We start from the raw sequence: 461716 nt of genomic DNA, 5'->3' as shown, positions 1-461716 counted from the left end.
TGGGCAATGTCAGTATGAAGGCATTGCATAGCTTTGCAAGAAGCCTTTTATGGTGACCTTGTGCCCTGCTCTGTTTAGAATTATCTGATTAAGCCTAAAATGGCCTTCAAGAGCAGTTTCCTCTCTTCCTGTGTTTTTGGGAGAATGAGGTGTTCTGTACCATTTGGAACTGTTCATAGGATTGCTTTGTTCCCTGTATGTACCTGGATCAGTCCAGACTCCTGGGTTTTGCCTCCCCTCCAGCAGATGGAGACAGAGAAGTTTTATCGGACTCCGTCCTATACCCCTGAGGTGCCACCTAGAGTCTGTCAGTATTTCTCTGTCTTCAGCAGATGGTCGAGGTGCAAATCCCTTTAGTCTGGCTTAGTTGCAATTGTTTTTGTTGGTTAGCTATATAGTTCTGGTTTGAACAGTAGTCATTTCTTTTTGTAAGGTACTGACTTTGGTTTTAAAAAAAAAAAAAAAAAAAAGGAAAAGCTGGTCTTTTAAGCCTTTCAGGGGGTTGTCAGGTCCTGGTGGGACCATTCCCCCTGGTAGCAGAGGCTGAGGAGCAGAGGGTTGGGAACCCACTAACCTGCCCTGGCTGACAACTGAGGGTGATACCGGGGAGCCCGGTTCACTCACCCTCAGTGGGGATGGCAACGCTTTTGTTTAAAAAAAAAAATACCGAAGGATCCGACGGGAAGACCGAGGTAATTTTTATTTACTCTGCTGTCTCAGCATCCTCTCTGTCCCCCCCCCTCCCCCACTATTCTTTCTTCAGCCTCGGATTTCGGGCTCCCGGGTTATTTTTAGACTGGTCATGATGCTGCGTGGTGCGGCCTGCACGATGTGCGGAAGTGCGCACATGGCTCTCTAGAGCCAGTGTTTGCTCCGACTGCCTCTCCGGGGGGGGGGGGGGGGGTAGGACACGTCAGGGAGGGCGGTGGCCTATTCTTCCCGGGGGTGCAGAGAGCCTGGGAGGCTCGACACTTGGCGGCAGCCCTCAGACCCATTCCTGCTTAGCGCGGGAACGGAGGCCATATTGCAGACTTTAAGGGAACAAGAACAAGCAGCGTTGACAAGTCAGACATGGCGCAGACCAATCCGCAGGATCCTCTGGGTCCTGATGCGGATCAGGATGGCCAGCTACAGTCTCCCAAGCAAGCTGGCGTACCAATGGTTGACCGGGATGACCCAAAGGTGGTTGGTTATTCCGGAAGGATGTTGGTCCCCTCATCCCAGCTATTCTGGAAGAATTGGGGATTGAGGTACCCCAGGAAGAGGAGCTGTGGACCCGATAATGGTGGGACTTAGGGGTCCAGCTCAATCCTTTCCCTTCCATATGTCTGTTACAGACCTATTATTTCATGAATGGGACACTCCGAACTTGGGCTTGAAGGTCAGCCGGGCTATGGACAAATTGTACCCACTACCAGAGGATGCCTTGGACCTCCTCAAGGTGCCCAAAGTTGATGCAGCGGTTTCTGCAGTCACAAAAAAGACCACCATCCCGGTAACCGGAGCCACAGCCCTTAAGGATTTGCAGGATCGCAAATTAGAGTTGCAGCTTAAGAAGATTTTTGAAGTCTTGGCTCTTGGGAGTCTGTGCCGCCATGTGCAGCAGTTTTGCACTGAGGGCCAGCCTCCGCTGGGTGCAGCACTTGCAATCGGTAGCATCCCTTTCTGAGGCAGAAGCAGTTCAGGCTGGTCGCCTGGAAGCCGTGGTCGCTTACAGTGCAGATGCTCTTTATGATCTACTGCGTACTTTGGGCAGAACTATGGTTTCGGCTGTCTCAGCTCGCAAACTCCTCTGGCTTAGGAATTGGTCTTTGGATGTTTCCTCAAAAGCTCAGCTGGGCTCCTTGCCCTTCAAGGGAAGGCTGCTCTTCGGCCAGCAATTGGAGGACTTGATTAAATTTCTGGGGGAGAATAAAGCCCATAAGCTACCGGAGGACAAGCCCAGGATGAGAGGATCCTTTCCCCAACGGTTGAGATTCCATGGGTATCGCCGTTTTCGCTCTTCAAGGTCATCCGGATCCTCTTCTCGCCAGGGTCCCAACCGTCAACATTCCTGGAACCAGTCCTTCCGAGGCCAACGTCCTCCCAAGGACGGAGGAACCCCTCAGACTCATGGAGGCATCAAGTCTGCACAATGAAGCGAGGCCGGTTCACTCCTCCATTCCAAAGACAGGGGGAAGGCTGTCTCTTTTTCTAGAGGAGTGGACCAACTTGACCTCAGATCAATGGGTCCTAAATATAATAGAACACGGCTACGCTTTAGATTTTGCTCGGCCACTCCGGGAGTACTACCTGGTTTCCCCATGCTCTTACCACCAAAAATGTTGGGTGGTACAGGACACCATATAGCGCTTGCAGGACCTGGGTGCTATAGTTCCGGTGCCCACAGGAGAACTCAGGCGAGGTAGTTACTCCATCTACTTTGTGATACCCAAAAAGGAGGGCACTTTCCGTCTCATCCTCAACTTAAAGAGAGCCAATCGACATCTAAAAGTTCCTCTGTTTCGCATGGAAACTCTTCGCTCTGTGATAGCTTCTGTTCACAAGGGAGAATTCTTGGCGTCTCTGGACCTGACAGAAGCATTCTTGCACATACCCATCTGCCTAGATCATCAGAAGTATCTGCAGTTCGCAATCCTTGGACATCATTTTCAGTTTTGTGAGCTGCCATTTGGTCTGGCGACAGCGCCCAGGGTGTTCACCAAGAATAATGGTGGTTGTAGCAGCGGCTCTGCGGAAAGAGAGTGTACTGGTACATCCTTACCTGGACGATTGACTGATTCGAGCGAAGTTGGAGGTCCTCTGCAGGACTGCGGTTCAGAGGGTACTATAACTGTTGAGCTCATTAGGTTGGGTTATCAATCCCGACAAGAATCATCTGGTGCCTTCCCAGTCCTTGGAGTTTCTGGGTACTCAGTTTGACACGCTCTTGGGCAAGGTGTTCCTTACTGAGGAGAGGCTGACCAAGGTTCTAACTCAGGTGGAGTCTTTGCGGTCCATGCCTCATCCCAGAGTCTTGGATTATTTACAAGTTCTGGGCTGGTTGGCTTCCACTCTCGATCTGGTACCGTGGACATTTGCACATATGCGTCCTCTTCAGTCAGCCTTGCTCTCCCGCTGGAATCCGCCCTCCGAACAGTTTCATCTTCTCCTACCACTTACGAACTCGGCGCACTCCAGTCTTCCCTGGTGGCTCTGTCCAGACAATTTGCGTCGAGGGATAGATTTGGAGGTTCCCACTTGGGTGGTGATAACCACCGATGCCAGCCTCTCCGGTTGGGGAGCAGTCTGTCAAGGGAGAGCGGTTCAAGGACAATGGACAAGGACGGAGTCCTCCTAGTCGACCAATCAGTTGGAGACCAGATCAGTTCATTTGGCTCTGCAGGCCCTCCTTTCCTTGGTGTAGAGGGAAGATCGGTGAGGGTACTCTCCGACAGTGCGACGACGGTGGCTTACATCAAGAACCAAGAGTTGTCCAGTGGCGACGGAAGCTCAGCTTTTGATCAACTGGGCGGAGCAGCACCTGTACAAGATAGCGGCCTCTCACATTGCTGAGGTGGACAATGTGCAGGCCGATTTTCTCAGCCGCTACCAGTTGGACCTGGGAGAGTGGGAACTCTCCGAAGAGGCTTTTCGACTTCTGTGCAACCGCTGGACCAGGCTCTCCATGGACCTTATGGCGACGTACCGCAATGCAAAGGCTCCTCGATTCGTCAGTCGACAACGGCAGCCAGGAGCAGAAGGCATAGATGCTCTGGTTCTCCCCTGGCCAAAGGACATTCTGTTGTACGTCTTTCTGTCATGCCGTGGATCAGCAAGGTTCTGCGCTGCGTCAAAGCGCATCCGGGCAGAGTAATTCTCATGGCGCAGGAGTGGCCAAGGCACCCATGGTTTGCAGTCCTCCTGCATCTGGCAGTAGACTGTCCACTGAGATTTTATTCGTCCCCGAATCTCCTGCAATAAGGCCCCATTTTTTTCAAAGAGGCAGATCACGTCTGTCTAGTGGCATGGCTTTTGAAAGGCGGAGATTGAAGAGCAAGGGTTATTCGGATGCAGTAATTGCCATGCTCTTACATTCCTGAAAGACTTCTACCTCCATGGCGTATGTTAGAGTTTGGGGTGTTTTCGAGGCATAGTGCCTGGACCATGAGGTGGAGCCGGCCAGGGCCTCGATTGTGGATGTTCTGACCTTTCTGCAGGCAGGTCTAGCTAAGGGATTGGCCTTTAATTCACTGCAAGTTCAGGTGGCAGCCCTTGGTTGTTTTCAGGGAAAGGTGCAGGGCATATCTTTAGCATCCCATCCTGATGTGGCTCATTTTCTGCGTGGAGCTAAACATCTGCGTCCTCCGGTTCGGAATCCCTGTCCCTCATGGAAACTGAATCTAGTCCTCTGTGCCCTTTGTAATGTGCCTTTTGAGCCTTTGAAGCGAACAACCCTGAAAGATCTGACATTGAAAGTCATCTTTCTCGTAGCTATCGCCTCAGCACGACGTGTATCCGAGTTGCAGGCCTTATCTTGCAGGGAGTCCTTCTTGAGGATTTCTGAGGCAGGGGTTTCCTTGTGAACAGTTCCCTCCTTTCTCCCGAAAGTGGTGTCGTCCTTTCATTTGAATCAATTGGTAGAGCTCCCTTTCTTTGCTGACCTGGATTCTTCTACTACCAAATCTAGAGATTTAAGAAAGTTGGACGTGAAACGGGTTTTGTTGCGTTACTTGGAGGTCATGAACAGTTTCTGTCTCTCGGACCATCTTTTCGTGTTGTGGAGTGGACCCAGGAGGGGTCATAAAGCTTCAAAGGCCACTATCGCATGCTGGCTAAAGGAAGCCATTGTCTCTGCATACCTTGTTCAGGGCCGTCCGGTTCCAGTTGGTCTTAGAGCTCATTCTACTTGGTCGCAAGTGGCCTCGTGGGCGGAATGTCAACAGGTGTTGCTGCAGGAGATTTGTAGGGCGGCGGTGCCTTTGCCAGGCATTATTGCCTAGATGTCCCCGGAGCCTGGTTCCTTCAGGGCTAGTGTACTCCAGGCGGGACTCTCTGTCTCACCCTGGCTAGGGAAGCTTTGGTACATCCCAGGAGTCTGGACTGATCCGGGTACATACAGGGAAAGGAAAATTGGTTCTTACCTGCTAATTTTTGTTCCTGTAGTACCACGGATCAGTCAAGAGTCCCACCCATGAGAAAATGGAGAGTCCGCTCGGTCGGTAGTTTTTGCTTCTCTGCAAGTTTATCGAATGTTCTTATACCTTAGGTCCTGTTTACAGGGTAAGACTATGGGCATGATTTTGTTCACTGAGTTACGACTTTTTTCATTCCCTCTGCTCTTCGGGGGGAGGTTTGTTTATAGTGGAAGTTATGGTTTAACCTTTATCCCAAGACAAACAGGATGCTAGTCCTCACATAAGGGTGATGTCACTGGACGGAGCCCTATCACGGAAAACTTTCTGTCAAAGTTTCTAGAAACTTTTGACTGGTACACTGAGGCCACTGAGCATGCCCAGCATGCCATAATTCCCTGATCCACAGGGGTCTCCCTTCAGTCTTCTTTTTTCCACGCTGCTATTAGCCTCGCGGATCAGGAGCCCTGTTTGGAATATTCACACTTAAAAAAAAGTTTTAAAAATTATCAGAAAAAGATATCCCACCGTAGGGGTCTCCCTTTTTTCACCACCGGTGAGTAAAACGAATTTTCCGGTCGTTACCGTTTTCAAAACTTTTAGTCAGAAAGTCACGACAGCTGTCCGGCTTTCAATATGGCTACCGGGTTTAAAAAATGCCCGAATTGTACTTGCACCATGTCCATAACGGACCTGCACACTGAATGTGTGCTATGTTTAGGCGAGAAGCATGACATATCAACATGCCTGAAATGCACTGAAATGACACCAAAGGGCAGACGAGCTCGTATGGAAAAGATGGAGCATCTTTTCCATCTTCAAGTGTTGCCATCGACTTCGACTTTGACTTCAACACAATCATCTCCGGCTGGAGCGGTTAAAAAAATTGGTTTTGAAAACTTGACGTCGTCCGGACGAAGCGGGTGACCGACCGTCACAGACCCCCTTCTCGGTCGTCTATCAAATCAAGCTCTATCATCGAGAAAAAGAGTGCCGAACATTGAATGAAACATCGGCAATGTCATCGAAGGCCTCTGGATCCAGATTCTGACACGATGCCATCGAACCAACTCCTAAGAAACCTCGGATGGATGAGTCATCGAATCCCTCGAGGCCTATGACTCCCAGGCGATCCCCACCGACATCGGTGCCGGGTACCGTGCCACTACAGGGACCTGTGGACCGGCCGGTTTTGCCCTCACTGCCACCCCCTATAGCTGCTCTGAATTCACCAGCTATAAGGACGGAACTGAATGTATATATACGCCAGGCGGTTCGAGATGCTATCTGAGAGTTACCTTTGATGCCAGAACCGGCGCCAATTCCACCTTCAATGCCGATTCCATTATCGGTGCCGATTCCATTACCGTCACCAATTCCATCACCGGCCCTGAGTCCATCACGGATGCCAACACCTTCGCCGGGGCTGATGCCGGATCTGTCGCTGTTGGCGCCAATACTGGCAAAATTGGACACTTATCGGTGCCATGCCAGTGCAACTGCTAGATGTTTCGATGCCATGGCCCACAGATGAGTATGTATTGAAGACTTTACCGATGCCTGAACCAACACCAGGTCCATCGGGAGTTTCTCATCCCAAACCTTCCTTCTCTCCATTACTTCCATCGAGGTTGCCGATGAAACCATCTTTCCATCTTCCTTCGCCTCCATGTCGACCTGCCTCGGATACCTGGGAAGATGCAGGCACCGATACTTCATCGGATGAAGTCCTATCTGATCCCTCACCTCCGGAGGAAAGAAGATGATCCCCCCACCCCCCCCCCCCCCCAAGAGGATCTCTCTTTTTCTACTTTTGATAAAGAGATGGCTGATACCATCCCTTTCCAGTTAGAGATGGAGGAAGATACCAGACAAAAAACACTAGAAGTTTTACATTTTGTGGATCCACCAAAAGAAGTTCTTGCAATACCAGTGCATGAGGTGCTTGTGGACCTCCAACACAGGTTATGGGAACACCCTTGTACCATACCACCTGTCAATAAATGGACTGATGCCACCTATTTGGTACAGCACATTCCAGGGTTTCAGAAGCCTTAGCTCCCCCACCAATCTGTGGTGGTGGAATCGGCCCAAAAGAAAACTAAAAGAATCAAGCCACATTCTTCTACTCCTCCTGGGAAGGAGCACAGATTCTTAGACACCATTGAAAGAAACATGTTCCAAGGCTCAATGCTGGTTTCCAGAATTGCGTTATACCAGCATTATATGACACAATACCAGCGTAATCTATGGAACAGTTGCAAGAACTATCTGATTCACTTCCACAACAGTTCCAGGATTCTTTCAATACTATCATCTACAAAGGCTTGGAAGCTGGAAAGCATGAGGTACGTGCAGTATATGACAGCTTCGAAACATCATCCAGGATGGCTGCAACGGGCATCAGCGTTTGCAGATGGGCCTGGTTAAAGGCCTCAGACCTTCGGTCAGAGATACAAGAAAACCTTGCAGACCTCCCTTGTACAGGAGATAATCTCTTTGGAGACAAGATGCGTGAAGCTGTATCACAGCTCAAGGAGCACTCGGAAACTCTGCGTCAGCTTTCCTCTGTTCCAGCAGAACCCCAATCTTCTGCATGCAAACCTCCCAGGAAAGATACTACCCCCCAGCACCCCATGGTAGGTCATCAAGACCTGTGCAAACAGCCCAAGCCCGACAGCCAAGAGCTCCTAGAGCCCAGCCTCCACCCCAGACAGGTCCGGCCTCGGGGTTTTGAAATCTTGCCAGAGAACAGAAGCCTGTCCACCAATCCGACCCCCAACTCTACCTGTAGGTGGTCGAATAGCCTTTTTTCATCAAAATTGGTCACACATCACCACCGACCAATGGGTACTCTCAATCATATCTCAAGTTTACCATCTGGACTTTATAACTGTACCAAACGATGCTCCACCCAGATCGTTTTGGACAACTCAAAATCATTCCACACTTCTACAAAAAGAATTATCGACCCTTCTGATAGCCAGGGCCGTGGAACCAGTTCCCCGACCTCAGCAGGGCAGAGGATTCTACTCCCGATATTTCCTCATTCCAAAGAAAACAGGAAGCCTACGTCCCATATTAGACCTCCGGAATCTCAACAAATTCCTGCGGAAAGAAAAATTCAGAATGGTATCCTTAGGCACCATGCTACCTCTGCTTCAAACGGGAGATTGACTCTGTTCACTGGATCTTCAAGACGCTTATTCTCATATTCCAATATTCCCTCATCACAAGTATCTACGCTTTCTGGTGGGACATCAGCATTTCCAGTACCGAGTTCTACCGTTCGGGCTTGCCTCAGCACCTCAAGTGTTCACAAAGTGCCTAGCGGTGGCAGCGGCCCAGTTACACAAGGAAAGTGTACACGTTTTTCCTTACCTGGATGACTGGCTCATCAGAAGCCAGTCAAGACAAGGAGCTCTCAACTCTCTCAGGCTCACAGTCAATCTACTCCATTTGTTGGGATTCCTAATCAACTACCAGAAATCCCATTTCATTCCATCTTGCCTATTGCAATTCATCGGAGTAGAATTAAACACCATAACGTCAAGAGCTTTCCTTCCAAAAGACCGTGCAGAGACACTCTCCTCATTAGCGAAATCTCTACGCACAAGGACACATGCAACAGCCCATCAGTTCCTAACTCTGCTTGGCCACATGGCCTCCACAGTTCATGTCACTCCTATGGCCAGATTAGCCATGAGGTTCACTCAGTGGACGTTGACAGCACAGTGGATACAAGCCATTCAACCACTGTCATCTCCAATACAAATAACTGAACACCTACGTTCTTCTCTCCTCTGGTGGGCGAACACAGACAATTTGCTTACAGGCCTACCCTTCCAAAAGCCAATTCCGCAAGTAACTTTGACTACCGATGCGTCCACCTTAGGGTGGGGAGCACACATAGGAAATCTCCAAACTCAAGGTACTTGGATGAAACTCGATGCAACATTTCAAATCAATTTCCTAGAGCTTCGAGCTATATATTATGCGCTACATGCGTTCAAGGACTGCCTTGTCCCCCTGTATCAGAACAGTCTTGTGGGAAACACAGTAGCCATGTAGTACCTGAACAAACAAGGAGGTACAGGCTCGTATCTCCTTTGTCAAGAAGCAGCACAAATTTGGGACTGGGCCCTGACACATTCAATGTTTCTCCAGGCCACTTATCTAGCGGGCATACACAACGTCCTTGCAGACCGCCTCAGAAAAGTTTTGACCCTTTTCCTGCCCCACTTCATCTTTATTAGGCTATCTATGGCACCTTTCAGACTCAGGTCTCCAGACCTTGTCAGTAAGAGTACATCTCAGTGCAATCTCGGCGTTCCATAATACAATAGGGGATGCACCAATATCAGTACAACCCCTTGTTAGTAGGTTTATGAGAGGTTTAATTCACCTTAAACCCCCTATACGGCTACCATTCATAGAATGGGACCTTAAGGTGGTACTGACAAAGCTCATTGATTCTCCTTTTGAACCCATGGCTTCCTGCGATATTAAATTTCTTACATGGAAATCTATATTCCTGATAGCTATTACATCTGCTAGACGAGTTAGTGAGTTACAAGTACTTGTTGTTACGAAAGGGGGTGTTTAGTGTACCCTTAGGCCTCAGCCTGACCCCAGATGAATCCAGGGCCGAACCGAGGGTTGACAGTGTGTCCAGCATAGCAGAACATGGGCTTACCCTCTGCCAGGTCTGCAAGCTTCCAGAGCCAACAACAGATGATGTTCGTAGGGGAACGGTCCTCAAACTGTTCCGAGCCCTTTCGGACCTGCCGCTTGAATCAGCAAGGAGCAGCAGGCCAGCCTGAGGTTGAGAGCAGACAGAGGCCTTGACATGTAGACAGGACTATGATTGATGCGACGGCATCTCGGACAAGACTGGGTTGATGCGACGGCATCACAAGCATGACGAGGGACTTGGTCCAAACAAGACAAAGACGTAAGGCAGGAAGACATTGGCACTGTCTCTCAGGGCGCCCTACTCAGCCCACCCGTGGGACTGAGTCTCGGACCACCCTGTCCCACTGTGCGCCCTACACAGCCCTAAGAGGCTGGTCACAGACCACGAGGAGAGCGGGACAAGCGCAGGGAAGACCCTGGCAAGGAGGAACTCCAATGACGAAGCCAGTGTCATCCGAAGCTTCCCCCATGGCTGGCGGGAACTGAGGCTCAGGAGCACAGGGACAAATCTCACCTGCAGGCCACTCCATTCTCGGGCACGACATCATCCGAGAACCACGGCTTTGCAGGAACGGAAGGCTCAGGAGCACCAGACTAAGACACAGGGAAGAACATCCTGGCAGGCAGACACATCAGGACGAGGAAGATCATGACTGAACATCAGGACATGGTCAGGGACCTCAGGCAAGACATGAAGACGTGGTATGAAGGCAGACGAGACGAGGAGCTCCACGAAGAACAGAAGACCTTACAAGGCTCTAGCAGGCAGGAGCCTCCAGAGGGATGTCTATCAGATGCAAGGCAATGACAGACTGAGAAGACAGCCCTTTTATAGGGCTCAAGCAGGAAGTCCACTCCCTAGGTGGGGCCAGCACACGTCCTGTGCCTGGCCCTTTAAATCTGGCAGAGAGGCGCGTGCCGGCGCCTAAGGAGCAGGAAGCAGGGCTGTGCAGGACCGTGGACAACGGCCTGCACAGCATCTGTGCATACAGACGCATGCTGGGCCTGAGGAGCAGGCCCTGACGTCGGCAGAGGCTCCAGCCGCCGGATGGAACCGGGGCTTGTGGCCTAACGCCGCTAAGATAACAGTGGCGTCGGGGGCAGTCCCGGCCCTGCGGTGAGGGGCAGAAGGCTGCGGCTCTGACCGCGGAGAAGATGGCGATCCGGGGCGGCCTCCGGGCCGCGAGGGGCAGGCAAGACCACGGCTCCAGTCGCACAGGAGGCCCGACGGCGGCATCCTGCTGTGTCAGGTGAAGAACAGCAACGTGGTAAGTGAGTCTGCTCGCGGGGGAACCCGCGGGCAGCAGTTCATAACACTTGTCACATACTCACCGTATACAAAATTCTTACATGATCGAGTGGTACTCCGTACACACCCAAAATTCCTTCCCAAGGTAGTTACGGAATTCCACTTGAATCAATCCATAGTCTTACCCACATTCTTCCCAAAACCTCACTCTCACCAAGGTGAAACTGTTTTGCACACCTTGGACTGTAAACATGCACTTGCATATTACTTAGATCGCATTGCAGTCCATAGAAAGTCCACCCAACTCTTTGTTTCTTTTGATCCAAACAAGCCGGGTAAAGCAGTGGGCAAGCAAACTCTCTCCAACTGGCTTGCAGATTGTATAAAGTTCTGCTATGAAAAAGCAGGCCTTCCTCTCCAAGGGCGAGTAAAGGTGTACTCAGTAAGGGCAATATCAGCTTCTGTAGCACACTATCATTCAGGGCCAATATCTGACATATGTAAAGCCACAACATGGCGTTCTCTTCACACCTTTGCAGCTCACTACTGTTTGGACAAGGAAGGAAGACAAGATTCAGTCTATGGACAATCTGTCTTAAATAACTTGTTTCCAGCATAAACCCAACTCCTTCTACATCCAACCTGCTGTGATTTTAGGCTGCCTCATTTGTTTTTCCAACAGTTCACCAATTGTTGTGCCTGTTGCACATTGTGTTCCCTGTTGGGCCACTACACAACGATTCACCCATATGTGAGGATTATCATCCTGCTTGTCCTGGGATAAAGCAAAATTGCTTACCTTGTAATAGGTGTTATCCCAGGACAGCAGGATGTAGTCCTCACGAAACCCACCTGCCACCCCACGGAGTTGGGTCCGATACGTTTTATTATTTTATTTTTGCTAAAACTTATTGCGACAAACGAGACTGAAGGGAGACCCCTGTGGACCAGGGAATTATGGCTTGCTGGGCATGCTCAGTGGCCTCAGTGTGCCAGTCAAAAGTTTCTAGAAACTTTGACAGAAAGTTTTCTGTGATAGGGCTCCGTCCAGTGACGTCACCCTTATGTGAGGACTACATCCTGCTGTCCTGGGATAACACCTATTACAAGATAAGCAATTTTGCTTTCTGCTTGGGAAAGTGTAATACTGACAAACTCTAGGTGGCACCTCAGGGATATAGGACGGAGTCCGTTAAAACTTATCTGTCTCCATCTGCTGAAGGGGAGGCAAAACCCAGGAGTCTGGACTGATCTGTGGTACTACAGGAACGAAAATTAGCAGGTAAGAACCAATTTTCCTTTTTTTCTGCTACTTGTTGGTGGGCACAATCCAAGCATATTTCGGTGGGGCCAATTTAGTTTAGTTTGATTTATATTCAGCCTTTTCATATTATGCACAGGTAGATTACAAAAATAAAGTATTGGAGCAGATAAAAATAGAGAATATAAAAAATACATATCAATAGTATATAGTGACTATATCTAATTCAAAATCACAGAAGAGCCTAGAAACTAATAAAATAACTTGTGGAACAGCATCATATTCTGCAAGACAAACCTAATGAGATTCTATCATTAAAAAAGCAGCCTGTGAAAATAAGCTTATGTAGGGAAGACCAGTTTCAAAAAATGACTTAATGTTTCCTGAAATTTACAATGCTGTCAACAGAATTCTTTCTTTTGAAGCTTATTCCATAAACAAGGTGCATTGTAACACTGCAAAAGACGGCTTCTCCTAATATGTCTGGCTTCAGACAATGCAGAAAGTTGTGTAAGGCTGTCCGGGCTGAAGGCTACATCCTTTTGTTGGAAAAGCCAACTGGACAGTAATGATGGAACTAATATATTTCCTCAATTTGGTACTGCATTAAAATTAAGGTATGCAATAATTGTCATTAGGGTGTCCATTAATTAATGCACTGTTTGAAAATGTATAATCTGCACTGCAGTTGTAAGCAGAATGCAAAATAATATACACAAAGTAACAAATATTACTAATTTAAACTATATTAAAAATCACATAAGACAATTACAGCTAATATTGTTTTGCCACATCCCCACAGAAACTGCCATAAAACCATCACCAACTCAATAAATGGAACTCAAACCCTATACTTCAGTTGCCAGTTGGTATGATATTCCAAAAGCCTGCATAAAAACAAGGTCTTCAGATGTTTCCTAAAAGGATTGATACAGATCTTGGATATCGAATCATCTGGAAGGGAATTCCAGAGGTTTAAGCCAGCTACTGCAACGGTCCTTGTTCAGATCTCAGACATGTATACTACCAGTGCTGAGGGAACATTAATAAGTTATGACCAGCAAATCTTAACACACAAGAGGCCTGTAGATCTTTTAAAACTGCACAGATACAGATTGGAGTATTGCCACTTAAGGCTTTATGAATGAGAGTTAATAATTTGTACTTTATTCGCCTTTGTATTGAAAGCCAATGGAGAGAATCCAGAGCAGGTGAAATATCCTTGAGCCATGCTCCTATTAGAATACAAGAAGCAGCAGCATTTTGTACAACCTGAAAGGCTGCCAGTGTAAGTGATAGATAGATAAATGTAAAGTGAATTACAGAAGTCAAGACCAGAAAGTACTAATACCTGTAGTGCAAATGTCATTAGAGTTCAAAAAAGGCTTCAAGTTACATAGTTGATGTAATTTATAAAATGAGCATCTGTTTTTACCTGTAAACATAAGGACAGAGGAGAATCTAGGCTAATTCCTAATGTACAAAGGCTTCAGCACATACAAGTGCTTTAAATTTTGATGTGCCCTCTAATGCTAAAAAGGTACATAGCATGCTAATGATTTTATTAATCATTAGTATGCTATATAAGAAGGCTTACCCGCTGCAGGTGTTAAATTTAATGCACGTCGTTAATGCATTAATGACTGCACATAAACAGAAGCTAAATTTAACTACTTATGTGTCTCAGATTTTGAACTATATGCTTGCAGGATGAATGGAGAGTGCCACTAAGAGCAAGTCTTTTTCTCTTGTGGTAAAAGGCCCTTTGGATCACTTAGCATGGGGAAAATTGCATTGGGACCAATATACTTAAAGTTGGATTATGCATAGCATACAAACACTATATTTCCTAGTGTGTAGTAGATGGACTCAAGCCCAATGGGTATAGTGTACTCCTGATAGCAGTTGGAGACGGAGTCAGATTTCAATCTGATGTCAGCACTATACATACCCATGCAGGAGCTCTGCTCTTCAGTATTTCTCCGTCTCCTTAGCAGTTTGGGACTCTACACACGCTCGCACAGCATTAGAAAATCCAAACCAAAGAAGAAAGAAAATTCCAAACCAAAGAAGATAAAAATCTTACCTCTACAAGACAAGCCCTGCTCTCCTGCAGTGATACCTAAGGGTCCCTCCCGCAGTCGAGAATTCCTGAGGTGATTTCCAAGATCCCTCAGAGGTAAGCCTCTGTCCGGTAGCCAGTTCCCGGCGTGGACTTAGCCCCCAGGAATGGGAGTGGCTGAGAGGCAGCGGGTGCAATACCAAGCGCGACGGTGAAGATATTCCCTCTTCCTCCGCAGCCAGAGACCGCCCGGCACGAGTCCGGGAAGCGCTGAGTCAAGGTAAGGTAGACCTTTTTTTCTTAAAGTCTCCGAGGCTCAGATAGCCACACAGATTGCCCTCCGGCGTCTGTCCCATTGAGTTGAACAGCCCCATCCGGGCTAGAACCTGATCCGGTACGAGGGTCCTCTCACATGGAGACCCTCCGGGGGGGCGCTATCTTGCCCGCGTGGTCGTCGGCGCCATTTTCCCCCCTTGATAGCCGTATTGTCCGCACAACTGAGCCATGCTCACAGCGGCAAGCCGGGCGCATAAACTACTTGTGCGCACAGCGGCATGCTCAATGGTGCCGGGCGCACAAATTAAGCCTATGCACACAGCGGTGCGCGCATCTCTCTAGGCGCACATCTTCCGCAGCTTGCACGCACAGCTTCAGCGCACACGGAGTGATTAAGCCTCCCGGCGTGCGCATATAAGCGCAAGGATGAGTTTTTGATGACCCCACGTGCTCAAATCTTGGCACCACCGGCCAAGGGACAAGTCCTCTGCCCAGCCTGCCACCTGAGAGCTGCGCAATACGAAGTGGCTTCTGCTCTGTGCCTGCAGTGCGAAGAGGCCCTGGGGGAACCGGGACAAGGCCCCCCTCGGCTAGTAGAGGAATCCGGCTCCAGCAACAATAGTATCCCGGACCTCTCTATCCCCGGCTCGGCCCCTCGGGGAATGCCGCTGGACTCAATATGGACCCAGGAACCTTTTCCTGGGTAGAATTCTTCAAAGGGCTGCAAACCTTTGTCCAGGCACAATCGTGCCAGTGGTGACACAGCCACAGCCTCCACCAGAAGACCAAAACCTTCCAGGCCTCTCTCTGCCTCCCCGAGACGTACCTCCTCCAGACAAAAGCCTCCCCTTAGGGGACACAGACACCGCGGAGGAAGAACCAGACTCCCTGGAGGAAGGAGAAATCCCTCTAGGAACAGAACCATACCGAACCATGATGCATTTCTTCTCCAAAGACGAGTTATCAGATCTCGTGTTTCTGAGCCTGAAGACGCTGGCCATCCCTGGCACAAGCACCTCAGTGGAGCCAAAGACGAACCCTGTTTTGGTCGGACTCCGTCAGGTCTCATGCCATTTCCCAATGCTACAGGCCATACAGCAACTGATTGACCTGGAATGGAACGCTCCGGAGGCCAGCTTCAAAGGAGGATGCGCCCTAGAAGCCCTATATCCCCTGGAACCTTCAGCCAAAGAACTCCTGGGGTTCCCCAAAGTGGATGCCATGGTCTGTGCTGTCGCAAAGCGCACTACCATTCCAGTAGAAGGAGGAGCTGCACTCAAGGATACCCAGGACAGATGTCAGGAATCCATCCTTAAACAGTCATTTGATGTCGCAGCTATGTCCCTGCAGATCGCTGCCTGCTGTGCCATGGTGACACATGCCTGCTTGTCGCTTTCCAGGGACGCAACCACGTCCGTCGAAACATTAGAACCGGCGATATCTTTCCTCACAGATGTGACCTCCACCCTGGTGCTCACCTCAGCCAAGGGCATCTCATCCATAGTGGCAGCCAGAAGGCAACTCTGGCTCCAAAGTTGGTCAGCCGATGTGACTTCCAAGACGAAACTCACGAGAATGCCCTTTGAAGGAGCCCTCCTGTTCAGAAGCAATCTGGAGAAGTTAGCCAACAAATGGGGCGAATCCCCAGTACCTCAGCTACCGGAGGCCAGGAACAAAAGAAGCCAACGCCCCTCTCCCCAAACACCCAAGGGCAGAGGATCGCAGCATTTTAGACCATACAAAAACACATACCAAGCACCTCGCCCCTCAGGCAGGGGCCAGTCCTTTCGAAACAGACACAACAAGAAGGAAGCCGGCTCAGGTCCAGGCCTCAGCCGCACCCCACAATGACAATCAACAGACCATCCACAGGAAGAAGCCATAGGGGGCAGGCTTGCCCTATTCTACCAAAGATGGGTCGAGATAACGTCGGACAAGTGGGTCCTAACCATCATTCGAGAGGGGTACTACTTGGACTTCCACAGCATCCCTCCAGACAAATTTGTGAAATCCCCTTGCCACTCCCTCTCCAAGAGGACGGCAGTGGAAACCACACTGACAAAATTACTCACCCTAAAGGCTATAACACCGGTGCCCATCCACCAACAAAATACTGGACACTATTCCATCTATTTTATCATCCCCATTCTGGACCTCAAGTCCGTCAACCACTACCTGAGGGTACCACACTTCTGCATGGAAACCCTACGCTCGGTCATAAGGGCATTACAGCCGGGAGAATTTCTGACCTCTCTGGATCTGTCCGAAGCCTATCTCCACATCCCGGTCCATCATCACCACCAGCGTTTTCTACGCTTCGCAATCCTGGACCATCACTACCAGTTCCAGACACTTCCCTTCGGACTGGCTACGGCCCCTCGGACGTTCACCAAAATCATGGTTGTAGTGGCGGCGACATTGAGGAAAGAAAGAATCCTCGTACACCCGTATCTGGATGATTGGCTGATCATAGCAAAATCTGCAGAGGAAAGTCACCAGGTGACCACCAAAGTCAAAAATCTACTGCAGACTCTCAGGTGGTTCGTCAATATAAACCAAGAGTTGCCTGCAGCCCTCCCAATCACTAGAATACCTGGAAGTCCGGTTCGACACCAAACAAGACAAAGTCGTTCTTCTCCTTACAAGGAGAAGGAAATTGATGGACCAGTTGTGAAAACTGTTGAACTGCGCTCGCCCAAGGTATGGGACTACCTCCAAGTCCTCGGCCTCATGACACCAACCCTAGAAGTCATCCCATGGGCAAGGGCCCACATGCGACCACTTCAACGTTCCCTACTGTCACGCTGGAACCCGATGTCCCAGAACTACGCCATTTGCCTCCAGCTTCCGGCAGAGGTACGGACCCAACTCCAATGGTGGCTACAAGAAGACCATCTGAGCAAGGGAGTAAGGCTATCCCCACCAACCTGGGTGTTGCTCACCATGGATGCGAGCCTATGAGGGTGGGGAGCCCACTGCCATGAACTGACTGCCCAGGGGCAATAGGACAAGGAAGAGTCGGGATAGAACATCAACCGACTGGAAGCCCAGGCAGTCAGACTAGCCTGCCTACAATTCAGTCACAGACTCCGGGGCAAATCTGTCAAAGTCATGTCGGGCAACGCCACAACAGTTGCCTACATCAACTGCCAGGGAGGAACCAGAAGCCAACAGGTGTCCCTGGAAATAGACCCCCTAACGGCGTGGGTGGAAGCAAATCTGCAAGGGATCTCAGCCACCCACATCGCAGGAAAAGACAACGTCACTGCGGATTACCTCAGCAGAGAAAGTCTAGACCCAGGGGAATGGATGCTGTCGACCACAGCCTTCCAGTTGATAGTAAACCGCTGGGGAACACCAGCCATGGATCTTCTGGCAACCCGGTCAAATGCCCAAGTTCTCAACTTCTTCAGCCGCAGACGAGAACCACAATCCCAGAGGATCAACGCCCTCGTCCAGACCTGGCCACAGGAAGCCCTGCTGTACACCTTTCCTCCATGGCCACTACTGGGCGGGATCATCCGCAAGATAGAACACCACAGGGGGCTAGTACTTCTAGTGGCCCCGGACTGGCCAAGAAAGCCATGGTACACAGACATGCAAAGACTTCTGGTGGGGAACCCCCTGTGTCTACCTCCACACAGGGATCTGCTCCAGCAAGGACCGATCCTCCACAAAGACCCAACTTGATTCTCTCTTAGGGTCTGGCCATTGAGAGGACTCGCCTGAAGAAGAGCGGATACTTGAGGGCAGTGATTGACACCTTGCTACGAGCATGCAAGATTTCCACGTCTCTAACCTACATATGAATATGGAGAATATTCGAAGCCTGGTGTGAAGACCGCAACATCCTTCCGCGGACAGTCAAAATCTCCATGATCCTGGAATTCCTTTAGGACGGCTTAAAGAAGGGGTTGTCTCTCAACTCCATCAAGGTTCAGGTGGCAGCACTGGCCTGCTTCAGAGCCAAAGTGGATGGTATCAGTCTATCTTCCCATCCAGACATCTCCCGCTTCCTGAGAGGGGTCAAACCAATCCGACCACCACTAAAGTGGCCGGTACCCCTGTGGAACCTCAGTCTAGTACTAGACTTCCTAGCAGGAGCTTCCTTCAGACCTATCTGTGGTCTGTTCCTACGGCTCCTGACCTTGAAGACTGTATTCCTAGTGGCAATAGGTTCAGCCCGTCACATCTCCGAACTTCAAGCATTATCCTGTCGGGAACCGTTCCTCAAATTCACACCAGGATCCATACAGCTACACACTGTCCCCTCCTTCCTTCCAAAGGTGGTTTCTCATTTCCATCTAAACCAAACCATCTCGCTGCCATCTCCAGACGAGCATAAGAACTCGAAAGACTCACGCCTCCTTCTCCATCTTAATATCGGCAGACTCCTAGTCCGATACCTGGAGAGATCGAAATCCGTACGAAAGACAGACCACCTATTTGTCCTTCACACCGGGAAGAAACAAGGGAAAGCGGCCTCACGGGCAACCATAGCCTGCTGGATCAAAGAAGTAATCAAGGCGGCCCACAATCTTGGGCAGCCATGGGCGGGATGCTGAGTTCATCTGTCTACAGTAAGGAAAACAAAATTATCAGGTAAGTCATTTCTCCATTTCCTAGCGTGTAGCAGATGGACTCAGGACCAATGGGATGTACAAAAGCTACTCCCGAACCGTGTGGGAGGCTGCCCGTGGCCCACTTAGTACTGCCCTTGAGAATGCTATGTCCTCCTGGGGCCTGAACATCAGTGGCAGTGTCCTGGGCAGAAACCAAGATTGTGTCACCCGCTGAGATCTGTCGGGCGGTGATGTGGTCCTCCATTCACACCTTCTCAAGGTTCTACCGCCTGGATGTTCAAGCCAGACGCCACTGCTGCTTCATGAGCTCTCATCCATCCCCATCCTTCCATGTGGAAGCCCCTGCAATTTGCCTCTGTGGCTATCTTGCTCCTTCTCCGTCTGCTCGGGCTGGCTGCCCTTCTCAACACGGTGCTCGGTCTCAGCTTCAGGCCTCGCTGCCTTCCCGCCCCTGCGCTCACTGCACCGACTGAATCAGCCACTTTCTCCGCTCCTTGGGAAACTGTCGAAGGCTCCAACAATGCCCTGCTGGCTGGCACTGTGTCTTCTCCCTGCTCCCCAGCGCTGACCGTGACTGGGCTCCGGACCTGACTCAAGTGGCTGGCCTGCAAGGCTGCCTGAACAGGGGAGTCTGGGATGGAACAGGGTACGTGCCCTTAATTGCAGACTGGTCCAGGGCTGACCTTGAGCTCAGCTTCGGCCGCTCTCACCGGAGCTGACCTAAACGCGCTCCATCTCTCCCTGGGGGGAGCGGGGGTCCGGGATGGCTACCTTCATTTGCAATCCTGCTAATCTCGCCACGCTGGAGCCGCAACCCTCCTCCCCCCTTTTGGGACCTGACTGACTCTGGCTCGCCGGCATGCTCCTTCTCTCCCTGCTCCTCCTCATAATTCTCGTATCAAGTGCCTCACTAAACCTATGCTCGCCACCAAATCTTAAGCACAAAGTTTGTCGCTCCTGCCTCTCTCCCTCGTTCGAATAACTGCCTCCGTTGGTCCTCTGATGTCACCATACCCTATCCAATCCACTCCCCTTATTTGAATCTGAGTGTTACTCTTCCCTTCGTCCCCCTCCCTTCCCCTTCCTATCTTCCCGCCTTCCTAATCCTAAACTACCCCTCCCCCTACTCTGCCTGCTACTCATCGCGCGCTTTCCCCCTGTTAACCACCAGCACGGCTTGCTTAAATAAACAAATGGATAAAGGTGAACCAATTGATACAGCATATCTGGATTTCCAGAAAGCATTTGTCAAAGTCCCTCATGAGAGATTTAGGAAATTAAATAGTCATGGGATAGGTGGCAGTGTCCATAACAAACTAGGGCTCAATGGTAAATTTTCCCAATGGAGAAAGGTGACCAGTAGAGTGCCCCGGAGATCTGTTCTCAGTCTGCTGCTTTTTAATATATTTATAAACAACCTGGAAATGGGAACAAGTGAGGTGATCAAATTTGCCAATAACACAAAAGTATTCAAAATTATTAAATCATGAAAGGATTGTGAAACATTGCAAGAGGACTTTGCAAAACTGGGAGACCGGGCTTGCAAATAGCAAATTAAATTTAATGTGAAGAAATGCAAAGTGATGCACTTGGGGAAGAGTAACCCAAATTATAGCCACATGATACAAGGTTCCACATTAGGAGTCGTTGTTTAGGAAAAGGATCTAGGTGTCATTGTTGATAGTACGTTGAAATCTGCTCAGTGTCAGCAGCAGCCAAGAAAGCAAATAGAATGCCAGGAATTATTAGGAAACTCTGTTTGCCAGGTGTGGGGTTGTCTCACACCATTAGCGCTCATTCCGGAAAGCAGACCATTTCCAAAGCAATAAGAATGCTGCCATGATGCCACTAGCACTCCTTCTCGCCGGGTGCATCTGACAACATTCATGCCAGGACGCTGATTTCCCCCAAAGTTGAGAACACTGCCATGATGCAAACCAGCACGCCCACTCCTTGTGCTGAGGCACACTCGCATGCACGCAGCACCCTTTATAGACCCTGTGGGGGGAACCAGCCTGGCTAGCACACTTTGATGACATCACACGGCTGCGTGTAAAGGTCCCAGCTGCACTGTCGTCCTTGCCACAGGAATAGGTGTTTCTGCTTGGTTGCAATACGTGGAGCTCTTGCATTCCTGATCCTGCCTATTACAGCTTACCTTGTCGCCAACCTACTCTGTCTCCAGACTCACTCCATTATTAAGTTCTGCTATAGGCCCAGACTACTTTCCTGCCAGCCGCCTACCACTGATCTTAGCTTTGGATTTTGCCTATATCTTGTTTGCTGCCTGCCTCGACCTCTGCTTTGCCTATGGTCATTTTCTTTAAACATGTATCCTGACCTTGGCTCAGTCCAGGACTCTCTTACCCTATATACCCTGTGGAGACCCTCACCTAAGTCCTGCTGGCCCATGGAACCCAAAAGATCAACCCACGGGGAACAGGGCTAGTATAGGTGAAGCTCCAGTCATGTCCCAGACCAGGGCATGTTCACCAGCTGTTGGCGTGGACCTAGTAGGTTCACCTAGTAGGCTGCATTAACCATGCCACAGTACAAGGGTCCACTATTCTTCAAAAAGAAATGTAGGATAAAACAGAGAATATCATAACGCCTCAGTATCGCTCGATGGTGCAACCTCATCTTGAGTATTGTGTGCAGTTCTGGTCACCACATCTCAAAAAAGATATAGAGAATTAGAAAAGGTATAGAGAAATGCGACCAAAATGATACAGGGGATGGAATGATTCCCCTATGAGGAAAGACTAAAGAGGTTCGAATTCTTAAGCTTACAGAAAAGAGGGCTGAAGGGAAATATGCAAGAGGTCTATGAAATGAGTGAAGTGGAATGAGTAAACAACCGGTTGTTTACTCTTTCAAAGAGTACAAAGACTAGGGGACACACAATGAAGTTACTAGGTGATACATTTAAAACTAATAAGAGAAAATATTTTTTTACTCAACATATAATTAAGCTCTGGCATTCGTTACCAGAGGATGTAATGAAAACTATTAGTGTATCTGAATATAAAAAAGATTTGGACAATTTCCTAGAGGAAAAGGCCATAAACCATTATTAACATGAACTTGGAGAAATCCACTGCATGTTCCTGGGATAAGCAGCATGGAATTTATCTATCCCTTGGGATCCTGCCAAGTTCTTGTGACCTGGATTGGCCACTGTTGGAAACAGGATACTGGGCTCAATGGAACTTTGGTCTGACTCACTATGATAAGTCTTATGTTCTTAGCTCATATTTTATGCACACAACTTTTCCAGGCAGTAAAAGAAATTGCGTGAGTTGGCCATTTTGAAATCATATACTTGTCTGATCATGATTATAAATCCAATTGGAAATTCTGGGGATGGTACATTTTTCAAATTTGGCAAGGGAGGGGGGGGGGGCTGTATGCTCCCTGCTAGAATTTATTAACTCAGCAAGTGTTACATTTATTTACATTTTTTAATACAATGTAGTTCTAAATACATTTTCTTCCTTGATATAAAGATGTTTCTTTTGGATGTAAAACTAATGACTATCATTTAAAGAAAAGCCACGTCTAAAAGCAGAGTCACATTTTTGTAGCTTCCACCCCAGATCTTTCAAGATAATGTTTCCAGTATGTCAGTTTCTTCCACTGCATTGGCTATGTGCTTATTTTGATTTCCAATGCAAAACAGTTGATGTAATTGAGTGATGTGATAGTAAGGTTACCTTTTTCAGCTGCATCAAAGAAGCATACAGGTGAACGTGTATCCCAAGGAAGGCTTTATTAATTACAATAAGAAAAACTTCTGTGAAATTGATTTGTTCTCTTCAATTCTCTCCTATTGCATATAATATTCAACATGTCATTTTAAATTATGAAATATATTAACTACCCATCAGGTCTTTCAAGAAAAACATAATTTGCGTTTCCACATTTCAAAACAATGAAAGATTATTTGGTTAAATTGTCTGTCTAATAAATAGCCTTTGCACCCAAGGGTGCTTGAACATTTTTCTAATGGAAAGCATGTAATGTGTCCTCGGGTTTTACAAGGTAAAACATTTATCCATCCTATCACTAACAAACCTTATTTGTTCATTTATTTTTCATTTCATATTTCTATATGGCCTTTTTTCCCCCAAAACGTGTGACCCAAAGCAGTTTACAATGTTACATTAAAAATACAACATATTTTAAATAAAATATACAACATAAATAAAAAAAAAAAAAAAGGGATACCTAACATAGACTACCCTGCCTCCACTCTCACTAGGACATAAGAATGCATTGAAAAATAATAAATACACTCCTTCCCCAAAATCCTCAAAATAATAACATATATGCTCTATCCTACCCAAACAAATCAGCTCAAATCCTAGCTTCTCCTGCTTGCCCTCAAAGGACCAAGTCCTTTGGTTAGCTTCCCCCTGGGGGTGACCCACCACTACTATGGGCTGCCTTATGTGGAAGATGTGATATCAATGGCAAGTTAAATGTAAGACATTTATAAGACAGGCTAAGAGAGAATTTGAAAAGAAGTTGGCTGTAGAGGCAAAAACTCACAGTAAAAACTTTTTTAAATATATCCGAGGCAGAAAGCCTGTGAGGGAGTCAGTTGGACCATTAGATGATCGAGGGGTTAAAGGGGCACTTAGAGAAGATAAGGCCATCGCAGAAAGATTAAATGATTTCTTTGCTTCGGTGTTTACTGAAGAGGATGTTGGGGAGGTACCCGTAATGGAGAAGGTTTTCATGCGTAATGATTCAGATGGACTGAATCAAATCACTGTGAACCTAGAAGATGTGGTAGGCCTGATTGACAAACTGAAGAGTAGTAAATCACCTGGACCGGATGGTATACACCCCAGAGTTCTGAAGGAACTAAAAAATGAAATTTCAGACCTATTAGTAAAAATTTGTAACTTATCATTAAAATCATCCATTGTACCTGAAGACTGGAGGATAGCAAATGTAACCCCAATATTTAAAAAGGGCTCAAGGGGCGATCCGGGAAACTATAGACCGGGTAGCCTGACTTCAGTGCCAGGAAAAATAGTGGAAAGTGTTCTAAACATCAAAATCACAGAACATATAGAAAGACATGGTTTAATGGAACAAAGTCAGCATGGCTTTACCCAGGGCAAGTCTTGCCTCACAAATCTGCTTCACTTTTTTGAAGGAGTTAATAAACATGTGGATAAAGGTGAACTGGTAGATATAGTATACTTGGATTTTCAGAAGGCGTTTGACAAAGTTCCTCATGAGAGGCTTCTAGGAAAAGTAAAAAGTCATGGGATAGGTGGCGATGTCCTTTCGTGGATTGCAAACTGGCTAAAAGACAGGAAACAGAGAGTAGGATTGAATGGGCAATTTTCTCAGTGGAAGGGAGTGGACAGTGGAGTGCCTCAGGGATCTGTATTGGGACCCTTACTTTTCAATATATTTATAAATGATCTGGAAAGAAATACGACGAGTGAGATAATCAAATTTGCAGATGACACAAAATTGTTCAGAGTAGTTAAATCACAAGCAGATTGTGATAAATTGCAGGAAGACCTTGTAAGACTGGAAAATTGGGCATCCAAATGGCAGATGAAATTTAATGTGGATAAGTGCAAGGTGATGCATATAGGGAAAAATAACCAATGCTATAATTACACAATGTTGGGTTCCATATTAGGTGCTACAACCCAAGAAAGAGATCTAGGTATCATAGTGGATAACACATTGAAATCGTCGGTGCAGTGTGCTGCGGCAGTCAAAAAAGCAAACAGAATGTTGGGAATTATTAGAAAAGGAATGATGAATAAAACGGAAAATGTCATAATGCCTCTGTATCGCTTCATGGTGAGACCGCACCTTGAATACTGTGTACAATTCTGGTCGCCGCATCTCAAAAAAGATATAATTGCGATGGAGAAGGTACAGAGAAGGGCTACCAAAATGATAAGGGGAATGGAACAACTCCCCTATGAGAAAAGACTAAAGAGGTTAGGACTTTTCAGCTTGGAGAAGAGACGACTGAGGGGGGATATGATAGAGGTGTTTAAAATCATGAGAGGTCTAGAACGGGTAGATGTGAATCGGTTATTTACTCTTTCGGATAGTAGAAAGACTAGGGGGCACTCCATGAAGTTAGCATGGGGCACATTTAAAACTAATCGGAGAAAGTTCTTTTTTACTCAACGCACAATTAAACTCTGGAATTTGTTGCCAGAGAATGTGGTTCGTGCAGTTAGTATAGCTGTGTTTAAAAAAGGATTGGATAAGTTCTTGGAGGAGAAGTCCATTACCTGCTATTAAGTTCACTTAGAGAATAGCCACTGCCATTAGCAATGGTTACATGGAATAGACTTAGCTTTTGGGTACTTGCCAGCTTCTTATGGCCTGGATTAGCCACTGTTGGAAACAGGATGCTGGGCTTGATGGACCCTTGGTCTGACCCAGTATGACATTTTCTTATGTCTTATGTCTTATATCAGTCGGAGAGGTGGGGCCAGGGCTAAGCTAACAACTAAAACCTTTTAGTATCTTTGATACTCGAGGGGTGGTTTGCATAATCACATGTCCCTGCTCACAATTATAAGGTTGGCAAGACTTTTCAGTTCAAAGATGCATGATAGAGTATTTGAGTTGTTTAAAAAAAACAAAACATAGGGTGCTGGCAGCCCCAGAGGTGTAATCCAAAATGAAAATCCAAGCAAATAAAAGTTTTTCTAAATATAAATTTTTTTATTATACATAAAATATCCAGTATAAAGAACATTTTAAAGAGAGTTTCCAAAAATAATTAACAATAAAATGAGTCAATTAAGGCTCTAATTGATTATCCTCAAACTGCACACTATTGAGCTGCAAATCATATTAATAAAAATGTATTGCATACACACCAATCATTCAAACCCATCCACAAAACACCGATTAAATCATATACCAATAAATGGTATTTCCCACAATACAAGATTACAAAGTGTATAAATTCTCAATATATCTTTCCAAATACAAAATATATCAGAATGTACAGTTTCTTAAAGTGTACCCCAACAGAGGCCACTATTTCCTGATAATTAGCTTCTTCATAAACAAAAATATCTTCAAAAAAAATGTAAGCTCTCCAAAACGCTGAAGTGAGGAATCTTTTTTTCTCGTTTGATTCGGTGACTGAAGAATTAGATCAAAAGCAGGCACTTGATATGGTTCACCTGGATTTCCGCAAAGCTTTTGATACAACCCTATATAGGAGGATCATGAAATAAAAAGGAACAGTCTAGGCGTGGGAGTGCTAAGGTGGTGGAAAGGATTAGAAATTGATTGACATGACAATGTGCTATGGTAAATGGAACTCATTCTGTGGAGAGAAGGGTGATTAGTGGAGTGCCTAAGGGCTCAGTTCTGGAGCCAGCTCTGTTCAATATCTTCATAAGAGATATTGTGGAGGAGTTAGAAGGAAAAGTTTGTCTTTTTGTGAATGACACTAAGATCTACAAGAGAATTAAGCATGACCTAAGAAAGCTTGAAGAGTAGTCAAAGATTGGTGGCTAGGATTCAATGCAAAAAAGTGCAGTCCTGCATTTAGGATGCAGAAATTCAAAAGAGCTGTACGTGATGGGGGATGAGAGACCAGACTGAAAGAGAGACTTTGGGGTGATAGTGTTGGATGATCTGAAAGTAGTGAAGCAATGTGACAAGGCAGTGATTAGGAGCAGAGAGATGCTGGGCTGCATAGAGGCATAACCAATAGAAAAAGAAAGTGATAGTGCCCCTGTACAGGTCATTGGTGAGACCTCATCTGGAATGCTATGTTTAGTTCTGGAGGCCTTATCTCAAAAAGGATAAAGAGAGGATAGAAGCAGGCCAGAGAAAAGCAAACAAAATGGTGCAGGCTGAAAGATTTAATGAGATGAGAGTTGAGGACCTACACATGTATATCATAGAAGAGAGGAGAGACCGGGGGGGGGGGGGGGTATGATATAGATTTTAAATAACTGCAAGGTTATCCCTGATCCCTGTGGTGTCCCACAGGGATCAGCCCTATCTGCAACACTCTTTAACATCTACCTCCTCCCAGTATGTCACTTACTAGCAGGACTGGGAATCATACATTACATTTATGCAGATAATATACAATTACTGTTACTCATTCCAAACACCACTGAAGAAACAATGAAACTAGAAATAATCAAACAGCTCCTAAACCAGATGGAATTGGTAATAAACATTGACAAAACTGAATTCTTGCACCTTGAACGTAAAAACACTCACCACACACAACCAACATTCACAATCAAAATATTCAAACCACCGAGTTAGCAACAAAAGTTAGGGATCTAGGAGTAATAATTGACCCTGAGCTAAACATGAAACAACACATCTCACAGAAAATAAAAGAAGGTTATGCAAAACTAATGATCCTAAGAAGACTAAAACCTCTATTAATGATTAACAATTTTCGCACAGTTCTACAAGCAATGATATTCGCTAGAACAGATTATTGTAACTCCCTGCTTTTAGGACTACCTCAATCTACAATTCGACCTCTGCAAATATTGCAAAATTCCGCTGCCAGAGTTTTGACAGGCAAAAAAAAAGAGTGACCATATTACAGGAACACTTGCTGAACTCCACTGGCTTCCAATTGAACAAAGAATACAATATAAAGCACTTTGTATAATCCATAAACTAATCCACAATGATAAAGCCGACTGGCTTAACACGGCACTGCGCGTGCACGTACCACAAAGAAACCTGAGATCTGCAAATAAAGCTCTACTAACTGTCCCCTCTGTCAAATCAGCACATCTCACACAAGAGTGGACACGCCGGAAGGAGTGGAGAGAATGAGACGGGATTTAAGGAAGCTGGAAGAGTAGTCGAAGATATGGCAGCTGAGATTCAATGCCAAGAAGTGCAGTCATGCATATGGGGAGTGGAAATCCGAATGAACTGTATTCGATGGGGGGGAGAAGGGCTGATGTGCACAGAGCAGGAGAGAGACCTTGGGGTGATAGTGTCTAACGATATGAAGTCTGCGAAACAATGCGACAAGGCGATAGCAAAAGCCAGAAGAATGCTGGGCTGCATAGAGAGAGGAATATCGAGTAAGAAAAGGGAAGTGATTATCCCCTTGTACAGGTCCTTGGTGAGGCCTCACCTGGAGTACTGTGTTCAGTTCTGGAGACCGTATCTACAAAGAGACAAGGACAAGATGGAGGCGGTACAGAGAAGGGCGACCAGGAAGGTGGAGGGTCTTCATCGGATGACATACGAGGAGAGACCGAACAATCTAAATATGTACTCCCTGGAGGAAAGGAGGAGCAGGGGTGATATGATTCAGACTTTCAGATACTTGAAAAACTTTAATGATCCAAAGACAACGACAAACCTTTTCCGTCAGACAAAAAATCAGCAGAACCAGAGGTGACGAGCTGAGGCTCCAGGGAGGAAGACTAAGAACCAATGTCAGGAAGTATTTCTTCACGGAAAGGGTGGTGGATGCCTGGAATGCCCTTCCGGAGGAAGTGGTAAAGTCTAAAACTGTGAACGACTTCAAAGGGGCGTGGGATAAACACTGTGGATCCATCAAGTCTAGAGGGCGTGAATAAAGAGGAGGCAGCAAAACACTGCACGGAGCGGCAGTAGCCACGGAGGCATTCAAACACTGCACGGAGCGGCAGTAGCCACAGAGGCATTCACGGAGCGGGATGCCAGTGGCCAGTAATTGGTGTTCTACCTTCACGGAGCGGAAGGATGGAGGGCTGCTATCTCCAAAAAAACCCAAAAAAACCAAAAAACAAACAAAAAATAAAAACAGGGGTGGGTAAGAGTATGGGGTAAGGGTGTGGCCTGCTTGTTACAGCAGTTGCTACCCCTAATTGAGCTGGACGTTCACTTGGATGCAGATACGGCGCTGCTCTCTAAATTGGTGGTGGGGTGGAGGGGAATTAGGGCTGGAGGGTACTGGAAGTCAATAGTAACAGGTGGGAGAGAAAAAAAGGGGAAAAAATGGATAAAGTGCGTAGCTTGCTGGGCAGACTAGATGGGCCATTTGGTCTTCTTCTGCCGTCATTTCTATGTTTCTATGTAAGGGAAAGAGCACTGTCACTGGCTGGTCCTGTACTCTGGAATACCATGCCACTTGAAATAAGACTACAGAAAAATCTGAAATTATTCAAAACTAATCTGAAAACCTGGCTTTTTAAACAAGCATTTTATAAAGATAAAGAAAAGGAGAAAAATAGTTGAGCGATAAGGATGCACGAAGCTAGATGTTTTTAGTAACCTACATAAGCACATTAATGTTAAAATCAAACTGCCTAATTTGTTCCTAACAATCAGGTTTAACTTACACACCTAGTTTATTATTTTAAATTGTTACCGTACTATGATGGTACACGAGTAATTTGTAATCTATACCACCCATATTTCTCTTTATCGTGCCCTTCTGTAAACCGTTGTGATGGTATTTAACTTAACGACGGTATAGAAAATTTTTTTAAATAAATAAATAAATAAATAGATTAGTAATGTACAAGAATCATACCTCTTCCAATGGAAAGGAAGCTGTAGAACTAGGGCTCCTAATGTGGAGCTCCAAGGTGGTAGAGTCAGCAACAACACCAGGAATTCACAGAAAGGGTGGTGGATGCCTGGAGTGTCTTCCTGGAGAGAGATGGGGAGGACAATAATGGTGCATGGAATTCAAAAGGGCATGGGATAAACACAGAGGATCTCTACTAGCTAGAGGTTAGAAATGAAGAACTGGGATAACATGTGGAACTTTTGGGGGCCATTTTTTTTATTGCATTATCAGGCCGATATAGTACAGTGCCCTCTGGCAGAGCGCACTGTTAACCCGCGATTGGACGCGCATTTTCGACGTGCTAGCTTTACCCCTTATTCAATAAGTAATAGCGTGTCAAAAACGCGCGTCCAACCCCCCCGAACCTAATAGCACCCGCAACATGCAAATGCATGTTGATGGCCCTATTAGGTATTCCCGCGCGATTCAGAAAGCAAAATGTGCAGCCAAGCCGCACATTTTACTTTCAGAAATTAGTGCCTACCCAAAGGTAGGCGTTAATTTCTCCGGGCACCGGGAAAGTGCACAGAAAAGCAGTTTTTACTACTTTTCTGTGCACCCTCCGACTTAATATCATGGCGATATTAAGTAGGAGGTCCCGAAAGTTAAAAAAAAAGTTTAAAAAAAAAAATTGAAATTGACCCGTGGCTTGCGAGTCGAAAACCGGACACTCAATTTTGCCGGCGTCCGGTTTCAGAACCCGTGGCTGTCAGCGGGCTCGAGAATCAATGCCGGCAAAATTGAGCATCAGCTGTCAAACCCGCTGACAGCTGCCGCTCCTGTCCAAAAAGAGGCGCTAGGGATGTGCTAGTGTCCCTAGCGCCTCTTTTTACTGCAGACCCTAATTTAAATAAATTAATTTACTGTATCGCGTGCACAGGAGAGTGTCCTGTGCACGCGCTGGGAGAGCGGGAGAGCTCTCCCACAATTTTTACTGTATCGGCCTGTATGTGATTAAGCTCAAGATTCAGGCGTTTCCTGTGAATACCTTATGAACTTGTAAGGACGATTATTTCCTGTACCCTCCATTTCACTTGTAACGTTTGGTGTAAGATTTCTGCATTAGGGTAAAGTGCACAAAATAGCAGTTACAACCCTTAATAGAAGGCATGGGAGTAACTTGCACAGAGCAGCAATTAACAACCCTAAACACCAATTGCTGGACAAACTGGATGGACCGTTTTGGTCTGTTATCTGCCTTCATTTGGCATGTTTCTATGGAGTTATAAAGCAATGCAGTTATAGACTTGCTTTCTTTTTCAATCAGTAACTTGTTATCAAAATGGTTTTTCCATGCTGTTTGAGAATTGTCTCCCATTCTTGGATCCTGTGCTCTAGGGGAGAGTAAAGCTCCAGACAGAGCCAGTTTACTTTTACAAAGCAGATGAAAAAGATTCTATGTAATTGTAATTCAACAAACAGATAAGGGATTTGTGCTGTCTAGACCAGTGTTTCTCAGCCTTTTGTATTGCAGGGGACCGGCAGTGCTGATGAGCAGGGGTGGAGGTGGGAGAAATGTACTCCCTGTCCCCTCCCAGCCTCCACCTGATGTTTAATCTAAAAAGTCAGCCCCCTACCTTGTCTGGATCATTTCAAGAAGTACCTAGACAGTTTAAGAAAACTGTTTTCTAAAAAAAAAAAAAAAAAAAAGTTGCTATTATTAAAATAAAAAAGCCCCCCCTCTCTCCCAGCCTGCCAACAGTATTGTCCTCAGAAAATACGAAAAATACCTTCCTCTCCCTCCCAGCCAGCCATCAGATGAGCTAGACTACATTAGGCACCGTACCTTTTAATTATGTTATTAACCCCATATATCTTAACCCAAGTTAATTCGACCTGTTCATTGTAAGACATTTACTTGTCATTGTTATTGTTGAGAATGTAAACCGAATTGATCAATAATTCTGTTATTGGAAAGTCGGTATAGAAAAATGCTAAATAAATAAATAAAATAAATTTAAAAAAATGCATCTTCCTCTTTTCACTCCCCCCAGCTCATCATTTACAAAAGATATGAAATCCCTCCCTCTCTTTCCCACCCCTCCTTCCAACCAACAAGGCTACTAATAATCCCTTCCCCCTCCCACCCTATGGACTTTGCTTTCCAGTTGGGGCGCGATTTCTAGGAGGGAAGCAGCTGAGTGTTAAGAAGCCTTAGGTGAGACCGAGTCAGTGTCTGCTCCACTCTCAGGCCCTTCGGTGGTGCTCCTCCTCCTCCTGGCTTCTGTTTGGGAGGTGGGGAGTGAAAGTGAGGCAGACGCTGACTTGGTGTCATTCCAGCTCATTAATATTCAGCTATAGATGCTCTCCTACCAGAGATGGAGCCTCAGGACTGGTCCCAGTTAAAAAAAAAAAACAAAACACACGGTCTGCAGAGCAAGGCAGGTGGGGGGGACATTAGGAAAGGTCTTTGCTGGCTGTGGTGCGGGGAAGCATCGCAGAGGGTGCAGCTTACAGGGCAGGGCTTGCTTCCTTCTCATCCTCCTGCAACCACTGTTGCTCCACGGACCGGCAGAAACGCCACCGCCGGGGACCGGTTCTGGTTCTTGGACCGGTAATCAAACAACGCTGGCCTAGATAGCTCAGTATAACCAACTGAAGTTCATGCAAATCAGGAAGTAATTTGAATTCTGGTTTTGATACGGGATGTTCTATATATCAGCTTATCTTTCTTGGTGTAAAGAGGTCACTAAAGTTTCCCTTACTGGCAACATCAGTGTCTCAAAAGACATTGCTAGATGAGGTCATAGGAAGTCGTGTAGTAGGTGTGTCTGACACTCCCCAGTGGCAGGAGCCTTTCTTCAGCGAATGCTTTAACATAACTCATGAGACCATTTGGCTGGGGGGGGGGTCCTCTTGGAGTCTCTTTCCGAGAGAGAGGTCTCGTTTGCTTGTCTCAGGGCCCAGTCAAGTGGGGAATATCAGATCGTTATCTTACAGCCTGGCTCTTGAGAGGGAGAGGTTAGAGAAAAAAGGCTATTCAAGGGCAGTGGTAGGGTCTGGGAGTTTTTTGAGGAATGGTGTAAAGGAAGAAAAGTCTCTCCAGAAACAGCATTACAAGGGAAATCTTGCAGTTCCTGTAGGATGGCCTAGAGAAAGGGTTAGCCCTAAACTCTCTCAAAGTGCTGGGGACAGCATTAGCCTGTTTTAGGAGCCAAGGGTAAGGAGACTCCCTAGGGGCTCACCCTGACATAGCACATTTCCTGAGGGCAGTAAAATGCATGCGGCCTCCGAAGTGCCAGGTAAAACCCACATGGGACCTTAATGTGCTTCTTAGGGCCTTGGCCAAGGCACCCTCTGCACCACTTACAGGGGCAACATTAAAGGACCTCACTTTAAAGGCAGTCTTTCTAGTGATAAATAAATAAATAAATAAATGTTCAGCCCAAAGGCTCTCAGAGATCCAGGCTTTGTCCTAATGGGAGCCCTACCAGTCAATTCACAAGGACAGGGTAGTTATTCATCCTGTCCCATCCTTCTTACCTAAGGTGCTGTCAGAGTTTCATGCAAATCAGGAGATTGTTTTACCAGCTCTGAGGAGGACAGGGGAGGAGGGGATAGGCAGGGGGCAGCCCTCACCCGCTAGATGTCCAAAGAATTCTGCTACATTATTTAAAGGTCACCAATGAATTTAGGAGGTCAGGCAGATTGGTTGTCCTGTTGGAGGGTGAGAGAAGGGGCCAGGCAGGTTATAAACCCTCAATTGCATGCTGGATTAGGGAAGCAATAGTGGCAGCATATATTGCACAGGGGAAGGGGGGCCCTGAGAGCCTTATGTGCTCAGTCTATTAGAGCTCAAGCAACCATGTGGGCAGATAGTAGGGCTGTAATGCCTCAGGATATTTGTAAGGCAGCCACATGGTCCCCTGGGGTACTTTCACAAACTAGAAAAGGATCTGAAGTTTAGCAAAGTAGTGTTGGGGGCCTCTAAGGCCTCAGCCCATCCAAATTAGTTACTGCTCGAGTACATCCCACAGGTGTGGTCTGGTCTGCAGGGCAAAAAAGAAGAAATTATACTTACCAGATAATTTCCTTTCCTTTAGACCTAGCAGACCAGTCCAAACACCCTCCCAAGAGAAAAAAAAAGCATTGTAGAACATCAAACTAATAGGCTATGGCAAGAGGCTACTGAGGAACCTCAAAGCTATCCCAGGATATATAGCATGAGTGATGTAAAAAATGTTCTCTGCCTCCACCTATTGGCAAGCAGGGGAATCCCACAGGTGTGGCCTGGTCTGCTAGGACTAAAGGAAAGGAAATTATCTGGTAAGTATAAATTCCACCATATTCACTCTCATACTCTTTCACATGCATACATGCTTATTCTCATAAACACACACATTCCTCTCATTCACTCCTCAGACTCTCATGCACATGCACACTTACTCAAATCTGTTCCTCTTCCACACACACATTCATCTCAGTAACTGCAAACCCTTCACTGCCAAACACTTTGAGAAGTAACACAAACCTACAAAAAAAAAAAAGGGTACCTTCAACCTTGCAATACCATACCATACCATACCAGCACTATCTCAGGACTCAAACAGCAGTAGCTTTATCTATGACATCGCAGCATTACAAATATTATACCATGCCCTTGAAACTAAAAGGCCACAAACTGGGGTTCACAGAACAAGCTGTACTGCTACAAAGCCCTATAGAAAAACAACACGCCAGCAAAAATACTGCACCTCAGTTACACATGCAGACCATAGACAGACCCTTATCTTATACAGAGAATAAGGGACTACAAATTAGAAACAGAAACATGCAAACAAAAATAAATTGGAAAGCGTAAGAAATCAAACTCTTAACAGTGTAATACTGAAAATAAGAACAAAATATAAATATGCAATGCATATTCCCAAAAATAACATATGCGAATCACTAAAACTTCAAAATAATAAATAAATAAATATATTTTACTTTTGTTGTCCGATCTTATTTTTATGATCGGTTGGTCCCAGGCTTTTTTTTTTCCATGTTCTCAATTCCTTTTACAGGATCTCTTTTTTTCTTTCTGTTTCTTCTCTCTCCACCTGTCTTCTTCTCTTCCTCCCTCAAACACACACTCAGGCTCTCGCTCTCTCACACAAACATGCACGCTCTCACACACATGCTGTCTCTTTCACACACAAAGTCCCACATGCTGTCTCTCTCTCTCTCTCACACACTCACAGGCTCTCACTCCAACTTGCTGTCTCACATTCACAGGCTCTTGCCCCCTTATGCTCTTTCTTTCTATCTCACACACACACACATACACACACACAGTCTTTCAATTCACTCTCGCATACACACACTCTACAGGGCCTTAACCTCCCTCTCACTTCTGGGCCTCCTCTTCTTGGACTGCTGCAAGATGGGATGCCCAACGGCTCTCCCACAGATGCTGCACCTCTTCTGCCACCGGGCTGCTGCTCCTCCTTCCTGTCTATGTGGCTCCAGCAACCTTTTTCTTCTGGGACCGCACAGGCAGGAAGGAAGAGGTGAACTGGAGTTTTGGGGGTCTCTTCTTCTGGCAGTGGTGGGATGAGCTCCATCATGGCCCTACAGGCTTCCTTCTCACTTCGGGCCGTGGTGGGATGAGGTACACCATGGCCCTGCCGGTCTTCCTGTGTGTGTGTGTGTGTGGGTGGGTAAAATCTATGCGCCGCTGCAACAAAAGTTGTGCACGGCCAAGCACACAATTTAGAGGGAACAGTGCTGGGCATCCAGGCAGTAAAAGGTCATTGGCCTCTAACCAGCCATCCGAGGCTAGGGGAGAGTGATGTGGGCCCTCAGGCCCTGCCACTGACTACTTCATGAATGGTCGGTCAGCCTCTGATCCTGAAAAAGAGCTGCCAAGACTCGTGGGGTTCATACACAGGAGGGAAAGAAGCTGCTCTTTTAAGGCCCTTTCAAAGGGTTTCTCCTCACCGGGGCTCTTCTGCTCGTCAGTCCAGGTACAAGAACACAGCTCAGACTGCAAAGCTGTTCAAAATAAAAGTTCTTTACTGGCACTGTTGGTAGGTATAACAAAGCCCAAAACTTAATGATACAACATTGGCTAGTGCACCAAACAGTAAAACAAAGTTCAAAAAGCACAATAAACAAATCTCAGTCACTTTCAGCAGCAATCCACTGCCATCCTAAACAGGCCAGGCCTCAGGACAAAAGACCCTGTTCCCGATGGCAGCTCTCCTCTTTTCTCTCAGCAGCTTCACCAGTTCCGGTGAGCTTCCTGCTGCCTCTTCTTTTAACCAGGAAGACTCCTTCCTTAGCTGGGCAATTTTCTTTTTTCAAAACTTCCACCAAGGGCAAAATCCCTACTCAGTGAACACTTCTTCAAGAATTCTGCCAAGTCAAATGAGGCCTTTCAATTACCTCTATTTCCAGACCACTTCTTCTTCACTTCAGACCTCTTGCGGTTCTCCCCATTGAATACCAGGAACATTTCCTTTCTAGAGAAGTACTGGACCTAGGGTGATTGACTGGGTCCCAGTCCCCTTCCTTGGACAAGAAGGCTTCTCTTTCAGACACTTCCGAGTTGTGAGAAGGTCCCAATTCAGGTGCTTTCTCTGTGGTGGGAATTAATACTCCATAGCACCACTCTATGGCAAGGTGGCACCCTCAGTCTGTGGTTGGCAGACAAGCTTCTCCTAACTCCCCCTGCATTCACTGGGCACGGGACTCTTATCAAACTCATCACATCCCACTAGGGAGTGACAGACTTACATGGGCCTCACTAGCAGATGCAATGTCTTTTGAGACCACTGACTGTACATTACAGGGCTCCTACACTACTAAGGGGCAGATTTTGGGGGACTCCCTTACATGTAAAATACCTTTGAACATTTATAAAGTGCTTTCAAAAGTGAAAAACTAAATTGACTTTATAGTGTGACCCCCCGTATTGGTTTCAATATGGAACTTCCCCCTGTGGGAGGTTCAGGGAAGTGTGGAGCAAGGGAGTGATGTGCGGTAGGTTCCTTCCCCCAAAGGGCGTGGGTCTTGGAGAAAAGTATAAAGTGCTTTCGACAAGGAACTGGAAGGAGATTCTGGGATTTTGAGAGAAAAAGACGTCTATCTAATGTGAAGATAAGGGAAGGCATCCTCCGTGTGTTGCCTGTCCTTGGGGCTTCATTGATCTGCTAGAGACCTGGGAAATCTCTCTGGCTTGGTGCACAGACCAGCTGGAGGGAACCATCCCCTCTTCCTTTTTATGGAGAAGTCTGCTGCGATATCAAGTAGGAGGAAAACCAAAATTAAATAAAGTTAAAAAATTTAAAAAAAACCCCACTGGCTGTGGGTGCAGGAAACAGACGCTCGAATGACAAGCGTCTATTTCCTGAACCCCCTAGCTGTGCGGCTGTGCCGCGTTTAGGGAAACCGACGCTGATAAACTCTGCGTCGGTTTTCCTAACCGGCGGACTGCCGACGCCGATCGGGTTCGCGTTAGCAAGGAAGCGCTAGGGGCGCGCAAGCAACCCTAGCGCCTCCTTACTAATGCGACCCCCCCTAATTTGTAATCTATACCACCCATATTTCTCTTTATCGTGCCCTTCTGTAAACCGTTGTGATGGTATTTAACTTAATGACGGTATAGAAAAATTTTTAAATAATAAAAATAAATAAATAAATAATATTGCATGGCGGCCCCCTTGGGGGCGCATTAAGAAAGCGGGCGCTGACTGTTTAGCGCCCGCTTTCTGCGCATATTTATTGCATCGGCCCCAGTGTGTGTGTGTGTGCGTGCAAAGAGGAAGAGGAGAAGGTTTCCTTGTCTGTCTTTGAGGAGGTCCTGACCTGAGCTGTACTGCTGGAAAGTTCTGGGGTCTCAAGCTCTGTGAGAAGAGAGGAACCCGCGGTGAGACTCGTGGACTGAGAAGCTGTCTTTTCACACATTGGACTGTTCTGCTTGGTTTTCCTTCTACCTTTTTTTTTCTGAACTATGATTACTTTTTGGACTTTAAATAAATACTATTTTCAACATAACTGCCGGGTGTAGGCAGTCATGTTTCTGTTGTATGACTCCCTTTGGGAACCACAGCATTTTACTGTTCCACAAGAGGAAGCAACCCTGTATCAGGGCTGCAGAAAGATTTTTTCCAAACCTTGCAATCGCTGACGGTGAACCCTGGGGGGGTGGGTTTACAGTCGGAACATACATTTCTAGTTAATAGAGACATGATGGCAGAAAAAGAATGTACAGCCAATCCAATCTACCCATCCACCCAAATAATTTAGCTATCACTCCCTTAGAGATCCACTGTATTATCCCATGCTTTCTTGAATTTGGATACTTTTTTTTGTCTCCATCACCTCCACTGGGAGGTTGCGCCATGCATCCACCACCCTCTCTTTAAAGAAATATTTCCTAAGATTTCACCTGAGTCTACCCCTTTCACCCTCACCCCATGACCCTTTGTTCTAGAGCCTTCTTGCGACTGAAAGAAGCTCACCTCCTGTGCATTGAAACCTCTGAGATATTTCAATATCTCTATCATATCTCCGCTATCTCACCTTTCCTCTAGGGTGCACATGATTAGATCTTTAAATCTATCCCGATATACTTTAGAATGAAGACCACTGACCATTTTAGTAGTCACCCTCTGGACTGACTCCATCTGGAGATAGTGCGGTCTCCAGAATTGTGCACAGTATTCCAAGTGAGGTCTCACCAGGGACCTATACAGGGGCAATATCACCTCCCTTTTTCTGCTGACCATTCCTCTCCCTATGCAGCCAAGCATCTTTTTGGCTGTTACCATCAGTTTATCCAACCATGTGGCCACCTTAAGGGCATCAGATACAATAACCCCCAGATCCTGCTCTTCTTTTGTGCTTAGAAGAATTTTACTTACAATGCTGTACTTCTCCCTTTTGATTTTGCATCCTAAATGTATTACTCTGTTTTTTAGTATTAAATCTTAGCTGCCAGACCCTAGACCATTCCTTGAGCTTCACTAGATCCCCTCTTATGTTTTCCACACCTGTTTGGCTGTCCATCCTATTGCAGAGTTTGGTATCTTCGGCAAAAAGACAAACCTTTCTTGACAATTCTTCTGCTATGTCGCTCACGAAAATGTTGAAAAAAAAACCAAAAACGGTCCAAGGACCAATCCCTGAGGCACACCACTAGTAACAACCCCTCTCCTCACAGAAAACTCTATTTACCACTACCCTTTGTCACCTCCCACTCGGTCAGTTTCTAACCCAGTCAGTCCTTCTAGGTCCAATACTAAGGGTGCTCAATTTATTTATGTGCCCTATGTGGAACCAAGTCAAAGACCTTACTGAAATCCAAGTACACTACATCTAGCACTCTCCCTAGTTCCAACTCTCTGATCACCCAATCAAAGGAATTAATCAGATTAGTAAAACCAAGCTGCTTTGGATCTTGCAATCCATTGGCTTCCAAAAACTGTACTATCCTTGGTTTTAGCAATGATTCCATGAATTTGCTCACCACATAGGTCAAGCTAACTGGTCTGTAGTTCCCAGTCTCCTCCTTACTTCCATTTTTATTAGTGATCACTTCTGCCCATCTCCAGTGCTCCAAAACTGCTCCCGATTCTAAAGAAGCATTGGAAAGGTCAGCCAGCGGAGCTGTCAGGACATCTGTAAGTTCCATTAGTACCCACCCTCTGATGTATCCTATCTGGCACCATCGCCTTATCTACTTTATAGTTAGCTCCTCACCAGCACACTGTTCCAAAACTCAATTGAGGTTTACCTCACTTCCCATCTTATTTGGGTTTATTTTGTGTGGTCCTGCTCCAGACCCATCCACAATTTTGTTTTTTTTTTCCTCATCAGCCTCTACATATTCCTCCCCTTCACCTCGGAATCTCAAAATGCCACTTTTGTACTTCCTTCTTTGTGAACAAGGCTGCTAGCAGAAAATTAGGATTCCTTTCTGGGAAGACTCAGTTTCTGAGGTTTGCACGTTTTTATTCGGATTTCTTTCTCAATTTCCTCCAACAGGATAGCACAGAAAGATTTAATGGGCATTCCTGGCCAGAAGTTCCCCATCCTCTTAAAACTTGTCAAGGAGATTAATTGGAAAGCATATTGCATTCCTTTGCACTTTTCTGCACAACCTTTTGCTGAACAGCATTACAACAATTTACTGCAAATCAGACCGTGCAGGCCATAAGAAACATCTGGCAAAAAAACAAAAAAAAAAGAAGAATTGGATACAAGCGATGACTCTGCTTGTTTATCTCTCCCTCACGTACGGCTGCAGCAGCTGAGACAGTGCTGTTTTGTTAATTTTCTCTTTCTTTTGGCAATCATGCAAGTGAGAGATGGGGAGGCACAGCAGCCGACATCCCCTGCAGCTCTGCCGATAATTCACCATCCTCTAAATTAGATATGGTCCGATCCTGATAGATGTTCGCTTTTTACGTTTTGACCTGTCATCCTGCTATATTTAACTCCACGTTTCCATCTTCATCTCCAGGCGCCTTGCCAGTGAGTTGAAAGAGGCAACGGAAGCCACCTCTGATTAGTTTCTTAGGGCTCTTCTCCCTCTCTGCCGTGTGTGGGCCCTGCTTTCTAATCAGACCAGCGGGGAAATAGGTGGCAGTGCATGTGCACAGGAGTAAGGGCCAAAGAACTGTCCCAAAAAATCTGGACAAACCTCAAAACCCAGACCACTGTTTGTTTACTGAAGTCCCTTTTTTTTTCTGGAAGCTTTACTCAGAATAGGTATTGTTTGCCACAGGTTTTTGTTTTGTTTTGTGTTTTTTTGCCCCAAATCGCTAACATTTACTCTGGCATTTCACCCAGTGGGTCAGATTTGGTTTTTGTTTCTTTCTTTCTTTTCACCTGATCCAGAAGGGAGAATCTAAGCCTTTAATTGCCAAGCAGCCGGGCGGTGGATAGGGCCGTATTCTCGCAGTCAGCTGCAGCTCAGACTGGAAATCTGACAGGGGGGTCAGGGGTGCAAGCTTGAGTTTAGAACAGAGACAACCATACTTGTTGGAGGTGGCAGAAGTAGCGGGAAGGTTTGGTTGAGCGGTGGTCCCGGAAGTGGGCCGCGGCAGTAACGGTATACGTGGCGGGGGGGTCACACAAAGTACAATAAAACTCCCCTTACAAGTCTCTTAAGGTCAGCTTATACGCTTCATGATAAAACACAGTTTTATAAAGGAGGAACGGACCTCAGAATCCCGCAAGAGAAATGTTGTAACTTGCTACCGACATTTTGGTCACGGATCTAAAAATCTGCAAAACCAACCTATATTTTTATTACTGCAAAAACTATTTTTTATTGTTTTCAGTTGTATATCAAATTAATCAAAAACTTATCTTGTACTAGCTTCATCAATGAAACTAGACTGTTTTGTATTAAACCGCCAGGCCACCGAGGAAGGCCGGGGTTTCACAATACTGCTGCTTCAGGGTAACATGGCCTATAAGGCATTTTTATGTAAGAATTTCAGCATTAGCCATACTCTCTCTTGTATTATTTTATTCTGAAATAATATGGGGGGGTATTAGATATCCATGCAGTGCCAAACGAACAGATGATATCCCACAGCAGTGATAGAGTTACTCTGGGTGATGAAGGCAGGATTCATGCCCGGCTCCCAAGTTTCCCTCAGTGTATTCTGGCCTACAAGGTTCCATTGGGTTCCCTATTAAGGAGCATGGCCTAATATCTAGGGCCACAGCACCCTCACTTAGGGTTGTCGTGATTAGATTGTAAGCTCTACTGAGCAGGGTCTGTCTCATGGTTTTTTCTCTTTTTTTTAACAGTGCTGCATACATTGAGTAAATGAGTAGTGCTATAGAAGTGTTAAGAAGTGGTGGTGGTCGTCGTTGTAGTAGTAGTCAACTGGTTCCAGAATTTCAGGACAGGTGGATCTAGCCCTGATTTTACTCCAATGCCTACATGGGCTTGTAGTTCTAGTGTCCTTATTGATTTCCCTTAAAAAAATAAAAAATTACAAGTCCATGCAAGCAATGGACTAAAACCAAGACTGAATCAACCTGTCCTGAAAATCTGGAGCCAGTTGGCAACCCTCACCCCCCCCCCAAAGAGGCTGCTGCAATGGTTTATTCTTGCTTGCATATAAGCCAGTGACCCCCCTAGTGTCTATGTGGATTTTGTAGTTTGCATTTGGGAAAGTAGAAGCTGTTTCTTTCAGTTTTCTTTATTGCATAGCTCAGTGCCAAAGCCTTGGCTGAGGAATCTTAGGCCTGGATTTATCAAAATGCGCGAAGTATTGCATGCTATAGCAAAAGGGGTGTGTTTTATGCTAATATACAGTTAATCGCAATTTGTGCTAATTACTTATGCAAAGAGCTAAGTTAGTGCAAATTGCCAGACCTGTTGTATTTCCTGGGGGACCATTGTTAATGGTGAGAGAGAGAGAGGAAACTCACTCCAAGATGATATTTGTGCAAGGTTCTCTCAACCTAGCATGATGGACTCTCTACCTGGGTACCATCAAGCTAGGTAGAGAGAACACTGCCCAAATCTCATCTTTGGATGAGTTTCCTCTATCCGTAGGTCATCAAATCTTCACAAGAGACTACTGTTCTGTTTGTACGTCTCACGTTGAATGTCAAAGTGGCCCCTAACCCCCTACACTAATACTTACACCTCACCTCGAGTTACTGGGTGGGCCACCCATAGGGATACAAATACCTATCTAGGGAGAGGACAGAGGGCTAGACTAAGTGACCTCAGATTCACACATTTAGGGAGATTAAAAGACTTGTATCCAGTGCCATATATACATATTGAACATTATCCTCAGTAAGGTTTTATGTTTGAACACCATCACAATGTCAAGTTGGTTTTTTTTATTGATGCACAGAAAAAGAGAAGACATGTAATGCCTAGGGCCTTGGTGGTTTGTCCTTGCCCCTCTGCGCCTCCCAACAGGTTTGATAGAGTGATTCCAAGACTTAGTCCTGGTACTGAGTGTGTGCCTCATTACCTTCAGGAGAGTCCGATTCAGGGTTGCATATTGTAAACGGGGAGGGAGTGTGTACTAGAGATGTGAATCGGAACCAGAATCGGTTCGGATTTCAGTTCCGATACACATCTCTATAGATGTGAATCGGAACCAGAATCGGTTCGGATTTCAGTTCCGATACACATCTCTACCTCTGCTGCTTTAAAGGCCACTGTGATGCTTATCCTCCACCCTTGCTGCTGCTACCACCACAGGTAGAGAGCGAAAGAACATAAGAAATGCCATGCGGAGTCAAAGGTCCATCAAGCCCAGCAACTTGTCACTGACAGTGGGGAGTCCAGGTCACAAGTAACCGGCAGATCTCAAAAGGTAGGTCTATTTCTTGTAAGTCAATCTCAAAGATAGCAATAGTTTTCTTTAGTCTTCCTGACTAATAATATGTTATGGACTTTTCCTCCAGGAACTTGTCCAAGCTTCTTTTAAACCCCGCTATGCTAGTAGCCTTGACCACGTCCTCTGACAACAGATTTCACAGCTTGATTGTGCACAGAGTGAAAAAGTACTTTCTACAATTTGTTTTAAATCTGTTGATTGTTAGTTTCATGGAGTGTCCCCTTGTTTTAGTATTATTTGAAAGGGTAAATAAATGTCCCTTATTTACCCGGTCCATCACATCTGACGAACCCTAACCTGTGTAGCTCCTCATTATAGGGGAGCCATCTCTTCCCCCCTTTATCATTGTCATTGCCCTCTTCTGCATCTTTTCTAGTTCTGCTATATCTTCTTTCAGATGGAGGAACCAGAACTGAACACAATACTCAAGGTGCAGTCGCACAATGGCTTGATACAGAGGTAATATGATATTTCCCAGTTTATTCTCCATTCCTTTTTGCTTTTTTGACCGTCATTATTATTATTATTATTTAGTGCTTTTTTATACCGACATTCATGATACAGATCATATCATATTGGTTTACAGTGAACAGGAGGTTATAACAATAACATTAACATAGAGGAAAAGGCAAAAGTTACATTAAAACAAGGGTACTGGAACTAGGGAGAAGAGAAGCCAAGAGCAGAAGGTAACTATAACAATAACAAATCATTTACAGTGTCGGTGACATTGAGCTGAGGATTTCAATGTATTTTCCACAAGGATTCCAAGATGACTCGTAGGTGACTCAGTACAGAATACAGCATTGTATACCTATAGTTGGGATACTTTTTCCTCTATATGCACCATTTACATTTTTTCACATTAAATTTCATCTACCAATCAGATGCCCATTCTCTTAGTCTTTCTGCAGTTCCTCGCAATCTGCTGCTGGTTTAACAACTTTGAATAATTTTATGTGATCTGTAAATCTATCACATCACTTGTCATTCCCTTCTCCAGATCATTTATGAATATGTTAAACAGTACAGATCCCAGTACTGATCCCTTTAATATTCCACTAATGACCTTTCTCCATTTGGAAAGCTGGCCATTTAGTTCCACCCTCTGTTCCCAGTTTTTTACCTAGTTACTAATCCATTATAGGACACTGCCTTCTGTTCCATGACAAAATAGTATCTGAATTCAAGAAAGCAGGGGATAAATGCAGGGGATCTCTAAGGAAGTGATGAGAATTATAATGCTAAATTAATAGCATGAATGGGCAGACTGGATGGGCCATATGGTCTTTTTCTGCAGTCATGTTTCTATGTTTCTAACTGTTTATTGAGTACAAAATAAAAACCAATGGTTCAGCTTGCACACAATTCAATGGTTAATAGTCTGGATTAGGCAAATCAGTGATATACAGTACAACTGAAGGTAACACTTGTTCTCCACATAATATATCAAAATGCCAAAAAGGAGACAAAATACATTTAATAAAAAACATGAACTTAATTTTAAAGAATTTTTGAGTGAAAAATAGGTGCACTCATACAAGCAATCAATGAGCGAATCACAGTCCAATCACATTTGCAGATATATCTTGTAATAGCAGCACACCCTCAAAAGACACTCTCTAGAATTTAATGAGAAGCTTCAAGAGACCCCAACAAGGGACTTTTGTATATTACTGGTCTAATGTTAACCTGGTTTTGTTTGTTTTTTCAAAGGTGAAACCAAAGAGTGGTGGTTGATTCTATTTGTCATGAGCCATGGCATTTAGGATGTGGAGTCCAACAGGGATCATTACTCTCTCCTATGCTGTTAAATGTATACCTACAACCCCTGACCAAACATTTTAGATCCTATGGACTAAAATACCATCTACGAGCCAATGATATCCGGAAACTTTGTGAATTAAGCCTTCATTGGCAAACCCAATTGTTAAAATTGCACCAGTGTTTACATTTATTACCGACTGCTACTGAATTTGACTAAAATTGGATTTCTCGCCTGTCTCTGAGCTTTACTGCTCCAGAAATAACTCTTTTAAATGTAATTCATCCAAGAGATAAAGTGAGGATTTCAGGTGTTACTTAATAATGCACTCTTATTTCTTCACTAGTAGAGGCTTCTTACTTTCAACCTGCCAGGTCGATGCAGGTAACTGAGTGTCAAAACATTTTGCTCTTGATTTCAGCAGATGCTTCATATGCCCAGCTTAAAAATAGTTTCTAACTCCGATGCAGCAAGCTAATGCTATGCAAATGTGCCAGGAGCTAAAAAAAAGTGCATAAACTTTAAAGTGCACGCTCGGCACAGGCCGAACACACTTTTCAAATTGGGAAGGAAGAGAAGCCATAACTAATAAGCCATTATCCAGGTAAGTGACAGCAGCTGCTGTTTTTAGTAATAATTTTTGCCTCTAAGGAAAGTGTCTTCTCAAATTCTCTCTTGGCCTGTCTTACTACTGTTTTACTTCTAATGTGCCACTCATTTTGCTTTTGCCAATTTTCTTCATTTGGATTTGCTTTCCATTTTTGAACGATGCTTTTTTGGCTTTAACTGGCTCTTTCAGCACACCAATGATCCATGTTGGCAGTCGTTTGGTCTTTCTTCCTTCCTTTATTTTAATACATTTTATCTGGGCTTTCAAGATGGTATTCTTAAATAATGCTTGCAAACACAAAAATTTGCCTTTCCTCTGAAAGAACAATACTATATAGGCAGATGCATAAATTGATTGTCCATCATATTAAGGGTCATTGTCTTGTGCAACCACTTATAGCTTGGCCTTATATATAATCATCGGTCAGGTGCAATGTGCAAAGACAGTATGCTATGTCTACAAAACGCTGTTGGAAACACACAGGCAGGCACACATACACACACAGATATAGGCACACATACACACAAAGAGAGGCACCCACATCCATTCAGGGACCCATTTATAGGCACAGACACACTCACTAGAACACAAGCAGACACACACACAAGTACAGGCACCCACAGGCAAAGGCGTGCACACACAGGCTGTAATTGACCTGTAATTGACCCGAACAATGCCAGATAATATTTGCTAATATGGTCTATCTGTGAAGCCCTGTCTCTCAAGTGCCCACCCACACATAGGTGCACACAAGCCCACAGCATGCAGAAGCGTATACAAGCATGCAGAAGCACGCAGAGCCTCACAAAAAATACACACAGGCTCCCCCATATGTACACTGGCAGACACACACAGGCACAGGAATTCACAAACAGAGGCTGCTATAGAGCAGGCTATTCGACCACGCCAGGTACTTTTCACTAATAATAGTAAATAAGAAGAAGAAGCAGAGTGTAGAATAAGTTGGGATGAGATGGAGGGATAGCATACTTACCAAGTTTCAGCATCAGGACCCTGACAAAGCTAGCAAAAAAGTTTTATCTACTTAAGAAACAAAGAAACACAGAATCTAAAGGCACACAAGGACTGTAAGGTCCATCTCCATTACTTCTACGGTGCCCTAACCCCCCCGTTGATCTTCAGCTTTCCCCTCACTTCTTTGTAACCAGGAATCCTGTGCTTTCCCCAGGCTTTCTTGAATTCTGTCACTGTTTCTGCCTCCATCACCTCCTCTGGGAGGGCTTTGGTCTGTGAATTAAAATGTATGGATGTTATGTAGAGCCCTGAAAGCAACAAGTATTGCAGACTTATGGATTATAAATGTTTTAAAATAAGTAAACAAAATAAATAAAATTCCATGCAATCATCACCATTTATGTGAAGAAATATTTCCTGATGTTGCTCCTGATTCCTATCCTCATGGAGCCTTAGAAGTTCGAAATATCCTCCAAGAAAGCAAGAGAGAGAATTAAGTATAGATATAGGTACATCGTAAATGAGAAAGGTTGCAGAAAACCCTTACCCCTGAAATTAAAGGGAGAGTGTATAGGGGAGGGTGGGAGGGGTCTATACGTTGAAAAGGAGAAACAGCAAAAGCACTGTGAATCCCTCAATCTACTTCAGCATCCTAGCACAGGTTCTGTCTATAACAAAGCAGGTTTTTTTTTTCCCTTCATTACCTTGCTTCCTGACAAGTAACTGTTTCCACTTCCAGCCCTCCAGCAAATGAAAATTGTCACAGCCTCACAGACTTTTATTCCGCTCCCTCCCTCCTCTTCATTACAGGCAAGCCCTGGCCCCTGGAGCCTCATCTAGCGCACACACACAAGGACCTCATGACCGCATCACCTAACCCTGCATTCCTATCAGTCGTGTTATCGTAGGGGGGACTCTGCCTTCACGCCTTCAATTCTTGCAAGCACCCTGTCAATTTCTGCAGTGCTGCCACCAAACATAATGGCTAAATAGTGCCTTCAAGCCAGGGATGCCCTGACCAGGAATGCTTGTAAGTGCCCTCAGAGGTTTCCCTGCCATGCACTGTACAATCATTTGAACACAGCTGGAGACCAGTGACTGCTGCCAGAGCTAGCACCTCCACCACACTGCTCAGTAACCACCCTCTCCCCTTTCCCAGCTGGTCCTGTCGCCTATAGATTTGGGATAGTGAGGACTTCGTCTGGTGGGTCTTCCTCCCAACTCTGAAATGTCTGACATGATTTCTCAGTCTTTCTAGGTGAAGATAGGGGTCCGTACACATTGTTCATGGGCCCAATGTCTTTTCTCTAAACTGGACTCAGTCCACTGAATATCATCTTTTGCATGTTTTTCAAATCTACCCAGCCCCATGAGACACATATTTAGGGTTTTGCCACCCCTACGCATCGATGCCTTCCTCAATAAGCTTAGACAACAGGGAGTGGAAGGTCTAAGATATAACCCCCCCCCCCCCCCCCCCCCCAGTTTCTCACGGTAGCTCAGGGATAGATTCTGAGGCAACTCTGTGAAAATTCTTAAGTACATTGGTGAACATTTTCCATCTTTTATATTACATTATAAAAATGAAGAATTTTCCAACCTTGCTTCTGTCTGAGGAACTCTTTTTTTTATTGGATGAGGAAAAGAGATCTCAAGTAACAGTAGAGGGAGGAGATCTCAGGTCAGAGGAGCACTGGAAGGCTGCCAAGATTCTGCTCAGCTGCTTGCCACCAGAGAGCAGGGAGGAGGCACCTACACCTGCCCCATTGAGAAGCAATGGCAGCCAGCAGAGTTTAAAAAAGAATACAGCTGCATGCTGAAGGAGACACTGCCTTTCTCTTATACCCCTCTGGCTGATACAGTCACCTTCCTCCTCTTCTAGCTGCCTGGACTGATGTTTCAAACACTGCCTCCCTCTCCTCCTCCCCATACCAGATTCTGCACAGGAAGTACAAAAGTCTGTGCGAGTGGAAAATTCTGTACAAATCCTGCATTGCACAGTCGTGCATAGTTCCTCCAGGAGTAATATTTGCATTCCATCATGGAATCTGCTGTATATGTTTGCAAGAATATTTTTGTGCATTGTCTCGTATGCTGGTGTGACACCTGTCTTTTTTGTATGCGTCACTTTGTCCAGCCCTAACACAGTGTCTGTTTCCTTCTTCTGTTCCTCTCTGTCATGGCTATCCATATGCTCCACGCTGGTATTTCCTTTCTTTGCTTTGTGCATAATACTTTGATGCATGCAATGGAAAGACACGTGCAATTTCTCTATTCTGAGTAGTGTCTGTCATGGTGCTTGCTCTTGTGTTCTATGGATCCTGCTTCTTAGTGTACTGTTCTGTAACCTTCTTGCATTTGAGTTTCTTCCTTCTTTTTTTTTTTTTTTCAACTGACAACACAAAGCAAATAGCAGCCTTTTGAAAGGACTGATGTCCTGCAAACAGGCATGCTACCACTGTGTGCATGGAAACATGCATCCTTCAGAATTTGCTCTGGAGATGAAGAGGTGACCATGTTGGAGGTGTAGTTTTATGTGCTGCTTTCTTTCTTGCTTTGCACTTGCTGCATCCTGAGCAGACTCTACTTTTTACTCTATCAGCCTTGCCTGGACCTACTTTTGCTTTGTCCTTATCCCAGCAGATTAAGCAGCAGGAAGAATCCCCCAGGGAGGACCCTTGTCCCACCCACAGGCTCCATAAGGATGATACCTTCTTTCCTGCCCAGGAAGGAAGGAACACAATTTTAATAATTTTTAATATAAATGAATTGAATTCAACGTACTGTTATCCAGAAGTCCTATAGCACCTATCATCATACCTAAAAATCTAGCCAGGTTTTAAAGGACCTAGAAACAGCACATTGCCATCAATCTCCTTAACATCCAGTGGCAGAAAGTTCCAATTATGTGATGCCATATATGAAAAACATCTAGCTCTTCTTCTGGCATCCCAAACATCCTGAAGAGTGAGAACCGCTAACTGCTTTCCTTGGCAGCCTGGAACCGAGAGGTGTACGTGGAATATATAAACTAACCTTGTGTCAGTGTAATAAGGGGCACTTGGCAGAGGGCACAGGTTTACTCACAGTTGTACATGAACTTTATTACTAATGCAGGCAGGAGTCTTGCACAGAAACAATGTGTGCACACGGGTTAGCACCTCCTGATGTAAATTTAATGGTAATAAAGACAGCGAAGTCAGGCACGTAAATATGGCAGACCCTCTCAGTCTGGCCACTAGATGGCACTCTCCCCGTCCTTAGAACACATTTAGAAAAGGAGCCACCCATACTCTTCAGTCCCGCCCACCTAGAGGCTCTGATGGGATGACTCAGTGCTATTTAGCCCAGCCATGTTAACACTCAGGGTGTTCACGTCGAGAAAGCAGCTGCAGAGTAAAGATGTAGTTCTTCCACACTCTGGTAGGGCCTCTCGGCCTTGCCCTAAGAAGTTCTCTTTCAGAGGGGATTCCTTATTCTGAACTCCCTGCCAGAGGGTCCTTCTTATATTAAAGTTACAGAGAGATAGATTGTTGAGTCTGATACCCTTTAGGGGCAAAAGGGCACTCACCAGGGGACCAAAGACATATGAGCCTTCTCTAAACCCTAGGTAGGCAAGCACCAGTGACGGATCCTGCTGCAGGAGATTTTAAAGGCTAGAAGAGTTTTATTTTTGAAAGGAACTGAGTTCACCCTGCTTCTTTGGGGAACGTCATCCTTGCTAGCCATGCTCAAAGGACAGGGGTTGAAGACCAGTGAGCCCACTCACAACCTGAATGTGGCAAGCACCTGTGACAGTATGAACATCAGTTTAGGAAGTTGTATGCAGTTAAGCGTGAAAGTGTTTTGGACTTTGATTTAAGTGAGGAGGTTTTTTTTGGATCCCCCTTCCCCACTGGGATTTCAGTGCAGGAGTAATAGCCTGATCCTACAGATTTTTCCACAAGAGAAATCACCTGAAGCAACAGCTGAGGAGAAAGGAATAGCAGAACCAAAGGAAGAGAGAGCAAGAGGACACCCCATTTGGCTGCCTGCACATCAAGGAACCAGGAAAGGGTGGGTGTCCAAGGGAAAGAAGATATTTAAAGGTAGGATTTTTGCAATGCAAGGGGAACCTCTCCAGTAGGATTCCCACACAGCCGCTGGGAGAGTTACGTGCATTTAATACCCAGGTGTCAGTAATAAGGACACCTACCTACCTATAAAGAAATTCCTGTATCATTCAGCAGTCAGATTTACACTCATCTTTTGGACAAATGGACTTTATTTAACTTTATGAATCAATAAACTATTATTTTGCACCCAGTCCTGGTCCTGGCTAATTCTTACAGCTACTCACCTCACTACAGTATACACACACTGGCGACTTCTTTTCATTGTGAGCCATAAGTGAGAGCTTCCCCCATATTAAGAATCCCACCCAGGTATTGATTGAGAGTTAAGCTGGGAACAAGTCAGCTAGCCAGAGCAGCCCCAACATATACATTACATTGTGTGCCCTTGGGACTTAACGCACACCGCTAAGGGTTACATAAAATACAAAGGCTCTCTGGCTCATTCTCACTCTACATATCTTTATTCAGGCCCCTGTGAATAATTTTTTTAAACATACTGGACAATGGTTAAATAGGCCCTTTAATGATAATAGATATTTGGGAAAACTCAGTATTTGGCTGCAATTTGCTTTGTAGAGGTCAAAACCACACTGGTTGAATCATGCCCAAGAAGTATGGGGGAAGTCTTTCATGTTTAAACAAATGTAAGGTTTTCCACACATCTGTAGCAAAAACTGAATGAATAAAATCCTAAGAAACAGCGCAATCACATCTGAACCAGCCATGGGGATATTCCATCACCACATCGATGTGAATCAGAATTGTAGGATGTGCTTTGCATATTTCTACCCAACTTAAATATACTCTTTTCTACATCAGGCGAAGCATGCATGATGTTAGTGAATGTCTGGTTATTAGTCAAGGTGAAAATGTTCATAATCTTAATCTGTGGAGGCTGTGATGCCAATGTAAAGGACCAACCAAAAAGATGTAGTACGTCATGAGCTTTGAAAAGAACTCTCTCTCGGGATGACCCCAGCACCGTCACCTTTCCACCTTCCTTATCCCAGCACTCTTCTTTGTCCTTATCCCAGCACGCTGCTTTGTCATTCACATCTGTATGACTTGTGCTCTCTCTCTCCCTCTACCATCAGCTGAGGCCCAAATCCTGGAAGCACAGAGTGCTGCAGGTTGAACTGTGCCTGACCAGCCCTCCTCCAGGCCAGAGCAGGGGGATGAAGCTGGCCCGAGCACAGAGCAGAAAACAATCAATCGCTCTGCCCCCTACTCCAGCCCCCCTCCCCTTCTGTTTCTACCCAGATTTGTCTGCGGGATCTGCTTCAGGCGCCCAGTAGCTCCCCTCCTATGGGCCCAGGAGATGAGGGATAAGATTGGAAGACGCTACAGAGCAGAAAACAGTTGTTCTCCTTTCTCCAGCACCTCCCCATCCCTGTTCCCTGCAGGCTACCTAAAAGGGAGTTGCTGGAGCAGTAGACAGCAAAGTTTCTACCTGAGCTTTCTAGCATTTTCCTGGAGTTCCAGCAATTGATATAAATTCCCAGAGTCTCTGGGTGAACTCCAGAGTTCCCAAGTGTATGTGGGCGAGAACAAGAAAAGACAGGTTGAGGGAGGGGGAGAGAGGATGGGAAAGACAGAAACAAGGAAGAAAAGGCTAGAAACTGGGAAGCGGGGTGTGCGGTGGAGCCAGATGGAATGCCAGTGTGCACATTTTTTTTTTTTTTTTGTGGGGGAGTGTGGGAGCTAGAGAAAAGGGGAACCGGAGGGCTGGGGCAGGGAAAGGAAAGAGGAGTCAGTGAAAGTGAGCCAGACAGTAAGAGATGGTGAAGGAAGGGCTGCGGGTCAGCAAACAAATGATTGGAGGGCCAACGTCGTTCTGAAGTAGGGAAACGGAGGGGCAGAAGCGAATAGGGATGGCCTCTGTTCTGGGAAGAACCCTGGGCATCACAGTTCAGTTAAAGGGGTCCAGCGGGAGAACTTCCAAGGGGCTTTGTGTATAATCAGGCAGTGCGGGCTTTGAGTGCACGCTGCCAGTAGTGCACGCTAAAAGATTTTAATGTGCGTTATTGCGAAATAGCGTGCACGAAACAAAAAAAAAATTGAAACCTTCCCCCATCACCAGCAAAACTCCCATGCACGCTCTTAATTAATCATAACTTCCTTTTTTTCTACTGGTTACACCTCCTTCTAGGCACCCTGGCATTGCTCTGGCTTAGGCCACTGCCCTGTTGTCTACCTTGGGATCATCAGATATGATCACCTCAAGGTCTTTTTTTTCCCTGCTTGGTGAACATCATTCATCCCCCTCCCCCAATACACCCCCCCCCCCCATCACATACAGCTCCCTTGGATTTTTACATCCCAAACGTACGACTCCACACGTTTTTGCATTGAAACTTAGCTGACAATTGCTTGACCACTCCAGAAGCTAAGATCACGTCTCCTTTTTCTACTCTCTGTTGCAGCTGCAAAAAAGACAAACATGTCCTGATAGCTCCTCCACAATCATATCGAACAGAACTGACCACAGGATAGATTCCAGAGGTACTTCACTAATCATCTTTATTTTTGGTTTTTTTACCTCAAAGTGAACTCCATTTGCTATCCCCATTCTCAACCAGTTTCTAATCCAGCCCAACACCTTGGGGGCTCAAGCCCTGGCAGCTCAGTTTATTGATGAGCCTCCTATGTCATGTGTCATCAGAGAAAACAAACATTTCTGCATCGGGCTGCTGCACTTGTATTTGCTTCATTTGGTTGATTTCACTAGCACGCCACATAAATCTCCTGATCTTTAAGTGGAGGAATAGCCTAGGTCGAGCAGTAGGTTGAAAAGGAGGGCAGCCAGGGTTCAAATGGCACTTCCTCCACTGCTCTTTGGGCAATTCACCTCTGCCTCCAATACCTTAAAGGTGAATTTTGAAAAGTTGCCTGCGTAAAAATCATCCTAGAGGCATGGGAATAGCGTATACTCGCGAATATGCTATCTTATAAACCTCAAAATGGATGCGTATGTAAGGTTTCACCAATGAATCTGCACATTAAAAAAAAGGGGCGGGCCAGGGGCATTCCCAGTGTGGGGGGGGGGGGGCAACATTTATGCATGTAAATTTGGCAGCTTACTCGCACATATTTACACCTGCTCTATATCTGGAATAAGTAGTAGTAAATGTCTTAAAAGTGAAATACTGACTGGGTGTGTGTGTGTGTGTGGGGGGGGGGGGTCTGAGTGAAATGGGGGGAGTTGGGGCTAAAGATCCAGGAGGGTCTTCATGACCTACAGATAGACTGGGCGAACTGGTAAACTAATTGGTAAAACTGGTAATTTCATTGCAGTACTCATGTCAGAGAATCCCCCAATTTATGGGGGGGTAAATGCAAGTGTTTTTAAAGTTAGACTAAAAATATGTGAGTGCAGCAGTTGTGTGCACTTATCCAGATAAAATCAGATTGAGCTGGCGAAGTCTTAAAAGCAGCACATATCCAGACAAGTTCTGATTTATCCAGCTAAGTAGTAGCAAATCTTAAAAAGCTACTTATCTGCCTATCTGATTTAGCCGGATAAGTAGTTTTTAAGAATTATCTGGCAAAATAATGGCTTGGCAGCTACTTAGCCAGATAAATTGGAACTTTTCCGGATAAATGCCACTCCTTAGCTGGATAGGTCGGAATTTGTCCGGATAATTGCAATATGTGTGCACGTTTTTTTTTTTTTACATGCACACGCATGTCGCAGGATACATTTGTACATATTTTATAACCTGCCTATATCATATGTGTGCAAGTTATATAATACAGGGGTAGATATTCGATCACCCATGGGTGCATTCACAGGTGTTTGAAAGTTATCCTCCTTGAATATAAGCCCTCTGGGGCAGGGAAATGACTGTACTTGTAATGTAGCTTAGCTTGGTTTTGGAAAGGTGAGTTACAAAATCCAAGTTCTAAAGTGTATTTAATATTTAAAAGAACATTTTCAGGAACAGATGAATTTTAGTTTGTCTTCCAGTGCTTTATTTTCCAACCCTCTCCTTCCCACAGCTTCAGCAAACACTATCTTCCACTTTATGTTCAGAATCTGGCCTTGGCTCTGCTACCCTCACCTAACATTGGATCCATCTGCAAGTCACATCAACAAGATGCATCCTTTAATTCTCATCAGCAATCCCGCTTTCAGAAAGGCTGAGTCAGGCTACTGGTAGGAAGGCCTGGGATCCTGGCAAGCAAAGACAGTTTTAGGATTTGCCACCCCTAGGCACCCCACCCCCAGTTAGGTCAGACTATAAGGTCTAAGGCTCAGCCCCCCCAGTTTTCTGCAGCAGCTCAGGAATTTATTCTCTGGCAAAAAAATGTGAAAATTCAGAAGCACATTGACAAACATTTCCATCTTTTATTTTACATTATAAAAATAGTTTTCCAAATTGCTTGTGCCTGTATAATTTGTTTTCTTTTTATTGCGTGAGGAAAGGGGATCTCAAGTATCAGTACAAGGAAGAGGTCTTAGAGGGAACAGGAGAAGGTGAAAGGACCAGGAATGGCATGAGAAAGGGAGAGAACGTGGGAGGAGTATGAGAAAGAGGGTTGGGAATGGGGGAGGAGAGGGACAGAGAATTTGGAATAGGAACAGAAGTGTAATTTGGGGGTGGCATGAGAGGGCAGTGGCCGCCACAAATGCTCCAGTTGCTAGAGTGGAATTGGGCCTCCTCTGCCCTCCCCCCCCTACAAATTAAGCAAGCAAACTATGCCTATGTAACATCCCCTTGACTGCTTAACTCGCGGGGCATTCCTGGGTCCGGGACCGACTTGGCAGGAGCACCCCTAGGGCAGACTCGGTTGGTCCTCACGTTCTTGGTGCCCGGTACCTCCACCTGGGGAAGAAAGTGTTAGTGGGTGGGATTTCCCTCCCTTTACCCCAGGAAACAAATGGGACTGTAAACAAGACTGGCAGTATGTACAAATATATACAGGTTTATTAGACTATATAAGTATAAACATTTCTCCATGACTATGTACATTGCTAAGAGGATCCATGTTTTTTACCAATCAATAATAAATTATTCCCCCTCCCCTAACAAACCTCCTCCCCCCTCCCCCCCATTAGCAAATCTCCCTCCCCATGGGCTTGATTCGCTCTAATAGTTTGTACTGTTCTTGTTCCTAGTTATGTTATCCAAGTTGTTCACTCCCTTGTTCATTGTAAGACACATGTGGTCATTGTTTACTACCTGTTGCAATGTAAACCGGAGTGATAAGTAACTCTATTACCTGAACTTCGGTATAAAAAAAAGTTATAAATAAATAAATACATGTGATTAGTAGGCCATGCAACTATATACATTTCTACAAGATAGCAAGACCATTTAATATTTGGCAATTTGGGGTTGTTGGCCCCCACAATATACCGCCATATGGAATAGAAGGGACCTCTTACGTTCCCATTGAAGCAAGTATTATTATTGTCCTCCCTCTTTATTGCCAAGTCTCACCCTTGTGAAAAGATGCAACTGGGCTGGTGGGCAGTGTTGGCCTTGGGGGGTCCATTGTATCTAAACCATCTCCTCCTGCTCCACTGAGAGGTCTGTTCCGCAGAAAGGTCCATGCCAACACTGGGGTCCACACCCTCCTGGGGGACCGGATACCTCCTCTCGGTCTGTCTCTGGGGTCCACGCTCTCCTGAGGGACCCAACTCCACCTCTTGGACTTCCACTTGGGTCCATGCCCTCCTGGGGGACCCAACTCTGCCTCCTGGTCTGCTGCTGGGGTCCACACCCTCCTGGCAGACCCGACTCTGCCTCTTGGTCTGCCGCTGGGGTCCACGCCCTCCTAGGAGACCCGACTCCACCTCCAGATCTGCCACTGGGGTTTCTTTGCTCCCTGGGGACTGCTCGATCTCCAGATCTGCTGCTGTCCTTGTGTTCTCCTCCCTTTATAGGAGGGTTTTCCCTGGCGTGAGTTTTACAGCTCCACTAGGCTTATGGCTGTTTAATGTTAAATGATTCAGGCCTTCTGCAGTCTCATCTTTCAATGATTTTAGCTCTGCTAAGCTTGTGGCCAAAAGGCCAAGTTTTGCTTTCTCTGCTGTCTGACCCTGTATGGTTTACCTCTCAGCCAAGTCCCAGGCAGAACCATAGAAAGGGACCATGTGCATGCCCCTCCATCTTTACTGGCTATCCCCTTCTGTTATCTGGGAACTGGGTACCCAAGTGGCAGAATACTGTTGTTAAGCAGGGTGAGAATCCATTTGCTTTCTAGGATTGTTCTTCAGTACATTTCTCTCATAAATTCCTTTCCCAGTTATAGTTCTGTAATTTAGGAGTTTGAATCCTTTGATTTTTAGTGATATTTCACTGCAAAATTACCAACAGTAGTCTAGGGGGCTGCAGTATGCAAATCCCCGACCTGAATCTCTGACTAATCTAGTCAATGGTCATTTAAGCAGCTTCACAGTAAGGGGTCTGGCAATCTTTTCAATTTCCTAGGCTGGCGGTGTAAGTTACATAGTTGCATTGTCCTCCTTTTTTCTCTGCTGCAATTCACTTAAATGGTAGCATGCTCAAATCCTCCGTCTCCTGTGAGGGGGGGGGGGGGATTCATATATGAATGGGAGATGGGAAAGATCAGGAATATGGGAAAGGGGAGGCAGAGAGAGAGCCAGATAGATTCTGAAAAGGGAAGAGTAGTAAGGGTTGAGAGAGGGACCTAAGCAAAATAATATGGGTCTACTTTGATTTCTTACCAGCTATGTAACACCCTAGTCTGTGTTGTATTTTTTTAAATGTGTCTACTTATCTATGTGTAACAATGTTTATGCATGTCATTGATGTAAACTGCCATGCACTGCAATGGAATGTGCAGGTTATAAACTTTAATAAATAAATCCAGGGAAAAACATAGCGGTACGAAGTAAGGAAGGTTCCAACTTCTGGGGGAAAGAATTTGAGCTCGAGACTGAGGATCTGAATTGCACCAAGTGGTGGGGGCAATGGGACATGAGGATGCAGGTGTCCCTACTGTGCTGTGATCCTGCTTTACCTTGCATCCCCTTTCTAATCTCGCACCCAATCTGGCATGCACCCCCCTCCCCCTGAACCAATTCCTTCTCACCAACACACACAAACACTACCCGCTCCCCCTTTCTCTCACACACTCTTCAGTTAATCTCTTTTCATTTCCCAGTCTTTCGCCTCACCTCCCACACTCAGCCCCTCCAAAATTATCTCCCTTTCCTCTGTCTGCTCTGGGGCTCACACCTTCCCTTCCTGTCTCTGAATAATGGGAAGGGAATTCAGAGATTATATCTGGGGCAAAGTAGCTCTTATTTGCTATGTCTGTTCCAGGCTCTCTCCTCTCTGCCTGTTCCTTGCATGATGCCCAGGAGGGGAAGGCTTGGATTGGGGAGCAGAGAGCTGTTCTCTGCTGATTGAGATTCATGAGCACAACTGGAAGGCAGCAAATCTTCAGCCAGCCTGCTGCCCTAGGCACAGGCCCAGTGTGCCTATTGACAAATCCTAGCCTGTTGGCAAGGATGCTGCAGTGCTGTACTGTGAGGTTGTGTGAATCTTAAATATTCAGATTACCTGATATTTACATGCCGCAGAAATGTCCTTTACAGTGGGGATGGAAGGGGTACCAGGTTTTCTTTCCTCACAATAATATATAGAAAGATGCAGGAATACCATCCTACTATGTTGTACCTTCAATTTATTTTTTATATATTAATGTTAACTGAATAACTACAAATACAGAGAAAAAAATGATTTTTGTAATATCCTTGCGAAAAAACCACAAAACAAACATCCCTCCCCCTGTCCCTCTCCAAATCCCTCACACTGCACTCTGAAAGTAGATTAGCAAGCCCATAAATATAATGACATTTATTGTGGATTGTTAGTTCATCCACATGGTAGCTGCTTACCAAACTAGAGGAGAGAGAGTAATGAAAACAATTGATAATCCTTGCAGAGTTCTTTAGTCAAAAATCTTTCAATTATCTTGTTTATCTTCCTAAAATACTTCCCTCCCTTTTGCCAGTGAGTGATCATAAATGATTTCTAGTTAATTCACATTCTTCTAACACAGTCCACCCATTTGTAGGACAATGGCAGTGTCCTTCTAACAAGGGCAAAAGCGGAAGACTACCCACGTCAGAGCTCCTTCCAGTGCTCTTCAACCAACCACTAGGTGTCACTAGGAGAGTAATTCTTGGTAGAACAGCTCTTCCACTCTTTACAGTGGGCCAGAAGTGTTACTTCAGTAATCTTTGCTACCCCTGACCACCCAAGGAACATCAATCTTAGATGAGAATCAAGCCTTTGCAAGGCACTTAGGGAATGAACTGTTCTTTAAATTCTCCACCTGCATAAATCAGACATGTGAATAAAAAGATTCTGGATGTTGAATAAAACCTTCATTTATATACATGTTTGCTTCCACAAAAATCAGTTTTGCAAATGAGGTCTCAGACAGCTCGGAGGTTTGTTTATAGATCACTGAAGCATTACTTAATTATGCAAAACTGTATAATATTCAATTTGTTGCTCACACCTGTGAACAACGATTTGCATGATCATACATATTAATAACCAAGTAAGGTGCAATAATAGAGCTGGGAATTTTAAGTAGCGGTTTCCTCATATTACTTATGTTAACTAGGATGCTGATACTATGTCTAAATAAACCAAGCACATAAGGATGTGTTACAAGTTAAAATATTGTATTTCAAACCAAAGCATGACTGTTAGAGACAGGAGCCTCTCTTCTCATTTGCCACAGTGCAATGTTTATGAGACTATATGCAAAATTCTAATAAAAGCAAAACATACACTCATGAACATCAGCAGATGAATTTCCCCTACCTCTCAACTAATGAAAGCCCTGATATCCTAGAAAGGAGATAGACTTGGAGAAGCAAGGCCACAATATAGCTAAAAATGGACTACAGTCTTCTTATCTACCCCTCTGAAATATCAAGAACATTCCAGTTTAGGTTCTAGTCGGGCCCATCTTACAGGGCCTGGTTTTATGATCAACTTCCTCTGGCCACCTTGCAGGCCCTGGCTGTGCAAACTCCTCCATCCACAACATCCCAGGTATGAAGGGTGGTGGTTGCCCCTATTCTGATCCAGTGCTGTTTCTGCTTTATTTATTGATTCATTTAAATGTATTTATTTATTTATTTAAAAACTTTTCTATACCGTTGCTAAGTTATATACCATCGCAACGATTTACAAATAGGCACATAGACTAAGGTAAGTAAATGTAGGATATCTTACATTCTAACAGGTGCCAATAAAGTTCGGTTACAATTTCATAAATAAAATCATTATTTGAGTAATGTTGGTCAAGTCCAGGTATATTATTGAGTTACTATCGCTTTGAAATATTACTTCTTAAAAGTAGGATTGATTAAATTCATTCTCATCTGCATTACCTTGTACTTTCGTTCTCTACCCTCCATACTCTTTAGTGAAGGCTTTTCCTACAGATAAGTCATAACTCGGATTACATAAACTTGAGATACATTGAGCAAAATGAATGAGGCCTACATACAGATTAAGAAAATGTACGCAATGATGCATGCACACACTGGGAAAATTAACAAAACGATGCAAGATACGCTGGGAAGGCAAAAGGTGGGCAACATAAAAACAAGATACAATGAGTCTATGAGGAAGCCTACAAATGATACAAATATATATCCTTTTGTAGGCTTTCTGATAACAGGGTGGACACTCTGATAACAGGGTGAGCAAGAAGATGGCACTCAAGGCTACAAACCATTATTGGGTACAAGGAAATAATGAAAGAGAAGTTTGTAAAGAGTTCTACATAAGTCTCTGCCAGAGTCTAAGAGAAGGCCTGGCTAAATAGTCAAGTTTTGATATATATTTTTTTTTTACAGAAGATCATGTAACAGATTTTCATGTATAGTGCAGGATGGATTGTGTTCCAAATTTTTGGCACAAAGCATTTGAATGCTCAAGTCTCATGCACATGAGTTTGGCTGATGACGGAAAGAACAGATGGGTCCGTTAGGAAGACTGGAATTCCCTTGTGGGCTGTGCAAGTGAGAAGTAGTTAGTTCAAGCACTTGAAGACAAGGCACAGTGTTTTGAATTTTACCCTGCTCCTCACTGGGAGGCAGTGTAACGTCTGCAGAATTGGTCGTGAATGGTTAGAGGATATGGCCCCTTACCTGTTTAGGCACTTGAGATTATATTGTAAAATGGAATAGGGAGTAGAAGTAGTCTATTTATTTACAGTACTTATTGTTATAGTTAGTGAGGTTTGGGTGGAACCTTGGACACTGTGGCAGCTGACCACGCCCACGGGGGGAAGTCCCGTGAGGGGCCACAGGTCAGGCTCAGCTCTGGACACACGAACACAGATAGTTCTTTATTTAGAGAGTTTGAGAAGCCACCAGAGTTGGCAGTAGTGAGTAGAAGGGCTAGTATTCTCCAGGGCGCTGGAACAGTGGTTCCTCCGGTAGCAGTGCTGTAGTGGAGAGAACTGAGAAAGTGAGTACAATAGAACATTCACAGAGTCCCAAATATTGAGAAGCCCTGAGATAGGGAGAGCTGGCTCTCGAGGAGCGAGTACCAGATCCCTGGAGGTAGAAAGACTCATTGGCAAAGTACTCATACAGCGGTTCCACGTAGGAGATGACAATGGCGCTGGAACATGGCAGGCCCTTGAGGAGCAAGTACCTGGTTCCAGGGAGACAGCTCTGAGGAGTGGATGGTAGTAGTACTCACTGATGGTGTCTGTAGCGAATTCTTCCCAGTAGAAGAGGAGATGGATGCAGGCAGTGAGTCAGGGCTCTCGAGGAGCAAGTACCGGTTACCTGATAGCGACCTGAAAGCAGCAAAGAGGCCCCCAAGGAGTGGGTACCTCGTTAGCAGAAAGAGTCCAATGGAAGCTGGAAGGCAGAGTAGCTGGGTACGGAGAGCAAATCCCATCCGTAAGAACACTCTTGCTAACTCAACGGCTAGCAATAAACAATAGGCTTAAATATCCTTGCAGCGTGACGTCATCACAGGGGGACGCCCCTGAGGAACGCGCCAATGAGGAAATAAGAATGAGGGCCGCACGGCACGCGTGCCCTAAGTTACCTGAAGAGCATGGCGGGAGGCAGCGCCCAAGCCGGTCCGGGGACGCCGGAGAGGACAGCAGACGGACGCTGCTGCAGCCAGACGTCCGTGAGGAGCAGGAGGAGTTGCCAAAAAGGAAAGGTAGGCGGAGTGAAGCCGTCGGGAGGCGACGGTTGCAACACTTATATACTGCCTGTACCAAGGCTTTAGGTGTAGAATGCTCTTTCCCTTCTCTCAACCAAGCGAGCATGGCTGGTGGGAGGGGACATCTAGCGGGCCGCTCTGTCCTGATTGAAGAGCCCTTGCTGGATTGTAGAACTTCAACATTGCATTTACCCACAGGATGGATTCTAAAGGGAGAAGCTTGTCCATCAGTATAGCAATTTTGTATTTGATCCTCCACTGAACTGGAAGCCGGTGGAGGTCAAATAATACTGGCATTATATTTTGTCTCATGCCAAGCCCCGAAATCAAACAGGCGGTGACGTTCTGCACAAGTTGTAAGACATAAAGTGTCTTTAGTGGAAGACCTAAATACGCAAAATTACAGTAGTCCAATGACATTAGAATTAGTGCCTGGACAACTGACCGAAACTCGGAGGGCTGCAGCAAAGGCTTCAAATGAACACAATAGGCGTAATTTATAAAAACACACTTTGACAACTGCCTTAACCTGAGGAGAAAATACTATGTGGATAGTGATTAACGAGTGTATGATGGTGGTAGCTAGATCCCTTTTACTGAAGTCGCTATGACGTTAACAAATCTGGCGAATGTGCATAAAGGAGGGTTTTACCACAGATGAGATATGGGGTTACTTTGTGAGGTGATGGTCAAGTTGTATCCCAAGACCACATACAGATACTTTAGGGAGTAGAGGCATTCCTGATAAGGAGTGTGAACTTTACAAAGAACATCCTTGTCTGCTTAATCAGAAGGCTGGATCTGGAGGTGTTAAACTTGAGTTTATGTTGGTCCAGCCAAAGAACCACTGCTGAAAGACAATAGTTGAGATCTGAGATGACTGTGATTTGGCTGAACCCGCTTTTGACACATGGATGGATGTCATCAGTAAATAGGTAATAGAGAAAAGGTCCAGGATAGGAAACATTATATATCAATTATCAAATAAATCCTTCCAATATACTTAGCATCAACATGAACTATATAAGAAAATTTTTAAAGGTGGCAAAACCATCATAGGAACAGGCATCTTCTGTTGCTGCAAATTTCACTGCAACTATTTTTTACAGCCTGAATATTTTTTAATCATCAGTCTGTACACCAACCTTCCTAATTTTTAAACAATTTTTTGGCTTATAAAATGTTTGTATCTAGGCACCTGGAAGTGACACTATTTATGATGACAGAAACTCTTGGGACAGGAAGCGCCAGTGCTACTGGATGAATCAACATCATATGGGGACTGCTTGGAGGTGAATAAAACATCCTATGGATTAAAAATATTTTCGTGAAGCAACATGTGAATTGCCTGGAGAGATTTAGACTGGTTCCCTAAGATAGGTAGTTTGGTACTTCTGAAATGTGGATGTTGACATGATGGTCCTTTTCCTTTTGGATTGTATTTGTGCAGTCCAGATGGGGGCCCTGATGGATATTTAAGATAAGTTTTAATTTTCACTTACATCTACACCAAAACATTTTATGAGCAAAACAATTGGTTAAAAAATTGGGAAGGTTGGAGGACAGACCTTCAGGTGGGTAAAAAATAGTTGCAGTAAAATTTGCAGCAACAGGTGATGCCTGGTGATATGATGGTTTTGCCACCTTTAAAAATTGTTCTTATATAGTTCATGTTGATGCTAAGTATATTGGAAGGATTTATTTGATAATTGATCAGTAAATAGGTAACATATGATGTTGAACAACTGAACAATATCACAGATCGAATAGCGCTGAATCCTGGGACACTCCATAGGTACCAGATCTTGGAGGGGAGCATTTGTTAGCCCAAGAGACAGACTGAGAACTATCAGTGAAGAAAGATTTGAATCACTGGAAGAAGGAACCTTTGATACCGATGTCTGCCAGGCAATGAAGTTGCAGTAGGTGATTGACAAAGTGAAATGAAGTGAATAGATCAAATAGGACAATGAGAAAGTTACCACATTGGTTGCATGTAGGTGGATACTATTGGATATGGCAGGAAGGACAGATTCTGTACTACAGCCTTTCCTGAAGCTAGATCGCTAGGTATACCCCTTCCAGCTGGCCTAAAAAAGCTAGTGATTGTGGCATGATGAAAACACAATTAAAAGACCCTGCCTGCGTTTTGATGACATCACCAGAAGTCCAAGAAACTAGGGATGTGAATCGTTTTTCAACGATTAAAATTATCGTCCGATAATGTTTATATCGTCTTAAATCGTTATAGAACACGATACAATAGAAATTCTAACGATTTATCGTTAAAAATCGTTAAATCGTGTTAGTGCGCACTAACTCGAGTTAGTGCGCACTAACTCCCCGTTAGTGCGCACTAACTCGATTTAGTGCGCACTAACTGAAAATGATACAAATAAACACTTTCCAGGTCACTGAAGGTCAGTTAGGAATGAATATGTGTTCCTATTGGCTGGCTGCCCTCTTATCTATTGATATTACCAAGGTTACCACTGAGGTGATGGTTGGGGGGATGGGAAATGGAACTGGAAACTAACGAACACCAACAGAAAATGAAACAAAGTGTTCACACTTCCCAGGTCAGTAAAGGTCACTTAGGAATGAATATGTATGTATGTATTCCTATTGGCTGGCTGTGCTCTTATCTATTGATGTTACCAATATGGTTGGGGGGATGTGAAATGGAAACAGTTGGAAGCTTGACAAAAAAAGTAATGTAATGATCAGCACTCACGTGACTAGAACTTGTTTGTTTATTATTTTTGTTAGCAGGCACCTGAAATGCTAGTGCATGTTGAATTTGCCAATCACTGTGCATTTTAGAAAGGTGGTCCTGGCTGGAACTGTACACAGTTCAAATATATGTAATTGATTGTTGGTAAGTGTATTTTTTAAGTAGCCACACTGGCACCAGTATGTTTACTTTTCCTCCTACTTAACTCACTAGCTCAGCTTTGTAAGAAGGGCTTCTCTGCTTGTGTGTTGTTTTTGTTTGGTGTGAGGAGAGCAGAAACATCAGATCTTTATTCAATCTACTACAGTCATCTCTTACAGTGCCCTATCCCTATTAATACCAGGAGTGTTGTGATCTTCCTGCACACAGTGCCCTAACCCTGATACCAGTCTGAGACAGCTCCCTCCCTGCATTACTAGTGAGAGGCTGGCTTCACAGACAGGGGGGAGCTGCCTGACCCTCACTCCTGACTTCCCCCATGTCCCAGCTAGTGAATGGTGTGTGGGTGAGGGGGGGGGGGGGAGGATGGTGAAGTCTGAGACAGCTCCCTCCCTGCATTACTAGTGAGAGGCTGGCTTCACAGACAGGGGGGAGCTGCCTGACCCTCACTCCTGACTTCCCCCATGTCCCAGCTAGTGAATGGTGTGTGGGTGAGGGGGGGGGGGGGGGAGGATGGTGAAGTCTGAGACAGCTCCCTCCCTGCATTACTAGTGAGAGGCTGGCTTCACAGACAGGGGGGAGCTGCCTGACCCTCACTCCTGACTTCCCCCATGTCCCAGCTAGTGAATGGTGTGTGGGTGAGGGGGGGGGGGGGGGAGGATGGTGAAGTCTGAGACAGCTCCCTCCCTGCATTACTAGTGAGAGGCTGGCTTCACAGACAGGGGGGAGCTGCCTGACCCTCACTCCTGACTTCCCCCATGTCCCAGCTAGTGAATGGTGTGTGGGTGAGGGGGGGGGGGGAGGATGGTGAAGTCTGAGACAGCTCCCTCCCTGCATTACTAGTGAGAGGCTGGCTTCGCAGACAGGGGGGAGCTGCCTGACCCTCACTCCTGACTTCCCCCATGTCCCAGCTAGTGAATGGTGTGTGGGTGAGGGGGGGGGGGAGGATGGTGAAGTCTGAGACAGCTCCCTCCCTGCATTACTAGTGAGAGGCTGGCTTCACAGACAGGGGGGAGCTGCCTGACCCTCACTCCTGACTTCCCCCATGTCCCAGCTAGTGAATGGTGTGTGGGTGAGGGGGGGGGGAGGATGGTGAAGTCTGAGACAGCTCCCTCCCTGCATTACTAGTGAGAGGCTGGCTTCACAGACAGGGGGGAGCTGCCTGTCCCTCACTCCTGACTTCCCCCATGTCCCAGCTAGTGAATGGTGTGTGGGTGAGGGGGGGGGGGGTGGATGGTGAAGTCTGAGACAGCTCCCTCCCTGCATTACTAGTGAGAGGCTGGCTTCACAGACAGGGGGGAGCTGCCTGACCCTCACTCCTGACTTCCCCCATGTCCCAGCTAGTGAATGGTGTGTGGGTGAGAGGGGGGGGAGGATGGTGAAGTCTGAGACAGCTCCCTCCCTGCATTACTAGTGAGAGGCTGGCTTCGCAGACAGGGGGGAGCTGCCTGACCCTCACTCTTGACTTCCCCCATGTCCCAGCTAGTGAATGGTGTGTGGGTGAGGGGGGGGGGGGGGAGGATGGTGAAGTCTGAGACAGCTCCCTCCCTGCATTACTAGTGAGAGGCTGGCTTCATAGACAGGGGGGAGCTGCCTAACCCTCACTCCTGACTTCCCCCATGTCCCAGCTAGTGAATGGTGTGTGGGTGAGGGGGGGGGGGGGAGGATGGTGAAGTCTGAGACAGCTCCCTCCCTGCATTACTAGTGAGAGGCTGGCTTCACAGACAGGGGGGAGCTGCCTGTCCCTCACTCCTGACTTCCCCCATGTCCCAGCTAGTGAATGGTGTGTGGGTGAGGGGGGGGGGGTGGATGGTGAAGTCTGAGACAGCTTTCTCCCTGCATTACTAGTGAGAGGCTGGCATCACAGACAGGGGGGGAGCTGCCTGACCCTCACTCCTGACTTCCCCCATGTCCCAGCTAGTGAATGGTGTGTGGGTAAGGGGGGGGGGGGGAGGATGGTGAAGTCTGAGACAGCTCCCTCCCTGCCTTACTAGTGAGAGGCTGGCTTCACAGACAGGGGGGAGCTGCCTGACCCTCACTCCTCCGGGGTATTGTGATCTTCCTGCACACAGTGCCCTATCCCTGATACCAGGGGTGTTGTGATCTTCCTGCATGCAGTGCCCTATCCCTATTAATACCAGGAGTGTTGTGATCTTCCTGCATGCAGTGCCCTATCCCTATTAATACCAGGAGTGTTGTGATCTTCCTGCATGCAGTGCCCTATCCCTGATATCGGGATGTGTGCAAGAAGATCACAACACCCCCGGTATCAGGAATAGGGCACTGTGTGCAGGAAGATCACAACACCCCCAGTATCAGGAATAGGGCACTGTGTGCAGGAAGATCACAACACCCCTGGTATTAGGGATAGGGCACTGTGTGCAGGAAGATCACAACACTCCTGGTATTAATAGGGATAGGGCACTGTGTGCAGGAAGATCACAATACCCCTGGTATCAGGGTTAGGGCACAAGTTCTAGTCACATTGACTGATCACATTACTTGTTTTGTCAAGCTACCAACTGTTTCCATTTCCCATCCCCCATATACTGTCAGTAGGAAACTTGGTAACATGAATAAATAAGAGGGCAGCCAATAGGAATACATATTCATTCCTAAACTGACCTTAACTGACCTGAAAAGTGTCAAATTGTATCATTTTCAGTTAGTGCGCACTAACTCCCAGTTAGTGCGCACTAACTCCCGTTAGTGCGCACTAATCGGAAAAAACGATTTTTAACGATTTTTTAACTAAAAAATCGTGCCTAAGACGATTTTCTTGCCCTGCCACACGATTTCTATCGTTAAGACGATATGGAAAACGATTCACATCCCTACAAGAAACTATTCCCGGGGTGGTGGCGCCGCTGGAAACAGGACTCCTGACCTAGAAGGCCTAATTATGGCTGTCAGGGTTGGAAATGGGAGATCCTGAACCTGGAATTCCAAGTTACTGCTACAGGATGACCTGTGACATAACAGGAAGCTCTCTCATTCTGTTTCCAATGACAGGGAGAAATCCCCCCTCTCTGATCAGGAGTCTGCAGTGAAAATGTTACTTCAACCATTTCACTATGAATGCCTGTCAGGTACTGAGTGAAGACTGAGCAGATCCACTGTTATACACAAAGAGAATGTTTAACAGCAGGGGTTAGGATTAGCCCAAGAAAACTCAAACAAGAACATTTCACAGAGAAAGCCCTGCATTTCTGACATTATCAGAGGCTTACAGTCTCTTAACTAGCAGCTCTAATAAAATTATAAGCTGCGTTTTGAAACACCTTGGCAGTGTTTGGCTTTCACTGTGAAATTTCCTTGAATACTTCAATGGACTTATAAGTTGAATTTTAGCTGCAATTAAAAAAAAAAATGATAAAAAATTGGTATCTTCAGGCAGACCTATGATTATACAATCTAGACGCGTTATTACAAAGCGTCCTTCACACTAATTATGTATGTGGTCAGCATCACCAAAGCTTTATGGCGGTCATGCCTTTTTTTCTAATTTGGATTCTCAGATGTAGGGGTACGTCTTTGTAGTGATTACCTAGTGTGGAGATTCAATTTATCATTCTCCGAGGTTTCTGTAGCACAGAAATATATAAAGGCCATCATCTCTGGAATTAAGCACCAGTCATTTTTTTTTAAATATAGTGATAAAACTGTTGTGTGCTTTCAATAGTTTTTGTTTATTTTCAGAAATACATATTGAACATGAAATGCTGAATGAAAAGGATAAAGGTTTGTCATGTGACTGAAACAGTTAATACAGAAACATATTAAAGCAATTAATAAACAAATATTTGAATTAACAACTGTGTCAAGTGTGTTTATGGACAATTTTATCAAGGTTAAAAACAATGAGGCCAACTTTGGGGAACAAAGGGCACACTCGTGCGAACCTGTGTAGGAAGCAAAACCTCGGGCTTTATCAATTGTCATCAATGGCTTTGCTCAGGCTGTGTAAAATGGGAACTGCAGCATCATTTCATGACCTTAGGGGAACAGAGCTCTGGAGACAAGGTCTGTGAATGGGTAATCCCCTCCAGGTAAAACAATGGACAGTACCATGACTTAGGGGAACAGAGCTCTGAACTGATACAAAAAAAAAATTATACACGGGGAAGATCACCAGCGCCGTGGAGGCACATTTAGCTGAACATCACATCTCTCTGAGCCTTAAGATAGAAGCACCAACAGTGTCCCGTTCTACTGTATGATAATATGATTTTGATTCTTTGATTTGTTTGGCTATAGATCACGTTCCACCACATCCCTGGGGTGGTAATTGTGATCTCCTTTTAAGCAGATTGGAATAGAGATTGATTTTTAAATTGCAGTCAGAAGAGCTTAGCGGCTTTTATGTCAATATAGAGTGGAGTGTGTATGAGCATTTCTGATTGGTTAAAAAATGTCCTTTTGTCTTATTGGCTCTTAAGCTACCTTCAATGGATTGGATAGGACATGCTTAAATTATATCTTAGCATTTTGCAGCATTTGTGTGCTTGTGTTTAAGCATTTTGATAGGCTTGTTCATTCTTGAGAAGTCTATGGTTCAGTAAGTGCAAATATAGGGGTAGATTTTAAAAGGGTTACGTGCATAAGTTATGCGCGTAACCCTTTCAAAACCTCCCTGCGCGCGCCGAACCTATTTTGCATAGGCTCGGCGGCGTGCACAAGCCCCGGGACGCGCGTACGTCCCAGAGCTTTGCTAGGGGGGCGTGTTGGGGGGGTGGCGCGACGTTCGGGCCATTCCGGGGGGGCATGTCGGGGGCGTATCTTATAAAATCCAGCGTACTTTTATAAACTCTACCCCATTGTTTTTTTTAATGCTAAATTTAAGAGAAAAAATAACTATACTGCATCTTATTTTTTTTAGAAATTGGTAAGTATGATGCCCTGAAACAACCATTGGTGAAATCTGGCCATGTCTGAATTTTGGCTTTTCAAGTTTGTTGCAGGTTTAAAGTATCAACTTTCTTTATTGAGAAAAGTACTTTTATGAAGTTTATTGCTTTGACATCTTCAGATTCAATTTTTGCTACGTTATAAAATAAGTAACACATTCTCTCCTATCTTCCACATTACCACCTGAGAATATTAATTATTTTTGTAGTATGGACCACAGTTTCGCAAAAAGATGTTTTCTATGATTATTAAAATGTGAATGTAAAAAAGCATCAGCATTATAGTACCTGTATGGACTTTTATGACTTTTCTTTGGACCAATGATTGAAGGCTTGGCTGGTTGATTTCATTCAGCTGTATTCTGAGGTCTTTTTTCTTCCTTTTTCATAAATTTTAAAGAAATCTAAAAATTCAAAAAATAAAAAGTACTGGAATAAGTGTATAGATAATTGCCGTTTGAATCTTCATACTAAGTTGTTTATAATTTGGTGGCTTTTTTTTTTTTGTTTTACTAATTTCTTTGGGATTCCACCACTCACCCAGCGCACTGTTTTTGGATACTTGAGTTTCATCACACCACTACATGGTTTCTCCAAAAGCAAATTCTTCTTTATTGGAGCAGAACTGAAGGCATATGTTCTGACTTGTTAAGAGGTAGATTTTAAAAGCGTTGCTCGTTCAAAATGCCACATACACACCCGCTTATGTGGGTCGCGTGCGAGCAATGCGAACGTTAAGAATCCACGAGGTACGTGCTCACCTGCCCATGCACGCATCAAGAATAAGGAGGTGGAAAGGGGGCAGGGCACGGGGCCCTCCAGGGCAGGCCAAGACTTACGCACGTAAACTCCAAATTTTAAAACAGCTGCCCATGGCGTGGGACCATGTGTTATCTGCATAACTTTGCTGCGTCCTGAGGAGGAGGAAGTCTAAAGATCTCGAGTTTTAGGGCATTCAGCACAGCGTGAGGTTTCGGGGTCAAGGGAGGGGGGCTTACAGGATGAAGAACCAGAGGGGTCTTGAAGACCTCAATATTGTACTGGACAAACTGGTTTTTCCCTTGCGCAAGCATATTTTAAAATCCGCCTGCATGCACGCGTAAAAGCCGCTAAAGCTCTAGCGGAAATAGGCGCAGGACATTTACTCACGCTGTCTCTTAAGATTGCGTGCACATGGCAGGGGGCATTTTGAATGATACATGCGTACATGTGCGCACAATATAAAATCTCAGCGTATCTCCGCTTGCACGCCGATACGCACGTTTCTGGGCACACACGAGTTCCTTTTAAAATTAGCCAGTAAGGTTTTTCTTCCATTCTAAATGTATTGGGGGGGAACTCAGTGAATCAGGCTCATACTTGCTATAATGATGAACATTTATTTTTGAAAAAGTAAACTGAAAATGATGATTATTAGTAATAATAGGCTCCTGCCTATTAATTCGAACTACTGACTGCGTAACATATTGTCACATGGTAAAACCTGTCTGAACAAAAATTGCATCCACTTTTATCATCCAGATAAACCTTTTATTTATTTACAAGCTTTATAGATTGCATTCATAGCAATTGTTCAAGGCAGTTTATAATAATGAGTCATACATAAATTATGACGAGAGTCTAAAATACTAAAAACAAAATAAGTACACATAAATAAACAACATAAAATCAGAATAAAATTACACAAGTGACATAAAATAACATAATGGTTCTTATAAAACAATTTGGGCTGCTGCAGTCCTACACAGCGGTTCTCAAACATGGATCTCGGCAGGGTTTCAGGGATTCTATCTTAGCTAACAGAATAAATATTTCCACATTTTATATTCTGTGAATCCATTTTGTTCAGCGCAGATTACAACAAAAATACATAAAAATTAACACGCAAAATATTAAGACAACAAATACCATTAAAACAGTTTTTAAAATAAAATGTTAATAAACTATAAAAATTGTAAAACATAAAAAAGATATGGTGGGGTATTCTTTCCTTTTACACTGTAATTGCTATGCTTACACTTGTTTCTCCCCTTATTTCCTTTATTTGGAGATCTCATGTTTGATACTACTTCACTTTTGTTTGTGATTTTCTGATGTGTATGACTACAATCTTCTTATTTCTGTACAAGAGGATTCTTGTGATTTTTTTTTTGTGAAAATTATAAAAATAAAATGAAAACAAAAACCCAAAGATAAAGCAAAGAGCAAGACCAGCAAATCACAAATTTATATTCTGAATCAAAGTAGCGTACCTGGAAACGCTGTCTAAAACCTAAATATGCATGTTTAATTTTTCTGCTAATTTATATACAGAATAAATCTCCTGTGTTGTGGTAGGGGTGAGGAAGGAGGAAATTTTAGAACAAGGGAAGAAGTTCTTTGAAGCAAATAATTTTACTCATGGTCTTACAGACAGCAAGTGCAGAGATTCAGAACACGTAAATGAAAACAAATATGAGAACAGAGGCAGAATATCAATGACAGGGCTAAAACTAACAATTCCGAATTTAACAGGTTCAGTGACCAAAGTCTGTTCCCAGAGATCCTGTCTATTAAAATAAAAATTTTAACTGAATAATTAGTTTACTCACCATAGGACATAAATCTACCTTTAAAACAACGGAGAGGAAAAGAAATACGGTTATGTTATTTGGATGTGGATCTGAAATCAGACTTAACAGGTTTCTTTCCGCTATTTTGGGGTGGGGCAAATGAGGCTGCTGCTGTTTGGGAGGTGGCCCAATTTCCTGCATGCAGCAGCCAAACGCTCCCTGGGCTGCAGTGCCGTCGGAGCCTCGGAGTTTGCCCTTGGCTCGGTCACGTGGTGGCTGTGCTGGCGGTGGCTTCAGCAGCAGCAACAGAAAGGCGGTGGGGGGAAAAGCTCAGTCCTGCGCTGGAGCAGTCGGCATTAACACCTGCCACTGGCATCACCAACTTCAGCGGGATCTTTTAAAAACTATCTGCTTCTCTCGGAAGAGGTTTACAAAACCGGAAAGCGCAACGATGATGCACCCTGACCAGGGAGAAGGGCAGCAAGCAGGCAGCACAAGGACACGTATACCGAAGCGGCTTTTATAAAAGACTGCAAGGCTAGCGATGAAACGCTTTTGAATCGCTCTCGTTTGCTCGTTGCCTTTTGAGGGACATCTATTTGACAGTGCAGTGGACGCCCTAAAACTCTAGCAAACTGCTACTATCGTCTTATTTACAGCTGCTCCGGTTAGAAAAGTCGTCCACTGTTCCTGTAAGGGGATGAGCTGTCTGTGACGGGGTAAGGGCCATGCAGAGGTCCGGGGGCCGGCGGTCCTGGTATCAGCCCGTGCTCGGGCTCCTTCTGCACCTGTGCAGCTGCATCGGCTCCAGGGCGCAGCTGTACAACCTCAGCCTGACGGTGGATGAGGGGCTGCCGCCGGGCACTCTTGTAGGTGACATCCGAGCCGGCCTGCCAGCGGGTTCCGATCACCACGACGGCTTCTTCATCTCGGAGGAGCGGGGCGACTCCCCCGTATTGGCAGATTTCCACGTGGATGCGGCTACGGGCATCATCCGCACGGCCCGCACGCTGGACCGGGAGCGGCGGCCGCGCTATAGCTTCGTGGCGGCCACGCACCGCGGGGAGGTGGTGCAGGTGGGCATCGCCGTGCGCGACTTGAACGACCACGCGCCGGCCTTCCCGCGCGCCAGCGTGCGGCTGGACGTCTCCGAGCTCAGCCCGCCCGGCACCGTCTTCCGCCTACAAGGGGCGCGGGACCCGGATGCGGGGCCCTTTGGCCTGCGAGGCTACATCTTGCACGAGACCGAGCCCGGAGGTGCCTTCTTCCAGCTGCGCTACGAGCCGGAGTCAGGACACGAAGAAGAGGGGACAGGTACGTCACCGGCCTTGGACCTGGTACTAGCGCACCCACTGGACCGCGAATCGGCGGCGCGGCACCAGCTGTTGATTGAGGCACTGGACGGCGGCAGCCCGCCGCGCACCGGCCGTCTGGAGGTGGAAGTGCGGGTGGTGGACGAGAACGACAACGCGCCCGCTTTCAGTCAGAGCGAGTACCGGGCGGCAGTGTCGGAGAGCGCCCCGCCGGGCACCGTTGTCTACAGGGTGCACGCCACTGACCCGGATCTGGGCAGCAACGGCCAAGTGAGCTACAGCCTGCGCGGCGGCCCGGACTACTTCGAAGTGGAGGAACAAAGTGGGCTGGTGCGCGTGCGCCGGCCCCTGGACCGCGAGGTCCGCGCCCGGCACGAGCTACTGGTGCAGGCGAGTGACGCCGGCGTAACGCCCGAGCGGGCTAGCGCGAGGCTCTCCGTGCGTGTGCTAGACGAGAACGACAACCGCCCGCAGCTCAGCGTCTCCTGGCTGACTGAGGGCGGCGCGCCGCGCGTGTCCGAGGGCGCCCGCCTCGGCGAGTACCTGGCGCGGGTCTCCGTGTCGGACGCCGACGACGAGCCGCAGCAGCCTCTCTCTGTCACCCTGCAAGGCGGCGCCGGCGCCTTCGCCCTCCTTCCCGCCGAGCCCGGTCTCTCCTTTCTCTGCGTGGCGGGGCCCTTGGACCGCGAGGCGCGGGACCTGTACGAGCTACGGCTGGTGGCCACCGACGCGGGCTCGCCGTCCCTCTCCAGCCAGCGCACGCTCCTGCTGCGCGTCGCCGACCTCAACGACCGGCCGCCGGCCTTCACACAGTCCGCCTACCGAGCCGCCGTGTCCGAGGCCGCCTCCCCCGGCACGGCCGTGCTGCGGCTCAGCGCTACCGACGAGGACGAGACGGGGCCTGCGTCAGAACTGCGCTTCTCCCTGCTGGGCCCCGCCGCCTCCGCACTCCGCGTTGACCCTCTGAGCGGCGTGGTCAGTACGGCCCAGGCCCTGGACCATGAGACGGAAGCTGAGTTGCAGCTGCTGGCCGTGGCCACTGACCTGGGGGACCCACCCCTGGCTTCCACCTGCACTGTCACAATCAACGTGGAGGACGTCAACGACAACGAGCCCGTCTTCGAGCAACAGGTGTACAACGTGTCCCTGCCCGAGCACGCCCCGGTGGGCCACTGCTTTCTCCAGGTACCGCCGCTGAGACGCTGCTGGGTTGCTTTAGGCAGCTAGTTCAGTGATGGCGAACCTTTTAGGCTCCGCGGGTCAAAAATTCCGAATATACCTAACTTGATTCTTCTGGTGTCGTCCCCCCCCCCCCCCCTACCAAAACAGCCACAATTATGTACAAATGTATTTATTTTCAAAAAGAATACAGTCCTATCATGTCTGGTGCTATATAATACATATGAAAAAGTCAAATAATTACAAACATGAAAAATGAGTAAAACAAACTAACATCAAAAAACAGATTTATTATTAAAAACAGCTTCATACAGCGCACTAATCAAAACAGGATAAAAACAGCAATTATATAGACATTCGCATGCACCCACTGACATGCACACGTGTCTTCACGCCTACTGACATGCACACATGCTCCTTTGCACATGCCTGCTCTTTCCTCTTATGCTGCCTCTAAACATTTTTTTTTTAAATAAGTACTTGCATTGGTCAGGAGGGATCAAGGCAGGGCTACCAGCTGCTGTTGGATGAAGTGGGCAGAAAGGTCTGATGCAGGATGGATGGGATTGTTGTTTTTTTGCCACGACTCTAACATACGAGGGGCAGCCTATAGAAATCAGTGAGGAGCCTTCAGCTGTGGGGTGGCAGCAGTGGGAGGTCTACTATTGTCTCTCACAACAGAGAGCGAGAAGGGGCTGGTGTGAGGAAAGGCAGCGGGAGTGTTTCCTACCACTGTGGTGGTGAGGGGAGAATGGAGCAGTCCCACAGCTATTAGTGATGGTGGGGGGACTGGAGAGAAGCAGAAACCTATGAAGCTGTGGGAAAAGCAAGAGAAATGAACAGTGTGTCTTGGAGGCTTTTGCTCTACCACAGCTGCTGCGGGGTCTAATGTTGATTGCAGCTGCTTACAAGGGTCCTATAATTTTGTCAGGTTTGGTGGACCCTGGTGTGTCACCCAAAACGTTGTGGCGTGTCACCTTTGACGTATTATAGGTTCGCCATCACTGAGCTAGTTAATCATGCAGCATATAAGTAATTATACATTGTATTGTAGATCATGCATGGTACAGTATAGTAATGCATGGAACTAGCAAATACATGAGACAGGGACATCATGTATGTAACTCATGGGTGGTACAGTTTTGCAATAAAGATAATAGGGTTCAACCAAAGAGGTCAACAAATGATCCCAAAAAAGGAAATGATGCTTTCAAATCATTTAAGAAACACATTCAAAGAGTATTCAAGGAATAAAGTATCCTGCAAATATCTTATTAATGCTGTCAAAATAAAGCTCAGCTTTCATGTAACATTGAAAATTAAAAAATACTTGAGAAAAGCTAAACAAACCTGCAGTCAGGCCATAATAAGATTCTTATCTAATCTTCAAAGAAAAAAACTCCCAAACAGACATGATTTAAGGTATTACAAGAAATTATCTGACTTAAGATACAAAAAGGAGGACCTGAAAATTCTAGCATCACCTGACAGCAATTTTTCAGCACACACAATGCCTGCTTCAAGGGTCTATACCAGAGATTTGTTTTGTCTTTTAAGTGGGGGCCTCTATGGATCCAATAGGACTGGAACAGAGCTGGGTTAAGCAGGGTGCTCACTTCAATGCTATGGCCTACTGAGCAAAGGGGGCCCTTCTCACAGCCAGCCAAGGGCATGGCCTGATTCTGGTAGCATCTTGGTAGTGCCAAACTCTTTCCACTTTACCATGGTAGAGGAACATTCAAACACATTGAAATATTCGTATAGTCTTCCCCCTAGTTTGTACTCTTGAATAATGTTATCCACAAGTTCTTTCTGCAACTCCTATGACTCCCAGGTGTCAGGTAGGGAGAGTTCAAACATTATTGTAAGAGCAGAGAAGACAGAAAACAAGGGCAGAGGAGATGGGCAAGAAGAAAAGCTTCTGTAAAGTAACTGGAGAGAGATCCTGAGAGCTCCAGAAACCATCTTGTGACTCAGAAAAGGAATACAGAGAGCTAGGAGTCGGGGGGGGGGGGGGGGGGGGGGGGGCAAGAAAGAGATGGTGAAAGTGGGTCCGGCCATGGAATAGAGCACCACACCTGCATACACACGAGGAAAGTAGAGACAACATTTCCTCCCCACTTTCCTATCTGGGATCTTGGCGGCTTCCTAAGTCCTAGTCCCAGCCACATGCAGCTGCTATGATGGGAGGCAGCAAACTCCCTACCAGCAGTACCTGGAGCGTATTTCTCATTCTTTCTCTGTCTGATGGCAAGCAGAGCAACATGCATTGGGAAGCAACACTTACAAACACAGAGTTGGCCATCAGCCCCGGCTACATGTCGTCATCCTCTTTGTCATGGGTTGCTGACTTAATCATTTCTCGCTCTCATTCCACCTGGCAGGCAAGGTGATATGGGGCAGGGGCTTCTTCTTCCTGCCTCTCTTCCTGCGGTAGTCAGCAGTTCTCCATCCATGGCTGCACTATCTTAGTGGTAGCAGCATGGTGAAGTGCAAGTAGGGTTGCTAAATAGCTTCAGATTTTCAGGAGAGGTTGATCAATTCCTGATTTTACTCCACTATATAAAACATTTTTGGATAAAACAGAAAAGGTGACAAGGATAATAACAGTACGAGCCAGAAGAGAGTCAAGAAATACACATTGGAGGTCATTTTTAAAAAGATTTACATATGTAAAATTGGGCTTTTGAAAATTACTACTTTTTCATGCATAACTCCTTTGAAAATTCACTTCATAGGGCTGAATTGTCAAAAGATTTTACGTGCATAATTGCATTTTTGAAAATTACTATGATATATATTCCTTTTGAATGCATACATTCTGAAAATTACCTCCATTGCTTTTTTTTTTAGAATTAGGAAGTGGCACTGGATGCTATCTAATAACAATTGATTACCTCTGAGAGAGAAATATTGTTACCCTGGTGTTCTTTGCTATCAATTATTGTCTTAAATTTATCTTTTTACACTTTTCACTGTTCCCATTTTCATTTTAAAATGTTAATACTTTTTCAAGGCTTAGTTATGCCATGCTTCATTGTGTACCAGTATGACTCCTGTTGAGAAGTCCTGCATACCTTGAAAAGGCTGTCTTATTTGAATTTGCATACTTTGCTGCACTTTTGTGAACAAAGGTCCCTATTTCTTATTATTTACTTGCTTAGTGTCCCCTAAATATCCTGTTCAGATTTAGTTACCCTTAACATGTGGACTATTGATTTCAGTGCTATGCTTTATCTTGGGCCACATTCTTACTGAGGGCCATGTGGTTAAGTTTGTGGCATATCTTATTTTTCACATCTGTAGTAGTCTCACTGTAGATATGCGTACCCTTCTATATCATCATTGTGTGGGTGGAGGAAACATAGTTAAAAAAAATCTTTCTGAGGGGGGTAAAGAATTGAACTTTGAATATTTTTTTTTTTTTTTTTAACACAATGACTGATACTGTGGTATTGAAAGAATAATTAGGCAGAACTAATCTCTTATAACAACCACCATAATAAATCTGACAACCAAAGAAATAAAGACACGGTTGACTGCTTCAAGGTTATAAAGCATTTAGTCACATTTTTGTTCTTCAGTTGTTGGACAGGAAGCGGTGATTTGTGAATGTAAAACACATTAATGTTGGTGTTTTCTGCTCACACGTCTCATTGTTTTGTCATGTTACAACTCTTACAGGGTACAAAGTGATTGATGCTGCATATAGGGAAGAGTAATCCAAATTAGTTATGCAATGCTGGGTTCCATATAAGGCATCACCACCCAAGAAAAGTATCTTGAAGTCATTATGAATATTATTTTGAAATCCTTGGCTCAGTATTTAGTAGTGGTAACAACAAAAAGCAACTATGGTATATTGTTAGCTATTAGGAAAGGAATGGAAAATAACAGGAGATATCATAATACCTCTGTATCGATCTATTGTGCGACCACACCTTGAATATTGTGTGCAGTTCTGGTCACCTCATCTCAAGCAAGACTGGAGCTAGAAGTAGAGAAATGTGACTAAAATGATTTTATTTATTTATTTATTTATTTCTTTTGTATACCGACATTCGATCGAGATATCACATCGGTTTCCAGAAAACAGGTTGAATAGAGCCGGAGCTGCCCTATTTTACATTGTAACAAGAGAACAGTTGATTAAACAATAAATATAAGGAACATTGTAACATATGAATAAAATTAGAATTAAATATTAGTGGGTATATAGAAATGGCAAATAGCCTATATACAATATGTACAATATGACTTGGTTATGAGTAGGGTGGGGGACAGGGAAGAGGGAGGTTACGAGAAGGGTGGGGGACAGGGAAAAGGGGAGGATAGAGAAGGGGGGAGGGGTTATGCGTTCATGCAGAGTAGAAGTTATGCGGTAAGGCTTTCAAGAGCGTTTATTATAGGATGTTGGGGTTCAGGAGGGAATGCTTTCAAGAACAGCCATGTTTTGAGCTGTTTTTTAAAGACTTGCGGTGAGGGTTCGTTTCTGAGCTGTGGGGGGAGGGAGTTCCAGAGGGTAGGGCCAGCTATTGTAATGGCTCGTTTGCGTGTTGTATTGAGGTGAGCATTTTTAAGAGTTGGGATGGAGAGGAGACCTGAGTTGGTGGATCTGAGATTTCTTTGTGTGAAATATGGTTGGATGTTGTTGTTTAGCCAGACCATTCTGTTGTTGTTTATTTTTTTGTGAAGAAGGGTGAGGGTTTTATACTGGATTCTTTGTGTGATGGGCAGCCAGTGGAGGTCTTTGAGAGTGGGTGTGATGTGGGAGGATTTTCTGTGATTGGTGATAATTCTGGCGGCGGCGTTTTGTAGAACTTGGAGGGGCTTGATGTGGATTTCAGGAAGTCCAAGGAGGAGGGAGTTGCAGTAGTCGAGTTTTGAGAAAATAATTGATTGTAGTACTGTTCGGAAATCATGCAGTTGGAGGAGAGGTTTGAGTTTTTTAAGTGTTTGAAGTTTGAAAAATCCATCTTTGATTATATTGGAGATGTGTCGTTTAAAGTTGAGTTGGCTGTCGATGGTTACTCCTAGGTTTTTTGTGGATGGTGTGAGTGAGGTTCTTGATAAGTTTGGCATCCCAGTGTTGTTTGCGCTTCCTGTGTTGTTTGAGGGGGTGTTCTCGAGGGGGGAAGCGGGACGGTCGTCCTGGATGTGAATGATTTCTGTTTTGGCTTGGTTGAGGCAGAGAGATAGTTGTGATAGCAGTTGAGATAAATTTGAACTGAGTTTGTTCCATCTTTCCATGGTGAGTTCAATGGATTTGGTGATGGGGAGGAGAATTTGAATGTCGTCTGCATAAACGAAGTAGGTGAGGTTGGCATCAGAGAGGTATTTGCATAGTGGGAGGAGGTAGATGTTGAAGAGGGTCGAGGATAGTGAAGAACCTTGAGGGACGCCATGGGTGAGGGGCACTTGGGAGGATTCAGAAGAGTTTGTCTTGACAATGAAGGATCTGTTAGAGAGGTATGATTTGAACCAGTTGAGGGAATGGAATAGCTCCTATGTGAGGAAAGACTAAACAGATTAGGGCTGTTCAGTCTGAGAAGAGAGAACTGAGAGAGGATTTGATAAAGGTCTATAAAATCATGAGTGGGGTGGAGTGGGTAAAAGAAGGAATGATTATTTAATTTTTCCAATAGTATTAGGACAAGGAGTTTTCACGTAGATAAGCAGCTGAATTAGCCATGCTGTATGGGTACATCCTCCGTGACACTAGGTGGTGGAGCTCTCTAAGACTAGCAAAGTTTTAGCTAGGTGCTCCCTCCCTCCTGTTTACCTCTAGCTCCTCAGTCTAAAATATTCCGTGCAGCAGAGTGTGCGGAGCTCTCTATTTCTCCTCTCTTAAAAAAAAAAAAAAATCTAAACATTCTAACAAGGAGGAAGAAAAGATAAAAAAAAAAAAACAACCACCAGTTTCAAGAGCCTTGCCCTTAAGAGACTTATAACATCTCGGGGCATTCCCCTCCCCTCCTTCACATTGAATGCTGCCTTCATCTTCATCTCCTTGGTTCCCCCCCCCCCCCCCCTGTTTTTTTCTGGGCTGGCACCAAGTAGACACTGGGGGAGGGAAGTCCTCGCAGCCACTGATTCACTCACCGGTCTGCTGACGGAAACGGCACCCAAATCAACGCCGACATCGATGCTAGTGCCACAGTGCTGAAGCATCCACGCGAGCGCCGGTGCGCCAACGGATTCCAGCATATTTGGAGTGCTGAACACATCAACACGTGCGCCGGAGGCGCTGTGGCGTTGGCGCAGACGCCCGGCTGTCGACGTGTGAGCCGGGGCTGCCAAGACAGGCCAATGGGTAACCGCACATACTGGTGGGCAGATGGGCTGAACCAACCATTCAAACGCACAGTGGCCTACCTGACACTTCAGCCACCCCCACCCTATGTTCAGCGGAATATGGGGGCGAGCACCGAACACGCCATGTTTTCAACACAGGCGCAGGATATCGGCACATCTGGGCACGCCAAACATCGGTGAGTGCCGGACACGCCGCAGCATTGGCGCGGGCGCAGGGTGCAATACGGCATTGGTGCAGTTGCGCCGTCTAATGGGCGTAGGCGCAGAAACGCAATCAACCAACGATGGCGCTGGGGCATACTATTTCTGTTTACCAGCCGCCTCATAACATCAGAACGTTCAACACATTTAAAAAAAAACCAAAAACCACAGTTGTTGCAACTGCAAAATGGCCATCCAAAGACAGAACTTACAAAGGTGAATTAGTAAAAAAAATAAATAAAATTTTACGAACGGAGTCTCACATACTAGAGCCAGTTACATACTCAATCGCGTTCTACCACAAAAGTGGGCCGTGTACTTCGGTGTCATACTAGTCACAGACACCAGCCTGAGTCCACTTCCACTTCTGGGTATTCAAAGGGTTGGTACCTTGCCTACAGAACCAGTAACCTGTCAACAAAATCCAATGCACAACCTTAATATAAAAGTCCTATGATACCAACCTTTCCTATCATCGACTTGAAGTTCAATGCAAGTTCTCCTTTCATTCGCTCCCTGGTGGCACAGTCGACAAGGTCATTGGCTTGTAAATCCAAGCCACACCACCGATTGTAGGTAATAAGTCACTGGATGACTGTTTAAAAAAAAAAAAAAAAAGGGGGGAGGCATAGACCCTGGCATCTGAAACACTCAGGCCTCCCTTCAAATCATCGCACATCTCCAACAGACCTCGGCATACGCCACCTTTTCCTCCTTCATGCCATTCCCTCAAAAAAGGGATGGAGGCACTTCCGTAAGTCCATTTTCTAAGGATTTGCTGTCTCTTCTAAAACTTCAGCAACTGCCTAGATATCCAGACGTCTTTCATGGTTGCGTTGACAACCATAAGAGACGAGGTGCCAGACATATGGAAAGCTTTACCATATAGTCGAGAAACCTTTTTCAGCATCAGTGCACTGAACTGTTCACAAGATTTAAAAAATGGAAAACAACCACCAACGTCTATATCACGACGTTCTCAGCAATTTTACAGACACATGAAAAGAAAAAAAAAACTGATTTGAAGGCATTTCCTACGTCGTTGTTCCTGGCATCAAGAAAGCAGAGTTGCTTACCTGTAACAGAGTTCTCACAGGACAGCAGGACGAGGATCAGGAAAAAAAAGAAAAAGCTTAAGCCTCATTCCTATTATAAGCCTCTCTCGCTAACCATTGAGACAACACACATTACTCAACAACAGGTATCAAGTCAGCATGCTATGACGACTTGCCAGCTGCTGCAACCGCCGAATCCTCAAAAGAAAAAAAAGGTTTTTGCAATCATAAGGCTGCCATCACCACATCTGGGATGACAATTGCCCACTTGTCTTTCAGCCTGAAATTGCATTACATTGACTTCCATTGTCGTCGTAAGACTACACTTGTCACTTAACCAGAGACATATCCTGTAAGAACTACAGATACTACCCAAAAAAATGAGGGAGAATTTTTTGAAATGACTTAAAGTCCATTCTTCCATTTCTTCATTCCCAGGGCTTGCACTGGCAAAAAAAAAAAAGGGGGAGGCATATGCTCGCATATCCATACATCCTAGTTCCTAGTGTTTCCCTCAGTTCTTCCGAGCAGACAACCATACCTTCCAATCCAAGATCTTACTTTTGCCCCAGGGTTTCAACAAATGCATAGCAGTAGCGACAGCGCTCCTTCGTCGACAAGTGGTACAATATTTCCTATCTTGAGGATTGCTCCTGCTAGCCTCCAATCCAACATGCCTATGATACAATCTTCTCACACGATTCTTGCTTGGAAACTCTAGGTCTACTGATCACCTTCGAAAACTCGAAGCTGGAACCATTCAAACTTTGCAATTAATAGGAGTTTTCATCGCTACCATTAAGGACAGGGCTTTTCTTCCTTATCCGAGAGCTTCACTCTCTCCATACTATCGACAATTCTGTGTCAGTACCATAATACCAGCTCGCCAAGTCCTACCTGTTCTAAGACGCATGTTGGCAACCATAATGTAGGTCTCCATATGCGCCTACATGTGCGCTGCCTATCTGTTATGATACCTGCTAAGGAGTTAGCAATCTGTTGTAAATCTGATGCCTGGTGGGCAGAGCAATCAGATAGGAGTTAGCAATCTGTTGTGGACTTGCTAGGGAGTTAGCAGTCTGATGAGGAACTCCTCCTGTAGGAGGGAGAAGTTAGCAATCTGTAGTGGAGCGACTCCTGTCGAAGGGAGGAGTAAATGCAGTCTGTTAGGAACTCTGTGAGGAGTTAGCAATCTTGTTATGAACTAGCTCCTGTGGAAGGAGGAGGTAGCAATCACTCTGTTAGGGTTAAGACTGCGGAGTAGCAATCTATTATGAATCTGTTGCTGAAGACTCCTGATGGAGAGAGTAGCAATCTATCAGCAAAATGCTTGGAGAGGGCACTCAGCTGTAGAGGAATGTAGATAGGTGGGTCCTTGGGCCGATGGCAGATGACTGCACCCCCAGGAAGGTTTCCTGGGAGGGACCACGGGCTAGGCTGGTGTATGGAGACAGACAGACAGTTCTTTTATTAGTCAGGTTAGTAGAACCACCAAAGGTGGCAGTAGTGAGCTGATATGCCCGGCAGGGCTGAAGTCCCTCAGGTACTGGAACAGCGATCCCAGGGTTGAGCTGTAGAGAAACTATAGATAGTGAGTAGACAGGGTATGCTGTGTTCATAGCCAGAACTAGATGACAAAACTCACATAAGGTCTTTTAGAAAGCTCAGTAGCTGGAAAGGGTTAGGCCCTCGAGGAGTGAGTACCTGGTTCCAGGGAAAGCTCTGAGAAGAGCGGTGGTAACTCACAAATGTTTGTATCTGCGATAGCTTCCAGGCAGTAGAGAATCTTCAGAGTGTTCAGGAACATGGGCCCTCGAGGAGCGAGTACCGGTTCCTATTGGCATTCTGAAATAAAGAAAAGAGAGCGAGGCCCCCGAGGAGCTGGTACCCCTGGTACGTCCGAGGAGGCAGAGTAGCTTAGGTAGCGAAACCCCTTTGCTAACTCCACGTGTTAGCAAATACTGAGACCTTTTATATTGGAAGCGGATGACGTCATCTCAGGGGGATGCCCCTGAGGTTCGCGCCCTTGCTAGTACATCAATCGGAGCGTGCGCGCCCTACGTCATCAGGAACATGGCGGATCCACAGCGTCGTGCCTGGCCGGGGACGCCGGAGGGAGACGGCAAGAAGAGGCCGCGGCAGGTAACCGTCCATCAGACCCGGAGGGAGTTGCCACAGTGGTAAAGAGGGTGGAGTGAGGGCGTCGATCAGCGACGGATGCAACAGTACCCCCCTTCAAAGGGCGATCTCTTTGGGTACCAGGCTTAGGTTTCAAAGGATGCGCGAGGTGAAACTGATGAAGCATCCCTTTGTCCAAGATGTTTGTCTGAGGCTCCCAGGTGATTAAATCGGGGCTGAAGCCTTCCCAAATCAGAACGTATTGAAAAGTCTTGCCTCTGTTGTGAACATCCAAAATCTCTTTGATCTCTATTTCTAATTCGTCTTCTGCAAAGGTGACAGATATCTTCTTCGGATCTATTATGTGCTGAGGTTCATCAGGCACATCTTCTGAATGAAATGAGCGTGACAGCGCATCCGCTCTGATGTTACGATCTCCTGGTCGGTACTTAAGCACAAAATCAAATCGGTTGGAGAATAAAGGCCATCTGGCCTGTCTGTAATTCAAACGTTGTGCATGGCGGAGATATTCAAGGTTTTTGTGATCCGTGAAGACTGTTATTTGATGTTGAGCGCCTTCGAGCTATGGCCGTCACTCCTCAAATGCAAGCTTTATAGCTAGGAGCTCCTTGTCACCGATTCCGTAGTTCTTCTCGGCTGGAAAAAATCTTCATGAGAATAATGAACAGGGTCGTAAGGTTTTTGAGTCTCCCGCTTGGCTCAACACAGCCCCTACCCCCACATCAGAAGCATCAACTTCGACAACAAAGGGTCTGCTGGGGTCTGGATGCCGCAAGCACGATTCAGTGGAGAAGGCAATCTTCAATTTCTGGAACGCGGAAATGGCCTCCGTAGACCATTTTGAAGCGTTGGCACCCTTACGGGTCATCGCAGTCAAGGGTACAGTCAAAGAAGAATAGTTCTTAATAAAACTGTGATAATAATTGGTGAATCCCAGGAATCTCCTCAAGGCCTTCAGGCTGGTGGGTTGAGACCAGTTCTGGATACTGTCAAGCTTGTGAGGGTCCATTTGAAAACCCTCCTTAGACACGATGTAGCCTAGAAAAGGCACTGAGTCTTTGTGAAATTCATACTTCGAGAGTTTGGCATACAGCCGATGTTCGCGGAGACGGTGAAGCACTTGCTTGACATCTGCTATGTGGGTCTCCACATCCTGGGAGAAGATTAGTATATCATCCAGGTAGACCACCACGTTCTTGTATGGCAGGTCCCGCAAGATGTCATATTTTGGAATGTAGTGGGTGCATTGCACAACCCGAACAGCATTACAAGATACTCGAAATGGCTGTCTCGCGTATTGAAGGCCGTTTTCCATTCATCGCCACTTCAAATGCTGATGAGGTTGTAGGCCCCCTTTAGGTCAAGCTTAGAAAATATCTTGGCCCCTTGCAGCCTATCAAACCGCTCCGAGATTAACGGCAAGGGGTAACGGTCTTTGATCGTGATTTTGTTTAGACCTCTATAATCTATACACAGACGTAGGGTACCATCCTTCTTCCCCACAAAGAAAAGCCTGCGCTGGCTAGCGATTCTGATGGTCGAATAAACCCTTTCTGGAGATTTTCTTCAATGTATTCAGTCATAGCTTTATTCTCCAGAGCTGAGAGAGGGTACACCCGTCCTTTCGGTTGCTCCGAATTGGGCTTCAGTCTTATGGCACAGTCATAAGACCTATGTGGAGGAAGAATATCAGCCGCTTCTTTGGAGAATACATCCCCGAAGGATGCGTATTCAGGCGGCAGTCCTGGCATCGCTGGAGTCGTAGGCATGCAAATGATAGACGAAACCTCCTTGAGGCATTTTCCATGACATTCTGGGCCCCATCGTGAGAGATCCAAGGATGCCCAGTCAAATTGGGGGTACTTGCAGCCAGGGTAACTCCAGGACGATAGGATGCATGGCCTTTTCTAGTACAAAGAAGGAGATTTCCGTATGGAGTGCTCCGGTGTGAAGCGTAACTGATACAGTCTCGCAAGTCACGTTGCCCGGCAAGGGCTCCCCGTGAATGGAAGACAACAGTAGTGGATCTTTCAATTTGAGGGGATCCTCAAGTATTCCACTAAACGTCTAGTAATGAAGTTGCCTCCTGCCCCTGAGTCCACCAGGGCAGGAGTCTGAACCGTGACTGGTCCATAGGTCAGGGAGACTGGGAGAGAGAGCGGAGGAGAGGATGCGGTTAAGGCCCAAGAACAGTCTTTCTGCCGGACTTGAGTCCATCCGTTTCCCGGACAAAATGGGGCATGCAGAGATGACATGGCTGGGCTGACCACAGTACATGCACAGGCCTCGTTTCTTCTTAAATCTTCTCTCCTTAGAGGTCAAGTGACCATGACCAAGTTGCATCTGTTCATCTGTATCAACAGCAGGAATTGCTGGACCCATTCGAGGTGCAGGGGTACTGGCCTGTTTCAACCCAGTTAACACCTTAGGGCGGAGTTCCTTCACCTTGACTTGGAGCCAACAATCAATCCGAGTAACTAAGGCTATCAATTCTTCCAACGATTCAGGTGTCTGGCGAGTGGCCAGCTCGTCCTTCAAACGGGTATCCAGGCCTCTGCAGAAGAGAGTCTTGAGACATCTGGGGTCCCAGCGAAGTTCCGCTGCAAGAGTCTTGAATTCTGTGGCAAATTCAGCCAATGATCTGTTGCCTTGCTTCAAGTCCACTAAAGCAAACCCGGCAACAGACATACGAGCAGGGTCATCAAAAACGGATTTAAACAAGTCCATAAATCCTTCTATGTCCTGCAAAATAGGGTCCTTGTGTTCCCACAAGGTAGATACCCACGACAAGGCTCTCCCATCCAAGTATGACAGGATGTAGGTGGTCTTAGAGAGGTCCGTGGGAAACAATGAAGGCTGTAAGTTGAAATGTATGCTGCACTGGTTCAAAAAGCCACGAGTCTTCTAGAGTTCTCCAGAGAAATGAATAGGAGCCGCCAGTGGAACAGCAGTCTTTAAAGTTACCTCCTTTTAACTGACCTTCTTGAATAGAAGCTGTGTCTTGTATCTTCTGTGTGTGAACCTGATGGAATGCTGCAGTAAGTTTCTCCAAGATTTCTTGCTGTTCTGAGATGTGTTGAGCCAGACCCGGTACAGCCTGCAAAGCGGAGAGGTGTTCCGGGTCCATGGGTTACTGACTTCCCATACCTTAAGCTAGATTCCCAGGAGTACTGCTTCTCCAAATTAAGCCGGATCCACGAGTTAGCAATTTGTTATGATACCTTCTAAGGAGTTAGCAATCTGTTGTGGACTTGCTAGGGAGTTAGCAGTCTGATGTGGAACTTCTCCTGTAGGAAGGAGAAGTTAGCAATCTGTAGTAGAGCGACTCCTGTCAAAGGGAGGAGTAAATGCAGTCTGTTAGGAACTCCGTGAGGAGTTAGCAATTTTGTTATGAACTAGCTCCTGTGGAAGGAGGAGGTAGCAATCAATCTGTTAGGGTTAAGACTGCGGAGTAGCAATCTATTATGAATCTGTTGCTGAAGATTCCTGATGGAGAGAGCAGCAATCTGTTACCAGCGCAGTGCTTGGAGAGGGCACTCAGCTGTAGAGGAATGTAGATAGGTGGGTCCTTGGGCCGATGGCAGATGACTGCGCCCCCAGTAGGATATCCTGAGAGGGACCACCAGCTAGGCTGGTGTATGGAGACAGACATGGTTCTTTTATTAGACAGGTTAGTAAAACCATCAGAGGTGGCAGTAGTGAGCAGATATGCCTGGCAGGGCTGAAGTCCCTCAGGTACTGGAACAGCGATCCCAGGGTTGAGCTGTAGAGAAACTATAGATAGTGAGTAGACTGGGTATGCTGTGTTCATAGCCAGAACTAGATGACAAAACTCACATAAGGTCTTTTAGAAAGCTCAGTAGCTGGAAAGGGTTAGGCCCTCGAGGAGCCAGTACCTGGTTCCAGGAAAATCTCTGAGAGAGCGGTGGTAACTCACAAATGTCTGTATCTGCGATAGCTTCCAGGCAGTAGAGAATCTTCAGAGTGTTCAGGAACATGGGCCCTCGAGGAGCGAGTACCGGTTCCTATTGGCATTCTGAAATAAAGAAAAGAGAGCGAGGCCCCCGAGGAGCTGCTACGTCCGAGGAGGCAGAGTAGCTTAGGTAGCGAAACCCCTTTGCTAACTTGACGTGTTAGCAAATACTGAGACCTTTTATATTGGAAGCAGATGACGGCATTTCAGGGGGATGCCCCCGAGGTTCGCGTCCTTGCTGGTACATCAATCGGAGTGTGTGTGCGTGCCCTACGTCATCAGAAACTTGGCGGATCCACAGTGTCATGCCTGTCCGGGGACGCCGGAGGGAGATGGCAAGAAGAGGCCACGGCAGCTAACCGTCCGTCACACCCGCAAGGAGTTGCCACAGTGGTAAAGAGGGTGGAGTGAGGGTGTCGAGCAGCGACGGACGCAACACTATCATAGGGTCTCAAACACAATGAGCTCATTCTCTTCATCTATTGTCCACACCCATTCCTTCAACAGCATAATAGATGGGAACCTGCAATGATGGCTACTGTCGTTCACACTATCGACCGGCTTGCCTCGCCGACCCTTCAACATCATGTGATGTTCACCATTCCATTCCCCAATGGAATGGGCAGCTCAATTTGAACAAATTGCAAGCAAGGCCCATGAATCTCGTTAAAGCATAAACTACATATAATCCTTTTGAAGCTCAAGGAAGTAGACTTGCCCTTCGAGCCTTCAAGGAGTTCCCACACAGGAAGTTCGTCATAATTTACACAGATACCTATCATCATTCTCTATACGCCAGAAATGGGACACTCCGGTTCCTGAATCTCTGCTACGAGACAGTTTTCTCTTTCTGGAATGGGCCTACCGGGGACTCATCTCTCTACAAGCCACTTATTGCCCAAGATGTCAGTTTCAGAGCGAGCAAACTCACTATAATTTTTCACCCCAACGAACTACACCTGACTCCAAAGGTGACTCAAGACCTTTCTCAATCTGGAGCCTCCCTACATCCGATCTCGTGGCAACATAGAATAAGGGGATAATGGAGACCTTTTACTCGGTTTATCCGAGCCCATTAGTTTCGCTCCAGACGCCTTTCTCATCGAGGGGTCACACACTCTACTCTGTGCATTCCTCCGATACCATTCATCTTTCACACACTCCAGAGATACATACCAGCCCAAGCGGCTCTGCACCTATCCCGCTCACAGGGCCATGACAACCATGATGTCGTTTACCTACTACACCTGCTAATCCACAACCCGATTTCCCTGACAGACAGCCCACGGCTTCTTACCCAGCACAAGAGAACACTGCTACCTCCCCTTCACTCCTCCCTTCATCTCATGGTGTGGAGTTTGGTGGAGTCGCTTACCAGAGCTTATACCTTTTCTTCTGCCCTTAAAGACATATAACTGTCATCGAAGACACTGTCAACTAGACTCAATTACCAGGCGCATTGGTTCTGTTGCACTTCCTGGTGTATATCAATGAGTCTCGACACATTCACTTACCGCCTGAACGGCTTCTCTCCTTTTTTCCATCTATTTTCAGCAAGGGCCTTGCTATGTCCTCGCTACGAGTTCATTTAAGTGTGTCAACACCTTATCACATCCATCTAAACGGAGACTCTATTTCATGTCCTTCCTTACTATCCACATTCATAAAAAGAGTATTGCTCCTTCGTCCATCTTTGTAAAGCCATGGGGGCTGTAAGGCATTAATGTACTTCTCGACCAGCTGATGCTTTCACCTTTGAACGTTTGGATACTTGTCACCTTCGCACCTCTCACAGAAGGTGTTATTTCTTGCTTTACTTAGCTTCTGTAAGGAGCCTACGTGACTTCCAAGTTTTGGTTCACTACCCTCCTCTTCAATTTCAACATGACAAAGTGCCCTTGCATTCTCACCAGGAAATTTGGCCAACACTTATGTCTAGTTTTTTCCACATTATCAGACCGTCACTTTACCACCATTCATTCAAAACCTCATGCAAAGGCCAATGAGAAAATGTCACACACCTTGAATTGCAACTGTGCGCTAGCATACTACAAACAGCGCACTCTGTCACCCAATCGACCTTCACACCTGTTCTTTTGCTCAATCTCAATGCGCGAAGGTGTCCAGTGACAAAGAACTCTATCCTCAGGGATATCAAACTATGTGCAATTCAGCCATAATACAGGGTCGCTCACGCTATTTCCGACCCTAAGGACACATTACGTGAGACAAAAGGACAGCCTCAATTACCTTTTTTCCATCACATCCTTTCATTGAGATCGATGTACCAACTGCATGGTGATCCCACCACTGTTTTCACAAACAGATGGCGGAGGATCCCTATTTGAAATGGACTATCCTACAGAAGTACACAATTCCAAACAATTACAGCCTTCATAGGAACTGTCGGCCGCTATTTCGTATTGAGCAAAAACAAAAAAAAATATTTATATATATATATCAACATAACACTTGCTATCTGCTCAATACATCAGCTGGGGACTCCCATACAGCATGGCTAATTCAGCTGCTTATCTACGTGAAAAGAGCAAGTTTGCTTACCGTAAACGGTGTTTTCCATAGATAGATGAATTAGCCATGCTGACCTGCCCACCTCCCCCGGACAGTTCCAGCATATCTACCTTGCTTTGATACTGACTAAGGAGCCTGAGGTAATCCTGTCAGGATACAGGAGGGAGGGAGCACCTAGCTAAAAGACTTTGCTAGTCTTAGAGAGCTCCGCCACCTAGTGGCACGAATTCATCTGCTATCTACGGAAATCACGGTTTACGGTAAGCAAACTTGCTCTTACTCCATGAAGCCAATAAGTAGCATATTTAAAACAAATAGGATAAGGTGTTTTTTCATTTAGCACACAATTAAACTTTGGTATTTGTTGCCAGAGGATGTGGTGAAAACAGTGTAGCTGGATTTAATAAAAGGTTTAGACAAGTTCCTGGAGGGAAAAATCCTTAAACCATTTGTGATACACTCTTGGGAAAGCCACTACTTATCCCTAGTTATGAGTAAGAAGGATGGTATCTATTATTTGGGATCCTGCCTGGTACCTGTGACTTGAATTGGCCACTATTGGAGACAAGATGGTTGGCTTGATGGATCTTTGGATTGACCCATCATGTGTTGCGTTCGTGCCTATTCTCGCCCTCGCTCCACCCTCTCTACCTTGTGGCGACTCCCTTTGGCTCTGACGGACAGATGTGGCCATGGCTTCTCTTCGCCATTTTCTTCTTGGAATCCCTGGGCTGGCATGATGCTACGGATCTGCCATGTTCCTGATGACGTAAGGGCGCGCGCGCTCCAGACTTTGTACCAGCAAGGGCGCGAACCTCGGGAGCGTCTCCCCGTAGTGACGTTATCCGCTTCCAACATAAACGGTCTTTGATTGCTAATTCAAATCGAGTTAGTAAGGACAAGGGTAGGAACCCCTTCCTCATAACTCTTGGGGAATCCTTTCTCCGCTGCTCTGCCTCTACAGACTCACCTAGGAGTACCCGCTCCTCGGGGGCCCCGTGCTCTCTCTTCTTGATTTCAGATTGTTGGACGGGATCCGGTACTCGCACCTCGAGGGCCTACGTTCCTGAATACTCAGAAGACTCCTATTGCCTGGAGGCGATCGCAGACGTGAACACAGTGAGTTCTGTTACAGATAGGAACCGGTACTCTCTCCACGAGGGCCCATGTTCCTAATCTCTAAGACTCCCTTCAGTCTAAGACGTTATCGCAGGTGCGGAGATCGTGGGTTACCATTGCAGATAGGCCCTCTTGGAGCGAGTATCGGTTCCTATGTTCCTAATACCTTTCTCAGACTCTCTTCTTCCTCAGAAGATATCGCATACCTATATCTTATGGATTACTATTACAGGTTTACAGATAGGAACCGGCACTCGCTCCATGAGGGCCTATGTTACTAAATCTCTCCTAACCGCTCTTTCATTCCAGAAGCCATCCCATACACAGTTATTGTGAGTTCTATTTCAGAGTACCTATAAGGAACCAGTATTGCCTGCGGCTCCTGTTCCTGAATACTCTCTGTTGCATAAGAAGACATTACAAATATCTACAAGTGTGAGTGTATCATCTATCACTGGTTATATGTCCAGCATACCCTGTCTACTCACTACCTCTAGTCTCTCCTTATAGCTCAGCAACTCAGAGATCGTAATTCCAGTATCAGAAGGACTTCAGCTCTGCCGGCCACATCAGCTCACTACTGCCACCTCGGGTGGTTCTACTTCCAGTCTAATAAAGAACTATCTATGTTTGTCTCAATACTCCAGCCTAGCCGGTGGTCCCTCTCAGGATCTCCACTTGATGGTGCTGTCATCTGCCATCAGCCTAGGGATTCACTATTTCTGCTAAGTGTCACTCCTTACACTAATAGAGCGGTATCATGTGGGAGCCAACCCAAATCAGACCATATCAGATAGCCTACACCCCGTGAGGATCATACAGGTTGCTGGCTCCTCTTTCTGCAGGAACAAAGCATAACATGTTGCCAACTCCTTCCTTCTGGGGGAGCAGAGCACTAACAGATCACTAACTCCGCCTATGGAGTATCATAAAGTGCTAGCCCCTCCCCTTGGGGGAGCAGCACTGAACATCATGGGTGGGTGGGTTACTTAAGAGCACTCTTCACATTTAAAGTGAGTTTTAAAGTAAGAATGGTTATTGTTCACCAAGGAACGGATGAGAAATAAAGTGCTTAAATTGCTGCAGAAGAGATTTAAGTTATATATTAGATCTTTCTGAGGGTAGCTAGCCACTGAAATGTGGGGAAAATCTCTGCTGTTAGATGTTGTCTGGGGTGAGATAGAGACGAGGGATCCTGTCTAGAGGAGTAGGTATAGGGCACACATCTTGTCAAAACTTTGTTTTGACAGGTGGCCATGCCTACCTCCAGGCTAAGCCCTGCCCCTTAACCAATCATCATTCACTTCTGGGCTAAGTGTCACCCACTGGCCCTGCCTCCTAGCCAATCAGTGTTCAATTCCAGATTAAACCTGCCCCTTTGACATTCAGCCTAGCTCCACCCAAGCCACACCCATTTTTGCCCATGGGGAAGCCATTTTAGATGCCATCATGGCTAAAAGGGGGCAGCATTATTGGATGACCTCACTGGAATTGACATCCTGGCTAAAAGGGGAGGTGCCCTATTTGGTTAATGACACCACCAGAGCGCCTCCATTCTACAGGTTTATACACTTTGTTAAAGTTTCTATCTTGTCTTCTTCTTGCTCCTAGTTGTACGTCTCCTTGTTTATTGTAACTGCATCTATATTATTTATAGTTCATATTATTTCGTTCTCTGTTCAGGTTATCACCCATTGTTTATTGTAAACCGGCTTGATGTGATATTATCACGAATGCCGGTATAGAAAAAATTAAAATAAATAAATAAAATAACAGAGGGGTAAGCCTTTAGGGAGGAGTGTAAAATGCAGGGCTAATTGCAGTTTTTGTTAGGTAATGATGATGATAATTTGAATAATACATTTCTTAACAGGTGAACCATCATGTTTTTTAAATCCACAGGTTTAAAACCATACAAAAAAATCCATGAATATTCAAATTCTGGTTTCATCTCGGTAACAGTGACATAAATACCCATCAGTGCCAGTACTCTGTGACACATCAATACAGCCGGCACGTTCATAGAAACTCTCGTATTGGGTGCAGAGCAGAATTAGGAGCTTCACTTTCTTACTAGCCAAGCTAAAATGAATATTCAAATTCTGGTGTCATCCCTTCATACTTTGTTTTACCAGCTAAAAATCCCCTTTTTCTACTGATGGTGTTCTTTAGAATATGTGGAAGCCATTTATTTTAAATCCCACAGATATTTCCGCATCCTTATTGTTTTGCTGACTACAACCTTTGAATTGTTTATGTATCAACCCCCTCACATTTTCACCATTATTTTCAGCCAGGAACAGAAATGAATATAATGCTTTTTGATCTTAGTGTAAATAAGTCAGTTAAGATGTTTTTGTTTGGCAGAGCACAAGTGTAGAAGTTCACTGACAACAGATCTGCAAGCAGGGATCTGTGTTTGATCCGTGGGGGGGGGGGAGTAGAGAAGCTATCCCTACCATGTCTTAATATAAATGTAATAAAAACATTTTTTAAGGGAAAATACAATATTGTAGACTTAAAATTACCCAATATGTGTTAGAAAAGTAATATATTGAAATCTATAGGCCATTTTAAAACCTGTGCATGTTTGAAAACTAACAGCATATATAGATTTTTATCATTTTTAAGAAATGTAAAATCACATGTAAAAAAGGCAAACTTGATTCATTTTTTTCTTAGCTTTATTTATTTAGAAGTTTTATATACTGATGAACGTTGGGAACATCTCATCGGTTCACATTCAACAAAAGTCAGCAAACATGCGCTTTACAGTGAAACAAAGAACAAGTAACAATACAGAAATAAAATTGCACAGTTTACAGATATAAGGCATAAAACATATAGGGTATGTAGGGAATAGATATACTCCTATATCACTTCCAGCGTGAGCTTTTTATCACACTCTGGATTCCTGAGAGGCTTGTAAACCTTGTTTGTGTTTATTTGTAAAAATTTGACACACACACAATCTCTTCATTTATTTATTTTATTTATTAAATTTCTATACCGATATTAGTGGGGACATCATATCGGTTTACATCAAAACAATGAACGTAAGGAAAGAAATTACATTAAACAGGGAGATGGGGTGGGGAAGAGGAACTGTGAGGAAGCAGAAAGAAGGTACAAAGGAACAGGTTATTCTGTAACAGAATAGCCAAATAAGTTAACATTGTCTCTCAATTTAGTATTCTCAAACGAGAACTGTATACAATGAGAACTATATACAACGGGAGTAAGGAGGGTTTGCGTGGGAGATTCACATGTGATTACATGGTTCAAATATGTTTGCAAGGTGAGAGAAAGCTGTTATTGTTGATAGGCTAGTTTGAATAGCCAAGTTTTCAAATTGGCTCTGAATTTTGCGGTGCAGGTTTCGAGCCTGAGGTTAGGGGGAAGAGAGTTCCAGAGCGTGGGTTCAGCAATGGATAGGGCTCATTCCCTTGTAGAAGTAAGATGTGCTCTTTTTAGTGAGGGTATGTGGAGGGTTCCTTTATTGGAGGATCTGGTGGATTTTTTAGATTGTACCGGGCAGAATGGATCAACTAGCCAGTTTGAGTTGTGTGAGAGTATAGCTTTGTGTGTCAGTGTTAGGGTTTTGTATACGATGCGGGAGGGAATTGGAAGCCAATGTAGGTTCTTGAGGAGGGGAGTAATATGATCGTATTTGCGGGCGTTGGTGATGGTTCTCGCTACTGCATTCTGCAGCATTTGGAGGGGTTTTATGGTAGAGTATGGCAGGCCTAGGAAAAGGGAATTACAGTAGTCCATTTTTGTTGAGAGGGTGGCCTGAATGACAGTGCGAAAATCACAGGCATGAAGTAAAGGTTTCAGTTTCTTCAAGACATTAAGTTTGAAGAAACCTTCCTTGAGGATAAGGTTGATATGTTTTTTAGGTTCAGTTGTTGGTCTATTTGAACCCCAAGATTTCGTGCGCTGTGCTGTCTTGTGAATGTGTTGTAGGCAGGGTCATCTGTGATGGCTGGTTTGGGTGGTGATTGATGGGAGATGAGGAGCAGTTCGGTTTTTGTTGTGTTCAGGGCTAGATGAAGGTCTGAGAGTAGAGCATTGATGGAAGTAAGGCAATTTCTCCAATGGTCTAATGCTTTGGTTAGGGTATCCTGAATGGGTATGATAATTTGATCATCATCAGCGTATAAGAAAAATTTGAGGTCAAGATCGGAAAGGTGTTGGCAGAGGGGTGTGAGGTATATGTTAAAGAGGGTGGATGAGAGGGAGGAGCCCTGAGGGACTCCCTGGGAGAGCGCATGAAGGGCATATTCTGAGTTGCCTATTTTCACTGAGAATTTCCTATTTGTGAGATATGATGTGAACCAGTGTATTGCAGTGCCCGATATGCCAATGTGGGCTAGGTGGGTGAGTAGTTGCTTATGGCTTATGGTGTCAAAGGCGGCGGATATGTGTAAGAGGGCTAGTATATAGCAGGTTCCTTGGTCCATGCCTCTAAGAAGGAAATCTGTAAGGGAGAGAAGGAGGGTTTCAGTATTAAGTTGCTTACGGAATCCAAATTGGGAGGGGTGGAGAATGAATCTTATTTCCTCCAGATAGTCTGATAGTTGACTATTGACAACCCTTTCCATAATTTTTGAGATGAAAGGGAGATTGGAGATGGGGCGGAAATTGTCTGGGTCATCTGTGTTCAAAGATGTTTTTTTTAGGAGGGGTTTGACTGCAGCATGTTTAAGCGAGTCAGGGACAATGCCAGTTGATAGCGAGCAATTAATGATATCAGCGAGGGGTTTAGCTATGGTGTCGGGTTTTGTAAGAAGGGCTTTAGTGGGGATAGTGTCAGAAGGGTGGGTGGCTGGTCTAATCTTTTTGAGGATTGAGACTATTTCCATGGAGGATATAAGATCAAGGGAATTGAGGGTGGCAGTAGTGGGGCATGGGGAGGGGGAGATAGGGTGCGGGTCAGGTGTGAATCTGAGAAGGATGTTTGATATTTTACTGTGAAAGTATAGTGCCAACTCTTCACATTTGCTTCCTGCTTCTTTGTCAGAGAAGATTGGAGGGGTTGTCTTAGTGAGCTCAGAGACGTAGGAGAAGAGGGCTTTTGGGTTGTAAATGTAGTCGTGGATTTTTTTGGCGTGGAAGTCACGTTTGGCATTAAGGGTGGAGGTTCTATATTGATGCAGTGCTGATTTGAAAGAGGATGTCTTGTGGGGTGATGGGTCTTTACGCCAGGCTCTTTCCTTTTGTCTTAGAATGTTTTTTAAGCGTTTTAGTTCAGTCGTGTACCATGGTTTTCGGTTTTTAGTGGATGAGTTGATATTGCGTTTGGTGATGGGGCATAGTTTATTTGCAATTTCTAAGGTGAGGGAGGTCCAAGAGTTTATTGCGTCATCAGGATTGGAGCAGTTGAGGTTGGCTAGAGCTTTGGACAGAGCAGAGCTGAGGTCCTCGCTGGGGCAAGATTTTCTGAATGTGATGCTGTTGGTAGTAGGAGGGTGCAGTAAAAGTGTCTTGATGGAGAGGGAGGTTTTGATGAGAGTGTGGTCAGACCAGGGAACAGGGGTGCTTGAAGGGGTGTTGGGTGATTTGATGAGTGAATTAATGAATAACAGGTCAAGTGTGTGACCTGCTTTGTGGGTGGGGAAGGAGATGATTTGTTTGTATCCAATGGCTTTGAGAGAGTTTAGGATGACTTCGCAGGATGAGGAGAGGGGAGATGCGTCGACGTGGAGGTTAAAATCTCCAAGAATGATGGCCGGGAGATCAATATTGATGTTATCGTTGATGAACTCAATAAGAGGGGAGAGGTTTAGCTCTAGGAGGTTGGGAGGGGCGTAGACGAGGCAGATCTGAAGTTCTTGAGATTTGTAGAGCCCTATCTCGAGTTTGGGGGGGGGGGGGGGTTCGATATTGATTGGCTTAAGGTTTAAGCGCTTTTTAACTGCTAGGAGGAGGCCTCCGCCTCGTTTCTTGGGTCTCGGAGTGTTGTAGATGTGGTTTGGGAGTTGGTTGAGGAGGGCAGTGTCAGTAGCCTTGAGCCAGGTTTCTGTAATGGCACATACGTCTGGCTTACAATCAGTTAGTAGGTCATCAAGTATGATAGTTTTCTTGGAGATTGATTGAGCGTTGAAGAGAATTATGGAGAGGGTTGCGAGTCCTATGAATTGGGTAAGCGGGGAGATGAGGATAGGGAGAAGGGATTTGTGTAGAACGGGAGCATGCTGTGGGTGGAAGGGGCGAGGAGGTCTGCAGGAGGGGAAGTGTATGCAGGGGATTGGGAAGTTTAGGTAGCTTGCCATAGTAAGAGGAGTAGAGGCATGTGATAGGAGGTGGTAAACGATTGGTGCACTGAAGGTGGAATAGGGAAAGACAGTGCTATGGTACAGAGGTTATGTGAGGTTGAGCTGTACAAAGTATGCTGAGTTCATTTAGCAGGTATAGAGAGAACGGTTAGACTTAAGGTAGATTAAACTTATGCATGTTCTGGAAGGAGTCCTTCTGAGAAGCACAGCGTAATTGTTGCTCTCGCTACTGTTGAATGGTGGAGTAGGTAGCGGAGTGGAGGGGCACTTGCCTACGAAAGTATTGAGCAGGTGAAAGGAGAGGAGAGAGATGCTGTTGCCAGGGCTGGTAAGAAGTAGGCCCGAATTGGGCGCACTAAGGGGCAGGCCCCTTAGGTCGCACTCCTTCATGCGTGCGACGCCGCAGCAGCGCGCCCAGATTTAAAGGGCTGCTTGGGTGTCCTCCCTTCCTCCCAGGCGCCCACATGGACGCAGCTCCTGCTTGTTTTTTCCCGTTTCCGGGAGCTGCGTACACGTGTCTCTTTCAGTTTTTTTCTAACTCCTCTCAGCTTTTTTTAGATGTTTAAAAAAGTACAGCAGACTTTTGAATACACATACAGTTTAAGATATGCTATAACTGTCTGCTCAGGCTGTGATTTAGTGCAGTAGATTTATGATGAAATCCATTGCAAATAGATTCACTGTGAATGTGCCCTGGCATGTCGGGCTGCTAAAATTCCAGGATTGAGGCATGAAGGGGGATAGAATATACAGCCCCCTCCCCTTTCCTCTCTTATCTCCTGGAAATAGATATTTTCTTGTTATAGCATGTACAGACTTGTCTTTAAACTCTGATGAAGTGAAAGACAAGTAGGAACATATTTTGGAAGAAGGGGGGACAATGCATTTATTTTGTTTGGCAACACACAATCCTTGCCAGTTGCAGATACCCCATCAACAGTTTTTCTAATTAAACGTGATATGCACGCATACTTAATAAAACCTTTTGAGCTAAGGTCTGTCTTGTGACAAATTTGATATTTGACCTCGAGGTCAGCTGCCTGTGCTGCACTAAGCCGTGTACAGAAGCTACCGGGAAAGATTGTTTTTTCTTCTGAGAAACAGGTATTACATGTTTTTTTAGAAAAAATTGTGCTATGACATTAACCAACAGCTGCCTCTATATTTAATATTAATCAGACATTTTTATTAAAAAATAGGATGAGAATAAGGACAGTTCAACCTCAGAAAGAAAGGCAACTCAAACATTAAACCAGCAATGTAAGCATTTTTAGTTTTTATTATTATGCTGTATTGTAAAAACCAAACAGGCCATGAGTAGTGATTTTTTATACCAATATATGCTTTTATTGTTTCATACTTCAAGAAGAGAAATGCTTACAAATCCAAATAGAGCATGCTTATTACAGGAAGAAAAAGCATTTGCAGAAGGAAAATTTAAAAAGTATGCAAGGGTTCCAGTGTGACAACTGTGATATGTGTATCTTGGAAATACTGGGGCAAAAATATCACGAGTGTCTGAAATGGTACTGGCATGTAAAAAGGCAGAAACTAAGAAGTGTTTTGTGATAGACTGTCTCTCGAGCGTGTCATAAGCATATTGGTGCTGGCGGAGTATAAAATGGAGGTATCAGGGTTTTGTAATGAGTATGTAAATGTGTATGGATCTGATCAAGTCTGAAAAAAAATGTAGAGGACCTCCAGATGACTCTAAGCCAACTAATTAGGCCAAAAATTGATAAAGGTCAAATGAAGCTTATAGTCTGGAAGGATGGGTGGACCTGTGTCTGGGTGCTCAGGGTAATATGGTGCCAGGCTCACTTTGTGAGCTGGCACGAAGGGCAGGGCTTTTGATCCAGTGGGGGTTTGGCGAGGGGGTGGGGGGATGGGCAGACGTTCCTGCCTGCCTGATTGGGTGTGAGGTTGCAGTTTAGGTTTGATTTTTAAATCCGGACTGTGACAGGAGTGTGCTGGGGGAGGAGTTGCTGGATCTGTTGGCTTGGCGCCGGGCAAAATTACTTGCCTGTCGCTGCCTGACTTAGCTGCTTCCATTTTAGATGCGCTGCATTTTGGTGTCTGTGGTGGTCAGTCTCGACATTTTTCGTGCTTTTCGGAGTAGACTGTGTGGAACGTGGAGTCAGAGGAGGCGGCTTCGGTGGATGTGGAGGTTGGTGGGGTGGAGCAAGGGGTTGGAGCGGAGGTGTCGACAGACAGCAGGAGGGGGAGCAGCCTGGCTCAGTTTATTGTGGAGCCAAGATTACCTGTGGTGAGTGAAAATGTTAACAGGGTGGGCTTTAGGACCATGGAGAGAGAGGTGGTTCAGTCGGCCTCTGTAGGAGATTGCGAGGGTCCGACAGTGGGGGGTGCTGTTTGTCCATGGGCTCGTAGTCGTGCCCCCAATGCATCGGCAGCTCGGAGGAGGGCTGCTGTATTTTTAGAGGGTGGGGGAAGAAGCAAGTCAGTGCGGCCTGTCACTGTGACGTCCAGTGCTGCTGGGGTTACTCCTGCTTCAATTTCTCAGCAGTCTGCATCCACAGCTGCTGTTATGGTATGCCTCTGGCATCAGCAGCCAGTCTTGGTTTGCCTCCTGCCTTTGCCTGTACAAGTGTATCCTCTGATGATACAGGTGATTTGAATGCAGATGGTGTGGGCTCCAGAAACGCTGCAATCCCAGAACATGGGGTAGGGGTATGCGTCCTCTGAGTAGTGTCAACACCGAGGTCCCTCCCTTCGGGGTTAGCAGGACTGGCTTTCCTGGTTCTGGTTCCCCTTTTGATTGGGGAATGGGCGTGAGTATGCAGTCAGGCAGTGGCAGAAATATCTGGGATCTGGTGAGCCACTTTTTCCCAAGTGAGGGCCTTGCAGGGACTTGTGCTGCTTCTCGTTTTCAGGGGAGATTACCTTCCCCGATGGGAGGCTGCTGGGGTGGCATGCATGGTTTTGGGCTATACGGTTTTGAGGGTGTGTTCCCTTTTGGGTGCCCTGGTCAGAGTGCTTATCGGTCTCCATCGAGTCAGCCCGTGGGTTGGGGTTCCTTCCCTGAAGTGGCAAGGGCTTTTTTGGTGAATCAGGCTTTGGGGGATTGTTGGGTCTTGCTGCTTCGGCTGTTTTTTTCTCTTTGCAGAATCAGACTTCTCAAGATCCTGTGGATGGTTCGGGCCCCTCCCGAGCTGAAGGTTGGAGAAATGATCCAGCATTGGTGACGGCTGGTGTCACTCAACCTGTGGCTCAGTTGTTGAGGCATAGAGAGGACAGACCTTTGGATCAGGGTAAGACTGGGACTGTTATTACATCTGAGCCAGCTTTGAGTGGGGTTCCAGCCACAGAAATGTCAGTGGGAGTGAATTCTGAAGGGGGAGAGGCTGTGAGTCAGTCAGTCTCTTCTGAGAGTAAGTTAGATAAGTTGGATGAGGTAAAAAGAGGCATGAGTCAGGTAAAAAGTAAGCGAAAGCCAGGGAAGCCCAGTTCGTCTGATTCTTCATCCACTACTTCTTCCTCGTTGAGTTCTTCAGGGTCTTCGTCGTTAGCTGATAAAAGGTGAGAGACAAGGGTTTGGATAAGAGAGCGCCAGAGTTAGTTACCTTATCAGAGCTTTGGGGAGATGTTCCCAGGCCTCTTCGAACGAAGATTAGGCAGAGGAAATATATTGACATATTTCAGTTGTTTGAAGGGTGTAGGGGAAAAAGAAAGGAGATGAAGAAAAGAGGAATTGAGCTTTTCCCCGTGACGCAGAAAAAAGTGGCGCCTAATATTTTAAATTGGGTTCGGTCATTTTTATATTTGGCTAATGTTGTGGGTCATCATGATAGTTTTCAGTACGGGCCTTTACTTGCTTATGCAGACACTATAGTGGCTGCCAGCAAGGAATATGAGGGGTGGTCATGGCTCAACTATGATGAGCGTTTCCAGGATCGAATGGAAGAGAACAAGTTCATGTCCTGGGGTACTCAAGATGTTGGGTTGTGGCTCACGCAGATGAACACTAAGATTCCGTCATCTGCGAACATGGGGTCCAGTGTGCGTTCCTTTCGAGGCGGACCTGTTTCATGCGGCGCGGGTAGATCGGGATCTGGTCCACTTGACGGGTGCTGGTGCTTTAATAAATCCACTTGTAATTTCCCAGACTGCAAGTTCCGGCACGTGTGGAGCCGGTCACCCGGTGTCGCATTGTCCCAAGGGAGCAGATGGAAAAGTGGGGGGGGGGGGGGGGGGGGGAGCAGCAAAACGTATGCAGAAATGAAGCATTTCTCGGGCTCACACTCCAATTCGAGTTTCAGCTTTGTAACTTTGGTTGGAAGCATACCCAAATTCCAGTCTTTTGTTTCTGTTGCGGGGCTTTACTTTGGGTTTCGAAATTTCCTTTAGAGGGCCGATGAGCATAGGAGGAGGTAGTAATTGTCCTTCTGTTCGTCTAATATTGTTAAAGATAAGTTACAGGCTGAGATTGGTCTGGGTCGTATTGCGGGGCCTTTTGAAGAATTACCTTTTGAAGGAATGGTTTTGTCACCTTTGGCAGTAATTCAAAAAAAGAAGCAGGTAAATTTAGATTGATCCACAACCTATCTTTCCCTGAAGTTTGCTCAGTAAATGATTTTCTTCCCCCGGCATTATGTGCGGTTCGTTATGCTTCACTTAGCTCAGCGGTACGACTAGTTCAGAGCTGTGGTCAGGGGATTTGATGGCCAAAGTGGATACTGAGGCCGCTTTTCGCTTGTTGCCAGTGCACCTGGAGAGTTTTCCTTTGGATTTTCATTTGCAAGAGTCTTATTATTTTATTTTGACAAGTGTATGCCTATGGGGTGCTCCGTGGCTTGTGCGTGCTTTGAGACTTTCAGCACATTTTTTCACTGGGTAGTGCAGCAGCAGGCTGGGTCCTCAAATATTGTGCATTATTTGGATGATTTTTTATTTGTTGGTCGAGAGGGCACTAGTTCGAGGATTTATTGCAGTGTTTTTTGCAGGTTGCTCATAGATTTGGCATTCCGATCGCTGAGGGCCAAATGGAGGGGCCTGTGTGTCATTTAGTTTTCTTGGGAATTGAGCTTGATTCTGTGGCTATGATTTCAAGGTTACCCAGTGATAAGATTGCCAGGTTAAAGGGGATGGTGGATCGAGCAGTGCTTTCTAAAAAATTACCTTTGCAGCAGGTACAGTCATTGGTTGGTAGTCTGAATTTTGCTTGCAGGGTTATACCCATGGGTCGAGTATTCTTGCGTAGACTGTCAGTTGCAATGCCTGGTGTTTGGAGAATCTTTCATCACATTCGGATTACTTGCGGGATTCGTGAGGACTTGTGTATTTGGAATCGGTTCTTATTTAATTTATTTATTTATTTGTTTTTATATACCGACGTTCAAAGTATATATCACATTGGTTTACAATAAAATAAGGTATACAGTTCAGTAAAACTAAGCACAATAAGCATTAGATACCATGAAAGATTCAGCATTTCATAAAATACAGTAAAACTATCTAAAATTCTAAAAATTATCAAGTTTCAATGGTTCTTCCCTATGGCAATCCAGCTCAGTATCTAACCATGATATGGATGCAGACGCAGCTGGTTCAATTGGTTTTGGAGCTTATTGTCAAGGATCTTGGTGTGCCGCGGTTTGGCCAGAAGAGTGGAAGTCAGCAGGTGGAAGTCAGCAGGTGGAAGTCAGCAGGTGTAACCTATTGTTACCAATAGTGTTCCCAATAGTGTTCCCAATAGTGGTTGCGATAGTGCTGTGAGGTTTGTATTTTCAGGATAAGAAAGTGGTATTTTGGTGTGATAACCTTGGTGTAGTGGAGGTTATCAATAAGAGGGCTGCGAAATGTTTACTAGTTTCTGAATTGTTGCGTGAATTTGTGATTCGATGTATGGAATTAAATGTGACTGCTTGGGTATGGCATGTGCTTGGGGTCTCTAATATTTTTGCTGATTCTCTCTCTCGTTCTAAGTTGGAGCTGTCAGGAAGCTGGCTCCGGAGGCAGATCTGCAAGGAGCTTCAGTGCCTGCTTTCCTATGGCGATTCGGTTCCCTGAAGCATGGAAGTTGCTCCGAGCATCGCTAACCCCTTCCACGTGGTCTGTTTACGAGAGAGGGACTGACACAGTTGTGCCCTTTCTTGGTACTTTGGGTTGGACTGGGGGTCCGGTGTCTGACATGGATTTGCTGCGATTCACTGAAGACGCGAGAGCCGAAGAGGTCGCAAAGTCAGCAGTTTATAGTCAGCTTTTGGGTTTTTCCTTTTTCATGCATGTTAATGGCTGGGGCTTTCCGGTTGGGCGTTTTCTAGTGCATCGTTTGCTGCTCGGGTGGTTCAGGGAGGTTATTAGGGTGGCAGATGGTTGCCTTTCCATTACTCATGAAATATTGCTCCATTTATGGGATGCCTTGCCTGGTATTTGTGTCTCACCATATTAGGGTAATTTGTTTCGTACAGCCTTTGTGCTGGCATTTTTTGTGCTGTGGGGAAGGAACCGGTAATGGTCAGTAAAACGAGAGGAATCCCCTGAAGCAGGCGAGCTGTGCCGCCGAAACATTGCAATGTCGGGAGGGTAGAATTTTAACAATCACACACACACATATTGGTTGATAGCACTACCTGTCAGGCAGTTGATTTGGATATTCACGGGACAAGTTTACACAACGGTGCGGAGAGGTTGTCATGAATTTGGCAAGATAAGTAAAAACATTTTTTAAAACGATAAAAAAGTTAAAAATTGGCATATATAATAAAAAGAGTACATTAGTGAAATTGGTAAATGAAGTTACTATTCTAGTGCCATTGCCATCATGAAAGAGGTTGTAGCCCTGTATAGGGCAAGAGCCTAAGCGATTGAGCACGCAGTCTGATACCAATTTCTGAAGGTGAAAAACAAACGGATGAAATGTTAAAACATAATTAATCCTCACATATTGTGTATGTTTGATTGTATTGAGTGAGGACAGTAGCCCTTCAATTTTGCCATTTTTTGGGGTGTTCCAGATTAGCGAGTTGGTGGCTAGAGCCATTAAAGCAGCGGCAACAACAGTTCTGTTAACCCAGAATGTAACTTTTGCTGAGGGTTTCATTATTATATATGTTCCTAGATCCAAAACGGATCAGTCGGGAAAAGGTTTTATCCATGGTCCTTCGGTCGGTTTCCGGTTTACGAACGTGTCTCATGACCAGTGCCAGCAATTTCAATAATATTCGGTCTACAGGCGGTTCCAGATTCCTCATATATGCTGACTTGCGCCCTCTAACTAAATACCAGTTCGAGATGGTGCTGTGTTCAGGATTAGTTGCCTTTGGTTTGGAACAAGGCGATTTGAAACGCATTCTTTTAGGATCGGTGTGGCTACTTCGGCAGTGTGTTCATGACTGGTTCGTGGAGTCATTAGGAGAATAGGGCGTTGGAAGTCTGCTTTCAAGGGATATGTGCGTCCAGGCCCTCAATAACTTGGTCATGGTCCTAACGATCTTCTCTTTGCAGGTTCTGCATGTGGAGGGAGAAATGTATGGATCGTGGGACATTGTTATGTCGTTTGGGCGTTTAAGCATGCTTGCGAGTACCCTAATGGAAGACACTTGGCGTTATCTCGATATGTTGCAAATGTTTGTTGGATGGGGAGGAGAGGGATGCATTGGGATGAATTGATCCCTTTTTTGAGGTGAGGTTTAATGTGGTTTGGTCAATCGCGTGCACATTTGGGGGGGAATGACTGGGGTTCATTGTCAGGACGCAAATTCATTAGCATGGTTCGGAAGGATTTGATGTCCGTTGCGATTTTGCTGCCTGCTGCTATTTGCTGGTCTGACATTATTCCAAGGCCTGCTGAAGTAGAGAAGATCTGAGGCGGTGCTGTGCCAAGGCCAATGAACAGATTGGTTCCTGGCTGGGTTTACTGGGGGCGTGCCACATTCGACAAGAATGGTCCTGGGATTTGGATTCTGGTTTATTTCGGGATGATGGGGGTGCCTTTGTAATTCTTAGGCATGGATCTGTTCTTCAAGAGGCTTTGGAAGAATTGTTCCGTTAGGGATCTAGGCTGCATCTTTGGGGGGTCACAGGAGAGTTCCTTCCTGTGCCAGATTGTCCGAGCCAGACGAGTTTCAGCGTGGTGCTGAATGGCTTGCTGACTAGAAAGTGTCAAATTGGGATTATAGCTGGGACAACTGGGTGGTGGCGGGGGTCGGGGGTGCACTTATGATGCAATGTTAATGATTCTGGTTGGCATGCCGGTAGGTGTTCATCTTGCTGCTCGGTGGCAGATGCACACGGTGGTGTAATTGCAATAAAGCTGCGACTTATTTGATCCCATTTCAGTAGTGTGTGCATTCTTTGTGTCCTTGTTTGTAAAAGACTGTGTGCTGGAAGAAGTGAAGTCCTGGCTACCCATATTATGCATAATCTGTAAAAGAGAGCCTATACATTTTGTAAAACAGTGCAATTTTCCTGCAGAAATGAAAGCTGTTGTAGATGTTTGAAGTGACTCGAGATGTATTTTGAAATGATACTAGAATTCCATAAACAGTTTTTATTTTGAAATCTGTGTGTGTATTTTTAAACTATACATAATAAAGAATGATATAAACATTTTTAACATACTCTTTGGGCGGCATGCTCCCTGCTTTGCTTTGTGTAAAAGATGTTTATCGCGCATGATTGGCCTGCTCGTGCCTGGCCGTGATGTCATTTCCTGCCCCCCATTCTCCCCTGGTGCTGCAGCACCTACACGGACTGATACGACACTGTGTTTATCATACTTTATTACAGTTAGGGGTTGATTTTAAAATCCATGCGCGCTTTTCCCAGCGCGCACACATGGGCATGCTAATTTTATAAAGTGCACGCAGCGATGCAAAACGCCTCTTAGTTTCTACCTTTTCATGTGCCAGCTCCTTTTCAGACACTCATGATATTTTTGCCCTGGTATTTCCAAGATACGTACCCTTTGTGTACTTTTTATTTTGCTTCTGCAAATGCTTTTTCTTTCTGTAATAAGTATGTTCTATTTGGATTTGTAAGCATTTCTCTTCTTGAACTATGAAACAAAAACATACAATGGTATAAAAACCCTCTACCCAGGGGAACAAAATGGTGCGGTGAGACGGAGCTCCTGACTCATTGAAATCTCTTTCTGCCTTTTTGATGAAATGCCGCACACAAAAAGAAAAGGTGAGGGAGGGTACCTCGACCCCCCCCCCACCCCCTGCAGCCTACCTTTCAACAAATCAACAAATGAGGATCCAGGAATTCTATGCCGCTGCAGGAAAAGCTCCAGGAGAGTCGGCTGCAACGCCAGGGGAGGAGCAGGCCATGATGCTACTCGGCGAAACATCTCTTAGCCCTGGAGCCCTGGCTACTCCTTCACCTCCTGCCCATATCAGCGCGATTGGACTGGCCTCTACCCACCGAGGGATTACGTTTGAAGGAGAGATGGCCCTCGAGAGAGAGCCTCTCACAGGCTTGATGGGGCAACCCCAGGACGGAGAAGTTCAGACTGCCTTGAGTGAGGCTAACATCGGAGGTTTAAGCAGAGCTGGGAGAAACCTGCCAGCCCAGCTTGTACAAGAAAGGAGCCAGACAGACTTACCAAAAGAACCCAAGGAATTGCAAGAAGGTTTGACTTTAAAATTACTTGTTAAACCCTCTGTCATGACTCTAGATGCGGTGTGGAATGCATTGACTCTGCTGGAAAATGCGATTGTTTCACTAACAACTGTGATTAAAGATTCGCAATCACAGCTTAATGCTGTGAATCCACTGGTCTTAGACCACACAGATAAAATTCAGGAAATGGATTTGCAAATCCAACAGATTAAGTCTGTTCAAGTAAACTTAATTCAGGGAGACACCAAAATTGCGAAACGGATGGAGAACTTAGAAAACAGATCACGTTATAACAATCTACGAGTTTTGAACTTCCCAATGTGTAAACTAATTTCTCCTAAGGAGCAATTTATAAAATATTTGCAAGATATCTTGTCTTGGTCTGTTGGGGAAATACCACAGATTCAAAAAATTAACTTTCTTGATGATTGAAGGCAAGGTAATATGGACGTGAATATCCAAATAGAGCGCTGTCCCCACTGCTGGATTTAACTGGGTTCCTTGAAACAACTCAAGAAGAGCAAGTGGAAAAAAGAGGGACTCTAATTATTAGATTTATGTTGTCAACAGAGAGAGACAGGGTATTGAAGTCTTTTCTTCAAAATCGTAATAAAATGTATTTAGGTGAAAAAATTTGGGTCTATCTTGATATAGTAAGAGCTACGCAATTGTGTCGTAAAAAGTTTTTGACATTGTGTCCTAGAGCTCGACAGTTAGGGAGGGGCTTTAATAACAATAAGATTCCCTTGTAAGTGCATAATGAAAATGAATAATGTGCGTTATGTCTTTATGGAACCTGAACAGTTAGAGATATTTCTGAATTCACGTGGGGACATTAGGGAGGAATCTGATAGGAATGCCAATGCGTAAATAATGTTACTGTAATTTCTCTCTTTCCTATATTATGATATGTAAGTTTAAGACTGCTCCAATTTCTTTTTGTTCCCCTCCAATTGCATAGTAAAAGCAGGGTTAAGGCAAATAAGAATTTTCTTCCTGTTTAATGGTTATTTGCTTTGTTTATTTTTAAGCTTACTTTTAGCTGGAGAATGCTTTTTGTAAAGTCCTCCCTGTGAATTCTGAGACATGTTTTATTGTCTGTAATTATTAAAAAACTTTAATAAAGATTAAATATAAAACCCCCCCCAAAAAACCTCTACCCATGGCCTGTTTGTTTTTTAAACTAAGAATGCTTACGTTACTGGTTTAATGTTTGATCTACCTTTCCGTCTGAGGTTGAGCTGTCCATATTCTCAGTTGTTTTAATAAAAATTCTGAGTAATTTTAAAAATAGAGGCAGCTATTGGTTAATGTCATAATTTTTTTTTTAGAAATAATTTACTCTAACTCATCTGTTTCTTGGAAGAAAAATCCAACTTTCCTTGTAGCTTCTGTACACTGTTTGTTTAGTTCAGTGCAGGCAGTTGACCTCAAGGTCAGATATCAAATTAGTCACAAGGCAGACTTTAGCTCAAAAGGTTTTGTTAAGTATGTGTGCATATCACATTTAATTAGAAAAACTGTTGATGTGGTATCTGCAACTAGCAAGAATTATATGTTGTCAAACAAAATAATGGCATTGTCCCTCCCCCCCCTCCAAAACATGCTCCTACTATCTTTCGCTTCATCAGGGTTTCAAAGACAAGTCTGGACAAGGTTTAGCAAGACAATATCTATTTCCAGGAGATGAGGAAAGGGGAGGGGACTGGGGACTACATTCCCCGTCAGACAATTACAGCATATCTCAAATTGTATGTGTATTCAAAATTCTGTTGTGCTTTTTTAAACATTTAAAAAAAAGCTGAGAGGAGTTAGAGAAAAAACTGAGAAGAGACAGATGAAGAGATTGTGTTTATTTGTAAAAGTTCCTGACACACCCAAGGTTTACAAGCCTCTCAGGAATCCAGAGTGATAAAAAGCTCACTCTAGAAGTGATACATGAAAGCTTGTGACCCCCTAGAAAGGAATACAGGTGTTAGAAGGTAAGAAAAAAATGAATCAAATTTGTCTTTTTTTTACATATGATTTTATATTTCTTAAAAATGATAAAATCTATGTATGCTGTTAGTTTTCAAAGGTGCACAGGTTTTAAAATGCTGATAGGTGTCAATATATTACTTTTCAAACAATGGTCATTTCAAGTCTACAGTATTGATTTTTTTCCTTTTAAAAAAAAATAAAAAAAAAAAGTTTATATTAAGACCTATGGTGGGAATGGCTTGTCTACTCCACCTGCTGAATCAAACACAGATCCCTGCTTGCAGATCTGTTGTCAGTGAAATTCTACACTTGTTCTCTGGTATAGAAAAACATCATAACTGACTTATTTACACTAAGATCAAAAAGCATTATATTCATTTCTGTCCCTGGCTGAAAATAATGGTGAGAATGTGAGGGGGGTTGATGCATAAACAATTCAAAGGTTTTAGTCGGCAAAACACCAAAGCATGCAGCAATATCTGTGGGATTTTAAAATAAATGGCTTCCACATATTCTGAAGTTCACCATCTGTAGAATAAGGGGATGGTAAAGCAAAGTATGCAGGGATGACACCAGAATTTGAATATTCTTTTTTGCATAGCTAATAAGGAGGTGAAGCTCCTAATTCTGATCTGCATCCATTATTAGGGGAGTTTCTGTGAATGTGCCAGCTGTGATGATGTCACAGAGTACTGGCACTGATGGGTGTTTGTGTCATTGTTATTGATATGGCATCAGAATTTGAATATTCTTTTTGCATGGTTTTAAACCTGTGGATTTAAAATGTGATAGTTCGCTTGGAATGTGTTTTTCCCCCCTTTAAATATCCTGTTAAGAAATGTATTATTCAAATTATTTTCATTATTACCGAGCAAAAACTGCAATTAACCCTGTATTTTACGCTCCTCCCTAAAGGCTTGCTTAGACGTGCCTCTCTGTTTGTGGAAGAGGCGACCTGGTGATGTTGTTAAGCAAACAGGGCACCTCCTGTTTTAGATGTGATGTCATCCAAGATGGCTGCCCTGTGGGCATAAAAGGGGCATAGCTTAGGAAGAGCTAGGTTGAATGTCAACCAAGGTATGAGGCCAGGGTGGGGAATGGGATGGGCTTAACCCAGCAGTGAATGCTGATTGGCTGGGAGGCGGGATCAGTAGGCAGATTTAAATTTTGTGCTGTTTTTCTTGCATTAGATCTTTGGCAAACTATTTCAGTAGTATAAAATCTCAATAGAGTTTACTCATGTTTATTGGGATTTAGAATGGACTATACCTGAAAAATCTACACTCCTAATCTACAGTCTGCTGAATGCTTTCATTGGCTGTTCTACAGAAACTATATTCCTGAAGGAAATTTGAACAAAATATTTTAAAATTCAGCATACTTTGACCAAATTATATAATCGCTATCTTTGAGGAGTAATTAATTTAAAATGCAATGCAGAATTCCTCAGGAGTACTCAATATCTGACCATCACACGATACAACAAGTCCGCAGTCTTGGCGTCATAATTGACAATCATCTTACATTAAGAAAATTCATCAATTCCACCATTAAAAATGGTTTCCACAAACTTCATACTTCGAAAAGGATAAAACCACTACTACACCCAAACGACTTTTGGACAGTACTACAGGCTACTATATTATCTAAATTGGACTACTGTAACTCCTTATTACTAGGTCTACCAAATAACTCAATACAACCATTACAGATGCTACAAAATGCAGCTGCACGCTTGCTAACTAACACGCACCGCTACGAACACATTACTCCAGCTCTACAATTCCTGCACTGGCTTCCGATCCTATCTAGGATAACATTCAAAGCACTCACCCTTATTCACAAGACATTATATAACCAAGACTTGCATTGGTTATCCGAGTTCTTTACATTCCATACTTCAGACAGACCAATTAGAAAAACGCACCAGGCTAAGCTAACTACTCCAACGCTCAAACAGATAAAATATGTCTCAACGAGGGAACGAACATTCACAATAGCTGGAATCAACTTGTGGAACAAACTGCCCACTGATCTGCGCCTGGAACCCTGCCACAAGAAATTTAAACAGAACTTAAAAACATGGCTGTTTAAACAAGCCTACAATCTGTGATCCTGTCCCTTCTGTAAAAATATATAATATGACATTTATATAATTCTATCTTCCCATTCCAGTCTATCTATTGTATAATAACATTAAACACACGTTGGCGACATATTTACTTGCAATATTATTAATATTGCTATTTAGCTATTATCTAATTCTGACCTTGTAAGATCTGTACTGTTAATAATATACCATTAATTTGATACACCCCGGCTCTTTACACCCCTGTCAATTGAGTTTAAGTTAGTTTATTTAAATTATATTATAATTTAATGTTATCAGCGATGTATCTCTATTTAATTATGTTGGATTGTAAAGCTTGTTGCTAATTTATGTTTATTGTAAACCGAGGTGATGTTTGCTAACGAACCGCAGTATATAAAAACTAGAGATGTGAATCGGAACTGAAATCGGATCAGATTCTGGTTCCGATTCACATCTATAGAGATGTGAATCGGAACTGAAATCGGAACCAATTCTGGTTCCGATTCACATCTCTAATAAAAACCCTTAAATAAATAAATAAATAATAGTAGAATAGTACATTGTAAGATTTGGATCTCCATCTCTTTCCTAACTCAATCCCAGCTCCCTCTATTTCTCCATCCCTGTGGCTCTGTTTTCTGGTTGCTGCCTCCTTCCTTTCTCATCCCTGATTATCAGTGCTGCTCTTTTCAGCCCCATACAGGAAAATCTGTTTATTTAAATTATTTGCTTTCTGCTTATATTAACAGTTATGCTGCTGTTTCCTTCCTCTCTTGAGTCACCTGGATCAATACTGCTAACGTTTTCTTCTTTGTGGCCAACACTATCATATCCTTAATACAGGCAGAAATATCTTCTGTAACTGTAAACAATTTCCAAATATTTTGAAATTAAAGCTCACATAGATATTTTTGTATCTTTGGGCTTAAAACCCATTCTTAATGGCTAGAAATATCCTAGAGATGCATACTTGGTCAGCCATAGTGTGCCTGATGTACAAATATGAAGCTGTTGGAGCTGAAAATGCAAGTTTGCTTATCTGTAGACAGGGTTCTCCATGTTCAATATATCATTGATTTTTCCCCATATCCTCCTCAAAACATCTGTGTGGTGTAACCGACATTTATTATTTCCTAAATTGAGTTTGGAGATTTTTATTGGTGTTTAAACTTCCCTATGAGCAATACAATGTAACTGAGGGAGGGATGTGGCCATCATAACATATGACTTGCACCATAAAACAGACTAATATGTTGTATGTTTGGCCTCTGTCCTTTTCACACACCTTTTCTAGTGCTGAGTAACCCCCAGTAAGTGCATTTGCAAACATAAAGGCCAATGTACTGAAGGGAAAACAAATTACATTTGCCCAATCTGTCTAGTTTGCATTGCAAATAGCTATTTTTTGTGTGTAATTTTACACTTGCAAAATTGTATCCAAAATCAGTTAAGTGACTGTGATGTAAAATTATGCAAATTGAGTGCATATTACAACTACGCTCAAAAATAGCTTTGCAAACTGCATTTTGCAAAACCTTTAACTTTACCTCGGTGAAATCCAGTTTTGTGAACTCGCTGCTAATGAGGGAGGCACAGAGAACTGTATCCTGCTTGGGGGGTGGGGGTGGGTGAAGAGAGAATGGGACACTAGGGGGGAGAGGAAAAGATGAAGGTAAGACAGGAAAAGGGGAGTTGCTAGGGAGAGAGGGACAACGCAGAGAATGAGAGAGGACTGAGAGGAGAGAGGAGAATGGAAGGAGACTGGGGAAAGTAAAGGAGAGATGCTGGCTGGGATAAGGGGGAACTTTTGTCTAGCTCTGCCAATGATTTTGAATACTGTATGGCCTTTTACATAAAGTTTGGGAACCCCTGTTCTAGGGGGCCTCATCTGCCTTATATAAAATTCTTTCCTGCCCTGATTTATTTGCATATTCCTTTTGCATGCAGCATCAGGTGGAGGTGGTGTTTCAGTCAAATTAACTGATCCAGTCTGTTACATTTTCCTGCTTGTAAATCCGTGTTACACAAAATTGCTGAATCAGAAAGCCAGACTTTCAGACAAACCTTGAAGAAAAATGCCAAAGGAACAATTCTGATAGCCATTTGCATTGAATTTCAGAGAAGAGTTGGCACAAAAGTAACCACTGGTATTTATATGCTGCTAATCCAGTTAATTTGTGCTGGAAGCAAATTCATGTAAAAAAACACTTTTCATATACGTATTAACATGAATGAGGAATAAGCCTAGTGCCCTTATTAAAGCAATTGCAAGGATGGTCTGAAATGAGAAAAAATACTTGGCTTTCTTATCGGCTTCTAATGCTACAGGTGTTTTCACTGTTCAGCACCATGGTCTGGACAGCTCCTCAGTCCGTGAAGTTTTGTGTTTTGTTTTTGTAAGTGCGACAAGCAGATCAACTTGGGCAGGGAATGGAGGGGGAGGGGTATTTATTCAACCTGGGCAATTCATTGAAAATTAAACGGAAGTCATTACCAAATGCTCCTATTGTACCACCAAAGTTTCAGATGAAAAATTCCTGCACTAATTAAGTTCACTGTGAATACAAGCACAACAAAACTATAAAGTTATAGAGGAAATATATGTAAAAGCAAAACTCTTGAACCACCACAGGTATAATGTCCTAATGAAGCAGGAAATTGGAAAGAATTGTCAGTAATTAAAGCAGCTGTAAGACAAGATACCCACAAACTGTTCACTAATGTGATGTAATGGCACAGGGCTGAAAATCTTTGGAAATTGCAATAAAGTCAGCAGGGACAGAAAATATTAGTAGTTGAGACAGCTACACAAACTCAGAAGCACAAGTATAAAGCTTCCAAATGGCAAGTATGAAATGTGCCCACGAGATTAATTTCATTTATTTAAATTTGATACCCCACCTATTGCCAATGGTACCAAGGCAATTAACAATAAAAACAGCAACTTACAGAAAATAAACATATAAAAACATTAAAATCAGTAATTACAATAAGATTAGGACCACTGCCCCAACTCCTTTGTCTTCATTTATCAACATTATATAATTTTACTGTCCTGACTTCTCTTCCTCAAAATAAACTCTGATATTTACCCAGAAAAAAAACTAGGTGTCTTTTTATGCTGATGTTCACCCCTCTTTTGTTCTTGTTGTAATACATACTGATAAATTCCTGGGAGAAATAAAACCAAATGTTAAGATCCATGTACATCTTGCAATGAATGGATATCAACTTTCCTCCTTAATATGTAGTGCTATTTAAATCTTTGAGAACCTGCTAAATTTAATTTCACCCATATTTCCTTAGCTCTTCCATCTTAAGTTAAAATGTAGTTTGCTATATAACAGTGGCAGCTTGCACCGCCGTGCTCTCCCCCCCCCCCTCCCTCCTTACATTATCACCATCCATTAACCACACATACTCCAATATTGGTGAAAGTAGGCCGCAGCTTTTATTAATTATTAATATAAAACCAAACTTTCGGTACCCGAGTATTAGTGCGTTCGTCAAATATTACCATACCGGGCTTCATACCGGCTTCCGCCATTTTAGCCAGTCCGCCATACGCTCTGACCGGCCCCCCGCCATGTCCAAGCCATGGGGCCATCCCCCGGGCAGCCCACGCCCACCTCTACGCACTTTCCTTCACCTGTGAGCACAGTTTGTCCACCGTGTCCTCCGGGCCCCTCCTGGCCCCCCCCTAACTCGGGTACCCCCGCCAACCCTGATTGCTGCGACAATTGTACATTTGGCAATTCTCTTGCTAACATTATCTTCTGACTATCTCCTCCTTAATGTCCCTCGCCCCCCCTCTTGCTCTTAGTTGGGTGGGTGGGTGGAAACGCGAGCGCCGGCCAGCGAAAAGGGCCTGGCCCGGCGCTCGCCCTGCCTTTAAGTCCCGAGGTCTCGGGCCAGAATTCGCGCCCGAAGTCCCGCGAAACCCTGGACCAGGATTCGCGCGCCTGCGCGCGCCCACCCGATGACGTCACCGCGCCTCGATGCGCCGGTCCCCGAGGTCTCCGGCCAGCTTCAGCGCTCCATCCCTCGCGTCGTTGCTCCCACCCAGCCCCCCTCCACCCGGCCGCCGAGGTAAGACGACTCCGCGGGTGGGGGGGGGGTAGTGGGGGGCAGTCGCTCTGCCGGCAAGCGCCCTGTTAAGGGGGCCCTCCCCGCAGGCGCTTGTCGGTCCTTTATAACAGTGGCAGCTTGCACCGCCGTGCTCTCCCCCCCCTCCTTACATTATCACCATCCATTAACCACACATACTCCAATATTGGTGAAAATAGGCCGCAGCTTTTATTAATTATTAATATAAAACCAAACTTTCGGTACCCGAGTATTAGTGCGTTCGTCAAATATTACCATACCGGGCTTCGTACCGGCTTCCACCATTTTAGCCAGTCCGCCATACGCTCTGACCGGCCCCCCGCCATGTCCAAGCCATGGGGCCATCCCCCGGGCAGCCCACGCCCACCTCTACGTACTTTCCTTCACCTGTTACCACGGTTTGTCCACCGTGTCCTCCGGGCCCCTCCTGGCCCCCCCTAACTCGGGTACCCCCGCCACCAGACCGGGACAGTGTTACACTTGTCCCGGGCCCCCCAAACCCCACGGGTCCCCCAATTCCCCTACTGCGGCCCAACTTCATTCAGCGCATGCTCCAGCGCCTCCAGGTTGTACCCGACATCCGATAGGTGTATCAGGTCCGGTCTATACAGACCTATGCATGGCTCATCTGCCCAGTCGTGCCGAATCGTTGCCATGCCCACCTTCGGGGCCCAGACTTCGATCTGCCTGTTCACCTTCTTGCGCCCTCTGCACCATAGCTTGTCACCTTGCCATTTTAGCCTGGGTATGATCTCCGACCATACTATGGTTGTTCCCTGGGCCATCTCCCTTATTGCTTCCAAATCCCTTTTTATACCATCAATCAACTGTTTTGCTTTAATTTCCCCCAAGTCGTTGCCTCCCAAATGAATGACTATGACATCCGGCTTTTGCCTTGCGCGTAAGCTGCTCTGTAATTCCGGGATCAATCGACCCCATTTCATGCCTCGGATTCCCATCCAGGTTACACTGACTCCCCGCGGTGCCAATCCCAGGTGCGTGCCGTATGGTCTCTCCCGAGCCCGCCGAGCCGCCCAGTGCACGAAAGAGTGTCCTACCAACCATACTACCTTCCTCTGGGAGAATGGACCTGCGGGCGAGATATGAATTCCTTCGTTACTGACCATTCTCAACCCCTCCCTGCCTCACGTACCTATTTGCTGCTGCTGATCTCCACCTGCCTATCCTTCGGATCACCTCCATGGGCAGGCCCGCCTGTGCCGCACTAGTGGCGGCCCCAATTCTAAAGGAATGCGTACTGAATTCCTCCGGGTTCAAACCCACGCTTTCCACTACCCTCCGCAATACTTCCGCAAACTGAAATTTGGTTAACGGCACCCCGTCCTTATGAATTAATAAGTGGGCGCCCCCCCGTGGTCTGATTCGTAAGTAATTTTCCATGTTTTGTGCCGGGCAGGTCACCTGTGATGGCACCCTTGCTAGCCTTATGTCCACCCCCTTTGCCCTCTGATCCGTTTTAGATTTATGCACCCTTATGGTAATGCCCTGTTCCTGGACTGTGACGTTGGCATGAAGTATGCCATCGTTTCCTTCATCCGTTTTGGATGCCGCCACCAATTCACTGACCCTTAAGGCTGCAAAGAAAGCCGTGCAGAAAGCGGCTCTGAAAAGAATCACTTCGAATCCCTCTGACGCTACCTTAGCTACTGCGTGCCATAGACTCACCAATATCTCATGGGTTATTGGCCGCCTCTTGTCCCCCTTCCAGACAGTGCTTCTGGCCCAGCCGGCTAACAGCTTCTTAACCATGAAGTTATCCATGGGGTCACCTAAGCCCAGCGCTTTTGCAAAGAATGCAAAACCTGCCAGTTGATTCACTGTCGATCCTCTGGACATCCCTTCCTCCTTCGCCCATGCCACGAACCTCTCTATGAGCCTGCCCTCTATACGCCCCCCTTGCCATCCCTGTCCTTGCAAGAATGTTTGTACGCTAGAAAACCCTTTGCAGTATGCTTTCCAAGTTGCTGGGGCCACCGATGACCTCAGCAACCCCCATTCCGTATCATTCCAATCTGCCATAATTGTTTTGGTATTGGAACTCCTTCCGCTTCCGCCTCCGGCACCTGTTGACGAAAGAGATCCCACTTAGCCCTAGATAAAGCATCTGCCACCTGATTATGGATGCCTGGTACATGTTTAGCTCTTATTGTCATGTTCGTTCGCAAGCCCTGTAGGACCACTTCCCTCAACAACGCGGCCACCTTAGAGCAACGGGCCGCCTGCCTGTTAATCACGGTCACCACGGCCATGTTATCCGACCAGAAAATGATCTTTTTGTTGCACAGCCTATGTGCCCAGACCGTAATGGCCACCAGGATCGGGAATAACTCTAAGAATGTTATGTTTTTTACTAGCCCGCTCTGCCTCCACTCCTCTGGCCACGGTGCTGCGCACCATGCGCCCTGGCAGTATGCCCCAAAGCCCCATCCGCCCGATGCATCTGTGTGTATATCTAGGTCCTGGCTTGACCTCGCCTCCTCCTGCCACATGGATACCCCGTTAAAATTGTCCAGGAATTCCAGCCACATAGCCACTTCCTTTCGAATTGGGCTCGTGATTCTGATACGGTGTTGCGGCCGCCTGACCCCTTTTGTTGCATCCGCCAGCCGCCTCAGAAAAGCCCTACCCATCGGGATGACCCTGCATGCAAAGTTCAAGCTCCCGATTATAGATTGTAAGCCGACCAAAGTCATCTTCTTGCTGGCCAGTGCCTGCCTGAGCATACCCCGCAATTTGTTTAACTTCTCGAGCGGCAGCCGCGACGTCATGGCCTGCGTGTCTAGTTCGATCCCTAAGAATGATAGGATCGTAGCTGGGCCCTCAGTTTTTTCCCCTGCTAGCGGGACCCCGAAATCAGCCGCCATCTCCTGGAATGCCGCCAGTGTTTTTCGGCATGTGTCCGTGCCGGCCGGGCCCACGAATAGAAAATCGTCAAGATAATGTGCCACGTTACCATTCCCTGCCCTTTTTTGTAATACCCATTGCAAAAAACTACTAAACATTTAGAAGTAAGCACAGGAGACTGAACACCCCATAAGCATGCACTTGTCAAAAAAGTACGAACCCCGAAATTGGAAACCTAATATGGGAAAATTGTCAGGGTGTACGGGGAGCAGTCGAAAGGCCGACTTAATATCCGCCTTAGCCATTAGGGCCCCTTCCCCGCAACGCCTGACCAATGCCACGGCCTCGTCGAAAGACGTGTATTGAACGGTGCACGCCTCCGCTGGGAGGCCATCGTTCACCGAAGACCCCGTCGGGAAGGAGAGGTTTTGTATTAAACGAAACTCCCCCGGTTCCTTCTTGGGCACTACTGCCAGAGGTGACAACATCATCCCCGCGAAAGGGGGGTCCGCAAATGGTCCCGCCATCCTGCCCAATTCAATCTCCCTGTCCACTTTCTGTTGCACTACGTCTGCCAGTCTTGTCGCCGATGAGGAATTCTTGTCATTTATGCCCTTAACCGTCCCTTGGAAAGGTATCCTAAAACCTTGCTCAAAACCCTCCCTCAACTGTTCTGCTTCCCGTCTCCTCGGGTATATGGCTAACCACTCCCGCATGCCTGCCAAACGGACTGGGGACGGTGCCTTGTCAAATACTTCGCTACCTCCCTTTCCCATTACTCCCCGATGTCGTCCCCTGACCTTTCCTCGCACATTTCGCTGCCGGATGCGGTGCCGCACATAATGAACATATGTGTTTGAACTTGCAGTCCTGGAAATTGCACCCCGCCTTATTGAAACGCCAACACACCTTGTTGTTACCGCTTTCCCCCCATGAATTGCTGCCTGCGCTCGTCGCACCGCCATGCGGCCTAGCCAATTTTCGCGGCGCCCCTGCCTCCATAACCTTACTGGTCATCTGGCGTAGCCACAATCCCACATCTTGTGCTGCCCATGACAAGTTCCCGTTCTCCTCCATTCTGTCCCTGAACTTCTCGTCATAATTCAGCCAGCACCACCCCTGGTATTCCTTATATGCCTCCAATATGGAATCTGCATAACTCAGCATCGGGGCGTACTGGGATGGATCCTCTCTCCCTATGACGCTTATCATTCTTAAGAATGCCCTGGTCCAATTAGTTATGTTTCTGGGCACCTTTACCTCCCCTTCTTTCTGGTCCTCCTTTTTCTTTCCCTTTTTCTTCTCCGCCGCCCCTTTCCTGCCCTCCAATATTGAGAAAATATCAATATATTCACGCTTCCTTATCTTATTACGTAACACCTTTGGCACGCTCTCCCACAGCTCCGCCAAATTGGGGAGGGCTGCTGCGGCCGCAGTGGCTGACGCTATCTCCTGCGGTGTTTTGACTGGGGAGTCAGCCGCCGCCTCGCTCTCATCGGATTCCTCCTCGGAGGATTCCTCACTGGAGTCACCGGTATTTCGCTTTTTTTTAGTCCTCTTGCCTTTTGCGTCTCCCGACGACGACGCTGCTTCGAGATGCCTTCCCGTCTCCTCGGCTCGCTCCTCCGCTTCCCGCGGTGTCGGGGGCCGGTTTCTACTCTCGTTGCCGGCCTCCCCACTGTGTATGTCCTCCTCCGTCGACACCTGCTCGGCGGCCTCCGCTCCCAGCGTGCGGGCTCCCGCCGTGGCGTTGACGCCTGCTGGCGCTGTGTACCAAGGCGGTGGGACCTGCCACCATGGAGGGTACATTGAGGCTTGCCATGCATTCTGACTGTAGGGGTATGCTCCCTGTACTGGCGGTGCTGCCGATGCTGCCCCTGCTCCGGAGGGCCCCGTTGGGTGCCAGACGGGCCAGCCCCACGGTGGGGCACTATACTGTCCAATTGCGGGGATCGCTCCGGTCGCTTCCTTGGCCACACCGGTCGCCGCCTCACCTACGGTGTCCGCCGCCGGCGTCCGCCCCCTCACGTCCTTCTCTGTCGAACTCTTGACTCCCCTGCTGGTACCTGCTTGCCCCTTTCCTTGTGCCTTGACTCTGTCTGTCCTAGGGCGTTTTCCGCCTTGACCTCCCTCTCCGGCACGATCAGGCTTCTTTGCCCTCGCAGGTCGTGGTTCCGCCACCTTTGCTTGCCGGCTGCGCCCCCTTGTCTGCCTCGGTTCCAAGCCCGGCTTCGCTCCTTTACCAGCCATGTCGATACGCACAGTAGACGCCTTCCCTCGGCTCTCCCAAATCCGGCACCCCCTTTACGTTCGGTCGATTTCGCTGCCCAGCCCCGTAGAAGGCAATCCGGCCCATGGTCCGGGGTGGGGAGGGGGGGGGGGGCGATCGAGGTTAGTACTCACAGTTCAGTGTGCCGTCTCTGGAATCCGGGCTGAAAAGTGTTGCAATTCCAGGGTAGTCAGACCTGCTACTTCCAGGGATCGGCACCGCTGCCTTCCTTGTGCCGCTGTGGCTCGCTCTCCGTTCTGTCGTGGTCCTGGAGCAGGGGCAGGGCTTCTTCTCCCTCTCTCCGCGTTCCTCAGGTCGCCTCCGGTAGCTCCCGCCTACTTCCGCGTTCTCCGGACCCCGGTCTCAGCTGAGCTGGCAGCCACTGCAACTATATCCGGCTTGCCTGCTCACCTCCCGCGCTGGGACCTCTCCGTCTGCGTGATCGCTGGCCGCCGCCGGATGCACCCCCACGTGGCCGCCGGATCGCGGCTCCTCCTATCGAAGGCAGCTGTTGCAGGACTCCGGGTCCTATGCAGGGGCTCCCGGAGTGCCTGTCTTGAAAGTCTCTCCTTTATTTCTCCTATTTATTTTTATTTTTATTTATTTTTTTTATTTTATTTTTTTTTTTGTTGTCCGGCTGCGTGGTCGCGGCTAAATCCTCCACCGGGTCCTTTGACACGAGCGCCGGCCAGCGAAAAGGGCCTGGCCCGGCGCTCGCCCTGCCTTTAAGTCCCGAGGTCTCGCGCCTGAAGTCCCGTGAGACCCTGGGCCAGGATTCGCGCGCCTGCGCGCGCCCACCCGATGACATCACCGCGCCGCAGCGCGATGATGTCATCGCGCCTCGATGCGCCGGTCCCCGAGGTCTCCGGCCGGCTTCAGCGCTCCATCCCTCGCGGCGTTGCTCCCACCCAGCCCCCCTCCACCCGGCCGCCGAGGTAAGACGACTCCGCGGGTGGGGGGGTAGTGGGGGGCAGTCGCTCTGCCGGCAAGCGCCCTGTTAAGGGGGCCCTCCCCGCAGGCGCTTGTCGGTCCTTTATTATCTTGATAGTGCATGATTGAAACATGCTCATTTTTTAAAAATGTTTTTATATTAAATGTTCCACTGTGTGTCTACAGCTTTTGAGCCTCACACTGTTGAACTTGTCTTAGTCCTCAAGTTTGATATAAAATTCTTTATTCCTTGGTGGAGTTCTTGATTTTATTTCTATTACCTATTCAAATGATAAGGTGTTTCTGATTTGAGTGCACTGTTGCTTATAATCTCTGTCAATAGGTGAGTATGATGATTGTTTTTAATAGTTTCACTTGTTGAGTAATATATACATGTTATTGCTGTACAGCATTTCAGGGTTCAACAAATCCCGAATACCCAGGATTTTGTTCCCTGCTCAAACCTGAGACAGCACCTTCCACAACTGCAGGGGTTGAAATGGATTGCAAATCTGTGACATACCTTGTTAATAGAAATATGAGAATATAATCTTCACTTAAAATCTGGCTAGAAATTTTGCATACATACTCTGTAGCCATATAATAAAAATTGGAGTCTGAAAGTCAATATGTCTTTTGGCTAAGCTTTGTGCAACATGAAAGTCAGTAGGTCTTTTGGCTAAGCTTTGTGCAACATGAACCAGATCCAAGGTTTGCCTCCGTATCCTTTAGTATGTGTCTATTAATAACTTAAGGTAAATGTTTCATGTACCTGGCAAAAATCTTTGCTAATGTTGTGATATTAAGGCGTTCAACAAATGCCCTCATGAGAGGCTTCTAAGAAAACTAGTCATGAGATGATAGGCTATATCTTTTTGTGGATTGAAACTAGTTAAAAGACAGGAAAAAGAATAGGATTAAATGGTCTGTTTTCACAGTGGAAAAAGGCAAATAGTGGAGTGCCTCAGGGATCTGTACTTGGATTGGTGCCTTTTAATATATTTACAAATGATCTGGAAAGGGGTATATTGAGTGGGGTGATCAGGTTTGTAGATGACAAAATTATGCAGAGTAGTTAAATCTCAAGCAGATTGTGATAAACTGCAGGAGGACCTTGTGAGACTGGAAGATTGGGCGTCGAAATGGCAGAAGAAATTTAATGTGGATAAGTGCAAGGTGATGCTTATAGGGCAAAATAACCCGTGGCATAGTTAAATGATGTTCCCTGTACGTACCCGAATCAGTCCAGACTCCTGGGTTTTGCCTCCCCTTCAGCAGATGGAGACACAGAAAGTTTGACAGACTCTGCCTTATATACCAGGGTGCCACCCACAGTCTGCCAGTATTACGCTAAACTCACATACTCACAGGACAAGCAGGATGGTAGTCCTCACAGATGGGTGACATCATCAGGATGGAACCCAATCACGGAACACTTTTGTCAAAGTTTCTAGAACTTTGACTGGCACTACCGGGCATGCCCAGCATAGCACAAACCCTGCATCCAACAGGGGTCCCCCTTCAGTTTCTTTTTCTCCGCGCAGCAGTAGCCACATGGTTAAGGAGCTCACTAGAGATTCCTGACAGGAATATTCCTCATGGAACTTTCTTTCAAATTTTCAAAAAATTCTACCCCATCCGGGGTCCTCCTATCAATTCCGTACTTGCGGTCGTGAAGGTAAGGCTTTACCCTCCATTGCGGTCTATTCCTGTCGAGTTTTCCCTTTGGGGCCTACTGGCCATCGACCGCACCGCGGCTAAATTTTTGTCGAAGCCATGGTGTCGGGTTTTCGTCGGTGCTCCAGTTGTCCTCGGACAATGTCCATCACAGACCCACATTGGGTTTGTGTGTTGTATTTGGGGGCGGACCATGAAGTCCTAACTTGCACCAAATATACCCAGATAACACCGAAGGGCCGCAAGGCCTTCTCAGAAAAGATGGAGTTTCTTTTCCAGGCGAAACTACTGACTCCATCAAAGGCCTCGACGTCGTCTGAGCCGGCGCCGTCAATCTCTCGGCAGCTTGTGGATTCCGGTGCTTCTCACCCGACGCAGTCTGCTCTGAAGTTATCCACTTCTTCGTCCTCGGCACCAGAGAAGGACCGAGGTGAATATCGAGAGAAGGGTCGGCACCGCCATCGTAAGGCTCAGTCCGCTAATCCAGGCAAGCCCTTGGCATCGGTGTTAGAGCCTCCTAGTAAAAAATCCCATCCAGAGAAGCCCCATCCTCCTCTGAGACCGGGTCACCGAGGCGTTCCCCACCTTCATTGGGGCCGGGAGCCGCGTCTCCACTTTTACCGGTGGACCCTCAGGCTACGCCAGCGCTGCCTCCTACTCCGGGGCTGGGGTTACACACCCCAGGCTTCCGCGAGGAATTGGACCGGATGGTCCAAGAAGCCATTGTAAAAGCGCTACAGGACTTCCAGCCTCCATCGACGCCAGCACCGATTCCAGCCGACCTGATACCCACTGCCCTCGCACCGTTACTGGATAGGTTGGACTCCTTGATTGGTGCCCTTCCACCGGTGGGACTGAAGACACCGGTATGTCCCACTCCTTCCACTCCGATTCCTTTGTCATCGGAAGACGAAGAGGCACCGAGGCTGGAGCCCACCCCCGGGCCGTCAGGAGTCCTGCCACCGACTCACCCGTCAATGTCACCGGTTCCATCAATGCCGCATCGTTCTCAGTCGGTGGCCCCTCTGGTGCCATCGGAGCCTCTGCCTGATCCCACAGGAATAGCACTGTTTCTTCCATTTGAGGATCCCATGGGGGCTGGGGACTAGCCCTACCAACCTTGAACAGATGATTCTTCTCAGGATTCCGATGATCTGTCCTCAGAACCTTCTCCCCTTGAGGAGAGAAGGTGTTCTCCTCCAGAGGACCTGTACTTTATAAATTTTATTAAGGAAATGTCTGAGGCCATCCCTTTCCAGCTTCAGACTGAAGAGGACTCAGGCACAAGATGATGGAAGTGTAAATGCACCCAAGGAAATCATGTCCATCCCTGTTCATGAAGTCTTTCTTGACCTGCTGAAGTGAAATTGGGAGCATCTAGGTTCTGTACCACCGGTCAACCGGAAAACAGATGCTACCTACCTGGTACAGACAGCCCCTGGATTCCAGAAAACACAGCTTTCCCATCATTCTGTGGTTGTGGAGTCGGCCCAGAAGAAGGCACGTTGTTCTAAACCTCGTTCTTCCACGCCTCCAGGGAAAGAGCAAAAGTTCCTGGATGCTTTTGGCTGACATGTTTTCCATGGCTCAATGCTTATTTCCCGCATTGCTTCCTACCAATTATACATGACCCAGTGTAACAGGGATCTTTTCAAAAAAATCCAGAATTGTTCTACGACCTTGCCTGACCAATTTCAAGATCAGCTCAGCGGCTTGGTCCAAAAGGGTCTATATGTTGGTAGACATGAAATCCGTGCTGTGTATGATATCTTTGACACAGCCTCTAGGGTGTCTGCAGCCACCTACTTGCTGGGAATGGACGATGTGTTGGCGGACAAGCTGAGTCGCGCCTTTCAACCGCATGAGTGGTCCCTCAACTGTATTGTTGCGGACTCAATATTCCAACGTTGGGGTTACCCCCACATAGACCTCTTTGCGTCACCTCAAGACCGCAAAGTAGAGAACTTTTGCTCTCTCACTTGCAGTCAACACTCACACCCAAGAGACGCATTCTCCCTCTCATGGGCAACCGGTCTCTTATTTGCCTTCCCTCCACTTCCGCTTCTCTCAAAGTCTCTTGTGAAGCTACGACAGGAGAAGAGAACCATGATCCTGATAACACCTCACTGGCCATGCCAAGTGTGGTTTCCGATTCTTCAGGACCTCTCCATTCACAGGCACATTCCCCTGGGAACGGACCCGCTTCTGATCACTCAGAACGACGGGTACTTGGCCATCCCAATCTTCAGGCCTTATCCCTGACGGCCTGGATGTTGAAAGGTTGATTCTTCAGCCACTCAACCTTTCGGAGCCAATTTCCCATGTCCTCATTGCTTCACGAAAGCCTTCCACAAGATAATCTTACCTTTACAAATGGAATAGATTTAAATCATGGTGTTCTGTTCAATCACTTGATCCCTTTACCTGTTCCACCATGAAGTTTATGGACTATCTCTGGCACTTGTCAGAATCAGGTCTTAAAACTTCTTCCATCAGAATGCATGTCAGTGCGGTAGCTGCCTTCCATAAAAGTGTTGGGGATATTCCTATTTCAGTACAACCCCTTGTAACACGATTTCTAAAGGGCTTGCTCCACCTCAAGCCTCCTCTGCGCCCTCGGGCCCATTCTTGGGACCTCAATCTGGTTTTGGGTCGGCACCATTCGAGCCTCTCCAATCCTGTGGTCTAAGTTATCTCACCTGGATAGTGATTTTTCTTTTGGCTATCACATCTGCACGCAGAGTTAGTGAGTTACAGGGCCTAGTTACCTATCCGCCTTACACTAAACTTCTGCATGACTGGGCAGTACTCCGCACTCACCCTAAGTTCTTGCCTATTGTTGTATCGGCGTTTCATCTTAATCAATCCGTTATACTACCTACCTTCTTTCCCAGGCCCCATTCCAATCCAGGAGAACAGGCTTTGCATGCCCTTGACTGTAAACGGGCTCTAGTATTCTACCTAGACTATACAGCTACCCACAGGAAAAGCACTCAATTGTTTGTCTCTTTCCATTCCATCAAATTAGGGCAACCTGTGGGCAAGCAGACTCTCTCCTCCTGGTTAGTGGACTGCATAACCTTTTGCTATCAGCAAGCAGGCATTCCACTTCAAGACCGTGTTAAAGCACACTCTGTCAGGGCCATGGCAACTTCAGTAGCTCACCTACGTTCGGTGCCGCTTCCTGATATTTGTAGGGCTGCTACCTGGAGTTCTCTCTATTCCTTTACAGCCCATTATTGTTTGGATATGGCTGGAAGACAAGATTCCATCTTCGGCTAATCTGTCTTGCGCAACCTTTTTGCAACTTGATGTACCAACACCCTTCCGCCTGCCCTTTTCAGGATGCCCTCTACCAAATTCCACCCCAGTTGTTGTGCCTGTTGCATGTCTTTGGGTACATTTGGTGCATACTCTGACATCCTCAGCTCGGTACTCACCATATGTGAGGACTACGATCCTGCTTGTCCTGTGAGAAAGCAAATGTTGCTTACCTGTAACAGGTGTTCACACAGGACAGCAGGATGTTATTCCTCACGAAACTCGCCCACCACCCCGCGGTGTTGGGTTCGTTACGTTTTCTTATTTTATTTTTTGGCACTTTCTATAGCTTTTAAACAAGACTTAAGGGGGACCCCTGCTGGTTGTAGGGTTAGTGCCATCCTGGGCATGCCCAGTAGGTGCCAGTCAAAGTTCTAGAAACTTTGACAAAAGTGTTCCGTGATTGGGCTCCATCCTGTGATGTCACCCATATGTGAGGACTAACATCCTGCTGTCCTGTGAGAACAGTTATAGGTAAGCAACATTTGCTAAGTATTTTGAAATATATTCTTCAATTGATTGGTACGAGATGCAAATTTAAAAAATGGGAGAACTATGCTCACGTGGAGACAAACCTAATATGACCCTAGCTGCCGAGTTCTGCATGTACTGTTTTTTGAGGAAGTCCTAAATAAAGGGCATTACAGTAATCCAATGGTGATAACACCAAACAATGAATTGTAGCTCTCAAGTCATAATTACATAAGAATTGTTGAAGTCTGCGCATTAAATGAAGTTTATAGAAAGCGCTTTTTGTAACTTTTGATATCTGTGGTTTTAACGATTAAAATATCCATTATGAAACCAAGGTTTCTAACTTCGTTTACCATAGGAATTTCGGCATCTTCAGTCAAAAGAAATTTTGGAACTTTGGAATCTGGAAATCTTGCACGATACAATATTTCAGTTTTAGTCATATTGAACATGACTTAGAAGAGTCTGCAGGTGGAGATGTTAGTGAAGATTGCATTTTTCATGGGGGAATGGTGGCTAATTTCAGTTTTCACATAGGGTGCTGGTTAGGCTAGAGCTGGCTTCGATAAAATAGTTCTAGAAAATTGGGAGGTCTTTTGGGTCAGTCGGGACTTGTGTGTGCTAGAATTGTACAGGTTCCATTGCAATTCTGCAAAACACCTGTGGTACTCATGGAAAGGCAGCTCTCTGAGACTCCAGTATAATAAGATCTGAGTTAAAAATGTTTTGAACTTCACATAGTTTGCTCACATTCTTTAATAAAAGGGTTAACTTCCAATACAGTAAGGTAATTGGTATGCAAATATAAGCTGCAGAGAACCCGTTCTAAAGCCTTTTCTATCTGTGCACCAGTATTATGGAATGCCCTGCCTGTTGGGTTGCACCAAGAGACTGATTATTAAAATTTAGAAAATTAGTAAAAGCAGAGTTATTTCTGGAAGCTTTTGGTGTGGGCAAATATAGGGCACAATCTGTTTTAATTAATGTATAGATTTTGCTTTTTATTGTTTAATTCATTTATTTGATGTTTCATTGTATAATTGTTGGTGTTGAATTTTTATGAATGGTTGTAATCCGCATTTGAACATTGTGAGAATATGCGGAATATATGTTTTTGTAAATAAATAGAATGAGTGTAGCAGAGTTTAAAAATAAAAAAAAATACTTCTAACCCAAAAATGTTCATGCACAGATATGCTTAGCATGCACAAAATATGATTTATTTCTATAAATCTTGTTTATACATAGAAAACATGCACACATCATATTTTGTCCTTATAAAACACAATTTATGCATAGAAAACTTGATTTATGCACATAAAAGATGTGCTGTTAAAAGCTGCATGCACAGAACATGAATTTGGAGGATGAGAGTTGTACTTCTAAAAGTTAGAGGCACATCATGAGTTAGGAGCAAAAAAACATTTAGGAGCACAACCTTTATGTTCCTGACTCAATGTTTTATGCACAAAATCATGTTCTGCACAGATTGTTTGGTGTCCAAATTGTGTTTTATGCACCTAAATGAGGAATACAGGACCCCACGCCATAAACTCTAGGTTCAGCCTCATAGCCTCTAACATTAACCCCATAAACTTTGCTCCACCTCTGACCAGGAATTAATAAAAAAAACATGAATATTACTCTCTGCTTTGGAGAGAAATATGTAATACCTTGATTAACATGGAATTTGCATGGAGAGCACTAATTTGTATGCACAGTTTTACTCATGTTGTTGAATACTAGATACAGTTTAGACCCCTCTGCTTAGTTTTCAAATGTGTAAATAAACTGACCCCTGAATATCTCTCCCAGCTTCTATCCCTCTTCACGCCCAGCAGAGAACTCCATTCTTCCCAAATTGTTTCTCACTGCAAGCCCTCCATCGACCGTTGCAAAACTCACTTGCACAAGACTGCGGGAGTTTAACTGCCATGCCCCAATACTTTGGAACAAGCTACCTTAACTTCAAATAAGCTAAAATATGGGTATCCACCTAGGCTTTCACACAGTCCTCATGACAGAGACTTGTTCCTTGGCTATCTGAACTCTTATCATCAAAGACCCTTCTTCCTTGAGGGCCTTTATTCTAGCCTGTGATTCAGCCTTTCTCTGAGACAGTTTTCTTGGACACACACTGACATAAGTCAGTCTACCATGAACAGCATACATGATTACTATGCTCTTGGTCTTTAATTCTGTTCAAATTGTATATTGGAAACCAAGGTCCAACTGCAGTTGTGACTAATTTTGTTGTAATATGCCTTGTGATCATTAAGTGGTAAAAGGTGGAATATCAAATATCTATAAATAAATGACACATCTTTTTGTGTGCTAAACTCTGTTATTTTGGGAGTAAAGCTGTACACAGAAAGGAATGCACAGCGGAGTGTACCTTATTACACTGAGGCTTGAGTGCCTGAAGGTACCCTTATTTGTTGTTGCTTAATGCATATGTAACCCCACCTCGGGTGTTAGGTCACACTCTGGTGGGGCCATAAACTTATTTGTAGTTCTTCTGGGCAGGGACACCTGGTTAGCTCTTCCTTTTGGCTTTTTCCCAGGGTGTGGATTCTTTTTGTGGGGGGCCCAAGTGCTAGGGGTGACTGATTCCTTAGTATTGACCCTGTGAGAGGGGCAGCTTTTTTTCACAGTGTGTGCTGTATGTGCCAATAACTGCACAAGAGTCACTTGGTTAGTATCCAAAATTAAACTTCTTTTCTGTTGTAAAAAATCAGATCAAATTGGCACAATTAAACTTAATACACAGCACCACAGGGTTTCTTTGTCTGTTAGTCTCTTTTCTCTATCTGTGCAGGATTCTCTTATACCAGGACAAGGGAACTTTTACCCTCCAGGGCTAGGAAAAAATAGTCCCAGGTGGGCAGGGTATCATTTAGATGGGCAGGGTACCCCTTCTAAACTGGGAAAAATAGAAAGTCACTGTCTCTTCACAGAGAGCCTAAATGACTCTCCCCCAAGGGTGAAGACTTGTTGGATATCCTCAGTGTTCTTAATTATTTCTTAACTCAAAGCTGAGTTTAAGTATTCTCTTAGTTTCAACCCGGATCCTTCCTAATTGGAGGGATCCGGGTTGAAACAGCTGCTTGGGATGTTCCTTCTGATGGGCAGAAGAGGGGCAGCCAAAACTTCCTCCCAGATCTTCTTACAAAAAATCTTCTTTCCCAAACTGATATTAACACTGGAAGATCCTGGCATTGGGTCACCACCTCCATCAGCCTCTCTTAGGATGTAGAGGGGCAAGTCTTCCCTAACCTTTGGCAGCCCCAGACACAGGGTACCCCATAACTTGAGTCCAGGTGGTACACGGAGTTTCACCAGTTTTCCTATAAATTGAAGTCTCTTCAAAAGCCCAAAATAGTCCCGGGATGCAGACCTTCCCCACCAGGGAGTGGAAAGGAAAGGCAAATCCCTGACCCAGCTCCCAGACTCCCAGAATGGTTTGCTGGAGCCCTTAGAGCAGACCCAAAAATCCAAAATAGGAAAAAAACCCTCCAAACACCTCCACTAAGTTCAAAATCGACTCGCACTGCTCCCAAGTCCTTTGTGGAGGGCTGCTTTAAAAACTCTGAAAGACGTTGGCCATTCTAGCTCCATCAAAGGGAGGAGCTGCATTTGAATGGCTTCTCTCCTCCTTCACTAACTTGTACTTCACTAACATTATAGGGAATACCCAGGGCATATCGGTAACAGAACTGGAATGTCCGTTTCAGCTAATTAAAAATGGGAGTGGCTAAATAATATACATGACATTTAACATAAAATCAATACATTTACATTAATACATTAAAAATCATACTGCTTCATCCAAATGCTTCTTAAAAAACTGTTTTTAACGCTTTTCTAAACAATTTTAAGATTCTGCTGGGATCTAAGATCAGCAGGCAGCTTATTCCACTCATTTAGTGCTATTGATGAAAAAAGTCACTCTCTCGTTTTAGCTCACCTAAACTTTTTAACAGGGGGAATAACTAATAAGTTGGTACCCTCAGACCTCAGTGTGCGGTTTTGAGTATAGAGCATAATATGATCTTGCAATACACAGGGAGAAATGGTTTTCAAAAGTTTAAAAACAGTCAACAACCTAAATCTATTCCTCCATTTGGCCGAGAGCCAATGTAGGCCCATCAAAACTGGGGTTATTTGTTCTCTTCTCGAAACACCAATTATAACTTGGGCGGCTACATTTTGTACCAACTGCATTGCACGTATCAGCCTGCCTGGAAGCCCAACATACAAAGTCCCGCAGTAATCCAGATGACTAAGCATCAGGGCCTGAAGAACCATCCTAAAAAATCCTGGGGGCAGCAAGAATTTTAAAGGTCGTACCAACTTGAGTTTGTAAAATGCAAGTTTAGCAACATGGAAGATCTGCTCTTTCATAGATAATTGGGAGTCTAAAAAGACTTCCAAACTCTTTATCCGTGACTGATTAGGCACCGATAAGGTTTTAGATAGCCAAACTTTGTGCCTGATCTTAGGCTCAAGAACTTTACCACTCACAGGATCTTTGTTTTCTTCCTATTTAAGAACAAGCAGTGATTAGTCAGCCATGATTGTAATTACTTGACAATCTCCTGCAATCTGTCTTCTGGAACATTCCCCCTTGGGATACATGGTAGAAAGAATTGAATGTCATCTGCATATATAAAATAATTAACATTCAATGATTGAAAAATGGCCCCTATAGGGCCAGATAAATGTTAAAAAGTACAGATGACAAAGCTGTAATATCATAGAAGGATCACCAGTGTTCTTGCAAAAACAAGAAGTTATGTAGACATTTATGACATTTTCTAAATCGTTAAGAACATGTTTGGCCTGCTAACTGCAAAACAGCATTAAGGTTCTGGGGATCTTTATCTGTGGACTGGCTGAAAATGTGGTTTCTTAATAACACTAATCATTCTCCTGACTTCAGTTTGTTTATTGTTGTCCCTCAGGTGAAAGCAACAGATGCAGATTCAGGCCAATTTGGTCATATCCAGTATTTTCTCTATGATGGGTTTCATAACTGCGAGAAATCTTACCTGTTCCACATTGATCCTGATGCTGGTCACATCTGCGTGTCTCAGAACATTGATAAGGAACAGGATCCTGCAAGTTATGATCTTTTGGTGACAGCCAAAGATGGGGTAAGTTTTCTAAACAATACTTATTCCTATAAACTCGTTTTATACATGTACACAATTTTCCTTGCTAGACTTCTGTGTAAAGTATTATTCCTAGATCTTAATCCGAATCTGTAATGTTTATAATGTACTGCTCTTTTAGTCATCAAAACGAGATCTCTTTACTGGCATTTATGTCACCTTTTAATTGTTTCCTTTTGATGCTAAGTGTAGGTGCTCACTTGCTAGAATAATTTTTTAATAATTAGAAGCACTTGCAAAAAAATTCTTCAACAACATAGTACATTCTTACCAAGGTTACCAGAATTTCTTCAAATGCAGAGCATATTATTTTGTTGATTCTAGGAAAAGTCTTGTGTGGTATATAAGAATTGCCAAACTGGGTCAGACCAAGGGTCTATCAAACTCAGTTTCCTGTTTCCAACAGTGTCCAATCCAAGTCACAAGTACCTGGCAAGTATTCAAACATTAAATAAATCTCAAGCTACTGTTGCTTATTAATAGCAGTTTATGGATTTTTCCTCTAGGAACTTATTCAAACCTTTTTTAAACCCAGTTTCACTAACTGCTGTAACCACATTCTCACAGGTCAAGCAGGATGGTAGTCCTAACATATGGGTGACATCACAGGATGAAGCCCAATCACGGAACACTTTTGTCAAAGTTTCTAGAACTTTGACTGGCACCTACTAGGCATGTCCAGGATGGCCCTAACCCTGCAACCAGCAGGGGTCCCCCTTCAGTCTCCTTTTTTCCGCGCAGCAGTAGTCACGTGGCTTAAGGAGCTCCACAGAGATTCCTGACAGGAATTTTACTCACGGAATTACTATACAACTTTCTACCCCACAGGGGTCCCCCGCTTTCATTTTTACGTCTGCGGTGGTCCGGTAAGTCTTTTACCCGATTCCGGTCGATTCCTGTCGAGTTTGGCTTTCACGGCCTACTGGCCATTGACCTCACCGTGGCTAAATTATTTCACAGGCCATGGTGTTGGGGTTCCGTTGATGCCCGGACTGCACCCGTACCATGTCCATTACTGACCCTCACCGGGTATGTGTAATGTATCTGGGTAGCGAGCATGATGTCCTTAATTTCACCAAATGTGCCCTTATGACACCTAAAGGTCGCAAGGCTAGAATGGAGAAAATGGAACTTCTCTTTCGCTTAAAAACCCTGATGCCGTCTATAGCATCGACGTCGTCGGAACCGACACTGTCTATGTCGCACCATCTTCGAGCACTGACTGGTGTCTGACCAGTATCGACGACTCCACGGCCATTGACACCCTCTGTCCCCCTCATGAAAAGGACAGAGGTAACTGTCAAGAAAAGCATCGGCATCGACATCGCAGGTCTCAGACCGTCGATGCAGGCAAGGCCTTGACATCGACATCTTCTGAACCGCCATCGAAGAAAGCCCGGCTAGAAAAGGCACCGTCCCTATCTGATTCAGGATCACTGAGGCAACCTTTACCGGGACCGGTGATAGGAGCTGCGATTCCACCTCCAACGGTGTTCCCTCCGGCTAAGCCTCCTCCTCCGGCATCTGGGCTCCATGCTCCAGGTTTCCGGGAGGAACTGGATCAAATGATTCAGGAGGCCATCGGCAAAGCGATGCAAGGCTTCAAGGTTCCATCGACGCCGATACCGGTATCGATGCCTGAACAGGTAGCCGATCCCATTCCAGTAGCGCTAGCACCGTTACTCACGAGAATGGAAGCGCTGATCGCTGCTTTTCCTCCGAGGGATCAGACGACTCCAATGGACCCGGTGCCTTCCTCTCTGATTCCTTTTTCATCGGCAGACGAAGGAGAAACATCATTCCTTCCACCATCGGGAGTGCTTCCGACACCTAGATCATCAGTTTCATCGATTGCATCTTTGCCACCATCAGTGCCACCATCCCGTTCATCGATGCCCTCTGTGCCACCATCGGTGCCACCGGTGACACCATCGATGCCTTCCCTTCAAGTATACCAATTTTTCGTCCCTCCAAGGACCCTGGGGGTGCTGGAGATGATCCCTATGATACCTGGACTGACGATTCATCCCAGGATACTGATGATTTGCCATTGCTACCCTCTCCTGCTGAAAGCAGGAAGTGTTCTCCGCCAGAGGACTTGTCCTTTATTAATTTTGTGAAGGAAATGGCTGAAGTGGTTCCTTTTCAGCTTCAGACAGAACAAGATGATAGACATCAGATGATGGAGCTTCTTCAATTTTTAGATGCTCCTAAAGAACTAACATCTATTCCCATCCATAATGTCCTCCTGGATCTTCTCAAAAGGAATTGGGAACATCCTGGTTCTGTGGCACCAGTCAATCGGAAAGCTGACACTACATACCTAGTCCAGTCAACTCCTGGTTTCCAGAAGTCCCAATTGGACCACCATTCAGTGGTGGTTGAGTAGGCCCAAAAGAAAGCCCGAAGAACCAAGCCTCATTCTTCCTATCCTCCAGGAAAGGAACAAAAATTCCTGGATGCTATAGGTCGTTGTATCTTTCAAGGGGCTATGCTTATATCCTGCATTGCCTCTTATCAACTTTATTTGACCGAGTACAACAGGGTCCTCTTTAAACAAATACAGGACTTTGCTGAGTCCTTACCTCAACAGTCTCAAGACCAATTACACGCCCTAGCTCAAAAGGGTTTAGAAGCGGGCAAGCATGAGATAAGATCTGCCTATAATGTTTTTGACACCACTTCAGGGTCTCAGCAAAAGCCACTTCTGCAAGGCAATGGGTCTGGCTAAAGTCGTCCGACCTACGGCCTGAGGTCCAGGATAGACTATCTGATTTGTCTTGCACTGGAGATAATTTTTTTGGTGAGCAAATACAAAAGACAGTGGCGCAACTCAAGGATCACCATGAGACTCTTCGCCAACTCTCCTTGCTACCTTCTGAATATCCTGCTAAGCAAACATTCAGAAAGGAGCCCAAGAAATCCTTTTACCGCCAAAGGAAATCTTATCCTCCTCTGTCCAAAGGTCGATCTACTAAGCCTTATCAGAAAGGCTAGTCCAGGCAACCTCGCAGGCAAAAGCCACAAACAACTCCTCAACCAGGTCCAGCATGTGCTCATCATAATAACTCAAGGTTATCATCTCAACTTTCTTGCCGTTCCACCAGACTCCCCACCTCGACTGACGTGGAGGACATCAGACCATTCACCGCTCCTGGAACAGGAGATTTCCCTCCTCCTTCAGTCCAGAGCGATAGAACCAGTGCCCTACTCCCAGCAGGGCCTCGGATTCTACTCTCGGTATTTTCTAATCCCAAAAAAGTCAGGTGGCGTACGCCTGATACTAGATCTTCGAGCCTTAAACAAGTTCCTCCAAAGAGAAAAGTTCAAGATGGGGACCTTGGGTTCCCTCCTTCCCGTTTTACAAAGGGGAGACTGGCTCTGCTCTCTAGACCTCCAGGACGCTTACACACACATATCCAACTAATGTCTCACAACATCAACATTTATAACACAGCCAGCTCAATTTCAGCTCTTTGTAAATATTTTTAGCTGTTGATAACCTTTCCTTTTATTTCCCTCCTCTCCTAGTTCAATCATCCTGGTTATTTGTAACTGCTTTCTTCCGCACTATAGTTCTTGTCTGAAGTTTATTATGTACCCCTGTTTAACTGTAAACCAGCATGATGTGATTGTATCATGAATGCCGGTATATAAAAACCTTAAATAAATAAATAAATATCGCAATAACCCCGTCTCATCGGAGATTTCTGCGATTTCTCGTAGCCCAAAGCACTACCAATATTGAGTACTACCATTCAGCCTAGCCTCTGCTCCACGAGTCTTCATCAAGTGCCTCGTAGTAGTAGCAGCGTTCCTCAGAACTCACAGTGTCCACGTCTACCCCTATCTCGATGATTGGTTGATCAGGGCTCCCACACAGCAAGCTGTTTTGACGTCCCTACATCTCACCTTGCACACCCTGATCTCTCTTGGTTTTCTCATCAATTATCCAAAGTCCAACTTGGTCCCATCGCAAACCTTGTCATTCATAGGAGCAGACTTGGACACTCTCAAGGCAAAGGCATTTCTTCCTCGAGAACGAGCTCTTATCTCCTCCCTCACCCATCAGTTGCAGTCTCGACAGCACTCCACTGCGCGTCCTCAGTACACTTCACTCCCATGGCTCGTCTTGCCATGAGGATCCTACAGTGGACTCTATGGTCATAGTGGATTCAGTCATCTCAACCACTATCAGCTGTTGTCCACATAACCAACCCACTTCATCTATCTCTAGCTTGGTGGAGGAAACCAATCTCCTTCAAGGCCTGCCTTTTCAAGCTCCAGACCCTCAAATAACACTTACAACAGATGCCTCCAGCATAGGTTGGGGAGCACACGTTGCCAATTTACAAACTCAAGGGTCTTGGTCTCCACAGGAAGCCAAACACCAGATCAATTTCCTGGAGCTACGAGCAATCAGATATGCTCTCAGAGTATTTCAGGATCGCCTCTCCAACCAGGTCATCCTGATTCAAACGGACAACCAGGTGGCCATGTGGTACATCAACAAACAAGAAGGAACAGGCTCCCGCCTCCTGTGTCAGGAGGCTGCGCAGATATGGGCGGAAGCCCTCTCCCACTCGATGTACCTCAGGGCCACCTACTTGCCGGGAGTGTACAATGTGTTGGCAGACAAGCTGAGTCGCACATTTCGACCACATGAGAGGTCTCTCAACCCCTCAGTAGAGAACTCAATCTTCCAACAATGGGGTCATCCTCAAACAGACCTCTTTGCGTCACCTCAAAATCGCAAAGTAGACAACTTCTGCTCTCTCACTCGCAGCCAACACTATCAACCAAAAGACGCGCTCTCCATCTCATGGGCAACCGGTCTCCTATATGCATTCCCTCCACTTCCACTTCTCTCGAAGACTCTCGTGAAGCTACGTCAGGACAGGGGAAGCATGATCCTGATCACACCTCACTGGCCATGTCAAGTGTGGTTTCAGATTCTTCAGGACCTCTTCCATTTGCAGGCACATTTCCCTGGGGAAGGACCTGCTTCTGATCACGCAGAACAACAGATGTCTACGCCACCCCAGTCTTCAGGCCTTATCCCTGACGGCCTGGATGTTGAAAGGTTAATCCTGTAGCCTCTCAACCTTTCAGAGCCAGTTTACAGGAGAGCAGGCTCTGCATACCCTCGACTGCAAACGGGCTCTAGCATTCTACCTACACTGGCTCCCTATCAAGTTTAGAGTCTCATATAAAGTTTTCACAATCATTCACAAATGTATACACAAGCTCATTCCACTAGAACTCAACATCCCATTACAACCACATATTACATCCAGACCAACAAGAGCAGCTTATAGAGACACTCTCCTTGCCCCACCTATCAAAACCTCACTAAATAAACGATCTCTATCTACAGCAGACCCTGCGCAATGGAACTCTCTGCCTCCAGAACTCCGGAAGGAACCTTGCCCAATCACCTTTAAAAAGAGACTCAAAACTTGGCTATTCAAACAAGCTTTTAATACATAACAATAATCGCCCATCAATGTGCTGCTTGTAACAGGACTCCCTATTTACTTAGCCAGATTTCAGTTATAGAATATTATTACCTCATCGTAATCATTGTAATTTACTCCCCAGTTCATAGATCCAAGTTATCCTACCTGTTCGATGAAACCGCATTCTTATATGCCTGTTAACTGTTATAATGTAAACCGAAATGATATGTAACTTTGCTACATGAATTTCGGTATATAAAAATGTTAAATAAATAAATAAATAAATAGACTGTACAGCTGCCCTCAGGCAAAGTACTCAATTGTTTGTTTCCTTTGCTTCCATCAGATTGGGTCAACCGGTGGGTAAGCAGACTCTCTCCTCCTGGCTAGCGGACTGCATTTCTTTTTGCTATCAGCAAGCAGGCATTCCATTTCAGGACTGTGTTAAATCACACTCGGTCAGGGCCATGGCAACTTCTGTAGTGCACCTTTGCTCGGTGCTGCTTCCTGATATTTGTAGGGCTGCTACCTGGAGTTCTCTCCATACCTTTACAGCCCACTACTGTCTAGACAAGGCTGGAAGACAAGATTCCATCTTTGGCCAATCTGTCTTGCGCAACCTTTTTGCAACTTGATGTACCAACACCCTTCCGCCTGCCCGTTAGGGTTCTGGATGCCCTCTACCAAATTCCACCACAGTTGTTGTGCCTGTTGCCGTCTTTGGGTACATTTGGTGCATATTAGGACATCCTCAGCTCGGTACTCACCCATATGTGAGGACTACCATCCTGCTTGACCTGTGAGAAAGCAAAATGTTGCTTACCTGTAAAAGGTGTTCTCACAGGTCAGCAGGATGTTAGTCCTCACGAAACTCGCCCGCCACCGTGCGGTGTTGGGTTCGTTACATTTTATTTTGGCACTTACTTTAGCTTTCAAACAAGACTGAAGGGGGACCCCTGCTGGTTGCAGGGTTAGGGCCATCCTGGGCATGCCCAGTAGGTGCCAGTCAAAGTTCTAGAAACTTTGACAAAAGTGTTCCGTGATTGGGCTCCATCCTGTGATGTCACCCATATGTGAGGACTAACATCCTGCTGACCTGTAAGAACACCTGTTACAGGTAAGCAACATTTTGCTTTCTCTGGCAATGAATTCCAGAGCTTAACTATGTGCTGAGTGAAAAATATTTTCTTCGATTTGTTTTAAAGGAGCTACTTGCTAACTTCATGGAGTGCTCCCTAGTCCTTCTACTATCTTAGAGAGTAAATAACCGATTTACATTAACTTTTTCAAGACCTTTCATGATTTTGTAGACTTCTATCATATTTCCCCCTTGGTCGTCTCTTCTCCAAACTGAACAGCCCTAACTTCCTTAGCCTTACCTCCTAGGGCAGATGTTCCATTCCCCTTATCATTTTGGTTGCCCTTCTCTGCACTTTCTCCAGTGCAACTATCTTTTTTTGAGATGCAGCAATCAGAATTGCACACAGTATTCAAGATGAGGTCTCACCATGGAGTGATACAGAGACATTTAGACATCCATCGTTTTATTTGCCATTCCCTTCTTAATAATTCCTAACATTGTTTGCTTTTTTGATCACCACAGCACAATGAGCCAACAATTTCAATAAATTATACACTATAATGCCTAGATCTCTTTCCTGGGTGGTAACTCCTAAGACAGAACCTAACTTGTGTAACTACAGCAAGAGTAATTTTTTCTTATTATGCATCACTTTGCACTTGTCCACGTTAAATTTCATCTGCCATTTGGAAGTCCAATCTTGCAGTCTTGCAAGGTCCTCCTGCATTTTATCACAATCTGCTTGAGATTTAACTACTCTGCATAATTTTGTCTCATGTGCAAATTTGATCAACTCACTTGTCTTACCACTTTCCAGATTATTTATAAGTATATTAAAAAGCACTGGTCCAAGTACAGATCCCTGAGGCACTCCACGGTTTACCTTTTTCCACTGTGAAAACAGACCATTTAATCCTACTCTGTTTCCTGTCTTTTAACCAGATTTCAGTCCACAAAAGGACAACACCTCCTATCCCATGACTTAGTTTTCTTAGAATCCTTTCATGCAGGACTTTGTCGAACGCCTTCTGAAAATCCAAATACACCACATCTACCGGTTCACCTTTGTCTACATGTTTATTCACACCTTCAAAAAATGTAGGAGATTTGTGAAGCAAGACTTCCCTTGGGTAAATCCCTACTGGCTGTGTCCCATTAAACCATGTCTAAATATTTTGTGATTTTATTCTTTATAACAGTTTCCATGATTTTTCCCGGCACTGAAGTCAGGCTCACCAGTCTGTAGTTTCCTGGATCACCTTGGTGCCCTTTTTAAATATCAAAGTTACATTGGCCATCTTCCAGTCTTCAGGTACGAGAGATGTTTTTAGTGATAGGTTACAAATTAATTGAAATAGGTCTGATAATTCATTTTTAAGTTCTTTCAGAACCCTGGCGTGTATGCCATCCGGTCCAGGAGATTTACTACTCTTCAATTTGTCAATCAAGCCTACCACATCTTCCAGGTTCACTGTGATTTGGTTCAGTTCATGTGAATCATTATCCATGAAAACCATCTCCGGAACAGGTATCTCCCAACATCCTCTTCAGTAAACACCGAAGTAAAGAAATAGTTTAATCTTTCCATGATGGCCTTATCTTCGCTAAGTATCCCTTTAACCCCTTAATCATCTAATGGTCCAACTGACTCCCTTGCAGGCTTTCTTCTTCAGATATGTGTAAAAAAGTTTTTATTGTGAGATTTTGCCTCTATGGCCAATTTCTTTTCAAATTCTCTGCTAGCTTGTCTTATCAGTGCTTATACTTAATCCTGTTTCCTTCTGATAGATCCTTCTTCCAGTTTTTGAATGAAGATCCTTTGGCTAAAATAGCCTTTTTCACTTCACTTTTTAGCCATGCTGGCAATCGTTTGTCCTTCCTTCCACCTTTCTTAATATGAGGAATACATATGGACTATGCTTCTAGGATGGTCCACACTTGTTGCACACTTTTTACCTTTGTAGCTGCACCTTTCAAAATTTTTTTAAACTATTTTTCTCATTTTATCAAAGTTTCCCTTTTGAAAGTTTAGTGCTAAAGCCATGGATTTACTTACTGTCTCCCTTTCAGTCATTAATTCAAATTTGATCATATTATGATCACTGTTGCCAAGCGGCCCTACCACCATTACCTCTCTCACCAAATCTTGCGCTCTACTGAGAATTAGATGTAAAATTGATCTCTTTCTCGTTGGTTCCTGAACCAGTTGCTCCATGAAACTGTTATTTATTCCATCCAGGAATGTTATCTCTATAGCATGTCCTGATGTTTAACTTACCTGGTCAATATTGGAGTAATTGAAATCTCCTATTACTCCAGTTGAAATCTCCCATTATTACCAATTTGGTTAGCTTCCCTAATTTCTCTTAGCATTTCACTGTCCGTCTCACTATCTTGACCAGGTGGATGGTAGTATACTCCTATCACTATACTCTTCCCCAACACGTAAGGGATTTCTACCCATAAAGATTCAGTTGTGCATTGGACTTCCGGCAATGATGTATTCCTGAGCGGAGGTCTATGCTCGACCCCTGAGGAGCTTCTATGGCCTTTCAAATAAGAACTTATACAGATCCCATTGGAATTCTCTACTCAGAATTCTTGCTGCTTCTCTCCCTACTATCACCCTGCATCATGTCGAGTCGGGGGAGGAGGACGACTGTAGATAAAGCCTCTAGCTCAGAAGACAAAATGACGACTGAGCTCAACAAAACATCAGACGGCATCTCTGAGATCCTGCTCATAGAAATTACCAAAGCAGTGTTGTCAGCACTAAACGACAAATTGCAGAAATTGCAATCGTCACTCGAGCTACATGATAAATGGGTGAGTGAGCAACCCCGAATCGCTGTGATAGATGCACGCATCTCGCATAAGGAATTGCAAAAGTAGACCGAGACCAATATGGCGACCCTACGCCTATAATTAAAAACTCACCTGAGCTAAAAGGGGCGGATTTTCAGAGCCCTGCTCGCCTAAATCCGCTTAAATCCGGGCGGATTTAGGTGAGCAGGACCCTGCGAGCTGGTGCGCCTATGTTCAATAGGCCTACCGGCGCGCGCAGACCCCGGGACTCGCGTAAGTCCCGGGGTTTTCCGAGGGGGGCGTGTCGAGGGGGCGTGGTTACGGCCCGGGGCGGTCCGGGGGCGTGGCCGCGCCCTCTGGACCCGCCCCCAGGTTGCGTCCCGGCGCGCGGGGAATTACATCTCCCTCCAGGAGGCGTAAATCCCCCGACAAAGGTAAGGGGGGGTTTAGACAGGGCCGGGCGGGTGGGTTAGTTAGAGGAAGGGAGGGGAAGGTGAGGGGAGGGCGTTAGAGAATTCCCTCCGAGGCCGCTCCGATTTCGGAGCGGCCTCGGAGGGAATGGAGGTAGGCTGTGCGGCTCGGCGCGCGCCGGCTATACGGAATCGATAGCCTTGCGCGCGCCGATCCCGGATTTTAGCGGATACGCGCGGCTACGCGCGTATCTACTAAAATCCAGCGTACTTTTGTTGGCGCCTGATGCGCCAACAAAAGTACGCCAAATCGCGCAATTTGAAAATCTACCCCAAAGATTCCAATTTTTCTCACAGGACAAGCAGGATCGTAGTCCTCACAAATGGGTGACATCACAGGATGGAGCCCTGTACGGAAAACTTTTCTGTCAAAGTTTCCACAAAGCTTTGACTGACATTGGCACACTGAGTGCACTGAGCATGCTCAGCCTGCAATTATCCCTGTGAGCCACAGGTGTCTCTCTCAGTCTTCTTTTTCCCACTCTGCAGTAAGCATAGTGGTTGGAGCTCTGTGAGGAAATTTTAACTTTTTTCCTCATAGAAACACTTTACTTTTTACTTCAATAAACACTTTTCCCTGCACGGGTCTCCCTCCGCGTACATTTTTACGACGCTCGGTGAGTACTTTGACTAATTTTTTCGGTCGGTTCCTGTCACCTTCTGGCCTGCTAACCGACTGAGGCCTTCCCTCTCCCTATTTTTTCAGTTAGCTACACATAGCCTGCTAGTGTCTCTCTGTGACACTCAGCTTGGTTATTAGCGCTAGTGGGACAGGGACTTCAACGGTTTCCATTACCGCCAGGGCCCCTTTAGTTTCGGGTCCTTTGTTCCCTGGTACCCTTGCGCAGTCGATGCCCCATCGCTACCGTAGGTACCCCTCCTCAGACCGCCCTGGATTTTTAGGTGCCATCAGTACCCCTCCCCCGCGGTACCCTGATGCCATCCTCCCTGCATCGTTTTTATCAGTGCTGCCAGGTCTTTTACTCCTTCGCGCTGTTTTTTCCTTGGGCTGCTTCGGTACCGCCTTACCTGGGTGAATGCCCTCGACGCACACCTTGTCTTGTCACGGCCATCCATACTCGGATCAATGCCACCGTTGCCTGGGACACTTCCATTGATGCCGGGGTCACTTTCCTCGAAGCCATCCCTTAAATTATGGATGCCGTCGATATCCAGAGCCTTTCCATCGATGGGCATCGATGCCAGGTCGATTCCATCAATGGACATCGATGCCGGGGCACTTTCCATCGATCGACATCGATGCCCGGTGGTTTCCATCGATGGGCATTGATGTCAGATCGAGTCCATCGATGGCCATCGATGCCAGGTCGATCCCATCGGTGGAGGTCGATCCCCAGGTCGTTTCCATCAATGGGCATCCATACCAGGTCGATTCCATCGATGGGCAACCATGCCTATACCTTTTCCATGGATGCCCATCGATGCCAATGCCAATTTCATGGCTGGCATCTATGCCAAAATGGATCCATCGATGTCAGTGTCTCTTCCATCCATGGGGTCCATGCCAACATCGATTCCATCGGTGCCTGGGTCGATGCCTTTGACACCCCTGTCCGTGGCGCCAATTCCACGCACACATTTGCTACCCGAGTCGGTCCAATAGATACCGTCAACGTCTGTGGCCATACTGTCGATGCCCATGGCTAAGCCACTGAGGACGTCGGCGCCCGCCCCATACATCGATGCCCTCGACACCGTTGTTCCCATTGGTGTCTTCGACGTTCCTATCGATGCGGTCACCGACTCCGACGATGCCGGTATCTCATTTCGATAATGACTGTTTTTCTCGACTATTCGATGCCACATCGTTCTCATAGATACCTATGCCGATGCTGTCACTGCTCCTTCACTGGCATTATTACTCTGGCCGAGTCATCGACGTTTTTTAATGTCCAGTTTTGACGATGCCCTCGAGGCCACTTCGGCTGCCATCGATACTGTCAATACTGACATAGCACCGCCACGTAATGCCCTCGCCTGCATACAATACTCCACGCTTTGGGTTCTTTTTCAAGCCCCTTATTAGCAGAGCAGGCGTACTGACAATCTGTCATCGATCGCCATCCAGGACAGCGAGGGCTTCCATCTCGGCGCTGGGGAAAGACCGGGCTGAGCACCGTGGCACCCATCCTCGCCGACACAGTGATCGTCTGCCGCTGATGCCATCCAGCACATCAGTGCTATCCTTCTTGATGCTGGACAATGCTCGGGCAGAGCAACATCAGCACTACCATCAGCACTGATCCGTACAGTTTTGGCAGCCCTGGGTGATCCAGAAACCCCAGATCTAGGTCCGACGGATTCTGCATTGGCGTCACGACACATCGAGCCGCTGCGACAAGGGAGGGGATCATGAGCTCGTTAATCAGCTCCTCTGTTCCCGGCGTGCCCCACAGTCAAGTGGTGCGGGATTCTGGCCCTCTGTTTTCAATAGCAGTCGAAATGCCAATCATGCCCGGCCTGTCTCCTCTGTACCTGTGCCACCATACCAGGTTTCAGTGTGAGGCGGACGTTTACGTCCACGACCTACCCCTCGAGGATTCCAGAGATCGACGGAGCCAGCAATCTTCACCGGCTCATCCTGCGGCGATCCACGTCGGATGGTAAGTACCCGCTTCTGCGGCATTCCCTTTGAGATGTGTTCTCTAATTCGGACCACATGGTTCGAAAAGTTCTAGGTCATGTGCCTTTCAAGAACTGTATTAGTGTCACATATCGCAATGCTAGCTATGTTAGCCACAATACCAAGAGAACCCTTCTTTCATTTCTTTGGGATTGCGTCAGGGCTTCCTTCCCTTTCCAGCAATGAGGCTCTGTACTGATTAATGCTCTGTCCTCTGGTTCCTGCTTCAAAACCAAGGTTCAGGTGTGTTCGCTAATCTGCTAAACACGAGCTTCAGCAAATATTGCCTCAGGTACACAAGTCCACCTTGAAGCCTGACATCAGGTCTTAGTGTCGCCTTGTACAGCACACAGAAATGCAGGTACGACTTTACCGCTCACACTCCTGTGGGAGCTTACATGATATCCAGATTACTTCAGCCATTCCTCTGGGACACCCCCCGGTCTCCCATCTGGCCGGATATCAGAGCGGCCACCCCACCTTGTACCAAAGTCCCGATACACTCCCCCAAGCGCTACGAAGCGCATAGGGGAGAAGGGAGGGGGGGTCGGGGAGTTTTAATTACACTATTCTTTCTTTCAACAGAAAGCAGTTACTCTCCGCACATCCTGGACCTCAGAAGTACCAACTTCCTTCAGAAGTCACAGGTAAAATGGTAACTCTCGTTTCCATGCTTCCAGATTGCAGTAAGTACATTACTCTAATCTTTCTAAGTGCTTTATGGTGAGTCAACAGCTCTGCTGCTGGCATCAGCTTCGGCAGCTGAAGTTTTTCATTGAATCACTATTGGTGAATGCTGTTTCTCTGCGGACTGCAACATCATTCACTCTTTTCCTTGCATGGACAACTGCACAACCATAGTCAGTCCATGCAAGGAGCTCTAACTTCTTCATGACTCACTATACATTTCTTAACTGGGATTACTGTCACTGCCATAAATCCCTTATACAACACTTCTGGACACCACAGTCATAAAGACCTTCCTGTCCAGCATACACGCAGACATTCTAATAAATTTCTACATGTCCCTGCGTGCATCTTCTATTACCTCAGGTCCTCAATTCTTCATTGTCGGGCCATGGGGTTTTTTCGCTATGCACTTTCCTCATAGAAAACTTCTATGGGTTACATTCAGTGAAATTCTGATATTAGTGGGTCTAAGTTGTGCAACCGCTTTCGTCCCTCATCCATATTCCAGATCTAGAACCAAAACCTAGTCTGATTCTGCTCATGCTCGCATTATTCAGGGTTGTAAAGTTTGGCCTAAAAGCTTCCCAACCCTATATGCGTCTATCCACTCCAGGCACAGTTTTCTCATAAACTTCCTGAAGCTTGTAGTCGTGAGTTATACCCTTATGCCTTCCAATACTGCCTCTGCAACAAACCTTTGTGCATACAGACAGACAGCATAGGGACAATGTGCTTTCTAACACACAAGCATGCATTACCTTAGCTGCCCTGCTGACAAGCTGTGCAGCTCTATCCTTGGCCCTTGCTCACTTCATGCATCCTCGGGCCACTCATCTAAGAGATTTTCTGAACGCACTAGCAGACCTTCTCCATGTAGGTTCTATCCTCTCGAATGGTCTCCGACTACATGTGTAAAGATAAAAATCTTCTAACGCTGAGGTCAACCGAACTTGCCCTCTGCGTCTGAATTGAACCATACGGTGCACAGATTCTACTCCCTACACATGTTTCCAATGCGTTCCCATAGATGCCTTTCTTCCATCAAGGGCCTCTTACATATATCTCTTCTGCTGCCTCTCATAGCCAGCACTCTTCTAATGTTGAACCGGGGCGGGGTTCACTATTCCTCTAACCCTCGCCCTGACCGAGACCAGTATGCTTCCCATACTTCTCAATCTATCACACCAGTAACCAATCTACCTTCTCACCAATCAGTCCCAAATCGTAGACTAACTGATGTTCTCAGGTTTCTGGTAGCGTCACAAAACCCTCCACACATAAATCCTACCATTCAAAATGGCAAGATTTACCACATGACGCATACAAAAGGGTATTACCCTTTTTTCTTTTTCCACACCACTCTTTCTCTTGCTCCCTCGGATTCTGCTCCCCAGACATCCTCCACATACGTACACCTCTGTTACAATTGGTGTATCGTTTGGGAGTGGGGATACCCGATTTACGGTACATCCCTTCTGAGTCAGCTTACCATGGATTTTCCACTGATCAAGCCGCCTCTATTTTCACTAGTCACGGAATGGAACATATATTTCATGCTTATAAGTCTCATACGTTCTCCGTTCGAGCCTTTCTATTCCTCTCATTTCACAGTTTGGCATGGGAAATTCTTCCCTCACAAATGTCATTTCTGCCAGCAGTGTCAATGAGTTACACCTTGTAGATACATACTCATCTGACCCTGCGTTCCTCCGTCACTGAGTGGTTTTCAAGTGTTCAACTTTCTATCTTTCTTAAGGTAGATGTTGCATCTCACCTTACTTAGGATATACTCTGCCCATTTTTTCCAACACCTCTCTCTCACCAGAGCGAGAGGATTCTTTCGATTTCTTGGACAGAAAGGCTACGCTTGCATTCTACCTAGCTTGCTATTCCAGAATTCCACCTAACTCTTTCCTTCTGTGGCAAGAGCCAAGCTGCGAGTTCCAGTTGGCAAACAGACCTATTCCGCCTAATAAACGGACTGTATCTCTTTTCCTACCAACCAGCAGGCATCTCACTACAACACTGTGTGTAATCACACTCTGTTGCATCGGCCTCAGCCTTAATAGCTTCCCTTCAGCCGCTGCTGCTTGTACACATATTATCAGGCTGCAACCTGGAGTTCTCTCCATACCTTCGCAGCCCATTATTGCTTACATAAGACTAGCCGGCATGCTTCATGTTTGGCCAGTCCGTCTACTCCTATTCCTTTTGGGTTAACTACCCAACATCCTTCCACCAACCCTTTAAGGATTTCAGGATGCCCTCCGTCCCAAACTCCACCCATGTCATCGCGCCCTTCATGCGTCTTGGGTGCATTTGGTGCACTCTCTGGCATCCTCAGCTCGGTACTCACCCATTTGTGAGGACTACCATCCTGCTTGACCTGTGAGAAAGCAAATATTGCTTACCTGTAACAGGTGTTCTCACAGGACAGCAGGATGTTAGTCCTCACGAAACCCACCCGCCACCCCGCGGAGTTAGGTCTCTATATGTTTTCACTTTTATTTTAGTTTCGCTTGCGCTTTTAGCTATAAGACTAGACTGAGGAAGACACCTGTGGCTCACAGGGATAATTGCAGGCTGAGCATGCTCAGTGCACTCAGTGTGCCAGTGTCAGTCAAAGCTTTGTGGAAACTTTGACAGAAAAGTTTTCCGTACAGGGCTCCATCCTGTGATGTCACCCATTTGTGAGGACTAACATCCTGCTGTCCTGTGAGAACACCTGTTACAGGTAAGCAACATTTGCTATCCCTGTAAATTGAAAAGCAGAATGTTAATACAAACAAAAAACACACTTTGAAATGTTTATGCGCTAATGCCAGAAATCTAAGAAGTAAAGTAGGAGAATTAGAATGTATAGCAGTGAATGATGTCATAGACGTAATTGGCATCTCAGAGATATGGTGGAAGGAGGATAACCAATGGGACAGTGCTATACCGGGCTACAAATTATATCGCAATGACAGAGAGGAGAATTTTATTTTTTTTTTAATTTGCAGTTTTTATATACCGACATTTGTTTAGTAACCTCACATTGGTTTACAGTCAACAAAAAATTGCAGCAGTGCTAAACAGGAGGTTAGCACCACTGCATTATAAATAATGAATTAACCAAGTAAATGGGGGGAGGGGGGGGGGAAGGTACAATAAGATACAATAAGTGAATAGAGATACAAGGCATAATGCCATATAGTGGGACATAGATAAATAATTGTAAAATACTTTGAGTGAATAGCGATACAAAGCAAATTGCTATATAGTGGCATATAGAGCATCTAGGAGGCGGGGTGGCGCTTTATGTCCGGGATGACTTAGAGTCCAACAGGATAAACATCCTGCATGAAGCTAAATGCACAGTTGAATCTTTATGGGTAGAAAGCCCTTGTGTATTGGGGAAGACTATAGTGATAGGAGTATACTACCGTCCACCTGGTCAAGATGGTGAGACGGACAGTGAAATGCTAAGAGAAATTAGGGAAGCTAACCAAATTGGTAGTGCGGTAATAATGGGAGATTTCAATTACCCCAATATTTACTGGGTAAATGTATCATTGCGATAATCTAGAGAGATAAAGTTCCTGGATGGAATAAATGACAGGTTTATGGAGCAATTGGTTCAGGAACCGATGAGAGAGGGAGCAATTTTAGATCTAATTCTCAGTGAAGCACAGGATTTGGTGAGAGAGGTAACGATGGTGGGGGCCGCATAGCAATAGTGATCATAATATGATCAAATTTGAATTAATGACTGGAAGGGGGACAGGACAGTAAGCAAATCCATGGCTCTAGTGCTAAACTTTCAAAATGGAATCTTTGATAAAATGAGAAAAATAGAAAAAAACTGAAAGGAGCAGCTACAAAGGTAAAAAGTGTGCAAGAGGCGTGAACATTATTTAAAAAAAATACCATCCTAGAAGCACAGTCCAGATGTATTCCACACATTAAGAAAGGTGAAAGGAAGGCAATACAATTACCAGCATGGTTAAAAGGTGAGGAGAAAGAGGGCTATTTTAGCCAAAATATCTTCATTCAAAAATTGGAAGAAGGATCCAACAGAAGAAAATAGGCTAAAGCATAAGCATTAGCAAGTTAAATGTAAGACATTGATAATACAGGCTAAGAGAGAATTTGAAAAGAATTTGGCCGTAGAGGCAAAAACCCACAGTAAAAACTTTAAAAAATATATCTGATGCAGAAACCTGCGAGGGAGTCAGTTGGACCGTTAGATGATCGAGGGGTTAAAGGAGCACTTAAGAGAAGATAAGGCCATTGCGGAAAGATTAAACGATTTCTTTGCTTCAGTGTTTATTGAAGAGGATGTTGGGGAGATACCTTGTCTGGATAAGGTTTTCATGGGTAATGATTCAGATGGACTGAATCAAATCACGGTGAATCTAGACGATGTGGTAGGCCTGATTGACAAACTGAAGAGTAGTAAATCACCTGGACCAAATGGTATATAGCCCAGGGCTCTGAAGGAACTAAAAAATGTAATTTCAGATCTATTAGTCAAAATTTTTAACCTATCATTAAAATCATCCATTGTACCTGAAGACTGGAGGGTAGTGTAACCCATTTAAAAAGGGCTCAGAGGTGATTTGGGAAACTGCAGACCAGTTAGCCAGAAAAAAATAGCGGAAATTGTTCTAAAGATCAAAATCACAGAACATATAGAAAGATGTGGTTTAATGGAACAAAATCAGCATGGCTTTACCCAAGGCAAGTCTTGCCTCACAAATCTGCTTCACTTTTTTGAAGAGGTTAATAAACATGTAGATAAAGGTGAACCGGTAGATGTAGTGTATTTGGATTTTCAGAATGCATTTGACAAACTTCCTCATGAGAGGCTTCTAGGAAAAGTAAAAAGTCATGGGATATGTGGCGATATCCTTTCGTGGATTACAAACTGGTTAAAAGAAAGGAAACAGAGAGTAGGATTAAATAGACAATTTTCTCAATGGAGGGGGATGGGCAGTGGAGTACCTCCGGGATCTGTACTGGTACCCGTTCTTTTCAATATATTTATAAATGATCTGGAAAGGAATACGATGAGTGAGGTAATCAGATTTGCAGATGATACAAAATTATTCAGAGTAGTTAAATCACAAGCAGATTGTGATAAATTGCAAGAGGACCTTGTAAGACTGGAAAACTGGGCATCCAAATGGCAGATGAAATTTAATGTGGATAAGTGCAAGGTGATGCATATAGGAAAAATAACCCATGCTACAGTTACACGATATTAGGTTCCATATTAGAAAGAGATCTAGGCGTCATGGTGGATAATACATTGAAATTGTCAGTTCAGTGTGCTGCAGCTGTCAAAAAAGCAAACAGAATGTTAGGAATTATTAGAAAGGGAATGGTAAATAAAACGGAAAATGTCATAATGCCTCTACCGCTCCATGATGAGACCACACCTTGAATACTGTGCAAAATTCTGGTCGCTGCATCTCAAAAAAGGTATAGTTAAGATGGAGAAAGTTACAGAGAAGGGTGACCAAAATGATAAAGGGGATGGAACCAGCTCCCCTATGAGGAAAGACTGAAGAGGTTAGGACTGTTCAGCTTGGAGAAGAGACGGCTGAGTGGGGATATGATAGAGGTGTTTAAAATCATGAGAGGTCTAGAATGGGTAAATGTGAATCGGTTATTTACTCTTTCGGATAATAGAAGGACTAGGGGGCACTCCATGAAGTTAGCATGTGGCACATTAAAATAATCAGAGAAAGTTCTTTTTCACTCATTGCACAATTAAACTCTGGAATTTGTTGCCAGGCGATGTGGTTACTGCAGTTAGTGTAGCTGTGTTTAAAAAAGGTTTGGATAGGTTCTTGGAGGAGAAGTCCATTACCTGCTATTAATCAAGTTGATTTAGAAAATAGCTACTGCTATTACTAGCATCTGTAGCACGGGTTAGACTTAGTTTTGGGGTACTTGCCAGGTTCTTATAGCCTGGTTTGGCCACTGTTAGAAACAGGATGCTGGGCTTGATGGATCCTTGGTCTGACCCAGTATGACATGTTCTTATATTTTGCAGTGATTACAGCCTCAAGTCTTCTTGGGTATGATGCTACAATTTTGACTCACCTGGATTTGGGGATTTTTTCCCTTTCTTCTCTGCAGATCCTCTCAAGCCCTGTCAGATTGTATAGGGAGCATCGATGAACAACTATTTTCAGGTCTCTAGAGATGTTCGATCAGATTCAGATTCAATCAGCTGAAGGAACAGGAGGGAAGGGGGTGAAGCTGAAGTTGTAGCAGATAAGCAGAGAAGAGAAGAGGCACTCTGCTTCTATGTGGCCCAGAGGGTGTTCACAAAATGCCTTTTGATGGAGGTAGCACAGCTTCATTGGAATGGACTCTACATGGGCCAGTCAAGGACATTCACAGACTTGTGCCAAACTCACTCCTGTGTTGTGTTGGCTGTGTGCTTAGGGTCCTTGTCATGTTGGAAGGTGAATCGTCTCCCCAGTATGAGGTCCAGAGTGCTCTGGAGCAGGTTTTCATCAAGGATCTCTCTGTATTTTGCTCCGCTCATGGTGCGTGGTTTCCTCCAGACATGGCACTTGGCATTCAGGTCAGAAAGTTCAATCTTGTTTCATCAGACCAGAGAAACATGTTTCTTATGTTTTGAGAGTCCTTTAAGTGCCTTTTGGCAAACTCCAAACCTGCTGTTGCGTGCGTTTTACTGAGGAGTGGATTTCCATTTGGCCACTCTACCATAAAGGCCTGATAGGTGGAGTGCTGCAGAGATGGTTGTCCTTCTGGAAAGTTCTCCCATCTCTCGATAGTGGAACTTTGGAGCTCTGTCAAAGTGACCATCAGGTTCTTGGTCACCTCCCAGACCAAGGCCCTTTCCCCTTGATCGTTCAATTTGGGTGGGTGGCCAGCTCTAGAAAGAGTCCTGGTGATTCCGAGCTTCCATTTAAGTATGATGGAAGGCACTATGTTCTTCAGGACCTTCCATGCTGCAACCATTTCTTTTGTATCCTTCCCCAGATCTGCGTCTCGACACAATCCTGTTCCAGAGGTCTACAGACAATTCCTTCAAATTCATGGCTTTGATTTTGCTCTGACATGCACTGTCAAATGTGTGACTGTATATAGACAGGTGTGGACCTTTCTAAATCATGTTCAGTCAATTGAATTTACCACAGGTGGACTCCAGTCAAGTTGGAGAAACATCTCAAGGATGATCAATGGAAACAGGATACATCTGAGCTCAACTATGAATGTCAAAGCAAAGGGTCTAAATACCTATGTAAATGATTTTTCAGATTTTATTTTAATTAATTTGCACAAATTTCTATAAACCCAATTTTGCTTTGTCATTATGGGGTATTGTGTGTAGACTGAGAAGATAAAAAAATACATAGAACAAAGCTGTAATGTTAGAAAATGTAGAAAAAGTAAAGGGGTCTGAATACTTTCTGAATGCACTGTATATAATTTGCTAGGGTTATGTTGTGGTCACTTTTGTCAGTCATGCTCAATATGTCCTATTTCATGAATCTGTATCATCTAGGTTTCAGCAAAGCATAGCCAGTGCCCCCAATTCTGCAGTTCTGTGAGAAATCATATAATTAGCTTGTTAACGTATAATTTACAGCTACATAATCAATAAACCTGAAACCACTCCACCTAATTCAGTCATCTGAAAAAAGCTATAAAGTGCCTGTCTTCATTCTCAGCTCTCTCGTGCGAGCTCTTTCTCTCTCTCTCTCTCTTTCTCTCTTTCTCTCTCTCTCCTGCTTCAGTTCCTCCTTTCCCAATCAGCTGAAGGAACAGGAGGGAAGGGGGTGAAGCTGAAGTTGTAGCAGATAGGCAGAGAAGAGAAGAGGCACTCTGCTTCTATGTAGCCCAGAGGATGTTCACAAAATGCCTTTTGATGGAGGTACTCTACATGTTTGCATACATGGATTATTGGCTAGTGGTGGGTCCATCCCCATCCAGAATTCCTTGAGAACACCATACGGCTCATTCATTCCCTGGGTTCTGGGCATCTTTGTCAAGTCAAACCTTGTTCCTACTTAAAGAATTCAGTTCATAGGAGCCTGAATAGACTTGTTCAGGAGAAAGCATTTCTCCCCGTCGAAAAGGTTGTACTGTCGACAGACCTGATATTCTCACAGGACAAGCAGGATGGTAGTCCTCACATATGGGTGACATCATCAGAATGGAGCCCAATCACAGAACACTTTTGTCAAAGATTCTAGAACTTTGACTGGCACCTACTGGGCATGCCCAGCATAGCACCAACCCTGCATCCAGCAGGGGTCCCCCTTCAGTCGTCTTTTTTCCACGCAGCAGTAGCCATGCGGGCTAAGGAGCTCTCTTGAGATTCCTGACAGGAATTTTCCTCACGGAACCTGTTCAAAAAATTTTACCCCGGGGGAGTGAGTGAAGGAGAAGGAGGAGGTGTTCACCTTCCCCAGACCGCTACCGGACTCTGAGGAAAAGATCTTGTTGCGGGAGAAGCTGAGTCGCCGGCGGGTGACGTCAGCAGCGTGCGCCCCCACTGACTATAAAATCTGCGGTTGGGAGCCACTACGACGGGGAGTGAGTGAAGGAGAAGAAGGAGGTGTTCACCTTCCCCAGACCGCTACCGGACTCCGAGGAAAAGATCTTGTTGCGGGAGAAGCTGAGTCGCCGGCGGGTGACGTCAGCAGCGTGCGCCCCCACTGACTATAAAATCTGCGGTTGGGAGCCACTACGACGGGGAGTGAGTGAAGGAGAAGGAGGAGGTGTTCACCTTCCCCAGACCGCTACCGGACTCCGAGGAAAAGATCTTGTTGTGGGAGAAGCTGAGTCGCCGGTGGGTGACGTCAGCAGCGTGTGCCCCCACTGACTATAAAATCTGCGGTTGGGCAGCGCCCCGCCTAAGCCGCGCACGCTGAAGGGGCCGGCTTAGACCGGCGAGGGCCGGAGGCCGGTTAGGACATTTACTTTGACTTTTTACGGATGGGAAGAAAACGGAAGGCGAAGTTTACCACCTCCTCACCAGTGCAGCAACATCGCATCGGCCCGATGGACCAACACGTTGTTAGGCGGTTGGAAACGCCACAGGAGGACAGTCTTGGAGGTATGTCTACGACCTCCTCAAGTCCTGGCGAGACACCGCTGTCCTTACTTCAGCCATCAGCACTTGGAACAGCTCGAGAACTGGTAGGAAATGTTCAGGGAGGCACAACAGTGCCTCAAGGAACTGAGAATTTTACGATGTCTAATGCTAATGTACAGCAAACAGTACTACCAGTTAACTCAGGCCTTGGCTATAATCCAATGATAATACCTGAAAATGTTACCTTGGTAGATTTGGGCAGAATGATTAGTAAGTTGGATCACAATGTGGTTAAGATGAATGAATCTCTGTTGGTAGCTATTAATTCTAATAGAAGCCAATTAGAAAAACATGAGGAAGAGATATCAATAATAACAAATAAGATACAAATGATTCAGTCCTCAGAAAATGTTTTTATTCGTGATAGTATCACTATGCATAAAGAAATAGAGCACATAGAGAACTTATTTAGATCCAGAAATTTGAGAATAATAAATTTTCCAATTACTAGGCTACTTTCACCATGGGAAATGTTTAAAAAATTCTTAAAAGAGTTTTTGATGTATTCTGATGAGGATATTCCCAGAATTTCAAAGATTTATTACCTGATTAAAAATCCAATTAGGGGTTTGGAAGGACAAAAAGAGAATGGTGATGCCCCATCTACTATGGGTGTGTCAACCTTTCTTGAAGAGTCGCTAGATGTAATTAACAATAGAGCTACTCTTTTTATTTCCTTTTTGGCCGAACAAGATAAGGAGAAAATGTTAAAAAAAATTTTTGGATCTAAAGATATGTTGTTTTGCGGACATAAAGTGCAGATATTTCCGGATGTGGCTAGGGCCACTCAGGCAAGAAGGAAATACTTCTTGTCTTTAAAAGATCGAGTAATTGCTATTGGTGCTACATTTTTCTTAAAGTTTCCCTTTGTTTAGTTAATTATAGGGGTAATAAATTTGGTTTTGTAGATCCAACACATTTGGAAACTTTCTTATCTGATAAAAGCCAGGCTCAGACTGAGGCATCTAAGGACAATGGTGTGTAAAAATATATACTCCTTCTCCTTACAGTAATAATTATGTAATTATAGATTTCCTTAAAAAATTTTCTTGAATAGTCTCCCCCTTTTATGGGATATGTAACAACTGAATGATGTGGTAACAATATATTTATTATTTTGTTATTTCCGTTGTATTACATATTTGCTTGTTTTCATGATGTAAATCATTGATAAAAAACTTAATAAAGATTAAATTTAAAAAAAAAAAAATTTACCCCATAGGAGTCCCCCTCCCAGCAACATCCATACTCCGCGGTCGAAAGATAAGATTTTACACTTATTGTGGTTGATTCCCATCGAGTTTTTCCTTCGGGGCCTACTGGCTATCGACCGCACTGCGGATACATTTTTGTCAGAGTCATGGCATCGGGTTTTAGTCGGTTCCCTGACTGTACTCGAACGATGTCCCTCACTGACCCGCACGGGATCTGTTTAATGTGTTTGGGGTCTGACCACGATGTCCTAACTTGCACCAAATGTGCCCAAATGACACCGAAGGGTCGCAAGGCTCGTTTAGGAAAAATGGAGTTTCTCACAGGACAAGCAGTATGGTAGTCCTCACATTTGGGTGACATCATCAGGATGGAGCCCAATCACAGAACACATTTGTCAAAGTTTCCAGAACTTTGACTGGCACTTACTGGGCATGCCCAACATAACACCAACCCTGCAGCCAGCAGGGGTCCCCCTTCAGTCTTCTTTTTTCCGCGCAGCAGTAGTCACGTGGGTTAAGGAGCTCTTCAGAGATTCCTGACAGAATTTTCCTCACGGAACTTTGTTAAAAACATTTCAAAAAATTTTACCCCACAGGGGTCCCCCTTATCGATTTCTTTGCTCCGCAGTCGAACGGTAAGTTTTTTTTTGCCCGTTTGCGGTTGATTCCCGTTGAGTTTTTTCCTTGCGGCCTATTGACCGCACCGTGACTAAATTTTGTCGGAGCCATGGCGTTGGGTTTCCGTCCATGCTCCGACTGCACTTGAACAATGTCCATCACCGACTCTCACATGATCTGTGTGATGTGCTTGGGGTCCGTCCACGATGTCCTTACTTGCACCAAATGTGCCAAATGTGCCCAAATGACACCAAAAGGTCGCAAGGCTCGGCTCGATAAGATGGGTCTCCTCTTTCGGCCAAAAACCCCGACAATAGCTTCGACATCATCTGAACCAGTGCCGTCTACGTTGTGCCAGCACCGGGAATCCGCTGCTACCCCACCGGCCTAGACGACTCCACGGGTGTCGACTCCCTTTATTCCCCCTGATGAAAAACACCAGGGTGAACATAGAGAAAAATATCGACACCGTCATCGTAAGGCTCAGGACATCGATACTGGTAAACCATCGACATCATCTGAGCTTCCGACAAAGAAGCCCTGTACAGAAAAGGCATCGTCCTCCTCCACCGGTGGATCCTCTGGCTATGCCAGTGCTATCTCCCACTCCGGAATCGGGTATTCATGCCCCAGGTTTCCGTGAGGAATTGGATTGGATGATCCAAGAGGCCATCGGCAAAGCACTCCAGGGCTTCCAACTTCCATTGATGCCGGTTCCGGTTCCTCCTCCGGTCACCGACCCGATACCCAAGGCGCTTGCACCACTATTGGCTAGGATGGACAAGTTGATCGGTGCCCTTCCACCGGTGGATCCGAGGGTCCCGACTCCTTCCTCGCCAATTCCCTTGTCATCAGAGGAAGGTGAAGAAACACCGCTCTTCATTCCACCATCGGGAGTGCCTCCCCTGACATATCCATCGATGTTACCGATCCCATCGGTGCCTCCATCGATGCCTCCTTCGATGCCAGCGATGCCGCCATCGATGCCCTCGATTCCTCCTTTGGGACCATCGATGCCCAGGCCAGGGCCTTCAGGAATAACTCCGTTACTTCCTTCTGAGGAACATTTGGGAACTGGTGATGACCCTTATAATCCTTGGACCAACGATTCTTCCCAGGATTCTGATGATTTACCTTCACAGCCCTCCCCTCCTGATGAAAGGAAGCGTTCTCCTCCAGGGGACCTGTCCTTTATTAATTTTGTAAAGGAGATGTCTGAAACAGTCCCATTCCAGCTTCAGACAGAAGAAGACTCTAGACACCAGATGCTAGAGCTTCTACAATTTATCCCAGGACAAGCAGGATGCTAGTCCTCACATATGGGTGACGTCACTCACGGAGCCCTAATGCGGGAAAACTTCTGGCAAAGTTTCTAGAAGCTTTTAACTGGCAGCCTGGGGCTACTGAGCATGCCCGGCATGCCATGATATTCCCTGCCACAGGGGTCTCACTTCAGTCTTCTTTTTTCTGCGCTGCTATCCACATCAAATTCAGGCAGGGCCGTCTCCGACGACTTCCACAAAATCGTCGCCGGTAGGCATCACAAAAAAGATATTACTCAAGAAAAGACTTCCGGAGGGTTCGGGAGATGCCTTCTCTCCAACACCCTCCGCATCATCGACAAGGTCGGTATCTGAGTCACGTCCCAAACATAAACACCGACGGCACCGTACCATTCCGCCGCTTCCGCCACCGGGGGAACCGACCCCTAAGAAGCAAAAGCTTTCATCTGCTTCCGTGACATCGATTCCGGAATCGATACCATCGACATCGATTACTGACTTGACTGCTTTAATCAAACAGATAGTCACCGATGCCCTGCACCATCAAGTACCGGCGTTATCGCCGATGCCGACCACCGTGTCGATGCCGACCACCGTATCGATGCCGACAACCGTATCGATGCCGGCAGAATCGCCAATGTCTTTAACCTCGATACCGGCTTCACAGCCGATGCCGGCGACTCCACCGACAATGCTGCTACTGCATTCGATGCCTGCACATACGCCGATGCCAGCGATGACTTCATCGATACCGCTGATGACTTCTTCGGTTCCTTCACAATTTTCCATGCCCACGATGACTTCTAGGCCAATCTCATCGATGATTCCGATATTGATGTTCACTTTTCATACCTCATCGATTCCACATACTGCACAATCGATGTCTCTTTACACGATGGCACCAACTACAGCACCTGTATCAAGAAAGGCACCTTCAGCTCAAAAGTCATCGGGAAAATTTAAACACTCTTCATTCACAGCTCCAGACACTTCTACTTCTGAAGCACATCTGCATAGCATCCTCACTAAGAGGTACCAAGACCTCTTAGCCTCATTGCCCATAGCACCTGGTCAAGAAGAAGAGGAAAGACAGAGTTCACCGGATCCTCAAGATCCCTTACAAGGACCTTCAGGAATTCCTCCACCTCAAAGGCCGGAACCTCCTCAGTATCATCTTCCTACATCAGATACTTGGTCAGACTCAGAATCTGAGCATTCCTCAGAAGATTTCTTGTCTGAGACTTCTTTACCTCAAGCCAAAAAGCAATCACCTCCAGAGGACCTTTCATTTTCCTCTTTTATTCAGGAAATGTCTTGAGTCCATACCCTTCCAACTCCAGGCTGAAAGGGATGAGAGGCAACAAACACTTGAAATACTGCAATTTGTGGATCCTCCCAAGCACAATCTAGCCATTCCAGTGCATGAAGTGCTTTTACAGCTTCAACAGAGGATATGGGAACATCCCTGTACAACCCCTGCTGTGTAAACAGGAGAGTAGACTCTACTTATCTTGTTCAAGCAGCACCAGGATTTGAAAAACCTCAACTCCCTCATAACTCCCTGGTGGTAGAATCTGCTCAGAAAAAATCCCGCAGATCCAGGACTCATGCCTCAATCCCTCCAGGAAAGGACAGTAGATTTTTAGATTTAATGGGAAGAAAAATCTTCCAGGGAGCCATGCTCAACTCAAAAATTGCTGCATATCAGCTCTACATGACGCAGCACCAGAGGAATCTCTGGAAACAAATTGAAGAGTTCCTACCATCTCTGCCTCAGCAACAACAGGAGGCAGCACAGCAGATCATTCAGAAAGGCCTAGATGCTGGAAAGCATGAGGTGAGGGCGGCCTATGATGCTTTCGAAACCTCATCCAGAACAGCAGCATCCGGCATCAGTGCAAGAAGGTGGGCCTGGCTAAAGGCTTCAGATTTACGCCCTGAGGTCCAAGACAAATTGGTAGACCTACCTTGTCAAGGGGATAATTTGTTTGGCACCAAGGTGCAGGATGCCGTTGCCCAGCTTAGAGAGCATTCGGAAACACTGAAACAACTCTCAACCTTACCTCATGACACTGTAACTCATACAGCTCGCAGACCACCACGCAGAGAGGCTAAACGTCCCTTCTATAGACCAAAGAGGTATTATCCTCCGGCCTCTAGGTCAAGACCTCCAAGGTCTCAACAAAGACCGCAACAGAGACAACAACGGTCTGCAAGGCCACAGCCACCTCCTCAAACAGGTTCCACCTCGGGCTTTTGAAATAAATCTCAGAGAGCAAAGCCAATTACCCATCCTTATCCCAAGTTGCCAGTTGGAGGAAGAATTTCCCATTTCTACAGAGAATGGACAAACATTACGACCGATCATTGGGTCCTGTCCATAGTTCATCAAGGCTACCGCCTAGACTTCTTATCTCTCCCTCAGGAGTTTCCACCACAAAACTCCCATCTCAATCAAATATCTCAGTTACAAACAGAATTATCTGCCCTTCTGAAAGCAAAAGCCGTGGAACACGTACCACACGCTCAGAAGGGAAGAGGATTCTATTCCCGGTATTTCCTCATTCCAAAGAAAACCGGAGGCCTACGTCCCATTCTAGATCTCAGAAATCTCAACAAATTCTTAAGAAAAGAGAAATTCAGAATGGTTTCGCTAGGCACCATGCTTCCACTAATACAAAAGGGAGATTGGCTTTGTTCTCTGGATCTTCAAGATGCATACACACACATTCCTATATTCCCGCCTCATCACAAGTATCTGTGATTCACAGTGGGACATCAGCATTTCCAATACAGAGTGTTACCATTCGGCCTGGCTTTAGCTCCCAGAGTATTCACCAAATGCCTGGCAGTGATAGCAGGAAATTTGCACAAGCAAGGTGTTCATGTCTTTCCTTATCTCGACGATTGGCTAATCAAAAGTCAATCACAACAAGGAGCAGTAAATTCTCTGCATTACACAATAAAGTTACTTCACCAACTGGGATTCCTCATCAACTATCAAAAATCCCACCTGAAACCGTCTCACCTACTCCAATTCATAGGAGCAGAATTAAACACAAACATTGCACAGGCTTTTCTTCCAGAAGACCGTGCAGTCACACTGTCCCGGTTGGCGTACTCAGTTTCCCTACAAAAGCATGTGACAGCTCATCAGTTTCTATTCTTACTAGGCCACATGGCTTCAACAGTTCATGTCACCCCTATGGCACGCCTTGCCATGAGACTAACCCAATGGACTCTGAGATCACAATGGATCCAAGCCATTCAACCACTACATTATCAAATCCAGGTAACCCACCAACTACGCTCCTCGCTACAATGGTGGACACTCAAGGACAATTTACGCAAGGGCCTACCCTTCCAGAAATCGGTCCCTCAGATAACATTAACTACAGATGCATCCACCTTGGGGTGGGGAGCTCACATAAACTCTCTTCAAACTCAAGGAACTTGGACAAAACTCGAAGCCACGTATCAAATCAATTTTCTGGAACTTCGAGCTATACGTTATGCGCTGCATGCGTTCAAGGACTGCCTTTCACACAAAACTGTGCTGATCCAAACAGACAATACAGTAGCCATGTGGTACATCAACAAACAGGGAGGTACGGGCTCGTATCTCCTTTGTCAAGAAGCTGCACAAATTTGGGACTGGGCCTTGGACCACTCAATGTTCCTACAGGCCACTTATCTAGCAGGAATTCAAAATGTGCTAGCAGACCGACTCAGTCGCCAGTTCCAACCACACGAGTGGTCTCTGAATCCCTCGATAGCGACCAAAATATTCCAACGTTGGGGACAACCAACAACAGACCTCTTTGTGTCGCATCTGAACCACAAAGTGAACAACTTCTGTTCTCTACACAAACAGAAGAACCAGCCAGCCAAGGACGCTTTTGCTCGCCCTTGGAACTCAGGCCTACTATATGCATATCCTCCAATACCACTTATCACCAAGACGCTGGTGAAGCTACAACAGGACAAGGGGTCCATGATACTCATAGCCCCGTATTGGCCTTGACAAGTATGGTTTCCCACACTGCTAGACCTTTCAGTCAGGGATCCAATACGCCTGGGAGTAGCTCCCAATCTAATAACTCAGGATCAGGGTCGGTTGCGCCATCCCAACCTTCAATCTCTATCCCTGACTGCATGGATGTTGAAAGCTTGATACTACAACCACTCAATCTTTCAACTAATGTTTCTCAAGTGCTTATAGCTTCACGCAAGCCTTCCACAAGAAAGAATTATTCTTTCAAAAGGAAACGGTTTACTTTCTGGTGCAAGCAAAACAATATTGATCCCTTCACTTGCCCCACAACTTCTCTTCTAGACTATTTGTACCATCTGTCAGACTCTGGTCTTCAGACATCATCAATCAGAGTACATTTGAGCGCAATCTCAGCTTATCATAGCAAGATAGGAGATGCACCTATATCTACACAACCTCTCGTCAGTAGATTCATGAGAGGTCTAACTCACCTTAAACCACCAATTCGGCCTCCAGTCACACAATGGGACCTGAATCTGGTTTTAACAGCATTGATGCATTCTCCCTTTGAACCCATACATTCCTGTGAGTTTAAATTTCTCACATGGAAGACTATCTTTCTTGTAGCCATCACATCAGCTAGAAGGGTTAGTGAGTTATAAGCACTTGTCACGTATGAACCTTATACAAAGTTTCTCCATGACAGAGTGGTTCTCCGTACACACCCAAAATTCCTTCCTAAGGTAGTTACGGAATTCCACATAAATCAATCCATAGTTCTACCCACATTCTTTCTAAGACCTCATTCTCACCAGGGGGAAAGAGCTTTACACACCTTGGACTGCAAACGTGCTTTATCTTTTTATCTGAATCGCACCACGTCCCTCAGAAAATCCAATCAACTTTTTGTATCTTATGATCCAAATAAGCCAGGTAAAGCAGTGGGAAAACATACTCTATCCAATTGGTTAGCAGATTGCATACAATTTTGCTATGAAAAAGCAGGCCTTCCTCTCCAAGGGCGAGTAAAGGCACATTCAGTAAGAGCAATGTCAACCTCAGTAGCACATTTTCGTTCAGTGCCAATCATTGACATCTGTAAAGCAGCAACATGGAGTTCTCTTCACACCTTTGCAGCTCATTAATGTTTAGACAAGGAAGGACGACAAGATTCAGCCTATGGACAATCTGTCTTAAAGAACTTGTTTCCAGTTTAATCCCAACTCCTTCTACAACCAACCTGCTGTGATCTTCGGCTGCATCATTTCCTCAAAAATGCATTACTGCTACCTGCATGGACAATGACTCAGCCTCTAGCTCGCTAATCACCCATATGTGAGGACTAGCATCCTGCTTGTCCTGGGATAAAGCAAAATTGCTTACCTTGTAATAGGTGTTATCCCAGGACAGCAGGATGTAGTCCTCACAGAATCCACCCGCCTCCCCGCGGAGTTGGGCCTCAGACTTTTATTATTTTACTTGGCTAACGCTTATTGCTACATACCAGACTGAAGTGAGACCCCTGTGGCAGGGAATATCATGGCATGCCGGGCATGCTCAGTAGCCCCAGGCTGCCAGTTAAAAGCTTCTAGAAACTTTGCCAGACGTTTTCCCGCATTAGGGCTCCGTGAGTGATGTCACCCATATGTGAGGACTACATCCTGCTGTCCTGGGATAACACCTATTACAAGGTAAGCAATTTTGCTTTCTTGATGCTCCAAAAGAAATCATATCCATTCCTATTCATAACATCCTTTTGAAGAGAAATTGGGAGCACCCCAGCTCGGTAGCACCTGTTAATCGAAAAGCAGATGCCACCTACTTAGTTCAGTCAGCCCTTGGCTTTCAAAGAACTCAGTTGGATCATCACTCGGTGGTTGTAGAGTCCGTCCAAAAGAGGGCCAGATGCTCCAAACCTCATTTATCCATTCCCCCAGGAAAAGATCAGAAGTTCCTGGATGCATTTGGAAGACGGGTATTCCATGGATCAATGCTCATCTCTCGCATTGCATCCTGCCAACTTTACATGACCCAATATAATAATAGGGCCTTGTTCACAAAGATTCAAGACTGCTGAAGCCTTACCTCTGCAGTTCCAGGACCAGCTTCAGCAAAAAGGATTAGATGCTGGCAAGCATTAAGTACGATCAGCGTATGACATCTTTGACACCGCTTTCAGGGTGTCAGCAGCCGGTATCAGTGCAAGGAGATGGGCCTGGCTGATATCTTCAGACCTCAGACCAGAGGTACAAGACAGATTGGCTGCCCTGCCTGTGCGGGGGATAATCTTTTTGGTGAAAAGATTCAAGAAGCAGTGGCACAGCTCAAAGCCCACCAAGATATTCTGCGCCAGCTCTCTTTACTGCCTTCTGATCCCTCTTCTTTATCCAAAAAATCTTTTAAGAGGGATTCTAAGAAGCAATTCTACCAGCAGAGAATATACTATCCCCTAGCATCCAGGGGTAGGCCTTCTAAGCCTTATTAAAAAGGCCAACCCAGGCAGTCTAGAGGGCAGAAGTCACAGCCAGCCACGCAACCGGGTCCAGTGGCAGGTTTTTGACTCCTTTCTAGAGAGCAGTACCCAGCTTCCACTTACAACCATTCGGATCGGTGGCCGGTTGTGCCACTTTTCCAATCTATGGCACAAAGCCACCACAGATCAGTGGGTACTAGCAATTGTATCCAAAGGTTACCACCTCAACTTTCTCTCTGTCCCACCAGATTCCCTGCCTCGGCTGATGTGGGGAACATCTGACCATTCTTGGAGCAGGAGGTCTCCCTCCTCCTTCAATCCCGAGTAATATAACCAGTGCCCCTCTCAGAACAGGGGCAAGGATTCTATTCCAGGTATTTCCTGATACCAAAAAAGTCAGGTGGAGTGCACCCAATATTGGATCTTCGCACTCTAAACAAATACCTACAAAGAGAAAAGTTCAAGATGGTGACCTTGGGTTCTCTACTTCCCCTTCTTCAAAGGGGAGACTGGCTCTGCTCTCTAGACCTTCAGGACGCCTACATGCACATTTCAATTACTCCGTCACATCGCAGATTCCTGCAATTCCTAGTAGGCCCAAAACACTTCCAATATCGAGTGTTACCTTTCGGCCTAGCATCTGCCCCACGTGTCTTCACCAAATGACTCGTGGTGGTAGCTGCCTATCTCAGAAGTCAAAGTGTCCACGTTTACCCGTATCTGGATGATTGGTTGATCAGGGCTCTCACTCGGCAAAGTGCACTGACGTCCCTTCGCCTCACTTTGCATTCCCTGATCTCCCTAGGGTTTCTCATAAACTATAAAAAAAAAATCCAGGCTAGTTTCTTCGCAAACTCTATCATTCATAGGGGCAGACTTGGACACTATAAAAGCGAAAGCCTTCCTACCTCGGGATCGAGCTCTCACTTTCGCTTCTCTGGCCCATCGACTGCAGTCTCGACAACACTCAACTGCATGTCACTTTCTGATCTTACTGGGTCATATGGCCTCCTCAGTGCATGTCACTCCCATGGCCCGCCTTGCCATGAGAGTAATGCAGTGGACTCTAAAATCGCAGTGTATTCAGTCTTCTCAGCCAATGTTCACCATTGTCCTCATCACCAAACAGCTCCACTTATCGCTGGCTTGGTGGGCAAACCAAACCAATCTGCTACAAGGTCTTCCATTTCAGGTTCCAGAACCTCAAATTACCTTGACAACAGATGCCTCCAACCTCGGCTGGAGTGCACATGTTGGAAACCTGCAAACTTAGGGCATTTGGTCTCCAGAGGAAGCCAAACACCAAATAAATTTCCTGGAGCTTCATGCAATCAGATATGCTCTCAGGGTTTTTCAGGATCACCTTTCCAACCAGGTCATCCTGATTCAAACCAACAGCCAGGTGGCCATGTGGTACATCAACAAGCAAGGGGGAACGGGCTCCTATCTCCTGTGTCAGGAAGCTGCACAGATATGGGTGGAGGCCCTTTCCCACTTGATGTACTTCAGGGCCACCTACTTGCCAGGAGTGGACAATGTGTTGGCAGACAAGCTGAGTCGCACTTTTCAACCGCACGAGTGGTCCCTCAAACCCACTGTAGTGGACTCACTATTCCAACGTTGGGGTTACCCTCACATAGACCTCTTTGCGTCGATCCACAACCGCAAAGTAGGGAACTTCTGCTCCCTCACTCGCAGCCAACACCTTCAGCCAAGAGACACTTTCTCCCTCTCATGGGCCAGCGGTCTCCTTTATGTGTACCCTCCACTTCCACTCATTTCAAAGACTTTCGTGAAGTTGCGAAGGGACAAGGGACTAATGGTTCTGATAGCCCCTCATTGGCCATGCCAGGTCTGGTTTCCAATTCTCCAAGACCTATCAGTGCACCGGCACATTCCTCTGGGGAAGGACCTGCTTATGATCTCTCAGAACGACAGCTGCCTTCGTCACCCCAACCTCCAGGCTCTCTCCCTGACTGCCTGGATGTTGAAAGGTTAATACTTCAACCTCTTAACCTTTCAGAGCTGTGTCCTAGTAGCTTCATGAAAGCCTTCCACAAGGCAGTCTTATCGTTATAAATGGAACAGGTTTATGGTATGGTATACCTCCATGTCCACCGATCCCTTCACTTGTTCCACACCAAATTTTCTGGACTATCTCTGGCACCTGTCAGAGACAGGCCTCAAAACTTCTTCTGTCAGGGTACATGTCAGTGCGGTAGCCGCATTCTATAAAGGTGTCGGGGATGTACCCATTTCAGTACAACCCCTTGTAACATGCTTTTTGAAGGGCTTGCTCCACCTTAAACCTCCACTGCACCCTCCGGCCCCTTCCTGGGACCTCAACATGGTTTTGGGGTGGCTTGAAACCGCCGTTTGAGCCTCTCCAATCCAGTGATCTCCGCTATCTCACATGGAAAATGATTTTTCTTTTGGCTTTCACATCTGCTCACAGACAGTGAGTTACAGGCCTTAGTCACCTAACCACCTTACACTAAACCTCTGCATGGTAGGGAAGTACTCCGTACTCACCCTAAGTTTCTGCCTAAAGTAGTGTCGGAGTTTCATATTAATCAATCCATTATACTACCCACTTTCTTTCCCAGGCCCCATTCAAATCCAGGAGAACAGACTCTGCATACCCTTGACTGTAAATGTGCTTTAGCTTTCTATCTAGACCAGGGGTGGGCAAGTCCGGTCCTCGAGGGCTGCAAACCAGTCAGGTTTTCAGGATACCCCTAATGAATATGCATGAAATAGATTTGCATACAACTGAGGCAGTGTGTATGCAGGTCTCTCTCATGCATATTCATTAAGGATATCCTGAAAACCCGACTGGTTTGCAGCCTTCGAGGACCGGAATTACCCACCCCTGATCTAGACCAGCGGTTCTCAACCGGTGTGTCGCGACACACTAATGTGTCGCCAAGCACCGGGTAGTGTGTCGCGTGCTCCGGGTCTCTCCCGCTGCTCTTTCTTCCTTGCTGCCGTTGCCGCCGGGCTATCAGCACGTTCAAGCCCAGCGGGAACAGCAGCGGCGCTAAAAGAAGCTGTGGCACTTGTGGCTGGGCCTTTTCTTCTTCCCGCGCCCCCCCCCCCCCCGTGACCCGGAACAGGAAGTGATACGCGGTGCGCGGGAAGGAGAAAGAGCCGGCCCGTGCCGCATGATAAAGTAGCAGCGGCAGCAGCAGCAGCGTCATCGGCCCCCGGGCAATCGAAGCAGCCGGTAATCAAGAAAGGAGAGAGCAGCTTGAGCCTCCCGCGGTCGATGGGATTCTACTTTCTTGGCTTGCGGGGGCTGGAGGAGGAGGCTGCTGCAGTTTCCATTTGTGCTCCGGGGGGGGAAGGAAGTGAGTGAGAGAAAGAAGCAGCCAGCCTGCGTGTGATTGAGAGCACGTTTGTGAGTGAGAGAAACTGGTCAGAGAGCTGATGTGGTGTATATGTGAGAGACAATGAAAGTGACTGCTCAGGGAGATGACTGATGTGTATGTGAGAGTGTGAGACATTAGTCAAGGAAGTGACTGATGTGTGTGTGTGTGTGAGAGAGAGAAAAAGCATGGAAGTGAGAAATCTGGGTATGTGAGAAAGCAAGGGCGTAAGAAGCCTGGTGTTGGGGGGGATGGGGTGTGTGTGTGTGAAAAAAAGCATGGGAGTGAGAAGCCTGATTATGTGAGAGAAAGAGCATGGGAGTGGGAAGCCTGTGTGTGTGTGCATGCATGAGAGCGAGAGACTGGTTGGTAAGGTGACGGGGTGTGTGAGAGAAAGAGACTGGTGTGTGTGAATATGAGAGAAAGAATGTGATTCAGGGAATGAGAAGCCTGTGCAGTGGAGAGCGAGCATGGAAATGAGAGAGAGACTGGTGTGTGTGTGTGTGTATGTGTGTGTATGTATGTGTGTGTAACAGAGAGAAAGTGATTATGGGAATGAGAAGCCTGTGCATGTGAAGAGAGTGAACATGGGAGTGAGAAACCTGGGTGTGTGTGAGACACAGCATGTGAGGGAGAAGCCTGTATATGTAAGACAGAACATGGAAGTGGGAAGCCTGTGTGTGTATGCATGAGAGAGATCAGGTGATTGGTGTGTGTGTGTGTGAAAGAAAGTGATTATGGGAATGAGAAACCTGTGCATGTGAAGAGTGAGCATGGGAGTGAGAAACCTGGGTGTGTGTGAGACACAGCATGGGAGTGAGAAGCCTGTATATCTGAAAGAACATGGGAGTGGGAAGCCTGTGTGTGTGTATGCATGAGAGAGATCAGGTGACTGGTGTGTGTGTGTGTGTGTGTGTGTGTGTGTGAGAGAGAGAGAGAGAGAGAGAGAGAAAGAAAGTGATTATAGAAATGAGAAGCCTGTGCATGTGGAGAGAACAAGCATGGGAGACTGGTGAGTGTGTGTGAGACAGAGAAAGTGATTATGAGAGTGAGAAGCCCGTATATGTAAGTAGAACACGGGAGTGGGAAGCCTGTGTGTGTGTATGGCATGAGAGAAACTGTTCAGGAAGGTGACTGGTGTGTGTGTCAAAGACTAGGAGATGATTAGTGTGTGAGAGACAGAAACTGGTCATGGGGGCATGACTGGTATGGTGTGTGTGTGTGAGAGACATGGGCATTAAGGAAGAGGACCATGAGTATAGAGCTTAGCCTCTACTGCTTCTGCTGTGTGCTACGGCCTGCATGGAAGAGGAGCAGGAGAGCTGCTGGAGGGGGTAAGTAAAGGTGGCTTTTTAAGTTTATTTTTCTTGATTGACTGCCATTTTAATTATTTAATATTATGTGATGTGTCTGCTTTTTTTGAAATATTTTATTGGTGTTTGGAGAATTTTTTAATAGTTTTTAATTGTTGGATGTTATTCTGTTCATAGCTATTTAGAAACATTTATTCTGCTTATTAGTATAGTTTTACAATTATTTCTGTGTGGGGATCTATAGCTGCTTGCTAGTTCTGTTTTCCTAATAAGAGGTGTATTGGTTTTTAGGGCCTGATTTAATATTTATATTGTTGCCTTTTCATAGATAGGGTTGCTCCTATTTGAGTGTATTCCATAATACAAGTGTAAATGTGTGTGGATTAGTTTATGTGCATTACTGCAGATCCTGGGAGTATGTTAGGTCGGTTCTGTGTCTGTTACCGAGATGAAATATTTTACTAGCATGTAAGAGTTTTATCAGTCTTATTTGTTGTGTTTTCTCAAGAGGACATGCATTGGTGGTAAACTGCTGTCTTTTCATAAGTAGGGCTATTGAGCCTGGAAGTAGAAGGAGTTTGAGTTGCTGTTACTGAGATGACACCAGAACCAGAATATCTTTTTTGTAGGGTTAGTTGTATGGGGAATGTCATAATTCTGCTTTACATCCATTATTGTGGGTCAGGGGGGTTCCCGTGGATGCAAACTGAACTTTTACATCTAGCCCCGTGACGATCATGGGTCAGTGTGTCACGCATGTGAGAACCATCTGTCAGGTGTGTCCCGACAGAAAAAAGGTTGAGAACCACTGATCTAGACCATACAGCTGCCCACAGAAAATCCACTCAATTGTTTTGTTTCCTTCGATTCCATCAAATTGTGTAAACCTGTTTGTAAGCAGACTCTCTCCTCCTGGTTAGCGGACTGTATCTCCTTCTGCTACCAGCAGGCAGGCATTCTGCTTCAAGACCGTATCAAGGCACACTCTATCAGGGCCATGGTAACATCAGTAGCGCACCTATGCTCGGTGCCGCTTGCTGACATCTGTAAGGCTGCTACCTGGAGCTCTCTCCACACCTTCGCAGCCCATTATTGTTTAAACAAAGCTGGCAGACAAGATTCCATCTTTGGCTAGTCTGTGCTACGCAACTTATTTGCGAACTGAAGTACCAACATCCTTCCACCAACCCATTCAGGGTTCAGGATGCCCTCTACCAAATTCCACCCCAGTTGTTGTGCCTGTTGCATGTCTTTGGGTACCTTTGGTACATTACTCTGGCATCTTCAGCTCGGTACTCACCCATATGTGAGGACTACCATCCTGCTTGTCCTGTGAGAAAGCAGAGTTGCTTACCTGTAACAGGTGTTCTCACAGGACAGCAGGATGTTAGTCCTCACGAAACCCACCCGCCACCCCGCGGTGTTGGGTTCATTTATGTTTTTGTATTTTATTTTTCGCATGTACTTTTTACTATAAGATGAGACTGAAGGGGGACCCCTGCTGGATGCAGGGTTGATGCCATGCTGGGCATGCCCAGTAGGTGCCAGTCAAAGTTCTAGAAACTTTGACAAAAGTGTTCCGTGATTGGGCTCCATCCTGTGATGTCACCCATATGTGACTCATATGTGAGGACTAACATCCTGCTGTCCTGTGAGAACACCTGTTACAGGTAAGCAACTCTGCTTTTCAAGCTGTTCATGCAGCACAAGATTCTTTTTTTCAATTCAATCTGTGCCTGCAGCTGATCAGTGGATATTTCTTGTGTGGCCACTTGATTTTCCAGATCTGCTAAAGCTTTGGTATATTTCTCCATACTATCTTAGATTTCATCCAAAGATGACTGTAACTTAGATGATCTTCTAAGTTTGCTGAGACCAACTTAGAAATCTCCTGGACCAGGTCTTCTTTGAGGCTGGTGAGATTTTTTTCTAGATCAGCTGCCAAATTGCCCTCAGTCTTTGTTTTTTCTTTTCATGCACGTATAGATGTTACCGACATTACCAGACTGAAGCCACAAGAATTATGCAGGGAACAAGAAAAACTCTCAAGGTGAGAGAAAAACAGCAGTTTGGGGCACTTAATTATCAAAATAAAGTAGGTCCTCTCGGATTTCTCCTATATGCGACTTCTCAGTTGCCACGCATGACTGGAAGTAAAATAAGCATTTTTATAATGTATACTTATCAGCCAACAACCTACAGATGGAATTTGTATTTTATTTAAACATTGTATAAAATATGAAGAATCCCTAACAAAGGATGTAATTTAAGGGATAATAGGATGTAAAAATCAGTCTACAAATATGGATAAAGGTATTAGGTTTTTATATTCCAATATACTGCAGCAAAAGGCATTGGTATTGATAGAATGCACATTGGAAAGCCATGCAGCTCCATCATGGGTTCCAACATCTTTTTTGGTTGATTTGGTTTTTAGTTTTGACAGAAAATTATTTTGAATTTGGGGGAGACATATATAAACAAATAAAAAAGGTACTGCAGTGGTAGCAACTAGGATAGCTATGTTTATTCCTCAAACTTCTGTAATAAGGTGATTATGTGGCTGTGATTTGTTGATATTTTTTGTATATTGCGTGACTGTAGATTAATATTTGAAGAATGTAATACTGAAAAACATACAAGCGATCCAAATTTGATGTTCATGTATGCTGTGGATCAACAAAATATCTTTTTTGGATATGTGGGTGGAAATAAGCAATGGTAGTTTACTCACGAATTTATATATTAAACCTAAGGATAGGAATAACCTTTTACACTATCGTAGTTTCCATCCCTCACATCTAATGAATAACATTCCAATCGCATATTCCTTCAACAAGAACAGAAGTGGATATTTGAATTAGGCTCCTTGAGTTCTTTGGGTTTAAACAGTAAAATTGAGTGGGAAGTATTCTTTAAAGAGGGTTAATTAATAATGAATGAGTGACTCATCTTTACTCTGTTGATCGGTGAGTTTGAATTTTACATAAGGTGTTTAACATCATGTGACTGATTCTTTGTGGATTTTGAAAATGGCAGGTCTGTGAAATAGACCAACTCCAAAGTTCTGCTTGTTTTATCTATTTATATAAGTATATAAAAACATTTTTTTTTGTTAGTTGGTATGTTTAGGTAGTAAATGTATATACATGTACATTATAAAAATGCTTAATTTATAATAGTGACATTTTATTTTCAGGGACTTTGGTTGAAGTTACTGATGCCCCTGAAGAAATTGTTTTGGCTGAAGTTTGGTGGGTGATTCAAACCCCTCTTTATATACAGAGCTGATAATCGTCCACTGATGAAACATTTGGATTTCTCCTCTGTATATTGAAATCAGCGTTTTTTTCAATAGTTTGATAGATTTGTCTTTTAGTGGATGATCTATATACCTCTAGCAATAAAATTCAGAAGCATTTATTGACTGAATGCTGGGGTCTATATACATTTCCCAGTATGAGCAAGCCAGTATAATACCAACATTATCATCAGTGATAAGTTAAATCATTTTGAGGAACATTGATGGGATATATTTCTTTTGAAGAAAGGCTTTGAAAAGCTGAATTTTTTCATTATTTGAGCTTTATAAACAGCATAGACTATATGGTAAAGTGAGTAGGGTTGAACGTCACACTTAGATTCCTCGGATCTTTTAACAAAAATCTTTTTAAATAGTAACAATGTGATTTGTATATGAGTAATTTGGGTGCATAAGATTCGGGTCGAGTTTTGGTTACTATAGACAATCTTTTCAAGGGGTGGGATCTCCTGTGTGTTTTTTTGGGGATTTTTTAATGTGTATGGATGTGTATGTATGTTGAATAATGAGAGTATAATGTTGAACCCTATGTGGTAGGTATATTTTGAGAAATGTGTTCTTGATATGGTGGATTGTTTTTAATTGACCAATAGATATTTGTAAATTGATTTTTCTATAAATATGTTTGATAGATATTACGAGGCAGTTGCCTTATGAAAAGGTGGTAAAAGATTTGATAAGCATTGAGTTTGTGCCATACATCTCCCCTTTTGGGGGGGTTTTGTATACCTGCTCAGCATTGTGTACCTGTAGTTAGGATTATTTTTTCTTTGTGCATCACTTTGCCTTTGTCCACATGAAATTTCATCTGCCCAATTCTTGAGTGTATCAAGGTCCTTCTGTAGTTTGTTACAATCTACTTGTGTTTTAACAATGTTAAGTAATTTAATTACTGCATTCATTGCTCCCTATTATTGAATAAGTTAAACAGCACCGGTCCCAGTACCTTGAGGCACTCCACTATTTACCACTTTCCATTAGGAAAACCAGGCATTTAGTTGTCCCAGTGGAAAGAATTATATAGTGAGAATGCCTCAGAGTTCTCTACTGCGAATAGTGATGGTTAACTTGTTCAATAATTATCTAGAAAAAGGAGTAATGAGTAAGGTGATTAAATTTGCACATGTTCATTGATATTCTTTTCCTGGCGTGTAGCCAGATGGACTCAGCACGCGGATACTATCCCATTCGTACTGAGTCCATCTGTCTACACTAAGGGGTAGATTTTCAGAAAGCGCGATTTGGCGTACTTTTGTTGGCGCATCAGGCGCAAACAAAAGTACGCTGGATTTTAGTAGATACGTGCGTAGCCGCGCGTATCCGCTAAAATCCTGGATCGGCGCGCGCAAGGCTACCGATTCTGTATAGCCTGCGCGCGCCGAGCCGCGCAGCCTACCTCCGTTCCCTCCGAGGCCGCTCCGAAATCGGAGCGGCCTTGGAGGGAATTGTCTAACGCCCTCCCCTCACCTTCCCCTCCCTTTCTCAACCTAACCCACCCGCTCGGCCCTGTCTAAACCCCCCTCTTACCTTTGTCGGGGGATTTACGCCTCCCGGAGGGAGACGTAAATCCCAGCGGGCCGCTAGCGCACCGGGACGCGACCTGGGGGCGGGTCCGGAGGGTGCGGCCACGCCCCCGGACCGCCCCGGGCCGTAACCACGCCCCCGAAACGCTCCCGACACGCCCCGAAAACGCCGCGCGGATCGGGCCCGACACGCCCCCCTCTGAAAACCCCGGGACTTATGCGAGTCCCGGGGCTCTGCGCGCGCCGGTAGGCCTATGTAAAATAGGCGCACCGGCGCGCAGGGCCCTGCTCGCCTAAATCCGTTCGGATTTAGGCGAGCAGGGCTCTTAAAATCCGCCCCTAAGGAAAAGGGGATTATCAGGTAGTAATCCCAACATTTCTATAGCTTTTGATACATTTCTGATTTACTTTTCTGTGTTTTATATAAATGAATATTTTCCAACTCTGAAATTGTTGAAATTTTTTTTTTTAGTAAATCTTTCTTTGTATTTTTTTAGTATATTTATTTTATAATTTTCTGCATTATTTTTTTTTATTTAATCAGTAAGGAATGCATCATGAGCCACTCTTTTATTACTCTTCTTTACATGTTATTAGGGTACCATTGTTGAGTTTGCCATTTTTATATTTTCCTTATCTCTCAGCCTTAAAACAATATTGATTAGTATTTTAGGGCCTCATTTTCCAATATCGCACAGTATCGCATGCAATACCGAAAAGGGGTGTTACCTTATGCTAATAAGCATTTGTATCGCAAATTGCGATAACAGCTATGCAACACGCTCTTAGCGCAAATCGCGCTCTTAACCCAATTTGGGCTACATTGCAAGTATATATTGCGGTTCATGACAGCCTGTTTCAGTATCCTGCAGGCTAGGGGGAGAGAGAGAGAGAGAGCGAGCCTTGCTATAGTGTCTCTTCCCTAGACAGGTATTTGTATCCCTATGAGAGGCCCACCTAGTAACTCGAGGTGGGGATTAGGTATTAGTGTAGGGGGTTGGGGGCCACTTTCACATTCAACATGAGACGTACGAACAGAACAGTGGTCTCTTGTGAAGATTTGATGGCCTTCGGAGTGAGGAAACTCACTCCAAGATGAGATTTGGACAATGTTCTCTCCACCTAGCTTGTTGTTGGATGGCCTTTGGAGTGAGGAAACTCACTCCAAGATGAGATTTGGGCAATGTTCTCTCCACCTAGCTTGATGGACACTCTACCTGGGCAACAACAAGCTAGGTGGAGAGAACATTGTCCAAATCTCATCTTGGAGTGAGTTTCCTCGCTCCGAAGGCCATCAAATCTTCACAAGAGACCACTGTTCTGTTCATACGTCTCATGTTGAATGTGAAAGTGGCCCTCAACCCCCTACACTAATACCTAATCCCCACCTCGAGTTACTAGGTGGGCCTCTCATAGGGATACAAATACCTGTCTAGGGAAGAGACACTATAGCAAGTCTCACTCTCTCTCTTTCTCTCTCTCTCTCGCCTGCAGGATACTGAAACAGGCTGTCCGTGAACCGCGATAAACCTTTACCGGCCTCTAGTGCACAACGTACCGCAAATGAAAGAGGTGTAGCTATTGGCCGCGTTAGGAGCCTTGGAAAATGACCCCCTTAGTTTTGTTATTTAGTTGGGAAAAGCTTTGTGATTCAGTGCTTTGATTCAGTAGCAAAATATGGCTGGAGATGATGACTGGGTTTACTTATGTGGAATGTTCCTGCTGCCATACATATATGGAACAGCAAGACCAGAATAACAAGACAGTAAGTCTGAGCAGCATGGTGCAGTTCTCATTATTCTTCTGCTTGCTATCCTGCTCAGTATATCAGTTTAACAGCAGACTTTTATCTCAAATAAAGTAATTTCAGTCAAAATCTCTATCTATATTATATTGCTAATAAAAAAAATGAATATAACAAAATAGAATTTCATTAAATATGTGCCCTGGCATCAGTGTAATTCCAGAGACAGACTGGTGAACAGTTTCTGTGATCCTTATGTCTACATTTTGACTTTCATAAGCATTGCTTTGAGACTGAGGGAAAGGGAAGGGAGGCAGAGATGTTGGTGGGCAGCAAATTAAGTATCAGAATAGCAAGCAAAATGCTATTTCTGAAATATTGTCTTCTTTCCCCGATATGCTTATACTGCACAGTGGATAAAAACAATCATAAGAAAATTTCATTCATGTACAATTTTCTGGACCATATCATATTGCTTATGTTCCTTTGTTTATTGTTTAAGTACCTGTTGTTCAATTCAGTGGAATAAATCTGACTTCCATCAATCCCTGTTCATCATCTTTGACCCTCAAGTAAAATCTGAAGAGGCTAGCTTAAATATTTAAATAAACACATTAGTCTGTCCCTTTGTAACTGGGTGGTTATTTTATAAGTTCACAGCAATTCTAGAGTCCTGTCCAAGTTAAGAACACAATCACATTGGTTTTCATTCTGTGAGTCCTGGTTTTGTAGAAAAGAAATCTCTCTATTTGTACCATAAGAATATAAAAAGTTACATATTGGGTCATACTGAGCCATCAAGCTCACCATCCTGTTTCCAACAGTGGCCAATTCAGGTTACAAGTACCCGGGAATTACCCAGATATAAAAAAGATCCGATGCTGGGGGTTACGTGATGCTGAGCTAATAGCTAGACATGGTGTGGAGAAGCTCTTCCAGCCTGCGCAAATTTGAGTGTTTTCTTATATTTTCTCTCGCGCTTAAGTACAACGATATTGCTGGAAAAGATGTCCAAAAAGTCAGTACTGGGGATGTGGGCTGAAAAATCAACAAAGTGCCAGCGAACTCTGCAAAAATCGGCATCAGACAAAGAGAGCCCAGCTGAGAATTTGGGATTCCGAGGAGGACTGGCAGGCCCTTCTGGCTTCAGTAAAGCAGACCAAATTCTTATTAAAGATGTTTGACAAATTCTCAAAAAAGCTGACGGATAATATTAATATGAAGGTGGTGGTGGTTGTGGAGAAAGTGGCAATGCTGGTCTCCTCATTGCAAGAAATTGCTACACGTATCAGCAAAACTATGGACAGAGATGAGGTAGAGATGTTGCTGACATGCGCTCGAACTAAAGTAGATGTCTTGAAGAAAAGATAACGCTTGTGATTTAACTACTCTGAATAATTTTGTATCCGCAAATTTGATAACCTCACTCGTCGTATTCCTTTCCAGATCATTTATAAATATATTGAAAAGCACTGGTCCAAGTACAGATCCCTGAGGCACTCCACTGTTTACACATTTCCCCTGAGAAAATTGACCATTTAGTCCTACTCTCTGTTTCCTGTCTTTTGACAAATTTGTAATCTATGCAAGGACATCGCCTCCTATCCCATGACTTTTTAGTTTTCTTAGAAGCCTCTCATGAGGGACTTTGTCAAACGCTTTCTGAAGATCCAAATACACTACATCTACTGGTTCACCTTTATCCACATGTTTATTAACCCCTTCAAAAAAATGAAGCAGATTTGTTAGGCAAGACTTCCCTTGAGTAAATCCATGTTAACTGTGTTCCATTAAACCATGTCTTTGTATATGCGCTACGATTTTGATCTTTAGATTAGTTTCCACTATTTTTCCCGACACTGAAGTCAGGCCACTGGTCTATAGTTTCCCGAATCACCCCTGGTGCCCTTTTTAAATATTGGGGTTACATTGGCCACCCTCCAGTCTTCAGGTACATGCAGTAATTATTCAAATGCATAGCTATGCAGATAAAGCTGGTATTATGGCTAAAGTGAGATTGCAAGCTACAGTAATGTGTATGATATGCAAAGATTATGCTCTTTCAAGACTCTTCCCAATCTGTGCCAAAAAGGCGCATGGGCTTTCAAGAGGTGAAACAAGGCTTGCGGGCAAAAGACTATTCCTATGCTCTACTCTACCCCACCAGGCTAAAAGTGATGTCGGACGGACAGTTTCCTCTTTTTTCTTTTTTGTCACAGTAGATGTTGCAAAAATTTTTTTGTTTGAAACGAACGCCAGAGTTGCTTGTAAGAAAGATGGCTAGCAAAGCTGGAGAAAAAATGTAAGTGTGACAGATGAAAAAATATGACTGGGGGTTGGGGGCAGTGGATTATATGAGTATATCTCAACTACATGATGTATTGCCCCCTGTTTGAGGCTGAAAGTGTTTTGGTTTTTTTGATCTGCTTGATATTTTTTCTTTATTTGAACATCCTGGACAGGCGTGTTTGCAATTTGTTTTTTTTCATAATGAGACAAGTAAGCTTGAGAAGGCAATTGTCAGGTACATGCTGTCAGAATAGTTATCTGGAATGGACGTCATGGTAATTGGCGCATAGAATTAGATGAAACCAGCTGGTAGTGCAGAAGCGCATGAAAGTCTTAGCCATAATTATCTGTGGGGTAATGATGGGTAATAGTCTAGAGTTAAGATCTGATAACACAAAGATATTGGCACTTTGTCATGAGAGATGGCTTTTTGATATTGGCAGTAGTATATCAGGAATTCAGATGGTATTATGCAATGTTATCATGAATTTTCTGGAGAATGGCTGGGTAAAAATTATATCCTTAAATGTTCGTAGTATTTCAAATCCTGTAAAAAGATCAAGGATACTACAGTTTTTGAAACCATAGGGGGGCAACCATTGTATATTTGCAAGAGTGTCATGTGGGGGCTTGCGAGCATCTAAAATTGAAGAGGGTCTGTGTTGGGCAGGTATATACTGCCTCCTATTAATCCAGATGTAGAGGAGTTTGTGTTTTAATTCATAAAAATCTTTCTCTACAGATACACTGGTCTTGTTGTGACCTAGAGGGTCGATATGTGATTCTGGAGGGTAGTTTATATGAGCAGTCAATTATATTTGTGAATATTTATGGGCCAAATGTGGGACACACAGAATTTTACACTAAGATGTCTGGGAAGCGATTGGTATGCATGCATTCAACCGACTTTGGATAGATCTGGCAAACGGAACATTCAGGATGACAGTGGGAGGGGAATTAGATCTAATGCAAATTTTTGCACTGGTAAGACCTATGGAGAGAGAGAGGAACCCAAGTGATAGAAACCATACATACTTCTCTCTGAGGTTTCAGACCTATAGCCAAATTGACTTTTTTCTTTTGTAGTAGTGCAATGATGAAATCAGATCTCCAACCTGATATTTTAACATGTACCATATCCGACCCACTATGCTATTTTCCTTTCATTTAAATCACATGGGGACAGGAGTCACCAAACTTGGAAGCTTAATACATCTGTGATGGGCAAAAACTATTTTAGGGATAAAATGAAGAAGGCTATAGAGGACTTTGCAGAGCACGCTACTCCGGATAAATTCAACCGAACTTTGAGATGGGAATCCTTAAAGGCATTGCTCCATGGACATATGATATATGCCAGTCACCAAAATAAACAGAGAAAAGTAAAACAGAGTTAGAAATGCAAATTCAATTATTAGAACAAGCATAAATTAGACTGTTCTTGTAAGACCTTTAAAAAGCTGTGTGTGTTGCAAGACAAACTTAAAGAATTACAAGAAGAAGATCCTGCAAAATCTATTAGGTTCTTGCAACAAAGATATTACAAACATGGAAGCAAAGCAGGTTCTTTATTAGCCAGAGCGATACAATCATGGAAGGGGAGAGCTCTGTAATGTTTGGTATTAGAGATAGCCAGGGAAATATCATGCAAGCACCTGCAGATATCAATGCTTTGATTACCTCTTATTTTGCAAATTTTTACCAGGCACAGCGTGAACTGGAAGAACAGCTGATACTTTCTTTTGTAGATTCGTTGGGTCTGCCTCATATTAATGTGGAAGATGCAGATTGGTTGTCGGCAGATAGTTTTAGATGAAGTCACGAGGGTTATAAAAGCACTGGTGGGAGGGAAAAGCCCTGGGCCCGATGGATACCTGTTAGAATTTTATAAAACTTTTATAGAGGATTTGGTTCCTACTTTGAGTGAATTATTTAATTATCTCAGAACTCCGAGTGCCAGAGTAGGAACCCTCACAGAAGCTTTAATTGTGCTCATTGTTAAGGCAGCTAGAGACCCGCTGGAGCACTCCTCCTACTGTAGACCAGTATCCCTTGTAAATGTTGATATCAAGATTTTATCAAAAATTTTACAAATCCATTTGGAAGATATAACGCCCACCCTGGTTCATCAAGACCAAATGGGGTTTATCAAGGGGAGAATTTCTATGAATAATATGAGGAGACTGTTTAGTATAATTCAGTGGGCTAAACAAAAGAAAGTGACTGTAGCTGTGATCTCTATAAACGCAGACCAGACTTTTGATCGGGTTTCTTGGTCCTATATGTTCGTGGTTTAGAAATATTAAGGTATACCTGGGGAGTTTATTTTTTGGATACATGTCCAATATGAAAACCCTTCGGTATGGACACTGACTAATGGTTTGGTCTCTGCTCCTTTCAAAATTGAGAGGTACAAGACAGGGATACTTCCTATCTCCATTATTATTTGATTTTGGCAATAGAACTGTTGGCTCAAGCCATTGGGAGGTCTGGGAATATAGAGGGGTTTACATGTAATAAGGAGTGTCATAAAATATTGTTTATGCGGATGACACATTATCGTGCGTGACTAATCTGTCACGCTCGTTACCAGCGTTGATGGCTCTTATTGCAAGATTTGGGGAAATTTTGGGCCGTTTGATAAACTTTACTAAATCTGAACTGGGATCCGAGAGGAAATACCCTGCTGAGGTGCATGAATTTAAAAGAACTGGAAAAAGAAAATTTCAAGATGGGTTCCCTGGGCACCTTGATTCCCCTTTTGCAAAAAGGGGACTGGCTATGCTCCCTCAATCTAAAGGACGCATACACCCATAGAAGATCTTCCCTGGTCACATGAAGTATTTCCGATTTGTAGTGAGAAAACAGCACTTCCAGTACCAGGTGTTGCCATTTGGGCTCACGTCCACTTCATGGAACTTCACAAAATTCCTGGCTATGGTGGTGGCGTACCTCCGCAGACTGGGAGTGCATGTTTTTCATATCTGGATGATTGGCTGGTCAAGAGCACTTCTCAGGCAGGGGCCACCAGGTCCATGCGTTGAACGTTCGGGTTTTGGAGTCACTAGGGTTCATTTTCAACCACACAAAGTCCCATCTCAGTCCGTAACCGCAATTGGACTTCATCGTAGCCCTGTTAGACATGGCTAAGGCCAATGCCTTTCTGCCATGGCAGAGGGCTGTTGCCTTTGCGACCATGCAGCAGAAGTTCAGGAGAGCCAGCAGGTATCAGCCTGGCACATGTTGAGACTGTTGAGCCACATGGCCGCAACCGTCCATGTCACTCCCTTGACATGCTTGCACATGTGCAGAGCCCAGTGAACACTGAGGTCACAGTGGCGCCAAGCCACTCAGAGCCTCCAGGATTGCATCTGAGTCACCCTGTCTTTTAGGGACTCCTTGTCCTGGTGGCAAGTACTTTCCAATCTGGAACGGGGGATTTCCTTTCGGAGTCTCTCTACTCAAATTGTGCTAACCATGGATGCATCTACCCTGGGGTGGAGAGCTCATGTAGATGGGCTTGGCACCCAGAGCCTGTGTTCCGCTCAGGAACATTCTTGTCAAATCAGCTTCCTGGAGCTCTGGGTGATCAGGTTCGCACTATGGGCTTTCAGGGATCGGTTGTCCAACAAAGTTGTCCTGATGCAGACTGACAGCCAAGTAGCTATGTGGTCTGTCAACAAGCAGGAAGGCACGGGATCATACTTCCTGTGTTGGGAAGTAGTCCAGATCTGGTTGTGGGCCCTGTCTCATGGGATGGTGCTTAGGGCCATGTACCTGGCCGGGGCAGAGAATGTGGTGGCGAACAGGCTGAGTCAAGTCTTCAGAGCCCACGCATGGTCCCTGGACCAGGGGGGTAACAAATCAGATATTTCGCCTCTAGGGGAGCCTGGATGTAGATCTGTTTGTGTCCCCTTGCAACAGGAAAGTATCTTTGTTCTGCTCCCTGTCCAGGTCAGACAGCAAACCAGCCTCATATGCCTTGGCCCATCATTGGGGCAAGGGTCTTCTGTACGCATATCCTTTGATTCCCTTAATGATGAAGATAGTCTTGAAGTTTCGCGAGGACAGAGGGACTATGATCTTCATAGCCCCTCATTGGCTGAGTCAAATCTGATTTCTACATCTATGGGAGTTGTCCATCTGGAAACTGATCAGTCTGGGGACTTCCCCAGATCTCATCACCCAAGATCAAGGCAGGTTACAGCTTCCCAACCTCCAGGCCCTGTTGCTTACAACAAGGATTTTGTAAGATTAATCCTGCAGCTGTTTGATTTTTCTGAGGATGTATCTCAGGTCCTGGTAGCTTCTAGAAAGCCTTCCACTAGAAAGTCCTATGGACTGAAATGTGGAGGTTTCCATGTGGTGTGAGCAGAAGGCCCTATATCCATTTTCCTGCTCCACACAAAAACTGCTTGATTACCTTTTAGAACTTTCAGAAGCTGGCTTAAAAACCAATTCCGTCAGAATTCATCTTAGTGCAAATGGCGCATACCACCACTGTGTAGATGGCACATCCATCTCTGTACAGCCTATAGTTGTACTTTTCATGTAGGGCCTGCTTCAATTGAAGCATCCCCTAATTCCTTCTGCTGTACCTTAGGACCTCATCGTAGTGTTAGCTTAGCTGATGAAAGCTCCTTTTGAGTCACTGCGCACCTGTGACCTGAATTACCTGACATGGTGGTCACTTCAGTGCGTAGGCTCAGCGAGCTCCAGTCCTCAGTGACTTAACCACCTTACACTAAGTTTTATGAAAACAGGGTAGTCTTTCGTATGCACCCTAAGTTCTTGCCTAAGGTGGCGATGGACTTCCATCTTAACCATTGTCGTCCTGCTAATTTTCTTTCCCAGACCCCATTCGCACCAAGGCAAATGAACACTGCATAGTTTGGACTGCAAGCGAGCCTTAGCCTTCTATATGGAGCAGACAGAAGCCCATAGACAGTCCACCCAACTTCTTGTTTCTTTTGATAAGAATAGGTTGGACGTTGCCATTGCCGAACAGACACTATCCAGTTGGCTAGCACACTGCATCTCCTTGTATTATGCCCAGGTGAGACTGCATTTGGGGATCATGTCAAGGCTCATTCTGTCAGAGCCATGGTAGTGTTGACTCACTTGTGAGCAGTTCCTGTGGAGGAGATCTGCAAGGTTGCAACATGGAATTCTTTCCACTCATTCACATCACATTATTGTAGGGATACGGACATGAAAGAACGTTTTGCAGAAAGGGGTTATGCCTGACATATTATGCGGTTGTTTGGTGTCTACTTTGATCTTATTCACCGTTTCATACCAGTTATTCATATAAACATGGAAGATGGGTCACTAGGGATTTATTATTACATCCCCTTAACGCAAACCCAGAAAGTTGATTGGTGTGTGTTCTCCCTTATGGTTCTTTGATCTGGAAAGTCCAGTGGATTATCTGCAGGCATTGGAATATTTTGAACCTTCAATCAGTATTGAGTGAATATCCAGGGTTTGCTCTGACTAGTGTAAAAAAAATCAATGTGATAAAATTGGTCAGATCGCATTACAAAGAAAGTACAGTGAGCTTATCTGGACCATTCTTGAAGGGGCATTTTCCTTGTGGGAAATGTTTAGCTTGCCCTCAGCCATTTAAAGACGACACATTTGTTTTCCCAGTTCAGCGTCCTTTGACAGTGAGAGATTCTACTACATGTAACTCAGCAGGTGTTATCTATATCATTTGATGTTCCTGTGTAAAACTCTATCTTGGTAAGACAATACAGCCGGTTAAGGTGCGCATCCAAGAATATTTAAGTTGCCTAAAACACCAACCAGTTCAACACTGGTTAAAAAACATTCTATTGAAAATTTTTCTTTTGCCGTTTTAGAAAAATTGTTTCCTAATCAGTGAGGGTTGACTTTTGTACATTTCGAAAATGTGTGGAATAACGTTACATCTATATCTTGGATACCTGTTCACTGAATGGACTTAATAAAGTAGAATGGGGGGAGGGTTTAGTCGTTATAGGATGTAGGGCTTTAATTGTATCAGATTTGTTAGTGTTGCTATATATGGGAGGAGCTGATCATGACGTGTGTATCTGCCAATTTTGTCAGAAGAGGGAGACGGGAGTCTGCTAAAAGTTATGAAGATTATTGAGAATGATACCCCTTGTCATAATGTTGTTTCAGAAGGAAGAATCTGACTAATTAGAGAACTTTTTAGTTTCCATCTGTTTCAATGTTTCCCCTGATGTAGGCGTGGACATGCCGAAATGCTGCAGCGTCGGGTGGCTGGCGGTTCTCTGGATCTGATATGATTATGGCGCTTTGAATAATTTGACTCTTCAGTACCATCTATGATCTATCCTCAAAGAGTTGAAGATTTAAAACAATTTTTGCTGTGGTGAACATTTCCTTATGGATACAGAGGAGTTTTTCTTCTATGAGATAAGCACAAGTGACATTCTAAATGACTTTGGCAATTAGATTCATTGCACAAATATATTTAAAAGAACATGGGTTGGTGATTGAAACCTTTGACATTTTTTGTGACTTTGGTAAGAAATTTTGTTATATATATATAAAAAACATTACAAATATATGGGTATGTGATAAGAACATAAGAAAATGCCATACTGGGTCAGACCAAGGGTCCATCAAGCCAGCATCCTGTTTCCAACAGTGGCCAATCCAGGCCATAAGAACCTGGCAAGTACCCAAAAACTAAGTCTATTCCATATTACCATTGCTAATGGCAGTGGCTATTCTCTAAGTGAACTTAATAGCAGGTAATGGACTTCTCCTCCAAGAACTTATCCAATCCTTTTTTAAACACAGCTATACTAACTGCACTGACCACATCCTCTGGTAACAAATTCCAGAGTTTAATTGTTCGTTGAGTAAAAAAGAACTTTCTCCGATTAGTTTTAAATGTGCCCCATGCTAACTTCATGGAGTGCCCCCTAGTCTTTCTACTATCCGAAAGAGTAAATAACCGATTCACATCTACCCCTTCTAGACCTCTCATGATTTTAAACACCTCTATCATATCCCCCCTCAGTCGTCTCTTTTCCAAGCTGAAAAGTCCTAACCTCTTTAGTCTTTCCTCGTAGGGAAGTTGTTCCATTCCCCTTATCATTTTGGTAGCCCTTCTCTGTACCTTCTCTATCACAATTATATCTTTTTTGAGATGCGGCGACCAGAATTGTACACAGTATTCAAGGTGCGGTCTCACCATGGAGCAATACAGAGGCATTATGACATTTTCCGTTTTATTCACCATTCCCTTTCTAATAATTCCCAACATTCTGTTTGCTTTTTTGACTGCCGCAGCACCCTGAACCGACGATTTCAATATGTTATCCACTATGACACCTAGATCTCTTTCTTGGGTTGTAGCACCTAATGTGAAACCCAACATTGTGTAATTATAGCATGGGTTATTTTTCCCTATATGCATCACCTTGCACTTATCCACATGAAATTTCATCTGCCATTTGGATGCCCAATTTTCCAGTCTCACAAGGTCTTCCTGCAATTTATCACAATCTGCTTGTGATTTAACTACTCTGAACAATTTTGTGTCATCTGCAAATTTGATTATGTCACTCGTCGTATTTCTTTCCAGATCATTTATAAATATATTGAAAAGTAAGGGTCCCAATACAGATCCCTGAGGCATTCCACTGTCCACTCTCTTCCACTGAGAAAATTGTCCATTTAATCCTACTCTCTGTTTCCTGTCTTTTAGCCAGTTTGCAATCCATGAAAGGACATTGCCACCTATCCCATGACTTTTTACTTTTCCTAGAAGCCTCTCATGAGTAACTTTGTCAAACGCCTTCTGAAAATCCAAGTATACTATATCTACCGGTTCACCTTTATCCACATGTTTATTAACTCCTTCAAAAAAGTGAAGCAGATTTGTGAGGCAAGACTTGCCCTGGGTAAAGCCATGCTGACTTTGTTCCATTAAACCATGTCTTTCTATATGTTCTATGATTTTGAAATTTAGAACACTTTCCACTATTTTTCCTGGCACTGAAGTCAGGCTAACCGGTCTGTAGTTTCCCGGATCACCCCTGGAGCCCTTTTTAAATATTGGGGTTACATTTGCTATCCTCCAGTCTTCAGGTACAATGGATGATTTTAATGATAAGTTACAAATTTTTACTAATAGGTCTGAAATTTCATTTTTTAGTTCCTTCAGAACTCTGGGGTGTATACCATCCGGTCCGGGTGATTTACTGCTCTTCAGTTTGTCAATCAGGCCTACCACATCTTCTAGATTCACTGTGATTTGATTCAGTCCATCTGAATCTTTACCCATGAAAACCTTCTCCAGTACGGGTACCTCCCCAACATCCTCTTCAGTAAACACCGAAGCAAAGAAATCATTTAATCTTTCTGTGATAGCCTTATCTTCTCTAAGTGCCCCTTTAACCCCTCGATCATCTAACGGTCCAACTGACTCCCTCACAGGCTTTCTGCTTCGGATATATTTAAAAAGGTTTTTACTTTGAGTTTTTGCCTTTACAGCCAACTTCTTTTCAAATTCTCTCTTAGCCTGTCTTATCAATGTTTTACATTTAACTTGCCAATGTTTATGCTTTATCCTATTTTCTTCTGTTGGATCCTTCTTCCAATTTTTGAATGAAGATCTTTTGGCTAAAATAGCTTCTTTCACCTCCCTTTTAACCATGCCGGTAATTGTTTTGCTTTCTTTCCACCTTTCTTAATGTGTGGAATACATCTGGACTGTGCTTCTAGAATGGTATTTTTTAACAATGACCATGCCTCTTGGACATTTTTTACTTTTGTAGCTGCTCCTTTCAGTTTTTTTCTAACAATTTTTCTCATTTTATCAAAGTTTCCCTTTTGAAAGTTTAGCATGAGAGCTGTGGATTTGCACACTGTTCCTCTTCTCTGCCACTCCAGATCCAGCTTGCTCCTTTAGGAGGTAACCAAGATCATGTCAGAGAAGGCATTTCTTCCACCCAGAGGCGCTATCTTATGCCCTCTTAATCCTATTCACAGCAGGCTGCTTGTACCCCAAAGGGGGTAGACTCGGGAGTAATGTTAGGAAATATTTCTTTACAGAGAGAATAGTGCAGGGCTTAATTTTTTCTGAAACAGAACACTGTTCCAGCATTTCTTTGAGGGCTCCAGAGTGGAAACATTGCCAGACTGGAAGTGGCTGCCTTCTGATCCCAGCCCTCCTCACCCCTCCCCCCACCCCTGAAACAAGGCAGAGCAGGGGCGTGTGTTTGAAATATTGCACCAGGGCATACAGTTCCAACAGTGTTTTTGGCTGCCGGCAAGTTTCCTCCCCACTCCTCTCCTTCCCTGAGGATTAAGAAATTCAGCAGTGGTGGCCACATTGGATTCCACTGAGCTGCAGAAAGATACAGCCGTTGCACTGCTCCCGGAAGATCCCAAGACACAGTAACAGCAGAGTGGTAGAGTGGTGACAATCAGGGGTGTCTTTACGTATGGGCACAGGGAGCCCATGCTCTGAGGCCCCCAGAGCCATCTTTAAACTTTTTAATGTGGCTGCCCCCATTTTTTTTTAATCTCCCTCATATCCCTCTTCCTTGCCCAATTCAGAAACTTGTTACCATCTATTCCTCCCGCAGTTCCTTGCCGCTTTCTTTGCACCAGCTTGATTCATGACCAGAAGTTTGAACTGCACAGACCTCCATAGGCACAGAGCCCCATGTTTTGTTTTTTTTTTAACATTTTATTGTGGGTAAATATATATAATAATTATACGTGGTTTACAAATGAAAAACCCATTCTGGCAAAATGTAACAAATCATTGAGCCTAGTGAACATTCAAACATAACAAAGCATTATGAACCTAGTGAACATTCTGTCATATAGGCTCTATGTTATTCCACTAATCTAATTAATCCCATATTACCCCACCCAAACTACCCTCCCCCATGTATAAAAGGAATCAAGTTGGCTGTATTATGCTGGGTAGGAAAGTAGAGCATATTATAATATATTATCATACAATATAATATAACAAGATATGGTGTAGTACAATAGGGATCCTGTCAATGAGTCTACAATAGTTATTTCCCCATCTACTTATCCAGAGCTGACCAGATTTTATAAAATTTTGGTATTGTCCCTGCAGATAGCAGTCAGTTTTTCCATGTAAGCAACTCTTTGCATCCTGATTAATAACTGGCTTCTAGTTGGGATCTTATCGCTTTTCCAATTTGGCACTACCAGCATTCTAGCTGCAACTATAAAGTAAGAAAAACGTTGGTCCTGGTCAGATCCGAATGCGGTAGCCCCAACAGCCATGAGTCTATTTGTAGAGAAACCCGGATGCCCAGTATCTCCCCTATCAGGTTCTGGCAATCCTCCCAAAAAGTCCTTATTTATGGGACAGTCCCACCACATATGTAGGAATGAACCTTCTAGTGTACAATGTCTCCAACAGGTAGGTTTATGCATGGGAGACCTACATGCCACTCTTGACGGGGTAACATACCATCTGAAAAGTAGCTTATTATTTTCTGACATAGCAGCGGACAAAAAGGATTTGCTTAAACACCTAAAATATTCCTCCCATTTTTCTTTCTCCCATTGAGCTTCCATATCTTCTTCTCAGGCTACCATATGTTTAGCCTTGAAGGGAGCCTCCTGATTTATAATCTGATAGAGTTTTGTAATCAGTTTTTTCGTCATCAGTCTCTATACAGTAACCTTCAAATAATGAATGTCCCTTTTTCATGTCTTTCTGAACACATTCTGTTAACATAAAATGTCTAAGCTGAGCATATGCTAGAAAGTCTTTATTATCTAACCCATAAGTCTTCTGTAGCTCAGAGAAGGGGACTGTTTTACCATTAGCCCAAACTTGCCCCAAATTTGCAAGGCCCTTCTCTTCCCATATACAGAAAGCCGCGTATTCAGCCCCTGCTGGAAATTCCACCATATGCTGTATAGGGGTTAGACCTGAGTATGTTGTCGATCCCACAATAATCCTTTCCACCGTTTCCAGATATACATTGGGCATTTAAGGCAAGGGGACACTTGCCCCCAATCAGCTAGACATGGTGTTTTCAACCAAAATATTGAATGGATGGGGATCGAACTTAAGCTGCTCTGTTCAATTTGAACCGATTGTTTCCCGGTACCCAAGGAATGGCAATCAATAATGCTTTTAAATTGGGAAGCTGCATAATATTTCAGTGGATGCGGTACTCCTCAGTCACCCTTCTGACCTTGGATGATATAAAACTCCCCTAGAAACCCTGGGGGGGGTCTCTTTCGCCATATAAATGAGAAAACTCGTTTTTGAAATGGCGTGAGCCCCATGATTTAAACATCTTGTCATTGAACCTCGCAAGCGTGAAGGAAGCAACAAGGGAAAAGGAGGAGAAGGGGCAGTCAAGTTTAAAAGTGGTTCCAGGGGACTTGGGAGAACATAGGAGACACTCTGATTTGGTTGAGGAGGGAGGGGACATTTAGATTTGGGGAAGGGAAGTCCCCCACATCCAGGATAAGAGATGTGGGGGACCTCCATATTTGGTGAGTGGGGAGGGAGAGCGGGTACACTCAGATTGGAGACTCGGGGATGGGATGAAGGAGAAACCCAAAATTGTTGGGTGGGGAGGAGTGTAGGCATGGGGGAGGGGAGGAAATAGGGACTGCTAGATTGGGGGACAGAGAAGGGCATGGAGACTGGTTGTGAGGGAGAGAGCTGAGATTCAAATGTGCAGGGAGAACAGGCACACAAAGATTGAGTGGGGGTGAGGGAAGCAGAAACTTGGGAATGGATGGGGAGCCATTTGGGTGGGGGGGGTATGAGTGAGGTGTATTAGATGGGTTGGGAATTATGAGATGGTACTGTGGATGTGAGATGTGGGGTAGACGAAGGGGTCTGAAGGATGGGGAAAGGTTGTGATATGATGTGAAACATTGGGAGGGCTGGGGAGGGGATGAGACACACTGGAAAGGGGTTTGAAGAGGAGGGTGGAGGAGGATGGGAATGGGGCTATGAGAGGAGGTAGGAGGGTAGAAACAGCAGGGGGAAGAGATGAATGACAGAAGGAACTGGGCTAGAGAGGAGTTGAAACTGAGGCAGAGGAAAATATTTGAGGACTGGGGAAGGGTATATACAGATGCTGGAAATTGGGGCTAGAGAGTGGGGTAAGAGGGAAATGGGCAGGGAAAGGAATGAGATGGTGGGAAAAAGGAGGATTAACATAAGAACATAAGAAATTGCCATGCTGGATCACACCAAGGGTCAATCAAGCCCAGCATCCTGTTTCCAACAGAGGCCAAAACCAGGTCACAAGAACCTGGCAATTACCCAAACACTAAGAAGAACCCATGCTACTGATGCAATTAATAGCAGTGGCATATTCCTAAGTATAATTGATTAATAGCCATTAATGGACTTCTCCTCCAAGAACTTATCCAAACTTTTTTTGAACCCAGCTACACTAACTGCACTAACCACCTCCTCTGGCAACAAATTCCAGAGCTTAAGGAGGAGATTAAGGAGGAGAGCATGGAGATGGCATGGGAAGTGATGAAAATGGGAGATGAAAATGTAGATGAGGTGAAAAGACATTTGAGGGTGGGTAAAATCTAACTAAGAGTGGATAAAGAGGCAGAAAGAAACTGAGAAAAGAGATGAAAGGGAAAGATTAATGTCACACAATTGTAAGGGAAGAATTGAAGTGAAGAGAGAAACGAAAGGAAAACGAGTTAGAAGACAGATGGAGGAAAGAGATGATGAGACTGGGACCACACAATTAGAACATTAAAATTTCCAGACAACAAAATGTAGGAAGAAGCAATTTATTTACAGTTTAGGGACTGGAATATGTCAGCTTTTGGTATGTGAACATCTGAAATATTTGTATTTTGCTCAGTACAAGAGGAAACATTTCTTTTTCTATTTTTTTCATTGAGTCACTGCATGAAAAGTTAGGCTTTAGGGATGTGCATTCGTTAGGACATTGATTTCGTGGGTATGCGTGTACCTCATGAATGTATGCTATGCGTGTAAGAACGGATGGTACGCATATAACTTGCACATCCCTAGATTCTATTTCAGTTTTTGTCTCTACATTTTTAATTTCTAATTGGTGGTCTCTTATTCAGTGTTTGATGAGGATCTGCCTTTGACACAGGTGAGGTATTCTGTTAGTGTGCAGTTTCCATGTAGAAATTTATAGTAATCCAGCTTGTTTTGTTTATTCTAGCTTTCTGGCTAGAGACACCACTGATATGTACACCCAGCACCTCACAACAATGGTTTAAACATTTGCTGCAGTGCCTCCTGCTTTATGAAGTGGGATGTTTTGTCTCCATATGACAGAGCTTAGTAAGAGGCAGGTGCAGAGGGATCCCTACTGGGACTAAACTAACAGAGCAGTTTCCTCATCACAGGTAATGAAGGATTACTTCCTGATGACAATTAAGAACATAAGAAATTGCCATGCTGGGTCAGACCAAGGGTCCATCAAGCCCAGCATCCCGTTTCCAACAGAGGCTAAACCAGGCCACTAGAACTTGGCAATTACTCAAACACTAAGAAGATCCCATGCTATTGATGCAATTAATAGCAGTGGCTATTCCCTAAGTAAACTTGATTAATGGACTTCTCCTCCAAGAACTTATCCAAACCTTTTTTGAACCCAGCTACATTAACTGTACTAACCACATCCTCTGGCAACAAATTCCAGAGTTTTATTGTGTGTTGAGTGAAAAAGAATTTTCTCTGATTAGTCTTAAATGTGCTACTTGCTAACTTCATGGAATGCCCCCTAGTCCTTCTATTATTCGAAAGTGTAAATAACCAATTCACATCTACTCGTTCAAGGCCTCTCATGATCTTAAAGACCTCTATCTTATCTCCCCTCAGCCATCTCTTCTCCAAGCTGAACAGCTCTAACCTCTTCAGCCTTTCCTCATAGGGGTGCTGTTCCATCCCCTTTATGATTTTGGTTGCCTTTCTCTGTACCTTCTCCATTGCAACTAAATCTTTTTTGAGATGCGACGACCAGAATTGTACACAGTATTCAAGGTGTGGTCTCACCATGGAGTGCTATAGAGGCATTATGACATTTTCCGTTCTATTAACCATTCCCTTCCTAATAATTCCTAACATTCGGTTTGCTTTTTTGACTGCTGCAGCACACTGAGCCGACCATTTTAAATTATTATCCACTATGATGCCTAGATCCTTTTCCTGGGTGGTAGCTCCTAATATGGAACCTAACATCGTGTAACTACAGCAAGGGTTATTTTTCCCTCTATGCAACACCTTGCACTTGTCCACATTAAATTTAATCTACCATGTGGATGCCCAATCTTCCAGTCTTGCAAGGTCCTCCTGTAATGTATCACAATCCGCTTGTGATGTAACTACTCTGAATAATTTTGTATCATCCGCAAATTTGATAACCTCACTTGTCGTATTCTTTTCCAGATCATTTATATATATATATATATATATATATATATATATATATATATTGAAAAGCACTGGTCCAAGTACAGATCCCTGAGGCACTCCACTGTTGACCCTTTCCCACTGTGAAAATTGACCATTTAATCCTACTCTCTGTTTCCTGTCTTTTAACCAGTTTGTAATCCACGAAAGGATGTCGCCTCCTATCCCATGAATCTTTAGTTTTCTTAGCAGCCTCTCATGAGGGACTTTGTCAAATGCTTTCTGAAAATCCAAATACACTACATCTACCGGTTCACCTTTATCCACATGTTTATTAACCCCTTCAAAAAAATGAAGCAGATTTGTTAGGCAAGACTTCCCTTGGGTAAATCTGTGTTGATTGTGTTCCATTAAACCATGTCTTTCTATATGCTCTACGATTTTGATCTTGAGAATAGTTTCCACTATTTTTGCCGGCACTGAAGTCAGGCTCACTGGTCTATAGTTACCCGGATCACCCCTGGAGCCTTTTTTAAATATTGGGGTTACATTGGCCACCCTCCAGTCTTCAGGTAAATGGATGATTTTAATGATAGGTTACAAATGTTAACTAATAGATCAGAAATTTCATTTTTTAGTTCCTTCAGTACCCTAGGATGCATACCATCCGGTCCAGGTGATTTGCTACTCTTTAGTTTGTCAATCTGGCCTACTACATCTTCCAGGTTCACAGTGATTTCGTTCATTTCGTCTGACTCATCACCCTTGAAAACCATCTCTGGAACTGGTATCTCCCCAACATCCTCATTAGTAAACACGGAAGCAACAAATTCATTTACTTTTTCTGCAATGGCCTTATCTTCCTTAAGAGTCCCTTTAACCCCTTGGTCATCTAATGGTCCAACTGACTCCCTCACAGGTTTCTTGCTTCGGATATATTTAAAAAGTTTTTATTATGAGTGTTTGTCTCTGTGGCCAACTTCATTTCAAATTCTTTCTTCGCCTGTCTTATCAATGTTTTACACTTAACTTGACAAACCTTATGTTTTATCCTGTTTTCTTCAGATAGATCCTTCTTCCAATTTTTGAAGGATGTTTTTTTTGTTAAAATAGCTTCTTTCACCTCACCTTTTAACCATGATGATAATCGTTTTGCCTTCCTTCCACCTTTCTTAATGTGTGGAATACATATGGACTGCGCCTCTAGATTGTATTTTTAAACAATGTCCATGCCTGTTGAACACTTTTAACCTTTGCAGCTGCACCTTTCAGTTTTTTTCTAATTATTTCCTCATTTTATCAAGGTTTCCCTTTTGAAAGTTTAGTGTTAGAGCTGCAGATTTACTTATTGTCCCCCTTCCAGTTATTAGTTTCCCCACTGCTTATCCCCAGCTAATGCATTTGCTCCCCCTTGTTTCTTCCCTAGAGCTTGAAACTCTTCCCCATAGATCTTGAAACATTTCCCCTCAGATCCTGAAATCTTTCCCTTTCCCCTTAGATCTCGAAACGTTAATATTGTTTAATTTTGTTCTGCTGTCATTCTTATATTTTGATATGCCTGCTTCGTTTCATCTCCCTGTTTTCCACAACCGTGTTATTTTTGCAGAGAGAAAAATTCAAAATGGTAACCTTGGGCTTTTTACTTCCTCTTCTACAAAGAGGAGATTGGCTATGCTCTCTAGATCTCCAAGATGCTTACACACACATATCAATTACTTCATCTCATCGCAAATACCTGTGATTCCTGGTCGGCCCTCGCCATTTCCAGAACCGTGTACTACCATTCGGCCTGGTGTCCGCTCCACAAGTATTCACCAAGTGCCTGGTGGTGGTCGCAGCCTTCCTCAGGAATCAGTGTGTGCATGTCTACCCTTATCTCGACGATCGGTTGATAAGGGCTCCGACTCAGCAGGGTGCACTAACCTCCCTGTGTCTCACTATCAACATCCTGATCTCCTTAGGATTTCTAATCAACTATCCCAAATCCAAGATAGTTCCATCCCAAACCCTATCCTTTATAGGGGCCGACCTAAACACTGTACAGGCGAAAGCATTCCTCCCCCAGGATTGCGCTTTCACCATAGCATCTCTGGCGTATCAACTACAGACCCGAGTATCTTCAACTGCTCGTCACTTCCTAATACTTCTGGGTCACATGGCGTCTTCAGTGCATGTCACTCCGATGGCTCGCCTAGCCATGAGAGTGATGCAGTGGACCCTAAAATGCCAGTGGATTCAAGCTTGTCAGCCAGTGTCCAGCATTATCCAGGTTACCAAACAGCTCCGTCTGTCACTAGCCTGGTGGATGCACCATTCCAATCTCATTCAAGGCCTTCTATTTCATGCTCCAGATCCTCAAATTACTTTAACAACAGACGCATCCAACCTCGGGTGGGGTGCGCATGTAGGCGACCTGCAGTTTCAGGGAACCTGGTCTCCACAGAAAGCCAAACACCAGATACATTTCCTAGAACTACGGGCGATCAGATATGCCCTCAAGGCTTTTCAGGATTGCCTATCAAACAAAGTCATCCTGATTCAAACCAACAATCAGGTTGTGATTTGGTATATCAACAAACAAGGGGGAACGGGCTCCTACCTTCTGTGTCAGGAAGCTGCACAGATATGGGCATGGGCCCTTTCCCGCTCGATGTACCTCAAAGCAACGTACTTGCCGGGAGTGGACAATATTTTGGCAGATAAGCTGAGTTGCACTTTCTATCCGCACAAGTGGTCTCTCAACCCCAAGAGAGCGGACACCATATTCCAACGCTGGGGTTACCCTTACATAGACCTCTTTGCGTCGGTCCACAACCACAAAGTGGACAACTTCTGCTCCCTTGTTCGCAGTCTCTACTCGCGACCAAGAGATTCTTTCGCCCTCTCCTGGGCCAGCAGTCTCCTTTATGTGTACCCTCCACTTCCTCTCATTTCAAAGACTCTCGTGAAGCTCCGGCAGGACAAGGGATTAATTATCCTGATAGCTCCCCACCAGGTGTGGTTTCCAATCCTCCAGGACCTATCAGTACGCTGGCACATTCCTCTGGGGAAGGATCCTCTTCTAATAACTCAGAACGAAGGGTACCTGCGTCACCCCAGCCTCCAGGTGCTGGATGTTGAAAGGTTAATACTCTTAACCTCTTAACCTTTCAGAGTTTGTATCCCGAGTCCTGGTGGCTTCACGAAAGCCTTCAACAAGAAGGTCTTATTGCTCTAAATGGAAGAGGTTTACGTTCTGTTGCACTTCCATGTCCATAGACCCCTTCACTTGTTCCACTGCAAGGTTCCTGGACTATCTCTGGCACCTTTCAGAGTTAGACCTAAAAACTTCTTCTATCAGGGTGCATGTTAGTGCAGTGTCTGCGTACCATAAGGGTATAGGCGATGTCTCCATCTCAACACAACCCTTAGTATCACGTTTCATGAGAGGCTTGCTCCATTTAAAACCTCCACTGCGCCCTCCTGCCCCTGCTTGGGACCTTAATGTGGTTTTGGAACGGCTCATGAAACCTCCGTTTGAGCCTCTCCACTCCTGTGATCTACGCTATCTTACCTGGAAGGTAGTTTTTCTCCTTGCGATCACATCCGCTCGCAGAGTTAGTGAGTTGCAGGTGCTAGTTACCTACCCGCCTTACACTAAAATTCTGCATGTCAAGGTAGTGCCCCGCACTCACCCTAAATTCTTGCCGAAGGTAGTGTCGGAATTCCATATTAACCAATCTATTATCCTACCTACCTTTTTTCCCAGGCCCCATACAAACCCAGGAGAACAGGCTTTGCATTCCTTGGATTGTAAGTGTGCCCTAGCTTTCTGTCTAGAGCGCACATCAGCCCACAGGAAGTCCACTCAGTTTTTTATGTCTTTTGATACCATCAAACTTGGAAATCCTGTGGGAAAGCAGACCCCCTCTCCTCCTGGTTGGCGGCCTGCATTTCTTTTTGCTACCAGCAAGCAGGCATTTCGCTACAAGGTCGTGTGAAAGCACACTCTATCAGGGCCATGGTGATGTCAGTAGCACACCTCCGGTTGGTGCCGCTTGCTGATATTTGTAAGGCTGCGACCTGGAGTTCTCTCCACACATTCGCAGCCCATTATTGCTTAGATAAGACTGGCAGGCAGGATGGATTCCATCTTTGGCCAGTCTGTTCTACACAACTTGTTTTCAGTTTGATTACCCAAAAGCTTTCCACCGGCCCATTTAGGGTTCAGGATGCCCTCCTAACCAGAATGCCACCCCTCTTGTTGTACCTGCCGCACGTCTTTGGGTGCATTTGGTGCATTGCTCGGGCATCCTCAGCTCGATACTCACCCATGTGTGAGGACTACCATCCTGCTTGTCCTGTGAGAAAGCAGAGTTGCTTACCTGTAACAGGTGTTTTCACAGGACAGTAGGATGTTTGTTCTCACGAAACCCACCCGCCAACCCGCGGTGTTGGGTTCGTTTACGTTTTTCTTATTTTCTTTTTCGCACATACTGTTTGCTATATTACGAGACTGAAGGGGGACCCCTGCTGGATGCAGGGTTGGTGCTATGCTGGGCATGCCCAGTAGGTGCCAGTCAAAGTTCTAGAAACTTTGACAAAAATGTTCCGTGATTGGGCTCCATCCTGATGATGTCACCCATATGTGAGGACTAACATCCTGCTGATCTGTGAGAACACCTGTTACAGGTAAGGAACTCTGCTTTCCCAGCACGCGCACATGGATATGCCGATGTTATAACATACATGCGTCGCTGTGCGCATGTTATAAAATCAGCTACCCACACGCACACAAGGGGGTGGGATTTTGTAATAAACATGTAGCGACGCTATCAGGTCTTTCTCTAACCCACTACCTATCCATCCTTCCCTTTTCCCATCTCCTTCCGACCTCTAAACCCTACCTACCCTTATTTTTTGTTTTTGTTATAAAACTTATTTGCTCCCAGAAGCTGAAGTAAGTTCCGCGCGTGAGCCAGCCCAGACCCTGCCCCTCCCCTCTTTAAAAGCCCGGCACTTCTGTGCGTACCAGGAGATATGCACGTGGTCAGGTCGCTATGAAAATGCACTTGGCATGCATGTTGCTCGGCCACGCTCGTATCTTCTGATATTGGCACGCGCGAGGGATTTAAAATTCCCCCGTTTGCCTTTTTCCTTAGTGATAAATTGGTCTTGCAATCTGTGGGTAATGACTTAGTTCAGCCTGTTCCTCTCTTAGAAGGTTGAGCACGCTTAATTTTCATTGAAACTCGCTGTATTTATACTGCTCTTTTTTTCGTTTTAAGTTCTTTTTTTGGGGGGGTTTCTTTGAAAATATTGCATTATATCTTTGCTGTGGACTTAAAGATTTGAAGAATAGATTGTATTTTCTTTCTTGTCTGTATTTGGAAATTTTTCTTTCTTCTCTTCCTTTTCTGCTTTAAAATTGTTTTCTTGAACACTTATTGGAAAATACATAAAGAATTAAAAAAAAAACAGCTAAAATTGACTAATAAAGAGCATAGCCTTGATCTTTTTTCTAAAAGCCAAATAATCAGCTTTTAGGTAAAGCATTCCATAAAATCGAGCTTGCTATAGAGAAGGCCCTTGTTAAAGTTTCCATTAATTTAAATATCTGAGTATCATCTGTGCAGATAATACTTCTGTTTTAAGAGACATCTTTTTAATTAATTTTTTGCATAATAGACAAACATATCCACCAGAACAGAATACAACTGTGACAATACAACAAATATAACATAATTCTAAACAAGGGTAAATACCCTTAAAGGGGGATAGTAATAGCAATCACAAATTACGTCAGTCCATAATCATCTTGATGGACACCCTGTCTGTCCCCTTCATTTCTATAATCGTACAGTACAAACTGTGGATACCATAATGTCCAGAACCCCCCCTCCCTGATACCCCTCCCCCCCTCCCATCGGACAGCATAGGAACAGCACGTTATCAACTGCAGGATTACACTCTAGAGATACACGCCTGTGAGATTAGGTACCAAGGTAAGTATAAAACCCGTTTAATTGGCTTAGCCGGAGGCCGAGGTGTAGAGAAGTGAGTAAATGTTTAAACAAAAGGAGTGGCATATAGCTAGTAAGGCCACCGGGCGGACACTCCTAAGTACATAAATAAAGGATAGCAGTATAGTGTAGGGACGGAGACCCCATGCCACCTTCCGCATAGGGTTATGGAGACATCTCATGTCCGGAGCGAGAATGTCAATCCCGGGGTCTCTCCCCACGTATGTCAATCGGTCAGAGTACCATCAAGCAAGCCCTGCCATAGGTAATGCAGTATCACATTGCTGATGACTAAGGAACGGTCCCCATAATTTAGAATACTCCTCTTTCTTTCAATTAGTTTGTGTAATAGCAGTCATACATTCAAAGGTGGCTAATTTAATCATTTTGTTCAACCAGTGTTGGAATTGGGGGGGTTCTTTTGAAACCCAGTTTGTCAGAATAGTCTGTTTAGCCAGTAAACCTGCCTTATTCACAAATAAGGTTAAATGTGTGTTGAACTTAACAGACTGCGTTACGTCACTACCTATCAACCAGAGTTGCGGTGACAGGGGGAGTGCGCTTCCCCACACCGTAGAGCAAAATGTTTGTATTTGGGCCCAAAAATCCCTGAGCTTTACACGGGACCAGAAGATATGTATGAGGTCTCCATGACCATCATTGCACTTCAAACATTGGGATGATTCGCTAAGGCCCACTCTATAAGCAAGATCTTTGGTAATATATAACTGCCAGTTGAATTTGTATTGGAGCTCCCTTAAAATGACATTATCTGTAAGGCCTCTCATGTTATTAAAATACTTTTTAACTATGTCTGGAGTGACACTCAAGCCCTCAATTCCACTCCATTTTTCACTGATGACACCAAAAACTGGTGTTCCTGTCAGATGTTTCAACACTTTGGAGAATGTGGAGCAGGACATCTTTATTTTTAGTTTAAAGCCCAGCAGTCCCTCCAATTGTGACCTATGAATGTTTGGCATCGTATGAAGTCCATGGGTTTGGACATAATGTCTAAGTTGGAGGAATGCAAAAAAAACTCGGGAGGGAAGATCAAAAAGTGTTTGGAGTTCTTGAAAACTATGCATATAATTGGTATCTGGGTATATTACCTGTATTATATACGTAAGTCCCTTGGCCGCCCATTGTTGAAAGACTATTTGATCCCTCCCCGGATAAAACTGAGGGTTACCACTAATGGGCATATAAGCTGTAGTAGTCTTGATGATACCCAACCTTTTACACATGCACGCCCACGCCTTCCTGCCCATCTGCACTAGAAACAAGTGTTTGCAGTTCTTCGGCAAAGAAGCATGATCCAGTTGTATCACTGTTGCTAGAGAAAGACCTTGCAAACTTGCCCGCAGAAATACCGTAGGTGAAAAGTATTCCGTACCTAAGAGCCAGTCTCTAATGTGCCTTAACATACAGAGAAGGTTGTATTGCCTGAAATCAGGGCAAGCTAATCCCCCTTCATCCTTGGCACGTGTCAGGTGGTTCAAGGCTAGTCTCACCCATCTACCTTTCCAGATAAAACTGCGAAGAGACTTGTTAATGGCCTGCATATCAGAATTGGTTAACCATAATGGAAGCATTTGAAGTAAGTATAACCATTTAGGTAGTTCTACCATCTTTATCAGCTGAATCCTGCCCGCCATCGACAGTGGAAGGTTCTGCCAGTTTAACAATCTTTTCTGCATCTTTTCAAGGGCAGGCCCTACATTTGCCCGATATATGTTTGGGATGGAGTTGGTGACTTGTACTCCAAAATATTTTATGAAGCCCGGCGCCCACTTAAGTGGAAAGGCAGATCCCCAGGAAAGGTGTAACTGTCCGTCTATATCCAAAGCTTCTGACTTGTCTTTGTTTATTTTCAAACCGGAAAACCGGCCATATCGCATCTGGAGAACAAGAACTCTGGGGAGTGCTATATGTGGGTTTGTGAGGAAGACCAATATATCATCTGCAAATGCCGCTGTTTTAAAGGACTGTCCTCCAATGTCTAGACCAGTAATCTGTGGGTCTTGTGCAATGTAACGGAGTAATGGGTCAATGGCTAGTATGTATAGTAACGGCGAGAGAGGACAACCTTGCCGTACCCCCCATTGCGGGGTAAACGCCTGGGAAAGCATACCATTCGCAAAAATATGGGAAGATGGATTGGCATATAGAAGTGCAATATATTCCAGGATGTCGCCCTGTATCCCAAACCGTTTCAAGACGGAAAATAGGTAGTCCCAGGAGACTCTGTCAAAGGCTTTTTCCGAGTCAAAACTTACAGCCATAGAAGGGATATGGTTAGCCTGACAATAATCTATGGCTGCAAGTAGCTTGACTATATGGGAACTGGATGCACGACCCTTTACAAATCCAACCTGAGAATGAGAGATCAGATCCGGCAATACTCTACTCAACTTTGCTGCTAATACATTAGCTAATAATTTTAAATCACAGTTTAGCAGTGAGATAGGTCGATAAGACGCAGAAAGTTGTGGATCTTTGCCAGATTTCGGGAGTACTGTTATGTACGCTTTATTGAAATCAGAAGGAAATCTGTGAGCAATTAATGCTTGTTGAAAAAAGGATTGTAGTGTGTCAACTATTCCTTCCCCCAAAATTTTGTAGAAATCATAGGTGAACCCATCCGGTCCCGGGGCTTTTCCGGACTTACTATTTTTTATCGCCAAGAGAAGTTCTTGTTTGGTTATAGGAGTATTAAGCCGGCACCTTTGGACATCCGTCAGTTGCGGGATGCGTAATTGCTCAAAAAAATCCTGTTCCTCAGAAGAGTCACCCAGTCTATCTTCAGTGTATAATTGGGCTAAAACGTGCGAAGAACTTCACATATTTCATCACCTTTGCGTACCCATGTGCCCTGAGTAGTTTTTAATTGTTCAATATAAGTTTTACTATGTCGGGTCCTAACCAGATTCGCCATCAGCTTCCCCGCTTTGTTCCCAAACCGAAAGAAAGAGTGTTCTTTAAATTGGAAGGATTTTAAAGCCCTCTGATGTAATTGCGCTTGTAGCGTCCCTAAAGTCGTATGGTATTTCGCCCAGTTAACCTGTGAGGGATCTTGGATCAGCATTTGTTTGTCTCGCTTCAGTTGGGAATCGAGGTGTACGATACTAGCAGTCAGAACCTTATTTCTACGTCTCAAAAATGAAATGATCTCCCCTCTCAGGACAGCCTTGCCCGTTTGCCAGAACAATTCTGGGTTGTCTCTATGTTGGCTATTGGTGTCTTGGAATTGGCTCCATTTAGTTTTAAGATATTCACGGAAATCTTTGTCATCTTTGATATAAGTGGGGAATTTCCAACAATTGCTTTTAGGTATGTTGTCCTCCCAATTGATATTGGCCCAGATCAAAGCATGGTCTGAGATTCCAGGAGCATCAATCCCTGTGTCAGAGACAAGTGGGAACAGCACCGATCTCCCAATATGTAATCTATGCGGGAAAGGGTACCGTGGGCTTTGGAGATATGTGTATAGTCCCTTTCCTCAGTGTGGAGTACTCACCAGTAGTCCATAAATTGTAAGTTACGGCATAGCTGGCTAATGAAGGTGGGCTTTTTGGACTGCATTTGGTAGGGTTTACCAGAGGATTTATTCATAGATGGGTCATGAACACTATTGAAGTCCCCCAGTAGCAGTTGTCTACCTGTACCATGTGTAATAAATAGATTAGTAATGGTGGCAAAAAATTTTGAAGAAGGTGCATTCGGCCCATAAATATTCCCAATCGAGATATCCTTCCCGTTAAGCTTCCCAGTTATAAAAATATAGCGCCCCTCTGGGTCTGTTATTTCTTTAGATAACTGGAAGGATAAGTTTCTGTGGAGTAATATCGCAACTCCCGCCTTTTTCCCACAAGCTGCGGAAAAGAAACATTGACCAACCCAATCTCTCCTAAGTTTTTTGGACTCCAGCTCTGTTAAATGCGTTTCCTGTAGACATGCTATCCGTACTTTAGACCTCTTTAAGAATTGCAGAACCTTGGTTCTCTTAATGGGATTGCCCAAGCCATTGATATTAAGGCTTGCAAGTTTTATGTGATTCTTACCGGCTCAATGAAAGTTAAAGTGTGGACATAGTTCATTCTAATGGGTGGATAATGAGCTCCCCAGCCTAAGCTCTCCATCCAGTAGGAGTCTGCAATACTCCAGTACGCGTCTTGTCTTTTTACCCATGTCTCACCCTTCCACACTGACAGTGCACCTCCAAGCAGTCTTAACATATACCTCGTGTTATATAAGCCTTCCCGCTGTCCTTCCCTCCACCCCTTCCCTTCCCCCAACCCATGCCCAATAACAACCTTGAAATCTCTTGGGGTCCCTTGTCAGGGGGAGCCCTCGGGGGGTTCACTACCGATGTGATGTACACCCCTCCTCCTGCAATCAAATTATTATATATAAAACAGAACATCATCAACAACTACTATACCATCTCTCTACTCCTTGCTAGTGACTGATTCGGTGTTACCTGATGACAGTCCGCTGTAAAAAATAACACATGAGGTATTAAGTCAAACTCAAGACGAGTGACCCAGGAGCCACAATCAGAGAAGACATCATAAAGAACATTCGTGACCTAGACTTTGGTCTGTCCCCAAAATAAGCTAGAGGTTGTACTAAAAAAGGTTCCTTCCTGTCGCGTGGAGGACAGACTGCCAGGAAGCACAGGTCTTTCTCGAAGTCCGCTGTAGCACTCCGGTGCCAAAGCAGCAGTAACCATCCAGATATTATCGATCAGTCTCAGTACCTTATATCCTGTCAAATCCACTGGGCATGAAGAATTAACAGTACAAATATATGTTGCGGGGAAATGAAGTATACTCTTCCATAACGAACCGTCAATCCGCGTCAAAGAATAATATGAGTGTATCAGTGGTGGGTTAACGAGCAGGGCCTTTCCAAACGCACAGCTTCCGGTATAACTCAGTTACGTGGCCCGTATGTTCGTCCTCTAGGGCCAGAGACACAATGCTTGGCTGTTAGTGCAGAAAGTGCCCCTTTTTATCAACTGGACACAAATGTTCGCTTAAACGGAACCGCCAGTGGTCGTCTGTGCTCAAGTCTTGCCGCGCCAGCAGGGAAATGAAATCAGGTTCACGGCCCCAGCAAACAAATAGGGCAGTAATAAAAAGAAAAGGAAAGGCCTGAAAGCTGCGATTGTGCCATAACGGGGTCCCGCTTTCAAAAAAACACAATGTCCTCCCGCTTCTGTAGAGAAGAGAAATCGCCCGCTAACTCGCCACCGGTGGTGACAGAGGAAATATTCAAGCTGCTCCGAGCTTTGCAATGCATTCTTTAGCTGGCTCTACTGCAGTAAATACATGTTCCTTACCTCCATGTTTGAACTTCAGGATGGCTGGATATGCAAGCTGAAATCTAATGTTCTTATTAAATAGGTCTGTGCACAGGGGGCTAAATTGCTTGCACTTTTGAGCCAGCGCTGCAGAAAAATCTTGAAATATTCGTATGTCCGCTTCCTTATATTTCAATGTTTGTTTTGATCGATAAGCTTGGAAAAGTTTCTGTTTTTGCGACCAGTTCAACAATTTGGCAATTATAAAATGGGGGCGGGTATCTCCTTCTCGTCGCCGTCCCAGCCTGTGAGCTCTCTCGATGTGGAAGTCACGGCCTAGATCCGGGAGATCTAGTGCCTCAGGAAGCCATGCTTCCAAAATGGCTTCGAGGTTAGTTTCTCCCATAGATTCCGGGAAGCCAGAGAGCCGTATGTTGTTCCTCCTAGCCCTATTTTCGAGGTCATCAAGCTTTTCCGCCTGGGCGGCCACAGTGGTTTCTAGGGCTTGTACCCTGCTCTGCGTGGCGAGGGAGGTATCTTCCATTTCAGAGATTCTGGTCTCCATTTCAGCTAAGCGTGGTGGTAGTTCCGCAAATGAATCTTTTAGTTCTTTCATCTGTGAAGAAAGCTCAGTGAATCGACCATCCAGTGCAGCCACCACCGCATTCGTGACGGTGAGAGTGAGATCCGTTTGGGGAGCCGTAGTGTTCGGAGTACCGGGAGGTGTCGGCCTACTCGAGGTTTCCGCCATCTTGTGAGTCGCCGGTCCTGATTTTTCTCTTTCCTTTTTGCTTCTTTTCAGGGGCATACTACCCACTCCTCATAGCATAAATTTGTCTATAGACATTAACGTTCAAAACCAGGTGAATATGAAGGTAGTTCGATAAAAATTAGAGAAGATGTCTGTTGATTGCAGGAGGGGAGCGCACGGAGCCGAGACAGAAACGTCCGCTCAGCTACATCGCATCACGTGACCCCCATCTTTTCTTTTTCTAATCATAATCATATGTAGGGTTCATGACTAACCTTCTCGCTAGAACCCTCAATGTGTTCAAGTACCATTTTAATATGATGTGCTTTCTTATGATGGTAAATCAATTTTATACAAAACAATTTTTTTAAGTCTTTTTCATATGTGCTTGGGTGCCAAGCAGGATGTTAACATTGAATATAAGAGCAGTTAAACAACATAAACGTATACAATGTTATAAACTTTTCATGTGAAGTGCATGGTTAATACAGAGGGAGCAATGGACACTTAGACTTTTATTTCAAGATACATTTTATTTGCATATATGAAAAAGAATGTAAAAAAAACATTTTGTATATAATTGATTTACCATCATAAGAAAGGACACCATATTAAAACGGTGCTTGAACACAGTGAAGGTTGTAGCCCGAAGGTTGGTCAGGACCCCTACAATAAGGTAAAGCAGAGATTACTAAGAGGTGTTAATTCCCCATTTTTCACTTCTCCTCCCACCTTTTTTAATGGGGGTAACCAGCATGGAGCAGCAGTTACAACCAGCCAATGGCTATTCAAAGAATCCATCTGGGTAATCCTACACTATCTGAATTAATCTGCTTTGAAGTGGCTGAATGGCGGAATATAAATCTAAATAAATAAACAAATCTTCAGTAAATGTATGGCTTGCTCTCTGGATTTTTATCATTACTTCAACAAAGTTTGATCAGATTCAGTTATGATTACGGAAGGGCAGGGGAAGTCCACTCTTGAGCTTCTTTGGCCAGGTCAGGTGCTCTGAGCATCTCAAGAAGGAATGAATAAATAACATTGGGAGCAGGAGGTCTGGCCATCACCTGCTTTTACGGATTGGTTGGGCAACAGAGTAGTCAGGCAATGCAGAGGTCCAGGGCTGTACAGGTTACCTTAATGTAACCTGTACAGCGTGGCAGTTTTTACACTAAACACCTTGCTGGGCAGATTGGTTGATTATTTAGGGCTTTATCTATGTATGCCCTCCTCAGTTTTCACTATTTATTTATGAATGACAAACCTGTACATTGTTATAAACTAGTGATTTTCACATGGAATGATGGTATATAAAACTTAAATAAAATAAATACAGACATTTACTATGTTATCCTTTAGACAAATCACTGGGCAGTCTGGAGGTGTGAGGTGAGGGACTCTCTCTGATGTTCTGGCCTTGGATGTGGGGAGGGGGCAGTATCACTGTCAGATAATGCAGCTACCTAGGGTCCCCTTCTGAATATCCTGCATTTAATGGCCTCTATCTTTCCTGGCCAACTCAAGTAGCCCTTGCTGGCTGCATCACTGCCTCCTCCAACACTACCACAATACCAGTGGTTAACTGGCAGGGACTGACACTATTTAAGGGCAGTTACCTTCCCTTCAGAGTCCCAGTGAGTGGCAGATCCAAATTCGTAAACCCAACACTACAGCTCAGAGTGCTACTACTACTACTGAATAAGTTCTTGGAGGAGAAGTCCATTACCTGCTATTAATTAAGTTGACTTAGAAAATAGCCACTACTATTACTAGCAACAGTAGCATGGAATAGACTTAGTTTTTGGGTACTTGCCAGGTTCTTATGGCCTGGATTGTCCACTGTTGGAAACAGGATGCTGAGCTTGATGGACCCTTGGTCTGACCCAGTATGGCATGTTCTTATGTTCTTACTACTTAACATTTCTCTAGTGCTACTTGACATATGCAGCGCTGTACAAACAACAATACACAGGCATTCCCTGTTATACACCTTGTCCGCGCCTGGCCCACGCATGAGCCTGCTCACCTCTCTGGTTCCACGGCAGGTCCCGAGTCGGCCTCCCTAGCGGCAGCTGCAAGCTCTTCCAGGCCTTGGCGTTCCACGGCGGCGGTCACCGGGCCTTCCACTTTGCACCAGGTGTCACGCCAGAGCTCGGTGTCCTCGGTGGCGTTGGCCACGCCCCTACGCGTGCACGGATCGCCCGGCCTCTTGTAGGGCCAGGGGCGGGTTCTAGCTCCGCGGCGCACCCTGATTGATTCCCTGATATAAGGAAGTCCATGCCTGTACTTCCTTGCCTTGGCAATCGGGTTAGTGTCTTGCTAGATTGTCTCTGCATCTGAACCTTGTTCCAGTCTTGTTCCAAGTCTCGTTCCAGGATCCTTCTGTTCCAGCCTTGTTCCTGCATTTTAGTTCTCCAGCATCCTTCTGTTCCTGTTCGTCCATCCGTCTCCTCAGGTAGTACCTCCGGACTGTCTCACTGGTTCTGACCTTGGCTTGCTCCTTGACCTGCCTGCCTGCTGCCAGCCTTCTGACTTCAGCCTGCTCCTCGACTTGCCTGTCTGCTGCCTGCCTTCTGACTTCAGCCTGCTCCTCGACTTGCCTGTCTGCTGCCTGCCTTCTGACTTCAGCCTGCTCCTTGACTTGCCTGTCTGCTGCCTGCCTTTCGACCTCGGCCTGCCTGTGACCTCATCTGACCTCCGGAACCTGACCCCTGCCTGCTTGACCACGTCTAGATTCTGGCTCTGTTCCTAGCCTTGTCGTCACCTATACTGTTCTGGTTCTCCCTGCTCCATCTGACCTCCAGTCTTGAACCTGACCACGCTCCTCTCCTGTCTGTGGGCACGCCGGACTTTCATCTCTCCAGGAGACACTACGAGGCTCACCTAAGTCCAAGCGGCCCGGGTCCCTTTGGGCTCCTCCCGGGGGGGGGGACCTCGGGCTTCCAGTGGTGAAGCTCGTTCTAGCCTCTGTCTTCTCCATTGCTCCGCCCCCTGGGGGCAGGTGCTTGCTGGTCCCTACCAGGGAGCCGTTCTCCACTGCTCCAGGCCAAGGGTCCACCCCCGAGCGCAACATTCCCTACTCAGTAGAGCTTACAATTTAATCAAAACAAACATACAGGACAACAGACAATTGTTAAAATTAGTTAATGAAGCTGAAGGTGAACCAACAGCCTGAGTCACAGCTGGCCCTATTGATGGACTGAATGGAGAATGTGGTAAAAATTTAGTGTAGCTAGCTTTATAAATGGTTTGGACAAGTTCCTGGAAGAAATGTCTGTAAACCATTATTAAGGTGGAGTTGGGGATATACACTGCTTATCCCTGAGATAAGCAGCATGAAATCTATTAACATTTTGGGATCCTGCCAAGTACTTGTGACCTGGATTGATCGCTGTTGGAAACAGAATACTGGGCTTGGTGGACCTTTGGTCTGACCCAGTATGGTAACTCTTATATTCTTATTTTGACATAGTTTGCTTTATTTTAAATTTGTGTGCTTTCTGCTGGAGTATACACAGCTTTGAGCCTTTTAATGAAAGACAGTTTATATAAGTATTATCTATAATTTCATGTCTCAGTAGTTTCATTTTATATACATTCAGTGGTCCTTCTTTTTAACAATATTGATTCTAACATACTGAAATTTGGCCCCTCAAAGTAATTCAGTGCAGGAGATAATTCTCCTAAAACTCTTTATTTATTTATTTTTTGTTTTTTGCAGTAGATTTGTTGATTACATGCTCATACATCCATTTCATGTATATATTAATAATTTGTGATTTATTTTAAATTCTTAATTCACAGGATATCATGCTGTTTCTTCATGCAACATTTTGTCTGAGCTCTGTAGCACTTACCTATAATTTGAGCAGTTTTCATTTTGTGTTTCATTTTTCAACAGGGTGGGCTTAGTGCGCAGGCTTTTGTTCGCATTGAGATAGAAGATATTAATGATAATCATCCCGTTTTTGACCCAGCAATGTATGTGACAAGCATCAGTAGTCACACGCAGCCAGGAACGGAACTTCTGAATGTTATTGCTTCAGATCGGGACTCTGGGATCTACGGTGATGTGACATATGAGCTCTTGGCAGGAGAATATTCTTCTCTGTTTACCATTGACTCATCCACAGGTAGAGTTCAAGATATATCATAAATTGTATTTTTCTCTTGTGTACAACTGAGTCATTGTGTTATATACTGGCATGAACCATTGCACTAAGTGTGTCTTTTTTATACAGCAACCCATATTGCATAGGGTCATGATTTTCTAACTGGCAAAATTCATTATAGTCAAACCCAGGATAAAGATAACTACTCAAAATGTGGATGCTCTGAAGGATGTTGATGAACTTGTTGGAGAATGTATTAAATTGCAGCGGGTCAGCATACAATAAGTAAGATGCAGAGATGAGTTTTCCTTTAGAAAAGCATAAATTATGACTTAAGCTTAAATGGTGTTTTTTTTTTAATTTTAGGTGTTCTTTTCTGAGAGAGAAAAAAAGAGTGCTTTTTGTCCTGTCTGTCTGACCCTTTTTGTCTCTAGGCATACACAGAGTGAACTGGCCTAGCAGGTGGCATACCATTGCATTCATACAGCAGTAGCATGCCACCTGCTAGGCCAGTTTAAGCTAGTTAGGCCTGATGCTACTGGGTGTGCACACCATGCAATTTCACAAGGCGGCACACCTGGGGGGATGGCAGAAGAAGAGGTGTCCCGTGAGGCCGCTGGTAGACCCCATTCCACTGGTGGCCAAGAAGAGGAGACCCACAAGGTGTTGTGTTTGTGGTATTGTGTGGACCCTTAGTCGCAGTGGAGATGACTCCTACCATGGGGAGGGACTTCGTGGGGAGCCACAGCGATAGGCTAAACTCAGAGAGCAGACACTTGTAGGTGGAAAGCTTTATTGTACTGCTGTAGATAGATGGTATGAGGCAGGAAGGAAAGGCACTGAAGTCCAGCAAGATGCCAGTATGCTCAGACAGTCTCAGATGTAGAAGTCTCTCCCAGATGTTCAAGGTAGATAGGAACCTGCAATGCGGGAATAGCTGAGCCTGGTGGGTGGAGTTGGAGAACTGGATCGTAGAGGTACTCATAGGAGTGTAGTACGGGCGTCTTCCTGGCAATGGAGATGGTGGGACCGAAGGTCCGTGGTGCAGGATAGACTGGACTGATAGGCCCTCGAGGAGCGAGTACCAGATAGTGCAGAAGATCCTGAAATAAATAGAGAGAGACCCCCGAGGAGTGGTTGTCTAGTTAGTAAAAACCCCAAAGGGTTGTTGGAAGCGAGAGGTCCCCGAGGGGCCGGTGCCTAGAGCTTCGACAGGAGCAAAATTCTCCGGAGGGTAGAGAGACGTCTAAGCAGCTTAGAGCGGTCAGAGTAGCTAAACCGAAGTCCTTGCTAACTCAACGTAGGTAGCGTAGCGGAAGCTTACATACCCGGAGGTATTGACTTCATGCGGTAGGGACACCCCCGAGTTTCCCGCCATGACATGTACTTAAGCGTAGGCAACGTGCCCTAGGAGTCCACGGGAACATACAGATGCCACTTATTTAGTACAGCACATCCCTGGATTTCAAAAGCCGCAGCTCCTACATCAGTTGGTGATGGTGGAGTCTGCACAGAAAAGGTAAAAAAGAATTAAACCACATTTTTCCACGCCTCCTGGAAAGGAACAAAAATTCCTAGACACCTTAGGTTGCAAGATGTTCCAGGGTTCCCTCTTGTTATCTCGTATTGCCTCATATCAGCTTTATATGACACATTACCAGCGGAACTTGTGGAAGCAGATGTTAGTCTTCTCAGAAACTCTTCCACAACAATACCAGGACTCTTTCAATTCCATCTTTCACAAGGGTCTAGAAGCTGGAAAGCATGAGGTCAGGGCTGCCTATGATTCATTTGAAACCTCCTCTAGAATGGCAGCAACTGGTATCAGTGCTCGTAGATGGGCATGGCTTAAAGCTTCCGATCTCAGGCCTGAGGTTCAGGAAAAATTGGCAGATTACCCTGCACAGGTGACAACCTGTTTGGTGACAAGGTGCAGGCAGCAGTGGCACAGTTAAAAGATCACAGTGAGACGTTACGTCAACTATCATTCATACCAGCGGAAACTCCATCTTCCATAAGACGCCCCTCTAGAAAGGATACAAGAAAACCTTTCTACAGGCCACGTAGATACTACCCGCCTCCTTCTCGTGGTAGATAGAACATCCAGACCATCTCAAAGAGGTCAATCAAGACAAAATAAAACATCCGGACTTCAGCCCCCCCCCCCCCCCCCCCCCCGATAGGCCAGGCATCTGGTTTATGAAGTGATTCCAGGAAACAGTAGCCTCTCCACAAACCCGAATCCAAACTTGTCAGTCGGTGGCCGGGTTTCCAGATTTCTACCTACCTGGTCAGCCATAGCCACAGATCAATAGGTTCTGTCCATCATAGCACATGGATACCATCTGGATTTTCTCACACAGCCAAAAGACTCTCCTCCAAAATCTCTTTGGATGCACACAGCTCATACCACTCTTCTGCATACAGAATTGTCCACCCTGCTGAGAGCCAGGGCCGTGGAACAAGTTCCCCGAACTCAGCAGGGCAGAGGATTCTTCTCCCGCTATTTTCTCATTCAAAAGAAAACAGGAGGACTACGACCTATCTTAGACCTCCGAAATCTCATCAAATTTCTGCAAAAGGAAAAATTCCGAATGGTATCCTTAGGCACCATGCTTCCTCTTCTTCAAACAGGAGATTGGCTCTGTTCTCTGGATCTTCAAGATGCTTACGCTCACATTCCAAATTTTCCCCCTCACTGCAAGTACCTATGCTTCCTGGTGGGTTGTCAACACTTCGAGTACCGGGTTCTGCCATTTGGACTGGCTTCGGCACCCCGAGTAGTCACAGAGTGCCTAGCGGTGGCAGCGGCCCATTTACGCAAGGAAAGCTCTCCAGGCTAGCGACATCGCTGCGCACAAAACAAAGGGCTACAGCCCATCAGTTCCTTACTGTGTTAGGCCACATGGCTTCCACAGTCCATGTCACTCCCCTGGCCCAATTAACCATGAGAATGACACAATGGACATTTAGATCACAGTGGCTCCAAGCCATTCAACCACTGTCATCTCCATTAAACATAACCCACCACGTATGTTCATCTCTCCTCTGGTGGACAAACATGAACAACCTGCGCATAGGACAACTTTTCCAGCAACCAGTTCCACAAGTCACCCTAACTACAGATGCATCCACCTTAGGTTGGGGAACACATGTAGAAAATCTTCAGACTCAAGGTACTTGGACAAAACTCGAAGCAAGCTTTCAAATCAACTTCCTAGAGCTTCGAGCTATACGTTATTCTCTTTATGCGTTCAAGGACTGCCTTTCACCAAGACTGTTCTCATACAAACAGACAACACAGTTGCCATGTGGTACCACAACAAACAGGGAGGTACGGTCTCGTATCTCTTTTGCCAGGAAGTCGCACAGATTTGGGACTGGGCCCTGATGCATTCTCCGGGCCACTTATCTGGCAGGCATACACAACGTAGTTGCAGACCACCTCAGTCACCAATTCCAACCCCACGAGTGGTCTCTGGATCCTTTAGTAGCGACCCAGATATTCCACCTTTGGGGTCAACCAACTATGGACCTCTTTGCATCCGAGCTGAATCACAAAGTGAACAAGTTCTGCTCACTCCACAAACAGAGAAACCAGTTAGCCAAGGACGCCTTTGCTCGCTCCTGAAACTCAGGTCTTCTATTCGCGTATCCCCCGATACTGCTCATAACCAAAACTCTAGTGAAGCTACAACAGGACAAAGGGTCAATGATACTCATAGCCCTGTATTGGCCTCGACAAGTATGGTTCTCCATACTACTCGACCTCTCGATCAGAGACCCAATTCGCCTGGGCACAGAACCCACTCTCATAACTCAGGATCAGGGCAGGTTGCACCATCCCAACCTTCAATCCCTATCCCTCACAGCCTGGATGTTGAAAGCTTGATCCTACAACCACTCAATCTTTCAACAAATGTCTCAAGTGCTTGTAGCTTCATGAAAACCTTCCACACGAAAATCCTATCGTAAGTGGAAAAGATTTTATTAAGTGGTGCACGCAGAAAAGTATTGATCCTTTTTCCTGCCCCACATCATCTTTACTAGACTATCTCTGGCACCTTTCAGACTCTTGTCTACAGACTTCATCAGTAAGGGTTCACCTTAGTGCTATCTCAGCTTACCATAGGGGAGAAGAGGATGCCCCGATATCAGCGCAACCCCTTGTAACTAGGTTTAAGAGAGGTTTAATTCAACTTAAACCCCCGTTACGGCCACCAGTCACAGAATCGGACCTTAATGTAATACTAGAAAGGCTCATGCTTTCTCCCTTTGAGCCCATGCTTTCATGCGATGTTAAATTTCTTACATGGAAAGTTCTCTTCCTAATAGCTATTACATCTGCTCGAAGGGTTAGTGAGTTGCAAGCACTTGTCATATACTCACCCTATACCAGGTTCCTACATGACCAAGTGGTACTCCGTACTCACCCTAAATTCCTTCCCAAGGTAGTTACTGATTTCCACTTGAATCAGTCCATAGTCTTGCCCACTTTCTTTCCAAGACCTCACTCTCACCAAGGGGAGAGGGTTTTGCACACTTTAGACTGTAAACGTGCACTTGGATATTATCTAGACCGCACAGCAATCCATAGAAAATCCACCCAGCTCTTTGTTTCTTTTGAGAAAAGCAATCCAGTTTAAGCAGTGGGCAAGCAAACTCTCTCCAACTGGCTAGCAGACTGTATAGAGTTCTGTTATGAAAAAGCAGGCCTTCCTTTCCAAGGACGAGTAAAGGCGCACTAGGTAAGAGCAATCTCAACCTCAATAGCACACTATTGTTCAGTACCAATTGCTGAGATTTGTAAAGCTGCAACATGGAGTTCTCTTCACACCTTTGCAGCACACTACTGCTTGGACAAAGAAGGGCGACAAGATTCAGCCTATGGACAATCTGTCTTAAAGAATTTATTTCCAGTATAATCCCAACTCCTTCCACATCCAACCGTCTGTGATTTCAGGCTGCCTCATCTTTTCCAACAGTACACCAGTTGTGCCGTTGCACAAGTTGTACGCTGTTGGTCCACAACAAAGATGACTCAGCCTGTAGCTTGCTAATCATGCATATGTGAGGATTATCATCCTGCTTGCCTGAGATAAAGCAAAATTGCTTACCTGTAATAGGTGTTATCCCAGGACAGCAGGATGTAGTCCTCATGAAACCCACCTGCCACCCCGCAGAGTTGGGTCCGAAATGTTTTATTATTTTATTTTTGCTAACGCTTATTGCTACAAACGAGACTGAAGGGGAGACCCCTGTGGCTCGAGGGATCATGGCATGCTGGGCATGCTCAGTGGGCTCAGTGTGCCAGTCAAAAGATTCTAGAAACTTTGACAGAAAGTTTTCCGTGATAGGGCTCCGTCCAGTGACATCACCCATATGTGAGGACTACATCCTGCTGTCCTGGGATAACATCTATTACAGGTAAGCAATTTTGCTTTACTAAGAGAGCAAGTTTATTTTCAAAAATATTTTTTGTTTGTTTTATTCAGGAGGACACTAAATCTAAAAAGCAGGTACCTTTGAGTATGTAACCATCAAAGGGATTAGTATGCTTTTGTGTAGCTGGTAGAGTTCTAAAAATTGTTTCCCTCCTTCTATGAATTAACTTGAACACATTTTGATTCCTGCTACCTTTGTCCTAGTGATTTTTCCCTCTTTATTTCTTTTATAGACAAATTCAGTGTATGTCTTTACCTATAAGTATTTTCCACATTATAAAAAGCAAGGTGCCTTCAGTTCTTTGGGGACTATTTTCATCAATAGTGTCACCAGTTTCTTTGTAATTAGGATCACTGAACTTAGAAAATGCAGTTTTAGTCTCCCTTTACACTGTTCATTTTGCTGTTCTATCTTCTAGGAATTATTTATTTGATATCTTCACTCAGTCACTTGGGATCTTCCAGTATCTCCTTGTCCGTTTATGCTCAGGACAGAGGTGGTCTTGCATCAGTTGTCAATGCTGCAGTCACGATAAACATTCTCAAGACAGTCATGGCCCCTGCTGTATTTGAGAGGTCCCGTTATTTTTTAGTTGTTGCTGAAGATGTTCTTGAACACAGTCCCGTGGGCACAGTGAAGGCCAGAGGACCTCTGGGTAAGTGATATCAATACTGATGTGTGCTTGATCTTATATTCTCTCTGAATGTTATTTTTTAAAAAAGCACATATGAAGCTTGCCTTTATTTAGTATGTCATGTGTTAATTGAAGGGACATTGGCAAGGTAAGTAAAATATAAATGTACAGAACCCTCTGGGTTCCTAGTAAGAGAATGTTGTATGAACTGACTCACATATTGTTGACAGTGCATTGTCAGCATTAGAAATTTGAATGCTACACAGAAACATGTTTTTCATCACAATTATTTAAAACTTTTTTCATTTGTTTGCTCTCACCAAGATGTTAGAAAAGTACAAGGGAGCATATGTTAAATGTGAGGACTTCAATGGTGCCATAAAGTTTGGCATCTCCACCTCCTGGTGTGATGGCAGTTCCCTTTAATTTTCTATTTATTTGCTGGTGGGACCTGCTTTGTTGATACATAGAATTGATTGATTAGAGCAGTGGTTCTCTACCTTTTTTCTGTTGGGACACACCTGACAGATGGTTCTCACATGTGTGATACACTGAATACATGACTATCATGGGGCTAAATGTAAACATACATTCTGCATCCACAGGAACCCCCTCAACTTCCAACAATGGGTGCAGAGCAGAACTAGGGCATTACCCGTACAACTCACCATATAAAAAAGATTTTCTGGTGACATCTCAATAAAAGCAAAACAAACTTCCTCTACTACCAGGCACAATAGCCCTACTTATGAAAAGACAGTAATTTACCACCAATGAATGTTCTATTGAGAAAACACAACAAATAAGATTGATACAAATGCCTACATGCTAGTAAAATACCTCACCTTGGTCACACACACAAAACCGACCTTCACCAAGTACAGAAAGACCACAAATTATAAATATGGAGACATACTGGAATGGCAACCCAAAAAAGCCAATCTGCCTGCAGTGCAAACCTGGAGAAATGGAAAGAGAAATATGGCACCTAACATAGACCCAGCATCTACAATAAAAACTAATCCGCACAAAATTACACATGCATTATGGAATGCACTCAAACAGTAACAACCTTCCTATGAAAAGGCAGCACTATTTAAACTAGGCCCTAAACACTAATATATCCCCTGTTAGGAAAACAGAACAAACAAAGAGGATATAGATTTCCACATAGAAATAATTGTAAAACTAAACTAATAAATGATTCAAAACAGTTGATGAACAAAATAACATTCAACAATTAAAAACCCATAAAAATTACTAAAAATTGTCCAAACTACTATAAAATATTTCAAAACAGCAGTCACATCACATAATACCCAATAATTAAATTGGCAGTAAATCGAGAAAAATAAACTAAAAAATCCGCTTTTACTTACCCTCTTCAACAACTCCTACTCCTTTCCCTTGCAGGCCAAAAACACACAGCAGAAGCGGCAGGGGTTGCTGAAGCTCTGTCCTTCCGTTCCTCTTCCTTAGGGCCCACAACCAGTCACACGCATACACACACCAATTAGACTTCACGACCAGTCTCTGTCTCTTACACTTCAGTGACCTCCCCGACCAGTCTCTTTCTCGCTCACCAGTCACTTTCATGACCAGTCTTTCTTCTTCATACATACCAGTCACCTCTCTGATTAGTTTCTGCCCTTCACACACACACACACACACACACACTAGTTGTCTTCCTGACCAATCTTTCTCTCTCCCTCACACACCAATCACCTCCATGACTAGTCTGTCTCCCTCACACAATCAGTCACCTCCCTGGCCAGTCTCTGCTCAGTCACACACATGCTCTCTCACTTAGACACATACTGTCAATCACACTTGCACAAACACGCTCTCTTATTTATAAGCTCTCAATCACACACACATGCTGTCTCTCCTTCTGGCTTGCTCTCATTCATGACACCCCCTCCTCCCCAGCACAAATTGCAGGTGCAGTAGCCTCCTTCTCCAGTCCCTGCGGTCTGAGAATGAAGAATCTCATCAGCTGTGGGAGCTAACTCTGTTCTTTCTCCTATCGCTAATCACTGGATGCGCTTTATTTTGGTCCGGGTCCATGCTGCTGCCAGTACTTTATGCAGCATGGTCTTCTCTTCTTCTCATGTGCCCCATTGTACATCACTTCCTGTTCCGGGCTGTGGGGGTGGGAAGAAGAAAGGGCCATTCCGCTGATGTTGCCAGCTTCCACTAACGCTGTTGCCGTACCTGCCCGGACAGAACAGCAGCAGTGTTAGTAGAAAAATATGTGCGATGAAGGAGAGGGAGGAAAGCATAACCAGGTCATTGGGATACCAGGAAGCAGTAACTCACTTGCCGGTGCTTGGTGACACCCTGGTGTGTCCTGACACATTAGTTGAGCATCGCTGGAATAGAGGACAGCTATTTTGTGATTGCATTATTGCATTTTCAGCCCTTCACTTTTGGATTTTTTTGTTGGTAACATTTGTGCCATAGAAATAAAGATAAACATTTTTGGTGGCAACAGAGAGGAGTTATTTTTGAAAGTCTTTTTGTGAGGTAAGCTTAAATGGATATAAATTAGTGAGCTTAATTCAGATAAAATACAGACACCTGTGCATGAAATGCTTAAAAATTTCTGTGCATTTTTAACCAATTTCTTTCATCTTTCTTCACAGATTCATTAGAGTCTGTGTCCTACAGAATTTCCTCTGGTGATTCATATGGCAGTTTCACCATAGACTCCCAGTTTGGCATCATCAGGACCAAAAAACGGCTGGATCATGAAACTCAGCCCCTTGTAATACTCATAATTCAGGCTCAGTTGGGTAGCTCCCCTGTGTTCAGTACAACCCAAGTCAACATAACAGTGTCTGATATCAATGACAACCCACCGGTGTTTCTGGCAGGATTTGAGAAGATAAACATATCTCAAAGCACCTTGCCAGGCACATCTTTATACATCGTTCATGCTGAAGACAGGGACAGTGGATTGAATGGCATGGTTAGGTACACTATTGCAAATAAGATGCAGAAGATGTTTGTCATTGATCCGAACCTTGGAGTGGTGAGTCTGAATGGGACTCTGTCTACAAACACAGAAGATGAGCATATCTTGCAGATAATGGCTGAGGATGGTGGGAATCCACCCCTAAGTTCTGTTTTTAAGTTGACTGTTGCTGTTGAGAAGCTAAAGGTCAGCAGTGCTTTGACTTTTGTTAATTTAATGCATGAGATAGAAATCAGTGAATCGTTTTCATTGAATACTGGAATCCTTCAAGTGCAGGCTCATCTGATGGGGCCACAGAACAAAACTTCCAATATAGTGTACTCACTAGAGCCTGGTGTAGATTCTGCAGTGTTTGGAATCTACCCTCATACTGGCTGGATTTTTCTCCGGAGGCCTCTGGACTATGAGGCTATGCAGATGTATCATGTTAGAGTGCGTGCAAGCAGCACAGGACAGAATGGGACCACCTCAGTAACTGTGAATGTCTTGGATGAAAATGACAACTCACCTACATTCACACACAAGCTTTATTTCTTCCATGTTGAGGAAAGCTCTGAGCCTCAAGGTGTGGTTGGTACTGTGACTGCATTCGACAGGGACTCTGGAAGAAATGGACAGCTGTCATATTTTCTCCTGTCTGATGGAAAATATTTTAAAATAAATGCCAAAACAGGTAAAGCAAGTTTGGATTTCTTGGTGGTGGTGGTTTTTCTTTCCTTCCTTTATTTAATTATCTATTTATTTGTCTCATTTTACAGAATCATGAATATGAAGTGTTTCATATTGATCTATCTTTACTATATAATACAGGATCATCATCATGCTCCAATAACATTTACACCTTCATAAAATATATATATATATATATATATTTATTTATTTAACACTTTTTTATACCAACCTTCATAGTAATAACCATATCGGATCGGTTTACATAGAACAAGGGTATAACTGAAGCAATAACTAAAGTAATTAACAATAGAGGTGAATAAGGCAAAGTTACATTTAACAAGGAGTCAAACTTGGAAGCTTAAATAGCTGGAAGAAGGTAAAGGCAGGAAGTAATTGTAACATAATACAATAAAGAATATGGGTTAAAGCTTAAGGTGCTTTAACTTGGAAGTACCAGAGTCCATCGTTCGAGAGGATAAAAGACCATTGGATCAGGTGAGAATAATGGCGACTAGTGATTGCACCCTAGTATATATATGGCTTACTGGGTATTTGTTTCTATTGATGTACTGAATTTCTCAAGCTACATAATAATGTCAATGATCACAGACTATGATTCATTTATCATGATCAGACATAGCATTACCACACTTTATTTAGTTGGAACTTTATATTAGTGTAATTATTTTATACTTGTTTTCCATTTGTTTTTGTCCTTTCCATAACTTTTAGGTGGTTGTTTCACAAGTTTCAGTTTTTGTGCTGTTTGTCGCACTACAAATGGAGCAGAGGTATCAAACTGCAGTCCACGGAGTACAAAATGATCTGGTTTTCAGGATATCCTTCAGGAATATACACAAGATTTATTTTCTTGCACTTGTAGTTTATACATATATATTTCATGCCTGTACTTTAGGGATATCCTGAAACCCATGCAAGTTTGTGGAGCTTGATTGCTGTTTTGACACCCCTAGGCTGAAGGAGGGGTGTTAACATATTCAGCCCTAGAGCAGCAGAGGCCAGACCTGGGATAGGTGAGAAGCTGGACGAAAGATACTAGGGTGCAAATAGTTCTCACAGGACAAGTAGGATGGTAGTCCTCACATATGGGTGACATCACAGAATGGAGCGCAATCACGGAACACTTTTGTCAAAGTTTCTAGAACTTTGACTGGCACCTACTGGGCATGCCCAGCATGGCACTAACCCTGCAGCCAGCAGGGGTCCCCCTTCAGTCTTCTTTTTTCCACACAGCAGTAGCCACGCGGTTAAGGAGCTCCGCAGAGATTCCTGACAGGAATTTTCCTCACGGAATTACTAAAAACTTTCTTACCCCACAGGGGTCCCTCCTTCAACTTTTTCAAGCCGCGGTACTCCGGTAAGTTTTTTACCCATTTTCGGTTGATTCCCATCGAGTTTGGCTCTCGCGGCCTACTGGCTGTCGACCGTACTGCGGCTTAAATATTTCAAGGCCAAGGCCAGGCCTCCGGATTGTAACCGCACCATGTCCATAACAGACCCTCATAAGGTCTGTGTAATGTGTCTCGGATGTGAGCACGATGTCTTGACCTGCACCAAATGTGCCCTAATGACACCAAAAGGTCACAAGGCCAGAATGGAGAAGATGGAACTTCTCTTCCATGCTCAAACCCCATCGCTGTCTATTGCATCGATGTCGTCAGAACCGGCACCGTCCACTTCGTGCCAGTATTGACCATCGGCCGGTGACCAGCCGGCATTGACTTCTCGGTCTCCAACTCCCTCTACTCCCCCTCAGGACCGAGGGGATCATAGAGACAGACATTGCCATCGACATCGGAAGTCTTGGATCATCGAGGGAGCGAAATCATCGACCTCGCCATTGTCCGAGCCGCCATCGAAGAAACCCTGTTCACAAAAGGCACCGACCTTTTCTGCGACCGGGTCATCGAGGCAACGCTCACCTGGATGGGTATCGGGAGCCATGACTCTGCCTTTAACGGTGGTCCCTCCGGCTATGCCTCTGCCTCCTTCTCCCCTTCCAGAGCCGAGGGCTGATTGCTCCAGGTCTCCGTGAAGAACTGGACCGGATGGTTCAGGAGGCCATCAAAAAGGCGATGCATCGACTACAAGTTCCTCCGACACCGGCGCCGATCATGGAGCCGACCACCGACCCGATTCCGGCAGCATTGACCCTGCTGCTCTCGAGGATGGAAACGCTTCTTGCTGCTTTTCCACCGATGGATCCCGGGTCACCGATGGCTCCGGTGCCTTCCCCGCTTACTTTGTCATCAGGAGGAGACACACCTCCTTCGGGAGTCTTACCGATGCCTGAACCATTGATGCCGATGCGTCCGACTCCACCGATCCATCCATTGATGCCCTCGATGCCTGCACTGGTGCCTTCGATGCCTTCATCGGTGCCTCCAGTTTTTCCTTCGGTTCCTTCAGAGCCTAGACCTGGGCCTTCAGGAATTCCGCCCCGTCCCCCTCTGGTTCCTAGAGGGGCAGGTGCTGATCACGATGATACCTGGACTGATGATTCTTCACCAGACACCAATGACTTGCCTTCACCACCTTCTCCTACTGAGAGCAGGAAGCGTTTTCCTCCAGAGGACCTTTCCTTCATAAATTTTGTGAAGGAGATGTCTGAATTGGTTCCCTTCCAATTGCAGACCGAACAAGATGACAGGCATCAAATGATGGAGCTATTGCAATTCCTGGATGTTTCCAAGGAAATCACCCCCATCCCTATTCACCAGGTTCTTCTGGATCTCCTCAAGAAGAATTGGGAACACCCTGGCTCTATTGCTCCAGTCAACAGGAAGGCTGATACCACTTATTTGGTAAGTCAGCCCCAGGTTTTCAAAAACCTCAGTTGGATCACCAATCTGTGGTTGTAGAATCAGCCCAAAAGAGGGCAAGGAGATCGAAACCCCACTCTTCCTTTCCCCCAGGCAAGGAGCAGAAATTTCTAGATGCCATTGGTCGCCGTGTCTTCCAGGGCTCAATGCTCATCTCCCGAATTGCCTCTTATCAGTTCTATATGACCCAATACAACAGGGTCTTATTTAAGCAGATACAAGAATTGACAGACTCCCTGCCTCAACAGTTCCAAGATCAACTTCAAACCCTAGTGAACAAGGGCTTTGAGGCAGGCAAGCATGAGATAAGATCATCTTACGATATCTTTGATATTGCTACCAGAGTATCTGCAGCTGCTATTTCGGCAAGAAGATCGGCCTGGCTCAAGTCTTCGGACCTTCGCCCTGAAATACAGGACAGATTATCCGACCTGCCCTGTGTAGGAGAAAATCTGTTTGGCGAGCAGATTCAATGGATGGTGGCGGAACTCAAGGACCATCATGAGACCCTGAGACAACTCTCTCTGATGCCTTCTGAGTATTCCTCAAAACAGCCTCTTTGAAAGGACACTAAGAAGTCTTCCTCCTCTTCTTCACTTCTTGCCTGCTCCCTTCTCCCCACTCCCTGTTCAATGTAACTTTCCTTTCTTTGAGTTAATTGTAAACTGGCGTGATGTGTTCTACGAATGTCGGTATATCAAAAGTTCATAAATAAATAAATAAGAAGTCATTCTTCCATCCGAAGAAATCCTACCCACCACCATCTAGAACTCATTCTACGAGACCTTTCCAAAAAACCCAGTCTCGTCAACTAAGAAAACAAAAGCTTCAAGCAGCTCCTCAGCTGGGCCCTGCTTCCGGTTATTGACTCCTGCATAAGGAGCAGCAGCCAACTTCCACTGCTACATATACCAGTGGGAGGTCGATTGTGCCATTTCAACAACAGGTGGCACTCAATCACTTCAGACCAGTGGGTCCTGGCGATAATCGCTCAAGGTTATTATCTGAACTTTCTCTCCATTCCACCGGACTCCCCACCTCTACAGAAGTGGAGAACATACGACCACTCCATCCTCCTGGAACAGGAGGTCTCCCTCCTCCTCCAGGCCAAAGTAATAGAACCAGTATCCTACTCTCAGCATGGCCTAGGGTTTTATTCCAGGTACTTTCTAATCCCCAAAAAATCGGGAGGCGTTCATCCAATTCTGAACCTACATGCCCTTAACAAGTACCTCCATCGAGAAAAGTTCAAAATGGTAACCTTGGGTTCTCTTATTCCTCTTTTGCAAAGAGGAGACTGGCTCTGCTCTCTAGACCTCCAGGACGCATACACATATATTGCAATAACTCCATCTCATCGCAGGTACCTGAGATTTCTGGTAGGCCCCAAGCACTATCAATATCGAGTGCTTCCATTCGGCCTCTCGTCTGCACCACGGCTCTTCACAAAATGCCTCGTAGTAGTTGCAGCCTTCCTCAGGACTCAAGGTGTTCATGTCTACCCCTATCTAGACGATTGGTTGATCAGGGCTCCCACTCAGCAAACTGCTCTGTCGTCCCTACATCTTACTCTACATACTCTGATTTCGCTAGGATTTCTTATCAACCTCGACAAATCCTACTTAGTCCCATCTCAAACTTTATCATTCATAGGGGCAGACTTGGACACCTTGCAAGCAAAAGCTTTTCTGCCTCGACAGCGAGCTCTCTCGTCTCTCTCGCACACCAGCTACAGTCGCAGCACCGCACGACTGCACGCCACTTCCTCATCCTGCTGGGACATATGGCGTTCTCAGTTCAGGTTACCCCAATGGCCCGCTTGGCCATGAGAGTCATGCAGTGGACTCTAAGGTCACAATGGACTCAATCCATTCAGCCCCTGTCGACCATTGTCCACGTTACCGACTCACTCTGTCAGTCTCTAGCTTGGTGGAAAAATCACATCAATCTATGCTAAGACTTGCCTTTCCAGGCTCCGGACCCTCAAATAATTCTCACCACCGATGCTTCCAACCTCAACTGGGGAGCCCATGTGACCGAACTGCAGACAAAAGGATCTTGGTCTCCAGAGGAAGCCAAACACCAAATAAATTTCCTGGAACTTCGAGCAATCAGATATGCTCTCAGAGTATTTCAGGATCGCCTATCCACTCTGAATCATCCTGATTCAAACTGACAACCAGGTGGCCATGTGGTACATCAACAAACAGGGAGGGACGGGCTCCTACCTTCTGTGTTAGGAAGCTGCACAGATATGGGCGGAGGCCCTCTCTTACTCTATGTACCTCAGGGCCACCTACTTGCCGGGAGTGGACAATGTGTTGGCAGACAAGCTGAGTCGCAGATTTCAGCCGCACGAGTGGTCTCTCAACCCCTCAGTGGCGAACTCGATCTTCCAACAATGGGGTTACCCTCATATAGATTTATTTTATTTATTTATTTTTATTTATTTGCAGTTTTTATATACCGACATTTGTTTAGTAATCTCACATCGGTTCACAGATAACAGAAACATTGCAGCTGTGCGAACTAGAACAAACATATGCAACAGTGCTTTACAATAAACATTTACAATAATCAATAAACTTTACAATAAACTTGTTAACGAAGATATGCAACGAAAATATGCTTTACAATAAACATTTACAATAATCAATAAACTTTACTATAAACTTGTTAACGAAAATATGCAACAGTGCTTTACAATAAACTTATTTAACCGGGGGGGGAGGAGGGGTAACAGTGGAAACAATGGAAGGGAAAAATCAAATAGTGGTACATAGCAAATTCTCGCTGAACTTATGTCTGTAAATAAATAGAATGAGTTTTATAAAACACAATTGCAAAAGAGAGAAGCTGGGCCTGAGAGAAAGAAATAGGATAGAAGTCTTATGTCCAATTGAAATACAATAGATATGAGTAGTTGCCAATAAGGCGATAGGTGTGGTGAGAGAGAACGGGGATGTACACTTAAGTAAGTTAGTGGGCAAGGCTGTAGGAGTAAGAGAGAAAGGAGAGCGTAAAGTTAAGTATAAGCTTGTAGGAAAAGCCATGTTTTCAGTTTTTGCTTAAATTTTATTGGGCATGTTTCTTGCCGTGGCTCCGGTGTCATTTTGTTCCAGCAGCTCGGCCCGGCTATGGTTATCGCACGCTTCCTAGTCGACTCAAGAGTGGTGGTTTTAAGTGTGGGGGTGTGTAGGGTGGCTGCATGTTGTGTTCTAGGGGTTCTGGAGTGTTTGTGGAAGTAAAGATCATTATTGAACCATGTCATGTTTTCATTGTGTAGGGTCTTGTGTATTAGAGATAAGGTTTTGAACATGATTCTCTGCGCAATGGGGAGCCAGTGCAGATCTCTGAGTATGGGAGTAATATGTTAAGATTTTCTGGTGTTGGTGAGTATGCGTGCTGCAGCATTTTGAAGCATTTGTAGTGGTAGGATGGTAGTTTTGGGTAGGCCTAGAAGAAGGGCATTACAATAATCAACTTTCGAGAAAATGAGGGATTGGAGTACAGTACGGAAATCATGTTGGTAGAGTAATGGTCTTAATTTTTTTTTAGAGTGTGTAGTTTGAAGAACCCATCTTTAATGGTGTTGTTGATATGGTTTTTAAAGTTAAGGTGGTTGTCTAATGTGACTCCAAGGTTTTTAACAGTGTTAGTGATGTCAGGAGGAGTGAGTGATGTGTGAGTGGCAGCAATTGTGTTTTTGTGATTCTGTGGGGAATGACCGTAAGTTCTGTTTTATCAGGGTTAATAGCCAGATTGATGCTAGTAAGGAGGTTACTAATGGCGGTGAGGGCAGTATCCCATGTTTTAAGAGCATCATTAAGGGAGTCAGTGATGGGGATAACAATTTGTACGTCATCTGCATAGATGAAGTACATAAGGCCATGTTCTGTAAATAGGTGACAAAGAGGGAGAATATAAATATTAAAGAGAGTAGAGGAGAGGGCAGATCCTTGTGGTACTCCGTGATTTATATCGTATGGTTGCGATTCATGGTTTTCGAAATTGACTTTGTATTGCCGTCCTTGTAGGAAGGTTTCAAACCATTGCAGTGGTGTGTTAGCTATGCCGATTTCCTTGAGCCGTGTAATGAGAATGTTGTGATTAATAGTATCGAAGGCCATGGAAATGTCAAGCATGGCTAGTAGGAAGGATTGACCTTTGTCGAATCCAGTAAGTATGATGTTGATTAGAGAGATGAGCAGAGTTTCAGTGCTCATAAATTTTCAAAAACCATGTTACAATGGTGAAAGAATTTTAAATTTTTCTAGGTGTTCAGTGAGCTGGGTGTTTACAATTTTTTCAAGATTTTCGCTATGAAGGGAAGTTTGGAAATAGGTCGGTAATTGGTTAGGTCAGCGGTATCAGCTTTGGGCTTTTTTAGAACAGGTCTGATGATAGCTTGTTTAAGCATATTAGGGATTGCTCCGGTAGCTAATGAGCAATTGATAATTTTAGCAATTGGGGGTGCTATGATTTCAGGTATGGAGAGAAGATATTTGGTGGGTATAGTGTCACTTGGATGTGTGAGGGGTTTCATTTTTTTAATGGTATTTTGAATCTCTAGGGACGTGGTGGGTTCGAAGGCATTAAATATAGCAAAGATTGACAAAGATCTGTCATTTAAGAACCACATATCAAATAAAACCAAAGAAGGATACCACAGACTCCTAACCCTAAGACATTTAAAACCATTCCTCAACACTGATGATTTCAGAACCGTCCTTCAACTTCTTATCTTCTCCACCTTCGACTATTGTAACTCCCTACTAATAGGATTACCCTTCTCTTCCCTCAAACCACTCCAAATACTTCAGAACTCCGCTGCTAGAGTCCTAACTGGTACAAAAAGAAATGACCATGTTACGCCCATTTTGTCCTCTCTTCACTGGCTCCCTATTACTGCATGAATCGCATACAAATCCATGACTATCATCCACAAAATTCTTAACAATGATCATCAAGGACTAAACACCCTTAACATAACTCTTCAAAGCTCCTCAAGAAACCTACGATCCAATAACTCAAACTACTTATTAATCCCCACCATCAAAGATGCTCATCTAACATCAACAAGAGAGAGAGCATTCTCCATCGCCTCCCCCAATCTTTGGAACACTCTACCTGAAGACCTGAGAACTCAACTCAACATAAAAACCTTCAAAAAAGACCTAAAAACTTTACTGTTTCGTAAATTCTTCACGGACCCCCAATCATCTGCTCATACCAACTCTCAAATGAACTCATGACTATAATCTACAATCTAACAGACTTCCCTCCTCATCCACCTTCTATTATTTCCTAGAATTGTTATGTTAGTTTATTACTGTAATGTTCACCATGTTATAATATCTCAAATCTTCCATGAAAAAATTATTCACTATGTAAACCATTATGATGACTTTACCGAATAACGGTATATAAAACTTTTCAAATAAATAAATAACTAAATAAACAAAGGAATCATGTGGGATGGTTCCGGTCAGGGGATTATTACCAGGGAACCGTGCCATGATTTTAACTATTTTCTCATGAAAATATTTAGCTAAGTTCTTACTTTTGGCTTGGGCATCTTTATTACAGGTGGGAGTGGTATTGGTTTTAGTCATTTGTGTTACATATGTGAAGAGAGCATTTGCATTAAATTGCAGGTCATGTATTTTTTTTGCATGGTAATTTTTTTTTGCGTTTAGGGTTTGCTCACGATATATACGTAGGGTTGCTCTGTAAGTATTTCTTTTTGTGAGGGAGGGGTTATTACGCCAATCTTTTTCTAATTTCCTGAGGGTGCATTTTAGAGCTGTCAGTTCAGGGGTGTACCAAGGTTTAAGTGAAGATTTGGAGTGGCCAATTTTTTTAGTGCGAAAGGGGCAAAGGTCGTTGGCAATGTTCCCAGTGATAGAGTACCATGATGTGATTGCTGAGTTGATGTCATTTAGTTCAAGATTATGAAGTTCTTTGTTGAGTGCAGCAGTGAGTTCATCGATAGAACATAATTTGCGGATCTGTATAGTTTTAGGTTCTGGGAGTTGGGGTGAGGTGTTTCGTTTAAGGGTGAGGGTAGTGTGTAGGAGGTGGTGATCTGACCATGGAACAGCAGTGCTAATAGGGTCACTCGAGGAGATGGGTTTGTTAATGAAAATCAGATCCTAGGGTATGACCATTTTGATGAGTAGGGTCAGTGACAATCTGTGTGAAACCAATAGCTTTGAGGGATGATAGGTTTCACAGGCATTTGTTAGTGGGAGGGAGTCAACATGTATATTGAAATCTTCTAAGATGATGGCAGGTTTGTCAATTTCAATATTCTGGGCACTAAATTCAATTATGGGAGGATTTTTTGAAAGAATGCCAGGGGGAATATACACTAGACAGATCTGCAGGTGAGGAGATTTAAATAACCCAATCTCAAATTTTGGGGCAATTTGCACAGGATGTGACGTTGCTGCAAAAAAAAGAATTGCAGATGAGTAGTAACCCAACTCCTTTTTTTTTTAGGTCTTGGGATTGAGTAGATGTCATAGGTGTCATTTGGTAATTGATTAAGTAGGACGGTATCAGTTTCCTTTAGCCAGGTCTCAGTTATGGTGCAAATATCTGGCTTATCATCAGTGAGTATATCATGGAGTATATTGGGTTTTTTTGTGATGGATTGCGCATTAAACAGCATGATAGCTAGAGTCGTGAGACCTAAGAATTGTGTGATTGGTGTGAGCATGATTGGGATGAGGTGTCTGTTCATTTGTTGAGGTTTCATGAGTGTGTCTGTGTATGGCCGATAGTTATATTTGAGTATGGGAATGGGGTTGTTTAGCATATTGCAAGTAATGCACTGAGATGTTTAAAGATACGGAGTTTTAATAGGAATGGTATGGGTGAAGATAGGGAGGGGGAAGTAGGAAAGCAGGTTAGGGAAAGGAGCAAAATAGGCTATTTGTAATGGATTGTAGAGGGGGCAACGCTAAGGGGCACGACAAGGGGCAAGCTCCTTTGTCGCGCTCCTTAGGCGCGCGACGCCTGTGTGAGAGGGAGATTTAAAAGCACATTCTTTTAGTTTCTGTGACGTATTCCAGCTGGGGGAGGGGTTAACAGCCACGAGGTGGAGGAGGAGGAGAGGGTCCAATGGAGGGCTGGGTGCAGGAGAAATCTCAATCCAAGCCCTGGATCCTGGCTTGGAGAGCAGTTGAACAAGCAGAAACAAGCAGAAGTAGAGAACTTTTGCTCTCTCACTCGCAGCCAACACTCTCAGCCAAGAGATGCGTTCTCCCTCTCATGGGCAACCGGTCTCCTATATGCATTCCCTCCACTTCCGCTTCTTTCGAAGACTCTCGTGAACTTATGTCAGGACAAGGGAACCATGATCCTGGTAGCACCTCATTGGCCACGCCAAATGTGGTTTCCAATACTTCAGGATCTCTCCATTCGCAGGCACATTCCCTTGGGAAAGGACCCGCTTCTGATCACTCAGTACGACGGGTGCCTATGCCACCCCAATCTTCAAGCCTTGTCCCTGACGGCCTGGATGTTGAAAGGTTAATTCTGCAGCCACTTAACCTTTCGGAACCAGTTTCCCGTGTCCTGATTGCTTCACGGAAGCCTTCCACAAGAAAATCCTACCTTTACAAATGGAACAGGTTTCAGTCATGGTGCTCTTCTCAATCCCTTGACCCCTTTACCTGTCCCACCATGAAATTTCTTAGAGATAGTCTAAAAACTTCCTCCATCAGAATGCATGTCAGTGCAGTAGCCGCCTTCCATAAAGGTATCGGGAAAATTCCTATTTCAGTACAGCCCCTCGTAACACGTTTTCTGAAGGGCTTGCTTCACCTCAAGCCTCCACTACGCCCTCTGGCCTTTTCTTGGGACCTCAACCTGGTTTTGGGTCGGCTCATGAAACCACCATTCGAGCCTCTCCAATCCTTTGATCTTCGTTATCTCACATGGAAAGTGATTTTCCTTTTGGCAATCACTTCTGCTCGCAGAGTTAGTGAGTTACAGGCTCTAGTTACCTATCTGCCTTACACTAAACTTCTGCAGGACCGGGCAGTACTCTGCACTCACCCTAAGTTCTTACCTAAAGTAGTATCGGAATTTCATCTCAATCAATCCATTATACTACCTACCTTTTTTCCCAGGCCCCATTCCAATCCAGGAGAGCAGGCTCTGCATACCCTTGACTGTAAACGGGCTCTAGCATTCTACCTAGACCGTACAGCTGCCCACAGGAAAAGCACTCAATTGTTTGTCTCTTTCCATTCCACCAAATTGGGGCAGCCTGTAGGTAAGCAGACTCTCTCCTCCTGGTTAGCGGACTGCATATCCTTTTGCTATCAGCAAGCAGGCATTCCACTTCAAGACTGTGTCAATGCACACTCTGTGAGGGCCATGGCGACTTCAGTAGCACACCTACGCTCGGTGCCGCTTCCTGACATTTGCAGGGCTGCCATCTGGAGTTCTCTCCATACCATTACAGCCCATTATTGCTTAGACAAGGCCGGAAGACAAGATTCCATCTTCGGCCAGTCTGTCTTGCACAACCTATTAACAACTTGACGTACCAACACCCATCGGCCTGCCCGTTAGGGTTCAGGATGCCCTCCGCCAAATTCCACCCCAGTCCTAGTATCTTTGCACAACTGGGTACATTTGGTGCATATTCGGACATCCTCAGCTTGGTACTCACCCATATGTGAGGACTACCATCCTGCTTGTCCTGTGAGAAAGCAAGTGTTACTTACCTGTAACAGGTGTTCTCACAGGACAGCAGGATGTTAGTCCTCACGAAACTGGCCCACCACCCTGCGGTGCTGGGCTCGTTACGTTTCTTATTTTATTTTTTGGCACTTCCTGGAGCTTTTAAACAAGACTGAAGGGGGATCCCTGCTGGCTGCAGGGTTAGTGCCATGCTGGGCATGCCCAGTAGGTGCCAGTCAAAGTTCTAGAAACCTTTGACAAAAGTGTTCTGTGATTGGGCTCCATTCTGTGATGTCACCCATATGTGAGGACTAACATCCTGCTGTCCTGTGAGAACACCTGTTATAGGTAAGCAACACTTGCTATCTGTGATAGAAGCAAAGACAATTTGGCCACCAGTTGCTGGCAAAAAAAAAGAATCAATGAATTATATAGAAAAAAAATTATTAGTTGTTTAGAAACTTGAAATTCTCCATCTCAGGGCTCGGGTGACCAAGCATTTGACTCTAGCTCTTATGGTTTATGGTTCATTGAACTTTTTTTGTTAGACATCAGACATTCATCATTAATTCTGGATGGGGAATCTCCAATCACCAAGGGCCACAAATCGGTCATAATTTTGATACCTGTAATGAATATGCACAAGATAGTTGCATGCACATTTCCTCAGTTTTATGCAGATCTATTGTATGCATATTTATTAAAAATATCCTGAAAGTCTTGTCAATGTAAGGACTGGAAATTCCCCATCTCTGGGGCATATCTGCAGTAGAAACAATCCTTAAAATGTTTGCCTTCACCTATTCTCTAGTGTCCATAAAACAGTTTCTAAGTGTTTGATAGATTTTCATGGATTCTAATTTCACAAGCTTTCATGTATCTGCAAAAAATGTTGCATGCTCATATGCCAGTAGAAACACCAATTGGCAACACTTAAACATCTCAGCCTAATGTACATCAAGAGATACTCAAGGAGGGTAAAAATAGAATATTCCTTTGCACTCAGGCAAGCCAATCCACACCAGTAGTTATTCATTCCTACCAGCAGATGAAGATGGAATAAAACTGACTCGCTGACGTCACTGACATATAGACTTGCCCCGACATCAGCCTGCCAGTATTCTCCAGCAGATGGTGATATACAGATTCCTTGTGGAGCTTGCTTGTTTAAAAAAGAAAAGAAAAGATAAAAGATAGAAAATTAGAAGAATTGAACACAGCTTGAACTCCTGAAGAGACATCTGTTGGTTCCTCTCTCTGTTGAGCGCTTTAAGACTGGAAGCCTAACCAGGTGTAGACTTTAAATAAATAAATAAATAAATAAATAATATATATATATATCTGCATATCTGCAGTAGAAACAATCCTTAAAATGTTTGCCTTCACCTATTCTCTAGTGTCCATAAAACAGTTTCTAAGTGTTTGATAGATTTTCATGGATTCTAATTTCACAAGCTTTCATGTATCTGCAAAAAATGTTGCATGCTCATATGCCAGTAGAAACACCAATTGGCAACACTTAAACATCTCAGCCTAATGTACATCAAGAGATACTCAAGGAGGGTAAAAATAGAATATTCCTTTGCACTCAGGCAAGCCAATCCACACCAGTAGTTATTCATTCCTACCAGCAGATTTTTATATATATATATATATATATATATCTATATCTATATATAAATAAAGGACAAAAGAGTGCTCGGTAGTGAAGGCTTGTGCCCTCTCCACCTGTAGCAGGAGACCCAATTGTGCTCTCAACCAGGAACGGCTGAGCTCAGGTAAAAAAGAGATAGGAGGGAAGTGTAGGTGCCCTCTTTTTCTTTACCAGATCTCTCTTACCTTTGGCATTTCCCTCAGTGTTTCCCTTTTCTGTATCATGTCTCTGGGGATTTAGTGAAGCGTGGAGGCGGCATGAGTCAAAGGGTTGAGCAGCTTTCGCTAGGCCCTGTGTGTCAAGCTCAGTTCAGTCAGCCGTGTGGTAGGCTGTGGTGGTTTTTTCCCTGCGCACTCAGGCAAGTGCACGCATTGTCACTGCTTGACGATGTCTTATAGTGGGCGTGCACTTATGTGGGTGCTTGTGCACGTAAGGTCACAGCCTAGATTTGAGCATGGATTTGCATGTTTACACCCGGACGCAGTTGGTGTGCATGCAGTAGGCCACGTAAAGCCGAGATAAAAATAATAATGCCGGGGACAAAACAATATCTTAAGTTCTTTGCTATATGTATGGCTTGCCATAAAAGGGCAATTCAGCCATCACTCTCGCTGCACCTATGTCAGCGATGTTTAAACGCTCATAGAAATGACAGCAGAAAAAGACCAAACGGCTCATCCAGTCTGACCAGCAAGCTCCCACACTTATTTTCCCATACTTATCTGTTTCACGAAGATTTTCATGGAGATTTGTCTATTACAGATTTTGCAGTCGTTGGATCTCCCCTTGGCCTATGATGGATCCAGAGGGAAGAGGCGCAGGAGGCAATACAGTGGATAGTTCTCCTCTACCCTTGTTACTGATGGCAGAGACATCCCTGGGGGAGAGGTCGGAAAGTGCCATGTTTAGGCCTATGGGCCCCGATATGAATCCTTCCTCTATCTCCTGGGAGGAATCTTTCCAGAGTTTTCAGGTGTCCAGTGGAGGCAAAGCAACCTGCTAAGAAGGGGTCTTATGCTCGGGCCTCCTTCTTGCCATCCACTTTGGGCAAGCGCCACAAGGAGGCTGGCTGCCCCTGTTCAGGGGGACGCAGATCTTGACATAGCAGATGATTCTGATGGGGACTTGGCTTTCTCACCTCTGGAAGAGTTAGAAATTCCACCTGATTTGGAGCCACATCGACCTCTGTTCCGTTCTTTTCACAGGATCAAGTTGCTGAGTCTGTTGACTCAGACCCTGAAGACACTAGGAGTAGACAGGGGTCACAAAAGAAAGATCCCATATTGGTCACTTTATTGAAAGCATCCTGAGTCTTTCCCGCCCTGGAGCCAATTCAAATTAATTGATCTTGAGTGGAATGTCCCAAAGATAAGCTTCAAAAAGGGGGGGGGGGGGGGGGCGCACACCCTTGGGCGAGTTTCTACCTCTTGAATCTAAAGGCAGAGGAACAGTTGCGATTCCCGTAGGTTGATGTCTTGGTATGCACCCTTACTAAGCGAACCACTATACCAGTTGAAGGAGAGGCAGCTCTAAAGGATGCTCAGCATAGGAGGATTGAGCCCATCCTTACACAGGCTTTTGAGGCCATGGCAATGAATTTGCAAATTGCTTCTTGCTGTCTGGTGGCTCGGGAGAGTTTGTGTCTTTCTCAGGAGACCCAAGGAGTAGCGTCCAATAGCGGGTCAGTGATGGAACCAGGAGCCGCATTTTTAGCTGATGCGGGCTGGGACTTGCTAGAGATGACTGTTAGAGGAGTGGCTTCCATGATAGTGGCTAGTCACCAGTTGTGGCTGTGAAATTTGTTGGCAGACACTGTTTCAAATTCCAGTTTCATAAGGTTACCCTTTAATGGTTCATCTTGTTCAGAAGTGAGATAGAGAAGATGGCAAATAAATGGGGCAAATCTAAGATTCCTCGATTGCTGGAGGACATGAAAGTGGCATTACGTTCTTTGGAAATGAGAGGCCATTCCAGGGATTCTCATTGGTTTTGTCCTTACAGAGGAGCAGCTACTCAACTCTCATCCATTTGTAAGATCTCAGTCCTTTTGGCCTAAGAAGTCTATGGGCTCCGGGATTGGAGCATCTCAATCTTCACAATGGATCCATGGGTCCTGGAGGTGGTAAGAGATGGTTATGCTCTAGAATTTATCCAAATTCCTCTGGACGCATTTATGGTCTTTCCCTGCAACTTTCTATTGAAGAGAGCAGCAGTGGAGACTATGTTAAGAAGGCTGATAGATCTGAAGACTGTAATTCCAGTTATCCCAGGACAAACAGGATGCTAGTCCTCACATATGGGTGACGTCACTGAACGGAGCCCAGGCGGGAAAGCTTTCTGTCAAAGTTTCTAGAAACTTTTGACTGGCCGTGTGAGGCCACTGAGCATGCCCAGCATGCTATGATATTCTCTGCCACAGGTGTCTCTCTTCAGTCTTCACTTTTCCGCGCTGCCATTCGCAGCGCGGACCGATAGCCCTACCGTTTGGGAATCTCTCTTTTGACTGAAAAGTCATTTATCAATATATTCTCTGTCACGGGAAAATCTCTACCTCGCCGGCTGGTGAGTACTGTCTTTCAAAAAAATTTTCGGCCGAAAATTTTTCTCACACACACACACAATCATTTCATCGACAGCCGTCGATCAAAAATGGTGACCGGTTTCAAGAAATGCCCGGTCTGCAACCGAAATATGTCTATCACTGATCCGCATTTGGAATGTGTACTGTGCCTCGGGGAACAACACGATGTCAGTACATGCACCAAATGTGCAGAGATGACGGTCAAGGGACGAAAAGCCAGGCAAGAGAAGATGGAGCACCTTTTTTCTCTTCAGCTAATCCCTTCTCCCTCAAAAGCACCGAGGTCGTCTCCGGCTGGAGCGACAAAAAGAGTTTTACTGAAAAAACCGCATCCAGATGGATCCGGTGATCGACCGTCCTCGCCATCGTCTGTGATCTCCACAAAGTTCTAAAACCAAACATCGCCATCGATCATCGTCCGCATCGGTGTCCCAGGATGAGTCGATGCCGAAGCGGCCTAAAAATCAAGATACGTCGGTGGTTGGGCCTTCGCCGTCACAGATACCTACGATGTCATCGATGGACATTGCGGCATCGCCACCGCATACACCATCGGTGTCTTCACTCATACCACAGCCAGAACTGTCTACACTTATTAGACAAGCTGTTTTACAAGCTCTACAGGAGCAACAAGTTCTGACAGGCCTGTCGATGCCGACCTCCGGGTCGATGCCGATACCCTCGATATCGATGCCGATACCTCCACCGTCTGTATCGATGCCAATGTTTTTTCCTGTAACATCGATGCCGGTGATAACACCGATGACAACAATATCTTTCCTTCCAAGATCCTCGATGGGTTTCATAACCACCACACCGAGGCTCCAAACACAATCTACATCAATGTTATCTCAAATTCCATTGATGATTCCATCGACAACATCCCTGCCACCACCTGATCAATCACTAGAAATACAAGATGAGGCATTTTACCGTCGCCTCCTACAAAGGTACCAGAATGTCATCGACAACTTACCACCTATCACTCCAAGAACAACATCTTCTGAAATTTTCATCAATGATCCTCAACCTGGACCTTCAGGGCTTCATGTCCCACAACTACCAGCAACTCAGACAACTTACAGGGAAGATTCAGAAGACTCCTGGGATGACTAACCCTCTCAATTTTCCTCTGAGGAGTTCATGTCCAATCCTTCTTCTCCTGACCGAAGAAAGAAGTCACCCCCAGAAGATCTTTCCTTCTCATCATTTATACAAACTATGTCTGATTCCATTCCATTTAAGTTGACTGCTGAGGAGGACACAAGAGCACAAACTCTTGAAGTATTACAGTTTGTGGATCCACCCAAACAGGTATTAGCAGTACCTGTACATGAAGTCTTACTAGATCTTCAGAAGAGAATCTGGGAACACCCAGCTTCTATCCCTGCAGTAAACAAAAGAGTGGAAACCACCTATATAGTTCAGCCAGCTCTAGGGTACCACAAACAACAATTGCCCCATCAGTCTGTTGTTGTGGAATCAGTGCAGAAAAAATCTAAACGTGTGCGCCCACATTCCTCCATCCCACCAGGCAGGGAGCACAGGTTCCAAGACACAATGGGTAAGAAGATCTACCAGAGTTCCATGCTGAGCACAAAAATCTCTGCATTTCAGCTCTATATAACTCAACACCAGAGAAATCTCTGGAAAGAGATGGAACAATTCATCACTTCCTTACCCACTCAGTTCCAAGAACCTGCTCAAGCAATCATATCAAAAGGTCTTGAGGCAGGAAAACACGAAGTAAGAGCAGTGTATGATAACTTCAAAACTGCTTCAAGAACAGCAGCAGCAGGAATCACTGCTCGTCGGTGGGCCTGGCTCAAGGCGTCTGATCTCAGGCTTGAGGTACAAGATAAGCTTGTTGACCTTCCCTGTCTTGGTGACAATCTCTTTGGAGATAAAATTCAAGAGGCTGTACAACAACTCAAAGATCACACTGAGACCCTTAAACAACTGTCTCAAACCCCTCAAGAACCTGCTAATCAACCTTCTTGTCGTCCTCCACGTAGGGATGTAAGATGGTCTTACTACAGGCCACGCAGGTATTACCAACAAACAACTAGGGGTAGATCTACCAGGCCAACCCAGCGATCTCAGGCCAGACAATCCAGACATGCCCGTCCACAACCTCCTGCACAGACAGGACCTGCAACAGGCTTTTGAGGACTCCACCAGAGAACAGATTCAACCTTGCAATCCCAAGCCAAATCTTCCAATGGGAGGCAGAATATCCCTTTTTCACACAAATTGGCAAACCATAACCTCAGATCAATGGGTTCTTTCCATAGTCGCCCGAGGTTACAAACTAAATTTCACTTCTATTCCTCCAGAATGTCCACCAACATACTACCAACAACAAAACTCTCAACTTCATCAATTACAAACAGAATTATCCACCCTTCTGAGATCCAAGGCCATTCAACCAGTGCCCCGGACACAGAAGGGCAGAGGATTCTACTCCAGATATTTCCTCATTCCAAAGAAAACCGGAGGCCTACGTCCTATCCTAGACCTCAGAAATCTCAACAAATTTCTAAAGAGAGAAAAATTCAGAATGGTTTCTTTAGGCACCATGCTTCCACTTCTTCAAGCAAAGGATTGGCTTTGTTCTCTGGATCTTCAAGATGCTTATGCTCACATTCCAATATACCCTCCTCATCGCAAGTACCTGCGCTTCACAGTAGGCCATCAATAATTCCAATACAGAGTTCTACCATTTGGACTGGCGTCTGCTCCCAGAGTCTTCACCAAATGTCTAGCAGTCATAGCAGGACACTTGCACAAGGAAGGTGTCCATGTTTTTCCATATCTAGACGACTGGCTCATAAAGAGTCCATCTCAAAAAGGAGCAATAACTTCTCTCAATCGGACAATTGCTCTAGTTCACTCCATGGGGTTTCTCATCAGTTATCAAAAATCCCATCTCACTCCAACTCATCTACTTCAATTCATAGGAGCGGACTTGAACACAAATCTAGCAAAGGCCGTTCTACCTATAGAACGGGCAGAGGCCCTCATTCTACTCGCAAAGTCCATTTCCTTAGGGACACAAACCACAGCTCATCAGTTTCTGATACTGCTAGGTCACATGGCCTCCACAGTTCATGTTACTCCTATGGCAAGGCTAGCCATGCGAGTTACCCAATGGACTTTAAGGTCACAATGGCTCCAAGCCATTCAACCACTCCACTATCCAATTCAAGTGACCAACCAATTAAAATCATCTCTACTTTGGTGGACAACAAGGACAGCCTATGCAAAGGCCTACCTTTCCAACAACCAGTCCCAGAGATTACTTTAACTACAGATGCATCCACCTTAGGATGGGGAGCTCATGTAGACAATCTCCGCACTCAAGGGACTTAGACAAAACTCGAAGCAACATTTCAAATCAATTTTCTGGAACTTCGAGCTATACGTTATGCACTGCATGTGTTCCAGGACTGCCTTTCACACAAGACTGTTCTCATCCAAACAGACAACACAGTTGCCATGTGGTACATCAACAAATAAGGAGGTACGGGCTCGTATCTCCTTTGTCAAGAAGCAGCACAGATTTGGGGCTGGGCCCTGAATCACTCAATGTTCCTACGAGCCACTTATCTGGCAGGCATACACAATATAGTGGCGGATCGACTCAGTCGTCAATTCCAACCACACGAATGGTCCCTGGATCCTGCAGTAGCAACCAGGATATTTCAACGTTGGGGTCAACCAACAATAGACCTCTTTGCGTCACATCTGAATCACAAAGTGGACAAGTTCTGTTCTCTACACAAACAGAACAATCAGCCAGCCAAGGACGCCTTTGCTCGCCCTTGGAACTCAGGCCTACTATACACGTATCCTCCAATACCGCTCATAACCAAAACTCTAGTGAAGCTGCAACAAGACAAAGGGACCATGATACTCATAGCCCCGTATTGGCCTCGACAAGTATGGTTTCCCACACTGCTAGACCTCTCAGTCAGGGATCCAATTCGTCTGGGAGTAGCTCCCACTCTCATAACTCAGGATCAGGGCCGGTTGCGCCATCCCAACCTTCAGTCCCTATCCCTGACAACATGGATGTAGAAAGCTTGATCTTACAACCACTCAATCTTTCATCCCATATATCTCAAGTGCTTATAGCTTCACGTAAACCTTCTACATGAAAAAACTATTCTTCTAAATGGAAGAGATTCACTTTGTGGTGCTCAGCAAAAGATATAAATCCTTTCACTTGCCCCACAACTTCTCTACTGGACTATTTATACCATCTTTCAGATTCTGGTCTCCAGACTTCATCTGTAAGAGTTCATTTAAGTGCAATCTCTGCTTACCATGACAAGATAGGAGATGCACCTATATCCACACATCCTCTCGTAAGTAGATGTATGAGAGGTCTAACTCACCTTAAACCACCAATTCGAAAACCCGTCCCAAGCTGGGACCTGAATTTGGTACTAACAAGACTCATGCGCTCTCCTTTTGAACCCATCGACTCTTGTAATCTTAAATTTCTCACATGGAAGACTATCTTCCTCATAGCCATTACTTCAGCTAGAAGAGTTAGTGAGTTACAAGCACTTGTTACATACGAACCTTATACAAAGTTCCTACATGACAGAGTGGTTCTCCGTACCCATCCAAAATTCCTTCCCAAGGTGGATACGGAATTCCACTTGAACCAATCAATAAATTTACCCACATTCTTTCCAAGGCCTCATGCCCATCCAGGGGAAACAGCCTTACACACCCTGGACTGTAAGCGTACACTCGCTTTCTACTTAAACCGTACTTCAGTCCATAGGAAATCCACTCAGCTTTTTGTTTCTTATGATCCAAACAAACTGGGTAAAGCAATGGGTAAACATACCCTATACAATTGGATAGCAGATTGTATAGAGTTCTGCTATGAACAAGCAGGCCTTCCTCTTCAAGGGCGAGTAAAGGCTCATTCAATAAGAGCAATGTCAACATCAGTAGCACATTTTTGTTCAGTGCCAATCTTAGACATATGCAAAGCAGCAACCTGGAGTTCTCTTCACACTTTTGCAGCTCACTACTGCTTGGACAAAGAAGGAAGACAATCTGTCTTAAAGAACTTGTTTCCAGTTTAATCCCAACTCCTTCTACATCCAATGTTCTGTGATCTTCGGCTGACTCATTCAACAACAATACTTCATTGTTGCCTCAATATAACATGACTCAGCCTCTAGCTCACTATTCACCCATATGTGAGGACTAGCATCCTGCTTGTCCTGGGATAAAGCAAAATTGCTTACCTTGTAATAGGTGTTATCCCAGGACAGCAGGATGTAGTCCTCACAGAACCCACCCGCCACCCCGCGGAGTTGGGCCTCAGACCTTTATTATTTTATTTTTGCAAACGCTTTATGCTATATACCAGACTGAAGAGAGACACCTGTGGCAGAGAATATCATAGCATGCTGGGCATGCTCAGTGGCCTCTCACGGCCAGTCAAAAGTTTCTAGAAACTTTGACAGAAAGCTTTCCCGCCTGGGCTCCTTTCAGTGACGTCACCCATATGTGAGGACTACATCCTGCTGTCCTGGGATAACACCTATTACAAGGTAAGCAATTTTGCTTTCCCAGATCGCAAGAAAATTTGAGCAGTATTCCATTAATTTTGTCGTTCCCAAGAAGGAAGAGGGGTCCTTTTGACCCATCATTTTTGAGTGACACATTTCATGATGTAAATTCTGCACTCCGTAATTATAGCAGTACAAAAAGGGGAATTTCTCATGTCTCTCGATTTGACGGAGGCCTATTTGCGTGTTCCCATTTGACAGGAGCATCAACATTTCCTACATTTTGCCACTCCTGGGACATCATCACTTTCAGACCCTGCCCTTTGGGCTTGCTGCTGCCTCAGAACCTTCTCCAAAGTCATGGTGGTGGTAGCGGTGTCTGTGCGCAAGGAAGGCATTCTGGTTCATCCATATCTGGACGACTGATTCAGGCCAAGAGTGTGGAAGAGAGTCATTTGGCATCTCGCATGGTGATTTCTTGCTTCAGGAACTAGGCTGGGTAGTAAACTTAGCCAAGAGCAGTTTATGACCATCTCAGATCTTAGAATGCCTCAGCGTGTGATTCAATAGGGACAAGGGCAGAGTGTTTCTGCTGAAGAGTCACATTCAGAAATTAGTTGCTCAAGTACAGGTCTTGAGATGGACTATTTGCTTGACGGTGTAGTCTTATCTGCAGATGCTTGGATCTATGTTGGCCATGATGGAAATAATTCCCTGGGTAAGGGCGCACATGAGGCCTTTCAATGTGTGGTGTTCTCCTGGTGGAACCCACAGTCGTAGGAGTACACAGTGAGACTCCACTTGCCATTGGAAGTGAGCATTCAGCTGCAGGGGTGGTTACAAGCAGATCATCTCAGGAAGGGGGGGGGGTACCCTTGGAGACACTGGTCTGATTGGTGCTCATGAAAAATGCGAGCCGCCTGTATTGGGAGGGCTCACTGTCAAGAGTTGATGGTGCAAGGTTGGTGGAATGCCGAGGAGTGGCAGTGGACCATCAGTCATTTGGAAGTGTTTGCGGTTCAACTGTCATGCTTGTGGTTTGCTGAGTGGTTGGAACCTTGAGCAGTAAGGTTAATGTTGAACAATGCCATGATGGTGGCCTACATCAAACATCAGGGCAGAAGCCAACAGGTGTCAGTGGAGGTAGATGCACTTATGGTGTGGGCGAAGCAACATCTTCAGGATATATCCTCCTAGCATGTTGTTGGGAAGGATAATGTACAAGCCAATTTCTTCTGCAGACAGGTCTTGGACCCAGGAGAGTGGGAGCTGGCGAACAAGGCCTTTCAACTCATAGTGGAAAGTCGGGGTCGGCTATGCCTGGATTTGATGGTAATTTCCAACAACGCAAAATTCTTCAGTCACAGAAGAGATCTGAGAGTTTTGGGAATGGATTCTGTCTTCCAGGTGAACCTGCAGAGTGGGCTATTAAATGCCTTTCCACCTTGGCCAATGATCAGCAGGGTGATTCGCAGCATTGCGGGTCAGACCGAGACAATATTTCTGGTGGCTCCAAATTGACCGTGGTATGCTGATCCTCAGTGGCTACTGGTGGACAGTCCTCCCAGACTGCCACTCAGGAAGGATCTCTTGCATCAGGGGCCAATACTGCACAATGATTCAGGTCAGGTTTGTCTTACTGTTTGGTCTTGAGAGGGCTAGGTTGTTGAGATGTGGTTATTCCTCGGCAGTGATTTCCAGTTTGCTTCGGGCAAGGAAGTTTTCTACATCTCTAGTTTATATTAGGGTTTGGAGAGTGTTCGTGAGCCGGTGTGGCGTGTGAGGTTCTCAGCCTCTTAAAGTTAAAATTCCGCTGATATTGGAATTTTAGGAAGGTTTGGTTAAAGACTTGCCCTTAAACACTCTGAAGATGAAGGGAGTCAAGCATGTTCGTTCTGTCTTATGTCTACCTCTGCCTCTTTGGGACCTTAATTTCGTATTATGTTTTTTGGTGGGTCCTACATTTCGGCTGCTGCATGCTCTCTCTTTGTGGCTGCTTACTTTGAAAATGTTTTTTCTGTTGACGATCTGTTTGGCAAGGCGAATTTCTGAGCTACAGGCTCTTTCTTGCCGTGAGCCATTTCTGCGAATGACTTCGGGAGTGGTACAGTCTAGGATTATACCTTCCTTTTCACCGATACTGGTTTTGGAGTTTCATTTGAATCAGTCTATTTCTCTGCCCACTCTGGTCAGAGATAGAGATGAGCGAGATTATCGTTTGTTGCATGCCTTGGATGTCAAACAGCATCTGGTGTGGTACTTAAAGGTTACTTGCTCCTTGAGGAAAACTGATAATCTGTTTGTGCTCCATCGTAGAAGTAAATTGGGATTGGGCGACAATAGCCTGTTGAGTGAAGGAAGTTGTCATGGCTGCTGCTCTGTGGATGAATCATTACCTAGACAGGTCAAGGTACATTCCACTAGAGCTCAGGCGGTCTCGTGGACGGAGATTATCTCCTGTCTAGATTTGCAGGGCAATGATGTGGTCATCCTTACATACCTTCTCTAGGCATTACTGCTTGGATGTTAAGGCTCAAGAGGATTCGACTTTCGCACATAAAGTGTTAATTGAACTGCAGGCAGCTGTATCAGGAGTGGCTTTGGTACATCCCACTAATGTGGATTGGCTTGCCCGAGTACAGAGGAATGAGAAATTACTACTTACCTGATAATTTCCTTTCCTGTAAGGAAGGCAGGCCAATCCACAACCCACCCTGGGCTGCCTACTTGCTTTTAATGCGTCCCTTATATGTGAATGAAGTAGATTGTTATTTCTTTTGATTAATTTGAAGGACTGGTAAGTAAAAGAATGAGCTCCTAAGATGGTAACTTTTTTTTGCTGAGCTCAGTGTTTCCCAGTTGCTTGGAAACCTGAGTGATTTATGGTTGATAGTCATGTTCAAGTATAATCAGTTTGTCTATAGTTTGGCTTTTCTAGAGATACTGGCAGGCTGATGGGGCAGGACTATATGTCAGTGACATCAGCAAATCAGTTTTACTCCATCTCCATCTGCTGGAGTGCTTAATCCACTGATGGCGATTGGCCTGCCTTCCTTAAAGGAAAGGAAATTAATCAGGTTAGTAGTAATTTCTCCTTCATTTTTTGGGGAGATTCATAGGTGATCCCAAAACTAAATGGAATGGAATCCTCAACATGCACATTTCACAAAACACTTCCTCAGGTGCACTCTTGTTTTTAAGGGTTTTGCAATGTAGTAATTGTGCTGCACAGTATTATATTATGCCCCAGTGCTTTACATTTTATTCCAGTTATCTTCCTTTCTTTTGAACTCATTGCCAGGTGAAATTATTGACTGGGTTGCATTGGACCGTGAGCAGCAAACTCACTACCAGCTGACTGTACTAGTAACTGACAACGGTATACTACGGCGCAATGCTACAGCCAGTGTTTATATCTTGGTCTCCGACTTGAATGATAACCCACCCTATTTCCCGCAAGTTCCCTTTGAAAACGAACTGAACATAAAGGTTTGTGTAGCCCAATTTTATAGTGATCCAAATGTAATTATGTATGCATTTGAGTCAAACTAAACTTGTGGAGAAGTGTTCTAGGACTTTTGCCTGTTCCTTAAGTTTCCCAGCACTTTGTTCAAATATTTGTTGTTGAGATTTTAATTTTCCAGAAATTGCAGGAAATAAAAAAAACTGACTTGTAGAGATTATCAACTGATTTTTAGCAAGCCTTAAATCTGACTCATATTTAATTTGAGCACCATCTTGTGGTGAAAAAAAGAAGACATAAAATTGAATTACATGCTGTACTTGCTGGGAATCTGTGTGATGCCTCTAGTCTTGTTCAGAAGCTGTGTTCCATGTATTGTACCTGGAAATGTTGAACAGAAATTCATATATGACAGGAGGGATATCCTAGTAGTTAAACTAATGGGCTGGTACCCAGGAGACTATGGTTCAAATTCTGATTCTGCCACTAACACTGATTGTGACCTTGAGCAAATCACATTAGCTCTTATTACCTTAGGTATTCATTTAGATTAGAAACATTTTGGTGCAGGGACACACATCTATATGAAATTTGTTGTATAGTGTCCTGGATTAAGGGTTTTTATACTAATGCATGTCAACTGCTGGTTTTAATGCAGCCAGTACATTGGGCTTTTATGCCTGGTGTACTAAAATGATCTACATTGCATTATGGCAACATTAAAGAGAACACAACTATGGTAATGGTGCTATGTTTGGCAGCCCAGATTTTAGCAGTGTTAACTGGCCAAAGTGAAGGGGCCAGTTAATATAGAGAACACCATTCTCTCCCTGGGTCTACTGGGTATGCTGCAGAAGCAGCACCTCTCTGGGTGAGGGAGTCCTAGTAAGTGTGTCTTTTATGTGATTTGGTAAATTGAGGGAAGTAGGATTATTAGTAATATATTGGGATTTCTTCCACTCATCCTCAAAAGAATTTTCGGCTGAACGCAGAATTTGTTTGGAAGTACAAAAGAGGAGCACCTGGTAGCTGATCTATAGCCATGATACAGGAATCCAGGAGGAGCCCTAGTGCATAGCTCCCAGCCACAGAACTATTGTTGCAGTGGCCAGACTAGGAACAGTGGGAGGGAGGGTCTATTAAAATAGGGAGAAAAAAATCCCAGGATATTTGTAATTAAAGGCTCATTATACCAGAATCCCAGCACTGACCTGAAAGAGAGAGGAAAAAAAAGGATGAACTACTGAGACAAAATAAGATCAGATATCAGAGTCCCTCTTCTCCCCCTGAAAATGCAGAGGGGTGTCTAGGTCCCTCTGGTCTCCTCTCTTCCCCCAACCTCTAAAATTCAAAGTGGACGCCCAGATCCCACTCACTGGCAGAAGAAAGCCCATTTCTCTATGAGTAAGCAAGTATAACCCCTTTTTGGAAGATAGCTGTTCTAGGGCACACAACTAATTTATTTCTTCTGGGGCTGCTCCGACTAACCATTTCATCTCATGCTGACTCTTAATCCTGGGGGGGGGGAAATCATCACTTATGGCCCAGATGATGAGAAAAGGTTGCCAGTGTGTGTGTAGTCATCTATTGCTTCCTATGTGGTGAGAGGGCCAGGGCTGGTGTTAAAATAAGGTTTAATGATTAATACTCATAAATTAAAGTCCATCATCCAGAAGTGTGAATTTACATTTGACTGTTGGTACAGGTATTATTTTGGGTAGGTAGATGTCCTTTTACCAGACCTTTGGGTAGAGCCCATGGTAATCTTAAATTACAAACTCTCCCAGCGGATGTGTCCCCAACATTACTGAAAAATCCTACCTTTGATCATCTTCTCCTCGGACACCCAGCCCATCCTGGTCCTTTGAGGGCAGAGAACCGGATGAGGTTTCCTGCTTTTATTTTTCCTTCTTTCATGATTTTTATCCTTATTATCTGATCTTTCTTGGGAACTTCTCTTGGGGAAAAGTTAGTGGGATCAGGCAAGATCTCCACTCTGAAATCTCAGTGGGGAAGGGGGATCCAAAACCTCCCCACTCTTCTTAAGTCCAAAAAATACCTTAAAGCTTAAACTGGATATCTCTTCTGCATTCACTCTCTCTCACAGCAGGATCCATCACTAGTGCTTGCCCAACTAGGGTTTTAGAGTAGGCTCACATCTTTGGAAACCCTGGTGAGACCCCTTCTGCCTTTGAAGGGTATCAGGCTTAAAAGTCTGTCTCTCTGTTAATGATAAGAAAGGCCTTAAGGCAGGGAGTGCATTGGGAGGTATCACTTCTAAAATAAACTCCTTTGATTGAAGTTGGTAGGCCCTGCCAGAGTGTAGAAAAAATACATCCTTAATCCTTGACTGCTTCTCAAACTGATCCCCACAGTGTATTAACATGGTTGGGCTAAATAGGCTTCAGACATCCAATCCGGATTCTCCAGGTACGAGTGACTGAGGGGTATGGATGACTTTTTATAAAGTGTGTTCTAAGAGGTGATCTATATAGGGACAGTGACATCTGGTGGCCAGACTGGGAAGGTCTGCCACCAAGATAATATTAGTCACTTAAGTGGGTGATAATATACAACAGCACCAAGACAGAAAAGCTCTCTCAGAGCTTTGAAAAATCAAGAAGGGCCTTCCTGTGCATCCACAGTCATCTTTTTTTTTCTTCTGCTCATGCAAATGAACATGTTTTTGCACTTTTTTCCTTAGCCATGCATCTAATTTTTCCTTCATTTTTGTTAGTGATTTTGTGGCACAATGGAGTTTGTTTAAATAAAAGAATACCTTCTAAAGAGAAAAAACAATCCAAGGAAATTTCTTTTCTTGCAAGAGCAATAAACAGTGCTTTTATTAACAAGGTCAAATGTAGCTGAAGCAGCCAGCAACTCAACTCTTACAGAAACAGGAAGCAAGTAAGTATACATGCAAAAGCAGTATGGAAGCCCTAGTAGTTCAAAACAGTTCAATACTAGCTAACACTATACAGTCCAGTACAGTGACATGAAATATATTGCCAATAGGTTTTTCCCTTGTTAATATTTTCTTTCCTTAGCAGGTCTCCAAAAATGAAAATTACATAGTTATGTTTTTCTCTATTTTTCTTTAAAATTAACTCCAACCTAGTATCGGTTCTCTTCAATATGTCTGAGGAGAAGCTAGATTTTCCTCATCATCCAGCCAGATGAGTCTAGACACATGGATTATGGTCCCCACACAGCATATGTAGACAGAAACTAATAGGTTTATTGAGTTCACCCTTGCCAGTGTTCTCTGTCTCCAGCACACGGTAGGCAAGCATCCTGATTAGGCTGGGTGAAGATGAATTGGATTGGAAATGGCTGTGGAGCTCCCTCACTCGTTTGAGCATAGCTAGTGGATTGGGGGTTTCAGTTCTGGAACAGAATTCTTCCCTGCTATGATCAGTAGAATTGCCTCTCCCCACTTCATCTCTCCTTTTCTGCTGTCTCCCCCCCTTCTCCTAAAAAAAAAAAAAAAAGGAATTTAAGGTTTTCCTCCTTCTCTTATTTGCTCCCTTTCTCCTGTTCTGTGCCTTGCTGCTTTGCTCTGGTTATTATATATATATATATATATATATATATATATATATATATATAAATATATAAAAGAGAGAGAGACACACAACAAAGACAGCTGTGTGATCTGTTTGGTGAGTTTATATTTTTTTAATCTCAGGTGGCAATGTTCTGGACACTGAGTTACGATAGGAGAAAGGGGGCAATAGTAGCTCTTCTGGAGTATGGGAAATGAATAGTGTTTTGCAGTACATTTGGGACTCATAGACAAATGATAGGAGGTGGAAGCTTCTGCAGGACCTATGGGGATGAGATGGAGAGATTGTAACACACAAAACCAATTGCCCTGGGGAAAGGGGAAGCTCACATTGGCAGGTTCATCTGAGCAGGCCATTCCCTCTATCATTGTTCCTGCCAAGGCAGGAATGGTGGCCTATTGGAACCATGGAAAAGAGGAGGCATGGAGCTGAGGCCTCCTATACTGATTCCTGTGGTCTTTGAGGTCTCAGTGACGTCTTTTGCGGCTTCTCTGTGTGGGACTCTTAAAGAGCAGCTCTTTCTCCTTCTTGTGCAGATGCAGTTCCTCCCACCTCCTGGTTCCCTATTTCTACAAATTTTTTTTTTTTTTTTATATTTAATGTTTTATTGAATTATAACATTTTTTCACAAATGAAATAATCAAGAAAAGTAAAGAAATAAAATTTCTACAAAATTTTTAAAATGTTTGCACCAGTCTTTCTGTATGAGACAGCGGACAACTCTGGGAGTCTCCTCCATGGGGCCTCCCTCCCCAGCGAACTCCTAGTGGGAGTGAGGAGACAGAGGAGGATTGGGAAGAAGGTGAAGTCCTTCAGATCAGATGACTCATCTTTGAAACTTAAAGAATTAAGAGAGAGTTGCAGTGAGGAAGGATATTTCTCTGGAAAAGATGTGATTTCTGTATGATTCATCTCTTTCTCAAAGAAGAATTTTGTTCCCTAATTTGCAGACTCTGAACATTTCAGAGGAAAAAGGTGATGAGGCTACCAGCCTATCATGGCAAGCTTACAGGAGTCTTCTAAAGAGTTCTTATTGCATAGGTCAATCAAAGATTCCCTGGAAGCCAGTTTTAAAAGAGATATGGACATAGCAAAGCTGTATCCTCTCCTTGCTCAGGATAGGCAAAAACTGAAATCTCCTAAAGCAGACACACAGTTTGTACTGCCACTAGAAGGACCAATATCTCTGTAGAAGGGTGCACTTCCCTTAAGGATGCACAAAATAGAAAGATAGAGGATGCACTTAAACAGGCATTTGAGACTTGTAACTTGGCACTGTAGGCCACAATGTGCAGGGGCATTGTAACAAAGGCAGGATTACATTTGTCTCAGTATATACAGGAAAGTTCCTGGGAATTCAGTGGACAGTTCTTGGTTAAAGTAGCTCAGATGGAGTTGGGGGCAGCCTTTTTAGCTGACTCCTCTCATGACGTGTTCTGGGATTTGGCTAGGAGTATGGCTTCCATTTTAGTGGCCTATCATTTGCTTTGGCTATGAAATCGATCAGCGGACTCAATTTCCAAGACTAGATTGACCAAACTTCCCTTCAAAGGTTGGTAAAACATTGGGAGAATAAAAGATCCCCAGATTGCGAGAGGACAAGCCTAAAGAAGTATTGCAGCCAGCTCCTGCTAAGAGTTGTTTTAGGGATTTAAAGAGTGCTAAGCTGAGAAGGGTGTCAGGTGGCAAGCAGTCTAGAACTTTTAGTAGATTCCAATTCTTTCAGAACTCGAAGAGAGGAAGAAAGGGCAGTTCTCACAGGACAAGCAGGATGGTAGTCCTCACATATGGGTGACATCATCAGGATGGAGCCCAATCATGGAAAACTTCTATAAAAGTTTCTACAAGTTTGACTGGCCCCTCCTGGGCATGCCCAGCATGGCACCAACCCTGCAGCCAGCAGGGGTCCCCCTTCAGTATTCTTTTTTCCACGCAGCAGTAGCCTCACGGTTTAGGAGCTCTGAAGAGATTCCTGACAGGAATTTTCCTTACGGAATTAATTAAACTTAAATTGCCCCACAGGGGTCCCTCCTCTAACTTTTCTCAGGCCGCGGTACTCCGGTAAGTTTTTTGACCGTCTTCCGTCGATTACTGTCGAGTTTGGCCCTCGCGGCCTACTGGCCGTCAACCTTACAGCAGCTCGATTTTTTCTGTGGCCATGGCGTCGGGGTTCCGTCGGTGCCCGGACTGTACTCACACCATGTCTATCACAGACCTCCATGGAGTCTGTGTAATGTGTTTAGGCCGTGAGCATGACGTCCTGACTTGCACCAAATGTGCCCTCATGACACCAAAAGGTCACAAAGCCAGAATGGAGAAGATGGAACTCCTCTTTCGTGCTCAGACCCCGACGCCGTCCATCACATCGACATCATCAGAACCGGCACCATCGACGTCGCGCCAGCATCGTCCACCATCGACGTCTTCACGGCCATCGATGCCCGCTACTCCCCCTCAGGATCGAGGGGATCGCAGGGAGAAACATCGCCATCGACATCGTAGGACTTGGACTGTCAAGGGAGCGAAATCATCGACCTCCCCACCCTCCGAGCCACCGTCGAAGAAGCCCTGTCCAGGAAAGGCACCGACCATTCCTGTGACCGGGTCACCGAAGCCACCCTCACACGATCGGGGTTTGGGAGTCGCGATTCCACCTGTAAAGGTGGTCCCTCCGACTGTGCCTCTGCCTCCCTCTTCTGTTCCGGAGCCGGGGCTGCTTGCTCCAGGTCTCCGAGTAGAACTGGATCGGCTGGTTCAGGAGGCCATCAACAAGGCGATACAACGGCTCCAGGTTCCTCCGGCACCGGCACCGAGAGTGGAACCGGTCACCGACTCGATTGCAGCAGTGCTGGCACCGCTGCTATCCCAGATGGAGGCGCTCATGTCCGCCCTTCCACCGGTGGTTCCTGGGTCTCCGATGGCTCTGGTGCCCTCCCCATTGACAACTTCATCGGGAGGAGAAACACCGTTCCGCATCCCTCCATCGGGAGTTCTGCCTCAGCCATCGATGCCAATTCGTCCCTTGCCACCAATTCATCCATCGGTGCTGATACGTCCATCGGTGCCATCGATGCCGGCACCGATGCCTTCTGCGCCATCTTCGGTGCCCCCGGTGATTCCTCCGATTTTCTCGGAGCCTCGACCGGGGCCTTCAGGTATCCAACCCCTTTCTCGTCCTACAGGTCAGTCTGCTGATCCTTATGACACCTGGGGTGATGATACTTCCACAGACACCGATGACTTACCTTCACCTCCTTCTCCTACTGAAAGTAGAAAGCGTTCTCCTCCAGAGGACCTTTCTTTCATTAATTTTGTGAAGGAAATGTCTGAGTTGGTCCTTTTTCAACTTCAGACGGAGCAGGATGATAGGCACCAGATGATGGAGTTGCTCCAATTCCTGGATGCCCCGAAAGTGATCACTTCTATTCCCATTCATCAAGTTCTTCTTGACCTCCTCAAAAAGAACTGGGAGAACCCTGGATCCATTGCTCCAGTACACAGAAAGGCTGACACTACCTATTTAGTGCAGTCAGCCCCTGGCTTTCAAAAATCTCAGCTCGACCATCACTCAGCTGTGGTAGAGTCAGCTCAAAAGAAGGCAAAAAGGTCGAAGCCTCACTCATCTACCCCACCTGTTAAGGAACAGAAGTTCGTAGACAATATTAGTCGACGAGTGTTCCAAGGGACCATGCTCATCTCCCGAATTGCGGCTTACCAACTTTATATGACCCAATATAATAGGGTCATCTTCAAGCAGATACCGGACTTCTCTGAAACCCTGCCTGACCAGCTTCAAACCCTTGTAAACAAGGGTTTTGAGGCAGGAAAACATGAGATTAGGACATCTTATGATATCTTCGACACCTCTACTAAAGTGTCTGCAGCTGCTATTTTGGCAAGACGATGGGCCTGGCTCAAATCTTCTGACCTTCGCCCAGAAGTTCAAGACCGGCTATCTGACCTACCATGTGTAGGAGACAATCTGTTCGGTGAACAGATCCAGCGAATGGTGGCTGAATTAAAGGACCATCATGAGACCCTTAAACAGCTTTCATCAATACCTTCTGACTTCTCCTTAAGACAGCCCTTCAGGAAGGACTCTAAGAAGTCGTTCTACTGTCCGAGGAAGGCCTATCCTCCACCAGCAAGGTCCCGAACTACGAGACCTTATCAAAAGCCTCAGCCTCGCCGAGCCCGAAAGCAAAAATCACAAGCAGCTCCCCAGCCAGGGCCTGCTTCAGGTTTTTGACTTCCACTTGGAGAGCAGCAGCCTTATTCCTCTGCCAAGCATACCAGTAGGAGGTCAATTATGCCACTTTCACAGCATGTGGCAATCAATCACAACCGACCAATGGGTGCTAGCAATCATTGCTCAGGGTTACCACCTGAACTTTCTTGCTCTGCCACCAGACTCACCACCTCTGCGAAACGTGGGAGACATCCGACCACTCTATCCTTCTGGATCAAGAGGTTTCCCTACTTCTCCAGTTAAAAGCAATAGAACCAGTCCCACTCTTGCAGCAAGGCCTAGGGTTCTATTTCCGGTACTTTCTGATCCCCCAAAAAATCCGGGGGAGTTCGTCCAATTCTGGACCTACGTGCTCTCAACAAGTACCTCCAGCGGGAAAAGTTCAAGATGGGTAACCTTGGGGTCACTTCTACCTCTTCTACAAAGAGGAGACTGGCTCTGCTCGCTGGACCTCCAGGACGCATACACACACATTGCGATAACTCCTACTCATCGCAAATACCTCAGGTTTTTAGTAGGCCCCACGCACTATCAATACCGAGTTCTTCCGTTCAGCCTAGCGTCTGCACCACAAGTCTTCACCAAATGCCGCGTGGTTGTCGCAGCTTTCCTCAGGAAACAAGGTGTTCACGTCTACCCCTATCTGGAGGACTGGTTAATCAGAGCTCCAACCCAGCAAGCCGCTTGGTCGTCCCTCAATTTCACTCTACTCACTCTAATTTCGCTAGGATTTCTCGTCAATTACAGAAAATCCTATTTAATCCCATCTCAAACCTTGTCGTTCATTGGGGCAGACTTGGACACCTTGCAGGCAAAAGCCTTTCTACCTCAACAATGAACGCTAACATGCGTGTCTCTCAGTCACCAGTTGCAGTCTCAACATTCAGCAACGGCTCGCCAATTCCTCGTCCTTCTCGGACACATGGCGTCCTCAGTCCATGTCACACCAGTGGCCCGCTTGGCCATGAGACTCATGCATTGGACTCTGAGGTCACAATGGATTCAAGCTGTTGAACCTCTGTCGACCATTGTCCACATCACCGACTCACTCCGTCTGTCTCTCGCCTGGTGGAAAGATCAGAACAATCTTTTCCAGGGACTGCCCTTTCAAGTGCCAGATCCTCAACTCATTCTCACCACCGACGCTTCCAACCTCGGGTGGGGAGCCCACGTGGACAATCTACAGACACAAGGGTCTTGGTCTCCAGGGGAAGCCAAACATGAAATAAACTTCCTAGAACTTCGAGCAATGCGATATGCTCTCAGGGCTTTTCAGGAACGCCTATCAAATCAGGTCATCCTGATTCAGACGGACAACTAGGTGGCCATGTGGTACATCAACAAGCAGGGAGGCACAGGCTCCTTCCTTCTGTGTCAGGAAGCTGCGCAGATTTGGGCGGAAGCGCTCTCCCACTCGATGTACCTCAGGGCCACCTACTTGCCGGGAGTGGACAATGTCTTGGCAGACAAACTGAGTCGTGTCTTCCAACCAAACGCATGGTCTCTCAACCCCTCGATAGCGACCTCAATCTTCCGACAATGGGGATACCCCCAGACAGACCTTTTTGTCGACTTTGTGGTTCTGAGGGGATGCAATTTCTGCTCCCTCATTCGGGGCGAGCGCTCTCCGCCCAGAGATGCATTCTCCCTATCGTGGGCAACCGGTCTGCTCTATGCATTCCCTCCACTTCCTCTTCTCTCGAAGACTCTCGTGAAGCTACATCAGGACAAGGGAACCATGATCCTGATAGCACCCCACTGGCCATGCCAAGTGTGGTTTCCCATACTTCAGGATCTCTCCATCCGCAGGCACATTCCCTTGGGAACGGACCCACATCTGATCACTCAAAACAACGCCTATGCCATTCCAATCTTCAGGCCTTGTCTCTGACGGCATGGATGTTGAAAGGTTAATCCTTCAACCACTTAACCTTTCAGATTCGGTTTCTCGCATCCTGATTGCTTCATGGAAGCCTTCCACAAGAAAATCTTATTCCTATAAATGGAAAAGGTACACATCATGGTGCACCTCGCAGTCCCTTGATCCCTTTTCCTGTTCAATCCCAAGGTTTTTGGACTATCTCTGGCATTTGTTGGAATCAGGTCTAAAGACCTCTTCCATCAGAATGCATGTCAGTGCGGTAGCCGCCTTCCATAAAGGTGTTGGGGATGTTCCTATATCAGTACAACCCCTCGTAACACGCTTTTTGAAGGGCTTGCTCCATATCAAGCCACCTTTACGTCCTCCGGCCCCTTCTTGGGACCTTAATCTGGTTCTCGGTCGGCTCATGAAACCACCATTCGAGCCTCTTCACTCCTGTGACCTAAAATATCTCAGATGGAAAATGTGATTTTCCTTTTGGCTATCACTTCAGCTTGCAGGGTTCTTGGAGGAGAAGTCCATTATCTGCTATTAAGTTCACTTAGAGAATAGCCACTGCCATTAGCAATGGTAACATGGAATAGACTTAGTTTTTGGGTAATTGCCAGGTTCTTATGGCCTGGATTGGCCACTGTTGGAAACAGGATGCTGGGCTTGATGGACCCTTGGTCTGACCCAGTATGGCATTTTCTTATGTTCTTATGTTCTAGGGTTAGTGAGTTACAGGCCCTAGTTACCTATCCACCTTACACTAAACTCCTGCAGGACCGGGCGGTACTCCGCACTCACCCTAAGTTTTTACCTAAGGTAGTTTCGGAGTTTCACATTAATCAATCCATCATACTACCTACCTTCTTTCCCAGGCCCCATTCCAATCCAGGGGAACAGGCTCTGCATACCCTTGACTGTAAATGGGCTCTAGTGTTCTACCTCGACCGTACAGCTGCCCACAGGAAGAGCACTCGGTTGTTCGTCTCTTTCCACCCCAACAAATTAGGGCAACCTGTGGGTAAGCAGACTTCTCTCCTCCTGGTTGGCGGACTGCATATCTTTTTGCTATTAGCAAGCAGGCATTCCTTTTCAAGACCGTGTTAAAGCACACTCTGTGAGGCCCAGGGCGACTTCAGTAGCACACCTACGATCGGTGCCGCTTCCTAACATTTGCAGGGCTGCCACCTGGAGTTCTCTCCATACTTTCGCAGCTCACTATTGCTTGGACAAAGCTGGAAGACAAGATTCCCTCTTCGGCCAGTCTGTCCTGTGTAACTTATTTCCAACTTGACGTACCTACTCCCTTCCGCCTGCCCGGTGGGATTAAGGATGCACTCTACCAAATTCCACTCCAGTTGTTGTGCCTGTTGCACGCCGTTGGGTACCTTTGGTGCATGTTTGGACATCCTCAGTTCGGTAGTCACCCATATGTGAGGACTACCATCCTGCTTGTCCTGTGAGAAAGCAAATGTTGCTTACCTGTAATAGGTGTTCTCACAGGCCAGCAGTATATTAGTCCTCATGAAACCCGCCCGCCGCCCCGCAGTGTTGGGTTTGTAACGTTTTTTTGTTTCATTTTTTCGGCACTGCCTGTAGCTATCAAATAAGACTGAAGGGGGACCCCTGCTGGCTGCAGGGTTGGTGCCATGCTGGGCATGCCCAGTAGGGGCCAGTCAAACTTCTAGAATCTTTGATAGAAGTTTTCCGTGATTGGGTTCCATCTTGATGATGTCATCCATATGTGAGGACTAACACCCTGCTATCCTGTGAGAACACCTGTTACAGGTAAGCAACATTTGCTATATTCAGGAGATGCTGTACATTTCCGTACTTCCCAATCAAAGTATGGGTCCCACTTCCAGAACAAAAGATAGACAGTTATTAGACTTTTACTGCAAATGGGTCCACATTACTTTGGATCAGTGGGTTATCAGAGATGGCAATGCTCTGGAGATTTTACATCCTATTTCAAAGGATTATATCCCTTTGTCATTCCATATAGAAAATACAAGCCTTGTAAATGATACTCAGTTGCCTTCTGCAGTTAGAGGCAGTGGTTCTGATTCCTGATTCTTAAAGGGGTAAGGTTCAGTATTTACTTAGTGGTGCCCAAAGGTAGGGTAACTTTCACTCTATTGTGGTCTTGAAGTCAACAAGGCTGTGAAGATGTTTCATTTTAGGATGAAGACATAGTAACAGTATGAGAAATAGAGTTCTTAACGTCCCAAGATCTGTCAGAAGCATATTTGCATATCCCAATGAAGCAAGTTTGCAGCGCTGAGGCCCTCCCTTTTGGGTTGAACACTGCTCCAAGGACCTTTTCCAAGGTGATGGTAGTGATGGTGGCAATGACCCTGCACCTATAAGATATTTTAGTGTGTCTGTATCTGGATGATTGATTGATTCAGATAAAGTTGACCCAAGAGAGTGAGGCAACTATGGGCAGGGTGATGTAATTGCAGGACCTGGAATGGATTGTCAACTTCACCAAGAGCAATTTATTGCCCTCTCAACCTCTAGAGTTACCTGAGGGCTCAGTTTGACACAAGAGAAGGTCTTGTTCTGTTGACGGAAGAAAGGATCCAGAAGTTGCAGAGCCAGAAACCCTCTGTATGGCATTATTTTCAGGTATCAGGATCTATGGCTTCAACGGCAGGGGGAATGAAGAAAAGAGGATTTGTATTCAAACAACAAACAAGGACTGAGTTGCACAGGCTGGGTAAACAAGCGTGGGAGTAGCTTGCTTATTACGGCGGTTATTACCTCAAACCAATTAGCTAGATACTTCGCTTAGATTCAGCTCCAGCACTGCTATCTACGATGGCGGGGGTGGAAGGGAAATAGAACCAAAAAGTTATTTTAAGGGACAAGAGTAACAGAAAAGTATGAAAAAAACCAAAATAAGTGTGAAAGCTTGCTGGGCAGACTGGATGGACCGTTTGGTCTTCTGTCGTAATTTCTATGTTTCTATGTATGGCAACTATCATGGACTTGGTTCCTTGGGCAAGGGCACACATGAGACCCTTGCAGAGGGCCTTGTTGTCGAGGTGATCTCCTCAATCCAAGGATTATTTCATTAGGTCAGGCTGAGTTTGCCATTGGTGTTGGTAATCAAGAATGTGGAGGTGAGAGTGGATCTTGAATCTCGAACTAGGTTGATGGTAGCATTTGATGCTAAGCCCTGGGGTTTGGGGGGCTCATTCTTGGGGCCTAATGGCTCAAGGCACTTAGAGTCTGTAAGAAACCAAGTGGTTCATCAATCATTTGGAAACCAGAACAATAAAGAAGACACTCCTCCAGTGTGCTTCTCTTCTATGAGATCAGGCTGTCAGAATCTTGCTGGAATATGCTATGATAGTGTGTCATATGTGAAACACCAAGGGGGGGACCAGAGTTCCTCAGGTGGCAGAAGAAGTGGGCCTGCTGTTAAATTGGGTGGAGAAGCACGTAAAGGGACTCTCCGCCATACACAAAGTAGGAGTAGAGAATGTGCAAGCAGACTTTCTCAGTTGCAACATTCTAGATCACAGGGAATGGAATCTGACCCAGGAGGTTGTGAGGCAGTGCCCCTAGTGAACATTAGAACATAAGAAATTGCCATGCTGAGTCAGACCAAGGGTCCATCAAGCCCAGCATCCTGTTTCCAACAGAGGCCAAACCAGGCCACAAGAACCTTGCAATTATCCAAACACTAAGAAGATCCCATGCTACTGATGCAATTAATAGCAGTGGCTATTCCCTAAGTAAACTTGATTAATAGCCGTTAATGGACTTCTCCTCCAAGAACTTATCCAAACCTTTTTTGAACCCAGATACACTAACTGCACTAACCACATACTCTGGCAACAAATTCCAGAGCTTTATTGTGCGTTGAGTGAAAAATAATTTTCTCCGATTAGTCTTAAATGTGCTACTTGCTAACTTCATGGAATGCCCCCTAATCCTTCTATTATTCGAAAGTGTAAATAACCGAGTCATATCTACTCGTTCAAGACCTCTCATGATCTTAAAGACCTCTATCATATCCCCCCTCAGCCGTCTCTTCTCCAAGCTGAACAGCCCTAACCTCTTTAGCCTTTCCTCATAGGGGAGCTGTTCCATCCCCTTTATCATTTTGGTTGCCCTTCTCTGTACCTTCTCCATCGCAACTACATCTTTTTTGAGATGTGGCGACCAGAATTGTACACAGTATTCAAGGTGTGGTCTCACCATGGAGCGATATAGAGGCATTATGACATTTTCTGTTTTATTAACCATTCCCTTCCTAATTATTCCCAACATTCTGTTTTCTTTTTTGACTGCTGCAGCACACTGAGCCGACGATTTTAAAGTACTATCCACTATGATGCCTAGATCTTTTTCCTGGGTGGTAGCTCCTAATATGGAACCTAACATCGTGTAACTACAGCAAGGGTTATTTTTCCCTATATGCAACACCTTGCACTTGTCCACATTAAATTTCATCTGTCATTTGGATGCCCAATCTTCCAGTCTTGCAAGGTCCTCCTGTAATGTATCACAGTCTGCTTGTGATTTAACTACTCTGAATAATTTTGTATCATCTCCAAATATGATAACCTCACTCCTCGTATTCCTTTCCAGATCATTTATATATATATATATTGAAAAGCACCGGTCCAAATACAGATCCCTGAGGCACTCCACTGTTTACCCTTTTCCATTGAGAAAATTGACCATTTAATCCTACTCTCTGTTTCCTGTCTTTTAACCAGTTTGTAATCCATGAAAGGACATCGCCTCCTAGCCCATGACTTTTTAGTTTTCGTAGAAGCCTCTCATGAGGGAATTTGTCAAACGCCTTCTGAAAATCCAAATACACTACATCTACCGGTTCACCTTTATCCACATGTTTATTAACCCCTTCAATAAAATGAAGCAGATTTGTTGGGTAAGACTTTCCTTGGGTAAATCAGTGTTGACTGTGTTCCATTAAATCATGTCTTTCTATATGCTCCTTGATTTTGATCTTGAGAATAGTTTCCACTATTTTTCCCGGCACTAAAGTTAGGCTCACCGGTCTATAGATACCCGGATCGCCCCTGGAGCTTTTTTAAATATTGGGGTTACATTGGCCACCCTCCAGTCTTCAGGTACAATGGATGATTTTAATGATAGGTTACAAATTTTAACTAATAGATCAGAAATTTCATTTTTGAGTTCCTTCAGTACCCTAGGATGCATACCATCCGGTCCAGGTGATTTGCTACTCTTTAGTTTGTCAATCTGGCCTACTACATCTTCCATGTTCACAGTGATTTCGTTCAGTTCGTCTGACTCATCACCCCTGAAAACCATCTCCGGAACTGATATCTCCCCAACATCCTCAGTAAACACGGAAGCAAATAATTCATTTAGCCTTTCTGCAATGGCCTTATCTTCCCTAAGAGCCCCTTTAAACCCTCGGTCATCTAATGGTCCAACCGACTCCCTCACAGGTTTCTTGCTTTGGATATATTTTAAAAAGTTTTTATTATGAGTTTTTGCCTCTATGGCCAACTTCATTTCAAATTCTCTCTTCACCTGTCTTATCAATGTTTTACACTTAACTTGACAATTCTTATGTTTTATCCTATTTTCTTCAGATGGATCCTTCTTCCAATTTTTGAAGGATGTTTTTTTGGCTAAAATAGCCTCTTTCATCTTACCTTTTAACCAAGACTGTAATCGTTTTGCTTTCCTTCCACCTTTCTTAATGCGTGTAATACATATGGACTTTATTTTATGAATATTTGATACTCTGCCTTTTCCCAAAATTAGTCACAAGGTGGATTATGATAATTTTAAGTGAACAGAGGCATTACAAAAGCTTACAATCAAATCAGAATTTGCAATTAACATAGCACTGGAATCCAGCATAGGAAAACCAATTTAAGATGCAGACAGCAGTCCAGTAGAGAGATATGAACTATCAAGTTTTTTGCACTGAGTGTATGATCATCTACCTGTTGCCAGAGGTAAAATTATGTGCACCCAGTGAAAGAAGCTCATGGCTCTCAAAGAATGAGTCCAATCTTTGAAGGCAAGACTGGCAGACCTGGAGGAGAGGAGGAGCAAAGAGATAGACAGAAGAAAGCTTTAGAGACACAGAGAAGTAGTTCAAATTCCAATCAGGCAGCCTTTATTTATTAGTTTTTATATACAGACATTCATGTACACATATATCTGTTTACAATTAGAGGCAAATATCCAGAGGGCTTACAATAAGTTTTTATACCTGAGGCAATGGAGGGTAAAGTGACTTGCCCAAGGTCACAAGGAGTGACAGCAGGACTCAAACCCTGGTCTCCTGGTTCATAGTCCACTGCTCTAACCACTAGGGTATTCCTCCTCCCTATCTAGTTAAGCCAGACCAGTCCAGGGATTGTTCAACCATATTTTATCTTATACTGATTCATCATCAGAATTAGTGTTTGTGACTGTGAAGCAGCATAATGTATATTAAAGTTATTGATCCTCATCAAAGAATGAAGGATCAGTCTATTCTGTCTTTTGGTTCTGTTCTGTTCTCCGTTGAAAGCCCTCTGGTTTTTAGGGGTTAATGAAAGTGTTAGAGTACTAAAATGTTTATTTTAGCTTGTTACATAAAATACTGGCATGCTGAGACCAGTACGTATTCCTGTAAAGAGTGATTTGAACAAACCTGTTAATCTCTGACTCCATCTTCTGTTTGGGGATCATAACCGATGCATATAGACAGGTCTGGCTTGACTCAGGGAAAGGAAATTATCAGGTAAGAATAAATTTCTTTTTAAGAGATGACAACGTTCTTGGAAAATATCCTTGATAGACCTCCATGATTGCTGTGTCAGATGTCCATTATTTTATTCCACAATTGGACCATTATAATTGTCTTCTCATTTACAAAGATCTTTTAGTAAGAGGGGTTTTTTTTGTTTTGGTATTTAACATTCTAGCAAATTTATTTAGTACTTGAATTATTGCAAATCTTACAATTGTAAACCAATGCAATCAAATATATTGTCTTGTCTTATTTTATTATAAGTGTTGTATATGCATTTTTTATTGCATTGTTGCTAGATAATTATTTTAATTATGTAATTGTTTTAATTATGTATGTGAATTTCTTCACTGCTTTGATTTATTACTAGAAAGGTGATTAAATAATAAACTAAACAAAATTAGTCCGAAGGATCCCAAGCCAGAAACAGATTCCTGCCTGCTTTTTCTTGAGGTTGTTAGGTCACATGGCAGCAATGATCCATGTCACACCGCTGCACATCTTCACATGAGCCTGGTTCAGTGCGAGTTGAGGTTTCACTGGAATCAACTTCTTCAACCACTGTCAGACAAAGTGAGAATATCCAGTGCTTTCATCAAATCTTTTATGTAGTAGTTAATCATTTTAAAAGGTCAGTTTTTTTCACCAATCCCAGTTTCAAGAAACTCTAATGACAGATAATTCCCATCAAGGTTGGGAAGCTTATCTGAGGAATTTCTGCTTTCAGGCAAGTTGATTGCTAAAAGGGAAGTTGCTTCATGTAAACTATTTGAGCAAGCGTCAATGCTCTGAAGATGTTCAGCCCATGGTTGAAGAATAAAATTGTAATGGTCCAGACCCGGGTTGTACTGTATCACAAAACACAAGGGCCTACAAGGACGTGATCTGGGAGGGTAGTGCCACAGACTGGCACTTGTACACATACAAGAACAAGATTGGTGACTTTAAGCTGGCAGCATCAGGAAGAGGAGGGTTACAGGAAGTCTCAGGCCAGTTTGAGAACCAGTAAGTCATATATGTTTTGAAATTCCCACTGGTTTAATCTCTCCTGACTTATCTGGCTAAACAGCCAACTAAAAATTTATCTGAATAGGTTGTGGGAAGTCCAGGATAGAGCAAAGTTATCTGGCTAAATTAGTTAGCTAACATCGATAGTCACCATTATCCAATTGTTAGCTGGCTAACTTTAGGGACTGCCTTAGATTAGTTCTAAAGTTAACCAGATAAACTTAACCGCTAACTTTTAGATAGCCAGGTATATTCAGCAGCACACTTGCGACACTGAATATCCAGTGCAAATTGGCTGGATACGTTTATCTGTCTAATTTAGCCAGACTTGCTGCTGCTGAATATTGACCCCAATACTTTTATTATTATTTTTTTTTACTGTCAAAATAGTACTGGGTTAGATTTGCAATAGATTGTTGAATAAATCATTTCCTTTCAAGGTGGCTAGATTTATATTTTTAAGGAAAATATACCAAATTAAAATAATAAAACGTGTAAAAGATCTATTTTTGCTGATAGGTTTTGGAATCCCAGCCAGAAGATACATTGGTGGCTGCACTATTTGCAAAAGACCCTGATGCTGGAGAAAATGGCACAGTCCTATATTCATTATCATCAGGTACACTTCTACAGGAATTTGTAGATTCTGAAACAGTGCTATCCTCATTTACCATCCCCAACAAATGAATCATAAATCCTTTTCAAACCTGTTTGCATGTATTCTGAAGTGATGGAAGACAGAAAAAAAATGTTTTTGCACTTTTAAACTGTTTTCAAACCATTTTCATCCTGATTTAAAATTAGCTTCAAATTTATTTAGTGAGGACTGCTAAATAAAACCAGTGACATGCTTAGTATTCATTGAAACAACAGCAAAATACTGAGGTGGACTTGAAGAGCCAAAGTCAGTCTTATTAAAGGGGCTTCTGGAGATGTTTTTGACCTATGTGAGGTATTTCTGTGACTTACAGATTGTATTTGCTCTCTGATTTTTTTTTTCTGGGATAAAAGTGCAGGTATTCACATGCAGGGGCCTCCTTTTGGGGGTGGGATGGGAAGGGGCAACTACCCAGGACTTCTGTAACTGGTTGCAGAACCTACAGCATTGCAAATATTATACCTGACTCTAGAACACCAATATACCTCTTATTGGGAAAACAGGATAAGCCAGACTGATCACTACACACTAGTAGAATACCTTACCTTGGTTACGTAGACAGAACATGGATAGAAATTCTCCAAATATTCATAAGTAGAGACCTTAGTTTTCTGTTTTCATTATATTTTTTTGGAAATTTATTAGTGTTGTAACAAACAAAAATGACTCCTTTTTTCCCCACTGATTTTTTCAATGTTTGTTATAATAAACACTGATAAATTCTCAGGAAAAACAAAATAAAAATTGAAAACAAAGGTCTTTAAGAATAAATGAACACAAATTATAAATAGAAATATGCAGACAAAAACTGAACTGGAAAACCCAAAAAGCCAGACTCTGAAAAATACAAAGATATCAGAGATGCTGTACATTCACATTACTAAAGCTGAACAATTCAAATCATTAAACCAAAAGGAAAAAGTGTTTTGTGTTAGTTTTTTACTTTTTTTTATTGTCTGGACATTTTGGATTCTAAAATAACACTCCATTCTCACAACAGTGACAGGGGCTCAGCAGCTTCAACATAAGACCCTGCACTCCAACACCCGTCCTCACCACACACACGTACATACAAATGTACAATGATGGGAACTTGGTGGTCCCAACATAAGATCAACCGACTTCCCATACATACACATAAAAGAATGATGACAGGGGCTCAGGGGCCCTAATCTAAAATGTCCTGCCTTCCTCTACCCTTTCTCTCCCCTCCCTCCTTGCTGGAATTAGGCTGAATTCCCTGTTTTTCCCATTTTCCTGCCCAGTCAGCAATTTTCCCAAAGTTTCTTCATGCTGAAGAAGGGTTACGGGAGGGGGAGAGGAGGTGACACAGGATACATGTGGCTTTTTTGTGGGGGAAGAGAGGACTACAATGCAATTTAAGCAGGCAGAGAAAGAGGTGCTAGAACTCTGTACCTGCATGTACTCACTGAAAAACCCCTGTATTTACTCAAGTCATTGATCAAAAATCATTTTTGCATATTCATTTTCTATCCAGAAATCAGAAAAGTTCACATGTTTACATTGGACATATGGTGACCCACACAAAATATTGGTGACAATTTGACCATTTTTTTGTATGTAATAAAAAATATTGTATTGATTGTGATTCATTCAGGAGCAGGCATTACTGATAGTAACCATTCTGTTGTCTGCTGATGTCGACTTCTGAAAGAATTTTTGGAGTTCTACATTCTGCTATTGATGATTTATTTCACTAGAGAAATCCTCTATTGCAGGACTTCCCAAACCTGTCCTCATGACCTCATAGTCAGAATATTCACTAGCAGGCCAATGCAGTATTGGCGCACGGAAAATGGGCTCTCATGATTGAGCACCCGCTCTCCTAATGCTCGCCGATTGAGCTCTCTGGAGAACTCAATTTAATATTTAAATCGGCTGCTGCAATAAAAAGGATGCGCCATGGAAATTGTGCGCCCCTAGCACCTCCTGAGCAGCTGGTGCCCAGGAGAGGTGGCTATCAATAAGTTAGAAAAATGGATGCTCAATTTTTCAAGCATCGTTTTCCTAACTTGTACACACAGGAAAATGGACGCTTGTTAATTGTGCGTCCCTTTTCCTGATCTGACCACCTGCACATTTTTTACATTTTTTTTTTAAAGGTTCTCCTTTTTGTTCCTCCAACTTAATATCACCACAATTTTAAGTGGGAGGAAGTAAATGGGCAGGCACTAATTTCTGAGGGTAAAAATGTGATTGTTGGGCACACGTTTTTTTTTTACATCGGGGGACAATAGCTATTTATTTATTTAAAAATGTTTAAAAATGTTTGTATATCACTTTTACAATCGGGAGATTAATCAAAACGGTTAACAAAAATAAAACATGCATAATCTAGAGAGAAAAAACTTAAATTTAACAGTAAAAACAAATACAGTAATATAAAACATAGTTCAAAAAAACATAAAATAAACAAACAAAGATACAAGAATGCTAAACATAGTGCCTTCTAAAAAATGTAATATGAGAGGAGAGTGGTTAAAGATGGATGGGTGTCAGTTGATTAATAGGGAAGAGAAAAACTTTGTTATGGTTGGGTGCTGATCAAGGAGTTAAATGCTTTCTGGAATAGGTGAGTTTTTAATGCTTTCTTAAATTGTTGAGATGAAGTTAGAAGGCGTAAAAAATCAGGCAAAGAGTTCCACAGGATAGGCCCAGCTACTGAAAAAGATCTTCTACGAGTCATTTCCAGTCTCGCAAGTTTGACTGAGGGTACATCTAACACGTTTTTTGATAATGATCTTAATTGTCTGGTAGGCTTATATATACGGAGATTAGAGCAGAGCCATGTAGAAGAAGATTTATAAATAAGTGTATGAATAATTGTCAAGATTTTGTAATGTACTCTATATTTAACAGGAAGCCAATGGAGAGAGAACAAAGTTGGGGTAATATGATTTCTGAGTGAGGTGCCAGAAAGAATCCGAGCAGCAGCATTTTGTATTAATTGTAAAGGGTGCAATGCAGAATCAGATAAGCCGAGTTATAACGCATTGCAGTAGTCCAATCCCGAAAATAACAGGGATTGCAGAACTGTACAGAAATCTTTAAAGAAGAGCAAAGGTTTAAGTCTTTTTAAAAGATGTAATTTATAAAAGGATTTTTTTCTAATAGCCGAGATGTGGTGTGAAATGGATAGATCTGAATTTATTGTGACTCCTAGGCTAGTAGCATTATTGTGGATAGGAATGGATATGCCTTTAAAGTCTAAATGAGAAGGGGGCCTATGGAAGAATCAGAGATAGAGGACAGATATGTAAGTTCAGTTTTTGCTGGATTTAATTTTAATCGATTATGAGCGAGCCAGGTGTTGATTGTGGAGAGATATAATATTATTGTAGAGAGAGTGTCTGACCAAGAAGTTTTGTAAGGGACTAATAATTGGATATCGTCAGCATAAATTCTGAAGTAGACATTGAGAGCAGCAAGAATATGGCACAGAGGGAGAAGGTAAATGTTGAAAAGAATTGGTGATAATGAAGAACCCTGAGGAACTCCTGATGAAGACGAATATGAGTCTGAAAACTAGTTACAAATGTGAATTTGTTGGGAGCGATTAGATAAAAAAGACCGAAACCAGGAAAGAACTGAAGCCTTAATGCCTAGAGATTTTAAGCCTGTAAGGAGAATATGGTGTTCCAGAGTATCAAATGCTGCAGATATGTCTAGAGAAATGAGAATGAAATCAGTTTGGCATCAAAACCATGGACTATCGTATCGAAACAAGAAAGTAAAATGTTTCTGTGGAGTGGCCTTTCCTAAAGCCATGTTGTCCCTGTTGTAAAAAATCGTTGTCAGATAAAAACTGAGAAAGTTGGTATAAAACCACTGATTCAATTAGCTTGGCTAGCGATGGTATTAGAGCTTTCGGTCTAAGATTATTAAGGTCTAAAGGATCTTTTGATTTTTTTTGAAGGGGTAGGATGGCAGTTTTTTTCAAATTATCTGGAAAAGTACCAGTTTGTAGAGATTGATTAACCAAATCACATAAGAACATGCATTTGCATGTGATGAGCGCTATTAGCTTTGCAGGGGTTGGACACACGTTTTGGACACACATAATACCCTTAGCATAAGGGGTTGTGGATATTTATTTATTTATTTATTTTTAGATTTTTATATACCGGTGTTCCTATATGAAATAAAGATCACATCGGTTTACATTGAAACAGAATGTTCATGATATGCGTCCAACCACTGGTTAACCAATGCACTCAGCTGAGCGCACTGTATTGCATTAGCCTGAATGAGTATGCATGAGATAAAAATGCATCTAATGAAGGCTTGGTATTTGCAGATTTATCTCATGCCATATTTGTTGTGGTTGTCTTGAAAATTCAGTTAGCTGTGGGTCATCAGAATAGTTTTGGGGAAACCCTGCTCTAACTTTGAGATATTTGCAACTTGCTTGCTTATTTATTTAATTTGTTTATTTTCATGTGATATTCTGCCTTTTCTTAGGAAAGGCTCAAGGTGGGATTACAAAGAAAGATGTGAATTGCAGTACATATGTGTTTAAACTGGGAATTGACCAATGCAAAATTGTATATTTATCAATACATGGTGTACTCTAATTTCATAGTATATGGAGAATACCTAGCAGTATGTTAAGTAATCTTGACAATAAGTAGAACACTGTTTTCATATTTAAAGGAAGATACTTATCAGTAAGATGGTTGCAGATGCAGAATGCCGGTGCCTCCCCAGGACTGTCTAAACTCCTGTTATTGATCTGATGCTCTGTTCAGGATCTGATGCTAGGAGTTAGCAATCTGTTATTGATCTGATGCCTGATGGGAGGAGCAATCAGATAGTAATTAGCACTCTATTCGAGATCTGTAGTTGTATATGAGAGTTGAGGGTGGATCCTTGGACCAGTGGCAGATGACCACGCCCCCGGGGGATGATCCTGAGAGGGACCACCGGTCAGGCTCAAAGTTAGGAGACAAATATACACTAGTTCTTTTATTAGACAGTATACTGAACCACCAGAGATGGCAGTAGTGAGCTGGTAAGCCTAGCTGGGCTGTAGTCCTTCAGATACTGGAACAGCGATCCCTGGAGGCTAAGCTGAAGAGAGACTGAGATATAGTGAGTAGGCAGGGTATGCAGATGGTAACACTCACACAATGTCCCAATGAAGCCCATGAGCTAGAAAGTATAGGCCCTCGAGGAGCGAGTACCTGGTTCCAGGGAAAGCTCAGAGAGAATGAAGGTAACACATTGATGTAGCTGATATAGTTGGTAGTGAAGACTTCCAGGCAGAGGAGTATATGAAGCAAGTCTGGGATCAGGGCCCTCGAGGAGTGAGTACCGGTTCCAGACTGTCACCTGAAAAAACAAGGAGAGAGCGAGGCCCCCAAGGAGCGGGTACCTCTGGTAAGTCCGAGGAGGCAGAGTAGCTTAGACAAAGCGAGTCCATTGTCAATCCTTGCTAACTCGATGTGTTAGCAAATTCCAAGACCTTAAATATCCGTCGCGGGTGATGTCATCTTTGGGGGACACCCCCGAGGTTCGTGCCAATGCCAGTACTTCAATCGGTGCCGCGCACGCGCCCCTAGGCCTCCAGGAAACATGGCGGTTGCAGTGTCGAGCTGGTCCGGGAATGCCGGAGGGTCCTCGGCAAATGGACGCCGAGGGTGGAGAGAGGGCGTCGAGCACCGAAGGACACAACAACTCCTATCTAGGTGATGCGTGAGACCGCCACCTTCGTACCAGGTAGGCATGTTACCAGGCGATCCTCATGCCCACCAGTCACCTGGCTGTTTACATTCCTAATAATCGAATCATTAGCTATGGATGGCTGACCTAACTCTTCCCTCCTGGGCAGTAGTCCTGGGTGAGACATACTCGGTGTAAAAGGACAATGTTCCACCTGGAGAGCAGGTCCTTGCTACAGGATCCTTTCCTGCTGTACCAGGTTGATGCTTGATCATGAAACCTTCTTCCTCCAAGGCAGCACCAGGGCTGCCAGTCTGAAGTTGGGACTTGTCTACTATGTCCCTGAAGGTCTCATCTATATACCTCTCTGTCTGCCTCAGCTCCTCCAGGTCTGCCACTCTATCCTTCAGAGATCGGATTTGTTCTCTGAGAGACAAGAGCTCTTTGCATTGGATGCACTTCTCACTGGTGGGTAAAAAATCATATATGTGACACTCTATGCAAAAGACTGGGAGGCCCCCCTCTTGCTGCTGGGACTGCTGCCTTCATCTCAAATTTGTTCAGTTCCTAGTTATGTTTTAGGTTGCTATGGGATAGTAATGTGTCTAATTAGAGTCCTTTAAATGTATTAGTGTATTCACTATATGTCTGTAGTGGCCTTCAGGGGAGTGATCAAACTCTGAATAAGGTGTGGGGAATTCGTGAAGTGAAGTTAAAAGGCTAATTTTTTTAGTGTGAAAGTGGCACCTGCCTATAAATTAAAGGATGAGCTGGGGGGGGGGGGGGGGGCGGTGGAAGGGTTGGGAAATACAATCACACTAACTTCTGCTTATTAGCATCCTTACTAACTGACTATTTAAAAATAAACACATGAATGTCTGTTTATTAGCTGCCTTACTGACTATTAAAAGCACAAACACACTAAATAATATACCCCCAATAGTTTACTTCTCCCCAATATTTAAAAAAAATAAAAAAACATTTCCCAAGCAAAACTTACTGATTCTTTCAGCCACTAGCAAGGTGATCCTCTCCTCTCAGTGCTCCCACTAGATTGTCTAAAAAACTAATGGTCACAGTATTATCAACCTCTAACAACCAGGTTGACCATGACAAAATCTATGAAGGTAGACAGAGCATGGTGGCTACAGTCAGGAGTGCTAACTGAAGGGGCACCTCTCTGACAGTTCCCCCACCAGCTCATTCTCACCACCGATGCGTCCAGTCAGGGGTGGGGAACACATCTTCTTCATCACAAGGCCTTTGGTCATTGGAAGAGAAGATCCACCAAATCAACATCCTGGAACTCAGATCCATCAGAAATGCTTTGATTGCTTTCAGCCATTTTGCTGCATAGAGAAGCAGTCATGATTCACATAGACAATCAGTTTGCCATGTTCTACCTAAACAAACAGGGAGGCTTGGGTTCCTGGATACTCTGCAGGGAAGCTGTGCCGATATGGGAATGGGCTGTCCACCGCATGATTTCACTCCAGGTGACCTATCTGCGCAGTGTGGCCAATGTGCTGGCGGATCGGCTAAGCAGAGACTTTCATTCCCATGAGTGATTCCTCAATCAGATAGTGGCCGACAAACTTTTTCTAGAATGGGGTCTTCCTTGGATAGACCTATTTGCATCAGAACAGTACCAGAAGCTGAACCGATTCTGCTCTATTCGACCCAGTTGTCACAGAGAGATGCAGGATGCATTCCTCTTATCATGGACCGACTGGTCTACTATATGCATTTCCTCCAATATCGCTAATTTCGTGGATGGTCCAAAAACTGATTCAGGACAGAACACGGATGATACTCATAGCTCCTGCATGGCAGAGACAGCCTTGGTATGCGTATCTAGTGCAGTATTCAGAAAGACAGCCAGTACCTCTAGGTCAGGACCTAGATCTCCTGACTCAGGAAGAGGGATCCCTTCTTCATGCTCTCCATTCGTCTCTTCATCTGAATAATTGGATACTGAACATGTGGTTTTAAGAGGCTTGGCTGTCCTGACATCTATTCAAGAGGTAATTATAGCAGCAAGGAAACCATCAGCTTGCTGCAACTATTCCTTTAAATGGAAACAGTACGCGGTGTTGTGTGCCATAAATGTCATCAGTCCTTTCTCTTCTTCACTGAAGGAGGTAACTATTTGCTCCACCTGTCAAAGTCTGAATTAGCAACGTCTTTCATAAAGGTCCATTTAAGCACTATAGCAGCCAATCATGATAAGGACTCTGGTTCCTCCATTTCAGTGCATCCTTTAATATCTTGATTTATGAGAGGACTTCTTCAACTACATCCTCCCTGAGTGAAATCATTCGTTCCATGGGACCTAAATATTGTCTTGACGACTCTCATGAAGCATCCTTTTGTGCCACTGCAGGAAGTTCCTCTCAAGTTTCTAACATGGAAAGCAGTCTTTCACCACTGTCACCTCAGTGAGATTTGTGAGTGAACTCCAAGCATTGATGTGTTTTCCACCTTACTTGCAATTCTTCCACGACAAGGTGGTGCTTAGGATGCACCCAAAATTCCTTCTGAAAGTGTGGCGACTTTTCACATCAATCAAGCCCCATTTTCTTCCCAAAACCACATATCAATGAAAAGAATAAACTCTTGCATATATGCAAAAGAACATTGGCATACTACTAACAGAGGACACAGGCGCTCATCACAACTGTTTGTCTCATATAACCCTAATGCCTTGAGAGAAGCAGTAGCCAAGAGAACACTATCCAGTTGGATCTCAGACTGTATCCAGTATTGTCATAATTCAGTACAACCACAGTTGACCAGCTCAGTGAAAGCACATCAAGTTCCGGCTATGGCCGCTTCTGTTGTACACCTGCACAGTGTTCCCATTGAAGACATTTGCAAAGTGGCTACTTGGTCATCTATTCATACATTTTCATCCTGCTATTGTCTTGACCAACTAGCAGCTTCAGACAGTGCAGTGGGAAGAGCAGTATTGAGTATGTGATCAATTAGAAAGGTCTGTCCACAGGCTGTAGAAAAAAAAAAAAGAGAGAGAAAGAGGTTACAACCCTAAGCTTGGGACTCTCCAGACAGCATGGCTTATATTAAAAGGGGTAAATTAATTTTTTATTCCAAACAGTAGAATATTTGTTTAATAAAAGAAAGTAGAACTAGGAGTAAGAGAAAAACAAAACAGAGCCAAGAAACAGGAAAGTTGATATTTAGATTCTCCAGATTAGCGCTGTTGATTCAAGTTTGTAGTGTTGTGCCTGATGCACTGTAGCATAGCATTTCATTTTTATGCATTTCCAGTACAGAAATATAATTCTTAATTTTATTTTGACAGCTAGACAGTGGGAGTGAAGTATGCATTTGTGCTTACCACAGATAGATGATTTCTGACCTGTAGTTTGAATAGTACCACATGGCATGGCAGAGTAGAGCAAGCTTTATTTCTGAGTAGTGATTCACAGTATGACAGATCCCCCGCTTTACTACATTATTTGTTCAAGGCCCCCAAAAATGTGTTTGAAATAAAACTCTGTTTCTGACAATTTGTTTATTACAGGTTTCAGGTCCAAAAGCTATAACAGCTTTTTTTAGTCTCATGTATTTTCTTAGACTGTATTTGTGGAATTGATACCTTTCATGTTTCATATTGAAGAGTCTAATTAGAAACAGACTGTGCAAGCACAAACTTCATAAACTCCTGTTGCTGACCACATTTTGTCTTGGTTTTCTTGCTTGTTCTCCTTTCATCTCTTAGATAAAGCTCCAATTCATTTCCTATTCAGGTTGTCCTATCAAGCAACTTTCTGCAGAATTACTACCCTAAGCAAATGACAACCGCATATTTTCCCTATTCTGCAAAAAATGTGTATTCTTGTCTGTTCCATGGAGATTTGCTGTGCAATTGTTTGCACATCTTTCTGCACTCTGCATATTTGAAACTATCATGACAATTCTTCTCAAGCAAAAAAGAAAAAGTGGATAAAATTCCAAAATCACACTAAAAATAAAACAACCAAAAAGTGTGGGAAAAAATTTAGAAGTTCATTGCCCAAAAACAAATAAAAAAAAGTGTGCTTTCAATTTTTTTATTCTTTTATTTAAAACCAATCTCATATGAAAGTTCAGTGTCCCAAGGCAGTTAATTCCCTAATAGAGACCGTGTTTTGCTGTCCAGCTGCATCAGTGGGGACAATTCTACAGAAAAAAATCAAACAAACAAATCAAAAACAGATATTTTTAGGGAAACAAACAAACAATAAACCATAGCAGAATCATGGAACTAATTACTACATTCCCTAATCAAAGCATATACAACATATATCAAAGACAATATGCATCTTTTTATATGGGAGCACATCCTCCCCCCACCCTCAAAGGCTACAGTTGCATGTTTGGCTCAAAGGACAGAAGACAGCCACCATGTTAAATATGAAAAAAAAAGTACAAAAAGGTGACATACAATATCCACTCCATAATCGATAAGATAATGATATTAAGAAAAAAATAAATAAAGAGAAACAATTAGAAGAAACGTGACCACTCAATTTCTATATCAAAACCAATTGGCTGCAGGGATTGAAGGTTTTTCACATTGGAGTAACAAATTACCATAATCCTCATCCCAAGGCATCGAGGGACACACTGAATCACAAAAAGGCGAAGATCAGATGCAGTGTTGTACTTCCTGCCAATGCGTCACAAAGGGAATTTCCATCTGCACTCATCGAATCAAATTGCCCACATAGAGGCATTATCCGGGGTACAACACAATGTAAATTGCCTAGCAATTTCCCAATTAGAAGAAAAATTCATTAAATACTTTCTTTGGGTAACAGGATGAATAAATTCCATGGAAGTTAATGAAAAGGAACAGGCTTGACAACCATCACATAGGTGATGACCCAAAATTCCAGAGGGTTCCGGGTGCTCTGAAGGGCTCCGGGTTCCGTGCTCCGATTTTTGCAATTCTCTGCCTTGAAATTGTTTACTTTCCCTTGAGAAAGTGCGGGGATTGGCAAGTACATGTCAGTTACTACTTACATGCAGCGCTCACCCATCGAAATGCCTGTAAAGACTGGCAAAAAAGAAAAAGTGAAAACGGGCGAACCTAAGATGATCTGAGCAGTACTGTTGATTTCTCACCAGCTATGACGGTACACTTAAAACTTATGCTTATGGAGGCTTTGGATGTTAAATTGGCAACCAGCTCCACACAAATCACTGAGATGAGTACGGTCCTTTCGGACATCAGCCCACGTTTCGAGAGGATAGAGGGGAGAGTCGGGCTTTTAGAGGACGGCAATCTTGCCCTCACCACCAAGCTCCTGGCTTTAGAAAAACAAGTGGATGCTCAGTCCTCCAAGCTTGAGGATTTAGAAAAACCGGGCCCGTAGGTCCCAACATTAGTCTGCTGGGGTTACCTGAATCGCTAGCTGAGCGGAACCTCAGGTCCTTTCTGGAAAATTGGTTACCCGATGCTTTACATCTGCCGGAGCTTCATTCAAAGCTACATATAGAAAGGGCCCATAGGCTGGGCCAGAAGAAAGATGGCGACACAAGACCACGCCTAGTCATAGCGAAGGTGCTGAACTTCGCCCACCAACAAACCATCTTGCAGGCATTCCATAAATCACCAGACCTGGCCTATGAATCCAAATGGGTCTGTATTTTTCAAGATTATTCTGCTAAAGTGTCAGCATGCGAAAAGGATTCTCCCCTATATGCTCAGCGTTATTCGAAAAGCAGGTGAGATTCTCTCTCTAATTCCCTGCTCACCTTAAAATATGGCACGAAGATCAGACTCGGTTTTTCGATGCACCGTAGGAGGCGCCGAAATTCATTGTCTCGGATTTGAGCCGACAACGAAGTGAAGCGGCTTAACTTCTTGTTAAACCTCTATCTTTCCTCTTATTCTACTCCCAGTTAGATTCATCCCTGTTTATTGTAACTTATTTTTCTATGCACTTGTTTTAAATTGTAAAGTATACTCTCTTGTTATAGTTATGTACGTTATAATGTATTGCTCACCCCTTGTTTTATGTAAACCGGCATGATACGAACTCCGTGAATGCCGGTATAGAAAAACACAAAAAAGATTTTATTTTATTTATTTAATCATGCGGTCTCTTGCCAGCAGACAGTTTATGGTGTGATTTGCTAACAAGGACAGTAGTAATCAATTATTTGCCTACTTCCTACTACAGATATATCTCACAGAAAGGTGTTTCAAGGGCACTGACTGAATAGGCTGATAAGCCCTATTTTCTTGTTTCTTTTCCCTCTGACTATTATGTGTTTTAAAATTTCCACCACGTTCTACATGTTCACATAGGTAGACTTTTCATTCTTTTACTAAAGAGGTGGAGGAAGGGCTCTGAACTTTTGGAGCATACGATGGTGCAAGGACTTGGGCGGTCAAAAGCTCGACATGGCGCGCTTGGCCATCTCCGGCTTCAACCACAAGCTGTGTTATGCCCTGCATAAGGGAGCGAAGATTCCTCCTATAAAGAACTGCAGAAGTTGGTTGTGAGGGGCGCATCATCCATCCACTGCCAGCCTTTCTGCGTGAGAGAACAACAAAAGTACCCCAACAAACAGACATCTTTTACAAGCAGACGGAGGGAGTGTGGCACCCGCCCGCATTCAGAAGTGATCTCTGCCCCGTCAGGGGATTCAGAACAGTTTGATGTTAATTTGGACTGAGGGGGGGACCTGATGTGGGAAGGGGGGGATGAGGGAGGGAGGGGGAGGGAAGGGGAGACAGGGTAGAGTAGAGCAGGGGCTGGGAAGGTTCGTGAGTCAGCTTCCAAAACTGGATTTGAATATTAGAGAACTGTATGTTCATAATATGAGACAAACGGGTAGAAAATTGCCAAAACTGGAATGTGCTTGTGATCCCGATTTCTGATACTTACCAGGTCAAATGGAGGAGAATATGGCCTCCATTAGTCCTAAAGGCATGAAGAGGGTGAAGGATGGGCAAGGGACTGTCATACCGCCACACTCTCTAGTAGCGTCCACCCATACACCAAAACTGGAATGTGTATACAATGGGAGACAATACTAGAGTGATATCCTGGAATGTGAACGGCCTGGGGTCCCTGTCAAGATATATATATATATATATGGTTAAGTCATAGTAGCCGGAGACTTTAATTTCACCCATGACCCACAACTTGATAAGTCTCTCCCCCTGGACATTACAACTCCAGCTGGGAGGGGAAAGGAGTGCCATTCTTATGTTCGGAATTCCCTCTAATAGACTCCTGGCATACACTTCACCCTACTGAGAGACTACACTCACATCTCCCGTGCCCATGCCTCAGTGTCTCAGATTAATTACATTCTAACTCCTAGGGATGGTTTCCATGCCTTAATGAAAGCAATAATTGGTCCTCAAGTCATATCGGACCATGCAATCATATGGGAGGAACTGCAATTTCAGGTGCAAAAGCCGAGTGAACGATTTTGGAGATTCCCTAGTCACTTACGAGCAGACCCTGAATTTAACCATTTTCTGCAGCAGAGATGGGGGGAGTACCACACCCATAACCACCAATACCTTTCTAATCCCCAACTATATTGGGAGGCCGCTAAGGCAGTAATGAGAGGAGAGATTATCCCTTTTGTAGCTGCCCACAAACGTAGACTACACCATAACATTCTCAATCTAGAGTCGCAACTGGGGAAACTCAAAACAGAACCTGATAGCCCATCCTACCCAAACCCAACAAAAAGCCTATTTTAGTGTCGTGCATGATCTTAACTGCCTCCTTCATCAGAGGGCCCAACAAGCTTTCCAGGCCTCCGGGAGGACGTCGTTCTGCTATGGCAACAAAGCGGGTAAGCACTTAGTGAACTTAGTCCAGGTGCACCAGGGAAAACTTTTATTCCCGCTATGAAATCTACGCAGGGGCACACTGTAAACTCCCGCAAGGACATATGTGAGGTCTTTAGAATCTTTTATGAAACCTTGTACACAAACGATATACCTGGTGGCACCAAAGAAGAAGACACCTTTTTTGATCCCCTTCACATGCCTATTTTATCAGAGACACAGCAATCCTTTTTGAATTGGCCAATCTTGCCATTAGAGGTTTCTAATGCTATCTCCACTAGTAAATCGGGCAAAGCCCCGGGACCTGATGGTTTTTCATTCGATTTTTATAAGGTATTAAAGATTCAATTAGCTGACCCTCTCACTACCTTTTTTAATGAGGCTGCCCAGTCCATTAGCCTGCCTGCTCAGTTTAACGCAGCCCACATCACAGTGCTTCATAAGCGAGGGAAAGACCCCTTATTCCCGGCGTCATACAGACCTATATCCCTCTTAAATTGTGACCTTAAGATCTTAGCCAAAATTCTTGCAGACAGACTGAGTGTAGTGCTACCCCATCTTATCTCTGAACATCAAGTCGGATTTGTAAAAAATAGACCTGCCTGTGCCCATATCATCAAACTCCTAACGGCAATGTCTACCTCCCTACGCTTTTGAACCCTACCATTGGCGATAGGATTTGACTCCGAAAACCTTCGACCGGGTGTCATGGCCCTACCTTTTTTCTGTCTTACAGCGTAATGGGATAAGAGGTAATATATTGACATATATATCTCTATTTTACAAGGACCCGGTTTCCCATATAGTGGCCAATGGTCTAAAATTGGAAGCAGTACACGTACTTAGGGGGGTCAGACAGGGCTGCCCCTTATCCCCATTACTATATATACTAGCGATAGACCCTCTTCTTCGTAAAATAGCCCAAATGCCAGAAATTGTAGGTTTCGGGGAAGGTCCATAGAGATTCAAAATTGCGGCATTTGCGGATGATATCCTAATTTTTCTTACAGTCCCTCAAAGGTCCAAGCTGAATATGGCAAATTTGCAGGCCTCCGCATAAATCAGGAGAAAATTCTTTTTCACTCAATGCACAATTACAAAATTATTCAAAGTAGTTAAATCACAAGCGGATTGTGATACATTACAGGAGGACCTTGCAAGACTGGAAGATTGGGCATCCAAATGGCAGGTGAAATTTAATGTGGACAAGTGCAAGGTGTTGCATATAGGGAAAAATAACCCTTGCTGTAGTTACACGATGTTAGGTTCCATATTAGGAACTACCACCCAGGAAAAAGATCTAGGCATCATAGTGGATAGTACTTTAAAATCGTCGGCTGAGTGTGCTGCAGCAGTCAAAAAAGAAAACAGAATGTTAGGAATTATTAGGAAGGGAATGGTTAATAAAACAGAAAATGTCATAATGCCTCTATAGCGCTCCATGGTGAGACCGCACCTTGAATACTGGGTACAATTCTGGTCGCCGCATCTCAAAAAAGATATAGTTACGATGGAGAAGGTACAGAGAAGGGCAACCAAAATGATAAATGGGATGGAACAGCTCCCCTATGAGGAAAGGCTGAAGAGGTTAGGGCTGTTCAGCTTGGAGAAGAGACGGCTGAGGGGGGATATGATAGAGGTCTTTAAGATCACGAGAGGTCTTGAACGAGTAGATGTGAATTGGTTATTTACACTTTCGAATAATAGAAGGACTAGGGGTCATTCCATGAAGTTAGCAATTAACACATTAAGACTAATCGGAGAAAATTCTTTTTCACTCAACGTACAATAAAGCTCTGGAATTTGTTGCCAGATGATGTGGTTAGTGCAGTTAGTGTAGCTGGGTTCAAAAAAGGTTTGGATAAGTTCTTGGAGGAGAAGTCCATTAACGGCTTAAGTTTGGAGGAGAAGTCCATTAACGGCTTAAGTTTACTTAGGGAATAGCCACTGCTATTAATTGCATCAGTAGCTTGGGATCTTCTTAGTGTTCTTGTGGCCTGGTTTGGCCTCTGTTGGAAACAGGATGCTGGGCTTGATGGACCCTTGGTCTGACCCAGCATGGCATGTTCTTATGTTCTTAGGATAAATCGGAAGCACTGAATGTGGGCGGGCGAATAAAAGACTCCTGGTGAGGACCCTTCCCTTTAAAGTGGGTGGATACCACAATAAAATATCTAGGAATCAAAATTCCCAGCAAGCTAACAGATTTGTATAGGGTTAACATAGACCCTTTGATTCAATCCACGGCCCATCTCTCCATTACCGGCAGGCTCCAACTCTTTAAAATGATTTTACCAAAGTGGCTATACATTTTGCAAATGACAACCTTATGGCTTACACGCAAGGATTGCAAAGAAGTGAGTACTCTCCTTCGAAAATTCATTTGGAATGGTAGAAAAGTGCGGATTGCTGTCTGTACCCTTTAAAATGTATTCCTTTGTAAACCGTTATGATGGCTTTCCGAATAACGGTATATAAAACTCTTCAAATAAATAAATAAATAAATAATGTAGCCGGTAGCCAAAGGGGGCCTGAATTGTCCAAATCTCCGCTATAATGTGGCGTGTTTGTTGAGACACTTGAAGGATCTATTAGTCGGTACCTCTTATTATACTCCACTGAGGGCTTTGAACTCATGGTTAGGCACCAGCTCCTTAAATCCTTTAGTTCTGATCCCGAGAGAGACACTCTCACAAGCAATAACCAGCCAGCCTCTGATATAGGCATGTTGCAAGGCCTGGGCTTTTCTCTGTACGCAAGTGCATTTATGACCAAGGCTATCGGCGTTCTTAAGTATATGTGACTACCAATACTTCCCTCCAGTATTCACCAGATCCAGATTTCACAAGTGGAAGGACAAATGGCTGTTCTGGTTATACCAATGCTTTTCTAGAGAAACGGGCCAATTACTTACTTTTCCAGAACTCCAACAAATCTTTTCACTTCCTACCTTAGATTTCTTCTCTTACATACAATTAAGACACTTTCTCCAAAGTCATGAGAGTTTACAGAGTGTTCCTCCTCAATTTTGGAGTCTACATAATATAGTACTGCCCCCTCCCTACAAAAATCTTCCATTGCGGCTTATCGTGGAACTCTGCAAGTTTCCTTGGAGCACTATACAGTAGCAGACACTTTTGCTAATTGGCAAAAATGGTCAGAATTCACACTCACCCGACAGAGCTACCTGCAATGCTTCCAAGCAATCTCAGAATGGTCTCAGAGCGTGCTCTTCCGAGAACTACAATTCAAATTTCTGAGGCAATTTTACATGACTCCAGATACATAAACCCTGAAAGAACAAAGAAATCTGAGAATAAAAAAGAAAACATAAACCCATGGTTCAGCAAACAATTGAAAGACACTAAAGCTACTCTAAGAAACAAAGAAAAAGATTGGCGCAAAAATAAATGCTCACTGACACTAGCTAGATCTCGAACACACCTCTCACTCTATAAAAATATGATTAATAAAACAAAACGCGACTACTACAGCAAGAAAATCCAAAAATACACAAACAACCCAAAAAACCCTTTTCAACATATGAAAAACTTAACGTCAGACAGCAACAATAACAACACGCAGCAAGACCAAAAACTCAGCCAAAAGCTAGCAAACTTCTTCAAAAACAAAATAATCAAAATAACCGAAAGCTTAAATTATAAAGCAATGCCCAACATAAAACTAATCAACAAAGATACAACTACATGGTCTTCATTGGAACCTGCCTCATCCAAAGAGATAGAGTCCCTAATAAAAACACTTAACCCAGCCTGCCATGAACTTGACAAAATACCAACTCGAACCCTAAAAGACATACCACAAATCATCACCCCAATCATCACGACAATCATTAATAAATCTCTTGAGGAAGGAGAAATTCCAGACAAACTAAAAATGGCCACAATCAAACCTATTATAAAAAAAAAAGAACCTGGACCCAAATGACCTAAATAACTATCAACCCATTTCAAACTTACCCTTTCTAGCTAAAATAGCTGAAAAGGTAGTCCTCAAGCAACTAAACGAACACCTTAAACAAAATTATATCCTACAACCTATGCAACACAGCTTCCGAAAACATTTCAGCACAGAAACCTTACTACTAACCCTATCAGACACAATCCTAAGAAGTTTTGATACTGGACAACGCTTTATAATAATTTTACTTGACTTATCTGCGGCCTTCGACACCGTTGATCATAAGAACCGACTACACGAGATAGGCCTGACTGACAAAACTCTAAAATGGTTCAAATCCTTCCTACATAAATAACAGATCATTTCAGGTAAACATCAACAACACTAACTCAGATTCAATTCCTATGGAAACAGGAGTATCACAGGAATCAGCACTATCTGCCACCCTGTTCAGCATATATCTCCTCTTTTTATGCCAATTACTCTCATATCACATATCTGATGAATGCTGATGACATCCAGTTATTCATCCCGGTCTCAAACAACATAGAAAAAACCCTGAAACTATCAGCTACTTATCTAAATAACATAAAAAACCTCCTAAATCAAATGAAACTCCACCTTAACATGGACAAAACTGAATACATTCTGCTCGAAAGGAAAACTCTGGAGAACACTCCCGCCAAACCATGATAATAGACAATACTGCAATCTTTCCAAAAGAAAATGTCAAAGACCTAGGCATATGGATTGACCCCGAGCTGAATCTCAAACATCACATAGCGACGAAGTTTAAGGAAGGCTTCAACAAACTACTTATCCTTAAACGCTTAAAATCCCTTCTTAACCCACCCGAATTTAGAACCATTCTTCAAACCCTGATCTTTACTAGCTTCGACTACTACAACTCCTTACTATTAGGCCTACCTAAAACAACCACACGCCCACTCCAAATATTACAAAACGCTGCTGCAAGAATACTCACAGGTCACAGGAAAATGGATAACATCACCCCAATACTAAAAGAACTTCACTGGCTACCCATTGAAAAATGGATTGAGTACAAAACACTTACCATCTTAGACAAATCAATGCACAACAACGAATTTAACTGCCTAGACAAAATGCTGCAAAAAATATACCGCAACAAAACACTAGATCAGCAAATAAGGCCCTTTTTGCAATACCCCCAGTCACATCAGCCAAACTCACCACCATAAGTCAGAAAGCCATATCAATAGCCGGACCCCAACTGTGGAATACCCTACCAGATAACCTAGGACTGCTAAACAATACAAAACAGTTCAAAAAAGTACTGAAAACATGGCTATTTCAACAAACATACAAAAACGGCATTGGATAAACAACTCAGTCACATGAATCACAACACCAGTGATCTTCTCACAACACCAAGCACTTCCGAAGTCAACGAACACTTGCGAATAAGAATTACATGCTGAATTGCCAGCCATTCTATACCCCCCTCCCCCCCCACCTTCACCCCTCTGCTCGACCTATTCTTGGATACATGTATAATACCATCCCTTGAGAAATTCCTGCACAGCACATACTGACAAACATATTAGATTAAGTATCCCATAAGAAACCCCTTTTACCATCCCCCCTCAGATAGCATAACTCCCATAAGGTACCATCTTATATGTAAACGTTTTTGTGACACTTGAGGTTGGTCCGTTGTGTGAGAGCATTTGTCGCTGCTTTGAAGGCTTTCATTATAAGCTATATAAGGAGATTTATGGTGAGACTCTTATTTAAATTCAGATCGAAAGTGGTATTTACAGGCAAGAGCAGGTCATATCTTGTGATTTTATAATATGTCCCTGAGAAAGCCCATTCGTGGGTGAAACAAGGATCCGTTGTTGGACTAGATATGCGGATGATGGATGAAAAGAGTAACTTCTCTCTTCTTGTGTGAATTATGTAGCAGTGAAGATTTACAAAAAAACAACATTGGGAGTACATAGTATTCTAATTATAATATTGGAAACTCTGTGAAGAAAAGTGTTTCTATATTTCAAAAATATTTTGAGGCACTCGTGCACTTTAAAGTGAAAAATTGTATAAATTATTTGGTGTCATCAGTGTATTAGTTTTAAGGTGTGAATGGGAGTGATTGTTTTTTGTTGATTTTAACTGTATTATTGTTTATATGTTGAATAATAAATAATATTGCACATTAATTATACAAAGTTATATTTCACTAACCCTGCATCCAGCAGGGGTCCCCCTTCAGTCTCTTTTTTTACACACAGCAGTTGCCTTGCAGTTCTTAGGAGCTCTGTGAGAATTTCTCACGTTTTCCTCTTGGAACTTTTCTCAAAAATTTTCAAATTTTTACCCCGTTCCGGGGTCCCCCATCAACCACTGACCTCCGCTAATGCTGGTAAGTTTACCAAATTCTTTGCGGTCGGTTCCCGGTAATGCTTCCATCAGTGCCCGATGACCACTGACCACACGCCGCCCTCTTTTTCGAAATGGTGACCGGTTTTCGGAAGTGACCCAAGAATCCGCGGACCATGTCCATTACAGACCCTCATGACGTCTGCGTCTTATACTTGAGGCCTTCCCACGAAGTCCAGCGGTGCACTAGTTGTGCCCAAATGACCCCAAAAGGCTGCCGGGCCCGCCTAGAGAAGATGGAGCACCTATTTGTCTCTAAGCGCTCGTCTTCATCTATTCCAGCCAAGAGTGCACGACTCGAAAGCTTTCATTGACTCCTCCATCGATGTCTCAACAGCATCGAGACACCGGTGACCGCCCGTCACCGGCATAGCCCCACTCAAAGGCTTTGACATCCTCGTCCTCACTGCCGGAGAAGGACCGGGGCCGAGCATCGTGAAAAGCACAGTCATCATCATCAACGTGAAGCTTCATCCGCTGCCGGCACTGACAGACCATTGGCATCAGCTTCAACTGAGCCGCCGTCCAAAAAGTCCCGGGGAGAGGAGCCCCCAACCTCCTCTGGCCCCGGGACACCAAGGCGTTCCCACCTGTAGTGGTCCCGGGAGCTGAGACTCCACAAATACCTGTGGACCCTCCGACAACGCCTACTCAAGCCTCCACCCCCGGCAGCTGTATTACCAACACCAGCCTTCTGGGAGGAATTGGACTGGATGGTTCAAGAGGCAGTCCTTCAGGTGCTTCGAGGATTCCAGTCACCACCGGCGCCGACTCCCATGCTGATGCCTGATCCAGTGCCTACTATGCTGGCTCCACTCCTCGAACGGTTGGACACCCTGATCAGTGCACTTAAATTGGTGCCCATTCCTTCCGGAGCAGCAGCGACTCCGAAGCCATCCCTCCTCCGGCATCAATCCCAATTCCTTTATCTTTGGATGATGAAGAACCGGACCGGGCCTCTTCTCCTTCCTGAGAACCACTGATGCCAGAACCGATTCCTGGGCCATCGGGTCTATTTCCACCTCGATGGCCATCGAAAACACTGATGTCATCGGTGCAACCACCGACCTCAGTGCCGTCGCCTCCTACCTCGGTGCCTCCATCCTTTCCATTGGTGCCACCTCCTGAACTGGCTGGATTTGGACTTCTGCCACCATCTGAAGGCCCGCAGGATGGAAGAGATGCACCATATGACTCTTGGGGTGATGATTCCTCTGACTCTCAAGATTCGGAGGACCTTCTGTCAGAGCTTTCACCCCCAGGAGAAAGACGGCTCTCATCCGGAGGACCTATCTTTTGCCAGCTTTATAAAGGAGATGTCTGAAACCATCCCTTTTAAGCTCCAAACGGAGGAGGATGCCAGGCATAAAATGCTGGAGGTGCTTCAGTTCGTGGATGTCCCCAAAGAGGTAATGGCAGTTTCAGTCCACGAAGTTCTGTTTGACCTCCTTACACCATACCTGGGAACACCCTGGAACAGTGCCACCAGTCAACAGAAAAACTGATGTTACATACCTGGTTCAGTCAGCTCCAGGTTTCCAAGAGAGTCAGCTACCCCACCACTCTGTTGTGGTGGAATCCGCCCAGAAGAAGGCTAAGAGATCCCAGCCTCATTCTTCTGCCCCTCCTGGCAAAGAGCAGAAGTCCTTGGACGCCTTCGACCAAAGAATTTTCCAGGGATCTATGCTGATAGCACGTATAGCAGCCTACCAGCTATACATGACACAATACTCCAGGAATCTCTGCAAACAAGTCCAAGACTTCAGTGAGACCCTGCCAGAAGAATTCCAGGAGGGATTGACCAACATCCTCCAGAGGGGTCTGGATGCTGGGAAACATGAAGTAAGAGCAGCATATGACATCTTCGAGACTGCCTCGAGTGTCGGCGGCAGGAATAAGCACCAGATGCTGGGCATGGCTCAAGTCCTCTGATTTACATCAAAGAGTCCAGGTCAGGACTTCTGGCGATGAAGTAAGCGGGTCGGCAGCTCGGCGTCTGAGCTCCGTGGCCCCTCTACTCGTTTCCCCGGCAAAATATGCTAAAATCCTGGCGATTTCCTAGCGCTTCTGCACCAGAGGGCTTCTTAAAGGTCTGCGCCCACACTGGAGAGCTTTTTCGAGTGCCACAGGTGGTATGCGACAGAGCCCTACATGGAGTGGCATGGAGCAGCGGCAAAGCATGGCCAAAATGACAGCCGCAACGGAGCCCCCTAAAATGTTGGCAGCAATCTCTGAGGAGGTACTTCAACAAATATCACAAAATGTCTCTACAGCGCTGGATGCACGCCTAATTAAAATCCAGGCATCGATGGATGACTTAAAGGGCACACTGGAGGGCCAAGCAAAGCTGGCTGGATCTGGCAGAACAAGTGCTCTCTGACCATGGAGACTGGCTGGCAGACTCGGAGCGCCGCGTGGCAGAGCTCCAGGCCCAGCAAAAATACCTCCTGAATAAGCTGGAAGACCAGGAAAACAGAGGCCGATGCAATAATCTCAAAATAATTGGGCTACCGGAATCAGTGCAGGAACGAGAGCTGATAAATTTTGTGGAAGTGTGGCTCCCTGGCAAGCTGGGCCTGGTACTCCAAGACGATAAGCTGCGCTGTGAGCAGGTTCACCGGGTGGGGCCGCCACGCGAGGCAACAGCCAGACCCAGACCGGTGATGGCGCACATCCTCAACTGGGTGCATAAAACTCAGCTGCTCCACGCCTTCCATCAACAACCCTCTGTGGAATATCAAAGTCACAAAATATTGCTCTTCAATGACTTCTCTGTGGCTACGGCAGCACAGAAGAAGCAGATGTCGCCGGCATGTTCTGGGGAATACGTTTTGCTCTCCTATATCCAGCAAAGCTGAGGGTGCACCATGACAACCGTGTGCTTTACCTCACGCCAAAGGAGGAGGCTGCATCTTTCCTGGCAAAGCTGGATAACCCTGGAGTGATTTAAGCACTGACCTCAGAACACTAGGTGAAAGGCCGCAGCACGTGCAAATTACACAGCGTGGGGCCGGGGAGAGGCGGCCCGATACCCCGTGTGGTTGGGATCCGCAGTTCAATACGTCTCTGTTCATGCATGTGCTGGAGTTGTTATTGCTGCTCAACATAGTCCCTTGTTTTGGAATTTCATGGTACCTGGCCAGATAAATCTTGCGGCATTACAGACTGTATGGACTTGGCTGGGCGAGACTGAACATTATCGTTGCTGTACAGGTTGTATGGTAGTCTCATGGCTGGGTGAGCGAGGAGGGGGGTACCTAACTACATTTAGAAGGTATGATTACGGATCGGGCAGGTCCCGCGCCTCTTGGGGCAAGTGTGTAGTGTGCATGAGAGTATGGATGTGGATGTGGTATGCATGGTGGGAGGGCGGGGGTGTGCTGTTGGGTGGGACGGGAAGAGGGGGGGGGAGGGGAAGGAGACCAGGGAATAATTGTATGGGTTTTGGTTTTGCTGGATCCTGGGGCTCAGGCTGGGGAATCCCAGGCCCACTTTGTTCTGTATGTAACGCTAGGGGCCGAGGGCCCTTTGTGTAGGCATTGCAACTATAGTGATCATGGCAATGGTTAAAATCACATCCCTCAATGTGGATGGCATCCACTCCCCGATAAAGAGGTCCAAATTGCTTTCCATGCTGCGGCGCCAGCACTCACAGGTAGCATTTCTCCAGGAAACGCACCTTACAGATGTCAAACATAGGAAACTCAAACGGGACTGCATGGGACAATGCTCTTTTTCCACTCACATGCGGGGTGTTGCCATTCTCATACACAAACAACTGCCCTTCCAGCTCGTGCGGGCGTGCCACGACAGAGAGGGATGCTTTATGGTAGCTGCTGGGGTCCTTTACCAACATATGCCCCAAATGTATTTTCCCACAAGTTTTTTACTGGGTTGGTGGACGTATTGACAAGTTTTCCAGGTTATACCTTGGTGGTAGGGGGGGATTTTAATACAGTTGTCAACAAACAGCTTGATTGCAAACCACCCAAGCCTGTCGCTGCCAACGACCCTTATTTAGGTGTCAATTTTCTATGCCAAGAACTCCAACTACTTGATGTGTGGCGGGTTTTGCATCCTAATGAATTAGACTTCACTTTTTACTCCAACCCGCATCAATCATACTCCCGCTTAGATTACCTGCTAGTTTCTAGTGCTATGTTTCCAAGGGTAGTGGACACTACTGTTGGGGTTATTTCATTCTCCACCCATGCTCCGGTGACCCTTACTTTGAAGGGTGAGAGAGGACCCCGGGGCCCTTTTTCGTGGCACATGCGACCTGAGTTATTTCTTGATAAAAAATTCCACACTTATTTACAGACTCAGTGGAAAGAATATTTAGAGCTCAATGCCTCTTCTGAGATATCTGCTGGCCTACTCTGGGAAGCTGGAAAGGCAGTGATGCGTGGCCATATTATAGCTTCCGTGGCTAAGGTAAACCGTCAGTGCAAAGCAGAAATCTTACAACTTACGGGAGTGCTTAAAAAGGCACAACATCACCACATGACCACAATGTCGCCAGTTGATAAAGGCCTGGTGGACCAAGCGCATGAAGTGCTTAACTCCCTCTTACATCACAGAGCTTCTAAATCATTAAAGTATTACCAATACCAATTATACAAACATGGTAATAGAGCGAGTAGAATGCTAGCCAATTTAGTGCGGACCCGAGCTCAACAATCGGTCATTCCTGGCATCTGGGGGTGGGATGGAACACACAAGACCACAGTGGAGGATATCTCAGCCCGGTTTTTAGAGTACTATAAAACGCTGTATGCCAAACAGTGTCCTGATCCTGCCGCCCAAAAGTGTTTCTTTCAGGGACTGCCATGGCCATGCTTGGTTGCGGACCAACTAGTGGAGCTGAACAAACCTATTAGTGAGCGAGAAGTGTATGCGGTGATAAAGGGATTGAAGGTGGGTAAGGCGATGGGCTAGGGTCCGAATATTACAAAATTTTGAAATTTCAACTCTTGTCCCCACTGTCCAAGTATTATAATGAGCTACTTGTTGTTAAAGCGCTCCCAGTTGAAGCTAACCATTCGGTTATTGTGGTCTTACCAAAAAAGGACAAGGATCCCCTGGAGGTCAGCTCGTACTGGCCTATATCCCTGATTAATGTAGATGTTAAGATCTTAACGGCTATACTTGCAGTGCGCTTAAATGGGATACTACCTGCCTTAATACACCCAGACCAGACTGGTTTTATTAAAAGGCGACAGGGTGTGTGAAATGTGAGGCGCCTTATTGCGGCCCTTAGCTACCACCCTACAATGGATGCCATAATATTGAGTTTAGATGCCGAGAAAGCTTTTGACTCCATATTGTGGGAATATTTGTTCTGGGCCCTGCGTCAATATGGCTTCTCGGGACCGTTTGTGACATAGCTTGAAATTCTATATCACAATCCCAGCGCCTGTATCTTGCTGAATGGCGCCCTCATGGATTCTTTCGATTTACAGTGTGGCGTGCGGCAGGGGTGCCCCTCTCCCCACTCTTATTTGTGCTGGCAGTGGAACCCTTGGCCACCTGATTGGGAGGTGAGCAGGAGTTTTGGGGCCTCAGCATCAGAGGCCATCCCCTAAAAATAGCACTGTTCGCTGATGATATTTTGCTGTTTGTGGGACGCCTGCGCCATAGTATTCCGGTAATCATCCAAATTTTTTAACAGTTCCAGAATATTGCAGGGCTGAAGATTAATTTCTCAAAAATATGAAGCCCTTGCATTGGACCCAGCGCTACCACAGTTATGGGGAGGACCATTCCCCATTTGCATGGGCCCCTGGCAAGCTTCGGTATTTAGGGGTCTGGATTCCCAGAGATTTGGAATTATATGAATTAAATCTCTCTGCTGTCATTAGTAAAGGACAAGCCCAATTTGTAGCATGGCGACCTCTCCCACTCTCTCTGTTTGGCAGATGCGCATTGGTGCAAATGGTACTTCTCCCTAAAATTCTGTATGTTTTGTTACGCCCGTCGGTTGCAGACGGCTGCGACTGCTGTTGCTCACCTCCTTCTTTGCAGCTTTGACTCCGTTGAGAAAACTTGCGGCCTCCGCCAACTACCGCCAGCCTGCCTACCGTTCCCGGGCCTCCCTAGATGCTGCAGACACTGCCAACTGCCATCTGCCATCTTGCCCTTGGAATCCCCTAGGCACCTGCATGGGCCAGTCTTAAGCACGTCATGGCTGGAACCTCGGCGGTGTCCCCTCCGGATGATGTCATCCTTCCAGGATACTTAAGCCAGCTGGCCCTGCCTACCTATGACTTGGCAACGAGTTCCCTCATTGCTGAATCTGCTTCGCTCACTACGGACTTCCCGTTCCAGTTCCTGCTCCTTTGGCATAAGACACTCTGGGTACCCGCTCCTCGGGAGCCCTTCCTCGTCTCTGGCTATCCGCTCCTCGGAGGGCCTTTCACCTTTGACTGCTGCTTGACACATTTCCTGGGGCTTCTCCTGGAACCTTCGCTACTGTGAATACCTCCACTCTACAGACCACTACTGTACCATCTCTAGTGAGTAACCTTCATCAGTGTACCCTGCGCTGCGGACCACTGCTGTGTCATCTCTAAGTGAGGAACCCTCATCGGTGTACCTTGCGCTGCGGACCACTACCGTGTCATCTCTTCTGAGGACCCCTCACTGGTGTGCCCTGCTCCATGGACCACTACCATATCATTTCTACTGAGGAGCCTCATCGGTGTACTCCGGTCTGCGGACCATTGCCGTATGTTCACGACAGAGGTATTCCCCTTGGGTATACCCCACAGCACAGACTCTGTGACTTTCTCCTGCACTCCTCACTTCACGGTCAGTGCCTTTCTATTTCTCTAATAAAGATTCTATTCTACAGCTGTGTCTGACGTCTGCTGAGACCTCGCCTCCTGACGGTGAGGCTCACAGGGCTCCTCCCTGTGGGCGGTACCATCTCTCACCTTGGCCCAGGGTCCACATACCTACAAATCATAACAGATTGCCAAGTCCATGGACCCGGCACAGGACTCGGCAATTCAGGCTATCCTTGGCCTGGCCCAGCGAATTACAGAGCAGCAAAAGGTATTAGAGACTTTGGCTAACGCCATAAATCAACTGAATAATCAGCTAGACTCTGTCCCAACGCATGTCAAGCCAAGCCTTGCTTCACATGCATCACTGTTCTGGCCTCCAGTGCCCTTGCCGGCACCTCCTCTTTTCGCAGGTGACCCCTTGTTGTATAGGGGCTTCTTGAACCAGTGCAGCATGCACTTTTCCTTACAACCTGCATACGGAAAATGTCATAATGCCTCTGTATCGCTCCATGGTGAGACCACACCTTGAATACTGTGTACAATTCTGGTCGCCGCATCTCAAAAAAGATATAATTGCGATGGAGAAGGTACAGAGAAGGGCTACCAAAATGATAAGGGGAATGGAACAGCTCCCCTATGAGGAAAGACTAAAGAGGTTAGGACTTTTCAGCTTGGAGAAGAGACGGCTGAGGGGGGATATGATAGAGATGTTTAAAATTATGAGAGGTCTAGAACGGGTAGATGTGAATCGGTTATTTACTCTTTCGGATAATAGAAAGACTAGGGGGCATTCCATGAAGTTAGCATGTGGCACATTAAAACTAATCGGAGAAAGTTCTTTTTTACTCAACGCACAATTAAGCTCTGGAATTTGTTGCCAGAAGATGTGGTTAGTGCAGTTAGTATAGCTGTGTTTAAAAAAGGATTGGATAAGTTCTTGGAGGAGAAGTCCATTACCTGCTATTAAATTCACTTAGAGAATAGCCACTGCCATTAGCAATGGTAACATGGAATAGACTTAGCTTTTGGGTACTTGCCAGGTTCTTATGGCCTGGATTGGCTACTGTTGGAAACAGGATGCTGGGCTTGATGGACCCTTGGTCTGACCCAGTATGGCATTTTCTTATGTTCTTATGTCCCCGACGTAGTTTCCAAAACTACGTACATCTTGTCCCTCCTGGACGGAAAAGCCTTGGCCTGGGCGTCACCCCTTTGGGAGTGAATGATCCTCAACGACTTGGGCTTCCTCACCCTATTTTACTCCATATTTGATGACCCTGGTCGAAAGACCATCGCCGGATCTATGCTTCTGCATCTGCAATAAGGAGTCACTGACCGATTATGTCATCGAGTTTAGGACTCTCTCCTCAGAATTACACTGGGATCTGGGCTGCCTGCGTGCCATATTCCAAGAAGGTCTAAGCTCACGCATCAAGGAAGAATTATCAGCACGAGAACTCCCTGAGGCATTGGATTCTCTCATTGACCTCGCCGGTTGCATTGATCGCCGTCTGCATGAGCGATCACACGAGGCTAGGGGATCCAAGAGGATGTCTTCAGGTGTTCCACGCATTCGCCCAACACCATCCACCCAGACTGCTCTTACACCAAGCACCGAGGAAGAGGAACTGATGCAAATGGGTCCCAGCCATCTATCCGCAAAGGAGAAGCGTCATCAGCAAAGATCAGGTTTTTGCATGTATTGTGGCCAACCAGGTCATGCGGTACCCTCCTGTCCACTCTGTCCGGAAAACTCCTAGGCCTAGGATCTGCCGGAGGACTCCTCTTAGGCCTGAACGCACCCTCTCCTCCCCTGACACTGCCTGTCTCAATTAACTTGGATGCTCTGGAATTTCACACCCTGGCACTGGTGGACTCTGGGGCGCGTGGAAATTTTATACTCCGACAACTCGTGGAACACCTTCGGATCCCCACCGTCCGGACACCTACGCCGTTGCTATTTTCTTCTATTCATGGCGAACCGTTACCAGGCAAAGTTACCTCCTCCACGGTCCCCATGCAACTTAGCACCCGGTCACTGCACACGGAGACCATTTCTTTCTTGATACTGGACAAGGCTATACACCCTATGGTTCTTGGACTGCCATGGTTACAACTGCACACAACCACATTTCGATTGGAGCACTTTACAATTGTTCCACTGGGGCAACTCCTGCCATGGAAAGTGCTTGGAGGTCATGTCCCCGATGCCTTGCCTAGTTACAACAACATCCATTCTGGGTCTTCTGCTGCAGTACTCCTCCTTTAAAGACGTGTTCTCCAAGAAAGCCACGGACACTTTACCGCCTCACCACTCATTTGATTGCGCTATAAACTTATTATCCAACACTGAGCCTCCCCTAGGAAGGGTCTACCCACTTTCTCTAACTGAGACAAAGGCCATGTCTGAATATATACAAGAGAATTTGGCGAAAGGCTTCATTCGGCCTTCTAAGTCACCCACTGGAGCCGGGTTCTTTTCTGTGGGGAAAAAAGGACGGCTCCCTCCGGCCATGCACAGATTACCATGGCTTAAATGAGATTGCCGGTATAGAAAAAATTAAAATAAATAAAATTACCCAGAAGGATCGCTACCTCTTGCCATTAATCTCTGAATGTTTTGACAGGCTCCAAGGAGCCAAGATATTTACCAAATTGGACCTCAGAGGAGCGTATAATTTGGTCAGGATATGCCGGGGCGACGAATAGAAAACCGCATGTAACACCAACGACGGCCATTTTGAATATTTGGTAATGTCGTTTGGCCTTTGCAAAGCTCCAGCGGAATTTCAGAATATGATGAACGAAATCTCCAGAGACATGCTCTACAGTTGTGTCGTAGTTTATCTGGATGACATACTGGTATTTTCACAAGACCTTCAGAGCCACCACTTGGATGTCACTAATATTCTACAATGCTTAAGGGATAACCAGTTATATGCCAAACTGGAGAAATGCTCCTTTCACCAGGAATCTGTCCCTTTTCTGGGCTATGTGGTCTCAAGCCAGGGGTTCCAGATGGACCCACAAAAGACTGAGTATTCGGGATTGCCCTCAACCAACGGGTCTTAAGGCACTTCGAAGATTCCTTGGTTTTACTAATTACTACAGGTCGTTCATCCATCATTATTCAACACTGACCGCCCCACTCACAGCTATGACTCGAAAGGGAGCCAATCCCTCCCAGTGGTCATCTGAAGCCATGACCGCCTTCCAAGAACTCAAAGAGGCATTCCTATGAGACCCATGCTTACGTCGCCCAGATCCCCGACGATCCTTCATCGTCGAAGTGGACGCTTCAGACATTGGTGTTGGTGCAGTCCTCAGCCAGAATTCAGCCAATCACACCTTGCACCCATGCTCGTTTTTCTACCGATGCTTCTCTCTGGTGGAGCGAAATTATGGAATCGGGGACAAGGAATTACTGGTGTCCCTGACTTGAGGGAGCACAGCACGAAATCACGGTATACACTGAACACAAGAACCTCGAGTACTTACACCATGCTCAATGCCTTACTCACAGGCAGGCCTGCTGGTCTCTCTTTTTTACCCAGTTCAGTTTCCTCTTTCAGTACCGGACAGCCAATAAGAACACCCGAGCTGATGCACTCTCCCATTCGTTCACCACGGAAGATGTTCCAGATGTTCCACGGCACATCATCGATCCAGCGAGAGTTCTCCTCTCTGCCACACATACAGTGCCATCTGGGAAGAAGGTGGTTCCCCGACCACTCAGAAGGAAAATCCTCCGCTGGGCGCATGATTCCTTGCTCGCAGACCACTCCGGACTTAATATCTCTTTATCAGTACTCCTTTCCTGCCCCACCAATCTCTCAATCCTCCCACCAATCTCTCTGTCTTTCAATTTCCTCACCCTGTCCTGACTAGTCTCTAAATCCCCCAACATGTCCCACCACCTGTCTCTCTGCCAGTCCTACCCTGATCCCATGAGTCCTCTTTCAGTCTCCCCACCATTTTCTCTCTCAGCAGCCTCAGCATAACGTCCCTTCCCACCATAGGAATGACATAAATTTGACAGCCCTAACATAACACTTCCTACCCAAACTCTTGTACTACTTCCCTCCCCTATCCCCAGCCTCTTTCCAACACCAGTATCACCCTGACCCCCACCCCTCTCTCTTTTCCCCTACCCTCTGCCAACACCAGTATCCCTGTGTTTTCATTCCCTTTCTCTGTTTATCCCAGGACAAGCAGGATGCTAGTCCTCACATATGGGTGACATCGGTAATGGAGCCCTATGTACGGAAAAACTTCTTTAAAAGTTTCTATGAAACTTTTGAATGGCACCGGAGTGCCTACTGAGCATGCCCAGCATGCCATGATATTCCCTGCCACAGGGGTCTCCCTTCAGTCTTCTTTTTTCTGCGAAGCCGTTAGCATCGCGGGTTAATAGGAGTCTTGAGGTGATTTTCACCTTGTAAAAAATTCGGAAAAATTTGATTCGCCGCAGGGGTTTTTCCATTTTATTACCGGCGGTAACTTTTTTCTGTTATCGATTCCCGACTGGGAGCGATAATTTTGGGGGTTTTCGCCGTCGATGGCCGTCCGGCGCCATGGCCTCCGGCTTCAAAAAGTGCCCAAACTGCACAAGAACTATGTCGATTACCGACCCGCATTTTGAATGTGTTCTTTGCTTAGGCAAAGACCACAACATTCAAACGTGCAAGTCTTGTGCTGAAATGACCAGTAAAGGTCGTCGTCTTAGGGCTGAAAAAATGGAGCAGCTTTTTTCCATACAACTGCTTCCACGGGCGTCTACTTCAACGCAGTCTTCTCCATCGACATCAGTTCGTCAGCTTATGATGAAGAAAAAACATCCGGAGGCGGGAGACGCCTCAGCTTCATCCCAGTCGTTATCATCGAAAGCATCGACTTCGGGAAGCGACAAACAAAAGGAGAAGCATCGCCATCGCCATCGACGGCGACAGGATACGGTGGCCGAAGAGACTTCCACAGGTACGGCCTCTCCGGCAAAGAAAACCCAGACGGAGACAGAGGCTCCAAGGCCTACTGCAGGGCGATCCCCACCGATATCGGTGCCTGGTTCCGAACCTCCTCAGGGCTCTGAGGGGGTATCGGCATCGCCTCCACCGCCTCCCTCCACAGCTGCTCTGTTTTCACCAGCTGTGAGAGTGGAACTTGACTCCCTCATACGTCAAGCGGTGCAACAAGCTCTACGTGAGGCGATTCCACCATTGATGCCGATGCCATCACCATCGATGCCCATTCCGACACCGTTGATTCCGAGGTCACCGACGATGGCAGCGGAACCGGAGACTATTCCTACCCCGGTACAGTCACCGATGCCGCATACGCCTCTACCGATCCCTTCCTCGGTGCCAGCGACGCCAGCGCCGGTTCCTACTGGGGATGTCACCATGCTACATCCGGTCTTTAACAAACTGGACTCACTCTTGGATATCCTTACCAAGCAATTACCACAGGATCCAGTTCCAGGGCCATCTGGAGTACCAAGGCAATTACCACTGGACCCAGTTCCAGGCCCATCAGGAGTACCAAGGCCTTCTAGGCCTCGTTCACCTGTGCCACCACATCCTAGTGACCCCGTTTCTTACCACATACCACATCATGAGCCTGGGGACTCTACCTCTGAGTATTCTTCGGATGAAGAATTATTCTCAGAGCCCTCTCCACCGGATGACCATAGAAAATCTCCACCTGAGGACCTCTCATTTACTAATTTCGTTAAGGAAATGGCGGACACCATCCCTTTTCCTATCCAAACAGAGGTGGATGAGAGGCAAAAGACTTTGGAAGTCCTACATTTTGTGGACCCTCCCAAAGAAATGTTGGCAATCCCGGTTCACGAAGTCTTCCAGGAATTACAGCACAGGATTTGGGAGCACCCAAGTTCTGTACCAGCGGTGAACAAGAGGGCTGAAGCCACTTACCTTGTACAGCCTACTCCAGGATTCCAGAGATCTCAACTGCCTCACCAATCAGTGGTGGTTGAATCTGCCCAAAAGAAAGCAAAAAGACAAAAGTCCCATGCTTCCCTACCGCCTGGGAAAGAAAGTAGATTCCTGGACAACTTAGGAAGAAAGATTTTTCAGGGTTCCATGCTGGTCTCAAAAATTTCTTCTTACCAGCTCTACATGAACCAGTACCAAAGGAACCTGTGGAAACAGGTTCAGGAACTCTCTCTTTCTCTTCCAGAGCAGTTTCAAGAGTCATTCCAAAATATTATACACAAGAGCCTTGACTCGGGCAAGCATGAAGTTCGAGCAACTTATGATTGCTTTGAGACAGCAGCAAGATTGTCAGCATCGGGTATAGCTGTGAGAAGGTGGGCTTGGCTGAAGGCCTCTGATCTTCGCCCAGAGTTTCAGGAGCATTTGTCGGATCTACCATGTCTGGGGGATAACCTCTTTGGGGACAAGATTAAGGAAGCTGTGGCAACCTTAAGGGACCACACCGAGACCTTAAAACAATTATCCTCTCAAAATCAAGAAACTCAAGTTTCTTCCAGAAAGTATCCCAGGCGTGACACTTGCCGACCGTACTACCGTCCACGTCGATACTACCCCCCAGCAGGTAGGCCAAGGGCTAACCGCCCAACACAACGCCAACAGCCTAGGCAAAGGGCAGCAAGACCTCAGCCACCTCCACAAACAACAACTACTTCTGGTTTCTGAAAAGCCCCAGAGAGCAGCAGCCACATCAACCCGTTTCCGGAAACACCAGTAGGAGGTCGCATACAGTACTTCCACAACAATTGGACCTCCATCACCACCGACCAGTGGGTGTTATCCATCATGACTCACGGTTACAGGCTGGATTTCTTAACTATCCCAATGGAAAATCCACCACTTCACTCTTACACAATAAATCAACATTCCATAATTCTTCAAACAGAATTATCCACCCTTCTGAGAGCCAGGGCCATAGAACCAGTCCCTGGGCCTCAAAAGGGCAGAGGATTCTACTCCAGATATTTCCTCATTCCAAAGAAAACAGGAGGCCTTCGACCCATTCTAGACCTCAGAAATCTCAACAAATTCCTAAGAAAAGAAAAAATCAGAATGGTATCCCTAGGCACCATTCTGCCTCTTCTTCAAAGGGGAGATTGGCTCTGCTCTCTGGATCTTCAAGATGCATACGCTCACATTCCCATCTTTCCTCCTCATCGCCAATACCTGCGCTTTCGGGTACTGGATCAGCATTTTCAATACAGAGTGCTGCCATTCGGCCTTGCATCAGCACCACGAGTATTCACAAAGTGCATGGCTGCAGCAGTGGCACACCTCCACAAGCAAAAGGTGCATGTGTTCCCTTACCTGGACGATTGGCTCATCAAGAGTCAATCAAAAGAAGGAGCTCTCACTTCTCTCAAGCTCACCATTCAAGTGCTTCACTCCTTGGGATTTCTCATCAACTACCAGAAATCCCATCTGTCACCAACTCATCTGATACAATTCATAGGTGCAGAACTGAACACTTCAATAGCAACAGCTTTTCTTCCAAGAGACCATGCTCAAACACTTGTCCTGTTGACTCACAATCTTCGCAAACAATTCCAGGTAACAGCTCACCAGTGCCTCATTCTTCTAGGGCACATGGCTTCCACAGTTCATGTCACTCCCATGGCCAGATTGACCATGCGACTACTACAATGGACGCTCAAAGCACAGTGGATACAAGCCACTCAACCAATGTCCACTCCCATTCATATCACACCAGAACTAAGATCTGTACTCCTCTGGTGGACATCAATGGACAACCTGCTCAAAGGCCTACCTTTCCAGCAGCCAGTTCCACAAGTGACTTTGACTACAGATGCATCCACCTTAGGGTGGGGAGCACACATTGGTCATCTAAAGACACAGGGCAAGTGGACACAGCTTGAAGCCTCTTTTCAAATAAACTTCCTGGAGCTTCGAGCTATACGCTATGCGCTACATGCGTTCAAGGACTGCCTATCGCACAAGACTGTTCTGATCCAAACGGACAACACAGTAGCCATGTGGTACATCAACAAACAGGGCGGTACAGGTTCCTACCTCCTTGGTCAAGAAGCAGCACAGATTTGGGACTGGGCCCTGACACACTCAATTCTTCTACGGGCCACCTACCTAGCAGGCATCCACAACACAGTAGCCTCAGTCGTCAGTTCCAACCGCACGAATGGTCCTTGGATCCAGCAATAGCATCCAAGATTTTCCAACGCTGGGGTCAACCGACGATAGATCTCTTTGCATCTCAACTCAACTACAAAGTGAACAATTACTGCTCTCTCCTCTGGCAGCAGAACAGCCTACCAAAGGACGCGTTTGCTCGCCATTGGAATTCAGGCCTGTTATACGCGTATCCACCGATACCACTCATAACCAAAACATTAGTGAAACTACAACAGGACAAAGGGACCATGATACTCATAGCCCCATATTGGCCTCGACAAGTATGGTTCCCCACACTGCTAGATCTCTCAGTCAGGGATCCAATTCGCCTGGGAGTAGCTCCCAATCTCATAACTCAGGAACAGGGTCAGTTGCGCCATCCCAACCTTCAATCCCTGTCCCTGACAGCATGGATGTTGAAAGCTTGATCTTACAGCCACTCAACCTTCCAACCGCTATATCTCAAGTGCTGATAGCTTCCCGTAAACCTTCCACTAGAAAGAATTATTCCTACAAATGGAAACGGTTTGCTTTGTGGTGCACTCAGAAAGATTTAGATTCTTTCACTTGCCCTACTGCCTCGCTACTAGATTACCTTTACCACCTCTTAGACTCTGGTCTTAAGACATCATCTGTAAGGGTACACTTAAGTGCAATCTCAGCTTATCATAACAAGCTGGGAGATGCATCTATCTCCACACAGCCTCTCGTCAGTAAATTCATGAGAGGCCTAACTCACATTAAACCTCCAGTTCATTCCCCAAGCATACAATGGGATCTGAACGTAGTACTAACTAGACTTATGCGTTCTCCTTTTGAACCCATAAATACTTGTGACCTTAAATACCTTACTTGGAAAACGGTATTTCTCATAGCCATTACATCAGCCAGAAGGGTCAGTGAATTACAAGCACTAGTCACATACGAACCTTTTACAAAGTTCCTCCATGACAGGGTAGTCCTCGGGACACATCCTAAATTCCTTCCTAAGGTTGTCACGGAATTTCACTTGAACCAATCCATAGTTTTACCTACATTCTTTCCTAGGCCTCACTCTCACCAAGGAGAAAGAGCCTTACACACTTTGGACTGTAAGCGTGCATTGTCTTTCTATTTAAACCGCACTACAGCCCAAAGAAAATCCAGTCAGCTGTTTGTATCCTATGATCCAAACAAACCAGGTAAAGCAGTGGGTAAGCATACTCTGTCAAACTGGTTAGCAGATTGCATACAATTTTGTTATGAAAAAGCAGGCCTTACTCTTCAAGGGCGAGTAAAAGCACACTCAGTAAGAGCAATGTCAACTTCAGTAGCACACCTACGCTCTGTACCTATTCTGGACATTTGCAAAGCAGCAACATGGAGTTCTCTTCATACCTTTGCAGCTCACTACTGCTTAGACAAAGAAGGAAGACAAGATTCAGCCTATGGACAATCCGTCTTAAAGAACTTGTTTCCAGTGTAATCCCAACTCCTTCTACATCCAACCTGCTGTGATTTCGGCTGATTCATTTCAACAACAATACCTCACTGTTACTTCAGCACAAAATGACTCAGCCTCTAGCTTGCTAATCACCCATATGTGAGGACTAGCATCCTGCTTGTCCTGGGATAAAGCAAAATTGCTTACCTTGTAATAGGTGTTATCCCAGGACAGCAGGATGTAGTCCTCACGAAACCCACCCGCCACCCCGCAGAGTTGGGTCCGTTACGTTTTATTATTTTATTTTTGGCTAACGCTTATTGCTACAAAACAAGACTGAAGGGAGACCCCTGTGGCAGGGAATATCATGGCATGCTGGGCATGCTCAGTAGGCACTCCGGTGCCATTCAAAAGTTTCATAGAAACTTTTAAAGAAGTTTTTCCGTACATAGGGCTCCATTACCGATGTCACCCATATGTGAGGACTACATCCTGCTGTCCTGGAAAAACACCTATTACAAGGTAAGCAATTTTGCTTTCTCTCAACTCCCTGACTGCATCCTACTCTTTCCCTCCCTATCTCCATCCCAGTAGCCTCTCTGATTCTCTCTCATTCACCCTCTGCCATCACCCCTTCTAGATTTCACACTCTCCTCTCCTTCCATAACATCTGTGTGTGTGTGTGTGTGTGTCTCAAACGCCTCCCCTCCCATTCATCATCTTTGGCTATCTCTCACTCCCCCATCCCAATCACTCCTGTTAACCTCATTCTCCTTCTCTCCCTTTCATTACCTCTGGCTTTCTGTCCCCCTCCCTTCCCCCTTCACCTTTGGCTCTCTCTCTACCACGATCTTGGCTGTTATACAGTCCCTACCAGCAAAGGTCCTCATTGAGCCACACTCTCTCCCGCTCTAGCCACCTACTTGATGACTCCATGACGCAGCAAGGCCAGTCCTGTTTATCCCTGCCTCTTGCACAATTTGATGTCTCTTTATCGAGTCACCTTGGCTCCTTGCATTGCACCACCTTGCCTTACTACTGCATGGCTCCTATGGCCGCCTTGCCTTGTCCTCTGGTCTCCTTGGCCGCCTCATCTTGTCCTCTGGCCTCTTTGGCCTTCTTGCCTTGTTCCATGGCTGCTTTGCCCTGCATTGTGGCCTTTGGACCTTCAGGTCTAGCTCTACATTGCCTTGTGGCCTGCTTAGGCTTCCTTGTCTATATGTACCCTGCTTTGCATTAGTTTCCTATTTGCCTGTGTTTGTTTATTCTTTGCCTTGTTCTCATGGTCCTTGTCTTGTCCTGCCCAGTCCTCCCTATGGCCCCTGCTCTCTGTGGGCCTTCAGTTCCAGCCCTTGTCTCCCACTACTGTCTTGCCTCCTGTTCCAGCCCCTGTCTTCTGTTTCCAGCCCTTGCCTTCAGTTCCAGCCCTGCTTTCTATTCTAGCCTTGATTCCAGGTCCTCTCCTGCCTGACTGCTATCATGTACCATGCCAGGAAAGTCCTGCCAACCCAGAACCTGTGGGCTCAACCCAAAGGGGAGGGGATTGGCCAGGCAGAAGATTTTGTCCTGCTCTGTCCTGAAATCCTGTACTGCTCCTGGTGGGGGGAATACCAGAATCCAGCCTGCCTGACCATGACACACTCATTTATACCATCACCATCTCTGCCCCACCCCCACCTTGACACCATAGCTGGCTCTTTCATATATACACAAATATATACTCCCTATCACCACCTCTGGCTTTCTTTTGCCCTCAAGGTACAGATACAAAGAAGGTATAATCTAACACTTCTCAAATAGATATATTAATGCTGTATCTAATGATGAGATAGTGAAATGTATTCATAAATGTCAAAAATGATACAATACAATGTTAATGTGCGTTTAATACAAAAAGTTCAAACATATAAGAACATAAGAACCAATTACACAAAATACATGTCAATCATGCAGATACACTATACCAAATATGATGCTTAAATTAAAAACCATATTACTCACACACATCATCCCTCTCCATCTGCCACACTATTTCTCATACAACCCCTCCATCCTATATGGCACTCATGCAGCCCCCTATCCTGATTCTCTCTCATTCTCTCTATTCCCTTCAATCTAGCCCTAGCCTCCTTACACCAGAACCCTTGGGAGCATAAATCTTGGGGACGAATAAGTCTTATTTCTGTTGCTGACTTCAGGGAGCTGGAGAGGGAGACAATATTTACTTCCACCTCATCCCTTCCCAGCATTTGTCCCTCCCTCAATTCTTTTAACATTAACCCCTTTTTCATATCACTCCTCTCAAAAGCATTCACTTCCTCTTGAACTGTCTACACCCCCAAGCATTCTGCCCCGGGCCTTTTGCTCCAATCATCCCGTAAGCAATCACTACTTCTTGTACTACCGCCTCCAAACAAAAACCACCTGCATTTACCCCCTTTTCTCCTCACCCCATTTCAGCATTCACCTTTCCCTTGCAACAAATCATTCTGGCCTGACTGGAGCTCCATATAACTCCCTCTTCCTCTCTGCTGGGAGCACAGTAATCTGCTGGGACTGGGCAATGTTCTCTCCAGCCCCTCCCCTCTGGACAGTGCAGTAAAGAAGAGTGTTCTACTTCAGGCAGAAGGTGAGGTGGAGGGTGAACAGGATGGGGAGGGCTGGGGTAGAGAGCCAACTGGTTCTCCCTGCTGCCTGTCAGCTCCAGCCTTGCCCCCTCCCTTCTTGTCATCCAACGCTGCTGGTCATAGACAGGAGGAGAGGAGCAGAGTAGGAAAGAAGGCAGAAAGCCTCTGCCTCAGCTCTTCCCTCGCTGTCTCCACAGCAACCAGCAGCACCGCAGGGACAGGAAGGGAGGGACTGGAGCAGAATGGCTTGTCTCTACTTTGTTAATGCTGTGTGTGCTCCCTGCTCAAGCCTCTCTCCTCCTGTCCTCCATAGTGCCACCCAGTTGAGATGGGGCAAGGAAGGCAAGAGCCACATTTTCTACATTGAAGAGCTACATGTTGGCCACCCCTGATCTAATAGGTTCTCTATCTATGGTAGTTTAGATTATTTCAAGTAGTATTTATAAGCCATAATTGAAGTTTTGCAAAATATGTGACAGAATGCTTCATTGATGCTTGTTGAAAAAGATTAGGAACATAGGATTATGCAGGAAAATATGCTGCAGGATTAAAATTTGGTTCATAATGGATATAAATAACAAGTGATTATAAATGGCTTAATATCAAGTGGAGTACCAAAAGAGTCAGTCTGTTTAAATTCACAAATGACTTAGGAATGCATACTGAAATTTTAGACTACTTGGGCACTGCCTGAGGATGGGGGAGCTCAGTAGATTTTGAAAGTTTTCATCTTTAATCAGCTCATTAACCTTGTAAATTTGTCAACTTTATCCATCTATTTGGCTGGATTTTGTTCAACTGCATATGTAATTGGGCCAGCTGAGACTGATCTGTTATGTTAACATAAATGTCTATTGTATATCTGTTGCAGAAGAAACGTTTGGTCACTTTAAGATTGATACCAACAGTGGGGAGTTAAGAACAAGTGAGGTTCTTTCATATAGTCGAAGATCCCTCTACAGAATAACTGTAACAGCATATGACCAAGGAACACCTCTCCTTCAAGGGCATGCAGTCATTAACATACAGGTAAACTCAAATTTTACTGCTTAAGTGCAGTTGATAGAAGGTTCTTCAGCTTTGATTCCATTTCTCTGGATGTATCCTATGTTGGAGAGAGATGTAAATTTGAAACTATATTTTTAGAGTCTATGTTTAGGAATAAATAATTGTGTATCATATGTGATAGTGGTTAGAGCAACAGGCTAAGAATGAGGAAAATCAGGGTTCAAAACCCACAGTATTTCCCTTGTGGTCTTGGGCAAGTCACTTTACCCTCCATTGCTTCAGGAACAAACTTAGTGGGCCATTCATCAAAGTGCATTTAGGCCCAGACTCGCATTGCATGCACAATAAATAGTGCCAATATGCAAATTGTAAATTTAGTATGCATGTGGGAGAAGTTAATGCAAATTAAGGTGTCCTACCACATTCCGCTATAACTTAACGCACACTAACACAGGATTTAAGGTCTGAAATAATTACACCTTTTTTTATGGTACAAGGGAAACAAAGATTTTAGCATGCGCCCGCAGCTATTATTGTGGATTGAACCCATTATCATATGCAATTAAAAGAGGTCTTCTATCAGACATACCTACCAGACCTTCCTGGGCCAATAAAAACACCTGTTCTTACCTCGCCAGTCTTCATAAACTCATAATATTTGTGGCAAGTTTACTTGTTGGGGGATACTGGATGCTTCATGTTTATCCTGTTGGACTCTATGCCATCCCGGACATAAAGCGCCACACCGCCTCCCGGGGGCTCCTCTCTGTCATTACAATTGTCACGATCACGCCCCTCCGCTCAGCACTCTGTGTGGACTTTGCTGGGCCTCAGGACTCCCTCTCCGCTCATATCCCACTGTCTGTCCACTCGAACAGCTCCTGCACACCGCTGCTATGGACTCCTCCACGTCTCTAGTCAGAGTGCCAGGCCTAGTCCTGGCACTCCCAAACAGAACACAGAAAAAGGTCTTTATCACAAAAGGGTTTAATGTGATCCTGTAGCCTCACCGGCTGCAGTCCTGTAATAATGCCTGGTTGTCTTTACAAGCCCCACGCCTAACTGCTTAGGTTCTCCTTAACAAGCCCAGAGTTAAACAGCTTTTAAAACCACAATTCCCTTCCAACCTTTCTCATACATCATTTACCAACACAGGATTTACCATCCCCCAACCTCCTGGTTATTACACCTCCATAGAGGAACAGCTGGAGCTTTCCTCTCCCCAGCTTACCTCCATCTCCTCCTCCCTGACTCTGAGGTGCCGGGCTTTTGTGGCCAGCTCCACCACGGCGGCACGCCCTCTTCCTCAGCTTCCATGGACTCTGCTGAGTCATAGGGATCAGTCCCTATTTCCTCCACCTGTTCCTGCTCACTTTCCAGCCAGGGGTCAGGTGCTGGTTCAGGGAACCTGGGAAGTGTAGTCTTTCTCATCTTCACCTGGGCCCCCTGCTGTCTGGCTCTGGTATTACCTGCCGCCTTATGGTGTCCTGTCAGTTCCTGCTCTCGGCAGTGCTGCACTACATCACACAATATAATTTGTACCCCAGTATAGCACTGTCCCTTTGGTTATCCTCCTTCCACCATTTTTCTGAGATGCCAATTAAGTCTATGTCATCATTCACTGCTGTACATTCTAATTCTCACAACTTACTTCTTAGACTTCTGGCATTAGCATACAAACATTTCAAAGTTTGTTTTTTGTTTGTATTTTCATTCTGCTTTTTAATTGATAGGGATAAGTTAGAATTTTTTAGCCCAGGAGAGTTTTTAGTTACAGGCACTTGGACTACTTTTCTTATTATTGGAACCTCACTGTCGGGATGCCCTAATTCTAATGCATCATTAGTATCCTTTGAAGATACCTCCCTCTGAACCATGCGCTGCTGAGTGACTGTCTGCTTTCCCCTTTCTTCTAGTTTAAAAGCTGGTCTATCTCCTTTTTAAAGGTTAGCGCCAGCAGTCTGGTTCCACCCTGGTTAAAGTAGAGCCCATCCCTTCGGAAGAGACTCCCCTTTCCCCAAAAGGTTCCCCAGTTCCTTACAAAACTGAATCCCTCTTCCTTGCACCATTGTCTCATCCACGCATTGAGACTCTGGAGCTCTGCCTGCCTCTGGGAACCTGCACATGGAACAGGGAGCATTTCAGAGAATGCTACTCTGGAGGTTCTGGATTTAAGCTTTCTAGCTAAGAGCCTAAATTTGGCTTCCAGAACCTCCCTCCCACATTTTCCTATGTCGTTGGTGCCCACATGTACCACGACAACCGGCTTCTCCCAGCACTGTCTAAAATCCTATCTAGGTGACGCATGAGATCCGTCACCTTCGCACCAGGTAGGCATGTTACTAGGCGATCCTCATGCTGTCTACATTCCTAATAATCGAATCACCTACTATGACGGCCGACCTAACCCTTCCCTCCTGGGCAGTAGGCCTTGGAGACACATCCTTGGTGCGAAAGGACAATGCACCACCTGGACAGCAGGTCCTTGCTACAGGATCCTTTCCTGCTGCACCAGGTGGATGCTTTCTGATCCTGAGATCTTCTTCCTCCAAGGCAGCACCAGGACTGCCAGTCTGAAGTTGGGAGTTGGCTACTGTGTCCCTGAAGGTCTCATCTATATACCTCTCTGTCTGCCTCAGCAACTCCAGGTCTGCCACTCTAGCCTCCAGAGATTGGACTCATTCTCTGAGAGACAGGAGCTCTTTGCATCACATGTACATGTACAATTTCTCACCGACAGGTAAAAAAATCACACATGTGGCACTCGATGCAAAAGACTGTGAAGCCCCCTTCTTGCTGCTGGACTGCTGCCTTCATCTCAACTTTGTTCAGTTCCTAGTTAAGTTTTAGGTTGCTATGGGAGTAGGAATGTGTCTAATTAACATCCTTTAAATATATTAGTGTGTCTGGTAGTGGCCTACAGGGGAATGATCAAACTCTCAATAAGGGTTTTTGTTTTTTGGTTTGGTTTTTTTTTGTGAAAGTGGCACCTGCCTATAAATTAAAGGATGAGCTAGGGGTGGGTGGGTTGGGAAATACAAACAGTCTAACTTCAGTTAAGTCAGCCAGAGTGACTCACTGCTCTCTTGATTAACAATTTTGGTACCTAATCAAACCAAATCACAGTACCTTAACACCTTTCCAAGGTGAGTGTTGAACTTTTCAACCTTTTTACTTAGGTATACACTGCTCCTAGCTTATTTCTAGCTTCTGGCTACTTTTTTTTTTTTAATATACAAACACTAACTTCTGCTTATTAGCTGCCTTACAGACTATTGAAAATAAACACACTAACTACTGCTAATTAGCTGCCTTACTGACTGACTATTTAAAAATACAGTCTAACTTCAGTTTATTCCCTGCCTTGCTGACTAGTAAAAGCACAAACACACACAAACACACTAAATAATATTCCCAAATAGTTAACTTCGTCCCAATTCTTTTAAAAAAGAAAATTTCCCAAGCAAAAACTTACTGATTCCTTTCAGCCACCAGCTAGGTGATCCTCTCCTCTCAGTGCTCTCACTGGATTGTGGGAAAGTTAGGAATTATTAAGAAGGGAATGGAAAATAAAACAGAGGATGTCATAATGTTTGTGTATCACTCCATGGTGAGTCCACACCTTTAATACTGTGTGCAATTCTGGTCACTGCATCTCAAAAAGGATATATTGCACTGAAGAAAGTGCAGAGAAGGGTAACCAAAATGATTAGGGGCATGGAATGGCTGCCCTATGAGGAAAGGTTAAAGAAGTTAGGGCTGTTCAATTTGGAGAAGAGACTGAGGGGGGTTCTGATAGAAGGCATTTAACTAGCTTCCTTTCCCTCCCCTCTCCTCAATCAGCTTTTCCCCATGTATACTGAACGCCCGCTTTACCTTATCTCATGCCGCTGCCCCACGCTACTTAAAATATTGATATATGACTTGTAATTAGTTTTGCACTGTTATGCTTCTCCTGTTTTATGTCTTTGTAGTAGTTCTATGATAACTTACTTATCCCTCTATTCACTTCCATTATGCATCGTACGTTCGCATCTCCCAGTTTGCTGCTCCTTGTTCTCTGTAACTGATTTCTCTCAGTTGTTCCCCCTTGTTCGATGTAAACCGGCATGTCGGTAAAGAAAACCCTTAAATAAAATAAATAAATACGGTAAGTCTATAAAATCATGAAAGGACTTGAACAAGTTCATGGAAATCGGTTATTTACTCTCTCAGATAATAGAAGAACCAGAGGGCTCTCCATGAATTAGCAAGTAGCTCATTTAAAACAAATTGAAGAAAATTCTTTTTCACTCAGTGCATAGTTAAGCTCTGGAATTCATTGCCAGAAGATGTGATTACAGCAGTTAATGTAACGGTTTAAAAAAGGTTTGGATAAGTTCCTAGAGGATAAATCCATAAACTGCTATGATGGTAATTAATAAGCAATAGTAGCTTGTGATCTATCTGTTTGGGTACTTGCCAGGTACTTGTGACTTGGATTGGCCATTGTTGGAAACAGGATATTGGGCTTGATGGAACCTTGGTCTGACCCAGTATGGCATATCTTATGTTCTTATGTTCTTACCTTGGTCATTGGGATGTCATGTTGCTGGTCAGACTGTATGAAGGCACGATTGGGAATCAGATGTTGTCATTTATTTATTTATTTTATTTTATTTGCTTTTATATACCGAGATTCAGCAAATGCCATCACGTCTGTTTACATATAACAATTTGAAAATAAAAAGAGGATACAATGTAACAAAATATAACGAATGAGGGGACAAAATGGGATATTACATGATATAAAGGTCATATATGTTAGAAATAGGAGTGTAATCAATGAATGAAGGAGGGCTGAAAAGAGGGAGAGGGATGGGTTAAGGAGTGTTGTGAAGGTTAAAATAAGAGTGAGGAAAGGGAAGGGAGATAGGATAATGGGAAGTAAGGAGAAGATAAGAATGAAAGAGGGGTGATTGATCTTAAGACATTATAAATGCTTTTTTGCAAGTCACCTCAGAAATGTCAATGCCACAGTATAATGTCTAATGACTCTAAGAGCACCTATATGTCTCCTAAGAAAAGGTTGACATCATTGAACCCAGCGCAAAAATGTGTTAGAAGCTATTTCTCTTGCCTGACCCGTCACAGGTAGCCTTTATCAAATATGGAGATGACACAGTGCTGCAAGGCTGTTTGCAGGTGTAGCTCAGAGCTACTCATGTGGTGCTGCTGTTTGTATGTACCTAGAAAATATGCAGAATAGTTTGCTTTTTGCAATAGCTAGTATCAGTTACAGTTCTTATGTTATCTGTGGCCACCCTTAAAGCACATAGGCTGAGGACTCCTGACATGAACAGCTTGTGGAATGGTCAGTTTCCAAGGTGAGTCACTACTTTTCCGGTGTTTTATGGTTGGAAGCCCTTGCTGGTCCACATGGCTGCTGTTATTTGAGGCCAAGCTGGAAGAGTTGCTGTTTTATAGATTGTATCTCATGTGCTGTTTGTCACTTTTATAGTTAGTGGTGAGCAGGGCAGGTGTGCTGAGACACTCTGTCAGCTCTGTGTATAGCCCAAAGGCTACAGAAGGTGTTGTCATCTGATGACCTCAGGAGCCTACAACCTGCCTCATTCTCAAACTTATCCCTGTACTGAATGTATGGAGCAACAGTTCCCAGAGATGTCATGTGGTTGGCATGTTGGCTTATCCAGGGCTTCCCAAACCTGTCCTGGGGACCCCATAACCAGTCGGGTTTTTAGGATATCCTCAATGAATATGCATGAGATTAATTTGCATACCATGAAGACTCAGTATATGTAAATTGATCTCATGTATATTCATTGTGGATATTCTGAAAACCCGACTGGCTGTGGGGTCCCCAGGATAGGTTTGGGAAGCCTTGGCTTATGCACTTTCTGTTTTGGTCTCTTCAGAGACAAGCATTTCCTGTCATCTGAGGGCTTGAGGGGTCCATGTCAGTACCTCTAAGAAAGTGGTTATCATATATGCTTCTCAGAGATGTCTGTCATGTTGGCAGGTGTACCAAAATTTCTGTGCATTATTCAGACTCTGACTCCCTCTTTATCTGTTAGGGACCAGGCAGCTTCAGACATCAATGATGGATGATTACAGACTTGCCAGGAACATACTAATTGCCCATTTGTAGGTGCAAAAACTGCTGGAGGTAGTCTGTCCCCAAAAAAGAGCCAACATATATGTGTGACTGTGTGCATCTGAGTGGGTGAGGTGCTGTGTTAACCTTGGTCTACATCTGTGTCTGGGGATGATGTTGGCCTCATTGTTACCTCCATTACCATACTTTTGCATACGCCAGAGCAAGCAGTGTGTATGCATCTATTTTGCACACACTGTCTTTCGCCTCAAGTAATCCTGTGCTTCCACTGTTTACAATAGGTGCCTCAGAGATATACTTTTATTGTATGGGGAGAAAATGGCCTCATGCTTACTCAAAGAACATTCCACCTACGGCTAACACTATTTATTCCTTGTGTTGAGAAAGGGGGATGTTAAACTTGACAGCATCAGACCTCAGATATGGTGTCACATTTCTGGATGAGTAGATATCTGCCTGTAGTGTACACTTTCCACCCCCTGGACACTGATACTCTTCCACCTAGTACTTGGAATGTTCCTAATTGCCCTTTAATTTGGGGGTGTGCATGGTTCCAAGAGCTTCAGCTGCCTGAGAGGATTTGCTGTTGGGGTGGGGGGGGGGAATGCTTGAGACCTGCTAGCTCTCCTAATAGAGGTTCCTTTTTTTGAGACTGTGGTCCACTTACCTTCATCTCTGTAGAACAGATCCTGGGAAGGAGCACAATTGGACAAGGGGCTCCTCTTCTGGTCTGCAGTATGTACTTGTTGCGGTTAGCTACCTTTGTCTTCAACTGGGCCGTTATGTCCCGGTACCTATGGACCAACTGCTCCCCACTGTGTTTCATGCTGCTGAGCCTTGAGATAACCTGGGTGATGGTGCACCAGATGGTGCACCAGATCTGGCCCTTAGTTGTCCTCTCCCCTCTGCCCTCTCTGTCTATCCCTAGCCTGTCTTCCTCTCATCGGACTCACCTGCCTATCCCCTTCCCCCTCCCACCTCCTCCTATCCCTATCCCTTCCCCTTCCCCCTTCCCCCTCCCACCTCCTCCTATCCCTTCCCCCTCCCACCTCCTCCTATCCCTTCCCTCCTCTCTATCTCTACTCCTGGCTCTGGCCCTCCTCCTCCTTCCCCTAGCATTCCTGCCATCGTCCTCTTCCTCTCCTCAAGCCTCTCCACTCCTCTCCCCCACCTCTAATACTCCATCCTTTCCACTCCTCAACACCAACATGCCTTACCACTCCTCCTCACCCAAATACAAAGGAAGAGACAGCCAAACAGGGAGAACCAACAAAAACTTTCATACACACAGATCAAGGCAATAGACAAAGGGAAAGGGAAACAAATGAGAAACAAGCCATATGACACCTCACTCAGAATTCGCTAAATACCTCCAACCAACTACCACCAACTCACCTATTCTCCTCTCCTCTCTCCAGACGCCTGACACATTCTCAGAGGTGCTGCAGGAAGCCGGTATATAAAAATTAAAAAAATAATGTGCTACGCACAAATCGACACATGCCGTGTAAAATGACACACTGACACAACACGCGACACAACGCAACATGAGACACTTAAATTGCCTGTGAGATGCAGTACACAGGAATTTAGTGTAACCTTGCCCTTTTTTTTTTTTTTATTGCGGGTGCTATTTGTGCAATATTTATAGCATTTTAATGAATCTAAGCCTTAGGTTGTAAACACTTTATGGATAGAGAAATACCTACAGTTCCTGAATGTAATCTGCTTTGAAATGCTGAAAAGCAGACTGTAAATCAAATAAATTAATATAGCCTGTTCAAGGGTGGGGAAATACTGTGAAGAGTAGGAAGTGTGTAATTAAGATGTGTAGTAGTAGAGTGTGCACGCTGAGCTCAGGGTATATTGTGTGGTAGAGAGTGGATGGACTATTCAGAGAAGAGAGAGTGAGAGAGAGTGGGGCAGAGCTGGAGAGTTTAGGGAGGGAGCTCAACTTGCATACTGGTTATGCAGATGCAGGGAAACTTTCCTCTCTTTTATAGTTAGATTTTAGAGTTTAGAGTGGGTCAAGGTTCCCTATTGAGCTAGAAATGAAACTTTTCTACTATAGTCATAGGGAAGAAACATAAGAACATAAGAAATTGCCATGCTGGGTCAGACCAAGGGTCCATCAAGCCCATCATCCTGTTTCCAACAGAGGCAAAACCAGGCCACAAGAACTTGGCAATTACCCAAACACTAAGATCCCATGCTACTGATGCAATTAATAGCAGTGGCTATTCCCTAAGTAAAATTGATTAATAGCCATTAATGGACTTCTCCTCCAAGAACTTATCCAAACCTTTTTTGAACCCAGCTACACTAACTGCACTAACCACATCCTCTGGCAACAAATTCCAGAACTTTATTGTGCGTTGAGTGAAAAAGAATTTTCTCCACTTAGTCTTAAATGTGCTACTTGCTAACTTCATGGAATGCCCCCTAGTCCTTCTATTATTCAAAAGTGTAAATAACCGAGTCACATCTATTCGTTCAAGACCTCTCGTGATCTTAAAGACCTCTATCATATCCCCCCTCAGCGTCTCTTCTCCAAGCTGAACAGCCCCAACGTCTTCAGCCTTTCCTCATAGGGGAGCTGTTCCATCCCCTTTATCATTTTGGTTGCCCTTCTCTGTACCTTCTCCATCGCAACTATATCTTTTTTGAGATGCGGCGACCAGAATTGTACACAGTATTCAAGGTGCGGTCTCACCATGGAGCGATACAGAGGCATTATGATATTTTCAGTTCTATTAACCATTCCCTTCCTAATAATTCTTAACATTCTATTTGCTTTTTTGACTGCTGCAGCACACTGAGCCGACGATTTTAAAGTATTATCCACTATGATGCCTAGATCTTTTTCCTGGGTGGTAGCTCCTAATATGGAATCTAACATCGTGTAACTACAGCAAGAGTTATTTTTCCCTATATGCAACACCTTGCACTTGTCCACATTAAATTTCATCTGCCATTTGGATGCCCAATCTTCCAGTCTTGCAAGGTCCTCCTGTAATGTATTACAGTCTGATTGTGATTTAACTACTCTGAATAATTTTGTATCATTCCTTTCCAGATCATTTATATATATATATTGAAAAGCACCGGTCCAAGTACAGATCCCTGAGATACTCCACTGTTTACCCTTTTCCACTGAGAAAATTGACCATTTAATCCTACTCTCTTTTTCCTGTCTTTTAACCAGCTTGTAATCCACGAAAGGACATCACCTCCTATCCCATGACTTTTTAGTTTTCGTAGAAGCCTCTTATGAGGGACTTTGTCAAACGCCTTCTGAAAATCTAAATACACTACATCTACCTGTTCACCTTTATCCACATGTTTATTAACCCCTTCAAAAAAATGAAGCAGATTTGTTAGGCAAGACTTCCCTTGGGTAAATCCATGTTGACTGTGTCCCATTAAATCATGTCTTTCTATATGCTCTGTGATTTTGATCTTGACAATAGTTTCCACTAGGGATGTGAATCGTTTTTTGACGATTTAAAATATCGTCCGATATATTTTAAATCGTCAAAAATCGTTAGAGGTGATATATAATAGGAATTCCCCTGTTTATCGTCAAAAATCGTAAATCGGGGGAAGGAGGAGGGCGGGAAAACCGCACACTAAAACAGCCCTAAAACCCACCCCGACCCTTTAAAATAAATCCCCCACCCTCCCGAACCCCCCCAAAATGTCTTAAATTACCTGGGGTCCAGTGGGGGGGTCCCGGTGTGATGTTCCACTCTCGGGCCACCGGTGCGTTGATAGAAAGGTAGCGCCGGCGCCATTTTGGTTCCTGTCCCCTGACGTCACGAGTGTAGGAGATCGCTCCCGGACCCCCGCTGGACCCCCAGGGACTTTTGGCCAGCTTGGGGGGGCCTCCTGACCCCCACAAGACTTGCCAAAAGTCCAGCGGGGGTCCGGGAACGACCTCCTGCACTCAAATCGTGTTGCCGTAATGCAAAATGGCGCCGGCCATATGGCCGGCGCCATTTTGCAGTACAGCAATATGGCCATACAGGCGGCGCCATTTTGCAATGAGTATTGCAAAATGGCGCCGGCCGTATGGACATTTTGCATTACGGCAACACGATTCGAGTGCAGGAGGTCGTTCCCGGACCCCTGCTGGACTTTTGGCAAGTCTTGTGGGGGTCAGGAGGCCCCCCCAAGCTGGCCAAAAGTCCCTGGGGGTCCAGCGGGGGTCCGGGAGCGATCTCCTACACTCGTGACGTCGCGGGACAGGAACCAAAATGGCGCCGGCGCCATTTCTATCAAATGCACCCATGGCCCGAGAGTGGAACATCACACCGGGACCCCCCCACTGGACCCCAGGTAATTTAAGACTTTTTGGGGGGGTTCGGGAGGGTGGGGGATTTATTTTAAAGGGTCGGCGTGGGTTTTAGGGTTGTTTTAGTGTGCCCGAGAGTGGAAGATCACACCGGGACCCTCCCACTGGACCCCAGGTAATTTAAGACATTTTGGGGGGGTTCGGGAGGGTGGGGGATTTATTTTAAAGGGTCGGGGTGGGTTTTAGGGTTGTTTTAGTGTGCCGGTTTTCCCGCCCTCCCCCGATTTACGATTTACACGATATTTAAAAAAACAAAACTGCGACGATCCGATTCCCTCCCCCCCCCAGCCGAAATCGATCATTAAGACTATCTATCACACGATTCACATCTCTAGTTTCCACTATTTTTCCCGGCACTGAAGTCAGGCTCACTGGTCTATAGTTACCCGGATTGCCCCTGGAGACTTTTTTAAATATTGGGGTTACATTGGCTACCCTCCAGTCTTCAGGTACAATGGATGATTTTAATGATAGGTTACAAATTTTAACTAATAGATCAGAAATTTCATTTTTGAGTTCCATCAGAACCCTAGGATGCATACCATCCGGTCCAGGTGATTTGCTACTCTTTAGTTTGTCAATCTGGCCTACTACATCTTCCAAGTTCACAGTGATTTCGTTCAGTTCGTCTGACTCATCACCCCTGAAAATCATCTCCGGAACTGGTATCTCCCCAACATCCTCATTAGTAAACACGGAGGCAAAGAATTCATTTAGTCTTTCTGTTAGGTTTAAAATATTTCCTTTGGCAAGAAAAAATTAAAATGAAATTCCATGTATTCAGATTTGGATAATTTTTCTTATTAGAAGCTAAAACATTAATCATAATAAGCATTGTAAATAATAGAGAGCAAATTATGTGTTTCCTCTTAGTTTTGGGGTTAGCTAAAGCTGCTGTTAAAATTCTAAAGTTGTAGAACATTCATATGAATTCTTTACTTTGACCTTAATTCTGTGTGTGATTTTGGATGAGTCACTTTATCTTCTTGTGCCTCGGTTTAGTAAACTGCAACTGGGAATAACAAGTGGCCCTGACCATGTGTCCCCCAGTTTCATATAAAAGTGCTTTAGTCATAGTGAGTTATGTTGTCGTACCTATCTCAATACCAAAAGGCAAGCATTTATGAAGGTCATGAGAAACTAATCTAAGATCATATTTAAAAGTATTATCTCAGAGTTGTAAATTCAGTTAGGCTGTATATTATTATTTAGGTTAAGGCAATATTGCTGACAGGATTTTATTTTTTTAATTTTATTCCATAGTGATATAGAATAGAACATCACAATTCCCTTTTTTATTTCTCATTTGTATTTGAATCCCCAGGGAAACTACAGTTCCAAATCCTTAATCAGTACTGTCAGCTGGAGGCCATGGGTAGCTGTTTTTTTGAAGTTTTTAAAAGTTACTCTTAATGATCCACCTTCATTATTTTGAGTGTGAGGAAAGCAGAATACTGCTGTTACCCCTTACTCCTTATCATGTATTCCTTGTTTTGATTCTCATGTTTACCTATTCACTATTCCCCATAATACCCTCTCGTAATACTTGATCAATTCTAATTCTATTCTTGTTCAATTTTTGTTAAATTATTGTTAAATTATGTTCATATTGTTCATATTGTTAAATTATGTTCATATTGTTCGCTGTAATTTCCAACTGCTGGTTTGCTGTAAACCGAAGCGATATGTACTTGTACATGATCTTCGGTATAAAAAAGTCTTTAAATAAATAAAATAAATACCTTTCTTAACAAATTTGTGCTTGAACCATTCTGATCCATGTAAAACTTGAAAAATGGCTGAATCAGTTAACACATGACCTTTAGGGAAAGAAATCCTTGATCATGAAAAAGTGCCCAAATTTTATCCTAAAAGATTTACCGAAGATTAGAAATAGTAGATTTTTGGACAAAAAAGAATGAAAACAGAATAAGATCTATGAGGGTAACTTTGCTTCTATGCGTTACACACAGAAAAGGCCATTTACAAAATTGATGGCCTGATGACAGGTAAATAAATGCATGTATGTAGAGTTTGCACGCACATTTATTCGGTGTAAGCTGAGGCATTCCCAAGCGAGAGCTTGTGAAGTAGTTTGCACTTAGATATATACTTTTGCATATAAAATGTAAAAACTAAAACTAAATAAAGCCCAAAGAAAACTGTTTCAGGCAGAAGCAGCTCTATCAAGTGCAGGCGAAAATAGTCTAAACATTTATTATAGACTGGATTTCAGCAAGCCAGGACTCGTGCTTGACCTCTTTTAAAACACAAAGATTCCTGGACCTCTCAATCTCCACCCGTATAAACCAGTAACAATAGAAAAATCCTTTTTCAATAATTTTGCCAATGCAGGTAACACCATCTAAACATTGGTCAAAACTAAACATATTTAGATCCAAATGTAGCATCGGTAATTTCCGAACAGCTCAAGTATGTATCAGTGATGACTAAAGAACTGTAAACCCAACCCCATATAACATTTACCAGAATGTTTCTATTCACAATTTTTTAGGTGTAATTGTATGTGAGTAGTTTTGGTGGGATAATTTCATAAAGGAAAGTAGGTGCATACTTTGTCTTTGAAAATTAATGGAACTTATGTGTCTATTTGCTGTCAAATTTATGCCAGGTGTTTCAAAATTACCTCACTATAAGGGGAAGGAAAAATATAAAAGAATGGACTAGTTAATATTGAAATGAATTTGTGCAGAGCTGTTGAATCTGAAAGACTATTTAGTTACCGGTACATTAAAATGATATGCCAGTAAAATCAAGTTAGTAAGGAAATGGCTCTTGCAGTTGAACAGTTATAAAAGGGAAGAGTAGAAATTATGCATTTCTTCAACCCTTATATAGCAACATTAAACATTTGCAATATTTCCAACATTGTTTCAGATCATTCCGGTATCCAAAGAGAACATTTCAGTTGTTCAAAATATCAGGCACTTGGTCATACCAGAGAATGTTAAGCCTGGACAGTTGATATTTTCTGTGAAATCGCCTGATGATCATCTACAGGCTAATCAAAAAATGCATTTCAAGATCGCTGATGAAGATGATGATATCTACTTTGACATTGATAGCATCACAGGGGATGTTTTCCTCTCCAAGGAACTTGATTATGAAACAACTTCTCACCATCTCCTTAGAGTGGATGCAGTGGACCTCAACAAGATACCTGTGCAGAATTCTACTGTTATCCTTGGCATTGACATAGAAGACCAGAATGACCACACCCCTTTTTTCCTTGATAATTTTGTAGTTCTCAGCATTGAGGAAAATGTCCCTGTTGGTACATTGTTGTATACATGTGATGCAAAGGATGGAGATGGCAGTTTAGTGAACAGCAAGGTGCAATATTCTATGCATGCCAGTGACTCCAGTGAAAATCTTTTCCAGATTCATCCATATAATGGAACCATAACCACAGGGGTCCTACTTGACAGGGAGCTCACACAATCTATTATCTTTACAGTGACTGCTGCAGATCAGGCAGTAAATATAGCTGAACGCCGGGTGAGTTCCATGACAATAAATGTTGTCATATTGGATAAGAATGACAACAGCCCAAGCTTTGTGTCGTTACCTGTTTCTTATGTAATGGAAGACGCAGAGGTGGGCTCCTTAGTGCATCACATAATTGCTGAAGATCCAGATGAAGGCAGCAATGGAAAAGTTATGTACCACATTCTCTCAGGCAATGAAAACAAAGTATTCCTGCTACATAACTTAACAGGTAATGTAGTAAGATATCACCTTTAATTATTGTTGAGTACCTATTGAAGATTGTGTATATTCACTGCATTCATGTATTACTGTACTGTGCCCATGCATTTGCATTCAAAATGTTTAAATGCATTTAGAAATGTTTCTGTGTATAGCCACATACAGTTCTTTGTCTTCCCAAAGCTCTTTTAAAAGGGGTCTTGATATAAAGTTCATGCACCCAGTACATTAGAAGTCCACTGTGAGTGCACTGTTCTATAATAACACATATTTATGGCATGAAAACTTGTGGCGTGACTAACCTAAATGTAACTAGTTCAAGCCAGTGCTGTAGGGTCTCTGACAAGGAGACCATATATCAAATCACAGAGCTTTTACAATTGGAGGCATATGTTTTTTATATTACCTAGTTTTTTTGGTTTTTTTTACGGTTCCATTCCTTTAAGCAGGAGAATGTTCAAGTAACTTTCTTTGGCTTCAGTTCTGCAAAATTTCAAAGGTATGTTATTGACCAAGTATTTGGTGATATGTGGCCCACGATGTGCTGGAAACTAGATATTCGGGCTTGCTTGGGCAATATTCATCTTTGTCCTGTGGAGATTTATTCCTCTATATAATCTTTTATACATATCTGAATTTTACAGACCAGATACTTTTGTGAATAAAAACTGAGTATTCTAGTGGTTAGGCCACAGATTTGTAAAATCTTTATTTTTTTTCTTTAATCTATCTTTGACGCATTTTTGAGACACATAAGCAACTGAGGCCTTATTTCCATAGCAAAATTTTCTGGTGTTCACATTCTATGTTTGTCAAACATTTGGAGCATCATTTTCATGCAATATGCTGTATAAAACCACATCCCATCCTTGATTGCACCAAGACTTCCTCCTCACCTTCCAATCTTCCAAACCCTGGCTGGGAGTGGTAGTCTCTTATCTGCTCCCAATGCTTCCAGCTGCCCCTACAATTTCAGCATTCCAGGAAGGAGGGTGGGAGTCCTGGCTCAATCCAGGGGAGCTTGGGTTACTGACTAGGGTTGGTGGGCGAGTGGGTCAGTGAGGTGGACAGTGGATTGGCTGTGTTGTGCTTAAAACGGGGAAGAAAGGAGGTGGTGTCTGGCCTTGGGGCACTAATCTCCAGAGCTTTATAGATATTTTTTAAATTGGAGGGGGTGGGGAGAGTCATGGCCCACTCTGCTGAGACAGAGAGGAGGATACTATGCCTGGGCAAGGGCACTGCTTAGAGCAGTGGTTCACAACCCAGTCCTCAGGACACACCTAGCCAGTCAGATTTTCAGGATACACACAATGAATATGCATGAGATAAATTTGCATACAATAGAGGCAATACATGCAAATCTATCTCATGCATGTATATTCATTGTGGATATCCTGAAAACTTGACGGACTAGGTGTGTCCCAAGGACTGGATTGAGAACCATTACCTTAGAGTGACTGTGTGATCCGCGGCCAATGTCTTCTGCCTTAAGCGGCTACCGTTCCCTGCAAGTTGGGTCTTTGGGTGCAGGTAGGCACCAGTACTTACCAGCAAAGATATGTGAGGCGAGGGCTCTTTATATCCAGCCTTCAATTTGGGATACATCTAATACTGGTCCAATAGGGAGCTTCTGGAGGCAGGTCTCCTTAACACTATTTAGTTCCATAATTACTCTAGGATTCTTGCTGGCTCCACTGGAAGATCCCCCCTGGCCTTAAACATATAGGGTCACAAGGAGGTAGGAATGGGATCAGTTGATGCAGCCTCAGTTATTTCTAATTCTTTTGGCAGTATAGGGCTGAGGGATCAGGTCTTAAGGCCCTAAGTTTTCCTTTCTTCTGTCTTTGTGCTACTACTTAACTGGATATCTTTTACTCTTTTGAATATTTCGGGACAAGATATCTGGCTAACTTTTGCCAGATAGCTTGTCTGCTCGCTGCTTTATAGGTAGATTTTAAAAGGGCTATGCATGTGCCCATAAATGCTCATTTCTCGCCACGTACAAAGATACGCGCTATTTTATAAACTGTACACATAGGTTATAAAATACAATGTCTGCAAGTCTGCGCACATATCTTGCACGTACTTGGGAGAGAGAGAGAGACTCTTTATAAGGCTCAGTTTGATACTTTATATTTGGACCATTGTAAGGGGACACTTTGATTTTGGGGTGAGTTTTCAGGAAGGGGGTGTTACAGACACACTCAGAGGCATTCCTTGTAAAGAATTTTTGACCTTATACATGATGAAAATTCTAACAAGAGGAGCTGATTTGTACACTGCAGTCTTTGCTAGCTGCATTGTACAAATCAATTCCTTTTCATCACTTATAAGGTCAAAAGTTCTTTAGTGATGTCAATTTTACAAGAAATATCTCTGAATGTGTCTGTAAAACCCCTCCCCCCAACCCACCTCCCGAAAATTCACCCTGAATCAAAGTGCCCCCTTACAATGGTCCTTATATAGAGTATCAGGCTGAGCCTTTTAAAGAGTCTGTCTCTCTCTCTCCCCCCCTCTTCCCCCCCCCCCCCCCCCCATTATCCCTACCAAGGAGCTGTAGCAAAGTGGTGCACATAACATACGAGGGTAAGTCAGTAAGTAAGTCACAAATCTCTCTACTAAGGTAATAAAACATATATCTGTAATGTTGTCATATTCCATAGATGGCAGCACCTTAGAAGTGCTTATGTACATAAATAGTTATTTAAACTGTGCATGTGCAGGGGCTGTGTACACAAGGAAAATGGCTGCCGTGTTGACAGATTGTACGGTCGAAGAACAACGTGCTGTTGTCCGATTTTTGTGGGCTAAGGGCTTAGTGGCAAAAGACATTCATAAAGAAATGTATCCAGTATATGGAGAGAAATGTCTCTCGCGTAAAGCAATTTATAACTGGACCGATAAATTTGCACAAGGACGTGCCAACGTGAACGACGAAACCAGACCTGGTCGACCTGTAGAGATTGCGACAGAGGCAACTGTGAAGCAGGTTGAAGAGATGGTTCGCGCTAACCAGAGGGTAACAATTGACGAAGTTGCCAAACAAATTGGGTGTTCTCACAGATTAGCATATTCCTTAGTGCACGATGCATTGAACTTTCGCAAAGTCTGTGCAAGATGGGTTCCCAAACAGCTGACCGAAGACAATAAGAACACCCAGATGGGTGTCTGTTTGGAAAATCTCTGCCGTTATGCAAACGAAGGTGAATCACGTATTGTTACTGGTGACAAGTCGTGGGTGCACCACTATCAACCAGAAGCGAAACGCGATTCCATGCAGTGGAAGCATCCACTATCACCGACACTGAGAAAGTTCAAGCTTGTGCCTTCTGCAGGAAAGGTGATGTTGACTGTGTTTTGGGACCGAGATGGGATACTCTTAACCAGTTTTCAGAAGCGTGGTGAATCTGTTAATTCGGCTTCCTACTGTGCTACTCTGTTAAAGCTTAAAGGAGCTATTCGTAGAAAACGCCCAGATCTGGAAAAAAGAGGAGTGCTGATTCTTCACGATAATGCCAGACCACACACTTCGAATGAGACTCGTCAGACAATTGCGAACCTGCACTGGGAGTTCTTGAACATCCACCATACAGTCCGGATTTGGCACCCAGCGATTTTAACTTGTTTGGCAAACTGAAAAGCCATCTCGGTGGTAAACATTTCACCAGCGATGAAGAAGTGGAACAAGAGGTGAAGCACTGATTACGATGCCAGCCAAAAGACTTTTACGCAGAAGGTTTTGACGGACCTTTCAAACGCTAGGACAAATGTATAAATGTTCGCAGCGATTACGTTGAAAAGTAGTTGGTTTTTCCAAAAAAACTGTTTGTGACTATATTCTGTATATTTCACAGTAAATAATTCATCTTTTGCATTTAAATAAATTTCATGAATATTAATCCCATGTATGTTTGTGACTTACTTACTGACTTACCCTCGTATACATGGCAGCTGAAGAAAATTAGGAGTTATGTGCGTCAGTGCTGGAATTCCCATGCCTTACCCCTTTTCTGCCTACTTTTTCTGGGCACATATACATCAATGTACGCGTGCCCTTCCTTGCTATTTAAAATTTGCATAGCTCCCACACGGCCCACTTACGCGCGTATGTGGCCATTTTTGTGCTCGCAAGGCTTTTAAAATCTACCTCTTACTGAATATTGTCTCCCTAAAGCATGTACTTTTCCCCGCATTGTAGTGGAGGCATTCCTAGGTAAGGTTAGTTTGGGAGATAAAATTACATGCACAGTTTTGATCAGAAAACATATCCACAGAAACAGAAGGTATAAATCTCTGCAGGTGCTTTTCCTTTGGCAGTTGTCAAAGTGAAAATAGGCAGGTAATTTCCTTTGAAAATTGGTGCCTAAACCAAAGATAAATAGTATCTGAGGACTTTGCAGCAGTTTGGGCAGTTTAAAAATTGCCCTTCTTGAGTGTTGCCCACAAAACATTTTCTGCTCACTTGAGCTGCTTCGCTGTATTAGTAGAAACTTGCTGTACATTCTGTTTGTACAGTAATATTTGAAAGTTTTGTATCCATCATTCTGTTCATTTTTTTGTTTTTGTAAGATCAGAAGTTTTGTCTCTGGTATAAGGAAAACTCTTTAAGCGTTTAAAAAGTTTAGCAGTGTGATTAAGCGAGTATGAGCCATAGTCACATGCTTAAGCTTCAAATGTAATTGTGAACGCCATCTGATTCTGTGCTGATTTATCAAGCTTGTAGTATACAAAATCCAAAATGAGGTATTCAAAAAGCTACGTTTTTAACATCACTGATAATAATGATTAAAAGAGGCAACAAACTGCTAGGTTAAGGGTCTTGTTTAATGACTGTTTTTCCATAGGCACAGAATGGGAAAAAGACCTTTTTGAATGAGGTCCTAAGATACTAATAAACTACAAAGGCAGTATCTTGAAACTGTCTTTCTTTCCTTTCCCCTATTAAAAATGCTACAGGATTGCTTACCCTATCTTCTCTTTTGGACCACGAGATGCAGAAATATTATACTTTGAATGTGGTTGCATTTGATGATGGCACTCCAGCGCACTCTTCTATTCAGACGTTAACGATTACAGTACTTGATGTAAATGATGAAACGCCAAGCTTTAAACAGCATTTGTATGAAACCACCGTCTTGGAGAATCTAGACCCAGGGCAGTTTGTGGTTAGGGTGGAAGCTATAGATAGAGATTCAGGTAAGTTCAGTCTAATCTTTTATTATACATTGGGGCAGATAACTTGGACTTTCTGAACCTCTTGAATGTATCAAGATAAATGGCCCAAATCCCAAAGCACCAGTAGCAGTCCTGTGGGAATATGTAGAACATTAGCACCTCTCAGGATGTAACCTTTGAATAGTAAAAGGAAGGGACAAAAATAGAAGCGCAGAGGTTATAGGAAATGGCTATCAGACAGTATGTTTAACTTTATTAAAATTTATAAATTGCTTATATATCATGGACTAAGGCAGTGGTTCTCAACCTTTTTCCCATCATGACACACCTGACAGACCACACTGCTCATTACAATTCATGGCGGAAATAAAAAATTAAAGGCCCAGTATTATTTTTATTGTTAAGAATGACACAAGGGAAAGATACATATACTGTCTGAACAGAAATTGCTTAAATAGTAAACATCCCACACCAAAACAGCACCAATTTCCAGTACTCAAACAGTAAACACCTTACTTAAGAAAAGGCAACACTGAAAATATTACACCAGCCCTTAAGACATCAATACACCTCCTATTAGGAAAACGGAACAAGCCAGAAACATCACCCATCCCTATAAAACAAATCAAGAAATATAATATCAGTAGCGGTAAAACCATACTACCAAAAAGAACAGATTCTTTCGAAACAGCTGATGAATGGAATAGCCAATAATTAAAAACTCATATCAAACATTTCTAGATACCAATAAAATATTTTAAAATAGCAGACACAACGGCCCAATAATGAAAAATAATAAGGATACAAAAAATGTTTTGCTCTGCATAGCTGGGAACGTTTGATGTCCAGGTGCCCTGAGATTGTTTTGAATTAGCAGAAGGAGGGATGGTTTGCTTGCAACTTTCTCCTCTCTCTCTCTCACACTGGCTCTCAATCGCTCACATATACACATGCTTTTTCTCTCTCACTTATATAGGCTCTTAATTACACATTTACACACATGCTGTCAGTCTTTTCACGCTTACACATACAGGCTTTCAATCACACACATACATGCTGTCTTTTTCTCTCACACAGACTCATTCACATGCTTACACACATGCGCTCTCTCTTTCTCTCATTTACACACAGGCTCTCAATCACATACTCGCATGCTCCCTCACCTAAACCAGCTCTCAGTTACACACAGACACACATTTTATTTATTTATTTAAAAATGTTTCAATACCGCTTTTACAAACAGGGTTTAGTCAAAACGGTGTACAAAAAATATAAATCAAAAATTAAAAATTTCTTAAAATTACAGAAAACTATAATAAAAAATAAAAACACAAATAAAAATCCATAAATTATTAAATTCCACATTAGACATAACATAATCAAAATAAGTGCCATGTAATTGAAAGGGTGGAGAGGGCAGAATGGTGGAGTGGATGTAAAAAAAAATTGTTTGATAGTAGTAATTTTGAAAGCAATTTGAAAATGATATGTTTTTAAAGATTTTTTGAAATGAATTGAATTGGATAGGGATCTTAATGAATCTGGTAATATATTCCAGAGGATAGGGCCTGCTACTGAAAAGGCCCTTTTTCTTGTGATGTCTAGATGTGCTTGTCAAGGTGAAGGTATATCAAGAAAGTTTTTTGTTAGAGATCTTAAGTGTCTAGTGGGCTTGTAAATACGGAGGAGGGAACAGAGTCTAGTAGAAGAAGAGTTATGAATGAGGGAGTGGATGACAGTAAGAATTTTGTACTGTATTCTGAATTTTATTGGTAATCAATGATATGTCTGAAGTACTGGGGTAATGTGATTTCTAATTGAGGTGCCTGATAGGTTACATGCTGCTGAATTCTGGACTAATTGAAGTGGATGGATCGTATTATCTGGAAGACCTATATGTAGAGAATTACAGTAATCGAGACCTGAAAAAATAAGAGATTGAAGAATGGTGCGAAAGTCACGAAAGAATAGTAGTGGACGAAGACACTTCAAAAGTTGTAATTTATAAAAGGAGTTTCTTGTTACCAATGAAATGTGTTGCTTCATGGTCCCGGTCATGATGGTTGCGAACCGGCCCTTACCTCCGTGGTCCCGGTCCATCTCTGAGAGCCTGTGGCCTGCTTCGCGGCGTCCCCACGGGGGGGGGGAAAGACGCCGCCAAGGAACCCTTCCTGGACGCCGTCTCCTTAGGCGCGTGCAGGAGCCGCGTTTATGAAGGCTTTTTCCCGCCACTGAAGGCTCCGCCTTACCCCTGACGTCAGACTCTGCGGCCTATGTAAGGCCACCGCGGAGCCCAGAACTTTGCCTTGCAACGGGATTCCTTGCGGTTCCCAGTTGCTCCGAGCCCCGGAGTGTGCTATTGCGTTAGCAGCTCCGTTCCTGCCTAAGATTTGCTACGCTTCTGTGTCCAAGTCCTGTCTTTGCCTACTTGGTTCCAGTAACCTGTCCTGCTTCAGTTCCAGTGCTTGCCTGGTTCCAGTAACCTGTCCTGCTTCAGTTCCAGCTTGGTTCCAGTACCTGTCCTGCTTCAGTGCTTGCCTGGCTCCAGTAACCTGTCCTGCTTCAGTTCCAGCTTGGATCCAGTACCTGTCCTGCTTCAGTTCCAGTTTGGTTCCAGTAACCTGTCCTGCTTCAGTTCCAGCTTGGATCCAGTACCTGTCCTGCTTCAGTTCCTGCCTGATTCCGGATCCCTGCCCGCCTGCTTCAGCTCCAGCTTCCGTGATCTCCTAAGTCTCAGCGGCCGGGCTCCTACGAGCTCCTCCTGGGGGAGCTCCGGCTTCCAGGGTGAATCCCCTAAGTCCCAAGCGGCTGGGCTCCTATGGACTTCTCCCGGGGGAGTCCCAGCTTCCTGGGTGAAGCTCACCATCCATCGCCTGCCTGGTATCAGCCTCCCGGCCTGCCCTCAAGCTGAGGCTATAGTCCATCTCTCCCCAGTCTCTTGCAGGCCGGCCCAAGGGTCCACTAAAACAGCTAATTCACAACAAATAGTTACACCTACATTTTTTGCATATTTAGAAATAGGAATAGAAGTACCATTAAACAAGAAATGAGAGGGGGGACCTATAGATGATTCTGAAATGGAAGTGAGATGAACAATTTCTGTTTTTGCTGGATTTAATTTTAACCGGTTGTGTGAAAGCCATGTATTAATAGTTGTTAAATATAAAGACACTAAAGATAGAGTATGTGCCCCGGAAGTGTTATATGGAACCATAAACTGTAGATCATCTGCGTAGATTTTGAACTGTAAATTTAAAGAGGAGAGAAGACAGCAGAGAGCTAGTAAATAGATGTTAAAAAGAATGGGAGATAAAGAAGAACCCTGAAGAACACCTGAAGCAATTGTGTAGGAATCAGAAGAATGATTATCTATATTGACTTGCTGAATATGATCTGAAAGAAATGAAGCAAACCACTGTAAAACTGTGCTTGAGATGCCTATGGATTTAAGTTTGGAAATGAGGATCTGATGATCGACAGTGTCAAAGGCCGTGGAAATATCTAAAAAAACAATGATATAGTCTGTGTAAGAGTCGAAAGCTCGAAATATAGTATCAAAGGAAGTTAACAGAAGGGTTTCAGTAGAGTATCCTTTACAGAACCCATGTTGATTCGCATGTAGGATATCATGTTCAGATAGATAGTCGGAGAGTTGAAATAGAACTACTGACTCGATGAGTTTTGCTAAAGATGTTAAAGTAGCAATGGGTCTGAGATTACTACGGTCAGATGGATCCTTTGATTTATTCTTTATGATAGGTAGAATGGAAGTTTTTTTAAGGCAGTGTGGAAAATGTCCTGTTTCTAGAGATTGATTAACTAATAAGCTGAGAAAATTGCTAGCATGGGGACCTAATGCTTTAAAGAAGGCTCCAGAACATGGATTGTCTGGTGAATTAGAGGGGTTTTGTTTCCTTATGATAGTTTGGATGGTATTTTCGGAAACTGGAGTAAATTCAGACCAAATGTAATTAGACTCAATGTTATTATAAGAAGGTAAAGGTAATTTTGCAAACTCATTGGATATATCTGTGACTTTAGTCTTAAAGTAGTTGGCAATTTTATTGCAGGATACAGAATCATGGGTAATGGAATGCACATTTTGAGTTGTTGTTAGAGATTTTACAATATTAAATAGTGCATTAGGGTTACCATTTGCCTTAGAAATTTTATTAGCATAGTAGGATTTTTTTGCAATGTTTATATTTTTGTTATAGTGACGTAAGAGACAATAGTACGCATTTTTTGTTTCTGGCTTTCTGTTACGACGCCACTTACGTTCTAGTTTTCTAAGAGAGGTTTTTAAAGAATGCAAGGAGTTAGTATACCAGGGGACATTTGCTTTTTTCTTGTTGGGTTGCGTTTTGGTTGTTTTTAAGGGTGCTATTAAGTCTAAGTAGGAAGAAATAGCGGAGTTCCATTTAATAATTGATTCATCAATGTTAGGAGCTAAGGTTGTTGGCAGATTAGGAACTGCAGTTTCTATAAAGGAGTCTGTAGTAATAAATTTGTGCTTTAATATAAGAGAATGAGCTTTATTATTAGAAATGGTACAATTTATGTTAAGAGAGAAGTGGATAAGATAGTGATCGGACCAGGGTAATGGAGTGATCTTAGTTTTTTCTTTAATATTCTATGTAATTATTAAATTATTTATAATAATAATATTCTATGTAATTCTATGTAATATTAATTAATTACATAGAATTACATAGAATATTACATTTAATGTTCTATGTAAAGCCCCTTATCTCTGTTGGGCAGTTTATCGTTATATGTAAACCGGAGTGATTTGTAGTCTCTATAAGAACCTCGGTATATAAAAATTTAAAAAAATTAAAAAATAAATAAATATAAGGCAAAGGTAGAATTTATAAATACTAAATCTAAAGTTTGTCCTTTTGAGTGGGTCGGTGACTGTATGAGTTATTCCCAACCCATGCCGATCATGGCATCTAAAAAAGCATTAATTGTGGGTGAAGGACATGAGATATGTAAATTGAAGTCACCGACTAAAATAGTCTTACATAAGTCAACTGGTAAGGAGGCAATTGTTTCTATAAAATTGGATAAGTCTGAGTTGAGACATCCTGGTGGGGAATAGATTATACAAATATTTAAAATGGCAGTGGATATAAGTAGAATTTCATGAGGACCTGTAAGAGCCAGTTGTTTTTTTATAGGATTAAGAGAAGCCTTAATGATTGCTAATATACCTCCTCCTCTTCGATGTATTCTAGGTTCTGAAATAGCCGTATATCCTGAAGGACATAAGGAGTTTAAAGTTACAATATCTGTATCAGTCAGCCATGACTCAGTTATTAGAAAGAAGCCAGGTTTGTTATTTAGAACTAAATCAGTTAGAATAGGGATTTTTTTACGAACAGATTGTGCATTGCACAAGATAAATGAAAAAGTCATCATTAATGCAGCAATTAAAGTCGGCATTACCGTAATTAATGGAGCAGTTTTTTGATTTACCCGGATGAAGGGTCTTAAACTGTTTCCTTCTTGAGGGTAAGGAGCTGTATTTCCATTGCCAAATACTGTTGGAATATCCATGCTGCAAGGAAATTGTTGGAAATGTTGTCCAAAGAGTATGCCCCTTTTTCGCGCTCCTTCGTCGCGCGGCACCTGCTCATCACCGCGCTTTAAGTAGCTGGCGCTCCCAGATGATGTCAAAAAGGGGGGCGGTCCTTCCGGCCACGAAATCGCGGGAACAGCGTTGGTTTTTTGATTGAGAAGAGTTCCTGGGGGTCCGAACATGGTCTCTCTTTTACTTATACACACAGGCTCTTAATCATAGACACACATGATCTCTCTCACACATGCATACTCTTTCACACAAACAGGTTTTCAATCACAAACTTACACATACAGGTTCTCATTCATTCCATCTGAAACACAGGCTCTCAATCACACACATACTCTCTTTCACATATACAGACCTCAGTCATTCACATACATGCTGTCTCACTCACACACACACAGCACCTCAAATACATATGCTTGCTCATTCACTCCCCCCCCCCCCCCCAAACTAGCGACAGCAGCAGCCTCTTCCACTTCCAACCCTAAAGGCAGCAGCAACCTCCTTCACTTTCAGCCTTCGCAGAGAAAGGAGTCCCATCATTTTTCTCTAAGCCGTGCTGCTCATTCCTCAGGCTGCACCTCTCTTCTCTTCTTCAGGCTGACGCTGCCCGCACTAGCATGGTCTCTTCTTCCCATGCACGCACCTGCTGCTCACTTCTTCCTCTTCCAGGCCACAGGGGGGCGAGAAGAAGAGAGCATGCCGGTGCCGCTTACTCCAGCTGTCCTGCCGCGTTCTGCCCGGGTGGAGGACCAATTTTGCTTGGGTTGGGGGAGCAGCTGGGTCAGCGGGGGACCAGGAAGTGTGGCAATACTCCTGCATGTGCTTGGTGACACACGGGTTGAGAACCACTGGACTAAGGAATATACAATATTAACAGTCATAAAATAGTAACAAATAAGACAAATACATCACATAAAATATTAACAATATAAAATTGGATTAGTACAAAGCAGTATAAAATATTACATATCAAATAAAATAATACATCATATAAAATACTACCAGCAGCATAAAACTCAAATGAAACTTAAGCCACAAATACCTTTAAAGTGAATGCTCTATATTACTATTGCCATCTGGCTGTTTCTGCTGATCAAGCCAATCCAGGCCTGGTTTTAAACCATTGTAAGCATGAACGTGAAGAAGTAGAACAGGACTATGCCCGTGCATGCAGTGGGATGAAACCATGATCAGATTGAACCCCTACTTTATTGATACTGCAGCATAGTTTCTTATTGCATGTCTGTCTTTGAAAGAATAGTCAAACATGGATATTGGTTGGCAACAATGTATTAATAACGACCACAGAGAAGCACTGTGGCCATAGTTTTTCCCATTTTCAGTGCTGGGAAAGAAAATTTGATGCCAATTTGTAAAAGCTGTGCTATGGCAAACAAAGTTAAAAATTTAGCATGGATTTGATTACCGTCTTTTTGATTTATTTGTATTTTGTCAATGTTCAGTTTTCTTCAGATAATATAAAAAGCATACATCCAGTGCCTAGTCATCTGAAAAACGCAATCATTTCAGGTTCATAAGTTTTGTGACCACAATGAGTCAATTGCTGCTTCTTAATAGAGCTTCAACTTTTCTGTATACTCCAATTTAGAGGGTTTATTACTAACAAAGTGCAGATACATTTGTAAACTTCAGAGGTTAGAAGTAATTGACTTTCACAATTTTTTCTTAAAAGTCAAATATTATTTTGACTAAAGAAATGTATCTGCTGTTTGGATTGTGATGGGGTGAACAAACCACACACACATACCACATGGGAGAGGGAATGGTCAAAGCGATATGATCAGCTGCACCACCTATTATGTACAGGGGTAATTAATTAAACCAGTGGCACAGGGACTAAACCCCAAGCCATATGTCTGTAAATCTGATTGACCAAAGAAGACAGAGGAATTGGACGATTTTTTGTTTATTTTTCTACTTTTATATTTGTGAGTGTAAACAGTTGGCTTATTTACCAACCCTGTAAAGCAGAGAGACTAGCTCAAGATACTTTATTTTATAAATAAATGCTGTAAATCCTGGAACACACACACACTCTTCTAGCACATTTGTATCATATTCCCCTTTCCCTACCAGCTGGCTGCTAAGCCAAACCACCAAAAGTGATGTGAGAATAGGTCATTGATGCCTCTTAAGTGAACTGATAATTAGATTTAAGTTCTCCAGAAATTACATTTTAAGTGCAATTTTGGTCCTTATTTTGAAAATGCTCATCAAGATTTCCTGTAGGGAAAACAAACCAAAGAAATGGTTAATATTGAGGTTTGGTGCATCATATGTACCACTGAAATCTTTTAAATCCCCCCAAATTTGAGTGTTAGGTTGTTGGTATATTTTAATATTGTAATCTATAAGGTGAGGATGACATTGATGGCAAGGCAGTAGCACATATCCATGTTGTTTATTTTATTTATTTATTTATTTAAATTCTTTTAATATACCGATGCACAAGACCAAGTCTTATCGTACCGGTTTACAATAAACTAGGGGGTAAACCAATTAACACTGAAAGCAAAAGTTACATTACAACAGGGAATGTCGAACAGGGCTGTTAGAAAAAAGGGATAGATTAACGATTTCTAACTGGAGAGCCGTGCATGTGAGCAGAGAGTAGTTGCTTACATGGTAAAATTAAATACAATTTACACTTTAAATTTACACATGGTAAAATTATATACAATTTACACAGAGGGGTCAATTAGGCAAGTTATATAAGAGCGCAGTTAGCAGAAAACAGTTCCTTTGTGAGGCGGAAAGAGGACGCAACGGTGGAGTGTTGGTCTGTGTGGGTTACCATAAGGATTTATTCAGGGAAATGCTTGGGCGAACAGCCATGTTTTTAATTTTTTTCTGAATGTGATATGACAATGTTCCTTGCGGAGATCTGGCGGGAGAGAATTCCAGTGATGCGGACCAGCAGTTGATAGTGCTCGTTTTTCAATGGCGTTATGTATAGCGGATTTGTTCGGTGGAACCTGGAGGGAGTCTCTGTATGCAGATCTGGTAGGTCTTGCTGAGGAGTGTGGTTTGAGGGGTATGGTGAGTTGGAGAGAGGATTGCTGAAATATGGTTTTGTGAATGATGGTCAGTGTCTTGAAGAGAATTCTGTAGCGGATGGGTAGCCAGTGAAGTATTTTTAAAATCGGTGTGATGTGGTCCATACGGCGAGAGTTTGTGAGGATCCTGGCTGCAGCGTTTTGCAGCATCTGAAGAGGTTTGGTAGAAGAAGCCGGGAGACCAAGCAGAAGCGCATTACAATAGTCAATCTTTGAGAACAGTATGGCTTGAAGGACCGAGTGGTAGTCATGGAAGTGAAGGAGAGGTCTTAACTGTTTTAGGACCTGAAGTTTGTAAAAGCCTTCTTTAGTGGTGTTAATGAATTTTTTAAGGTTCATTCTGGATTCTAGGATGGCTCCGAGGTCTCTCACTTGATTTACTAATGGTGTATTAGTAGAGTTGGCTAGTGGGTTATTATCATTGGGGGAGATGACCAGCAGTTCAGTCTTGGACGTATTGAGAACAAGGCTGAGGCTTGTGAGAAGAAGATTGGTAGCGTGTAGGCAGCTATTCCAATAGTTTAGAGTGTCGGAGATGGGATCCTTGATGGGGATTAGGGTCTGCACGTCGTCCGCATAAATGAAATAGGTGAGGTTGAGGTTATTGAGTAGTTGGCATAGGGGGAGAAGATATATGTTGAATAGGGTCGGCGAGAGCGAGGAACCCTGGGGAACTCCTTGCTTGGCGGCTACAGGGGGAGACTCTTTGTTGATTATTTTTACTTTGTAATACCTGTCGCTTAGAAAGGATTTTAACCAGAGGAGTGCAGAACCTGAGATGCCTATATCCATCAGACGGTTGATGAGGATTGTGTGGCTAACTGTGTCGAATGCTGCCGAGATGTCTAGCAGAGTTAGCAAGTATGATTGACCTTTGTCGAGGCCCATCAGGATGTTGTCCGTTAATGAGAGTAGGAGAGATTCTGTGTTTCTGCATTTCCTGAATCCGAATTGTGATGGGTATAGAATGTCATGGGAGTCGAGGTAGTCTGTGAGCAGAGTATTGACCATTTTTTCCATTAGCTTGGCTATGAAAGGTAGGTTGGCAATGGGGCAGAAATTTATGGGGTTGGATGGGTCCAAGTTAGGTTTTTTTAGTGGTGGTTTCAGATAGGCTGTTTTTAAAGCGCCCGGGACTGTTCCTTGAGTGAGGGAACAATTTATGATGTCGGCCAGAGGTTTGGCGATGGTGTTTGGGATTGTGAGAAGGAATTTGGTCGGAAGTTGGTCTATTGGGTGTGAAGAGGGCTTCATTTTCTTGATAATAGATTCGATTTCCAAGGATGAAGTAGGATCAAAAGATTCTAGTGACCGTTTGTGTATCGATGGGTCGTGGTTTTGGTCAGGTGGCGGCTGGGAGTTTGGAGTAGGGTTGGAAGATGTCAGCGGATTAAGTAAATTTTTTATTTTGTTGTCGAAGAAAGCTGCCAGTTCAGAGGATTTGTTTTGTGCCTCTTCTTCAGGGATAATTGGAGGAATAGGGGTGGTGAGTGCTGCGACATATGAGAATAGTGTTTTTGGGTCGTATAGGAAGCCGTGTATTTTTTTGGCGTAGAAATCCCTTTTGGTACGAAGAATGGTGGCCCTATAGTAGCTCATTGCAGTTTTGTAGGAGGCCAGTGTGGAGGTGGTGGGATCCTTCCGCCAGTTTTGTTCTTTATGTTGTAGGTCTTGTTTGAGTTTTCTTAATTCTGATGAGAACCAGGGTTTTTTGTTAGTACGGGCAGGATTGATGTCTTTGGATGTTAAGGGGCATATTTTATCAGCTGCTGAACGGGTGATGGTTAGCCAAGAGTTCATGGCGGTGTCCGCATTTGTGAGGTCCAGGTTAGTTAGGTCCTTGGTGAGAGTGTTGCTGAGGGTTTCCATGGAGCATGGTTTTCTGAATTGGATCGAGGATTTAGGGATGTTGGTGGTCGGTTTTTATTTTATGGATAGTTCAGTTTCTATCATCAAGTGATCTGACCACGGAATGGGGGTACAAGAAGGAAGAGAAGTGGGTGAGATCGGATCATTTGTGAATATTAAGTCTAGCGTGTGTCCTGCTTTGTGCGTGGGTTTGTTGATAATTTGTTTGAAACCCATGGCCAGGAAGGAAGAGAGGAGGGCTTCGCAGTTGGCGGAGGGAGATGGGGAGTCAACATGCATGTTGAAGTCTCCTAGCAGGATCACTGGTGAGTTGGTATCGATGTGTTTAGCTACAAATTCTATGAGAGGCGATGGGTCGGAGTCTAGGAGCCCAGGTGGGGCGTAGATGAGGCAGATTTGGAGCTGGGTGGATTTGAATAGTCCGATTTCAAGTTTGGTCGAAGTTTTAATTGCGTGCTGGGCTAGTCTTAGTTCTTTTTTTGCTGCTAGCAGTAGTCTTCCCCCTCTTTTTTAGTTCTGGGGATAGAGAAAAAGTCATATAGTTGCATCGGTAATTGGTTGATTAGGGGTGTATCCGTGTTTTTCAACCAGGTTTCAGTTATAGCACACAGGTCCGGTTGAGTGTCCAGGAGGTAGTCATTGAGCAAGTGAGGTTTTTTTGACAGTGATTGGGAGTTGAGGAGGGTTAGTGTGATTAAAGATAGGCCTAGGAATTGGGTTAGAGGGGAAATCATGATGGGAATCAGAGATCTCTTAGACCGTTGTAGATTGAATAAGGGTGAATTAACTCTGTTGAGGGATGAGTGTGGGATAATAGGGATAGGGAAGGTTTGTATCATGTTGATTGTTGTAGGAGTTGGGATGATAGTTAGAGCCAGGGGGGAAGAGGATTGTTTACTGGAAGCTAGAAGAACTGGATGGTTGCTGTGCGAGAAATAGCTGCTGGGAGGTAGGTTGGGGGAGGTAGAGGTGAGAGGCTGGATTGCCAATGATATGAAGTTGGGCAGGCAGGTTTAGGCTTCCGTCACACAGTTTGTTAGGTGGCGTGGTGATGTCTCTAAAGGCTGAGAGGGAGCCGGTGGAAAAGGTGGATTGAGTTTTCTCTCTTCTCCCTTCACTCAGAGGCTGCACGAAGGGGCGCACTTCAGTTTAATGTTTGTATTCCATGTGTACAGGGTGAGGCTTAGTTTCATTGGCAGTAGGAAGATATATATTCATGCAGTTGGTAGTTTGTAAATGTAATGCTGCATTGTGGGTAATTGGTTTTATGTTGGCTTTTATTATGTACGTTAAATCTGTAAACTGCTTATTTTGTAAATTTTACTGGTTATGTGAAATATAAATTTTTAAATAGGTTTTTAAAAATGTTCTGGTGCTTCTGATGAAAAGGAATAGTTTTCAGCATGTAGGCTTTATAAAATATAATACAGCAGTCCTATTTGTCACTGGTATCAATGTGGAAAGGGCCTATGTCTCACTGAATAGCTGGAACTGCTGTGGTTGGTTATAGCTAACTGTAGGGATTTAGGTTAAAGGAGTAAAGAAGATGGAGAGGATGAGCAGAAAAAAGAATGTGATGAGGGAAGTAGATAAACAGTGTTAGATACAGGATGGTGAGGCAAAGGTTATATTAGTAGTAGGAGTAATCAGATTAGCCACAGTTTGGGGCCTGATTGCAAGACTTCCATTGAGCAATTTGCTAAATCTGTAACTCCAGCTCAATGTTTCCTACTGTCTTATTCTTGTGCCTATTCCCCTGAAAACCTTTCTTGGAGACACTCTGCTGACCTGCTATCCTTCATGTTCTTTGGATTTTTAACATTTTTTTTGACATGAATATGATAGAAACAAAACTCATAATTCCTCCACAGACTTAAGAACATAAGAAAACATAAGAAAATGCCATACTGGGTCAGACCAAGGATCCATCAAGCCCAGCATCCTATTTCCAACAGTGGCCAATCCAGGCCATAAGAACCTGGCAAGTACCCAAAAACTAAGTCTATTCCATGTTACCATTGCTAATGGCAGTGGCTATTCTCTAAGTGAACTTAATAACAGGTAATAGACTTCTCCTCCAAGAATTTATCCAATCCTTTTTAAAACACCGCTATACTAACTGGACTAACCACATCCTCTGGCAACAAATTCCAGAGTTTAATTGTGTGTTGAGTAAAAAAGAACTTTCTCCGATTAGTTTTAAATGTGCCCCATGCTAACTTCATGGAGTGCCCCCTAGTCTTTCTACTATCCGAAAGAGTAAATAACCGATTCACATCTACCCGTTCTAGACCTCTCATGATTTTAAACATCTCTATCATATCCCCCCTCAGCCGTCTCTTCTCCAAGCTGAAAAGTCCTAACCTCTTTAGTCTTTCCTCATAAGGGAGCTGTTCCATTCCCCTTATTATTTTGGTAGCCCTTCTCTGTACCTTCTCCATCGCAATTATATCTTTTTTGAGATGTGGCAACCAGAATTGTACACAGTATTCAAGGTGTGGTCTCACCATGGAGCGATACAGAGGCATTATGACATTTTCCGTTTTATTCACCATTCCCTTTCTAATAATTCCCAACATTCTGTTTGCTTTTTTGACTGCCGCAGCACACTGAACCGACGATTTCAATGTGTTATCCACTATGACGCCTAGATCTCTTTCTTGGGTTGTAGCACCTAATATGGAACCCAACATTGTGTAATTATAGCATGGGTTATTTTTCCCTATATGCATCACCTTGCACTTATCCACATTAAATTTCATCTGCCATTTGGATGCCCAATTTTCCAGTCTCACAAGGTCTTCCTGCAATTTATCACAATCTGCTTGTGATTTAACTACTCTGAACTATTTTGAGTCATCTGCAAATTTGATTATCTCACTTGTCGTATTTCTTTCCAGATCATTTATAAATATATTGAAAAGTAAGGGTCCCAATACAGATCCATGAGGCACTCCACTGTCCACTCCCTTCCACTGAGAAAATTGTCCATTTAATCCTACTCTCTGTTTCCTGTCTTTTAGCCAGTTTGCAAGCCATGAAAGGACATCGCCACCTATCCCATGACTTTTTACTTTTCCTAGAAGCCTCTCATGAGGAACTTTGTCAAACGCCTTCTGAAAATCCAAGTATACTGCATCTACCGGTTCACCTTTATCCACATGTTTATTAACTCCTTCAAAAACGTGAAGCAGATTTGTGAGGCAAGACTTGCCCTTGGTAAAGCCATGCTGACTTTGTTCCATTAAACCATGTCTTTCTATATGTTCTGTGATTTTGATGTTTAGAACACTTTCCACTATTTTTCCTGGCACTGAAGTCAGGCTAACCAGTCTGTAGTTTCCCGGATCGCTCCTGGAGCCCTTTTTAAATATTGGGGTTATATTTGCTATCCTCCAGTCTTCAGGTACAATGGATGATTTTAATGATAGGTTACAAATTTTTACTAATAGGTCTGAAATTTCATTTTTTAGTTCCTTCAGAACTCTGGGGTGTATACCATCCGGTTCGGATGATTTACTACTCTTCAGTTTGTCAATCAGGCCTACCACATCTTCTAGGTTCACCGTGATTTGATTCAGTCCATATGAATCATTACCCATGAAAACCTTCTCCATTATGGGTACCTCCCCAACATCCTCTTCAGTAACCACCGAAGCAAAGAAATCATTTAATCTTTCTGCGATGGCCTTATCTTCTCTAAGTGCCCCTTTAATCCCTCGATCATCTAACGGTCCAACTGACTCCCTCACAGGCTTTCTGCTTCGGATATATTTTAAAAGGTTTTTACTGTGCGTTTTTGCCTCTACAGCCAACTTCTTTTCAAATTCTCTCTTAGCCTGTTTTATCAATGTCTTACATATAAATTGCCAACGTTTATGCTTTATCCTATTTTCTTCTGTTGGATCCTTCTTCCAATTTTTGAATGAAGATCGTTTGGCTAAAATAGCTTCTTTCACCTCCCCTTTTAACCATACCGGTAATCGTTTTGCCTTCTTTCCACCTTTCTTAATGTGTGGAATACATCTAGACTGTGCTTCTAGAATGGTATTTTTTAACAATGACCATGCCTCTTGGAAATTTTTTACTTTTGTAGCTGCTCCTTTCAGTTTTTTTCTAACAATATTTCTCATTTTGTCAAAGTTTCCCTTTTGAAAGTTTAGCACGAGAGCCTTGGATTTGTACACTGTTCCTCTTCCAGTCATTAAATCAAATTTGATCTCTGTACTGCAAGCACATACTCTGGGATATTATGGTCTGTAGCACTTAATTTCTGCACAACACTAGGAAATCTGTGTATTTTTGCTTTAGTTTTATTCTGTATGCTTAGGGCTTATGAAAAGTGCTAGAGTGGCAGCACAGGAAACGAAAGCCCTCCATTTCTCCGTTAACAAGCAGGGCTCAATTAATTATGACATGTGGTTGATGTCATATGATGGCACCAAATAAATCCATCTCTCCGAGCTCAGTAAAAGTTTACTGAGCATATGCAATATTGCCTGTGTTTGCTGCCTCATGAGTTCCCTCAGTTTTATTTTGTCTGAACTTCCACATGGACATGTGACCCTCTGTATTTTGATATTTTTCTTTATTTTTCCTCTATGCTATTCTTTTTCCACTGCCTCGGTAGTTCCACAACAGCACATTTAAGTGCCGCCAAAAACAAACAAAAGAAAAAGATATCTTTTTTTTTCCTTCAATTTATTGAGTTGCTCTTTCAAGATGTTTGGGGAGAGGCCCAAGAAGAAGCAAATCATAAGTGGCTTCAAGACTTTCATCTACATGCTCTGGATGTTCTCCACTGATGCCCATGAGATTTGTTACAAATGTTTGGGCCCGGACCATGACATGGCAGAGTAGTTAAATCACGAGCAGAGTAGTTAAATCACAAGCAGATTGTGATAAATTGCAGGAAGACCTTGTGAGACTGGAAAATTGGGCATCCAAATGGCAGATGAAATTTAATGTGGATAAGTGCAAGGTGATGCATATAGGGAAAAATAACCCATGCTATAATTACACAATGTTGGGTTCCATATTAGGTGCTACAACCCAAGAAAGAGATCTAGGTGTCATAGTGGATAACACATTGAAATCGTCGGTGCAGTGTGCTGCGGCAGTCAAAAAAGCAAACAGAATGTTGGGAATTATTAGAAAAGGAATGATGAATAAAACAGAAAATGTCATAATGCCTCTGTATCGCTCCATGGTGAGACCTCACCTTGAATACTGTGTACAATTCTGGTCGCCGCATCTCAAAAAAGATATAATTGCGATGGAGAAGGTACAGAGAAGGGCTACCAAAATGATAAAGGGAATGGAACAACTCCCCTATGAGGAAAGACTAAAGAGGTTAGGACTTTTCAGCTTGGAGAAGAGACGACTGAGGGGGGGATATGATAGAGGTGTTTAAAATCATGAGAGGTCTAGAACGGGTAGATGTGAATCGGTTATTTACTCTTTCGGATAGTAGAAAGACTAGGGGGCACTCCATGAAGTTAGCATGGGGCACATTTAAAACTAATCGGCGAAAGTTCTTTTTTACTCAACGCACAATTAAACTCTGGAATTTGTTGCCAGAGAATGTGGTTCGTGCAGTTAGTATAGCTGTGTTTAAAAAAGGATTGGATAAGTTCTTGGAGGAGAAGTCCATTACCTGCTATTAAGTTCACTTAGAGAATAGCCACTGCCATTAGCAATGGTTACATGGAATAGACTTAGTTTTTGGGTACTTGCCAGGTTCTTATGGCCTGGATTGGCCACTGTTGGAAATAGGATGCTGGGCTTGATGGACCCTTGGTCTGACCCAGTATGGCATTTTCTTATGTTCTTATGGCAAACTACAGTTGCAGTAGGATATCTCTTGGAGCCCAATAGTCGTTTACCTGGATAATGCAGGATCTTCAAATGGCTGCTGTGCCAGGAGCCTCTGACCATGCCCCCGGACCTCCCTACCCACGCCCTGCCCCCGGACCGCCCCTCTAGTAAAGCCCTGGGACTTACACACGTCCCAGGGCTATACGCGCGTCGCAGGTCCTTTTGAAAATAGGTCCGGCGCGCGTAACCCCATTACGCACATAAATTCTCTGAAAATCACTGGGCAACAAATTAGTCATTTCCATGTGCTAAACATTAATGTGACTGTGAAAATGGAAAATTGGCTCTAGTTTTTTTGTAATATGCAATAATATAATTACATCTTGAATTGTATGCCAATAGTAGGAGACCTACGGTTAATACCGTTTGAAAAATGAAGTCATAGACTACGTCTTAGATTTCTTTGCTTGTCTCTTGTACACCTGTTCGGGAGCATCTCTGCGGAGTGTCCAGCAGTAGGCAGCCAGCATGACTATTTCAAATGCTCACCCTTTCTGACTGGGCTTCATATAGTACACTGCTGACGTCAGCTTACTCAGCAGCAGCATGGCAGTAGAACTGCATTGCATCAGAAAATGATGTAATAAACTCTGGATGATGTGTGCATGATGGTATTATGCAATATGATGCAATATTACATCATTCTAGGCTTATTTACAGTCCTGGATACATTTACATGACTAAACATAGAAAGTGAACTATATTAAATATCTTCAAAACGAGAGCCAATAAAAACTTTTCATGGTCATATTCGTGTTCAGTACATCAAGATACTACAGAGTAGGACCTTTTTAGGTCAGTAACACTTTCATTGTTGCCCAGTGACATCAGCTCCATAGAGTTTAAAAGACGCCTAATAAAAAAAATGTAGAAATCCTAATCACATTTAGCAAACCTTAATTGGTGGGGGGTGGCGCTATATGTTAAAAAGAGTTTAGAGTCAAACAAGATAATAGGTCTGCAGAAAACAAAATGAACTGTAGAATCTTTATGGATAGAAGTTCTATGTGGGAATGGGAATAGAATAGCAGTGGGGGTGTACTACCATCCACCTCGCCAGAATGAAAGGCAGCCGAAATGCTAACAAAAATTAGAGAAGCTAACAAAATTAACAACATAGTAATAGGTGATTTCAATTACCCCTGTATTGACTGAGTAAATATCATATAGGACATGCTAAAGAGGCAAAGTTTCTAGATGAAATAAATAACTACTTCATGGAGCAACTGGTACAAGAACCAACAAGAGGGGGAGCTATTGTAGACATAATACTTAGTGGAACACATGATTTGGTGCGAGATGTAAAACTGTTGGGGCCAGTTAGCAACAGTGATCATAACATGATCAAATTAGATTTGATAACTGGAGGGAGGACATTAAGGAAATATACTGTGATAGCATTTTTAACTTTCAAAAGGGAGACTATGATAAAATGAGGAACATGATTAGGAAGAAACTGAAAGGAGTAACTGAGAAGTTGAGGTTACAGCAGGCATGGACTTTGTTTAAAATGTACCATTATAAATAGAGTCCCAAAATGCAAATGCAATGAGAAATAAATCAAGCTCAATAGCATTTAATACGCTTAATACACGTATATTCTTCTCCTTACTGCTTAATATTTTCTTATTTGTCATAAGTAGACCAGCACTATAATTAAAAAAAACTATTTTTAATTAGGACCTTCATAACACCCATGTGTAGATATTCGCCTTGTAACACAACTGGGTCATCTATAATCATTGGTCCATCATTATCCAGCAATATTATTTTTTCTTTTTCTTATAGAATTTTTATATACATTTTAAATACTGCAATAAAACTAGAAGAATTAAGTGGAAATTAACATCCCTCTTATCAGGAAGTCATGCTTTGCCTGACATATCACGTTTCAAATAGACTGTGTCAGGGGCATAGACTTCAAATTCACAGTTATAACTTCTATAATTCTGTAAGCATTATATTGCAGTCAGTAGTGTTGTTTCTGTTGATTGTAATTCATTTACTTGTTCCTCCTTCATTTGATAGCATTCCATTGAAACAAGCAATATTGTGCATATAGAATTATAGAAGTTATAGCAGTGGATTTGAAGTGTATGCCCTTGATGCAGTCTATTCAAAATGTGATTTGATATGTCAGGCTAAGCATGACTTTCTGATAAAAGAAGGAAGTCATTTTCCAACGTATTCTTCAAGTTTTACTTGCAATATTTAAAATGTATATAAAAATTCCTTAAGAAAAAATATTTTTGGATAATAATGGGCCAATGATTGTAGATGACCCAGTTGTGTTACAAGGCAAATATTCACAAAGTACCAACATTTGGGTGTTATGAAGATCCTAAATAAAAAATTGTATTTTTATTATAGTGTTGATCTGCTTACAATAAATAAGAAAATATTAAGCAGTAAGAAGAAGCATTAAGGGTATCAAATGCTATTGAGATGATCATTGTTTAATACCATCTTTGAAGCTCAGACCAAATACATTTCACGCATTAAAAAATTTGAGATGAAGGCCAGATGGCTTCCAGCATGGATAAAATTGTTGTGTCCGTCGGTTCCCGACGCCCTCTTTCCGTCCTCCTTACCTCTTTGGCGCCTCCCTCTTCGTCCGCGGGAAGATTGGCTGCTGCGGCGTTCTTCTGCCGAAGTGCTCCGGCGTCCCCGGACCAGCTAGACGCTGCAAACAACCATGTTTCCTGGAGGCCTAGGGGGTGCGCGCAGCGCGGCCCTGACTGAAGTACCGGCAATGGCGCGAACCTCGGGGGTGTCCCCCGAAGATGACGTCACCCGCGACGGATATATAAGGTCTTAGAATTTGCTAACACATCGAGTTGGCAAGGGTTACTCTACCTAAGCTATTCTGCCTCCTCGGACTTACTAGGAGTACAGCTCCTCAGGGGCCTCGCTCTCTCCTTTGTTTTTCAGGTGACAGTCTGGAACTGGTACTTGCTCCTCGAGGGCTCTTGTTCCCAGACTTTATTGGTACTCTCTTCTGCCTGGAAGTCATCACTGCCAACTACATCAGTGAGTTACCATCGCTGTCTCAGAGTTTTCCCTGGAACCAGGTACTCTCTCCTCGAGGGCCTATACATTCCAGCTCCTGGGCTTCTATGAAACATTGTGTGAGTGTTACCATCTGGTTCAGTACATGAACTCTGCATACCCTGCCTACTCACTGTAATTCAGTTTCTCTACAGCTCAGCCTTCAGGGATCACTGTTCCAATATCTGAGGGACTACAGCCCAGCAGGGCATTCCAGCTCACTACTGCCACCTCTGGTGGTTCAGTATACTGTCTAATAAAAGAACTAGTGTGTGTCTGTCTTCATACTCTGAGCCTGACCGGTGGTCCCTCTCGTGATCTTCTCCCGGGGGCGTGGCCATCTGCCACCGGTCCAAGGATCCACCCACAACTCTCCTAAATAACAACAGATTGCTAATCCCAAGCATACTGTTAACTCCAAACTGAACAGATTGCTATCTCCCAAGCAGACTGTTAACTCCGAACTGAACAAAAATTGAGGGGAGGGAGGCTATTCTAACCAAAAGAACATATTTAAAAAAATGGAAAAAGGATCCAAAGAGATAAAACAGGAAACAGTATATATACTGGCAATTTAGATGCAAAGCACTGATAAGGAAGGCAAAGACAGATTTTGAAAAGAAGCTTGCTGTGGAAGCAGAAACTCATAATACATTCAACTACATGCGAAGCAAAAAGCCTGCGAGGGAGTCAGTTGGACTGTTAGAGGATCAAGGGGTAAAAGGTGCACTATGGCAAAACAAAGCCATAGCAGAGCAATTAAATGAATTCTTTGCTTCAGTCTTTACTGAGGAAGATGTAAGGCAGATACCCTTGCCAGAAGTGATATAGAAAGGTGATGATTCAGAAGAACTGAAACAAATCTTAGTGAACCTAAATTGACAAACTGAAGAGTAGGAAATCACCTGGACCCAAATGGTATACATCCCAGAGTGCTGAGAGAATTGAAAAATGAAATTCCAGACCTACTACCGTATAAGTAATCTGTAAACTATCATTAAAATCAACTACGATATCTAAGGATTGGAGAGTTGCTAGTATAACACCAGTTTTTAAAAGGGTTCTAGGGTTGAAACACAAACTAGAAGCCGGTTTGCTTGATATCCGTGCCAGGAAAAATGTTTAAAACTATTATAAATAATAACATTTCTGAATATATAGATAGTAAGGTCCACAGCAAACCGAGCACAACTAACTCTCAAATATATATCCAAACCAGAAGGTGAGTACTAGAACAAAGAGTATACAGTCCCGGAATTCCACATCAATTTTTAATGTCACACATTTTTATTATTCATATTGGCAACTCCACTGTGTAAATCAACAACTGTTTCAACAAGAAGGGTCCCCCGACACGGACCCGTGTTTCGCCAGGGGCTGCATCGGGAGGGACGCACAAAAGAGTTTAAATGAGTACTGTAAATAAAACATAGACATGGGACTGTATTAGAGGAAACAACCAGTGCCAAAAAATAATAGAGATTTCATAAGTCTAAAATTTAAAGAGAACACTTACCAACACGAAGTCTTTAAGAAGCATAACAGGGAGCGCGTTATCTATAATCAGACAAGGAGCTTTAAAGCTGTCAAAAGGCGCCAAAACAGTCACAGACCAATCAGCTGAGGGGAAAAAACCCACCAATCAAAACCCAGAGTTCTTATCCAATCACAGGTCAGGTGAAATGAACCCATTCAATTTCTTTGTTTAACCCTGCCGGAGTAACGGTGTTCAAACGGTGAATCCACCGTTGTTCATACTGAATCAAAAGAGAGTCAAAATCCCCTCCCCTAGGGAGGGCAGGAACCACTTCCAATACAAAAAAGAATATGTCTGATACTGTATGAGATGAAGAAACCCAGTGGTCAACCAGGGGGGCCAGGGCTCTGGCATGTTTGATATTAGAGCGATGCTCAATCACCCTTGTTCTAATCTGTCATGTAGTTTTGCCTATATAGAATTTTGCACATGGACAACGTATCACATAAATGACTCCAGCGGAGCTACAGTCAGAGGAGCCATATAGTGTATAAATTTTTTCTGAATTGGGGTCAGTAAAATGAGTCATAACAGATGTGTGTTTGCAAACAGAGCAATTACCACATGGAGTGTGCCTGCCAGGGATACGTTTCAAAGATGTTTGTGAGAAATCAGACCGAATTAAAATGTCCCTTAAATTTCTACCTCTACGATAGGTAAAGCGCAGGGAGCTCTGAAACAGTTCTGAAAAAGATAAAGCCGACCAATGTCTCCGGATGATCGTGGAGACATCATGGCTAAAAGGTGTAAATGGTAAAATGCAGTTTAAAGTGTTACTGTCATCCTTTTGTGTTGGGAGAAACAACACATCTCTGTTGACATATAGAGCTCTTTTAAAAGCACGTTTAAGAGTTCTTAAAGGGTACCCCCTCTGCTGGAACCGGGAGATCATCTCCTTAGCTTTAATTGTGTACTCAGCCCTGGAAGAGCAGAGCCGTCGGAGTCGGAGGAATTGGCCAGTTGGAATGTTTGATTTAAGGATTTTTGGGTGGCAACTATCATATTTGAGAATAGTATTTCGATCGGTTTGTTGCCTGTAAATAGAAGTTGAAAAAAGACCATTTTTTAGCGTAACTACCATGTCCAAAAATGGAATCTGATCATGATGAAAATCAAAACAAAACTGTAAGTGTGGGTTGCAGGTATTGAGCCAGTCAAAAAATAAAAAGAACTGGATTTCAGTACCCAGCCAAACCAAAAAAACATCATCGATGTAGCGATACCAAGCATGTATAAATTTTTGCCAGGAAGAGGGGTATATATGAGTCTCCTCAAATCGTGCTACATATAAACAAGCTGGGGACTGTATACTCTTTGTTCTAGTACTCACCTTCTGGTTTGAATATATAGATAGACATATCAAATTTCAAGGCAATACCATTCCAGTAGTAAATCAAGCTAGAAGCCTTGAGGTAATTATTGCCTGATCTATCCTTTAAATTACTTGCTAAATCAATAGTGCAAAGATCTTTCTGGAAACTCTGAATGTTACGCAGATTAAAACCTTACCTTGAACCCTCTGACATTTTGATCAATCTTGCAATCACTGGTTATATCAGGTATAGATTACTATAGCTCCATTTATCTCGGCCTGCCACATTACACCCTGAAAACTTTACAAATGATACAAAATTCATCAGTCCAAATCCTTACTGGCAGTTCAAAGTTTGAGCACATAAGCCCGATTCTAAATTCCCTTATTGACTTCCTAATGAACAAGATATTGAGCCTAATGTATAGAGCCTTAAGCAATGAAACCCTAGCCTGTAATGAGTAGTCTATTCAAAATGTATCACCCCCTCAAGAAGTTTACAATCCAAGGATTAAATTCTATTTGACATCCCTAGCCACAAAATTATCAGACTTGTAGATATCAAAGAGGCTTTCTCAGAAGCAGGCTCAAAACTCTGGAACCAGCGTCCCATAGCTTTAAGGAAAGAAGGATGCATAAAAAGATTCAGGAAACAAAGGCCCTTCTTTTCAGGCATGCTTATTATAACATCTGATAATAAATATATTCATCTGATCGCTGCATAGATAACTGCATTTTACTGTATTTTATAGTATTTTAATGTTCATTTTTATTATGTATGTTTTAATTTCTGTAAACCGCACTTTGGATATAGCGGCATATAAATATTTTAAATAAATAAATGGGACAAAAGCCAACATGTATTTATCCAAGGGATGTCTTGCCTTACCAATCTGCTACATTTTTTTTGAAGGCATGAATAAATGTGGGTAAAGGTGAATCAGTAGATATAGTATATCTGGATTTTCAGAAAGCATTTGACAAATTACCTAATGAGAGACTCTTGAAATTAAAAAGTCATGGGATAGGTGGTAATGTTCTATTGTGGATTGAAAACTAGTTAAAAGAGAGAAAACAGAGAGTACGTCTAAATGGTCATTTTTCTCAATGGAGAAAGATTATGATTGTGCACCAAAGATCTCTACAGAGATCCCTGCTTTTTAACATCTTTATAATTGACCTAGACATGGGAACTAGTGAGGTGATCAAATTTGCTGATGATACAAAATTATTCAAAGCTGTTAAATCACAAGAGGATTGTAAGAAATTGCAAGAGGGCCTTAAGAACATAAGAAATTGCCATGCTGGGTCAGACCAAGGGTCTATCAAGCTCAGCATCCTGTTTCCAACAGAAGCCAAACCAGGCCACAAGAACCTGGCAATTACCCAAACACTAAGAAGATCCCATGTTACTGATGCAATTAATAGCAGTGGCTATTTCCTAAGTAAACTTGATTAATAGCCATTAATGGACTTCTCCAAGAATTTATCCAAACCTTTTTTGAACCCAGCTACACTAACTACACTAACCACATCCTCTGGCAACAAATTCCAGAGCTTTATTGTGCTTTGAGTGAAAAAGAATTTTCTTCGATTAGTCTTAAATGTGTTACTTGCTAACTTCATGGAATGCTCCCTAGTCCTTCTATTATTCGAAAGTGTAAATAACCAATTCACATCTACTCGTTCAAGGCCTCTCATGATCTTAAAGACCTCTATCTTATCTCCCCTCAGCCATCTCTTCTCCAAGCTGAACAGCCCCAACCTCTTCAGCCTTTCCTCATAGGGGAGCTGTTCCATCCCCTTTATCATTTTGGTTGCCCTTCTCTGTACCTTCTCCATCGCAACTATATCTTTTTTGAGATGCAGCGACCAGAATTGTACATAGTATTCAAGGTGAGGTCTCACCATGGAGCGATATAGAGGCATTATGACATTTTCTATTTTATTAACCATTCCCTTCCTAATAATTTCTAACATTCTGTTTGCTTTTTTGACTGCTGCAGCACACTGAGCTGACGATGTTAAAGTATTATCCACTATGATGCCTAGATCTTTTTCCTGGGTGATAGTTCCTAATATGGAACCTAACATCGTGTAACTACACAAGGGTTATTTTTCCCTATATGCAACACCTTGCACTTGTCCACATTAAATTTCATCTGCCATTTGGATGCCCAATCTTCCAGTCTTGCAAGGTCCTCCTGTAATGTATCACAGTCCGCTTGTGATTTAACTACTCTGAATAATTTTGTATCATCCGCAAATTTGATAACCTCACTCGTCATATTCCTTTCCAAATCATTTATATATATATTGAAAAGCACCGGTCCAAGTACAGATCCCTGAGGCATTCCACTGTTTACCCTTTTCCACTGAGAAAATTGACCATTTAATCCTACTCTGTTTCCTGTCTTTTAACCAGTTTGTAATCCACGAAAGGATATCGCCTCCTATCCCGTGACATTTTATTTATTTATTTATTTATTTATTTATTTATTTATTTATTTATTTAATGAGTTTTATATACCGTCATTCGGTAAAGCCATCACAACGGTTTACAAAAGCTCAAAATGCAGGATTTTTAACAATTGAGCAAAAAGGGATAACAGGAAGTATATTAAACAAAGGAGATATATTCAATTGCAAAGATATTAACTGTTTTAGTTTTCGTAGAAGCCTCTCCTGAGGGACTTTGTCAAACGCCTTCTGAAAATCCAAATACACTACATCTACCGGTTCACCTTTAACCACATGTTTATTAACCCCTTCAAAAAAATGAAGCAGATTTGTTAGGCAAGACTTCCCTTGGGTAAATCCATGTTGACTGTGTTCCATTAAACCATGTCTTTCTATATGCTCTATGATTTTGATCTTGAGAATAGTTTCCACTATTTTTCCCGGCACTGAAGTCAGGCTCACTGGTCTATAGTTACCCGGATCGCCCCTGGAGCCTTTTTTAAATATTGGGGTTACATTGGCCACCTTCCAGACTTCAGGTACAATGGATGATTTTAATGATAGGTTACAAATTTTAACTAATAGATCAGAAATTTCATTTTTGAGTTCCTTCAGTACCCTAGATGCATACCATCCGGTCCAGGTGATTTGCTACTCTTTAGTTTGTCAATCTGGCCTACTACATCTTCCAGGTTCACAGACCTTGAGAGACTGGGCAGCCAAATGGCAAGTACACAGAAGCGTATGTGGATAAGAGACATAAATGCTGGGGCAGACAATGTAAGCTGTGTTCTGAACCTTTGACCGCTAGCGACAGGCATTTGTGTTTTATGCCCCCTATTGATCCTGCACAAATATCTGAAAAATATATATTTTATGATTGTGAATGTGTTCAAGAAACAGGTTTCATGTTCCAAATTATATATATGCAACAGATTTAAACAACACAAGAAACTGGGAGTTCAAAGGTCTTGAGAGTATTTCTGAGTTTAAGATGTTTTTGTGACAAAAAGTTCAAAGGATACACATTCTAAAGGCTATGATGGTTATTTTGTAGTTAGAGAGCTGCGAAAGGAAAAGCTGGATGTGCGCTTGTTAGCTCAGGGTGCTAAGCTCTTAGAAATTACGATAGAACCCCTGAGTATACAGTTTAAAGACTCTTTAAATTTCCTGCCCATGAAGCTTAGCAAGCTTCCACAAGCCCTGGGGTTTCAAGGCTGTAAGGGCTATTTCCCACATTTTTTTAACACCAGGTTTAATCAAAAGTATGTGAGTCCTTTGCCAGGTGTTGAGTATTATGGAGATGGGTATATGATGCCTGGAGAAAGAGAGGAATTTTTAAAGTGGTACAGGACAATCAATATAACACCTTTGATTTACAAAAGGAGCTTGCCTATTATTGCTAACAGGATGTGAACATTCTGAGACAGGTGTGTATCTTATACAGAACTGAAACCATGGCTATAACAGAGAGGCAGTTGTAGAGCAGGATGGCTGATCTAAAACTGTGAAAAGATGTTTAGATCCCTTCCAATATATAACACTGGCATCTGTGTGCATGGCTATGTACAGGTTTATGTTTATAGAACCCAAGACCGTGGCACTCGTCCTACCAGACAACTATCACAGACACACAAAGAGGTAATCAACGCCCTCTGTCCAGTGGCTGATGTAAACAGAGGCCGCAGAGCAAATACAGATCACCCAAGCTCTAAAGGGGGCTGAAAAGCAGGTGGGTCCCTATTTTCTCGATGATTATGCACTTATTGATGTGGTACCAACAGCTTCTGAATTTAATGGCTGTTTTTTCCACGGTTGTCCGAGCTGTTATAACGATAAAGACCAGAACCCCTTAACGGCTACAACCTTTGGTTTTCTCAATTACAAAACACAAATCAAAGCAGATTTCCTGAAAAGAAGAGGGTTTAAGGTCATAAGCTTGTGGGAACATGAATGGAAGAGAATGGTGAAAGAAAATATCAGGGGTTGTGCAGACTTTCTGGTTAAATCTGACCTACCGCAGCCATTAGTACCCAGAAATGCCCTCTTTGGTGGTAGAACCAATGCTGTTTGTTTGTACTATAAAGTTAGGCCTGATGAAAAAATACATTACTGTGATTTTACAAGTCTGTACCCCTTTGTCAATAAAACCAAGGAATACCCAGTTGGCCACCCGCAAATCATTTATGGCGGCTTTGGTCCCCTCTCAGACTATTTTGGGCTTGTTAAAGCCAAAGTGTATCCACCATGAAAGATCTTTTTCCCTGTATTACCATTCCGTATGAGTGGTAAGCTCATGTCCCCACTGTGCCGCACATGTGCTGACAATAGTCTGCAGGATATGTGCAACTACACAGATGAGGAGAGAGCCCTCGTAGGAACTTGGTGCACTGTGGAAATGAATGAGGCTGTTGCAAAAGGGTATGTGGTTGCTGAAATATGTGAAATATGGCAATTTGAAGGTAAATCTATCAGTCTGTTTTCTGAATACATAAAAATGCATCTCCATCAAAAACAGGAGGCCTCTGGTTACCCTCAGTGGTGTACCGATGTAGAAAAACAAAACATGTATTGACTACTGCAATTCCATTCTGCTAGGTCTACCCACCTCATCATCCAAACCGCTTCAGATGCTTCAAAATGCAGCGGCCAGAATATTGACAAACTCGGACAGAAGAGACCACATCACCCCAATCCTAAAAAACCTTCACTGGCTTCCTATTTGTTTCCGAATTCTACACAAGTCCCTCACTATTATCCACAAAACCATCCACAACCAAGCACCTCTTAACCTTTAACTCCCACTCAGACTTCACACCTCATCTAGACCGATCAGAGAGGCCTACAGAGGATCCCTACATGCCCCTCCAACCAAAGTGACACACCACATAACCACAAGAGAACGGGCCTTCTCCACAGCGGGCCCAACCATTTGGAACACCATGCCCACTGAACTTAGACAAGAACCCTGCCTAATGACTTTTAGAAAAAGGCTTAAGACCTGGTTATTTCAACAAGCCTTTACATAAATTTACTGATTACCAGAACTAAGGTCCCGAGGCACCGCAATGAATATTTCTAGAACTCGTAGAACTCTTTTAATAACTGGCGTTATGTTTCAAGTTACCTTTGCTCTGTCTTCTTCTTACCCCAGTTTGCGCACCCCTGTTTTATTGAACTTTTTACTTCTTTACTATGTTAACGTATTTAAGTTATCGTTCCCCAGTTTTCTGTAAACCGAGATGATATTACTTGGTCATGAATGCCGATATAATAAAGCATCAAATAAATAAAAATAAATAAATAAATGTATATATCTGATTTTTACAAAAAAGGTGTAGTTTTAAGGCCTGAACAAGTTAGTATAAACCCCGCAAAGCACCAAATTGCCAAGCTCTTCTTAAACTCTTTCAGGTTGATACAGTACAGTGCGCTCTGGCGTCGAAAACGTGTGTCCAACCCCCTCAAAACCAATTGTGCCCACAAAATGCAAATGCATGTTGATGGCCCTATTAGTTATTCCCGCGCGATTCAGTAAGTAAAATGTGCAGCCAAGCCGCACATTTTACTTTCAGAAATTGGCGCCTACCCAAAGCTAGGCATTAATTTCTGCCGGCATCAGGAAAGTGCACAGAAAAGCAGTAAAAACTGCTTTTCTGTGCACCTCCGACTTAGTATCATGGCGATATTAAGTCGGAGGTCCCAAAAGTTAAAAATAATTTAAAAAAAAAAATTTAAATTGGCCCGCAGCTCGCGGGTTGAAAACTAGATGCTCAATTTTGCCGGCGTCCGGTTTCCGAACCCGTGGCTGTCAGCAGGTTTGAGAACAGATGCCGGCAAAATTGAGCGTCGGCTGTGAAACTTGTTGACAGCCGTCGCTCCTGTCAAAAAAGAGGCGCTAGGGACGCGCTAGTGTCCCTAGCGCCTCTTTTTGCCGGGAGAGCGGGTGCTCGCCCGCTCTCCCGCAAATTTTACTGTATCGGCCTGTTTGTGGGGGAAGTTTGGCCAAAGAACAAACCTACCTTTTACAAGTATTGTGAGAGGTCCTGACAATCCGTATAAGTATTTGTTTTCACCCGAATATGATGTTCCATCATGCGATTTTATTGATAATGAAACAGCATGTGTGACATGGAAGCATTCAATAGACTGCAGTGTGTTGTCAGGTAATACAAACATCTTCATTGCCTGTTTCACAACTGCTTATGCACGTTTAGCACTGTATAACCTGCAAGAAAGTTGTCTGTACCATGATACAGACTCTGTGATATTTGTGAGTCGTGAGGGTGCCAGCGACCCCCTCCCCCTTTGGGAGATTATTTAGGACAGTTGACGAGCGAGATACCTGCAGATGAGCATATCACAAAGTTTGTATCGGCTGGGCCCAAAACATATGGCTACAAACTATCCAGCGGAAAGACCTGTATGAAAGTGAAAGGGTTTACGCTAAATGTAGAAAATTGTAAAAAGATCAAATTCACTAATTTGAAAGATCTCGTCTTTGACTATAAAACTGTGGCTGTGGACAAGAGTCCTAAAAAAATACAGGTACAACAATCTGGGATCATAAGAAACAAAAAGACCTGTCCAAAGGCCTAACTAATTGTGTGGTGAAATTAGAGCTGGTGTTTTGTGGATACATTCTCACAGAGGCGTTACTAGGCAGTGTTATGTAAAAACCACCTTCATTCATTTTTTTTCTTTTTATGATAAAAGGCCTTTTCAAATCAAACGTCTTGAATCTCTGATGCTTTTATCCAACTGTTACATTTTTCAGGCCACTCTCGCCATTTCACAAAACACTGCTTGTTCTTACCTCTCCCTTTTACCTTTATAACCTTATCAACATGGTATATTCTGTCCTGTTGAGGGCTGACTTTCTGTAATTCTTCAGGATAAAAAGAACCTTGAATGGCTTCCTCACCATAATCTTGTATCTTGTACACTGTTTTCTGACCCCTTTTTAAGACGTCAGTTATTATAAATATCTCATCTGTCCATGTTTGTTCATAACCTTTTTCAAATTTCCCTTTAGTTTTTGACAGTCTAACATGATCCCCCTTTTAAAAAAAAGGCTTAGCAGGTTCATGTTTGTTGTTATTGCCGTAGACTGCTTTCCAGAACCGCAGAGAGTTTGAGGCTGTTACATCGATTGGGCAGGCCTGTATTGTTCTGTGAAAACTGCAGTTATAACTGTTCACAAAAGCCTGAAGCACATCTTCATATCGAAAAGTATTGCGCGCTGTAAAGTACCGCCACATTTTGGATTTTAAAGTCCTGTTAAATCTCTCCACAACTGCTGCCTTAACATCATTGTTGGTCACAAAATGATGAAAGCCTCTGTATTTTAACAAACTCTTCACAGAGTTATTTAAAAACTCTTTACCGCTGTCTGTTTATATGTTGTTGGGAACACACCCACCTTCAAATATATTTTCAAATGCCTCGGCCACTTCCCGACCTGTTTTTGTTTTTAGGCTCACAGGCCATGCTTATTTTGACAAAACATCTATCACCGTCAAAATGTATTTGTAGCCTCTGTTTATAACCAGACAAGACGATCAGGTCAACCAGATCTGCTTGCCATTGCGCATCCACATCAGACACTATGGTTTTATTTCTTTTAAAATGTGTCCTAGCAGATTTGTGTAGCGAATAAGCATCTTGCTTTGTAAGCCAATCACCTATTTCTTGATCACAGCCGGCGTACATGTTTTAACAGTATGAAAAAAAAGGCATTATACCGGCAAAGCTGCCTACAGCTCCTGGATCATAATACATTTTCTTTAAGATCCGCTGGTACATTCTTGTTTTTTATATGGCTGTAAATACAGAGGTCTGTTTTTTAAAAGAAAACTAAATCCTTGTGTTTTACCTTTGCAACTTACAGCACCCAACACTCCCCACTGCTGTTAATTATCCTCTGCTCAGGTTTCACTCGGGCTGGGCAGGAGGGTTGAGGCATGCGTATCTATAGTGTGGGGAGGAGAGAAGGGGGGTGGGGAGATTGTCCCTGTCTCTGTGTACAGAATAAGACACAGCTTCCTGCTACCTCACCCTGGTAACTTTTATTGGGGCATGCATGTCTACAGTGAGGGGAGGGGAGGGGGGAGATTCTCCCTGTCTCTGTATACAGAATGAGACACAGTTTTCTGCCACCTCACAGCTTGTAACTTTTAAAATCAGAGGGGCTAGAAAAAAAACATGCTTCCGGCTAAAAAAAGAATGCTTACGCCTTTGTCATCATTAAAAAGCGTCAGGGACATTTCTGCTGACGTTCTAGGGGTGTGGTTTTGGGGGATTTTGTATTGTACTTCTAGTGAGATCATCAAAAACAGCCAGAGTCCATTAATTCTGTCGTCGTTAAGAGTGACAGGACTTTTTCTGATGACGTTCTAGGGGGCGTGTTTTTGGGGGGTGGTGAGGGGTTGGACTCTCCATTCACTTCTATTGGGAGGAGCATGGGCAGGGCCTGGGATGCAGTTAGGGTCGGGGTTGGGTGGGAGGAGGTGTGGCCAGGGGCGGGAGGGTCATGGTCGAGGGCAGGAGGGGGCATGGCTATGCCCCCATTCACTTCTGTGGGGAGTGGGCGGGGCTTAGACCGGAAGTGACCGCTGATTGGCTGCTGTCATCATTATCTCTCCTGTCAATCAGTTTGATCAATCGTGTACCCCACTGCTGCATGTTCATGAAGGCAAGAAGGCTCTGCATTTGCTGGATTGTAAGAGGGCCTTGGCTTACTGTTTGAAAAGGATTCTGCTTCTTAAAAGGCTTCTTGATTGTTTGTTGTCTTTGCTCTTAATAGACTGGGAGTGGCAGTTGCCAAAAGAACTGTCAAATTAGCTAGCAGACTGTTTCATGCACTGTTATGTGCTGTTTAGTCTACAAATCACAGACTTCATTAAGACTTATCAAGTGAGAACTATGGCAACTTCAGTGGCTCACCTGCAGACCACCTCAGTAGTATAATGGGTACACGATCAATCAAACTGATTGACAGGTGAGATAAGGATGACAGCAGCCAATCAGCGTTCACTTCCGGTCTAAGCCCCGCCCACTCCCCACCCACTCCCCATAGAAGTGAATGGGGGCGTAGCCACGCCCCTCCCGCCCATCCCATCCTTGACCACGCCCCAGGCCACACCCCTTCCGCCACAGGCCCCACCCCTTCCGCAGCCAATCAGCGTTCACTTCCGGTCTAAGCCCCGCCCACTCCCCATAGAAGTGAATGGGGCGTAGCCACGCCCCCTCCCACCTCATCCCACCCTTAACCACGCCCCAGGCCCCGCCCCTGGCCCCGCCCCAGACCCCATCGATGCTCCTCCCCTCCCAATAGAAGTGAATGGGGAGCCCCTCCCACACCCCACCCCCAAACCACCCCCCCATGATGTCACAGATGACCCCGCCCACACCCCAACCCCAAGCCACACCCCCCTGTGACGTAGCGGGTATGACATCACCGGAAGTCCACCCCACACCGCCCCCCAAAAACACACCCCCTAAAACGTCATCAGAAAGGGTCCTGTCGCTTTTTTAATGATGTCAGTATTAATGGACTCTGGCTGTTTTGATGATTTCACCAGAAGTACAATACAAAAGTCCCGAAATATGCGCTCCTAGAACCTCCTGATGCCTTTTAATGATGTCGGAGCCGGTAGTATGCTTTTAGGAGGCAGGAAAACTGCAGGAAATATGCTTTTTTTCTAGCCACTCTGTTTTTAAAAAAACAAACAAAATACAAGCTGTTAGGAGGCAGAAAAACTGTGGCTCATTCTGTTGACAAGGATTTGGTTTTTTTAAAACAAGTGATTGAAGCTACCGGTGGTGAATTGTATGAACTGCAGGATCAAACTTTGCAAAAGACAGGTTTGTTTTTTTTTCCAAAAGACTAGGGACCGGGTAGTATAATGGGTACGCTGTCACTCAAACCCCCAAGCCAAACCCCCCCCAGTGATGTCACCAGAAGCCCAAGCCCACCCCTCCAAGCCCTTGCTGTAGATAGGCATGCCCCAATAAAAAAAGTTACCAGAGAGCAGGCAGGAAGCCGTGACTCATTCTATACACAGAGACAGGGAGAATCCAACAACACCCCTTCCCCCCGCCCCTCTCTGCCTCAATCCGCCCTTCCCCCAGACCTAAATCTGAGCAGAGGATAATTGAAAGCAGTGGGGGTGTAGGTTTGCAATGGTGAAACACAAGGCTTTAGTTTTGTTTTAAAAAAAACAGACTTCTGTATTTTACAGCCATATAAAAAAACAAGAATGCACCAGCGGATCTTAAAGAAAATTTATAATGAGCCAGGAAATACCGGCAGTTTTGGTGGTATAACACCTCTTTTGCAGGCAGCTAAAGCATGTATGCCGTCTGTGACCAAGAAACAAGTGATTGATTGGCTTACAGAACAAGATGCTTATTCTTTACACAAACCTGCTAGGGTACGATTTAAAAGAAATAAAACCATAGTGCCAGATATGGATTGGCAATGGCAAGCAGATCTTGTTGACATGACAGCCTTGTCTGGTTATAACAGAGGTTACAAATACATTTTGACGGTGATAGATATTTTGTCAAAATACACATGGGCTGTGACCCTAAAAACAAAAACAGGTCGTGAAGTGGCCGAGGCCTTTGAAAATATATTTAAAGGTGGTCGTGTTCCCAACAAAATACAAACAGACAGAGGTAAAGAGTTTTTAAACAGATCTGTGAAGAGTTTGTTAAAATACAGGGGCATTCAGCATTTTGTGACCAACAACGATGTTAAGGCAGCAGTTGTGGAGAGATTTAACAGGACTTTAAAATCCAAAATGTGGCGATACTTTACAGCGCGCAACACTTTTCGCTATGAAGATGTGCTTCCGGCTTTTATGAACAGTTACAATCGCAGTTTTCACAGAACAATACAGGCCCGCCCCATCGATGTAACAACCTCAAACTCACTGCGGTTCTGGAAAGTAATCTACGGCAATAACAACAAACATGAAACTGCTAAGCCTTTTTTTAAAAAAGGGGGATCATGTTAGACTGTCAAAAACTAAAGGGAAATTTGAAAAAGGTTATGAACAAACATGGACAGATGAGATATTTATAATAACTGACGTCCTAAGCAGGGGACAGAAAACGGTGTACAAGATACAAGATTATGGTGAGGAAACCATTCAAGGTTCTTTTTATCCTGAAGAATTACAGAAAGTCAGCCCTCAACAGGACAGAATATACCGCGTTGATAAGGTTCTAAAGGTAAAAGGGAGAGGTAAGAACAAGCAGTGCTTTGTGAAATGGCGAGGATGGCCTGAAAAATGTAACAGTTGGATAAAAGCATCAGAGATTCAAAACATTTGATTTGAAAAGGCCTTGTCTCATAAAAAGAAAAAAATGAATGAAGGGGGATTTTACGTAACGCTGCCTAGTAACGCCTCTGTGAGAATATTTCCACAAAACAACAGCTCTAATTTCACCACACAATTAGCTAGACCTTTGGACCTACAGGGCCCGTGGGAAGTGGGTCTGGTGGAAATACAGTACCCGAACACATGGGATAATATTAAAGAAGACCATAAATATGTTGTCACCACTGGTGAAGGAAGCACAGAGCATCACTTTGTTGTACGAAGAGGGTATTATGCAACCGTTCAAAACCTGATGGATCAAATGAACCACGACATGAACATTGTCCTCAAAGCCACGGCACCACGAATCATCTATGACCCCAATATCCGAAGAATCAAATTAAAATCAGAGGACAAAGCAGTAATTTCTGCAGGGGGTGACTTAGCGACCATTTTGGGGCTAGAAGCTAAAACGAATACGAACCGCTCGCTATTTCCAACGGATATCACAGGAGGGTTTAATACCCTATACCTGTATACGGATATTGTAGAGCACCAGCTGGTGGGAGACCATTTTGTGCAGCTACTTCGTTGTGTTCCCACTAAAGGGGGTAAGGACGAGTTTATCACCTTCACTTATGATAAACCGCATTATGTTCCTGTGAACAAGCAGCACATAGACACCATAACATTTGAAATAAAGACGGACCAGAACCAACACGTCTCATTTCGCTATGGGAAAGTGATCCTTAAGCTACACCTGCGACCCCGGAAAACTATTTTTTAAAATGGTTGTGGTTAAATACTATGGGGACCCTGGCGCCTACAGAAATTACTATGCAGCACAGGCCGGTGAAGGCCTTTCGGAGTATTACAGTGCTCCGGTCATGTACGGGGCTGGGATGGGCGGAATTTTTCATAGTCTCTTTAGAAAGGCAATACCTCTTTTGATAAGGGGTTTTGAGATTGTTAAACCTCATGTGAAAAGTGCAGCAAAAAACATCGCCAAAGATGTTATGGGCCGTGTCACAACGGCGGTTCTGCATAAAATGAACAATAACACAGAGCAGGAGGGGTCAGGATTAGTGGTTATTAGAAGAGCTGTTAAAAGAAAGAGAACCAATCAACAGGGGCCTCCTGAACCTTTTAAAACAAAGAAGACCAAACGTGTCAAGTCTCAAAAGACTAACCGCAAGGGGAAGAAGAGAAACCTCTCCGCCAAGAAGCAAGATATATTCTAAAAACTATGGCTTTTGTACATCAGGGGTCTGAAGAATGTTTGAAATCAGAACTGGATCTGTTTCAACTGGCCCCCACACAAACCAGCATAGAAAAAAGTGTTTATGTGGAGATTCCGCCATTATCTGCCTTGTCAGAAACAGCCCCTTTAGATTTTTATATAGCTGGACATGGCGAGGATTACCTGGATTTGAACAACACGTTGCTGTACCTGACCTGCAAAATCGTGAACGAAGATGGGTCCGATCTTGAAGTAGGGGCCAGAGTAGCTCTCGTGAACTATCCAATAGCCTCTATTTTTAGCCAGCTGGATGTCACTCTCGGAGATAGACTCATTAGTCAGAGCAACAACTGTTACCCTTATAGAGCCCTCATAGAACTGTTTCTCAATTACAGCGAGGGTCCTCTCAAAACACAGTTTACAAGCGGCCTATTTTATAAAGACCCAGCCGGAAACCATGAAGTGAGAGACGTGGGATCCCGTAATAAAGGTTTTACCGAAAGAGCTGTTTTTACAGCCGCTAGCCATAAAGTAGAGCTTCTGGGACATTTACATAGCGATCTGTTTTTTCAAGAAAAGCTGCTCATAAATGGCGTGGATGTGAAAATTAAACTAACGCGGAACAAAAATACGTTCTGCTTAATGAGCGGAGATGCCAACGAGAGGTACAAACTCCTTATTTTATCTGCAGCCCTCTTTGTAAGGAGAGTGAAAGTGTCACCGGGAGTGCGCTTGGGGCATGCAGAAGCGCTGCTGAGAGCTAATGTCAAGTATGCCGTGGACCGTGTAAGTCTGAAAGTCTTTAGCATACCGGCTGGCGCCCGTGTGACTAACCAGGAAAACCTCTTTTTGGGACAGTTACCCAAAATTATCGTATTGGGCTTTGTGGATAATGACGCTTTCAGCGGTAATTACTCTAAAAACCCCTTCAATTTTAAACATTACGATATTAACTTTGCTGCGCTGTATGTGGATGGTGAGCAAGTCCCAGGGAAACCTCTCCAGCCGTATTTCGATAATGGCTGTTGTATCAGAGAATACATGCAGCTGGTTCAAGCAACGGGTAAACATTTGAAAGACAGTGCTCTCTTGATTGATCGTCAAGAGTTTTACCAAGGTTATACCTTGCTGGCCTTTGACCTATCACCCGACCAAGAGTGCACGGACCACTACTCTTTGATTAAAACCGGTAATCTGCGGGCTGAAATCCGTTTTGCCATCGCTTTGCCACACACGGTGAATATGATTGTGTATGGTGTCTTTGACAACGTGATAGAAATTAACCACAGAAGGAACGTCCTTTTTGATTATCTATGATGATGAACACCGTACAGATCTACCGTATTTTAAAGAAGGATCCGTATGTTACAAAATCTTTTGTAGACGTCCTACCCAGTGACTGGCTGTCTGATGTACAAATAGAAAGGAAACCTGCAAGCTTGGTGGTAAATACCCACCCCCACGACCTTCCTGGAGAACACTGGCTAGCAATATACGTGACTGAAAACGGCACAGGAGAATTTTTTGATTCCTACGGGCAACAGCCTGATAATTTGTTCTTCCCTAACAGTATTATGAACTTTTTCAATAAACATTGTGAGGATGTTTTATACAGCAGCAAACAACTGCAACACCCTGTATCTACAACCTGCGGTAACCACTGTGTGTTTTTCCTACATCAACGCTGTAAAGGGCTGTCTTTTGAAAATATTTTAAAACTGTATTCCGAAGAACCATTGCAAAATGACAAAATGGTTTTACATTTTGTAAAAAACAACAAACAGAGAACATGTTGTATGTCTAAATCTTTTCGCTGTCTGTTTCATACCCCCCAGGTGTGTGTACCGTACCAAGAATATTGTACTAATCCTAAATAAAAACAATCTCTCTTGAGAGTTTTTGAAAAACAAACCAAACGTCTATAGTCTATATTTTAAAAAAGCCTTTTTTTTAATTTGAAAAGATATAATTACACCTTCAACCATCTGTTTGTGTCAAGTACTTTACGTCTTTTACGGGGGAGGGGGTCTTTGCACTTTACAGTCTTTGTGTACATTTCAGCAGTTGTCGCTGAAGGATTTTCCTTGAGCTGTACCAGCAGATCCCTGTTGGCTGGATTACCCATGACGGTGGAGGGCATGTTTAATTCTGCCAGGGTTTGCATGAACTCTCCCCAACCTTTGGGTATCCTCCGATGTGAAAGGGCACGGGTCTGTGTAGCTCCACGAATCAGGTCTAATAGGTTAGAGCCACTTACAGGTCTTCCCTTGTATACAAAAGTCCCATTACTCTCCCAGGATGCAATGTCCTTATTCTTTGACAGTTTATTGAGCAGTATTTCTGCATTTTTTCTACGGTGCATGCTGATGCTGTTTAACACTTCCTGCAGGATGGGGTCTGGGGGGCTTTTGTGCTCTAGAAATGCAGAGGTTGCTGTATCATCCTGTGGGGGTAGATACAGATTTATTCTTTCTTTTTCCATTTCTCCGTGTCTGTTAAGCACCAGATAGCGCTGTAGCACTTCTGAATAGCGTTTGGCTTTCTCATATTCAGACATACCAGAACTTTGAAGTATACCTTTCATTTCTTCATCGAGTCTTTGAACAGCTGTGGTTCTAATATTTTCCTCATGAACTGAAGGGCTTCTCAAACGGTCAAGTTGTTGACTAGACACTAAATACATTTTTTCTGTGTGCTGCATTAGTATTTTAGCTCAAAAGCCCCGTGATGAGTGGTAGCGTGAATCCTAGCAGAGGCCTGATAAACCCCCCTGACTGTTTGACCAGCTTCTTTTTTTTCTTAAGTGTTATTCTTTTATCACCCAAAATCCTTATGGCTTGACGTTTCCTTTTCAAGATGTTTATCTGCTGTTGTGATAAAGGAACATTACCTCTCAGAGTGTTTAGTGCGATCTCCGCTAGGGGCCCCCACTAAATCGTTAGAAGCGGCCTTTAGGATAGCTTTTCTCCGTTGCGGAGAGGCTTGAACTAAAAGTTTTAAAAGGGCTAGGTTCCGCTTTAAGCGAGCAGACATGATCTCTGGGACACACACAAAACAAATATGTGGGGGAGAATATATATTCACTTCTTTTTATGGAGGGGTTGTGTTTTTTCACAATATACCGTGGTCCATTCTGGTGGAAAGATGTTTGTCCTCAATCTGTAACGCTCAGGGGTCGTAGCATTTAAATCCACGATGAGATATCCATATGGCTTTCTGGTGGCATCCTCAAAGGCTTCTAAAAAGAAGCGTGACTTACCGGGGTACATCTGTCTGGCTAAAATAGCGATTTGCAACTTGTCTCTAGGATTCTTAAAGAGCTCCATATATTTGGTATTTAAGGCTATAGTTCTGCTTGTTTTGCCTTGACAGAAGACATTTTGTACAATATATATAATACTCAGATTTCTGTGATGCACGTATTGTGTGAAGGCTTTCTCGATTTCATCACTTTTACATGCAGAAGCCATCAAATCGTCTATAATAACCATATTTATTTTATTGGTTGGAAACAGTTGATCATCATTAAAAGTATCAGGCAAAGAATCCATAAAGGTAATAAAAGGATATTTACACAGCATTTCTTTATACAAAGGTTGCCAGCAACTATAACACCATACAATATTATCAGGCATGTCAGTCAACACACGTCCAGCGTGATCTAGCAGGTTTTTAACAAAGAAGCTTTTGCCGCTATTTGACGGTCCGGCTAAAATACACGAAAATGGGTGCCTCCAGCGCACATCCACAAATTCAGTATCCATAAGGCAGCGTGTTAAAACCCTCTTTTATCACCCTTTTATCGTATACGACCCTTTGTGTTTTCTTAAGTAGGCCGGTCTCTATCGCCCAGGTCTTTTTGTTTCTAATGATTCCAGATTGTTGTACCTGTATCTTTTTAGGACTCTTGTCCACGGCGTCAGTTTTATAGTCAAAGACGAGGTCTTTCAAATTAGTGAAATTGATCTTTTTACAATTTTCTACATTTAACGTAAACCCCTTCACTTTCATACAGGTCTTTCCGCTGGATAGTTTGTAGCCATATGTTTTGTGTCCAGCCGATACAAACTCTGTGATATGCTCGTCTGCGGGTATCTCGCTCGTCAACTGTCCTAAATAATCTCCCAAAGGGGGATCGCTGGCACCCTCACGACTCACAAATATCACAGAGTCTGTATCGTGGTACAGACAACGTTCTTGCAAACTGTCAAGCAGTTTGTACAGTTCTAAACGAGCATAAGCAGTTGTGAAACAGGCAATGAAGATGTTTGTATTACCTGACAATATGCTGCGGTCTTTTGAATGCTTCCATGTCACACAGGCTGTTTCATCATCAATAAAATCGCATGATGAAACATCATATTCGGGTGAAAACAAATACTTATACAGATCGTCAGGATCTCTCACAATACTTGTAACAGGTAGGTTTGTTCTTTGACCAAACTTCCCCCACAAAGAGTTTAAGAAAAGCTTGGCAATTTGACGCTTTGCGGGGTTTATACTAACCTGTTCAGGCCTTAAAACTACACCTTCTTTTTTGTAAAAATCAGATATATACATGTTTTGGTTTTCTACATCGGTACACCACTGAGGGTAACCAGAGGCCTCCTGTTTTTGACGGAGATGCATTTTTATGTATTCAGAAAACAGGCTGACAGATTTACATTCAAAGTGCCATATTTCACATATTTCAGCAACCACATACCCTTTTGCAACAGCCTCATTCATCTCCACAGTGCACCAAGTCCCTACGAGGGCTCTCTCCTCATCCGTGTGGTTGCACATATCTTGCAGACTGTTGTCAGCGCATGTGCGGCACAGTGGGAACATGAGCTTACCACTCACACGGACCGGTAATACTGGGAAAAAGATCTTTCGTGGTGGATACACTTTGGCTTTAACAAGCCCAAAATAGTCTGAGAGGGGACCAAAGCTGTCATAAATGATTTGCGGGTGGCCAACAGGGTATTTCTTGGTTTTATTGACAAAGGGGTAGAGGCTGGTAAAATCATAGTAATGTATTTTTTCATCAGCCCTGGCTTTATAGTACAAACATGTAGCATTGGTTCTACCACCAAAGAGGGCATCTCTGGGTACTAGCTGCTGCGGCAGGCCTGATTTAACCAGAAAGTCTGCACAACCCCTGATATTTTCTTTCACCATTCTCTTCCATTCGTGTTCCCACAAGCTTATGACCTTAAACCCTCTTCTTTTCAGGAAATCTGCTTTGATTTGTGTTTTGTAATTGAGAAAACCAAAGGTTGTAGCCGTTAAGGGGTTCTGGTCTTTATCGTTATAACAGCTCGGACAACCGTGGAAAAAACAGCCGTTAAATTCAAAAGCTGTTGGTACCCCATCAATAAGTGCATAACCGTCAAGAAAATAGGGACCCACCTGCTTTTCACCCCCCTTTAGAGCATGGATGATCTGTATTTGCTCTGTGGCCTCTGTATACATCAGCCACTGTATAGAGGGTGTTGAATATCTCTTTGTGTGTCTGTGATAGTTGTCTGGAGGGACGAGTGCCACGGTCTTGGGTTCTAAGAACATAAACCTGTACATAGCCATGCACACAGATGCCAGTGTTATATATTGGAAGGGGTCTATACACCTTTTCACAGTTTTAGATCCACCATCCTGCTCTACAACCACATCTCTCTCTGTCAAAGCCATGATTTCATTTCTGTATAAGACACAAGCTTGCCTCAGAATGTTCACATCCTGTTGGCAATAATAGGCCAGCTCCTTTTGTAAATCAAAGGTGTTATTTTGATTGTCCCTGTACCATTTTAAAAACTCCTCTCTTTCTCCAGACATCATATACCCATCTCCATAATACTCAACACCGGGCATAGGTCCCACATAATTTTGATTAACCCTGGTGTTAAAAAAATGCGGGAAATAACCCTTACAGCCTTGAAACCCCAGGGCTTGCGGAAGCTTGCTAAGCTTCATGGGCAGGAAATTTAAAGAGTCTTTAAACCGTATACCCAGGGGTTCTATCGTGATTTCTAAGAGCTTAGCACCCTGAGCTAACAAGCGCACATCCATCTTTTCCTTTAGCAGCTCTCTAACTACAAAATAACCATCATAGCCTTTAGAATTATGCGCTATGAAGGTGTATCCTTTGAACTTTTTGTCACAAAAAATCTTAACAAACTTAGAAATACTCTCAAGACCTTTGAACTCCCAGTTTCTTGTGTTGTTTAAATCTGTTGCATATATATAATTCGGAACATGAAAGCCTGTTTCCTGAACACATTCACAATCATAAAATATATATTTTTCAGATATTTGTGCATGATCAATAGGGGGCATAAAACACAAATGCTTGTCGCCAGCGATCAAGGGTTCAGAACAAAGCTTACATTGTCTGACCAGGCATTTATGTTTTTTATCAACATACGATTCACATTTTTCACACAGTATTTTAAGCAAACACTCAACTTCTTTTTTTAAAGCCAGAACCGTATGCCTTTCTAAACACTCTTGAGAACGACAATACAGCCTGCATTTCGGACATCTCAGCTGTAAACCAACATTATCTACACACATTGCTGTTAAACAGAGGCGACACTATAATGTACAATTATGATCGTGACTATATGGTTTCTGGCAAAAATGACAGAAGTTTCGCTCCCCATAGAACTTTTTTACATCTAAGATTCCATAAAAATGGTCATCATGTAGCAATATAAATACAGTTTTCTGGAATTCAGGTCTGTTCTTTGTCTTAAAACACCCCCATTCTTTTGTATAAAGCACAACTCTTATGTTTATACCTAAATGTTGTTCAAATGTTGAGACATCATCTAGCATGACCTTTTTATGTTCTGACCACCCTAGCTCTGTGTGCAGTTTTTTAGCACAGTCTAATAGCTCTGCATCTGTGAGCTTTGTTGGTGACATGAGCGCTGTAACGCTCCCTGTAAAACATAGGTTATTATCTGTGTTATTCAAGTCTATTAAATGCCTTCTCTTTTTATGTATGATTTGACTGTACAGAATAGACCTTAAAACCCTTCGTGACCCGCCCCCTCTGTTCCATATAACAAGAATGACTATGCGGAATGTCTCACCAAACTGTATCTCTCTATAACTCTGCAGGAGTTTACTAACTTGATCTAAGAAATCATCAGCGTTCAAATCCTGAGGGTTTAACTTTCCCGAATACAAAGAATTATGAAAACCTGTAGAATGTAAATGAATCTGTATATAATCATGGGGGGACACGTTATGGCTTATTTCATTTAGAACATGCTGTATGCCTTGTCTCACAACATTTTGCGCATCTATGAAAGAATCTATTCTATCTAAATTAATAAAACGAAATTCCTCTGAATAAAGCACGCCATTAAATTTTTCTAAATCACGGTTCCACCTTCTCACAAATTGCACAAAATTAACCGGTTCATTTTCTACAGCTGCATTTTCAGAGGTCTCTGGTATACAATTATTTACCAACCCCCCTGAAACATTGTCATCGGTACAATTATCTAAGAACATGCTTTCACATTCTTTCTCTACTTCCTCCCTGTGCACAGGTCTGTTGCTGTCTCTCTCATCTTTTCTTTCGGAAATAGGCTTTTTTGCAGTCTTTTCACGGTCTAAAATTAAAATAATAATAATTAACACGGGTGGGCTCATACTTTTTTTTTGCAATATTTTAAGAAGAATTTTTCTTAAACTATAACAGTATAGATTCTTACTTTTTTGTTTATCTCTCGGTTTTTTGTATGGTCTTTTGTCAGATTTCTTTGGCATATGCTGCTCACGGTCTGTTATGTAAAAAAAAAAAAAATAATGGTAATACCTTTTCTTTTACACAGCTGTGAACTAATTGTTGTTTTACCCGTACAGATATAAAAAAATACTTCTTACCTTCAACTGCATCTTCAGACTCTTTTCTCTTTCTTTTGGAAATAGTTTTGTTTGCATCATTTTCACATTCTAAAAATTACAAAATAAAATAAAAAAAACACAGGGTCACACACACACTTTTGATGTCTTTGTAAATAGATCTCTGCTTCGTTGACTGTTATGAAGGAAAAAAAGAGAGACATTTGGGGGGTCATAGACATTAAGGAAAACCTATTTCTCACCATTATTTGTATTGCTGTCAGAAATGCCTTGTTGATCTATTTTTTTTTTCTCTAAGGCATTACTGCATCCAGGCTGTTCTTCTTCTTCTATGTGTGTCTGATTTTGCAATATTTTCCTGTTCTAATGATAAAACAGACAAACACTGTTTTTACTACTGTTTTTTTAAAAATCATATCTAAAAATATACATTAAAACTATTAACTCACCTTTTAATTTTCTTTGTTTTCTTCTTTTAGTAAGTGACATTTTATTAATAAACACAGACTTCTGCCTTTCTTTGTTTGAAGAATCCATTTCTGTTTCAAACTCCAGACTGCTGAATCTTTTCTGGTCACCGGCTATACCCTTTTATCACCAGCATTAGGTGGGGCGTAACCACCAACAAACCTCAAAACCTGTGTATTGAAACAAAAAAAAAAGCTACCTGGCCTCTCTGTCATGTGATGGACATCTTATAGAATAAGATTGTTCTCTTGCTTGGGTTATCATTTTTGTATGTATTATCAATATCTCTTTAGATCTGAAGCCCATTCACAAAACTATAGTATGTTGAACCTTTTTTTTTTTTTGTGATTTAATGTTTGCTGACCATTGTTTCTCCCTGATTAGATTGTGTCCCAGACAGCTATCCGCACCTACCTCATTACAATATACATCCCCCCTTTTGTTCATGAAAGGTAGTGTGTTACCAGCGCCCTCTTAGGTCTTGGGGCACTTTACAAAAAAAAAAAAAAAAAATGGCCTCTCTTGAATGTCTTGTCATTCTGGTCTTTTTTTTTTCCCTTCCAAACATTGTCTCATTCTGATTAGATTAACCATTTACAGATCTTGGATCCAGACAACTTCCCCCCCCCACACATAGCTCATAGCAATATACATTCCTTAGTTAATGAAATAGTTGCTGTATCAACATTTTACAGCCTGTGCATTGATATCAAAGAGACTTAATAAAACCATAAGATATCCCCCCCTAAAAACTTCCATATCACCTTAAAGCACAATTGACACATTTTGTTAATTCTGATATATTTATTAGTTGTTTTTATTAACTAATTTATACACATGGCAAAATTTGTTAAAATATTACAAAGTATTTCATTGTCAATACATACTTCTGAAATACAGACAAGAAAAAACAAAGACTGCTTTATTATACATTTTTAAAAAAGGACTGGTGTTTTCTCCCATAGATGATGGCATTTATATATTTTATCATTAAAATGTCATCTGTAGGTTTAAGCAAACTTTTTGGTTTTTGAACAGGATTTTCAGCAGTTTTCACGCTGTGTATAAGATATATGATCAGATTCATATCGTCATTGTTTAGGCTTAATACACCTTGTTTATATGCTGCTAATACCACAAGATTCAAAACACGTTCTAGGCACAACCTGTTACAAGCGGTCCTTAATTGTTCCTGTGTGTCAGAGGCAGTCCAATAAACGCAACTATGATCATCCTGACTCGGATCGTCGAGAACACAGCCTTCGCAATTTTCATACCGTATGCCAGACAGACATTTTTTAAGAATACTATAGACAGCCACCCTTACGATTGATCTAAATGTTGTTTTTCGAAAAACTCCATGCACCGGCGGTGGTTTTGGGAATCCTATATAGCTCCACCAGCTGAAATCGTGCACATCTTCAGGATTGTTGTTTGTTTTTTTTTGATCACATGTATCTGGTTCTTTTATACTTGGACAGAAGCAGCAAATACAGTTCATTTTGATACCTGGTGTGTCTCCATATTCTTCTGTTTGTAAAGATCCTTCATTTTCCTATAAAACATAATGTAAACATTAAATTAAAACCTCTTCTAAACAAACTCTCTATTATAGATAGCTCCCAAACACGCCACCCCTAAAATGCATCATTAGAAGGAAAGAGATTTTTTCTTACCTTACACTCAAGCTTTTCCAACAAATAATCTGCTTCGGCATCCAGAGCAGCTTTGTGCAGCTCTAAATCTTCAGAGTCGTTTTCATTGATCAAGTTTGGATCCTGCGAATCAAAAAGCTTTTGTCCCAACGGTAGTTCATCAAAATCTGGGTCAGTGCTTCCTCCTTCTTCTTCTGCCCTCCGCTTTCGTTTATGGCTCCTCTTTAGTTTTGGCTGTTGAACGATTTTCATTTCAAGACGCTTAGGTGTTTTATATACGGCCATTTTCAGGAACAATTACAACAACTCTGCTTGAAGATTGTTCTCACGTGATCACTATCACATGCTTACTTCTATATCCGGTCTTGCAAGTTTGGGCGTGTCTAACAGAGAGGGGAGGAGGGAAGGGTTGTGGGGGAGAATACAGAAGTCTGTTTTTTTTAAAACAAAACTAAAGCCTTGTGTTTCACCATTGCAAACCTACACCCCCCACTGCTTTCAATTATCCTCTGCTCAGATTTAGGTCTGGGGGAAGGGCGGATTGAGGCAGAGAGGGGCGGGGGGAAGGGGTATTGTTGGATTCTCCCTGTCTCTGTGTATAGAATGAGTCACGGCTTCCTGCCTGCTCTCTGGTAACTTTTTTATTGGGGCATGCCTATCTACAGCAAGGGCTTGGAGGGGTGGGCTTGGGCTTCTGGTGACATCACTGGGGGGGTTTGGCTTGGGGGTTTGAGTGACAGCGTACCCATTATACTACCCGGTCCCTAGTCTTTTGGAAAAAAAAAAAAACCTGTCTTTTGCAAAGTTTGATCCTGCAGTTCATGCAATTCACCACCGGTAGCTTCAATCACTTGTTTTAAAAAAACCAAATCCTTGTCAACAGAATGAGCCACAGTTTTTCTGCCTCCTAACAGCTTGTATTTTGTTTGTTTTTTTAAAAACAGAGTGGCTAGAAAAAAAGCATATTTCCTGCAGTTTTCCTGCCTCCTAAAAGCATACTACCGGCTCCGACATCATTAAAAGGCATCAGGAGGTTCTAGGAGCGCATATTTCGGGACTTTTGTATTGTACTTCCGGTGAAATCATCAAAAACAGCCAGAGTCCATTAATACTGACATCATTAAAAAAGCGACAGGACCCTTTCTGATGACGTTTTAGGGGGTGTGTTTTTGGGGGGCGGTGTGGGGTGGACTTCCGGTGATGTCATACCAGCTACTTCACAGGGGGTGTGGCTTGGGGTTGGGGTGTGGGCGGGGTCATCCGTGACATCATGGGGGGGGCGGGTTGGGGGGGGGGTGTGGGAGGGGCTCCCCATTCACTTCTATTGGGAGGGGAGGAGCATCGATGTGGTCTGGGGCGGGGCCAGGGGCAGAAGGGGTGGGGCCTGTGGCGGAAGGGGTGGGGCCTGGGGGCGTGGGAGGGGGCGGGATGAGGCAGGAGGGGGCGTGGCTACGCCCCCATTCACTTCTATGGGGAGTGGGCGGGGCTTAGACCGGAAGTGAACGCTGATTGGCTGCGGAAGGGGTGGGGCCTGTGGCGGAAGGGGTGTGGCCGGGACGTGGTCGAGTGCGGGGGGCGTGGCTACGCCCCCATTCACTTCTATGGGGCGTGGGCGGGGCTTAGACCGGAAGTGAACGCTGATTGGCTGCTGTCATCCTTATCTCACCTGTCAATCAGTTTGATTGATCGTGTACCCATTATACTACTCACCTCGATTGACAACATCTGCAAAGCTGAGACTTAGTCATCTGTGTACACCTTCTCATCACTTGTCTAGTTAGCATGTCAAGGGATGAAAGTTGTTTTAGACAAGCAGTTTTGTACAATCTGTTAATCCAGTAGTCCATTCTCCATTGCTGGGGTTGGATTACTCATTCAGTAAGTGCTCCACTGTGCAGTCCTCAGCTTGGGTCTCCCCACCTGTCATGGCTAATTCAGCCTTGTTTGTTGAGAGAGAAAGCAAGGATGAATTAATCATACTTAATTCTCACCTGCTTCCCTTGAAATTGACTGAGGGACTCATGAGGCAGCACATGCGGAAATCACAGCACACGATCAGTAAACGTTTACTGAGATCAAAGAGATGAGTCCATTTGGCACCATTGGATGACATTACCCATGTGCCATGGCTAATTTATCATGCTGTCTACAGAGAACCATGTTTACAGGTAAGCAAATTTGTGATATACACATAATAGCTCAAGGTTCTCCATACTGCTTTGTCAGAGTGTTTCAACCTTTTTCTGGAGGAATCACTTTGCAGTATGCGAGGCTAATTCTGTCTCCATGCCTGTACATTCTCTGGCACCTCTGTCAGCTTTTGATGGTGGTGTTTTAGCAAACTGGACACTTGGGTACAATATGCACTCCCAACATCATAGACCACAAAGCTTCGATTTCTCAAAGGATCTTACAAAATATAAATCAGTGAAGGGTTTTTTAAATTTTATTTATTTATTTAACTTTTTTAGGTTATGAGGGCTGTCTCCCTGGAAGATAACTGTGGGGGAGTGCAATGGGCAGTATGGCCACACTCCACTTCTACCTTGTTTCAACTTGTGCCACTGCTACCATCCCAAGAATAGAACCTGACCTCCAGCAACATGCAGCTTTCAATGAGTTTAAATCATGCATCAGGCCAAGGTGGAAGTAATTGCACAGAGCCCTTTGAGAATGCTTGTGCAACCCTTGTTGAAAAATACTGATTATAGATATATACAGCCAACAGAGGATTAGGTTTCAACAGATCAAAGGCGAAAGGATATATGGTCACTATGGCCTTCTGACTGGGCAACATTATTCTATTTTATGTTCAAACAATTTTTATTGAGTAAAAGACAAACATATTCCACCCAGGCCGTGTTGACACTTCCACAGCCCAGGAACTTATTACAAATAACAGCAAACAGTAACTCATTTACAGATATGGAAAATCCCCCTCCCCGAGACAACCCCCCCACCTACATTATTCTATTTTAAATTGAGTGACTTTATAATTGCTTTAGACATCTGTCTTCACAACAAATGAAAATAATGTTGATGTCGTCTGATAAACTGCTGCCGGCTTCTGGTTATACGCTGAACTGAGCAAGTGCCACGCGGTTCAGCTGCCACTGGTATTTCTAATAAATTCATATTTGGCCGCATAATTCAGCTGTGCCCGATCAAATGTCGCTCTCTGACTCAGTGAAGTTGCCAAGCTGCAAGGGAAACATCTGAGCTGTGTTATCAAGGGAGCAAAATTATGATATTTCAGGACTTTTCCACTGAACTCCAAAAACGGAGGCATGAATTTGGAAAAGTAAAGGAGCTTAACCTCTTAGAGACATATATGCGTTGATGTACCCCACAGTGGTGGTAGATGGTAAAGTTACTATTTCCTCGGAGATACAGACAGTGGAGAAAATGGTTGCGGACATTAAGGGCAGATTGGCTACAGTGGCAACTGACTAAAGTCCTGTGCTGTAAATAGTTGGTCTAAATAGGTGCAGGAATAGCTGCTGGATTGAGTGGTGAACAATGCAAGTTCTTTTTGGGGAAAAGATTTATTTTATAAGCTTGTTTTGGTTTTTAGGACTGCAGGTCATCTACACAAAATACAGAATGTAAATTTTTCTTTTGGCCGCTTTGGGTAACGTGCGAGTAAATCTTGAACTTTTTCAGTTTTTTCTTTTCTCTCTGGAAAACTGCAGAAGGTGTTATTGCTACGTGGTGGAACTAATTTGTGTGGTTCTAATAGCAACCCAGCTTTTTGATCTGATTGGAACTTATTTAACTTCTGCGGGATAATTTTTTGTTTGGCAGTGGATCAGATAGCCTTGTGCAGTCCGAGCAGAGAATTTGCAAAAGATGTTTCTCCTAAAGCTTTCATCAAGCCTTGGCTTTCCTCAAACCCTATAATTCTTGTTAATACGGGGCTGAAATCCTGGTATGACTTTGTTATTCACTCTGGTTAGCATCTATAGTCCAAACATGGATGAAAGTGAATTCTATACTCGATTGAGAGACAAACTGTTAGCATTGGGTCCCACCTCATTAATAGTGGGTGGGGGATTGGGAGTTGATGCCCAGATCCTAGTTTGGATAGAACCTCTACACCTAGGAAGGGTACTGGGCAAAATCCTGATTATTGGGATCTGGTGCATAGATTTAAGCTAGAGGTCATTTGGAGACACTGCAGTCTGACTGTTCAGAATTACATACATTACTCCCATAGGTATAAAACCTATAATAGACTTGATTATTTCTTGTGTACAGCTGATGTAAGTAAACTACTGACCTGAACTAATATGCTATCCAGCATCTTTTCGGATCATAATCCAGTAGGGATGTTAATAGATCTAGTGGGGACTCGATCTCGGGTACAACACTGGGGTCTAAATACCTCCTTGCTAGGAGACCAAAAATTTAAAGAAATGGTCCTTGGTACGATTGCTGATTTTGAAGAATTTCATCCAGAAGCCGCTTATAATCCTACATTGAGGTGGGACTCTCTTAAAGCTTATATAAGGGTCGTATCAAAGTGTATTTAAGTCAAAAGCACAAATGACGTATGGTTAAACAGGCTGATATAGATGCTAAGATTAAAGTTCTAGAAGCTAAATATAAGGGAGACTGTTTATCTAAAACCTTGCAGGAGCTTGAGAAGGTATGTACAGAGTTGAGATCTTTGGAGGTTGGAAGGGTTGAACAGCGCTCAGATTTACCAAATTAAAATATTACAAACAGAACAAAGCTGGGACATTTTTAGCTAGCATGGATAGGCAAAGAACCAGTGGTAATATTATTGCCTCAGTCAGGGATAATTCTGGTCGAATGTGTCATTCATTTGCCGAGATTGAGCAAGTGTTCGTCAAGCACTTTTCTACACTTTACACTGCATTGGGCAAGGAAGATCCAAATGCTATTGCATCCTTCTTGGCATCTGTTCAATTGCCCAAGTTGATATTGGACAAGGATGAGACACTCCAATCACTCTTATGGAGATTCAAGCAGCAATTTCAGCTTTACTGAAAGGGAAGTGCCCATTTCCTGATGGGTACAACACACACGTCTATAAAACCTTTTGTTTAGTATGGGGCCCTTTCTACTTGGTTTCTTTAATTCTGCAGGCCAGGAGGGATTCTAATCTGATAATTTAGCTGACACCATTATTACTCTCATATACAAAAAAGGAAAGGATAGTAATGACTGTAGTTCGTATTGTCCCATATCGCTGATAAATTCTGCTATTAAGATATTAGCTAAGATCTTACAGATATGACTGGAAGATCTCATGGGAGGCCTGGTGCACAGTGATCAAACTGGGTTTATAAAAGGGAGAAAATCCATGGTGAACACTAGACGGCTTTTCCAAATTTTGCACAAAGTACAGAGCAAACACACTCCTGGTATGATTGTTTTGCTTGATGTGGACAAAGCTTTCGATAGGGTATCTTAGCTCTTTTTATTCGCCACTCTTCAGAAATTTGGATTACCTGAACGATTGATTTCTTGGTTGCAAGTACTGTATGCATGGCCAAGAGCTTGGTTATTTGTTAATAGCTCCTTAACAAAATGTTTTGGACATCCAACTAGGCACGATACAAGGCCTGTCCGCTATCCTCCCCTGTTATTTGATCTTGCTAGAGAACCACTAGCTGAGCTGATTTGGTGTGCTGCTAACATTAAAGGATTCAATTTAGGGGGCAGAGAACACAAAATTTCACTCTACACAAATGTGTTGTTATACTTGGCCACCCCAGATATCTCTGGACCTGTTATTATCAATCTTATAAGAAATTACGAGAAGTTATAAAGTTAACTTCTTAAGGTCTGAAATTCTTATGTTGGGGCTTGGCACACAGATTCCTGAGTCAATGTTTGCTTTTAAGTTAGCTAGAGAAGGATTTACATATTTAGGACTTAGGATAGTTCCTCTTTACAAAAATGTGTTCTTTTGCTAATTATACTTCCATAATAACTCGTATTAAAGTTGATCTCACTAAACGGGGCAATTTGTATATGTATCCTAACTAAGAAGCATAAATCTAGTCAAAATGAATATCCTACCTAGATTATTATATTTGTTTTCTCATCTGCCATATAATATTCCAATGACAGTTTTTTGAGGATTTACACTGTGCTATTGCTAAATTTGTCTGGAATTACAGACAAGATAGAATTGTTAAGTACGGTCAGATTTACGGTCTAAATAGACCCCAGCAGCTTAATAGGCAGCTGTCAGAGGAACCTGGATGTAATGCCTCATCCCCATTGAGCAACTTTTAAGTTTATCTGACTTATATGTAGCTGTCACGATGGAGGGAGCGTTAGGGGGGGCGCTCCCTATTGCGGGATTAGGGAATTGTGCCCTTGCGGTGAGACGTCCCTGCTGGGAAGACTGGAGATCCCTGACCCTCTACCGGACCTGCATGCTTCCATGAGACCACCAACGCATGGTGGTCTCTGAATGGTCCTCCGACCGTTCCAAAGCCCCTTCGAATATCGCTGGGTAACAGTAAGAAGCAGCAGGCCGGACAGAGGTCAAGGCGGTCAAAGACATCTGACACAGGACGAAGACTCAGGCATTGAGGGAAGATGAAGAGTCAGGCATGGCAAGGCAGACGAAGACTCATGGCAAGGTACAGTCAGGCAAGGCAAGTCAAGGTTAAAATCCAATAGTTAGAAGTCCGGAACCTCCAGGTAAGCATGTCCCTCCGGTGCCCTACATAGCCCAGCCGGGCTGGTCATGGACCACACAGAAAGGCATCAGGGCCCATGGAAATCCAAGGACATGGAACGGACAGGCGACCAAGATCCCTCAGGCGCCCTACACAGTCCAGCCCGACTGGTCGCGGACCACGCTGAAGGACTGGACCTGCCCAGGGAAGGGCAGACGTCAGGCTTACAGACATCAGGAACAAAGCAGTTCTGGCAAGGGATGAGATGTGACTTCCTTGGTGCCGTCTGATGGAAAGACCCACCAGCGCCCTCACCAGTTGCCCTACACACCCCAGCAGGGGTGATCGCGGACCACTGGGCCACTACGTGCTCTACTCAACCCAGCTGGGCTGGTCGTGGACCATGAGGGACGGGTCAGAACGGAGCTGCGGACATCTGGAACATGGACGAGGACATCAAGCTGGAATGGAACATCAAAGGAGAACATCTGGAACACTTGGAAACATGGTCATCAAGGAAACATCAAAGACATCATAGAGACTGGAACATGGAACGAAGAGGGATCCCATGAAGAATAATAGGAATGCCAGCAGGAGCGGCGAGCAGGAGTCCTGAAGAGGACAAGTTCCAGGGAGGAACTTACTCCTTGCGAAGGCGAGGAAGGACTGACCTGAGGAGCCTTTTGTAGGCTGAAGCAGGACATCCAGGGAGGAGTCAGAAGAGGACCACACCTGCACTGGCCCTTTTAACTCAGGCTGGAAGACTGGGCCTGCCCCTAGAAGGCAGGAAGAGGAAGTAGGACTGTGGCTGCGGCTGCTTCTGCTGCTGCTGTGTGTGCAGGAGCTGGGCCTCTGCGCAGGCCCGATTTGGAGGCGGCATCCTGCTGCTTTAAGATGGACCACAGGCGGCACCATGCCTCAGGAGAAGCCGGGTTTGAGGCCCCCTCTTCCCACCGAGGGCCCAAGGTAGGGTTGGTGGCCTCCGGCCACATGGGAACGCTGGTCGGTGGCCCTCGGTCCCACCCCTGTCCCCCGCCCTGTCCCTTTCACAAAGCCCCCTAGACATACGCGCGTCCCGGGGCTTGTGCGCGTCGCCAGGCCTATGCAAAATAGCTCGGCGCGCTAACCCCCCCTACGTACTAAGGCTTTATTAAATCTGCCCCAATGTATGTATGTTCCACTATTTTGCTCTGAATATTTGACCTATAAAATGGAGACCTCAAGACCCGAAAAAAGGTTTTTCTACTCTAATTCCATAGTACCTTATGGTTAACCAAGTAGCAAGAAGGAATGGTTCTTCCAAGTTTTCACTATATTATTGGGCATTCAGGCTTCTAGTCTAAAAATCCTGGTTTAAAATACATGCAGATGCAGCATGGGTATCCTGCGAGCAGGAGTTGGTTGGGGATCTCAGCATTCATTCATTCTGTTTCTTCCCTCTACATCTTCTGTGTTTAGATCCATCTGTAGGGAAAATCCAATTATGCCCCAAACAGTCAGAATTTGGCATGCTGTTTGTGGCATCTGAACCTGTTAGATGAGAAAAATTTCCCCCATTTCTCCTATCTATCAGAACTCTGGTATCGCTGGTCCTTACCTTCTTTAGAGCTTGTTAAACTGGGACAGAAAAGGTTTGACATTTGTAGCTCAATTGTGGTGATAAAGATGGGTTTAAGACCTTCACAGACCTAAAGGATGAATTAGATTTGGAAGAGAGGTCAAGGGCTCTTTACTTTCAATTGCGTGGGCGGCTGGAAAGATTTTTGGATATCTTTTGCCCCCTTCGCACTCTTAATCACATGAAAGCATTACTTGTGGATCTCGATGCCTCCTTTAAAGGTACTTCTCTAATGTATCTGGGAATATTGCTGGTTAAATATGGTTCGAGCACAGATGTTTGCTTAATCTCCAAATGGAATGCAGACCTGAATCTCACTCTAATTGACAAAGACTGGAAATACTTATGGCTATTGGTACATAAGAGTTTCATATGTGCAAAGAGGGTTGAGCTAATGATTGGATTGATGCACAGAATTTATAGAACCTCTTATCACTTTGCTGAAATCCTTCCAAATGCAAGTCCTATTTTCTGTGTGGGGAATTAGGCACAAACTTATATGTGGTGGGATTGCAGGGGTTAATTAGTTCTGAAATTGGTGACATAAGATCTCTGATATTATTGGTTACCCTTTTCATCTTTCCCAGGAGCTGGGGTTATTGGGAAAATGATCTGGCTCGAGATACCAGTGAAGTTCCAAGCCTTAGTATTAAAATTACTTTTGGCTGCTAGATTAACTATTGCAACTATGTGGAAATCTAATCCAGATATTGAAAGATGGTGAACACAAATTAAAGATATTGCAGATATTAAAAGATTTTAAGGGGGTGGAAATCCCTATATGAGTCCATATGGGACAGTTTTTGGAAATGTTGTGTTATACCTATAGTACCTTGAAGTTGATACGCAGCAGATTATGTATGAATTTGTGCATGTTTCTATTGTCAGATTTAAGTATGTGCGTTCTCTGTACCTAGATTGTAATGCTCTACTTCTCATCAGACATAATACTTGTTGTTTTTTTTTATTTAATTTTTATTGAGATTAACTATTACAGAAACAGGCAAACAATCAAAATGATAAAACAGAACAAATTGAGACAAAGCATAGAGCAACCCCTTTGCGTGGGATGTCCGCACTGTTACCATGAATTCAGAATACAATAGCCTAAAATCAACTTGTGACATCAGTGCAGCATTGTATCAGTACAGCAGTACATCAGTACAGCATTATATCATAAACCTCTGCAATACCTATTCTGCAGAAATATGAATAGATAACCAGTCAACATTGAAGATAAGTATTAACATTAAATTGAAAGTATTCGTTACAGCTGGAAATCATTACTTGTTCCGGGGCAAAACATTGCTTATTTGGCTCTAGGAAACCGGAATAGTATCAATGTCGAACTGGGATACTACATGCCATGTTAGTTTAGCATTGGGACTATTCTAGTCAACCATCTTGTATTCAGATATTCGTTTAGCCCCCTCAGCATTTTGATTGGTTGGGTATTGATTCAGTGATTCATTCTCTTGTTTCCTCCCCCAAGTTTTTCTTCCCCCCTCCCCTCCTTCCCATCCCTCCCCTTCGGTACTCAGCTAATATACAGGGAATGTAATGAATAGCTGTATAAAAATGCGGGTATCAATACAGACATGCCTAGCAATGCATGAAATGACCACATCGCAGGAACAACTACTTCAGCAGCCAAGAACACCGGTTCTCACAGGACAAGCAGGATAGTAGTCCTCACATATGGGTAGTCCTCACATATGGGTGACATCATCAGGATGGAGCCCAGTCATGGAAAACTTCTGTCAAAGTTTCCAGAACTTTGACTGGCCCCTACTGGGCATGCCCAGCATTGCACTAACCCTGCAGCCAGCAGGGGTCTCCCTTCAGTCTTCTTTTTTCCGTGCAGCAGTTACCTCGCAGTAAAGGAGCTCTGAAGAGATTCTTCACAGGAATTTTCCTCATGGAATTACTAAAAGTTAAATTGCCCCACAGGGGTCCCTCCTCTAACTTTCCTCAGACCGCGGTACTCCGGTAAGTTTTTACCCGTTTCCCGTCGATTACCGTTGAGTTTGGCCCTCACGGCCTACTGGCCGTCGACCCTACCGCGACTCGATTTTTTTCCATAGCCATGGCGTCGGGGTTTCATCAGTGCCCGGACTGTACCCGCACCATGTCTATCACAGACCCCCAAAAAGTCTATATAATGTGTCTAGGACACGAGCACGATGTCTTGACCTGCACTAAATGTGTCCTAATGACACCGAAGGGTCGCAAGGCCAGAATGGATAAGATGGAACTTCTCTTCCGTGCTCAAACCCCGACTCCGTCCATTGCATCGACGTCATCAGAACCGGCACCATCAACTTCGCGCCAGCATCGACTGCCGACCGGTGACCGACTGGCATTGACGACTTCTCGGCCATCGACACCCTCTACTCCCCCTCAGGATCGAGGGGATCACATGGAGAAACATCGCCATCAATACCGTAAGACTCGGATCATTGAGGGAGTGAAATCATCGACCTCGCCATCGTCCGAGCCGCTGTCGAAGAAACCCCGTCCAGGAAAGGCAGCGACCATTCCTGTGACCGGGTCACCGAGGAAACCCTCACCCGATTGGGGATTGGGAGCTGTGACTCCGCCATTAACGGTGGTCCCTCCGGCTATTCCTCTGCCTCCTTCTTCTGTTCCGGAGCCGGGGCTGCTTGCTCCAGGTCTCCGAGAAGAACTGGACCGGATGGTTCAGGAGGCCATCGACAAGGCAATGCAACGTCTTCAGGTTCCTCCGGCACCAACACCGGCACCACCTGTGGAACCGATCATCGACCTGATTCCGGCAGCGCTGGCACCGCTGCTATCCAGGATGGAAGCGCTTATGGCCGCTTTTCCACCGATGGCTCCCGGGTCTCCGATGGCTCCGATGCCCTCCCCACTGACAGCATCATCGGGAGGAGAAACACCGTTCTGCATCCCTCCATCGGGAGTTCGCCTCAGCCATCGATGCCAATACGTCCCTCACCACCGACCCATCCATCGGTGCCGATACGTCAATCGGCACCACCGAATCATTCGTCGATGCCCTCGATGCCTGCACCGGTGCCTTCGATGCCATCATCGGTGTCTCCGATAATTCCTCTAATTCCTTCGGAGCCTAGACCGGGACCTTCAGGTATCCAACCACCCTGCCCCCCTTGAGTTCCTAGAGGGACGGGTGCTGATCCTTATGATACCTGGGCTGATGATAAGAACATAAGAAATACCATACTGGGTCAGACCAAGGGTCCATCAAGCCCAGCATCCTGTTTCCAACAGTGGCCAATCCAGGCCATAAGAACCTGGCAAGTACCCAAAAACTAAGTCTATACCATGTAACCATTGCTAATGGCAGTGGCTATTCTCTAAGTGAACTTAATAGCAGGTAATGGACTTCTCCTCCAGAACTTATCCAATCCTTTTTTAAACACAGCTATATTAACTGCACTAACCACATCCTCCGGCAACAAATTCCAGAGTCTCATTGTGCGTTGAGTAAAAAAGAACTTTCTCCGATTAGTTTTAAATGTGCCCCATGCTAACTTCATAGAGTGCCCCCTAGTCTTTCTACTATCCGAAAGAGTAAATAACCGATTCACATCTACCCGTTCTACACCTCTCATGATTTTAAAACATCTCTATCATATCCCCCCCTCAGTCCGTCTCTTCTCCAAGCTGAAAAGTCCTAACCTCTTTAGTCTTTCCTCATAGGAGAGTTGTTCCATTCCCCTTATCATTTTGGTAGCCCTTCTCTGTACCTTCTCCATCGCAATTATATCTTTTTTGAGATGCGGCGACCAGAATTGTACACAGTATTCAGGTGCGGTCTCACCATGGAGCGATACAGAGGCATTATGACATTTTCCGTTTTATTCACCATTCCCTTTTTAATAATTCCCAACATTCTGTTTGCTTTTTTGACTGCCGCAGCACACTGTACCGACGATTTCATGTGTTATCCACTATGACACCTAGATCTCTTTCTTGGTTGTAGCACCTAATGTGAAACCCAACATTGTGTAATTATAGCATGGGTTATTTTCCCTATATGCATCACCTTGCACTTATCCACATTAAATTTCATCTGCCATTTGGATGCCCAATTTTCCAGTCTCACAAGGTCTTCCTGCAATTTATCACACTCTACTTGTGATTAACTACTCTGAACAATTTTGTGTCATCTGCAAATTTGATTATCTCACTCGTTGTATTTCTTTCCAAATCATTTATAAATATATGAAAAGTAAGGGTCTAATACAGATCCTGAGGCACTCCACTGTCCACTCCCTTCCACTGAGGAAACTGCCCATTTACATCCTACCCTCTGTTTCCTGTCTTTTAGCCAGTTTGCAATCCACGAAAGGACATCGCCACCTATCCCATGACTTTTTACTTTTCCTAGAAGCCCTCTAATGAGGAACTTTGTCAAACGCCTTCTGAAAATCCAAGTATATTATATCTACCTCAAGAGAACTAAAGTTCTTTGTAAAAAGGTTAAATCTGTTAAATGCTATTGTTACATTCTATGTTACTTGTAATAATGTTCAATGGTTTATTGTTATTGTTCCATGTTCTATGTAAAAAAAACCCAGGTCTAACTTCCCAGACCAGGGCAACCTCTTTCGTTACTTGTAAACCGGACTGATTTGTATTGCATACAGGAATTCCAGTATATAAAAATTTAAATAAATAAATAAAATAAGAGACACTGATGATTACCTCACCACCTTCACCCACTGAGAGTAGGAAGCGTTCTCCTCCAGAGGACCTCTCCTTTATAAACTTTGTGAAGGAAATGTCTGAATTGGTTCCTTTTCAATTACAGATGGAACAGGATGATAGGCACCAGATGATGGAGTTGCTCCAATTCCTGGATGCCCCCAAGGTAATCACCTCTATTCTCATCCATCAGGTCCTTCTTGATCTCCTCAAGAAGAAACTGGGAACATCCTGGATCAATTGCTCCAGTACTCAGGAAAGCTGACACTACCTATTTGGTGCAGTCAGCCCCAGGCTTTCAGAAATGACAGCTTGATCACCTCTCGGTCATGGTAGAGTCTGCACAAAAGAGGGCAAAGAGGTCAAAGCCTCACTTGTCTGTTCTTCCTGGAAAGGAACAGAAGTTCCTAGATAACATTGATCGCCGAGTATTCCAAGGGGCCATGCTCATCTCCCGAATTGCCGCCTATCAGCTTTATATGATCTGATATAACAGGGTCATTTTTAAGCAGATACAGGACTTCTCAGATTCCCTGCCTCAGCAATTTCAAGAACAATTACAAACCCTAGTAAACAAGGGTTTTGAGGCAGGCAAGATTGAGATTAGAACATCTTATGACATTTTTGACACTTCTACCAGAGTGTCTGCAGCTGCTATTTCGGCGAGATGGTGGGCCTGGCTCAAGTCTTCTGACCTTCACCCAGAAGTGCAAGACCGGTTATCCGACCTGCCTTGTGTCGGAGATAATCTGTTTGGCGAACAGATTCAACGGACGGTGGCAGAATTAAAGGACCATCATGAGACCCTGAAACAGCTCTTTGATGCCTTCCGACTTCTTCTCAAAACAGCCCTTCAGAAAGGACTCTAAGAAGTCATTCTTCCGCCTGATGAAGTCTTACCTGCCACCAACCAGATCCCGTGCCATGAGACCTTATCAAAAACCGCAGTCTCGTCAAGCCCGTAAACCAAACCACAAGCAATACTCCTCAACCAGGACCTGCTTCAGGTTTTTGACTTCCGCTTAGAGAGCAAAAAGCCAGATTCCTCTGTCGCACATACCAGTGGGAGGGTGATTGTGCCACTTCCACAACATATGGCATTCAATCAAATCCGACCAATGGGTATTGACAATCATTGCTCAGGGTTACCATCTGAACTTTCTCGCCCTGCCACCGGACTCCCCACCTTTACAGACGTGGAGAACATCTGAACACTCCATTCTTCTGGATGAAGAGGTTTCCCTCCTTCTCCAGTCAAGAGCAATAGAACCCGTTCCATACTCTCAGCAAGGCCCTAGGGTTCTATTTCCTGGTACTTCCTAATCCCAAAAAATCGGGAGGCATCCATCCTATTCTGGACCTACGGGCCCTCAACAAGTACCTCCAGCGAGAAAAGTTTAAGATGGTCACCTTGGGATCGCTTCTACCTCTTCTACAAAGAGGAGACTGGCTCTGCTCTCTGGCCCTCCAGGACGCATACATCCATATTGCGATAAGTACAGTTCATTGCAAGTATCTGAGGTTCCTAGTATGCCCCAAGCAATATCAATACCGAGTGCTTCCATTTGGCCTAGCGTGTGCACCACGAGTCTTTACAAAATGCCTCGTAGTCGTCGCAGCCTTCCTCAGGTTACAAGGTGTTCACGTCTACCCCTATCTGGACAACTGGTTAATCAGGGCTCCCACTCAGCAAGCTGCTCTGTTGTCCCTCAATCTAACCTTACACATTCTAATTTCGTTAGGATTTCTCGTCAATTACAACAAATCCTACTTAGTCCCATCTCAAAGCTTGTCGTTCATTTGGGCAGTCTTGGACACCTTACAGGCAAAGGCTTTCCTGCCTCGATAACGAGCACTGACTCTTGTATCTCTTGCTCACCAGCTGCAGTCTCAGCACTCTGTGACTGCATGCCAATTTCTTGTCCTCCTGGGACACATGGTGTCCTCAGTCCATGTCTTACCAATGGCTCACTTGGCCATGAGACTCATGCACTGGACTTTGAGGTCTCAATGGACTCAAGCTATTCAGCCTCTGTCGGCCATTGTCCACGTCACCGACTTACTCCGTCTGTCTCTCGCCTGGTTGAAAATTCAGACCAGTCTCCTCCAGGGATTGCTCTTTCAGGTTCCAAATCCTCAAATCATTCTCACCACCGATGCTTCTAACCTCGGGTGGGGAGCCCATGTAGCCGATCTGCAGACACAAGGCTCTTGGTCTCAGAGGAAGCCAAACCCAAATAAATTTCCTGGAGCTTCAAGCAATCAGATATGCTCTCAGGGCTTTTCAGGATTGCCTATCAAATCAGGTCATCTTGATTCAGACGGACAACCAAGTGGCCATGTGGTACATCAGCATGCAGGGAGGTACGGGCTCCTTCCTTCTGTGTCAGGAAGCTGCGCAGATTTGGGCGGAAGCTCTCTCCCATTCAATGTACCTCAAGGCCACCTACTTACCGGGAGTGGACAATGTGCTGGCAGACAAGCTGAGTTGCGTCTTTCAACCGGTCTCTCAACCCCTCAGTAGCGGACTCCATTTTTCAACAATAGGGATATCCTCGAATAGACCTCTTTGCGTCCCCACAAAACCACAAAGTGGAAAACTACTGCTCTCTCATTCGCAGCAAACACTCTCAACCCAGAGACGCATTCTCCCTCTCATGGACAACGGTCCTGCTCTACGCATTCCCTCCACTTCCTCTCTCTCGAAGACTCTCATGAAGTTACGTCAGAGCAAGGGAACCATGATCCTGATAGCACCTCACTGGCCACGCCAGAGTTAGTTATTACTATTTTATAAATGTATTGTATTTATTACATGTTTTAAACCCTGTAAACCGTTGTGAAGGCATGTCTGATATGACGGTATAGAAATACAATAAACTAAACTAAACTAAACTTCAGGATCTCTCCATCCGCAGGCACATTCCCTGGGAAAGGACCCACTTCTGATCACTCAGAACGATGGGAGCCTACGCCATCCCAATCTTGACGCCTTATCCTGACGGCATGGATGTTGGAAGGTTAATCCTTCAACCACTTCACCTTTCTGAACCAGTTTCCCGTGTCTTGATTGTTCTCACGGAAGCCTTCCACGAGAAAATCTTACTCTTACAAATGGAAAAGGTTCACGTCATGGTGTTCTTCTCAGTCCCTTGACTCCCTTTCCTGTCCAATCCCGAAGTTTCTGGACTCTCTCTGGCATCTGTCTGAGTCAGGTCTAAAGACTTCTTCCATCAGAAATGCATGTCAGTGCAGGAGCCGCCTTCCATAAAGGTGTCGGGAATGTCCCTATATCAGTACAACCCCTTGTAATATGCTTTTTGAAGGGCTTGCTCCATATCAAGCCTCCACTACGTCCTCCGGCCCCTTCTTGGGACCTTAATCTGGTTTTGGATCGGCTCATGAAACCACTGTTCGAGCCTCTTCACTCCTGTGACCTTCGATATCTCACATGGAAAGTGATTTTCCTTTTGGCTATCACTTCAGCTCGCAGAGTTAATGAATTGCAGGCTCTAGTTACCTATCCGCCTTACACTAAACTTCTGCAGGACCGGGTGGTACTCCGCACTCACCCTAAATTCTTACCTAAGGTAGTTTCAGATTTTCATCTTAATCAATATTTCATACTACCTACCTTTTTTCCCAGGCTCCATGCCAACCCAGGAGAACAGGCTCTGCATACCCTTGACTGTACAGCTGCCCACAGGGAAAGCACTCAATTTTTCGTCTCTTTACACCCTAACAAGTTAGGGAAGCCTCTGGGTAAGCAGACTCTCTCCTCCTGGTTTTATTTATTTAAAAACATTTCTTATACCGTCGTTTAGTAATGCACCATCACAATGGTTCACAGTTAAGCACAAAATAGGTTTGGTTTGGTTTCTAAATTATCCATAGGGTGCCAATATTATACGGTTACATAGTTCAATAATATACTCTAAATGGGGAATGGGTTGGGATTACCATTTATATGATTGTTAGGATAATCATATTTGTTTATATTGTCTTTCTAATTTAATACTTAATTATGAGAAAATAATAAAATGAGCAATTCTGCTTTTTTATAGGTGACTTTCAGCTGTGTGTATGTGTTTTTATTCTATGACCTCACTGTGAAAGGCTTTTTTGAAGAGCCATGTTTTTAAGCTTTTTTTGAAGAGTTTTAATTCCTTCATTAGTCTTAATTCCAGTGGTAAAGTGTTCCATAATAATGGTCCTGCCAAAGTAGTGCTCTCTCTTAACTTGGGTCAACTTTGCTGTTTTGACTGAGGGTTATAGTTAGCAGAGCTTTTATTGGCCGATCTGAGATTTCTTTGAGGAACATGTAATAGTAGTGCGGGTTTTAGCCAGTCGGCATTTTCGTCATTTATTAGTTTATGAACTGTGCATAGTGTTTTAAATGCAACTCTTTGTTCTATTGGGAACCAGTGTAAATCTGCAAGAGTTTGGGTGATATGATCTCTTCTGCCTTTTCCAGTAAGTTTCTGGCAGCCGAGTTCTGTAGTATTTGCAGTGGTCTGATAGTAGTATATGGTAATCCTAGGAAATGTGTGTACAGTAGTCCGTACTAGCAAATATTAATGCTTGTAGTACTGTGCGAAAGTGTTGCTGAGTTAATAAGGGTTTTAGTCTTCTAAGGACCATTAGTTTTGCGTAGCCTTCTCTTGTTTTTATTGATATGTGTTGCTTAAGGTTCAGTTCCGTGTCTATAATTACTCCTATGTTTCTAGCTTTACAAGTCAACTCCACTGATTTATTATTTTTAAGTTTGATGGGATTTTGAATTCTTTCAATGTTTTTTCGTTCAAGATGTGTAAATTCTGTTTTTTCAATGTTAATTACTAGTTCCATTTGGTTTAATAGCTCTTTTATTACGTCTAGGTATAACATTGCAAAGTTAGTGTTTTTTCAATTGATTCTTCAAACCGGTAGAATTAATTGAATGTCGTCAGCATATTTGTAGTGTATGATACCTAGTCCTGCCAGTAGGTGGCAGAGGGGGAGCATGTAAATGTTAAATAGAATCGCTGAGAGTGCTGAACCCTGGAGGACTCCTCTCTTTAGTTCGATTTTGTCTGATATTCTGTTTTTTTATCTGTACCTGATAAGATCTGTTGTTAAGATAGGATATGAACCATTCAGTTGTTTTGTTTTGTAATGAAATTTCCTCCAGTCTTATCAATAGTATGTTATGGTTACTGTTGCAAATGCTGCTGACAGATCCAGTAGTATCATGATGTAGTGTTTTCCGCTATCAAATCTGCGAAGTATGTTATCCGTTAGGGAGATTAGTAATGTTTCGGTACTATAGTGTTTTCTGAAGCCATGTTGTGACGGGAAGAGTATGTTATTGTTGTCTAGATGTTCTGCCTAGTTGCTTTTGTATTGCTTTTTCTATTAATTTTGCGATCATAGGCAAGTTTGAAACAGGTCTATAGTTACTTAAGACGTTTGGGTCACTGTTTTTCTTTTTCAGAATTGGTTTATTATTGCATTTCTTAAATGAGTCTGGCATAACTCCTTCATTGAGTGATAGGTTAATTATTTTGGTTAATGTGTAGGAGGTTATATCAGCTAGTTTTTTTATATCTGTGGTGGGAATGGTGTCAATTTTATGTGGTGCAGGATTCAGTTTTTTTATCATGCAATTCTACTTCGGTCTGGGATACCTTGTCGAATGTGGTGAATTGTGACATCTCTTTTTTGCATCTTGATTTCCTGTTTTTTTAGGATTCGGAATCTTGCTTTAAGGTTTTGCGATTTTGTCCTGAGAAATAGTGTGCTAAGTCGTTGCATTTGTTTCTCTTGTGGTGTTTGGTGCATCTCTGCTTTATCATTAGTCAGATTTTTTACTATTTTGAATAGTGTTCTAGGGTTTGAAAATTTCTCATTTTTGAACTAAAGAATTGTTTTTTAGCGTCAAGAATTATTTTTTTATAATAGCCTAGTTGTTTCCTAAATTTGGTTAAATTTTCTGCTGATTTGTCTTTTTTCCACCTTTTTTCTTTTTTTCTCAGATTTTGTTTGATTTCCTTTATTTTTTCATTAAACCAAGGGTTTTTTTGTTTTGGGTTCATGGATTTGCATTGTTCTTGTGGGGTTAATGTCATCTGCCAGTTTACTTGTGTTCGTTATCCATTCTGTTGTTGAGTCTATAGAATTTTTGTGGTTGAAGTTTATTAAAGTTTCTTCTAATTTATTTTTTAGTATGTCATGGTTAAAGGGGGGGGGGGGGGGCCCAATATTTAAATTCTAAGGGCTCATTCTTCTGTATTTCTTTTGGTTTTATGAATTTAATGGTGGATTGGATTAGGAAGTGATCCGACCATGGAATTTGACTATAGCTAGTATTTATGTGTTCAAGGTAGCTATGATTGATGTATGTCAGGTCGAATGAGTGGCCTGCTATGTGTGTGGGTTTATCTGTAATTAAAGTGAAACCCAGTGCTTCCATCATATCGTTTAGTGTCTGGCATGTATTTGATAATGGAAACACGTCCATGTGAAGGTTGAAATCTCCCATTATGATGGTAGGTTTTGATGTGTTTAGGTTTATTGTTAAATATTCTATTAATGGGGATACATTTAGGTCAAGTAAGCTTGTTGGGCAATAGATAATGCAGATTTGAGTGTGTTCAGTATCAAATAGTGCAATTTCATGGTTTAGAGGGGGTGTTGTTGGAATCATTTTACATTTCAATTTTTTTTTCAATAATTAGTGCTATGCCGCCTCCGTGTTTATTTATCCTTGGAATTGAGAATATGTCATAGTTTCTGTGTGCTATTTGATTTTTAATGATAATGTCAGATTTTTTTAACTATGTTTCAGTGATAGCGATGAAATTAGGTTTAATGTCATACAATAGATCCGTAATTATTGGGAATTTCTTTGTTATAGATTGAGCATTTACTAGAATGAAAGTTAAGGTTAACAGTTTATTTAGACTTAATGTGGTTGGATTTTTGGTTGTCTTTACTTTGATGAGATTATGTTGGTTGTTTTTTTGGTTATCAGGTGATTTGTTACTTTCTTTTAGTTTTTGCAAATAGTTGTGTTTGTTGCTGTATTTACCTTTGTTGGTGCATGTTTCTATGGGTTGGGCTGTCGATCCAACCCCTCCTTTTAGTGATTCCATCATGTCTTGATTTTGGTGCGTGTTTCGATGTTCTAATTCCTTTGGTTTTACCTTAGGCTTACGAAGGGGCATACAAAGGGGCATGCCCCTTTGTCGCGCCCCTTCGGCGCGCGGCGCCTCGGGACACGAGCCCACTTTTAAATCCTCTCCTGGGGTGCTTCCGGCGTCATCAAATTATCAGCGTCGACAGGGGAGGGGCCTTGATGCCTCTTCCGGGTCCGGAGGCAGCGTATGCGGAGAGAGAGAGAAACGGGAGAGAAAAAAAAAAAAAGAAACACCAGTTTTGATTTTTTAGAGTGATTTTTTTAGTGGTTGGCACACTCTGTGAGGGCCATGGCGACTTCCTGACATTTGCAGGGCTGCCACCTGGAGTTCTCTCCACACCTTTGCAGCCCACTATAGCTTGGATAAAGCCAGAAGACAAGATTCCATCTTCGGCCGGTCTGTCCTTCGTAACCTGTTTGCAACATGACGTACCAACACCCTTCCCCGTGCCCGATGGGGTTCAGGATGCCCTCTACCAAATTCCGCCCCAGTTGTTGTGCCTGTTGCACGCCTTTGGGTACATTTGGTGCATGTTCCGACATCCTCAGCTCGGTACTCACCCATATGTGAAGACTACCATCCTGCTTGTCCTGTGAGAAAGCAAATGTTGCTTACTTGTAACAGGTGTTCTCACAGGACAGCAGGATGTTAGTCCTCACGAAACCCGCCCGCTGCCCCGCGGTGTTGGGTTCGTAACGTTTTGTTATTTTATTTTTCGGCACTGCCTGTAGCTTTCAAATAAGACTGAAGGGGGACCCCTGCTAGCTGCAGGGTTGGTGCCATGCTGGGCATGCCCAGTAGGGGCCAGTCAAAGTTCTGGAAACTTTGACAGAAGTTTTTCATGATTGGGCTCCATCCTGATGGTGTCACCCATATGTGAGTTCTAACATCCTGCTGTCCTGTGAGAACACCTGTTACAGGTAAACAACATTTGCTTTTCCTCAAGTCTTGTTGTTTTGAAGGCTAGGTGTCAGTTGTAATTGAGTTTCTTTTGGCAATGGATATAGGTAATCTCCCCAAACATCTAACAGGCACGGCGTCCTCTTTGATGCCAGTGTCATGGCAGTTAAGTATTCCATTTGTAATAGTTTATGAAAATGTTGTGTCCATGCGGGCCAGAACTCTTGTGATTGCTCAGTCAATAATGCAAGAATTGTCGATTTCGCAATTAAGGATACTTTATCAAGAAACAGCCACTGCGGAGCGGGGCTCCCTGCCAACTGACGGTCATATATCCCAAAAAGCCATATTTCTGGAACCATAGGGATACTCCTATTCCACAGTCTGGTTAGTCGAGTTTGCAGGCTGCTCCAAAATTGTTCCACAGATGGACAGATCCAGAGACTGTGTATCATATCTGGTTGAGGGTGAGATCATCTAACACAACTGAGTGTGGATACCAACCCCATATAGTATGCTTGCTGTTGAGCATAATAAGCTTGATGTAGAAGTTTATATTGCGTATCTCTTAGACTAGCATTTTCCACCATCTTCGGGATTCACTCAAAGCAGGATATGAAATCCTCACATATTAAGGAGGAGTTAAGTTTACTATTCCATTTTGAGAGCAGCACTGAGAACTGTCGATTGGGTTGTAAATCCAATAATGCTTTATAAAACTGAGCGTACTTTTAAGCATTTGCCATTTGGCCCCAGCAATAAAGTTTGTAGGAGGTTAAAAGTGGAAAGGTCTGCATTCGCTCCCTTCAATCCACATATAAAATGTCTCAATTGTAAAAACCCGTAGTGGTCTTGAGTAGGGAGAGAATAACGCTCACTTAACTCCTGGAAACTTAATATATGTCCCTTTTCATCTCCAGAACTGAAGAGTTGGGATATCCGTGTTAAGCCCTTTCCCCGCCATTGAGAGAAAAGAGCCTGATTTTGTTCAGGTTTGAACAAAGGACATCCTGTGATCTGTAGGCATGCTGTATTTTTAGAGGAACTTCCAAGCTGTCTGCATATAAATTTCCATGCTTTCCGTAAGGGGAACACCACTCTACTTGAAACTATATGGGTAGGTAACAAGTTGCCTTGCAGATGTAAGATGGAGCTTAGTGACCAGGGGGGCTACCCACACCTTATAATATTCCAGGGGAGTGAAGTGCTCAGTATCGAAGATCCAGTCCCGGATATGTCGAAACAGGCAGGCTCAATTATTCATGGCTAGATCGGGACAATTAAGGCCTCCCCTCTGCTTAATTTGTATTAACATACCAAGAAGTATGTGAGAACGTTTACCACCCCAAATAAACTTGCGTATTTCCTTATTAATATCCATAACATCCTTGTGAGTTAACCATATTGGCAACATTTGAAACATATATATCCACTTAGAAATCTCCATCATTTTTAATAGTTGAATTTTTCCAGAGCGAGATAGAGGGAGGTTTCACCACAACCTAAGATTCTTAAGCAATTTTTGTTTTAGGGGCCCTATGTTGAGGGAATATAACTATTTGGGATTAGCTGAATTCTCACACCCAGGTATTTGAGGTCTGAAGTAACCCATTTCAGAGGAAATTCACCTGACCAGTTACTTTTTAATTTTCCATTAATGTCTAAGGCCTCAGATTTCTCCCTGTTTACCTTCAATCCAGCAACCGCCCAAAATCTGCTTGGATCCAAAGTACTTCAGGCAGTGAAGTCATTGGATTACTTAAAAAAAATTAATATGTCATCCGCAAAGGCTGCCACAGTAAAAGAATGATGTTTTGCCGAAAGCCCTGTATCTGCTCTGTCGTCCCTAATTTTTGTAATAATAGATTCAGTGATAAGATGTATAGTATGGGGGAAAGGGGACAGCCTTGTCGCACACCCAGATTAATTTTTATAGCCTGAGAAACAGAGTCATTTGCAACTAAAAAGGATTCCGGATTGTTGTATAACATAATTATCTGCTGTAGTATTTCTCCCTTGAGCCCAAACCTTTGCAATATGGAAAACATGTAGTCCCAGGCCACTCTTATCAAAAGCTTTTTCGGAATCGAATCTGATCGCTACTGAGGAGGATTCCGTGGCCCGCGTTATTTCAATGGCTGATATAAGCTTAATGACCGGTTAGCCTGACTTCAGTGCCAGGAAAAATAGTGGAAAGTGTTCTAAACATTAAAATCACAGAACATATAGAAAGACATGGTTTAATGGAACAAAGTCAGCATGGCTTTACCCAGGGCAAGTCTTGCCTCACAAATCTGCTTCACTTTTTTGAAGGAGCTAATAAACATGTGGATAAAGGTGAACCGGTAGACATAGTGTACTTGGATTTTCAGAAGGCGTTTGACAAAGTTCCTCATGAGAGGCTTCTAGGAAAAGTAAAAAGTCATGGGATAGGTGGCGATGTCCTTTCGTGGAATGCAAACTGGCTAAAAGACAAGAAACAGAGAGTAGGATTAAATGGGCAATTTTCTCAGTGGAAGGGAGTGGACAGTGGAGTGCTTCAGGGATCTGAATTGGAACCCTTACTTTTCAATATATTTATAAATGATCTGGAAAGAAATACGACGAGTGAGATAATCAAATTTGCAGATGACACAAAATTGTTCAGAGTAGTTAAATCACAAGCAGATTGTGATAAATTGCAGGAAGACCTTGTGAGACTGGAAAATTGGGCATCCAAATGGCAGATGAAATTTAATGTGGATAAGTGCAAGGTGATGCATATAGAGAAAAATAACCCATGCTATAATTACACAATGTTGGGTTCCATATTAGGTGCTACAACCCAAGAAAGAGATCTAGGTGTCATAGTGGATAACACATTGAAATCGTCAGTACAGTGTGCTGCGGCAGTCAATTACACAATGTTGGGTTCCATATTAGGTGCTACAACCCAAGAAAGAGATCTAGGTGTTATAGTGGATAACACATTGAAATCGTCAGTACAGTGTGCTGCGGCAGTCAAAAAAGCAAACAGAATGTTGGGAATTATTAGAAAGGGAATGGTGAATAAAACAGAAAATGTCATAATGCCTCTGTATCGCTCCATGGTGAGACCGCACCTTGAATACTGTGTACAATTCTGGTCGCCGCATCTCAAAAAAGATATAATTGCGATGGAGAAGGTACAGAGTTGGGCTACCAAAATGATAAGGGGAATGGAACAACTCCCCTATGAGGAAAGACTAAAGAGGCTAGGACTTTTCAGCTTGGAGAAGAGACGACTGAGGGTGGATATGATAGAGGTGTTTAAAATCATGAGAGGTCTAGAACGGATAGATGTGAATCGGTTATTTACTCTTTCGGATAGTAGAAAGACTAGGGGGTACTCCATGAAGTTAGCATGGGGCACATTTAAAACTAATCGGAGAAAGTTCTTTTTTACTCAACGCACAATTAAACTCTGGAATTTGTTGCCAGAGGATGTGGTTAGTGCAGTTAGTATAGCTGTGTTTAAAAAAGGATTGGATAAGTTCTTGGAGGAGAAGTCCATTACCTGCTATTAAGTTCACTGCCATTAGCAATGGTAACATGGAATAGACTTTTTTTGGGTACTTGCCAGGTTCTTATGGCCTGGATTGGCCACTGTTGGAAACAGGATGCTGGGCTTGATGGACCCTTGGTCTGACCCAGTATGGCATTTTCTTATGTTCTTATGACATTGCACCGGGACTACGATTTTTAACGAACTCAGTCTGATATGGAGAGATAAGATCCAGGAGTACAGTACTCAATCTCTGGGCTAGAATACGGACAAAAATTTTTAAATCACAATTTAGGAGTGATATTGGGCGATACGAGGCCACTTGCAACAGGTCTTTGCCAGGTTTTGGGAGTACTGTAATGAAGGCCTTATTAAAATCAGGTGGAAAGCACCCCTGCTCTCTTGCCTCTCTGTAAAATTGACATAATGGCCCCGCTACTTGTGCCCCTAAAATTTTATAGAAATCGGAGGTAAACCTGTCTCAGCCTGGAGACTTATGGGCTTTACAGTTTTTTATGACTTGGAGGACCTATAATTCTATTATAGGTTTATTTAAATAAGCCAGCTGAGTCTCTGTTAATTGGGGAAGTGCCACATTTCTAAAAAAATTCAGTTTCATCTTGCGGAGACCCCACTCTATCCTCTGTGTAGAGGTCTATATAAAAATCACGAAGCACCTCTCAAACCTCTGATGTTTTTGTTAGCAAATGCCCATTTTTTGCACGGAGACTACTAATGAGTTTTCCTTCTCTTAGTGGCGATAAGCCTTGCAAGCAATTTTCCCGCTTTATTTCCAAATTGGTGGAAACAATGCTCTGAGTATCTCAGTGCCCTTTGAGCCCTGAGGTGCAAGAATGCATTTATTTGGTTTAAACAAGCCCAGTACGCTTCTTTGGTAATTTGGGATGGGGTCTGCGCTAGTTCTTGTTTTTTTGTTCGCAACTCCTTTTCTAAGTTTAAGATAGAGCTTATCATTTGTTTATTTTTCTTAATGGTATATGCAATGATAAGACCTCTAAGTACAGCCTTACCCATGGCCCAAGAAAGTGTTGGGTGCTCGAGATGTTGTTTATTATTTTGGGCAAAATCCTCCCACTTTTGGACAAGATATTGATGGAAATTTTTGTCTTCTCCCAGATACCCGGGGATCGCCATGGCTTAGGGGGCAGTCTTTCTTGTGACATCCTAAGTCCAACCCATACCGGTGCATGGTCCGTCACTACAATTGAACCTATGTCAGCTTCTTCAATTTTGGGGAAAAGGGTGGAGCCTGCAAGTACATAATAAATTTGAGACATAAAATTATGTGCCCGAGACACATTAGGATTCAAGACCCTCCATACATCAATTAAATCCAATTTCCGACATATAAACAACACTTCGGATTCCGCTGGTAGTTTAAAACTGTTCGGAACCCCAGACTTGTCCTGCATAGCATCAGAGACGCAATTAAAGTCTCCAGCTAGTATCAAGCACCCCTGCTGATGAATTAGAAGAGTATTAATTAGTCTAGTAAAGAAACTCCTATCAGTCGTGTTGGGGGCATAAATGTTACATATAGTCACGGACTGCCCTTCCAAACTCCCAATAATAATAATTTATCATCCTTCTGGATCAGCTGTTTCTTGAGAGACTATAAGTGGTGTGTTTTTATTGATTAGGATCGCCACTCCCCTTTTCCTCCCCACCGCTGGAGCAAAATGGCAAGCTATTACCCATTCTCTACACAGTTTTTTATTTTCAATTGGACTTAAGTGTTTTTCCTGAATGTATGCCAAATTGGCCTTAAGGCAGGCTAAATGTTGAAATATTTATTTCCTTTTTATGGGACTACCCAAGCCATCTACATTCCAAGATACAATTCTATATTTAGTTCCCATCATATCCTATGGATAAATCAGATTGAACCCGTTTCATAGTTATACATAGAAACATATATAAGCATAGAAATGACGGCAGAAGAAGACCAAACAGCCCATCCAATCTTCCCAGCAAGCTTTTACACTTATTTTTTTCTCATACTTATCTGATACTCTTGGCCTTTATTAGTAACTTTTTGGTTCTATTTACCTTCCACCCCCGCCATTGATGTAGAGAACAGTGCTGGAGCTGCATCTAAGTGAAGTATCTAGCTTAATTGATTAGGGGTAGTAACTGCCGCAATAAGCAAGCTACTCCCACGCTTATTTGTTTATCCAGCCTGTGCAATTCAGTCCTTGTTGGTTGTTGTCTGAATATAAATCCTCTTTTCTTCATTCCCCCAGCCTCACCTCCCCCTCAGACACCATCTGATGTTCCCAGCATTCATTCCATTGTCCCACGCATACTAATACCTTATCTGACCCCATTCACAAAATCCCTTTCCAGTTATTCTAGCACTGATTGAGTACCGTATCCCCGTTACCCTTCCCCACCCATCCTTGCCCCTCTTTTCTGTGTAATACCCGTCCAGGTTGCTAGAGCCTCGAATGGAGATCAGTTGCTGATGTGTTAGGGTTATAGGACCCCCCTGTCCTACCACTCCACCTGTTGCTTCCTCAGTAGGAACACATGCATCACTTATTTAAAACGTCTTATAGTGCTTTCGTGGACTCTAGTGTATCATACACAGTCCATTTCCCCTCTCGGTAGACCCGTAGTTTGGCTGGGAATTGAAGCATGAAGCAAACTTGCTTTTCTATCAAAAGGCTGCGAAAATGCTTTCCCCTGCGCTGTGACCCTGGCCGAGTAGTCGGGCGCCATGCGAATATTTTGACCCTCCAGCTGTAGGTTTTGCATTTTCTTCGCCGCTTGCAGTATGCAATGTTTGTGGTGAAAGTTCAAAATTTTTATGATAACAATTCTTGGCTGCAAAGCGCTGTTACCAACAGGCATTCTGGTCCCCAGCTGATGCGCCCTCTCAATTTCAAACGTAGGCTTACTTTCAGCCAGGCCTAGGGCGTCGGGTATCCAGTCCATAAGGGTGGAACGTGGCTTCTGATCTTCAATCTCTTCAGGTACACCCATAAGTCGTATATTTGCTCTCCGCGACCTATTCTTGAGGTCGTCCGTTTTATCAATTTGCTCAGCCAGAGATTTTTCCAGGATTTGTACCTGTTAGTGAGAGCAAGTATATCATCCTCGATAACACTGGTCCGCCCTTCCACCTGATCAAGTCTTGTGGCAAATTCTGCCAGTGTTGATTGAACAGAGGTCAGTTGTATTGAGAGGCCAGAAAATTTATTGTCTAGAGCCGCTACAACTGCTTCTTGAATTTCCTGCATGGTTGGGTGTAATGGTAGGCAACTGCCGAGTTCGTCCCCACTGCTGATTTTCCCGGCCACCGCCACCATCTTTGATTCCTGCCTGCGAGGTTTCTCTTTGTCCCTTTTTGCGGTTTTCGGTGGCATACCAATCGGCGATTTCTGCATATAATTAGTTATCGACATATGCAGCATGTCTCAGTCTATTTTTGAGTCCCAAATTGCCATTTTAGTGCTGATGGTGGAAGATATGGAGGTCCTATCCCCGGAGCCTTAACCAGAGCCACCCAGTTGCGCTCACCACATCACGTGATCTCCGACATAAAACTTGTTATGCTGGTAAGCTACTGATTAAATAAAAAGTTAAAAAAAAAAAGATAAACTGCTCCTGTTCTGTGTATTTTTGCTGCTTTTTCATTCTGATTTTCAGTCATGTGATCAATGAACCAGTTAGAAATGATTGTAAAAATCTGAGATTTCATTTTAAATATTTGCATATGTAACCAGGGGTTAAAAATATAAGAGGGTAAAGACTTTTTTTTTTTTTACTGACCTGAGTCCTAAGACTGTAAGAAAGCATTGCTGAGATGTGGCTTGCTTTCTTTCCTCTCAGTGGGTATGTGTCTTCCTGTGGGGGAGGGAACTGTGATGTCTCAGGTATGCAGAGTCCTGGAGCTGTGTGACAAGATTTTCTAAATGACAGGCTGCAGGGAATGAAAAATAAACAGCATCTTGTATTCAGTGCTGGCAGGAAAATAACACCTCTGGGGGACTTAGACATCTAGGGGGAGGTGGGAGGAATCAGCGATGAGGTTTTTGTTTTTTGTTTTCCTGTCCATTTACAAGGGGTGGGCAGGACTGAAGTAGAATAACCTCAGCAGGAAGAGCAAGACTGAAGACTCTGATTGTCAGTTTCCTATGGTCAGTCCTGCCAAAGCTAAGGCTTGTGGGAATTCCATGCCGAGGGATATATGAATGACCAGCTCCCATGATCTGGAGAGGGTTTTGCACATGGAGAGATGGGACACAGATAGAGAAGTGCAGATTTCTTCTGCCTTTTGCTTCTTTTATAGAGCCCCTTGCTGTGTCTGAAAGGTTGAAATCCAGAGGGAATTGTTGATAATACACTCCCATGTAGAGTGTGTATGATGAAAAGAAGGAATGAGATTGAGATTTAAAAGTTTTGTTCATATAGGGGAAACCCAGATAAGACTAGTAACAGCATAAGAATAGTAACAGTTACTTAAAATTACAGCCAAGATGCAGAGATTTTTATTGGTTATTTAAGTTAGACTGTTGTAGTGAGAAAATGTACTGACTACTGAGTATGAGTAATTGAGGTTTTAAACTGTGTTAATATTCTTTTTACATGTTGACTGAAAAGTTTAAATTGATAAAGTCTAATAGTTAATGGGCTTTTGAAGTTCTACAGCCCAAATACTTAGCTCAGATTTTGGTCAGAGAGTGACTGTGAAATTTTAGTGACTATTCAGTGTTCCATATGAAACAGAACTAGATATTTCTGGGTCAGCTTTAATTTAAAACCTCTGAGAACAACAATATATCAGAGGAGTGCAAATATAAGTATGTTTAAGCTGACTATAGAATAATTTGCCTCCCTGTTTGTGAGAAGAAGGTGATCTGTTAAATTTAGGAAAACTCTAAAACTTGTTTGATGAAAAAATGTGTCCAGCAGGATTGATGTAAGGAATTTCTTTCCAGGGTTGATTGAGCTGATTTGATTTCTTTTATTTTGGGAAATGTATTTTTAGATTGCTTGAAGTTTTGTTGTAAATCACTCAGGAAGATATAATCTGTTAGGCAATTAATAAAAGCTTTTAAATAAATAAATAATAGTCGCCAGCAGTCTTGCTTCCTCTGATCCTTCTTCTCTCTCACACACCCCTCTCCAAGCCTTCAGCCATCTCGATCCCCTCTCCCTAACATACAAAAGATAGTTGGAACCCATATGATATTAGGCCTTTTGTAATATGCATTGGGTATGTGCTTGGCCCTCAAAGTCATAAATAAACAAATACAATATAGTAAACTTTCCATACCAAAACAGCACTAAGTGCCAGCACTCAAACAGTAACAACCCCTATAAAAAGGCAACACTGCAAATATTACATCAGGCCGTAAAACACCAATACACCATCTATTAGATAAACAGAACAAGCTAAGTTTCCTAAAAATACCTGCAAAATAAAAAAAATACCTGTACCTAAACATATTCTTCAAAAGCTTTTAAAACTGCATAGGTCTCTTTTTCAGATGTCATATCAGAAACATTCACATCTAAAGATGGGTCCTTTATTGTCTCAATAGCTCACATACAATATTTTGGGATAGTTCTTGCATAGTCCAATAAAACCTATCACAGTCAGCCAAGAATACATTTACCCCAAGAGACAAATCTGTTGTAATCAAAACAACACTAACTCTCAGGACTCAAACAGCAACCACCCTACCTAGGAAAGAGAATCACTGCAAATATTTTATTGAAGCATTTAAAAACAGCAAACATATCAAATAACATCCAACAATTAAAACTAATAGAGAGAAAAAATATCCTCTGCTCTCCATACCTGGAAACTTCTGATTTCCAGTCACCATGAAATTGTCCTGGATTAGTTGGGAGGAGGGTGCACAAACTTTATTCTTTCTTTCCTCCATACACATACTCTAACTCGCATACACATACAGACACTCTCTCATACTTGGTGACTTTTTCTTTCTCACATACACATATACAAAGGCACTCTTCCAGCCTCAGTGGCTCTCTCTTCTTCATACATATTTACACAAAGACATGCTCTCACACTCAGTGGTTCTTCCTCCCTTACACATACACACCCAGGCACACTGACGCTCAGTGGCTCTCTCCACTCACATACAATCAAAGGCATGCTCTCACACTCAGTTGCTTTCTCTCCCTCTTATACACAGGCATTCTCACAGCATCTCTCTCTCCCTTTCATAGACATAAGAATGCTCTCACACACAAATTGAGTCTTTCTCCCTCACACACTCAGGCTCACTGTCACACTGAGTGGCTCTCCCCCCTACATGCACACAGGCACTCTCTCACACTCATTAGTTCTCTCTTCACACACATATACACAAAGGCATGCTGTCAGTGGCTCTCTTCCCTTCTTATACGCATAGGCATTCTCTCACACTCAGTGACTCCCTTTCCCTTGCACATACACACATGAAGTTTCACACTCAGTGGCTCTTTGTCCCTCACATATACATACATAGATACTCAGGCACTTTTTCCCATTCAGTGACTCTCTCCACACAGATATATATGTACTCTCTCATACTTACTGACTCTCTCTCCCTCACACATAAACATATTTAGTCATTCTCTCACATTCAGTGGCTCACACATACATAACACAGGCACAGGCAACTCTGACACTTGGTGTCTCTCTCCTTCACACACATACAAAGGCTCTCTCTCACACTGGGTTTTACACACAGAGGCACTCTTTTACAAAAAAGGCTCTCTCTCCCTCACACATACACACATACTCTGTGGCTCTCTCTCCCTCACATACACACACACAGGCATTCTCACACTCTGTGGTTCTCTCTTCTTCACACTCATACACTCACAGGCACTCACGAGGCCGCTCTGAAATCGGAGCGGCCTCGGAGGGAACTTCCCTTCCGCCTCCCCTCACCTTCCCCTCCCTTCCCCTACCTAATCCACCCCCCCCCCCCCGGCCCTATCTAAAAACCCCCCTACCTTTGTTGGCAGATTTACGCCTGTCGAAAGCAGGCGTAAATCTGCGCGTGGCAGCGGGTTGCTGGCGCCCCATTACCCGGCCCGGGGGCTGGTCCGGAGGCCTCGACCACACCCCCGGGCCGGTGCCACGCCCCCGGTCCCGCCCCGGACCGCCCCCTGGCCCCGGGACTTACGCGCGTCCCGGGGCTGTGCGCGCGCCAGTGGCCTATGCAAAATAGGCGCACTGGCGTGCGAGTGCCCTGCGCGCGTAAATCCAGCCGGATTTACGTGCGCAGGGCTTTTAAAATCCAGCCCTAAACCTCTTCCTTCCTACCTTATAAGAACATCTTTTCTATGTCTGATAGAATTAAACCCCCAACCTCTTGTATAACCATGGACTGTAATATATCATGAGATTTAAAGGATGTCTTCTTTGAGTATAAAAGTATGGTAGTCTACATACTTTGGAAAACAAATATTAAAAGATTTAGGTCTAGAAATGCCACATAACATTTGAAGGCAAAATATTTCATTTAAATAGTTGTATTCCCTCCGGAAGATTGATTGAAGGTCTTGGAGTGTAAATGCATGTCATTTAATGAGATTTCCTGCATTTCTGTGATTGGGCTCCGTCCAGTGACGTCATATGGGTGACGTCACTGGACGGAGCCCAATCACAGAAACGTTTGTCAAAGTTTCTAGAAAGCTTGACTAACACTGGCACACTGAGTGCACTGAGCATGCCCAGCATGCCATTATCCCTGTGTCCACAGGGGTCTCCCTTCAGCCTTCTTTTTTCCGCGCTGCAGTTAGCATTGCTTTCAGGAGCTCTGTGAGAAATTTCTCACAACTTTTCCTCATGGAAATACTCGAACTTATACTTCACAAATAATTTTACCCTACACGGGTCTCCCTTCGCGTACATTTCATCGACACTCGGTTCTATGCCCTGTTTTTCAGTCTGTTTCTGTCACCTCATTAACTGTTTCCCCGGGTTACCAACCGACTTGCGGCCTTTTTTTTCCCTACGTCTATCACCCTCCGACAGCCCCACGCTGCCCACGAGTGTCCTTTCTGCGATCCTCCACTGGGTTTTTCGGGGCTAGAGGGATAGGGACATCCACAGTTCTCGTTGCCGCCAGGGCCGCTATCAATGCCATTGATACCTCCATTGATTCCCTTGATGCCCTCATCCATGTCATCGATGCCTCCATGGGCGCTGTTGGTGCCTCCTTGGGCGCCCATGCCTCCATGGACGCCCTCGTCGGAGCCTCCATGAACACCCTCGTCGAAGCCTCCATGGACGTCCTCGTCGGTGCCTCCATGGACGCCCACGCCTCCGTGGACATCAACGCCCATCCCTCCGTGGACATCAACGCCCATCCCTCCGTGGACATCTGTGCCTCCATGCCTCCGTGGATGTCCATGCCTCCATAGACCTCCATGCCTCCGTGGACTCCCGCGTCGACGCCACCGAGGCCATCGGTGCTCTGCCCATGTTATCGTTTCCATCGATGCCTCTGATGCCGCCTTCAGTGCCACCATCAATACCTCAATCAATGCCCTCGACTACACAAAACGCTCCATTCTTTGGGTTCTAAACCAGAGCCCTGTGTAATTCTTGGGTGACAAACAATGCCAGGAGCAGTGAAGGCACGGTGACAGTCTGCCACCGACGCCATCCATGACATCGGTGGCATCTTAATCGGTGCTGGGGAATGACCGGGCCGAGCGCCAAGGGAAACATCGCTACTGCCACATCCTCGGTGCTGGAGAATGACCGGGCTGAGTTCCGAGGGATACAGCCAGCACCGATGTGATCCACATTCATTGCCGGCACTTATTCCACACCGGCATCAATGTCCATTGACCCGGTTGCAAAGCAGGCCCGGCTACACGAGTCCTGTGCTTCTCTGTACCCGAGGCGCCGAGGCGTTCCCCACCGACAACGTTGCCGGGTACTGAGCCACCACAAATTAATATGGAAGCGCCAGTCATGCCTAGCCTGTCTCCTCTGTAGCTATGCTCCCATACCGGCTTACAGAGTCGAGCTGGACATTTACGTCCCTCAGGCTGTCTTCGATGCCTCCCGAAATCTACCAACAGCGGAGCCATCGATATTCGCACCACGGTGGCACTGCCTCATTGCGATACATACAAATGACAGCCAAAGTCATCGCCGCCGACTCGTACTTCTGCGCCTTCACCACGAAGGACGGTAAGTAATCTAATCCCGCTTCAGTAACAATCCCATCGAGACCTAGTCACTAATAAGGACCAGATGGTTGCAGAAGGTGCTAGGTCATTTTATCTTCCAAGAACCTTATTTGTGTCACATATTGCCATTATCAGCTGTGTTTGACACAACACCAAGGGAACCTCTCTGCCAACACTTGGGATTGCTTCAAGAAGTCCTCCCGTTGCCAGCATCTGGACTCCATACTCGATAATACTCTGGCTTCTGGAGCCTAATTACAGCCCAAAATCCCAGATACACTAGCTGATCTGCTAGACAAAAAATCCAGCAGACACTGCCTCAATTGCAAATCCACCTCGTGACCTGATGACAGCTCTCTACGTTTTTTCTTGCACAGCAGAGAGAAAGATGCGGGAAGGATTTTTACTGCTCATGCCCCGTGTGAGACCAACTGATATCCAGATCACACCAGTTCCGCCAGTCAGGCAGGCTTCTGGTCTTTCAACCTTGCCAGACATCAGAGCGGCCATCCCACTAAAAACCAGGGCTCAGAGTACCGTTCCCCGGACGCAACAAGGAGGGGGATTTTAATCCCACTAGTCCTTTTTTTTTTTCTCCAACAATTCTCTTTAGAAAGGACTGTTCAGAATCGTGTCTCTCGGCACCATTCTTCCCTTACTACAATAAGAAGATGGCCTCTAACCTCTGGTCTTTCTATACGCTTCATAGTTTATGCTGGAGACGTTCAGATTCTAATTCCTATTGAAAAATCCATAGACCTAACTCTTAAACTCTGGGATATATATCAATCTGCCATTGAAAAAGTATTAACCCAAATGAACCTTTATGGGTAGAAATCCCTTGTGTGTCAGGGAAGACTATAGTGATAGGGGTATACTACCGTCCACTGGTCAAGATGGTGAGACGGACAGTGAAATGGTAAGAGTAATTAGGGAAGCTAACCAAATTGGTAGTGCAGTAATAATGGGAGACTTCAATTACCCCAATATTGACTGGGTAAATGTATCATCGGGACACGCTAGAGAGATACTTTTCCTGGATGGAATAAATGATAGCTTTATGGAGCAATTGGTTCAGGAACCGACGAGAGAGGGAGCAATTTTAGATCTAATTCTCAGTGGAGCACAGGACTTGGTGAGAGAGGTAACGGTGGTGGGGCCGCTTGGCAATAGTGATCATAATATGATCAAATTTGATTTAATGACTGGAAGAGGAACAGTGTGCGAATCCAAGGCTCTTGTGCTAAACTTTCAAAAGGGAAACTTTGATAAAATGAGAAAAATTGTTAGAAAAAAACTGAAAGAAGCAGCTACAAAAGTAAAATTGTCCAAGAGGCGTGGTCATTGTTAAAAAATACCATTCTAGAAGCACAGTCTAGATGTATTCCACACATTAAGAAAGGTGGAAAGAAGGCAAAACGATTACCGGCATGGTTAAAAAGGGAGGTGAAAGAAGCTATTTTAGCCAAAATATCTTCATTCAAAAATTGGAAGAAGGAACCAACAGAAGAAAATAGGATAAAGCATAAACGTTGGCAAGTTAAATGTAAGACATTGATAATATATCCGAAGCAGAAAGCCTGTGAGGGAGTCAGTTGGACCGTTAGAGAAGATAAGGCCATTGCGGAAAGATTAAATGATTTCTTTGCTTCGGTGTTTACTGAAGAGGATGTTGGGGAGGTACCTGTAATGGAGAAGGTTTTCATGGGTAATGATTCAGATGGACTGAATCAAATCACGGTGAATCTAGAAGATGTGATAGGCCTGATTGACAAACTGAAGAGTAGTAAATCACCTGGACCGGATGGTAAACACCCCAGAGTTCTGAAGGAACTAAAAAATGAAATTTCAGACCTATTAGTAAAAATTTGTAACCTATCATTAAAATCATCCATTGTACCTGAAGACTGGAGGATAGCAAATGTAACCCGAATATTTAAAAAGGGCTCCAGGGGCGATCCTGGCCCGCCCCCGAAATGCCGCGGCACGCCCCCAAAACGCCGCGTCGTTTCGGGAACGCCCCCGGACACGCCCCCTCCCTCCCCGTTTCGAAAGCCCTGGGGCTTTACGCGCGCCGGCGGCCTATGCAAAATAGGCGCGCCGGCGCACGATGGCCCTGCGCGCGTAAATCCTGCTGGATTTACGCGCGCAGGGGTTTTAAAATCCGCCCCTTAGAGAATAGCCACTGCCATTAGCAATGGTAACATGGAATAGACTTAGTTTTTGGGTACTTGCCAGGTTCTTATGGCCTGGATTGGCCACTGTTGGAAACAGGATGCTGGGCTTGATGGACCCTTGGTCTGACCCAGTATGGCATTTTCTTATGTTCTTCTTATGTTCTTAACCTCGCCCTAAATACAAATAATATAGAAATTCTATATATCTCTCCTAAATTAACCAAGGCAAAGGAGCTTGAAATCCAAGAAGCCACTAAAAATTACCCAATTTCACTGGAAGTACGAGATCTAGGGGTCTTCATAGACAGTGAATACACAATGAAAACCTGCATTAAAAAAATTATTAATGATGGTTACTTTAAATTAAATGTCCTTAAAAGACTAAAACCTCTTCTATTCCCAAAAGATTTTAGAACAGTGATACAGGCACTTGTCTTGTCAAAACTAGACTACTGCAACTCATTATTTTTAGGCCTTCCAGCAAATGTCACGAGACCATTACAACTTCTGCAGAACTCAGCAGCTAGACTTTTAACAGGAACTAAAAGAACCAATCATATTACCCCAATACTAAGGGACCTTCACTGGTTGCCTGTTAAATACAGGGCTCAGCATAAAATCCTGTCCCTAATTCATAAAACGCTCTACAATGATAAAATTGAATGGCTAACCTCATCACTTCATTTCCACATCCCTTCAAAAACCACCAGATCAACTGGGACAGGGATGTTACCAAACCCTTCCCCTAAGATTGCACATCTAAATAATGTTAGGGAAAGAACTATCTCTATTGCTGGGCCCCTATTATGAAATTCTATTCCACAGGAATTAAGATTGGAAACAGGCCTCAAATTATTTAAAAAGGGCATCAAAACATGGCTATTTAAACAAGCCTTCCAGGAGCTATTAACTTAAAGATTTCAGACTACTTAATATAAATCAAGGTTATGTATATTTTTTCAATTTAATATCTCTGCTCCTACTATACTGCCTCTCTATCAGTTTAAATATTATGATTATTTAGTTTACTATCTTATTTTGTTAATATTTTATTTTATTTATATTATGAAACTATGTATTTACTTCCTTTTCTCTTTTGGAAATGCAAATATTTTTAAATGACTATTTGTTAGCTACTATAAACCGGTTTGATATGTTCACATGAAAATTCGTTATATAAAAATTATTAAATAAATAAATAGTGAGTCAACAACATTTTCAATACTAAGTTCTACCGTTCGAACTAAATTCAACAACTTGTGTGTTTCACCAAATGCCTAGCAGTGACTGCTGTTTCTCTCTAGAACAAAATAGCATTCACCCTTTTTCCTTGCATGGACGACTTCCTAATAGGAGTCAGTCCAAGCAAGGAGCTCTGACTTCTCCAAGACTCGCTATAAATCTTCTCAGTTTGGCTGGGATTTCTGATCACTATCATAAATCCCATATCGAGTGGTTCTGGGCTCTATAGTCGTAACGGATTTCCTGCCCAACAACCACACAGACATCCTGTTAAATTCTTCACATTTCTGCACGCATGCCACATAGCTCAGCCCATCAATTCTTTCACTACTGGGCCTCGGGGTTTTAACTATCCACGTCACTCATATGGCCAGATTAGCCATGAGTACCACTCAGCGGATTTTCAAATTTCAGGGGCTCTAAGCCATTCAACCGCTTTCTTCCCTGATCCTTATTGCCGATCCAGTACCAAATCCTCAGATGATCTTGGCCATGGTCGCGTTCAACTAGGGTTGGAGAGCTGAAATCCATATCCTTCCAACCTAAGATGCGTCTATTCTGTTCCATGAAGAGTCTCAGATCACCTTCCTGGAGCTTCAAGCTATGCGTTATGCCCTTTATGCTTTCAAACACTGCCTTTCTCACAAAACTTTGTGCGTACAGACAGACTGATTAGTGGCAATGTGGTATTCCAACACACAAGCATGCACAGGCTCTTATCTGCTCTGTCAGGAGGCCGCGCAGCTCTAGCTCTACGCCCTTACACATTCCATGCGTCTTCGGGCCACTTATCTAATAAGCATACCGAACACACTAGCAGACCTCCTCACGAATGGTCTCTGAATCCATGTGTAGCGAGCAAAATCTTTTAGCGCTGAGGTCAACCAACCTTTGACCTCTGTGTCCGAATCGAACCACAAAGTGGACAGATCTACTCCCTACACATGCATCAAAATGCGTTCCCATGGATGCCTTTGCTTGCTCCTGCAACAAAGGCCTCCTATATACATCTCTTCCAATACTGCTCATAATCAAAACTCTCGTGATGCTACAACAGGACAAGTTTCAATGTTCTCAGAACCACGTCCTGGCCTCAACAAGTATGCTTCCCCATACTTCTCAACCTATCACTCCAGTAACCAATTCGCCTGCTCCCAGGTCAGTCTCATAACACACTCACTGATGTTCTCAAGTACTGATAGTGTCCCAACTGACTTCCACATGTAAATCTTGCAATTAGAAATGGCAAGATTTACCACACAGTGTACACAAAAGGGTATTCGTCCCTTTTTTCTGCACCACTCCATCTCTCTTACGCTATCTAGCATACCTCTCGGTTTCTGGTCCCCAGACAACCTCCGCATGGGTACACCTCAGTTCCATTTCACCGTACCACCTGGGACTAGGGGATGCCTGATAATCGACTCAACCCCTTATGAGTCAGTTTATCATGGGTTCTCTAATGATTAAGCCTCCTCTATGATCATTGCTTACGGAATGGGACCTACATGTAGTGCTTACAAGAATTCATACGTTCCCTGTTCGAGCCTCTGCGTTCATATAACTTAAAAATTCTAACATGGGAAATTCTTTCCCTCGTAGCCATCACTTCTGCTGAAAGGGTCAGTGAGTTGCAAGCCCTTGTTACATACTCACCTGACACTAGGTTCCTACGTGACCGAGTGGTCCTCCGTACTCACCCTAATATTCTTCTTAAGGTAGACGCAACCTCACTCAGAATATATTCTGCCCACTTTTTCCCAAGACCCTTTCTCACCAGGATGAGAGCTCTTTTTTCCACACCTTGGACTGTGAACGTGCACTTGCATTCTATCTAGACCGTACTGCACTCCATAGAAAATACACCCAGCTCTTTCCTTCTTCGTCAAAGACAAGCTGCGAGTTCCAGTGCGCACACAAGCTCTCTCCAACTGACTAGCTGACTGTATCTAATTCTGCTATGAAAAAGTAGGCCTTCTCCTCCAGAGGTGAATGAAGGCACATTCTGTAACGGACATGACAACGTCGGTACCACACTATCGTTCAGTACCAGTTGCCAATATTTCTTAGGCTGCGACTTGTAGCTCTCTTCACACATTCGCAGCCCCTACTGCTTACATATGGAAATCTATCAAGACTCTGCCTTTAGCCAACCTGTCTTGAAAAACTTTCTTCCACTATAATCCACAACTCCTTCCACAGCTGGATTACATCATATCTTAGCAACAAGCAATACAAAATCAAAATTGGAAATCATGAATCCAAAGCAATCCCCCTTAAACAGGGTGTTCTGCAAGGCTCCTCCCTATCATCTACCCTATTCAACATATATCTTCTACCCCTCTGCAACCTACTCTCTGAACTTGGTCTTCCACAATTTATATATACAGATAAAGTGCAGATACTCATACCAGTCAACGACTCCCTACCTAAGGCCATCAACACCTGGGAATCCACCCTGATCTCAATTAATATGCTTCTATCCAACATCCATCTTTCCCTCAACACTGCCAAAACAGAACTTATGCTCATCACACCACAAAATAGCTCTGACAACTCCCCACACCACGTGCCCCCCATATCTATCTCGTTCACTCAGCATGTTAGAGACCTTGGTGTCAGCCTGGACAACCATATGAACTTCAAAAAATTCATCAATTCCACTCTTAAAGAGTGCTTTTTCAAATTACATACCTTGAAAAAATTAAAACCCCTCCTTCATCTTACTGATTTTCGCACAGTACTGCAAGCAACCATTTTCTCGAAAATTGACTATTGCAACTCTCTCCTCCTAGGTCTCCCCAAAAACACCATCCACCCACTTCAAATCCTCCAAAATGGTACCGCCCACATCCTCACTGACACTCGAAAAAATGAACACATATCTCCCGTCCTCAAGGATTTACACTGACTCCCCATTGTACACCATATCCAATACAAAACCCTATCCATCATCCACAAAGCCCTACATAACCCTGACATGAATTGGTTCAAGGATTCATTAATATTCCACACCTCCTCAGGAGCAACCAGAAATCAATGCCCGGCAACCCTACGTACCCCCTCTCTCAAACTCTACAACCTTGCATCCACAAAAGCTCGCTCACTGTCCATAGCCGGTCCTGAGCTTTGGAACTCAATGCCAACTAGTCTATGCCAGGAACTCTGCCCAAAGAAATTTAAGCAGAAATTAAAGACCTGGCTATTTAAACAGGCATACACCTAAACAGGCAGACTCTTATACTCTTTCATCTTGCCCACTCAATGCAGGTCCCCCCAGGCCTCTCCCCCCCCTACATCTCCTTCTCATATTGTCCCCCCCTCCTCCCTCCATCCTCTTTTTAGGCCTCCCCACCCCTCCTTTCCCATTAGTCTTATACCTAGACATTACTGCCCCCCCACCCCCCTTCCCATCCCCAGACCTCCCTTTAAACATTCTGTTTTTACTCTTCTGTAAAACCCCTTCCCCCTGCTTCCAAATCTCTGTTCAATCTCCCATTTTTACTCTTCTGTAATTCCCTACACTCCAAGCTATCAAATTTTTCAGATAATTACCCCTGTAAAGTAGTATCCAGTTACTCAAATAACTCTGTAACATAGTATTCAATTTCTCAAATAACTATTCGCTGTACTTAAAACACATAAACTCTGTCATCCTTGCTCTTAGTTAACTATCGCCCCTCCTTATAATTATTCGCACTTACAAAAAGTTCTATATAAAGAGCTTTAAGCTAAGTCAAGGTTATGTTCCTTCGCATTTATAAATAGTTCATTTTACTCGCTTTAAACTAAGTTAAGATCATGTTTTGTTCGCATTTATAAATAGTTCATATTACTCGCATATATCAAGAGTTCTCTGTAAAGCATTTATAAGCTAAGTTCATGTTTAATGTAAACCGGTGATACTCACAGTGAATGTCGGTATATAAAAACTTTTAAATAAATAAATAAAACCATCTGCTGTGATTTCAGGCTCCCTCATCATTGCCAATAGCACCCCAATTATTGTGCCTCCGCAAGAGTTGTCTGCTATTGGCCTGTTGAAATATGAGTCAGCCTGTAGCTTGCTAATCACCCATATGTGAGGACTACCATCCTGCTTGTCCTGTGAGAAAGCAGAGTTGCTTACCTGTAACAGGTGTTCTCACAGGACAGCAGGATGTAGTCCTCACGAAACCCACCCGCCACCCCGCGGAGTTGGGTCCGCATACGTTTCTTATTGTCTTTTATTTTTCGCTCGCACTTTTTGCTACAAACAAGACTGAAGGGAGACCCCTGTGGACACAGGGATCATGGCATGCTGGGCATGCTCAGTGCACTCAGTGTGCCAGTGTCAGTCAAAGCTTTTTAGAAACTTTGACAGAAAAGTTTTCCGTGATTGGGCTCCGTCCAGTGACGTCACCCATATGTGAGGACTACATCCTGCTGTCCTGTGACAGGTAAGCATCCTGCTTACCTGTTACAGGTAAGCAACTCTGCTTTATTCTCTTATCAGGAATAAATTCCCAGCTATCATTTGAGATCTTACCAGGCACAGGATCTGAGTTTTTCAAGATAAATGGAGACACTGGAGAAGTGTTAACAGCCACCACTTTTGACTGGGACATGCACTGGCCCTTCACTGTGAAAGGTAAGCACATGAGGATTAGAGGGAAACAGCTGCAGTTGATTTTTCATGTTGCTGCTAAATTAGTATATAATTATTTCAGTCTTTTTTTTTTTTTTTAAAGATTCAGAAAGTATGCACTGATATTGTGCCTGTCAAAATGCAGTATTTCTATACATCTGTATCTGTTCCCTAATATTTCAATATCCGCAGTGAATATGCGTGAGGTACAATTTTATGCAATGGAGCCCATACCTGAAAATCTATTTCATGCATATTCATTGCAGATATCCTGAAAACCCAACTAACTGGTGGTCCCCCAAGACATGTTTGGGAGCTACTTCTCTCAAGCAAAGGATACAATATGATGTTCCAAGAGAAGTAAATTCAGGAGCAACATAATAAAATATTTCTTTACAGAAAGGGTCATGGATGCATGGAACAGTCTTCTAGTTGAGATGATGGAGACAAACTATGGTGGAATTCAAGAAAGCTTGGGATAGGCACAGAGGATCCCTAGTTGTGAATAACTGAAAGGATAGTGAGTGATTGATTAAAGTCTATGGCATTGCACCAGGAATGAAATTGAATAGATTAGATGGACCTTTCAGTTCTTATTTGCTCTCATATTCTCTATTTTCTATCTTTCTTATGATAGGAATTTCATTTAATGTGGCCAAACAACATAGCTTCTAATCCCACCTCCTTTGTTCTCGCCACTTTGGTAATAGTTCACCTGACCACATTAGTTTAGCACAACTTTCTAAGACATAGCATACTTATTAACTTGTAATACTACAGGATCTCATGAAGAAGCACTGATAGTAATTCCTTTCCCACCCAGAGCACTAACATGAACTTCCTGTGCTTTTCATATTAGTGCTGGTGACAGATGGTGGAATCCCTTCCTTATCCAGTACAGCCACAGTTATCTGCACGGTGATCTCTAGAAATGACTATGCACCTAAGTTTGTCTTTCCTGATGCTACAATTCAGATTCCAGAGAATCAGGACCCAAGAATAATATACATGATGCTGGCAGTAGATGTTGATGCTCGTTATGATGGGAGTGTCCAATACCAGATAACTGGTAAGCAAGTCTGTTTATTAATCATATCTCCATGCCAGGTCATCCAAGAGTAAAGGAACATGCTCCAGAGACATGTATGGAGATGAATGTCTGAAATCAGTTTTGATTTGAACTCTTTATGGGTGAGGAGATTCACTGAGCAGAAACTTAGTGAATTATTTCATTCTTTCATTTGTGTCCATAAGCATCTTCTGTATTATGTGAATATTTATAGTAAGCCTTTTTCATGCGAAATACAAGGCTGTAGGACAGAGAGGGTGAACTTGTGGTACATGTGGCCAAAGATGGCACTTCCAGCTAGTTCTGGCTTTTCAAAGTCACAACACAGCTAAACATGAATGAAGTCTTGCCAATGTTGGCAACCACCAACCTGGTTTTTCTTAGATCTTTTTCCTAGATAATATTTGAGGTTGAATAGTGCCCCATTTATGCTGTAGGAGATGAGAACACTCTGACATATCTTTATGCTTTGTGGGCTTGAGACTAGTCACCATCTTCAGGTCAGATGGTGATTGCATTCTTTCGTCCATGTGAGATGCATGAATCTACAATTCTCTGTCAGCAAGCAGGGCTGAATTAGCCATGAGACATGAATGACATCATCCAACAGTACTGAATAGACCTTTTTCTCTTAGCTCTAGAACTTTTGCTCTACTGAGAATGTGCGGGAGCTCTTGCTGAGGGGTCACCTTGTGAACCCCTCGGTCTTTTTTTCATCCAAACTTCAGCCTAAATTGATTTTTATTGTAATTCTTTAAACTTTTCCATTTACTATGTTGCCTCAATAGCCCCCCAAACAGCACTTTTTAGTGCTTTCTAAAAAAAAAAATATATATATATATATATATATATATTTCTTCACAGGATGTGCAGTGCCAAGAAGGCCATTAATAGTGGCTTCAGACTGTATGCAGCAGAAAACCAGAGATTACAGATGGACATGACATTTATTACCACTGCCTAGGTCTCAACCCACGACCAAGCCAGTTGCTACCACAGTGGCTGGATGTCTCCATGTTCCCAAAAGACCAGGGCCTGGAAGATGCAGTGGCGTATGTGCCTGAAGAGCTCCAGTCAGTCCTCCTCCCGGAGTGGAGCCTCATCTTGCTCCCCCAGTGCCAAGTTGAGCAGGAGCTCTTCGAGAGAGAGTATCCTCCCTCACTTGAATATGCCAAAGACCCCTCCACTTCCTCAGGGTAAAGCGAGCAGAGAAAACACCATTCACAGACATCATTGAACCCTTCATGGGCATCACGAAACTCAGAGCCTAGCAAAAAGAAGAAAGGCCATTTTTTGGAGCTGGCAATGCAACTAGTGCCAAAAAAGCATCAAGTCTTTGTGCTGTCAATGCAGCTGATGCATCATTTATCAGCGCATCGGGCTCTAGCACCATTGACATATTGGGCTCTGACACCACTGACATAACCAGCAAAGGAGCACGCAACACATAGATCCTCTACACCATTGATGCTCCTTCCCTCGATGCCTTGCATCAATGATGCACCGGGCCAGGGTACTCCTAACGCAATTGTTAATAAAATCACCAATACCTTCAGTGCATCTAGGAAGATTTTCAGGTGTGATATTCTTTACTTACTGCCATCAATTTCTACGGCAACGCCCCCATCAAGGTTACTGGAATAAGGCCTTCATCTGGACACACCAGATCCCATTTACTCCATAGTGCTGTTAATTTCTAACCAACTTGATGGACAAATTTTACAAAATCCAGAGGATATATAAAGAGGACTTAATTCTGATCTCTGAAGAGGATGTTCTACCTCCAACATCTGGTCAGAGGATATGTCAGTCCTTAGACCAAGTGGCAGAGTTGGGGAAGTCTTTCTTTACCTCTCTGGTGGCTAGAGGCAAGGAGAGAACTCTTCATCTTCTTTCCGATATATCAGGAAGGAGGAATCATGAGAGGTAATCCATCAGAACCTCCACAAGGTGGTTTGAGCTGTCAATACTCAGCCGAGTCCAGCCAGTTGGAGGATACTCACCAGGAATACATTCTTCCGAGATAAACAAGGATCCCTCAGTCACCTGCTTCATCATTGAGGTTCCTGAATCAGTGTCCCCCTGCTCTAGAATCTGAGAAAAGTTCGACAGTTATCCTTTCTGGCCTCCTACCTGAGCCTCGGAACACTCATCTCCAGCTGAAGACCTTTCTTTCTCTAGATTTCTGGATAAATTTGGTAAGGAGCTGGGAGTTGACGTCTGTAAACACAAGGACCCTTTTACAGAAGTCTTTGATCTTCTCCAGATTCAGGATACCCCAGCAGAGCCGGAAGCCATTTCAATCCATGCTATTTTGCAAGAATTACAATTGAGAATGTGAGAGAATCTGATTTCCTGTGCTCTGGTAGCTAGGAAATTGGACCTAAAGTATAGCGTCCAGAAGATTCCAGTTTTTGGAGTGGTTTAGTAGCCTCATCAATCAGTTCTGAAGTCAGCGCTAAAAAAGGCAAAGAAAACAAGAATATTCTCAAACACTTCACCTGGGAAAGACCCCTGGCTCCTGAACAATTTGGGTAAAAAAGTGTTCCAAAGTTATTTGTTTAATACACACATTTCTGTTCACTAATTTCAATGGTGCAAGACTTGCATGATTGTATTCAAAAATTGAAGCCGTTCCTTCCTTCAGTGGACACCAGCTCTGCATACTCCTAGCTGCTCCTTCATGTGGAAGAATGCAAATGCCATCTTATTCAATCAGTTTATGAGGTGCTTGATATGATGGCCTACTCCTTTTCAGCCACTATCAGAAAACGCTGAAGGCTTGGTTAAGAGCCAGTAGTTGTGTAACAATGTCCACGACATGTTAGCAGATGTCTCCTGCCTAAAAGATCACCTTTTTTAGAGACAAACTCAGAGAAACGGTTGCTCAAATCAAGGAGCGACATATGACAGTCAAATTGCTCTCAACTAGTTCAGAACAACAGTCCACTTCAAGGCAGTCCTACTACGCTGTTAAGCGATCATACTTTCACAATTCCAGTGGTACTGAGTTCTGCGCTTTCTTCTGCAGCAACAACGACTTCCGGGTGGAAGCCAACAGATGCCAACCAAAAGTGGCACAGCAGGTCCATCCCAAACCTGGACCAAGTTTTTGGCCAATCTCCAGCACTAATCACCTCTGGTAGAGGGAAGAATTCACCTCTTCCTAGAGAAATGGCACAAGATCACCAAAGATCAATGGGTTCTCCAAATTGTGGGGTCTGGTTACCGCTTGCATTTCTCCCAGCTTCCCCCACATTCTCATTTTTCAGCCTTTAATCCAGATCCGTTTCACTCAGCGCAGCTCTGCCTGGAGGTGGAGTTACTCTTCACACAGCAACAATAGAACTTGTCCTGTCCAATCAACATTGCCAGGTGTTCTGCTCCTGCTATTTTCTTATTCCCAAGAAATCTAGTTTATTGAAACTCAACCTGGATTTAAGAAGTCTGAACAACAATTTATTTCAGGAGAAGTTCAAGATGAACTCCCTTCATACAATTCTACCCTTCATCCGGGGAAGTGTGGATGTGTATCATCGATCTGAAGGATGCCTATGCTCAGATACCCATCCATCCCTCCCTCCTACTGGCACTATCTGTTTTGTGGTAGAATCCTCTTTCTATCAATTCTCTTTTAGTTACTTTTAGTGTCTATTTCTATTTTAGCATAAATTGTTTTAAAATGTTTGTAGGTACTCTTGATTTGTTTATGAGTTTTATTATTTTACCCGTCACAAGGTATTTTACATTATAGTATGTAGACTGTCATGTATTTCGGCTTTTAAGATTATTATTACTTAAAATTATTTATCATTTTTAGCATCTAAAATATAATTTTATGAACTTAACAGATTTTAGATGCCACTATACTTGATAAATGTTTTGTATTTCCTTTATGTTATTGAATGTAGACCGTTGTGAAGGCCGTGCCGATGTGACGGTATATAAAAACAATAAACCAAAATACCTGGTGCTCCTTTTCGGACTGTCAGCAGCACTGAAGGTCGTTACCAAATGCCTAGCATTAGTAGCAACTCATCTCTGTGATCAAGTCATCGGTGTCTTCTCTTACCTGGATGACTGGCTAGTGACTGTGACTTCCCAGGAAGGAGTGCTGATCTCCCTGCAGATGTCTGTTCAACTCATGCAATCATTAGGATTCCTAGTAAATTTTGAAAAGTCAACCCTCATCCAATCTCAGAAAATCAAATTCATCAGAACTTGTGTAGGCTCTCTACAGAAGAGAGCGTTTCTTCCAAAGATCGAGCAAACACCCTCAGGTCCCTTGCTCATCAATTGCTGAACTCAAATTAGACAGCAGCCAGGGAAGTACTAGTTCTGGGCTACATGTTGGCGGAAGTTCATGTGGTATCACTAACCCATTTCCACATGTGACTACTGCAGTGGTGCCTCTACTCTCCACAGGATCAGTTAACTCAGCCCTTGACCATGGTGAACATCTCACAGGAAATAAAGCAAGAACTTCACTGGTGGCTAGACATGTACATTCTTCAAGAGGGGGCACCACTCCAATCTGCTTCCTCATCAGGTGATATTAGTGACAGATGCTTCTGGCAAGAGATGGGGAGCCCACACAGATTCCTTCTGAACCCAAGGGACTTGGTCATTAGCAGAAACGTAGTTTCAGATTAACCTTCTAGAACTGCGAGCGATCAGATGTGTCTTAACGACTTTCTCACACCTCCTTGAGAAAAAGAGCATTCTCATGCAAACTGACAAAGTACCATGTTCTGTGTCAACAGACAAGGAAGCAAAGGTTAATGGACTCTTCCAAGAGGTGATAAGGATATGGGAATGGGTATGCAGTCACCAAGTGGTTCTTCAAGCAACCTTCCTCCCCGGGGTTGCCAACACATTAGCAAACTGCCTCAGAGGGTATTTCATCTGCATGAATGGTCCCTGAAACAGTCAACAGTTGACAGACTATTCAGTCTTTTGGGTCATTCATCAATCAACTTCTGTGCATTGGAGGAATATAGAAAAGTGGAAAGATTTTTTTTCCATTCTTCCCAATGAGCTCAGAACACTTTTCTGCTGAACTGGCATGCAGATCTCATATATACTTTTCCACCTCTTCTGCTGGTCGAAAATACAGTGCAGAAAGGCCTCAAAGATTGGGCTCGTCTGATACTTATTGTACTAGTATGGCCCAGACAAGTGTGGTTTGCGTATCTGGTACAACTATTCAGCAGCCCTCCAATCCTTAGAGGGGTGATCCATTCTTGTTAACTCAAGAAGAAGGGTGTCATATCATCTGACTCTTCCCTCTCTCAACTTAATAGATATTGAGAGCTCACTGATCTCCCCATTTTCCTTATCCAAAGAAGTTGAGGACATAAAATGGTCTCCTAGAAAATCCCTGAGTAGGAGCGGTTATGGCTTTAAATGGAAACAGTTCTCCTCATGGTGTCAGCAAAGCTTCTTGGACTTTATGGTAACTTGGGAGGTCATGACTTGGGAATAGCCAGTGGGATAAAGGAGGCAGACTCTAGCTGTTTCCTTATGTGCAATTTTATTTACAATGTAAAGCAAAACAAAAAACAATGCAGCTCACCTTGCAGTTCTAGTAACACTCAAATATTAAACATAGCAGGTCTTCTCAAAGAGGTTAGGACTTTTCAGCTTGGAGAAGAGACGGCTGAGGGGGGATATGATAGAGATGTTTAAAATTATGAGAGGTCTAGAACGGGTAGATGTGAATCAGTTATTTACTCTTTCGGATAGTAGAAAGACTAGGGGGCACTCCATGAAGTTAGCATGTGGCACATTTAAAACTAAAACTCAACGCACAATTAAACTCTGGAATTTATTGCCAGAGGATGTGGTTAGTGCAGTTAGTATAGCGGTGTTTAAAAAAGGATTGGATAAGTTCTTGGAGAAGTCCATTACCTGCTATTAAGTTCACTTAGAGAATAACCACTGCCATTAGCAATGGTAACATGGAATAGACTTAGTTTTTGGGTACTTGCCAGGTTCTTATGGCCTGGATTGGCCACTGTTGGAAACAGAATGCTGGGCTTGATGGACCCTTGGTCTGACCCAGTATGGCATTTACTTATGTTCTTATGCTCATATTCTGGGTTACTGCCTGCTCCCCGGGATGCCTCTAACCCTTCTGGGCCCTGTCTCCTAGTAGGTTAAGGGAACCTCCCTTCACCAGAATCCCTTGCAGGATTGATCCTTAAGGAAGACCAGGCCAGATAGCTGTGGCCGGTCCCTTAAGGTGGTTTGAGGGAGTTTCCTGTACACTCCTTCACAGACTAGTTCACATGCAAACCACGAAATCTACTTCAGTATTTGTGCTTTCTTTCTTCCTTGGGTCTCGGTATCTCATCAGTGACTGTACATCTCAGTGCCCTAGTGGCCTACCATATTCATGTAACACTTTTCTCCTGAGGGTTTCTTCTCAGAAGGCACACAAAAGCCTTTATTGTCTCTTTGGGCTTTCTTTCCTTGCCACAATCCCCAGGGGTGATTTCTTTCTGTGTTGGTAGCTATTGCTGTGGTCCAGGTGGTGGGATGACTTTCTTTAATGTGATCTGTAGTCAAGACAAATAATGTTCAAATAATAAGTTTTAATGATTCTGAGCAACTGGTAATCAATTTCCAGGTGTGGTAACTGTATGTACAATTTGTCCTTTTACTCTCCCTGTGTAAATGCTGATTCCCTGGTCCCAAGGTGAGTCCTGACTCCTTTGAACTGGGAAGCATGGGGGTTTTCCCTGCTTCTAGCTGGCTCCAATGGCCACGGGTTCCCTGGGAGTTTTCCACAGTCTTACCTGGATTTCACAGGAAGTTCTGAACTGTACCTGTTCCTTACTGAAGATCCTTGGAGGAGTCTTCCAAAATATTCCTTAGATTGGCATTTGGGGATTTCTCCTTCAAAACCCAGACTCTCACCCAGATCATAGTACTTCAGACACCATCTAAACTCTGGAGCTGCTTTGCTTCTCTCTACTTAGCTTCTAACGTGGCAGGATGTGCTCAGATACTTGAAAAACTTTAATGATCCTAAGACAACGACAAACCTTTTCCATGAGAAAAAAATCAGCAGAACCAGAGGTCACGAGCTGAGGCTCCAGAAGTGGTGAAGTCTAAAACTGTGAACGACTTCAAAGGGGCGTGGGATAAACACTGTGGATCCATCAAGTCTAGAGGGCGTGAATAAAGAGGAGGCATTCAAACACTGCACGGAGCGGCAGTAGCCACAGAGGCATTCAAACACTGCCCAGAGCGGCAGTAGCCACAGAGGCATTCAAACACTGCACAGAGCGGCAGTAGCCACAGAGGCATTCAAACACTGCATGGAGCGGCAGTAGCCACAGAGGCATTCACGGAGCGGGATGCCAGTGGCCAGTAGTTGGTGTTCCACCTTCACGGAGCGGAAGGATGGAGGGCTGCTATCTCCAAAAAAAACCAAAAAACAAAAAAATAAAAACAGGGGTGGGTAAGAGTATGGGGTAAGGGTGTGGCCTGCTTGTTACAGCGGTTGCTACCCCTAATTGAGCTGGACGTTCACTTGGATGCAGATACGGTGCTGCTCTCTAAATTGGTGGTGGGGTGGAGGGGAATTAGGGCTGGAGGGTACTGGAAGCCAATAGTAACAGGTGGGAGAGAAAAAAAGGGGAAAAAATGGATAAAGTGTGTAGCTTGCTGGGCAGACTAGATGGGCCATTTGGTCTTCTTCTGCCGTCATTTCTATGTTTCTATGTTTGATTTTCCCAAAAGGGTCTGGGAAAAGCTGTAGGCCTTCCCTGTAGGGAGGGAACCTTCACTCTAGGGCTTCTCTCCCTTAGAACTCTCCCTTCGACTCTCCCTGCAAAATTCCTCTTGACCCTCTTATAGCCAGGTCCACCTCTTCAGCTACCTCATAGGGAAGGAGCTGCTAATTCCTAGTACTCATCTATGAGGAACTAGGGACATCTAGTGGCCAACCATAGGAGTTGAGATTGAGGGTAGGCCGATCTCCATTCATCCTTTAGCATCAAAGTTCATGAAAGGCTTATGGCATATTAAACGTCCAGTTCTCAAACCACTTATTCCATGGAACCTTAACATGGTCCTTCAACAACTCAGGAAACCACTTTTTGAACCATTGGAGTCGATTTTTCTCAAATTTTTCACTTGGAAAGTGTTATTCCTTGTAGAAATCACATCAGCCAAAGAGTTTATTGCTCTCCTTTTATGAAGTTCTTTCACAACAGAGTGGTACTTCACATCCACCCTAAGTTTCTACCACAGGTGGTCTCAACTTTCCATATTCAAGGTATGTTACCTATGTTCATAAGAACATGCCATACTGGGTCAGACCAAGGGTCCATCAAGCCCAGCATCCTGTTTCCAACAGTGGCCAATTCAGGTCACATGCAAAATGAAAGTGAAAAAGGCTTTATCGCTTTAGACTGTAAAAGAGTGTTGACTTATTACAGAAAAAAATATCAGAACATCATCCGGCCATGCACTATTTCTCTCTTACAATCCCAACCGAATATTGTCCAATTGGCTGGCAGACTGCATTGCACTTTGTTATGCTCTAATAGGCCTTTACATTACAGATGTATCAAGTCAGAGCTATGCCTACATCCATGACTTATATGAGAGCAGTACTTCTTGAAGACGTCTGCAAAATTACAGCTTGCTTGTCATTGCACACCTTCATGTCCCATTACTGTCTGGACAACTTATCAAAAAGTGAAGTAAATTTGGACAAGCAGTTTTGTGTAGCCTGTTCACCCAATAGTCCATTCTCTACAGTGGGGTCCAGGTTATTTGCTCAGTAAATGCTCTGCTACAACCCTCAGCTTAGGACTCCCCACGTGTCATGGCTAATTCAGCCCTGCTTGGTGATGGAGAAATCAAGTTTGCTTACCATAAACAATGTTCTCCATATATAGCAGAATGAATTGGCAATGCTAAATACTCACTCACCTGCATGGAGAGTCGACTATCTGACTAGATTTAACTCTGAAATCAACTGAGGGACTCATGAAGCAATGCCCAAGGTGGAACTCCCACACATACTCAGTAGAGCAAAAGCTCTATGAGCTGAAAAGTAAGGGTCTGTTTGGTGCCATCGGATGATGTGACCCATTTGTCATGGTTAATTCATCCAGCTGTCTATGGAGAAGACCGTTTACAGTAATCAAACTTACTTTTTTGCTTAACTTTTACATTTTTAACTCAATCATCCCTTTTCAGAACTCTTTCCATTGTGACAAATTGTGCAACTGTTACTTTATGACTCTAATTAAACTCCTTTTAAAATCATCAGATTTGGAAATGTTGTTTTAATATTGTTCCTCATTTTTTTCTTTAGAGGAGGCAATAGTACAATTACTGTCAACAATTAAAATAAAACTTAAACTTCATCTGTTAGTAATTTTTTACATTTTTCTGGTATTTGACATTGAGGTTGACAAATGGTTACTTAAAGCGGTGGTATGGTAACAATATATTTTATAAACTATGTAGACTTAGAGAAAAGGCATATTTGTAAAACTGTAGATGTTTCAAAATGGATATGGCATTCTATACTTACTGTCAGGGTCACCCACCAATGCAGTTTTTAATTCTTACAGAAGAAAATATATCAAAGCACTTGAGTATACCAGCAATACTTGCAAATATTCTTTATCATTACAATTAATATAGTGGTATGAAATAGAATGGCATAGATTTCTAGTTGGTTTTGTTTTTTTCTTTTTTTTTCTCCATTTTGCAGGTGGAAATATTGGTGAATTCTTCAGCATTAACACTACATCAGGAGAACTTTGGACTACACACATTTTAGACAGAGAAGATATCAGCAACTTTATGATAGTCGTTGAATGTTATGACCTGGGTAACCCAAGGAATAAAAGCACCACCCAGCTACAGATTATAGTCACGGACGAAAATGACAATCCCCCTATATTTGCTGAAAACTATTACCAAACATCCGTGAGAGAAGACTTAGCGACTGGATCAGTGGTCTTTGATCTCCTTGCATCAGACAAAGACCAGGACTTGAATGGACAAGTAGTATACACACTGATTGATGATACATTTGGGGTATTTACTATAAACAGCACCACAGGTACTATTATAACTACAAAGGTACTTGATCGGGAAACCAAAAGTCAATACAAATTTAGGGCTGTAGCAAGCGATTGCAGCATCCACAGCCCAAAAAGCTCAACTGTAAAAGTAATGGTGCAAATTGATGATATCAATGATAATAAGCCTGTTTTCCTTGAGAATCCAGTTGTTGCTATCATTTCCATGGAAACCTCCGTGAATCAAACAGTAGCCTCCATAAGGGCTGTTGACATGGATCTGGGCTTGAATGGAACAGTGGTGTTTAGCTTTTTGGAGCCTGAGTCCTTGTTTCAGATTGACAGACAGACAGGAGAAATTCATCTTCAAAAGTCGTTGTCTTTGGAATATTTCAGTGTTAAGATGCTTCACGTGGTGGCTACAGATCAGGGTGCTCCAGCTAGGTCAAGTGTTGGTCTCTTGATGATCCATATTCAAGGGCAAGAGGAAGAGATTTCATTCGTTCACAGTCTGTATGAAGTGGTTCTACTGGAAAACAGTGCAGCAGGTAGGTGTGAGACTCCTATATACATATCCAAGTTATAGTACCAATTTAAATACACTTAACCCAGGAGATTATAGATGTTGCTAAGTTTTCATCTCAGCAAATCCAATTCTGATTCCCCTCTGGTTAGATTAGGTATAGATCAGTGAAATGAGATGTCAATTAAAAGCTGTTACAAACTAATGCTAAAAAAGAGAGACTGTGTGGTTGAATCATACTTCCAGTCAGAACCCATGGTCTTCAACCATATCTCTGCTACCTCTATTAATGCTGACTGAAACCATGGAAAAGTATTGCATTTCTGCCAGTGAGTTGTTGAGTAGTAATGATAACATTTTCTCTCCTCCCCATTTCTACTTTAGATGATGTTCTTCTACTTTGAAATGCATATATGCACACACACACACACACACACACATATATATATATATATATACACACACAGTGGCATTCCACTAAATTGTGGATTGGGACAAAAATAAATTAAATATTAAAATATGTAAAGAAGCAAGAGTATTGGGGCTTCTTTGCATACTTTAATATATATATATATATCTATATAGATATATAGCTATTTATAGTATTTTGGATCTAGGCTTTAAATAAAAATATGTAGGTACCTAAAATGGTATATCCATCAGAGAACCCTAAAATAGGATAAGTAACACCAATAATGTTTTAAATGATTTGTAGGATGCTTAATGTTGCAAGCTTTATTACACAATGACAAAGAATATCAAAACTATTCAAAAGATAAAATTGGCACAATAACACATATATTGATCCATTGTCCTAGTCAATAATTCCTCATTCATATCACTTCTAAACTCTCTTTAGTATTATGCATTTATAGCATGTATAAATAACATCATAAAACATTGCCAAAATATATACAGAGTGCTTGTAATGAAACAATAAAACACTTGCAAAAGAGTTGAACTTCAAGAAAGATACTGTTGTGCCTGTTGGCACGTGGTTAGGTCTCTGTTGGTCTTTTTGTCTTTGTGTGAGGACTACCATTCTGCTTGCCCTAGGAGAAAGCAGAGTTGCTTACCTGTAACGGGTGTTCTCCTAGGACAACAGGATGTTAGTCCTCAGGAAACCTGCCCGCCCCCCTGTGGAGTTGGGTTTCATTATGTTTGTTGTTTTCTTGTTTCATAATTCTTTGTTACGAGACTGAAGAGGGGACCCCGCATGGATAGTGGCACGCTGGGCATGCTCAGTGTGCCACTCAGTTTCTAGAAACTTTGACATAAGTTTTCTGTGCTGTGTTCCATCTGATGTTGTCACCCATGTGTGAGGACTAACATCCTGCTGTCCTAGGAGAACACCTGTAACAGGTAAGCAACTCTGCTTTACTTTATTGTAATGGTAATTCTGTTTATTCATGGATTTCTGAGGGCCAAGCCCACACCCAACACACATTACAAAAAGTCTAATTTCGGGGAGCGATTGGAGAAGGAGTGGGCCGCTGGCCAAGTCTCCCCGAACTTACCGCTAAAGTAAGGCCTTTTTCTCTGTTTCATCTGCTGTAACCCGTGGGGTTGTCTGCTGAGAAAAAGCCCTGAAATTGAATAACAGCTGCGGGAGAAGCAGACGCCGTTCCTGACATCAGAGGGGGCGTGGCCTCTTGTTTTAAATCCATCTGTAGTGCGGCGCTGTGATGCCACCGGTGCTTCACCTAAGCCGCGCCAAAGGGGTGCGTGGCTTGGTCCGGCTTAGTCCGGATGAGTTCGAGAATTTAGCTATAATATTATCTCGCTGACCGAATTTTCCTGATGGGGAAGAAGAGGAAAGCAAGAAATATGACTTCGTCACCAGTGCAGCATGTCAGCACCAGCCCGATGGACCAGCATGTCGTGAGGCATAGGACTGATCCAGGGGAGGAAGGGATGGGAAGCTCTTCTCTAGCTTCCATCAACCCAGGAGAAGGACCTATTTTACCTCCTCAGCCTACTAAGAGTTAACCCTCACAGGTGGCGACAGAACTGGTAGGATTTAACCCTTTGGAGGCAAGCTTGGTGACACAAGCTGGAAACCAAAGGGTCGAGGGTTGAGAAACCTGTGCTTACTGTTTTGCCTATTGATTCTATTCCAGTTTTTTCTGGTAGCAATGTTGGGGATTTTTCCCCAGACAATGTTACACTATCTGATGTATGGAATATTATTTCTAAATTAGATAATAATATTACTATTATGAATAGATCATTGTCCGCTGTGATAAATGCTAATGTTGAAAAAATAAATGAGCAAGGGTCTAGAATGTTGAAATGTGAAAAGGAATTGTCCGATCTGAAAAGTAAAATGCAACTAGTTCAATCATCAGAAAATACATTTATGCGGGACAGTTTAAATATTCATAGAGAATTAGAACGAATGGAAAATACAATGAGATTAAAAAATTTGAGAATAGTAAATTTTCCAATAACTCGTTTGCTCTCTCCTTTAGAAATGTTTAGGAAGTTTCTTAGAGAGATATTATTGTATAAAGATGAAGAATTTCCTAATTTGTCTAAAATATACTATCTTACTAAGAAGAAAGAGAAGAATGTTCAAAATCAGGAAAATCCCCCAAGTTTAGGTATTTCTACCTTTTTGGAGGATTCTTTGGATATAATTGAGAACAGGGCTACTCTCTTTATTGCTTTTTTATCTGAGCAGGATAAGGATAGAATGTTCAGAAAATTTTTCATTAATAAAGATGTCTCTTTTTGCGGACATAAAATCCAGATTTTCCCGGATGTAGCCAGAGCCACCCAAGCAAGGAGGAAAGCCTTACTGGCATTAAAACATTGTGTGGTGGCTCTGGGCGGTACATTTTTCTTGAAATATCCTTGTTTATGTTATGTAAACTACAAATGGAAAAAATTTGGGTTTACAGATCTGGTTCATTTGGAGATCTTTTTATTGGATAAATCGGAGTTTGATGCAGGAATATTAGAGGTAAATGGTCCTTAACAGAAGTAATAAATCTCCTCTTATTATAGATTAAGCTGATGTCTAATGGTAGCCCTATAGGGAATAGAGGGCTACTTAGATGTTAGATTTCCTTTTTTGATTTGGATGTTGTTCTCCCCCTATTATGTTTTGTATCACATCATATGATAAATTTAAAGTTTGGTTTATGTGTTTGCCTTAATTTTGGATGGTTGTGATACATAATATGTAAATCTTTTTCATGATGGAATCATTGAACAAATTAATAAAGAATAAATTGAAAAAAAACCAAAAAAACAAAAAGTCTAATTCCATAGGAGTTCAAGTGTGGCTTTTGTAGAATTTTGTGGTTTGTACCACAGGAATACATGTAAATATAATTATGCATGTTGTAAGTGAGATTTTTGCCTCAGAAGACTGTACTTTTGAATGTTCTTTTTCATATAAATTTGTTATAAAAGCATAATTTGTGTCTCTGTAAAGGGTGTGAGTGTGTGAGGAGGAGGGGTGGTGTATGTGCAAGGCTGTAAGGTTTGCCTATGGTTCATAATACCCTTCCCTATTCATGGTGGGGTGGGGGGGCATGTCAGTTTTGAAAAATATAGATTGCAGGACAGAGCTGTGCTTTATTTGATGGGCCCAGGACAGGCACTGAATGAATCGGAAAGGGGAGGGGGCAGAAAAGCAATTTTTTGCACAGGGGCAGCAAAAAAGCTAGCACCAGTCCTATGTAGGTAGTTGGGATAAAAGGCCTCTGGGGTAAATGTGGGTTGGGCCCTTTAAATGTGATGCCAGTATTATCTGGTGCAGCAAATTTTATATGTTTGTTTTATCTATCATTTTATTTATGATTTTGTGGTTGTAACCTGCCTAGAAGATAGTGACATATAAATCTTTTAAATATATAAATGCATACCCGCACACCCTGATTGCTTTATTTCACCATAAATACCTAAGGTTCAGTGAAGATAAACTGCATTATCTTTAATTTGGCTTCACCACAGACTCCCAGGATATTTACCAAGGTTTGGGGTATTCTGATTACTGTGTTCAAAATGCAAGTCCTGACACTGCAGGCTTTGCCTGTACCTCCTTGAAGTCTGGAAGTTCTTCTGAGATCCAAAAACTGCTTTAATAGAGTAACTTCAGTGTATTATACTGTCTAGAAACAATGGGGCAGTGTTGTGTTTGTGGCATCGTGTGAACCCTTGGTCGCAGTGGAGATGACTCCTCCCACGGAGAGGGGCCCTGTGGGGAACCACAGCGACAGGCTAAACTCAGAGAGCAGACACTTGTAGGTGGAAAGCTTTATTGTACTGCTGTAGATATATGGTATGAGGCAGGAAGGAAAGGCACTGAAGTCCAGCAAGGTGCCAATACGCTCAGACAGTCTCAGATGTAGAAGTCTCACTCAGATGCTCAAGGTAGATAGGAGCCCGCAGTGCGGGACAAGCCGAACCTGGTGGGTGGTGTTGGAGAACTGGATCACAGAGGTACTCACAGGAGCGTAGTGCGGGTGTCTTCCTGGTAATGGAGATGGTGGGACCGAAAGTCCGTGGTACAGGATAAACTGGACAGATAGGCCCTCGAGGAGCGAGTACCTGATAGTACAGAAGATCCTGAAATAAAATAGAGAGAGACCACCGAGAAGCGGTTGTCTAGTTAGTGGAACCCCGAAGGGTTTTTGGAAGTGAGAGGCCCCCGAGGAGCGGGTGCCTAGAGCTTCGACAGGAGCGAGATTCCTCGGAGGGTAGAGAGGCGTCTAAGCGAGCAGCTTAGAGCGGTTAGAGTAGCTAAACCGAAGTCCTTGCTGACTCAATGTAGGTAGCGTAGAGGAGGCTTAAATACCCGGAGGTATTGACGTCATGCGGTGGGGATGCCCCCAAGGTTCCCGCCATGACGTGTACTTAGGCGTAGGTAACTTGCGCGCTTGCCCTAGGAGGCCACGGGAAGGAGCATGGCGGACTGGGACGCCCATGCTGAGTTGGAGACGCCAAGGGTTTCGGCACTCGGCACCAGAGGCAGCCATCTTGCCGAAGGAGGAGGAAAAAGTTAGAAAAGAGGTAAGGCAGAGCAGTCGCAACCATCTGCGACCGTCGGACACAACAGGCAGATGCAATACAGTGCGCTCAGTTAACCCCATGGTTGGACGTGACTTTTAGACATGCATCCACAACCCCTTGTTCTGTAAGGGGATTAGTGCATCCAAAAAAAGGACATCAACCCCTCTGCAGATTGAAAAAAAAATTAGTGCCTGACCCGCACATTTGTATGCTTAAAAAAGTGTACAGAAAAGCAGAAGATTTGGAGCTTACTAGAAAAAAACTAGCAGTCTTTTCTGCTCATGCATGGAACTTCCTGTACTATTGAACCCCCACAACTTCTCTATTTCTTTTTTCTAATGGCCCAGACAGATTCCAGCCTGCTCTGTGGTTTTTATTTATTTTTATTATGAATTAAACATTTTTATATTCCGCAACTTCCATTGGTACGTCCACTGCAGAACACATAATATATATCCACAATTATTATCATAAAATGAACAATAAAATCACAATATATAAAATACTTCATATAAAATCTAATTAAAAGCCATGTTAAATTAATGAGTCTTGACCATCTTTTAAAATCTAATTAAAAGCCATGTTAAATTAATGAGTCTTGACCATCTTATGAAACAATTTTAGATCCCTCTGAGATCTAATTTCTAATGGAAGATCATTCCATAATCAATGGAATAGAAAGCACATTTACAAGAGGTCTGTAATTTATATAACTTCACAGCAGGTAAACTTACTAAGTACAAACCAGCTGACTTCAAGTCCCGAGCTGGTACATACCAGCTTAGTCGGCAAGCCAACATACATCCCAGCTCTGCATGCAATTTGTGCAAAATCACAACTATCCTAAACTGAATCCTCCAACCTATTGGCAACCAATGCAACAAAAAAAGGACTGGTAAAATATGTTCAAAATGCCCCACTCCACTTACTATTCTAGCAGCAGCATGCTGTATCAGCTGTAGAGCCCAAAGAAGTTTATTCAGAAGACTACTACAGTAATCCAAATTCCCTAGAACTAATGCCTGCAAAAACTGTTCTAAACAATTCAAGTTTCAAGAAATACCTCAATGACTTCAACAATTTAAATTTATAAAAAGAACTTTTAACCAGATACCATATATGAGGCTTAAATGTTAGCTGAGAATAAAAATATACACCTAAATTCCGAACCTCTATATGTAGAGCCAACATTTAATCATGGTACTGAATACTCATCTGACTATTATCATGGGTCTTTTTTACTGACCCAAAGAATTTTAGTCATCTTAATATTCAACAACAACCCTCTGCTAGTCAACCAATCTTTAATAGTGTCTATACACTTTTCAAATAGCAAAAGAGGGAGGGAACCATCTGTCCCACAAGAGTTGTATAACTGAATATCACCAGCATACATATAAAATTGGACACTTAGAGAATCAATTACCTTACCCAAAGGGGCCATATATATATTAAATAATACTGTAGATAATGCAGAACCCTGCTGTACACCTCCTGAAATAGCTCTCCATATAGACTGTGATTGCCCTCTTGAGATCCGCTGCTTTCTCTCATCCAAAAAAGGCCTAAATCATTTTAACACCATTCCACCCATCCCAAACGTTTTCAGCTGAGAATTAAAATCTGATGATTTAGAGTATCAAATGCAGTTACAATGTCCAGATATACGAACAAACCCAATAGACCCTTATCAAATCTTTGATTGTTGCGAGTGTGGGAGAGCAGTCACTTGTTCGGGACAGAGTGTGTGCCCTTGGGCCACAGCATGAGCCCAGAGAAGAACCCAGGGCATGTGCCGTGGCAGGCAAGGCGTATCCAAGCACGAGCGGACAGGCTGAAAACTCTGAGCACTCTGCCGAATCTGAACGCACCAGAAGAGACCCAGCAATGCAATGCTGGTCTCTGGATTAGCCCTCCGGCCACTCGATAGCCCTTTTGGACCTGCCGCCTAGGAACGCCAGGTGCGACAGGACGGACAGATGTTGAGAAGTGAATGCTGAAATATGAATGCAGATGAAGAATACTTGGAGAAACAGTGTGTGAAGTGGTGGAGGAGGGGAGCATTATGAATGCTCGGAGTAGAGCAATGCAAGAGCAGGGAATGCTTAGGGGAAGGGAGCTAACAAGATGGGATGAGGGGGTGCACATCATCCTACTCTCTCTCTAAAGTCAAGAATTCAAATTGAAATATCTGGTACTTTAATCCCCCATCCCCCCAAAGTCCATACTGCTATGTGTTCTGCAGGAGGAGACCAGGGCTAGGGTAGGGGGAAGAGGTTGCTTTAGAGCCAAGTGGGAAGAGGAAAGTGGAAGGGATATGAGTGCCAGGGATGGGGGTAAAGGATGTATGAAAAATCTAGGGGAAAGGCAATAGAAGGGGGTGAGAAAGCCAGAAGGGGAAGGGTGCATGTGAAAGAAAACCAGAGCTGAATAATGTAGGGGTGAAAGAGCCAGAATGTCAGTAGGGTGTGAGGCAGGCGGTATTTGTGAGAGAGAGCTAATGGTGGTGGAAGTAATAGGGTAACAGAGCCGCAGTTAGTGAAGGAGAAAGTGAGGATGGGTGACAGACAGCTAAAAGTAGTCAAGAAAGGGGAGGGATGGTAGCAGAGCTAAAAGTGATGATGGGATGGGAGAGAAAATGACAGTCCACAGGTGTGATGGGATGCAGGGTTGAGCGAGAGAGAGAGAGCCAGAGATCGTGATTGGGAGGCATAGGAAGAGAATGGTTTGAGAGAGACATACAGAGGGGTGTTGGGGAAGAGGTGGTTGTGTGAGAATCAGAAGGGGTGAAAGAGCCAGACAGGGTGCTGGAAGGCAGGGGAGAGATAGAGGGGTGGGTCAGAAGAAGGGAGAGAGGGCAAGGGAGATGGGGTAGAGGTAGCATGGGGAATTGAAAGAGATACTAGTGAGAGAATAAAAATAATGGGATACTAATAGAGATAGTGGGAGGTGTAGGTTAAATGCCAGTGACCCTAAATAGGATGTTCATCATGAACTTTTGAAGCCTACTACTATGCACACAGACTGAGTAAAAAGTGTAGGCCTAAAGCAAAGCAGACATGGAGTTTTGCAGTCTTGTGATGATTTTGACAACTTTACAAGGAGGAGAAAAGACTGTGTTTGTTCCTTCATATCAGAGAGTTGTCATCACCTCCTGAATGAGAGGAGAATCTTGGACCAGAACTGAGAACATGTTCTTGGTAAAACTTTGTATCCAGCCTGTTGCCAGCTATGAAATGGGTATTGTTCTAACACCTGTTTTGCCTATGGAGTCTGAGTGTATGAGAATATTCCTATGCATTGAAATCCGGATGACGACATTTGCATCCCACCAATCCTATGTCTGTAGGAGATAGCAAAATCCAATCCGGATCAACATTGGAATCTTATGGACCTGAATAGTCAGGAGAGACTCTGAGTCACCCAGATAGGTTTGGACGTCTGATATTATCTGAAAGAGCCTTTGGTAAGGGTTTTCACCATGGCTTTTTTCACAGATTCCCCAAGCTCTGCCAAGACAACTTTAACAGAACTGCTGCAGTAAACCTGCAAGCTAAACTGAATTTCAGGTACTCAGTACAGTCTGTTCTATAACCAAGAGGAGCTGTTCTTCCCAGCATCCCTTGAAAGACTTTTGGCCAATTAGTATACCTAATCTTTTTTTGACATCATACCTCATGGTCTGTCAGATTTTTGGGTTTCATCTGTCATACACCACAAGGGACTTCGCTGGATTAACCCTTAGTGTTGAGGAAGATCCCCTAGACTTGTGCAGAGGATAAGAACATTGGCTTTTAATTACTTTTCGGTTGGGCTAATTTAGTTTGGCAGTTGCATAATTATTAAGTGCAAAGTTGAGCTTAAAGATAACATTTATTTTCTGCTTATCTTACATGACAGTGCTTGCACTGTAAAACTAAAACTGTAACTGTAACAAACCAAAACTAAAGAAAGAAAATAAATAATTGTACCATATTACTCTTGTTTTCATGTATGCTGTTAATAAATTGACAACGTCACAAAAAGTTTCTATTTTCTTAGCATCTGGTCAGATGAATCCACGAAAAGTGGGTTATGTACCTCTACCAGCAGATGAAGATGGAGCAAATTGACATCACAATAAAAATAACCCCTGCAGTGACATCAGCCTGCCAGTATTGTCTGTCTCCAGCAGATGGTGAATATGCATCTCCCTACTGGGGATTGCTTTACTTTGAAAAGGAGAAATAAAAGGAAAAGTAATTTATCCTGCTCTCCTGTGGTGATACCAAATGGTCCCTCCCCAGTTGAGAATTCCTGAGGTGATTTTTGTGGTCCCTCAGATGAGGGCCTTGGTCTGGTAGCTGGTTATTTAGCCGGCGTGGGCTTAGCTGTTCAAACAGCTGAAAGGCAGTGGGTACAGGAAGCTGAGCGCAGAAGTAATGGTATTTGCCCTCTCCCTCCACAGCCAGAGACCATCTCTGTTCTCAGGAAGGGCTGAGTTCAAGTAAGTTTAAAAAAAAAAATTACAGAAACAGAGAAGGAGGGTTTTGTTATGTAGGGCTTCCTCCGGTCTCAGTGTCCGGCACAATGTTCCAACATTCGTCCAACTCAATGGGAGGTTTAGGGACGTGGGCAGCCTGACAGGTTGAGCAGCCTTCTTAGGCAAGGCCCTGCTCTGAGGCTTTTTTCGCTGCGTGCCATATGGTAGGTCTCAACAGCGTTTTGCGTGTTTTTGTTAGGCTTCAGGATTGTCTGTTCAGCTAGTGCATCTAGCTGCGCATCCAGGTTGTGCGTCCAGTTTTTGGATGCTTAGTTGGGCCTATGTTTGTGTGTCCAAGTTAAGCGGCATCCTTAGTGGCTGCACACTTACCCATGTGTGCAAGTTGAGCATTTGTTGTGCCCTTAAAGTTGGGGTACCAAGCATTATGGCGCATAAGTTTTGGGCTCCTAGATTTTTTGATGCCTAAGTTGGACGTGTACATTTTTTTGGACATATAAAAAAAAAAACAGCTGGATGCATGCCTTCAGTCATCTATTAAAAGTACTGATGGCCTAATGGCGCCTATAGCTAAGAAATCTAAGCACCTTTCCCTCTGTGTTGCCTGTCATATTCGGGCATCTCAGCCTGGAGCACCCGCTAGCTTGTGCCAGTGCTTTTTGGAGCTCAAGAAGAAATATCTTCCTCTGATTTTACTAAGCCTGGTTCTTCCCAGCAGGATGAAGGTCTGGGTAAAGGCGTGTCAGGAGGGGTGATTGATCTTGGAACTCCCCTAACTGGTTTGTCAGCTGGGGAGGGTAGCTCAGTGAATATAACTCAGGTGCCTTCTGGTTTTGGCATGGATCCTTCTGCCTTTTCATGGGTAGAATTTTTCCAGGGATTGTAATCCTTTCTTCAGGCGCAGTCCTCACTCCCATCCAATGCTGCCAGGGCAGAATCACAGATGGGGATCTCTCGCCAGGTTCTATTGTTAAGTGCCGAAGTACACCTAGATCGGCAGCAGGTCTGCCCAATAAGGATCCAAATGATATGGATGATGAGGCCGATCTTGACTCGCTAGAGAATGGAGAAATTACTCCGGATTAGAACCATATAGAACTATGCTGCGATTCTTCCATAGAAGAAAATGCTGGGAGAAAATGCTTGAAAATGCTGGGAGTACCTGGGCAGATTCCATGTCTGAGCCAATGAAAAATCCCATTTTGGTTTTCTTGCGTAAAGCCTCTTGTTTTTCCCTGTGATGGAGGCCATTCAAGAATTGATTGATTTTGAGTGGGGTGACCCAAAAGCTAATTTCAAAGGGGGGTCGGGTTTCGGAAGGTCTGTACCTTCTGGATCCGGTGGTGAGAGAGCATTTACATTTTCCAAAGGTGGATGCACTTGTTTGTGCAGTCTCAAAGCGGATGACTATCCCCCTGGAGGGAGGAGCGGCCTTGAAGGATATACATGATAGGAAGATTGAGGCTATTCTTAAGCAAGCCTTTGAAGCAGTGGCACTGACCTTGCAAATCACTTCTTGTTGTTCTCTGGTGGCTTGCTCTTGTTTACTTCTTTCTCAGGAGGTCGATGACTCTGGGGTGAATTCCAGTGCAGTTATGGACCCAGCAGCACCTTCTTGGCTGATGCAGGCTGCAATTTGGTCTGCACCTCAGCCAGAGCTGTGGCTTCAATAATAGCGGCCAGGCAGCAGGTATGACTGAGAATTTGTCAGCTGATGCAACCTCCAAGACTAATCTCACAAAATTGCCCTTTAAAGGCTCACGTTTGTTTGGGAGTGAGTTGTAAAAATTGGCCAGTAAGTGGGGCAAATCACCAGTTCCTTGCTTGCCGGAGGATAAGAAACAGGCGCCGTGCTCCTTTAGCATAAGAGTTCATGGTAGGGGATCTAAGTGTTTTTGTCCCTATAGAGAAGCGACCTTTCAGAGGACTTGACCGTTTGGTAGGTCGCAGTCCTTTTGACTCAGACAACCCAGAAGGGCCACGAACTCGGGTAGTGGAACCTCCCGAGCCTCCCAGTGAAGGTTTGCCGTTCCACCCCCAGGAACAGGAGATAGGGGGACGCATCTCTCTCTCATCTTATATAGCGAACTGATTCGGGCCCATAAGTCTTCCACATATAATGGGCAGGGGTTTTCAACGGAGGTTCTGGGATTTGTTTACTGGGTAAATCCCCCATTTTTTTTTTCCTATGCTACTGCGGTAGTTTAGTTGATAAGCAGGGGTGCACTTCCCAAACTTATCACACCACCCTGTATTCCAGTCTGAGACTGTCCCAGCCTATTATCCTTAGGCTGTAAATCTAGGGATTACACTTCCCTATAGTACACCGGGCCCGGTACTTTTTTCTAGAAGCCTAGTGCCCTAACAGTAAGCAACTGGCTCTATAGCCCTGCGCCCTGACAAATAAGCAGCAGGTTAGTTAAAAACCGGTTTCTGTATAATGCAAAACACTTTTGAAATGCAGAGGAATATACAAATCTGTCTGAGAACTGTGCAAAAATAAAGGAGCAAACACATTATCCCTTACAAGGTCTCCATGTAAGTGCAAGGCAAATGAGACCGCACAAAAACAAAGAGAAAAAGTAGAAATACCTTCAGGGATCCTGTGTCCTGTATTCCGTTCGAATCGAGAGAGGGAGCTGTGCGTGCCCTGTCTCCGTCAGCAGGAGTCGTCTCCCTGGCAACCCTGCAGAAGGCAAGGCCAACCCACGCCGTCCTGCAGAAGGCAAGGCAAGCACACACTCCCTGCTTCGCACCCGGACCAACGCACCATCTGCGATAAAAAAGTTTAACACAAGGCAACAGGCAAGACAGACAGTATATTTCTCTTGAATAAAGCCTTTTTATTCATTATATACCTAGTCTTATGCGCGCATAAGGAGGCCAGCCTAAGAAGTCTAAAAAAGACTGACCTGATTTGTGATTGAAAAGACTATCCTTAAGTACAGTTTGCATAGCAATTAAAAACAGCACTTCTTTGATTTAGGGTCACGAGGATCACAGAGAAACATTTGTTTGGACATTTGTTACTTCAAGCATTTTCTCAGCGCCCTGAGAAATTAACTAACCTTGACGATATCTACATTTTACAGCCCTTTTCCTGGGAATATGCAACTTCAAAAGATCTGTAGTGGCATCTGGGTGGGCTAAGAAAGGATCTTATTGACTTTTGTGCTGTACAAATAGGTCTGAAAGTTTACTAAAATATCTCTTGCTGTTTTATTTAAAAAAAAACAAAAAAACTCAAGGTCAATTAGATAACGGAAAGGATCCACATTTAATCTCAGTTACCCTCTCATGCCATTGCCAAACTCTCTATTATATGTGCCAATGTTCTTCTTAAATTCTTTGGAATCTGGCCTACAGCATACCCTACAATAATATATAGAATATTCTGCCCCCTCAATAACCCCAGGAAAATTGTTGCCTATATTTTAAATGTCCTGTCCTGCTTGGTAATATGAGATCTGCAAATCTGAAACTTGACTTGTAAAAATAAAATCTGAAAATCTGCTCCTCTTATATTAAAGAAACAAAGAAAAAGCAAATTACAACTGAGTCCTGTTTTGTAGTTATGTTCTAAAAGTAAATCACTCTGCAGTGATGAAGTAATCCCACTAGAAATCTAGGACATTCTCACAGGACAAGCAGGATGGTAGTCCTCACATATGGGTGACATCACAGGATGGAGCCCAATCATGGAACACTTCTGTCAGAGTTTCCAGAACTTTGACTGGCCCCTACTGGGCATGCCCAGCATGGCACCAAACCTGCAGCCAGCAGGGGTCCCACTTCAGTCTTCTTTTTTCAGCGCAGCAGTAGCCACGCGGTTAAGGAGCTCTGCAGAGATTCCTGACAGGAATTTTCCTCACGGAATTACTAAAATTTAATTTACCCCTCAGGAGTCCCTCCTTCAACTTTTTCAAGCCGCAGTACTCCGGTAAGTTTTTTACCCGTTTTCCATCGATTACTGTCGAGTTTGGCCCTCGCAGCCTACTGGCCGTCGACCGTACCATGGCTCAATTTTTTCATGGCCGTGGCTTCGGGGTTCCGCCGGTGCCCGGACTGTAATCGCACCATGTCCATCACAGACCCTCACAAATTCTGTGTAATGTGTCTCGGATGTGAGCACGGTGTCCTAACCTGCACCAAATGTGCCCTTATGACACCAAAAGGTCGCTAGGCTAGAATGGAGAAGATGGAACTTCTCTTCCATGCTCAAACCCCAACGCCGTCTATTGCATCGATGTTGTCAGAACTGGCACCATCAACTTCGCGCCAGCATCGACCTCCGGCTGGTGACCGTCCAGCATCGACGACTTCTCAGCCTTTGACACCCTCTACTCCCCCTCAGGACTGAGGGGATCGTAGAGATAAACATTGCTACCGGCATTGAAAGTCTCGGACCATCCAGGGAACGAAATCATCGACCTTGCCATCATCCGAGCTGCCGTCAAAGAAGCCCCGTCCAGAAAAGGCACCGACCTTTTCGGCGACCAAGTCACCGAGGCAACCCTCACCCGACAGGGTATCGGGAGCCGTGACTCCGCCTTTAACAGTGGTCCCTCCGGCTATGTCTCTGCCTCCTTCTTCTGTTCCAGAGCTGGGGCCATTGACCCTTAACTTGGTAACCAATGCGGTAAATTTACACAAAGGGTAATAAATACAACTCTCTATAGTCTTGTCATTAATTACACAAATCTTAGAGAGCCAAACTATATATATAAAATGTACAAAATTTATTGAAAATACCACACATATATACCTATATAGACAATAAAACTAAGCTAGCACACTCACTCATTCATATCCACAAATTAAAAAATATGTCTTCCTTGAGATACAGATTACAAATATAAATTGTATTATAACTTAATTTCACAAATGCTCATAGATTATAACAATTAATAAATTGTATATGTCACATATTGCCACGATCCTTTAGAGACATTTGTGCATTGTGTTCTGTGTCCGACAAAAGAAGATACACGATCTCTTCGTGTACATATAAAAGAATTGAAGAATATCAGTCCCTGAGGAAGCCCTCAATGATAGGGGTGAAACGAAGAGATCAATTTTTAATGATATCTTGTTTATTATTGCAGAATATGCTTTTTTGAGACTGCAGGTCGGCAGGTTCCATAAAAGACGTGTAAAGAAGTGAAAGCTGATAGACATTTTAACAGCTAATGGGAACGCCGAGCAATATGGAATGTTAAAAGACGAGTTCAGTATATAGAAGTGAACGCTGTGTTGAATGAGCCTTGAAAAAAGTTGTGAGGTGGTATATACATGATAAGTCTTCATATGCTTAGGTAGGTATGGCGTTTGTTAATTTAAACTGAGTTTCGACTCAGGTGTTCAGTGTAGGGTAGAAAGAAAAATAGTGTGCGTTTTTGATTATAAACATATTGATTAGATTTTGGGGTAAAAAATAAAAGGAAAATGAGGTATTGGAATTGGTAGATTTTTGTGTATTTAGGTGTGATCATGAGTGGTCTTATGTGTTTAGAGTTTAAGTAAACAGGGTTAAAGATAGTTTTAACTGTTGATGGTAATTATAAAATCAGGAATGGAGTTTAGTATAAATTTTAAGATAATTGTCTATATGTATTTCAGTGTGAAAGCACATATAAAAGAATTGAAGAATATCAGTCCCTGAGGAAGCCCTCAATGTTAGGGGTGAAACGAAGAGATCGTGTATCTTCTTTTGTCGGACACAGAACACAATGCACAAATGTCTCTAAAGGATCGTGGCAATATGTGACATATACAATTTATTAATTGTTATAATCTATGAGCATTTGTGAAATTAAGTTATAATACAATTTATATTTGTAATCTGTATCTCAAGGAAGACATATTTTTTAATTTGTGGATATGAATGAGTGAGTGTGCTAGCTTAGTTTTATTGTCTATATAGGTATATATGTGTGGTATTTTCAATAAATTTTGTACATTTTATATATATAGTTTGGCTCTCTAAGATTTGTGTAATTAATGACAAGACTATAGAGAGTTGTATTTATTACCCTTTGTGTAAATTTACCTCTGTTAGAAGCAGTGACAGGAGTGGGTAAATTTAGACCTCATTCCTGGCACGGATTTTTTTTTTATATTAAGGGGTGGGATGAGGGGTCAGGATTGCAGCTGGGACCAATGGGACTGTGAATGGGTGAGAGGGTGTAGGGGTGAAGCCAGATTTTAAGATGTTCATCAAGCAGGGAAGTGGTGGGGGAGCCCGACCTGCAGACCGCAACACTTTTCACAAATTTAGGAGAGGTTTGGGGAGGGTGGAGGTTGCATAGCCACATAGGGCACTTATTAAATTTGGTTGGGGGAGGGTAGAAAATTGGGCCTAGGCCCTTTTTTCTCTTTTCTTTTATTCCTTTTTTAAATTTTGATAGTGCTACTTAACCGGACATCTTTTAAAGATATCTGGGTAAGTAGCAAGTTATCCAGCCACTCAAGGATGGGTATCTCTAGACCTGCTCTGAAATAGGTCTAAAATAATCCGGCTAACTGTAAATGATTCTCCAAAACATGCTTAACATAACTTAGCTGATTGGAACAGAAAATTTGCTGAGTTAGCTGGATAATTTAACTCCTCCCCAAAGCACCCTTGGAATGCCGCTTTTTTTTATCCAGCTAGATTTTAGCCAGATAATGACTTTTCCGGCTAAAATGTAGCCAGATTAGAGGCTCAGTATTCAAAATCTTGCCATTTAGATGGATAACTTGAGTTATCCATCTAAAGGCTTTGAATATTGACCCCCTAAGGTGAATATGATTTATAAATATGGTTTGTAGATATTCTGAACATCAGATTTCTTTGAAATTCTGAGACCAGACTTGAACATTCCTGCTGTATAGCAACTTCTAGTTGTATCTCTGACTTATTTCCTTTATTTCATGCTTGGGCTACAGGCAAATCTTAAGTTAACTATTATAGTGTTATTAGAAAATCTATCAGCAATTGCTTGCTCACTTCACTTAACATTGATAAAGGACAGAAACTGACTTTATCTCTGCAGGCACCCCAGTTGTGACGGTGGAAGCTCATAGTACTAGCTCAAATGGAGAAAACATAGAATACAAGATTTTTAGTGAAGAAGAAGATGGGTCATTTGCTGTAAATCCTAACACAGGTAAATGCTAAAACTTGCTGGCAGAGTCAGATTTAATTAAAAAAATAAATAAATAAAAGTATTGGGAATGATGCATTTCAAGTACATTTCAGTGACCCTTTTTTTTTTTATGGCTGTTCAGTTGTGCCATCAGGTTATAAAAATACTATATGTTTTTTAAAATGTAGTGCAATAACAAGATAAAATGCCAACACAGCTTGAGTGGTGAGACGAGGTGGTAATGGGGTACTAGAAAAAACATCTATATATATAAACCACAGAATTCAAACAGCAAATATTGTGAATATGGTTTTGGAACAGTATCAGATTGCTAAGGACTTATTTCACTGAAATTCCACATAACTACCAGTAGTTCTCTGTAACGCTTAAATTAAAAACAAAAATCTGTTTACTTTTTAGATGGTATAAAATAATTTTCAAAACATTTGTAAGATTTCTAATGATTTTAGCATGTAGGGAATTAAATGCTGAATTGAGATAATTAGAAAAAGAACATACATGGAACATCTTCATCAGAACTTCTGTGGGACATGAGTAAATGCTCTTATATAGATGTATGTCTGCATTTGGACGGAGAACAGTTCTAAGGTTAATGCTGTTGGACTTTGGATTAGGAAAATTTCTCAAACTCCTAGGTTACATTATAGTTTGATTTTGCCATTGACCTTGGAAAAATCATAGATCAGAAATTGACCACAAGTTATCTACCAGACCTGTCTGATCTGTCCATTTTCCCTACTACTGTACTACTACAGTTTGTATTTTATTTCTGACTTTCTCTGTTCAGGTTCCACCACGATGGATTGTCTGTCAAAAAATAAACTACTATGGTATAAAACATGCCATTATCAAACAGAAAATAAGAAGACAAAGTGGTATAAAACTATTTTATTAAATTTTTATAAGAATTCAAACAGTAAAATAGATAAAGAGTTTCTTAGAAGATCGGTGTGCTCAAGCTCATACACTGCCATAATAGCAGAAAGGAAGCACATAGAACTGAATCATAGTGTCCGTTAGCTCATCATAGTTGAATGATGCCTTTTACTTAGAAAATTTTTTATTAATTTATAACAAAACTAAAAACACAAAAAAAACTTACCAGAAATCAATAATAAATTCACAAATATAAATATATTTCACAATACTTAGAAAAATAAGTTTCCTCCTAGAGCCCCCAACAAAGACCCTTGTTCACCTGCCCAATGCTTCATCAGGGGCTGTATAAAATAGGAGAACTTATCTTAAACATCGATGATAAACTTCTTGAATAGAGTGAAGAATGATTATTCTTTTGACACTTGGTCTTCCTGTGAAGAATATGAATCAGTGGTTTCACTTCTAGGCCCAATCTCTCAATGCTATAGATCTTAAGAACATGCCATACTGGGTCAGACCAAAGGTCCATCAAGCCCAGCATCCTGTTTCCAACAGTGGCCAATCCAGGTCATAAGAACCTGGCAAGTACCCAAAAACTAAGTCTATTCCATGTTACCGTTGCTAGTAATAGCAGTGGCTAATTTCTATGTCAACTTAATTAATAGCAGGTAATGGACTTCTCCTCCAAGAACTTATCCAGTCCTTTTTTAAACACAGCTATACTAACTGCACTAACCACATCCTCTGGCAACAAATTCCAGAGTTTAATTGTGCGTTGAGTGAAAAAGAACTTTCTCCAATTAGTTTTAAATGTGCCACATGCTAACTTCATGGAGTGCCCCCTAGTCTTTCTATTATCCGAAAGCGTAAATAACCGATTCACATCTACCCGTTCTAGACCTCTCATGATTTTAAACACCTCTATCATATCCCCCTTCAGTCATCTCTTCTCCAAGCTGAAAAGTCCTAACCTCTTTAGCCTTTCCTCATAGGGGAGCTTTTCCATTCCCCTTATCATTTTGGTAGCCCTTCTCTGTACCTTCTCCATCGCAATTATATCTTTTTTGAGATGCGGGGGCTCAGAACATTCCTAAGTTTCAATCCCAGTTTGACCATTTTCAAATTGGTACTGGCCAGCCAATAGCATGCTTTTGTCCTTATGGCTTCAGGCCCCCACTAGACTACCAGGGCAAATTTGATACGGCCTGGGGTGTGGGGAGGTTCAGGAGGGTGAGCTAGGATAGGAGTGCAGGGGATTATTTTTCAAAAAAGGAATGGTTTAAGAGGTTGGGGGTGGAGCCTGCAACACATCTACACTATGTTAAAAATGTTATTTTTTTGGATGGCCACCTCAAGGTGCAGTGAGGTGTGGGACAGAGGGTCTTGAAAGGACCCAGGAGCTTTTGCCACACTTGGTGGGAGTTACAGGGCCAAGCAGCTCCTTTAAAGTATGGCTCCAGGAGCATCGGGATGCATATTACCACCCTAACGCTCACAAGGAAAGTTGTAGGTAACAATTAAGCAGTTGTAGGTAACTGAATCAAATAACTGTTTGCAGTATTTGAGGCAAGCCATGTTGTTTGATTTACATGTTTTAAGTGTTGCGATCTTACCTTGCGATCTTACCTTGCGATCTTACCTGTCTTCTGGAGGCCGCTCCGAAGCCAGGGCCTTGCCTGTGAACTATCCAGGACTTGCTCCAGGGCCTGGGAGGCCTCGCTGTTCTTGAGGCCTGCCTGTGGCTTGCTTGGACTTCCTGGTTCGGCCACGCCCTTTTCCCTAGGGGCCAGCCCGTGGCTCTCCACCTCAGTTATAGGGCCAGCGAGGGGCAGTCCAGGTGAACTCCTCCCAGGGAGTTGCCTGCATACAGGAGTACAAAAGGACTTTCACTTCAGTTCCTGTTTGCCTTCAGACTGAGTTTCACAGTTGTCTGTGCTTCTTCCTCGGTCCAGATCTTCCGTGGTCTTCGCTTGTCTTGATGGCTCCCTGTCCTGTGTCACTGCCTGTTTCCTTGATGTTCCAGGTGTTCCTAGATGTTTGTTCCTGTTCCAGTTCCTGATGTTTCAACCTGCTTTAGGCTGCCAGGAGTGCAGCAACCCTCTTCAGACTGCTTGTGCAGCGCTTTACCTTTCCTGCACTGGTCCCTCTCCTGCGGGTGTAGGACAGGGTGGTCTGTGACCTGACCAATTGTACTGGCAGCGTAGGGCGCCCTGAGGGACAGTGCTATTGTCGTATACCTCCACATTCCTGCTTGTTTCAGCATCTATGATGTCTCCGCCTCAGCCCTCGTCTATGATGTCTTCGCCTCAGCCCTCGTCTATGATGTCTTCTGTGTTCCAAGGACTCTGTCTGCACTCGTCCTCTGTCCGGCCTGCTGCCCAATGCCATTACCCAGCGGCAGATCCGAAAGGGCTTGGAACAGTCGGAGGACCGTTCATCAATCAACATTGCTTTGTTGGTTGCCGTGGGCGTGCAGGTTCGGTTGAGGGTCAGACCTTGTTCTCTCGTCCTTGCTTCAGCCTTGCCTCGTCTAGCTCTCCATGCTTGCACCGGCTCACCTCCCATAGTGTGGCTTGGGGCTCTTCCCTGAGTCTCGCCGTGGCCCAAGGGCTCACTACACCTGCTCCAGAGGCGACCGCACTCCTCACGCTCGCAACAGGATCCGAAAGGCCTCCCAGCCCTCGGATCGTCAGCAGCGTGGAGGATGCGCTCGTAACAGAATCTGAAGGCCATGAGCTCGGTGAGCTGTGCTTGTGATGGATTTGTTTGGTCCCAGAATTTTTTTTTTCTCTTCTGATTTTCGTCTCACGACCTGCTGGAGGCGCCAGCTTCTGCCACTGATTACGACCTGCTGGAGGCGCCAGCTGTCTGGGTTCCATGACCCGCAGGAGGCGCCTGCACCCAGACCATCTGCTCCTTTTTCCCAGGATGGAGTTCCATGACCTGCAGGAGGCGCCTGCGCTCCTCCTGATGTTGCTGTAGTTTGCTTCCGCCCTGCCCCCCCCCCCCCCCCCCCCTTGTTTCCTGCTTTTGCTTGTTTCTGCTGTGGTTCTGCTTTACCCTTTTCTTGCTGTGGTCTTGCTCTTGCCCTTTGCTGTTGTTGCTCTGGGCGCGCTTGTTCGTGCTGTGTGTGGGCGCGCTTGTTCGTGCTGTGTGTGGGTGCGCTTGTTCGTGCTGTGTGTAGGTGCGCTTGTTTGTGCTGTTTTCCGCCTGTGGCTCGTCTGTGCTGTTCTCTGTCTGTCCTTCGTTTGTTCTATTTTGCTTCCGCTTGTTTCCCGCTTGTGGGTTCCCGTCCTCCTCGTTCCCGCGTTTTGTTCCCCGCTTCCTGTTTCTCCCTCTTCGCTCTTTCGCCCTTCGCTCCATCGCTTTCCGCTCTCTCGCTCCTTGCTCTTTCGCTCCTTGCTCTTTCGCTCTTGGGCTCCCTTGCTCTCCGTTCCCTTGCTCTCTGCTCTTTCGCTCTCCGTTCCCTTGCTCTCTCGCTCTCTGCTCTTTCGCTCTCCGTTCCCTTGCTCTCTCGCTCTCCGCTCCCTCACTCTCCGTTCCCTTGCTCCCTCTTTTGTGTTTTTTGTGTTGTTGGTCGCGCGGTCTCCTTTCGCTCAGTCGCTGCTCGCACGGTCTCCGTTCGCTCGGTCGCTGCTCGCGCGGTCTCGTATTCGCTTGGTCCCGTGTTCATCTGGTCCCGTGTTCCCTCGGTCTCATGTTCGTTTGGTCTCGTGCTCTTTGGTCCCTCGTCGTGCCTTCTGTGATTTGTGTGTTTGCTTGCTTGCTTGCTTGTTGGAGGTGTGTGCTTGCTTGCTTGCTTGTTTGTTTTCTTTGCTTGCCTTCTGTTCTGGTCTTTCTGAAAGGGGGGGACCCCTTTGAGTTGGGGGTACTGTTGCGATCCCTCCTGTGGCTGCACCACAGGAGGCATCTTACCTTCTCTTCTGGAGGCTGCTCCGAAGCCAGAGCCTTGCCTGTGAACTATCCAGGACTTGCTCCAGGGCCTGGGAGGCCTCGCTGTTTTTGAAGCCTGCCTGTGGCTTGCTTGGCTCTGCTTGGACTTCCTGGTTCAGCCACGCCCTTCTCTCTAGGGGCCGGCCCGCGGCTCTCCACCTCAGTTTTAGGGCCAGCGAGGGGCGGTCCAGGTGAACTCCTCCCAGGGAGTTGCCTGCATACAGCAGTACAAAAGGACTTTCACTTCAGTTCCTGTTTGCCTTCGAATTGAGTTTCACAGTCGTCTGTGCTTCTTCCTCGGTCCAGGTCCTCCGTGGTCTTCGCTTGTCTTGACGGCTCCCTGTCCTGTGTCTCTGTCTGTTTCCTTGATGTTGGTTCCAGATGTTCCTAGATGTTTGTTCCTGTTCCAGTTCCTGATGTTTCAACCTGCTTTAGGCTGCCAGGAGTACAGCAACCCTCTTCAGACTGCTTGTGCAGCGCTTTACCTTTCCTGCGCTGGTCCCGCTCCTGCGGGTGTAGGACAGGGTGGTCTGTGACCTGACCAGTTGTACTGGCAGCGTAGGGCGCCCTGTGGGACAGTGCCATTGTCGTATCCCTCCACATTCCTGCTTGTTTCAGCGTCTATGATGTCTTCGCTTCAGCCCTCGTCTATGATGTCTTCGCCTCAGCCCTCGTCTATGATGTCTTCGCTTCAGCCCTCGTCTATGATGTCTTCTGTGTTCCAAGGACTCTGTCTGCCCTCGTCCTCTGTCCGGCCTGCTGCCCAATGCCGTTACCCAGCAGCAGGTCCGAAAGGGCTTGGAACAGTCAGAGGACCGTTCATCAATCAACATTGCGTTGTTGGTTGCCGTGGGCGTGCAGGTCCGGTTGAGGGTCAGACCTTGTTCTCACATCCTTGCTTCAGCCTTGCCTCGTCTAGCTCTCCATGCTTGCACCGGCTCACCTCCCACGGTGTGGCTTGGGGCTCTTCCCTGAGTCTCGCCGTGGCCCAAGGGCTCACTACACCTGCTCCAGAGGCAACTGCGCTCCTTATGCTCGCAACAGGATCCGAAAGGCCTCCCAGCCCTCGGATCGTCAGCAGCGTGGAGGACGCGCTCATACCATTAAGATAGTAATTAACATCAATTTTCATGATAATCAACTTATTACCATACTTGCAGTGTCAAGCGGGGGAAGGGTAGAAGGGAGAAATACATGGTAGGCTATTTATCATGCAGTAAATGCCTAATGCAGCTAAGAAAATGACCTCCTAAGTTTGTACCTGAGGCAATGGAGAATAAAGTGACTTTCCTAAAGTCACAGGGTGTGTTAGTGGGATTTGAACCTGGTTTTCTGGTTCTTAGCCTAATGCTCCAACTACTAAGCTGCTCCTCCACTAAATCTCTGAGACTGAGGTCCAGGGAGTCCAAATATGTCTCCTAGACTATATGAAACTTCTATAAAGAACAAGAGGAAATAATAAATCCTATTATTCCCAGGGTGTTAATGGCAGGGGATATTTGTGTTTGCATCTTTTGTCTCCTAGTTAAATGTCCCAGTTACAAAGTTACACCATCTCTCACTTATGAAAGCAATTTTGATACTGCCTGTGTGCCTGCAAGCTCATTTTCAAAGGGGAACTTCCCACAGAGTTCCCCTTTGAAAATAAGGATAGTGACCAAATAGTGGATTCGTTTTTATCCACATACTTTGTACCTACATAAAATCAGGTGAAAGCATAAGGATAAATTTTAAACACTTGTGTGTGGTGACATATATACATGTATGTGGCTGGGTGCATATTTGCTATAGTATTTTATAAAATGCAAATATGATATATGTACGTTTTACAAAATACGTGTAATTCTATCAGCAAAATTTGTATATGTAGGCTTACGCGCAAATGTATGCAATGCATTGATACCATATATATCAATGGATTGAACACATGTACTTTACCCTCTATTTAAAATATATATATATGTGTATACATTTTGTGTGAAAGTAAACTAGGACTCACTTAAGTCCTGATTAGCACATGTAAGTTGGCCAAGTTAAAAAAAAAACCAAAAAAAACATGTGCATGTCAAAAAAATTAACCAGTTAGTCCATCGGTTCACCCAGTCCTACAATTCATCGAGACTCTCCTGGTTCTTCAGCTTGAACTCCCCCAAGTCCACCCAGACCTCCCACCCTGTCAATACTACACAATAAACACATTTAATAACATTTATACCACATAATTAGGTATAAAAATACATGAGTATGTTGGAAAATGTATGCATGTGTCTTTTAAAATAGCAGCTTATGCACATAACTGGTGGCCATACCCCTAGACTGCCCCTTTATTTACACATGTATATGTACTCGCAAAAGTGAACATGCACGAAGGTAATTTTCAAAAACATTTCCTCAGGTAAAAGAGTGCTTTATCTGCAGAAATTGCTTGCCTGATATGGGGTAAACATACACATGTATGTCCTGTAAAAGTATAAGTTTTGCTGGTCTGAACAGAGGTATTTCCAGGGGTGAAGTTGGGGTGAGGATTATACTTACATGCTTAATATTTCAGAAGCGTGTAGATAACATTTCCCCCCAAAATTGTGTACATTTTAACAGATGCAATTCTGAGCAGGTAGTTTTGGTAGGATAATTGTCAAGCGAATATATGCGTGTAAGTTTTGTTTTGAAAATTGGTGTAACTTATGCATGCCTTTGCGAACTGTCTTATGCAAATTGTTAAACATTTACCCCCTTTAAAGGTGAATTTTAAAACCGGCGCACACAAGTCAGGAAGCACCCATTTTATAACATACTTGTGCATGTTATAAAATAGGCTGGTCACGCACACGTGCTCCCAGTTTTAAGTGGGCACATTCCTGTGCACCCACATGCCGCTTCTACTGTGTAAGGGGGGGGGGGGATTTTAAAAGGGGCATGCGCCAACACTATTGCCTCTAAAACTAGTTCATTCCCAGTTCACCCAATCAAGAGAGGTCTTCCAAACCTCCCTAGTTTAATAGCCTTCCTTCCCTCCAGTTAGCCCTGACCCTTAAAAGCCTGCCTAGTTTTCTTTATTTTATCACTTACACGTCAGCCATAGCAGAAGTAAAGTTATGTGGCAGGGGAGCCCGGCATATACCAGGGCGCATAAGTATTTACCTACACATCTCATGTTCATGCCCTGACATGCCTATGCCCCACCCAGACCACACCCATATCCACCACTTTTTGAAAACTTCCGAGATATGTGCGCTCTGATAGATACATTTTTATTATTTATTTATTTAACAGTTTTAATATACCGACATTCGTGGAGCACATCAGGCCGGTTTACAAAAAACTTGGAAAGGCAGAAAATACAAAGAACACGGTAGGGGGAAAGGGGGAGCAGGCGAGAGCAGGGGGGAGAGTGGGGGGTGGGGGGCGAGAGCAGCTGGAAAGGATAGTGCAGCAGTGCGAAATACGATAGGAACTATAATTAACTGGAGGTATCGAGAACAAAATACAGCAATTTCTTAACGATAAAAGCGAATCAGGCTGAGAGTTAATTTAAGTCGATTTCAAGATTTTAAAAGCCAAGATACATGTGTATCTTGGCTTTTAAAATCCGCTCAGTGTAAGCGAACCCAATATATTTGCACATCTCCTAACTGATGAGCATGCCAGGCTTTTAAAATTCACCTTTCAGTGTAAAACGTTTGTGTGTCTAACACACAATTCCACCACAGTTTTCATTATTTGGTACTGTACAAAAGTGTTCTTAACCTTACTTCAGCAATTATTTGCAGCTTATATTTTCTTGAAAATAGGTTTTTCCCCTCAAATGTATACTTGTCTCCCTTTTCTCCAGGTGACCTTACGGTTAGAGAGCCAAAATTTCTTGACTTTGAAGTTAAAAGTAAAATGCAGCTTGTGATTTTGGCTGAAAACAGTAGGCACATAGCATACTGCAGAGTGAACATTTTGATGAAAGATGTGAATGATAACGCACCAAGATTTGAGCATAGCTATCACAAAACCTCCGTATGGGAAGGTCAGCTCCACAATACATATATTATGCAGGTAATGGGGACTTATCTTCATGGAAACTTGTATTTTGAACTCTCTCCAAATAAAAAAAATCGATAAATATGTGCAAGATTATATATACATGTATACATTTCTGCAAATTCCTTATGGAAGTATGAAGAAACTTTTACAAAAGAGGTGCCAAAGCTCATAATGCAAATAGAACAATGATCCAAAAACTGTTTCTTAGCTGAGGTTTTACAGATATTTGTTTCAGTAGCAGGCAGCAGTAATTAACTTTCACCAAGTATTTCAATAAACCTAATTGAGACACTGACTTGAATTTTGCTCAGAAATCACTATCTTCTTTTCTGAAATCACAGTGCAGGAAACTAGACATCTTCTCTCCTCTTCTAAACTCACTTATTCTTCCTATGGCCCCATTCCCACCCAGCTCCTCGGCTCTTTTCCCTGCAGTCACATTCTCAATCTGTCACTTTCTACTGCAATTGTTCCCGCAGACTTATGACATGCTGTGATCACACCACGCCTCAAAAGCCCCTCACTGGATGCTACCTGCCCTGACTATCATCCTATCTCCTTCTTCCCTTTCACACCCAAACTACTCAAACATGCTGTGTTCACCTCTTCTGTCTTGTCTTTCTTTCATCTCCAGCCATTCTCGATCTACTTCAGTATGGTTTTCATTCTTTTCATTCCACAGAAATAGCCCTTGCCAGTCTCCAATGACCTATTCATTGTTAAGCCAAGGCCTTTACTCAGTCCTTATGCTCCTTGACCTATCTGCTATTTATGACCCTGTTGATCACCTCATAGTCCTCGATACTCTCCTCTCACTTGGATTTTGGGACTTCTTCCTGTCTTGGTTTTCTTTTTCTCTCTCCCATTGTGTCCTTTGAAGGATTTTCCTCTACCACTATCTCACTACCAATTGGACCATGTTCCCTTGGTACTCTGATCTCCTCCCATGGCTTTCAGTACCATCTTTACGCTAACAACACCCAAACCTATCTCTCTACACCAGAAATTTCATCAAGTATGCAGTCCCAAATCTCAGCCTGCTCATCTGTCATTGCTCCTTGGATGCCCCACCTCCACCTTAAACTCAATATAGCCAAGACTGAACATCTTTCCCTCCCATAACCCACTTTTCCTCTTTTCCCTTTCTATATTTCTGTGGATAACATTGTCATCCTCCCATTTCTCTCAACTTATAACCTTGGAATCATCTTCAGCTCAGCTCTCTCATTCTCTACACACATCCAAAACACCACTAAAATGTCATTTCTTTCTCTGAACACACTTCCAGAGCCCTTATCCACTCTCTCATATTTCCCACTTATGCTACTGCAGCCTGCTCCTCAGAGGTTTCCCAATTAATCATCTATCTTAACTACAATGTTTCCAAAATTCAACTGTGTGACTTATCTTTTCTCAGTGTCATTACAGCCGTTTCACCACTCTTTTTAAGTCACTATGTTACAGTTCAAGCTCCTGTTACTCACCTACAAGAGTCTTCTGTGATAACTTGAGTGGTAGCGGCTTGGACATAGCCAGAGGAAAAAGAAGGCAGATTCTGGCTGTGCCTTAGGTGCACTTCATTTACAGTTTAAAAAAGGAAACTCAGCAAGGAGCAATGCAGCTCAGCTTAACTTCAGGTAATGCATAGTCCTGAAACGTAAACTCAGAACAAACAATGCGGCTCACCTTAGCTTCCGGTAATGCACAGTCCTTAGAATTAACATGCAGTAGGTCTCTGCCTGATCCCCAGGGCCTGCTAAACCCTTCTAGGCCCTGAGGTCTTTTACTCTGGTGAGGGGCTCCTTCCTTCACCTAGGATTCCCTGTGGGTCTCAATCTTAAGATGGACCGGGTGAGATAGCGGTGTCTGATCCTTTAAGGTAGTCTGAGGGAGTTTTGTGTACACTCCCTCACACTTTCACTCTGCAGCTCCACACTACCACTCCTCTCTTATCTTGTGAAATCTACTCATTGGCAAGTCACTCTTATCTATGCTCTTCTTCACTGTCAACTTCCAACTCCATGCTTTCCACCTTGCTGTACCATAAGCTTGGAATAAACTTCCTGAAATGGTGTGTCATGTGCCTTCTCTCGCCTTATTCAAATCCAGTCTAAAACCCCACTTTTTTGAGGCTGCTTTTAAATCTTTAACTCCTGATTCTCCCTCTCACAACCTTATTAGTTCTAACCATTTTCTTAATCAATGAAATTCTCCAAGTCTCTTTTGTCCTGTGTGTTTTTCTTGATTAAATTGTAAGCTCTATAGAGAAAGGATTATATGTATTTATATAGAGCTGCATATGTCAAACAATGCTGTAAATGTGATAAGTAATAATAGTAGTAAATCATCAATGAAAAAAATACAAGTAGCCATACAGTGCTGCATACATCAAGTATTGGCCCTGGAGGAAACTGGATTCATTGCAGGTTTTGATACCTTTTATTAGACCAACAAAAGAATTGTCCATAGATGATGAATAAGAGCTTTCAAGTTGACACAGGGCTGTTCTTCCTATCACCTTTGCTAGGTCAGTTTAAAAAAAAAACCCCTATGTGGTCCTGAAAGCCAAGTGCTTCATCACAATCTTAAGCTAACCATTGTGTTGGTCCTTTGAAAAGATAGTACAGCCTGCAAAGAATCCAGTTAATAAAAACAACCTGAATTAGCTTAATTCCACTTATTTCATGTTAAAGCCACTCTTACATATTTTTGCTACTGAGTTTATAAAGGCATTTATCAAAATTTCACTCCAGATTTTCTCCAGTGTGAAATTTACTCCAAATTAATCAACAATGTGCCATTATTTTTAGTAGGGAAAAGGTACTAGGGCAAAACTTTGATGAATCTGTCTTGGTTTCTTTTCCTACATGATTTTAAAAAGATAAAATTAACTGTCGCATTTTGATAAGGCTGAGGTCATTCACAAGAAATGAAAAATAAATGGTGTCAAATTATTCTTATAGAACTGTGGATTTCTTTGTAATTTGAATCATGTGTTGGATTGTAATTAAATTTGTGATCCTTGTTCTGACACAGGTTTTTGTCACTGATGTTGACAGCGGGATTAATGGGCAAATTGAATATTCAATCATATCTGGCAATGAAAATGAAGCATTCTTGATTGACTCGTCGCAGGGGATTTTAATAACAAATGCAATCTTAGATCGTGAGATTACCCCTTCTTACAGGTTTGTCTGTAGACAACTCTTTTCTGATTTGAAGATTACTAATTTGTTTTCAGTAGTTCACCAGTTTCTTGAAGTCTTTGTATTTGTTTTGGTGGTAATATGCTCTCACAATGTATTGAGGGAAGAACTCAATACATTTTGATCGGTGACCATAAGCTGTGCCCATAGTACAGGTATTGATTGTTCAAGCAGGGTGTATTGGGTCATAATTTTAAGTTAAACTAAAATGATCCCTCACCCAAAACCGTGGAAGGGGAAGTCACAGTTCTTTACCATATTGGAGAATTTGTATTGTTTTTTGCATAGTTGTGGGATTGTTTATGATTTTATATTGTCTGTCTTGTAATTTTATTTATATTAATTCTATGTTATATCATTTTGCTTAGAGCTTTTATTGGATAGGTGGTGCTATAAATGTACGCTATAAATAAATATTTGTTTAAACCTAAACCCCATATCTAGTCTGGAAATTATCCATGGTTTCACAGAAGTGGGGTTTCATAGCTGACTTGATGACTCAGTAGCAGTGCTGTGAATTGCATTGCCGGGGGACCTGGAATCAAATCTCAAGCCTGGCTTGTGCTGCAAGGACCAGCTAGGGCTGGGAATTTTGTAGTATCAGCATTCCTGAGGGAACAAGAGAGTTTTGGCTATCATATGTCAACATATGAATGCACAAGTGGAGTAGAATCTGAGCAGGCAGTAGGTTTTATCTTCACTCTTCATCTGGGACCACTCCTTAGACTGGTTTGCTTGGGAGAGCGATGCACTGTCATATAAGCCTCAAAATAGTGAGGTATTAAAGGAAAAAAAGAGGAAATATAAGGGATGCGAAGGGGATCTGGTGCAGGTAGGAGCAACTCTGCAGTGCTGGATGAATCAAGAACAGGTCCAGGGCGGTGGGGCATGTGCACCACCACCACAGAACAGGAGACAGCTTCGGATGACTGGGTGAAATTCCCTGTCACTCGGGTCATTGCCCCAGAACAGCAGGCGATATTGGAAGCTGTGCTTTCTCTGGAGGGAGCCCAGGTCATGAGCAGCTGATAATCTGGGACTTGAAATGGCTGTGAGGAGTTATGCTGGCCTTCACCAAGGCCATTAGTACGGCCGGGGTTCCTGTAGACACGCACTTGGGACAGTTGGGTGAAGTTCCCAGTCACTTGGGTTCTTGCCCCTAATCAGCAGATGGTGTCAGAGGCCATATATGAGAGTTTTGCCCCCAGGGGGCACCTGAGTCAAGAGTCGACAAGAATTCAGGCCTAGGAGCAGCAGTGATGTATTGTATTGGGCCATGCAATGGCTGGGAGTATAGCAGTTAGGCATTTCAGGCAATCACAGCAGGTGCACATAATAAAAAAAAAAGGGGGAGAGTTGGTAGTGAAGGAGGGTTATGTGGACCAGCCTATGAGTGCAGATCTGCTTCATCCTGCCATGGCATGCATTCTTTAAGGACTTGATCTGTCGAGCTGGAAGGGTTTATCCATGGGCAATGGAGTGGCACACTCCAAGACCATGGTTAGGTCAGCAGCCACCTGGAAGTTAGAGGAGTCGGTTGGCCATATTAAGAAGGTCCAGGTTGGGCGGCCATGCTGAGAGTGGCTTTATCTGGTGGCCATTTTTAAGGGTATAAGGACCAGGCAGCCATATTGGGGCTGTCTGGGTTGGGTGACCATCTTAGTAGTGGCAGGGATCTGGTGGCCATAGGTGAGGAAGCTAGATGGAGCTGGATTGAAGGTGGTCTGCCAGGTGGCAACCTCGCACCCATATTGAGGATGTATGGACTGGGCAACCGTCCCATCAGAGAACTGGTTAAGCAAGTGTTGACGGTGTCAGGGCAAGGCTGCCACTGAGCTATTAGCCAGACAGAATACAAGTTATAAATTAATTATTCTGCAGTCTGACAGCCACATTTTTGGGCCTCTCATACTATGTAGCCATAAGAAAAGAGGTAAAGCTGGGCAGCCTTCCTTATAGGGTAGAACTGCGTTGTACAATTCTATGCCAAAAAAATATATATACATAATCTCCATGGCCATCCTGGGGATATCAAATAGTGTGATTATTTGCAGTGTCCACTTGGCTACAGGCTCTATATTTCCTTATGGGCAGAAGACAGATTTTCAATTAAGTTGAACGATACTGCTTGGCAAGTATCTAGCTATGACTGTCAAGGCCATGGATAGACATAGTGGCCAGGTTAGTCACCAGTATTGGTAGGGTCTCTACTGGGTTTATTCTATGCGCATGGTAACGTAGTCAATGAGCCTCATACTGTTGCAAGGCAGCATAGTAATGATGGTAAATGTGGGTGAAGTAGTTTATATAGTTGGCTCAGTGGGTAGTTGGGGTGGTGGCAGCCATATGCCTTCTGTTGAGGGTAATAATTTTCTGCTTCATGGAGGTACTTCCATGCATATGTAACCTTTTTTTTTTTTTTATAAAGGTTGCTCCATTTCTTTTTCCATTTTTTGGCCACTGGGGTGTCTGTGTTTGTTCATTGCCATTCTGTCTTCATTCGTTGGCCAGAGTTTATTGGAAACAATTTCAATCTCAAGCTTACCATAATGCTCTTTTAATGCATACATTGAACTTAAAGGATGTACCCCTCTGAAATTTATAAAATGTACAAGAGTCTCCTGGATCGGGCCAGAGGTACAAAGTTCTGAGTACTTTTCTGTATCTTTCATTCATATTTTCTGGGTGTCCAATTGAATCTCCTGGTAATTTAAGGCTTTTTGTGTTCCACATAGGATTCTGATTTATGCCTTCTATCGGATCGGCATACCCTAGGGAAAGAGCTGCATGCCAATGTAATTGGCTTGGGACCAAGTGGTGGATGCTTTTTTTGACCATGCCCAAGTTTTCTTATTTTAGAGAGTGTATATTTTCATCGCCCTATATAAAGCATGGTAAATTAGCATCAGTTGTTGATTTGCTGGGCCATGGCTTGCCTGGCAGTAGCGCTTATATCGCTTGGACTTTCTGACAGCACACTGGACCATATCTTTACAGACATCCATTTACTTTGTTCACCAAGTCACTTATGGCATCTAGGTACCTGTTCTTTGATGTAGATAGCCTTTGGCAGTGTTGCTCGTGTTGCTTTGCCTGTAAGAGAGCTCATGCATGTCAGTATTTAAATCATTTGACAATTGTTTTGTTCAGCAAGTCACTTATTACATCTTTATTAATTTATTTGAAACTTATATTCAGCTGCTTCCGAATTATATATCCGTTCAGTGTGGAATACATATTATATACATAAAATAAATTTAACTAAAACAAAACATAAAACATGCACTAAAACATGCCTACAATTACACAAGCATCTGTTCCCAATGCATCTGTACTATATGTGTTGGCAGTTCTGGTGAATAGAGTAGCTGTTTATAAAGGCTCTCCTTGTGTCCTCTGCTTGATCCTGCTTGTGTGTTTGTGGAAGGACTTTGACACCCTTTCTTCTATTTTCACTGTGCAATCAACAGGGATAAATGCATGCTACTCTTCCACAGGAATTTTCCTGAGTAAATTCTGCAATTCCCGAAGCAATTCTCTCACCATGGGCACCTTCATTCTCACAGTTAATGACTGATTGCTATCAGACTTCCATGATGAGATGCATCTGGTGTCGTTTAGGACATCTTGGAAGCGATTACATGCTATGACTTGATTTTAGCAAGTAGGTTGGATATCACTTGGCCTACAAAATAGCATGCATATGTCAGTGCCCCTTATGCATGGCGATGTTATGAAATTCACTGTCATCATCTGGTCATTAAGTTATTTATTGTGTTTGGGCATTTGGAAGTCCATATTTAGCCTCGGCAAGTTAGCCAGATAAACTTATCTGGATAACTTAGCTTATGTAGTCGGTGGTTCAGCTGTGCTAACTTTAGGAAAGGTCTGCAGGATGATAAGACTTAACTGGATAACATATCCAGTTAACTCAGCTCCTCCCAGTTACGCCCCTGAACACCTCTAACTTTTCCGGCCAAATTGTAGCTGGATAAAAAGTTATCCAGCTAGAATTTAGCCAGATAAGTTCCCAAATATTCTTTTAGTCGGATAACTTCTGAGTTATCCAGCTAAATGCTTCTGAATATGAACTTCCTGATCTATTTCTGTTGCAGTTCAGGAGCAAATTGGTCAGCTACTTTACAGATGCTTGCGCCATCTGGAGCTGTGCAGGTATTATTGTGGTTGTGGACAGCAAAGCTCTGGCTTGTCAGGTGGATCACAGACAGTATGCTACCTGTTCAGGACTGATACATGGCACCTCTTTTATCAAGTTTTTATGTAATGGCCTCCAATAGTAGATTTTACAAGCTGCTTATTGGTAAGTTCATTTTATCTTTCGCTATTCTCGCAGAGAATAATGGATTGCTATCAGATTTCCATGTCAGGCAGCTTAAAGTGCCTGACATGGCATCCATATATCAGCTTTTTCTTACTTATCTTTCTTTTCTTCTGCAGGGCATTGATGACATCCGTTACCTGCTGTGACTTGCCTCATGGTAATTGGGTGTGTGTCACTTGGCCTTCAGATAGAACACATATATTATTATCCCTGCATGTGGTGGTGTTATGAAATCCATTGTCATCCTGTGGGCAGTAAGTTATTTATTGCATTGGGGCATATAGCCTTGATGTGCCTATTCTATCTCAGTCTGCAGTTCGGAAGTGAGTTGGCCACAATCTCTAACTGACTCATCTGTGGGAATGGTTCCTGCATCTCTATGTGCCTCAGAGCTTGCCCCATTCTGAGTTGTGCTAGCATTCTTGCAGTTGAGGACAGTGAAGCTCTTGCTTGTCAGGCATGTCACTGACAGCATGCCACCTATCCAGAACTGGGTGTATAGCCCATCTTTTATTGGCTATTATAGTAGCTCACGCAAGCCATTTTTTCCATACCACAGAATGTGGTTTCCATTTGTCAGGTCCCATTGTCTTCCACGAGCTCTGCCTCAGCTAATGACCAGTCACTTCCAGGCATGATAGTTACTCTTCAAGTATCCCAGCTCACTGCATTGACAACATGTCTTGGGCGGCAGTGGAGTTAATTGGTGGTTAATCCCCTCATTCAAGACTCTTTCCTCATTCTTCAGTTATTCATTCCTGTGAGCAAATTCAGGAATGGTTAGTTTACTCTCCTGGTCTGGTATCTAGGGCAGCTAGACAGGCCTTAGAGGTTCCTGGTAAAGCAACACACTAACATTGTAGCAGTGTCACCATATCTCAGGCCTTCCACCATGCATTCCAGTCTTTCTGCGTAGGATATACAGCCTGGATATCTTTCTTTAGTTTCCTGCAACTCATGCAACCTTGCACTAAAGCGATTTTGTTTGCTACCACATAGTCTCTAGACCTATTGCTCTGCTTTTCGGGAATTCTTTTCTTACACGTCACATAATCTATGCATGCTCTTCTCAAAACTTGCATATTTAATAGGGGCCTGTCTTCATCTCAGGGCTTGCTGAAGTTCGATATGGGACATAAACCAGGCAGATCGAGTTAAGTGCATCCAGTTCTAGCAGCCAAAGTTGGGTTGTGACATCCAACTGTATATGCTTGCCCACCCCCTCCCCCCTCCAGTTGAGCTCTTTACCCCTGTCGCACTTTGATAAGATCAATGCTTGATACCCCATAGAACTGTTTTTCTTCTTGTACCCTGCCCCTTATTGCTCTTGGTTACACCACCAATCCATATGGAACATAGTCATTCTATGCCATGACTTTGACATCCCTCAGTGTGAAGGGCCTCATATTGACACACATGTTGATAGCTAGAGGCAGTGTTCAGCCTTGTCAAGTTTGGGATAATGACACAGAGCACCCCTTTACAGGTCAAGAAAGTACATTTGATTGCTGGCCCCTCCAACATCCGGAAATAAATATATTTTCTGACCGCAGAAGGGGATATCCTTATTTTTAAAGAATTTCTCAAATACATACTCTTTTTCTCTCTCCAGAGAAAAAAAACCAAATACAGTTACTCTTTTACTTATAATGTCTAGAGATTCCTCAAGGAATATTGATACTCCTGGACTCTTCTCCATTTCCCCACCCACATTACTCCCAATCTGAACAGGGAAATAAAAAATTTTAGATATAGCAGGGATCTTATCCTCATCAAATGACAAATGTTCCTGCAAATACTTCCTAAACATTTCTTGGGGAGATAAGTCTTGTTACTGGAAAGTTATCAAAATTCAAGTTCTTGACTCTTATCAGATTTGTTATGAACGCGCTGCCCGCGGGTCTCTCCATGAGCAGGCTCACTCACCCCACGCTGCTGTTTTCCCGATGCGGCATGGACGCCACTGTCTGGCCTCCCACGCGGCCGGAGCCGCGGTCTGTGATCTCTCTCGCGGCCCGGAGGCTGCCCCTGCTGCTTGTCTTCGCCGTGACAGGAGCCGCGGACTTTGTTTCATCTCTTCGTGGGGCCGGGACCGCCCCCGACGCTACTGCTATCTTCGCGGCGCAAAGGCCGCATCCCCGGGCCGGAGTGGTGGCTGGAGCCGCCCCCGGGGCTTCCTGCAGCGGCCGGAGCCGCTACTGTCATCGGGCCTGCTCCTCAGGCCCAGCCTGCGCTCCTGGCATCTGACGTCGGTGCAGGCCGCTGTCCGCGGTCCTGCACAGCTCTCCTGCTGCTCCTTAGGCGCCGGTGCGCGCCTCTCTTCTGGATTTAAAGGGCCAGGCACAGGAAGTGTGCTGGCCCCACCTAGGGAGTGGACTTCCTGCTCAGCCCTATATAAGGGCTGCCCCTTCAGTCTGTCTTGGCCTTGCATCGGAGTTACTTCACTCTGGAGGCTCCTGCCTGCCAGAGCTCCGTCAGGTCTTCTTGTCTTCTCCATGGAGTTCTTGTTGCTTCCTCTCGTCATGCCAAGTCATGTTCGTGCCTGAGGTCCCCGTCCAGGTGTCCTGGTGTCTCGTCTTTGTCTTCTGTTTCCTGATGTTCCAGGTTCCTTGATGTCCTGTTCCTGTGTCTTCGTCTTCAGCGCTCTTGAGCCTTCTGGTACCTGTGAGGCCGGGGGTCCCTTGGATGAGGTTGTGCCCGAGTGAACCAGCCTACAGGTGGACTGGTGTCCTGTGCTCCTGAGCCGTCATGTCCTGCCAGCCGTTGGTGGAGCTTCGGACGACAGCGGCTTCGTCATTGGAGTTCTGCTTCGACTGGATCCTTTCCTGTGCTTGTCCCGCTCCCAGCTTGGTCTGCGACTCAGTCCCGCGGGTGGCCTGAGTAGGGCACCCTGAGAGACAGTGCCAATGTCCTTCCGCCCAGCTTCTCATCTCGTCTGGACTTCGTCTGTTCCTTGTCTTGTCATGGATGCTGTTGCATCACTCTTGGTATCATGTCTTGTTCCTGATGTCGTCGCATCGACCCTGGTCCGGGATGCCGTCGCATCAGCCACTGGTCCGTGATGTCTTCGCATCAGCTGTGGTGTCAAGTCTTCTTCCGCGATGCCGTTGCAACTATCCTGCTGTCATGTCTTCGTCCGCGATGCCGTTGCATCAATCCTGCTGTTATGTCTTCGTGTCAAGGCCCGTCTGCCCTCGACCTCAGGCCAGGCCTGCTGCTCCATGCTGTTCCATGCAGCAGGTCCGAAAGGGCTCGGAATGGTCGGAGGACCATTCACATTCCAGCATCATCATGTTAGCCATGGGAGCTTGCCAGCCTGGCAGAGGGTCAGACCGTCAGCCATGGTGGAACACGCAGTCAACCCTCGGTCCGGTCCTGGATTCGTCTGGGGTCGGGCTGAGGCCCAAGGGCACACTAAAACAACCCGTCACATAACAGAATGCAAGGCCTTTAGAGGCCGTCTCTCTCAACAGAATGCAAGGCCTTCATGGCCCCTCTCGACAAGATTTTCAACATTTTCCAATTCTAAATGTAAAGGCAAGCTGTCAAATATATGCATATTTTCAGCATTCTGAATATTCTTTATTTAATGATTTAATATTTAATGATGTATGCATATTATCTTTAAAACCCTTGTTTCTGTAAAGCCTGTTGCTGTTAAATGTTTTACTGTTTTTTAAACTGTTACATGTAAAGCCTGTTGCTAATTTATTGTTTCACTGTAAACCGAGGTGATGTATGTCTATACGTACCGCGGTATAAAAGAATCTATAAATAAAATAAATAAAAATAAATAAATTCTGAATTTTTGTTGACAGAGTTTTCACAGATGATTCCGGCTCGATTAATCTTTTCCCCTGATCTTCGATAGACATTTTATTAACATTAACTAACGATGTAAGGCAAGAGTTAATCTGTGAGACATTTGAGTCTAACTTAACCAGCATTTTCCACAAATCCCCCAAGGTAATGTTAGATAAATCTTCAGGATTCATCTGAAGATTATCAACACTAACAGGAGAAGTCCCACTTAAAGTTCTTAGATGTTGTGTATCCAGCTGAGATGTTACAGCTAATTTACCTATAGATGAGTTTAGGTCTCCCTTACTCACATTTACAGAACTATCTCCAATGGAACATCCTTCAACTGTGGAACCTGGGGGTTGAGGAGGAGTAGGGCTGTTGCCCGGACTCAGACACACCTCAAGGATGTCTCGAACACAGTCCGCTTGTGGCGTTTGCCTATTCACATGTGTATCCATGGGTCCGATGTTACTACCGGTAGCTGGAGAGGAAGTAAAGATCTTTGCTTTCTGCTTTTCGCCCCATACAGCCAAATTCTATCAATAAATTCCCAAATACTCAAATCAGTCAAAAACGGTTGAAGGCAGTCTAAGCCGGTCAAAGCCACGTGCGGCTTAGGGGGACGGCAGCGGCGTGCCACACTGCCGCGGGATTTTGTAAGGTCCCACGGTCCCACAAGGATGACGACAGCGGCCGGCTCAGGGCTCAGCTATTTCTCTCTCACCAATCTCAGTCTCACCAATGCGTTCGTTGTGCAGGTAGGGCTTTATCCGAGAACCTCCTCTCCTCCACCAGGGTCCCCCCCCCTTTTTTTTTACCTTTCCTTCCACATGGGCTTCATTATCCTGCAGTAATATGCAGTACGTTTATGGCAATGATATTTCTCTTGCAAGTTTGAAACATAGGTCCTTGATAGTCTTTACAGCTATAGGTAGCATTAATGATTTGGGGATATGGTTACAGCTAGGTGAGGAGCCCATGGCAAGCAAGGTTTTGCTACTCTGGGCTGTGGCAGGGTTGACCACATCCAGAGGTACACGGCAAATGTTATGTTGGAAAGCTGATCAGACAGAGAATACCAAGTAGCTGGGGTATTCCTGCTACTATTTTGCATGGATAGGTGATAGCAAGAGGAGTTTCTTGTCAAGTCTTCAGCATTGATTGTCAGGATTGGCCTGCTTATCACCCAGAATGTGTTGCATGTTTAATGAGTGACTCCTGTTCTTTTACGGAACAGGCTGTCGTCACACCACAGAACTTAGTCAATAATCAAGGATCAAATTGCAGGATACCTGAGGGAAGAGGCTTCGATGGTCCTGCGATGCCCACAGCAGAATGTTGCAGTAGCATAATACTTATTAAGCCTTTATGAATTGAAACAGCAGGCAAGGGCATGATCATCCTTGGGGACTTGAGAATATATTTAGTGGTTGAATTGTATGTAATTTTCCTATGTTGCGGAATATCCATCCAATAAAGATCTTCTTTCAAATAATGATGAGACATAAGAGTTTCTTTCACAGGTCCAATTGGAAAAGGGCTGGGACAGGGGACGGGAGGAATGCGGAGTGGGTAATTACATAGGTGGAAGAGAGGAGATGTGTTTCACCTGACATGGACGAGCATATGGGGACAGACTTAAAGATCTAAACATGTATATCCTAGAGGAAAGTGTTACCTGCAGGAACTCTCCCGATGGCGTCAGCGTTTCCCCCTAACGCTGGCTTCTCTCACGGTGCGGCTCCGCACGAATCAGGGCTTGGCCACGCCCCTTATGATGGCAGATGCCGGTGGAAGTGTGGGGCAGCACGGGAAACTTGCCCTATATATAGAGAGCCTCTTCTCTTTCGCTTTGCTTCAGCCACAAGTGTGTTGGGGAGTTTCTTGCTGTGTTTCCTGCTGCTTGCTGCCTGCTTGACCCGGACTGCTTTTTGGATTACTCTGCTTGCTGCCTGCCTTTGGATAAGTTGCCTTGGTTCCTGTTGCTCGCTGCCTGCCCTGACCTGGACTGTTACTGGATTACTCTGCTTGCTGCCTGCCTCTGGATAAGTTGCCTTGGTTCCTGTTGTTTGCTGCCTGCCCTGACCCGGACTGCTACTGGATTACGTTACCTGCTGCCTGCCACTGGACTACTCTTTTCTGGTTCCTGTTATCGCTACTGGCTCTACCTGGACCACCAGGGGTTTCCTACCCAACGCCAGTCTCCGAGCTTCCGGTTCCAAGGGTGTCAACTACTCAAGGTAAGCGGTCACTGGCCTTGGTTCCACTTACCAGTGTAACAGAAAGGTGGAATAGAAGAGATAAGATAGAGACATTTAAAAGGTTTCCATGCAGAGGAGGTGGGCCTATTTCAAAGGAAAGGAGGCTCTAAAATTGAGGGTGAAAGGAGGTAGTCTCAAGAGTAATCTAAGGAAATATTTATTTACAGAGAGGGTAGTAGATGCATGGAACATCCTCCCCATAGAGGTGGTGGAGACAAGGACAGTATTTGAATTCAAGAAGACATGGAATAAGCGACTGTGAGGATATCAAAAATTGGTCTGACTTGTACATTTCCTGTTCGTGGTGGATAAATTTGATTAAGATGTGTATCTTGCCTAAGCTGATGTATTTGTTTCAATATCTTCCTTGTAATGTGCCTCTGTCTTTATGGCTTTGAATGGATAGGTGAGGAGCTTCACCTGCATAACAAGGTAACATATATTAAGAGGGAGGTATTGTATAGGTCCAAATCACAGGGGGACATGCGGTTACCAGACTTCCAGAGTTATTACTGGGCAGCAGGGCTGGTTTAACCGGGAGGCCTCAAGTGGGTGGTTTCAATTGGAAAGGGCTCATATGGAGAGAATAGAATTGCCCTTAATGCTGACTTTGCCCTCTCTTTTGGAGGTTGCCAGAAGGATCCTAAGGAATAATCCTTTAATTGCACAAACGATGCACATTTGGAGGAAGGCCTGTAAACATGTAGGGATCCCAAGATGGAAATATTCCCCAGTGTTGCCACTAGCTAAAAATCCATATCTGTCATACAGTTCCTTTTTTTCTGGCCATGGTTAACTGGCAGAAATGTGACCTTCGATTTCTCTGGCAGCTATGGAGGGGAGAGATCATTGAGTCATTCACAGATTTGGTTAAACAGTTGCAGATAACGGAAAATACTCAGCCCATGTATCTACAGATGAGGGATACCTTGACAAGATTGGGTCCACGTTATTTTGAGCGGTTTCTCAGTGATCATATGCTGTAGGGGAAGGCTATTTCTCGTATATATCATTCCATAACTGATACAGATGAAATTCTAGACTGAATTACTTCACTGATACAACAGTGGAATGATGATTTACAACTCTCATTGGATGATACTGACTGGGATAAGATATGGTGGGAAGCACATTCTGTTTTCATCTGCAAAAAAGATTGACGTTATGGTTAAACTCCTACATCGTATGTATCATTACCCTATGTTTTTTATAGTCTTCTCTGGGTCAGCTTCCCCATTGTGCTGGCGTGGCTGTGGACTAAATAGTACTTATTTTAATATGTGGTGGTCATGTCGCAAGTGATTTTTTTTTTTTTGGAAGGATATAGAAAGGGAAATCAGATTAATGTGTAATAATCATTTTTCTTTAACTCCTTGTGTTGGGCTTCTGGGTTATTAAAAGGACAAAATATTTCAGCCACGGATAGACTCCTTAATCAATGTTTCTACACTGCCAAGCACACAATTGTGTTGTATTGGAAAGGGGCTCCCAATATATCTTAGTGGTATTCTCAAATGATGGAGATTGCGATCATCATGAAACTTATTAATTAAGGCAAAAATTGGATAAATATGAATTTATCAGGAAAAGGTTTTAGGATTATTTACAAAAATAGTGCATTGGTTAAAGTACTGGCTTGGGAGTGGGTGGTTATGCTAAATTGAGGGGTGATTGAATGTCTGTTGTGCATGGGTGGGTTTGGAGTAGGTCACTATATCTTTTGGTGTACAATTTTGTGACTTAGGAAGCATGTTAGCCTTACTATGCAACTATTTGTATGGCCTTTTGTATTCTGTCTGTTAAAATAAATAATTGCAAAAAAAGAAAACATGGAATAAAGACAGAAGGTCTTTGAGGGAGCAGAAGTGGATCATAAAGCTGAGTAATTAAGAAACGGAGAAGTCACACAAATACCCAAATTTTGAATTTCAAAAATACCGACTTTGTCAAAATGGGGATATTCCTGGAGGAAGAACTAAAAGACTGGGAGATAATGGGAGAGGTGAAATGACAGTGTGCCAAATTAAAAGGAGGTATTTCAAAGGCAACAAATCTATATGTTAAAAAAGTAAACAAAAGTAAGAGGTAAAAGATACTGATCTGATTCTCAAATGAATTGGCTGAAAAAATTCAGGTAAAAAGAACAGCGTTCAAGAAGTATAAAGGATCCCAAAAAGAGGAATACAGGGAAGAATACCTGGTGACACTGAGGGGAAACAAAGAAAGAAATCAAGAAAGCAAAAAGTGAGGCAGAGGAAAGGATTGTCAAAGAGATAAAGTGAGTTGTTAAAACATTTTTCAGATATATTAGAGAAAAGGGGGCCTGAAGTGATATAGTGAAATTGAAAGGTGATGGAGCAATATTTAGAGAAAGATGAAGAAATGGCAGAAATATTAAACAAATACTTTAGTTCGGTGTTCACTAAAGAAGACCCCGGAGAAGGCCCGTTGCTAGTAAACAAGAAACTGAAGGAGAATGGAATGGATGAAACTCCATTCACAGAAGAGAATGTATGGGAAGAGCTAAGAAAACTGAAAGTAGACAAAGCCATGGGGCCTGATGAGGTTCATTCCAGGATACTGAGAGAGCTCAAAGATGTACTGGCGGCTCTGCTGCATGACCTGTTCAATAGATCCCTGGAAATGGGAGTGGTGCCGAGTGATTGGAGAAGAGCGGCGGTGGTCCCTCTACACAAAAGTGGGAACAGAGAGGAGGCTGGAAACTACAGGCCGGTTAGCCTCACCTCTGTGGTGGGAAAAGCATTGGAATCGCTGCTGAAGGAAAGAATAGTTAACTATCTTCAAGCAGCAGAATTGCTGGACCCAGAGGCAGCATGGTTTCACCAAGGGAAGGTCCTATCAGACGAATCTGATCGACTTTTTTGATTGGTTGACTAAGGAATTGGATCAAGGAAGAGCACTCGATGTCATCTACTTGGATTTTAGCAAAGCTTTTAATACGGTCCCACACAGGAGGCTTGTGAATAAAATGAGAAGCTTGGGCATGAGTGCCAAGGTGGTGGCTTGGATAGCAAACTGGTTGAAGGACAGAAGACAATGTGTGATGGTAAATGGAACTTACTTGGAAGAGAGAGCAATTGTGAGTGGAGTGTTATGGTTAAGCAGTGTTTGGGTGGATCCTTGGGTACTGTGGCAGATGACCACGCTCTCGGGGAGGAGCCCCATGAGGAGCCACAGCACTGGGCTAGACTCAGAACGCACAAACACAAAGTTAGTTCTTTATTGTA

The 461716-nt window shown here is 44.0% G+C and overlaps 1 protein-coding gene and 2 long non-coding RNA genes across 3 annotated transcripts; 1 reads left to right on the top strand and 2 right to left on the bottom strand.

Annotated features, from left to right (window-relative positions):
* Window positions 1-44255: 44255 nt before the first annotated feature.
* LOC115079918 lies at window positions 44256-69969 on the bottom strand. The gene is made up of 3 exons (XR_003853444.1): window positions 69866-69969; window positions 46866-46940; window positions 44256-46743 (listed from the first exon to the last, which is right to left on the bottom strand). It is a non-coding gene; the product is annotated as an uncharacterized LOC115079918 (long non-coding RNA).
* Window positions 69970-72293: 2324 nt separating this feature from the next.
* DCHS2 (dachsous cadherin-related 2) lies at window positions 72294-315779 on the top strand. The gene is made up of 9 exons (XM_029611289.1): window positions 72294-74627; window positions 132498-132689; window positions 208497-208728; window positions 214571-214807; window positions 217432-218436; window positions 243055-243242; window positions 261192-261291; window positions 301048-301205; window positions 314552-315779. Exons 1-9 carry the CDS (start codon window positions 72858-72860, stop codon window positions 315416-315418), a joined length of 4749 nt encoding a protein of 1582 aa, XP_029467149.1. The 5' UTR covers window positions 72294-72857; the 3' UTR covers window positions 315419-315779.
* A 102292-nt stretch (window positions 315780-418071) lies between these two features.
* Window positions 418072-431512, bottom strand: LOC115096724. Its single transcript, XR_003858137.1, has 2 exons — window positions 431456-431512; window positions 418072-419367 (listed from the first exon to the last, which is right to left on the bottom strand). It is a non-coding gene; the product is annotated as an uncharacterized LOC115096724 (long non-coding RNA).
* Between the last annotated feature and the right edge of the window lie 30204 nt (window positions 431513-461716).

This window comes from Rhinatrema bivittatum, chromosome 1 (assembly GCF_901001135.1).
Source record: "Rhinatrema bivittatum chromosome 1, aRhiBiv1.1, whole genome shotgun sequence".
Classification (NCBI taxonomy): Eukaryota; Metazoa; Chordata; class Amphibia; order Gymnophiona; family Rhinatrematidae; genus Rhinatrema; species Rhinatrema bivittatum.
This window is presented reverse-complemented; position numbering and strand designations above follow the sequence as displayed.

Bases quoted from the DNA above. Each gene is read 5' to 3' on its own strand.
- DCHS2 (XM_029611289.1), top strand. From the start codon at position 72,858: ATGCAGAGGTCCGGGGGCCGGCGGTCCTGGTATCAGCCCGTGCTCGGG. The intron at 214,808-217,431 runs GTAAGTGATATC...CTTTCTTCACAG, and splicing joins GAAGGCCAGAGGACCTCTGG to ATTCATTAGAGTCTGTGTCC. The intron at 243,243-261,191 runs GTTTGTGTAGCC...TTTTGCTGATAG, and splicing joins AAAACGAACTGAACATAAAG to GTTTTGGAATCCCAGCCAGA.